At 44.2% G+C, this 576716-nt stretch overlaps 1 protein-coding gene across 1 annotated transcript; it reads left to right on the top strand.

Annotated features, from left to right (window-relative positions):
• The first annotated feature begins 134306 nt into the window (after positions 1–134306).
• On the top strand, positions 134307–531241 carry Creb5 (cAMP responsive element binding protein 5). The gene is made up of 11 exons (XM_038320106.1): positions 134307–134414; positions 214999–215070; positions 221667–221760; positions 242363–242484; positions 294148–294320; positions 441653–441779; positions 447126–447236; positions 517829–518152; positions 522382–522609; positions 530071–530179; positions 531078–531241. The coding sequence occupies exons 2-11, from the start codon at positions 215017–215019 to the stop codon at positions 531239–531241; spliced, it is 1506 nt and encodes a 501-aa protein (XP_038176034.1). The 5' UTR covers positions 134307–134414; positions 214999–215016.
• Positions 531242–576716: the final 45475 nt, after the last annotated feature.

Genomic DNA, 576716 nt, shown 5'->3' with positions numbered 1-576716 from the left:
CTGAGGAGGTCAGAAGAGGGTGTTAAATTCGGTGAAGATGGAATTACAGGGAACTAGAAACACAACCCAGGTCCTTCAGAAGAGCTCTGAGTGCTCTCAATTGTGTAACCTTATCTCCAGCCCCCCTTTTTTGTTTCTTGAAACAGAGTTTTACATTGTATCCCAGTTTAACCTTGAATTTGCAACATTGCTACTGCTTACTGCTTCAGCCTCCAGGATGGCAGGATTATGATGTAAGCCATCATGCCTGGATTGGCAGTAGGTTTGGTTACTACAGGCAACAAATAGCATGTGGGTATCAGTGTAGACTGCTCTGGTTGCTCTGTTATTAGTGGGCCTGTGATTTTTTTATACATCAGAGTTAGCATGCTTCAGCCTAGTATTCATATTGGCATTTAACTTTATTAATAATAAGTCTTTCTGATTGAATGATTCATTCACATGTTTAAAAAACTAAACAAGGAGAATCAGGAGAAAAGTATCTAAAGGTGGTCATGGAAAAATTCTACTTAATTCTAGTCCCTTACCTACTCATTCATTGCCTCTCAGGCATCTATTACAATTAACTTCCTGTGTATCCTGTGGGGTAAAAAAGTAATTCATATGCATAGACTATATCCCCCCCCCCATTCATTGCTATGCAATGAGTCTTCAAAACTCTTTACATCTAGCAAAGCTCAATGTTCTGCCCTGCCAGGTCCTACAGCCATTTGGTCCCAAAGAAACACACAAAGGATTATATTAATTATAAACTGTTTGGCCTATGAGCTCAGGTTTATTATTAACTAACTCTTACAACTTTAATTAGCCCATAATTCTTGTCTATGTTTAGCCATGTGGCTTGATACCTTTTATAAGTGAGGTGTTCTCATCTTGCTTCCTCTGGTCTGGCTGGTGACTGCAGACTGAGCCTTTCCTCTTCCCAGAATTCTCCTAGTCTGGGGGCTCCGTGTATACTTCCTGCCTTACTACTGGCCAATCAGCATTTTATTAAACCAACATGAGTGACAAATCTTTACAGGGTACAAGAGCATTCAACACAAACCCCATAACCATGAGACAACTCTTCAACTTCCCTTCAGCTCCTAGGAACCAACACTCTACCATCTTCAGGGCCGTGACTACTCTTGAGACCTCCTATGAATACCGTAGGCTATATCCATGATTTTGTAACTGGTTTATTTCCTTTAGCATAATGACATCAAAACTTACGTACACTGTAGCATGGGCCACAGTTCCTTTCCTTTTGTAAGGCCAAATAGCATTCCATTTGCTTATCTGCCCACTCATGGGCACTGGGTCTTCTTGTGTTTGGATTAGTGATAACAATGATTTTACAAACATTGAGTACAAATATTTCATTGGGAACCCTCTTGTAATTCTTTTAGGTGTATATATATCCAGAAATAGAATTGCTAGATCCTATGGTAAAATCCTATTTAAATTTTTTAAATGCCATATTGGCTTCATAGTGGTTGTGCCATTTTGCATTCTTACCAGCGGTACACAAAGGTTCCAGTTTCTCCACACCTTTGTCAGCACTTATTTTTGGAGTCTTTGATGGGGCGATCTTAAGGGCGTGTGTGTGTGTGTGTGTGTGTGATACTGTCTCATTCCGGCCCTGATTTCCATTTCTCTAATGAGCCATGTGGTGACGCCATTGGTCATTAGCAGGCCTTTAGAAGATGTTGGTTCAAGTCTTCATTCCTTTTAAGTCAAGGGTGGCTTTTTTGTGGTTGTAGAAGTCCTTTGCTCTTGGCATCGTTACCCATTGTTAGATACATAAACTGCATGTGTGTTCTTCGTGCCTTTGCACCCTGTTGGTTGTGTCCTTTGATGCTCAGATCCTAAATGTCAGTGTAGCTTAGTTTAGCTACTTTGGTTGCCCGTGCTTTGCTATTATATGCAGGAAGTCATTGTTAATTTTGTGGGATAGAATGTTCCTGTTTCCCTTTCAGCAACTTTTTGTTTCATGACTTATGTTTAGGTGTTTGGTGCGTTTTGAATTAATGATTAAATGGTACAGATTAGGTTTCTAGCACAGTCTTCAGCTATTTCTAATGTTTACAACTCATCTACAGAGCCTTTACATTTCAACAACTGTAGTTTTCCTTGCTTAAATGTAGCTATATTCCTTCATGAACCTGCTTATATATTTGTTAACATTTGCTATTTATAAATATTCTACTCTTTGAATTTAAGAAACATTTCTATACGGACATGTTTTATTTGTGATAACTTTGACATCTAAAGTCCTTAGGGAGAAAGATTTGTAAATTTTTAGGTTTAGTTTCTGTGGACTCTTAAGGTGGCCTGTTATTGTGTGTCCTTAATTTTTTTTATAATGCATTCACATTTTACTTACAAACAGAAATTGAGTGTTTACCATCTCTAGGATATATAGATAGGTGTTGGGTATAACATTCTTCCTGAATGGATTTTGTGAGATAGAGAGAAAATATGTTAAGTATACAATAAGGTAGCTATTGACCAATGAACATGACTTGTTGTATTAGAACTTCTTGAGGTGCTGGCTAGGATAAATGAGGCAGGGGTTGAACTTGGGGCTTCATGCTTGCAAAGCAAGCACTTTACTAACTGAACTATCTCCCTATCCCTCAAAGATCTATTACTAGATAAAATATGGTACATACCTACAATGGATTATTAAACCTTAAGAAGAAATGTTGATATATGTAAAACATAGTTGAAACCTGAGCTTGTGAAATAATTAAATAAACTAAGACAGCTTAACAAAAACCTTATAAATTAGTTGTGATTTAAATTCTGTGAGGTACTACAGTAATGAGTTCAGAGGAGAATGTTGGTTGCCAGAGGTTGGGGGAGAATAATGAGGAGCTGTTGTCTAGTGAGTACAGGGGACTGTCAGCCCAGGGTAAGTCCTGCAGGCAGGCTGTTTTACGGTGAGAATGTCCCAGCATGACTGTTGGTGCACTAAAATTATTGTCACGGGAAAGCTGATGCTATGTGTCTGGGCCACAACCAAGATTTACAAGGCTAAACAAGAATGAGGGAGAGACATGGGAGACAGAGAGTTTGAGGCCATTCTAGGAGGTTCTTTAGTGAGGGAGAAAGTTGACAATAGAAGAGAGGCTACAAGTGTTTGTTCTTATCCTAGGCTGCCTGTTCTGATGTACAAGGAATTTTTAGCTACTCATACAATGTTCCCTGTAAGAAAGACGCATTAGGGAGGTTGAGGCAGAAATTTCTAGGCAGGTGAGTTTTGCACTCACATAATGGGATGATAATTTTATTTTAAGCACTATTGCCCTAGGTGCTAATGGTGCTTAAAATAAAGTACATTAGCGTATTTTCTTTGTTACTTAGTGTTGAATACATGTCAGATGCAATTATTAGTATTTACTACTTGGAAAAGCAAAAGTTAAATTTTTTATTATTTTTAATTTTAGAAGTTACTTCAGAAATATTAGGTCCTTTTGTAGGAGGGTTGGCAGAGCTGAGAGCTGTGGGTGGGGAGGACCTCTGTCCATGGCCTTATGTTTCTATTGATTCCTGGGTCTTACGGAGGAATTGAGAAAAGAGGGAATTTTTACCTTCAAGTTTGATTTGGTTGCATTTTGCTGTTTATGAAAACATAAAGAAAATGACTATTTTTGAAAAACAAGAGTTGCTTGTGAGTGAGAAAAAAACTGTTTCGGGGGGAGGGGGGAACCTGGGTCAATTTTCTAGACTTTTTTTAACCTTGGATCACATAGAAAAAATAAAATTTGCTTGGGATTTAAAAGTGCCAAGCTAACTGTCCTCAGAGAAAAAGGGTTTTGTGAATTTCCATTTTGTGTGACCAAAATGGAGTCTTTATGCAATCTTACTTAGGTTTATATAACTGGACAGTTTACAGGTATGTATGTTATATTTGGGTCCACTCCTTTTCTTTGAGCTGCAGAGTCTCTGCCCCCTTGTGGCCTTCGTGGGGGGGTGTTTGGTTGCTTTTTTTTTTTTTTTTGGTTTGTTTATTTGATTTTTCATTGCAGGGTTTTGCACTGAAGTCTTGTTTGATAACGTGTGCTCGCCTGACTGCAGGTAGTCAGAGCAATCATTCTGCCGGCATTCGCTTAGGTGAAAAGGCGGGTGCCAGCCTGGAAATGAAATAAATGTCCAGAATTCACTTCGACAAGAGAAGACACCCTGGCCACCAGGCAAGCCTCAGTCTGTCTGTCCTTCCTTCACGTCTCTCCCCTTGAGGACAGTGTGATGGTAGAACACTGGGGGAAATACAATGAAGGAAACGAAGACCGCCTATAACCCCGTCACCCACAGGCTCCACACAGTGGGTGCTAATGCCTCCTGTAATTCCTGATGATGGGAGTTGTTCTTACACTTGTGCATCGCGTACCTTAAAGGCTAAGCACATTCAGGCCAAGGTAAAGACGATGGACCCAACCCAACCCTCAGCCTCCATGCTAGGAACTGGCTCACATTTCAAAAGTCCCAGAGACTAACATTCTGCAGTAATCATGTAAAATTCAAATCTCCGGATCCGGAAAGGATGTTTTATTGAAACAGTCAATCATGTTCATGTATGCATCATCAGCACACTTAATACACGATGACAGGTGAAATCAAAAGTGCTCACTGCCTCCTTTTATTAGAAAAGTTATCAACCTTGATGTAGAATAAGCAATATTTTGTAAAAATAGGATATCAAAATTATTTTCAAAGAGTCACATTAAAAATTCTTATGGGATCGGAGATGTAGCTTAGTGTTAGAGTGTGTCACTAGTTTATTAGACCCCAGAAACACACACACACACACACACACACACACACACACACACACACCACACACACGAGTGGGAGAGAGAGATACGCACACATACACTAATTGCTGTATTTTCAAGTTTATTTAATTTTTCCCTTTTTAATTTTGGTAAAATAAGCAAATGTTATAGCGATACTGCAATTTCACTTCAGCAGGGAAAACAGAAATAATACATGCTGAAGATAAATTTCACACCTACTCTATGCTAACTCCGTTTAACTATTTTTGGATGTGTAAGTAATGTTTACTGGGTACATACATACCAGGACTCCATGGGTATTGAGGAACTCTGGGAAACTGTTCTCTTTCCCACATTCTTTCCTGGGTGTTTCCAGCCTCACCAGCTGCTGCTTCTTCAGACAGGGGCGCTGGCCTTCTCCATTCTCCTCTCTGACTGTAGCTGTCACTGCCTTCTTCTGGTTGACTCCCCATGGCAAATACCCTGGGAAGACAAACTCAGAGTTCTACAGCACACCTCTGAGGACCGAGATGACCATCATCCACTTTTTTTTTGCCACAGGGTGGAGGCTCAATGAGTCACCCTGAGCAGTCTGGGGCGGTCTGGCTTTGCTGAAAGTGGGGGGTGGGAGCGGAGGGGTTGGTGCTCACACCCTTGCAGAAGAAGGCTGGGTACTTTAACTTGTTTTTGCAGAAATTACCAGAAACGTTGATGGCCGCACACGTGGCCCAGCAGTACCTGTCTGACCTCAGTGACACTGGAAGGGGCCCTGCTCTTCATCCACCTGCCCTTCTAGCCATCTTTCCACCTTGACTGATTCCCGACACCAGTACAATATACAGTCCCACTCCCATCGTGTGAGTGGATAAGCTTTTTGAGTATCACCAACATTGGTCTTATTGCTTATTAAAAAAAAAAATAAAAACGTGAATTGCCACCCTCCAAATTCGGTGGTGTCTCACTGTGGCTAGGATTTGCGGTTTTGCAATAACCGTGGATTGAGTAGGCACCAATGAGCTGTAGATGTCTTTTGTAGAGAGCCATCCGTTCTAATTCTTGGCTCCCACCCTTTTTGGTTGGGTTACCCGTCTTTGCATTGTTGGTCTATAAATCTTTGATATACGTTAGATAAAATTATCTTGCCATAAGTGTGATTGGAAGTATTTTTCCCATCCTATGGGTTGCTTTGATGTTATACTTTGATGTGTGAACCATTTTAATTTTAATGAAGTCCAATTAATTCATTTTTCTTCTGTCATGAGGCTTCTGGAATTGTACCTGAGGAATACCCCTTAACCCAGGGTTGTGGGGATTAATGCCCATGTTTTCTTTTAGGAGTTTTGTACTTTCAATTTTTACATGTATTTTTGTACTTTTTTGAGCTAGTTTTTTATTTGCAGGAGATTGAGACATATACATTTATAAATGAAATTAGAAAAACAATAAAATTAAAAGTCATGTTGAAGGAAAATATTGATCCATACTCAGTTTCTCTTCTTCTAGCTTAAAAAGACCATTTAAAGATAACTTTATAGTCACAGTGAGCTAATAGATTTAAAATTCCTAAAATGTCTTGTTTCAAAGTTTGTTTTCTATAAGACTAGATGTTTCAATGTATTATCACTGAACTGAAATCCAGAAAGATATTTTAAAAACGAAGTTTTACCTTTATACGATCTGGTGAAGGAATTGGCAGAGTCTGCTGTCCGAGGACATTTATGGGAGAGAGCACGGCATTCTTATTTTCATAAGAACAATGCTCATAAGAAATGCATGGAGTGTCCTTAAATGTATTTTCCTAGCTACTAAGGAAAGTTCTAGGATAAGGTTTCTGTCTTAACCTTTTCTGCAGTCCCATGCCCATGCTGGTGGTGTTACCCTATACAAAGAGTAACGTGCCCAGTTCTAAAGAGTGCACACACCTGCTCAGCCATACATGGTCTCAACCAGAACAACCATGCCTTCATGTTTACGTGTAGAACCGACAGCAATTTTCCTAAGGCCAGAAACATGTTTCCGACGGGCAGAATGCATTTACAGCAGGGAACAAATACTGGTCCAGTTCAACGTTTGCGATTGAGCACCGTGTTCCTTTTTCTCCCCAGTGTATCACTGGACTGATTCTGATTGTGCGGGCCTGTAGAACATGCTCTGAAGGTGCTGCGGGGTGGACTCCATCTATACTGTGAAGTCTCATAAGAAGCATTTTCTCCCTGGAGGCTGTGGTATCCAATCATTATGCCGTAGTAGACATAAGTATGAACCTGGGTTTCTTTCCTTTTACCACATCAAATTTGGCTTTGAAATAAACTAGGCTGTGGTTACACAGCAGCTGGCAGACTCTGGAGAGGGTTATTTTCTCCCACAGTTCCCACTCTTCACTTATTTACCGTCTTCCTCTCTCCTCTCTACCCACACCTCTTCCGGCTTACGGTACCCAATTACTACAGCCGGTCTCTCCCCATCTTCTTCCCCAAGGAGACCCTTCCTTCACTCAACTGCTTCTACACATAAACCGAGCCTTCTCTTTTCTCCAACCACCTGCTCACTATGCACGCAGGAGACCAATTATAACCCAGAGAAAAATCCCCTTTGAACAGCTGATTTGGAGCATGGATTTGGAGACTTATCTTCTGTCTGCATCGCGGGGTCATGCCAGGGTCATCCCTTGAACGAATGCCTCTTTGGCTCCTCCCGAGCTTACTCTGAAATGTGCAAATGGGGCCCTCTTCTTTTGGCCGATGAAGCTATTGGGCAGAAGGAGCCTGTTTGACATACTAATTAGACTAAGAAGTCATACACACAGCAACCGCTGCAGAGTTTGCTCGTGTTCTGCGAGCCTTCCCGAGAACTCACTATTGATTTTCTCTAAACCTACAAAAGATCTTCTAAGGAATAGGGCAGTACTTCTGACTTCTGAATGGACAGATCCTGCAGGGGTGTCACAGAAATGAAGATCCTGGTTCAGGCACTCTGCATTCCTACCAAGCTCTCTACTGACCTGATGCTATGGTCCACAGAAGCGCTTTAGTATCCCATCCAGGGTACCACCTGCCTGGAAACAGGTCCGAGTTATTTATGACAGCCCATGGATCTCCTCTGTGCAACTGACACGAAAGAACATGCATTCATGTTTGTCCCCTCTCCATAGGTCAGCTCTTTCCTTACCACAAACACACCGAATGATATCTGTCTCCATATCGGCTTCCTAGATTATGAACACACAGGGGTAGAGCCTTAACTCTTAAATTATTTTTTTTAATGTGAGGAGCTAGAATATCACCTGAAAAGGACAGCAGGCATTTGATAAATATTTGCTGAATGCCCCTCTCCCCCCACCCGCCAGCCCCCACATAGGCTCATATATTTGAAGGCTTAGTCTCCAGTTGGTGGAAGTGTTTGAGAAGGATTAGGAGGTGTGGTCTTGTTGGAGGAGGTGTGTCACTAGGGGTGGGTTTTTGATGTTTTGCAAAGCTCCTGAGATCCATTGCTCTCTCTCTTCTCTCTTTCTCTCTCTGCCTTGTGGTTATATATAAATGTGTGAGCTCTCAGCTGTTCCTTTACTTTAGCATCATAGACTTTAAACTGTAAGATAAATTAAATGCTTTCTATATGTTTCCTTGGTCATGGTGTTTGTCACAATGATAGAATAGTAACTAGCATACTCACAGATAAAATTCATAAAGTTGAAACCATCTTTTCCAAACATCAGACATAGACTAGAAGGCATAACAACAAATGCAGAGACCTAGCTATCACTTATGGAGATCTGAGCTCCGGTTGGTTGAACAGCACACTTTCCATGTATAGTGAAATCCTTGCCTCCAATACCTGTGAATGTGACCTTTTTTGGCAACAGCGACATTGTAAATCTTATCAGTTAAGATGGTCACATGGAGTAAGATGGAGCCTTCACCCAATCTGACTGCTATCTTTGATAAACTGATTAATTTTTTGAGATGATATCTTATGTAACTTAGACTGGCCTTGGACTCATTATGTAGCCGAGGAAAACGTTGAACTCCTGATCCTGCTGCCTCCACTTTCTGAGCACTAATATTATAGGGATAGTATCACCATGCCTGTTTGTGTCTTTATATGAGGGTTTAGTTTAGAGATCCTATTGCTGTAATAAAACACCAAAACCAGAATCTGCTTGGGGAGGAGAGCAAGTATTTCACTTTACAGCCATCAGGTCATAGTTCATTAGTGATGGAGGTCAAGGCAGGGACTCAAGCAGGACAATCACCTGAAGGCAAGAACCAATACAAAGCCCACAGAGGGATGTTGCTTACTGGCTTGCTCCTCATGGCTTGCCCAGTCTGCGTTGTTACAGAACCCAAGGCCATCAGGCCAAGGGTGTCCTCAGAGAAGTTGGATTGAGACATCTTTAAGCCAGTGATACCTGGGCTATCAGGAGCTGAAATAGGTTAAGACACTTCTCTCCTGGAGACATAGAGGGAGCCTGAATCTGCCAAGCTTAATTTTGAACCTCTAGTCTCAGATGTATGAGAGAAGCGTTCTGTAATTTTAAAGCCACCTGTTGGGTGTATTGTGTTACAGTAGCACTAGGTGGTACAGCCTCAAGCAAGAAGAAAAGAATTACTTATTGGTCCAGGCATCAAAGAGCACACCAGGCAGCACGGAAAAGAGCAGCTGCTTACAAGCAAGACATATGTAGGGGCTGTCACTCAAGCAGAGAGGAAGCAGGGCTGAAATTCTGCTCTAGTATTTTTTTATTATTATTTGAAGTAGAAAAAAGTATTGTATGAGAGTTTGGTAAGAGGGCCTTCTGTGTACTTGAGCAGTACCAGCTGTTGACAGGGTCTCCAAATAGATCCTAAGAACTTCTGACCCTCTGCATATCCTCTGACACCACCTTCTCCCAAGAGACTGCTATCAAGTTTGGGACAACTGGAGAGTCTTCCATACAGTCTTGTTCCATATCAACCTTAGACCAGTTGAAAAAATTATGGCTCAGATTACACGTGACACCTTTGCTGAAAACTCTTCATGCACACTGATTATTGCAGAACTCAAGAGACTGAGGTAGGAAGATTGGTATAACCTCAAGGGCAGCCATAGTGAGAGGAAAGTCAGGCATGACTTTCAGAAAAACAAAACAAAATCCAAACAAACAAGTAAGAACCCCTGGGTCCAAAAAGGACTCTTCAGTAGCCATTTCCCTTCAATTTGCACGGTCCTTGTGGGCTTCCTCCCTTCCTGTCATGGGATACTGAGATCCAGCCCAGGCTTTTGCAGATCCTCTGTAGAGTGCTTGTCTTAGGGCCTGTACATCTTGCTGGTCCCTCTGTCCCTTGATTCCCCCTTTCTGCTCTCAGCTTCAGTGTCACAGGGCACCATCTTTGGCATGCCTCTCTGGCTTTGCCTGAGTTAAGGCCCAACATCACATTTTCTTGTGGGACTCTGTCCTTTTCCTTCACAGTTTGCCCATTATAGGTGGGTATTTTCTTAAAGCCTATCTCTGACTAGATTGTAAATGCTAGGAAGGCAAAAACTACTTCTATTTTATGTCCCACTGTAGCCAGACTTGAATAAGGATCCAAACTCAGAGCTTGTGATCAACATGCATTTGTTGACTGGATAAACGGAAACTTGTTTGGCAAAAATAAGCCAAGGACTTTAGAGATGTAGTAATTATTCAATCAGCTGTTCTATTTCCAGTAACATAACTAAAGGAGTAACTGCAGATATATGCCAAGCCACTGTAACTTAGACAACTGAAAAAAAAACTTTAGCAATATATTGGGGGTAAAAATAAATGTTTAAAAAGGATGGGCATAATAAACTCTGGTTTGAACTTTCAAAGTGAGAGAATTCAGGCAAAAATGTTGGAGAACAACATTCAGATACACACTTTCAGCAATCATACATTTGTCATGTATTATGTATTTTATGTTGTTCTGTAACATGTATAACTGTACAACAAAATGTTAGTTAATTGTACTTAATAATTAATTATTAAATGTTAAATTTTTCTATATATTTAACTTTTACATTTATTTTTATTTAGTGTTTTGTGGCACAGGGATGGGAGCCAGGCTCTTGCCTGTCCTATGCAGGTGCTGCACCGCTCACTACCCCACCTCCTCTTAAGTGTGTTTTAGACACAATCTATGTAGAGGATTTTTTTAATATACAATTAGAAAAACAAAAGTAATACAAAGGTTTCCCAAGGAAATGAGTAGAAATTAGCTGGCATTTGGTTTGAATTTCAGACTTTCATTACTGTGAAAGAGAAAATAATTAGTAAAATAGACAATCCACATAGCGTTGAGATACCACACCATCACCATACACTGCTTGGCCCTACTATACAGGAAGTCCCATCTGTGGTTAAGTCCCAGGCCACCCATCTTCCCCATGGCTTGAAAAGTCATTCTGTATATCTTCTTGTTGAGAAAATTCTTTCTTTATAGGAGAAACTCTTTTTATTTCATTTTCACCTTTACTTTTAAGTAAGAATAGAAAACAGAAGCCATAATTGGAAACCCTCTTCTCAGGAGTTCCAGTACTGTGCTTTGGTAGGGACACAAACAGCACATTCTACTGCACAGACAAAATACTGAGTAAGAAGAAGGGCTTTTGATCAGTTTCATACACATATGTAAAATAAGTTTTATTACTTGAAACATTTCAGAGGCAAAATTTTACCTAATTTTAGTCCCTTATTTTTTAAACTTCCATTCTGTCAGGACCTCAGTGACCACTGGTTTCTCTGGAGATTTGTTCCAACCTGGTGGAGGTGAGCCATGTCTTTTCTTGATTTTATGCTTTTGCTTGGTTACTGAGTTAAGTCCAGATAGACCCTTGGTACCATCATTTGTGAGCCTGACTGGCTTATTTCCAATATCTAGATTTAATGGGTAATTGCTAATTTTCACCAAAGAGAACAAACTAAGGATTGCATGAATAGTTTGTGTATTTGTTTCCAAGTACAAATAAACACTTACATATCAAACATGTACAAATTTATAAAATGTACATATTTGTAAGAGTTAATGACACTATAACATGGAATAAGTTTTAAGCGATATTCTGATGGTAAAAAGAATTCTTGTAAAAACAAATGTGGGGTTGGTTCCTGACACTAGGTTGCCCCAGAAAGTGCTACTTGAAGGCCAGTCTAACCCTTCCTCTTGGGCTCATCCCAAGAGTCTAATTTGAGCCTGGAGCAGTGCTCTGGTTCCTGTCTTCTGGGCTATTACGTATTTTTCTTTGGAGTTGAATAGGGGCTCCCATCCAGGAGAGGGAAGCTATTACCAAACCAGTTCATTTGATTCAAGTTTTTGTGAAAGACAAATCTTTGTAGGTCTAAATTATTTTAAGTCGTTCGTGGAAGTCCAGTTACACTCAAATGATATTCACGGCCGAAAAGTCTTCAATGAAAAGAAATCCCAACTATGTGAGGGAAGTGGATCTAATGTTAAGTAAAATCCTTAAGAAACGATACTGGTAACTGCTGTTCTCTGGGCAGCTACGTAAGTTCTGGACGCAGTGCAAAATGAAAACACAGGGTTTTTTTGTTTCAAGACAGTGACGGTGAAAGGCTGACCCGTGTACACCTAATCCAAAGGCCCTGTGAACTGCCCCAGTCACGTGCCCATAGAGTGGGTTCTGTTTCCAGCAAGGAACTGTCCAAATGCAGCACGGTGGTGAAGATGCAGAGTCCAGAGCCTGAAGACCTGGGTATAAGTCTTCAGCTTTCTGCCCACTCCCTGAGAGACCATGCATGGACAGGTGACAAATTTTTCTCTGGGCACCAGCTATTCTCTTCATTGATGAATGCCATCAATTTTATAGAACACAGTGAGCATCAAGTGAAGCCGTGCATACAAGTGCTTTGAACCTGGTACCCAAGGCCCTATGTACCCATTAAAAGTGTGTGTGTGTTCCCCTACATTGCTCTATTGCCTGTAGGAGCCGCATTCCCGTCTTTGGGGTTCAAGAACACCATTATTTTCCCTTCTGATTATCTAAAAGATTGTGTATATATCACAGTTTTTGCTTGGTTGCTCCATCTCAATCCCACTCATTTGATTGTAAATGATAAGTAAGGTCTTCAAGGTTATCCTGTTGTTAGGATACTCCTGACTGGGGGAGCCAAGCTTAAGGCAATAGACAGCTTGTCCTGTTTTCTGTTTCTTGCACCATTACCTGATCTGTGTGACCTTCTGTCTCTATGCTTTCGTCCTATTGCACAGTATGGGTTAATTAGCACACAGCAAAGCAAAAGCAAGCACTCACACACCCTGCTCTACTTTGGTAGGATATTTATTTAGTTGTAGGTGCCATAGAAACAAACAGATCAAAGTGGTAATGTGTCTCCAGACACCAGGCCAGTGGCAAAGAGGCATCTGGCCAGCTAGCAGCAGGAGCTCCCTTGGGAAGTGGACAGTACTGCTGTGCACAGACTGCGGAGAGCACACCTGATCTGGAAGATGCCCCGAGAACGTCTGCCGCTATGCTGAGGTGTAAAGATGGGGACAAGATCAGTACGGTATCATCAACAAGCTAACCTGAATAAGTCCCTTCCCTGGGTCCTATCTTGTCACCCAACTGATAAAAAGCAGTCAATAAAAAGCACATTGCATTTAGATCCGTATTAGAATTGATTGGGTCAGAAGCAGCCCTTCTGGTTTTCTTGGACCATGATAGCACTGGGTGATGAAAGAATTGTGATTGTGAAATTGAACTCTTCCAGCAGTTGATTCTGCAGACAGCCAAGTTCAGTATTTATGACCATGGCCTTGAAGCAGGAAGAATTCTGATCACGCTGAACTAGAAAGGAATGGACTTCCAAGAAAAAAAGCTGGGCTGGAAAGTTCATGTACCATCCAGTGTCCTCTTTGCTTGGGTGCCAGGAAAACAAACCAAAGTGATAACACATCTCCAAACACAGGCCACGGGTATAGAGATGGTCTGGCCAACTTGCAGAGCCAATTCATTTGGAAAGGGGCAATTCTGAATGGCTCCAGAGCTCACTCACCATGGGAACCACGGATACGGTAGCAAACTTTCTTGTCGGACTATCTTTGGATCACTATCCCCCAAATAACGACAGGGAGGCTTATTATTAATTATGAAAGCTTGGCCTTTAGCTTATGCCCTTATAACTCAAATTAACTTGCTTCTATTAATCTACATTTTGTTATGTGGCTTTTACCTTTCCTCAGTACGGCCTGTCCAAATTGCTCCCAGCCTGTTGGCAAATTGTGTGCCTAGATTTCTCCCAGTTTCTTTCTCTCTGCCTGGAAGTCCCTCTTATTCTCTCCTGCCTCGCTATTGGCCATTTAGCGCTTTATTAAACCAATCAGAAGGCGCCTTAGGCAGAGACACATCTTTACATTGTAAACAAATACTATGCAAGAGGATACCTGTCTTGTTCTGTCTCTTTCTGTGCCCAGTCTGTTCCTTGTGCTCCATGTCACACTCATTTTGTTCTGTAAATCTACTGCCCAGAAAATACCTCTCCTCATGGCCACCTTTTGAGATCTTCAGACACCCGAGGATGATGGTCTGAGCTGGGGTGCCCAAGGATGCTGTGTTGTTGTTGTGGGAGCAGGATGATGGCAGGCAAAGGTGGGACTGGCATCTACTGGCTGGAAGCCCAGGGTGCTTCTTAATTTCCCACAGTGCACAAGGCCATCTCCACCACCGAGAATCATTGATCCCCAAATGTTACAGCACCGAAGCTGAGAACCACTGGCTTAGACTTATTTTTAGCCTGTGTTTCAGCTTGGTTGTCTCTAAGGATAAAAACAGGAAGTGATGTCACTCAGGTCATCAGAAAATGTTTAAGGCAAGCAAAACAGCGATGACCATGAGCCCCATCATCCCTCCCCAACCTCATTTCTTCTTCCTGTATTGCTGCTGCCTCTTGATAGCAGCGCAGCTATTATCCATTCTAGCTGACACCCCAGAAAGCATAGAACACCACCTCTCATTCAGTATTTCTTCAGTGAGGCTTTTTCCTCCACTCGTGCTGTCATGCTATTAACTCCCCTGTCAGCTTAGGGAAAGAGAGCTTTCTTAATTAAGCAGGTTTTGTTTTGTTTTGTTTTCTCGTTCCTGTTCTTAGTTGGAGAGTGCTCATGCTCTCAGGGTCTGGAGCTATGTTTTCGCTTCCCATCAGGCCAGGCTGAGCTGTGTTGTAGAAGTGTCACACTCAGCAAATAGCTGACTCTGTAGGCCATGCTGTGCTTTTGAAGCTCAGTGTTGACTCTCTGCAGAATGAGACCCGTTACCCACTGGGGAGAGGGTGGCTGGTGGATTCTGCACGGTCACCTCCTCTTCCCACTTTAAAAATGAGATACATTTGAGGGTTTCCATCCCCGGTTGTGGAGGTGAAGTCAGAAGTGAAAGAAGCTAAATGTGAAGAGTTTTGTTTGTTAAGTGAAGAAGGCATGAGAGGAGAGGGGAGGGGATGGTAGGGGAGGGGAGAGGAGGCCATAGACAGGAAGTGTGGCTGAGAGAGAGATGCTCATGGGGTTCAAGGAAAACCAGCAGTGGTCTGGTCCGGCAGACAAAGTGGGTATTCTGAGGAGAGGAAACTGCTCAGCCATGTTTGATGTGGAAGAGTGGCCTTACAGTAAAGAGCAAGCAGACCCGGGCACTGGGTTGAATTTGAAAACTCAGAAAATTAAATGAGAGCCAAGACTGATGGTGCAGGATTGCAGAATTTGAGTGACTCGGGAGGCTGGTGCAACAGGTTTGCAAGTCCAAGGCCCTGACTCAAACATCAAAAAAAAAAAAAAAAAAAGAAGGCTACAGATATAGCACAGTGGTAGAGCACCTGCCTAGCAGGCATAAGGCCCTAGGTTCAAACCCCAGTACAGAGGAATGAGTTGGTGAGGCAGGGAAGGAGGTGGGGGTGTAGAGGGAGGAGGAGGAGAAATAGAGGAAGAGAAGGAGGGCAAAGAGTAAGAAAGGAGATGAAGAGGGGGAGGAGAAAGAGGGAAGCCAGCTAGAGCACCATGCTCTGCATTGGCAGAATTTTACACATTGGCCACAACAGCACATGGATTAATAGCAGTCTGTTTAAATAGTCCCCGAAGGAACACCCATTACCTGCCATTTTCCTTTATTTCCCTCCTCATCTCACTCTAAATTTGAAGGCCTTGAGATTCCATTAGAAGAGTCTGTAGAGGGTTTCCTGGGGAAAGGGGGAAGGTGTTGGGAACAGAGAACTGATGGGAGAGGCCTTTGTCTGTCTGCGCTCACGGTCTGCGGAGCCATTCCCCTTGGACATGTACTTTCACCATAATAGATATGGGCCTGTTTTACTGAGTACTGCCCCTGGAGGAGCCTCAGTTTACATTAAGTGTCCTGGAGATTCGCAAGGCCCTCTCAGACCCAGTATCGCACTGTCTAAAGTGGTTCCATTCCCTTGCCAACAGTGGGAAGCAGCAAGCCAACCCATTCTTCGAACAGAGCAGTCAAAACAACACCTCCTTCCCAACTGTGCCCACTTTATTCCCAGCTTGGAGAAGCTCGTCTTAGATTATTGCGATTGCAGGCTGCATTTATTTTTTGCTAATGATCCCTGAAGTTGATTGTGGTTTTGATCATACGAGGCCAGCAAGGCAGACACTCAGATTTGCTATACAGACCGTGAAATCAATACCAAAAAAACCCAAAAAACCTTGGGTTATACGAGCCTGCTACCACTCGGTGGATCACATCATGCAATATTTCCTAAAAGATAATGGGTTTCAAAACCCAGCATAAATCTTCAGTGACAGGTTGGTTATTTGTCATGTTTTCTGGTGGTGGAATTACAGCAGCTTCAATAAAAGCCACTTGGTGGCTGGGTCATAGATTAATATCTGATACAATCATGATCTCAGGACCACAAGAAGTGAAGCGCAGGGGAGGGAAGCAAGTTTGCAATTATTCAAGGTTGGCCCAGAAACTGCTCAAAATCTTAACAAAGAGCAATATGATGTGGGGATTTAATATCCAGCGCTATAAAGTGATATCATGTTCTTGACGTGGCAAACATGATTCCCACGTGTGGCCAAGCATGCGCAGTACCGCCAACCATAATGCAAAGAAAATTGATTTGCATCTATTGCTTACAGCATTTTAACTCCAGCTTCGTGTTGAAGTCCTTGACACAAAATGATTCCCTCCATATTTTTCTTGACTTACTAGAAATGTTTTTCCCATGACAAGCCAAATGAAATTGATCCTCTGATTAAATGACTTGGGTGAGTCCTTTGGAGTCCATTCTGCTTCTTGTGACAGATGAGTGAGCAGGGTTTATTGAGCCTCTGCTGGGCTCAAGTTATTTACAAGGTGTCACATGAACCTGTAAGAACAATAACTGGGTGGCCTTCCCAAACCATCAGTGTTTGGAATCCAGCCACTAGTTCTGTCTCTATGCCAGGCTGACACCTAATTCTCTATGTTATGGAGAGAGGGAAAGTTGTCTTGACAACCATTTGGAAAAAGTCAACCAGAGGAATTTACTTACCTTAAAATTACAGTCTTAGCAATTAACTCTGGGTGTACCCTCTCCTTGTAATTTAGATTACTGTCTGGTAGAGGTCTCTTTTTTTCAAATAATGGCTTAAAAAACGTTAAAAGTCGGAAATATAGACATCATCTGTTGCACAAACAAAAAGTGTGCAAAAAGAGCCCAGGGAGCCATCTCTCCCACTCCCATCCCCGCAGGTAACCACTGCTCCATTTTCCTGTATGTAGTCCAGCTTATAATGCATATGAAAGAAAAATAGGCCCAAGATTATCTGCTCCCTCTCTGCCAATATAAATAGTGGCATTCCATGTACACTGTCATAAAAAACTTACAAATGATATCTCTTGAAAATTCTTGCAGGCATACCAGGATAAAAGAAGTATCTCCAGTTTTTAAATGGCTCCTATCTGCTAATCAATCGTGTAGCTACACCATAATTATTTTAACTACTTTCTTGTTGATTGATTGATATATATCCTTTGGATATTATGAACAGTGTACAAAGGATACCTTAGCATAAGTGTCACCTTTCCTGTGTAGCGGCATGTCGATAGAGGAATCACTGCTGGGATTGGGATCACTGAAGCATCCTAAGTTTTGACAAGTATTGACAAGGAGCCCTCCACAGGGTGTGTAAGTTCCCATCAGCAGGGTATGAAAAGGCATGTAGGTCTAGTCCCACCCAAACAATATTATTATACGAACTTTTCTGGCTTTTTGGCCAACGTGAAAATAGATGTAGAATTCAATCTCAGTGAATTCTGAGACATGGAAGGGTAGGTAAATTAAGAGCTCAGTGGATTTGGAATTCAGGCTTACATTTCAGCCCCAAACTCCCGCGACCTCAGAGGGCTCAAAAACAACATGCAGGGGCCTTTTTACAGGATAAATGGAGATGTCGGTGTATAAGTGGACAGGGAATGGTTACTGTTTGTTCCTCCAGTGTTGGAGATCAAACTGAGGGCCTTGTGCACGATAGACCAGCTCTCCAGCGCTAAGCAAAAGGCGTGTTGCTTTCACTTAGTCTTTATTATAAAAAGTGTGCTCAAACACGGCTTTGAGTTTCAGAATTTCTTCCCTTCTATATCAAGGGATGATGTATTCCTCTAAATTATGGTAGTTTGTATATTAAAGCTATGGAAAGCTGTACTGGGCCTTCTCATTCTGCTGTCATTTGAGAGAGTCCTTTGTTGACTCTCTTGGATTGCCCAGACACAGAAACCATGCCGTCCCTTCTTTTGAGTCTCGTCTAATTGTTTGCATGATGGTGGCGGAAGTGATGCTGTCTTCTTGGGCCTAGTGATGATAGAAATGATTTTTTTCTCCTTTATCATGTTTCTGAGTTGGAAGCATATTTTGTCATTTTGGAAAATAATTTGTTTAATCTACTTCCTTTTAATTAAAAGGGTAAAAGTACTTGTAAAAAATTAAAATGAATGATAATGATTCTTATTAAAACTAAGTCAAAGACATTAATGTAAGACCCAAACTCTGAAAGGGTTAGAGGAAAACATTGGCAAAAACATTTCAAGATGTAGGAAAGGACAAAGACTTTTTGAAAGGTTTCAACGGCTCAGGGAATACTTGCAAGCACTGACATACCAGGTTACACAAAATCAAAAGTTTTTGCACAGTAAAAGAAACAATCTGCAGAGAGAGAAGACAGCCCACAGAGCAGGAGAAAGTCTCTGTCAATTACACATCTGGCAGAGAAGTGCTATCTAGAATCTGCAAAGAACACACACACAAAAATTAAATACTGGAACCCCAAAGCATCCAATAATAAGTAGGCAAATGAGCTGAACAAAAGAAAGAAGAAATATAAATGGCCAAAATAAGTATGAAAGATACTCAATATTCTTAGCCACCATGGAAATGCAAATTAAGACTATATCGATATTCCATATCATTCTAGTCTGAATGGTCATCCTCAAGAAAGCAGCTGGTAACATTTGCTGGCAAGGATTTTGTGTGCGTGTGTGTGTGTGTGTAACCAGAAAAAAAAGATTATCTGGGAGGAGAGGAAGGACCAGCACAATAGCAAAGAAGATCAGGCAAGGATAGGTGGCAAGACAAACGTGAACCAAGTAGGATAATGCATATGTATGAAGGTATCACCGTGAAACCACTTACTGTATGCCAACCGGAAAGCTAACCTCAGACAGGATGGATACTGACTGGGTCTTGAAAAATTAAATAGAGAATTATGATCTTTGTAACGCCATTGTTGAATGTATTACTCAGAAGAATTAAAAGCATCTATTTGTGGCACATTATTCCAATATGAAAAGGTGAAAGTACCCCAACTGCCTATGAATGAATAGCTAGATTAAACAAAGTGTGCTCTACACATAGGAGGGGCTGTCATTTCACCAAGCAAGAAGACTATTTTGATGTCTGCTACATATGGATGGACCTGAAGATATTGTACTCCATGGAACAGATGTTTACTGTATGCTTCCATCTAAGGATCTAGAAGGACTTTGGAATAGTTGAATTAATAGAGACAAACAGTAACGCGCTGGTTGCCAGGGAATAGGCATTACAGGGAATGGGGAGTTATTGCTTACTGGATACAGAGCTTTGCTTGGGGAGATGAAATTTTTGGATGTGCATGGTGGTGATGTGTACCCAACAATATGAGTGTATTTAATGCCACTGAACAGCACTTTTCAAATTAAATGGTAAATTTGATGTTATGTGTATTTGACCACTACAAAAAGGAATGGATAGTGAGTTTTGCCAAATCTATATTTGATATGCATAAAAGGGATTATCTGAACTTTCCTTTGGTCCCAAGACACAGTGAATTATGTTAGTAAATAATCTAATACTGAGTTCTTATATGTCTCAAATTCACCCCTACGAAATTTGACTTAGTTATTTTTCCAGTGTTGCTGTTGGCCTACGTCTGTGTTTCCAGCATCCAGCAGGAGAAGGTGGGATTGCAAAATCCACCCTGAAGTACAGAGCGAAATCTTACCTTCCAAAATTCTCTCCTCAGAAAAAGCAGAGAATAACTGTGCTGTGGACTGTTACTCTTATATGTGGGACTGAAAGTTCATAAATGAGATTTTGACTTTCTCCTTCCCTCTTCTTCCTCCTCCTTTCCTCTCCCTTCTTTCCTTCATTCCCTTCATGCTTGGTCTTGCATGCTTTTCTCATGAGTTTTCTCATGAGTTTTCTCCAGAACATTCTAGTTACATTTCTGCTTAGTCACAAATTCTGGAGGCTGATAAATACTCTCAATCAATTTAAAATGAAAAATAGAATCTTTAAAAAACAAAGCTTAAGAAGAGATAGTGAGCTCTCTAATGATGCTGGAAATCAGATGACGGGCAGTGGGAGGTCAGAGGGTAAAGGCACTTGCTGTGCAATCAAGCCTGATGACCTGAGTTCAATCCTGGAACCCAAGACAAGGTGGAAGGAGAGACTTGACTATACAAAGTTGTCCTATGACCTCCATTAAGTGCACCTCGACACACTTGCATGCACATACAAATCACACACACGCACGCACATACACACACACACACACACACACACACACACACACACTAAAAAGAGGAGCCAGGCTTCTTACAGTAACACATTTCAGCAGCTTTTGCTGATCTTCTTCTGTGAGCCAGGGTACATGACAGGGATAAAAGTCATGACTAAGGCTGTTGAGGTGGACATGGAAGTCAGTAGGCAATAACATGAAAACTACGAAAGAATCCTTCCCTAGACCTAAGGATCCTGCTCTAGATCTGCAGTAAGGAACTCCTGCGGGCATCGGGGACGTCTTCTGTGCAGAAACCTTCCCTTCACTTCTCATCTTGTATAACCCAGTTATCTCTTGCGATCTAGAGAGCATTTGTTCCAGGACCCCCACCCCCACAAAGGATGGCAAAACCCATGCATGCTCAAGTCCATGATAATAAAATGCTATAGTATTTGCATAATCAACACACATGCTATGTACTTCCTGATGATGTATAATATCCAATAAAATGCAAATTATATGTTAAGTTGCAGGGAGCCGATTTGCTGGCCGCCATTACAAGATGGCGCCGAGCCCCTGCACCACCGAGTAAACAACTCCATATTAGGCAAGGCTGTAGACGGAACCTCTCGCATGTGCAGTAGTGCGCAGTAATCTTGGCCAATCCTGTGGCCGGGGGCATGGAAAGACGAGCGAGTAGCCAATCCAGGCACGACCAGTGTCTGCTCTCCCTATATAAGCGGCTGCCGTTTAGTGCTCTGGGACCTTCGCTTTCTGCTCTCCCTTCAACCAAGAGGCTCCAATAAAGCGTGATTTGAGAAGAATCCTCGACTCGGTGGTCGTTCTTCCCTGCTGGCCGGGGAGTTCGCCGCATTAAGTTTTATGCTAGTGTATTGTTTAGGGAACCATCATAAAAGAATCAATGTGTGCATATTCAGGATCCATACTATACTGCTTCAAGTGCTTCCAGTCCAGGATTCATTGAGATCACAAATGTGGACTTCAGAGACACAGTTAGGTAGGTTCCTCACCTAAGCTCAAATTGGTGCAGAGAACCTCAATGGGTAAAAGTCCCCCTCCCCTACATCTCCTAGTATTGTGCCTTTTGTGAGATTCTAGACTTTTGTATGATCCTCACTGTTTAAATCATCTGCTATGGCTATAGGGGCCATTAGTGATGTCAGCAAAGGACTGAGCTCAGGGTCCATCCAGTCTGCTTTGGAAATATCCTCTGGGCACAACGCTAGGGAGCCTGAGACAGGGCTCTTCTTGGCTGCTCCCTGGGATTGACCAATAGCTTTGCCTTGCTGATTTAGTGTAGGTCTGAATACACAAAATGTTCCCAAGTCTCCATTAAGACTTCCTGTTTCTTCAGGCTCTGTCTTTCTGTTGGGATCACCAGGAGAAATGTCAGCCCATGCCCATCAGGCCTCTTGAAAGTCACGCGATTTCCTTAGCTTGTGCTTGTGCTCTCTGCATGTGAGCCAGGGAAGATTTGCAGATTCTGTCACTTTAAAATGCCACCCAGAGTTACACTGTGTGAAATCTTGAACTTCCAGAAGATGCTTCAACAAACTTAGTGCAGATTCTGGCCCCCTTGAGTCACAGCAGGCAGGTGTGCCATCTGCTCATTAAACAACAGCGGATTAGGAATGGTAAGATCACTTTCAGTTACTGTGGCTCTTTCCCTTGCTTCCAGAACCTACATATAAAAGGAATTGCCTGCATTTTAGACTGAACTTTTTCCCCATGAGTAAAAATATGACACTGGAAAATGAAATCGATTCTACATCCAAATTCTATAGCAGTGTATTCTAAGTAAAATGCAGTACAGCTGGTGCTTTAGAGCCTGAGTCTATACCCATGGATCAGTCAACTTCAGATGGAAATTTTTATGGAGGAAAAGAAATGCTTCTGTCCTGAACATGTATAGACTCTTCTTCTTCTTGTCTCTGTTCCCCAGATAACACAGCATAAGAACAGTTCCCACCATGCTCACCGTCTATTCTGTATTATAAATAATCTAGACATGATTTAAAGTATACTGAAGGATTTTCATAGGTTGTATCCAAATACTTCTCCGTTTTATCTGAGGGATTTGAGCATTGGTCAGTCACTGACGGATATTGAGGATAGCTGCGTGGAACACATTCAAATTCTTTTCCAGAGGATTAGCTACAAGAGCCAGACACTAATGTGGGTTTTGGAATACGTTGGCTTAGTGTAATTATAAATGTACATAAACTGGTGATTCATGAGCTTTCAAATTATACATCTGCATTTAATTTTATGTTGAAGTGTTTTTAAATCCTCAGAAAATGATGTTACCAAATGTTTCTGGCATCTCTAAATGTTCTATTTTTTTTAAGTCTTAATCAAAGGCAAAGACTCATCCAACACCTTCACATAAAATTTGATGAGTGGGAGATACTTTCTTATAATATAAATATATTGGGCTGAAGGAATTCAGGGAGAAACTTCTTGGATTTTAAATACAATCACCTGCCAAGGGAACTGTTGCAGTTCGGGGTTTCGAGTTAAACAGGCTGTACAAAGAAGGTGGCACCATCATGAATGGAGAGGCCAGGTCACCTGTCCTGTCATCAGCTCCTGACTGCCACACTGCAGCCTCCTGCCAGGGTAGGATCCCTTTCTGCCTTTGCTGGCCAGAGTGATCCAATTGCAGTCAGAAATTCAATCAAGCCTGTTGCCACTGGGTGGCACAATTGGAAGTCTGTAGAGAAACCTGGCCTTGGAAGGAGCCTCCCGGACTGGGATCTATAAACACTGGCTCTGCTGCTGCCCTTCCTGACTGCTTTCTCTTCGGGGCTGTTTATAAAACGAGGAAGTCTGTGGCTTTTCAAAGAGTGTAGATTTCACTCTGAAAGTCTTTCTGCTGTGATTATATGAAATTAACTAGAGCCCCCTCCCCCCATTTAAAGTTTATCTTCGTTTTGATCTGAGAATCGCAAGCAGTGAAGCCTGAAGCAGGTTTTGGTTATGGTCATGGACTTGTTGAGAGAAAAAGTGGCAAAAACATTTGTGCTCTGCCATTTCCTCTATTCCTAGAGGTATATTCCTACATGGAGCTATTTTAAGTTAATTAGCATTCAGCAAATTAAAACTTCAGACTCTCTGCTAATGTAACCCTATTTGGGGCATGAAAGGCCTGATATGGTAGCATTCACGTTGCCCAATGCAGACAAAACAATTCTGCTCTCACAGAGAGTTTAAGATAGAAAAGAAAGCATCTGTCTGTGCCCCCTAAGGACACTGGGTGGCTTTGCCTGGAAGTTCAGGTTCTTAATGCCAGCTGCGGGGAGTCTGAGACAAGAGGACCACAGGTTCAAGGCCTTCCTGGATGTGCTGGTGCATCTTCATGGTTGACTAGATTTAGAATCACCATGGAAACACCCCCCGGTTGTGTTCACGAGGGTGATTCCAGAAAGATTTAATTGAAGAAGAAAGATGCATCCTGAACGTGGGCAGCACCACCAACAGGGTGTGGTCCTGTCAGGGTGAGAGAACAAGCTGAGCTCATACATCCTCTGTCTGCTTTCTGACTGCAGACGCAGTGTGACCAGAATCGCCAATTCCTGCCCTCAAGCTTTTCCCACTGTGGTGCATGGTGCCCTCTGCCTGTGAGCCATAGCGACGAGAAAAGTCATGAGTTTACCAGGCTACAGAGCAAGTTCAAAACCATCCGGATTGACAGTGAGACCTTGCCTTAAAATAACAATACCGAAAGGGCTGGGAATAAATATATTATATAATATAATTATATATATATATATATATATATATATATATATATATATATATATATTATAGAGATGACACTTCCCTAACATTCATAAGGCTCTAGGTTCAGTCCTAGCACAGGGAAAACAAAAGACCCTGAGAAGTGTGCTTTATGGTTCAATTTAGCCCCAGTTTCTATTCCTTTAACATTTAAACTATGTTAGATAGACACATTTTCATTCTTGCCATGTTGTGTTTCGGAAGCTTCAGAGCTAGAGTGGGTTAACATGTAGACATTGGGTAATAGGCTTGATTGACAAAATTACCTTCAAGTCAAATGTACATATTTCATGGTAATCAGTTCAGAATCGGCATCACCAGGATTTGGGTTGTTAAATACAATTATTCAGTTATTCCTCATGCCTCTAGGTCCGTATTATATCTTATGCTTTTGATCCCTGCCATATCTGTTATCCATTTTGCTTCTCATGCTCCTTTCTTCGTTCTGTTTTGTTTTTAACCTTAAGTGTTTCATTTCAGTCCTGTGGGGAGGACTGCTCACCTTCCCCAGCCCTTGGCGCTTCAGGATCGCTTGGAGCCTGCTTTCCCATGTTCCCATTGAGAATATCATATTTGCCAGCTGAATGACTGGACTCTAAGGAGATAATTTTCCTGTCTAATATTTGTGGGCATTCTCAGAAGTTTTATTACATTTACATGTTATTAAGGGAGGGCAGCTTGGTGAAAAATGAAGATTTCAGGTAATCGTGTAATTTCTTAACTGGGTAATTTTCCATTTCCAGGTGGCTGTTACTGGAAAGATTATAGATAGATCTGATTCTACACTCAATGACCGTGTTTGTGCACCTGCCCTGGTGCTCTGTATCAAGGGATTAAAAATATATTCAAAATGGATCCTGTTTCGAGGGTCCAAATACTAGTAAAAATGAATTCATGTTTGAATAAAAATCCGTTCGATAATTGGTTTTGCCAAAGGATGGAACTCTAGATAGTCTGTATAAAAATTAGTTGAGTATAGTTGACTATGATGACAGATTTTACAAGAAAGACAGGTGTTGCGGAATAATCTTTTTGTACACCATGAAGATGAGTCTTTGCCAAGGTGCCTTCTGGTTGGTTTAATAAAGAGATGAATGACCAATAGCTAGGTAGGAAGAGGTTAGACAGGACTTCCGGGCAGAGAGAGAAGAAGAGGAGATGGATCTAGGTACAGGAGAGACTCCAGAGGATGGGGAAGGAAATAGGAGGTGGAGGATGGAAAAGTGGTAAAAAAAAATCATGAGGCAAAATGTAGTTGAATGTAAATGGGTTAATTTAAGTTATAAGAGCTAGTGGACAAGCCTAAGCTATAGGCCAAGTTTTCATAATTAATAATAAGTCTCCATATCATTTTTGTGAGCTCATGGCCTAAAGAAAAATACATTAGAGATAGGACCCAATCTAATTATTTCTTATTGTTTTTATTGAGTTATACATTTTTATCCACTCCCCTTCTTCCCTCCTCTCTCCTTTTCAACTCTCTCCCACGAACTCCATGCTCCCAATTTACTCAGGAAATCTCGTCTTTTTCTCCTTCTTATGTAGATCCATGTATGTCTCTCTTAGGGTCCTCATTGTTTTCTAGGTTCTTTGGGGTTGTGGACTGTAGGCTTTTCTTTGCTTTATGTCTAAAAGCCACTTACCAGTGAGTATATATGATATTTGTCTTTCTGGGTCTGGGTTACCTCAATATAGTTTTATTTCTAGATCCATCCATTTATCTGCAAGTTTCAAAATGTCATTATTTTTACCACTGAACAGTACTCCATTGTATATATGAACCACATTTTCTTTATTCATTCTTCAGTTCAGGGATATCTAGGTTGTTTCCAGGTTCTGGCTGTTATGAATAATGCTGCTATGAGCACATTGTCCTTGTGGCATGATTGAGTATTCTTTGGGTATATGCCCAAAAGGGGTATTGCTGGGTCTTGAGGTAGATCATTTCCTAATTTTCTGAGAAATCACATACTGATTTCCAAACCAGCTGAACAAGTTTGCACTCCCATCAGCAATGGAGTAGTGTTCCCCTTACCCCACATCCTCTCTAGCATAAGCTGTTATCAGTATTTTTGATCTTGGCCATTCTTACAGGTATAAGATGGAATCTCAGAGTTGTTTTGATTTGCATTTCTCTGATGGCTAAGGATGTTGAGCATTTCCTTAAGTGTCTTTCAGTCATTTGAGATTAGTCTGTTGAGAGTTCTCTGTTTAGGTCTGTACTCCAATTTTTTATTGGATTATCTGTTCTTTTGATGTCAAGTTTCTTGAGTTCTCTGTATATTTTGGAAATCAGTCCTCTGATCAATGTGGGGTTGATGAAGATCTTTTCCCATTCTATAGGCTGTTGTTTTGTCTTGTTGACTGTGTCCTTTGCCTTACAGAAGCTTTTCAGTTTCAGGAGGTTCCATTTATTAATTGTTTCTCTCAGTGTCTGTGCTACTGGGGTTATATTTAGGAAGTGATCTCCTGTGGCAATGTGTTCAAGTGTACTTCCCACTTTCTCTTCTATAAGGTTCAGTGTGATTGGTTTTATGTTGAGGTCTTTGATCCATTTGGACTTGAGTTTTGTGCATGGTGATAGATATGGATCTATTTTCATTCTTCTACTTGTTGATATCTAGTTATGCCAGCACTTTTTGTTGAATATGCTTTCTTTTTTCCATTTTATATTTTTAGCTTCTTTGTCAAAAATCAGGTGTTTGTAGGTATGTGGAATGATATCTGGATCTTCGATTTAGTTCCATTGGTTCCCCTGTCTGTTTTTATGCCAATCCCAGGCTTTTTTCATTACTGTAGCTCTATAACAGATCTTGATGTCAGGGATGGTGATGCCCTCAGAAGTTCCTTTATTGTACAGGACTGTTTTGCTATCCTGTTTTTTTTTTTTTTTTGTTGTTGTTGTTGTTCTTCCATATGGAGTTGAGTACTGTTCTTTTGAGATCTGTGAAGAATTTTGTTGGGATTTTGATTGGCATTACATTGGATTTGTAGATTGTTTTTGGTAAGATTGCCATTTTTGCTATGCTAATTCTACATACCGAAGAGCATGGGAAGTCTTTCCATTTTCTGGTGTCTTCTTCAATTTCTTTCTTAAAGATTTAAAGTTTTTGTCATATAAGTCTTCCACTTGTTTGGTTAGAATTACTCCAAGATATTTTATGTCATTTGTGGCTATTGTGAAAAGCAATGTTTTTCTTATTTCTTTCTCTTCCAGTTTAAAGGAGGGCTACTGGTTTTTTTAGTTAATCTTGTATTTTACCACATTACTGAAGGTGTCTAAAGCCCCTACCCTCTTTCTCTAGAACAACAACTCTGAAATGAGGCTTCACATTCAGTTCTCTTGAAGGGCTTCTGGAAAATTCTAGCATCCAGGACTGCTTCCTAGCATGACCCACCCATAACTACTACCAGTGAGCATCACCCAGGAACATGGGAAGAGCAGGTTCTCAGGCTCTGCCCTCCCCCTATTGAGAGGCTAGATTTAAGGCCAATCAGCTGTGCTTTAGCAAACCCTTCAGGGATTCAGAACCGTGCAGGATTTGAGGATCACTCTTCTTATGTGCCTGGGTCAATGAATCTCAGTTTTGTTCTTTCAAAGGCTTTCTAGATGATTCTAATGTGCGACACATTGAGCATTGCTGTTCTAGAAGAAAAGTTGTTCCAGGTTTCCCCTTGATGGGGAACAGATTAGGTTGGTAAGAGATCAGGAAAGTATTTGTGTTAGCTGACTGTGCTATTGTGGTCACACTGTCTGGAAGGAGTGTTCATGTCAACGAGGGATAACATCCACTGGTTTTGACTCGTGTTGGAACAAAACCCATTGGGAAATTATCTCTGCACTGTGCCCGCTATTCAAGCACTCACACTTAAATGCAGTATCTGGGGATGTTGTTAAACACCGTTTCTGAAATGATGGGGCCAGCACTGAGATTCTGAAGTTACTACAAGCTCTCAGGTGATGCTGGTGCCATCGGCTATGGGACTTCATGTGATGAATTATAGATCAGAACTCTGCAATTTCTCCCACTCAACAATTATTGAAAAAAAAAAGAAGTAAGGAGGAGTTTGTGGGTGTGTTTGGAGAGAGGAAATGGAAGGGGGAAATGATGTAAATAGATTATTATCTTAAAACAAACAACCAAAACCTTGGGTCTACTGAATTAGAACTTGCATTTAAGAGAGCTCTACTGTCCAGAGGTGCTTTATGCTCCTGATAGAGGAAAGAAAGTATCTAAGTTTCCAGATGACACAGATTTATGTGAATTTTGGCTGACCACAGGTATGTTTTATATAGTCCAGAAGAAGACAATACAGACGGCACATTAGTATTGAACTTCTAATGTGACATAATTGTCAAGAAATGCTTTGGGGGCAGGGGAGATGGCTCAGTCTGTAAAGTGCCTGCTGGAGAGGCATGAGGACCTAAGTTTAAATCCCCAGCACCCATGTAAAAGCCCAGTGTGGTGGCACTGGTATCCATCTAATCCTAGCACTGTGAGCAGCAGATACAAGGGGACAGGAGGATTCCAGGAGCTTACTGCCCACCCAGCTTGCCTAGTACATCAGTGATATCTGGATTGAGTGAGAGACTCTGCCTCAAAAACTAAGGTGGAACGTGATAGAAGTCACCAATATCAGCCTCTGGCGCACACACGTACACACACACACACACACACACACACACACACACGCACACACACACACACACACACACACGCACATGTGCGCAAGCACATGCATAGAGAGAGACAGAGAGATAGGGACAGAGAGAGGCAGAGACACACAGATACACAGATACAAGGAGAGGATATGTTTAGATTTAGCACTCGTTCTTAAAACCTATTACCTTAAGACAAAATATTTCTACTCATTTTCTAAATGGGAAAAGTGAGTGAAGACGGAGCTCCGATTATTTCCTAGGGAATTATATTGTAGCTACTTCAGAAAACACTGAGTGACTGAGTTGGAAAAACTTTTAATTGATCCATTAAGAATGTATATAAATGATTGCTGCATCAATGAGAAAATTAATTTGATAATAAATGTGGTGTATTTTTTAAACCAAACACAATGAAGTGTGGCTGACATTTTAGCCTCCCAATGTACCACATTAAAATATTACTTCTCAAGTTCTGAAGCAGCAAATCAAAAGAAGTTGCTCATGTCTCATCCCATGATGGATTTCATTAATAACTTGAGGATTGGTGATTCGATTTTTAGTTTCTATTCAGAAAAAAAAATGCAAACTTCAGTTATTCAAGAAACCCAGCATTGACATAATTCTCTTTTGTGGACAACACACATTAAAAACTGTTGTGGTTTAAATGTCTCATATGTTAAAGCAAAATCTTCTATAACCTTTAATGGTCTTTTGGTTGTGTTTATTATGAACCTATCAAACTACGTAGAATACAATGATTTCAACAGCGTGATTTTAATGAATTCATGGAACTCATAGCTGGAAGGGACAGTGGATTTTGAATCCAGTCATTTCACTTAATAGATGAGGAAACAGCCAGAGAGACTTCGAGCTTCTTCCAAAGCCAGTGAGCAGGCTTTAGCTCCCAATGGGCTGAGGCCAAGAGGGGCAGACAGAGGCTTGGAAGTCCTGCTCCCCAGTCTGTGGGGCCCCTGGGATTGGGGGGGGGGACTTTTCTCACCTTCCACGGAGCCTGTCCTCTCTCCAGTGCAGATGAGAGCCTTCAAAGCCCTTTTAAAGCCCAATGTGGAAAACCACTTTAGGAGCACTGAAAACCACATCTGTTTGGCTTTGGACCCACAAGAATTACAGAAATCACCTCTTCTTTGCCCACCAATTATGGTGATTAAATTACTAGAAAAATCAAACTTGAAAGAGAAGGCGGTTCCACCAGATGACGGCAAAGTACGGGGCTGCCCCCAGCTCCCTCATAGTCCTGAACAGCTCGTCCCAGTCCTAGAAAGAACTGCAGCTTGCCTTTATGTTTAGTAAGCAGACCTACGGAAGTCCTTACTGGTTTCGGTAAGTGCCATTAGACTAGCCCAATTCATAAGTCTGACTTTCGAGGTCACATGAAATTTAGGTTCAGCTTTTGGCATGGCCAGCTAAAACACAACAGAAAAACAAAAGTAGCATGTCATTATAATTTCATTTCCCTGCAAGAAAGAAGCCATTAAACATTCTTCTAAAATACTGTACCGGTAATTCAAGAGCAGGGAAGTATCCAGCCTTGTTCTAGTTAATGTTCAAACACCTTAACACTCAGAGCTAGTACTCCAAGGGTTTCCAGCTTGGCTGTATGTAAGAATACACCGACACCCTATAAATTTCCCCTTCAGATTAGGTTATTTGACACAAATATTTGCATGCTCGCAGAAGCTGAATGGGAATTGTATACTGTGTTGGGGCTTCTACGAGTCTGTGAAAGAATAGGATTGGTATAAATATCCAATTTGCCTCCAACGGCCAATTTCTCACTGTCTAAAATCTTATGGACACACTCCAACACACACACACACACACACACACACACACACACACACACACACACACAAATGCTTTTGAATTTAACTTAAGATTATTGAGAATAAGAACCTGAGAAATGTGGACCCGGTAAATGTTAACTACATTTTATAATATTTTTACACAAGTGCTCCAAACAAAATTTACACATGTGTAAAGAAATGACCCATTTAATTTTCATTGATAGTGAAAAGAAATAAACATAGTTCAGAAAATTTATTAAAAAATCGGACAATATTGCCAAGCATCCACTTTTTGACCCACCCCTATGTTAATATTCAGAATAGCATAGCAGCTCAGATGTCTAAGGAAGACCCAGACTGCAGACTGTTCCCTGCGCTCTGCTTTAATCTAGAAGTCTTCCACAAAAGATACGAGCACATCCCTTGCTGAACCAGAAGCGCCAGAGAGGCTTCTTCCGGCGCCAGAGAGGCTTCTTCCGGCAACAGATGGGAACACATACAGAGACCCACAGCTGGACACTGTGCAGAGAGTGAGGGACTTTGGGTGTCTCTATCAAATCCTTCCCCCCAGGACTCAGGGAACGAACACTCTGGAAGAGAGCAACAGAGCGTAAGAACTGGAAGGATGGAGAACACCAAGAAATAAGGCCCTCTAATCAACATGATCAATGCTTGTATGAACTCAGGGACTGGGACAGCATGCACAGAGACTGCACAGGTCTGTGCCAAGCCCTCTGTGTATTTATTATGGCTTCAAGTTTAGTGTTTTTCTGGAATTCCTGAGTGTGTGAATGAGTGGATTTCTGATTCTTGTGCTTTCTTTGGGGCTCTTTTTTCCTTCTGTTTGTTTCGGATTGTGCTAGCTTTTGTTTTATCCTATTACAGCTTGTTTAAATTTTTATTTTATTTTATTATTAAAAACGATGTGATGTGAGCACAGGGTTAAGTAAAAAAAAATAAATGAAAATCCTGATTTTTTTATTACTGGAGTACGGAAACTCTTTATGGTTTAAACACGCATCAAAATAACACAGATTTATGAGGAATGAAAATGACTCTGTTTGTCTCCAAGCGTGGGTTTATAGCACAAGAGGATGTATCTACTGACAGCAGGTGAAAATGCTCACCTTCAAGAGTGGTCAACAGCAGTTGATTTGAAGAGGCTGTTTTCCCTAGGGGAAGACCAAGGACACTGCTCTGCTAAAGGAGTGTAACAATAAAATGAGTCCTTCATGACACTCAGCTATACTCACAGACCAGTACTGCGCCTTGCTCAGCTTCCTCCTGCAGCGGATGGAAGCAAACACAGAGACCCTCGGCTGGACAGTAGGCAGAGAGTGGGAGGCTGTGCAGAAGCCTGACCCTGTGCAAGTTCCTGAACTTGGTGGCACTTTGATCTTGAGTTTTCCGGTCTCTGAACCCATTTCTACTCTTTAATAAATAATAAATTTCTCCTCTTTAATAATATCAGTCAAAAGGAGTCACTCAGCCACTGTGTGGCCGTTGCAGAATCCCAACCCAATATTTCTGGCAGTGGGGCTCAGCTGAGGCAGAGTCTGTCATCTTTAGAGCTAAGTTGTGTCCACACACACTGCTTGAGTTCTGTGTGGCTGGAACCCTTGGGACTCCAAGGTTGTAAGGTTGGTTCCTAATCTCGGAGGCTCACTGAGTGAGGAAGAAGGCAGGCAATGGTGGGACATTTAATTACAGTTCTGTTGACTTGTTCACAGACGGGAGTATGGACTCCCGGGAAATGGCTTAGGAAGACATTGCCTTTGTGGTTCTAGTGCGGGAATGGGAACCAGAGTCCTAGACAAGTGTTGTGTCACTGCCCAAGGACAGCTGTTCTACTCATGGGACAGCCCCACAGAGGCTCTGAGTCAGGTCAGAGAGGTGGGCAAGCTGGCAAGCTTAAGGTCTGGGGGACTCCTAGAGGTAGCTGCCAGGTGAGTCTATGCTGAGACCTATTCAGAATAAATCAGGATACCTTACAGGCCATGGCATGGGTTTGGGTCTCTTTCCTAAGGTAACAAAAGCCCTTAGGTGAGTTTCAACTGGGCAACTGAAGTAGATTTATTTTGTAAAACCCTGGGCCTGAAGGGTAAGTTGGAGTCCTTATGCAGCTGGTCCCTTCTTATGTTTCAGTATTTGAAGAAAAATTCAAGTTGAACTTTCCAGAATGCTGAGAGCACAGAACAGAGCTGTTGTAGTCCTTAAACGAAAGCCAACAACCAGTTCCCCGGCACTGACTTGGCACCAGGCTTACCAGATCTGCCCTGTGCTGGCCAGCCTTTGGCTTGTGGACTGGAGATGTTGCTCTGGCTTTAGATGTTGCTATTTGCTTCATCTTAAAGAGGAGGAAAGTGGGGTGTCAGGAGAGGAAGCGGCTCATTCAAGCTTATAAATGGTGGGCCTAGATTGAAACCAGGTGGTCTGGCTCTAGGATCTAGACTGAAGTGACTGCTATAAAGGTCACCCCTCCTTCTTCCGAGCAAAGTGGTTCACCTCTCCTCAGGCCATCAGCACACCTTGTCCAGTCCAGCCCCCCAAGTTCCCCCAATTCTCTCCTGCCCATCGCAAGAATCCCACCAGGACAAGGACAAGCCTTTTTCCATTTCTGCAGCTAACAGACACATTTTTAATATGTTAACTTGACTGGGCTAGGGGCTCTCTGGTCTTTGGTTAGCTATCACGCTGTGGCTTTCTATGAGTAATTCACTCAGCCAGCTTGTGGGGTTGGACCAGACAGGGTCGCTGACAGCCTGAGTAGAGGTGACCACGTCGCTTGTGAAGAAGGAGGAGTGGCCTCTTATGCCAATCACCGCTCATTTACCAAGACCGAGGCCTTTCTAGTAAATCAAACTTTCTGGAATCATGTTTGTGGGAGAGATTAACACAAGCTGCCCTCCGTAATGTGGGTGGGCCTTATCCAATGGGTAGAAGAACTAAACAGAACAAAAGGCTCAGCTTCCCCTGAGCAGGAGAGAACGCTATAGCTGACTATATATTCACACTGGAATATGGGCTCTCCTGAGACTACTATCCCACCTTAGGGATGTTTGGACTTGCCAGTCGCCACAGCTCCATAGTTCAGTGAGTCAATTTCTTTCTTTCTTTTCTTTTTCTTTTTTTGGTTTTTCGAGACAGAGTTTCTCAGTAACTATGAAGCCAGTCCTGGAATTTGCTCTGTAGACCAGGCTGGCCTCGAATTCACAGAGATCTGCCTGCCTCTGCCTCCCGAGTACTGGGATGGAAGGTGTGCATCACTGCCACCTGGCAAGTCAATTTCTTATAGTCTCTATATATGTCTGTCTGTCTGTCTGTCTATCTATCCATCCATCCTATTGGTTTGATTCCTCTGTGTATCCTTAAAATACCTCTGCATTCCTTCCATTTTGGCTCAGATTCTGTACTTGGTAAATATGAGGGGATTAGCCCTCCTGGGACACTCCCATACACTGCTGGCCTCTCGCTTTCCTCTTCTCTCCAGGCCCATCTACACACACAATTGGCTTGCCTGGTGTTGTGAAGATCATCTGTCCCAGATTGAAACAATCTCACCAGGCAGGAGGAAGGAAACTCCTAGAACCCAGGAAGCCATGAAACTTACATAGCTTAGTAAGCTGTCAATGAGAGAAGACTCTCAGCCAGCAATTTCGGGCAAGTAGAGATGCTTTGGTGGTAGTGTTGACTGCAAGTTAAATGGTGCTTATGAGTCCTCATTTATGTTGGGTGGACTTTTTGGTGATAGTGCTGTTTGGGGGTTACCCAGATCCCTACAAGTATCCCTTCACCTATGCTCCTCAAAGTATCCCCAGGAAACTCCTTGGCTCACCACCAATGATTTTTGTGGACTTACTTCTTTGGTCTGACATTGGTGCTTTGGTGGAGAGGAGCACACATTTGTTCAAATGGAAAAAAGCACACAAGACTTGGGTTTTGGTGTGCATCTGAGGATACATGCTCCCTTTCAGCTGCTGGGGTAGAGGTCTGCCCTGGTCCCTGGTTCTGGGCTGACATCCTGCCTGTCTCTCATCATCTGTCCAGTTGAGGGCCTACTTGGCCACGCCATATCCCCTTTCCCACCTTGACTCAGGTCAGACCAGTTCCCATCTAGCCTTCTCCTCATAGGCTGGATTCTCTGAGATCCTGATGCTCCCAGCTGGGAGAAGGTCAGGTTTCTTCTTATACTTGTGAAGCATACTAGACTTTGAGCTCAGCATCCTAACTTCCTCCTTTACCCCTCACAGAACTGACCGCATGCCTGGTAACAGCTCCTGGCTTTGAGTGGGCCTCTTTGGCCTCAGCATCCCCCTTTCCCTTCCTGTTCCTCCTTGATATCTTAGCAATCCTGACGTGAAGTTAGGTGCCTGATTAGAAAGAAGGGAGGAGGTAAAATCTAGGCCATAATGAGACTCAAAACAAGAGCTGGAGTATCCAGAGAGGGATGAGCATTTTCTGCTAGAGAAGAGGGAGATTGTCCCATTGTGTTGGACTTTGAAGTTAAATGACATTTACGCAGGAACTTGAGGTGGATGTCAGAGAGTGGTGTGAAATGAAGACCCGGGGAGCTATGAGGCTGCTGGGAGCCTAGTGGGGAGAAACCCTCAGGGGTAGGAAAAGGAGTGGAAGAAAGTGTGGGAAGAGGATGAGACTGGAGAGCGTGGGGAGAATCATCTAATGCAAGCATCTATCCAGGGTGAGTTAATGAGCTGCTAGCTTCTGGAAGATAACCATGGGTGAGCCTGCCTATGCATATTATGTATAGACGTATAGCTCTCTAGCATACCATAGGGGCCAAAGAGCAGCATGAGTATGCTTTTTCTGGCTGAGATTTGGGGTAGGAGCTCGGACTGGGTCGCTTGAAAGAGCTTGAGAGAATCAGGGGCTTCATCTGGGACACAGGGATGGGTGTGGTGTACTGGATATTGTCTAACATTCTGTCCAGCCATACAACTTTTGATGAAAAATTTTTGAGTTTGATGAAAAAATTCTTCTCTCTGGAGTAGTTCGAATAACAGAGTTACATACTTAAAGTTATTTGTAGGAGAAATTTTTTTAATTATAAAATTTCAAGCATACACAAATTATATCTATCCCCATTGTTAAGGTCTTGCTACATCTAACTAGTCTCTCCTTTAGATTGAAATATTTTAATATACTAAAATGCCATTTTGCCTCTATCTCTTGCAGTGTTCTAAAATAGGAAAATGTTACAAAAGTTTTTCGAGTTCCTTATTATGTTTCATAGATCTTTGATCTATGGTGCAGATCAAGATAATATTTGATCTATGGTGCAGATCAAGATAATATTTTTCCAGTTGTCTTAAGGCTGTCTTTCGACAACGGTCTGAATCAGGGTCTAGAAAAGGTTCATATGTGTCTTTTTTAATCTTTTTCATTTCTTTTAAAGAACAGATACCTTAAATGCAAATACAATTTTGCTTTTGTGGAATCAGCAAGGATCAACCTTAGGAGAGTTTAAGAAGACAATGCAGAGGACCTACTGTCTTTCTGCCCCTTGGCTGCCTCTCTTCAGAAGGCACAACTTCTAACAGCTTGGATTTTGGTTTATTTCTCATTTGTTTGTTTAGTTAAAACAGGTCCTTTTCTGTAATCATAGCTAGCTTAGAACTTACAATGTAGACTAGACCGGCCTTAAACTCACAGATATTGGCTGGCCTCTACCTCCCAAGTGCCAGGATTAAAGATGTATGTCACCGTATCTAGCAGGACCTCCTTTCAAATAGATATACAGAGCTTAAACTGTAGCTGTTTCATTAAAACAGAAGAAACGGGGCAGTTGAAACTCTGTGTAGGGCCTTGAATGCACGAGCCTCTCAAGGATTAGTGACTGGTGACCAGGAACAGGCCTCTGGAGCTTTCCTTCTTTTATGAATTTTAAGGCTCCCCCCTGTTGGGGACTGTGAACCCCCAGACCCTGAATTTCCTATGATCCCCTGCTTGCCCGAGTAAACAACTTGTTTTTCTATGTTTGCAGCTGCTCTGAGCAAATAACTTGTTTTGCAGCTGCTCTGAGCACGAGCCCCTCAGGAGTTCCTGATGACAGAGGAGTGGTTTCTGGTGGGCTTGCAGCTGAGAGTTAAGGCCTGGCCATTAGTCAAGGAGACCCTGTATAAGCTTCCCTGGAACACAATAAAGAGAGCATTCTTGGGGCATTATTGGAGGCACCTCTCTCTCCCTCCCTCCCTCCCTCCCTCCCTCCCTCCCTCCCTCCGTCTCTCCCTCCCTCCCTCCCTCCCTCCCTCCCTCCCTCTCTCTCTCTCTCTCTCTCTCTCTCTCTCTCTCTCTCTCTCTCTCTCTCTCTCTCTCTCTCTCTCTCTCTCTCTCTCTCTCTCTCTCTGTGTGTGTGTGTGTGTGTGTTTCAATCTCCAGTACCATAGCACATAGTGTGTAGAGCAGGCATTGCACTACAGCTCCCCCACCCCAAGTAGAATAGTCACTTGATCTCTTTTTACCAATTTCCTGTTGACTTTGATATAATTCCAAGTTAAGGCACATGGCTGTAGGAAAACAGGAAGCTAGAAATCATGGGAGCTGGCCCTGGTTCTGCCAATGCCTGGTCAACGTTTGCTAACCTGTCTGGACTTCTGATGATAGTAGTTGAAGACCTTGACTAAACCAACCAGAGCATGGAGCAACTGATCAGAACCTTCCATGTAAGACTAGATCCCTTGACTATGGCAGAAGAAAACCAGGGAGTAGGATTGGACGCTGGCACAGGAGACTTTCTGAGAAAGATACCAATAGCATAGGTGTTAGGATAAACAGTTAACAGGAGGTCATGAAACTGAAAAGCTTCTGTACTGCAAAGAACACCGTCATTCAAGCAAAGTGGCAGCCACAGAATGGTAAAAAAAAAAAAAAAGGAAAAGGTCATATATCCAATAGAGGATTAGTATCTAGACTATACAAAGATCTAGACTATACAAAGAACTAAAAAACTAAACATCAAGAAAACAAACAACCCACTTTAAAAAGATGAAATATGGAACTAAGCAGAAAATTCTGAAATACCAGTGACTGAGAAATACTTAAAGAAGTGTTCAACATCTTTAGCCATGAAGGAAGTGCAAATTAATACTACTTAAGATTTCACCTTACCCCAGTCAAAATGTCTGAGCTCAAGAACACAGATGAGAGCCCTTGCCTCACCAAAGAAGCCTCGTCTTGTGATCAGTGGTAACTAACAAAGAGCCACAGCTAGACAATGTGCAGAAAGTGGGCGTCTTTGGAGCACTCAGTCCTAAATGGAATACCTTTATCAACCTTCTTCCCTTAAGGCTCGTGTGTATGTGCAGAGGGGGAGCTGACTCCATGAAAACCATGTCATCTAGATACAACACGACTGGAATACATATGCCCCAAGAGCATGAATAGGCCATTCAAGTTCAAGCCAGACAAACCCCAGTACTGAGAAGGAGAGGGAGGCATAGAGTTTCACCCCTAATCAAGAAGCTATTGCCATTAGTATCTTCTGGGGAAGGGAATATTGGCTTTCCTCAGTGCTGGTGGCACCAGGTTAGACCCCATGTCAACACAAAGTGGATTCTATAATTTTTTGTAGACTTTTGTTTAGGTATTTTTTTTATTTTTGGGTTTGTTTCTTTGGTCTTTTTGTGAGAGAGAGAGAGAAAGAGAGCATTAAGTTGGGTGGTAGGGAGGTAGGGAGCTGGCAGGAGCTGGGGGAGGGACAGAGTATGACAAAAATATATGGAAAAAAGGAATTTCTAGAAAATGGGGGGTGGTAATCATGTCTCTATCAGAAGACTATTATGACAAATAAATGATAAAATTAACATGAAAAAATTGATAAAAGGCAGATGTAAACTCTGTTTCAGAAACCTCGGTGAATTCCAGTTTTTTTTTTTAATTTTTAAGCTCTGTAGGCAATGGCCAGGTTTACAACAGCTGTGAGTACATTTTAGTTTTCTCTGTGAAATTTACAGTGTTGCCTGGGTCAGGACTGAGTGCTGATAAAACATTTTTAAAGATAAAAAAATGTAGAACAAGACCCCTGTTAGGCTCCTGGACTTTCAGGGATGCCCCTACCGTTGGACCCCCATTTGTTGGTTGAATTCTTGACAAGTTGTAGTTTAGATCACTGCTTCTCCAATGTTTGTAGGCATCAGAAACCCCTGAAGACTTGTTGACGTGCAGACTGCCAATCCTCAGCCCCAGGTTTTTTTGAATTAGAAGTCTGGGTGGATCCTGAGAATTCTGATGTCTAACCTGGCCCCAGGTATTGTTGCTGTGTGTCTGAGAACCATGCTTGAGGAACATTTGGCCTAGGCAAGCCCTAGTATCCATCCAGAGGGAGAGCACTCTACCTACTGATCCTTCTTAACCCCACTTTCAAGAGCCTGACACATTCATACATGGAATTAGATGGAACGCTTTTTCTTCATATTAGTCTGAAATCTGCATCCCTACCCCGTGGGCCCAGAGGCTCTTTGCCATCACTCTTCGACAACAGAGTTAAAAAATCATTCATCATAGCTTTAACAGAAAGCATTTTTATTAGATTTGGTTTGTGAGTCATTCTTCTCCCAGGAAAACGGAGACTGACTATAACTGGCACTCAGAAAATACGGCAAAAACCTTAAGCCATTCTAAGGAGAAAATAAAATGATCTACTTCTGAGATAACAATGTCAATCAAACAAATTCATTTCAGGTGCTCAATGTGTTTGGGGAAGGAGATACACTAGCAATTGTTTCCTTCAGGAATTCCTGGAAAAACTACAGCGGCTTCTCTCAGCTTAAAGGATACAGCTATTAAGCGATGGGCGAGTCACTGTTCTTCCATGGTTTTGCCAAAGCTTTGTGCACCCATGACCAATGCAGCAGTGAAATGCGTATTTTGGCACTGGAGGTACTTGCTGAAGAAATAAAAATTTAATGGACATATATCTGAAAGTTCCTAACACTTTGGGGAGATTTTGAGATTTATTCTAGCATGCCATACAATGAGTTTTATTGGGAACGGCTAAAATATATAATTTTAATAGGGATAGGTAAGCACAAAACGTTGACACCACTGAAAAAATATTGTCCATGCCAAAGTAACTGCCGTAAAAGTTCTCAGAACGTTTCAGAAAAGAACCAGAGACTTTAAGAGGGGTTGACGTTTTAGTGGAGCTACAGCCAGGGTCTCATTGTAAGGAAATACATGTAGGTTTCCAAGGAAAAGCATGCAGTTACTGTCCCTGAAGGGGTCAATCTTGCTTATTTTCATTTGCGCACAAGGGAGGATTGTGAATATTTCATCATAAATACTCGATGAAACCTCCCTAATTAATAATTAGCATTACAACAGCCGTATTAAATCAGGTGTGCTTTAGGAAAATACTTTGAGGGGAAATGTAGTCCTCTTCTGCACTCAAAGGCTACAAATGTAAGTAGAGTCATATCACTTACTAGTTAGGGTATGTTTTAGAGGATGTATTATGCATCATGCAAACAGAGCTAAGACGGCTGTATCACTGGGACCTTCAGCACATGTGCAGCACATCACTGACTGAAATCTCATGGTACATTACACAACTCTGCATTTTCTCCTTGGAGACGGAACTGTCCCCACTACCCATCATTACCATTCATTCTAAGCTAAGATACTTGATTTATTTTTATTTTTTCATATTGATTGTAGGGTACACATCCTGGAGCTCTAAACCACCACTGCTTTTTGTGGCATTAATATTTTTTGAGCTTCAATTTCATTGTTTGATCTAAAATGGGAGAGCAGTACCTGCCCCCAGACCTCTGAGATATATAGGATAGTAGATATAACACACTCAGCACAGAGCCAGCTGAATAATGCCTGTCCCTCTAATGGAGCATGGTGTGCAGAGATGGCTCAGAAGGCACAGAGCTTCTTGTGCAAGTATGACAAGCCAAGTTTAGATTCTTGAGTTTAAATGCAAAGCCAGACACAGTAGTTTCTGCCCTGTAAGAGGAGAGGCAAGATGGGAGGGGGAGGCTAGAGAGTCCTGGAGGAGAGGAGAGATGGGAGGTGGAGGCTAGAGAGTCCTGGAGGTTCATGGACCAGTTAGCTTGGTGTGTACCATGGCAAATGGAGACCCAATCTCAAAGCAACAAGGTGAAAGACAAGGACTGACACTCGAGGTTGTCCTTTGACCTCCATATGTATACTGTGACTCTTATGTGCATACTGCACACATACACATATATATAAACACACCATAAACACAGAAAAGAGCATGGATTTTGAGCCTTGGGGTAGACGTCAGTGAGCAGCATCCCTCATTGTGGGATAGAATCGTTATCCCAAAGAAAAGGAAAACAAGGCACTTTTTGAAAATGAGTGGTTCCAGAGTCACATTGGCCTCTAAGAATCTATAGTAAGCTATGTACTCAGAACCACGGGTGTCCCATCAGGCCTCAGGAAGGGTATTTCTACCCTGAACAAATTTGGCAGGTGCTATCGAGAGGGACACATTAAAACTGTGAACTGACAATCTTTCAGGAAACACATTTAATTTCATTTAACACAGCATTTTCTAACCTTAGCCCAGCAAAAGTGGTTTTGGTTTTGGTTTTTTTTTTTTTTTTTTTTTTTTTGTTTTTTTTGGTTTTTTGTCCCCCCCCCCCCCCCCCCGTGATGAGACCTTCAGCACCCTGTGGGACATCGGTATGACTTAAGGGTCATCACACACGCTCAGAGCTGTCGAACTATGTACCCATTAAACCCTCAGAGACATTTTGACCTTGGTGCTTGGTGTGGTCCCAGCCTTCAAAATACAGGACTGAATATAGAACTCAAAGTTTATGCCAGCTTCCGGATGCCTCTTACCCAAACAATGACTTCCTACAGAGGCAGTTTATGCCCAATTCATCACCACAAGCAAGAACTACAGCACAAGCTTATCACCCATAATCTTCTGTTCCTATGTATGTCTGAGAGGCCAAATCTGAGGGGACTCTCCGGAGAAACCACATCCCTGGGCAGAAGCCAAGGACCCCTGGGAAGAAGCTGCCAGCTAGGCTCCTCTGAGAACTGGGGCTCCAAGGGCCCGCGGAAAGCACTGAATGTGAATGCAGGGCCCCCTTCTTCACAGCGGATTTCATCGCCCAGTGTTTAAATTCCCCGCCCCGGCCCCCGCCCCGCACTTTTGACCCTCTTTCCTTTCAGAAAAGGGTAGTTTGCCTTTGACCCTCTCCCAGTGCTTTGGTAAACTTCCTGCCACACCAGCTCCGGATTCACCTTTCTGCACTGACTTGCCTGGGCAGTGAGGCCACGTTCATGTGCAAGCTTTTCTTCCCAGGTCTGCATATGGTGGGCGAGCTATGCGTCTCCAAAAGTGTTTCCTTTTGTAGGAAAAAACGCGCTTTCCACAGAGCCGGCTCGGGACACCGAGGGCTGGCTCATTGGCGGGCTGCCCCAGTGATAATCTGGAAGCAATCAGTGGAAGAAAAAGATAACACAGCTGTGATTTTCAAGGAGACAGGTCCTGGTTTTTCTACCTGCCAACCACGTTTCCTCTGAGGAGTTTTTCAGCAAACGCTGTAAAAGAGACCTTTTAATCTTGTTTCAAAAGCCTGGAATCCCAAGTCGTTCCAGATCTTGGGTAGAAAACAGGCCAGAAAGACATACGAGGCTGAAGAGCCCAGGGTTTGTAAGGAGGAGGAGGGAAGGCCGGCCTGGTGCCACCGCAGAGTCCATATCTTAGCTCTGCCTGTACTTGAGAGGACTTGGTGAACTTGGCCTCCAAAGCTCTCGTCCACAAATAGGATATGGTTTGGGATGGGGGCAGAGGGTGTTGCAGAGGTTGACAAGCATAAATCTGTCAGTGGATGATTTTCAGACATCTGCCTGAAGCCCTTGGAACCAGGCAGATACCTGCCCATGCCTGGGAAAAGCTGAGCAGAATGGTTGCTCTGGAGACTGCTAGGCTAGGGAAGAGGATGTGCCAGTAATGATTAAGTAATTAGTTTATTGTTTAAATGTGGAGCAGAGGGGAAAGGAGAAGAGAGAAGAAGAAGGAAGAGGAAAGGAGGGGAAAAGAGGAGAGGATATGTTAGGATCTGAAGGGCTCGGCAACTAAGGAGTAATTTTTTGTTAAGAGTAACGGAAGCTGCAGAGGCATCCTCCCAGGCCCTGGTAGTGCCCGCTGTCTTGCAGGGCATCTCTGATAATTGTTGCTGTCATCTTGAATGTAGCTGAGTGGGGAGGCCTGGGAAGTCCCCAGCACGTAGCTGCAGAAATGTGCTTAATGAGTACAGGTCCTTTAATCTTTTTTCCTATGTCACTGGCAGGCACTTCCTGGTTCAAAGCAGGCAATTTTTGCAGCTTGTGCTGCAGCTGACACCATGGTTACATTTAATAATATTTGCAAAGTTCCCTTGCTACTAGTATAGAAAGGCCTGAGTAGAAGACAACCCAACGCCAAGGGTCTCTCCAAACCTCAGGATCTTGGTCTTTACGATGGGATAGCTTGGGGCTGGAGGAATGAATCAGTAGAAGAAAGTGTTTGCTTTCCAAGCATGAAGACCCGAGTTCAGATCTCAGCAGCCCTGTGAAAAGCTGGGTGATACCACATGCCTGCCTGTAATCCTAGCTCTATGATGAGCAGATAGGAAACTTACTGAGACTTTCTGAGTGCCGGTGTAGCTCCAGGTTCCCTTGACCCTGCCTCAAGGCAATAAAAGTAGGTGCCCAGCTGGGTCAACAGTAAACACAGCTCTACCTCTCATGAGGTGCCAGCTTCTCAGACTGAAATCCCACTTAAGAGCTGTGTCTCTGGCCAGCATTGAGGGAGATGACCTCTACGGTGATGCTTAGCAGGAGTATACAAGGGGCCTGGTGTTTGGAAAGGCCCATGCTATTCCTCTGAGCAGCTTTCTCTGGTGACCATTCACTTCTTGCTGCCTGGGCCTGTGTTGCAGTTTCTCTCTATGGCAGTGTAAATTGGCATGTTATGCAGAAGAGATTAAGAGATGCTGTTTGAGCATTCAGATGACCCCATAGTCATGTGTCCTGGAGGAATCTCTACTGCATCAACCCAGAGCAGGCACAAACCATGGTTGCTTTTTGACATGGTAGACTTTTGACTGCAGCTTCCCACGTGGCAAGGAACAAATGGCTGCTTGTTTTGCCTGCTGCCCCATAAACTTCAAATTTCAGAACACAAAATTTCAAACATGAAAACATAGTTGAATGGGGAGGGAAAGATACCTGGTACCAACATTTCTTGGGGTTCTAGGGGAACAAGCATGTTGATATGTTACCTTCATTTGTAGAAACACTGTAGAGCAGAACGTGGGGGCTGAAAAGTTACTCCCCCAAAGACTGGAAGTTTAGCTCGCATTTCACAATGGTGTGGTTTATAGTAAGCTTGTTAATTTCTTCTTCTTCTTCTTCTTCTTCTTCTTCTTCTTCTTCTTCTTCTTCTTCTTCTTCTCCTTCTTCTTCTTCTTCTTCTCTTCCTCCTCCTCCTCCTCCTCCTCCTCCTCCTCCTTCTCTTCTTCTTCTGTGTTAGGAATGAACCTATGGCTTAGCTCAAGCACTGAGTGTTTTCTTTTGATTCCTGGCTTATCTTCCTCCTTTACTATGGTGTCAAAAGAATTAAATAATATATAAAAATATTTAGCATAGTGCTTGGCACATTAGTAAGCACCAATAGATGTTTGTGTCAGTACTAACATATAGGGTCTTTCGTGTTCTTGTGCTGTGGGCACCATCCTACACTTCACTTCAGCTCCAGCATAAGCAGAAGGGCTGGGTCTGTTTCTTGATCTTCACATAGGATTCCTGCATCTAACTGGACATGCACCGTTGATGGCCACTCCATACTGCAAACATTAGTCTCTCATGACAAGGCAAAGTCAACCATTAGCAGAGGAAGAATGGATATAGAATTTACTTAAGGTTCTTTAGGTCATTTTTTAAAAACTTTCAAATACATTTCTGGAGCTTTCCAGTAATAACATAAGAGTATTTTAAAGATTCCAATAAATACATATATTTCTAGTGAATTATTTTCCAAACATATGAAGTTATCTAGTTTTAAAACCTGCCAAGAATTCTTAGTATTTGTTCCTAGGATTTTTTTTTTAAAGGTTGGAATGACTCTAAAATTCCAACCTACCACAGCCTGTGATTCTTTGCTCTAAGTTCTCAAAGATAAGCCCATTGCCTCAGTTTACGTTACCACAGAGAGACTTCCAGTTTGATACATGAATGCTGTATTTTTGATGTAACCAGTGTGCAATGTATTGGTCCAAGAACAAACAGCAATAATGATGCGTCAGCAAACAAGATGCAGATGTTCTAGAAATACCATGCCAGAGAAAAGTGTATTTCAAAACTGAACAGGCACTATTTGCAAGATTGTCTGAAGTTCTAAGGCTCAGAATATGCTCACTGTGCCCCTTAAGAAGTCTGTAGGTAACATGGAAAGTAGAGGTATATTTATTTTAAAGAAATATATAGTTACACACCCACGTCATCAACCTCACTAACTCTGATCCTGTTCCCTTATTCTAAGAACTAGACTCAATGGCCACACTGAGGGGGTCATGCTCTGGGAGAGCCCTAGAGGCCATTAGTCCTTGATTCAGGACTGTGCTGTTAATCTCAGAGTTTGATATTGCGCTCTTAGGAGGGGCACAAGACACTATCCCAAATTCGAAGCAGCTCTGTTGAAGAGAGGGGGCATTTCAAGGTTCACCAAAGTCCATTTTCTTGCTTTTTTTGTTTTGTTTTTTTGCAGATTGATAACACCTTGAAACCATTATGTGGGGAAGAAAAATGAAAAGTACCAGACGTGTTCTCCAAACATCCTCCACTCAACGATTCCACTTCTTCCTAACATTCTTATCTGTGACATTTCATCAATGTAACTGAGGGAAGCCAGCACATCTGCATGTTTAATATGCTAATTCAGTTGGTGAAGAGACACGTGGTGAGTGCATTCCAGTCCTCTCTTCTAGTTTCCTTTTGGTCGGGGCCTAGAACATATTTCAAATCCCGGTCCTCAGCTTGAGAACGGCTGAGACTATGGAAGAAAGACAGTGGCATCCCTGTTAGGTCTGTCATTACTATGTGGTAAAGGAGAAAGACAGCACGTCAAAGGGCAACTGGACTGACTAATTTCTAGGCGCAAATGAACTTGGTTTATTTGTTAATCCCCATATGCTTTGTTGCTTAAAAAAATACACTCACATATACTCAGACTATGCTCAGCCTTCCATGCTGGTAAGTTGCAAGCCAGCTTAAGGTGAGAGAGAGCAGAAGAACACTATCCTGTGAACCCCAGACTCAGTGCAAGATTCCCGTGCTAGCTCTCTGAAAGAAAAGAAAAGGCTGGACTTCTGAGTACTCATGAAGATGCCATTTCTCATTCTGGCTCTGTTTGTAGCCCCTTCTGTGACCTTTAGGAATTGATGAAAGGGGGTGTGTTTGAGCCCTTCCTCCCACACATCCACATAGCCCACCCCAGTCTCCTCAGGAATTCCCAAGTCTCCCTGCAAGTACAAAGTCAGAACCATGAAGGTTGAATGCCCACCCCCATCGTTTGCTTTCCCATCGTCCTACAGACAACCCTTTCAGGTGTCAACCCCTGTGTTTGGGAGTAGCGTTAGTTTATGAGAGTCTCTGGGTATAAGAGCTAGGAAGGCGGCTAGACTGGGTAAATTTTTATTCTCACAGGGAAAATCCTTTTATAAATGGTTTTTACTGGAAATTACATTCTTCTCTTAATAAGTAATTTGGGGGACAATGTATGTGTGTATACAATGTATGTGTATATATGCGTGTCTGCATGTCTGTTGACTCACATATGTGTGGAGGCCAGAGGTTGGCATTGAATCTCTTCCTTGATGACTCTTGAGCCCAGAGCTCACCAGTTAGTCTAGCTAGCTAGCTTTTCCCAGAGTCTCCCTGTCTCTTCCTCCCCAGTGAGGCATTGCGTGGAAGCTGGTGATTTGAACTCGGGTCCTCGTACTTTCATGGTTAATAAACTCTTGACCCACTGAGTCAGGTCCTCAGCCATTTTTAAATTTTGACACGAAATCAAGTTCATGTACTCAGTGCAGTCTATAAAGGGTATATGTTACATGAGGGATTAATATTTGAATAAATATTTCAAAGATGAGGAAAGTCTATAGCTGGAACTTTAAGGACTTCTGTCAGGGGTCCTCATTCAGTGGAGCTGGTGGCTACAAGATTGAGAGCCAACAGTTTGAGAAGAAAATTCTAAAAGGACACAGGCAGTGCAGGAATCTAACTCTTCCTTCTTCCCCATCAGGCCTTCCTCCCTGAAAGCTACAATCCTATCTGTGTCCTGGTGGCCTGTCTGCTAAGAAGATCTCTTTCCAGATTATAGGAAGACTGTTCTCCATGCAAGTTTCAGTCCAAGCACAGGCCCGTGTCCTCAGCCAAGCTAATTAGAGGTGGTGAATAAGTTACGCTTGCTTATACTTGCTGCCTGTTGAAGCAGAGACATTTTAAATATCAGTATGCTCTCTTCCCTCCACGGTCAGGTTTGTTCGGCGTTTCTGTTAGTTGTGGGTCACTAAGGCAGACACAATTCTTTTTTTTTTTTTTTGATTTTTTGAGACAGGGTTTCCCTGTAGTTTCTAGAGCCTGTCCTGGAACTAACTCTTGTAGACCAGGCTGGCCTTGAACTCAGAGATCCGGACACAATTCTTAAATTGAAAAAAATTATGAGTGAGAAGGAAAACATAAGCAAGAAAACTCATATTATAAAAGCTCTCCATGGAAATAGTCCCTGTAGTTGAGACACGACACTGAGCCATGGTGTGCTACGTAGCGATGGCCATGAACTCTCCAGGGAAACAGACCTTAGCATCTCTACACAACCCCTGTGCAAGTACCTAACCCTGGTGATCCTCACTCTGCCCTTTGTATGATGGTGAGAACAGGAGCACCAGTGATCTGAAAAGATGGTGGAGAGGATTAAGAGTGGGCCACTCACTTTTGTGTCGTAAGCATCTTTATCATTGCTGGAATTCATCTTCTCAATCACCGTTCTCCTCTTTAGCGTTGTCATGACAGTAAATAGGCAGGGATGGCTACATGTGTAATTCCCCCCCCCCTTTCTTCCTCTTCATCTTTCTGGCTTCTTCCCTTTATCCTTTCCTCTTTCCCTCTATTTTCTACCTCCAGCATTCAACCCATCACGAGGTTCTTTGTCATTTGTTGAAATCCTCTTCCCATGCAGAGTGATTCCTAGGTAAATGTAGACCTTTACACGTATGTGACTCCCTCCCAGCAGCATAGTGCACTATGTGTGTGCACACTCAACTCTGTTTATGTCTAGCCTCTTGCCAAGATTACAGGATGACAGAGATTAATGGGCAGAGGCCACTGAACCCAATCAGTGATGAGGCGAGCATTCACAACTGAAATAAGTCTCTGTGTCATGATTTGGGAACTGGTTGGTAGCCTAAAAGAAAGCCTGCTACATTTGGTGTTCCAACATGGGCCTGAGAAAGCTGGGGAGAGAGAGAGAGAGAGAGAGAGAGAGAGAGAGAGAGAGAGAGAGAGAGAGAGAGAGAGAGAGAGAGAGAAAGAGAGAGAGAAAGAGAGAGAGAGAGAGAGAGAGAGAGAGAGAGAGAGAGACACTCTTTGTTTAAGAGACTCTGTCATATAACAAGCACTTGAGAAGCCGGCAAGTTAAATAAAAACGCCTGACATCATGTGGGCATCAGCTTTCTAGAACTGGGGTATTGAACGCAACTCCTGGTTAGATGCAGCTCCCAGTTGAATGCCGCTCTCACCAGGCCTGTGGGATCTAAACCTTGACTTTCACAGACCCAGTCAGAACCAAGCTGCTTAGTACTTTAAGGTTTGGCTTACATAGTCAGAAAAGACTAGAGACACACAGTAAAGGCAGGTCCAGGTGAAAAAAAAAACCTCTAAACAAGTTGCAGTGTGTTTAAACAGTGTGTTTAAAAATGTGTGTAGTTTTTGGTTATGAGCCTAGCCTTTAACAGCTGAGGTATTTAAAAAAGCTGTCTCAAAAAAAAAAAAAAAAAGAAAAAGAAAAAAGAAAGAAAAGGAAAAAGGGAAAAAGTGCATAGTTAGCTTAAGGAAGAGAAGAAAAGAAAGGGGTATAGATAGTCATAGGAAAAAGTGAATAGTTTTAACATAGTAATAAAGTCTTTAAAGAGGGAGTAAAGTAATATGAAGGAGAAAAAGCCTTGTAAGGATGGGAAATACACAAGGAGTTTGGATTGTGTATGGTGTTGTGTTGACTTTGAACTTTTTGAATGCTGTTAAGTGAATGACAGCTGCTGAGGGACATGGGATTGCTAAAGGGACTGCCAAATTAAACCAGCCTATACACGCTAGGGATGGCTTCACTTCAAAATGGACATCAGAAGATGTTTTGCAATGGGGAAGAGATTATGCTTTTGTTTACACAGGAAACAATGGGCTGTGGATTTTTTCAAGGTTAATAGAGATCAGGCTTGATCAGGGGAGACCTGAAAATCCTGGCTGCAGACATAAAAAGATAAACCAGGAAAAACTACATGACAGGTGGCATAAATACCAATCCGTCTGCATGGGGACAGTTGTGAGACTGGACAGCAAATGTTACAACTGGATTTCCCAGCATTTGACCATTATCTCAATTTTCTCAAGGTTCCCTAAAGATGCCAACAGGCATCTACCCTCAAACAACAGGGAACAGTCTAGAGAACACAATGCCCACATTCTCAAGAATGGGGTGAGTGTTTTTTGGTCATCTGGTGGGTTCTGGATATTTGTCACCATTTGGGGGGATATAGGAATATAGTACAAAAAGACAATTATTAACCTTGAATATTTTTACATTGGTTTGGATTTTGGTATATTGATACAAATTTAAAGTTATTTTTGTTATACTGTATGCATGTTTCTACTCTTTTGGGGGTATTGTGCTTATACAGCTCATTTAAAAACATATAATTAAGAAATACAGGTTAGTAGTTAGTTATCTATAATAATCAAATGTGTAATTGTATTAGGTATGTTTTCTAGGTTAAACAGATATAGTTTAGATAGATAGATATAGATAGATGATCTTCAAACACTCCAGAGACCTACAGAATATGGCATTTAGGATGTTTAATAACCTAAGGCTTTTATGATGGTGAGACACGTCTGCTCCTGGTAGCATTCATCTGCTTTATAAAAGGATATGAATATTGAAGAAGCTCCATATGGAGTTTGTTTTCACTGTGACAAAACTAGATGTTTGGGCAAGAAACTGCCCTTGCCTTGATGGCTGACAGTATGCTGTACAAAGCGCACAAGCAGGACACAAAGTAAAAAGACTGCTAAACTTTGTGAGGACAAGGCAGGAAAGACCTTCGTCTGCCAGATACGCCAGGTCTGTAGGTCAAAGATTGATGTGTCAACATTGCAAAGGAAACCTGTGTGACTGTCCAGGTAGCCAGATGTCTCTGTAACTTCTACAGTTTTGGAAGTGGCTTGTCCTACACTACCTGTTTACTCAGGTAATAGTATATCCTTCTGGGCTTTTGATGGATTTAAAGACTAGACAGTTAGAGTTACAGTTTTCCTTAGTCATGACAGAAGGTAAATTAGGTACAAAACGTTGAACTCACCAAGATAGGATAGATAATAGAATAAGTTCTCTGAATTTGCCAAATACAAATGGACTGCATATTACAAATATAATTCTTACTTGATAACTGTTCTTATTATATATAGTTTTACTATATTAAAGTTAAAACCCTTTCCTTTTATTTAGACAAAAAGAGGGACATATCAGAGCTCAAAATATGTGAAATTAGTTATTAGTAGCTTCTATCCCCATTTTGGTTGTCAAACAATTCTTCAGTGGGTGGGATATAAGTTAGATTTTATTCTGTTTTGACAGAACCCATGCAAACTGGATAAATTTATTTGCTAGTCTACTTATGTGTAAAAATTGGGGGGAAGGGGGGTATATCTTAATCAGCTGGTGAACCCCACGGTGCATTTATAAGGCAGACTTTTCATACTCTAAATGCTCTTCAGACCAAAAGTATTAGACTAGCATTCCTCTAGCACGTTGCTTGAGGAAGGCATTCTACGAGGGAAAAATTGGGATTCTGGGTAAAACCAGTTAATACGTTAAACCCAGTACTAACCTTCACAGAACTAATTTTTCATGTAGAACTAACTTTTCTCTTAACAATAACTTTGTATATTATAATTTTCTAATTGGTTTTCTTAGCCTTTGGGGTGAGAGGAAAACTAAGAAGAAGAGATGCTACAAAGTTGAAATTTAATTTTGTAATTAAAGTCAGCTTCACATTTGCTCCAATGATCTAGTCTCTTCCTTCTGCAGCTACCCATTCTCCAGACCACATTTTTTTGTTTTGTTTTTGTTTTTAAGCAGTGGCTGTCCTGGAACTCACTCTGTAGACCAGGCTGGCCTTGGACTCAGAGATCTGCCTGCCTCTGCCTCCCAAGGGCTGGGACTAAAGGTGTGTACCACCACTGGCTGGCTCCAGACCTCATTCTTGATCCCCTCTGCCTTTTAGTTGATCTGAATGCATCCCTAAAATGTCCATTTCTCCCACCTCTACTGCTATCTCTATCACACACGTCATCATTTTCTTCAGTCTTATCAACTGCAGTGGCCTATCCTGACTACCATATTTGCTTCTGTTATTCCTTATAATCTTTTCTCTACACAGTAGCCAGAGAGCTATTGAAAATACTAGTCCAACTTTTCCGAAGGCTTCTGATGATATGAGATATAAAACTCAATTTCCTTCAGGTCATAAACTCTCAGTGGTGCAGACCCTGTAGCTTCTCTGTCTACCTCTATCTCACATGCTTCTTCCTGTGTGCACTATAAACATTTCATCCACATCCCTTTATGTCTCCATGCAATTAAACCAAGAACCAGGTACGTAGAAACAGATGAACACACAGGCACTGAGTCCAGCCAATTGTATCTGGCTTTGATTCTGAAATGCAGAGTGGACATAACCAAGCAAGCCATGCTTATTTCTTACAAGTATGCTATGCATTAGCCTTACTCAAGAGTTATAAATTTTGGCTCCAAGAAATGTTTCTAACCCAAGAATCTGCATTTTGTCACGTACCTCCGAACAACTTGATGACCTGATTTATACGCTGCAGTAAAACACAAGGGGCAGCTTTGAAGGGAAGGGGACTGAACTGTATAGACCCAGTGTGTTTGCCTTTGGGCCAGGAGTGCTCCCTGCACACAGCAATGCTCCCTGCACACAGTAGGTGTTTGGTTACAAATCATTATTTGGACTAAAAGTTTGCTGCCATAGAAATGTTGCATTGCTGAAGCCTGTGTTGAGATGCATTTATCACCAGCATCTCTTTGTTCGCCTCCGCCCTCCCCACGTCTACCACGATCTGACATTTCTGTTGCCCTTGCAATTGGATCCCCTGAGAGCTTTTCATTCCTTCTTTCATTTTTCTATTCGCTGTGACCACACATCCTGCTGAACGGGCTTGGTGCAAGTATTTCTCCAATACTTTTACCGTCTGTAAACAGGGGCTCTCAAAACTTTCAGTGGCATTGTTTTCACACCTCCTCCTGAGAGGGAAAATGCTGACAGAGATATGAAAATTGCTTGTGAGTCCTACTTGGGGCAGAAAAGAAGGTTCTTTGGGAACTAGTTTGGACATAAATGGGTTTATATTCCATTTCCCTTTAAAGAGAAATCTGGTTTTGTTTAGACCCTGTATTAAATTTAGCATCTGTTCTCATGATCCATCAAACTTATTAGCCAAGAGATCAAAATATCATAATAGATATTCCTGTCTGGAGGCATACTGTTTAAACAACAGTGGCACCCTTCCCTCCTGTGGGCCTGTCCAGTGTCTGCTTCTGGGGTTTCCTGAAAACCAATCAGATATCCCCCACATACAGTGAGCCCCAAGGAATATTAGGGAGCGAGACACATTATGTGGGGGATGGCCTTCCATAGCCACTTCATCTCAGCCTGGTGGCTCCCCTGCTTTTGGCCTTTCTTTAAGCAAACGCCAACTGATGAACTGTTTGTGTAGTCCATCCTGCCGGTGGCTGACCACGAGAAAGAACTGAGAACCACAGTAAAATTGAGGCTTTCCCAAACACAAAAGGGGTCCGATTACATTTCATTTGTTATTTTTTGGGTGAGGGACAGACGCCCCTCTCGAAGAGTTTCAGACGTCCTTGACAAGAAAACGGCTTTTAAAGGACGTGTGTGAGTCAGTGAGTAAACACTCTGCATTTTTAAGGTGTGGTCAAGCGTCCATCTGTTTTCCCTCTTTTCCATCAGGGCTGCCTGACTGTCTAAATAAGCCTTTTGAGCGTCATTCTGATCAGCAGTAACAGCAGAGTGATATTTGCTGAGTACTTACTATCTGTCCACACCCTTCCAAGCTGAGGTGAGTCCACTGGCCACCATATGCCGCGAGGAGGCACTTTACCGTGGGGAAGCTGTTCTCCAACATTCTCAGAATTAAGCAGCTAGGGGGAAGAGTCCTGAATGCTTCAGGGAAGAGTCACATTGCTTCAGGGGTCGGGCTGTGTTTAGGAAGGGTTAGGCATTTGAGGTTTTCACAAGCTCCTGGTGTGATCCAGCTGTGCTGTGCCATCCTTTGAAAGACACATTTTAGAATATTGCCACGGGGGAGGGGAGCTCTTAGATATCATTGTATATCTTGTGGTGTAGGTAATGTTCTAGGATATTCATATGCAAATACATCTATCTAAAGCTACTTTTGAACCTTAGAGATGTGTCCCTGTTCTTCAACGATTGCAAGTGGCGGGCCTCTGTGAGCAGTAGTGATCTAGCTGGGAAGTCACCAGTCCTGGGGAGGACGGTGAGCCCAGCAGCTCTCAAGCCATTAATCTGAGTTAGCATACTGGGCAGTTTCCTCTCTAGAAAGGAATGCCCATTCGCATCTCACGGAGCAACAACTCCAAGTCTGTTGGCTGAAGTCACCTGTCCCTGCATTGCCAGCCCGTCCTCGCTGTGGATCAGGTTATAATTGTGTTGGTGTTGAGTCACACCCTAGGGGATCTGCTGGTGATTGGCTTTCTACCCTCGCCCAGGCCTTCCAGCTGGTGTGGAGTGGCACTGGCGAACAAAGTCTTTGGATTAAGTCTGTTCCTCTGGGGCTGGCGCTCTGCCCAAAGCTCCGGCACTGAGAAAACAGACCTAGATTCAAAGTTAAACATTCATAAAAATCGGAACCGCGGCAATTTTGACAGGTTGCCAACTTGTTTAACCTCCCGCTGTCTCTCTGTCTCTCTGTCTCTCTCTCTCTCTGAAAAAGGCTCCCTAGAGTTAGATGTTTCATATATAGTTGGAGCCTTGGGGTGGGCCTCTTTGCTAATGATAGAATTTCAGACCGCCTCCCCCACCCTGTGGTCATTTCTACCCTTGGCACAGCACTGTATGGGGCTAACAGAAGAGGGGGTATAAATTCTTCTAACGTACCTTCAGAAATAGGGCTCCCAGTTTGTCAGGTCAGGGCTTTCCATGTGGCTCTATTCTGTGTGAGCAGATGCTCTTAAGAGCTCTGGAAAGGATGGCTTTGCCGAGCTGTGGTGTCTTTAGGACGCGATTCCATGAAGCGGGTTTCCCGCCCCTTCCCCTGACTGGGCCGCAGCTGCGCAGTGCTGTGGGACCTCCCTCTAGTACCCGCTAAGTTAGGGCCACTGAAGAGTGAGTGTGGCCCACGGTGCCCTCGCTTGCCCACTGGTTTCTGAGGACATCTGTAAATCATTGTGTTAAATCCAAAAGCATACTTATCACAGCCAGCCTCTCGTTGAGTCTATTTCCTGTTGTGAAGGTTTCCTTAGCATCACACGTTGTTGATGAAATACCAGCTGCTTTAAGTGGCTCAGAGTTATAGACCCTTGGACCAATTATCTTGCCATTTTACCCAATTTCTATGTAATTGAGGTTACACCACCTCCTATGAAAACTCAAGGCTTAATTTTTATCCCTGTTTTGCATATTTAATTTGTTTTTCCAGTGGGACCGTTGATCTCTAATGCTATTAAACTTCATCAAGCTTTGTAACTGGACCAACCTAGAAATATTGTTGATGACAGAGAGAAAGTAAATATGAATTACCCGAGACTCACACTCTGTGATAATTCATTTAATTTTTAGTACTCCTAGTCTCTTTAAAAGCAAGGTAGAGGAGGTGAAAGCACAAAAGTAAGCAAGCAAAATCAGCACAGTATGTGGTGTGACAGTCCCCAGCCGAGGGACGGGCTGACGGAAGAGGAACAGCAGCTTCCTGAATGTGAGTGTGCGTGTGTGTGTGTGTATCTGTGTGTGTGTCTGTATATATATGTGTGAGTGTGTATCTCTGTGTGTATCTGTGTGTGTGTCTGTGTATGTGCATATATCTATGTTAGTGTGTTTCTGTGTGTATCTGTGTGTATGTGTGTGTGTATGTGTGAGTGTGTGTATCTGTGTGTGTCTGTGTATATCTGCATGTGTATCTGTGTGTGTGTCTGTGTGTATCTATGTGGGTGTGTATCTGTGTGTGTATCTGTGTGTGTGTGTGAATCTGTGTAGGTGTGTATCTGTGTGTGTCTGTGTGTATCTATGTGGGTGTGTATCTGTGTGTGTATCTGTGTGTGTGTGTGAATCTGTGTAGGTGTGTATCTGTGTGTGTCTGTGTGTATCTATGTGGGTGTGTATCTGTGTGTGTATCTGTGTGTGTGTGTGAATCTGTGTAGGTGTGTATCTGTGTGTGTGTCTGTGTGTATCTATGTGGGTGTGTATCTGTGTGTGTCTGTGTGTATCTATGTGGGTGTGTATCTGTGTGTGTATATGTGAATCTGTGTAGGTGTGTGTCTGTGTGTGTGTCTGTGTGTATATGTGTGTATCTGTGTGTGTGTGTGTATCTGTGTGGGTGTGTATTTGTATGTGTCTCTGTATCTCCGTGTGTGCACATGCATGTGCAGTCATACAAACAGATGGGAAAGGTCGGAGGTTAACTTCAGGTGCTGTTGCTCAGCTGCTGTACTCTCCCCTCCCCCTTTCTTCTGAGATAAGGTCTGTCAGTTGACTTGGAACTTGCTGAGTAGGCTAGGCTGACTGGCGTGGAGCTCCAGGGCTCCCACCATCTCTGCCTCCCCAGCACTGGGGTTTTAAACATGTGTCACAAGCCTGGACCTTTGTTTTTTCTTTTTAACTAAGAGTGCCGCCATGATAAGCGCTTTCCTGGCTGAGCCGCTTCCAGTCGGTGGCAGTGGAAAGTCTAGAGTGGTGCTTGAGAGACGCTCAGACTGCGCATGCCTGAACTGGTTTGTCTAGACAGCAAACGCGCATGCCTGAACTGGTTTGTCTAGACAGCAAAGACCTGCGCATGCCTGAACTGGTTTGTCTAGACAGCAAAGCTGCTAGACCAATGTCCAAGAGCGTTCACGGCGCAGTGACATCTGCGGGTCCTGTACTGATCAAACAGAACAAATATTTCTGCCCTAGTCCTGGCATACTCCTGGGGAAACTTCCCCTCGCAGTTTCTGCCTGAGTGCTGGAAGACGGGCTGCTCGCTACCTAGCGGGCCGACCTAGTGCTTACTTGGCAAAGGGCCCAGTCTGTCTCCCTGAAATTTCACCCATTTCCTTAATTACTGAATCAGCACTCGCGGAGCACTTTGCCCACGCTGTGCTGACTACACATGGTTCTTGTCGCGGGGATCTGAGCTACTCCGCTTTTATTAGTCTTCCTTAAGTGAGCTTTATTGTTTTTCTCCCCCTAACCACCCCTCTATTCCACAAAAACACAAGACCATAGACACACTCTCTAACCATCTATGTGGTGTGCGCACCTGTGCTCAGCTTGTGTGTGTGTGTTTACATTAAAGGTATTATTCCAAGCCAGGCTAAGTGCTCATATGTGTAATTCCAGCACTCAGGAGGCTGAGGAGGGTCATGAGTTGAAAGTCTACCTATATTTACAGCTGGGGCTACATAGTGAGATTCTGTCCCTAACAAAACAAAACAAGTGTTATTTTATAAACCGATGTCTCAATTTTACAGGGCCAGAGGCAGCATCCTTGCTGTTAATGCGTTGCCTAGTGGGGACCTGCAGACACAAGCAGTTCATCAGGTCTTGGTGTGGATGCCACATGCACTCTGCCCCACTTCTCTTGTCCCCACTCACTACACATACATCCAGGAAGGTGATACTTCACGTCTACCTCATGTCACCTCAGCCATTTACAGTGGGAATGATGTCCCCTCCTGAAGGTGTGCACACCCAGGACTGTAATGGAAAAGTCATTGCTGACGTCATTAAGGCTCTTGAGGCAATGCTGTCCTGGATTATTGAAATATAACCTAAGTCTTCTGAACAGGCATTCATATAAGAGGAAGGCAGAGGGGAGGTTGGTTGGGTCAGACACTACCATTCCAGTGGGGAGGTTCTCCCTTAGAGCCCCTGCTCCAAGCTTTGATGTGGATGTCCAAGGACCAAAGGCCCAGCATCTGCCTTCTGAGCAGGGAGGGTGATGTCTGGTTGGTAGTGGCTGCATATCTGCTTGGCAAGAGTGACTTAGCTTGCCCCCTCTCTGGCTAGGTGGAGGGGAAGCTTGGAAGCTCCTAAGCATGGACAACCATGTAGGTGTCCCTCTTTCCTTTCACTCCACACCTCCACCTCCTACTGAATCCTCCTATGCCATCCAACCCATCTCTGTGTCCTGCAGTCTCAGCTTGGCAATAATCTTCCTTCCTTCCTTCCTTCCTTCCTTCCTTCTTTCCTCCCTCTCTCCCTTCCCTCCCTCCCTCCCTCCCTCCCTCCCTCCCTTCCTTCCTTCTTTCCTTCCTCTCTTTCTTCCTTCCTCCCTTTCTCCAACCCTCCTTCCCTCCCCCCCTCTCTCTTTCTTTCTTTCTTTCTTTCTTTCTTTCTTTCTTTCTTTCTTTCTTTCTTTCTTCCTTTCTTTCTTTCCTTTTAAGTGTGTGAATGTTTATGCGTTGGTATGCATTCAGAAGTCAGAAGACAACCGGCAGGAGCCAGTTCTTTTACCATGTGGACTCTAGGTATTGAATTCAGATCATCAAACACCTTAGTTGACTGAGCCATCTCTTGTCCTACAGCAAGCAGTTTAGAAACATTAAAACTTACAGATCCGTGATTTTGTATTAACTGGATCAGTTTATACAGGCCACTCAGAAACCTACTTGCTTTCCTCATTAACTAACTTGTCACAGATATTTCTCTACGTCAATAAAAGTAGCTACACATCATCATTTTAATAGCTGCCTGGTTTCCATTGTGTGGATTACTGTAATTTATTTAACCAATCTCCTATTGATGGATGCTAATGTCCCTCTTAAAATGGGAGAGCCATTTTGACACACGGACCCATAAATCTGGCCTTGCCGATACCGTGAGCCTGTTACAGCTTTTGACTTGAACGCTGCTCTTATTTTAACATGGTTGACATCTTGTAAGCTTTGCAAGTTAGTTGTTACCGTTTTATTTTTAATAGCAGACGACTAGCTTTAATTTTGACTCTGCCATTAACGTGAACTCCAGTCTTAACTTGCGGTCTAACTCGTCACTAACTACATGTATTCTTGAAAGGATTCAGTTGGGATTTTTACACAAGTGACTGCCATCAGAGGTGGGTGTGACCTTGGCCTGCTTCTATACTGAACTTCCCCATAAATACTTTTCCTATGCTGTTGACTTTTCTTTAAATTTTTGAGATCTTAGTATTTCACACTTAGCCCCGGTATTATAAGGAAGATTAGATTTCCTCCCCTTGTTTTAAATCAGTGAAAGATTCCGGGACTAACCTCTGTACTATACCGTAGCAGTCATCCGTGCCCAACATACAGATATGTTGTTTTCTTCTCAGTCAGATTGTCGTGTTGACTATTCAAGGAGAGAGATGTACTTGAGTTGCTCAGGATGCCTGCTTCCAGGGAGATCCTGTATTCCCAGGAGACATCTTGTCTTCATCTCCCACGTAAAACACCTCTCTAAAGGCAGGGATTTTGCGGGCCATTTTGGCAAGGGTTTGTACCTTTGTACCTTCTTTTGTCTCACATCCCTGTCATAATTAGCACAGGGCCTAATGTGCATATAATTGGTGCCCCACAGCTCTTTGCTATTTCACATTGATTTGTCCCCGAGGAAATGACTTCTGCACGGGAGACCCACATGTCACTGTAACAATGAGCCCACTGATCGCTTAGTCGACGCTCCGCTCTGGAAGTCATGAGGGAACAGGAGCCGCCCTCACCATACTGTGTCCATTTGCCCTTTCTCTGAGGATAAACAGTTGGGACGGGAAAGCTGTGTGCAGGAAGTGGACTTTGAGTTGGCATTGGAGAGACGTGATGCGATGGGAGGAAGCGATGGATCAGGTCGATTAGTCAGTGCAGTTGGGGGGCAGAGTTGTCCACAGATTGTAGCTTGGACATAGCTTACACACGAGGGCTCACGAAAGTCAAGCAGGTGAGGAGCAGCGGGGGTGCCGGTCCTGCTCTTTGCAGAGATTCAACCCAGTGAGAACGAGGCACTCTACCCAAGGGCAAAAGGTAGCAGTGGCATGGCCTAGTCTGGCCCATGGCTGGCCCATGGGAGCAGGAAAGGAGCACGAGACTGATAATGCTTGGTGAAGAGAGGCTAGAGCAAAGCTCTACCACATCCTCAGCCAGCAGCCAGGACCCTGTGTGACATGGTGACATGGTCCAATAACATTGTGGCTGAGGCTGGTCCTCACCGGGGTAGCTGTGGTGATGTAGATTATTCTAGTATGTTGGTTCAAGCAGAAACCCAGCCCTAAAACAGCAGAACTGAGCCTCTGGTTAACTCTGGTCAGATCCAGGCCAGACCTGGCATGACCAGAAGGGGGCACTAGAGGGCCGGGTGAGTGGCACAGCAGATTCTGAGATTGAAGCTGTACACAGGAAAGAAAGCTCTTGAGAAGAAAGTGACAGGACACGGTGAATGGAGAGACGGAGCCCAGCTTTCTTAATCTTCTTGGGTTGCTGTAACAAAATACCTTAAACTGGGAAACTTATAAACAACATATGTTTCTTAACAGTTTTGGAAACTGAGAATTTCAAGACCCATGGGATTCCAAAGGCTAGCCCCTAAAATCATCACCTTAGGAATTAAGACTACATCGTAGGAACTGGAGGATGACAGGATGGTGGCGCACAGCCAAAGAGCCATAATGCTGTCTCTTCAAAGGCCTTAGCTGATCCCATGAGAAAACACAAGTGAGCTCCTCTGAACAGTGCTGTGTTGGATGTCGGGCAGTGGTAATAAGGACTTCGGGTCTTTACCCTGTGTTACTCAGGCTTGGATGCCAGCGGCTGCTAGATGCACGTGAACAGAAGCAACTCTCAAAGATGGTGAACAGCTGAGGGCCATTTTCTAGCAGCTGGAGAAAATGGGATCTAGGAAGAGAGTTCCCCTACAGTGGACTACCACAAGCCAGGACTGGGGTGTCAGTGCAGAGAGAATGTTCCCCTACAGTGGACTACCACCAGCCAGGACTGGGGGTGTCAGCACAGGGAGGGTGTTCCCCTACAGTGGACTACCACCAGCCAGGACTGGGGTGTCAGCACAGGGAGGGTGTTCCCCTACAGAAGACTACCACCAGCCAGGACTGGGGGTGTCAGCACAGGGAGGGTGTTCCCCTACAGAGGACTACCACCAGCCAGGACTGGGGTGTCAGCACAGGGAGGGTGTTCCCCTACAGTGGACTACCACCAGCCAGGACTGGGGTGTCAGCACAGGGAGGATGTTCCCTATAGTGGACTACCACAAGCCAGGATTGGGGTGTCAGCACAGGGAGGGTGTTCCCCTACAGTGGACTACCACAAGCCAGGACTGGGGTGTCAGCACAGGGAGGGTGTTCCCCTACAGAGGACTACCACAAGCCAGGTATGGGGGTGATAGCGCCAAATGGCCATGAGTGATGGGGCTTGAAAACCAGAAAGTTGGTCCGTATAAGAGGGGAAGGAAATGATCATATCACATTCCCTAGCATGGGCCTTGAAGGCAGATAAAACGGGGACTGGCCAAGGACATTCACGTATTTCCCGTTTTAGAAACAAGTTACCCCTAGATTCTGTGGTGGGGGAGAAGGTATGGGGCTCCATAGGCAAGAGGCTTGGTGAACGCAGGTGTGAGAACTGAGGAAGACAGGCAGGGGAGTGTTAAGGGCCTCTGGGGACATCTGTGGCTTTTTTCTCTCTGCTCATTCTAGCAAAGCCTGTGCATCCCGGCCTTGGAGCCTCATAACACCATAAAAGTAGTCAAACAACCAAATCAACTCAAAATGTGCAAACATGCAATTTTAATTTGGGGAAAAAAAAGTTCTCAAGGCATTGTGTGCAGTTTTGGCCCTTCAGTTAGTGTTTTTTTTTTTTTTTTTTTATTGGGCCATATCGTTCCATCCATTTTGCATTTCAAGGCCTGGAGCAGATGCGTTTACTAACTGATTTGCAAAGTGACCAGCCCCCTTCTGCAGAGCTCAGAGGCCTTTGATTTAACTCCAGTTCGAAAGGAAGGTGAAAGGGGGTGCTTACATTGAGTCTGAGGCTAGAACATTCTCATACCCCTAAAGCTCCCCCTTTAGAAAGAACCAGAGTGAGCCAGTAGTGGGAATACCTATCTGAGCTTGTCTCACTGTCAGCTTTCACGGTGTCCTCACATTTGGCCCAAACTGTGAGATTTCCTAATTCTTACCAATCTTTAGACAGCTGTTGTTTCTTTTTTGGATAATGCCAATCTGCCCCATCCACACACTGGCCAGCCCAGGTTTCCAGCTTGACACTTCTATGCAATGGCTTTCACCGGGCTGCAGAATCCCTTCCCCTGTTTGGCATGTCCACTTTGCCTGTGGGGTGTGACTCTGCATGAAATGGCCAGACGTCTGTTGCTCATGAAAAGACTCAGCTGTAATGGCATATGGACAACACACTTTAAAAAATGGGGTTATTTCATAATTGCATCAACTCAGTCCAAGACAAGGGAACACATTCAAATTCCCTGTAATTCAAACCGTTTGTTAGCAGAGCCTTCCATCCTGAACTCGGGAGGACTGGGATCCGTGAGGGAATGTTCTGTTCCAAACTGCCCACCTGGCTTGGAAGCTCCTCTTGGACCCAGTGCTCTGACTAGGGGGGCCCCGGGCTAGGGGGCTTGTGGGAAGGCAGTGTCCGCTGCAGTAGGAAGTGTTGCCCTAGTTTGGGGAAAGGGCTGTCTCACAAGTTGAGACTCCTTGGTCTCTTTTCCAGCACTGGTCAGGTTCAAGGTTCGATCTGGGTAGGATTCCTGGCTACCCAGGCAGCTTCTCATGGCACAGGGCAGGAGGAGGGTATGGCTGTAGATAGTGTGACTGAGGCAGAAGGACACAGACTCAGCGCTGTGGAGGATTGAGCTGCTAGTACAGTGATTCTCAACCTGTGGGTCGAGACCCCTTTGGGTGTCGAATGACCCTTTCACAGGGGTCGCCTAACACCACTGGACAACACGGATACTTATATTATGATTCATAACAGTAGCAAAATTATAGTTACAAAGTAGCAAAGACAATAATTTTATGATTGGGGGTCACCACAACATGAGGAACTGTATTAAAGGGTCATGGCATTAGGAAGATTGAGAACTTTAGTTCATTGCCAGAGCAATGTTTTATCTGAACATCAGTTTTCCTTGTTTATAAAGTGATCTTTCTTCGTCTCATGTTCTCTCTCTCTCTGTCTCTCTCTGTCTCTCTGTCTCTCTCTCTCTCTCTCTCTCTCTCTCTCTCTCTCTCTCACACACACACACACACATTCACACCCTCTTGCATGGTGATACTAAAACCACCCCTTTCTTTTCTGATAGTTTTGAATCTGCAAGTCTACAATAAATAAAAACATTTGCTGAACATTGCATCTGGATTGAACATGGATGGACTTTTCTTTTAGTGAGTCCTTAAACAATTTAGTATAGTATTTAAGAATGTTGGCCTTGAAGTGGGTATTATCAATCAGTAATCTAGAGAAAATTCAAAGTACATAGGGGAATGTCATGTGTTATATGCTAATATTATGTCATTTTATATGAGGGACGTGTGCACTTTAGCATTTATGTATCCAAGGGGGTCCTGGAACTAATCCCCCCTGGATGCTGAGGGACCAATGTCTCTGTAGGCTGTAAATGCGAGTCAGCATCCTTCTTGGCCCATTATAGGCATACAATACTGGAAGCTATCGTTATTGTTAGCTATTACTAAATGAAGTCCATGAAAAAGGTCTTTCTGTATAATCTAAATTCCCATTATGCTCATCTTAAGCCCAATCTGGCAGCAAAACCGCTTGCTGACAGCATCCATCTTTCCATTCACAAATCACATGAAATATATGGCTTTTCTCTTAAAGGACTCCCAATGGTCCGCTCGGTTTCCTGGCAAGGAGACAGTGATTCAAGCTGGTCCAGGTAAAAAAACAAACCTGTGCCAACAGCCACACTCTTTGTGCAGAATGCTCCCCCCTGGGCCACGCACATGGTGGCGTGTGTGCCAGTCTCTTGGCTGGCTCACCAGGCGGCTGCCTACATCGCCATGAGCATGGAGTTAGGGCAGACCCAGCCTGACTTTGGCTCAGCTCTTGTTCTTATTTCTTAAATGATAGTAATGGTGCCGAGGAAAGACATGTGCTACAGGAAACTGAACTCCACAGACAAACGTTGCCAGCTGCAGGCTTGCTGTGCCATGGCGGCACCGGGCCTCTTGGTCCATCATCAGCTCTCTGATCCCAGTGCCTGGAGTTAATTGTTACTTCACTACCCCAGGTGAATGCCCTCTTCCACATAGCAACCGCAGCTGACCAGAGAGGAAGGGCTCGATTTTTCCTGTGATTTTATTGTTTTGAGAGCTCTCTGCGGGGTCCTTGAATGGTTTTTAACCTTAAAAGGCTGGAATAGAAAAATGTACCTTTGCCTATTTCCAGTTTCTGCTTCTTGATTTGCTTAACCTCTGAAGACACTGGGGCGGCGGGAGGACACTTTTTCTCTTAGCTTCTCTTATTTGCAAGGCAAATCAGCAGTACATTATAAGGCACAACTGAAGTACAATGGGTTTTCTAGCCTTCTGTCCCGAGCTGGAGTCAGGAGCTGGTGTCAGAGAAGAGGAAAAAGAGAATGGAAATCTTAGTGTTGATATTTGGAGCCAGAGCCAATAGAATAGTTTTATAATTTTTTGTTTTCTCAGGGTCCTTATACCCCATGAGCCAAGTGAGAAAATCAACCCAGAAGCAGCCAAGTGCCATTATTTTCTCAGGTCATGTCAGCATGGATGATATTCTGCTTAACTAGGGACCTTAGTTCTAATGGAGGGCATGGGAGGTGCTATATAACTAGGGTATGCTGCATGGTCATTTTTCCTCTTCTCTTTGATCCCTGTGTTTGTCTCTTCTTCATCCATTTGATCAGATTAATGCAATTTACATATTTTTTCTACTGAATGTATATTAAACACTAGAGAGAGTCCTGTGAATTTTGTTCTAGAGACTCAGGAAGAAGGTGATTGGCACAATGCCCACTGTGAACATATCAGTTCTTACAGGTAAATAGTTTGTCTTATTTGCTGTTGATTCTAATCAAGACCTTCTAAGTGACAGACTGGATGCCAGGGAACAATAGAAAGACAAACGAAAGCGTTTTCTTCACAGACAGAGATGTTAAAACATCACTTACCACTTGTGGTCCTGTGCTAATTTTGTCTTTTAGAGCCCATGTGGGAAAGCCTACCCTGAAAAAGTGGACTGAGTTCTCTGCGTGAGCGTGCATCCATATATGTATCTGTGTCTATTTACAGAGGGCCATTATTCACTTCCCTCCTCCCCTCCAAAGTGCCCCATTCCATTTGCACCTGAGAAATGAGAGGCCACCCACTGGGGCCAAACAACCTCAGTCAAGGAAGCCTTGCCGTCTCCTACTCAGTACACCTTTCCTCTTGTTTATATGCCTTCCTGTTTCCTTTGGGAAGTCTTTCCTCCTCCATTTTTGTCAGATGGTGAGGGAGGTAGACTTTTCACCCCTGTTTTCTTAAACGAGAGAGAGAGAGACAGAGACAGAGAGAGAGAGAGAGAGAGAGAGAGAGAGAGAGAGAGAGAGAGAGAGAGAGAGAGAGAGAGAGAGAGAACTGGGTGTGGTATGACACCTGTAATCCCAGCACTTGAATCCAGTAATAAGGAAAAACTCTTGCTAGTTTCAGGGCATAAATTTCTCTCTCTGGCCATAGAAGCTAGACTGTCTTGTATGAGAGCGTAAGAATGGAAACCAGATATTTGCTTTGTGACCCTAAGAGCTCTGAGCTTCAGGGGTGGTGCAGGAAGCAGAGGGCATTGTGGCAGGATGGAGACAGACTGCAGAAGGAAGGCTGAGAGGTGGAGGGAGGGCTAGATCCCTGCTAACACTGGTGGAGCAGCTCATGCAAGCTTCTATCTGAAGCAAGCCTTCTTAACACTTCCCAGTTATGTGACATAATCTTTCTCACTTTCTTTTTCTTTTCTTTCTTCCTCTTTCTTCTTCTTCTCTTTCTCCCTCTCCTCCTTCTTCTCCTCCTTTTCCTTTTTTTTTCTGTCTCAAAGGCAGGGTTTCTCTGTGTAGCCTTGGCTGTCTTGGAACTCACTTTGTAGACCAGGGTGGCCTTGAACTCACAGAGATCTGCCTGCCTTTGTCTCCTGAGTGCTGGGATTAAAGGTGCGTGCTGCCACTGCCTGGCTCTTTCTTTTATTTTAATTCAGGTTTTAATTAATGTTTTCTGATGGAATACAAAGTTATGGGTTTCACCGTGATGTATTTGTACATATATTATTATGCTTGTTATTAATTCACCAATGCCTCCCTTTGTCCCTTCTTCCTTTCTAATAGAGCCCCCCCCCACTTTCATGTCATAAATATTTTGTTACCCTCCCTGGCCCCTGCTTCCCTTAGGTATCCTCCTCCCCTCTCCAGCCCCCTTTCTACTTTCATAACATATACATTTTATATTCATTAAACTTCAGATAACACATATCTAGGACTGCCTTATTCCACGTGACATAAGGGTCTTAGCTGAAATTGAGATCCTCCTGCCTCAGCCTCTGAAGTGTGGTGATTACAGTTGTGTGGTACTATGCCTGGTAGACAGGCCCTGTGTTAGCTCCAGCCTGCTTGTGTTAGGTTTTACAAAAGCCCTGGCACAAAAGAGTGCCCAAAGTTTCCAGTTACATAATGCCCTCACAAATCTCCGTTAGAACCTTCCTGCTTTGTTTTGTGGCACTGGGGGTTGAACCAGGGCCATTGCTTGTGCCAAGCTCTACCACTGAGCTGTACCCCACCTCCCAGAAAACCCTTCACTGTAATGGTAGAAGGGAAATGGATTCCAAGGTGCACCATGCACATCTCTGCTAAAGTTAATGAACTCTAAAAACTTAAAAGTAGAACTGTGTTCAGTGGTTGGGATGCCAGAGGACAAGAACGGAGTGGATGCATGAGTGAAGAAGGCATTTTGAAGTTTCGACGTGCAACACGTGAGTTTTGGAGTCTCTGCCACTCTCTTCTGTGTAAATTCATAAAATGATTCAACACAATCATGTGCGTCCTTACAGAATGGACACACACACACACACACACACACACACACACGTACACGCATGTTTTCAAAGTTTTCCACTCACATGGGGTAGTTTCTACTCACTCCCAGAGGCTGCCCATCACCTGCCTGTCACCTGCTGGACTACACAAAAGAGAAAGAAAGATGGCCAAGAAGCCAGAGGACAGCAGGTTGCCATGCCAAGAGCAGGATCTTTTATGTTCTTTGATAACTTTGCAAGTTCCCGTTCCTATTCCTTCCATCTATTAATGAACAAGAACTACATCCTGGCCTTTAATCATCGATATCATTTCATAGAGCCTTTTGCATGAGCCTCCCCTCACCCTGGCTCCTCAGAACATCTGTTTCCCAGACCTTCTCTGGAGAATGAGTGTATACATGGCAGCTTTCCCCTTCTCTGGGCCACGGAGCTGCATTTCCTATGCACCTTCAAGCATTAAATAGAAAATTAAGCTAAATGTACCATATTTTGTTATAATTACAGTTTCGGGGGAAAATCCTTGTTAATTAGTTGTACAAGAAAGTTATGTGGCCCATATGCTGTGGGGAAATGTAGGGTTCACAGTCGTAGGTTTGATAATGAATGGATGGTGATGGCTGAAAGGAACAAATGGAAATTAACATCCTCCAAAGAAATCAAACAGTTTGGATAATTGGACCACTCACGGAAACCACGTGCAGCCAGTCCTGGCTGCCACTTTTAAGGTGTCTGATTGTAGTTCAGTTAAAATCATTTTTTTTTAACAAACAGAAGTAATTAGAGGGGTAAATATTCTGGTGCCGTATGATAGCTATAGAATTACCATGTTTGCAATGTGGTAATAACAACACTCTTCTGATTATTCGTCATGAAGCCTTTGGCTTTGGGCTGAATGATGATAGATATTAAGGAGGTCTTGCTCAGATAAGGTCCCTTCCTTTCAGGAATTTTTTTTCTCTATAGCTATGTGCCCTGGTTGAGCCACATGGATGACAACCTCGTTGCTGACCTGGAAGAATCTCCTGGTTGTTAATATGGATCTATACCACAGTAACCAGGGCTTCCTCTGAGCTGGGTCTGCTCTGCATGCCTAGTTCCTCTCATTCTTACAGTCCCCACCGCGGTGCGTTGCCTAAGATAGTTCTGGGATCTACAACTGGAAACCATCAGCTAGGGATGGCTGCTGTGCCTTGTCTTCTGTACTCTAAGATCTGTAGCTTGAAAAGGAGCGAGCATGTATATCCCCACTGTTTCCTCACCTGGCTCCGCTTCGTTCTTTCGTTGAGACATGCTGTACGAGTGTACCATTGGGCTGGCTCCCTTCAAGGAGGCACGATAGCTTACCCAACCCAGGGCTGACGGTCTTCATGACAACCCCCAGAGGAAGCAGAGGGGATCAAGTGTTTCTTAGCAATTCCCTTTTTGTTATGATAAGGAAGGTTTTTCTCAGTGGTGTCTCACTGTAGCTAGAAACAGACATTGCGATGTTGAGTAGGAAGCCAGCCTCATCCAGTATAGACAGCTAACACCAAGATTCCATCATTCGGCTGAAGAAACTGGGAATGAGAAGAGCAGTTCTAGCCCAGAGTCTTTCACTTAGGAAGTAGGGAAGTGCCTTTAAACAAGGCACTGTGACGCTTACCCCTACAATAAATGGCTGCTTGCGGCCAACGTCTTGCTACCCCCAAGTAAAACTTCAGAGTCAGACAAAGCAGCAGAAATCAAACAAAGCTGTCTTTGATTTTCCCATTTTCATTTTTATTTTCATAACAATGCCTCAATTTCTTCTCAAAGTCCTGCAATAATTTTGTCCTGGAAAGGTAACTACAGGATTGTAAGAGGTGCTAAGTGCAGGGCCACTGAACTTCACCTCGGTGCCCGCTTCCGTAATGGTGAATGTTGATCCTAAACTTGACAGATCTAGAATGAGCTAGAGCACAGGTTATCCTCTGGGGATGCCTGTAAACAGTGATCTAGATTAGGTTAACCCAGGTGGGATGACGCACCCACTGTGCACAGCTCCTTTCCCTGAGCTGGGATCCTGCACAGAAGGGGCTGAGTACTAATATTCACTGTCCTGTGCTTTCCTAACTGTAGACACAATGTGACTATCCACATTAAGCTCCCGATGCCACACCTTCTGTATGCCACACCACGAGACTGTGTCCTCAAACTGTGAGCCAAATAATCCCCTCCTTCCTTAAGTTAATTTTGTCTGGTTATTTATCACAACACGGGGAAAGCAGCTAGTACAGCTTTCCAAAGGCAGGAAGAGATTGGGTGGGAGAACCAGACCAGGAGGACTCTGGGAAGAAGAAGGGTAGAGTCTCGGGGATCTGGAACAAGAAACAGGATTTATAAAAGAATGAGGTAGGCCGGGCGGTGGTGGCGCACGCCTTTAATCCCAGCACTCGGGAGGCAGAGGCAGGCGGATCTCTGAGTTTGAGGCCAGCCTGGTCTACAAGAGCTAGCTCCAGGACAGGCTCTAGAAACTACAGGGAAACCCTGTCTCGAAAAACCAAAAAAAAAAAAAAAAAAAAAAAGAATGAGGTAACAAGCCATGAGCCATGTGGCAACATGCAAATTAATAAATATGGGTTAATTTAAAATGTAAGAGCTAGTATTAACAAACCTAAGCTACTGGCGAGCATTTATAATGAATAAATAAATCTCTGTTATTTGGGAGTGGCTGGCGGGATAGAGCTGATCAGTGGTCCCAACAAAAACCTCCATCTCCACTGATGGTTTAAGCCTGACTTGGCAGTGTTTTCTGTTATGTAAGAGGCATCTTTAGGATAACAGAAGTTCATTCAAGAAGCTGCCATCAGCTATTAAATCTCGACTGGGTACAGACTGCTTGGATTCTTGTCAAGAGAAGGAAGTGTCTATATTCTCTACATCACATTGATGGTGGGAAGGCAGAGTTTCTATGATTCTATCGCTTTGGGATGACACTATTTAGCACCTTCTCTGACACCATAGAAAGAGTCTGGCCAATTCCTTCACCCTCAGCTCATTTGCTTGCTTCTGTCACTTGACATAGCATGGGACAAAGTCTACTTGGCCTGCAAATGCATCAGAAGTACTCAAAGCAACAGAGAGGGCCAGGGTAGTTATTTTTAAAAAGTGTTTTGAAGTTTCAATAACACTTCATATTTGGAGAAAATATTACCTCTACTATGATTTTCTTCAAGCAATTCATGGTAATAGAGTAGTGTCCCAGAGAAAAATTTAACAGCAATGGAACATCTTGTTTTTCTCAAATAGACACAATCCTTTTACTGGAACTTGAATGAAATATATGCTCATAAGAATACTCAGGAATCCTTCAGCTCCCACCACTTGAACACACTCACTGGCATTCACATGTATGGGATACCCAAGCCAACAACCACCAATTAATGTGTCATCTGAGATCTGTCATCTCCTGAGAGGATCAAGTTAACCCAACATAACTGCCAGCTCATTTTTATGTCACAGCACAATTGAAAAAAAAAAAGACATACCTATCAGAAATATGATGGAGGGGGTTCTCTCAGACCATGGGGCTGTCACCCACCGTGATCCCTGGTGTGGCTTCCCTGAGAGCCTGGCCACTGCAATAACAACTTTTATGTCGCTTTCTGAAGAAATGGGTGGCTGGAGTGTTCCATCAGTCCAATTCCTTCTGGAGGGAGGGTGACAGCTGTGGCGGGTATGAAACAGAGACTCCTTGTTCCACTGAGTGACACTAATTACGGGGAAGAGCTTTGTAAACACTCCTCTCAGTTCAGGGGAAGTGAACAACATATAGTAGAGAGCCGGCACAACTCAAATGACATCTATAAATAAATAGCAAACAAGAGCACTTTTCTAATTGAATGCAGGTAAGTAAATAAATCAGGAGACACTTAAGCCCATGCTGGAGACGACTCATTTTCTACTCCTTTGACTAAATGAGAGAGGGATTGGCTCTTGGAGTTTGCCCAGATGTGGCATGCTGGGAAGGCTGCTCTCCACCTAGCCAGCTGCTGCCGTGAAGCAAAGTGATTATATATCATGTGTGTGTCCGGGGCCTTCTCAATTTAGAAATGAGGCTTATTTTACAACTGCATTTTCGGCAATGGTTGGTCACTCTAGAAGTAATGTACATATTAGCTCTTCATTCAAACATAGTGTATAAACAAGAGCTGAACAAGAGCCCATAGAGACCCCTGGGAAATCAATATGCTGTGGGGGATTAACCTGATATCTTACCTACACTTATCTATTGTGCTAGGATTGCATTCTGTTGACAAAGGAAACCCAAAGGAAGCAGCTTGGACAAGGTGGAAATTAATTTATGTATCATGTAGAGGGACAGACGGGTGGTCCAGAGCTGCTATGATTCTCATGGGTCAGGAAACTAGGCAACCTCTCCTGTGTTTCTTCTATGGTTTGAGTGCCCCTCACCCTAGGGGCATCAAAGGCACTTTACTTCTATTCCTGGGAGAGTAGTTGGTGCTTCATTTGAAAATAGGGTAGAGCAGAGTCATGAAAAGGCACAAGCACACAGTTTTGCAAAGTGGTAGGTGACACTTGTTGGCCAGGTTGAGCCAGCCCACACCTAGCTGAAGAGGACTCTGTTGGCCATTCTTCACTGTCAACATGACTGGGTTTGAAGTCATCTGTGAGACACATCTCTGAGTGTATCTTTGAGAGATCAAAGGAGGCTGAAACTATAAAGTGGAGACCCACCTTGAATGTGGGTAAAACCATCCTTGGACTTGTTGCTCAGACTGAATCAAAAGGGAAAAAGAAGAGAGCCAAAGGCGTGTTGGCATTCTCCCTTCTCTGCTTCCTGGTCTGCTGGTATGAACTCTGACCTGCCTTCCTTGCTGTCATGAACTCTATTTGCTCAGACCATGAGTCCAAATAAAACCTTTCTTTCTAAGTTGTTTTTTGTCAAGTATTTGGTCACACCCAACAGAGAAGTAACCAATACAAGGGCTTAGGATATACCATTCCTGCAGTAAAGAATTCCATCACCGCCGGGTGGTGGTGGCGCACGCCTTTAATCCCAGCACTCGGGAGGCAGAGGCAGGCGGATCTCTGTGAGTTCGAGGCCAGCCTGGTCTACAAGAGCTAGTTCCAGGACAGGCTCCAAAGCTACAGAGAAACCCTGTCTCGAAAAATCAAAAAAAAGAAAAAAAAAAAAGAATTCCATCACCATTAGGAAGGTAACATGGTTGCCAGGACATCTAGCCACCCTGCCACTTGTCCATGGAGAGGAAGTAAACTGTGTGGAACACATGCGAGAAGCATTCCTACTGAATCTCCCACAAAAGCCACAGGAAGACATTCGATGCCAGACAAGAGCAAACTCCAAGTTGAAAAATATCTCCCCTTTGAAGAGCTGGGTATCAGGAGGGCTGCTCTGCTGGCTGGTTCCCTTCTAAAGTTCACCTTGTTGAGGGTCCCACTGCACAGCCCAGCATTCTTCAGCATGGTTATAGAGCCAGGCATGCCCAGCCCTGTGACGTCCTAACACAGCAGCATCACCTACAAAGCTTACACTCCGGAACTGCTGTTGAGCCACAAAACGAACAAACAAACAAACAAACAAATGGAAATTCTCCCCTGAATAATGTCTCATAATGTTTAAAAGAAGTTCATAGTTTTGTGTTGGGTCACAATCAAAACTGTCCTGTGTTCATGTGGCCTGTGGGTCACAGGTTAGACAAGCTTTCCTGCCACGTTCTTCTGGAAAAAGCAGTTTCCTCTAGAAACAACTTTAAGTGCCCAGAAACTTTTTAAACTTCAACTTGAAATGTTTGACTTTTCTTTAGTTACTCTGTTTTTAAAAAGTTGTGTGTGCGTGAGCATGCAGTTGCATGGGCCATTGCCCTCACGCTGAGGTCAGAGAAGACCTTTGAGGAGGTGGTTTTGTCCTCTCACCTTGATGTGGCTTCTAGGGACTGAATTCTACTGTCTAGGCTTGTACAACAAGTGCCCTTATCATCTGATCCACATTATGAACTCAAATTTCCTATTTTTCTGGACCTAAATTTCCTATCCCTTCTTGAGAGATGTTTCTATGGGTAAGAATAAAGGTGGGCCCGCCCTTATAATTGTTGGAGTGAAGGGAGGCATAACAAATTTGGTATCTGGGTATGTGTATGGTTTTGTTAGTAGTTTTGCTACATTCAGCTACTGGTTAAGAATTCTAGTAATCTGGATTTTTTAAGGGAGATTTTTTTCCAAGGGATCTTTTTTCCTTCAAGAAACTAAGGAAAGGGAATCTTTTCCAGCTAAGCTTTTTATCTCTCATGAGTTCATACGCATAGATGAATATCAGTAAGCACGCGTTCTCAGAGAGTAAGGGGTGCGGGCTTAGAATTACTCTGTGCAACTAGAGCTAAATAAATACAGCCCTGTGCCAGGAGTCTGCTGTGGAAGCCATTGCTTGGAAGAGCATTTAGGACCACTCTCTCCAGTGCTTTCAGTAAAGCTTTCTCGGAAGTGAACGTGGTTCGTGAAAGGAAGGACAGATTCCTTAAAGTTAAAAGAAAGGATATTATGGAGGATTCTGAGCTGAGTGAGATGGGGAGGGGGATTAAACTCACATCACTGCATTTGATACATGCTCACTGACAACAGAGAAGGCAGCTGTGCCAGGGAATAGAGGCTAAGAGGCTGGGGGTTTTGGGTTGTTTTTTTTTTCATTCTGCAGTGAAGGACTTCATGGCCATTTGTGTACATAAGCAATCGCCCTAGTGTCTTCCAAACACACAGCTGTCTCGTCTTCACAATAATTCTGGGGAAGCAGATATGATCATTCCCATTTTATAGATGACGAAACTTGAGTCAAAAGTAAACGAAAGGCTACGGCCAAGATGTACCCATTGAAAGAGTTGAGGGGGGAATACAGCAAGCTGATTTTACAAGCTCTGTCTACCTCACAGCAGCAGGCTATGCTCTCATGGAGGCAGAAGAGCTGGCAATGTGGTTTAACCTGATCACACCACCCTTAGGTCTACTCCCACAAGCCTGTCCCCCAAAAGTTGCACATTCTCCAAAGCTGGGGCAGCTGCTGAGTCTCCAGGTCTTGACGTGGCCTCTGGTGGCTGGTAGGTCAGCGATGACGACGGAGTGTCAGCATCAGGCATGTTAGTTGAACGTCATTACTGGTCTCCCCTTCTCACAGATGGGACAAGATTGGGAGGTCTAGTGAATAGCCAAAGCATGTTGTTGTCTATTTAGGCATCTCCTTGGTTCCTGATTAGCCAGGAATTCTGTTTATATTTTAAGTCACGAAGGTCCCAGCTGTCAAAGCCTTTCTTTCTTGAGCATCTGCAGCCATTCTGCTGTGGACCATGAGCTCATTCTGATCCCTCACTCCAAGCTGCTTTGGATTTGACCTGGTCTTGGCCAGGAGACCTTCAGTGAAAGGCTAAGTGGTAAAATGGCATTTGTGACTCAGTTTTCCCAATGAGTCAGAAATAAAACGACGCTTCAGCATGCTAGAAGCCATCCTGGGATGAAACCCAAAGGATGTTTCCGCTTTAGTTCTTTCGGGATGCAAATGGACTTATTATATGTATGGGGGGTCCATTAGTGAGGGTGGGGAGACAGGCTCAGAGCATCCAGATGCTATTGTTTCCTTCTTTCTGTCTCCCTTTCCCCTGCTCTTTTCCTTTGGCTTTAAAAGAACTTGTTTTAAAATAGTATGACCTAATCATTCAGGAGTAATTTATATTTCTTATTAATATTTTGATCAAGGAATTTATGTCCAAATTTAATTCTACCAGTTAGTAAAATTGGGGGGAAAATACCAGGAACCAACTAAAAACATATGAAAATCAAAGATCAAATGAACCAAACATATTTTTGAGCGCTTTCTTAAAAACCTGAGCATGAAGTGATATTGGGCAAGTCCAATACTCAGTGAAATTTCCTTTCATCAGAGAAATGAGAAATTTACCAAACTTGTTGTCCTCCCCGCCCCCAGAAGTGCTGTCAGGTGGAGTGACTGTCTGTTCTGTGCACACCCACACTGTCGTGGTGAACTGGCTTCTGACGACTGTGCCAAGCTCACACTGGGAGAAGAACCACTTATTTACTAAAGGATGCTGGGAAAACAGGATGTCCACATGCAAAAGGATGAAACTGGACCCTTATCTCACATTACACGGGAGGATCAACTTGGGAAGAACAGAACACTGGAATGTACGACCTAAAACCGCAAAATTACTAGAAGACAATATAGGAGGAGTGTGAGCCAGCAATGCTCCAGCCAATGATTGGTGGATTTGACTCCAAAAGCTCAGAAATCAGGGACAGACGAAGACAAATTTGATTGTACCTAGCTTTTGGAAAAGGTTTAGCACAGTAAGGAAAGCACGAGGGCAATAACAATCCTTGCACAGGAGATGTTTCAAGTATCTGATAATTAATACCCAAAATATAGAAGGAACTCAACAGTAAGAAAACAACCTTACTAAACAACCTTTATAAAATGAGCAAAGAACTAGAAGAAACATTTCTCTAAAGACAACATACGAATGACTGCAAACACATGGAAAACACCCATCTTTGCTAATTATCAGAAAATTGAAAATTTAATTCACATTGATGTATCTTCTCCTACCCGTCTATTGTCAACTAGATGAAGCATATTAAGGGTGAGGACACTCTTGAACATAGTTGGGGGGGGATTTGAATTAGTCATTGTGTAAAATGGTAGAGAAGTTTCTCAGAAAAACTGAAAGAATTAACATATTCTCTACTAATCCACTCCTTGGTAGGTAGGCGAGTCAATATGTCAGAGAGACAGTGTGAGTTCTTACCTATCGAAGGCTTATGCACAAGAGCTAAGCTTTGTTTACTCCCACCAATGAAAATATGGTATATGTACACACATGGAACATTATTCAGTCCTTAAAATAAGAGACTTTTGTTATTTGTATCTACATGGATGGACCTGGAGGACATGCAAAGCAAAATAAGCCAGGCACAGTGCCAAGGTTGAAAACCATGCTTAATCTTGACAAGTCTCTGGGTTTGGTTTTTTTTTTTAATTGCCTCAAGACAGAAATAATAATATCAGTCCTTACAACCTAGGTTTGCTGCACTATCAGAAAAAAATAACTTGAGTGAACCAGAGCCCTGTGCCTGGCTGTGTAATGTTCCTACGCCTGTTTTAGCTCAGAGTCCTTATACTGGGCCTCTCCAGATTGCTACCAATGTGTTTGCAGTCACTGATCACCAGTCTTTCCTAAGTTTACATAGAAAGTGTGTATAGCCTTGTCTCCCTGGCATTCCTTCCCCACTTCAGCAGACCCTAAGAAATCCCGCCCCCAATTAGATAAGGTATTAATGGCAATATAAATCTACACATCCAAGGAATCGGAAGGGGCTACAGCCTGCCTTTCTTCACCCTCCCCCAGCCTGAGAGTGGCCTGTGTTCTGACCTTGCCTGATAGAAAAATCTCTTCCAGTGTTATTCCTGTGCAGGAGAAGACGTGGGAAAAGTAACGCAATATGCTGTCTGGTGTCAGCCTGCCGAGTCTGAGGCTTGGGGCCCTCTTCCCAGTGACACGCGGTGCTTGGTTGGTTCCTGTCTCCTCAGACACGTGCTTCAAACACCACCCAAACTCTGTGAACTGGGGGGGGGGACTGGACAGCACCCTCACATTTCCAGGGTTGATTCCGTTGACTGCAGTGAAGACTCTTACCACATGACTTAGCACTGACTTGGTGAACGGAGCCAGTGCTGTGTGAATGCTGTCTCGTTAGAGGCAGAGTCCAGGACGTCTAGCCTAGACAGTAGCACAACGGGAGATAGCTTCTGGCTGTGTTTCCCAGCCAGCATTGCAGCAGCATTAAATCCCAGACTCTGAGGCCAGTTTCTTTATTGAAGCAAAAGCTGAGTGTTCCTGTTCCAGCCAAGTCCTTATCAATAAATGTAAATTAGCGGAGTGTTTTAGCTCTATCCTGCAGTGAACTCTCTGCATTTGCCTAATAGCATTGAGCAACAATCAGACTTAAAATATTGATTTAAGCAAATTCTCAGAAGTACATGGCATATTTATTGTAAAATATGAAGCCATCTTTTTCTCCCCTCATTTTATCTTCACTATTTGCCAGACCCTGTTTTAATATCTCTGCGGAATGGAAACACGTTTTGTTCCCCATCTGGGAGTAGTCTAGTCAAACAATGACACCAGCTTCTGATAAACACAAAGAACGGTCTCCAAGTTCATTAACTGTTATCTTTAATTTAGCAGATTTCTCCCAAGTGCAGGAGGGCGACTTGTGGGGGAAAGAAATCCGATAAGCTTCGGTTTCTGTTTTGAAATAATATCTTAATAACAAATTGAATTTGTTTAGTGGCTGAAGAGCGGCCAATTATTTCTAATGTTGCCAACAATGCTACAGACTTACCTTCTCTCCTTATAGATACAACCTATACAACTCAAGTGTGAGGGAGGCCTTCCTTTCCTAAGGGTGGGAAAGACAGTGCTCCGAGTAGGAATGCAGAATGGTCATTCCTGTTCTTGAGCATTGTTCTCAGCTGGTCATTCCTGTTCTTGAGCGTTGGTCTCAGCTGGTAACCTTCGCACTCATTCTACGCTTGGATATGATAATGTTGGCTGTAATAAATATGTATTTGTAAATTCAGATTATGTATTTAAAGGTGATAGCAGTTACCATCTATACAGGAACTGAAAAACAATAAAAAAAATAGAGAAAGAAGCAAGTTTGGCAAACATTTTAGAAATGAAACTGTTAACTCTCCTGGGAAGCTGAGTAAAAAGTTCAATGTCTCCAGGCTCAGTTTTCTTGAAAGTGGAGATAATAGTTACTTCAACTGGTTTCTCTCTCTCTCTCTCTCTCTCTCTCTCTCTCTCTCTCTCTCTCTCTCTCTCTCTCTCTTTCTCTCTCTCTCTCGTTCTTTCTCTCTCTCTTCTTCTCTCTCTTTTTCTTTTTTCCTTCATTCCTTCTTTATTTTCAACTTGAGATTGAAGCCCCAGGCCCTGTATACCCTAGGCAAGTTTTCTATTACCAAACAACATACTTTATCCTCAGCTTGCTGTGTCAATGACTAAATGTACCTATAAGTTTCACATTTGCTTGAAGAGGGGAAGGAAAGATGACTCAGTGATTAAGAGCACTTGCTGCTTTTGCAGAAGACACAGGTTTGGTTCCCAGCACCCTCATAGTGGCTCACAATTCTGTAACTTCACTTCCAGGGGATCTGATACCCTCTTCTGACCTCTACAGGTACCAGAACATGTGGCAGACATACGTACATGCAGGCTGAACATTCATACACATAAAAAATGAATATAATTGAAGGGCTCTTTTCCACACTGGGATTTTTCTTTCTTTATAATGTCTAGGGAAGAAATAAAATTTCAGTGACTATTCTTCCCCAAGAAAAAACTCAGCTAAACTCTAATAGCAGCCTCTGGTTGTCACTGTGTCAAGTTATGAAGGAAAGGCCTCCTAGATGATGTCACTAGAGCCGTGCACTTTAGGAAGCCATCTGGGACCGAAGAGGCCACTGTCTTTTCCTTCTTTTGTGATATCCTGGCAACTCCCCTCTCCTGGTCACTGCATCTTATGTGCGGTAACACTAAGCAGATGTTCTTACTCCTGGAATGTAAAGAAGGCAAACACAACCATCCCTTGGTGAGGTCAGACCCAATGAAATAATCTAAGAGTCACCTTAAGTGACCTAAGTCTGGACTACTGACCCCAAAGGGAGTAACAACTACTGAGAACAGAGTTGTGTCTTAGGATGTATCTTCCTGCTCATCCCTCAAAACCCCTGCTGAAGATCCACTCTTCTATTTGTCTTTTCAGATCCTCCGGGATCTTTGATCATGGATTGACTCTCGCTCACAAGGATTATTGCGGGTGTAGATTCTCTACTAGGATGTAAACACCTTGAGGATGAGGACATAGCATAGCCATAGTTTTCAATTTTCTACATTATCTCTGATGTCCTATACAGGGTAGCTGTGGAGACCAGCAGAATTGGTAGAATCTTGGCATCCTACTGTCTAGTGATGCTAATTCAGGATGCTCCTCAATTTCCCTCAACCCCTTTCTGTTTTCTGTGAAATAGGGAACAATCCTGATGTAAGGGTTGATGACAAAAATTATAACCATTGTCAAATGTTGGTTTCTTCTTTGCATGGCCTTGGTATGCATTGTTTCTGAGTTAACAGGAATAACCTGCATGAAAGATATCACCTCCATATCCAGAAGAGTGGTGCTGGTGAGAATGCTATCTGAGCAAAGCCTGGGAATCCGATTAGGTAGAGATGGAGAGCTGAGGCTAGTTCAAGTGGATAAGCAAAGATCAAGAGCCTCTTCTTCTTATGTCTTCTCCATTAATAACTCAATAGTAAATTCATGCTCCGATTGTCTGTTTAGTTTTCTGTGGGTGGTCTGGAGAGATGGTTCAGTTTGCAAGTGTTCTTGATTGTTTTGAGTTCAGTATCCTGCATCCCTGTCAGGCAGCTCAGAACCATCTATAAACGTGGGCTCCAGGAGATCTAATGCCCACTTCTGCCCCCTGTAGGTACCCACATGTACATTTACACACAGAGATACATAAATCAAAAAGTGTCTACTAGAAATGCAGAGAAGCAATGGCAAGGATGATCTCTACAGTAAAAGACAAAAGTCAGCCTCAGGTCACGATTGTGCCGCCTCTGCTCCCTAGTGGCAGTATACCCAAATTGCAGGAACGCTAAAACAAAAACAAGCTCTTTGGAGATGAGTTATGGAGATGATAATTCAAAAGCATAATTTCTCTTTGTACACTCCACCACATCTACTGCCCTTTTTCTTTCTTATCTCAATGACCTGGAACTCCCATACTTAAGCAACCCTCCTGCCTCAGTCTCCTGGGTGGATGGAGCTACAAGTGTGTGCCACATTGCTGGGTGTTATTGATTTTCTATCAGTGAAAAATGAAGAGGCTAAGAGTCATGTGAATTTGCTGACATACTCTTTCGATCCCGTGGTGTACTGATGGCGTATTGAGGCTGGCAGAGAAAATTCATTCATCAGTGACATCACCACCAGAATCCCAAGCCTCCTGGACCATCACCACCCAGAACCTTCCTACCTGGGGGATGCTCGTGCTGTGATATTTTGGTGAAGAAAGTGGCTGCTTTCTGCCCTTGTCCAAAAAAATCTGCCTGAGGTTAAATTGACTAACAGCTTTGGCAGAGGAGATTTTCCTATGGTCTAGTATTGACTGTGTTGCCTGGTTATTAGTGGCCATGCATGTGCAGATCTGTATGAACTGAAAAAGAACAAGCCACGCAACGAAAAACACAAAACAGACAGTTTGAGGAGGAGCGGGACAGCGGGAAATGCAAGTGGAATAAAGAAAAGCCCGACGCTAAGTGAAATCAAGGAAGTGATGACTTCAGAGAAAGACCCCACTCAGCTAAGTTTCCCACTTAATGAAGAGGAATTAAAGAAAAGTTTAGGGTCTGAAGAGGTGGTACACACTTTCAATCCTGGTACTCTAGAGCCCAGGCAGGCAGATCTCTGAGTTCAAGGCCAACCTGGTCTACAGAGTGAGTTTCAGGACAGCCAAACTTAGGCAGGGAAGGGAACTGCTGAAAACACAAAGGTGATACAGATGCCATCAAAGGAAGATGCTCTAACCAGACCCAGTGTGGCTTTCTCTTCCTGCTGCCTAGAGATCCAGATGTAGACCTCTCAGCGACCTCTCCAGCACCATGTCTGCCTGCATCCCCCATGCTTCCCTCCGTAATGATAATGGACTAAACTCTTGAACTGTAAGCCAGCCCTAATTAAATGTTTTCCTTATAAGAGTTGCTGTGGTCATGGTGTCTCTTCTCAGCAATGCAAACCTTACCTAAGACAGACATCTCTCATTCCTTCCTTCTTATTACAATGAAAGATATGTCCACATGTCACCTGACCTCCTCACTCTTTCCTAGCAATGCCCCCTTTCTCTCATACATGCTCAGTTTCACCTTCTGTGGGTCTCGCCTTGAGGAGTCAACGTGCTCTCTCTTTTCTTTGTTGACCTCCGGATTTCAACTGATGCTCTAACTACTACCTTCTTCGTGCTCTTCCCAGAGTGAAAGGCACCAAAGACATCTTTAATTAACCCTTTGCTCCTCACCTATCATTTTGTTCAAGCCAATCTTACAAGAACTCGGCCTCTTTACCGAAGCAGCTTTCACCAGCGTCGTGAGTGACAACCCCGTCCAATCCCATTGCATTCTTGCCTCTTGGCAGTTTTCATTGTGGTCCACCACACTGTCTCCAAAACCAGCTCGCTTTTGCCTTACACATTTTATTTTCAAACATGTTTGCTCATATCACCCCTAAAAGAATTTGTAGAATTTTGTATACCTTTATACAGTTTTAGAGTTGACATCTAAAGTTTTCATTATAAATTTAAGTAGTTTCTAGGGATAGAGTTTCCAGCATTTTATAAATATTGACATTTTAAAAGAAAGCTGTTACAATGCTCTTTCTAACATGCTCAGTGGATTTTAAACACCACAGAAATGAGATACTTACTGTAATCCATTTAGAAAATGCAAACTTCTTTAATGGAATATTTACATTATATCCTTTCTTGTAGAAATAGTGTCTCCATTCAGCATTGTTCACAGGCATTTCCCCCAACAATATTTTATTCTTCTACCGACTTCTCTGCAACTAAATTAAGTTTTTAAATCAAAATTAAAATTTGAAGAATTTATATAAGGTTTTATAAGTTAAAACACATCTTTTAAATCAGAATCACCCCAGTTTTTTAAAAAAAAATGATTTATACACTTGACCACAGCAACACACTGTAAACAACTAATTTTGTTGAAAATTATATATCTTAAAAGAAGATTTTATTATTAATAAGTTCTTCTGAATTGTCTAGAGGTCTGATGAGCTCCCTTATCTGTGGGTACTAATACTGTTGGAGATTGAGTTCTACATCAATTCTATCCTTTGTTGTCTTAAAGGAAGACATGATGTTTGTATTTACAGAGCCTTCTATTTTTACATACAGCACAAACAAGTTAAAGCAAAAGAAGAAGAGAAGCGTGAACCTAACTATGGTCCACTTAGACTGGAACAAAGTTTTACAGAAAATGGATCCTAAAAGATTTGGGGGTTAAGATTAAAAAGAGGAGGCATTTCTCTTCTTGGGAGTTAAAAACTTTGAAAACTATCTTTAAAAAAAAAACCACTGGACATAGTCTGTGGTATTTGGAGGTCTATGGGATCTCCCTGGTCAACAGCTTCTAAAGGAATGACCCACTGTTGGCATTGGGTCTTGTGTGTAGCAGGGGCGGTGCAGCCTTACTATAAACTAATTCACTTGTATTCCTTTGTAGATGTACACATTTTAAGAAGCCTCTATTGTAGTTTCTAAATGAGTTTTCGAAATGTCTTTAGTATCAGCGATCACTCTATTCCCTTCTCATCCTTGCTTAACAATTCCTGTAATATTGTTTACCTTTAAACCTTTACAACATGGATTCTCTCTCTTCTCTTGAACTCCAACTCCCAAGGCCTCTTACAAATTTCCTGACCTCCTTGATATTTCAAATGAAACACAAATAATGGATATTGGAAGTTAACATCCACAAAGAACTCCAACTATTACAGGCTGCTGACAATGATCTTGATTACCCCTCAGAACTAGAGAGGAAGATCCTATTGCTGAAGATACCACACACTTGAGTCATAAAACATGAATTAGCCAAATTGGTATGTATAGAAGCTTATTCCCCACTTGAATATAATTGAGCCCCATAATCTCATAGAAAGTGGTACTGGGCATGGTCTTGTTGGGGGGAGTGTGTCACTGTGTGGGTGGGCTTTGAGGTTTCCTATGCTCAGGATAAGGCTCAGTATCTTAATTGACTTCCTGTTGCCTGCAACATGTACCACATTCAGCTCTATCTCCACATCTGCCTGCATGCTGCCATGCTCCCCGCCATGATGATAATGGACTGAATCTCTGAAACTGTAAGCTGTTATCTAAATTAAATGTTTTCCTTATAAGAGTTGCTGTAGGCAAAGCTGTGGTGGCTCATTCTTTTAATCCCAGCAATTGTGAGGCAGAGGCAGGCAATCTCTGTGATTTTGAGGCCAGACTAGTCTACAAAGTGAGTTCCAGGATTGCCATGGCTACACACAGAGAAACCCTGTCTCAAAACAACAACAACAAAAAGTTGCCATGGTCTTGGTATCTCTTTACAGCAATAGAAAACCCTAAAACAATAAATCAAGTTGGTATACAGTTGGAAACTTCTTCTCCACTAGGTGACTTCCATAATGCTTAAAGGTGCTATGTATGCTACCAGAGGAGAAAATGACACATCACTAATCTTACTGAGATGTAAGCCCTCTAGTGCACAACAATGAGCAGCCCAGAAAGACAAGCCTACTGATGCAATAATGGCTCAGCTATCATAGAAGTAACCAACCACTTTCTAATCAGACTTTAAGGCCTGTTCTGTAAGTTGAAACCCGTAGCTGGCACTGTTGCTGGGGCAAGAACCATAGGCCTTAGTGGAGAACTTACTACTACTACTACTTTGCTAAATAGGTACAGTATTAAAACAGATCCTAATGGTTTATCATTACACCCATAGATTAGTGCATCTGTCAGTCTTCATCAGAGAAGCCTCCTTTTGCAGAAAATGGTGATTAACAAAGAGGCCCACAACAAAGAATCAGAGACTGAGATTGTTCATGCCTGAATGATAACCACCTCAACTTCCGCTTCCGCCTCTACTTCCACTTCCACCTTTACTTCCTCTTCCTCCTCTACTTCTGCTTCTGCCTTTGCTTCTGCCTCTACCTCCACTTCTGCCTTTACTTCCTCTTTCTCCTCTACTTCTGCTTCCGCTTCCACCTCTACTTCTGCTTCCACTTCCACCTCTACTTCTGCTTCCGCCTTTACTTCCTCTTCTGCCTCAACTTCTGCTTCCACCTCTACTTCTGTTTCTGCCTCTACTTCTTCCTCCTCTTCTTCCTCCTTTACTTCTTTTTCCTTGTCTTTCTCTTCTACTTCCTCTTCTTTCTCTTCTTCCTCTATTTATTCCTCCTCTACTTCCTCTTCTGCATTTACTTCCTCTTCCACATCTACTTCCTCTTCCTCCTCTACTTCCACTTCTGCCTTTACTTTCTCTTCTGCCTCCACTTCTGCCTCCACTTCCATTTCCTCCTCCACTTCCTCCTCTACTTTGGAGGAAGAGGAAGTAGAGGCAGAAGCAGAAGTAGAGCCAAAAGCGGAAGTAGAGGAGGGAGAGGAAGTAAAGGCAGAAGTGGAAGTAGGGGAGAAAGAGGAAGCAGAAGTAAAAGAGGAAGTGAAAGTAGATGCAGAAGAGGAAGTAGATGTGGAGGAGTAAGTAGGGGAGGAAGAAATAAAGGAAGAAAAGGAAGTAGAGGAAGAGAAAGAGAAGGAAGAAGAGGAAGTAAAGGAGGAAGAAGAGGAAGAGGATGAGGAAATAGAGGTAGAAGCGGAAGTGGAGGCGGAAGCAGAAGTAAAGGCAGAATACACTATTTTTAGATTTTTGAGGAGTATTTGCATGTGTTATGCATTAAAAATACATTGTCACTCAGCATTCTGTAGTATTCTGTTGCTAGGTGGGAGAGAAAGAGTCCGTTTCCTTTAAGGATGCAGTTCCTGATAGTTTGGCCACTCTCTAGTAAAGACCACCTAACTAAAAGAATAGGAGCAACACAAGCTACACTTGTTGAGTGAGCTGGGAAGAGGCAATGAATCTGGAAAGAGTCAATATTATCAAAATTTATCATACAAATTTCCTAGCAAACTAATAAAAAAGGAGAACTGGAAAGAATCATTCTGAGTGAGGTAACTCAGATCTAGAAAGACAAAGCATGTATTTTCTCTCATATGTGCACGTTAGCTTTTAAGTTTTAGAAAGGTTGGGTAACTGGTAAGGGGTCATAGAGGAGGTTGTGATCATTTGAGGAAGAGGAAATAGAATGCAGTGTTATAAATTGACAAAGTTGAAAAATGGGTCAGAAAGAATTAAATGGGATCTGGGAGATCAAGACAGAGGAGGAAATATGGGGGAGTGGTAATAACACTAAAAACCTTTTGAAAAAATTATTATGGAAACCTACAGCTGTAGAAATTTTCTACAATGTGTACAAACACATATATAAAAAGAGTCTGAATGGACTTGTTCTATAATGGGGAGAAAGCATCCCAGCTAAATACCACACCCTATGAAATAAAACCCTCAGTACCAGGGATAGATTACCTCTTTTTGAAGGGTTCAAAATAGAATTCTCCCTAACATTACGGGTTGTTGCCAATGCTCTTGGTTACTCTCTAGAATTTGGCATTAATGTCTTATTACAAAAAAACACCACATGCTTGAGCCATAAAACATGGGGAAAATCTAGCTGGTCCTTAACCCTCCTGGTAGCTTTCATAGCATTAGAAAGAAGTGTGCCTGCTATTGCAGGAAAGAAGTAATCACCAATCTTACCCACCTCTGAACTCTTTCAGCTACTGTGACAACCCACCTGGAAACATATGCCTACCAGTGCAGTTCTGAACAAAACGGTGCTAACTCAGACTAGACAAAATCCCAAACCCGGCAAGCTCCAACTAGACAAAATCCAAGTGTGGAAGAAGGAAGCAGATATGATCTCCCACCCCTAGCTGAGGAGCTGCTGGCATTTCATTGCTGCTGGAAGAAGCCCAGTAATAGTATGATGGCTGGTATATTTACCCAGGAGTAGCTGGTCAATAAAACCCAAAGTCAGTGGGAGAGAAAGAAAGACAGACAGACTGATAGACACGGGGGTGGGGGGAGGGAAGAGAAGGAGAGAGGAAGATTGAGAAAAAGAGAGGAAGAGAGGGGGACAAAAAGGGGAGGGAAGATGCAAGAAATCATAAAGTTGGATGGGGGAGATCTGGAAGGAGTTGGGGGAAGGAAAAAGAAGAAGCCCTAACTTTTCAGGAGTCTAGTGGACCCACTTCCCCTCAGTGAAGAAAATGGCTTCCTGCATGCTACAGCTGCCAAGGCCACAGCTCCAGCCTATTTTGTCTTTTTAAAGACTCCAGGCCCTAAATCCAGGCAGGGTGGTGCACACCTGTAATCCCGGCACTTGGGAAACTGAGCAGGGAGAATTATCAGTTACATAGTAAGACACTGTCTTCAAAAGGAAAGGAAGGAAAGGGGGGGGAGGGGGAGGAAAGAGGAAAGAAAAGCGACTTGTCAGGAACCCTGTTTACATAAGTGAGGAGACAGACTCAGAGCCAGAAAGGGCGGGCCATTCTTCCCTTTGCTTCTAAATGGTGTGTCTCAAATCATGGGCTAATTGATCACACACATCCAAGTCTTTTTCCACAGATCTAGCCCAGCCATCAGCTTGTGTCTCAGCAAGAGACTCCTAACAGCTTTTAGAAAGAAAAACCCTGGGAATCTTATGGTGCCCACGGCAAGTGCTACCTCAATATTATACTGTTTATCTTATTAAATGGATATCTGTATTTCTGATAGTTTTTCTTCTTATGTGCCTGGTACATTTTTTTCTTCCATTGTGGGGCGTAGCACAAAGACTTCCGCTGTTCTATGGCTCCAGCTTTGGACTTATGGCAATGCCTAGCCATGAACCTCCCTCTTCATCTCACTGCTGAGCATTGGCGTAGAAGTGAGGCTGAAGCCACTGACCAGGGCAGGTCTTAGGCTGTGGAGTCAGTTTATAAGGATTCAACGCTGCCTTGCCAGTGCCCAGCTCTAGGGGTTACCCGAGAACGAGTTAGCTTTCTTCTCGTTCATTTCCACACCCACCCCTACTAATTGCATTAGATTATTTTTCGGTTAGTATAACAAAATACTGTCAAAAGCAAATCATAGAATAAAGGTTGTCTTGGCACACAGTATTGGGGTGGTATCCTTTGTAATGGGGCCGTCAAGGCCATGGGAACTTGAAGCAGCTGGTCACATCCCACTCACAAGTCAGGAGGCAGAGAGGGATGAATGAAGGTGTGCTCCCTTTCCTTAAGCCATTTTATGCCGTCCAGGATTTCCTAACAATAGGATGGTGCTGCTACAGCGAGAGAGGGGGTCTTCTCCTCTGAGTTAAGACAATCAGGATAATTCCACGTGCATGTCCAGAGACCTGACTCCCGGGTGCTGCAAGTCTAAAAATCAACACTCACCATCACACTCAAACATAAAATGAAAGGGATGTGTAGGTGTTTGTGGCTGCTTGAAAAAAAAACGGTCCCCAAAGTAGTGACGCTATTAGGAGGTGTGACTTTGTTGGAATAGACGTGGCCATGTTGGAGGAAGGATGTCATGGTGGAGGCAGGTTCTAAGGTCTTTTGATTAAGCTCTGCTCAGTGTCTCTGCCGACTTCCTATTGCCTGCAAGACGTAGCATATAGGATTCTCAGCTCCAGCACCGCATCTGCCTGCATGCCACTATAGTCCCGTCATGATGATGGTGGACTGAACCTCTGAAACTGTGAACCAGCCACCCTCAATTAAGTGTTTTTATTTATAAGAGTTGCCATTACAGGGTTGGAGAGATGGCTCAGAGATTAAGCGCAGTGGCTGCTCTTCCAGAGGTCCTGAGTTCAATTCCAGACAACCATACGATAGTTTACAACCATCTATTATGAGGTCTGGTGCCCTCTTCTGTCGGGGCAGGCATACATGCATGCAGAACATTGTATATGTAATTAATAAATACATTTTAAAAATGACCAGGTTCCCTTTGGGGAAAAAAAGAATTTCTGTGGTCATGGTATCTCTTCACAGCAATAGAAATCCAAACTAAGATGGTGTAACATAGCTATTCCCTTCAGATTGGAACACTCCCCCCTGAAGGGAGAGGGAATCTCTTAAGACCCAAGAGGCTAACATAACACAAGGCTTAGGAGGCTCTGAAACTTATAGGATTCACAGGACCCCTCTCTGAGGCTAACAGCTGATAAGCAGAGGAGGAGGTGCCAGCTAGAACAACTGACCCCATGTTGTGCCAGGAGCTTTCTGGTGCCTTTGTCATGAGCTGTCACCAGTCTGGGGTGGGCTCTCTGGTGCTGCAGCGGCCCCTGAATCATCCACATCCCTGTAAGTAACCTTTCGTCCTGCTCCTGCAAGTCACTTCAATACACTCATTGGTCCACCAGGCTGGAGAGAGTGTCCTTGTTTCTCTGGTCTATTGTGGTGCCTTTGGGCATGGATAGATGTTGCTCATGTCTGCTCAGAAAGCTAAGCCTCAGTAGGATTGTTTTAAGAATTGAGATCATCTTTAATCTCAGCACTTAGGAGGCAGGGACAGGTGAGCATGGGTTTGAGACCAACCAAGGCTACATAGTAAGACCCTTCTTCTCTCACTAAAAAAAAAAAAATCTATACACCCGGCGGTGGTGGCACATGCCTTTAATCTCAGCACTTAGGAGGCGGAAGTAGGTGGATCTCTCTGAGTTCGAGGCCATCCTGGTGAATAAGAGCTAGTTCTAGGACAGGCTCCAAAGCTACAGAGAAACCCTGTCTCCAAAAACAAAACAAAAAAAAAACAACAAAAAACCCACAAATAAATAACAGCCCCTCCTACCAGAAAAAGAGAGAAAAAAAAAAGAAAAAGTTAGAATATTTCATTATCAGTAAGTGTCTGGTAAGCAGTTATACATTCTACCAGTGGCACTTGTAGCAGATGCCATATGAGTGTCCCATCCAGTTCCCTGAGCATTCAATTTACCAGTCTGTCCCATGGCCTGTGGGTTACAAAACCTCCTCATTTGCCTTGAGGATAACTCTAGGGAATCCTGCCACAGTGGATCAGGAATCTATCTGCCAATCTGTCCCATGGCCAGCCTAATGCTAGTACTCACATATTCTGCTCCCTTCTGTTTCCTCAGCACCCCTTCTTCGTGGGATTTCTCTGGGGTAATAGATAAATCATAGGGAGCAGACTCTCACAATATAACTGCAGATGGCATTGAAGGCATGGTGGTCCTTCCGCCTCTGCTTTGGAGTACTAGGATAGGAGGTGTGCACCATGCCACCTCGCTTTACCTTCTACTCACAAGGCTTGTGACCCTGGAAAAGGACCTCAATTTTTCCTGTTGGTTCTGTTAAGACCATTGGTTAGACTTGCTTGCTCATACTAAGGAGCACAGGAAGGAATGAGAATTTCATGTCTTTGTATACACACACACACATACACACACACACACACACACACACACACACACACACACACACACCAAACCGAACCTCCCCGCCAAAAAAAATAACCTCAAACAAAGAAACAAACAAACGATGGAAGAAGCGGCTGCATCTATGATTAGAGGAAAATGGGACGTAATCTAGCAGGTGTTCTAAGGGACTTTTCTGTCCCCTGCTGGCATAAGGCCACATCAGAGTGCACTTCTTTCTTAGTGACCCTCTAATCTGGTGGCCACTGTCGCTCCCAGCTGGACAGAAATACCCAGTGTCTCCCTGGCTCTTTTTTGTCATTTTGTAAAATGAGAAAAATTACCCAGAGCTGTTGAGTCAATGAAATCTTATATATGGAAGAACGTGGTAATCGTAAAACAGCTCATAAAGGTGAGGTGTGTGGGGTATAGATGTGACATTCTGGTTAGCTCAGGAACGGAAAGCAAAGGCATTAGGATAATGTACAGAATTATAAGCTACTGTAAATGTGTTGACATAGGGACAGTTGTGTCAAGATTGTCATGTATTTTGTTTATCTAAATTTAAATTCAATTTTCGTGAATAAAAAACCTGGACATAGTTATGAGGCACCGTGTGGTACTGGGACATATGTATTCACTGTGTAGTGTTCAAATCTGAGTAAATATGGCTGTCTCTTCAAACATGCATTGTTTATTTATGGAAAGATGTTCAGATTATTAAATTATTTTCCTCTAGTTCTTTGAAAAACATAGAACGTTATTGTTGTCTATGTTACCCTAGGTGCCACAGTAAGTCTACTACTCTCTGACTACAGGAAATTACTCTTGTGAAAAGCATTTTGTGTGTAAGTAATAACAGAGCGATGCTGAAGCACTGTGTAAAGGTTACACACATGCACACACATACACACACACACACACACACGCACACACACACTGTTAGAAGGACAAATGCAGTACAGCTCCGGTGACCTATGAGAATGCAGGAAAGTTGAAGGAAAAGTGTCTCATTGACTTTCTTAACAGTAGAAGATAGACGTGCAACGTGTTCAGCTTGTAGTAGGAGGCCCCCACACTGCCTATGTAAGGTTTTAATTATTTAAAGATTACACTTTGGCACCCCAAACATGACCAAATCCGGAAACAAGGGAAGCCAACACATTTACAGCACTGCAGAACATTATGTGCAGAAATCAGCAGGGGCAGGAGCTTTCCAAACACGGGGGGACTCACCGCCCCATTGCGACATAGCGCCTGGAGACCCACTCCTTCTCCTGAGTGGACAATACTTTCAGAGGACAGAGCAAAGTTAAGTAGGAGCTGGGGAGACAGACAGAGGGGAGGCGGGAGGAGGGAGGAGCTTGGTGGGGAGAGGAGAGATAGAAAAGGCAAAAATGACAGCCGGGTAGGCATGGAAGTGGGCACCCTGCCTGGAAGCAGAATGCTCCAGCAAAGTCCTGAGGCTGACTGCCAGTCAACCAAGGGTCACATGCTCACTAGTTTCCCTACCTACACCAAAGCATGTCCTTTGGTGTTCTCCTTGCCTATTTCCCTATGTCTAATACCTAGGACCAAAGTTATTACTTCAAAAGGCCTTCTCAGGTCCTCCAACTAGCTGCAGGTTCTTCCACCCTGTTCCCTTCTCTTCTGGTAAGCATTCAGGGTTTGCTGGTCTCCAATGAGAGGGCCTGGGAAATAGGCTGGCTACCCAACTTTAGTGCTCAGGTTTGGTCCGGCACATGCCATCTTTCCAAAAGTTAAGTAGTATCCCCTGAAGAAGGCAGGAATAACTTTCATCTAGAATTGCTGCGTTTCAAGAACTCAGTACTCAGATGTTTAAAATACCAGAGCTGCAAAGGACCCCCATCTGCATCTGTTGGGAGCCTTTTCCTGGGGGGATCTAGTTCTATTTATTTCAGAGAGGGAGGGAAATGGCAGTCCAAAGAAATGAGTACACAGAAGTCCAACATGGTGAACCAAGGAGTTCAGCTGCAATCACTCTAGCTAACTTGTAGCTAGACAGCCTTACTGCAGAGGAGGCTGCCCTCGCCCTAGCAATTGCTAAACACTTGTGTACCTTAAAGAGGAAAGTGTGGCTTTGTGCACCGGTGAGCCTTCCTCTGGTTCCACCAGGGAATGCTAGTGGGCTCAGTCTTGCGAGGCTCTAATGGGGGGGAGGAGTATAATCACAGCTGTTCTAATTTAAAGTTGGCGCGGCTGTGCTATACCTGGGGAGCAGAGTTCCACGACAGCATCTGTGTTTGGTTGTGTCAGAGTCGGCTCTGGGCAGTTGCAAGCCCAGGGCAAAGACAACAAGCAATAAGGCCTATCAGTTTAGGCTACACAGCTGAGCACCTCAGGGTCATCCCCGCTCCATGCCTTACCCACACCATCATGGATTCTTTCTGAGAATGTAATCCTAAAGAAAGCAGGGCAATTGTCAATAACTGAATGAGAGAGGCAATCGATACATTTCTAACAGATGGCAAATGAGCTATCCTACATTGCAGCCAGGGCCGGGAGAGCATGGAACCAGGGGCTGGACGTAAGTACATTTTCTTTGCTGTATTTGGGGGGGTGCCCCTTAAATTTTTTCCCTCAAGAAGAAAGAAGTCTAAACTAGAGCAGAAAAAAAATAATCCTTGAATTCCAGCCTCACAGAAAATAAAATAGAGCTTAACCATGTACTTATCCCACTGAAAAAACCTCCAAAGCTCATATTAGTCTTATTCTTTGGGCAGGACGTATGGCTTGCTTAGCGGTGGAGGTCTTATTTATGTTGCTTATGTTTGAGTAGCGACCACAGCAATCCTACTCTCATTTCTCCGGTTGATTGTAGGTTGGTAGTAAGGCACAACTATAAAGCTCTTTGAATAAATCATTTTAATTGCCTGGTAAGATGAGTGTTCATGTTAATTAAGCAGATACTGTGCACATGGCAGAGAGAAGTCTTTCAAGGTTTTCCTTTGAGAAGGCAATTTTATAAGGTGCCTTTTGTGGAGTAAATGACATTTCTATTATCAAACCGAGGACCTTCCAGCTACTGAGAGAGTTATGTGGGAGCAGTTAATTTAAAATGCAGAGTTGCCCCGCTGAAAGGGGGCTCTGAATGAGCTGGGTGCATGGCTCACTTACCCTGGAGTAAGCTATGTGCCATGTGCGAAGGGTGCTCACGTGGGGAAGGAGGCTGTGTCTAATTCTCATGTGATTTAACTCAGCAAAGCCACTTTGGTTCTCAGTTTTCTGGGAACTTTGCTCCTCAGTTTTCTTCCTTGTTGGGGGAAGCATTTTGAGCCTTGCTTCTCTCTCTTGTCACATCCTGGCTGAGGACCTGGGTGCTATTGCCTCACTTGGAATAGCAGCCTCACGTCCCTCCTGATGGAGCATCGGGACAGAAGGGGCACGGCCCTTTGGCCTTAGCCGTGTCAGTAGGAGAGGCACAACTTCAGAGATCCCAAAGCCAAAATTTCTCTTTACTCTGGAACCTAGAAAAGTTTTAGAAATTATGCAGTTTTTTAAATTGATGCACATTATAATTAAAATGTTCAGAAGTGACAAAGAGTTTTTTTAAATGCTGAGAAATATAGCATTTCAGATTTTTTTTTAATTTTCGAGACAGGATTTACTCTGTAGTTTTTTTATGCCTGTCCTGGAACTAGCTCTTGTAGACCAGGCTGGCCTCGAACTCACAGAGATCTGCCTGCCTCTGCCTCCCCAGTGCTGGGATTAAAGGCGTGCACCACCACCACCGGCTGGCATTTCACCTTTTTATGTTTTGCATACTGCCCATACTTTCTCTAACGAATGGATGCAAGATGCTCATTCACATCCGTGTGTCCATTTAGGTGAAAGCACACTTTTAGGAGGAGCACTGGGAGTCTGTGACGTGCCCTGAGAAACCTGGCCTCCACCAACACTCCACTGTTTCTTCTTGTTTTGTGACTCCCTGCCTTCATAAATGCTGATGTAAGTCATGGCAACAGCTGGGTTCTTCAAGGAAAGGGTGACTCAGTAGCTTCTAAGTTCGCTAGATCATTTCTGGTCAGGATGCCAGGGATTGACCTAGGATAGGTATATCCCAAGCCCTTTAGAAATCACAAAGTCTCCTGAAGTTGCTAGAACTGGCCTTGAACCTACGCTGTAGCCTAGGCAGTCCTTGTATTTTCTGTATTCCTGCTTCAACCTCCCCACATAGCTGGGATTGTAGCCTGTGTCCTTCGATCTGGCTCAGGCTTTGACTTTAATGTCTGCACCACAGTACATTTGAATGGCCTCTATTAAAGAGGCGAGTAAGTATGTAGGAAGGTGCTCAAAACCATGAGTCTTTAAGGAAATGCAAACGAAAACCACAGTGAGATACTGGCAGCATTCAGACACTCCCATTGGGTATATCCACCAGCATGGTCACAGGCAGTGCCATGTTCCCATTGGGTATATCCACCAGCCTGATCATGGGCAGTACCATGTTCCCATTGGATATATCCACCAGCCTGGTCACTGGCAGTGCCATGTTCCCATTGGGTATATCCACTAGCATGGTCACTGGCTGGACCATGGTCTGGAGTGAACACACAGAAATCGGCACTCTATACTGCTGATACAAACACAAAATGTGCTATGGCTTTGGGAAAATGTGGCTGCTATGTGCATGACCCAGACACCCCTATAAATTCCTCTGTGTAAAGATCCTCAGGGAATAATTGACAGTAGCTCTAAGCTGGAAACTAACCAACAAGTGAGGGGAAAAAAATAAATGTATTCATATCCATATAAAGTGAGAAACTATTGGCAGGTACAAGAACACAAACGAACTTCAAAAGGCCTGTGCTTCGTGAGGAAACTGTCTCCCCTAAGAGGACACATGACTCGATTTGTACGGAGTTTGAAAAAGGCATATATCTACACGGTTAGTGGTTGGCTGTCTAGGTATCAAATTCGCTTTGACCATTTAAAACCTTTTCAACTTTAGTCCTAATGGGATAACCTCGGAGAGAGGACATTTTCACGATAGTCCTTCCAAGCCATGAGAAAGTGGGGCTGACGGTGAGATGCTGATGAGGGAGGCAGTGACTGTGCTGGACACATGCTCAGACTGAGCCTGGCTCAGCGGGGTGATGCTAGACTCTTCGCAGCTGCACGTCAGAGCCCGAGCCAGGGTTTCTGGAGGCTGCCTTGAGAGATGGTAGGGGACGTTTGGCTCCCGTGCTTTCACAACCTCTGTCCCCCAAATTGCTTTTGGTATCGGTGCTTATCACACTGACAGAAAAGCAAGCTAGAATAGCATGTTAATCAAAACATGTCAGTTCACCCTGATCGCAGAATTACAGCCTAGGAATGAGAATGGGCAAGATTATCTATTTCTGCCCACACCTAGGTGGGCACCCTTAAATCAGCCTTGCCACATGGTTGCCTAGCCTCAGTGAGAGCATATCCAGGGACAGATCAGCTCGCCCTGCAAGGAGGTCCACCTGCTTTTGAGTTCTTCCCTCACGCTCATCAATTCTGCCTCTTCTACCTGGGCAGCTAGAGAGCCGAATTATCCAGCGCAGCAGCCACTAGCCACAGGTAAGGCACTTGAAGTGTGGGTAGTTTATATCCACGGGAGCTAGTTTGGGATAATTGCAGTGTGATAAAGCTAATTTCACACATAAAATGTATGAAAATGTGTGAGAGCCCACACAGTTGTGAGCCTGCTCCACCTTCACTGGAAGTCAGAGAGTTTGATCTTATTGTTGCTCTCTCAAAGTTGTTGACAACAGGCGTGGCTATAAAGGAGAGATCCTGACCTAGGGTGTGGTTAATTAGTATTTTTGGGTGTAGAGGTGGATCTGCTCCACCTGGACCAAAAGTTGGAGAATTCAAGTCTATCCCTTATATCATGCTAATGAAGTCTGTTGCTTCCCCCTTCCCCTTTTGGAGCGAAGTATGTAAGTGTATGAAAAATAAACAAGATGGATTCAGCATTCACTGAAAGTCCCTCCTGATGCTGTTCTGAGTTTCTGTCTCTTATTTCTCTTATACTTCTACTGCTTTTGCTTAATAATTCTAATCCTCATGCTCCTACCCTAGAATGTGAGAGCTTTGTCAAACCTGGTTTCCGACAAAATACCATAATTAAATTCATCGTTTTTATACAATTTATTCAGTACAATTTTCAGCTTTATTTGTGGCAAGTACAAAATATTGAATGACAGGCAGCCAGTGGATTTCCACTTGGTAATGTTGCTATGCAGTCCATTGCTACGCTACCTCAAGAGGCAGGCTTCAGACGTTTGGAGGATACAAGTTTCTCATCCAGTTTTTTTTTTTTTTTTAAAGGCAACACCTTGGTTTCCTTTAAATAATCTTTATTTAAAACAATCTCCATCAACATTACGTGTCCCAGTTTTCGGTCTCTATCTAGTTAAGCCGAACACTGTAGACCAAATCATCATTAAGATGTGCCAAGTCCTGTTAGGCTATTATCTCTTATCATTACATGCTTTAAAATGGCTCGTTTCCTGTAGTTTGCATGCCAGCGATTATGCTTTTCAAAGATCCTAAGTGAGATATGTGTGAGCCCCGAGTGAGAGGGACCCAGAGGTCCACAATCCACTTGAGACTGCAAACAGTTCCTGACTATGGGAAGGACCGAGATGGTTGCAAAGAGACTTGGAAGTGGCCTCTTCCGTTGTATCAAGGCTCTAATCACGTAAAGTTCCTGGGATTTCTTTTTACTTCTTAAAGGTTGTTTTCAACCTCGGTCCTCCATCCTTTTATATTTAACTTTAAGTAGATGATTTTATCTCTTCCCTTTAAGCTCGCTCATTTTCACGTCAGCCTGTTAGACACTCTGCCTCTTCATTCATCTGACAGTTAATGAGTTAAGTTTCTGTACCGGCTTTGTCTGTCACACCTGAAATTTGGATAGAAACATCTTGCATGTCTTCATCCATCACTAGTTGATGTTTGGGACTGGATAAGCCCCTGATCATACTTGGGAGGCTGCCATCGTCCCTGCTCCTCAGATAGGCAGTGATTCATCAAACAGTCAACATTCCTAGGGCAGACTGTCCAGCCAGCTACAAATTCACTCCTCTCCACTGTCATTCACGTGTTCAGCTTGTCCACGGGATGTCAGATTCTTTGTTAAAATTAAGATAGATTTTGGCCTGTCCTGTTTCGCTGACTCCTAACTTGCGAGCCTGTCAAGGGAGAAAATCCAACTTGTTTAGTGAAGGAGTGATTTCTTGGATCAGGGCTGCCCCCCCCCCCCCGAAATCTGCAGGGTTTCTCAGGTAGTTCTTTAGAAGATATCTCTGGGAGGCTGACATCAAATTTGCTACGTGACAGTTTCTAGAATTAACTTCTCCCCTGTTCTTATGTCTTTTGGAAAACCCAAAACAATTTTCTTGGTAAAGGCTAAGTTAAAAAATTAAATGTAGACTGCCTTAAAAAATGAGAAATAATAGGCTTTCAAACGAGCTGAACTAGGATAATAAAATGATGATGATGATGGTGATTGATGTGATGATGACACAGGTCCTGTATACTGATCTCACCTGTCAGTCCTCCAGGGGCAAGCCTCTTGCCCTCTGAACCGATCAGTTGATCGCAATTTGTTCTGTTCCACTACTTCAAACCAAACACCCGGAGGAAGAATGTAAGGGGAAAAACTCATGGATTCAGCAGGTTTGGTCCACAGTCACTTGTCCTCACCTGTGTGAGCAGAGCATCGTGGCAAAGAGAATGTGTGGAAAGGGCTGTTCGGGACATAGCTGACCAGGAGAGAATAAGACAGGAAGCAGTTAGGGATAATAAGAACCCCCTTATAGACCTGCTTTCTCTAGCTCAAACCCATCTGCTTAGTTCCTAGAGGCTCCTAAAACTGCCATTACCTTCAGAAAACCAAACCCTGGCACCATGAGCCATGGGAGACATTGCATGTCAAACTATGACTTTAATTTTTCTAAGCGTCTAAAAGCCATCTCTGAAAAAAATCATATATATATATATATATATATATATATATATATATTCTACTAAGAGTCAAACATTTATATATTAAAAAATAGATATTATGAGGCTTGTTCTACTCGATTATGGAGAAAGCCCAGGCTCCATTCCAAAGCATCCGCTGTCAGTAGTTCCTAATCTTGGGTGCTTAGTAAAGTCACTTGGCACCTTTAAGTTTTCTAAGCCTGGATCACACCTGGAGGTCCAGACTGAATTGGCCTGGGAGTGGCTAGCCTCAGAAGTTTGTACTCTCTAGGGGATTCTAATGAACAACCTCGGTTACTCTAGTCAAGGCCAGCAGCTCCCAAAGTAGACTTCCCACCAGCGGCAGCAGCACCTGGAGCACCATAGAAATGTGTGGCCACAGGCATTCACAGGGTAGGGAGCTCCAGACATCAGCATCCTTGCAAACTGAGGTCTGAAAGCTGTGCTGCAAGCTTGCTTTCTCCTTGGAAATGGCTGCCCCATCAACTGACTTTAGAGATGCATGCACTCATTAAAGCCCTGTAGTTGTGAAGGAAGCTCTAGCGCCCATTTTCCTCCCAGTTAGGGAGCTGGCCCCAAAGAGGCTCTATGTAGTGGGGAGGCGAGCAGGCTGCATTCCCACCTACAGCTCTATGGTATCTCTCACCTAGTATTTCACCTGCTGTTTGTGCAGCGTGCTCCTGTGGGGAGTTTAGGCTGGCTTTCGACAGAAGCGTTTTCTCCTCCCTTTGCCTGATGTTCGTTCTCTTTTAGACTGCCCGTTTTGACCTATGATGGCTGGTGGACGCTCTTCTGAAATAGGACTAGATTACTGAAGACACCATCACAGGACTTAAAATACAAGTTTTACAGCCATCAGAGGCACTATGCGAAGCGAAGTGAACATCAACAAGGAATTAGAGACGGCTGTGATTGGCTTCATGCCGAGGGTGAGAAAGGGAAGTGGCTGGAAGAATCGCTGGCCTGGACCTGACAGTCTGGAGCCGCAGAACCTAAGCCATGCTACAGATCTGGCATCTGGACGGGCACCGGAGGAACACGGAGGCATTTTTTGTCTCCCTTCTGATAGCATGCCCTTGAATGGCTCACGCGGGTTCTTTTCTGGTTACCTCACAAGTGAAAACTCAGAAAAAACGACCCTAATTTGTAGGGTTGCTGTGAACACTGAGACATTATAGCCTATAGTAGTAGGTATCAGAGTTTGAACTTCGAATCTTGTCTTTTGCACCCAGGCTTCCAGTCACCACAGGTTGCAACAGAAAGCAGCTGATGCATCAGACTTTGTAGTGTGTGTGGCGCTAAGTTGCTTGGGTTAGAAGCATGACATGCATTTTAGACTTAATTTCCCCTTCACTGTGGGTTATCAGGTTGCAACCCCATCTTCAGCCCCGGCATGTCACACCGGTGAAGGTGTCCAGTATCGCACTACTGCGTGGTAATAGCAGCTATTCAACATGTCACCAAACGGCCCCGTGAGTTAATATTGTCACTAGTTAATATTGTAGCTTTTCAGAATGAGGGCTCAGTAAAATTTAGCCTTAATGGATTCTAATTCCAGAAGCTTCCTTTTTTTCTTTCATATGTTCTTTCTTTCCCCCTCAATTGGGACCTTCACCTCTCTTCTCTTCCTGAACACCTTTCTGTTAACACTCAGTGGGAAAACAGTGAAGGTCCTAGGGATGACCAAGGCATACATCCTAGAAGTGCTCCATGTCCTCCTATTGTTCATTATGAGGCAATTTAATAGAACTCCAGTCTTTGTGGGTATTTGTGTGTGTGTGTGTGTGTGTGTGTGTGTGTGTGTTCATAAGTATACTTGTATGTATGTCCCTAGGTACACACACAGGTATGTGGAGACTAGAGGACAACCTTGAGTGTCATCCCCAGGAATGTCATCTATGTTCTTTGAGATAGGGTTTCTCATTGCCCAGGAGTCTGCCCATCAGGGATCATACCGAAGCACTCCTTGATATAGCCCATGAAGTGATTAAGCATAAACTCTGCTTTGCCACCGGGGTGTTTCCTAACCTAGTCAAATCAACACAGAAAAAATCAACCAATTCATACCACCTAGATTAAGGTTGGTGGTAGAATGTTCTAGAAAACAGTACGTTTGCACAGTGCCAACTTATCTTTCCATAAGCTCCTCCTCCTAAATCTTTTCTCCCATTTTTGCCCGGCGAAGCAGTCCCCTGCTCCGGTTCCTTTCGCAAGGTGCTCATTTATAGTCCCATGGAATGCCGATTAGCTTCCCTGACTCCACCCGCTCCAGATCTTCCCACCATGCTTGTCAAGGAAGGGGATCGTTCCTTCGCTTAGCTTTATCTCTTTCTCCTGAATGAGCAGAAGAAAATAATAAATGTGACTTAATGAAGATTGACGACCTGGCTGAAAGAGGGAAGAGGTCCTGAAGAGGAGTGAGGAAAGAGCTATGAGGACAGGAGTCAGCCGTGAAGCCCGAGCAGAAGGCTGGATGCTTGAGGCTGAAGCACCAGGAACCAGTGTGAGCACTAAGTGAGGCAGAGATAAGGGGAAAAGGTGCAGCCTGGGGCATCTGGAGGCGGGGGCATGCATGCGTGCAAGCAGATACAGATACAGGGCCATCAGAGGGGTCAGGTGTGATGCCTGTTAGTGCCGAGAAAGAAAGACTTGGAGGGGCGGAGAGCATGGCAAGAGCTTCTTCCTAGGCTTAAATCACAGGGAGGCCCAACAGGCTCCAAAACCTTTCAAACTAGGAGAAGAATGGAAACATTAGCTCCCAAAGGCCCTTCAGTGGGGCTGGAGAGATGGTTCAGTGGTTAAGATACTTGTTGCAGATGCAGACCCTGCATTCAGTTCCAGCACCTATAGGGTGGCTTACAACCATCCCTAAGTCCAGTTTTAGGGGATTTGAGGCCCTTTTCTGACCTCTGTATATAGGCATGCATGTCTATATACCGGCAGGAAATACACACACAAGTAAAATTAAAATAAATAAGTGAACATTTTATTTTTTTAAAAAAAGAGCTGTCAATTTGGTGAATGCAGACGCTGGTGAGGGGAATTACAGCACATTTTATGGGTGAATTTTTATCTTTAGAGTGTCAAATAGGCATATAGGTCTCTTAAGTATTTAAATCTTGCCTTTTCCTAATAGCACAAGGAAGGGGTGAACTAACCTGGTCACTCCACATTTTAAGGAGCTCCTATTTTATATGCTATCAATGTGGGCTTTCATTCTCTGTGGAAAATGAATACTCTTCCGGGTCCCATGGGAGCTGTTCCTTGTAGCATTTGCACAGGCGACCATCTGAGCCGAGTGCTTATTAGATTGGATGAAGTATCGCCAAAGGTTAGCAGCCAGACAGCACAGGCCACCCACTGGCCATGCTGGGAATGAGAAAGAGGCCAAGGGCCAAGTGTCTTGAACTGGAAAAGTACAGTGTAAAATTAACAGTGGCAACCCCAGTGGGCACCGCTGCCGGAGGGAAACAGCCTATGATATCATAACGGAGCAGAGAGGCGGCACGCTTCCTCTTGACACTCCTAGGAAGACAGCTTTACCGTCGTCTTTCCAGTGTGCCGGCATTAGTTCCCCGGCGCCAGTGTTGCAACCGACTATCAGAAACCGAAGGCTCCTAACTATTCGTACCCACACGGGCGTGGGCAGTGAAGCTCTGCCAGTGCCCGCAGAAGCGCACGCTAGAACTTCACACTTGAAAACTTCATTTCCGTATTTTAGAAACTGAATCGTGGCAGTGGAAGCAGCTGCCTCCTCCAAACTTAAAAACAAAAATATATTATTGGTCTCCTGGTTTCTCAGGAGCGGAAGAATGAACGCGTGTGTTGTTGTTACTAGCTGCAGCAGATAGAGAGGCACATTTAACGCAATGCAGAAGGAATCAGGGCTGAAAACTTGCGGTGCCCATGGAAAAGCGTGGCTTGAAGAAAAAAGTCTAGAGAGAAAGAATTTCGCAGTTTTTATTTTTCCCATTGAAATAAAACGAGTGCTAGTCTGAGTTCTAGTGAAACCTTTCGTTATTTATTGGAAGCTTTAACAAATTTAAATCCAACTTTGCAAGCATATCCCGCTTTTTAAAACTCAAAGAATGTATCTAAAAGATTCATTTGCCCTTTTCCTTATATTAATTCAAAGATCTTTAGTCATTGGAAAATATCTGTCAAAGTTTATATATTTGAGTTCTCTTAAAGTGGGTGTATTCCTGTAACTCCAGTGAGCATGGAGAGATTCAAGACCAGTCAGTCTGGGCTAATCAGTCACCAGCAACTATGTAGCCACGCCCTTGACTTAAAACAAAAACAAACAGAAAAGTTGTCTCTTTTCTTGTTAAGAAAAACTATGAGAGTATTAACGTGAGTTATATTTGTATGTCTATATATTTTTAATGCATAAGCATATATAACAGAGCTCAGAAGAAATCAGATAGGGCCAGGGTATAGATAACAGTACAGTCCTTGTCAAGTGTGCATATGGTCCTGGGTTCAATCCACTGTTAAAAAAAATCTCTAAATACATAAGCACTGTGTTCAGTTGTGTAATGGTTCAGTTTTTTGTACTAAAATTGTGAAAGCAGAATTGCGCTTTTTAAGTCATATATTTCAATCCCCAGGGGTTGAGGAGATGGCTCAGTGGGTAAGTGATTGCTGGGCAAACATGAGAAGCTAAGTTTGATCCACAGAACCCGATTTTTTTTTTTAAAGTCACACGCTTTTGCTCTCAGGTCTGGGGAGGCGGAGACTGGAGAATCTCTGGCTTGCTGGCCAGCCAGCCTTAGCTATGTGGGAAGTTCCAATCCACTGAGAGATTTTGTTTCAAAGAACAAGATGAATGACACCTGAGGAACAACATTTAGAGGTGTCTTCTGGTGTCCACGTGCATGCACACATCTGCACATCTGAGCAGCTGAACACACACAGACAGACAGACAGACAGACAGACAGACAGACACACAATACTGCTAGGAATGGTGCCATAGACTGTATTCCTAGCACTTTGGAAGTTGCAACAGGAGGTTAGAGAGTTCCAGGCTGTCCCTGGCCACACATCAATACCCTGTTTAAAGAAAAACATCACAATTCAGAGTCTTGCTCATGAGTGTGCCATTTACTGGCTAGCGCAGTAGCTACCGGCATGATTAATGGCTTTGCTTTGAAGTTGACTGAAGAAACTGTGTGCACAGGAGAATGAAAGAAGACAAAAGCGTGTGTGGCTTTGTACAGTCCCTTTTTGGAATAAGAATAGAAATGTCACTGAAACACAGTAACAGGGATACGGTGTAAGGTTCTTCAGGTAGCAGAGTCTAGTGAGCCGTGCAGATTTCTGGTTATTGCCCATGGGTGAGCCAGCTCATAGGAGTCTTGGTCTCTTGTTAGAGTTACTCTCAGTACCGGAGTGACTCCATTTTATCTGGTTTACATATTAACCCAAGTACATTTACATCTTTCTACGTGTGCCTCCTCCATCGTTCACAGGGCATCACCTTCCTAGGTTGTCACCCCCAGCTTAAAAGTGAATGCATATAATATACGTGAGCCCTACTTCCTTACAGTGTTTGTGTTCCTTTAGACACTGCCATCTGCTTACTCACATGACCTTGGCTGTCTTTCTATAATCCCTATCCCTTCTGAAACACTCCTTCGACCCCTTCCTCGGGCGCTCCTTTAAGGCCACCTCAGTTTGTACAGAACATCTTTACTTCATTCCTGTCCTTTTGCTGGATATAAAATGCCAGGTGAACAGAACGGGTTCTGCCAACATTTTGTAGGTTCCCCCACTACAGCCTGGCTTTTGCTGCTGCTGTTGAGATGTTTGCTGCTGGAATTAAATAGCCATCTTTCATGGACAAACTCCTCCCACCCCCCATGGTTTTACCTCATCATTATTTTATATTTCCCATGGTTCTGGGGATTGAACCCAGGACGTAGCACAGGCTAGGCAAGTGCTCTATCACTGAACTCCAGAACAGTCTGTTTGGGGTTTTGTTTTGACGTAGTATCTCACTAACTCACTGAGCCTGTTCTTAGGCTCACTATAGTCCAGGCAGGCCTTGTACCTAGAATTCTCCAGTAGCTGTAGATCCTGCTGACACTGCAGTTGTGGAATCCTGGGTACCGTGCCACACCCGGGGTCTCACTCACGTGAGTGAGACCAGCACCCGGTCACTGAGCTGCGTTCTCTGCCCAGTATCATCTTTGGTTTGGTATTTTGCAGCTCCAGGGTGCTTGGTCTAAGTCTTAGTTTCTTATTATTTATTTTCCTCCAAACCTGTGCTCTGTAGTGAGGAGCTGCAGGCCGCATTCCTGCCGCCCCACTCCTGGCCGCCTGGCTAGCTTATGCCCCAAAATAACCACACACAAACTATTCATTTAAACACTGCCTGGCCCATTAGTTCCAGCCTCTTACTCACATCTTGATTAACCCATATCTAATAATCTGTGTAGCACCACGAAGTGGTGCCTTACTGGGAAGATTCTAGCATACGTCCATCTTGGGCCAGAGCTTCATCGCGTTTGTCTCCCTGAGGAGAGGCACAGCGGTCTGCCCCAGAGAGGCGAGGTATGGCGATTGTCTCTGAGAGGAGAGGCAGAGCAATTGTCTGACCCATCTACCTCACTTCCTTCTTCCTGTTCTGTCTACTCCACCCACCTAAGGGCTGGTCTATTAAATGAGACAGGCAGTTTATTTATTAACCAATGAAATCAACTCAAACAGAAGACTCTCCCACATCAGTGCTCCTTGACTCTGAAAATTCATATCTTCTCTCTGCTTTCAAAATATGTATCCTTACCACTGTATATTACCTAAAATATTTCTTAAACTCCAATGGGGCCTTATTAATTTACTGCCTGCCCTTTCTCTGTTGTGATCTGTCCTTACTATTTCTCTGTTTTGTTCCCACTAGTTTGGTTTACTTTTTCAATGCCATTCTCCCCAATTTTACCAATTCTTTCTTTAGTTTTTATGATCTATTAAGCCATGCTGTTTTAAAAACTTTGTTTTTAGTTTTTTAAATATCTGGCATTTTGGAAATATCTTACTTGTTTTTAAAGTATTGGGCAACATTCTCACTAAAAAAAAAATCTCATAATTTCACTAACACTTTATACCTGGCTACTTTGTCTCTCCCATCCCAATATTTAAAATTCCTGACGGCCGTGCGCAGCTGGTGTTGTCCCCGGCTGACCTGCTCACGTGACCTGATCCTAATGTATTTTGTGCTTTAACATTTCGAGCTCTTCCTCCACTTCTTGTTGAGAAATCCTCCAAGACCTGCGTTGAAGGTGAGTCCCTATGATAGAGCTTTGTTATGTTCAGGCCCTGTATGTAGTTCCTTTCTCACCAGGGGCTTTTCTGGGTTAATATCTTGTGTTTTCTGGGATTGCACAGGTAGTATCAATTTGACCCTAGACTTTTCTAACCAAGACTTCAGAAGAAGTGGGAAGATTCTGACACAGAATGCGGGTGGTTGATGCCCCTGTTATTTCTATGCAGTTTCTATGGACGATATGCCCCTTCATTATTCTGGATTTCTGGGAGGTCTCAGTTCCAATTCCCTATATTGCTTGGATCCAAACGTGGGCCTTGAAGCCCAAGCGTCTCAGTCATCAAGGTTGTCAAAGGCCCACAGGGCAGGGCATTGATGCGTCTCATCACCAGATTCCCAGCTCTTAACAGCTCAACCATTTGCTTACCCTCCCTTTTTATAAGCTTAGCTATTAAAAAGATAGGTATTATGTTTCATCTAGTCCTGCCAGGCGCCTAGGTCTAAGTCTTTTTTCAAACACGAGTTTATCACTAATTGCGGTGATGAAGAAACCAAGGCCCAGGAAGTTGATTCTAGAAGGATAGAGCGGAGTGGGGGCTAAGCTGGGCTTGGACCGCCTTCGCTCACTTCATCCATCACAACGAATGATAATGCCTCACTTCTGGGAGCTGGCGTGTGTTCTGTCACTCCTAATAACTCTTGAGGCAATTCTGAAATTGGAAGTAAATTTTCCCCCAAATCCTGATAACTTGCTAAAATAAGGTGAGATTAAATCACTGCCACAAGGCCATTTGGTGTGTTACAGCCATGAGGCCAGAAGCCGGCATCTTTGATTCTCAAGGCTGTGGTGACAAAGGTCAAAAATTTAGTACGGACTATTTCTTCGAGGACCTTCTGGCTTCTACATCTGGATTTGTAAGCGCCGAGCACGGAGAGCAAACTACCTGTAGAGATGACTTCAGCGCGACAAGTTCCAGGACCTTCTCACCAACAAACGCCTCAAATTCTGCACATCTACTGTACGCCAGGAAAACAGCTGAGACCTGCCCACACTCAAAACAGTGAACCCGTTTGCATTTTAAAGAGAAGTACCGGGGCCGGGCGGTGGTGGTGCACGCCTTTAATCCCAGCATTCGGGAGGCAGAGGCAGGCGGATCTCTGAGTTCGAGGCCAGCCTGGTCTACAAGAGCTAGCTCCAGGACAGGCTCTAGAAACTACAGGGAAACCCTGTGGAAAGAGAAGTACCGGGTGCTGTCGTAATTAGAGAACCCTTAGGACAGGTGAAGCAACTCAACGTTTTGGATACTATATTTAAAAACAAATTAGGAAGTTCAATATTCCTCTCTCAAACAACCCAGTATTAACAGACCAAATACCAACCTCCACCGCCTCCCCCCAAAGTGTACGTGCACAAACTGTACCCGGGGTTCTTGTGAAACACCGAGGGATTCTAAGCTCCTTGTGAAACTGTGCTATCATGAGCCTTCCAGATATTTCTTCAATTTAATTAATTTAATTGTGTTTTCAGATTGTAGTTCACTAGTCATAGCCCCCCCCCGCCCCCGCAGTTAAGCAAGGCCTAGGTTTCCAACCTCCTGAAGAGGGCGCTATTGACATGGTCAACCATTCTAACCCTCGCGAACAGGGGTCGTAAATATAGCTTCTGCTTAGAGGTCTTTAGGTGGATATTTGGGAGTTGAATTTAAACCTAAACTCCAAGCAGACTCATAAGTGTTAAACTATTTTATACTTTTAAAACCAGCGTCTCACTCCCAGCTTGTTTAACACAGAAGTCCACTGACTCTCCTGCCCTCCCCTTTTATTATTTAATGAACAATTCCTCTTCTGGTCTGTATTAACAATGGTGCTTGGAACATGACATCCATAGCACACTGTATGCCTCGTTGTGCTGCATGTTGAATGATTTGTGTGTCTTTGAGAAAGTCCAGCTACTCGTCTTAATCTGGTATCCCGGAGGCTTCTGTAATTTACTCCCATAGTTCCTTGCCATAACATATTTCATGTCAAGGGGGGTCTTTTTTTTTTAACTCTTAATAGAGATATTTTCAAGCAAAGACAAAGGGCAAAGAGGACCTTCCCTAGGATATTAAGTGAGAACATAACCGTAGCTTATTTTTTTTTCTTTTGTGTTATTATGAGGCAATTGATGATTGCCTGGGGCTTTGCTGATGATGAACCAGGCTTTTAATAAGTTTCGGTGAGAACAGAGTTCGTGGGGATAAGTTAATTAATTGCTCTGTTGTGTGAAAGCTTGGGGAGATGGCGCTTTATTCTACTGTGCCGCGTGATCATAAAACAGCACATAATTCTCTACCACTCGAGTGCTTACCGGGAAACCCATGCAGAGACATTTCACCCTTCTAAACAGACAGTGTTAATAACCTCGCTAAGCCAGAAGTGAAATACACCGCTGATTGCTTCCCAAAAACGGCAGAGAAAAGAAATCTGTCCTTTGGGCAGTTCTACCGTCCTACATCTACTATTGCTTACAAATTCTTTCAGATAACTGGCAGACACCTCCCTCTTGATTACCTTTAATCTCGGGGTTGGCAAAGGGCTCTTTATTCTCTCTGTCACTTGGTTGATTTCAAGCCAGAGTTCTCCATCCCTCCGGACTCTGCCCATGTGGGAAAATGAAAGCATCACTTCATAGTAGAGTGGGGTTTTCTCCTGATGGCTACAATTTACATGCCAGGAGCCCTCTAAGCCCTCCAGCACTTTCTTGATGCTAGGAAGGGAGGGGAAAAATCAAACAGTTTCTTAGAGTCTGGAATGCTTTCCCTGGCAATTGACAACAGAGTTCAAGTCAAGTTTGCGATTTGGACTCAGGCTTCAGTTTTCCTTATGCATTTTTAACTCTTTGAAAGATGGGTTGGAGACAACGTGCCAAGTCCTTCCTGCTCTGTTCGCTTTAGGCTGACTGAATTTTTAAGACTGTTAGCATGGATTTGTAGGTTTGTTTTAAATGTTTGGCAAATAAAACTACTCCCAAAGAGTCTTGCTGCTCTTAAACACTTGTTACTAGTTGCCTTTGCAATTAAACATTATTCGTAGTAAAACAACCACCTTTGTGTGATTAACCAGCTTACTATTTTATTTTAAATTTAGCATTATGTTTTTTATATGTGTCATAGCGTGGACATCACACCTCCTGCAGACTGTGCGAAGTATAGTGTGTGTGAGAAGAAAACAAGCACCCTTTAGAGGTGATTTCCATCCAAGGAGCCCAGCACAATATCTGGCACATAAGCACTCATTAGATGTTTCATTTTTTCTTCCTGGATTTCACTTGATTTGATTTGTCACTACTGATCAATCCATCTTCTGCCATAGGATGAATCTATTGGAAAATAATCACATGAATAAATAAGATTAGTATTCAAAATATTCGTGTGCTTTCCAATATCATTATAGCTTGTGATAAATAAGAATAGGCCAAGTTGCCAATGAAGATTAACTCAAGGAAGCCTTTGTTTCCAGAATTTTTGCTCTCTCTCTCTCTCTCTCTCTCTCTCTCTCTCTCTCTTTCTCTCTCTCTCTCTCTGCAGGAAAAGGAGAGCGTGAAGGCTAAAGAGATCTCCTGTGGACATAACACCTCAAGCCACATAACTTAGACCTTGTCTGCTACATGTTGCAGATCAACCATAGTAAGGTCAGGTTTAATTCCATGCCAGGACTTCCTTGTTGAAGACCTTGCCATTATCAGCTAAAGCCATCTCAGCCCACAAAGCAGAAACGTGTTTTGCTAGCCATGAAGCTTATACTATTTCTGTTGTGTCTGACTGTCCCCTCAGAGCCACTATTTCCTTAGATCCTGCACTTCATACGGCAGCAAGCTAAGGTTTTAAGTTGTCAATCAACCCTCCTCTTTTCCTTCCAGCTCCCCACTCCTATCAACTGTTTTGGTCACTTCAACAACCTAGTAAGTGATCAGGAATTCTGGTAGACTTTATTTACACAGTCTGAGCTGTCCCTTAGTCTCACTGTGGCAGAAATGAAGGTTGACATTTGCTTTCAGTCTGACATGGCTTCCCCCTCATTGGAGCTGAAATTTAATTAAGCGCTATTGAGTAGACAAGAGTTTGTTCAAAATCATAATAGTACCAATGCATCCGGTTGTTGGAGCTTTCAGATGGATGTAGGATCAGAAGAGGTGAGAGCAAGGGACTGACTTTCTGTTAGGAGGATCTGGACTTCCTTTGAAATGGTATAGCCTTAAGGTAGATTTATCATAAATCTATAATGTGGGCTCTAAGGCAATCACGAAAGAGTTTTTCAAAGTGTAATTTATTTGTTAAGAAAAAATGTTGGACAATATTACATGTTCCATCAGAAGAAAGGAAGGCAGAGGATGAGGGAGTCAACAAAAAAGGAAAGCCAAAAACAAGAGCAATGGGTGTAGAACAGTTTTAGAGGTGATATTAATACAGTTGTATGAGCTGTTGCTTTAGTGTGTTGTCTAAATATACTGGTTAAAAACAAGGACTGACGACTGAATTAGAGAGGTAAAATCCATTTCGTCCTAAAGTCGTGTGTAGATTAAAGCGAGAGGAACAGAGCAAAGCTAAATGACTGCATCAGTTCCAGGCTTCAGACAATGTTGCCCTGCAGAGGGTCACAGATCCCTAGGAAGCTTTCTCCTTCTTAGACTTCCAGTAAGAGGGAGCCGGCCATCTTCCAATGTTTGTTACAGCCAGTGGTCCCTCATATGCCGCTGCACTTGTTTGGATTGAGCAATATGTCGTCTCTCTTGACTTTTCAGGTCGGGTTTGTTTCATCTGAAATAATGTCCCACCAAAGCCCTTTTGTTTTTTCTACCTATTTACCGTTTTTTCTGTTTTACTCCACCGCATTGTAGGTTGCGTGCCTTCTTTGTATTGGATTGACTTCCGAGGCTTTGTAAGTGTTCATAACATCTGCCCTTCTGGCTTGAAGGGAAGGAACGCCTCTCTCTTGCAGGGGAAAAAGAGTTTCGGGTACCCTCTGGAGAAGGAAGGAAAATATCTGGAAGTTTGCAGACGAAACTCGCTATGATGCATAACATCTACATTTCTGGGGGGAAGACTCTAGACAAGGGCTTCTTTTATACATGAAGCTCTCTAGATGAGATCTGTGGATTCCTTTATCATCTCAGATGGTCTAGCCTGGAGTGTTTGACCATGGTCTAGCCTGGAGTGTTTACTAGGAGGCAGCGGATCCCCGTCTGTGCGGCAGAGAGCCACTCCCGTTAGCGGTTGAGGGCGGTTTCCTTCTGTTTCAGCTCTGTAGCATGAACTTCCCCTTTGCACAGTCTCCTCTCCAGTGACATGATTTAGAGTGGGTGAGGATGAACATTTGTTAGGAACAAAGCTAAGGAAGAAAGAGAGGCCCTGCCTCCTCTCTGCCTTCCTGATGTTTCTGTTTTCAATTTCCCTTCACGCTACAATCTTGGTGCATGTCAGGACAAGGCTGGTGTTAACCCAAGTTCCCTCACCCCACCCCCCTTTCTTTTTCCAACAGTCTAGGTTGAGCAGCAAATATCCGACTCTTGCTCTTCTCCACGTTGCAACAGGTTGGTTTACATTGTGTTTTACATGCAGTGGGATGTGCTCCAATTATAGAGGACATCCTAAAGAGGCCTTCACTTTAATAAAGGTAAAAAGTAAACCCTTTAACCTTAGTAGGGCCAAACATCCTAAGATAAAAAAGGTATTCTATAAAATGGTGGTTTGTAAAGTAGGGGGAGGAATTCCTTTCCCTTGGGTTTCTTTTCTTTCTTCCTTTCTTTTCCTCCCCCCTTGCAACAACTCTAGGCAAATTCCTCAGAAATCAGATTGGCAAAGGAAAAGATAGGGTGGGCTGGACCCTGGAATTTAGGCTTGCTGAATGCATGCCAGTCCCTTGCCACATAGCACAAATTGGTGCCAACTGCAGAAATAAAGATCTAAGTCAGAAGTGTAATGCAGACACAAGACAATCATCAGCTCAATTAAACTGGTTATTCCACAAATAAACTAGAAACAACAGGATTGCCCAATGTCCTCCAACCCTGAAACCTTTGCAAAGGAAAGGTAACTGGGCTTTTCTTTCTTGGTAGCCATACAACATCACATTTTAATGATGGGTTATAGACATGGGACTTTGGCCTTATACTGCAACAAACATGATTCTATACTTATTTTTTTAATCAAAAATACAAAAATTTATATCTGTGTCCAAGAGATAAAGGTCACCAAAGAAACATGTAGGTAGCAATTTCTCTACTCCATTTTCTTTCCATTGGGGTACAGGGCACATATGAATTCATTGCCATAATATTCACTATCTTTTGTTGGGTCTTGGATGTATTATTGTACCTTTTGGGTATGTTTATAATGAAGTATAAGACTGCCTGGCATAAGTATCTAGTTCTATAACATACCCCAATCTCTATCAGTGTCAGTTTTTAAAAAAATTGCAAATTAAATGTATTATTTCATAAGCTAGTAGTACAATCTCTTGGTGTCATAAATATGAAGGTAACATGTTATTTATATAGTCGTGATGTCAGGAAGATATTATTTAAGTGCTTAATGGGATCAGAGGCTTAGCACACAGGAAATATATTTTTTTTCTGTATGTTTCCTGTGTCTGTTTTACTTAGTTTAATCATTTTAATTACAATTTCTTTTTATTTTTAAAACAGGACTGTAACTCTTAGATGCCATTAATTTTTTTATCTTGGCAAGTTAAGGAATAACAGGTAAGTTTGTAGGAATGAAGTCATCAGATCTATCTCCTTTGTCTCCATCCTCATCTATCTTTCTCTCTCCTTTGCCCCTCTTTTTCCCCTTTGCCTCTATAGTACGGGCTGTTTAGTCTTTATTCATTTCGCTGAGGTTTGAATACCAAGACAGAGGAAAAAGCATGATCCTGATCTTGTTGGATACTGATTATTTTACAGAACAGTTTAAATGCTGCAAGATTCTACAGAACAAATATTTTTCTAAAGTTTTCTTGCTGTGGCAATGAGTTGGAGTATTAAATGATACATGAAGACTAATTTCTCAAGAAAAATTTATTCTAAAATAGCAGCATGGTAAGTTGGAAACAGAGAAGAGAGATGCCCATGTGAGGTCTGGAATGCTGGCCAGTACTTTGCTTTGGGTACCATATGTTTGGATCTGTAACATCCCTCACTGGGGTAAATGGGATAATTTACAGAGTGCAGTTTCTCTCCAAGAAGGCAGCATGTACCCTTTGAGTGAGTGATGGAAGCTGTAGTCTAGAAGGGGAAACCAGAATAGGGGTTGGGTGGGCTGCATGAAAAGTTAAGGAGCTACGAGGGTAACATCTGCCTGGCGCTCTCAGGCTGGAGCAGCTTCTGGAGAGCTCTCTACATCTTCTTCCAGAATGGGGCCTGGAGGGTTTGCAACACACCAGTCCCAGCTCCCTCTTAACCATGTGATTCGGGAGAGTGAATCACTGGTGTCTTCTCAGAGTGGACTTTTACTGAGATTTCAAACAGATTAAAAAGAGAAGTCATCTCATACATGAGTGTTTTGCATGTTAAATTCTACAGCCAGAAGCCTAGTCCACACACAAGTCTTGAATTATAGAATTCACACTCATAGACCAGTGTAACAATGGCCTTCTTTGATCACTATGATACCTAGTGGCATCACCTCTTCCATGCCACAGATGAGTGAGCTGAAGTGAGTGTGGGGGTGGGGATGGGGGTGGGGATGTAGATTTCATTCCCAGAGCAATAGAACTCTCTCTCTCTCTCTCTCTCTCTCTCTCTCTCTCTCTCTCTCTCTCTCTCTCTCTCTCTCTCTCTCTCTCTCTCTGTGTGTGTGTGTGTGTCTGTCTGTCTGTCTCCTTTTCTTTTTTGTGGCAAAACATACATAATACAGTTTACAATTTCAACAATTCTTATTGTACAATTCAGTTTGCTAAGTCCATTCACAATTTTATCTATCTATCACCACTATTAGTTTCTCACAGTTTTTGCTTGTTTGTTTATTTATTTTTCATCATCCTGAACAGGAAATCTCTACCCATGAAAAAATAACTCTCTTCTCCCCTTTAGACTGAGGCTTGAACTCGTGTAGCCTGAGGGAAAAGTCCCAGGTTAAACTCCAAGCTCCCCAGGCTTAAACTCTCCAACAGGGAAACGAATTTCTCCTTCACTGCACGTTTAAATTAAGTCTAGGTCTTGTTGCTTTCTTCTTATATTGGGCTCTATGAATAGAGCCCTGAGTGATGAGGGAAGAGCAGCCATAGAATATTTCCAGAGCACCAGGGGCGTCATTGGATAAGGGGTACAACCTGAGCTCAAATATGGCTCCCAGCCGAGCAAGCGCTTGTGACTGACCCAGCAGTGATGTACAATGGTCAAGTTTTTATGTTGCCATGATGAATCAGCTTCTAAAACATGAAACCTTGTTGTTTTAAGATTTATTTGATTTTGTGCGTGAGTGTTTGCCTGCTGTATACATGTGCACTGTGCACATGCCTAGTGTTCACAGAGGCCAGGGGAGGACATTAGATTCCAGAGACAGAGACTCTGTGAACTGATGTGTGGGTTCCAGGAACCGAACTCAGATCCTCTGTGAGAGCAGCAAGTGCTCTTACCTACTGAGTCATCTCTTCAGCCCCTAACAATGAAACCTTTTTTACCCCAACCCATGGGATCATCATAAACTTCAAGTTTAAAAGCCTTTTGCTGCTCTTATCATAGCCAACATGGGGAAAATATATTACTTTATATTACCTAACACCCTGAGCTTGTCATTGTGCAAGTCTTATTTCTTACCTTTTACTGAAACAGTTTCTCTTGAACTTAAAGTCATGTTACTTTGAAGAAGTCACACCTCCTTTGGCAAAGAAGTCATGTCTTCTTCGGTAAGATTACTGACTTCCAACTTTCTGTTATTCTTTCCTGCTCTGTTACTACTTTGTAGCTGCAAGTCTCAGAGCAGGAGAAGAATGGCAGCTAGACAAATGAAAAGACACACCGGGAGAAGCAGTAGAATGAATAAGGGATAGAAAAAAGCCTCCACGCCGGTAATGTAAAAAGAATACTTACAAGGTAAACCTGCAAAAGAAGAAAACAGAGAAGAAGAAGGAATGGACACAGGCGTGAAAAGATGCTCATTTCAGCTAGAATCAGTAAGAGGGGACAATTCGTGCCAATTGTTTTAGTAATGCCTACGGAAAGAGGATGTGGGCAGGAGGATGCTCACTGTAGACTGGGAGTCTGTTTAGTCTGCCACTCAGAAAAACAGTGACACAATGTGCAACAGCATCTAAGACTCAGGCATTCCTTGATTCAGGATGAGATTCTGTCCCAGTAAGCCACTGTGCATTAGTAGTGTACGTAGAAGTGCGGTTAAGGGGTTGGCCCGTGGAGCATCCCAGCTGAGAGCACAGCACAGCACAGCACAGCAGACGAGTGGCTGGTGTGCTTGTGAGAGCGATGTTACCTGGAAGCACTGATTTGCTAGCCCAGGCAGATATCAGACTTTCCTGTTTCTACCGAGCGCGTACTGCTTCTTCATCATCTTTAATTCCGAAAACCATGCCCAACCCTCTGAAGTGGAAAACAGCTTTACGTCTGTGGTCCAGCATCTCTGTGAAAAGCAGTCTCACTTTTTAGGTACGAGCCCGTGAATAGTTGCCCATTGTGATACTAATTATAACAGCAAAAAATAAAAATCACATGAATATTCATTAATAATGAATTAATTAAACCCAAACAATGGAAACTTATATAATCATGAGAAAGTGTGATGTTGTATTATTGTACGCTGTGTGCAGATGTCCACAATAAAGTGTAGAATGGAAAGGGCACCTTGGGAAGAAAATAGGTAGTTTAATCACACTTGTGCAGTGTGTGTTTTATATGATGTGCAGTGTGTGTTTATATGATTGCAGTGTGTGCTTATATAGTGTGCAGTATGTGTTTATATGATGTGCAGTGTATTTATGTGATGTGCAGTGTTTATATGATGTGCAGTGTGTTTATATGATGTGCAGTGTGTTTATATGATGTACAGTGTTTATATGATGTGCAGTGTGTTTATATGATATGCAGTGCATGTTTATATGATGTGCACTGCATGTTTATGTGATTGCAGTGTGTGTTTATATGATGTGCAGTGTGTGCTTATGTGATGTGCAGTGTGTTTATATGTGCTGTGTGTGTTTATATGATGTGCAGTGTGTGTTTATATGATGTGCAGTGTGTGTATATGATGTGCAGTGTGTGCTTATGTGATGTGCAGTGCGTTTGTATGATGTGCTGTGTGTGTTTATATGATGTGCAGTGTGTGTTTATATGATGTGCAGTGTGTATATATGATGTGCAGTGTGTGTATATGATGTGCAGTGTGTTTTTATGATGTGCAGTGTGTTTATATGATGTGCAGTGTGTTTATATGATGTGCAGTGTGTGTTTATATGTGCAGTGTGTGTTTATATGATGTACAGTGTGTGTTTATATGATGTACAGTGCATGCTTATATGATGTACAGTGTGTGTTTATATGATGTACAGTGTGTGTGTATGTGCCATGTGTGTTCATATAGTGTGCATTGTGTGTTTACATGCGCAGTGTTATTTCAGGAATGACATTTTTCGAATTGCTAAAAGCAGATCTACATGGGGCTGTATGGAGAATTTAGTTTGCTCTTTTATACATTTATTTGTTTCTTGAGGTTTTATAAGCACACATTTCTTTTATATCTGTAGAAACAATAGAAACACTCAAAGAATAAAAGGGGGCTGGAGAGATGGTTTAGAGGTTAAGAGCACTGGCTACTCTTTCAGAGGATCCTGGTTCAATTCCCAACACCCACATGGCAGCTCACAACTGTCTGTAACTTGAATACCCTCACATATACATATACATGCAAGCAAAACACCAATGTACATAAAAAGAGGAATTGCCACAATTTAAAAAAAAATAAAAGTGACCATAAAGAGCCCTTTGGCTAATGGAGTGTATCATTGCTTGCTTCCTGTGGCTGTGATAACACCATGACCAGATGCACCTTGGGAAGGAAAGAGCTTACCCCCACTTTCCCTTTTCTAGACCATCAGGAGGGAAATCTGGGCAGGACCCTGGAGGCAGAACTGAGGAAGAGAGCCTGCAGAAGTGCTAATTACTGGTTTGCCCTGGACTGCTCAGCTACTTTTTTTTTTTTTTTTTTTTTTTTTTGCATAGCCCACACTGCCTAGGGATGTTACTGCCCACCCTGGGCTGGATCTCCTTCATCAATTAACAATTAAGAAAATGCCCTATAGACTTGCCCCCAGGTCAGTCTGATGAAGACACTTCCTATTGTGTCAAAGTGAGACTATCTAACCAGCACAAAGAGAAAGAGCGGGCCTTGCGTTAATCCTCAGTCCTCATGTAAATACCCTCGTATTTATGTAGCTCTGACCAACGCCTGTTATCAGGAAGGGGATAAATGAGATCCTCAGGTTCCAGCTACCTGGCAATGAGTACAGTGTGTCTGTCCTTCCAGGCTCCAGCCCAGGCACTTCCACCTCCTCTGCCTTTGTCCTCTTGTGGACATTGAAGAGGTCAGTGAAATTACCATCCCACTCCAATAAGATGTGGACCATAGCCCCTGATGCCAGGAGGTAGTGATACACCCGAGTCCCCCAGGATGGCCAGGATCTTGTTCTGTAGGATCCTCAGAGCTCTAGCCGACAGGTCCGCTCCTCCTTGAATGAATCCTGGAAACAGCGTACTGATGGACCCGACTCTTAGAAAATGGCTGTGAAGAGATGGCACAGTTTCCTACCTTTCAGCATACTCAAGCTTACAAAATAAGTAACACCCTCCAGGAGGGCCGGCAGCAAGGCCGAGTGCATTGAAATAAGGATCACAGCGGGCTGAAGGGGGACAACTGGAGTCTGGAGCCCATATGGGCTTTGGAGCCTCAGCTGGGCTTACTAGCTCTGTGGCGTCCATCAGTGACTTCTGACATTAATAAAGCAGGCAGGATGACACCTTTTCACCTGGAGTTGTTAGGTTTAGAGGAGAGAGGACATAGACAGCATGACCCAGAGCTGGTCTTCATAAACAGTGCTGCGCTCTCCTCCCCTTCCGATGTGACCACGGCACTGAGCAGCCGCAGCAGTTCAGAAAATAGACGGTTTTGCTAAACTGTGCAGCAACCTGTGTGCTGTTTACTCTGCAGCCTCTGCGTCAAGTGAGGCCACTGTTGTGAAAGCCGTGGATAGAAGATTCTAAAATCAGGTTCAGGGAAGAGATTGGGAGGAGGGAGGCGCTTTATATTTCTCATCTCCCCCAGTGAGTAACAGCTACGATTCAAAAGCGGCTCAGAGTAACTCTCCAGCTTTAAAACATTCTGTGTCTTGTGAGCATAAGGAGGCACGTGGATCCATTAGCTTTAAAAGCTATTGAAATTCCCAGGGATCGTTGAAATCAGGTACTTATAAGTGACCCTAAAGAGACGGGGCTAACCTTCCACATCAACAGTACATGAGTTAAACATGTGGTTAACTCCGGAAAGAGAGGTGGCGCGTGAGATATCAGTTCATGGGGGACGATGCTCCATATTAATTTATGGGACATCAATAATGTTTTAGTCTAAATGAACCTCCCTATATATAAAACATTCTTAATTATTGTTAAACCGTTACTTTCCACTTACCATCGATCTTAAGGAAATGACTGGGAGTTTGGGAGTGTGCTGACACAGCGCTGTTCATCGGGGGTCATCATTCAGAGCAGGTGTCAATCTCCTTCACTTAATCTCAAAGCAGAGCTGATAAAAGATTGAGTGGTTTTCCCTTTAATCAACTCCCTCTTTAAAAAAAGAAGAAGAAGAAGGAGCCCATTAAGATCAGGTAACTTTTACAGGGACATTAACACTCCAATCCTCTTCGGGATAGTGGAACCTTTGGTTTCCCGCCTGGTTCAGGGCAAATGTTACATTTTATAAGGTAACAGATGTAACAATTCTAAAAGGATAGGTCAGGCCATCAGCATGAGATGGCCTTCTAGCTGGGGTCCCTGGAGGTTGAGCCAAGTGGCCTGATCCCTTGCAAATCAATATTTTGGAGCTGGCATGCACGCTGAGCACTAATGCAGGAGCATATTGTCTTCCAGGTGCACCTGTTAGGATTCCAGAAGTGCCTCTCGGAGCTCTAAAGACACAGGAATTAGTAGTTACACAGCCTCCTGCGTAAAATGCATTTCTTCATCAAGACCAGAAGGGTAAATTTGATGACATTAGCTGGATCATAAGCCTGGAGGAAGCTGCTGTGGTGTCCACAGCCTCAGTAAAAGTTACTTTTCTGAAGGCAACGTCTCCTTCCAACACAGGCAGGTCATACTAAGACTCTGAAATTGTGGTATAAGTAGATCGACTCCATTGTTCGAATCTACAGAGCTTCAACAGTGCATCCACGTGAAGCACCACATAGACAATACTCACTGAACACATCCTAGAAGGCAAGCAGCATGCTGAGTCCTTAACACAAATTCATTTATTAAATTCTCCTCCCAAAGCCTTGGGAAGGATAACAGTATCCATCTTAGTTACAGATATTATTGCTGGGATGAAACACATGACTCAAAACAACGTGGGAAAGACAGACAGGCAGGCTTTATTCCACTTACACATCCAGATTACAGTCCATCACAGAGAGAAATCAGGATAGGAAGTCAAGGCAGGAACCTGGAGGCAGTAGCTGATGCAGAGGTCATGGAGAATTGTTGCTTAGTGGTTTACTCTTCATGGTTTGGTCAGCCGGGTTTCTTATAGACCCAGGACCACCGCCCACAGTGGGCTGGACCCTCCCTGTCAATCACTAATTAAGAAAATGTCCTATAAGTTTGCCTACATCCTGATCAAAGGGAGGCATTTTCTCAACTGAAGTTCCATCCTTAAAAATGATTTCCGCTTTGCTTAAGTTGGCATAAAATTAGTCACCACAGTATCGAATACTTCTTCCCTTGATTCCCATGTGCCACACTTGGCTCTACATATACTGATGTATTGGACCTTGCAATAGCTTGCAAAGGTACATGCTGATGTTCTAGGTGAAGAACCTGGAGTTCAGGGACATTAAAGAAGTAGGGAACATAGATTACAGTAAGGCCATGTGTGGTGGTTTGACTTAAAATGACCCCCATAGGCTCACAGATTTGAATGATTTGTCACCCGGGAGTGACACTATTAGGTATGGCTTCATTGGAGTAGGTGTGGCCTTGTTGGAGGAAGTGTGTCACTGGCCGTGGGTTTTGAGGTTTCAAAAGCACAAGCCAGGCCCTGTAACCTGCCATCTTCCTGCTGCCTGTGGATGCTGATGTAGAACTCTGTGGTCCTTCTTCAGCACAACGTCTGTCTGCATGCCATCATCCTTCCTGCCATGCTGATACTGGACCAAACCTCTGAAACTGTAACCAACTCCCAATTAAATGTCTTCTTTATAAGTATTGCTGTGGTCATGGTGTCTCTTCCCAGCAACAGAACACTGACTAAGACACCATGTTATATGCTTTGTGGACCCCATATTAACTGAAAGTTCAGGGTCCCTTTTAAAAATTCAGAAAAGATGCCACTAAAACTATGAAGCCGAAGGTTTGTTTCTCTCTTCCAGAGTCAATCTCTTGACTACCACAGCTTTTTTACTTGCTGCCTAATATCAATCAAGGTAACAAAAATTCATGATGTTAAATGATTAGCATCAATTTTGCTATTCACCTTTATACTGTACAATGTACAACTGTACAATGACAGTCTTACTATTAATAGTGTGAGATTATTTAATTTGTATGTAAGTCACTTAAATCAAGCACTTCTCATTTCATGGCTGTGATGTGCACACTCTGGTCTTAGCATGGTGGAAATGCTCTACCAAGTGAATGCAACCATTTTTTGTGGCTCAGCTTCTGACCACTCTTGGCTCTCTCCACTCATGGGTAAGTAAAGACCACAAGGGACATGAACTATCAGCTCTCCTAATTTTCTCTTTCTTTCTGTGTCATGGTGCAGTGAACCTAGTTGCCTAGTTTAGAGCCCCAGTACAAGCAAACTGGGGTTCAGCTATTTGTGTTTCTTGGAATGCTCTTGTCTTGTCAGTGGGACCTGATGGAGATCTGTCTTGAAAGCACAGACTTTGAGTGTGGTCAGTACCCCACCTCTTCCCTATCCCATTTAGTCATACATGTCAGGAGTTCATGGAGCTCTTGATATGAGTCCGGTGGAACTCCTGAGCATTCGTGTCTATGTGGCATAATGAGCTTCACACACATACTGGGATAGCAAAGACTAAGATGGACATCAAGTATAAACCTCTTCTAGTCATGCATGTGTGCCTTGTGCCAGCAGGCTTAATTACAAAGCTCCAGTTTAAAAGATGAACACATGGGGATTTCAAGAGCCTGCAGTGAAGGGTGGTGGGTCTGAGCACAAGGTCTCAGGAAACCCAGGCGTTCACTGTTAAGCCATGAAGATAGCTCTGTCTGAATGGTTTATGTTTAGCCAAGCAGAATTTAGGGGGAGGCCAATACCTTTTCCTCATCCACTCCCTGTTTCTGGCTCATTTTCGACCCTCCAGCTTCCGAAGTCCTCAGGCTGACTTGGGTTCTTGAGCCTTGGGTCAGGCTCTGAGCCAGGTACTAGTGGATGAGATGACTCTCTCCACTCAGCCATATTCCAGATCCACAGACCCAGGAAAGCGATCCTCCTCCCTAAGTCTCAATTTCTTACTGTAACATGAGAATAGTTTGTTGGGAGTGTTAGCTCTTTGTGCACAATGTAGCCTTTTAGTCCAGGACTCAACCAGCAGTCTTGACAAACTGTAGGCAATTATATCAAATGATTTTCTTTATGTTACTTTTTCCTGGTGCTATGGCAAAGTACTTGACACAGACAATAGAGGAGAAAGCTTTATTTTGGGTCACAGTTTCAGAGGCTTCCATCCAAGGTCAGGCGTGTATTGCTTTGCATCTGAGGTAGGCAGAGCTCTCCACTGATGGGAGCATGAAGCAGGGGCTGTTCATCTCATGGCAGACAGAACCCAGAGAGAGTGAGACCAAGAATCCGGGTCCTTCCAGGGCATGCCTTTGGTTAGGAAGAGACAATGGGGAGCCAGGTGATGATGGCTCAGACCTTTAATGTTTGCACTTGGGAAGCAGAGGCAGGTGGATCTCTGAGTTTGAGACCAGCCTGGTCCACAGAATGAGTTCCAGGACAGCCAAAGCCACACAGAGAAACCCTGTGTTGAAAACAAAGAACAAACAAGCAGACAACAGCAACATGAAACAATATAGTGAAGGAAAAGCGGCTCACCTTGTGGCAGGGTTTAAGGGAAGAAAGGGATAGAGAGAGGGAGGGAACAGAGAGGAGAGAGGAGAGAAAGAGTAGGGGAACACTAGGGATGAGCATTGATAATCAAAGACAAAGAGGCTTGAGAATGGAAGGGCATGGGGGGAGCTAGAGGGGAGATACCTAAGGACTGAGTGCGGGAAAGGTGTGGGAGACTTGATGCATTCTATTTTATTTAAGATATATTTAAAAAAATAAACCTATGGGGGCAACTGTGGCACAAAAGGTATGGGGCAGCTGATACATTCTGATGTGTCTTAGGGCTCCATCCGTAGGCAGCGTACTGTAAGTCTGGTCAAGGACTCCCGGCTGTGGTGCTCACATATGGGCAAATCTACTACTATGGTGGTCAACATGAGAAACTCCCCACTGGTGAAGTACAGACAATAGTGTGTATGGAGTGCTCAGAAATAAGTGGGGCATCCTTATCACACCCCAAGTCTCAAGGTTCAGAGACCATCGAAGAAAAGGGGAAAGGAAGAAGATATGAGCCTGAGGTCAGGGTTGACCAGACCAAAACAGTATCTTCTGGACATGACAGCTGCTGTGGCTGCTTAGCTGAGACTTGCCAAAGACCAAACTAGTCAACACTGTAGCACAGAGGAGAGAGGGGATCTGGAAGACTTATTGACAACTGATGGCTGTTGGTTGGTGGGGAGTCATTTTCCTTTAACAGTGTGTCCTCTCGTAGGTCAAGCTCCAGTGAATGGCCCACACCCGTGAGTATACGAGAAGTGAAAATTGAACTCATTGGGTTATAAAAAAATGAAGGGGAAGCCTAGCCCAAAACCTTGTTTTGTAAGGCGTGTCCCCCTTGGTTTAAAGGCGTGTCCCCCTTGGTCTAAAGGCGTGTCCCTCTTAGGCGTGTCCCTCTTAGGCGTGTCCCCCTTAGGCTAATATTGACTTATAAAATCTTGCGGGCCTGCGGCCTGCCCTCTCTTTGTTTTCCTGCCCTCCTCGCTGGAACCTTGGATTTGTAAGTTCCCTTTCCTTTCCTTTATTAAAACTGACATATATATATATATTAAAGCTTGTCTGGTGAATCATAACTGCCGATCAACCACGCACCTTCATTTGGCGTCCAACTCGGGCATTTGGGAGCCTTCAGCTCCAGTTCCCACACTGCGTGGCAAGGATTCGGCCTTGGGCTCTTGATTGCTTCAGAGCAGTTTCCCAGACTAGCCTGTCCCAGCCCCGCTTGTACGGAGCAAAGGACGTGTGTGCGCGCGGGTGACTCAGTCCGAGCTCGCTAACCCCTCAGGCAGCACCAGTCCCGGCTGAGTTCGGCCTGGGCCCTGACCTGCCGGAGACTAGCGGTTACTGCCGGAGTCCCAACATTTGAGCTCCGCCGGTACTGCAGACTCGGTTTGGCCGAGCGGTTATTGCCCTAGCGACCTACTGGCAGGGAACGGTCATTTCAGGTAAAATTTCTTTTGATTAAAAAAAAAAAAAAAATGTCTGACCATATCACCGTTGAAAGCTTCTGCAGTCTATTTAATTGTACTATGGTAGAAATATTACAGGATACATATGATATTCCCATAACTTGGATGTTTATAGGGCTTGCAATTTTTCTCGTATTTGGTTTCTCCCTTACATGGTTTGAAAATAGAAAAATGATAAAGTCCTTACAGAATGAAACCAGGATTCTTAGGACAGAGGTTGAATGCTTAAGAAAGGGCACAACTGTTTTGAGTGACAACTTTAAGTCGGTCGAGGTATTTGCAAAAACAATTCAGACTGACACCAAGAAAGAGTTTGAAGGTCTCAAGGAAGGGAATAGGGCTTTGTCTGATATGACTCGGTCAAATGAGCAAAATTTAGAAAAACTACAGTCTGATATTAAGGAGAGACTCATTGCTGCGGAGGAGAGAACAGCTGATTTGGATCGTAAACTTCAGTCTCTGTCTGAAACATTATCAGAGAGAATTAAAACTGCTGAATGTGAAAATCGGACTTTGACTAAAGGATATGACAGATTGGCTGACAGATTGTCAATACAAGAAGGCACAATTCATGCCATGAAAATTCTATCCAAGGATGAGATACTAACTCTACTGGACAAACTTCATGTTTTGGAATCCTCCATGAAGGCCTTGGAGCATAATTCTGGACAGGAGATCCAGGCCTTACAGAAGGGAATAGTAAGCAGATTAGAAAAGATTGAGGAAATTATAGAACAGGAGCAAACGGTACAAAGGCGAAATTTAACTCCGTCAATGAGTAAAACTCTCCGGGATAATTTCCATAAAGTTCTACCTGCCTTTCCAATAGTAACGTCAGAAAAGGTGACTGGTTCCAAAAACCCTAAAGTCATCAAGGAATATACATGGGAACCCGTCCGTATGAATGATCTCAAAGAAATTAAACAAGCCATTATGAACTTTGGGCTACATTCGTCCTTTGTCAGAGAGATGCTCAAAACATGGTCTATAAGCAATAAGGCAACGCCCCATGATTGGGTACAATTAGTATCAGCTGTTCTAGAGAGTGGGTCACAATTAAATTGGAAATGCATGTTCAGACAAGAGGCTAAACTTTTAGAACAGCAGGAAAGAGCAAAGGGAATTGAGATCTCCCTAGATCAAATTCTAGGTGAAGGACTTTTCTCCGATCCTCTGGAACAAGCGAATTATGATGAACACACCTTATCCATATGTACTACAGCAGCTTTAAAGGCTTGGGACAGGGTTCAAGACCCAGGACAGAGACTGGAATCATATATCAGAGTTAAACAGGGTCAGAGAGAACCCTTTAGTGATTTTTTACAAAGGCTAACTAAAGCTGTACAGATAGGGATATCTGACCCAGAAGCAAGACGTATAATAATTGAATCTTTGGCTTATGAGAATGCCAATGTGGAGTGTAAAAGGATCCTGGGGCCTTTAAAGATGAGATCAGCGCCCTTGGACGAATGGGTCTTACATACAATGAATGTTGAATCATTTGACTATGGCACTGAAGCATGGGTCGAAGAAGCAATTTCTAATGCAAAAAGGAGACATCAAGTTACCAAATGTTTTAACTGTGGCAAGATGGGACATATTAAAAGGAATTGCAGACAACGGATTTTCAGAAATAATAATAATAATAATAATAATAACAATAATAATAATAATAATAATAATAATAATAATAATAATGCCTCTTCTAGAAATAACAGACGTAGGAGGACTCAGCCTTCAGGTATATGTAGGAGATGTGGAAAAGGCAGACACTGGACAAATGAGTGCAGGTCAACAAGAGATAGACAAGGCAACCTGTTGCCACTGGGAAACTCAATGGGGGGCCTCTCGCAGGCCCCCATGGCGAATGTGGTCCAGTCATTTCCAGTTACTGCCGAGAACATGCCTCGTCAAGAAAATTAGAAAGCCCCATGCCTGCTGTTAAAAGCAAAAATGGCCTGAAAGATGAGTTACGTGTATTTTGGCAGACTTTTATAAATGAACAAAGACCAAAGTTAAGAGTGTGTGTAAATGGCATTTTTATTACTGGCCTACTGGACACAGGTGCGGATGTAAGTATCATTACTCCAGAATCTTGGCATCCGTATTGGCCTCTTCAGGATGTAAATGTTCAGTTCCTGGGAATTGGAACCCTATCTCAAGTAAGGCAGAGCACGAGATGGGTTGAATGCATAGGGCCAGAAGGACAAATAGGAAAATTAAGGCCATATGTAGCCAATATTGCAGTGAATTTATGGGGCCGTGACCTGTTGCAGCAATGGAATACCCAAATTAACATTCCTGCTGCTTCTAGAGCCTATATCACCGAGGGAAATATTAAAAGATATTACAGAAGGCGGAAACCGGCTGTTCGGGCTGTACAAGAATGCAAAGCAATTGATGGCCCTTCAGAGATACGAACAGCACTGCCTCTAAAATGGTTGACTGAGAAACCAATATGGACAAAGCAATGGCCTTTAGCTGAGGAAAAGTTGCAGGCTTTAGAACAGCTGGTACAAGAGCAATTAGATGCTCGACATATAGAAGAATCTACCAGCCCTTGGAATTCTCCTGTATTTGTTGTTAAGAAAAAATCTGGTAAGTGGAGAATGGTGACAGATCTCAGGGCTATCAATAAGGTTATTCAACCTATGGGCTCTCTGCAATCTGGAATTCCTCTGCCATCTTTATTACCAAAAGGATGGCCTCTCATAGTAATTGATTTAAAGGATTGTTTCTTCACTATACCTTTACAAGAAAAAGACAGAGAAAAGTTTGCCTTCACAGTGCCTACTTATAATAACTCTCAACCTACAAGGAGATACCAGTGGACCGTCCTCCCACAGGGCATGTTGAACTCTCCCACCCTGTGCCAATATTTTGTAAATCAACCATTGCAAATAATACGCAAGCAATTTCCCAAGTCGATAATTTATCATTACATGGATGATATTCTGTTATCTGATTCAAACATGGCTACTTTAGAAAGACTGTTTGAAGAAGTAAAAATACTTTTACCTAAATGGGGATTGCAGATTGCTCCTGAAAAAATTCAGAGAGGAGATTCTGTTAATTATCTAGGTTATAAAATAGGTTTACAAAAAATTAAGACACAAAAAGCACAAATTAGGAGAGATCGGTTACGGACTCTCAATGACTTTCAAAGGTTGTTAGGAGACATTTCCAGCTTACGACCAGCTGTTGGCATAACACCTGATATGATAATTCATTTAAATAAAACCTTGGATGGTGAAAAAGACTTAAACAGTCCCAGAGAATTAACAGCTGAAGCAGAAAAGGAGCTGAGAATGATTGAGGAGAAATTACAAGAGACACATGTGGACAGGGTGAATCCAGAGCTCAGTTGTATTCTAGTCATATTGCCTTCCAAAATTTCTCCTACGGGAATTTTAATGCAGAGAGATGATATTATCTTAGAGTGGATCTTTTTACCACATAAACCAAGTAAGAAAATAAAAACTTATGTGGAAAAAGTCTCTGAATTAATTATAAAAGGCAAATTGAGACTTCGTCAACTAGCAGGCATAGACCCAGCAGAAATTATAGTTCCTTTCACTGCTGATGAACTAAAAAAATTGTGGGAAGATAACGAACCATGGCAAAGAGCTTGCGCTAATTTTTTGGGAGAAATCAATAACAACTATCCGAAAAGCAAGAGGCTTAACTTTATAAAGAGAACTTCTTGGATTCTCCCTCGAATCATCCGTGATGCTCCGATAACTGGAGCACGTACATTTTATACTGATGCTAATAAATCAGGGAAAGCAGGTTACAAATCAGAAGATTTGAGTAAGGTGGAACAAAGCCCTTATGATTCTGTCCAGAAGGCAGAATTATATGCCATTCTTATGGTGGTAAGGGATTTTAAAGAACCGCTTAATATAGTTACTGATTCACAATATGCAGAAAGAGTAATCTTACATATTGAAACTGCTGAATTTATACCTGATGATACAGAACTAACCTCATTGTTTATCCAGGTACAAGACATGATCAGGAACAGGCTTTGCCCTATGTATATAACACACATCAGATCCCATACGGGTCTGCCAGGTCCTCTAGCAAAAGGTAATGCAGAAATTGATCAATTGTTGATTGGTAGTGTGCTGCAGGCCTCTGAATTTCATAAAAAACATCATGTCAATAGCAAAGGCTTGAAGAAAGAGTTTTCTATTACATGGCAACAAGCTAAGGAAATTGTAAAGAAATGCCCTACTTGCTCTTTTTATAACCAAACACCACTGCCTGCAGGGGCTAATCCAAAGGGCACTCAAAGGAATGAAATCTGGCAGATGGATGTGTTTCACTTTGCAGAATTTGGCAAATTAAAATATGTACACCACACCATTGACACTTATTCAGGTTTTCAATGGGCAACTGCTTTAAGCTCAGAAAAAGCTGATTCAGTAATCACTCATTTATTAGAAGTTATGGCCATCATGGGTATACCTACACAAATAAAGACGGATAATGGTCCAGCTTATGTCTCTAGGAAAATGAAACAGTTTTTTGCTTATTACAATATTAAGCATGTTACAGGTATACCATACAATCCTACAGGTCAAGCAGTCATAGAAAGATCAAATAGAACTATAAAGGATATGTTAAACAAACAGAAAGGGGTGGAAAATACCCCTAGAAATAGGTTACATAGTGCTTTATTAACCTTGAATTTTCTCAACGCTAATGAGAAGGGGACAACGGCTGCAGAAAGACATTGGATAATGGAAAAGTCTGCTGAATTAAATCAACCAGTTTATTTCAAGGATGTGCTGACCTCGCAGTGGAAGCCAGGAGATGTGCTGCGTTGGGGAAGGGGTTTTGCTCTTGTCTCCACAGGAGAGGAAAAATTGTGGATACCGTCAAAATTAATAAAGGTTCGGTTTGAAGAGAAGAAGCCCCTTGGAGAAGAAAAATAATTCATTCACAAGGATGATGATCATACTGATGGTAAGAAAAGCATATAGGTTGGGGGCAGGGTTCTTTTCTTATCTCCACAGGAAACCACTCATCTTCAAAGAACTTAAGGGACCCTGGATATTTAAATACTGATGCATGGACACTAGTTACAACCTAATATGGATCAACACAGAACCCGAATATGTTTAGTAAGTATAAAACATTTTTTTTTACATATATACTGTGCCTTTATTTATATGTATATAGAGCTGGTTTTGGAGTTGGACTATGGCTCAGTCCTTCTTCAATTCCAAGCCTGTTTATAAGAGATATCTCAGAGTTTCTGTCTCAGGTCAGGAGCCATGAAATGGGACAGAATAATAATAATAATAATAATAATAATAATAATAATAATAATAATGATAATGATGATGATGATGATGATGATACTTGATAAACTTTCTTTGCCTTTCCTCATATCTGTCTGTCTTTATTATACCTTCCATCGAATATATATGTCTGTATATGTCTTTGTAGATAATGTTTACCTTTCCTGTAACAAACAACAAATTTTCCTTCAGTAATCTTTGAAGTTTCCAGGATGAAGATGGGGCCCCACAACATCAATTTCACCTGGTTACTATGACGTCATGTTTTTTAATAGCGCTAAAATTAGACCTTTTTTTGGTTTTTTTTTTTTTTGGTACCAACTACACAAGACAGTTTCAAATGGTGTACAATTTTGACAACACTCTGGCCGGACCTCCTCAAAACACTCAGAGGCTAGTTACAATTTCCTCGATCAAATGTTATTCTGGGAATTTTACCATCATTTGCTTTCATGGAACCCCCTGAGAAGAACGTCGCCCCCATGTCAGCTAGAAGCAATCTTAGAGGACGACGCCCCCCTCTCCCAACAGAGTTTGCCCTCTGGTTTAGGGACATCATTTAGTAGTTGGTATAGGATTGAGGGGATGGGGGAAGTATTATATGGACTCAGGGGTGTTTATGAAAAAAAAAAAAAAGGGGGGGGAATTACCTGGTTTGATGGGATGATTGGTATTTGTGAATTATTGTTATTAGAAAATTGCATTGGTGTTGATTCTTGTATATTGAACATTGTATATGAGTATGCTTCTACCTCTATTGTATGAGAGTATGCTTCTACCTCTGTTTAAAACAATTGTTATATTGAGATATTTATCATATGGCAATGTACCTTTCTACCTCTGATATTATTTGTATAATGACATTGTTTACGTTTGGGGATATTGTCCTCATTTATTGCACAGTTGTTTTTCAGGTTTTTTAGATACATAGAAATTATATTTAGTATAGATAGTATAATCTTCGACCTCTTTGAAGAGCTGTAGAACATGGCCTTTAATCTAACCTAGAGTTTGGTACTTATGAGACACAATCACTCCTGGCAACACCACTCTACTCCCGAGAGAATGTTGAGCACCAAAGACACTCCACTGGGAGCTTGTCTTCTTCTTGGCAGAAGTGGCCTTTAGGCAAAGAAAAAGCCCATACCTCGACCACTGACAGAGTTTCAGAGTATCCGTAAATGGATAAAAACAGGACTGTCTTATCTTGCCAAGACAGGGTTGGACAGTTCTACAAAAAGTTCCTTGCCTTTGAAAAATGTTATGTCAGTTGTGTTAGGCCTTAGCCAAAGTTGGTTGCCTCAACATTGCAAAACGAAACTTTGGGTGACTGCCCAGGTAGTTAGTTGTCTCTGTCATTTGTTGCACATTTTGGAAGTTTCTTGTTTGTACTTCCTGGTTGCTTAAGTAATATTACTTCCCTTCTCAGATCTTTGATGGGGTTGAAGATTAGATAATTGTAGTTACCCTCTACATTATTTAGACTCCTTGAAATAGAATGCTTAGTAAAACTTTTGTTATATGTTTCTTCTTAATATTGTTTGTAATTTTATATTTATTATTTGTTCCTATTGAATATAGTTGTATTTGGTTTGGTTCTGTCTTATTTAGACAAAAGGGGGAGATGAAGGGGAAGCCTAGCCCAAAACCTTGTTTTGTAAGGCGTGTCCCCCTTGGTTTAAAGGCGTGTCCCCCTTGGTCTAAAGGCGTGTCCCTCTTAGGCGTGTCCCTCTTAGGCGTGTCCCCCTTAGGCTAATATTGACTTATAAAATCTTGCGGGCCTGCGGCCTGCCCTCTCTTTGTTTTCCTGCCCTCCTCGCTGGAACCTTGGATTTGTAAGTTCCCTTTCCTTTCCTTTATTAAAACTGACATATATATATATATTAAAGCTTGTCTGGTGAATCATAACTGCCGATCAACCACGCACCTTCAAAAAAAGGTCATAAAACAGCAACGTTTTGGGGTATGGGGCTCAGAGTATATCTGGGAAGAGTTAAAAGGAGCCAGGAATATGATCAAAATACATTGTATGCTTATGCGAGGTTCTCAAGAAACTAGTAAACACATTATGTTGAAAATTATTAATCCATGTGCTGTTGAAGCCACTGATGAAGTCAGAACCTCTTGATCCAGTCACCCACTAAAGCCTGTAATCTTTGAGAACCCCCTGAGCAGTTCGTGGGCTATTTTCAGACTCAGACTATAGCATTGTCTTCACCGACATGTTTTGGTTTCTCAGTTGAAAATCTTTGTTCTTTCCAGAGAGATAATAAAGATTCCCTGTGATGATCCATTTTAGAAGGGATAGATAGGCTTCCCAAGTGGAGCCATAGCTGGAGAGTATTCAGAGTTGATGCCAGCAGTGACTTTTATAGCACTTTTGCTAGCATAGCTAAGGAAGACCCCTGCAACACCAAGTCTCCAGCAGCAGCAGCACCAACTAGTCTCCGATGATGCCTCAAAGCATGCCTTGAGATGTGTATGCAGCATGATGAGGTGAGCTGCGGTGGCGCATAGGCACTCTGGGTCAAGCTTTCAGTGTTGCAATAATAATAATAATAATAATAATAATAATAATAATAATAATAATAATAATAAACAAAGAACAACAATAACTGAAACTCCAAAAAGAAAGACTGCATTGGAAAGGAAAGTCATGATGCAAGCATGCCCTTTTCCTGGTCCCTCGTCAGCTCCCTCCCCATCACTTGTCATGTAAGAATACTCTAAAGTAGTGTCACTCAATGCGAAAGTTCCAAGGTAGTAGTGTGAAAGCCATGATGTAGACTCCTGGGCCCCCTTGAGCTGAAAGCTTTGTGAGATCAGAACCAAGAAGCTACCTTTGGCATGCTTTCTAAGTGCTTGCTGCTTAGTTCCCGAAGTCTGAGGACTTCTGTAGGAACCTCGATACAGGGAAGGAGAGCCTTTTTATTTTAAAGTTTTTACAATTTGGCTATGAGTGTTTTGCCTGTGTGTATGTCTGTGCACCACATGTGTGCTTGGTATCCATGGAGACCAAAAGAGAGCACTGAACCTGGACCTGGAGTTACAGAGAGTTGTGAGCTGCCACATGGTGCTGGCAATCGAATGCATCCTCCCAAACAGCCAGTGCTCTTAACCACTGAGCTATCTCGCCAGCCCCATCTTATTAAATCTCAGCACCAGACAGGTTTCCCAACATCCATTGTAAGTTGGACAGATAACTGAACCCAAAATACAGGGCCAAAGAATTTCTTTCAAGGGACTGGGGATGGGGATGGCTTATTTTGTAAAGTACTATGTAAGCATGAGAACCTGAGCACGGAACACTCGGGTTAAAAATATATATATAGGCACACAACTTGCACCTGTAATGCTAACACTGGGGCTGCATAGACAAGAGGATAGTTGGGGTGCACTGACCAGCCAGTCTAGCTGAATCAGTAGGGTCAAGTGAAAAACTTTGCCTTAAAGACTAAAGTGAACAGATATTGAGGAAGAATTTGATATTGACCTTTGGCCTACACACGTGCGCGCACGCGCGTGTGCACACACACACACACTCGCTTGTATGAGTGTTCAGTTTCTTCCCAGATGAATCCCTTGGGATTGTTTATGCCTAATAGTCAGTGTGTATCAGCAAAACTGTCAATATGTTAAACATGGACTTTCTTTAGACCTTGGTGTAGGCAAATCCATCACTCAGATCCTAAGATCCTTCCCTTCATGGCCCAGCAACTAAGGGACAACCTCTGGTCTGGCAGGGAGTTCTGTATGGTCATTTATCCATGTAGATAACTCTCCTCTCAACACAGGTCCAACCTTAGCACCAGGCTGGTTTATGTGGGGGGTGTCCTTTGGTGGGTCCTATCCCAATCAGTTTGGCTTGATTTTGGCGTCAAGGTGCCTGCTTCCACAGGTCCCACCACAGGCCCGGAGGAGAGATGACATTCTTGGTTGGGTGCTGGCACCTTAGTGGGCAAATGCCACAGGCTGTGCAACCACTGCTGAGTTACTCCTAGAGCCCCGCCCCCTGCAGTGTTGCCTCCATGGTACTTCAGTTCTGAGAAATCCTGCAGGAGACTGGATGGAGCGGTGTAAGGCACGCAGAAACGCAAGCCACAACCATGAGGGCTGTTGGTGAGGTCTGATGTATAAGAGGCTGCTTGCAACCCATGTGCCCATGGCACACATGGAAGGCAGTGTGGGCTGGGGAATGATCGGGGAAACTCTTTTCCAGTTACTGGCTAAGTTTACTAGCATCAGTGAATGCCTGCTGACAGCCTTAGCCCATTACTTTCATTTCTAGAAAAAGCGTGGGGCTTTCAGAGTACTCGCCCGAGGCCAGACACATTTGTTAATGCAAGCGATATAATCCTTGAGCTACTGTAAATATTACCACTGTCACATTAAGAAACCTGGATAGGGCTTTCACGAAAACCCATTTATTCACGCTTCTCTTCATGAAGACTGTGAACCAAATCGGTTAACTCCTTGCAGGTTTGTGAAGCTTTGGGCGATCATCCCGTCTTCGTTTATGTAATTCTTCATTCTTCCAGGAGAAACACCAGCTCTCAGCTTGAACTCTGGGATGTTGACTCTGTTCCTCCAGGGATCTGAGGAAGCAAGAGGTTGGCCCCTGCTGTAGGTGAGCAAGGCTATACTGGTAAGTGAGATGGAATGTGGGCACAGAAGTCGTTGCTGAGTGGGCTGTTGCTTCCTTCCGTAAGCCCAGATAATTGAGCTGTCACAGTCGGCGTTTTATTGGTTCAGATTCAGGTTAGGACTGGAGTCTTCCTTCCCAGGTCCTTCAGTGCTCCATGGAGACAAGAACAAGGGGGGAAATTCACTGCGGAGTTTTTAGGAAGGCTGCAAGGAAAAGACAGCCGTCAGCCCCTGTGTTCTCCGGGAACCCGGAAGAGGAGAGGGTCGCTTAAACACATCGAACCAGAAAGGAAATAGAAAGCTCTTGCACTTAGTATGTCAAAACCAGCTCAGAAGTGTGACAATGCAGGCAACGCATTATAATTCCTAGCTAGTCTGGTCATGATCCTCTGGCAGACTGCGCAGTCACGGCTGTGAGAAATGGGGATGAGAGGGTACTATATAAATGTCAGATGTTACATAAATGTCAGGAACTATTATTGTTTGTTAATGGGGGCTAAGCTGTTCCTAAGCAAAGATCCAGCTCCCAGCCAGGAAGTTCTCATCCAAGTTCTAACCACCAGTCACCCACCAGAAGAGAAAGAGCATCCCTGGTTCTACCAAAGAGTTCAGGTGGGATCTGGGGTTGGCCGTGAACTGGAGGGTGTCTCACCAGGTGAGCTCCTAGCCTTCTGGAGTCTGCCATAGTCAGCCAGGAAATGGGGCTAATGGCAACACTGCCAAGGCTCTTATTGTGCCAAGGTCTGATGAGGAAGAAGGACATGTCCATGGCGTGGCTTCAGTGCTTAGCAAAGTGTGAGCTGTTGCAGGATGACAGTGGTCATCAGGAGCAGGCTTTCAATGCTCCCGAGGGGAGAGCTTCCCAAAGGAAAACTAGCCCTTGGCTGGGATGAGGAAGGTGATAGTGGTGGCAAGTGGCCCACGCTGAAAATTGCAGTCTTCCTTTCCTGCTGTAGACCTGGCCCTAGATTCTGTATTCTAGCCCTGACTCGGCTGCTTCCCAGCGGGTGATCTTGGGCCAGTAACAGAGGCTCTGGAAGTAATGGCCAGGGCCCTTCCGGCGCTGACGCTGAGTCTAAATCCGGCTCATCACTTGGCTCTTGTTGGCTGAGATTCACCTCTAGCCTTCAGTAGCGACTCTCTCACAGCTACTCGCTCGCACCATGAGGGTCTAGGGAAGACTGGGGGCTGTGTGTAGCTCTAGTGAGTGCGCCCAAGAAAGAAGTTATGCCCTTGAAAGAGATGTGGAGAGGGGCGGCGAAGTGTATAATGCTGAGAAGCCAGCATACCGAGAACACTGCAATGAGGTCACAGTTGTCGCAGGCAAAGGAGCTGGGTATCTTCTGATGGCGGAGAGTCCTGCATTTATAAGTGCAAAAGTCTTTCCTCCATCTCCTTTAGCATCTGACTGTCACCTCTCTTGCTCACACCCCAACCCTTACTCGTTCCGCCTGTGCAGGCTCTCCCTGCTGGAGAGCTCTTGTCCGTGTCTCCTGCGTGGTCCTGTCTGAAACCATCAGGATTGTTTCCAAGCTGACTCACACCACTAATGTCGGGGAGCCGTGTTACTCGGCGCTGGGCTGTGCAAGCTGTTGCTTGCGCGGTCGCGGGCGCCGCCGCCGCCGCGTGCACCCAGGTCCGCTCGAGGGGCGGGGATTGGGCGGGGCGGGGGCCGCCCCCTCGGCGTGCGGGCCCCGCCCATCTTTCCCTCCTTCCCCAGCGGACCGCAATGATTTAGAAGTTCAGGAATCCCACGTGACGTCACCGGGGGGGTGATGTAATGCACTCTAAATAGAATGTATTGTAATCTTTGCTCAGTCCAACGTGGTCCCTTCACCCGGGCTCGGCTCTTGCCTTCTCCACACTTGTTTGGTAAGTTCCTAAAAATACGGCGCGGCCACTTCTGGGGCTTTTGCATTTAGCCACTTTTGCTGCACTTGCCGCGCGAGCCGACTTGGGAGCGTCCTTGTTTGCAGGGGTTGGTTCTCCACTGCAGCCGCGAGGTTACTTGGTCCAATGGGCAGGTCACAGGGCAAGGAGTAGGGAGGATGCGATGCATTTCCCCCCCTTGATTTGTGTTTGTAAACACTTTGGCGGATCAGAGGGAAGTCCGGCCCCAATTGCTGGTGGACTGTGGAGTTGTGCTGTGTCCTGTAACCACCCAGAGACCCCACGCCGTGTCTGTCCCGGAGCGCGTCTCGGTGGTTGCTTCGCCGTGCGACTGGAGGGATGCTGAGTGGAGCCAGCGCCGTGTCCGACCCCGTGTGCGTGCGTGTATGGGAGCGCGCGTGAGTTTCCCTGACACGGGGAACAGTTATGAATCGGGGGTGTATGTTTGCCTCCAGAGCCCTGGCAAGGTGCGGAATCCTCCAGAAGTGTGGTCAAGCGGCGGCGGCGGCGGCGGCGGCAGCGGCAGCAGCAGCAACAGAGACTACGAACCAGGAGCTTCCCCCGCGTCCCCAGTTTCTCAGTGATGCAGCGGAACCCCGGAGAAAGTTTGCCAACTTCCAACCGGTGCGGCAAAGACGCCGGGTCACCTAGGGGCGGCCAGGCGAGTGCGCAGGGGGCTCGCTCTCCCCGGGGTGCCTAGCGGCCGCCGCCACCTCTAAAGACCAACTGCCGGCTGCAGCTGGTGGGCGCGCGCCCGGGGAGGGGCGGTTGCCCTTGAAGGGCACTTGACTTTCGCTCCAGGCGCTCCAGTTCGAGAGTGCTCCCGGCCCCTTGCCTTCACGCCTGCAGCCGCCTCCCGCCTCCGTCCCCTTCGAGCTGGCACTGTTACCTCTTCCGGGCTGCCACCCCAAATGACAGCTGGGGCCCGAGCCGCGCTGCGCGCAGGCGGTTCTCAGCACCCTGCGATGGAGCCTGCCTTTGAGCCAAATTCTCCACCGAACCGCTTCAACTTTTCACAAAGTTCTTAGAGGGTCGAGACAAGAAAGAGCCAAGAGAGTCCCCTCCCTCCCACTCCGCCACTTCGGGGGGGGGTACTATATCCCCTATATTCCGCTTTTGTGGGGAGGGGGTCATAGATTTATTTTCAGGCGGTGTCTAGTAGAAAAAGCTCCAACTTTCCCTGAAAGAGTGCCGCCCCCACTCGGTGCTGGTTCAAGGCCGGGAACTGGAGTGAGCTGCTTGTACATTTCCTTGTCAGAGTCTGCAAAGCTTGTTTGGTTTTTTATTTTTCCCTCTCCCTGACATGTGTCAAAGAATAAAGGCTAGCTACAGGTCCATTACGTCATCTACTGGCCAGTAAGTGTTTGATTAAGGGCTTCAGATACTCAAGGGTCCAGGGGCTCAGAATGCTGACAAAGCAACTCTGCTTTCGCCCCCAACCCCCAGCCCTGAGCAACTGAGGGTTCCCTGGACACCGTTATTGCCTGCTCTTCCCCGACCCCTCCTTCTCCATCTCTCCCCCGCCCACCTCGTTATCACTAGGCCTGCCCCCGCCTTTTACAGTTTCCCTCAGGGGGAATGCTGTCCCTGGAGTGAGCTGAAGAGCTTCTGGTGTTTGAACGCAGTACCTGATGAGCGCGCAATCTGCCCTTTTCTATTTATTATTTAAGAAAGGCACTAGCCAGGTCCCTTTTCCCGGGCGAGAATGCTCAGCCTAGACAGAAAAACCCGTGGAAAGGTTTAGATGACTTATATGCTAATACTGTGTCCCTGTGGTGACTTAGGACAGCAACACACCCACAGCTAAGAGCCCAGAGTCCGGTGAACGGCACAGCCCTAGGGGAAAGATGAAGGAGCTGACAAAATGAGATTTAGCGGAAAGGATCTAGATTAGACGTTTTAATTTCCAAAGTGAGGAGATGTGTCTGGGAGCTGAAGGTACTATACAATACATTGCTGCATGTGCTACTTTCTTGTGCTCAGCCATGAGTTTCTATGTTTACAGGGGAAGTTAAATGCCCAATTTGCAGAACTGGGTTAGAAACTTCCCCACTTGCCCTTTAAATCTACACCAGCCATGACAACACCACTGTGTGCGACTTGTTCAGGGGACAGAGAGTGAAAACTTTTGGGAAGAGTGAAGAAGGATAGTGGGAATCGAGTATAAGCAAACTCAGGCACAAGCTTTCGGCTGGAAAGGGACGGGGGACTGGAGCCCTCGAGCCCTCTTTGATTTAGAGATGGGAGAAACTAAATAAAGGAAATTTTATATTCTGAATAGGTGGCATTACTTGAAGAACACGTGTTTTGTTATAATTAGATCTACTTTCTCCAACGCGCTCTCGCTGTGGAGCAGGCTTTGTGAACTCCTGACTGGAGGCTGATTGACACCCCCTTCCTCAAGTTCGTGGCAGTATTTATTATTTATTCCCATCTAGAGATGAAATAGTATAACTCCCTATGCAATGCAGGGGCATTGAAAATGTTAAACTTCTTGTTTGTGATGCAGAGACCTAAGGGGAAAATGGCCGGGTCATGGGCCCTGGAGAGTGTGATTAATGATCAGTGATTTAGTGATCGGTGATTAGTGGTTTTATTCAAACTGTTACCTCTGACCAGAAGCACACATCAGAGGATTAACAGGCTCTTTAGATAAATGCTCATTAGTGGAAGGGGAAAAGCAAAGATAATAGGCGTGCACCCAGGGACAACTTTCGAAGAAAATCATTCCCGTCTTCAGAATAATAAGCTCTCTTAACAGAAAGCCCCTTTAATTTAAAACTTGCTTTTATCTTGTAAATCAAAGTTAGATGTAAAAGTTTGTAGTGCCATTATAACCTAAATTTTCCCATATCCACTAGATGTGGATTATCCCAGTAGCGATATTTTTTATTTAAATAAACAATTGGACCTTTAGAGTTGCTGAACCCTGACAAGCTTGGCTCCCAGGGTTGGAAGGTGTCCCCCCCTTTGTGGATGGAGATTGCACTTTGCTAACTAGATGGCGCACTGTTATTTGGTGTTCTGTGCTGCAGAGCACAGCGAGCAGAAACTGAGCATGTAGCTGCTCGTGAGGTGTTCTTCAACACAACCAAGTTCACTCTGTGTAGGCTTGGAGGCTAGACAGGGCTACAAGTTCACTCAGTCACATTTTCCATGTCAGTTAAATCTGGGGAGTTGAAGGCTACTGGAAAAATTAGTCTCATTCCTAAAAGAAATGTAAAGGAGGAGGAGGAAAGAAGGCACCAGCGTGCATGAGCGGCCTCTGAGCTGGCGAGTGATTGGAGTATCAGGTCTGCTCTCTTTTAAGCAAAGAGCTAGCCCGCAATCTTCTGGTCTGAAGTACTGAGGCAAGCACTCAAAGATGTGTTTCCTTTCTGATCTTGCTGGCTAAAAGAAGGTTCAAGAAAGAAGGGAAATTTTTGATCTGGTGACTGCAGAAGGCAACACGTCGCGGTTTTACTCTACCAGCCATGGTAAGAGCACGCTCATGTTTGCAGAGCAGAGAAAGCATTTCCCATCAGTCGCGATCAGCCTTATATTTTCCCAGATAGGAGTTGGTAGTGGATTTTTATTTTGCATTTGTATGTGTTTTTTGTTAGTTTGTTGGGATTGGTAGGATTTTGTATAGCTCTGCGTGTGTGTTTGTGTGTGTGTGTGTGTGTGCGTGTGCGTGTGCGTGTGCGTGTGCGTGTGTGTGTGTGTGTGTGTGTGTGACCTTTATTTCTGGAATCAAATATGTTCGTGAGCCCATGAACTGCTGTCGGGCAGCTATAAAGAACAGCAAGCAAGGTGTCAGGTAAAAAAAGATCCTCTCCAGAAAGTTTTCATTAGTCACTTTAATAAGTGCTTGAGTTTTAGCAAGACAGCATTCTTTTTAAAGAAACCTAAAGATGAAAGACAAAGCAAAATATTTGCTTCCACATTCAAACTTAGATACAGGCTCCCCCACAGAAGGGTGCTGTTCATTAAATATTAGTTCTCCTTTAGTTCTGTTGCTCTAGGCTAACTCACTGCCTTCTCACACACTTTCTCCTTTTTGGTCGCTAACATCATTTTTATATCAATAATTCCTTATGTTTGTATCAACTTTTATTGCCAACTTGGCTCAGTAAATACATTTATTCAGCTGATAATCTCTCCAAGTCAGACTTTTTTTAATGGAAACAGCTGAATTACCTGTCAGTCAGAAGTCATTTGTGAACTTACTGCCTTTTTATACTGACCAGTCAGCTTATTAGATTGATCCTAGGGGAAAGAAATGGAATCTATGCTTTTATTTCTATCTTGCTTTGATGTTTCAGCTCTTGAGTAGGCGGGGAAGTGAGTGGTAGGCTGTCAGAGGAGTCTCCTGTACAGCTTTTCAGTGGTAGAATATTCTTATTGTAACGCTTTGCCTGTTTCTCACACCTGCGTGCCCCAAACGCTTCAGAGGTTTTGCACTGAGATCTACATTGATGTTATAGCCCCAGTTCCCCACTTCCTATGGTGATTTACTTTTTACAAAGGATAAATCATTGAGTGTTTGTCTTGAGTTAGAAATGATTTTGTTGGAGTCTGATGGTCCCTGCACCCTCCAGATGTGAGTTCACCCATGCAGTTGGCTTTCTCCTGGTTGCACTGTTAGATTGGACTTGGGATTTGAGTGGTTTTAGTCTTCTTTTCTTTTCCCTTTCAAAGCAGTGCTGTTAGTCACAAAATTAATGTGATCAAGGCTGGTGTTTCCCATCTAGATGCTGCTTTTGCTGCCTGCAAATTGGATTTCTAAGGCAATTTAAGATCCTTTTTTTTTTAGACGCTGCTTTCTTGGATGAAGCTGGACAATGATCTCAGTCAATTTATTATCTTGTCCAGTTTGACTGCCGCTGTGTTATGGGAATCAACTAAGGGTTTTAGAAATTAGTGCTTAAACCTTTACATTGAGGACTATTTCCAAATTCTGTTTAAGAAAGATGATACCATTGAGATAGGAGATGAACAGAGAGCAGTAGCTTTGAATATTTAAGTCTGGGAGATCAAGCCTCACAAAGGACCTCTTCCTGCTGCCGTGTGTGCACTGAATGGACTGTTTTGTCACCGTGCTTTCTGCAGGAAGCCTGCTACTTTAAAGATGACAGCATGTAATGTTTTTACTGCAGAATTATTAGATTTAGTAATAAGGAAAAATGAACAATTAGTGGTTTTTTAAATACCAATTAGTTCAGTAGTTCGGAATTACAAAGGAGAAATTCAATGTAAGAGAGCTTTCAGGAAGATAGAAGGCTTCGTAGGGTTTCCCAGGTAGTGATAACACTCTTCCAAAATCACCAGGAAAATTTCTGAGAAAAGTTTCTGGGACTTTCAAAGAATTCTCAGAGTTCAGGGGAAATTGCCAAACGCCTGCGATGGGACACGAGATACCAGTTTACTTTTCCTACAGGTTCAATCTATGGTCTCCTCTACCTTTTAATCTGAAAATTAGTCAGGAATAAATGCACTGATTGGAAACTGAATATTTAAATTGATTTCTTCTATTTTCTTAAGGTTCACATTTCTAGTCTCTGCCCCTACCCCAAATTAACAAGTATGGAAAGCTACCATGCTGGTATTTGACTTGACCCGATCCTGGAGGGAGTAAAAGGTTCTTTTAACTCAGCCTAGAGACTTTGATGGCGGGTAGAAACCCGCAGCTGAATACAGATGCTGGAGCCAGGAAAGAGCCTCCTGGTCACCCTCTCCAGTGAGCAGAAGAGACCCTGAAGCCTGGTTGTAGCTGTTAGCTTATCCAAGGTCCATGCCAGAGGTTGGGAACCAGGTCTGAATGCCTGGCCTCTGTCTTCAGCTCAGAAATCTGTTGCTGTCAGGCAGGCTACCTAAATGCCCCTGTCAGGGACACATACAGCAAAAGCCAAGGCTTTGGAAACTTCCCTCTTTTCAAGCCTTTTCGTCGACAGCCTTTCAAAGATATGTTTTTAAAACTGGTTTGACTGCCTTGACCGAACTGTAGTTTCTAGTCTATATTTGCATGTGTATTTGTATGAAATGCTCAATTTCCTAATACTGACATTTAAAAAAATTTTTCCTTAAAATCTTCTTCATGATGATATTAAGCCTTACAAAGCTATACTATTGAGACTGCATCTGAGAATACAAACTGGGTAGGACAAAAATGGTTGAAACGGCCATCTCAGAGTGAAGCAACGACTCTCTTTAATTGTCTTCATCACCTTTAAGGACAGGGGCCGAGAAAAGTCTTAAAGTTTATATTAATTACCATTCTCCTGAAGAGATCAAGTGCTCGGCTCACTCTGGCCATTTAGTTTTGCGGGGCACGCATCTGCAGTATATTATGTTTTCCACGTCAGTGTAGGAGTGAGTTTGGAGGGAAATGCTATTCTGTGCAAAATGAGTGAGTTGTCTTGAAGTGTGCTCTCTGGGTTTCATTGGCAAAATTTGACAACTTAGAACTAACAGGAATAATTTAGCAGCACAGAGGGCTCCAGAGCCCTGGGCATTTTCTTTCTGATTTAGGCTCTGCCCGCACTGGATTGGAGAACAAGAGCATCTAAACAGAAACCTTGAATGCTTGCCCTGTGCGCGCCAGTTGGCTTGACCCACAGCTTTCCTTCCCAGCCCTTTGCAGTCCACATCAGAATCCAGCCCTCCTTCATTCTTTTATTACAGTGAGGAGCCCCTGTGTTGCAGGCATGATTTCTCAAATGTAGCACATTTTGGCTAATTTTATGCCACTCTCTCTCTCTCTCTGCCGGCTTCCCAAGGGGGAAAACAGGCAACAATAATAGCAACAAAAATCTTTGTTTTTCTTTAAATCAGCTGACTATTAGAAGACAGACGTCTCATTTCCATTTGGTCAGTTTGGTAGGACCATGTTACTTTATTAACAGTGGATTTTTCTCTTTGAGTAATCTGGCTTCTAAAGCTTGGGTTTCAACTTTTGCAACCCGGAGAGTAGAAGGCACCGGGGAAAAAGTTCATTTCTAGCAGGGCACTGAGGTGTGACATGGTGAAGTTTGGAAGAACCCGCTTTGCCTTGCTGCGAGGACAGCCCTGTGGCTCCTCAGAGTGGAAAGGAGAGGAGCTGTACTGTAGTTCTCAGTCGGAAGCAGCTCTCAGGATGCTGACAACCTCCAGTGTCAGTAGGTCTGGTCTGTCTGGTCTGGTCTGGTCTAGTCTGGTTTTTCTTTCTTCCAGGGCCCCATGAATGGTAAGCACACACCTTTTGCTACCGAGTTATATCCCCAGGTCCAGGGTCATTTCTCTGCTGAAACGTGGCAACAGCTCTCTCCCTCCATTCTTTGCATTGACTTCGTGTTAATGTTTTGCTAGATTTCTCTTTCATAATCATCCTTTCAGACTGCTTCGCACTCAGGAATACAAGGCACAAATGCATGCACGCCAGAGTTAGGGCTCTTTCTCCGCAGATAACTCAGCTTTCATATCTGGCCTTTGAAGAGACAATTAGGGAGACAAGATAGAGAAAACCAATCGACAGTCTCTGGTTCTCTCCACCATTTCTGGCTCCACAGAGAAGTGCTCTCTATAGCACCAGGCAAAGCGAGGCTAGAAAGACCTCCCCGCCAGGTTTTACACATCTTATTGGATTGTGCTGTCTTTGTTTATTTCTGTTTTGAGACAGGGGCTCATTGTGAAGCTCAGGGTGAGCTCCAACTCCAGATCCTCATGCCTCAGTTTCCCACATTCTGAGATTCAGGTTTGGGCTACCTAATCTGGCCAATTTCCTCATTTATGCTAAAAGAGCACAAGATAAAGGAGGGCATTGCAAGAGAAGAGGCAACTGACATCATTTGTCGTATACAGGAGCCACACTAAAAAGAAACAGGAGTTCATTTTAATAGCTGTTTGGCCCAGGATATCCCAATTATTCTCATTGCAGATTTCAACATATAACCAAAAACATCAATGCGATAGTTTACATTCTTTTGCTTTTTTGGTAATGAAGTCCTTGAAATCTGGGATGTATTTTCCTATATCAATTTTGGATAGCCACATGTCAAGTGATCAATAGCCACACGTGGCCAGTGACTACTATGTCAGACAATGCAAGTCTGTACCTGGCTCTTAATCATGCCACCCCAAGGGAACCACCTGTGACACTTAGAAAACGTAATCCCCAGGCTTCCCTCAGCCTATTCCTACTTGATGGACTTGAGGTGGGGCTGGGGTCCTGTGTGCTTAGAAAGACCCTCAATGTGCAGAAACACTAGAGAGCCTGCGTTCTAACTGATCATTAAGGTATTTTCTCTACGATTCCATGATTTTTCTTAAGGGGCGAGATTGCAAGGAAGTCTTCATTCGGAGTTTGGGTGCAGCAAGCGGTGGGTACAGTAATGCTGCCCTTTACAAAATACGTTTAGGAAACATAATTAGGGAAGATGGCTCGGTCCATCAAGAAGCCTGCCACCAGTCCTGACCACCTAATTCTGGTCCCCAGAGTATGTGTAACAGAAGGAAAGAACCGATTTTGCAGGCTGAACCCCCCACACGCATGCTATAGCATGTGCACAGCACAACACAACAAAATACAACAAAAATAAATGAACAAGTAAATGCAAAAAATTGAATTGGAAACACAGTGAATGAAAGTGAAACTTTACAGAGTGACTTATTTAGCGATGATTCTAAGGGATGGACGTGAGCTCTGTTATATATAAGCCCTGAACATGGCTGTCTAGAAAAATGTGCTTCCCGGTGTCTTAGCTTTAAGATGTGTTTACATGCCACTCACAGAAAGCCTCCATTTGGGAAAAGGTCAAGAACCCCACAGTTTGCTTATTTTGCCAGCTTACTTTCCTGCTCCTGGTACTACTTGCCTGTAACTATTTGGGGAGGGAAAATCTTACTTCACTGGAGACATCTGGATCCCTTAGAGTTTCTTCTCTTCAAACATAAGCTTTGTGTCACTGCCTAGGCCAAAGTCACTTAGGGCAAGACATCAGCTGTCAACCCCTGAACTGAAAGCAATCATTCTATTTGTCACCCTTAAAAACATTTTAAGACCCAGTATTTCTCAAGGAACACTAGAATGTCTGCTAATATATACCGTGTGTATTTTTTCATACCTGTGGGGATTCATATGATTTCAGTACACGAATCCACTATAGGATGCAACGGATCAACATAAGGATTCCCAAGCTCTTCCCATATCCGTCTTGTGGAGTCCACAAGCAGCGTTGCCTGTGGGAAGGAGGAGAGACCTCAATGTCCATCCCTTGTGATTTGATACTGATGAGAACCTCTGCCTTTACAACTTCCCGGGTCACTTCACCCGAACCCCTCTCCTTACCTCCTGTAGGGCTATCTATATCAAAATTCATGTCTATTGGATCACTTGTTTTTAAAACATGTCTTGAAGCCATTAGAAGAATTCAGTCTCTAATTATGAACACATAGTTTCAAACCCATTTTATTGGTGGAGAAACTGAGGAATTGATAAGGTGAGCACTTTTTTGCTCATTGTTTAAATGGGTAAACAGGACAAGAAACCACCTTAGATTTGTGAGTGCCATGTCGCTTAAATATAAGCCTTACTCTGTATGGTCTATAGGTGTAGATCTCCCATCTGGTTTTTTTTTTTTTTTTGCCATTGCCATTGTTCATGTCTCTGTCTTAACACTGTGATGTATTCCCACACCTTTTTGGGGTTTTTTTTTGCACTTTAATGGTTTCTGTGATTGTAAGCTCCCTAGCTTCGGGCTACATGTGCCTGGATTGACTAACAAACACATAAATGGATACTAACTTCCTGGCACAGGATCTATTCTAAACGTTGCAATGAGGCACCTGTTGCAAGCCTGTTTTGGTTAGTTTCTAAGGTAAACTTTCTTTTAGGCTACTTCGTGATTGACAGAAGTGTGGATGTGGCTAGACATTGAGGTTGACGATGCAAGTCGCTCATCTGTTAGGGGAGGAAGGTAAAGGTCTCGAGCTGTTTGTTCGCTGAATAAAATAGACTTGGTCTGGTTCCCTAACGATGCTTGACAAAACACCATAGCTCTCGCCCTGCCCATGTGCCATCTTCACACTTGGTCTGGAGCTACCTGCTTTTGAGATCTGGGTTGTTTCCTCTTAATCATGGCAGTAGTGAGGGTGTGGCCGTGGCAGACTTTGTGTGTCTGTATCATCAATGGATGAGGCATACATTGTACATAACACTGGGTTTTGTGATCGATGCCAGGGAGCAGTTATCCTGTATCTTCTGATAAGCATTATATTAAAAGTTAAAGTAAAGCAACTTTGATCTCTCTCTCTCTCCCCCATGTGTGTATGTATTTATGTTTATATAAAAACTATATATGAATAAAACCCTTAGGTACTGATGAAGGGGCGTGGTTGATCGGAATTTAGAATTAACCAGACTAACTTAATATAAAATATTCAGCTTTAATAAACAGAAGAAAGGGAACTTACAAAACCAGGGTTCCAGCGATCCAGGAGAGCAGGGAACAAAAGGGCAGAGGCAAGCACCTGGATGTTTTATCTGTTTTTCTGTGGCCCCAGGGGGACACACCCTAAACGGAATGTGATTGGCTGAAGTTCCCCATCATACTGAGGACTAACATGTTACTAGGGAACATGCTTGCTTGTGAATACACTCATCATATGTTTGCTTTTGTTCCTGTTTTGTTTATCTGGGATAGGGTCTCACTGCATAGCCCAGGCTGGCCTTAAAACTCCCATGAACTTTGCTTCTCCTGTTTCAACATCCCCCTCCCCCCAAGTACTGGGGCTGCAAGCCTGCACCATCATGCCCGGCATCATCATCTTTTGCTAGGATGCCCATGAATAAATTGCCCCACTTTTTAGGGCAAGTCTATTTATAATGTTGGTTTAGGTGCATACTGTTGACTAAAAGACATTGCTACACTAAAAGAATTAAGATCGCATTGAAAACATCCTCCTTCTTAAAGGCAGCCTGCCTAAGCACACACTGTTTACAATTTCATCTTCTCATTTGCAAAGCCAATGACTAACAACCACCATTCTTAGTACTGGGCTCCATGGACGTCATAGGGTTGGTGGCGTACGGAATTTTGGCACCATGAAGCAGCGTATAATTTGAAGTTGTACTTTTTGCTAAATACCCATGCTAATCCCCAAGCCATTCAAAACATTAAAAAACCCAAACAGCCATGTCTGCTGCTTGGGTGGAGACAGTGCTGAGGGATGAGTACACTGGTTTTGTTGTTGTTGTTTGTTTTTCATGTATTTTAGAAGCATTTCAAAAACCAGGAGAAAAAAAAAAACCTAAAAGCATTATATCGCTTGCATTAACAAATGCCCTCTGGAGGGGACTCTTTTAAGGCAGACAACTTAACCCTTAAATACTGGCTTCATTTTTATTCTTTCCAGGAAAGAAACACCTTTCAAAAAGCACAAAACTCATGTATCTTTAAAAGGAAGTCTGTAAGAGTGCTTTGGTGTTTCAACAGGAAGGTAAAAAAAAATCTAAAGAGGACTTTTGTCATTTCAGACGAATGCAGAGAGATGACATTAGAGAGCGTGTGTGTGTGTGTGTGTGTGTGTGTGTGTGTGTGCATGTGTGTACATATTGTGTGATGCATGTGTGTGCATATGCTTGTGATGCAATTTGGAAATGTAGGAAATCTCAGTAGCCACGATTTGGACACAGCATCAGATGCCTGCTTCCTGGAGTCTGACTTGGATCAGGGTATGCCCTGTGCATTGAGAGCTTGGTCATTCAATTTGGAAAATAACCTTTCGCCTTACTTGGTCACTTTTGTTTGGGTTACTTGATTACTTTTCTTAGCATAAGGATCAATGAGGGAAGTCAGATGTGGTGCTTTTGTGGGCTATGAAAGGGACCAGAACCTCATTCCTCACAGGGACACTGGCCTGTGAGAAGATTCTCCAGGGACAGTGTGGAAATTGAAAGTTCTGAAAGCTGAGCCTCTGGGGAATGGTCCAGGAAACTGGAGCCGTTTGCCAGGGAAAAGAGAGGTCACAGGCTGGTGTGGGATACCGTGAGCATGATGAGGACCGTTTCCCAGCTTCAGAAGACAGCGGGGACGGCAGAAGGGAAGTTGGTCATTGCTGACCTTTAAACACTCAGCCAGAGCTTGCAGCCAGCTTCAGGAACATGGCTTGCTGGCATCTGCTCAGAACGAACCTTGTGGATCCAGAAGCCACAGGCTCTAAAATGGAAACCTCTGGGCTCAGTGACTCGTTAGCATCTTCATAACACTCCAGTCATAGGAACTCATCTGTCTGAAATTGCCATGATCAAATATGAGCAGCTTCATGAGGCGCAACCATGTATGTTTGTAAATATATTACATGTATGGTGGGTTCTTTATCTTTACATTGATTTGACCCTGAGAGGATCAGACATATTTGAAAAAATGTGCATCAGTACCAAACTTATGAATATTTTTTCTTGCCTTTAATCCTTAAAAAAATACAGTTGCTATGATTTGGATCTTGAATGTTACCAAAGGCCATGGATTAAAAGCATGGTCCCAGCATGTGATAGTATTGGGGGGTAATGGACACATTAAGAGGTGGGGCCTAGTAGAAGCAAGTTAGATCACTAGGAGAACCATGACATAAACAGCTTTGCTCTGCCGCATGCTTCAGACATGACTGATGTACTGTCCCACCTCGGGCCCCAAAGCGCTGGAACCAGCTGATCTAGGACTGAAGTCTCTGGAACTAGAAGCCAAAGCACCGTTCTCATTTGAAGATGTTTGCTTTGGGTCTTTTGGCATAGGAACAAAAAAGTGAGGAACACGGGAGTATAACTATGGCTTACATAGCGCTTGCTTTGTGTTGAGAATTCTGAGTAGTCTAGAGGCAGAGTAAAGAATATGAGGACCAGGGCTGGAGAGATGGCTCAGAGGTTAAGAGCACTGCCTGCTCTTCCAAAGGACCTGAGTTCAATTCCCAGCAACCACATGGTGGCTCAACCATCTGTAATGGGGTCTGGTGCCCTCTTCTCTGCAGGCATACACACAGACAGAATATTGTATACATAATAAATAAATAAATAAATATTTAAATATAAAAAAATATGAGGACCATAGACTGCATGCACAGGCTGTGCCATTCAAAAGATTGGGGTCCACATCCTGCAGGTTAAGGACAAAGCGTGCGGCACTTGTTGCTGTCTTTATGTTGTCCTTGAGTTTGTCTCAGGATTTGTGGAAAGGCAGTGACTAAAGGCAGCACCAAGCTTCCACCCGGGTGAAGACTATGCTAGTTCGTCACTCTGGCAAGCTTAGCAGCTATTGTTTTCCTATGCTAACAGTTGCTGACAAGAACAAAATCCGCCAGTCTTCATAAATACACACATATATACCAGACTGGCCATAGATGTCTCAGGAGGAGAAGAAAAAAATTCAAATTTTCTGACTGTCGATGGATAATTTGCAGCGTGCAGGTAGTACCTCTATTTTTCATAGTATGAGGAAGATCAGATTCTGAATTTTGAAATTATATCATGGCAAAAGTTAAACAACAATGAAAACATTTCTAGAGTTGGGTCTGTGTTCCATTGGTAAAGTACTTGCCTCGTGTAATTAATGCCCTGAGTTTGATCCCTAGAAATTAAAATATAAGAAGGTGAAATGTCCCAAGTGGACATTCTGTGGTTATAGGAGGTAGGCAACTGGGTACCTAAGGCTGCAGTGGGGTTGGGAGATTGTAGGTGACAGATAAGGGGTACATGGTTTCTTTAGGGGTTGATGAAAGTGTTCTGGGGTAATTGTGATGGTTGCACACATTTGTGAACTTTAAGGTTATTGGAGTATGTACTTTAAATCAATGAATTTCATGATTTATGAATGATATCGCAATAAACTTGTTAAAGAATGGCAACACATCACGGAGAAAGGTCCTAGATAATAAGCTGTGTTTTCTGTTGGACAGCACTTGCTCTATTCAAACTAACCTCTTCTCTTAACATCTGGTACCCTCCTTCAGGACCCTCCAGCATACAATGCACACACACACACACCCCACCTGCTTGGAGAAGCACTTTTCTTCAAGTACATCAACCATTATTCTTTTCTGATCTCCCAAGTGTAAATCTGATACTTACTTAGTTCCTTACTTTGTTCTTTTCTGCTTGTTTGTTTGTTTGATTGTTTATGCACACAGGATTTCACATAGTCCAGGCTGTCCTTGAGCTCACTAGGCAGGCATTGTGATCCTCCTGCTTCAACTCCTCAAGTTCTGGGACTATATGTGTGTACTACCACACATGGCTTCTTATGAACCAAAAAAATGTGTGTTTTATTAGACTTATTTTTGTGTTCGCAGTACATTCCTTCCCTTAGATTTTGAGTTTAATATGGATGCCAGCTGAATCTCTCAGATTAGGTTTTCTCACAAGTTTCTGCATGCAGGGAATGGTTACCCAGAGCGTGGAGTAGGTAGTTCATTCATGTTGAGTGAATTGATTAAACAGACACTTATATATTATTGTCCCGAGTTTCCTTCCACTAACAGGTTGAGGAGACTCTTTAGACCTGTTGACCAAGGTTCCGTCCTCTACGCTTAAAGAAGCATTGAAGGAGAGAAGCAACTTGGCAGCACAGCTTTTGCTTAGCATGCACAGGGCCCCAGATTCTAACCCTAACAGAGCAACAAGAGCAGGGGAGGTAGACAGACAGATGCGGGGGTCAGAGATCTAAAGTAGGGGTGCAGAGATCTAAAGTAGGGGTGCAGTGTTGATCACTTCAACTCTCACCACCCTCTGGAAACATGGGTCTCTCTGTCTCGCATTTCCTTGCATGTCTTACCCAGAACAGAACCCAGAATTTGAACAGTTTTAATCACAATATAGAGACATTTAAAATGTTGCTTTCTTCACTTAAAAATATACCGCAGACATTTTCCATGTTGTTACACTGTTTGGAAAACTGTGATTAGCACACTATCCCAGGGAGTCACCTTACCATAATTTCTTAACCATCCCCTACTTACTGTCAAGTTGGTTGTGGATTTTTTTTTTTTTTTTTAGCAATTCTTTAAAAAAAAATACAGGATCAGTCTTTTGGGAGATACATGCTCTGAAGATTTTCATCTCTTTCTCTTAAGCTTGTTGAACAAACAAACTTCTTTTAGAATTGAGCTTAGACAATGCCGGTCACGCAGTGACCAAGTGTGTACTGGGCACCCCTCTACATGTCTTATCCCTTCTGTCTTTGCCCTTCCCTCTTGGCACACTCTGTTCCCCCAGAGTGACAGGCTGCGCAGCCTCTCCCAGGAATAGGTCTGCCTGCTGCAAAGCCTGCTTTCTTCCCCTGAGTACTCTTTCTCTCAGTTGGGACTCTAGCTCGTGTCTCCTCAGAGTGTCAGTGAATCTTAGTAAAATACCCAGTGCTTAATGTCTTTGTGTGTGTGTGTGTGTGTGTGTGTGTGTGTGTGTGTCTGTGTGTAGGATTATACATTTTTTAGAAGACTTCTGGAGATGACTACACATGGGTCCAACAAAGCCCAGTATTAAAGATAACTCTTTTCTTTCTTCCTCTGGAATTCCTCCAGGTTCTAAGCATGTAGCAGTCAGCCAAACACCCAACATCTTTGAACAAGTATTTATAAGTGGATCATGTCACACAGCGTGCAAGGGTCGAAAAGAAAGACAAAGCTGGTCACGAGGACAATGTGGACTCCGTGGCCTCTCTTATGGGCTAGTCCAGGACATAGAGAACTACTGACCAGAGTCACGATTCCTGAGGGACGGGGACTGTGAAGTATTCTAGGCTACTGTCACAAAGGCCCCTGTGTATTTACTCTGTTTGAGAAACTTCAAGGAAGGTGTGTTGAGACTGTGAGAAAAAGTGCAGCATCTACCCCACGCTACAGGCACTGAGCATTGATCTCAGCAGTCTGGGAAACCTTACACAACTGCACACAGAGATCATTAAGTCCAGTTTCCCTAGAAACTGAAGAATTTTTGCAATGGAGCAGATAACCACTTTCAAATGATGCAGTTGGTTGAGTTGTCTCCTGGTCATACCTATTTCTTTCAAAGACCTCTCTCATGGGACTGAAGACCAGACTACATAGGAACAAGGATGGCAGTACAGATTGGGGATTTGTAGGGACAATAGTAGGAGTTAGATTCTGGCTGGTAGTAGAACAGACAGGATTTGCTGATGCATTGGCATGAGAACAAGTCAGAGAAGATAGCAAGGCTTCCAGCCTGATGCTGGAACGAGGGAGCTGCCATTGGCGGAGATGGGGAAGATGTGGGTGAAACAAACCAGGGAGACCAACACCTCAGTTCCCCCTGCATCCCGAAGATTCTTGAAAATAATTCCCCAGGGAAGAGAACTGACTTACCAAGAGAGGGTTGTTAGATTGGGAAAAGAGCCCTGGTCCTTTGTCCATGCCAAAATGGAACTATATATAAAGGAGAGGGTTAAATTTGGAAATGGATTCCTTATGTCATTAAAAAGCCAACATGAGCTATCAGAGACGCCTTTGTTGTTTGGGAACACATACACTGTTTTCATGAAAACATGTTTGTACATGTTTACACATGTGCATGAGCAGATTGTTCATTGGATCATGTATGAGGCTATATCTGTTGGGGGTGTTTCATGAAAAAGGTTCAATGGTGTGCGGGAGACATCTGCTCAGTAAGCAGACCTTGAGTGTCTGTAAACCTCCCTGGGAAGCGGTGGTGAGGGGGAGAGAGAAGGTTGTTGTTAGGAGGCTGTTTCTTTGTTCCCGGCTGACCAGAACTGAAATAACCACACAGAAACTGTATTAATTAAATTACTGCTTGGCCAGTCACTATAGCATATATCTAGCAAGCTCTTACATATTAAATTAACCCATTTCTATTATTTTATATTTTACTATGAGACTCATGGCCTACTGGCAAGGTTCAGACTGGCAGCTTGCATCTTTCTCCTCTGGCAGCTCCATGGCATCTCACTGGCTCCACCTTCTTTCTCCCAGCATTCAGTTTAGTTTTCCCCGCCTACCTCTGTTCTGCCCTGTGCAGGCCCAAGACAGTCCTTTATTAACCAATGGTATTCACAGCATACAGAGGGGAATTCCACATCAAAAGGTCCTTGTATTCATGGAACATAATCCATCTCCTCATCAACAACTGTTTACACACTTCACAGCCTTTGTGAAAGAAATGGTTATGAATGATGTGGGCACCAGTTAGACTTGTTGAGTGGCTACTATGACTACTGCACCAATATTACTACCATTCCATTGAAAATAAATCCTGCATAAATTATTACTAATTGTGAATATCTTCTAGTCTTATACTATGAAAATATTATATTTTAGGCAGGCAGATTGCCTTCATTATAATCCTGAAGAGAAGAAACTGTTGGGTGTATAGTTTGGATTATGAGCAATTGTTTCAGTTAGCTGTTGCTGTGTAACAAATTACCCCTTCCTGACCTGCAGATGGCATATGATTACCTCAGAGTTTCGGTGAGTCACAAATCTGAGTGTGTCAGGGTCTCACAGGGCCGCAAACCAGTTATCTGCCAGGACTATAGATCTCCTCTAGCTGGAACTAGGCCTGAGCTACTGATCATCTCAAGTGTCTGCTGCAGGCCGTGGATAATCAGATAACTTATTTGTCTGGCTGTCATAAGCCTTCATATCCTTCCTGGCAGTGGGTATGTGGCATTATTTCCTTACTTCTGGTGTTTTTTTCCACAGAGGAGGTCATATTGGCAATTGGCTTCCCTACAAATAAGCAATGGCTCCAAGGAAGACAACAGGGGTGGTAGAACTCTTAGTCACCTTTTGTCATTAAATCTCAGAAGCAAATTCCTACTCCATTACCCATAGTCTTGTTCACTGGAACCAGGATAATAGGTCTATCCTGTGCCCAAGGGGAGGAGATAATGTAAGGAGTGACCAGAAGACAGAGTAGCAAGGAGACAGATGTCTGTCCCCAGATGTCTGTCCCAGCAGACTTGCAATAAGCATCTCAAACTGATATGTCTGGGGCGTTACTGAAACATCAGTAACTAGTGTAACACGTTAGTGGAAATTCACGAAACAGGATGTCAGCAACAAGGTGTACCTAAGCCATGAGTGTAGACAGACAAGGGAAGCTGGAAGGAGGGCCATCTTGATTTTCAGTTGGAACCAGTAGGGAATCCTGATTCATTCTTAGACTTCTGTCCCTGACTCAGGTTTGGACATCCACAACCTCTTTGTTGAACAGAGTATTTTTAAAACACTTTTCAAATAGCAAAGTGAATGCTAGTCAGTTTTTCCTGAGCAGGAGTAGCAAGGGCAGGAAATTTAGAACATGTTTCAGTCGCTAGTTCAGGTCAACATCCAGGCAATATTTTCTGCGCATACATGAAAAGCAAAGCTGATGTCAATTTAAATATAATGAGGAGGAATATTCCAGGTACAAGACATCCTAACAGTATGCAAATGAGGTATTTTTCAGTGGTTTAAAGGAAAATGGGGCTGGCTGGCTGTAGAAATGGCTCAGCCGTTAAGAGCACGTGGCCTTTTCTGCCTCTGTAGGCACCCGCAGAGACATGGTGCACATAAACTCACATAGGATTGCACACATAGACAACAACTGAAGGAATTAAAAAGAAAAGGGCAAAAGGACCTGGGATCCAGGGACAAATGCCTGGAGACCTGGACAAACATCTAGTCATGTGAGGGCTGGTGAACCTCGTGAGGTACATAGGTTTCCACCTAAGTGCAGCAGCCAACCGCTGCAGGGTTTGAGGTGGCTGCGGATAGCTGCACATTTTCTTTCCTTTGATTTTGCTGTGGTTCTGATTGCATTAGCTATATTTCATCTGGGGAGCTGTTTTGTTTAACATTGGGTGCGGTAATTACACCACGCGCTTTACGCAGCCGAAGTGCTGCGTGCTGCAACCAGCCAACGGCCGGCACCACGTGGTCGATGCGTTTGGAACGAGACTCCCATATTACAAGATTCCCATTATTACGTTAGTTCCCATGACAGAACTTAAAAGAAGTTCATTCAGAAAAACACTGAGTGTAGGAGTCTCTTGGCAGATTCTGTGCATATTTCCTTAAACAAGCAATACCTTCTGCGTTATGTCATTGATGGCTGCGGCCTGCATGCCATCCTGCAGCTCCTTGGCAAGCCAGCAGGCATTTAGGTGATTTGGCTGTGGTCTCTGGGGATTTTTAAATGATCGTGCTCCATGTAAAACGTTGACGGACCTTTCCTGTTCCTTCAGATCCTGCCCCTCAAGCATACCCTGAAAAGAAACAACAGGGGATCTGCTTTCTCTGGAAGAGTAAAGGGGAAAGGAATGTTCCAAAGTTCTAAACACTGGGAAGAAACAGTCCTTCCCCAAACCTACATCCTGGCGTAGTCTCCTTTGGGTTAAGATGCAGGTTTAGGAGCCACGTGTGACTGGACACACCTCTCCTCCTGGGATGGAGTGGCATAGTGGGGTGGAGGGTATGGGGAATGGAAACCATTTTACTTCCTTTTTCCTGATCACTAAAGGTGCGAGGACCCTTCAGAGCGTCTCTTGTCTGCCTCCTTACTTTCTCCAACTTGCTCCAACAAGTGAATCTTGATGTCTTCATAGCTCATTGCCTCACAAAGTGAAGGCTTTTCCATAGTGTATCTTAGCCCCTGACCCCGAGCCAAGACTTGGAGATTGTTATTAAGAGGGGGAAAATGTCAATTTGCTAGGTCAAACATTGTTTTAATTTAGCTTTTATTTGATTAAAAGGGGAACTGAGTACTGTTTCCTGTAATTGTCCTTGTATGTTCGTGTAGTTTTGGGCTGTTTTCCCTTCAGAGTATTACTATCTCATGGAAATGTACTTTTTGAACTATGGGAAGGTTATACACAGTTAATTTTCAAATTTTAAAAGCAAAAATATAGCACTATGTGTGTGAATGTTTGTGGACATGTTCGTGTGTGTGTGTGTGTGTGTGTGTGTGTGTGTGTGTATGTCTATTCATTAACCAATGAAAGCAACACATGAACAGAAGAACCTCCTATACCATGGGAGGGGAGAGAGAGAGAGAGAGGAGAGAGAGAGAGAGGAGAGAGAGAGAGAGAGAGAGAGAGAGAGAGAGAGAGAGAGAGAGAGAGAGAGAGAGAGAGAGCGCCAGCCCTGTGTGGAGGTCAGAGGTCAACTTCCATGATATTTCTCAGGCATAGCCTGGCTTTTTTGGGATTGTTTCTCACTGGCCTGGAACTGTGTGCTAGGATGACTGTCCTCCATGACCCAGGGATGTGTCTTTCTCTACCTTTCCATCCTTGGGTTAAATGCACACCACCATGCCTGGCGTTTAAAGTGTGGGTTCTAGGGGTCTAACTCATGTACTCCCACTTGCAACCACCATGCCTGGCATTTAAAGTGTGGGTTCTAGGGGTCGAACTCATGTACTCCCACTTGCAAAGCAAGCACTCCCCAAATGAACTATCTCTCCAGCCCCAACCCTACACTTTTAGCACTAAAGGGTATTTTGAAGTGTGTTTGTGGTTCTCAAGACCCCATCCAGTGCTCTATTCGTGAATCTTTTAGTGCACATCTTTAGGTGGCTTCAAAACAATCCACTTCAGCTTGCTACAGCTGCAGCACAGTTAATCTCCCTTCTATTTTTTTTTTTTTTTTTTTTTTTTTTTGGTTTTTCGAGACAGGGTTTCTCTGTGGCTTTGGAGCCTGTCCTGGAACTAGCTCTTGTAAACCAGGCTGGTCTCGAACTCACAGAGATCCGCCTGCCTCTGCCTCCCGAGTGCTGGGATTAAAGGCGTGCGCCACCACCGCCCGGCTCCCTTCTATTTTTCTATCCTTCCTACTGCAATAAAAGTTTAGAAAGATCCAGACCTCGACTTATCTCACTTCACTCAACTCCACTGTCTTGTGGCAGCCCGCCAGGGAAACCACAGTCTGAGAAGGCTCGCCTATGAAAAGCGGAAGGGGGCCAATAGCGCCAGTTGGGAGGAACAGTTGACAGACAAAAAGGACAGCTTCTGGCTTCTGCCACATAAGGCATGACCTTGCCCTGCCAGCCGGGAGTGTGAGTGGGAGGTGCTGGAGCAAGGTTCCCAGGTGCCTCCTCTTCTGCCCCTCAGGCCCATCTTAACCTCATCTCAGCTACCTGGTTTTACGATGGAGATAATTGTGCCTCAAAGGTATGCACTAATTAATTATCCTTAGAAACTGAAAATAGAATTACTAATTATAATGATTAGGGCATTAATTTATTCAATTTTATAGGATTTTAATCAAATTTAGCACCCAGATCTGACTTTTTTTTGTAGAAACTTTTGTTTTCTTATTATCTCTCCAGCTTCTTGGCAGTATTTATTTTACCCCATGTTGAGTGAATTCCTTAAATTACAGAAATTTGAAAATTGTTGGGGGCATTGGGGGATGTTTTGGAATTCTAAGATGAGGGACTGGCAAAATGAACACAGTTTGGGTTCACAATAAGTTGCTGTAACAATAATAAAATTGTTAAATATTTGGTTTCATTGTCATTTGATAATGAAAGAACTAATATCCTAGACAGTTGATTTTTGAACCACAGTAAGTTCTTAATCTTCAGTGTGAACCATATAATCAGGGGTAGCTGTTTTGCTGGTAAATAATTATACCTGGCCCTTACAGCTGACTTAGATATTCGCCAGGAAAAAACTCTGTGAATGTAGACAGTTTAACCAATGGCATGTTCCGATGAGGGCCTGTCTGTTATTGTACAGTTTTAAGTTTGGGACTATGGGTTAATTCGTTAAGATTCTTCCTGTAATTCCACAAAATAAGAGAATCAATGTGGTTCTGACGTGGCCATAGTTGAAGAATATATATTTAGCCTCTGTGATGCTTCTGGGATACTGCTGCCTGATATTTAATTTAGTGTTTAAGTGTCTTATTTTTCTCAGTTGGTCATACATGTCTTATAAGGGTAGGGACAGAGTGCTGAGGGCCATAATTCCACTAAAACCAAGAGGATTGAATGCATGAAAAATGTTGGAATTATTACCTAGGCCGCTTAACCTCTCCTCTCCTCTCCTCTCCTCTCCTCTCCTCTCCTCCCCTCCCCTCCCCTCCCCTCCCCTCCCCTCCCCTCCCCTCTCCTCTCCCCCTTCCCCTTCCCTCCACTCCCTTCTCCTTTTTACCTTCCCTCCTTCCTTCTTTTCTTTTCTCTGTCTTCCCTGCCTCCAGCTATAACTACCTGTCTCTTTAGACACTCAGCTATAGGCTACCGCAGTGTTCAGTCTGTGAACAGAAGGATGCTACCTCCTGTCTGGATGCTCAAACAATAGGAACTCTCTAGGATGGAGTGTGTAGTTAAAAGCCTTGTGTAAGTAAAAAAATTCAGTGTCATTCTGCAAGGACGCCTTTTTCTGATGCTTGATTGTCAGTGGAGACGTGTTTCGACCTTTCCTCCTTAATTTTTGCCAGGGAGATTTTGCATACTGATAATAGGCAAGAGTTGACTTAACAGAGTTCTTGTTGGATGTTCCGAGTTTCTCCTGGGCTGGTATTCTTATGAAAAAGGAATGCATGACCACGCTCTTAAATTTGTGTCCATAGTATCATCCTCATCTGGAGAAATAATTCAAATATTTATTTCTTGTGCAAAAGGCCAGTTTCAGTACTGGAGCCAATTTATGTCTGAAACGATCTCATTTACCTGAATGAGGAACAGATATTTATTTTCAGGGTAAGTGGTGGGGTCCTATAATTCTCCTGTGACAGATGAACCAAACACTGGGCTGTAAATTACACTTGGCTGGAGGAGGATGCTAGGGATGAAGCCATGTTTCGGGTGCCGCTGGTTCCTCTTGGGTTGATGCTGAGAGCTGGAAGATTGGTGACTCTGGGATTTACCTAGAAAATGAAAACTATTCTTGATAGAAAACAGAAAGGGGTGAGTAATACCTTATATGTGTGTTTATGTAAGGAAGAAGATAGAAGATGGAACCTGGATCTAGCATTTCCCTGGACCAGGGACTAAAAGTATCACACAACATGTCAGCGTGGCCTGTGGCATTTCGGTTTATTTTCAAAGACCTTTTGATAACACCATTAAGTTCTTTCCCTTTGTTTTATTTTAAAGTGGCCCTTCACTGGGCTTCATTAACGTGTCACACAGTGGGATTTTTAGTTGTTATTTCTGTGAGCTTTTTCGGTCTCATAAAAATTAAATGTGTGCATTCCTGTAACCCGATATTCCCTCTCCAGTAAAAATCAATGCTTCTTGCCCTTGCAGCTTGGCATGCTGAGGTCTGAGGCAGCCTGTGTCTGAAGTGTACATTTGCACAGATGGCTTTTCGTTGCCCATATTTTCTGATGTCTCTTAAACATATTTGAGATGTCAGCGCCAGCCACAAACAATCTGTTGACTGTGTTTAGCCTCTCTATGTATTTGCTAAAAAACAAGGAAGCATGCTCACGCCCCTACCTTACCCCATAGAATGGGTACGGAAAGGGCTCAGGTTATTACTTGTGAGTATATTATTCTTTTCATTGCATGACAAGGACATCTGAAGATGGGTTTCTGCAGAGGCAGCAACATTTAAAACAAGTTAGTTTATTTTGAAATGATTTGCCCATGTTTAGATTCAGTTGCCATCCATCAATCAGATAGACTTCCTATTGCATATATTTTTTTTATAAATATAATACCAAGTTGACCTTTAGGATTACGTTCCTAAGTGGATCAAGGAGTGTAATTCTTGAAGATTCCATGTGGGCCACTCATTGTTTCTGATGGGTGGGACCAGACCAGCCTTCTATAGCATTTGCTCGTGAGGTTTCAGAACGTGCTATCAGTGTTATGGGATCTAGGTAAACCGTTGATTTTTACTTCCCTAGATACATTATTGAAAATGGAGTTATGTACTGTGCTCAAAAGACTTTAACTTTCCATGATATTATAATGTATGATTCTTACTACTTATACTCCCAAATCTGTTCCAGAACAGAAAAGGGAATAGGCGTATGTATGTAATTCAAACTTGAGAACTTTGAGGGTCAGAGTAAATTTACAAAGCACGGATCAGCCACCCCTATGTGAGATTGCCCCATTAGTCAGGAGCCATTTGTGGTCAGGATGCAAAGGGAGGCATCATTCATGCAGCAACTTAAGTGCCTCCTGGAGTCATGTGGAGCCTTCCCCAGGGCCCCCGCTTCAGAGCTGCTGTGTTCTCCAATAGGGTTTCTTCTGAGAGGAGATACGTAAAGCTCTTTCAGCTCATGAGAGCTAACATTTGGAGGGGTTTTTTTTTTTTTGACATACAGAAACCTCAAAATAGAGATCTTTATTGTCGTTTCAACTAGACGTATACGCCTAAGAGTCTACTGTCCACCCTAAAGATGGCCAGGGCTGGAACATGAATAAGGTGTGTACTGTGTCAGTCAGAAAAACGACTTTCTACGTGGGTATGGAGGTGGGTGGTGGGTCACTGAGGAGACACCCATCCCAGCTTCGCATCAGCAATGGACTTTGCTTGTCCTTGTCTTTTATGTGCCTTTTCCCCCCTACTTGATACATTTTAACTTTTTCTTTTCATATCATTGGCTCTTGTAATTATCAGTAAGGAGCTATGGGAAACATGAGATGGCAATGTCAGCATATTAAGCTAAATAATGGCAGCCAACGGTTTAAAAACTTGGCATTTCATTGGCAAGGGAAGCTTTGTTGAGAGAATGAGGACCTATTTAAATACATGTTAAGCTTTTTGGAAATACTAAAAATGGAACCAATCTTAGTTATTACTTTCACAGACCTCCTTGGAATCCAGAGACCCCCGAGTGGGGAACAACTGAATTTAGTGATTGCTATAAATTCCCTCGGACTCCCAGCATTCTGTGATTCGTGAACCCCTATTAAAACAATAAAACTGAGCACTTAAAAATGGACTCCCGACAGTGAACTAGGAAATCTAGTTTCAAAGTTTGTGGGCTGGGAAGAGAGGTAAAAATAACTACTCCCAAGACTTGGTGAGTTGGGCAAGGACTAGTCGACCTTTGCTACGCCCCACAGTTTCTCTGGTGAGCAACCAAACACAGGAATATTCGCTTCTTAACCTTGACCACAAACAGCCCTGATTGTCTGTGAGTCTTTTTAAGGTCAAATATAAAAGCGAACCCTTCATTTGATGTTTTTGCTGAATCCTCGTGGACTTTATGCCACCCTTCTTAACCCACACTTCTCACGGAGGGCAGAATGAACAGAAAACCTAAGTGTGAACATCTCAAACCTCTGACTTCAGCTGCCTGTGGAATAAAGTCTTCTTTGGACTGATGTAGAGGGATTTTTTTCATAATATGACCCCAATCTTCACACGATGCTGCTCTGTGTCTACTTTGGGAAGCTACCTACCATGATGAATTAATTGTTCACGATGGTCGTCAACGACCCCAGATTTGCAGAAGACCGTCTACTATTTAGAAATGTTCTAGGCCTATCTGTGTTAAACATGTAGTACCTAGTTAAGGTTAAAGTGTGGACCACATCTAGATGCTTAAATAATCTGTCTGTAAGGCTCTCTTATGAAAAGGAGAAAGCTGGCTCAGAAAGGGTACACAGATTTCCCGAGGTCACAAAGTCCATGAAAGAGCAAGCCTAGATTCCAACCTGCTACTTTAGGCTGCATAGTCTATGCTACACCACATATCTCTTAAGATGGCACGGCCAAAGGCAAAACGGTCTCCAAGTCCTCACGCAGCAGTGGCTTTGGCCCTCCAGTTCTTAAGATTCTTCATAGTCTAAGGCATCTCAGCAACAGAATTTAGTGAACTACTCTGATTTCCTCGTCCACATCGAAGTGATCTTGGAGTAGTTTTGGGAGGGAAGTCTTCAGCTTTGATGGCCTAGGACCTTGCAAAATGCCTGGGACCTGGCTTATCTTGAGTAGAGACTTCTCCAAGGAGTCCGTGAATGGACCCAGAAGCACTGACCTGTATTGGGCAGGGGGGGGCTGGGATCATCTTTCTCTTTTGTACTCTTGGGATATCAGTTGGAAGCTACTTTCTTCTAGCAGACTTTACCTGTCTCAGGGGTGCAGGAAACCTGATGCTCTCAGCTGTCATCTCCACGTGACAGTAAATCATTGTCAAATCTTGCAAAGGTGCTCGTGAATTCTGCTGAGTAGCCATGTAGCGCGGCAGTCCGACAACATTGATTTATTTAAGTATAGGTTTGCTGCTCTGTGAGAGCTCACCATCTGTTTAAGTTGTGTTTACTTGAAGTAGCAGTCAGCGTTTTCCTGAAGGGTTGTAGAAAAATGGTAGTTCAACTTAATTTTTAAGCAAGGCCTGTTTAAGAATAATTTGTTAATTACTAGTTGGTTGATTCCGTTTCCTTAAATTAAGGGCTTCAGTTAATATCACATGCTCATTGCCAGCTTGCTGGGATCCGCTGCAGGGGTGTGCACAGTTGCACGATAGATTACAGCCTGGTTTCGTCCATTGCCAACCCCTACCCCTGCCTCAGGTTTTGGGGATTTTGTAAGCCTGGAAAGTAGCTTGATATTTTACAAGCTTTCGAACTGCAGGGTGGAAGCTTAATTTAATAACCACATGCAAAATCAGGTTTTAACATACTGTAGATATTAGCTCTTCAGTATGAGGAGGCTACTGAGTTTCTGGAGCAAGGGTCACTTCTTTGAAATTTAGGGCCATTGGAGTTTACACAGCTTGAGCTGAAGGTGTTTCATCAACTGTACACAAGATGGAATCCAAGGACTGCGGGGTGGCTTGGAAGCCAGCAATTTTTTTTTTTTTTTTGGCAAGGAAGAAAATATAGGGAACCTATTATTGGGAAGACCCAATGATACAGGCCAGGGCCAGCAGAAGAGAGCATGCTGAGATTGGGTACATCAAGATATGTAATGACTTTGTGAATGTTTTGGTTTCAAAAAAAAAAAATCCTATATGGTTTTTATCAATGTGTTTCTCCTAAATTTTTAGATTGTGTATTTCAAAGGAAATTTAGTCCGTATGTTTTTTGTATTCGTTTATTCTTAACTCATCAAATGTTGTTTTCAAAGAGTTATTTTGTGTCCAAGAAGACATTAGAGCTTAATTTAAATCCCTTCCAAAGCGTTTCTCCTTATCTCCTTTTTAAAACTAGAAAGCTATCTACTTCTGGCAAAAACCTGAATGTGAACACACCAGAATTTTGCCCTTGGTTGAAAGCTCCATGCCCATGAGGCAGATATAAAGATCCAAGTGCATCATCCACTCCTGGTCATTTTGAGCAGACACACACGCCAAGAGAGATTGTCCCAAACCTCTGGTGACTGGCAACATGGAATGAAGCTTTGAGAAACAGTGCCAGCCAATTACTATTAATTTTATAATTATTATTACAATTTAATTTCTCTTATAATTTAGGCTCATATTTACCTTCTTACCTTAAATTATTGGGAGGATCATTGAGAAAAATAGGAAAATACCTTGGAATATACAAATAATCTCACAATTCTTTTTTTGTAATTATTTTTTGAATGAAATAATAATCCTCAACTTTTATTTTTAAAGAATTTTTTTTATTTTGTACATATGGATGTTTTGCTTGGATATATGTATATGCACCATGTATGTGCCTGGTGACCAGGAAGGCCAGACTTGTGTGTCAAATCCCCTGGAATGGGAGTAAGGACAGCTGTGAGCCACTATGTGGGTGCTAGGAGCTGAATTCAGGTTCTCTGTAAGTTTTCTTAACTGTTCTGCCATTGCTCCAGCCCTTATTTATTTATTTCTTTGAGACAAAGTCTTAACTATATAGTCCCAGCTGACTAGAACTCACTGTGTATCCTAGGCTGGCCTCAAACTCACGAAATCCACCTGCCTGCTTCTGTTTCCCAAATGCTGGGAGTAAAGGCATGTACCACCACTCATGACTATTTTTTTAATCAGAATTTCATGTAGCTGGAGCTGGCTTCAGACTTGCTATATAGCAGAGGTCAGCCTTGAATTCCTGATCCTCTGGCCTCTGTCTCCTAATCCTAGAATTTTAGGCTTTATTTCACTTTAAGTAAATGTTTGTCAGGTGTGGGGCATTATGTTAAACACGAAACAAGTTACTGTCTAACTCTCACGGTGGCCAAATAGATTCTTTTAATTTCTACATTTTTGGAAGATAAAACCTTATATAATTTTCCCAAGGTTATATTGTTTATGGATGAGGAACTAGAGTATAAATCCAGTCCTTCCTGGTGTCTGGCCATTCAGCTGAAGTGTGAGCTGTGCTTTAATATTAAGAGTTTATCTTGAACCAGTATCACTCATGACTTTGCTTTCTTCACATCATTAAGATTTCTTAAGTTCACTTTCTATTCCATTTCTTATTGAGGAATCAAAGTGGATACATATAGAAATGTGTGCTCTTCAAATATATGCAGAGTCGAAGATCATTGCATAAAACCATAAGAGAAGCCAACTTTAATTGCACACTTCCTTTGGCCCAGACAGCCCAGAACTCTCACTGCTTCACCTCTCCTAATCCTTACAGTAATCCTGCAAGGTGGACTATTGTCAGGAAGTGAGAAAGGCTGAAGTCAACCTGATGTGCCAGCTAATCAGCTTTCCTCTTTCACAGAGGCAGAAGACAATGAGAGACTCCAGGAGAGCGATAAAGTTCTCTGATTCTCAGGCCAGCAGGCTGGGCTGCTCCTTGAGGGTGCTGTGCGGGGAGGGGGGGGCAGGTGCGTGCTGAGCATGTAGAAGATTTGTCTCACTGCCAAGGGGCCCCAATCATGGAAATCTCTTGCTTGCCTTGCTGGAAGCAACATTGCCAGACTTTTACTCCAGAGGGGGATAAGATCTTCGTGAAAGTGGACAGACAGTAACAGTCATCTTCACTGTCCTGCATTCCCAGGGGGCAAGGATGTCTGTCTTCTAGGATGTTTCCTCGTATGGCATGTTTGAGAGTGCAGAGCGAGGACTTCCCATGTGTCAGCTTCTAAGCTGTGTGTGATGCTGCACACCCAGGGAGGGCCCAACAGTTGTTATCTCTGTTTTGCAAAGGAGTCTGGGTTTAGAGGGATGAAGTCATTTGTTTGGGAAATATGTGTTGCGCTCCAGCGAAGGTAAAGTTCACAGAGCTAAAAAACGGAAGCTTTCGGCCTCTCTTTATCTCCTCAGCCATTCGGCCCCTTTCCTCCTCAGCCATTGTCCCATTTTGCCTCTCCACCTCGCACCTGCCACAGAAAACAATAATCTGTTACCAATGATCTTGATTCACCACTAGGTTCTCCCTCTGCGTCTTGACCCAGTCTTAGATGCCAAAATACTATAGGGCACTTGGCCAAGATATAGAAATAATGTTGATGGAGCCTGGTAGAAATCAGAATGTATTTCTACCACATGGAAGCTGATGGTTATGGGGAATTTAGTTTTGCTCTCACATGGCAGCGCATGCCTATGGTCCCAGCCATTGGTAGATGTAAGTGAACGAGCAGACATCACAAACATTAGTGTTATAGCTTGGATGCCATGCTAGCCTGGGGGATTTCGCTTGCCATGAGGTGGACTCAATTTGTTCTGACACATTCACTGATTGTGAAGTTAGAATTTGGGGAGGGACCAATCTAGGCAACAGCAAGACAAGAGTCATCCTTTTCCAGGTGGCCCTGGCCTCCCACTTGTACTTTCTCTCCTCTTTCTCCATGTGCCCATCCGAGGGAGCCGTGTGGCTAGTTTTCCTGGGAGAGGAAGGCAGAGGTTAGCTTGTGAAGAAGGTCAGTGCCTAGAAGATCAGTCTCTCAGCTGCAGAGCGGCAACAGTGGGACATGGCTGTCCAGCCGCTGGCCCTCTCACCCAAGTCTGGAAGGGGATAAACTTCTGCTGGCACTTCTCCATCATCGGAGGAGCTGTCTTTATAAATACTGGAGCCTGGATGCATGGCCTGGTGGTATTTGCTTTGCTACTGTGTGTATAGGTTAGCATAACACAGTGAGAAATTCCTGCTGACCCTCACCTCTGTCCCTGAAGAACCTAACGCTATTAGCTGTGTTTCCTGAGCTCATTTCGTCTTCTCCTGGTGCCAGAGAAAATCTAATTACCTAAGAATGTAAAGGAAGGCGTCTGAGAGAAAACTCTTCTGTCCTAAATTACCAGAGTGGAGAGCGCCTCCTCTTATAGTGTCAAAGGGGGTTCTTCCTAGTCACACACATTTATACAAGGAAGCTCCCAGCATCCTTATGTAACAGCCTCTGGCAGAGTAGATGGTTCTGGAATATCCTAGGGTGATTTATCTTCAGTCAGGCTATCCTAAGTTGCTAACCAACTAGACTGGACAAGGAGGATTTTTTGTTCCTTAACGTGAAGTCTAGTAGAGCAGGATAATGATAAAAATAAGAATAAGGCTTTACTTAAGAGTGAAACTGGGACCCAGGTTCCAAACCCCCATCATGTACTCGAGAGAGGAATGGAATGATTACTGCTTGCTCAGCATGTCCAAACCTGTTGGTGACAGTGATAACAAACAAAGAAAATGAAAATCTGGTGGGCAACCTATGAAGTGGTATTTTCATAATCCTTTGGTCTCCCATCCCCCATCTCCCTCCCACCTCATCTGTAGTAGGAATCCTTGGGACAGACTGGGTACCTTTCCTGGGGGGGAGCTGAGTAAGATTGCCACAAACATACACTCCAAAGGAACCTGTGGGGCAGATACCTTTACCTCACATTCTGTTTCTTTTAGGGCTGCTATCTGACATCTCCTTGTATTCAGTTGGTCTGTTTGTTTTAGGAGGTTTTCCTCCCTTCCCAGACCCAGCTCCGATACGCTGTGCAAAAACTGGAGCATTTGGGGCTAACTTGGCAGGATGCTGTGGCTGCTGGCAGCTTCCAAAATATGACACCAGCGAAAATACAAACCAAATGTTCTTCATGCACGAGGGTGTGAAGACTCTGCTGGCCTCCTCTCTGAGAGCAGACACATGAAAGTACCCGGCCATTTGGAGTTTCGGCCTTGGCTTTGCTCCTTATCAGTTGGGTGACATCTTTGAGGCTGATGGTTAGACAAGAGTCATCATCTTCACACATCACACTGTGCTGCTAGAGCCAGAGTGCTCAGGGCACGGCTGTCTGTCAAACAGAGCGTGCTGAAGTAGCTCTGCTCCTGAGGCATGAGCATTTGACCAGCAGGGCTCAGATCTTAGCTTTGTCCCTTCCCAGCCTTGAACTGGCTACTAAACTCTCACCTGGAAAGTGACGATCAGGACAACACGGACATCACCGAATCCTTGGAAAAACCAAGGAAGGTGCTACAGGCAGCACAGGGCTTAGCAGGCACTCCACGGATGTTAGAAATACTTTCTAAGCCTACAGCGCAGTGCTGGTAAACACAATCAGACACATGTGGGGGGAATGTGTACATATAGAACATGCACAACATTTTTCTTGTTATACTCTAGACAACAACAATGTATGGAGCACTTTCAGTGTGTATGGAATCATAGGCAGTGTGTATGGAAACAATAGATGGCTGTATCCATGCAAATGCCACAGCTTTATTGTATGAAGGACTTGAGCTTCTGAAGACCTGAGTTTCCTTTGAGGGGTTTGGAGTTGATCCCCTGTGACACTGAGGGGTGATTCTTTTTTTTTTTAATATGGTAAGTAATAGTTATCCAGCTGCTGATAATACTATTTCTCCCAGCTCTACTTTACCCTTTGGCTTCACTAACTCATTTCCGCCAGTTTCTAGTGGTCCATTTTGTTAGAACTGGTCCTGGTTTGTATTCTGTTCTGTGACAAACACCATGACCCAAAACAGCTTGGAGAAGAACGAGGTTATCTGGCTTATAGATCCCAGTCTTAGTCCATCATGGTGCAAAATCAGGCAGGAACTCAAGCAGGAACAGAGGCAGACGCCACGCCAGGGAACACAGCTCACTGCCTTTCCCTCCTGGCTTACTCAACCCGCTTTCTTATACAACCGTGGATCCCCTGCCCAGGGTTGGCATCGCCCGCAGTGAACTAGGCCTGCCCACGTTCATCATTGATGAAGAAAATGTCCCCATGGACATGCCAATAGCCTGAGGTACTAGTGATGGGATGGATTGCTAAGTCCAAGGCAGGGAGGAAAAGAACAAAGCTTCCTTTTTTTACGTCTTTATGCAGACATCCAGAAGAAGGTATGGCCTCATATTAAAGGTATATCTTCTTGCTTCAAGATTTGGATTAAAGGTCTGTGCTTTCTAGGCTTAAGATCTGAATCAAAGGTACATGTCTTCCTACCTCAAAGCTCTGGACTAGAAGTGGAGTTATATCCACTTCAGACCAAGTAGAAAATCTCTCACAGCTGTGCCCTCCACTTCTGGACTGTGGTTCATTCCAGACACAGTCAAGCTGACAAGCAAGAATAGTCATCATGCAGACTATATCTAAAGTTGCTAGTAGAACTTGGAAGCATCTTCCATGTAGTGCTGGTTTGACAAACCTGCAACAGCTAGAGTCTAAAGGTCATGGGGCGCTTTAGCCAAGCATCCAGAAAGCTGCTGAGGAGAGGCAAGGATGGATTCCTTGCAAAGAAACCCAATCCTGAGAGATCTTCTGCCTGAACTTAGAAAGGTGAAGCCTCGATGTCAGGACAGTTGCAGATATTAAGTGGAACTGGCCCAAGAGAGGCTACATTTGCTGCAGGCACTAATGCCAAAGGCTGTTGGAGCCCCGCTGATGTCAAGAGCCCCAGATGCTGGGGATGTAGTTGCAGGGTTTGATGGTTGCCCTGAGGTTCTCAGTCTTGCTTTGTTCTTGTGGGGGACTTTCTCGACCCTGAAGTGAGTCTTTTATCTGCTGACCTCTTCAAGTAGCTTTTCTGATTATCATCTGTGCCTCAAGGAATGAAGGAGCTGAGCTGTCTGGGAAGGGGTCTGGATGAGCCATAAGAAGGATAAGCAACCCTAGACTGTGACTACATATGATTTGGTCTTCTCATTTTACACACTTGGAAAACTGAGGCCCAGAGGGATTCTATGACGGCCTGACGGTCACATCAGTAGGATCAGGGCTGTAACTGGAAGGTGGGCTTTGTGAATCCTTCAAGACTTCCTCTTGTTATTCTGCGGCCATGCACTAGCTAGCCCTGACTTGGGAAGAATTAAAACCTTGACTTCTCAACCAATTCCTAATCATTATCAGCACCTGGTTTCTTTTTCAAAATGAGATTTTCCTGTTTCAAATAGACCAAGTTTCTTCTTCTTGCCTCCCCTTCTTTTTTATTCTAGATGAAGAGAGAGAGAGAGAAAGAGAGAGAGAGAGAGAGAGAGAGAGAGAGAGAGAGAGAGAGAGAGAGAGAGAGAGAAAGAGAGAGCAAATAAATAAGATGAATAAGAACTGAGGGCAAAACACTTCTCATCTCTTCTCTCCATTGTTTTGTTGAAAGTTACTGCTCAGCCTTAAGTCATATGCCCACACCCAAGTTTGCAGTTAGTACTTCTGCATTAGAGAACAGGGACTCAGCCCAATCACTCTGCTCTGTCTCTGCCCCTGCTGTCCTTGAACGCTCCTTCTTTACTTTGGTCCCCACTGGCTATACATTTTATCTTTTCCTTTCTATGATGTGTATGTGTTTTGTCCCAACCAAAAGTTTTCATTGAGCTTGCTCTCCAGTCTAATGGTATCAAAAAGAGATGGGATCATCTCTAGGTTGTGTCTGCTCCCTGGAAAGGATCAATGTTAGTCTGTGAAGAAAGTTGGTTTGGTCTCACAGGATTGGATTGGTGGCATCAAGAGGGGTTGTTTCAAAGCGACTTTGGCTTTTATTGCCTCTCATGGCATATGATCTCTCGTGAATGTATTTTAACCGTGTACAACTATTCTATATAAAGGACTCAGTCTTGGCTGGTTTGTTGTAGCGACACAACATAGACTAACACATCCATCAGTGTCAATTCTATTGCATAAGATGTCATTTCTACCCCTTGTGAGATCCTTTTCTTACCTTCTCATGGCCCCACATTGTGCCCTCTCTGAGCTTCCAGAATGGCTCACTCTTTGGGTAATTTGTCTTCACATTCTGTTTTGCAACCACAACTATGTCTTCTGGGCTTTTGGTAAATTTGGAAGTTTGAAATCAGTAAATAGCATTGGTATATAAAGAATAGATACATTTGTTCCTTGGCCAAATATTGTATCAGGATTCTAAAGTCATGACTTGGGGGCCTTTCAAAGAGGAGAATTCCAAATAGCAAAATTAAGGTGATTGACTTTTACAAAGCATTATTGCTTGCTTAAAATCATTTGATTGACTTTGATAACTCTAATTCCCATTATAATTTCTTGTGTGTTTTCCCTTCTATTTCTCTTATCTCCTCAGCCTTCATGTCACAGAGAATCAAATTCTGTCACTTACCTGGACTTAGGAATGTTGAGACTTGAAAAGTCTAGTTTGTGAAGTGGGCTGACTCAATAATTGTTTTAATCTTTGGATTGCTTTGGAATGTAGCGGTGAAATCACGCATTCCCGCTAACCAGTAAGAGAAATTATTACTCTGAAGAATCAGATCACATTACTGATGAGTTTTAATATTTTTAACTGTATCTGTTTATTTTGGGTCTCTCTTTACCAAGGAGAATGTCAGTATAATAGATAATAGATGTTTGATTGATGGCTTGAGACTGATGATAATAATTCTGATGCTTTCTGTTGGACAAAGATAATAAAATGACCACGGGTATCTATAATATGCTGAATGGGTTTGAAATCTTCATAATTTTTTTTTACATAATGAGTGGCTAGGGACAACTACTGAACACGTAGGAAATCCTGAAATTACCCAGTCCTAAAGCATAGTTCCCACTGTTCTAACCTGCCTTTCTGATGCTTGAGTTGTATACCAAGTGGCAATACTAAAGGAGATTATTTACCAAGCTTGCAATTTCTCATGCTGGAGAGAATATACAATTAGGAAATGCCCAACATAGACTAAGAAATGACTGATGTCAAGCCATAATTTCACCCAGATAATGGGTCACCACAGGAGTTTGACCTGCGTGGCTAGATGTGCCAGGGTCTAGCCTTGTGCATTTCCTATCATCTGCTGTGACTTTTGCATTATAAAGAGAAACATGGAGTACAGGAGAGCAACATTGCTGTCTATATTGTTCTAAATCTTGGCAGGATATAGGCAGAGTATTGTTCTTGCAGTCTCTGCAATGAACGGCTTTTAAAATGGTAGCTTTCTTGCGATGTGGTGAGGAGTTTGGAATCACTAACAATGAAACAGAGGAATGGCCTCAATGCATGATAAGCCAGGGGCAACTTATTCACTGTAGATTTGTAAGAAATTCCAGGTCTGTTAGGAGGAACCAAGGTCTTCCTGGCAAGTTGATTTGAACAAAAGTGTCATTGACTTTGCTCAGGGGTACGGCAGGGAGCCTTACGCTGGAGACAGCCTAGAAAACTCTACAGGGCTGGAGAGATGGCTCAACAAGTCAAAGTTCTGGCTGCTCTTCCAGAGGACCCAGGTTCAATTCCTAACACCCACATGGCCACTAACAATTTTCTGCGTTCTAGTCCCATGGGATCTGACACCCTCTTGTGACCTCTGTGGGCACTGCATGCAAGCAGTGCACAGACATACATGCAGGCAAAACAACCATACACATAAATTAGATAAACAAATATTTTTTAAAAAGCATTTTTAAAATTTGTGTGCGTGTATGTACATGTGTCTGTGTGTGCAAGTGTGTGTGTGTATGTGTGTGTGTGTGTGAGAGAGAGGGGGGGGGATGGATAAAGGAAACACAAGTAAACTTAGGACAGGAGGTGCTGTGAATTTTGTCAGCAGGGCACAAACTAGAGACACCCGGGAATAGAGAACACAAGGTTGGAGCACTTTCTTGATTGCTAATTGATGGAGGAGGGCCTAGCGTGCTGTGGATAGCAACACCCCTGCCCCGGTTGTCTTAGGATATATAAGAAAGATAGCTGTACTTAAATCATAAGTGATTCACTAACCATCATTCTGCTATGGACTCTGCTTTAGTTTCTGAATCCAGGTTTCTGCTTGAGCTCTCTCTCTGCCTTCGTGCAACAATAGACTGTGGTGTGGAAGTATAAAGTGAATAAACCAAGACGTTTTGGCCAGGGTTTTATGGAAGCATCAGAAAGCAAGCTAGAGTGGAGGGTTCTTTTCCTTTGTGTGATCATTACAAAGACATCAGTGGAGAGTGACCATTCTATGTCATGGCATCTGACAGTCTACAGACCCAGACACACCAGCTGCATGGCTCTCTGTCTTTCTGTGGTTTGGGCATAAACACAGAAGGCCCAGGCCATTCCAGTCGTTCCAGTCTTTTATAGCAGATGTAGATTCTCGTCACTATTCTAAATGCCATTCTGTCCTTTTGCCAAAGTGTGTGTGTGTGTGTGTGTGTGTGTGTGTGTGTGTGTGTTCATGCACTTCCTTATATATGGGAAAATCAGTCCCAAATGAATGTGGTTTGAGGAGGTACAGTTTAAATAGTTAGATCTATATATAGCTAGAAGTTTCATGGTGTGAATGGTGAGTGCGCGCACACACACATGTACAAATGATACTATGTGTATTCAGTGTCAGCAAGAATAGCTTGTTTAATGTTTGTGTGTGGAGAAGTATGGCAGTCCTATGGGAGCATCATTAGTGAACATTGCTGTAGAACAGTGGTTCTCAACCTGAGTCATGACCCTTAGGGGTGTCAAATTGTCCTTCACAGGGGTCACCTAGGGTCATTGGAAAGCACAGATAGCTATTTTATGATTTCTAACAGTAGCAAAATTACCGTTGTGAAGTAATAACAAAATAATTTTATGGTTGGGATTCGCCACAACATGAGGAGCTGTATTAAAGGGTCTCAACCTCGGGGTGGTTGAATAGCACTGATCTAGAGCATGTTGCTACCATGGTTTTCCTATTTGGAGTCCAGGACACTTAAAGGTTATACATGTTTGTTTTCTGTGAAGTTCAGTTGCCCAACTTTGAAAGTAGCCATTGCATGACTAGGGGATCTCAGAGCAATACAAGCATTGGTGAATAAGCTCCACTGAGTTTACCCGGAGGATAATGTATTGCATATATGTGACATATGCTGATTCACGGCCATATAAAGAGGCATGGTGCTGCTCCTGCATCTTCCTGCTATTAGCTGTAAGCTGCTCAGAGCAAGAAAAGTCGGTCACAGCCAGGGTTCTCAGCCTTCCTGTATCATCTGCTGGTATCCAGAGGAACCCTGTTAGCTCATTGCAGACTAGTGATCCTGTCACGTGTGTTAGACTCACTGTGGATCCTCAGCTCTTTGCCAACCGAAAGTTATGCTTTTCCATCCTGCTCCTTGATCCTCTCATACTCAAATGAGTCCGCTCTGACAAATGTTTTATAGCAAATATTTATAATGTCACAAGGAATTTTCCAGATAAAGGTAAACGCTAGACACATCATTCTAAAACATGTAATATAAAGAAATAGAAGAAATGCAGCTCAAATGGAATTATACGTTTAGTCAGCCCTGTGTGGCCACAGATCTTAAACCTGCAGACTCAACTAAGCATAGATTGAAAGTGTTCGAGAAAATAACTGCAGCCACACAACTTCCTTCCCTAAGTGATGCTGCATAGCGTCAATTTGCATGCCATTGGCGTTGCATTAGCCATTATAAGCAATGTATAGGTTTCTTGAAGTATATGAGAGAATGTATGTAGGTTATATGAAATTGCTCTGCCATGTATTTAAAATAGGGTACTTGAATGTTCACAGATTTGGCAGCCAAGGAGTATTCTGGACTCAACTCCCTGCCAATACTGAAAGAAATCTATGTTTATATCAATCAGTATCCTGAAGGGAGCAAACACAGTACAAGGTTTAGTCAAAAGACTTGAAGGGAAAAGGAGCCAGTGATCTGGGAGCAATCAAGGACAGGGGCATCTGGGAAGGAGCAGAAGCTGGAAGCTCTTATCCCTTATGCCTGCACGAACAAGGAGGCGGGGAGATGGTGAGCCCAGATTTCCATGCTAAGAAGTGGAAGAGACAGGGGAGTACCAGAGACTCTCTCTCCTCACTGCCTTGCACCTCTTGCTACTGCCCTTCGCTGGCTGAGCAGGAGTAGCCTGGTGGATACACTCTGCAGTGCTCAGCCTCATTCAGAGATCAGGACAGGGAAGCCAGAGAATGGATTAGGTTGGCCAGAGCAAATGAAGAGATCAACGCAGAGTGGCAGTCCCTCTTGTCTGAGTGTTCCAGTGAACAGCTGGAACCAGAGTTAGTACTAAACCCTATAAATACAAGGTTTCCCCCTACTTATGCCTACAATAAAGTTTAATAAATTGGGGATTGTGAGAAATTAACTAATAATGAGATAAATAACAGTAGAATATGAGCTATGTGAACTTGATATTTTAATTTTATTGTACTATATTATTGCTTTTGTGATTACCTGAGATGGTACAATGTCTGCAGGCCAGTACTCTAGGCATTGCAATACAGTATTAATCTGCTTCCTGAGGGCTATTGGTTTATAGACACTAATATACCGTGACACTTGGTCTGATAACCACAATGGCTATAAGTGATTAATAGCTGGGTGTTGCAAGGAACCACTTATTTGTCCCGGCCACCCAGAACTGAAATAGTCACACAGAAACTGTATTAATTAAGTCACTGCTTGGTCCATTAGCTCTAGCTTCTTATTGGCTAACTCTTACATCTCAATTTAACTTATTTCTATTAATCTGTATATCACCACAAGGTCGTGGTCTACCAGCAAAGTTTCAGCACATCTATCTCCAGTGGTGGATCCATGGCGTCCCCCCGACTCTGCCCTTCTTTCTCCCAGCATTCAGTTCAGTCCTCCCCACCTACCTAATTTCTGCCCTATCAATAGGCCAAGGCAGTTTCTTTGTTCATTAATGGTAATCGCAGCACACAGAGGGGACTCCCACATCAGGTGGGTAGTATGTACAGCATGGATACACTGGGAAGAAAAAGAGTGATTATGTCCTAAATGGGATAGAGTAGATGGTCAGCCATTTCATCATGCTAGGCATGTTGGTTAATATACATACAACTTAGGACTATCGGACACATGAGATGTCTCAGCAAGTAAAGGTGTTTACTGCCAAGGGTGAGGACCTGAGTTCAATCACTGGGATCCATATGGTGGAAGGAGAGTGCCTACTCCTGCAAGTTCTGTATGCGCGCGCGCGCGCGCGCGCGCGCACACACACACACACACACACACGCACACACACACAATAAGTTAATGTAAAACAATTACAAAAACAGTTGCATTGTTTATTCCTAGAATGTTTCATTTTCAGACCATAGTTAACTAAAATCATGCAAAGTAAAATCAAAAGGAAAGAGCTTACTTCTATTTTAGCACACAGCAGCTAGATGCTGCACTACTGGAAGATTTAATAAAGGGTTCCATTCTTGGGCTTCAGTTGAGGGCCATCTTGTGACATCAGAATTCTGTTCCTACCAACAAAGCTCTGTGTGGGTAACTTGTGACAGCAGTAGTGGCTTTCCCTGGGTGGTGAACAGCCCTAGGGAATATTCCAAATTATACAAAATGCTCTCTCTCCCTCACTGCCAGGTAGCATTTCTAAGTATTTTAGCTTATATTAAAAATTATGCAAAAATCTGTTCAGTTCATACTAATAAAAATGAGCTAATTCCTTACATAATTCTCACGCTTCTACATGAATGACATTCTAGAGTCACTAAGAAGGTGCAGGAGTGTCTGTTGAGTCAAGTATCTTATCTATCAAGACAATTGGTATCTCTGTACCCACCCACTGCATGTCATAGCACGCTTCTAAATCATGCTAAAAGGGCAAAGGTAGAACCAGGGAGACTCTACACAGACTTCAGGGTAGGCCTGGCCTGCCATGCATCTGCTGCTCTAGATGCATCTGGTGGCCTTTGGCATAACCAGCAAGATCACTAGATGTCCCAGTTTGCTTCATGACAATTGATCTAATGTGAGTGGAAAGCTCTCTCACTCTTAAAATGCTGCCATTGCTGTTTTGTTCAATGGAGAAGTTTCCTTTTTCCTTTTATTTAAAATAGATCTTTATCTCATATATCCAAATTGTGGTTTCCTCTCCCTCTGTTCCTCCAAATTCCTTCCTACGTCCCCTCCCATCCAGATCCACTCACTCCCTTTCTGTCTCTCGTTAGAAAACTGTTGTAATGCCACTTGTTTGTTCCTGGCTACTCAGCCCTGAGATAATCACACAGAAACTATATTATTTAAATCACTGCTTGGCCAATCACTTAAGTGTATTAAGTGTATTTCTAGCTAGCTCTTCTCTGAGGGATAAAAATAAAATAAAATAAGATAAAGCAAAAACTTAACACATCAAATTTGGACAAAATAATAGGAGGGAAACCCAAGAGAAGGCACATAATCAGAGACTCACTTGTTCACACTCAGTAATCCCATAAAAGCACTAAACTCGAAGCCATAATATATGGCAAAGGCTCTGTGTATGCTGTCTCAGTCTCTGTGAGTTTATATGTGAGTTGATATTGATTTAGAGGGCCATGTTTCCTTGGTGTCCTCTATCTCCCTTTGGCTCCTATATTCTACTTCCTCTTTCACAGAGTTCCTTGAGTCCTGAAGGGAGGAATTTGATACAGACTCCCATTTAGGGCGAGTATTCCAAGGTCTCCCTCTCTCTGCACACTGTCTGCTGTGGTCTCTGTATTTGTTCCCATGTGCTGCAGGAGGAAGCTTCTCTAATGATAGCTGAGCAAGGCAATGATCTATAAGTACAGCAGAATGTTATTTAGAGTCATTTTCTTGATACTTTTATTTTCATTGCTTTTTAGAACATTAGTATTTGGTTTACCCTAGGTCCCTGAACTATCTATATCTCATCTTTGGTATTAATCACTCAAGCAGTGTTGGGAATGGGTTCCATCTCATGGAATGGGCCTTAAGTCAAACCTTGTGGTTACTCCTACATGATTTATGCCACCATTGCCCTAACATTTCTTTCTATCAGGATACCATTATAGATCTAGGGGTTTGTGGCTGACTTTGCTTTTGTTTATCTTTTCGTAGCATGTGGAGTACCTTCCTGTATCAAGGATAGGAGGGCATAAGGGTGAAGGCTCTATGTATGCTCCAGCTCACCCTTTCCATGTTTAATGAGCTGTGTAGATGTTACATTCAGCAATGAAGTCTTGCTGTAAGTTTGTGGAGAGCAACCTATAGTCTTGGCAACAGCCTGTATTGTTTGGGGATTCCTACAGAACCCTTTGGCCAACATCTCAGTTGGATGTAACCTGATCCCTGTACTGGAAGCTTCATTTGGTGACTAGAGAGAGCCAGTTGGGACTTTGTCTCTTCCATTATTTGGGGATTTCTTTTAGATTACCTTCATGTATGTGTATATTTGAAGAAGCTTCTTCTATATTAGGTTGCCATGCTACCCCTCAAATGGTCCCTAATTTTAGCTGTCTTTCTCCATATTACCTCCATCACCCCCCTCTTCCCTGCCCTTCCCAACTTGTTCCTCCTGTTCCAATTCCTCCCATCCACCTGCAACTATCTATTCTATTTCCCTTTCCTAATGAGATCCAGCTTTACCCTCATCTTTACCTAACCTTTGTGGTTCTATGGGCAGTAGCTTGCTTATCATTGAATTTACAGCTAATGTCTACATATAAGCAAATACATACCATATTTGTCTGAGTTCAGGCTACCTCACTCAGGATGATTTTATCTAGTTCCACCTATTTACCTACAAATTTCATGATTTATTTTTTTAACAGCTGAGTAATGCTCCATTGTGTAAATGTAACACATTTTCCTTATCTATTTTTTGAAGGAAATCTAGGTTATCTCCAATTTCTGGCTATTATAAATAGAGCAGCAGATATCTCTGTGGTAGGATAAAATACCTTTTGTCTTTTGAGGATATGTCCAAGGTTGGTATCGCTGGATTTTGGGCTAAATCTATTATTCCTATCTTCCTGAAGAACCACCACACTGATTTCCAAAGTGCTTGAACAAATTTGCACTCCCACCAGCAATGTTCTTCTTGCTCCACGTCCTTCCCAGCAAGAGCTGTCATTTGTTTTGTTGATCTTAGCCATTCTGACAGGTATATGATGAAGTCTCGAAGTAGTTTTGATTTGCATTTTCCTGATGGCTAAGGATGTTGAACATTTCTAGTATTTCTCAGCCATTTGAGTTTCCTCTTGTACTAATTCTGTTTAGATCTGTACTCCATATTTTAATTGGGTTATTGTCTCCTTGATATCTAGTTTTTGGAGTACTTTATATATTTTGGATATTATTCATCTATCAGATGTGTAGGTGGTGAAAATCTTTACAGCTAATATCTGCATACATTCTGTGGGCTGCCGCTTTGTCCTATTGATGGTCACCTTTGCTTTCCAGCTTCATGATGCCACATTTATTAATTGTTGATCTTAGTGCCTGTGCTGATGGTGTTCTGTTTGGGAAGTCTTCTATGCCAACGAGTTCCAGGCCATTCCCCAGTTTCTCCTCTTTCAGGTTCAGTGTGTCTGGTTTTTTGTTAAGGTCTTTAATCTATTTGTAGTTGAGTTTTGTACAGAGTGATAAGCATGGGTCTAGTTGCATTCTTCTGCATGCAGCCATCCAGTTTGACCAGAACTATTTGTTCAAGATGTTATCATTTTTTTTCTAGTACATGCAACAGAGATTTATAAATGATTTTGCTGAAGAGGGTCCAGACCAGCTGGGTAACTATAAGAGAGCGGCCTGTAGCTCCTCTTCCTCTGAGCTTCTCTCTCATAGATTCCCCTTCAGCACTTTGTGTTAACCACTTAAAATGGCCCAGAATGATTAACGTGTATCAGCTTGACCTGAACGTATTCCCTGGAGGTTCTAGCAGTGTCTGACTCCTGGCTGCTCTGTTGACATATGGCTCTTTTCCCAGGACTTCCCCTTCTCAGGGTTCTTTCTCCCTAGTGGGGACCAAATTGTCCCTTAGTATTATCCACAGTCTCTGTGTATACTGCATTTCTGCCTGCGACAAATGAACTGCTTATATCATGGCCAGGCTACGTGTGGCTCCATCCTTTCTATGGGGCTAATCTGTCAGCAAGGCAGGTGCTAATGCAGAGCACCAGATCCCATTAGAGTGAGGATTCCTTCTTGGGATGCTATACTTTTGTGCCGGTTACCAACTTGCTGGGGTTTATAATCCTCGTGGCAGGGAGCCTTTGAGAATGTCTGTGGGTGGTTTCCAGATTAGATTAATGGTGTGGGAAGACCTTCCTTAAATGCTGGTATCACCCTTCCATGGGGCTGGGGACTGAACAACAAGGAGGAAGGACGCTGAGGCAGCTTTCATCACTGTTTTGGGACTGTGGTTGCAATGTGAACAGAAGCCTGGTGCTTCTGCGGCCGTGACTTCCTCGCCAGGGTGGACTGCCTCCCTTGAGAGCGTAAGCCGAAACAAACCTGTGTTCCTCAAAGTTGTTCTTGTCAGGTACCTCAAGAAGAGAGTAACTGTGACAGCTTTCTAAAGAACTCAGTAGGCACATGATATTTAAAATACAGATGAGTTGATGTGGGTCCTGCTCCCACGGGATCTTCATCAATTGGAAGATCTGTCCTACTGTGATGGAGTATATTCAGTGTGGTGCTGGCGCAGTGGTAGGCAGAGGATTGTGAGCCTGTGGTCCTGAAGCAGGGATCTTGTAGTGGCCTTGGCACGCCCACCCCATGTCCTTGAACGTTGACTCACCTGTGACCGACATGTGGGATCTAACTACCTCTGTAGGGTGTGTGAAGACTGTGCATATACCAACTTCAGCTCTTGTAGTCAAATGAAGGACAGGAGATTTTCCCCTATCATCTAGTAATGTGGGCGGGGCTAGAACTACTTGCGGAGCATCCGCTAGTCGCCTGTCAAATGCTTACTCCTGAGGATTTGAATTACTCACTTTGCACAGGGCAGGAGGTGTTAGTCAGTTCCAGGCACACTCTGCAAGGTGTCTAACTCCTGGGGCTAACCCTCGGGACTGCAAGATGGGCAAGGCCTCCACAAACTGCCGCCTGTTGGAATTAGACACATAGAAGTCCTTACAGTTAGGACGTGGGTGGGAAGAAGGGGTCAAACAATCCTTGTAGTGGTGTTTGAACTAAGTCTTCTGGTCATCAGGTACAAAGGGTACCCCATTTCCTCCACAAAATGGCAGTCTTACTGACTTGGTCCAAAATTGAGTATAGACCCAGCTGAACCTGGACTATGGGAGGATTTCTGGCAGTTAGATAAAGGCCAGCATTCCTCAGGAACTTGTGAGTCTGCCTAAAGGAGTCATTTCCTTACCCCTAGCAGAAGGGACCTATGGCTCTCCGTTGACATGTACCTATGGCTGCATATCCAAGCCCATGCTGACTTTCAGGCTCCTATAGTACCTATTCATAAATACCTGCTATACATTTCAAAGTCCTTCTGGTCCTTTCCTTTCCACTAGATACTCACCCTCCTTATAACTCTCTGTTCTCTATTACATACAAACTCTCTCTTCTCTGCCTAGCTCCCACTCTTGTTAGCCTCTTGCTCCCTTGTCTCTTTTGCTATCTCTTTCTGTCTCTTGCTATTCTCCTCGCTCTCACAGAGAGCCCCGGCCATGTCCAGTCTGCTTTCTTTTCTCTCTGTTCTGGACTCTTACAGATACCTCAGGATGGTCCCTCTCTTATTCAAAATAAAAACCTTTGCCTTAACCACATCACAGAGCCAGCAGTGTCTTTACCGCTCCCCTATAATACCACGATATAACTGGGTTTAATATACTTGGAAGAAAGGGCACTGTTGATGTGGGTAAGAAAAATGCCATTTGTAAATTAATTGCCCAAAGGGTGGCATTGGAGGGTGGGAGATGGAGGCTTCTGTATCTGTGAGCCTGGCAGGGAACAAATCAGAGCTGGAGCGGAGAGTGTGCCTTGGCAGCCTAGACTGGAAGCTTTGTGGATCTGAGGCTTTGGTGCGCACTGAGAGGGAGGAGAAAGAGCATACCAGCTTTAAGAGATGGACTGGGGTACCATGTGGCCAGGCTGGAAATCAGAAAGGGAAGAGATTGGCAGCTTTGGCTAAGAAGCTGTGGCAGAAGACTGGTATGTGCTTGTCAGTTACCAGAGGAGGAAACGTGTGTTTTTTTTTTTTCCCTTGGTAAGGACAGAGAGTTTATCTCCCTCTGTCCTTTTCCCCCTCTCTCCCTCTATCCCTACTCTCCCTCACTCCATGCAAGGCGTGTTACTGATCTGGCCATCTTAATAACCCTGCATTCTCTGTCACTGAGGCCAAGCCACAGAGGGGAGGGGGTGTTGGGGAAGAAGACCAGTGTAATCTATTAGAGTGGAATCACAAATGGACTTCAGATCATTCTTCTGCAGGCTTCTGACTTCATTTTCCTGAGCGATAGCTACAGTTTACTGCCGCACAGCGGCCCCCGTCTGCGCACTATACGCTAGAACCCAGTTTGTGAGCTTCGGGAAAGGGGCTGGAGGTTGAGGAAACACACACAGAGACAGACCAACACACAGACTTTCCAACACTGGTACCCAAAGCCCTTCTTTAATAGCACGATGGAGGCTTAAATACACTGCAGTCAATGGCCAACAGGTGAAAATCCTATCCTCTGAACCTCTAGGTAAAGCACAGCTTCTAGTAACTTCAATTAGAAGGCTCTAGACAGGGAAGAGCAGCTGAAGGCCAGGACTCATTAGTCCCAACAGTTTGCATCCCTATTTCTCTCTGAAGCCTATACTAAAGAGAAAGGCAGAAAGGATCGATCCCCCTCAAGGAATCCATGAATATTTACGTAAGTGCAAGTTACAAATCTATGGCATTGAGCTTATCTAATTTCACTCTTTATACCTGTGGCACATAAATATCCAGCAGGCACTGGCTGGGCAAGAATATTCTGTCTTTGGAGACTTGTCTTCTAGTTTGTTTCTTTCACTCCTGAAAAACAAATCTCCCTTGTTCTGTTGGGCATGGGCTGCCCTTGTTATGGATTGGGAGCTGTCAGCCATGTGACTATGGTCTTTGGTCAGGGCACTTCACCATGATAGACTGCTCACTAATGGGGGCACTGAGTCCCAGCCCACAGCCTGCTTTTAAGAGCTTTTGGCAGTATAATACATCTCCCCTTGATGCTGCTCTTTTGAATTCTTTGTGGAGGTCTTAGTTAAGGGAGATGAAGGAGAAGAAGGGGAAGGAGGAGGAGGAAGAGGAGGAGGAGGAGGAAGAAAAAGAGGAAGAGGAGGAGGAGGAAGAAGAAGAAGAGGAAGAGGAGGAGGAGGAAGAAGAAGAAGAGGAAGAGGAGGAGGAGGAAGAAGAAGAAGAGGAAGAGGAGGAGGAGGAAGAGGAGGAGGAGGAGGAAGAAGGAGGAAGAAGGAGGAAGAAGGAGGAGGAGGAGGAGGAGGAGGAAGAGGAGGAGGAGAAGGAGGAGGAGGATGGGAGTAGGTAAACAAGCCACCTTTAGATATGGGTGTGCGTATGTGCCATTTTGCATATGGACAGACCTCACCTATTTGTTACTGTCCTCTCCTTACAGGTTTACGCCTAGGTACATTGGCTAGTCTTTCATTACTGTAATAAAATCATTGACACAAGTTGCTCAGGAAGATGAGGTTTATTTGGCTCACAGCTTTTGAAAGGTCAAAGCTATGACCCTGATATCAGCTCAGCGTCATATCATGGCAGCTAAGGATGGTGGGAATGACATGGAACCAAGCAAGTGATTACATCTGGAAGCAAGAGCTGAGGAAGACCAAAGACCAAGCTCTACAAGGCCCTATGTCAAGGGCAAGACATGCATGACATGAAGAACATCCACAAGCCCTGCTGTGTAAAATGAGAGTTTGGGCACCAGGTATATAAACTGAGGGCATGACTCCTCCAAAGTATGGTTAAGGAGAAGGTTTTCACTGTAGATCTGAGGGAGGGTATAGCCAGAGACGTTCAGAAGAGTCTGCAGGGAGAGAAAGCAGTAGGCATAACATGACCAGGAGACTGAACCAGACTATGAGATGAGAGAAAGAGATGGGAAGACTGAGAGAGGAAGCTAAAGAGAGAACACGTGGCTAGAAATGGCAATGTTATACAGGAATCAGAAGCTAAGGAAGGGCAGTTCATGAGCTGGAGGACTTTAGGGTAGATGCTGAGGTGAGAAGAGCCGAGAGGTGCCGGGTGCCGAGGCCATGTGCTTTGGCATGCTCATAGGCACCACAGATAGTCTTTTGTCCCTTCTGATAGATAAGGAAATGGCTCCTTTGGTAGAGGGCAACAACCCCAGAATTGTTTTTCATTTTTGACAGGGGTGAGGGTGGGGTTCCTTTGGACCTGACACCTACCTCCTAAATTTTCTATATCCTCTCAGTAAAGCTATCACATGTCCTAGGCTTCAGTAGCAATCTGACCAAAATGCCATGGGCAAGCCTGGCACCCTCAGCAGCTCTTGTTTAGCTATCGGCAAAATGGTTAGTAATGAGTAAAACTTTTGCTAAAATTTTGAATTTTGCCACTTCTAGACTTTGGGCCATCCTGCTGCTTATGTTGAGTGACTTAATGAGAAAGATAAGGGGCCCCACAGGACAGGTAGTTTCTTATTTGCGGGTCTGATATAGTTCTTCTCTGTCTTCTTTCCAATTATTTTCCAACTTGAGGAGGTTCTGTACACGGATTGAAAAATTGGGGGGGGTGGCTGGGGATACAGACAAGTTTGTGAAGTGCTTGCTATATAAGGAACTGACGTCAACTCCCCGAGCCCATGCCAAAGCCAGGCATGGTGGGGTACACTTGTGATCACAGTGCTGGGGAGTCAAAGATATGGGGGTTTCTTGCTGGCCAAACAGCCTAGCCTGATTGGCTAGTTCCACGCAAGTAAGAGATAACTTTCTCAAAAACAAATTAAGGTGGACAGAACCTGAGGAATGGCATTTGAGACTGACATCTGGCTTCTACATGCACACACACTGGCACCCCCTGAAAAACGTGCACCCCCACATGCACACACCCTTTCTCTTAGTTCAGTTTCTATTGCTGTGGCAAACACCACAATCACAGGTTAACTGGGTTTGTTTTCTGCTTACAGTTCCACAGCACAGCTTTTGTCTCTGAGGGAAGACAGTGCAGGAACTCAAGACAGGAACCTGGAGCTGATGGGAATGGAGGGTCCTGCTTACTAGCTTGCTCTCATGGCTTTCTCAGCCTGCTTTCTTACTGTACTCAGGACCACCAGCCTAGGGGTGGTACCACCCACAGTGAGTTAGGCCCTCTCACATCAATTGTTAATTGAGAAAATGCCTTCCACAGGCCAATCTTGAGGGGGTATTCTCAACTGAGGCTTCCTCTTCCAATATGGCTCTAGGTTGTGTGACATAAAAAAATATTTAATACACCCTTGTATGCGCACGCGTACACACACATATAAAAATAAAGCGAATTTAAAATCCTGGTGGCAGACAATGCCAACTGATGCAATTGGGTATATTACATACAGAAGAACTTCAGTGAACAGGAAACTGTCTCTTAGAGAAATGGGTGGTGATTCCTGTCTCATTATGAGACGCAGTGAGGTATACCTGGATCACTGCAGAAGTTGGATTGGCTTGCTCTTTTCTCAGAACAGCGTCTTTGGTTAGTTTGGTGAAGTGAAGGCAAGTCAGGTAACTTTGGCCTTAATTCATTTGCTGTCCAATGTAGGTCCCAATCTCTAGACCAACTCAGATCATGTGGCAGCTGTTAACTGTCCCATCAGATTTCCTGCTCTGAGCAGGACTCTAGGCTAGAAAGCAGAGCAGCAAGAGAATATCGTGATACTGGTACCCTGAAGAGAGAAGAGCCTGTGCTCACTGAATGACTGAACGCACAGTTTACACTAGGAGTTGAGACAAAACCTGACATCAGAAACTTAGAGTGGAAGACAGGCTTAGTTTGTACTTGGAAAATCCTGAGACAGTGTTCATCTTATGGCTCCCATATCTAGCAAGATGGCTTGGTTATGTAACGTTTCCCAACTTGATATTTTCTGACCGGATGAATCAAAAAGGATGCTTGCAGGAATAAGTAGACATTGATAAAAAAAAAAAAAAAGTGCCAACAGGCTTGGTTGTGTCTAATAACGTTGCTGTGATTTCCAGTGTCACGTGGAAGGTTTCTGAAGGAGATGGATGGGAAGAACCAGGGCCTTGCTTCCTGGACTGCCGAGTGTATGTGACGTGGAGGGGTAGGACCTTGGAAATGTAACCATGCAATACAACTTATGTCAAGGTGCATTTTAACTTCACAGAATAATGTAAAAAAGGCTTATCACCACTATCATATGGTTCCCAATATAGGCAGTCAGGAAAAGGCTGTGTCAAAATGAGTCTTTGAGAGAATATGGAGTCCCATCGCACAACACAGGGGCTTTTAGCTACAGATAGGTCTCGCTTGGATCCCAGCTTTGCCAAACACTGGATGTGTGCTCATGGTCAATGACTTCACCTCCTCGAGCCCAACTTAAGTCACTAATAAAATATGGATGTGATTGCATTCTTGGAAGGGATGTTGAGGGAATTAAATACATGAACATAAATTAAACACCTAGGTGGTGCCTAAGTGTGGTGGGCCATGGGAGTGGCAATTCCCATGGAGTCCGGAAAGAGCAAGGCAGGGGAGAGGCAAGAGCTTGTAATGCCTTGCTGTGGGATGTGCTGGCTCTGCTGCCCTGGCCTTCACTTCTCCCCGAGGGATGTGATTCCTGCTGATGTAATGGGTTGGGCCAATGTCATGCAGATCTGATGACAGGACACCCACACCCTATCGCTCTGCCTGCCAAGGAAGAATGTAACCACAGGAGTCTCCGCTGCACTGCCCACACCCCTCCACATTAACGCCCCCATGCAACTGGCCTTCCTCCTCGTCCTCTGGGAAAAATCAACACGAGTGCCTCGTGGCGGTCACGTTCTCAGCGAGGGAGTACAACTCCGGAGCTGGCATGGGGCCGCCTCTGCACATCCCACCCCTCCTTCCTTTTGTCCAGTTAATTCTCATTTCTATTTGTCCGTCAGAGTTCACACGTGTATGCTGGCTGTCTTTACCGTGTACTGAAAGCAAGGTTTGGGCCAAGGGCCCTTTTCCTATGCAGAGATTCCCCTAAGAAAATGAGGCTTGCAGCTGACACAGGGCTGTGCTTCCCCTTAGGTTCCCCGGGATGATGGGGATGTCTAGAGAACTCCCGTCACTGGACACATGCTTCCAATACACTGCCTCCCTGGGCAGTCTCCCAGGCCCTGTTCCACCATCCCCATCTGGCAGATGTGGACAGTGAGGCTGAGATTGTTTAGATTCTGCAGCTAGCTTTGGCCAAAGCCGCACTTCCTATAACTGCTGTCCTGTTTTCTACCGTCACTGCTCAAATAGACTCATTATGTGCTCATTATGACGGTCCCGTTAGAGTCATGTGACATCTGCACAGGAGAAATTCTGGAATTAGGGGTTTTATAAATGTATATAATTGAGTTTAGAAGAAGGAAGCAAAAGTTTACAGGAATAGCAGAGGTATTGCAGAGGAGAAATGATTGGCAAGTATATATCTAGAAATAGAGACAGGCATACCATGTCTCATTTTATTATTTCTGTTGCTCTGTCCTTCACAGAAGCTCAGTAAGACGTACATTACATTAGCATTTCCTCTGATTTCCTGGAGGTACCTGACACACAAGGAGGCGAAGCGGGTATCCATCGTATAGCGTGGTCATCCTGAACTCCTTCTCCAGAGCCTGAAACCTTAATTCTAATGAGATCAGGCTTTGTCTTCCAAAGGATTCCATGGGGTGAGGGGAGAACCAGAACCTATTAGACCCCACAGAGTGCTCCTAAGTCATTTACAGGTACAGTGCCCACTATCAAGATAGTGATAGAAAAGATTGTTTCTAAAGGACACAAGAAGGGACAATAAATAAGACTGGAGGGTCCGGGAAGACGACAGCGGCAGCTCCTTGACACATAGGCGGCTTTCAGTGTGTGCCTCAGCCAGTGTGCAAGCTCTGGAGTTGAGGCAGAGTGGCAGGGAGAGTCAGACTGAAGATCTTAGAGTCTAGCAGACTCGACTGGGCCAGGGGACTTATTCTGCCAGACTTTTATAATCATTTTAAAAAAACTAAGAATGATGATAGCACCTACTTAGTGGGGCTCCACTGAGAACAGGAAGAAATCCAGTTCCTGCAGGGAGTGATGCATAAATATTGGCCAACACAGCTTGCGTCAGCCTAGGAGCATAGTTAAGCGTGAGAGCTAGGTTTGAAGGGAGAGCAGCAGAGGTGGAGCAAAAGGGTAAACCTAGAGTAGTAGAATTGAGAGGGTCCGTTTGATTAGAGGGGGAAGAGAAAGGGAGCATGAGAAGAAGCTAAGCATCAGCAGAGAAGAAGAAACGATGAGGGGGACTGCAGGAGGAAAGAGTAGCAAACCGAGGTGGTCTCTCTAAGAGGCTCCGGCACAGTCACAATCACCCGAAAGGGTTTCCAAGGGCCAGAGAAACATGCACCTGTGCACTCAATAAATGTTTGTATTGCGCCAGCTATCATTAAAGTAAGCCATAGTCTCCAGTATTTTCCGAGGGTCATTTTTTGTTATTAAATGTAGAAAGCAGATGAGAGTTATTTTCTTGCATACAAGTGTGTAAGGAGTCATAATTTCCCAGCACCTCATCATGGCTAGTCTGGAAATCTGGGTGTGTCTTTTGAGTAATGAAATGCTTGTATTTGATGTGAATGGCTTGCTGAGATACGTGAGGCTAGGCCTCTAGTATCTTTTGTAGCAGCTACACCTTCCTATCATTCATTGTAACACTTTCCAAACAGATGCTTTGTAAAATAGCTTACTTAATATGGTTCTGTAGGTAGACTTTTAATTTAAGTGAACAAAAATGCAGAAAATTCATGTTAAAACATGTCCTGATTTTTGTATCGTAAGAGGTTATACCTATAGAAATGATCTAGAAAGATCTTTGTAGAATTTATAGGAAAAAATATCAACTTGTAATTGCCATTGCCTGAGATAGAATGTCTGGGGTAGAATGTAATGAAACTACTTACATTACTTTCTAATCTCTGTAGATGCTCATATAAGCTTTATAGAAGTATAATTTATACATCATAAATTCTCCCCCATGAACGCATAACCCAATGTTATATCATTATACAACTATTACCACTATCTTAATTTTGTGTAATGATTAATCTTCATTGTCAACTTGACTGCATATAGTTTATCGTCAAAATACAACTGTGTAGAGATGTTTCCAGAAAGGTTTTACTAAGAAAGGAAGACTCTCTCTGAATGTGGCCAATATCATCCTATGGGCTAGGGCACAGATGGAATAAAAAGGGGAAAGTAAGCTGAGCACTTCTTCCTAGATGTACCATGAATAGTTGCCTCGTGTTCTGGCCATCTTGCCTTCCCTGCCGTGATAGACTATATCCTCAAATGCTAAGACAAGATGACCCTTCTTTTCAAGGATTTGTTATAGCAATGATAAAAGTAAATCCTACAGGAAGTTAGTACTAAGAGTTAGCAGTAACGAGTGGTGTTTGGTGTGATAATCCAGACCACGTAGTTCTTAGGCCTTTGCTTTGCAGAAGTGGAGAAGAGTTTGGAACTGTGGGCTAGAGAGGCCCTAGGATGCTGTAAGCAAAGCTTAAAGGGGCATTTTTGTGGGAATATAGAAGACCAGAAAGCGGAGAGAAGTGCAGACAGTGGAAACCCAGCAAGAAAGTTTTGGAGAAACAAGATACTCTATTTGGAACTTGGCTAGAGGCTGCTTATGTGACATTACATTCTAGCTGAGAATCTGACTATATTCTGCCCTTGTCCTGAGAAGCCGAGGAAGGCTGAATTTTTAAAAGTCATAGATCAGCTTGTTTGGTGGAGGAAATTTCAAGATAGAACAGTGCCAGGTAGTGGTACAATTGAGGATCACTGTTATTATCCAGGTCTACACTGAGAGGGAGAGATACAAGAAACAGAAAAATATGATCGCATACAGTTTGGAGAGGAAAGAGAACTCACACATTCAAAGTTTCAGACAAAGCACAGGAGAGAGTAGCTATGATTGAGAGATTAGAATTATTAAAAGAGAGTTCAGTGTTCTGAGACAATAAGAAGGTTCCTGGGGGCATGGTTCCAACCTGTGAAACTACAGAGCCACCTAATAGAGAGAGCCTGAATTGAGTGACACTGGCTGAGGGGGTTCCCTGCTTCAAAACAATCACCCAAGAAACTGCTCTTTCAGTTCAGCCTTGTACACACATAGCGACCATTGAAGCCATGGACCAGAAGAGTCAGGATGTATCTCCAGGTGGCAGCAGATCTTGGCAGTATTGCCCATGTGGTACTGGTTTTGCATTAGAGACACAACATCGAGGGTGTTATGGAGATATATATCAAAGTACCATAAAGTACTGAGGCCAAGCGGTGTGCGGCATAACTTTCCCTGTAAGAAGGTCCCAAGAGACTACTGCCTGAGGTAAAAATAAAGTTGAAATTGTAACAGAGACTTCATGATTCTAGAAATGCTCGGACCATAAGACCACCCCTGGGGAATGCCGTAAACTCATGAGAGAGGCCACAAATTCTCTAAGTGGCAGAACCAGAGAGGGGTGATATCCAAGGTTGTTGGATGAGTCCACTAAGGGCTTCAGATGGAGGTACAGTGTTTGATGTTTGCTTTCTGGGGCTTTGGTTTTGTGTGGTCCTGTCTTTTCTTGACATCCTTCCATCCTTCCCTTTTGGATTGTAAATTGGAAGCATATACCTTTTTTGTTGCTTGTTTTAATGTTATAGGAATTCACAGTTAAAAGATTGTCTTGACTCTCAGAAGAGACTTACAGTGTTGGGACAGTTAAAGGCTATGGGGACTTTGGAGATACACATTTTGTATTATTAGAATGATATTTTAGGGGTCATGGTGGAATGTTATGATATCATGTGTTTGGATACCAAGTTGTCAAGGGTTGTGTCATGATGGCTCATCTTCATTGATAACTTGACCTGATTTAGAATCACCGTAGTAACATACCTCTAGATGTGTGTGTGTGCAGGTTCTTCCAGAGGAAGAGAGGGGGAGGAGAGACTCAACCTGAATGTAGGTAGAATCTCCTAGGCGGAGGTCATAGATTGAAAAGGAAAATGTGAGCTGAACACCAGCATTCATCTCTGTCTGCTTCCTGGCCATGGACATACCTTGATTGCCAATTTCAGGTTGCCCATGCCTTCCGCCATGAGAGACTTTATCTCTTTGAACTGTGAGCCAAACAAAAACTCAAAACTGTGAGCCACTCTTTTCTGTACTAGCTAGTTTTATGTTATCTTGACCCAAGCTATAGTCATCTGAAAGGAGAGGGCCTCGGTTGAGAAAAATACCTCTTCAAGATTGGACTGTAGGCAAGTCTGTAGTACATGTTTTTGATTAGTGACTGACATAGGAGGGCCCAGCCCGTCATTGGGGCTGCATCCCTGGGCTAGTAGCCCTGGGTTCTATAAGAAAGCAGGCTGAGAAAAGTCAGTAAGTGACACTCTTCTATGGCCTCTGCATCAGCTTTTGCTTCCAGGTTCCTACCTTGTTTAGGTTCTTGTCTTGATGTCTTTCTACAGTGAACAATGATGTGGAAGTGTAAGCCAAATAAATTGCCTCCTTCCCAACTCTTTGGTAATAGTGTTTTATCATAGCATTAGAAACCCTGACTAAGACACTTCCTTACTTGCTTTGGTCAGGTTTTTGTTACAGCAGTGAATATATATATATATATATATATATGTATGTATGTATGTATATATGTATATATATACATATATATATGGTCATCAGCAGCCACTCTGAATTTCCCCCTCCCCCACACCTGGAAAACATCCATCTATTTCCTGTCCTTATGTATTTGCTAATTCTGAGCATTTCATAAGGTCACACATATATGGTCTTTTATGTCTTCATTCTGTCACTCAGAACACTGTTTCCACAACTTCTGTGTTGTAGCCTGCATCAACATGGCTCCATAGGATTTGATATAGAAATATACATCTTGCCTCCATATTTGTTAGATGGCAGATGACTGAGGTGTTTCCACCTTTGGTCATTATGAACAATGATGCCAATGTTCAAGTTAACAGTTTGTGGGATGAAAATAAGTTTTAATTCCAAAAGGGTATAAAGTTAGAAGCACTATTAAAGAGTGCTTATTATTTGCTGGAAAAAAAATTATATATTTTGTATAATAGTGATTTGATATATGCATATGTATTAGATGACATCATCGTGAAAATTAAGCACTCAGTCACATAGTAACATAGTCGTAAGAAGCACCAAACCGTTGTCCACAGCCGTTGCCCCATTTTTTTAGCTGCTCCATTTTATAATCTCACTAACAGTCTCTCTAAGGGCCTTGATCTCTCTGCATCCTCACCAACATATAACATACATCTTTTTTGACTCATGTAGTGGACATAAAGTGGCCTTTGGTTTGAATTTTCAAAATGGCGTGATGTTGGTCATTGTATCATGTGCTTCTTCACAGAAATTTTTATTGGAACAGTTAGTTCCCCTGCTATTTGTGTTATTTGTCTTATACATTCTGGGTACTAGAGCCTTAGCATATATAATTAGAATTTTTCTTATTTTCTGGGTTGATTTTTGCTTTCTTGATGGTGTTCTTCAAAGCACAAAAGCTTTTAAATGAGTCAAATTGATGCCATTTTTAAATGTCCATCTTATTTCTTCTTTGAAAACATCATATGTGCATACAATTTATTTTAACTTGCCAGCCCCACTACCTCCCTCATATTCCCCCTAGGATCCATTAATTTGTCTTCCTTATGATTTCATGTCCTTTTATTACAATCTTTACAATTATTATTATTAACAATAACCCACTACTGAGTTCAACTAGGGTTGCCATGTGCAACCTACCAGTGCTTATATTAAAAGAAAAGTGGCTTTTCTCCCTGAGCATCCATCAGCTGCTTAGAGCTTCTCGGTTTAGGGTGGGTCTCAGGAGGCCCGCCCGCATTCGCGCTAGAAGTTTGGCTGGCTTGATTTTGTTCCAGTTTTGATCAGCATCCACAGCTGTGGTGAGAATATATGCACATCAGTTGTGCCTTTCCTGCACACAGTGTTCCATAGCTTTCCTCCTCATCTTCTGACTCTTACATCCTTTCCACCCACTCTTCTGTGATGCTCTCTGAGCCCGGGATGGAGGCCGTCGCTATAGACAACCCAGTGACAAGAAACACTCCCAGTCGTTATTCTCAACACTTTGGCCAGACATGAGTTTCTGCTTTTACCAGTACGCAGGAAGCTTCTCAGATCAAGGATGAAATTAGCACAAATCTCTGGGTATAAACAAAAACACTGAGACGGCAGTTTGACAATGTGTCCATTTATTGAAACACCACCGTATGTTCCCTACTTGGCCCTCTGATCTCCCTAGTCATGGGCTCGTTGTGTTATTTTCATTGCCGGTACTTTCAGTGTCATAAGAATTTATTGCCCAAGCCGAGGTCACAGAGATTTATGTTATGATTTCATCTGTGAGTTTAACAGCTTCACTGGTTACATTTAGTTCCAAGATTGATTAAATTAATTTTTTGCGTACATACATGGGAAGTAGAGATCTAGTTGCATTATTTTAAATGTGGCTATACACTTTCCCAAACACTCTGCATTGAAAATATTTTTTCTTCTATTGAGTAATCTTGACACCTTTCCTGAGCACCAAATGATGATAAATGCAGAGCTTTATTCCTGCGTTCTCAGCTCTACTCCAACAGGTCTGTCAGCATTCCTTTGTCTTGATTACTTTTTTTTAAAAAAAAAAAAAAGAAAAAAAAAACGTATTTGGAAAGAAGAACCTATGAATCCCTCCACTTTGTTCTTTTTAAAGCTTGTTTTGTCTATTCTTGTACTCTTGCTTTGCCCTATGAATTTTAGGATTCAGCTTGCCAACTTCAGCAGAAAAGGCAGCTGGAATTTGGTTGGGGTTGAATTGGCTCACACATCAGCTGGAGGAGTATCGCTGTCTAGCAATGCTAACCCTTCCCATTTGTAAGCCTTTCTCTGCATATTTAGCTATTCTTTATTTATTTTGGTGGTGTTTTGTTGTCTTCACAGTACTGCTCAGTGGCAGGACACTTGCCTTGGATAAGTAGGGCCCTGGTATCCAAGTATAAAAAAGGAAAGAAAAATATACTTTTTTGTTGTTAAATGTAGCCCCAAGTGTTTATGACTTGATTTCTATCTTTGACGGTGTTCTCACTGCCACACAGCACTACAGTTGAGTTTTCTGTGTGGGCTTCTATTTTATGAGTTTGCTGAGTGTGTTCTTCATTCCTAATGAGTTCTTTTATTTTATTGGCTGGTTTCTCAGTATTTTCTGAGTTTTGTCATTTGTGATTAGAGATCATTGTACTTATTGCTGTGCTAGGTCCTCTGCCACCTAGCTGCCTTTGCTTTCTCCTCCTCGCTGGGCTGCCCAGGTTAGACCCTTAAGTGAGTGGTAATGAGAACTGACATAATTTTGTTTGTTTCTTTGTTTCTGACCCCAGGTTAAATCATTTAGTCTTTTCCTAGTACACGTGTTGCTGTTTTATTTTTTGTTTCAGACAGCTCTTGGCTTGAAAAATTCTTTACTTTTTTGGGTTTTTAAATATCTTATTAGGAAAAGCTGTCACATTTCGTCAGTAATTTGCGTGTGCCTGTGAAGAGTATAATGTGACTTTGTGATTTTATATTAATCCACACTACTTTATTGATTGCTTTATAAGTGTTAAATCGACCTTGCAATCCTGAGATAAAGCCCATTTAGTCATGGCGTATATTCCTTTTTATATGTGGTTGGATTTGGTTTGCCAGTATTTTGTTGAAGGAATTTGTATTTATATTCATAAGAAATATTTATGTGCAGTTTTTATGGGATGCTTTTGGCTTTTAAATCAGAGGATAATGGCTCCAAGGAGTAAGTTGGAAAGTGTTTTTCCTGTTTGTTTGGAGAGGGGAGGCACGTGGGAAGAGTTTCTGAATTATTGGTGTTATTGCCCTTGAATGCTTTTTTTAGTAGACTTCATTAGTGAAGTCATGTACATGGGTCTGAACTTTTCATTATGAGAAGTAATTTGTGTGTATGGATATGTGTGTGTATGTGTGTGTACATAAGCATATCTCTGTGGGGGCACACATGTTTGAGTGTTGCATGTATCTGCGTTCATGTTTGTGTGTATGTTTGTGCATAAATGTGTGTTATGAGTACATGTGACTGTGTGTACTTCTATGTACATGACTGTGCATATGTGTGAGTGTGTGTATACATGGGTATGTATAAATATATGTGTGTGCATATATGTGGGGGGTTGTGTGCATGTGACTGTATACACCTTTTTATGTGCGTATGAGTGTGTGCATGTGCATACGTGTTATTAGTCCAACCTCTACTTGTTATAAATTATTGTTCTCATCATCCGGGAGCAGTTTATATCTTTTCAGGAGTTATTCTGTTTCATGCTGATTATTTAACCTGTTTACATGCAGTTGTTCATCCTATGTGTTTTGATTTTTATGAAGACAAGATTGTTACACGTTTTTAAATACTGTGAAGCCTCTGCAGGACATAGCCCAGCAGTTCTTGTTGAAGCCCATGAAGATCATCGTTTTTCAATGGAGGGCTAGCTGAGTGTTTGATGTATGTGGTTTGTATCCCAGCAGCCTGTTTAGTTCAATTGCTGTGCTGTTTCAGAAACAGGCACATAGGAGTCACACAGCTGGAGTGTAATGGGAGTAGGAATGCTCTCAGATAGCCCGCTGCTTCACTGCTAGGATGCTCTCAGTGCCACCTCATCTAGGCCTTATTGTGGGAAAGGAGGGAAGGAATCTCAAGGTTGCCTATGCATTTCCTAAAAGGCAGGAGACCCTGAAGGCAGGCTGCTAAGTGAGAAATGTCTGAACCCTGTAGCTCCAGCACAGCTGCAGCCTCCCGTGAGTGGCTGGTATTTTAGGAGCTTAATCAAGAGCGCCATGCCAAACATCTTGCCGCTTGGGTTGTGCGGGAGGTACTATCTAGGAACTGGCTGCGGTATCTCCAGCCCCCAAGGTGAGAGGACAGTCTACATCCTTCTTTGAAAGCATCCTGGAGGACCAGAGCTTTCTAGGATGACAGTGTTGTATTGAATACTCGAATTACTTAGATTAATTCCTCCACGTCTAGAAACACCCCCAACCTGTTGAAATGGCTCTCACTTCTGTGTTGCAAAGATTCAAGTGGCTAGGAGCAGAGAGCCCGAATTCAAGTCATAGCTCTGCCTTTTACGGGTAATAGTGTGACTTCAACCATATGACTCTCCCTCTCTGAATGTCAGGCTTGTCATCTGCAAAATAATAAGAAAAATACAGCCATCCCATAAATCATTCTAAGAACCAAATTAAATTAATGTATGGAAAATGGCTTTGTAAACTGTTAAGCTCTGTTAAGGTCCACTAATGGCTGTTTCTTTCCCATATGGAAAAGCCACAGGATGAATAATCCTTCTTGTGAGTGTCCATTTATGTCACCCTACTGAGGTCATTCCATGTGGCTTTGAAGTATAGAAGGTGTGACTGTCAGGCTTTCAAAAGGAAGCAGAGAGCCCGACTTTCCTTGGCCTTGGCAGTGGAGCAGGCACAGGTGCAAGGTGGTGACTTCATAGGACCTGTGGCCCCTTGCTGGGACAGAAACAGCCCAACAGGGACAGCCAAGAAGCCAAACCCAGGCAAACTGGAGAAATGAACAAAAACAACCCTAAAGGGTAAAATAGCACCTTCATTGGAAAAAAAAAAAGGTGTCATTAACATAAGTAGGGTCTTATGTTTTGCTTGTGGTCTTTCTAGTAAATTCCATCTAATTGTCACTCTTGTCTTACACACACAAAGGCATAGCAGATCGCAAGTTTGGTACGGCCAGTGTAGTCCAAGAGTGTGTTTGTTGCCACAAGGGAATTGACCCTGATTAGTCTGTTGATGGGGCATTTCAATAAGAATGAACAGAAAACCATGTTTGGGGTGAGGAATAGCCAGAGGCCTCTAGACTTTGTAGATGTTCCTTTCCTTCCTGCCTCTCTCTTTCAAATTGGGTCCTTAGGGGAAGTTGTTTCCCTCCTCTTCTCTCCTCTGTATACTGCGAACACCCTTCAGAGGGTTGTGGTGATGGCTAAGTAACCAGTAGTAAATCTTAGATGCCCTCCCTTCTGTCTTTCAGCTTGAGCTTTTCATGCTGCAAGCCAGCTTTGCTGCACAGAGTATTTCCCAGATTGCCCTCTTCCCATATGTAAATATGCCTGCTTGGCCTGGCTCTACTCTGTCTGTGAGCCCTGGGATGAGAGAGCCACTAGAACAGCTGTCAAAGCACATCTGCACAGTCTTTCAGTTCCTCCACGGGACCCTGGATACCTCCTCGCTTCCAGGAGCAGGCTGTGAAAATCTACGCCATTGTCTGGAAGGTTTGGTACCACACCGATTCCAAGCATTAGAGTATGGCGAATATTTCTGAGATAGAGACCACCAGATTTGTCAGTCAGTCTCTTCACCTTGGAAAGGATCATGAGAGAAAAATGCCCTGAATGAACTTGGTCCAGAGTCGTGATGAGACAGAACAGGGCTGGCCCCTGGTCGAGATTCATTTCAACCCCAGGGGACTGCAACAGGAGAAGGCTATGGGAAGATTCAGCCAGGGAAGGTGGTAGTTGTGAGAAGGGAATTATTTGCTGTGTGTGGCAACATAGCCAGGGTTACCCAAGTTCCAGCAGGCTGTGCAGAACCTTTAGTCCAACAAGCAAAGAAGTACAGGGATGGCGGTGGATAGAGAGTAAACTTGGAGGAGGAGAGGAGCAGAGAGCACATTTGGAATGGTCTGTGATTATCAGGAGGACTCGCTTCTTGGTGGACTGCCCTTAGGCTCAGCTATGGCATTGCATATACTTCTCTAGACCCCTGGACCTGCAGAGTAAACCCCGCCTTCCACACACACAGCCATTTTCTCCAGTCTTTTGTTTTCTCCCCCAACCCCTTTGAACAGCTACAGTGGAGAAGGTATGATAGCATACAGTTCACAGACCCTGTTGGCAGTGTTAATTCTGCTATAGGCACAAGGAGAAGGCTCTTGCAGGGGTGGGGGAGTCACATCACAGCTCTCTACCCCATTTGTTGGAATCTCCCACATGGCTAACTTCTTGGGGCTAAATGTAAATATTCCCTGGAACCAAAACCTCAGAAAAGCATCACCATCCTAATGTCTTTACTGATCAGGGTCGCTTTGGGAAAGACTGAGTTCACGAGAGAGTATCCTAAGGGAAGTCCCAGAAGGAGTCTTTGGAGTGTTTGGGGTCTGCCAGCAGCATCTAATCTCTGCCATGTTGAAGGCGGTGTTTCTTGAAGATGGCCTCAGGGTAGAAATGAGCCTAGTGACTGAAAGTCGGAGATGGTGTGAGTCCCTGTGTGCCTGAAATAAGAAACTGTAAAGGACCAGTGTGGTGGTGTCTTCCTGTAATCTCAGCATTGGAGAGGCAGAGGTGGGAGGATTCTGGATTTGGGTTGCATAGTGAGCCCCAGGTCAGCTTAAGTATGATGGATAACTGTTATTGTCACCGTCATGGAATCACCTGTGACACATCTTTCTGGGTGTGTCTTTGTGGATGTGCTCAGAGAGGTTTACCTGAAGAGGAAGGACCCAGCCTGCATGTGGGCTGCTGGGATCAGGGCGTGCAGCATAGGAAGAAGACAGTAAGCGGGGTACCTGTCTCTATCTGCTCCCACACTGTGGGCATTGTGATCGCCAACCTCATGTGCCTGTTCCTGTACCATTTTCACCAAGACAGACTGTACCCTTGAACCAGGTACCAGAATCTGCCCTGTCTGGTTTTCTGAAGTGTTTGCTGCAGTGTTTAGGAAATTAGCTGATACACTGGGATGGAGGCAAAACTGTTACCTCAAAAATCCAACCCAAACCAAACTAAACCACTGAGAGCCAATGATGAGTAGCGAGGGGTCTTAGAAGGAGCTTGACGGAAGGATAACGGGGAGTATGAGGGTCAGAGGTGCAGCAGCGCCTACCCTCTAGGAGCTCCTGAGTGGCAGAGCTTGCCACCGAAATAAAGATGAGGTCTAAGAGCTACTGCAGACATGCATGAGCACAAGCGTTGGGCTCTTTGGTGAGACAGAGTCTGCCTGTCTCAGGATGCCTCCAAAGATTCAGCAAGGTCTGGAAGCCGGTGCTGCTGAGCAATCAGAGATGCTTCTGTTGGCGAGCCCCGCCCCTCCCCCCCACCCGCCACTGCACACTGCAGATCTCTTGGCTACACCTGGAGTAGGAGTTCTTGTGAAGTTGTCAGTGAACTCAAGCGTTAGCTGTGGGGTTGAGCAATATAACCTTGACATCTCCTTTAATCAAGATGAAAGCAAGCTTTGGTTGGATCTGGGACTTGGAAGCCCAGGATTTTGCAGACCTGAGGTAAGGCAGATCTACCAGACCAAGGATGCCAGGCCATTTGGGTGGGGCAGACACCAGAAAAGAACAGAAGGTACTAGCTTATTCCACTCTCTGAAGGCCTAAGCACGCTCTCCTCTATTTTCTCATAGTCTCTTAAAACTTGACCTTGTTCTCCACATGGACCCTAGCTACCAGTTCATAACTGCCTCCCGGCGCACCCACAGGGCAGTGTCGACGGTTACTGAGTCAACTCCTTGACAGCTAATTTCTCACTTAGTCCTCACAGGCAATCTATGCAGTGGTTGTTATTTTCTCTTTCCTAATGCAGGCTAGAGACCTGAACTTCAGAGAAGTTAGTCAGTGTGTCCAAACACATTCAGGTCTTAACAGCAAGGAGCAGAGAACTTGGGCCGAGGTCAGTTCTGAATTACTCCAAAGTCCTTGTCTCTGGCTGTCATCTACTTCTTGAAAATGATGACCTTCATTCCAGGAGACAGGACCTTAACAAAAGTGTACTTGATAACCAAACGGAGAACCCTGGGCCCTGTGTGTGTCTGCCATGGGGTGTGGTTGTACAACCTCACAGACAGACACGCATACAGTCATAGAATCCTTCCAGGCCCTGGAGAAAGAATGGAGAAGCAAAACGACGGCAGAGAAAATGCACACTGAAGAAATGAGCCCAGGCGATTGCGAGTTTACTACACGGTCTTGAAATTGTAGCTTGTGTTGAACTATATGCAAACAAATCCAAAGATTAGAACCTTCACTTTTTTTTTTTGTCCACAGAAACATAACAAGTTCATACATGAGTAAAAGTTAATGTCTGCCAGCGAATGACACTGGCGTGCTGTGTTCTTCCTGCTGGTGATTTTTGTCACCAGAAAATAAACCACATCTCCATGATTAGGGGGCCATGTGCTTCTCAGAAGTTTTAGATTCCAATTGCAAAGCAGCAATAAGAACTGGCAGTTACACGGCGCTTACCATGTGTCGGACACTGTTTGAAATTGTCTACAGATGTTGACTTCTCTAATCTCCGCATCCTAATCATCCTCATGAGGTAGGTACTATTCTTATAGGATGTAAGGAAGTAGGCACAGAGAGGTTCGATGAGTTCCCAAAAGCCACACAGCTGGCTATTGAGAGCCAAGATTTGCACACTTCAATACTGCAGACAACGGCTGTGCTATGGTTTACTGAAGACCAGCGATCAAGTTCCTCGCAGCTCCACCACAAACCCTGTGACCGAGAATGGCTTTGTGCATTTTACTGTTGCGAAAACTGGAATTTAAAGGGATTAAGACATGTGTTCAGAGACCAGCTGTGAGGGACAGAACCGGCCCTCTGGACTCTAAGAGGTCCCTCATCGTCAGTGCACAGAGAAGTGAGGTTTCCTCCCCCAGTTACTGAGCCATGCTTCAAAATGGCAGTGCAGTCAATCGGATGTTGTATCTACAGTGGTGGCTAAAAGGAAGTGCCTCCATGGCACCCTCAACCCCCTGGATTACTACCCTGTGTATCCCTTCCTTTCCATCCCTCAACCGAGGACGGGCAGCATCCCCACCTTTCAGGAAGTCTGGGCAGGCTATGCGCCTGGTTCATGAACAGGGTAAGAGGCTGGTCCCATGGTGAACTGTGACCAGGTCACAGCCCCAGAGTGAGGTACTGTGGCCCTCACAGTTCACCTGGGGATGGAGATCAGCTCTGTCTCCTTTCAGCCTTGTGTCTCCAGGTGTCTCTTCCTAGAATCACTCCTTCTCCTGAAGACCAAAGGCCTTCCTGTTTCCACCCTTGCGCCAGTACACACATGACCTCGGCTTTCCTTCAGTTCCCCAATCACACCGAGCTCTCTGCTTCAGCAGCTCTGCCCAGGACAAGCTCCATCTTCTAAAGTTTCATTTGAGTACAGCAAATCTCGCTCAGACATAGTCCTCGGGGAGGTGAACCCCACCTGCTTCAGAAAGCGTCCCCTCACCCTGTCACCTGTGTTACTTGTGTGTGCACTTCTGTGACTGACCAGAGCACCTGATGGAAGCAAATGGGGACAGATTGGCTTTCGTTGCCCGTTTCAGGAGCCTTCAGAGAGTGTGGCAGGGAATACAGTGCCTGTCCCTGGATGGGAAGGTGAGGTAGCGACTGTTCCCACAGCAGTGGGTCAGGAAGCAGGGAGAAGCCCGAAACCAGGAGCTGACCTCTGACCTTAAGAGGTTCACCTCTAGAGACCCACCTCCTAAAGATTTCCTGCTTCTCAAAACAGCTGGACCAGAACATGTGTCCAAGGGAAAACGCTTCAGATGCAAACTGCAAATATCACCTTTCTTCCTATCCCACAAGCCTCGAATCTCCTGGCTTTTGTCATGAGCCCTCTGGATATTTTTCTGTGCTGTTTCTCTGACTGGGGTCTTTTGTTTTTGCGTATGTTTGTGCACTATTTTCTTTCCCATGAGTCTTGTCAGAGCAGAGACATCCCTCCCTGTTTGTCTCTGTCTAACATGTGCTGGCCCTCAAAGGGCCTCAGGGGATTTTTGCTGTGAGATTGCTACATGCCCGGGAGGAGAAGAGGAAAAATGAGGGGAGACAGTTGCTCTCCCAGCACCCTTTAAAATAAATCCCTGGGGTTTGAATATTTAGTTCTGTGGTGGAAAACATGCCTTGTAAGTGCCATGGCCTGGTTTTGGTCCTTGACTCTGAAAAAATGAAAATGAAGATGGAAGCAAGCTCTATACAGTGCTCAGGGGAGCAGGATTTGCAGTCTGAAGGCATCACCAAGCAGCTAGGCTAAGGGGAAGGCTGCTGTCCCAAGTCTGGAAAGGATGGGCACCCATCTTATTTGACCAGATGTTCCTGGGAGTATCTCATTATCACTTGGGGGGCCATGGTCCTGGCTTTTGTTTGGGGAGCCTCCTCTGGCTTTTGAGGGTTTCTAAAAAGCACCTTGGGTGTATCTCTAAGCGGCTCTCGTGCATTGTTGACTTTGGCTCCTACCAGTCACCATTTCAAGGGACTATCAGGATCCTGAATGCCATGTTTGGTTTGCTTTCTCTTCTATGCCTTAGTCCTGTGACTCACCAGCTTCAGAGGACAGACAGACACCAAGACTGAGCAGAGCAGAGCCTCTTGTTCCAAGCAGTCGGCCAGGTGTGAGTGGCCAGGGAACGAGGCTCAGTAGAGAGTGGATACTCTCTGGTTCTCCTTTCTCTAGAGGGTGTTCTAGATACGTAAGAGGGGACTTGCAGAAAAGGTTGGTTTGTGTGGGAACGCTGGTGCACAAGCCCACTTGGACTTTGGGTGCGTGCTTGGGGACCTGGCCTCGGTTTCCTTGGGCAGTGTCTGGTAACTGTTGGTTTCAAATGAGACACAGGAGTCTTAATCACACCATGTGTGGGATGTGCCCCATGGGGCTGTGTTTTGTAGGCAGTGAAGTTAAGGCTTGCCCAGAAAAATAACATGTTTTCCTTGCCTGGTCCTTGAGCTGTTTGCCTGGTGACTGGCTGATTGGTGGTTTGGGAAGAATGGAGACATTGGTTAACTTGGGTGTCCAGAGAATTTTTTTGCTGTGTTTGTGTGAGAGCTTGTTTCTGTTTCTCTGGAAACAGTAGAGGGCAGAGGAGGAAATGATGCTGCTGCTATTGCTACAGCTTGTGTTCAAGGTCCTTGAAGCATCTTATTTAAATTACCCTGAAATAATCTAGTGCTTTGAGAGTACCAGAAAGCCCTAATGTCTTCATTGCAAAGGTAAACAAGATAGCAGGGGGCTTTGGAAACGATGAACAATATTGCCCTCTTAGCCCTACTGGAACCGTGTTCCTCTGCGGTTCTCTTTACAGAGAGGTGCAGGGTGGAAGAGATAAATCAAAGCTCCTGCTGTCAAAGACTTTCTTTAACCCTTGATGGGAAATGCTGTTCTGAGATGAGAAATACCTGACACATAAAATGTGGTGGCAAAAGAGAGACATGTTTTCACTAAATTAAAAAAAAAAAACACTCCTGAGCACTAAAGCATATAGTATCAGTATATTTTCCTCACAGGGTTGTCTGCATTGAGGTGACTTGTCCTTAGGGCTGTGGTTATTCATCTCTAGCATCCTGGCACCCTGAGTAAGAACATCTTGCTGTCATAAATCCATTTCTCTCCATACTCTCTCAAGAGCCTGAAGTGAACAGCACATTGGTTAAGCTATGGCTTCTGTTTTGTACCATTAGCACACCCTTCAGGCATTATTGGGGAACTTTTGTTTACAGTTATTGCACGGGATATTTGAAGAATAAAAAGGAGAGAGGGAAAAGAATATGGAATAAGAGAACAAGAACTGATGATAGTCAAAGATGATGCTGTTTACTTGATGAAACAAATCCTGGCTGTCTGCTTTGGTAGCCCAGGTGGTGGTGGGTAGACGTGAGTAGAGAGGTTTGGTCTGGATTCGTCCTGTTTCTTGTGCCTGCCTGAAAGCCTGAAGCCCTTGGCAATAGACGGAGTGTGACTCTTGGCTTACCCATTGTTGGCAGACCCTACCAGTGTCCTTGATGACTGGGACCAGGACTGCATGGGCACAGCAGGCAGGCAGAGAGGAGGGTATGAATGGATTTGAATTCTCTCTCCCTATGAGGCTGTTGTCTGGTCCAGTTTGTTCTACACATGAATATGTGGCCCCAGCCCCTCAGGATCTTCTGGTGATGTACCTTCTGGTGATGTCCTTAGCTTGCTCAGTCAGAAAGAGCCAAGTTGGATCCTTGGTTCAAGTAACTCGTTAAACCCATATGTTTCATTGTCATACCTAGAGCGAGTCTCGGAAAAGAGCCATGTGCAATGAACAAAGCAAGCTTCTAGACAAGCCTAGAGATTAGCAGTGTGTCTGTTCCAGAGTCAGGCTGTGACACCGTGTGTCTGTCCCAGAGTTAGGCTGTGACACCGTGTGTCTGTCCCAGAGTCAGGCTGTGACACTGTGTGTTTGTCCCAGAGTCAGGCTGTGACACAGTGTGTCTGTTCCAGTCAGGCTGTGACACCGTGTGTCTGTCCCAGAGTCAGGCTGTGACACCGTGTGTCTGTCCCAGAGTCAGGCTGTGACACCGTGTGTCTGTCCCAGAGTCAGGCTGTGACACCGTGTGTCTGTCCCAGAGTCAGGCTGTGACACTGTGTGTCTGTCCCAGAGTCAGGCTGTGACACCGTGTGTCTGTCCCAGAGTCAGGCTGTGACACTGTGTGTCTGTCCCAGAGTCAGGCTGTGACACTGTGTGTCTGTCCCAGTCAGGCTGTGACACCGTGTGTCTGTCCCAGAGTCAGGCTGTGACACTGTGTGTCTGTCCCAGAGTCAGGCTGTGACACTGTGTGTCTGTCCCAGAGTCAGGCTGTGACACTGTGTGTCTGTCCCAGAGTCAGGCTGTGACACTGTGTGTCTGTCCCAGAGTCAGGCTGTGACACTGTGTGTCTGTCCCAGAGTCAGGCTGTGACACTGTGTGTCTGTCCCAGAGTCAGGCTGTGACACAGTGTGTTTGTCTAATCTTGACGTACTCCTCAGTGTTATTTGTCTCAGTTAGGAAATTTGGTAATTATTTTTGATTGTCCTTAAAGTGGTTTAGAATCAACATGGAAACATATGATTGGGTATGTCCCTAAGGGTTTTGCCAGAAAGATTTAACTGAAGAGGGAAGACCCACACCTAGTGTGAGTGGCATTATCACATGGGAGAACGTGAGCCGAATGCCACCCTTCATCTCTCTATGCTTCCTGACTGTGGATGTAGCCCCTGGTCCTGCTGCTGTGACTTTTCTTTCAGGATGGGCTTTATCCCTTCAAAATGTGAGGGAAAGCAAACTCTCCCTTCCCTCAGTTGCTTCTGTCAGGTCTCCATGAGATGTAGATCTCTGCTGAAGCCATGAGAAAGGCAAGTAGTCCTGAAAATTTGTGCCAACAGTAGAGTTGGTGCTATCAAAAAAGCTGACAATGTCATCCACAGGCTTTGGAACTGGTCCATGGGAGAAGTATGGTAGAGTTTGGAGCTGGAGGCTAGACAAGCACTATGTTAGAAGCCGAACTTTACAGGCCATCTCAGGGGAAATATAGGGAGTCGGGGCCCTGATCAGGGAGTTTCAAAGGGAACCAGTTCAATCAGGAGCTGGACCGGAGATCATTTGAGTTACATTCTGACAAGGAATCTGGCTGACTTCTGCCGTTGTTCTGGGAATCTGAGTGAGGTGGAATTCAAGGGCGACGTGATGATTTGCTGCTGGAGGGAATTTCATGAAAGGACAGCACTGGCATGAGATTCACGGAGAGCTCTGGCGTGGTCACCGCTCACTGTTCTGCTGGTCTAGCGTGAGATTCACAGAGAGCTGTGGCGTGGTCACCGCTCACTGTTCTGCTGGTCTAGCACGAGATTCACGGAGAGCTGTGGCGTGGTCACCGCTCACTGTTCTGCTGCTCTAGCGTGAGATTCACGGAGAGCTGTGGCGTGGTCACCGCTCACTGTCCTCATGCTGGTCTAGCGTGAGAGAAGGTGACAAGTGTCACAGAAAAAGATGAGAAATGCACAGAAAGGGGTGACTTTAAAATGATGGACAAGGCAGGTGGGAAGCAGCTGCTGAAGTCACAGGGGGTGAGACTCTGAAAATAAACCCAGTGAATTAGAAGTACATAATTGTCTTTTCGTCAAATAGGGGCTCACAGTTTAGAGATTGCCTTGACTCTCAGAAGTGATTTAGGATTTTTGAATGGTGTTGGGGTTGTTAAAACTGTGGGGAATTTAAAAGTTGGAATGAATACACTTTTGCTTTGGGAGATAGCCATGAGCCCCTGGGAGCCAGGGCCAGAACGTGCTGTAAATAGGAAATGTTAGGCATAGGCTGAAGAATTTGTAGCACTTGGTCTTGAGCCTGGGGTGGGCCTTGAGACGGGGCCTGGTTGGAGCAAATAGGTCACTGTGGGAAGACCTCGGCATTTCTTAGCCCTCTTCTACTTCCTGAAAGTGGATGAATCTGGCCAACTGTGCCCTGCTCCTGCTGCTGTGCCTTCACCACCACAATGCACTGCATCACCTGGACCAATAAGCTAAAACAAAACTTTTCTCCCTTAAGCTGCTTCTCTCTGGTGTTTGGTTATAGCAACAAGAGCAGTCAATGGTGAAGAAGGCAAAGGAACCAAGGCTGGTGCGCTTCAAGTAAAACTCTCATTGATAGAGGTTTTCTTGATAATTGCTGAGTTATCAGAAAAATCACAGCCTGTCAGGATCTTCCTGAGGATTTCTCAGCAGGATTTCCTGTGTAGACATGGCTCTTCGTGTCATCCCTTGGCAACCCCACGTGCACGCACTGTGTAAGAGTAAGGGACATGGTAGCACTGTGCAGTTCATGAAGTGTGTTCCCATCATCATTCTCCAGTCTCCCAACACCCTGTCAGACACTGCCAATATTGTCTATAGTCTCTCTCTCTCTCTCTCTCTAAATATTTATTTTTTTCTTTATGTATATGCATGTTTTGTTTGCATGTCTGTATGTGTATTGTGTACTTGTAGAGCCCTTAGAAACCAGAAGAGGGCATTGGATCCTCTGGAGCTTTAATTAGGATAGTTGTGAGCCATCTTGCGCGTGCTAGGAACCAAACCTGGATCCTCTTTTAATAGTTTTGATTATCATTTTTGTGGGTTTTAGCTCTTTCTTGTTTTTGTTGCTTGTTACTTTTTTAAAAACTAAGGGAGAGAGAACATAAAATTGGGTGGGTAGGGAGGTGGGAAAGATCTAGAAGTTAAAGGAGAGAAAAACACGATTAAAATATATTGTATAATTTTTTTAATTAAAGAGAGAGTCACCAATGCTCTTGCTTCCGAACCATCATTCTAATCCCTAAAGTCTCCTTTCATAGTGAGGAAATAGAATGATCAGATAGGTTAAGTGACTTGCCCAAGATCACACAGCTATCAAATGAGGGAATTGGTATTTAATTGTTGATTTCCTAATAAAAACTTTGACCTCCTGGCCACAATATTAAGCTACCCACGAATAAATGCAGTCTTATTTTCTTGCAAATAAAATAAAAATCAAGCCGTAGTTTTGAAACAAAGCTAAGAAATGCACAAACCCTTACTTTTAAAGTAATGAGAAGAGCTCACGTGTGTGCTAATGTGCGGGTGAGAAGCATGAGTGCGTGAGTGTGGAGGAGTGTGTGTGTACGTGTGTATATGTGTGTGTGTGACTGTGTGTGCTGGTGGGGTGCCGACACCTTGTTAGAAGTGTTCAGCTATACGAGGTGACTGTAGTTGATGCAGTTAGAGAAGTGGCCTTGTTTCCTCATAACCTATGAACTCTCACACAGCTTTGTAAAATCTACGTACAGCCTTTAGTCGTCTGCCTTCCATCCCAGACACCAGGCATGCCTCCCTCTGGGCTGGATACTAAGGCTCAGACACAGCCATTTGACTGATACTTCACACTCCCAGCCTGAGGTCTTGTGCTTGGTAGGTGGCTGCGAGGAAAAAGACAAATGAGACCCATGTCCTGGGTTTCCTATTCCCACCCACCCCTCCCCCCCCCCCCCCCCCGCATGCATAGACGCACATAGGAACAAGTTCAGCATGGCAGGTGATCAGTCACTGTCCACTGGCCGTTGTCCCTGAAGGAGCCTGAGAACCATGCCCCGGTGAACAGCAGTCTTCTCTCCCTGCAGAGCACAGTTGAGATTAGTTCCTGGTTTGGGAGCTGGCCTGCCTCTTCTCTTCTTTTATTTAGCTATCCAGTGTCATGTACGACCCCATCTCTGCCCTTCCTGCCATGTCCCACCTCCTGCTATGCCCAGCCAACAGTTGCAGAAAGTCTCCACCTTCCTGGAGGAGTTCAGGTTCTGGGTGTTCCTGAAAGCCTGACCCTTAACCCTGAGCAAAGAGACCACGTTCATCCTGAGTGGGAATCTACACACACACACACACACACACACACACACACACACACACACACCCCTCTTTCTTGTCACTGCATATTGTGGTCTCCAACTGGGTGCTGTTGCTTCTCTGTGCTCTGGGCCCTGAAGGATGCAGTTTCTTGTTCATGGTCTAGGCCTTTGATGAATGGGGTCTGGTTCAAGTTTTTTTTTTTTTTTTTTTAAAGCCCTTTTGGCCGGGCGGTGGTGGCACACGCCTTTAATCCCAGCACTCGGGAGGCAGAGGCAGACGGATCTCTGTGAGTTCGAGGCCAGCCTGGTCTACAAGAGCTAGTTCCAGGACAGGCTCCAAAGCCACAGAGAAACTCTGTCTTGAAAAACCAAAAAAAAAAAAAAAAAAAAAAGCCCTTTCTTCTTTCCCCATATTTCCTTCAGGGTGTTTAGTGAGTTCCTTGGGTTTTGAGAGGGACTCTTGTTTAGTTGGAAGTTGAGGAAGCCATGAGCCTTGGGAATGAGGTGATGGTTTTCAAAAATACAACCGAGGGCCTCCCCACATGGTGCATCCTGTAAATTAAGACCTAATTTTGGTTCCTTTAATTCATGTTCTGTTTGCTTGTTTTGTTGTTGTTGTTTATTTGTTTGTCTTCAAAGCTAGGTATGGTGGTCAGTACACTTTTAGTTCTAGGGTGATAGAGGACAGGCAGATCTCTGGGACTCACTGACTAGCCAGTTCAGCCTACTTGGAGAGTTCCAGGCCAGTAAGAGACTGTCAAAAAATGTTTTTCTCTTGCACATATACAAGTGTACATGTATCCATGCGCTCACACAGCCTGAACACACACACAGTGTATTTCTGCACTTTTTAAATGGACGTAACTCCTTTGTAAAGTGGGCTTGAATTTCTTATTCTGTTCCTGTGACTCAATATGCCCCTCAAGTTCCATTAGGCATTGGCTTGAGCTTTAAGTCCTGAATTAATTTATGGGGAGTAAAATGATCTTTCTTGGGGTTCGAATAGGTATTTTGCATATCATATATGCATATGTTTTATATTCTATATACAAAATTCTCAATAAAGCCAAATAGAACAAAAAAGTACATGAATATGTGCCTATGTATTTTCTTCTTTTTTGCCTATTAAGGCTTCTTCCTGAGAAGTTAGTTCGGACACATTTTCCCTATAGGTCTCATCTGAACCGATAGCCAACAGTGACAGCAACATATAAGAGAACTCAGAGCTTGTTGTGGTACCCTTTAAAGTCAGAAAAAGGGGAGCTGCTATGAGACTGTAGCTCAAAGATACAACACTGCTTACTATATAAGATCTAAGGCCCTGGGTTCAACTCACAGCACCCCTGAACTCCCACAAACAAAACAGCGAGAAAACATGCTCCACAGGGTAAATTTTACTCTCCATCTGCCAATTAGTTTGTGTCAAATTGTCACAAACTGGAGTCCCTTGGGCAAAGGGAGCATCGACTGAGGAGGAACTGCTTCCATTAGATGGGCCTGTGAGCTGGTCGCTGGGGTATGTTTTTGATTCATGATTGATGTGGGAGGGCCCAGCACAGTGTGGGTGGTACCACCCCTGGGCTGTTCTGGGTTGCGTGAGAAAGCAGACTGAGCAAGCCAGGGGGAGTACCCCAGTTAGCAGCTTTTTCCATGATCCCTGCCTCTGCCCCTGCCTGAGTTCCTGCTCTGACTTCCCTCAGTGATTGTTTGTGATCAAGACATGGAAGTCAAGTAAACCGTTCCTTCCTAAGTTGCTTTTGGTAAGTGTTTTAATTAACACTGTAGCAGGGGGCAAACCAGAGTGCCCAGTGATGAGCAGGGAGGCATCTATCACTAGTGAAAAGATGTAAAGTGAGCATCTTGATTACACCGAAGCCAGGGTTCTGTTTGGGCCTTGCTGTGGCCACACTGCTTACAGCAATGTGGTAATTTACCTGGACACTGGAGTTAGTTTCTAAAAAATCTGCTAATTTATTACTGATCCAAACCATTTTTCTCTTCTATAGGTTGGACATGGATATATATATTCCTATCTTCACTAAAACATTGACCCCAAGCCAACCCTATCTCACGTTTGAGTTTTTTTTTTTTTTTTTTTTTTTTTTTACTTAGCATAGTCTTTATATGATCTACCAGTATTCCCAAGTGTTTACATGCTTGATATTTGAAACACTGTACACTGGGAATCTGAATCAAGCCTTTGGGTATGTCCTACCTGATATTTGGCTGATAGTGGGATATGGTAGCCTCGGAACAGAACTTTTGGCTTTTTAAAATACCTTCTAGGAATGCCCAGATTACTGCTGGGCTCAAGGACAACGGGCATTCATTTTCATAGGATCGTCTTCATAGTAAATCAGTCGGCCTTAAGATAAAACCACCCCTTCCGGCCCTGCCGTAAACAGAGCTGGGTATAACTGCCATTGTGTTTGCTGTGTTCTCGCTTGACAATCATTCAGATTCCGGGGATGTCTGACTACAGTGTTAGCCCACTTTTGCAGGAATCAAACATAACACTGCTCCTGGAGATGTAACAACTTACTTAGCAGAACTATCTAGCATTTGTATAAGTGTGCAGAAAACAAAGTTTAAAACATGCTGATTTCTCAAAATATAAAATAATCACTAGCTTTAAAATTAGCTCAGAGGGCCTGGAGAGGTGGCTTAGCGATGAAGATGCAGCACCCACACCATGTCTCACAACCACCTATGACTCCATTAGGGAATCCAGCACCCTCTTCCGACTCCTGTGGCCACCGGGCATGCATATGGTGCACAGACATTTGTGCAGACAAACGCTCATGCACAAATAGATATAAATCTCAACAACAACAACAACAAAACCTTTAGAAATCAACATATCCCCAAACAGTGACTATCTGGAAATAGAGCGTCCCCTTTGAGAACATGCTGTTGTGTACGTACAAAAGAGAACTACACTGTGGTGCAGGCCAGGCCAGGGAAACTGGCTTCGTGACAAGCCACCTTAGACCTGTGGAGAACACACCAAGCTTGCATTTCATTTCTTTGCTGTTGCAGTTTTTCCCTCTGAAGATTCCAAAGGCCAGTTCTTTTAAAAGGCAACAGTGGACTTACTGGGAAAGTGAAGAGGCCTCCCTAAACCCTGATCACCTCTCTCCAGGCCTAAGCCCTGATCACCTCTCTCCAGGCTGGTTTTATGTCAACTTGAGCCCAGGGTCAAGAGTCATCTGAGAGGAGGGAATTCAAATGAGGAAATGCCTCCTCCATAAGATCGGGCTGTAGGCAAGCCTATATAGCTTTTCTTAAATTAATGATTTGCGTGGGGCCACCCCGTGCTGGTGGTCCTGGATGCTATAAGGAAACAAGCTGTGTTTCCTTCTGAGGTTGTATTCAGTCCCATTAGAAACAAGCCAAGTGATTTAGTTACATTCAATACTTCCTTAAAAACCAGAGAATCACCACCCTAGTGTTTTGTTAACCACACACATGTCAAACATAGTTTTCTTGGAGATGGGAGATGTTCTGCAAAAATATGCTGTACTGGACAGAAGCAAGAAGAGCAAAGACCTGTGTGCACACACTCAGACGGACACACGCTAGGGCTCTTCTGTGTTGCAAAGCTAATGCCTCCTGCTTGAGTTCAGTGAGTATGCGCTGAACTATTGAACCCGTAGATAGGAAAGTTAGAAGAAAGGATTAGGGAGAACAAAAGGTCCAATTAGCCCATGACTTAAAAAAATACCTAAAGAAACATATGGAACATTTAAAAAGAGAGGGGGGCTCTAACATATGAAAAAGCAATCCCACTGGAATTCTTTCCAATATATGGTTATAAACGCCACATATATAAAACCACAAGCCCCTGCAGAAGGCTGGGGAGGCTGGGAGCCCCCAGCACTCACTCCCTCTAGGGCCTCCTTTGGGGAGTAAGATCAGGGTCAATTTCCAGAGATGAAAGCTGTTTGGAAATCCTTCCTTCTGGGAAAAGCAGCCTTGTGGGAAGGGAACTTTTGACAGTCTCTAGAATGATGGAGTAAGTGACAGAGTCCTAGAGTGGGCTCTGGTTCAGCCTGTAGCAGCCTGAGCTTTGGAGGACATGAAGGGATGGTGAGCATTTCTAGCAGCAGGGGGTTTTTGGTTTGAATGCAATAGTCCTTTTTTGTTCTAGGCAACCATGCACAACTCTACACTCTGGCAAGGAGTGCCAGCTGGGAGCCGTGCAGGGCCACACCCCGTTCATGCCACCTTCTACCACAACTTGCCCTTGTGAGGGACAGTCTCACTCCAGGGCCGAGCCCATTTCTGGTTGGAAAACTTTGCAGCATGCAGGCCTTTCAAGCTGGAGGGCTGAAATGTCACTTTAAAAAGCGGGGTTAAAGAGGTCACACAGCTGCAAACAATACTAGCCCAATGAAATTCAGATTCTGACTGCGGTGCACTTCAAGAATAACACAGGGACAGGAAACAAGCTGACCCTATCCCTCCAGCAGCAAAGCCAAGCCAGGAGAGAGAGGGAGTGGGGGGAGTGGGGAAACACATGGAGGACAAAGCTCGACAGAGAAGTAGGCATAGACAGTCAGTTTTACGTGAAGAAGACACATTGCAAGATAAGGACTGGGCCTCTGGGCGAGACACAAAGACCTATTCATAAAACCAGTGATTTTCTTGGGCTGGAATTCAAGGGCACTTATTTTTTTAATAATTGAAGTTATAACATTCAGGTTTGAAAAATCAAGATAGATTGGAAGTTCCAGCTCTTTCTTTCTTTCTTTCTTTCTTTCTTTCTTTCTTTCTTTCTTTCTTTCTTTCTTTCTTTCTTTAAATCAGCTTCTGCCTTTTCTCTTTCCCAGCAGTTCCTCTATGAAGGGTTCTGGTTTCAGATGGGTTGGCTACTATGATCCCATTTCACAGATGAGGAAATACAATGAGTAAAAGTGTCGGCCTCGAGGAAATCCTTAGCCCCCAACTGAAAATACAATATTTTTCTGACAGCTAGACTTGAGTGGTTGAGATCCAGCCTGCATCTTTGCTGGGAGACTGAGTTGGGCATTGTAGGATAAAATAAATGTAGAGTGTGTTTGTGGTGGGTGTATTAGTTTCTCACTGTGTACTATTGGTGCCTTACCTTTCTGACTAAAAGCAAATTGGCTTTGGCCATAATAAATTTAGTTAATTAAATCATCTTTGTTCTTATAGAAACAGTATTGAGTAGGAGCCTCACTCATTGGGAGTTTCTCCCACAAGAACTCACCCTAGGGAGTTTGGAGGGGCAATTTGCTTCTTTGGAGTTTATTCAAGGGTCTGGGAGGCTCAGCAAGGCAGGGATTTGTTTCAGGTGAACTCTGACAAAAAGACTCCATCTAGCCTCTTGGTAGAACAATATATGCCAACCAAAGTTTAAAATAAAGGAGCTATACTATACCCATAATGAGATAAATGATACCAGAGATGGAGACATGTCAGTAGGTCAGTGTACACTGACATTCAGTTTGTGTCTGCGACATCCTTGTCATTGTTGGTGCTAGGCTTTCAGATACAAGCAATCCTTTTAGTGTTCTGCCATTTCTAATCTCCTACCATTGTGCGACTCAACTGGGACAAATCTGGGCCATTCCACTAAGATTAGAACTCAACGTTAACAAAGGATTGACTATGCTGCCTCAGAGCCGGATGGTGAGACATCCCCTTGGGTCAATCGTTGTGAACCATGTATTTAGTTCAGTATATATTTAGAGTATATTGTGTAGACTCTCTAAATTCTTACCAGCATTTTCTTCTTGCGATGTTTACCTTTTGGGAAACAGTCTTTCTGAGCATATCCTTAATGGCCAGCAAAGCTTTGGAATGGATGGGTGGCCTCAGTCATTACGGACTAACTTCCCATTTTAGACTAGGAATTTGTGGGGTCAAACCCCGGACAAAGAAAGAGATTCTAGCTCACTTAGCAGCCAGAGGAATGCAGTGGCAGCAGAGGGTCCGAACTGTAAATCAAGCCTGTCATCTCCTTGTCAGCCAAGAAAACCGCTACTCACTCGGTGTGAGGCTAAACTGTGGGATTAGGATTTTTAATTGTTTTCCAAGAGGTTGAAGGAAATTAGACTCATGAAGCATTCATTTTAGCTGAACAGTGAATGTGACTTTAGGAAAATGGCAATTAAGATGGTACTATTTAAAAACTATTAAGTGATGCGAACATGGGCCACAGTGGGACAGCTTCTCAACAGTGCAGACAAACTCACGATTTCTTCAAGGGTGTTTTACGAGGGCCACGCATAGCCCAGGGTCAGTGGGGAGTGCGTATGTACATCCCGGGATGGGGGGTGAGTTGCCCACACAGCCCAGGAACTCAGGTTTTTTTTCCCCGTTGTGATGTCTATGATTAAATAAATGGACAGAAACTAGCTTCCTCCCATTTCTTCCCCCACCACACCACCAAAAATCAGCTCTGACTTTTTTCCCCATGAAGTCTGGGGAGACATTTTTAAACGACTATACCCAGAGACAAGAGGAATCAGTGGCCAGCACGATCTTTTCACCTCTCTAAAAACTTCATCCCGAGCAAAACAGTTGCCTCTAAAGTTGAGAGCAGAAGGCTGTTTGGGACAATTTATCGCAATGATTCAAGATTCATTATCCATTCCCCAAAATATTTATTGAGTGCCTACTGTGGACGCTCTAGGCAGTGACGCCCAGGATATGGTGACTGCCAAACTAAATGGGAAATGAATCAGTCACTGGGGAGAAAAGGGCCTGCACAGAGCTGCAGTAGGGGTCTGAGAGTGTAATTGTCACTCTCTGCACTAGAAAAGAGCCACAACAATGAACTGTAAAACTCAACCATGCCTCTTGACTCATGCATCAAACCAGATCATACCAGTTAATAAAAGTAATGAGGCCTACGTGGCAGAGCAATTCCATTTAGAAAATCTATTGCAAACACTTACAACGGGAAGGAGTTAGCAAGCGAGTGTTGTTTGTGAAGACTGTGTGTGGGAACCGTAGACCTTCAAAATTAAGTGGTTGAGGTTTATACAGTGTATGCACACCCACGCACAGGAGACCTCACTGATCCCTTGGAACCTGCTTTATGGCAGCAATGTCTGTGCCCCTCCAGACTCTAATCCAATGTTAAGTTGCCAAACAGATTTGTGCCACACTTATTGCATACCATGCAATAAATTGCCACAGGTTCATCTGTGTCTGGAAAGTTACAAGAATGACAGTAGTAACTCAGTAGAAAGGATTGAGGACGATGTTGTTTGAGAAGAGACCTTGTATTTCTCATGTGATGTCCGTTGATGTATAAATTCTTTTACTGACATATGTCAGTAGTTATTGATTTATGTTAATCATATTCCTCTAAACATAATAGCCACACAATATAGGCTCAGTTCCACAGAGTAAGTCTGTGGGACTGGACCCGATATGTATACAAATATGAGCATCAGAATTGTATTACATTTGAAGTGGGAAATTAGTACTGATGATTAAGGAGGCCAGGACTGTTGCCAACCAGAGCTGTAGAGTGTTAGGCCAATGAGCCTGACTTTCTGGGGAAAGCCAGCATGTTACTGGGTCAAGGACTGGGATGGAGCAGTGACTGCAGTGGAAAAGGCAACTTTTCCTTAGACTTAGCCCCTGACTTTGGCCAAGTCTCTCCCCACGTAGGCTTGTTAAACTTTTTAGAGACTTAGCAATAGCTGTTGCTGGGACATTCATTTAATTATCATTAATTACTACCTTCTGATTCCAGTCATAAACATGTATATATAGAACTCTCCCACTTAACTATCATGCAATCTTACTTTTGATTGTAAATACACTGTTCCTTCATAATATTAGCAAACAAAGTTCCCAAGTGGCACCCAGGAAAAAGCCACATGGGCGAACAAAGGAATAAATGGAATTTGTCACTTTACACACAGGGACTGGTCCATATTAGAGCGAGTTTCCAGTAACACCCACAAGCTTCTCCCACCTCCAAGGTATCCTACTCTTCTCCATGATTTTAAATGTCTTCTAAACTCCAAACCAAGGTAACAGATACAGGAACGGTGGGGCTGAAGATGGCTATTGCTACCCCTATTGTAAGGGGGAGGACGCTGAGACGAGAGGCCATTGTCATGCCGACCAGACTCACAGGAGCAGAGGCATTTCCAGGAAAGCACTGAAAAGTTTCTGCTGTTGTTGTTTTTCTAGAAAAATATGGCAGATTTAATTAATGGCTAAGCTTGTTTATTCTGTTTATACTACTTCCCCAATAAAAGTTATTCCTCTTTGCTTCTTGTCACAGGAAGGAAGGATGCTCTGTGATCGGTAAGGCAAAATTAAATAAGTTAAAAAAAAAATAGGAGTTATTTGTTGCTCGTCACTTTCTTCAAACAAGAGCAGGCAGAAAGATTCCAAATACCTTTATGTTTTATTTTTTCTCATAAATAGAATACAGTAGGGTGACTGTGGTTTAGAGGAACCTTTTACATACATTGTGATGAAGTCAAGAGGAGACGTTTGAAGGGTCCAAACACCAAGACACTATGTTTAGAAGGAGTCGGGCTAATTACCCCAGTTTGAACATTAGAGGTCGCATAAGAGTTGCTTAATTTCTACCTTATACTTCACAAATATGTGCCAATTGAAAAATAAAAATTAAAAATATTATCTCATAAGAAAAATATAAACACAGAAAGGAGTTCATGTAATAATGCTTAATTTAGAAAAGCATTGAAATTATGCTAATCATTGTAGCATATCTATCTATCTATCTATCTATCTATGTATACATATAAACATGTATATAGACAGCTAGTGGGAAGTCCTCTATCATGGGTTCTCAACCTTTCTAATGCTACAGCCCTTTAATACAGTTCCTCATGTTGTGGTGACCCCCAACCATGAAATCATTTTGTAGCTTAATTTTTCTGCTGTTTGGATTGCAATGCGAATAACTGATTTGCAGGAGATCTGATATGTGACCCTTGTGAAAGGGTCAGTTGACCCCCAAATGGGTCACAATCCATAGGTTGAGAACCACCATTCTATAGGAATGAGTGGGCCATTACTTAGTTGAAAACGCATGCCATGTCCTCACGTCTTCTCTGGTTTTTGTTATGTTTTTAGTCCTGTTGTGTGTTTAGTGTCTGACTGGCAATGCTACCGAAGGTAGACATCCTCACTCTATGTTTTAGGAAAGTGAGAGGGAGCATTTATTTCCCTAAAGAATAAGTGTGTGGGGAAGAAGGTGTAATCTGTACAAGGTGGGTGGATGTCTTTGCTCCCCTCAGCACAGTGGGACTCCTCCACGACGCCAAGCAGCCACTGTCTTCCTTTCCGGACCACCCACAGGCAGCATTGCAAAGAAACAGGTTCCTTCCTGTGCTCAGGGTAAAGGCAGTGGGTTTTAAAACTCAGCCATAGAACGGGTACCTTTAAAAGCACATGTAATACAAATACACGAATCTAAAATCGGCGTAAAAGTATTTAGAAAATCATCTAAATAATGTGACTGAAGTGTCCACGGTCCTTCCCGTCATTGAAAAGAAACAGCCAACAGCCACAGGTGTGCTAATGAGAGAATCATGTAGACCACATTTTTATTGACTTCCGGGGTCATTTGTAAAGGTGACTTTGACCATGCTCAGTTTTTGCCTGGTGAACACAGAACTGAAAGTTTACTCTCTGGCTATCCCAACCAACCAGTTTCGAAGTTCTCAATAGGACTGATGGGGGTGTCTGGGGAGGTGTACTTTGCCTTGGAATCTTGCTGGGAAGTGTAGGTCTTACCTGGCAGTGGCACCCACCAGCCAGCTTTCCATAGTGAGGCTTTAGGCTCTAGCATCGATGTGACCTTGTTCTTTAACATGCACTCAAGAGAGCGCACTAGGAACGCAAGTAGGGAGAAGCAATAAACTGGGAAACAGGGCCTGTGTTCATGTGTTTATGGCCATAGAAGGCTCCCCAGGATTGACTTTCTCATGCATCTGAAGCAGAAGAGGGAGATTCTCATGGGTTTCTGTTTTCCTTTAATCCTTCAGATTTATGAGGAATCCAAGATGAACTTGGAGCAGGAGAGGCCGTTTGTCTGCAGTGCTCCGGGCTGCTCCCAGGTGAGTGTGAGGATCCTCTGTATTCTGACTCGTAGGAAATGCTTCTGCCTTGCCCTGGGATGGCATCTCTCATGGAGCCACCATGTCCATTAAGCGTTGTTTCCTGAAATACTTTTTAAAGTGTCCCTAATCATCAACATCATGATTCTCATCTTCACTACTGTTAGATTACACTTTATAGTTTGAAATACTTCCCTTTTATCCTGAAACACAGAAGTGTTGGCATGGCCATGAGTAACTTCCTCCGGAAGCAAGTCAGATGCATCCTGCCCACCATTTCCGCTGGGCGGTCATTCAGAAAGGGGAAGGTGGTGTGTACTTCACAGCCGCCAATTGCATACGTACTGGGCATTTTTGATGGGCTGCGTCATAGTTGTGGGTTGAATTCTTGATCCCTTTTGAGGAAAAGAATACCCCTATGACTGTTCTCAAACTCTAGTTCTTGGGAATAGAACTTTTAAGAGGAGTGGCTCTCTTGACAAACAGGATTGAGTTTGAGGGTCTCTGATAATTCTCTTCAAATGAAAAGTATGGAATTAGATGAGAGATACTGCCTCCATGGTGTTTAATATAGAGCATGAACGTAGTAAGTGTTCAGTTAATGCCCACTGTTTGTTATCATAGTGCGCTGCTGCTGCTGCTGCGGTGGCGGCTAAATCTGTTATACTAGACCCCAATGACTATTGTGTGAAATTAGAGCTTTGTGTTTCACGTTAAAAACTTGAGGGTGATTTTTTCTGCTCTTGACTCAAGAGTTCATCTTTGGGGAGTATCAAGTTCTAGGGATTTTGATATGTAGAAATGGTAATTTTCATACCAAGATCTTTATTTTATGGGATATAGGGCACAGTTCAGACTGAGCATAAGTATTTTGCAAATGTAGGAAATGGCACTCACTCCCTAATTTTCCTGCACCTTCAAGGGAGCCAAGGCTCATGCCCACCAGTTCATGGAATAGAGTTGGCCGTCCTGCATGGGGCACTGATGAAGGTCAGGTCGGAATCAGATGAAGTGCCCTCCTTTTCGTGGAGGATTCTGGGAGCATCTGAGGAGGCATTTTGGAGGAACAAATGTAGTGATGAGCGAGTGGGCCGCGTCCCGCCACCCGGCTAGCTTTACCCGAAATAATTACACGGAAACTGTATTCATTTAAAGACTGCCTGGCCCATTAGTTTCAGCCTCTTACTGGCTAACTCTCTCTTGCTTTAACCCATATTTAGTAATCTGTGTAGCACCACAAGGTGGTCACTTACCGGGAAAGATTCAGCATGTCTGACCTGGTGGCTGGCTTCATGGCATCTGTCTCAGAGAGGAGAGGCATGACGATTGCCTGAGGTGTCTGCCTCACTCCCAGCATCCTGTTTTGTCTACTCCACCCACCTATGTTCTTACCTATCAGGCCAAGCAGTTTCTTTATTAATTAACCAATGAAATCATCCGATAGATAGAAGACCCACCTACATCAAACAAAGTCACAGAAACACAAAAGGTTGTCATTGGTATTATCAGCCACTGAGCAAACAGTTTGGAGTTTTCAACAGAGGTTTTTGTGGCAGCGTTTCTTTCTAACTTGTGATCAAGAAAACAAGTAGAGAAAGAAGTATTTTGGAGCAAACTGGTTTTGAAAGTCATTCTAAAATAGGAAACACTAAGGCATGTGGGTAGGTTGCTATGTAACTGGAAAAATCCTGGTAGACAAGGACTTTCCATGGTAAGCGCAGAATACCTCCTTACGAAGTTAAAACCTGGTCCTAACTAAAATAAAACTCCCCTTTGGTTTCTTCCAGAGGAAACCTCCTTGCCTAAAGGAACGCAGATAATTGGAGAGGTTTGCTTGCTTAGCCATGACAATAGTAAACAACATTAAGTGTTTACCACAAACCCCCTAGACACTTCCTGGGTACCTACCTGTGTGTGTCTAGGCATTCTAGCTGCCCCTTGAAAACTGCACTTGCTCCAAATAAAAGAATCTGTTCTCACAGATCTTCTGGTCTGGGCATCAGATCTGAAATCAAATGATGGAGTCATCAATTAACTAGTTGATCGCCATTTTCATAAAGAAGCAACAGACCAAACCATGAAACTGACTTTACTTGAGGTGAGGAGGTAAATGGAAGTCTTCTCTATGGACTGGGAACCTTCTGAGATCCAGCAAAGTATAAGGAGAGGTCAGGTTAAGTTGGGATTCTCAGATATGCCCAGAGTTGGAATGCCAGTAAAAAAGAGCTTCTAGTAATATGTGGGATTCAGTAAGTCAGACAGGAGAGAAATATCTACACATAGTTATTGACCTATATGGCACACACTGTCCCAAAGTTGGCATTATAAACATCTAAGGCCAAGTGAGTCTTTGAAGTGGGCACTGTTTTATGTTTTGTAGAGAGTTTGGCAGCACCCCTGCCTCAACCCACAAGACCCTGGTAGCACTCCACAGCTGTAATAAACAAGACATCTTCAGAGGTTGCCAGATGTCCTCTAGGGTCACACTGGCTCCTAGTTGGCAATGCCGGCAGTTCCATTTGGGCTTTTGCTTTGCTCTTTTGTACCCCTTCTGTTCTGGATCCCCAACTTCTGATACTCTCCCATGCTATTTCACACAGTGCTCTAAGCCACCTTTCCCTCACTGGAGTGAGGCAGGGTGTAAATAAATCAATGCCATTGGCATGTAGTCACTGGTGCCCTACACCGTTGGAGCTGGGATCCTTGGACGACAGAGCAAAGGCTGTGGATTTGGCAGTTAGTTGCTTTCAGGAGACGTGGGAGAAAGCAGAGGGTGGAGGCCTGATTGGAAGGGATTAATGAGTGAGTGGGTGGCAAAGGAGCCGAAGTGATGGCACAGAGGAGCCTTTCAGTTCCAGGAGGCAGTGCCAAAACACAGTGATCTAATGGTGGCCTGTGAGGGAGGCAGATTTGCTAAGGCTAAAGGATAGCCAGGGTGAGTGTTGTCAAGAGTGAGAAGGCAACCAGAGGGCAGGAGCGCTGCCAAGGAGACAGAGAGTGCAGAGCATCCCGTGGGGCAGTGGGCATCCTCAGTGAGTATGAGCCAAGAGGGGACAGAGGGAGAGTCTGCCAAGTCGCATGCAAAGTTTGACGGCACTGAGTGTGATTGACATTTGGGGTTTATTGTGTGTGTGGCACTGGGAATCTGAACCCAGGACCTCACATATCCTAGGCAAGTACTTTATCACAGCCTCATGCCATGAGTTCTTAAGCAGGCCCTGCTTGAATGCCCTTGAATGTTTTGTTGAGGAGAGAGCTATGGTATTTCTTTAACAAGGCTAAGTGGACTATGGGGAATGTTGGCTAGACGTGAGCAATTAGGATTTATGTAGGATCTTGATTTTAAGGGGACAGTCTCCAGCTTCCTCCACAGCTTTGGATGTGTGATGTACCTGTGAGTCCATTTCGTCTTTGTATGGCAGTGTTTCTCTTATCTTGACAAGCTGCTGTAAGACTACGCCCATCTTTCAGCTGAATGAAAATGCAGCCATCGGCCAGTCGTTCCGGGCATCCCCGCCGGTGGAATCTTAGTAACTCATGGACAAGTCAACTGCTGTGATCGCAATACTTACCCTCATGCAGTCCCATAACCTGGGAACCTGCAGGGAAAATATTAGGGTCCTGCAAGATGGGTGAACAGAATTGTTAGTGTTGTCTTGGGGAGGCAGTGGAAGGCTGCTCTTCTCCCCTTTCTCTTCTTCAAGGGAAACTTTACTTGGTTGGGGATGGCCTCTGATTCCTAGAAGATCTTTTAGCATGTAATCTGAAAACATGATCTTTTTCTCAGAAGGAATGAGAACCAGCTTCCTAAGCTCTTTCTATTCTCTTGGAGCCCAGTGTCCCTACTCTCTTGGAGCCAGTGTCCCCACTCTCTTTTTATGCTCCACGTTGATTGTTGTTTTCAACTCTCATGTCTATTTTACCGTGCATCTCATTTGTTTATTGTTAGCTGTGACTTGTCTCATTCAGAAGGAAACGTTAGTCCATATGCAGCGCTATAGCTGTGGACCTGTAATCCCGGCACTCAGGAGGCTAAGCAGGAGGATTTTGGGTTCTCGGCCAGCCTGGGCTAAATAGTGATTCCTTGACTAAAAACAAAGAAATATGTGGTTAACTATTTCATTCTGGTTGTTGTATGGTGCTTACGTTAGCATTTAATAGTTTACAGTGTCAAAAAATGGCTTATTATGGACTGGAGAGCTTGTTCAGTGGTCAGGAGCAGGTAATGATGTCACAGAGGACCCCAACTTTGTTCCTTGCTCTCACTTCAGTCTGCACACAACCACTTATAATTACAAGTGCATCTGATGCCCTCTTCTGGCATTTGCGTGTGCCTGTACTCACCTGTCTGTACCCCTGCCACATCCACACCCTACATACACGCAAAACATTATTAAAAACCAACTTATTAAATCTGGAGAGGTAGTTAAGAGCACTGGCTGCCTTCTCAGAGGCCTGGGTCAGTTCATAACAACCATATCATGGCTCACAATCATCTGTAACTCCAGTTCTACAGGATACAATATCCTTTCCTGGCCTCTGTGGATTTTAGGTTCATCTATGGCTCACAGACATACATGCAGGCAAAACAATCAAGCACATAGAATAAAATAATGTTTTTAAAATGTCTTACTAACATGAAAGATATTACCATATTGTTTATATTACGTTAATTTCTCTCTCTCATTTTTACCAGTGTTTAATATTTGGTGTTAAGAAAATCATGAGAATAAACAATACAGAAGCAGAAATACCTGAGTTATATAGAGTGTATCTCTGTGTAACCGGAAGTTGGGTGCAAGTGCCACTCTTTGCAAACTCTTCAGAATATGAGCCAAGCATCAAGTATATAAGCGATGCTCACACAAAAGCCACTTTCAGAACCGTTCATAGGATTCAGCCTAGTGAACTCCCTTGGTCAAACACAAATCCATTCTCCTTGTAGAAAAACCTTCAGCTATGGTGTACAAACGTAATAGAGATTCGTATTGACCATCTTGAGTTCTGCAAGTTTCTTTTTAAGTTATCAAAGATTCAGAAATATTCATCAGGATGTATTATTTTCTTGTATTTATATTTGACTTTAACAAATCAAACTTTACTACATAAAAACTTCATTCAGTTAGTCCAGTCATTGCAAACATGCCCATCTGAGCCTGGCGAGGTTAGAGCCTGCTCAGTAAAGAATTACAGCCAAACCACAAAGCTCATTCCTCTTACTGTTGGCTACATTTTTATGGTAGAATGTTTAGGAAACACCTTTTTCTCCTTTAGGATACAACATAACGTTTGAGAGATTTAGAGTTACTGAGGGGCCACTATATCTGGTGTGAGTCACCTTGCCATCCCGCGAGTAGGGCAAGGTAAATAACAAGGGGGTTTTACACCAGAGACCGGACGCTTGCCCCTGGAAGATAGGCCATTTCCATTCATGATGCAGAGGACAGAGTCATTCATACAGCTCCACTCAACACAGGAGAGCCAGAAATGGCCCCAAATAATTGGGAGCAACATTTTTGGCAACCCTAACATCATTCCCTGAAAATTTCAAATAAATACAGGCTGACTACAGTATTCAGAGTATAGAACACCCCAAATAATTTGTCATGTTGCTATAAGATCATATGTAAAATTAAAAGAATTAGATAATATGTGGACTAGGCCTTCATAAACAGAAACATACTGTAAAGATGTCACGGTGTGCATTAGTAGATATATTTTAAAAATTAAGCATAGCATGGACTTCTTTCCCAAAGTCTGACATAAATCAAAATTCTTTCTATGTCATGCGTTTCTCTTATTTTTGCTTAATCTGTAGATAATGTCTAGCATACTTATCATGCCTTAGACTTAATTTTACACCCTTATGTAAAGCAGTAACTATCACAGAAAAGTTCCACATGGTTTTGCATAGTGCCAGTGCTACCAAACTATCCATCCATTTTCTCATTTTGGATGTTATGCTCTCTGCTGCCATTAGGTACACGGCAGGTCCACAATGCGTTTTCGATGCGGTTGTCTTTTCTTAAGCGACTTCCTAACAGAGCCAGGCTCTAGGGCACAGTGTGTCTTTTGGGTGTGTTGCTCCAGTACCTTCAGCCTGGCTCTTTTGCACCTTGTGTTTCACTATTTAGCAAAGGATAAGACAAAGTTCAAAGGCTTTGAACTTGAGAAGTTTTCTTCCCCCACATGGAAACCTCTGGCTGTCAAGAAACCCAGGGTTTCTGCAGTTCCCTGATAAGCCAGCCGGGCTTATGCAACAAGTAGAGGACTTTGGGGAAATTCTGGGGAACTGGAGAGTGACTAGAAGCAGAGCCCGCTTATCAGCCTCCCCCTGCAGCATAGGCAAGCCTTTCGGTAAACAAATAGACATGATAACCCACATGTTTGCATATAGCTGGGAGGACCCCGCCCCCGCCCCAATACCAGCACATGTGTGTAAATCAGTGTGGAACTGTGAGCTGTATTTGCTTGTGTGATAACAATTTTTTTGTCTTACCTATCTTGTTTCCGATTCTGAGTGTCTTTTTCACTGTGTTGTCATCTATGTGTTGCAAACTAAATGTCTCCTGTTCCTCTCTCTATTTCCCCAACAGCGTTTCCCGACAGAGGACCATCTCATGATTCATCGGCACAAGCATGAGATGACTTTGAAGTTTCCTTCAATAAAAACAGACAATATGCTCTCAGGTAAGAAAGCATCAGGCAAGGAAGGTTTGCAGGGTCAGATTAGCTCCACATAAAACCATAAGACACTCACGTTTTGGTGGCGTACAGCCCAGTGGCAAATCTGTATTTTGAAAGTATATATGTCTCATCTATAGCAGAACTATGATCAGTTAGAACCATTGATATCCAAATAATTGAACCACCCCCTCTTTTGGTGCATGCGTGTGTGCATGCGTGTGCGAAAGAGGGAGAGGGAGAGAGAGAGAAAGAGAGACGGGGGGTCTTAAGTAGCCCAGGCTGTCTTCAAACTTAATATGCAGCAAGGATGCCCTTGAACTCTTAATCTTTCTGCCTCCATCTCCATAATGCTAAGGTTATAGGTAAGGGAACTGATACAGCTTCTCATTTTTATATGTGGCACTGAAATTTGGCTCCATGTTACTTTAAAATTTATACCTTAGCTGCACAGGTGACAAATGTAAACTGAGTCTCTGCAATGGACTATTCTGAAGATATGTAAATGGATCGATTTCCTACCCCATGGCTATCAGAGGAGGCCTGCCTGTGAACACTTGGTTAAAATCAAGGCTCATCAGCGATAGACATCACATGAATGCTGTAGGGGCCAGTGCGGTGCGGCTGCAGTAGAAGGAGCCCAGGAGATGTTCCAAGAAGTTTAGTTTCCTTAAGAAATCACACTTGCCTCTTAACTGGGTGATTAGATGAGATCATGCATAAAAAAATTGCTCAGTGAATGGGAGCAAAATAAATAAGAATTAGTCCATCACCTAATTTCCATTCCTTCCCATGTTAAAGGGACATTAGAAAAATAATGGTATAGGAGTGAGGAACCTGGAAGCTAGTCTGGGCTCTGCCTTGACTCTACGACCTTGAAGAAATAATTAAACCTTCCTAGGTCTCAGTTCCTTTCTCCATCAGACGGGAATGATCCTATCTCTGCAGGGTATTTCACTAACTGAAGGGCCAGTGGAAGAGGTCAGAGTGTCTCACAGGCCCGAGCAGGGTGCCAGGTCATTTCCTTCTCACGAGAGCTATTTGACCTGCACCCGTCTCCCTGACGTGAAGAAGGAGGTGCCACTCCTCTGTCCACATTTTGATAGACCTCAGAAGGGAAACCCGTGGCTCATTTTGTCGCACCCACCGTTTCTAGGGATTGCATTGCCATGGCCACTAAACCCTATGCAAATTGACAGTTTATCACCATGAAGGCTACGGGGAAACTGGAGCAGCTATCCTGGAATCACCAGAGTTGTGCTGAGGGCCCTCCACCCTTACTGACTGTGCTGATACATAATGGGCTACTGCCTTCGTCGCCAGGCTGTGCCAGGCTGTGTGGAACCATAATAGCCACAAGCCACTAGAGGCCTGTTCTGGTGCCGTGCTCTGCGCTCAAGAGATTAGTTCAAAGTGGGCCTCTTCCTTTTTGTTTGTCACTGCCTGTCCCCACTCTCTACTCTTTACCTGTTTTTCTTTTCTTTTTTTTTCTTTTTTTTTAATGTTGTACTTTTTTTAAAATTTTTTTTCCAGTTTATTTATTTTTTATTAAAAATTGCCATCTCCTCCCCTCCTCCTCCCCTTTCCCTCCCCTCCCCTCCACCCACACCCCCACTCCCTCCCTCTTGAGGCCAAACAGCCATCAGGGTTCTCTACACTATGTTGAGTCCAAGGTCCTCCCAACTCCCCCCAGGTCCAGGAAGGTGAGCAACTAAACTGACAAGGCTCACACAGAGCCCGTCCATGTCGTAGAGTCCAAGCCCATCGCCATTGTCCTTGGCTCCTCGGTCAGCCTCCACCATCAGCCACCCTCAGAGAGTCCGATTTGGTCGCATGTTCCATCAGTCCCATTCCAAGTAGACTTGGTGGTCTCCCATTAGTTCTGTCCTGCCGTCTCAGTGGGTGAACGCATCCCTCATGGTTCTGACTTTCTTTCTCATGATCTCTCTCCATCCGCTCCTCATCAGAACTTTGGGAGCTCAGTCCGGTGCTCCAATGTGGGGCTCTGTCTCTATCTCCATCCATCGCCAGGTGAAGGTTAAGGCTCACAGTGAGCCCGTCCGTGCTGTAGAGTTCACATTCATTGCCGTTGTCCTTGGTTTCTCAGTCCTCCTCCACCGTCAGCCACATTCAGAGAGCCCGGTTTGATCCCCTGTTCCATCAGTTCCATTCCAACTGGACTTGGTGGTCTCCCGTTAGATCTGTCCCACCGTCTCAATGGGTAAACGCATTCCTCACGGTCCTGACTTCCTTGCTCATGATCTCCCTCCTTTTGCTCCTCATCGGGACCTTGGGAGCTCAGTCCGGTGCTCCTATGTGGGGCTCTGTCATTTTCTCCATCCAATGCCAGGTGAAGGTTCTATGGTGATATGCAAGATATTCATGAGTATGGCAATAGGATCTGGACATTTCTGGCACCCTCTCCTCAGCTGCCCAAGGACCTAGCTGGGGGCGTCTTCCTGGACACCTGGGAACCCCTCTAGAGTCAAGCCTCTGCCAACCCTAGAATGGCTCCCTTAAGTAAGATATATAATTCCTTGTTCCCATATCCACCCTTCCTATATCCCAACCATCCTATTCCCCCAAGCTCTTCCCATCCTCCACTTCACACTTTTCTCGCCCCATCCCCCCTCCCCCCATCCCACCCCACCCCTATGTTCCCATTTTTTGTCCGGCAATCTTGTCTACTTCCAGTATCCAGGAGGATAACTATATGTTTTTCTTTGGGTTCACCTTCTTATATAGCTTCTCTAGGATTTTTACGAATTATAGGCTCGATGTCCTTTATTTATGGCTAGAACCCAATTATGAGTGAGTACATCCCATGTTCATCTTTTTGGGCCTGGGTTACCTCACTCAGGATGGTGTTTTCTATTTCCCTCCATTTGCATGCAAAATTCAAGATGTCATTGTTTTTTACCGCTGAGTAGTATTCTAGCATGTATATATTCCACACTTTCTTCAACCATTCTTCCACTGAAGGGCATCTAGGTTGTTTCCAGGTTCTGGCTATTACAAATAATGCTGCTATAAACATAGTTGAACAGATGCTTTTGTAATATGATTGGGCATCTCTTGGGTAAATTCCCAAGAGTGGGATTGCTGGGTCCTGGGGTAGGTGGATCCCAAATTTCCTGAGAAACCTCCACACTGCTTTCCAAAGCGGTTGCACAAGTTTGCATTCCCACCAGCAATGGATGAGTGTACCCCTTACTCCACATCCTCTCCAGCAAAGGCTATCATTGGTGTTTTTGATTTTAGCCATTCTGACAGGTGTAAGATGGTATCTTAACGTTGTTTTGATTTGCATTTCCCTGATTGCTAAGGAGGTTGAGCATGCCCTTAAGTGTCTTTTGGCCATTCGAACTTCTTCTGTTGAGAATTCTCTGTTCAGTTCAGTGCCCCATTTTTTAATTGGGTTCATTAGCATTTTAAAGTCTAGTCTCTTGAGTTCCTTATATATTTTGGAGATCAGACCTTTGTCTGTTGTGGGGTTGGTGAAGATCTTTTCCCAGTCAGTAGGCTGCCTTTTTGTCTTAGTGACAGTGTCCTTTGCTTTACAGAAGCTGCTCAGCTTCAAGAGGTCCCATTTATTCAATGTTGCCCTTAATGTCTGTGCTGCTGGGGCTATACGTAGGAAGCGGTCTCCTGTGCCCAAATGTTGTAGAGTACTTCCCACTTTCTCCTCTAACAGGTTCAGTGTGTTCAGATTGATATTGAGGTCTTTAATCCATTTGGACTTGAGTTTTGTGCATGGTGATAGACACGGATCTACTTTCATTCTTCTACAGGTTGACATCCAGTTATGCCAGCACCATTTGTTGAAGATGCTTTCTTTCTTCCATTGTGTGCTTTTAGCTCCTTTATCAAAAATCAGGTGTTCATAGGTTTGTGGGTTAAGATCTGGGTCTTCTATTCGATTCCATTGGTCGACTTCTCTATTTTTATGCCAATACCAAGCTGTTTTCAATACTGTAGCTCTGTAATAGAGTTTGAAGTCAGGGATGGTAATGCCTCCAGAAGTTCCTTTTTCTTATGTTTTGTTTTGAATAAACAAACTGCTATTCAGGCACTGATTCTGCCTTTCACGAGTTTAAAGAGGTGTAGAACTCCCATGTGAAAGAGACAGAAGCCGAGAAGGCAGCTGCCTTGGATGCTGTCACTCACCGAAGTCTGCTAAGGTGCACAGGTTTCAGATGTGAGCATGAGCGCATACACAGTAATTCCCAATAGTTAAACCGATTGCCTCTTCCTTTATTTTCCCAAACTGGATCCCTAGAATAGGTTGCCTGGCAGAGCAGAAGGGCGGCATATTCAAGAGAAGTGAGTACGTAGACTACGTGGCTGCAATGGCAACCAGCAGCATGGGTGGTGTCTTTCAGGCAGGCTAGCCTGGCTCTGCAAAGAGTCTCATCTGAACAGCTGTAAAACATCAGTCTAAAATATGTGAACGCATGAATGATGGGGTGAGGCCCTTTGTCTATACTGCCTAAAAAGGGTTTCTGATTAATCTCCTGTCGTCTGCCCATTGTTTGTCTTGGGCCTTTGTTGGTTTGAGGCTCTTCCTGCCAATCATCAGTAGACCAGGTGAAAAAGAGTTGAGAGCCTAGAAGCCTAATTTTTATTATTGTGAAATTTGTCATGGAGAAAGGGAGAAAGAGGTGAGCACAAAGGAAACAGCTTGAGTAAGGCAGTGGCCCACTTTATTTGATCCCCCTCTTTGTGTTGAAGTCAGTATGGAATGATTTCATACTCCAGCGAAGTGCTCCCTTCAAAACATGTTTCTCCCTTTGCATGCTCATAGATTCGTGGAGCTTTCTAGAATAGAGAGCTGTCCAGTTTGTGCAGAGAGTTAATGCTGGCTGTGTGTTGCATTCTGTCCACAGTGTACTGAAATAGCCTTTCTGTTACATATTTGGACGTTACTGCTTTTGTTCCTGGAAGTGACTAAGTTGTATATTTATCAAAAAAAATCTAAATTTATATAATTAAGGGTTTAGCATATTTATATATATTTCTTTATAAATTTGACTGAACTCTTACAGTCTCTAGCTTGACTTGTTTCAATTCATTGAAAACTCCCCTTGTCACTAAAATTTGTTGGTTAAAATATTATTTGCCTTAAGTCTGTTTTGTGTCTCATCATGAAGATGATAATATAAATCAAATAGCAAATGAGCATTAAGCACAACTCTCCAAATTCTTCTTGATCCATTTTCAAACAGTATTTAATTGTGCAAAATTACATTTCAAATGAAATGGGACTTGTCACATGGTATGAAGAGAAAATGTGTTAGGTATCCATTTGTATGGCTGGTGTTCAGATGTCTCGTTAGTCTCTACTTTGGAGCACTGCTATATCTTTCACCGTTTGCAGCTATCATGCTAAAGGAGGTGGTACATTGCCACAGATGTGCACTTCAAGAATAAGCTTCCGGAGATGGGTAGACAGCGCAGAGCTAGAATGCTTGCCTAGGATGTATAAAGCCCTAGCTAGGTTTGATCCTCCACTTTCTATCGAAGAATATTATCCAGGTAGGAAATACTTTGTTTTTCTGTAAGCTGTATTTTATATAGGTTGAGTAGAGTATATTTGAATGGGATATTCAGGAGAGATTGTCACTGATTCTTGCCATGCATTGGAGAGTGAATGCAGGTGACAGGTATTTAAATGAATCTGCTCTTCCGAATAGATTAGAAGCATAGACTCTCACTCTAAGTGGGTAGACAGGGAGAAGAGCAGGGTGGGGGTACTGGATTGGAGGTACAAAAGGATCCATACAGCCTTTCCAGCTAAGGTCTCTCATGCTTATCTGCTCTCTATGGTAATTTTCCCAAGTTCACTAATGATGGTGATCACAAGTCTTGGCTTTGAGTTGTCCTTGTTCAAATGCAATATAGCTTCAAGATGAGGGGAATTGTAATACAGCTTTTTTTTAAAGGTTTACTTTATATGTATGAGTATTCTTCTTGAATGTATGTTTATTCCTAGTGTCCATAGAGGTCAGAAGAGGACACTGGATCTGGAGTTACAGATGTTTATAAGCCACCATGTGGGTGCCTGTTACTGAACCCTGGTCTCTTGCAGCAGCAATAAGTGTTCTTAACTGTGGAGGCACCTCTCCAGTCTTGAGAGACAGAAGGTGTTAAGTGGACTCTGAGGAGAGAATCTGTAAAACACAATTTTCTTTCACATGCAGATAACAAAATTATTGGCCATTCCATACACAGACCCATTCAACTGGAAAATCCCAGTGTTATTACAGCAGAGATGATGAGGACGGACCATGGGGCTATTTAACTGGGCTATCATTGGGCACTCGGGGATTCTCATTTTGCCTGCCAAGCAGCTCCAGCACACTATTGTTTTTACAGGGTTCCAAGGTTCTACATATGAAAAATCAAATAGAAACCAGAAAGGGAATCAAAGCACCAAGGTGCAATGTTATTTATAGCCAAAAAATTGGATAATATTTCAAATGAGAGTTCAATTGGGGGAAGAACAAAAAGGATCTTTTGGAGAGGACTCCCCCACCATCTTCCTGTCATAAATCTCAGAGCCTGTAAGTCCAGTCTTTCCTGTGGAGACAGGGGGGCAGGACTGTCCTCCAAGTCAGGCCTTCATAAGCACACATATGTGTATGATGATAGATTTTGCTCTGTGAATAAGAAGATAAAATGGGAGAGTGTCATGGATCTTTCCCAAAAGCTTAACCCTACACCCTGGGTGGGAGGCCTGAGAGAGATTCATATGATGTGGTGCTTTGAATGTAATTGGCCCTCGTTGGCTCATTGGGAGCGGCACCATTAGGAGGTGTGGCCTTGATGGAGGAAGTGTGTCACTATGGGGCAGGGCTTTGAGGTTTCTCATGTTCAAGAGACTCCCAGTGTCTCAGTTCACTTCCTGATGCCTGTAGATCAAGATGGAGAACTCTCAGCTCCTTCTCCAGCACGCTGTCTGTCTGCACACCACCACGCTTCCTGGCAACATGATAATGGACTACATCTCTGAAACTGTAATTCAATACCAATTAAGTGCTTTTCTTTATAAGAATTGCTGTGGTCATGGTGTCTCTTCACAGCAATAGAAACCCTAACTAAGATACATGGGAACAGGCTTTCAAGTGGCTATCACCCCACAACCAGACACTGTGGCTCAGTTAATGAAGTTAGGACAGACACAGACAAGGTGTGAGAAGACTTCAACTGGCTGACCACCACTGTTTCCTCAACTATTCAGCAGCTACTAAGTGCCTATCAAGATCTTGCAGTACTCATGGCAAACATAGGGTGCATGGTATTTACTGTATTCAAGTAGCCTGTGAAGGACAATAGGTGATAATCAACTACTTAACAATCTACGTAAGTAAGTAAGGAGTGATAGCTTAGTGCCAGGTGTCGTGAAACGTGGCAATGTGGCAGCAACTATCCAGCAGGCCAGCTGAGCGTGTGTCCAGAAAATGTCAGTCTTTGTGCCGAGACCTGGTGACTATTAACATGGGCTCAGATGTCCTTTCTCCTGCCTTCAGAGTATGGTGGCAATGCGTGTGTGTAATCCCAGTGCTGAGGACACAAGGTCACAGGACAGATGTGGTGTAACCAGCTGTCACTGGAGTGGAGACACAGAAGGGAGTCAAACACTTCCTCCTCTCATATCCCTCCCCAGATTCTCGGCACTCCTCTTCTGGTGTAAATATGAGATAGTTACCGGGGGCTCAACCACATCTCCAAATAGTCCAGAATCAGCCTGTTTCTTATGTTAGGCTTACTTCTCATCATGAAGAAAGAAAAAAAAAGTGATTTAATGAAACAGAACATTTGTCTGCGAAGAGTTGATCATGATTACCCAAAGAGCCCCAAATCATTGCTCACGGCTCTTTGAAGAATACTCTACTCAATAATTCATGGGCATTTAAAGGAGTCTTCCAAAGGGAAGATGTCATATCGCTCCAAATCACTGTGAAAATAAGTTGAAAGTTAAAAAAAAGAAAATGATGGAGAAATACAGGTGTAAAACACACACACACACACAAACACACATGAAGGGCAATAAATCAAATGCCTGCAAGTATACCCCCCCAAAAGTATTAGTAATTTCTCACTACGTGAGTGGATCGAAGCCTATGGCACACAAGGTGACAAGGGCAGTCTGTGCCTGAAGACAGAACATTAGCAGTGAGAGCTAATCTGTGCGTGTCCAGTCTTCTTTAATCCTCATTGCCCCTTCTTTCATGTGATGAAATGGCCCTTTCCACATTCTTTGTCATTTTCTTGGTGCCTCTAGATTGTGAGTGACATGCTGAGTTTTGGTTCTACTCTACGCTAAATTTGGTTGTTAATCCAGGGACTACCTTTCCCTCTGTGGGCGCCAGAGCGCTCAGCCTTCAAGTGGCATGAATAGGGAAAGCGTAGGCGGAGATTCTAACACATGAGTGATTCAAGGACCACAGAGACGTGTTTGGAAGTCACACTGTCTCATTCACTGTGGTCGGTAGAAAACTGGTGGCTCTTGGCATTTATGGGGGCTGTCAGGTTCTCATCCATGTTTCCAGCGGGCCAAGAAATACAGACTTTTGAATCAGTCACAGGAATGAATCGAGGCCTTGTTCTGCAGAATTCTTTTTATATGAAAAATTTGTGCACACTCTGTTTCACCTGGAAGCCAGCTCCTTTGAAGAAAGCATATAGGAGAACTCATACAATTAAGGGCAAGTGGAAATGTAAGGTTTTAGCTTCCTCCATTCAGGACACGTTATGGCAATAAAATCACCTCCTATCTCTTGTTCCCTTGGCTGGCAGAGTCGTGATGTAAAGGTGTAAATAACCCTTGTGCCAGCTCCATGCCTCAAAGGCAAAGTGAACCCATGGCCCAATTGCTTTGGAGCGCTTGAGGTTCGTTCATTGCTGGTGGTGAATCTGTCTGGAAGATAAACTTGTTTAGTGTAAGTCAACTTTGAAGCTATATAGAGCTAATGAGCACTGGCTGCAGGAGAAGGCCACACCCATACATTTTCCCCTCAATTCACAGATAGTGGCAAGGCCATCTGGTCCACCAGTTCTTCATGCTGCCAATAAATGAATCAAGAGCATGACAATGTCCCATCTCTGCACAGGGTCACCACAGCCAGAATTATTTTTATGTATGCCACGACCATTCTCTAAAACTAGGTTCACTCTGCCTTGCCTTGTGATGGCACTGTCCCTGGGGAAGGAGGCAGAAGACAGCAATGCCAGGGTTGCTGATAGGTCCTCCTGCTCCTGTGGAGTCACGCTCAGAGGTACATAGGTTGCCAGAAAGAAGCCTTGCTGCACTCCATATAATGGCTCCTGGCCATTGCTCTTAAAAAGTCTGAAAGTTCATTTAATATAAACTCTCTGAAGCAGATCTTTATTAAAAGGCAGACAGTAGCTAAGTTAAAATATTTTAATAAACACATTGATGAAATTTCAAGAGAGAAATGTAGCTGTAAAAAGAAAAGAAATACATAAATTACCTTCCCTTTCAACTTTAATTCTTACTAAAAGAGATATACTAATTTTAATACTTTTTTGCTACTGATTTAGCCCAGATTTTCTTTTAAAAATTTGTTTGTTTTTTATGTATATGCTTGTATTCATATCTGTGCAGCATATATGGGCTTGGTATGTTTGGAGGCCTGCAGAGGGCCTCAGATCCCTGGAAATGGAGTCGTGGATGGTTGTGATCCACCATGTGGGTCCTGGGAATTGAAGCTAGACTTCTGGAAGAACAACCAGTGCTTTTAACCTCTGAACCATCTCTTCAGCCCCCTAAGCCACTTTCTTGAGAAATTCCATCAAGTCTCATTGTATTGTGCATAATTGTGTGTGTGTATGTTTGTGTGTGTGTGTGTATGTATGTATGTGTATGTATGTATGTATGTGTATAAAATTTCTGACTGGAATAGCCATGAGTTAAAAATAGCTACTGAAATGTTAAACTTTTATATGTATCTCTATTTAAATCACATGCAGGCAATGAGAGATTTGTATTATTGACAATCACTAATAATTTGGTACTAAATGCCGCAAACTTCCTTGATATCACCCTAGTCCTTTAGCTAGCGCATAGGTGATAAGAAGGGACTGTGTGGGTGCCTGGGTCAAGAAGACAGTGTTTCTCAGAGCCGGCATTCTTCTTCCAATAGGTCATCTCTCCTGTTCTCTGCACATCATTTTTTTAAATTGATGTTTCATCTTGCTTTTAATGGTTGAGGGAATGAAGCAGACAGATATGTGACTTAGACACAACTCTAGAACCAGATGGGGTAGCAATTTCTATAAGGCTTGTAAATTTAGCTCTGTGTGTGCTGTCTAGGTCCATCTTGTGGTGATCATACTTGCTGGGGATAATGTACTTAGTGGCTATAAACTGATGGGAGCTCAGAGAGAGAGAGAGAGAGTGAGCGAGAGAGGGAGAGAGAGAAAGAGAGAGACAGAACAATACATTGTGTGTGTGTTCATGTGCATGCAGAGGACAGAAGATATCCCAGGTGTCATTCTTCAAGCACTACTTTTTTCTGTTGTTTCTTTTTTGGTCTGGAACTTGCCAAGTAAGCTAGGCTAGCTGGAAGTCACCAAGCCTCAAGCATCCACTATATGTATTACATTCTCATTGCTGGGATTACAAGCATGTACTACCATGCCTGGCTCTTTTACAGGGTACTACCATACTACAGACTGAGTTTAGGTTCTCAAGGGAAGCACTTGAATGGCAGATCTGTCTTTCCAGCTCCTTGTGGGAACTTGTGAACTCCTTTTAAAAATAGTGTTAGGTAGGTACTTATTGACTGTCCTACTGATAACGTCCACAGAACTTCCTCTGCGTAACTGGTGGCTAAATTTCTAGATCATAAGGTCAAGTTTGCAGAACGCTTTCTTGTAAGGCAGATAACAGAGTCTTAACATTGCAAAGCTCCTTGACTAGCTACCACAGGGATGGAGAGTCAGCGAGGACATACCCCTTTCTCAAGAAACATCTAGTAAAAGATCAAGATACTGGAATGTGATAAAGTACAAAGAAATTATTTTTATACCCCTTTGTCGCTAACATATAGAAAATTAATTGAAAAAATTTCATAGATACATACAAACTATACATATTCATAGGGTACTATATGATATTTCAATGCATGTACCTGATGTATATTGATCAGTCTAGGATAATTGGTCTACCATTACATTAAATGTTTATGCATTCTTTGTGTAGAAAATATTTTAAATCCTTTACCAACTATCATGTAGTATTTGGTTATTGCCATGCATAAACATTTTACTGTACTGTAGATTAGACATAATCACCTCTGTCCAACCACACCTCGTGCCCTTTTCGCAATCTCTGTCCTACCCCCCTCAGCCTCTGATAGCCAGTATTCTATCCTCTACTTGTATAACATTAACTTTTTAAGCCCCCACAAATGCATGCAAATGTGTATTTTTTTATTGTAGGGTAACTGGTTTGTTTAGCTCAACTCTTTCCAGATCTGTCCACATTGCATATATTGTGGTTTCATTCTTTTTGAAGGCAAGTTCAGCAATAAGAAAAGTGATCAAAATTTCCTTCTTGCCTTTGCCTCAGGTGCTTGAGGCTCCCCAGCAACCTGTGTTTTGTTTGTAAATCTCTGCTAGAGGGGAACCTGCAGATATTTATGCAGCATCCACCCAGGTGTATGAGGGTGATAACCACAGAGGAGAACCTGCAGATGTTTATGGAGCATCCATCCAGGTGTATGAGGGTGATAACCTCAGAGGGGAACCTGCAGGTGTTTATGGAGCATCCATCCAGGTGTATGAGGGTGATAACCTCAGAGGGGAACCTGCAGGTATTTCTGCAGCATCCGTCCAGGAACATGAGGGCGATAACTACAGAGAAGAACCTGCGGGTGTTTCCGTAGCATCCATCCAGATGTATGAGGATGATATCCACAGAAAACTGGGTGAAGTACTAGTTCAAAAGGTTGGAGGTTCTCCTGTCTCTTATCCGGGTGTTCCTTTCTGAAGTGCCTAATGAAAGGCAAGCCTAAAGTCTCAAGTGCAGCTCAACATTCCCAAGAAAACCAGTCCCTGTGCATCCTAAGTGGGCTGCTTGTTCCTACCAATTGAATGCACTTGGTATTCACCAGAAAAGCACAGCCACTCTTATTCAGGATACAGACATCACTGGAGTTATAGCTGACTAATGTTCTTGGATCTAAATAAGGAAGGGATTACAAGCATTTTAATTTACTGCCTTGGGTTTTACCCACTAAGTTCAAGGGATTTCAAGAGAAACAATTACTTGACAAAGGCATTCAATGGCAGTAAAAATTTCTCCCTCTCTGACTTAAGCAACTGAAAAGCTGAGCTGTTCCTCCTTTGAGCATTTGCACACTTCCTGGCTTATTTGGAGCTGGTAGGATAAGAGATCAAAGATGACTAGAGATCCTGTGCTGAGTCTGATGAATGTTAGATGAAAGTTGGGTGCCATTTATTGGTTTCTTTTGTAACTGGAAAGAATATGTCATTCACCAAGTTGAATCAAAACTTAGGAACAGTGTCTCTTGTATATTTCAGATGAGAATATTTGCCTATCATGCAGCAACGAGAATCATACTTGGTAACAGCTCAAAGGTCTCCCTCTGGGCCATCTGGGCTCTAGGATTGGGGAACCACTGTCTTTGCTTCAATAGGGTCCTATTTGTTCCATGGTTTTGGATTTATTGGTAGAGAGGCCAAGATGCTGGACACTGTCATCCCACCCCAGCTCCTTTGTGTGTAGGTGTGTGCTAGTACCTGAGGATCTTTTGCTTTAGCATAGAGGAAAAATAAAATTCTCTTAGCTTTGCTTGGAGTCTGTCCTCTCTCGTGTCACTTGTGGTTAATGCCAAGGGCCAGTGTGAGGCCAACACCTCAAGGATGCTGCTGATGTGACTTTAAACACTTATTTCAGTTTGATTTTCTATTGAAACCAGTTTCTGTAAATTCAAGGTACGCCCTCATCACCAGCGAAGGGCTGCATCTAAGCTGTTACTTTTTAAAGATCTCTGCCTGCTCTTATTCAGGGTGTTTCTGCCGCTGGCCTTGATGCTTGGTTCTCAACTATGACTCTCAATACTTAGTCTCCTATAAAGAAGCATGGATGCATAACATGCAAAGCAAAAACTTGGTAAAATAAACTCCTGTGATAATAAGTGGCCAACCATTTTTCTGTGGCTTGGTGTTTCCTCGGAAACACTCTTGGGACACAGCAAAGAAAAGAGGCTTCCAATGTGGGGGGGTGTCTATGGAGGACAGGCAGGATTCCAAGAACGGCTCCATTTCCAAAAAGCAGGAATTGGTAAATGACTCAATTTGCATATCATGCCTGGAACAAGACTTGATTTCTTCATAAGTAGGACAGGAGAAATAGTTTTTACCTAGCCTGTTCTCTGTGAATATTACTGAGATGGAAGGGAAATGCTCAGCTTCGTGTCCAGCAAGAGACTCCAAGTGGCAGAATCAATGCATCACAGACAAGACACATCTGTCTGGTCCTATGCTTGGTTTCCCTATTTACACCTCAGACTCACAGACCCATTATCTGTAGGTCTGGGTCTTATTTCTGTCCTGACTACCAATTCCTAGTAGCTCCCTTTGATGGTCCCTCCAATAGTTGTTTATTGTTTGAGCCAATGGGCAGTGGCTTTTGAAGTTAATCTGAGTTTAGAATTCATAGAATCCTTAACCTTTAGAACTTTATTTGAAAGATAAGTGGGAGGAAGTCTAGGGAAAGTATTTAATGTTCTCTAAGTCATGCTATTTTCCAAATATGGATTTCTGGATTGTCAAGATTTTTTTACACACATATACACCCAATTGCTTTATACACAAAGGGCTTATGAGTCCTTTGAGCCTGGAAGGGCAAACCTTGGGATGTGGACTGAAATGAGATCCTGTCTGAAGGGGACAGAAAATTTTTAATGAGACGGTTATAAGTTGTGTGGTCTTGTTCAGGAAGACCATTTCTCTATTTCCAGAATAGAATCTAGCCTGCTTTTAAACATATGTGAGACAGCCTGGGTGAAAATCTTTGTGGACCACAAACTTCTGCAGAAATATGTTGTTTTATATAATCACACAGTTATATGAATATCTGAGACACACCAGTATCTGTGTGTGCATCATAGTAACTAGTGTGCTAAAAATGTCATTTGCACAAAGCCGAACCTTCATGTAAGTATTTTAGATAAGGTTTGATTTACAGCCATCAGGAGTAGAGAATCTCAGAATCTTGTATCTTGAGATTAGGAATGGGGAAAGAATACCACTGGGACTCTGCTGTCCTGGAGTCCTTGCCAACCCCTCGGGTACTGAAAGCCTCTTTCTCCTAGGGAGTCAGGACACATTGTCATTGAAGGGCTGATCCTGCTTTGTTAGTCTTGGTTGATATTTACTGGATTGCTGGGATTACCTACTCTATATGTGTAAAGAAGTAAGCACAGTCCTGATGTCTTGTGATATAGCCGTATGTAGCATGCAGGCCCGGCACAGAGTGTCAGCGTAAGGGAGGTCTTTGGATGACACAGGTGGCAGTGGCTTCCAGAACTGTGCAGAAAGTGAAACAGAGGCAGTGTATAGATCAGGCTGAGCAAAAGCTGCAGTCAATCTCCTGTTTGCTGTGAGCTTAGGTGGGGATGATACAAACACACAGTGGAAGAGGCTAGGGCCCTTGCTTGTGACCCTGGTGTCACCACCACCTACCCTGAAGAAGAATCTCACTGGTTCTCCATTTTTCTCATTTCATGTGCACATGAGCATGTGTATGTGTGTGATAGTTATGGCCCCTCCCTTCTGTTTATTGTATCTTCTGCCTTGAGGAAAAGTATTCTATTCGGTGCTATACATGTCAACCATGCCTAATCTGAAGGAAGATAGCCAGTTTTAAGCATAAGTCTTAAAGACAATTCACCTTCCTTACTTCCTAGGATTTTGTGAGATGAGAATCCAGAGGATACGTAGGTACAAACGTACTACATAGACGGCAGCAGATCATGGCTTCATCTCCTCCAGTTTTCTAAGGAGTAGGCTCTGTAGAAAGTCCAGACTATGAAAGAAATTCCTTTCCTTTTACAGAGTATTTTCTTTTGGCCACAGCAAAGGAAAATAAAATCAATAATGCTATATTTTATAAAAGATGGAAGCTGAGCGTGTTTGACTTGGAACCTCTTATCGTCTTTCCCTGGTTCTCAGGGGGAGATAAAATTACCGAGCTACTTTTTGCATTAAGAAGGAGGAATTAGCGGGCCTGTTTGTTTCTTTTTGTTTTCTATAAAAATATACACTCTTTTTCTTTCTAAACTCCTGAAGTCAACTTTGAGAGTGGCATAGAAAACTTTCTGGGTTGAGTTTAGCTAAATCATTTTTTTGCAGATTAAAGTCAAAGGCACATTCCCCATACGGTGAGGTGTATTCAGATGATACTGACTCCGGATGTGGAGAACAAAAATGTTTATTGCTGTCTAGGGGTGAAGGGGGCGGGTCAGGGGGGCTGGGATGTCCTTATGTGTAGTTTTTTTCTTCCACATGGCCGTTATAGTTGAAGGGCTGGGAGAGTGTGGGTAGCTTTTGGGCATGGGAGGGTAGGAAGGAATTTGCTTCCATCTACCATACATTGCAGGAAAATCCCTTGTAACACCCGATTCTGTGTTACCCCCTCGGTACAGTTCCGCGCGCCACTGTACTGTATGCGAGTTGGGCAAGGGTCTGGAGATTGAAAGAACACACAAAGAGACCTGGGTCATTCAAAAGGAGATCAGCCAAATGCCATTTATTTAACTTTGCTGCACAAGGATTTCCGCCCAGGCAGGTGGGAAATTACCATACCAACGATGGAGTCAACAACGCCCTTCAGCTAATCAGAGGGAGCACAGGAACAAACAAGATGCTTAGTTAGCTGACCAGAAACTGTCCTCAAGATGAACCCCAGGAACAAGGGTAGACCCGGGCCCTACAGGTCCCCCTTTTATATAAATTATATGACTAGGCCTGTCTTGGGTGGCATTGGACGTCAGGCAATACCCCTTACCCGTCATGGGAAAGCATCCAGGTCAAAACACATTTCCTGTCTTAGGTTGGGGTAGCCCCCCCAAAACCTTTCCCGTCATTGGCTCAGTAGTCACCCATCACCAAGTTCAGCCAGATTTGTGCTGAAAGATCCTCTGGGGCAATAGCTAAGAGGACTTGCCACGTGGCATTGACCTGAGTTTGCCTTTGGCTCTGGCACCATGAAACCATGAAGATGATGCTCCAGCATATATAAGCACTCCTTAGGAGACTGTGCCTGCTCAATCCTTAACAAGTCTGCCCAAACTGGAGTCCTTTAAGTAAGGTGTCAGCGCTGGTGAAAGGAACCCTGGTATAGTAAACTAGAATAATCTCAAGAGCCAATTTGTAAATTGTATACTCCAGGGTCAGTGAATAACAGCAATAAGCCTTTACTGTAACCTCGCAGTGGACTTTAACTACAACCAATAGCAAAATTAACTGCAATATTCATTTGTAAATTTAGCTCAATTTGAATGTCCAAGGCATTTGCAACCTGCCCTGAGAAGGTATCCACTGTGCAAGCAGAAGCAACTGACTGACTAATGGAAAATCCAGCAGCTCTAGTGGCTCTGGCAGCCACAGCAATGGCTGCATTATCATGGGATGGGTAGATAGGTCCTTAGCACTCGGACCACCACCGCCAGCTCCTCAGGATCCCAGCAACTCTTCAGTTGACAAGCCAGTGTCTACTTGATCTCTTGGCTCTGTCCTGTCTTTAGGCTTCTGGACGGGAAAATCCACAGCATGCACCAGATGCTCAGGTACCCATATTGGATGTCAGCATCCTGTGGGAAAACACAAACAGCCCCTCTGCCCCACACCAGTACAGGATCTGGACCATACTAGGTGCCATCTGCTAGATTCTTCCATTTGACATGAGGCATCCCGGAAGAATCTGGCCGCCAATGCCGATCAGCAGAGGTATGAGATTGAGCATCAACAGTCAAAAAATTTAAAATGTATAAAATAAAAGACAAATGGTCTCTGGGGGTGGAACCATATTCCCCCTTTTTTGTTTTATGCAGATAGGCTTTGAGTGTACGATGCGCTCGTTCCACTATAGCTTGTCCTTGAGGATTATAAGGTATTCCCTCTTTATGAGAAATAGAGAACTCAGAGGAAAATTTAGCAAAGCCAGTCAGTGCTGGTATAGGCTGGCCCATTATCAGTTTTTACAGTTTTTGGAACTCCCATGTAGGCAAAAGCCTGGAGACAGTGACTTTTAACATCTCATAATTTTTCTCCTGTATGAGCTGAGGCAAAAATAAGATGAGAATATGTATCCACGGTTACGTGAACATATTGCAAACGCCCAAAAGAAGGAACATGGGTGACATCCATTTGCCATAAATGATTAGGAGCAAGCCCACGAGGATTAACTCCCAAATGGGGAACAGTTAAAAGTTCTGTACACAGAGAACATTTTTTAACAATATCAGTGGCTTGCTCTTGAGAAATCTTAAAGACCCAGAATTGAGATGAAAACAATTATGAGCTTTTTCCGCGGCTTCATAAGATTCTAGACTAACCGCACAAATTTGGCGGGTAAGCTGATCAGCCAATGCATTCCCCTCGCTCAAGGGACCAGGGAGGTCAGTATGAGCCTGCAAATGCCCTACGTAAATGGGAACAGATCCGGCCCAAAGCAAAATTTGAATAGCCAATAACTGCATCTGGACTCGAGATACAGAGGCAATATAAGCTGCAGTTTTCAAAGGTGCAAGAATTTTACTTATATACTGACTGTCAGTAAAAAGGTTAAATGGAATATCAGCATATTTCTCTAAGGCCATTTGTACAGCGATCAATTCAGCCACCTGAGCAGATTTAGTATCAACAGGCTGAATATCAAAATTAGGAGGGGAGGCTACCACAGCTCTCCCGGTGGAAGACCCATGAGTAAACACATTTTGAGCCCCTGCCAGAGGCTGCAAAGAAATAACTTTAGGGAAACATACCAGATGATTTTTGAAAAAGGTGACCAACTTATCATAAGGATAATGATTATCAAACTTGCAGGGATTAGTGCATAAAAACAAGGTCCAATCTTCAGCAAAATTTTGCAACCAAGTTATTTCTGCCTGGGTACATGGTGTAATAACCTTATCAGGTAACATTCCAAAGGTTTGTAACCTAAGTTTATACCCTTTCTGAATAACACGTAGCACAGCTGATGGGTACGAGATAACAATTTTTACAGGTGACACGTGTTCATGTACCCATAGGATGGGTCCTTGCTGCCAAAAAACTCCAGTAGGACTATGCTGAGAGGGAAAAATTATCAATAGCAGTGGCTGACTATAATGAATATGAGCAGAGACAAGCTTTTCCTCAATTAAAGTAATACATTGTCTTGCCTGAGGTGTCAATTCACGAAAGGAGGTTGGGTCTGGATTCCCCAGCAGAATGTCCATAATCATTTATTGCTCTAAGATCTTACAGCAACCCCCACTTACCAGACTTTTTCTTAATAAGAAAGATAGGAGTATTCCAGGGAGAAGTGGATGTCACTAAGCATCCTGCCTCTAGCCGTTCCAGGAACCTACTCTGTAGACCAGGCTGGCCTTGAACTCACAGAGGTCTGTAGGTCTCTGCCTCCAAAGTGCTGGGATTGAAGGCACAGGCCACTACACCTGGCTTATTTCCTGGGCTGATTAACTGCCCCTTTACCCACAGGGCAGTTCCTTTCGATGTGTCCTGACCATCCGCATTGAAAACAATTCCTTGACCTAGCTCAGCCTTGACCTTCTTTAAGGGCAGAAACAATTACCTGACCCATCTCGTGAGTGCCATCAATGTCCCTGCATAACTGGATAAAGTCATTTAAATCTCCATTTCTATGGGGGCATAAAACCTCTTGACAAAATCTATTAGTATTTTCATAGGCCAATTGCTTTATGACCGGCATAGCTGAGTCCACATCCCCAAAATGCGACTGGTCAATAAACTCAGAATAAGGTTCTGAAAATCCTTGTAGGGTCTTAGAAAGCTGTTCTCCTGCTCCTTTGTTAGGTAAAGTATCACAGGATCATAAGCAATCTGTGTTGCTAAGCCAGCATACTGTCCTTCACCAGTTAACATGTCAAGGTTATGCTGGGGGAAACCCGCGTCGGCATTATGCCGTGCGGTCTTTTTGCAATTTTCCTGCATTTCACCTCTCCATAACAAAATCATCTCCCCCTGAAAGACAAGCCCTGCAAAGCTGCATCCAGTCAGTGGGTATAAGGTTGAGTTCTGCAAAGGATTCCAATAAAGCTATAGTGAAAGGAGCATGAGCTCCATAACTGCTTCTTTTAACTGCTTAATATCCTTAAAGGCCAGGGGATTATGCTGCCTGATCCTCTGTTCTTGTGGATCAATAATTTCCACAACAGGATAAATCTGCCTCTCTCTACTTAGATTATTTAATCTGTTTTGGATTTCTCGGATTTCCGCCTCTGAGTCTACGGGGGCGGAAGCACTGGTACAAGGATTTGAAGTGTCACGGAATGTTTTTTGCGGCAGAGGTCTCATGGAGACATGTTTGCTTTCTTCCTTTCCTCTTTTTCTAACTTCTTTTTTATCAGTGCGATCTCCTTTTCTAAAATTTCTTCTTCCTCTTCTATATCCCTAATACTCTTAACTTCCTGTTCCTCAAAACTCTTAATAGAACTCACAGATTCTACTTCCTGAATCTCCTCAAGGGTTTTGTTCAAATTCTCTAATTGCTCTTTTACTTTTATATCATCACTGAGAAGAGCATCTCTGACTAAGCGCCATAGGGAAAATATTGCTATGGGGAATTCTGGCCCTCGCTCTTTCAGTGCAGTTTGAAGGTCAGCTTTTACCTGCTCCCAATCAGTAATATTAAAACCCCGTGCGTGTAGAAACCAGGGACTAAACTCTAAAACCATCTTAATGATCTCTTGTGCTGTCTCAACTTTAATGCCGGTGCCTTGTTTCTCCAAAAGAACTAACACCTGGCCTGTTAACCGGCCCCTTAACACTGGAACAGAATTACTTGCACCCATTACCAATACACCCTCACCATTCAATTTCTTACCTCCGAGGGCGACCTCTCAGGGATCCCTACTTCCTGATCTTGCAGATGAGCTTCCAACTGCAGTTGCTGATGATCCCAGCGGGGCCTCCAATTCTAACACCCGATTCTGTGTTACCCCCTCGGTACAGTTCGCGTGCCACTGTATCATATGCGAGTCGGGCAAGGGCCTGGATATTGAAAAAACACAAAGAGACCTGGGTCATTCAAAAGGAGATCAGCCAAATGCCATTTATTTAACTTTGGGGAAATCCTTATATACCTCGCTGCTGCACAAGGATTTCCGCCCAGGCAGGTGGGAAATTACCATACCAACGATGGAGTCAACAATGCCCTTCAGCTAATCACCAGGCGGGGCAGAGGGAGCACAGGAACAAACAAGATGCTTAGTTAGCTGACCAGAAACTGTCCTCAAGATGAACCCCAGGAACAATGGTAGACCCATGGGCCCTACAATCCCTGTTACTGATCTTTGGCCTCTGCTTTCAGATCAGACTCCAACACCCACGAGATTCCTGAAGAACTGCGAGGAGGTGGGTCTCTTCAGTGAGCTGGACTGCTCCTTCGAGCACGAGTTCAGGAAGGCTCAAGAAGAAGAGAACAGCAAGCGGGTAGGTGGGCCTGGTTGGACCCTAGAGGTGTGGGTCCCCAGCGTCATGTGGAAAATGTCTGGTGCTGCATTCTGTATCAAAGTGTTCTTAATGTACAATCCCCTGACTCAGTCTCCCCATGTTGCCTGTTTGGGATAGTATTTTATGTATTTGTGCCTGTCTGTCAACCTTTTTCTTTTAAAGTGATGTGTCTCTGATGGTGATAGCACACAGAGCTGAGGTTTCAAGTATCTGAAACATGGAATTCAAGCTTTAGAAAAATATGACCTTATTCTTAAAGCCGTGTCAGATAAACCACCCACAAACATATTTTTTTTTCTTTGCTAAGTATTTAACAGCAGATCTTATATAGGCAGTGTGTTCAAAAAAAGACCAGGCTAACGGGCAAGAACAGGTGATTCATCAAATGGCAGGAAACAGGATTTTCATCTGATTTGGACCCTGCTCGCAGCTCTCTGTTTTCCATGATCATTGTTTGTTTTCTATCAGATGCAAAATCACTTTCTGGTCACCTTCCCTGGTCAGGCTACGGAGCATAGATTGTTGGTGAGGCACACAGAGTAGCTACAACTGTGGGTCGCTTCAGAAAATCCTTCAGAGTTTTTTTTTTTTTTTGTCCATATTATGGTGGTAGAATTTTAAAACCTACTAACAAGATTAAGCAAAGCAGGTAGGGTCACAGATAAATTTGACAAGCGTGCTTTCCATGAATTCTCTGTGACTGTCACAGGATGTCACTGAGGGCTCACAGTGTATTGGACGTGATAGACACAGTCCCCGGACAGAAATGCAAAATATGGAAGGTGGTTTAAAGGGACCAACAGCTAGGTGGCGAGGAAACTTGAAAAGGAACTTTTAGAAGGCTTGGGTGGTTTTCTCCCTGCTTCCAAGCCTCTGGCTCTTCCTCTGCCTGGAATGACAGTAATCCCTCTCTGTCCAGTTCTTTGTGTCGCCTGTACACGTTGTGCTTGCTCAGGGAGGGCTCATAGTGATCAGGCTGCATTGCTGTAGCCAAATGCACGACACTTATAGGAGGCACAAAATCACAATCATCCCGCTTTATTTATAACTATAACTTTATTTATACTAGTCCTTCCCTCTCCTGTGCCCTCTTTTCCAGATGTCTTCATATCTGTTGTCCTTCGCTAGGCAAATCATAACGTCCTGAGCACTTTCAGAAACACATCGCAAAGTCTAGAAGACACAACTAGATTTCACTGTGGTACATATAAACTTTAAAACCCCATGAGAATAACAAAAGAGAATCCGGGAGTTCCATTCAGTAAATTCCCTCTGCTTGAGTAATGAGTTTAGTTCTTTTGATCGATTTGCATAAGTAGAAGACTGTTTGAGGAATCAGTGTCAAGACAGTCAAAGTGGGTTTCTTTGATTATGACAAAGGCGTGGGTGTGGTCAATGTTGTCTTCATATTCTTTCCGATAGAATGGTGATAAGCACATGCTCTTGATTTTCCTAAAGATCTTTTCCCCCTGACTGGTTCTGTGCAGCCTCAGCTGAGGGTGTGGCTTTAGGCGTGCTCCTGGTGAGTTATTCATGACTCTCCATGTGACGCCTCCTGCAAGCAGTTCTTGCGGATCTGAATTCCAGGAAATGGTTTGCTTCCCCTGAGGAACTTGGGCATTTTTCTGCTGTGGCTAGGAGAAGCGTGTACCGGTTGTGTTTCTCTTTTTGCTCTGACTGCTGGATTATCACAAAGCCAAGGGTACTGCTTAACTTGGAGAGCTCTTTAGACCACTATAATGAGTAACATTGTACTTCCTCCATCTACTAGACTTTCAGTTCTGGTCTATATTTCCTCTGGTCCTCACTTCTAATTAAACAAAAATATTTTCATACTATACATGTTTGGTAAATTGCCTTCAATTTCTTGTAGGTTGAGAAGACATGAGCTCAGTAAAACTTAAAAATTACATAATGAAATAAGCAACACCGAGCAAGAGTGCTGTGGTAAATGGCAGGAGCATGTTTTTCTCATGTTCAAGCCTTGCTCATCGCCATGGGGTTGCTCATGATGGGTGTGAGGGAATGACCGCAGACAGGCCCTCCAGGACACCATCGCAAGCACTGGGATCTAGGCAGCGTTCAGCTTGCGGAGGCTCCCTCTTGCTCTGTTTGGTTCAAACCAGAGGGACCAAATCCAGCCTTGGGTGGCCATCACCACAGGAGGGGACTTCTCCCCAGTGACTAATGCACTGTGACTCACTCTGCAGCAAAGTGGCTGTGTTGGTGGTGGCTTACCCGCTGGCTGGCATGGTTTAGCAGCACTGGGTGGGGAATGCACAGAAACATCAATGTTCCCCATCTGAAGGTGTGCTTTCGCCTCCCTCCAAGATGGAGGTTCTCCAGCTATTAGCATCCCTGTAGCTCCTGCTTCACTTATTCTTTTGCTGCTTAAAAAACGTAGGGACAAAGTCCACACTCGCTGAGTTCTGTGTTTTCCGGTGATCTTCTCCTTCTGTCCTTTGCTATCCATTCAGGTGCTGATGCACTTTCAGGAAGGTTTTTCTTCCTAGGGTTCAGGGGAGGCCTAGGGCTTCTTGACAGACAAGCATTCTGTCACTGGGGTAGATCCCTAAATCCAATTATTTCCCTTTCATTCTAAACCTCATCTTTTTCTGATTTCTTTACCGGAGACTCCTTTCTCTCTCTCCTTTCCCTTCCTCCTTTTCCCCTATGTAGTATACATGTCTTCATGTGGGTAAGCATGCCATGCTTGGCTTTCATGTGGGTACAGGGCATCTGAACTCAGGTCTGCATGCTTGCATGGCATCTCCTCAGCCCATTCTTGGCCTAAGTCTTTGGCTAGGAAAGTGCTTGAATTGCTTCATCAGTAGACTTGGATAAAATGGAAGATGTTTTCACTAAGTTAGAGAACTTGCTTTAAATGGTCCTGTGCTTCACCTGAAGATTTCTAGCTGTAGGTTTGGAAAATTCAGATAAGAGGCAAATAGAGAAGGGATTCTTACTAGATTAGATTTAGATTCCCATTGAAACAATTCTGGTTTTGTTTGTTTTGACTCTGAATTTGTTTCTGACATCCTTTTCTAAAATAATCTCAGCATGTATATGGAATGAAAGGTTACATCAGGTCACGGCTGGGCAGCAGATAAGTCTCCAACATTACCTCTATTTCCGATACTAATAGTTACTCATTGCCTGGTAACTCTTCCAAGGGAAATCCAAGACTTAGACAGGGTTATAGTTCTCTAGTAGGTATTGCGAAGCTCAGCTTGCCCATGGCTTAGAACTCAGAAGCCTGTACCCCGAAATGCATAACTTGCTCATCAGCCTCCATTCAGGAAATGTTTTAGGGTGGCCACAATATATCAAGTACTGTCCAAGTCACCAATGAAGACGCCAATGAATATAAATGATTAGAAAAACAAGCAAGCTCTAAAACACCTCAGTTTTCAGACACCTGACTTTTTATGGACAAGAGAGATAACACACCAGTGAAAAATGCCCATGGTTGTTAGGTGCTATGGAGTTATGCCCCGCGATGGGCAGGTGCTATGGGGTTATCTCCACGGTGGGCATGTGCTATGGAGTTATCCCCTATGGTGGGCAGGTGCTGTGGAGTTATCCCCCATGGTGGGCAGGTGCTGTGGAGTTGTACCCCACGGTGGGCAGGTGCTGTGGAGTTATACCCCACGGTGGGCAGTTGCAGTGGAATTAATGCCCCACAGTGGGCAGTTGCAGTGGAATTAATGCCCCACAGTGGGCAGGGGCTGTGGAATTAATGCCCCACGGTGGGCAGGTGCTATGGAGTTATGCCCCACGGTGGGCAGGTGCTATGGAGTTAGCCCCATGGTGGGCAGGTGCTGTGGAGTTGTACCCCACGGTGGACAGGTGCTGTGGAGTTGTACCCCACGGTGGACAGGTGCTGTGGAGTTGTACCCCATGGTGGGCAGGTGCTGTGGAGTTGTACCCCACGTGGGCAGGTGCTATGGAGTTAGCCCCATGGTGGGCAGGTGCTGTGGAGTTGTACCCCACGGTGGGCAGGTGCTGTGGAGTTAATGCAGCTGTGAAGGAGTTCAGGGCGGGCTGGGTGGGCAGAGGGGGAATCCCAATCCAGTGGGCCCAGAGACTCAAGAGGAAGCTTGAGAAGACACCTGAGAGAACAGAGAAAGGATGCGTAAAGGCCTGAGGCCAGGTGATGGGATGTGTTCTGAAGAGGGGTACAGCCGCGGAAGCGTGTGTGAGAGAGCTTGGTGTGGTGAGGCAGTCCCAGGAGGGCGCTGCAGGCCATGTGAAGGGTTCGGTTTTGACAATGACTCAAAATGAGATGGGGGACCATAGGGCAGTTCCGAGCAGAGAACTGACGGGGCAGGATGCAGTGTTTTAGAAAAGTCATTTGAGAGCCAGGCGGTGGTGGCGCACGCCTTTAATCCCAGCACTCGGGAGGCAGAGGCAGGCGGATCTCTGTGAGTTCGAGGCCAGCCTGGTCTAAAAGACCTGGTTCCAGGACAGGCTCCAAAGTCACAGGGAAACCCTGTCTCGAAAAAAAAAGAAAAGAAAATAAAAAGAATGAATTATGAATAGTCTTTCACATTTTTAATTCATTTTTAGAAAAGACCGAGTAACACAGGCAGGCATGTATTCCATTGACATAACAGGAACTTTGCACATGGGTGCACACATAGTTTTTGCATGTATGTGAACACACAGATTTTGCACACATTTGCTCTCCTACCCCTTCCATTCTCTTTCTCTCAATCACTGGGGCTAGAAATGAAATCCTTTGTCTTACTGAGAGAAATATAACATTACAGCCTAACATGGCTAAAGACCCCACAGATAAGAAACACAGTGTAAGTTACACATTGGGATATTCCCATAGGACCTAAATATGGCTCATTATGCTGATGCAGAAATAGCAAATTAGGACATCTAGAATTCCTTCTCAAATGATGAAAAGTGTAGTCTGTCCCTAGAGGGTATTGACTCTTTCACACTTGGGGAAAAGGGACAAACTATGGTCTTAAGATCTTGCCTCTCAGCTCAGTCGGGGGTGGTGGAACTGGTCATGTCCGGGACAGCCCCAGCTCAGATAGGTCAGGCTGTTTACTCTCATTAAATTCTGCACCGAGCTATGATACCAGATGCCATGGGTTGCTTGCAGAGAGAAGAGGCAGAGAATAGGCCAACGGAGAAGGTTTCTCCTTACTGTCTTGCTCTTCCCAACTACTAAGCAGGCATGGCTGCCTTCTGGGGAGGGTCTGGACGGAGTGGTGCTGATGGAAAATAAGACACCCTGCTGAGCAAGCTCGTAACAGCTGCGTGTTTCCTGGTAGGATAATCTGTTGCTGCTGAGATATTTGTGTAAAGCAATCATACCCTTCCTCAGAAGTCCAGAGGAAAAGAATGTTTTGAAACCCAAACTTGGTTTTATCCAGGTTTTAAAAAGTCTCCCTGTTTGCTTAATCCTCTCGGATGAGACTGTTTTTCATCTTTTCCATTTTTTTTTTCTCAGCCTGCCTGAAAGGAAACACCCTTTGACGGTGATAATAGAGATGACAGTCTCTTCCTTCCCCCGCCCCAGTTACTGGGAAACCCACGGCTTGGAAGGATTCCCTTTGTTCTCCCATTTCTGCCCAGGACAAACGGAGGGCACTCTCGCCTTCCTCCTTGCAGGCTACGGTCCTCACTGTAGCGGGAGTTTGGAGGGAGGAAGGGAGTTTGGCTTGGTTCTTGCATCTCGCTCAGGGGAGTAACTGAAGCAGTGGATAACTGGATGTTATTTCATGTGTTTGAGCTCCCTGGGCTGTAAGAATGATGAGTCCTGCCCTGATGGGATTAGTGAGAGCTGGTGTCTGCTGCTGGATTAGGGTGTGACCCAACGCCTTGCCTCAGTTTACCATGCAATGGACAGCACAGCATCCATAAGATTGTGTTCGATTTTTGTGGAGAGCCTGGTTGCCTTCAGAGCAGTAAAATGCCCGGAGCTTTGTTAGTAAAAGAGCATGGACACAACGTCAGATAGGTTTGGTGTGGTTGGTGAGGGGACTCCATGGCTTACAGGGGTGGGGCTGAGACAGGCGTTAGATATTTCTTTATTGTCACCCTTAGAGACTTCCCTAAAACCCTATCTGTCAGAGCAAAGGGAGAAAAAGTTGAGACTGGTAGGTTACCTTTGATTCCTAAATCATTTGGCAGTCAGAAATTCTGTGTTCAGCTGGTGTCAGCAGTGAGATCAGAGGGTCGCAGGAACTGTAGGACAGTACCTCCCGGCTCCGAGTATTAACTATTTCAACTACTTGCCGTGGGTTTTATTTACCTTTTCTGTCACCTGACACTTGTCAGGGTGAGTTCGAGGTAGGGCTCTTCTACCTGGCTTCTCTTTGATCCTAAGTGTCCAGAGGCTGGAGTTGCGCGGCTAGACAGGCTGTGCATTCTTGCTGTGCCAGTGACGGACATTGTCATCTGCAGCTGCAAAGGAGAAGAGCCTGGGAGAGGAACGAACGGGAGGACGTTAATACTCAGTGTTGCTTGCCATAGGGGAACGTATTTCCTTAAAAACCTTTAGTTGGAAATTTACCAAAGAAATAGTATTTTTTTTTTCTGCATCAATATTTCCTGGTCACTAGTGACTGGATGTGATAGTGATCAAAGTAGTCCCATGTTTGCAAAGCCCTTTCAGGCCCGTGTTGCTAATGATAATTCAATTCTCCTTTTCACCCATTGAAATGCAAGGAAATAAAAAACAAGTAGAGGGCTAGTTGCTCTGCAGTTAGCCCTTGGGTGTGTCCACCCTCAGGCAGTTCTTGCTACTCTATCTCTTTGGAAAACAGAGACTCTCAAGATGCTAACATCAGCCTGAGCATAAAGATTGGACTGTAACGTGCAGTGGCTTCAGCTACTGATGTCTGTCTTTGGAGACACCTCTGTGGTCCCACTTAGTTTACTCACAGCTCTTCCCAGGTTACAGACCCACTGCCATTTCTGACTCCCTTGGTTCTGCCAAGCAAACTCTACCCTCACTGGAGGACTCAGCTTTGCTCTACTCGGTTGGTCCAACTGGGAACATTCTGAGGAAAAGAAGTCCCTTAGAAACCAAGGAAAAGAGTCCATGGGTCTTCTGTTGTGTTCTCTCTCTATCACCTCAGGCTAGAGCATCCTGCCAGGAAGTTGCTAAGAATCTCTAAAAGGTAATTTGGTCTTTACCACACACCTTTAAGTACAGTTTTAGAACTGAGTGCTTCAGAAAGGAAACTAACTAAAATGTGTAAAACCAGAAACCAATTGTTCTTAAATCTTTTTTCCTTTTGCAAATAATTAGACTATAAAACCAGTATCCAGAAGTAGCTTGAGATCTCAAGAGGGAAAACAAGAATTGATTTGGAAGTTATTTTTTTAAATATTTATTTATTTATTATGTATACAATATTCTGGATGTGTGTATGCCTGCAGGCCAGAAGAGGGTACCAGACCCCATTACAGATGGTTGTGAGCCACCATGTGGTTGCTGGGAATTGAACTCAGGACCTTTGGAAGAGCAGGCAATGCTCTTAACCTCTGAGCCATCTCTCCAGCCCTGATTTGGAAGTTATTAACCGCAGAGTTGTATAGTGTTTTCCATATGCTGCATCAATATGGGCTCAGCCAGGTCCGGGTACTGTAAAATCTATGCTTGAAATATTTGAGAAAGGGACCAATAAGGGAGGTAAGGACCATTAAAACAGTTTTCCAATGAAAAAGAAATGACCAAGTCCTGGGGAATGTGTTTCATCTGCCCTGTGCTGCCTTCCCATCATGCAGTGAGAAAGTGAATGACAAACTCGCTTCTGTGTTTGGGAGGATCCTCCCTAAAGTCGTCCTGAGGAAAACAACTTCTTAGCAGGAGACTTTTCCTCAGGCTGATCTCCCTATTCTGACCTAGGCTGGACTCTCAGTTTCTCTAAATCCCATCTTTCCTATCCTGAGGCAGGCTGGCCACATGGAATTTCAATGTATTAACACAGTGGGAATCACAGCGCCAAATGGGTGCTCTCCTCTGAAGGAACAGCTTGCAGCCGTGAAAAATACAGGGTTTCCAAGGCAAAAGACAGAGCCCTGAAGCGGGCTGGGCTGTAAGTCTTTGCTTATGCTGTTCTTCAGGCAGGAAAATGGACCCATTCTGGGCCAGATTCAAACAAAATGGCTATGAAACGAAGCTTCCGTTCCAGGCAGAAAAACAGCATTCACATTTGGAAAACTGATGAAATGTTAGACCCCTGTAAGCATCTGTAGTGAGATCGCTTACCTGGGCCCCTCACAGAGATGTGAGAAGAAATCAGCATTATAAAAAGTGGAAAGGAAAAGAAAATAATCATTGCAAGAACCTGCCTCTGCCTCCATTGTGCTGTAAAGCCAGATGGATGTCTGGGCAGGAGCAGGTATGGGAGTGATTTACCAGGGGAAGGGCTCAGCGTTTGCCGGTGGTGATTTCCATACTGATAAGTTGGAGGGCAGGAACTGGGATTCCGAGCATTCCTCCCGTTCATATTCCCATCATGGTGGATGTCAAATCACACCTGTGGGTTAGCGTTGGCTGGCACATCAGAGTCAGGCAGGGACATTATCCTTGTTCTCAATGCAAGGATGCCCACAGTCCCCAGACTTGGGAAAATTCAGGAATTTTGCCCTGCACTCGATAGTCCTCATTTTGTGGACAGAGCTCTTTTGGCCAACTGAAGGGGTTCACAGGCCACCTAGCCTGGAGGTGAGGTCCCTTGAAGTGACTCTCTTGAACAGCCACCTGTTGTCACCTGCCTGCCCTGCTGCTCCTTGACAGAGGGGCCCCTGGTGGCTTTTCTGAACTTGCCTGTGACTCCTTTATTCTTTACTTTTGGAAACCTTACCAGCTGGCTGTTTTCTTCTATTCGAGGCTGTGGCTCTGTGACTTGGGGCACATTTAATTCTCTCCTCAAGTGGCTCTCAAGTGGCATTGCCTAAGGACTGTGCTCTCAGCGTCACCCAAACATGCCATTTCTGACAAAACCTTGTCATGCAGGGCAGGATGAGACCAGCATGCAAGATCACACAATCATTTTGGAGCTACAAAGTTAATGATCCCCTTATGAGCAAGCCTGTACCCCCAGTCCTGCCTTTGAAGGGAAGACGTTACATTTGGGTTTAGCATGGCTTCAGCCACATGCATCCTTCGGAACTAAGTTGCATGTGGAAAACTCCGTCTGCTGTATGAAAACTTTGAAAGCCAGTCAGAGAGCTGACCAAATCCTATCTGAGCTGGTGCCATGCACAGCCTTTTCTGTGGATGTATGATGAGGAGGGAAGTCATTAAAACACTTCTTCCTAAAGAAGAGAAGCGGTGGCTTGGGGTAACTGTGGGTAGACTGTCTCCAGATCACGTGGTACTGCAGAGTGTTGAAACCCTAGGATGTCAGGACGCCATCTGCTCCTTGCTTCCCCCAGGATGATTTGTAATACCCAGAACTTAGGAATGTTCTGGAAGATTTATGAATGCGAGGGATTGCCAGACTACTGGTCCTGTTGGTCCCATCCACCACTTTTTTTGTGAGGGCAACAAGAGCTCAGGATAGGGAGGCCTGGAATCCTCAGTGCTCTGGATTTTAAAGTACTCGGGACCTCTACTTTTGTAACCCTTTAAGTTGGTCTTCTAAATGCTGGAGGGGAAAAAGATGGTCCAGTGTAGTCTTTTCCGTGTCCTGTCTGGTCCGGGAGCCGCTTATATAATAATCATTCAGAGGCTTAATATTAACTACAAACTGTTTGGCCTATTAGCTCAGGCTTATTACTGGCTATCTCTTACATTCAAATTAACCCATTTCTATTAGTCTATATTTTACCATGAGGCTAGCGGCTTGTTACCTCACATCTTGCTTCCCTGACAGCTGCTGGCATCTCTCTTGGCTCCACCCCTCTATTCAGTTTGGCTTTCTCGCCTAGCTATAGTCTACCCTGCCATAGGTCAAGGCAGCTTTATTCATCAACCAATTAAAAGCAACACATATTCGCAGCATACAGGACATCCCACATCAGTCCAGAGTTCTGCTGATGCCTTTTTACAGTGGAATGTACCAAGAGTTCTCTTTAAATGAGGCTGATTCACATGAAAACGGCCTCCTAACTCGCCCTATCTTGCCTACATGAGCCTGGGCATGGGCCATGGAGATGAGATGTGGAGTGTGGGCTGACTTCTTCATGAAAGTAAGAAATCTAAACTTTCCTTCCATCATTCTCTAAAAGTCACATGTGCCTTCATTTCCCATGCACAAATCAGGCTTTTGAAAAGCTTGCTCTCTGCATATGTAGATTGACTATATTGAGATCTGAAGGCAGAAATCATATATGCTATTATAGCATAGAATTTTCCTTCTGATGTTGACCCAAAGGAGGTCCAGGAACAGGCCCTTAGGCTCCACATGAGCAGAGATTGTAGCACAGCACACCATTGCTGTTGGGAAAGACATCTTTCTCCTGCATATCAAGAGTCAGCAAATGACTCCTTACCCCTGGCCTCTGCTAGAGAGCTCTCTTCCCTTTCTGTAGCTCAAGAATGCACACAGCTGTGTGTAATTTTAGGAAAGTGAACAACCTAGGTTTGGGGAATGAGGCCTCACCCATTTCTTGGAGGTTCTGACAGTCAGTGGTTATAGCCTAGAATCTCCCGCGGTGTTCAGTTCAACATCAGCTTCATCAGCCATTAGCTGTCAAACTAAGCTGATGCCCTCCAGGAAGATGGTACCACTGTTCTACCCATTATCTGAATGCGCTGTAGTAGATTTACCATGAGCAGTAATGTGTCCGTACAGATCCAAACACATATGTCCTCGCTCAGACCCCCTTGTGACAAGAAACACATATTGTAACACAGCTGGCCCTGGCCCGGAGTACAGCCTGTGATCCCGGGAGAGAGGTGCCACTTTGACCCCATAAGTGCAGCTCCACTAACTGAGCAATGCAATCGTCACAGACTGCAGCCACCATAGTTGCATGCCTGAGTCAGCACACTGCTACATTTTTCAGGAAGTAAAAATGTGTGTTAGAAACAGTGACGGAATATTCCAATTCACTTTGCAACCCTAAATTCTGTCTTTTGGCAAAATCTCACAGTACCACCGCAGACCCAGATTGTCTAACAGGTTTGTTGTTAAAAGATGAAAAAGCACGGAGATTCATTCACACGGATGCTTTAAGCCAACTGAAGAGCCAGATGCTCCTGTAGCTCGGGATGGCTTCAAAGGGACCTTCTCCATGGAGGTGCACAAAACGTTCTACGCCAAAAAGTTGCTCTGTGGGATGGAGACCCGTTATCCTAGGGTGAATACTGTATCCCTTGGTGAAATGGGTGGCTTGGGCCTTTTCAGACATTGGTTTGTGACTTACTGAACCCACTCCTGTTCCCTTGGCTCCTCCTTAATCTCCAGCTCATAGCACCACAGCCTCAGCCCCAGGCCTCGGGCTTCCTGAGGCCCCTTCGTGTCAAGGTTCCCCCAGAGACTGACATCTCAGCCTGCGGGAGAATGAAGTCCAAACAAGAACTGCTAATATTTGCATTCCTCTCCCCTTTCACGGACGAGAAGAAAGAGATTGATTCTTAAAAAGTGATCCCCACTTCCTACAAGTCCCTGGCAGAGGTACCTCTCGCCTGGTGCCAAATCCCTTCCCCAGCAGCTGTTTGGTGATTCCATGTCACCGGGCTGACGGCAAAATCCGCCATAGCCTTTTAATTACCTGTTCATATTTCTGAAGTGCAGGGCTCCGTGGCACAGGGAGGGGATAAGCCCTCATTGTAATGGACTTTCAGTAAGACTATCTCTGAGATAAGAGTACTAAATCTTGGCAGTCTTTCGGGAGCGCACACTTTGTGATTACACACAAGTTCTTGGCTCCCCAGAGCTGTGTTGTAAATGGAGTGTACGATGCCGGGCTGGGTAATAGGATACTGCAGAAATGTCTGAGGGTGAGGTGCACTCCTGCTTTATTTATGAAGATAGACATGCCGGTTGAGGGCTTAATCACAGCTGATAAATCATTTTAAGAAAGCCTATTAGAACCATATGCTGATTTTTTTGCATTAATATGGTGTGTCTGTTTCTAGTCTAAGAAGACAGGGTTTTTTCCTTTTGTGCTCTGTGTCTCTGCAGGGTGGACTGTTTATCTGTTTAAGTGATATCCCTTGTGTGGGAGCATTTATCTCTTTAAGAGGCACCATTAATAAAAGAAGGTAAAAGGAAGTGGGGACGGAAGAAGGAATGAGGGCGCCTGTTGCCTAGTGCCTCTGTATTTGTGCATGTATGTGTGCATGCGTACATGTGTGTCTGTCTCTGTGTTCATTCATGTTTGTTTGTGAATGCTCATTGTGTGTGTGTGTGCGCGTGCGTGCACGCGTGCACACGTGTACAGGTATGTGTGTTTATAGTATCCCAAAGGAAAGAATCCAAGACCTGGGAGCAGGAAACATCTCAATTCGTTTCGGAAGGCCGTGGACCGCTCCTCACGAGGCATAAGGTAGTCATTTCAGCCCAGGTGGCTATAATACTCTAGTAAAAGATTATCTGGAGTTGGGGGTGGTTACCTCACTTCTCCCCGAGCTAGTGGGGCTTGGCCCCAGGAACAGGTCCCAAGGCTCTTTAATGAGAGCCATATTGGGGCTCCAGATTGGAGCCAAACTCTGTTTATCGCTAATTGCAGGGGTTCCTTGCAGAACTTTGCTATTATTTCCTGATTATATCTCTGCTCTTTTTTTGTTATCTTGCCAAAATTCAAACAGTAATAATTGCATGATTTATTGTTTATTTGTAACCCTTCTACTGCTTCAATCCCGTTATGCAGTAGATTTCAAAACAGCGATTGCTTCTTCTACATGCGTAATTTCTTTGGCCTTCCCCAGGGAAGTCTGCATGTGTGACCCTCACTTGGAAGTCTTCAAATCCCTTCCATCTCTAGGATGTTATCTTGGACTGTTATAAGGGCTGATGTTGGTGTAAAAGGATTGTGTGCCAGGAGGATAAATTTATCCCTAGAATTTTATTTAGGTTGTGTTAGATGGCAGCGAAATTTCTTTCCAACTTACAGTTTCAAAGACAGAAACAGACTAAAAGCCTATATTACATTCATTTAGATATGGTGAAGAAACATACCCCCATCCTGTTAGACACCATGACCATAAACTACTTAGTAAGGACAAAATTCACTGTCGTTACTAGGCCATCTTCTTGTCAGATATTGTGTTTGAGATTTCAAGCCCCCTGCCCCCACACACTCCCATGCTCATCACTACTATCTTGCAAGATAGGTGTGTTTTACATCAGAAACTAGACCCGAGAGGTTTGAAGAATCTGTTGGAATCCACAAAGCTTGGATATTTTAGATCCATTGTTTTCTGTAGAGGCCTCTGTTGGAAACTATGTGTTTCCTACTTCTTTGCATTTCGTCTTCCTTTGCTTTGTCGTGGAGCGCCTGCATTGTAACATAACTCATTTTGCCCACCAATGTCCAGGGGAAGCTTCGCAGACCACCATGGCATGCTTGATCTCCACAAATACATGAAAAGGTCTTGCTAGCACCTGCTCTGCCCCCACCATCGAGGCTTTGGCAGCCCCTCCCAACTGAGCTTCACAGTCTTCTGTGTTCTGCAGATGTGGCTACGGACAAGGATGGTTGAATCTGGAAGCTCAGCATGAGAGACAGCTTGCTTGTCTTGTGTGTGGATTTTTTTTCAAAGCCAGGAAAGGTGGTTTACTCCACGCACGTGAGTTCCCAGTCAGGCCTGGGACAACCTCTAGCATTCTGAGCGCCATCTCAAGTTGTTGTGGTACATGTCCTTCGACACCAAGTCATAGGGGCGGGCTTTTCTGGAGGAATGTACACTTTTGTGGGGTACAGATGCATCCGGAGCTGATGTCTGATACACAAGCATGAGTGTGCTTCCCAAAGACAGCACACACAGCAGGCGGCTGGCGTGGGGCTTCAAGGAAATGGCTTGGGATCATGGGCATTGCTATACCACATATGTAAGTGCTGCCTATAACCAACTTGCTGCTGGAAACCCCACACACTACTGTTCCAGGGTACCAGAGAAGTTTTGGCAGGTCACTGACAGATAGGCTCTGGTGGCTGTTTAAATGCTAGATCTTAAAGGAAACGCTGCCACTCACTCCCCCGCTACCCCAAGCTTCAACCTCTGGGAATCTTTCCATGGTGTCCTCCAAGATCAGTCCAACAAATGTTTATGGAGGCTTTAACGTATCCCAGGTGCTGTTCAAGGTGGGCCAGGTGCCAGGGCTACATTCTAGTTGGGGAGCCGCTAGTTGCAGAGGGAAAATTTGGCTTTCTTGATAGGCCTTGCACTCTTCTGGGATCGTGCTCAGAGTACAAACAGGGATGGGTGTGGCAGCTCACCAGGGCTGCGAATTCCTCCTGGTCTGAACATGGCTTCATTTCCAGTTTTCTTTCTCCTTTGTCCCTCGTGTGTTTTCTGTTCCAATAGAGTAAACCATGCTACCCTAGTCCTGCCCATTGCTTCTCTTCCTGGTTCACGTAGTCATCTTTCCCCCTCATCCTTGACCAAATCTCTTCCAAGCTAGCAGTGAGACCCCCATGTGACATGCCACCTCTCAGGGGCCCTGTCAGGTCCTTCCTGCCCCAGCCCGTGAATTCCACACTGCTTTGTTGGCCTTTAGATGACTCTCTTAACTTCCTTGCTTGTGTTCTGATATATCTGTGTCAACATAGGGCTATGCCTGCCCCAACTTCTCATCCTCAGCATCATGTGCCACACACGGAAGAATCACCAAAACGCAGGAATGAATGAAAGAATGCTCTTATCCTCTGCTGGGAGATGTTTCCGATAATGAGTTAGAAACTGTTTCTCTAAAAAGTAGACAAACAAAAAAGACCAAACCAAACAAAAACCTGATAATTCATGAAGAAGGCAAGGAGGGCATATCCAGTACAATTATTGGTTAATAACCACACTATATGGGAAATTTTGACCTGAAAGCAAGAAGACTTTGGATAAGAAATTTCTCTATTTCTTTAGTAAAGTGTGTACATGTTAGTCATCACCATGAAATATGGTATCAATCAGAACACAGCCACTTACAAAAGGGTGACAAATGTTTGTGCCATTTAACAGGGATTTTCCACCTCAGGACAGTGTGTGTGTGTGTGTGTGTGTGTGTGTGTGTGTGTGTGTGTGAGAGAGAGAGAGAGAGAGAGAGAGAGAGAGAGAGAGAGGAGGGTGGGGAGACAGAGACAGAGAGAGACAGAGACAGAGACAGAGAGAGAGACAGACCAAGACAGTGAAACAGAGAGTCAGAAATAGAGAGAAGCAGGGAGAGATACAGAGAGACAGAGACTCAGAGACACACTCAGAGAATGGTAGGTATCAGTGTTAGGTATTGGCGTGTAGCCTAAGTTCAGTCTTCTCATATGCCAAATAGCAATAATAACCACATATCTTCTAGGATGTGGTTGGTGGTGAATGAAACTCATATGTCAAGTACCTATACGCTGTGGTTTTTGATTATTCCTGCACTTACTCTGTTCACTGTAAATATTTGCAAACAAACCAGCCTTCTAAGAGTCCTGTGCCGAATCTGGGATGGGGAAATTGAGCAAACACTGCATGCTTATAGCTTCTCCTAGCTTTCAGATGGCAGTTGCAACTCAGAAATCCCTTTCATCACTGCGGTATGCCCAAGCACTAAAACCTTGCAAAGCTTTTGTCAAAGCTTAGATGGGGGCTCAGCATCTGTGACCCTCAGAACGGGAGGTGATCACTGTGTTGTTACAGGTGATTGTTATATAAATCAAAGGTCCGAGGCCTTCTCCTGAAGTCTTCCCTTCACAACTCAGGTAATACAGGAAACCCGGTATTTATTTTTTAGGAAGGTTTGACAGATGGTAGCGGGGCCGCCTTTCAGAGCGGTAAGATCAGCAAAAAGACGGTTGGAGGATGATTTGTTTAGAACAAAGTGAGAGGCGTGCTCCTGAGACCAGAAGAAATCAGATCTTAGCATCTTTGGAAGACATTTGCCTCTCCCTCAGTTCTTTATGCATGAAACCATTTATCCTGTGTGTGCTAGCTTGCTCTGCCTGCTTTGACATCTGAGTGACTTCCTGCAAAGACACCCTTCCTGATAGGATCTAGGTGTTTCAGATTAGCAGAATTTTGATGGCTATAGAACATTATTGGGGGGAAAATAATAAATCCTTGGCTTTAAAAATTCACTGTCAAGGTAGAATTCCACGGTGTAGGCCAGTTTGGTCTGACAGGGAGAAAGCAGTCAGTGTGGACCAGCTATGTAGATGGGTCAAGGCCAACTGTGCACAAAGGACGTGTTCTAGTGGTTCTGGGACTGGGGTCCAGGAGAGAGTCCCTGGTCTGCACACAGGCCCCGCTGCGGAGAGCACAGCTCTGAAACATAGGATGCATTCACCCTTGTTTCTTTTCTCCTGTCACAAAGGCTGCAAACTCAGACTGGCCCTTCATTCCATCCTGTGGCCATGAACTCATTCACATCTGATTACTTCTGTGGTAATTCCTATCGCACACTGTCTGACAGGAATGAAATATTCAACACAGCGTTTTCAAAACTTGTTGTTTAACCACAGAAACTTTTTCTTTGTGTGCCACAGCTATGAACAACCCAAAGAATTGGGATCCTGCGGAAGCAGACAGTGTGTCTTGTGTAGCTCAAGACACAGCTGTGTTGACAGATTCTCGCTCCACTTCCTGGCTCTCTCTCGCACCATACTTCTTCCCCACAATACTGTGAACGTACATAAAGATTTCTCGAACTTTAGCTGCTAACCTCTACTGCCCACGAGCAATCCTGAGAGGACTCTAGCAGGGTCCCTTGTCAACGGTTCCATACTCATCAAGAGCAGTATTCCATGATGAAGAGAAATGACTGACAGGGTAGAGTTTGCAGGGAAGAGGTTGACTATAGCTCTGGCATTCAGCTGGTAGCCTACTCAAGTCATGTTGGTCTGTGGAGGATGCTGGGGTGGGAAGGGTCAGGGTGACTCCCCCTCGTGACTCCCTGCAGAGGCCCCCCCTGCAGACAGGCAAGAAGGGTGGGTCTGTGAACGCAGGGAAGGAGCGAGGCAAGGGAAAAGACCTCACAGATGTCCCGAGTTTCCACAGTTTTTATCAAAAATGTTTCCATGACTCATCTTGTCTCTTCTCCTCGAATTTAACATGATAAATCTACTGGCCTAAGTATAATTAAACTGTAATTACCCAAAAGTAAATGGTGCCGCCTTTAAACGAGCCCCCTTGACCTTGAACCACACCATCCCAGGTGGGGACAGAGAGGAGCAGCGGTTGTTTCTCTCTCTGCCCCATTTCTCTGATCGTGGGGGTTGGGGTGGAGGGTGCTAAAAAGAAAGCATCCTGAGGAAAGCTGCACAGGAAAGGCCGGAGAACAGAGCCGGTCACTGTTTACTTGTTTAGTCAACCCTACCGGGAGATCTAGTGGGTTCTAGTGCTGTCACTGCGCTCGCTGTGGTAGAGGATTTGGAACACCTGACAGCATTCCCGGTCATGTCCCAGCACAGACCAGGTACCATAAACCCTCATTTCCTGTTTTCATCACTTCCTCTCCTTGCCCCTTCCTCTTCTCATCTTCACTTCCTATCACATCACTTCCTGCCTTGCCATCCCTTCCTATCCTCCTCATCATTTCATTATCGCATCACCTCCTACCCTCATGACAGCTCCTTGAGTCAGGTTTTATCACAACCTTCTGCTTCACTGATAAAAAAATGAAGTTCCTTGTTTAGCTTTGGAGCCTATGCTGGCACTTGTCCTGTAGACCAGACTGGCCTCGAACTCACAGAGATCTGCCTGTCTCTGCCTCCAAAGTGCTGGGATTAAAAGCGTGTGCCACCACTGCCATGAAGTTCCTTATTCTTAGTCACTTATGGCTCGTGTGTGTGTGTGTGTGTGTGTGTGTGTGTGTGTGTGTGTGTTTCAGTTGCTGCAGTTGCTCTGGACTATTTGAATTAGGCTCTTAGTCTACCTGATCTGGCTTTTTCTTCACCATGTCATAAACGGGCCAGGCCATGCTTGACCTGGAAGTCGTTGAAAGGCCCGCTGCTGTGTACTGTCATCAAAGGGTACAGGTTTGCTATGGCTGTGACCCGGGATGGTGCCGTGGTCCTGCTGGACCCCAATCCAGCCACTCAGGGGCGGTGGTTTGGGTTGCCATCCATAATGCATGGAGTTGTAGCCAATGTCAAGGGCTCCTAGTGTCCAAGCAGGAAACTGTGATGGAGAAGCTGAACAAACATATGATCCCATAAAAAGCCGCCTCTGGGGGAAACAAGCCATTAGTCAGCCTTATTTATTTATTTTTCCTTCTGGCTGCAAAGTTCAATACATAGGAAGGAGCTGTGATTATCATATAAAAGACTATGCAAAATGGCTCTCCAAGAAAGCTGCACAAGGGAACTTTACCCTGGCCCTTGGCCACAGTCAGCTTTGTTTGTGTTCTTATTCAGAGTCCTTTGACCACGGTTGAGATGGCACAAGTGTGTCCCAGAATAAACAAGCAAGGCTTCAAGTCTCTAGAGGCCTCTCTCATCTCCCTGTGCACTCTGTCCTTTATCTGACAAAGAGGCCAGGAAAGAGGGGTGCTAGCTGCCCTGGTCAAATAGGGCCAGGGAAGAGGGGCGCTAGCTGCCTTGGTCAGATAGGGCCAGGGAAGAGGGGCGCTAGCTGCCCTGGTCAAATAGGGCCAGGGAAGAGGGGCGCTAGCTGCCTTGGTCAGATAGGGCCAGGGAAGAGGGGCTCTAGCTGCCCTGGTCAGATAGGGCCAGGGAAGAGGGGTGCTAGCAGCCCTGGTCAGATAGGGCTAGGGAAGAGGGGCGCTAGCTGCCTTGGTCAGATAGGGCCAGGGAAGAGGGGCTCTAGCTGCCCTGGTCAGATAGGGCCAGGGAAGAGGGGCGCTAGCTGCCTTGGTCAGATAGGGCCAGGGAAGAGGGGCTCTAGCAGCCCTGGTCAGACAGGGTCTTCTTCAGGAAAGTGTGACTAGTGAATAGAAGGACTTGTGTGAAATGAAATTTCTTCTTCCCTTGCTGTCAGGAAACACTGACTAACCATTCTGAGTCCTTGTCAGCTTCCCTTGAGGGCATATTGCTTGAAGGTAAAAAGAAAAAAAATTCTTGTGGGGGGGCAACAGAGGGTTGGAGTTTTGTTGGCAACGTTTGTTATTTCTTGGCTCATAAATACATCATTCTGACATCTGAATTCGTGTATATATGGCTTTCAGTCTATGCGTCTCTTTCCAAATTTCCCCTTTCTATAAGGACACCTCTTATTCTGGACTGGAGGCCTACCTTCTATGTGATGACAAACCTTAGTGATAGCTACAACAGCCCTGTTTGATTATTGTTATTTAAATTTTTCATACAATATGTTTTTCATCCTGTTTTCCCTCCCACAGTTTCTCCCGATCTTCCCCGCCTTCCTACCCACTTACTCAAAGTCATGCTTTGTCTCTCGTCCGTCTCTATCTTTTTCTCCAGAAAAAAAGATCCGAAAAACCAAAAATCAAAATAATCAAAAACCCAATAAGACAAAATGAAAAAAAAAATCAAAACAAAATAACTCCACTCCCCAAAGAAAACCACATGTGGAAGAAGAGATGGAAGGGTTGTAAGAGCCAGAAGCGGCGAGTGGATCCACAGAAACAGCACCTTCCAGACACAACAGCGCCGATACACAGAAACTGCAACAGCACATACAAGACCTGCGCCATTTCAAACCAGACAAAATCCCAGCACTGAGAAGAAGTGGACACAAAATCCCACCCCTAACCGAGAAGGGATCTGCAATTGATACCTTCTGGGAAGGGGAAAACTATTTTTCTCCATGGAGTGACACTCTCCAGATAGGCCTCATGCCCAGGAGCAGTTGGCCAAGGGAGTTGGTTTTCTGTTCTCTTCTGGGGATGCAGGTCTCGTCTCTCCAACCCTGGTGGAGCACTTCACCCAACAGTACTGGATGAAAGGCTCTCAGACCAACATGCCTGAGCCTCAGGAATAGGCATTCCCAGAAGAAAGCCCAGGGAGCTCTGGTCCAGTTGCCCCTCACATTGTTGTCTGTCTGTCTAGCTAGAAAATTGCCCACGGGCTCTTGAATCCTCAAATTGGAGCACTGTCTTTCAGAAGTTTCTGGGCATGGCAAAGACCAGGACATTCTTATGAGGCAGATTGTGAGGCTCGGCCTTCTAGGAAGGGCAGACAGATGCTCTGGCCTGACACATTAACTCAGTTTCCCATCCTCCCCCAGAGCCATCTCTGGCTTGGCCAGCGAGGGAAGAGGATGACAAGGGAGCAGGATGTTATAATCATCATCTTACACAACCATCCACTCTATAATGTCTGTAGAACACCTCTGGGCTACATCACCAAAGCACAAAATAACTTTCTATAGTGTGTATTTGGAATTTTTTCATACTAGGGTGTTCCTTGCCTTTACTTTGAGTGCAAGAGTATTTAAACACCCTCTGAGACAGGCCATTCATGTGCATGTCTTGGAGCTTTACATAGATCTTGGTGTGGTTGCATATGCCCCTAATCCTAGCACCTGAGGTATGAAGTCAGAAGGTTAAAGTCAGCCTGACTGCACAGCAAGTTCGAGACTAGTCTGGACTCCACAAGCCTTGGTTTCAAAACCAAAACAAAATCCAGAAAGGAAAAGGAAATGAAATGGAGCCTGAATGGCCAAAGACGGGAGATAGTACAGATGCTGGGGTTCCCCAACACAGTCAAAGTGTGGTTTGGGGTACCCTGACGCAGTTAAATGTGGTCTGTTGAGCCGAGTATAAGAGTGACTGAGGCCGGACCTGTTCTGATCTCTGCAAAGGCAGAGAGGGGAGATCAACAAGAGAAACACAATATTACCTTTACAAATCTTGAAAAAGCATAGCACTGACTTTCTAGGGTGAGTGTGTGTTGCAGGGAGGGACATAAGGGCAGGAGGCTGTCCTGAGGAAGGGGACCTGGAGTTCCGTTCTGAGCCCCTGGTGTCATCCTCAGCGTGTATACGCCTCTCGCTGTCCCTTCATTTCACCTTACTTTGATGGAAAGGTAGGTTGAGATTTTTCCCCAGTAAATCAATGTGACTGAGTTCAAGTAAAATATTTTAAAATGCCACGTATATAAACACCGAGGGGGGATCTGTGCATTACCCTCCCTGGTTTCACTTATTTTAACTCGGCGCAGGGCCTCCATCCTGTGTTGAAATCCCTCACGCTGCCATTTCCTCCGCGTATTTGTGGTGGAGCGGACATCATTTGCTCAGCTGTAAATCCTCTACTCCGGGCACTCTCTGAGTGTTCAGAGGGGTATTTTGGTTCTAATGCTTGTATTTTGCTTTTGCTTTAGAGAAGACTTGGGTTTGTAAAGTCTAAAACCAAAGGAAAGTTAGAGGTGGTGATGGACGGGGGAAGTCAGGCTGCCTGCCCAGCTGGTGCGGGTCGTTTGTCATGATGTGCTGGGTACTGCTATGCGCTTTCTGGTTTTTTCTATAGCAAAACAAAACAGGAAACCTGTAAGGCAGGTGCTATTCTCTCCCTGGTTTTACACGTGAGGAAACAGGAAGAGAGGGACTCAGGAATTTGAAAACTGTTCGGGTCTGGGCTCCACCCATCACTGCCTACTAAAGCTCCGGCCAGTCAAGTAAATGCTTATGCTTGAAGTAGGGAGGTGCTGACCTCCCTCCGGACACCTTGTCAGCTGTAGGATGAAGAGAGAGCATTGCCTTGTCATCAAACACTGGAAACATTCCTGCTGCCGAGAGAGGTTGACAGTCAATGGTGAAAGCCAGCATTTCGTACCTGTGCGACCTTGTAAGCGTTAGAGACCACAGCTCTCCTAGACATCCAGGAGAGTGAACTTAACACCGACTGCTTTAGAGTGGGGAGGGAACAAGCAAATCACTTGACCTTGGGCTCTGGTTTTGTGCCCTCTCAGGAAGCGTCTAAGTTAGGAGACTCTTCTGCGAATGATGGTGAGAAGTGGCAAGTGTTGCCACCTCTTTGAGACAGCTTGTGGATACTTCAAGTGATGATGGTGGTGGTGGTGCTGATAATGACAAAGAGGATGATAAATATGTATACAGCTCCTTTGTAAAACAGCATCACAGAACACTGGGGGAAGAATTTATCTTCTTTTTCTTTTTCTTCCGAGTCAGAGTTTCTCTGAATAGCCTTGGAGAAGAGCATAACATGTTTTTATTTAAGAACTGAGATTATCTAGGGATGTGTTCTTTGCAGTAAGCTTTTCAATTTGGTCGGAAGGGATATATTGTCTATGCATTTATTTCTTTCTCTTTTTAAATGTCTGCTGTATTTGTCATGATTTCGACCTTCTATGGGTGTAACTTACCCTTCCTTATGAAGTCATGGATTTGGGTAACTTTCTTTTTCAATGCAAGCATGCACAGCTGTACCTTTTCTTCTGAACACAGCTTTAGTGGCATCATACAAATGCACAATGTTTTACATTTTAAATTATGTGTATCTGTGTGCACATGTGCAGGTGAGTACGGGTAGCCCTGGAGGTCAGAGGTCACAGGGACCTTGGTATAGACAATTATGAGATGCTAGATGTAGATTCTGGGAACTATCTCTGGCCCTCTGCAAGCACAATGCGTGTTCTTAACCACCGAGCCATCTCTCCCAGCCTTATTTTCTAATTTTCTCTGTGGTCTCAGCTTTAGCACATGGGTTACCTGGGGCCATATTATTTCTGTTCCAAACATTTTAGATTTTTCCAAGCTTTTTCTGTGTTCAACCCAAGCTCAGTTCTGCCCTGAGCAGATACCGTGGCATGGGCAATTCTTGGAAATTTGCTGAGATTTATCTTCATTAAAAACCAATGACCATCTATCACATCTGACTTTGACAGTTTAACTCTGAAATTTTTTAGTGTAACCATTACAGAGGTCATTGCATATGTCACCTGCAAGTTGCTTAAGCCTATGTGCCTCAGTTTCCTTTTGAGGAAAATGAAAAGAATAGAAGTGTTTTCTATAAGATAGGTCTTAAAAGCATTTATTTTTGTAATACATTGGAATTTTTTTGAATTGTACTTTGCGTAGAGTATTGGGTAAATTTTGTTGTTTTAATTGCTAGCTAATTAATACTGTTATTGACTATTCTGTAGGGTTTAATGTACACATCCATAGCCTATAAATAGTCTACCTTATCTTTCTACCCTCTCCCCTGACCACTACTGACCTGTGAGGCATGTTTATTAAATATCACCTAAGCCTCTGAGCATCCCGGTCTAAGAACTCAGTACTGTAGTTTCTTGTGTGGGAATCAATGGACAAAGTAGGTAAGAAAGACTGACTGAATGGATGTTTCTCAAGATGTTTTCACCGGTCTGTTCTCCATTCCCAAGAACCCTCCTTACTAATAACACATAATAATCGGCTACTTAAATATTTTGTGGGTGGTGACTCTGCCAGGTGTTCCCTATGTATCTGTATGCTCTTCAAGTCAGGGGTCAGTCTGCCCTACAGAGTCAGAAGGCTAACCCGGCCACAGTCTAGCGGCTGGCAGTGAAGGCAGAGGCCCCTGGAAGGGAACAGATGTTAAGTACTTAACATCTTTCAAAGACAAACTCCACCATCGTCATCTTGTGGGAACTGTGTAAATGGTGGTTGATGGATCGACCGTCATGGTATCAGTTCTGAAAATAAGCACAGACATTTTTGGTTACTAGCCCACCATCACCCAAGCCATAAAGCAAGCAAAATGGACATTCTTTCTCATTCATTAAGCATAAATTGTTATGGCTACGTCCAAGGATGCATGCTACATGTATAGTGAGGGGGTCTTTTAGGGAGATCTGCCATCGAGCATAGAGTCTTGAGAGACTAATCACTATTCTCAAGAAACACTGAAGACTTCAACAGATTTATAAAAGGCATTACCATCTCTAAGGATGCTAGCTTTTCAACCTTGCTAGTAGTATGGAGTACCTGGCCTCCTGCTTGCTATGAGTTCAAATGGACCAGCAATTTTTTCGAGTGTTAATCTATTCAAATACCCTGTGACATTGCAGTCTGAACTTCATCCTTCTAGTGTACTTCATTGCTACTTTGCTTAACAGTCCTAATATATAATACCTTGGGAAGTAGCTCTAAGTCTCATTAGCTGCCCTCCTATGGGGACTGAGTTTATGAGATCACCTCCTGAGAACATGCTTTGGTTTAGAGAAGGTAAAGGGAGGTACCTAAGATCGCCATGGGGCCTTGGAGCTGCTGGGTAAAAGAGCCCTGTGGTCCGAGGCTAGGCGTGTGATCCCAGAAGAGGCTTCCTCATTGACCCGAGGCTGCATTGTCTGTGTCTTCTAACCTTGTGTCCCAATGGATTCTCCATAGCATTTAATACGATAACTGTTCTTATGACCCCGCAGTAACACCATCGCTGCACGCCCCCAGCACCCGTGCTTATACTAAACGTCACCCTTCTGTATGGTCCTTCAACGGGTGCACATCTGCCTTTTTGTTTTTATCTTAGCTTTTACAGTTGGAGCTGGTTTTAAGAGCAAAGACGAATTAAGAATAAGAAAGTAAAGCGGTGGAATTCTCAGGATACCGCATCAAACTCAGACAGGGAAAGATGTTCAAGGATGGGATGAGAGCCGCAAAGGCCTGTGAGGTTTTTGTGGAAAATCCACAGGTACTGGTCTAAGGCTGCTTCTCAAAAGCCCTTGAGTTCTTGATCTACTAATAAATGTATAAAGTTAAAGAAGTCACCGATCTACACTGGAGGAGCTTATGCAGAAAACAGGCACTCAGAATCAGTCAGCAGACCCACACCTAGTCTGGTGTGTCAGTCCTGTGTCAGGAGATCAGCAATAGTCAATAGCTAAGAAGAGTTGTGTTAGCAGTACACAACTCTTGATTACAGTTCTCTGTCAAACCAATTCATTTCTCCATCTCTGTGGTTTCTGCTGTCATTAACAAGATTACCATGTTCTCCTTTTTTGTTGAGTTCAAAGGGTTCTCTTTAGTGTTCATTCCAGTTTCTCCCGTGAATCCTAGTTGACCCATGGCTGGCTTACAGCTGTTAATCAAATATACTTACGTGATTATATAGCTGGCCATGGTGGTGACCCTCTATAATCTTAGCTCTTAGGCGAAGGATCTCAAGTTCAAGGTCAGCAAAAGAAAAGGAAAGGAAAAAGTCGGGCCTGAGAGATGGCTCCAAAGGTAAAGGCACTTGCCACCAAGCTCTGTAACCTGAGCTTGATCCCTGGGACCTTCATGGTGGAAGGAAAGAATCAGCTTCCACAAGTCACGCTCTGCCCTCCATGTGCATGTGTGGCATTCACATAGAACAGATTCAATTAACGCTCAAAGGCTAAAGAGAGAAACACTGTTATGGCCGCTGCCAAGGTAACGCACCTTGGAGGAGAGTGACTGCCTCTCTAGACTGGACTGAGCGTGGCCCCGATGGGCGTGCCCTCAGCGCTGAGGGAGTATATGCCATTCTCACAGCCATGTTGTAGGTAGTTGAGATCCGGAAAGGGGCGGCAGGCTGACTAAATAACACAGTTTGCAGTTAGCGGAGGGTAGATCCTATCCGGACGGAACCCAGACCTGATGTTCCTATTTATTTTTAAATAAACGCCTGCCATTTCTTTTTAAGTACCATCAGTCATTTTCCCTGCTTTTTTTAGTATGTTTGTGGTTCCCAACTAGAGGACAGGGGGAACAGACGGATTACCTGCCAATGTTCCTTTGAAGAAGGTGGCAAGATGCTAGCTGTTTCAGAAACGGTGCTGTCTGTGAGCAAGCCTGCTAAATCTACGAAGGAGGCCAGGTGGAAAATGCAACACCCAGGGCCGATGATGAGAGATACAAAGAGACTTGAGCAGGAGACAGAGACAGAAAAAGAGACAGAGATAGGAAGATAGAGACAGAGCAGGAAGAAGAGACTTAACACACAGAAAGAGACATAGACAGACAGAGAGACAAAGAGAGAGGGAGATAGAGACAGACAGAGGGAGACGGAGACAGAGCGGCGTGCGGATATGCATGCTGCTGTCCTCTGTCCCTGCTGCTCACTAACAGGGAACCGGTATTTTAGTGCCCTTTTGTGCCACTGTGCTTTTAACTGCTGTTAAGATAAGGAATAATGTCCCCCCAGCTGTGCATAATAGTGCCGTAATTCCATCAAGGGGCTTTGATAACTTCATAAACCCTGACAGCCAAGCCTGAGTGGATTTTCATGTCACTGGAACACCAAGATGGAATTACAGCCTTAATTTACTGGGTGTACATTTTGGGGGTACATTACTGAATGTTAAATCCTGTTAAAAACAAATCAGCTGATGCCATCTGGCTGTTCCCATCTCATGGTGGCCTCCGAGCAGCCACAGGACTCTGGGTCCTGGTTCTTCTTCGCCCTGCTTCCTCCGACATTGGTTTCTTCCTGGTCATAATCACAGATCCCCGTCATTATCAGTATCTTATCGCCGCCTAACTTAATTGTAAGTTCACCAAGGTCTTTTGCACACAACGCTGTCAGTGTCGTGAGGATGTCAGTACTCCCCACGCACACATCTGAAGTTAGGTTATTTGTGTTCCGTGGAGCAAACGCCTGCAGGCTCTTAAGAATCAAATCAATGTGTGCAGGGGGACCTTTCAGATCCCTTGGGAGGCAGCAGCAGCAGCAGCAGCAGCAGCGGCCGTCACCTCCCCCTGCCTGTGCCCCTTACACTACTCTCTTCACACTGGCCCACTCTTCACAGTCTCTTTTGTACCAATTCAAAATTTTAATTCACACGCCATAACTTAGAGCATTCTTGAAGGCATGTCACACATTGATGTTTGCCTGTCTGTTCCTCTATCTACCTCTCAGTTTTTTCTACATCCCAGTGACATTACTGGTGACATTCTTCTTTTTAAAGTACTTAACTGTTCATGAGATGGCATATCTTTTCAGCTCATCGCAAGTAGCTTTCTGTCATTTTTTGGAGCCACCACAGAAGAGTGTCAGCTTTAGGAAACCATATAGAAGTCCCTTTTCCAAGTATGATTCATGTCCTAACCTTGCTGGAGGGAAGCATACCTCTGTGGAAGAGGCGGGTTACTGTTGGCCGTCCGGATTTCAACAGAACACGTCTCAATCGAATCTAGCAAAGAAAAAGAGAGAATTGTTCTTTGGGGCTTTGTTGTCATTTTGGACATGGTGTCCTGTGTTTAATATAAATTTAGAGCAGCTCTGAAAATGTCACCACAGGGACTGAACACAGGGCAGCGGGTTGGGGCGGCAGCACCCTGGCCCAGCTGCTTAGTGACCAGGTGCCTAACGTTGATTCATTATTGAGCCGTTTCTCACCCGAGATGCGGAGTTGATCTTACCTGCCGCACCCAAGTGCTGTGATCTCTAAAGGCTTCAATCTACTTTGCTGGATAAAGGTTTGGTTTTATGAGTACTATGATGTTGGAAGCCCATAAAGTAACTCTTCCTTTGGAAGAGACTGTCTTGAGAATAGCCTGTTTTCTTGTAGTTTGGTTTTTACTGTTGGCCCCTGGCTCTCTTGATTCTAATGTAGAGGCTGACTTGGAAGCTGACCTGCGGGAGCTGCTCTCTTTGTTACAGTTCACATATTGCCTATCATATCCCTCTCACGGCCTAGCCCATGATCATGCTTTGTAATCTAGGCCATGCTGAGACACACGGACTCTGGATGCTGGCTTACTGAGTCTCTGAGCTAGGAAGTAAGGTCTGTTCTCGCTTTCTATGTCATACACCATGCCTTCAGAGGCCTGCATGCTGACCATTGCACCACGGGGCCTAGCCTGCAACACCCATCTCAACGGGACAGCCTGGTGCAGTCACATGTGACCTTGAAACTTGCCAGTTGCTCTAACAGATTTCCTATGAGGTCGTTAATATGTGCCCGTTAAACACAAAGGCCTTGGTATCCTAGCAGCAGCCTGGCATACTTGCCTTGCATTTTACAGTATGTTCAACAAAAAAGACAAAAGGTAGGAATGTATTTTCCCAAGAGAACCAGGGTCTCCAGAGGGCAAGGCTATTGGGACACAGGAAGAGGACAGGGCCCAGGCTCCTCCCTGCACAGTTAGGAGTGAGCACCGCTGTCACTTAGAAAGTATGGTACCCTGAAGAGCTGGAAGCCAAGATGGAGTGTGGGGGTGGGGTGGAAGGCTCCATTAACTTAACTGATGTGCAGAGGCCAGAGGGACACGGGGAATCTGGGAGCTGATCTGCTGAGAATGCCCCCGCAGGAGGGATGACAAGGAGACAGGTCTGTGTAATGCAGTTGGCTGGCAGGGTCAGGCCCTGTCCAGGAGCAGTAGCCATGGGGATGGTAGGAGGACGCAGATAAAGAATGGGGGGGGGGGCACATATTTGTCATGTGAACTGGAGGTTACTTGCACTTTGACTCTGCATAGACTGACGTCACAGACCTGGGGACAACCGTCTTTAAGTTAGTGATATGCCCCTCTTTGAAATTTTCCCGTCTGACCACTGAGACCTAAGACATCTATTTTCCTCCTGCTGCTGGTACCAAGTCCAACCAAACATCATGAGACAAGGGAAGAGAGTAGAAGCCCCTGTGCCTGTGCCTGCCTACTCTCTCTCTCTCTACCCACCTGGATGTTGTCCTTGATGCTTTGGGGCTGGGCATTAGCTCTTACTAGTGTGTCTCTGGTTGGTTGATTTGCGTGAAGCTCTTCCCTCACCACCTATTCATCGTGCAGGGAGCATGTTATCCTTTCCCAAGATAGAAGCTAAGATGTGCTGCATCCCCTTTGACCTGAGCATTGCGCTGCTGTGTGTCTCCTCCCTGCCCTTACAAGAGGTGGGGTATTTTATTACTCAACTTATTTGCAGAAAAGCAGATTGTCACTAAGGCTGTGTATTTAAGTAACAATGCACTTGAGAAGTTTTCTTCTGCTCTATTTTTATGACCTTTTTTCTCAGCTCTCAAGTACATAGAGTTGAATTAACACTGTTAAGTGACTTCTGGGTTTGGAGCGCGCTGTCTTCAATGGTGTGAGAAATGTTCTTTCCTCCTTTCTTTCTTTCCTCTTCATCTTCAATTCCCACTGCTGTTGCCCCCTCCTCCCGGGGTACTAAGATGAGAATGTTCGGAAATCTGCACACTCCTTATAGAACTCGGGGTTAGTTGTGTGGGAAGTGTAACCATGCTAGCCCCTGAGGGAAAGCCAACAGCCTTTTAAAGGGACAGCAAGCTTTCTGTGGCTGCTGCTATGTTTGAACACCTCTGCTTGTGCACTTCAGCCTTCTCAGGATCCCCATTCATTGTTCTCATCCATTTCTTAATGGTTTTGTCCCCTCTTTTGTTGATGCTCATGGCTAGTGTATGCATGTCTACTGAGAGAAGAAAAAAAAAGCTAACAGTGTTTAAGTTATGATGAAGCCAAGAAAAAACAATGACTATTAGAAATGACTTAAATCAAAACTAGCTGTGTGTGTGTGTGTGTGTGTGTGTGTGTGTGTTTGTGTGTGTGTGTGTTATGTGGGGAGGTGCATGTGATCTCCATCAAGGAGTCAAGGCACCTTCACCTGCCGGTTCTGTATGTTCAGAGTACATCCATTGCCTGTCCATGTTAAAATCACTTTTTAAGTCATATGTGTATGAATTTCACGTGGGTATCACTGGGAGTCACGATTTACTGCTCTGTCTCTCTTTATCCCAGGCACTCGTAGACTAATGTACGCAAAAGGCAGCTGAATCCGGTAGTGATTGAGCTTAGGGGAAGGCTAGTGAAGGCCAGGAGGAAACATCCAGGGATACCTGTCACCATGTTCATAATAATTCTTATATTTTTCTCATGAGTCTAGCCTTTAATGGCTGAGAAATCTATGTAGTCCGTAATCAACTGAGCAGGGCTTATAGGGACTCACAGAGACTGAAGCAGCAATCAGGGAGCCTGCATGGGTCTGTGCCAGGTCCTTTGCATATGCTATGGTTGTGTAGCTTGATGTATTTATGAAACTCTTGGCAGTGGACGTGAGGGTGTCTCTGACTCTTTTGCTTGTTCTTGGGACCCTTTTCCTCCTATTGTGCTACCTTTTCCAACCTTGGTATGAGTATTTGTGCCTTGTCTTTTTGTGCCTCCTTATGCTGTGTTCAGTTGGTATCCCCGGGAGAACTACTTTTTTCCTGAAAGGAAATGGAGGAGGACTGGATCTGGTGGGGAGGGGAGGGAGGGGCTGTGGGAGGAGCGCAAGGGTAGGAAACTGCAGTTGGGATGCATTGTGTGAGAGACGAATACAGGAAAAATTACCGTGTGAGGAATTCTTCAGACAGCCCCGGTGCCATACTTGGTCAACATAACTTGCTTGAGCCCCCGTTTTGCAAAAAAACCTCATTTGAGGCTGTTCATCTCTTCTATCTTACATTTTTCCACAGTTCCAGAGGCTCGTCTTGCTCTGGGTAATGGTGCTTTATCCCTTTCTAGAGAGTGTGGCAGCAAGGAAGTCATTCTGATTGAATTTCTGCTTTTCCTTGCTCGCCCATAGCCTAGCCACTGACGCATAAAGCCAACCTTCCTACCTTAGGACTCTGGTTATCTGGGGCTCTTCTCTGACCTGTGCACATAGGTCAATGGTGCCCACATCCTCACACAGTTCAGTTCCAACAGATGGTCTTGGCACATCTTTGAAGACAATGTCATAGTTCTTATGGGAGTCCTGGAGGAGCCAGCAGAGGGCCGTGTGTGTCACCTAATAAACTATTATCCACAAGTGAATACACAGAGAGAGCAAATATATACAACATTTAGGTACAGAACTTGGGGGGGGCAGAGATATGACTCTGCTGTTAAAAGCCCTTGCTGCTCTTACGAAGGACCCACTGTCCAGTTCTTAGCACCCACATGGTTGCTAATATCTGCAACTCCAATTCCAGAGCATCTGATACCCTCTTATGTCCTCCATGGGCACTGACTACATGTGGTGAGCATAGGTACGTGGTTATGAAACACCCATACAAATATATATATATATATATATATATATATATATATATATATCTTTGGTAATGTTCACATCATTCCTTTTACTTCTCAAATATTACAAAAGATTCTAACAAATTCCCTGGATGATTCTTGATTAGAAATTTAATTGAATTAATTCTGTAGCCAGCCAAACATTTCAGTTCCCGCCCATGGCACTGGCTGAAGTTTAAACTCTATGTAACTACCTCATGAGTTTGGGGTTATTACCCTGGTCTTTCTCACGGTGGAAACATTTGGCCTATGGTGAGTGTGCTTGGCTTCATTCCGTTGCTGTGAAAAGTACCATAACTCAAAGCATCTTAGAGGAGAAGAGGGTCTATTTTAACTCATAAGGTATATCCCATTGTTTAAGGAAGTCAGAGCAGGTACCCAAGCACGAACTTGAAGTAGAAACCACGGAGGAACGCTGCTTGGTAGCTCATCCACAGGTTCGTGCCTAGCCAGCATTCTTATACAACCCAGGACCACCCGCCCAGGGAATGGTGCCACCCATAGTGGGCCAGGCCTTCCTACAGCAGTTAACAATTAAGACAATCCTTCACAGGCGTGTCCCCTAACCAATGTGGTCTAGCCATTGAGACTCCCTTCTCAAGGGTTTTTTACACTGGGTCAAGTTAATAAAATAGGACAGCGAGAAATTTTGAAGATGCTTTCTGATACGAGCAGCTCCATCTTCTCTGACCCTTTTCGACTTCCTGTTTCTTACACTTTGCAACAGAAGGCATGATTATATGTTGTGATCCTGGTACTGTAGTCTTCACTAGGCTAGAGGTCTTTCTCTGTTGCAGACACTCCGTGTGTGTGTCTGTGTGTGTGTGTGTGTGTGTGTGTGTGTGTGTATGGGGGGGGGGTGGGGGATGGGGGCGTGCCTAAACCGAAAGAAATTACACACCATTGTGCTTAGCAAGTGCTCAGGTCCAAACACTCAGTGAGCACATGCGTGTTTGTATCAGTTTGCTGTAATTAACAAGCAGATAACAGAAGAGCCAGAATGATCGTGTGCTTTCATCCTTTACCACAGCTGCTCTCTGCTGCCATTTGCTGTGTCTCGGGAAACCTCAGGTTCAGACCGGGCAGACCCACACTCTTCCTCTGTTCATGTTTATTTTTCTATGCTATTGCTTTTCTTCATAACAACCACCTACAATCTGGCCCCCGACACGTGTGATATAGTCTAAAGACATGTAGCATGAGGTCATGTTGAAACCCCGGCAACCCAAGCTTGCGTAGTGTCCAACAGATGTTCTGCACTGCTGTGTGTTCCTCAGACTTCTTCACCCCATGCCATCCCTGTGAGATCAGTAAAGCCTCTGGGGCACCTAGACATACAGCTTGGAAACTGTGAGCCCAGCATCATATGAGAATTATTACATCCATTATTAAAATCTATCAAATTTCAGAAGAATGGGAAATTCTGGTTTCAACTTAGCCTTGGAGGATTTTTTTTTTTTTTTTCCTCATGAGATCCCCTTCAGCATCCCCACATGTGAAACTTCCTCTCCACTCTTCGGAAACCTGGTGTTTAGGCTCAAACAGTGCTGCCCCTACCTTTGAACTACCTTTGTTACTGATCACATTAGCCCAAAAGGCTGGTGAGCAGCGCCCCTCATTCACTGGTTTTTCAGCTTCCAGTTCCATTTGCTTGTGAAGTACCCTGAGTAAGAGAGACCTGCTGCAGGATGGAGGTATAGGAGACGGCCCTTAAGCCCTGGGTCCACTTGCCCCACCCCTCGTCATCTTGGTGGTTTACTTCACCCCTTCGCTGTTTGTGAGCCACCGGGTGCATCACATGAACTAAGACCCCAGAATCCATCAACCACACGGCTGCAGTCATTGCCTGTCGCTTCTGTGGCTGGTTAATACCTTGACCTTTGCCTGTGCTGATGGGGCCTCATGATGTCACTAGGCTTTGGGAGCAAAGGTATTTTTAGCCTTCTTTCAAGCTCTCCTTATTCTGATACAGATGGGGTTTCTGCTCTGGCTGCTTCCTCCTCCTCCTCTTCCTCTGTTTCCTCCACCCATTCCTCATCTTCTCTGGCTGCTGGGGCTGCTTTTCTCGCCTTTCTTGGGATCCCTTCGGCTTGCTCTTTGGGGCAATGTTTACACTGTGCTCTGGTCAGTTTGTCAACTTGACACAAGCTAGAGTCACCTGGGAAGAGGGAGCCTCAGTTGAGGGATTGCCTCCATCAGACGGGCTGGTGGGCAAGTCTAAGGGTCCTTTTCTTAATTAATGACGATGTGGGAGGGCCCAGCACACTGTCGGGATGTCATCCTCAGGCTGATGACCCTGGGGTGTATAAGAAAGCAGGCTGAGCATGCTATGGGGAACATTTCCTCCATGGCCTCTGCTTCAGTTTCTGACTCCAGATTCTTTTGTTGAGTTGGTGCCCTGGCTTCCTTCAGTGATGGACTATAAACTCTTAAGAACAAATAAACCTCCCCAAGTTTTACCATTGCAACAGAAGACAAACTAGAATACATTGTTTTCTTTGGGATCTTTTGTTCTGAAGAGCTGAGCCCTGGACTCTAAGCCCACTGGAAAAGGATGGTAGCTGCTAGCCAGTGGTGTCCCTGGATCAGAGGCCCCAACCCCTGGCATTTTTCTAACAGGAGGGCACATTGAGGCTGAAAAGTGACTGCTACATGGTGCAGGCAGTGGAGAGCAAGGCTGAGCTCCATTTGGCCATCTTTGGCTCTTTCTTTCTTTCCTGGGACAGTAAGTGACTCTGAACAGCTGGTCCTCCCAGATTCAGACATCTTTCCTTTAGAGTCTTCTCCTCCGCCCATCTGCTCAACCCCCTTACTTCCTCAACTTGGCTCAAACTTTGCCCTCTGCCTTTGACCCCAGCCAGAAAATGTCCCTGTGGCTGTCACCAGTCAGGTAGATGCCCCATAGCTCCATGATATCAATAACTCCACTAGTGAAGCCAATGAGGTAATATTCCCTGCAGCTCTAAATATAATTTAACAAGTTAAACACTGTAACATTGTGGTGAATGCGCTATTAAGGGACTGTAAATTGCTTACATAGCGTCAATAAACAGTGCCCTCAAGCAAGGTGCTGTTAAGAGTTTATAATCTAAAGCAGCAGTTGAAGTATCACCCCGAGGCTCCAACTCCAAGTCAGATAAAAACAAAGGGGCTGAAGACTTTGCACGGTGCCAAGTGCACACAGGAACGCCACACGCTTTAGGGGGTAATTACCTCGCGAACGCTTAATGTAGATTTGCCAAGAAACACATCTGTTATCAAATTTGCCAGTGATTAATTTGAGTCCTCCCTTTCCCCAGAACGCAGGGGAGTGAAGGTGCCAGTTATACTTGGTATATGTGTCCCTCGCCAACCTCCCTTTCATGCCGCGTCCTTTTCTTAGGATGAGGACAAATATTTCCATGTACTCTCCCACGTTGGCGTGCATCCGTTAGGTTTGTGTGCAGCGGAAACCGATTTGTGTAATTAGTTATTGCTGGTGTTGCTGAAAGGGATGCAGAGTGTGTGTAAGTTAATCATATATTTTAGAAGCAAAATAATTCATGTTTCAGATTTGCAAGCCCCTGAGCATTCCTCCCCATCACTTCCTTGTTCTTAGCGCCCCAACCCCTTAGCCAAATCCTTTTACAGAACACACCCCTCTTCAGTCCCCTCCCTAGAACAGAGTTGCAGCCAACTGGTGACTAACCCTTTCTGTGCCTTAACTGCCCTCCAGAGTATTTGGTCTGGAGCTTTTGCATTTGATCATTAGACTGGGAAGCGCTTAGCATTTTACAAATATTACCTCATTAATCACCGTGACCATCAGCCCTGATAGCGTTTGCTGAGGGTTTGAAAGTGATGGACAAAGGAGTGTTCTGTGGTCAGGAGACTTGGGCAAGACTGTCTGGTAAAGGTAGAAATGGCGGCGGGAGGGAGCCACCAACTCGGGTCTCGATGTCACAGTCACCACAAGGAACAGGTTAAGAGAGTGATCTCTTGTGCTTTCTGTGCAATTTGTTACTTCTAACGAGCTAGCGGAGTTAGCTCTCATGGCTAAATAGTAGCTCTAAGTGAGGTAAAAGGTTCATTTCCTATTTTCCTATTTTGATTATAAAGGCCATCCTGGGATCATAGAAACTTAGATTGTGTTGCTCCTGGTCACTATGAATGTGATGACCATGTCCTAAAGACAGGTGGTGTCATGAGAGAAGGCTATTTTATCAGAACAGCAATCAAAATGTCCTCTGTAACCACTGGCAGACAGTGCCTCTGTTCTCCTGTAATCTGCCCCCCTCCCTCTGTGTGTGTGTGTGTGTGTGTGTGTGTGTGTGTGTGTCTGTGTGTGCGCACATGTGTGGAAAGCAGAGACCAACCTAAGGTATCTTCCTTTAGGAGCCATTCTCCTCGTTTGTTGAGACAGGGTCTCTTACTGTGACCTGGGGCTTGCCAATTGGACTCGACTGGTTGGCTGGAAAGCCCTAAAGATGTTCCTGTCTCTGCCTCCCCTGTGCTGGGATTAAAAGCAAGCCTGGCTTTTTTAAAACAACAGTGACAGTCACAACAAAACTTTGGTGCCAGAGCATGCTTGCTCCACAGGCCCTCACTCCACTGACAAGCTAAGCTATACGCTTACCCCCTCTCCTGCTGCCTTGCCCTTGCTCCACAGGCACTCGCTCCACTGACAAGCTAAGCTATATGCTTACCCCCTCTCCTGCTGCCTTGCCCTTGCATTGATGTCACGTTCTTCTGAGGACATGTCAGATGTCTCCAGAGTTTGCCTACGGAAGTGTTCCCAGGCTCCGTGCTACCCAGTTTCTCAGGCAGACAAGGTTTGGAAGATGGGAGCAGCGTGGGCGATGTTATGGGATGATCCACCAGGCACGGCTTTGGCTTGAGGGCCAACTTCACCATTCTTTGTTGTGAAGGATGAGGTAGGCACTTTACAGCGAAGTTTCTTACACATTCGATTACTGAAACCGTTTCCAGCTGGCCGCGGCCTCTCCATTAGGAACTAGGCCGCTCTCCAGGAGATGTTTCCACTGGTGCCCGGCAGCCAAGCCAGCTCTCCCAGGATCTTGGAGTGGGGTGGGCGCCATTCACTTTCTTCCTTTCTTCTTGGGTCTAGATTTCATCCATTAAGACGATCCTGAAGGTGGGCTTCTTAAGTCTGTTGATACGTTATGAAAATCCTCAGATAAAATAATTTTTCAAGCAAGACTAGTTCCATTTGTTTATTTTTTATTTCTTTGCAACTTCGGTTAATTTTTAGATTCTCTAACACTGCAGAAACCCCCTCCCTACACCCACCTAATTTATATCATAAAACATAATCCAAATATATCCTGGGAGATACACCATCGTTTTCCTTTTCTTTCAAGTAATGCATTCTTGTGTAAACATGTTGTTTATGAAAGGGCCTTTCATGGATGCTTTGTGTTGCTTTTGCACAAGAAAATACATTTGAAAGGAATTCTCCCCAGCCTGGCATGTAATGTTTCATTAGCCCACATAACCTTGTTTATTTGCTTTTTACAATTTTATTTGGGAAAGGAAATCAATTTGCACCCCTGACATGCTGCCAGGTTCCTGTTTATAAGCACACAATAGGCAGCTTGGAGGGGGTAAGGATACATAGTTTAGGGTTTCAGCCCTGGGTGCTACACAGCCTGTATATGAAACCATAGTGGCCGCTGACTTTTCCTGTCCCTGCAGCCGCCCTCTGCTATTTAAACTCTTTTTCTTTTTTAATCAGAACATTATCCAGTGTGCACGCAGTAAGAACTTAACCGTGCTGGGCGCTGGAAGTGCAAGGGGGAAGGCCAGCCGAGAAGCATGGACTCTTTGCTCTTTCCTCGCGTTGCTTTATCCTGCCGCCGTTCTTTTGTCTTGTTTTCAAGGACACTTTCAGAACCCTTACTTCAAATGGCCAGAACTGAAAACTCATTGTCCATTGAAGAGAATCCTTTTCCTTCACCTATGACCAGGCCAGTAATGGCCGGCATATAGTCCTCAGCTTGACTAACGTCTCCCTCCACCCAGTGCCTCTCAGCTTTTCTTCCCCCAAAAGATGAAGTCGTTTCTTAACAGGTCAAACATATAGAGGTCCGAATGTCAATAGGAAATAAAAGTGTGAGACAGAATCTCTCATCAGCTGAACAAATCTGCTAAAAGAGTCAAGAGACCCACCCTCCAGTCCTGCCTTTGCATGGATGTGGCCATCAGGGCTCCATTTCCTCACCGCTGAGGCCAAAGTCGGTCCCAAGGTTCTCTTGGGTACCTTTCCCTCAGAAATTTCATAAAGGAGCCTTTAGCTCTTGCAATGCACTTCTTCCTGTCTTCTCAGTGTACACACGGGCCTAGTATGAGATTTACCCATCTGAGGTCCTGTCCCCATTTCCTTGGGTCTCCTTCCTGTGTTTGGAGTTTTCCTGTTCCTTCTCATTTTTCTAAATTCCAACCAAAACTGAGCCGCCAAATCCTGCGTATTAGAGGTGTTGGAACATTGCAGCCCAGCACCCTATTGGCCCTAGGACTGTGCCTGGAGGCAGGAGAACATCCCTTTCCATGCGCCCTGTAATTCACAGGTCAGCTGTTAGCCATAGCCTCTCCTCTATGAAGGCAGCGGGCTTTTTTCAGGTTTTTTAGGGACCCTCTATTTAATTGAACACAGTATCCGATCTAGGTATGATCTGTATGTGAATCCAGAATGTTCACAGGAGTCAGCTGAAGAGGCAAGCAGGCTTGTTCAACCCTTGGCTTTGAGAGGGATCTATGGACTTTTGTCTGTGCTACAGGACACTCTTAAAATAGGTGTAATTAGATCATGTCACAAAAGTTAAGACAGAAGACCATAAGCCTTCTGTCCTCTGTGTTCTGATCAAGCGGTCCTCACTCCTTAGTCCCTCCGTCCTCCCCGTTGAACAAGCAGTCCTCACTCCACAGCCTCCCCTGGAGTTGTACATGACTGGCTTGAAGGCTCCACACACTGCCTTCCCTTCCGTATGTTTCATGCCTCCCCGAGTCTTCTCTCCTGTGCCTTCATCAACTGCCGAAGTGTGAAAGGATTTTGGAGTCAACGACTCCATGTGCACGGTAAGACATTTGGGTTTAGAACATCCTTGGATCCCGGAAGGGCCTCTTCCTGGGCTAGCTAGGAAAGAGAGACTGGGCTTCATCTCTAAATGTTACTGTTTGGTGGGAAAGAGAATTGAGTCGGTAGAAACTTAGCCATCCAGAGATAGCAGCTCCTGGCAACACTGCAGAGCACATTCACAGGCAAAGCTCCATCAGCAGAGGAAAGATCACCCAGGAATCTCGAGTGCTTTGTGGTTCATTTCTTGCCTGCAGCACGTGTTTTACCAGCAGATAGATATATAAATGAATTCTGGTACTCAATTTTTTCAAACCAATTTCAAATTTCAAATCGATCTGCAAGGGCTTGAAAACCGTTTCGTAAGGTGACCAGTAAAGTATAAGAATGTCAAATACATCGGAGAAACCTATTTCTTCATATAAATGCCTACAATTTGTTGTACAGTTACGAGATGATAAATGATAAACATGCACCACACACACACACATGTGCACATACACACTCACACGCACATGCACACACATGATGGGTGCACACACACCCACGCATGCGCATACACACAACACACATTGATCTGAAAACAAGCAAGATAAGTACACACACATGCGCATATATCAGAGAACAAGAACCTCACTTTACTGGGACAGCTATGAGTCCCTTGGTCTAACAATTCACCAAAAGTTTCAGCAATGTCGTCATGGCTCTTCTTGAGGTCTTCAACTTTCCTAGCATGGTTATTTTTGATTTGTAAACCTATCTTATTTTTTTATGTTTATTAAATAGCCAGTAAGTCTGCCCTGTCTTAAAGCTGTCATTAGAGCATAATGAAAAAAAATGAACTCAGGAGTGACTACAGAGTGTCCCAGTTACTGAAGGCCGATAGCCCAGGTATCACACCACAAAAACGTGAGGTTGCTAAAGGGAGGGTACATAAATAGAAACCTCTCACGGCATTAGCACGTTGCTTAGCAAGTCAACCCATATATCCTGGTTGCCTAGGTGGAAACATGTGGTTCTGGATCCCTCCTCCCTTCCTGCCCAGGAATTTTGGCAGAAAAGAGAGTTGTTCTCGGTCTGGCGGTGGCTTTATGGTACATAAACACCAGGTGCCAAATTCTTCCTTCTGCGACTCTGGCACATAAAGCCCTTCTTATGCCAAGCCCAATTGTCCTGCCAGCAGGTATGTCGACAAATAGGAAGCTGTGGCCTTAGAGGGAGACCTTGTTTGAAGGGTGTGTCCCCGAGTTCAGAGGAGTGATGCTTGTCTGGGCTCATCTCTGTGGGGTGGGGCTGGGTTACTTGAGCACACCACGGGACAGGAGTGCATCTTAACTCTGCCTTCTATTGTTTCTTTCTGTCCAATGAGGAGCTCTGAATCATGAGTAAATGAAGTAAGTTTATATTGTTACTATATGACCTTAGACACTAGGCAATAAAGTTGGATATCTAAAGTTTTTCCGTTATGACAGGTCGGATGGAGCAGAAAGAAAATGTATGCCTGTCTCTCAAGCCAGTCTTGCTCTTTTGGGCCCCTTGAACACAATAAGAATATACATACATATATATATATATATATATATATATATATATATATATAATAGTTTTATTTCTCTATGCAAAAATGATGGGGCCATTTTTTTCTCTCCCATTCATTTTTTTCTTGTATTGATTTTCTCTCGTGAGACAGTGTATTACAAATAGCTTGTCTGTGAAATAAAAGTAATGCATAGTTTACTAAACATGTAATTGCATTGGACATTTTTGATTGTAGATCCAAGCCTGCTTCCATTCTGCCTTGCAAGTCTCCCCGCAGACTTGAACGATATGTGATGGTGGCATGGTGGAGGAGGAGGAGGTTTTAGAAGAGGGTGTGGTAGCAACAGAGGGCAGAGTATTATATAGGAAAACCAATTTGTGCTTTTAAAAGGTGATTTAAAAACCATGAGATCTGAGGGAGCAAACTCATAGGCGACCTTGGTGGGAAAAATAGAGTGCGTTGGTGTTTTGTGTGGTTTTCGCGTCTGAAGTCATTGTTTTTAGCCCAGGAATCAGAAGTGTGGTGTGTTCAGCTTGGAAGATGCGATGAGGATGTCATGAACGGGAAAGGATGGGCTGGGGCAATCAGAGAAACAGAGTTGTGATTGTCTGTGAGAAGGTCAGGAATCTCATTAGAAGTAGAGCAAGCACCTGGGAGAGGAGGGAACAGAGCAGGTAGAGGGCCACTGGTCCGCAGGGACAGTCAGTGTCTGGTCTCGAGGACATAAGGACAAATGGAATCACAGTGGTCATAGGTGACATCATGCAGGGTTTGGGACATATTAGCCACACTGCAACTGGAAGCTACCTCACCGGCTCTTGTCTACTTTTCTGCAGCCCCGAGGATCTGGAAAAATCCAAAATACTGCTGGCAGAAGCGTGTAAAATCTGGTCTTAATATTCAGACAGGAGGTCCAGAAGCTTCACTGGGGACTGTTATAGTCAGTCAGTTGTGACTAGTCTTTCCTATGCTGTACGGCAAATGCTGTTTTGCTTGCCATGCTCAAGAGAAAAATGTTACTTCACTATATTCTTAGCTTGTCATCAAACATGGCAAACCAGATGTCTCGCTGACTCTGTCTTGCATTGCTCAGTTTGGTTTTGTTTGGCTTTCAAGACTGAACAAGCCAGCTGGCGTGGCAATTGCAAGGCACCTATCCTCCAGGAAAACAGGTGATTGCCAAAATAGAAAAAGGCTGCCGAGTCCAGATGGGTCATTAGACCAGCACCGCAGCAGCTCTGTTCCCCAGCACCAAACAATTTACAAAGCCAGGCTATTCACAGAGAGCCACTTGACGGGTTCTACCAGCCCCAGATGAAGTACCAGCAACTCATTCTCTATTGTCTCAGAGGAGGAAGCCTTGCAGCGCGTATCCTTGCCACCGAGGCAAGCCTGTCTAGTTTGTGCTCAGGCCATCCCGTTTCCAAAGGCTCAAAACGGCAGATGCCTAACCAGAGCTCCAGGCAAGGTGGTCTAACAGAAATTTCTCTGTAGTAGACCAAAGCTTCCTAGCTTTTTAGGCCAGAAAAGAATAGGAGCTGAGAAAGAGGGTCTGGGGGAAGGGGGAAGCGAAGGTGTGACTTCTCTCAAGTCAGCGATATCCCGTGTGGTTTTTAAGAGAGTGTGATGGTTTCGTTTCTATGATGAAGTTTGTGACTCTTGCCGGCAAACTGGAGAGCATTGGCATCCTCGTGGTTGTACGATACATGCTCTTATTTGAGTTGACAAAGTTCTGGTTAGGAAGGAAGAAGGTTTCTTAGTAATGCCCAGAACTAACCATTCACATCTATACCACTGCTAGGTTATTGGCGACTGCTCTCCATTGTCCTGCATGCTTCGCTCCCCTTGTGACATGACCCTTTGGTTCTCCCTAAGCCATGAAGGTATGAGAGCCTGCCAAGGTCAGGGCCACCATCTGCTTACCTTCCCCACGCCTTCTCCGGGACTCCAGGTCCTCACTTGCTTCTGATCACTGCCTTTGGATTTTCTCAGTCAGTGTTCACTTCAGTTGGTGGCTCTGGTTGAAGCTGATTACAGGGGGTCTTGGAGGAGACTGCTGAGCACCGTGTTGGCTGCAGGCGCTGAAGTCTTAGGAGGAGGGAAGGCAGCACTTACCATCTCTTCCTATTAGGATCTCAGCCTTAAAGTGACAATGTGCGCAACTTGAGCAATAGGAAGTTGGGTCTTTGTACTTGTGTGGCATTATCTCAGAAGCTGTAACTCATCTGTCAGTTCAAGCAGCAGATGGTTTCTTCTGTGTCGGTCATGGAAATAGGTGGCATCGAGAGAAGCAAAGGAGATGAGCGCTTTCCTGGGAGTCACAGTACCAAATTGCCATGGAAACTGACTTTCAAAGGAAAGGACACTGGAAAAGTGACATACCAGGTAAACCTGAAAAAGAGAGGCGGGAAGTCATGCTGAGAATAAGGGGTCATCAGAAGAGGGGGCAGAAAGGTTGAATCTAGACACCGTGTCTGTTAGGAAAGCTGATGGAGTAACCCCTCTCCCAAGCACTACTGTTTATGTTCCCTTTATGTTTAAAGGAAGCAAGGGTGAGCATCCTCATTTAGTATGTGAGAAAACGCCAAACGATATGTGATGGGGCAGAGAGGGCCTCTGAGCATGCTCAAGCCATAGCGTGGAGGCTAAAGTCTTCGTATACAGGTCTCCTGGTGACTAGACGAGAGAAGCTTGTGTGGAGGGTTAGAGCCGACAGTGGGAAGAGTGAGCTAAGATATAAAGTCTTGAGGACAAGGCTAAGAACGAGCTTTCCATAGAAGAGATTCTGAGCTGTAGGCTTTGGAACTGGGAGGAGAACCAAGAAAGTGCAAGGTTCTGTTAGTTCATCACATGGTCTGGGAGGGACAAGAAGAGTTACAAACTGGTATGATAGTTTGAAGCTGGAGGAGCAGACAAGGGGACACAGCCCTCCAGAACCAGCAATAAAATATGGCAGGGTGGGTGTTGGAATCATAAAAGCAAAATTGCCAAACTGGAGGCATTAAGTGAGATCATGTGCTTGGCGGTGGCTGTGGGCAGGCCTGTTGACTAGCCTGCTGTCCATCAAAGGGCAGACCATCAGCCGTTGAGGACGCATCTTCGTTTCTGTTGTATGTGCGCTGATGTCAGATATTCCTCTGGCCACGTGTTTGTCATCTCCTCCTTCTCTACATTGCCTCCCTAACCCCATGAGCTTCTGGCAGCAGTGAGAGGCCTGGTTTTATTTTTCTTTTCATTTGCACAGCACTAACTGTAGACTTACTCAGCAAATGTGTTAGGTCAAACCCCACCCTTGTCATCGAAGCATTCAAAACAGGAAGGAACAAGATGGCCTTAAAAATGAATGAATGCCAGTGTGGTCCAAGAGTTTTGACAGAAGGATGCAGGGACTAAGGCAGAGAGCACCTTAGTGGTCAGGGATGCGGCAGAGCTGCTGTCATCATTGGTAACCATGGTGATAAGCCTAATGGTACTTACAATGGAAGCTATAAGGATACTAACTGTAGCCAACAAGCCAACATGGCATTAAGCAGTGTACTTACATCGCCTAATTTTATCCTTACAAAAGACTTTATAGGGTGGGGTTGCTCCCGTTTCACAAATGAGAAATCTGAAGCACACAGATGCTACATATGTGCTTAAGAACATGCGACACTCGCTCACTCTCTAACTGTATGTGCCGTGGCTACTGAGCGCACATCATGGAGACAGGCACTGACTGTTCTTAAGAGGGTACGGTTCTCCCTCGAAGTGTGAAGAGGGCAGGGCAGGAGGGCAGAGCAAGGAGAAGCAAAGCAGATAACAGGAAAAGGGGCTGAAGGCTCCACAGAGGACGGACTGACTACAGAGGAACCACTACCTGCAAAGGTGAAGCTGCAGTCCAGCTGTTAGGAAGCGCTGAGCCCTGTGTGTGTGAGTGGGATGGGGAGGATGGGGGAAGCAGGCTGCTGGATTATATCTAGGTTGGTGGGGGCATCTTGTGAACCTTTTGGAGGCAAATGCAGAAGGTATTAGAAGGTATTCCAGGCCACAGTGGAGTGAGCAGCTGTCTGGAAGATTCTGAGAACTGAGGAATCCCATCAATGAGTGGTGCCATCGGATCATTTTTGATGGCTCGAGCCTGTTTTTTCTAATGCCCTTATGAGTCCAGGTACAGCAGCCACTGGCAATGGCTCCGTTCTAATTCTAGGGTGTGAGTACAGCAGAGAGGAGTTTTTTTCTTTAATCTATGGGGATTAGTTCAGTTTGTCTTACTAATAATAAGACAATATAAGATCACAGAATTTGTAAGTGATATCTTAGGGGGACAGGTACATTTTTGGTTAATGTTCTGGGTGTCCATGGTCAAGGTTGTATCTTCTTGTTGACAGGGTCCTTAAAAGGACCCATGGCCAAGACAGCCATGCATGAGCCTACACCCTCTGACATCTTTCCTTATTAAACCACTAGGATTCAGCCACGAGACCCCATCCTGCACAACTTGTGAGTCATCGTGAAAGGCTCACCTCTAAGTATCAGAGTAGGATTAAATTCTGCCTTCTTATTCCCTCCCAATGGGAAGGAAATTCTGGCACATGAATCCTTGGGGGCACACAAACCATTTCCAAGTCACAACACCATGCAGATATATGAAGGTGAGAACAGACTCACGGACTGTTCTGTAACGGAAGGGGTGGGGCCTTTGGGAGACACCTGGAAGCTTTCTCACAGTCAAGGGTGGCACCTGAGAAGATGTTTATTGTCTGGGGCATTTTACTATGGTATTAAATGAATAGCTATAAACTGTACCCAGGAAGAGCTCAGGTGCTCCACCCTGGCATTAGGGCAAATCACAGAGATCTGCAGATGCAGGAGAATGGAACCCTTTGGGTGGGTGTGCGTTCTGGATCATACAGGCTCCAGACCGTCAGGGCCCCCCCGAGGGAACCATGGAGGGTTCCAGAAGCCATGTGCAAGCTTTTCTCACTTGCCTACTATAGCATCTTCCCCCAGTTCAGAGCGGGGAACCCCTTTCACAAGCATGAGCCTCAGATGAGGACAAGGCCTTTGGGATAAACTAATGGTGTCACCCCAAGCGTGTCCACGTATGGAGGTGCTCGTGGAGACACAGACCTGTATGACTAGTGCGATACACTGTGATTCTCAGGATGCAGAGCAGCATTATCGACCTCTCTGTGACGCTCCTGTGAGGAGCATTGACAGACTGATGGTTTCCCACGACCTTTTCCAAAATGAAATATTCTCACTACAAGGCAATTGCAACATCTCAGCTTCCTGCTTGAGGACTCGTTTATAGATCTGAACACCTGGCTCTAAGCCGTTCTCATCAGTCTTTCTGTGCCTCGCTTTTCTCATCTCTAAAATGGGGTTGTTCACATTATCTACCTCTTGGCTGAAGGTCAGCTTTGAATGGATTTTCTTACATATGGTTTTGTTGTATAAGTGCTGGCCATTATTAAAATGATTTCTTTTTTATTAGTCATGGAGTTAGCCATGAGAAGGTGCTTCCCCCCTCTGAGCTTCATGGTAATTTACTACAAGGAGAGCGACAGGCATTTGCTATTGCTAACCATGCTGGGATAGTAGCTATGTCTCACATGCTCCTGGCTGCAAGCCTGTCGTTAGACGGTTATCTCTGTTGTAAATCGAGGATGCTAGGGTTCAGAGAACTAAAATAACACGCCCAAGAGATACAGAGCTGATGTGGACATGACCCGAATGTCTAGTCGATCTCATGCTCGGGCTTCCCCTGTAACCTTGTCCCTCTTCAAATGCTTCAGCAGCAAACTGGGAGAAAGTAAAGCTTCTACTTGCCGCTCCAGGCTGGAGTTTTCCCAGAGCCCTGCACTCCCCTCTTCCTTCTTCCTGAAGAAGTTACACGGTGTGCTTTCTCAGCCTGTGCTGGGCATCCTGCTCTGTCCCACTCTGGTGTGGAGAGTGCACTCTAGAGAGAGAGCTACAGAGAGAAAGGAGTCAGCCTACGTGGACCCTGGGGCTTTTCCCATTTTGCTACTTTTCCAATTCTTCATTATACCCTCATCTGCAGAGCAGCCTACCCTCCCAGTGAGACTGCCACCAAATAGTGGCAGAGCCAAAGAGAAAACCGCAGCCCACTAGCATCTTCCCTACACCCCTGAAGCCTGGTACCATCTAGAGGGATGGAACTGTTGCTATTCTGTGAATGTCTTAGACATCTTTTGGATGCAGTTCATGGACATTTAGCTCTGGGAGGTTCTGGAAGTCTTCGTAACTTCCCCGGGCATCATTAAAATGCAGACAACCCCAAGATTGCACAACTTGGCTTGTAAATGTGCATCAGGATGACCCTGAATCTTTATGAAGAAACTTGTAAAGCCTCCACACCTGGGCAGTTGGATAGAATGTAGATTTGAAGATAATATTTTAGAGTTGTGTGGGAATCTTCCTTGGTTGGACTGTGCATGCTAACCTTTACTTTCAGTTGGGGTCCACTTCCCCTCATCCCTCATTACCACACCTTGAAATTATAGTTATTTTTTTTAAGAACATGGATGTGCATTCTTATACACTAAGTTGGTTGGTTTTTTTTTTCCATTTTGTGCTCCAAGCCCATGCATGTAGAAAGTCAATTACCGCTCTACCTCAAGTTCACTGACTATGCAATCAAGACTCATTACTCCCCTGGTTCTCATCCCATTCCCACCCTGCATACCTCAGAAGACCAATGGATGGGAAGCCAAGCCTTTCGGGGCAAGGAGGAAGATGTCAAGGACAAGCTGAGGAGTGTTAGCCAAAGAGGAAGAAAGTCAGGCAAAGACTGTTTTACAGTCAGTCTATGGAGTTTCGTCTCCGATGACTGGGAGACAGCACAGTCGCTAGATCCCTTCCATCTGCTGCCATTTTTGAAAGATCCACTTCCACAAAAGCTTATGGTTATAGAGAAAAATATCAGTTTGTAAGCCAATGAATCACAGCTCCAAATGTCTGTTTTGAATATTTAGTGACTCATAAGATGTAGCTGCAGAGACTTGCGGAGTGCCAATGCTAGAGAAATAATAGACCCTGTGGTCCTGGGCTGCCTAACTTTAGTCCAATGTTGAGGGTATTGAGATTGAAGTTGCTGAGTGATTTACCTCGGTTACGTGGCCACTGGGCACAAATAGGGGAGATTGGGTTAGGGAAGCCTACTAACTCTCAAACCAGTACAATTTCAAAGGTAGTATACGTACCCGATCATCTGAAAGATGTCAACCCAAGTATGACCCATGTAAATGAAGGTCCCTTAGCCATGGGAGAGACCTGAAAGTCATCCTGTGCTATCTCCCTCCTAATGCAAGAATCCTGTTGTGAACATCCCTGACCATGGATGATGGTCATTCATCCTGGCTTACTCTAGGCCCAGGGAGCTGGGTATTTTATGGAATATTTTATTTTGTCTTTGAATATCTCTACATACTAATAAAATCATTCTGACATAAGGTCAATTTTATAGTTTTGAAGTATTGACTCATAAATATGAGGGTGTCCAGAGGTCAGTGGCGTCATAGGTGATGGTGACTTTTGCTTCCTAAAAATGAAAGCAATGGTACTCACCTTGTAGGGTCATCATAACGACTAGCAGTGTGGTCTATGAAGTATCGGCCATAGTGCCTGCTTCAACATAGACTCTCAAGTTGTAGTTATAATTGATTTCTGAGCATCGTGATTCCATGTTCTGAAATTATGCCCTCTGGAACGATGTAGACTGTGTCTAATCCTGCAAATATTTAAAGGCATTTAGTGTGGCCCTCAAGGTCTTTTCTCTCCAGACTAAATATTCCCTGCTTCCTCGGCCATTCTTCCTGCAATGCATTTTGAACGCGTTCACTACTTTCATTCCGTCCGGTTTGTCAATTTCCCCCTTCAAATGTGGTGGCCAAATGTGGTCAGGCCCACGTACCCTTCTGTGGAAGAATTACTTCCCCTGATCAGGACGTTTCACTTCTAAAACAACCTAGATTTATGTTAGCATTTTTGGAAGCCAGATCACACAGTTGGCTTGAGGAAAACCTGATTCTGCTTTCCAGAACACGAGCTGGGTCTCCAACTTTGTGTCAGCCACAGATTTGACAAGCACGAGTTTTATATCTTCATCCAACTGTTGATAAAGATGTCGAACAAGGAAAGGCCAAAGGCCGAACTTCGGTGCACACATCTGATCCTGGTCTGCAGACTGACATCCATCCGGTGTCATCAGTTTGGTGGCGTTGTTGCTCTAGCTTCAAACCTGCACAATCGACAATAACTCGGTTCGATAATATGCTCCTTGTGTTTTTGAAATTGGATGTTGAGTTTATGTGGATGTAAAATGCTATTCTTTTATCAATAAAGACAGGTTTGGATCTATAATTGGGACAATGTGAGCTCGGAAAATAATTTCACGTTTGAATTCCTACGTAATGCTTAAAGAAAACAGTCACCTTCTCTAAACGTGAAATGAGAATGCTTTTGCCAGATTGTTTATTTTCCCAAAATGTTTTAAACTCACTCTCTGGGTCTAGGGGAAGAAGGATAGATAGCATGCACACTTTATGTGTGGAATTTGGGAAATTACGAAAGGGTAAAAACATAATTCAGGAGTCATCGTGCCGAGACCTCAGAGACAAAGAGACTTCTGAAAATTGTGGCCGGGGAAGTATATCAGACTTTTTCCTAGATAATTATTTTCTTTTTAATGCTTCTCAGAAAAAGCTTTGGCATCTTGGGGTGAAACCTTTTTCTCTGAACTGACATGCCGTGCTCTCACAAAAGCCAACCACGTTCCTTGGGGCGCAGCCTGAGCCTAGTCTTCCTTGGTTTGTGTATAGACATAAAGACAATTGTTGGTCATTTGTAGCAAAGCATTCGAGGTTCAGACGCTCACCACTCGGGATGCTTTGAGTGTCTTCCCAAGGTTTTCCTTTCAAGTTTTCTTCTGGGTTGTGATCTCCTTCTGTTTGTTGGCCCATGACTGACCAAGTTCCTTAAAATCTAAAACTCAGCATGCTTTCGGGAAGGTGAGCAGATGAGATGCTGGCGCTCTCAAAAGCTGATTAGTGAACAGAGGTGTGAGGCTCAACAATCTGGATATGCTGGGAATGCTGTCCAGCGGGTCACTAGGCTGCCACCTGTGATGGGGTGATGGGGTCATAGTGGAGAGTAAAATCAGGCTTAGTTTCTACTCTCACTGTGGTTGCAAGTGATGGCAGGAAGAGCTAATAATCACAAAATTAAGCACATTTATAACTTTAAAAAATGATTTATTTATTATGTGTAGTGTTTTGCCTGCATGCCAGAAGAGGGCACCAGATATCATTATAGATGATTGTGAGCCACCATGTGGTTGCTGGGACTTGAACTCAGGACCCCTGGAAGAGCAGGCAGTGCTCTTAACCTCTGAGCCATCTCTACAGCTCCAGCATGTTTATAATCTTTTAAAAGTACCTCTAAAGGGAGAAGTTCCCATCACTAGGGAAGGGTGGAAGACTTCCCACGGAATGACCAGTCTGAGAGTTGAAGGTGAAGTCCGAACAAGAGCACTGGTGTCCAACAAAACAAAACAGCCAAGCAAAATCATATTACATGATCTGGTACTGACATGGAGTAATATCAGAATAAGGGCAGGAGAATTCCGGAAAGGTGGAAGTAAGCACCAAAACTAGAACAAAGATGGGATTAGATGAACTGCTTGGTAGCAAGAATCCCACAGCAGCTGGGGAGGTCACAAACAGTGCTATTGGTGTATTTCAAAGCAAAGAAGTCAAGCAGTGACTTAGGGTGGGGATGCATATTGCACTGTGTGCAGTGTGGTGGGTTATACGTTTTGGAGAAATCTCAGCGTGGTAACATGGGAAGGAGGAGGGAGAAGAGCCAGGTAGAGTAAAGAGGGTCTGGTCTCCCACGACAGGACAAGAGATGACAGCAATTAGGTATAGGTTCCCGGAAGAAGGCATGGGAACATAGAAAGAGGAGGGATACTTGGGGTGAACTGGCAGAATTTGGAACTGCATCTGGGCATGGCAGAAAAGAGGTGTCCTGGGTAACTCAAGAGATTTTCCACGTTTCATGGTCTCCTCTGTGTGTGTAAAGATGTGGTTCTAGACATCAAACGGTACAGCTTTAGTGATTCACGGTGGAAACAGCACAATACCGTTATAGAGACAGAATCAGAACTCTCCCAGACTTTGGACGTATTATTGAAATATACGTGACTATAAGCAATATGAGACATTCTTGAACATCATTGAGGAGCTAAACAACACAAGAGATTGCTCACACAGTGTTCTGGAGCTGGGAATAGAAGGGTGTTAGGGTGCACTTTTGAGTGAGAAGACCAACAAATGATTTGATTTTCATCATCATTTTTGTGGCTCTTGGTGTCTTTAGATCCTGTAAAGGGAAATACAGCAAATCCCTGCTTACGTGACCCCATCACTCTTCACCCCATTCCCTTCCTTTTCCCTTTGCCCGGCCACAGTGTTTGCCCATGCCAGGAAAACCATCCAGTGTGTTAGAGAGGCCTTAGACCATGTGTGTGTGTATATATATGCATGTATGTATATGTGCCTTTGGGATCCTGTGACAACACAGTCAGCTCTCAATCTGAGCCAGGTGCCCGTTTCCCATCTGGACTCCTTACAAATTGTGTGGTCAGGGCTCAGAAGTCAGAAACCTGGAAAAGGTGCCATGTGATGGGTGCAGCCACCCCAATGCCTTCCATGTTATCACCATCATTTAACACATAGTGCAGGAAATCCTGCTCTTTGCAGAAGAAATTCAAAGGGCCACTTCACAATCTCCTGGGTAACATTGATTCTTTTTCCTTGCTAACACCGAAGTGTGGACAGATATATCGCTTTTTCCCTCAAGTGGCTTGCAAGGGATACCCCATTTCTCTCTCCCCACCCCACCCCGTCTTCAACCCACTATCCAACTGATCTCTGGAAGTCCCTTACCCTTCTGGACTGAAGGATGGTACCTCCTGCACAGGGGTCTGCCTCAGACCCTTGCCTATGAGTGCTTGGCCATGCACTTTCTCTTCCTTTGCTAGACTCTGACTCCGTCTCATCTCAGCCCAGTGCCCTGATCAACCTTCTTTAGTTCATCTAGGCAGTAGCGTTTGTTGAAGGGCCATTCTGATCCACGCACCACCATCCTCTAGTCTGAGGGGCAGGATCACTGTTCTATATTCCCTTATTCCATACGGTGCTCAGAGGCGGGATTTGTGGAGACCGAGCCATATGATGCAAGTGTTTTCCTTGTCATTGGACTCCCCGTGCTCTGAACTGATCTACTAGAACCATCCCTCCACACCCCATAGCTTGTTCAGCACCCCGATTATATTCTAGGAAAGTATTGGTTTCCCAGAAAAGAAGATATGTGGTTGTAGTGTCGTAGTCCTGAGAACAAGGAGGTCAACAAACAGGTGCAGTGTTGTGCAAAGGAAAATGGGGAACTCAGTTCATCCGATCACAGCGTTCTGTGCCTACCCTTTTCTAGTGCAGTGTGTGTCACCCAGTCAGACAGGGTATACACTAATCCTCCCGCCCTTCACCACCTGAGCCTGCCTTCAAGATGGCTGGTGGCAGAATGCTCAGCAAATGTCAGCACATTTCCTTTTGTGCTTTACTCTTTGGTAAGTAATCATTTGTTTTAATCCCCTTAGAACTGTGGTTATAACATGATCAATGGCTGGGCGGTGGTGGCGCACGCCTTTAATCCCAGCACTCGGGAGGCAGAGGCAGGTGGATCTCTGAGTTCGAGGCCAGCCTGGTCTACAAGAGCTAGTTCCAGGACAGACTCTAGAAACTACAGGGAAACCCTGTCTCGAAAAAACCAAAAAAAAAACCAAAACAACAACAACAACAAAAAAAAAAACCCAAATATCAATGAACTCACACCTTCCCCGAAGCCATAACCTTGTGACATGACCAGATCTCCGACTCGGCTATGGAGGGCTGGGGGCTGGGGAGTAGGTGAAACTTTGTCTCCTTCTGATCTCTCTCCTCTGTCTTCTCTGGGCAGAATATCTCCATGCATAATACGGTTGGCGGGACCATGACGGGACCTGGAGCTCACCAGCTGGGCAACACTCGGATGCCCAACCACGACACCAGTGTTGTGATTCAACAAGCCATGCCATCTCCCCAGTCCAGCTCAGTCATCACGCAGGCTCCCTCTACCAACCGCCAGATCGGGTAAGGAGACTTCCTTGTTGTCTCTGGGGAAGCTCAGGCAATCTTTTGAATATTCTGCTATTTTGGGACTTGGGCCTGTTGTTTTTCCTGTGTGATATGATGCTGCCAAGAGGTCAGAGCGACACTTTTGATGAGAGGAGGGAGGAGTCTCTATTTGCTCATTTAATCCTGGATGTCAAGGGGGAAAGCTATTCATTCTGTGACTTCATTTTTTAAAATAAGATTTCTGAATGACAGGTAGAAATAGCGGGTATTATGCCAACCACAGAAGAGCGCTCAGGCAAATATTTGGTACCAACAGAGAGAAGTTCTGCTGGCCCAGGCTCCTCCTTTCAGTGTGCTCCCCTCCCCTTCCTGAGAGTTTTGCAACTGCTTGGCTAGGTTCACCTGTATACTCTGTTGCTGCCTTTCCCTCCGCTCTTTCTTCCTCTTTCTTGTTATTGGTTTTTGTCAGACCCCACCCCCAAGCCTCTTCACTGGCCCATGATTACTCCTGTAACAGACAAAACAATGTAGCGAGGCCCTTTTCCTCTTATTTATGGAGCAAGGCATTATTGAGACATTGAGGAAGACTGGCAAAAGTATCTTGACACCCATCTCACAGGATGGAAATTGTTCTTGCTTCTTCCTATCATGTGACTGGTCCAGCCCCTTGCCATGCAGAGTGTGGTCTGACCATCTGCAATGTGGGTATTACCCAACAGCTTCTTAGAAATACAGCATCCCGCACCCAATTTACATGTCTCCAGAATGAGGATGGAGTATGTTTCCAACCTCCAAAGAGTTAAGATGAGTACAAGATGCGGAAGCATGTGGGCTCTTAGGGAGGAGACACTCACTTCTTAAGTGTACCCTGCTGGGTGCTGACCACTGGCTGCCCTGTGTCCCCAGAACTGTCTGCCGAAACCAGAAGGGGAACTGGTTGTGGTGGGTACATGCATCAGAAGGCAGTCTGACTTTTCACCGCTGGCTGTGGTGACCTAAAACAAATTTAGATGCTTGCTTACAATTTTTCCACGCATCTCCCCTGAGAGCAACAGTGGGCACAGGGAGCAGTCTTGTCTTACTCCTCAAGTTCTCTAGAATAGGGATCTGTCTCTCAGGATTCTCAGTTCATAGGAAGGACATCTGCCCTGAAACCAGAGCTGTGGGGAACAACTCTTCTCTTTGTCATGGGCGTGTTTGGTGGTTCGTTCCAAGCGCGGACAGTGACGGTGGGTGGTGGGATGCTTCCTGTTGCTTGAAGATGCTGGCATGGCTGTAGCAAGTCCCCTGAAAAAGACATCTTCTCAAGCAACTTGAAAAGCAAGTATTGCCACTGTATCTAAACCGCAACGTTCTGGGAGGGTGATGTGGCTTCATTCAAGGCGGTGTCTAAGTATCAAGGGACTCCTTCTCTCTTGGGCCCTGGCTGTGGGCAGAAAATTCACAGCTGGGCCAGCTAATTATAATTATTTTATTTTTCTTTCAAGGGGGGAAGCATAAAATGTGCTCGAGTTTACTAGCAGTTTTACAGCATTCCTTCCCCCCTGCAGCCCCCTGCCTGCCCCTTGTACCCTCACCCACAGCCTTTTCTGAGGCCCTTAGTGGTCCCCATTGTTAATGCAGCCCTGGGTTTTATGGAGCAATCCCTTTAAGACTAGCACTAAATTTTAAGATGGGCACCGACTCTGTCAATAATTTACCCAGCTAGCCTGAGACTACATTTTGGGTGACATTTGTAGGCTGTGTCATTCTGCCATTTATCCTGCTTCTTGGAGGCATTGTGGGTCTCTCCTGGTGTGTTCTAGGAGATAATTGTGGCTTTTAGGACTGCATCTTCACCGCCCAGCTTGAGGGAGGCTGTTTCTTTTCTCTAGATCCCTCCCTGTCGTGCTTACTCTGTTGATTCAAGACCCCCACATCCTGTCACTTGCTCCGCTTCTCCAAGTGATGCAGCCAAAGCCCTGCCCAGATGAGCAGGAGGCTCAGCAAGCCCCATCCCTGCCCTTCTTCCCAGCAGATTGAGTATGGAACCCTAGGTGGTAACATTTGGGGGATGGCTCTTTTATTTCCCTCAGCAAAGAGGAAATGAGTGCTCATTTTAAAACGCGAGTTCCCTCGGGAGACGTCTGCAAGTGAGCGTTTGAAATTTGTAGCTAGCTTTTTAAAAAGTCTAGTGTGTGTGTGTGTGTGTGTGTGTGTGTGTGTGTATGTGTGATGTGCATGCCCATGTATGTGCACATGCATGAGCATACAGAACCATATTGTAGTAATATTCTGATTTTTATCACAACCTCAAATATTTAAGTGTCAAAATCTGGCCAAGCCACCTGCAAATGTTTGTCATGGCTATTGGCCAACAAAAACAGCACACAGCAATGAAAGTCTTCATTCAGGCCCAGTGCTGAAGCTGCATCCAGCCAGAGAGACTGGGACCCACCTGTGCCCACGCATAACACGCTCATGCTGTGGCCAGTGGGTGTGTTCACAACTGGAAATTTGTAAGAGATGGGACTGGCTGATTCCTCTCCCTGTCTTTCCTTCCCTTTTATTCTGCAGGGCTTTGATTCTGCAGCCATCCCTACATTTCCTCTCTCTCTCTCTCTCTCTCTCTCTCTCTCTCTCTCTTTCTCTTCCTCTTCCTCTCTCTCCCTCCTTCTCTTCTCTTCTCTTCTCTTCTCTTCTCTTCTCTTCTCTTCTCTTCTCTTCTCTTCTTCTCTTTCTCTCTAAGCTGTGAAGCTTACACTTAGAGGCTGGATATAAAGGTCTGAAAAATGGAAGAGGTGCCAGTTGTCAGCGAAGGCTTCCAGGACAAAGGGCATGTGTCCTTGTAAACGTCTAATTTTTGTACTTGGGGTGGGGAACACTGAGACAAAGCAGACCAAATGAGTGGAAATATAAAAACATGAGGAAATATTGTTAAGAATGTAGACAAGCAGCAGATTCAGCTCCTATTCTATTCTGTGGTGACCCCTGCTATGCCCTGTGCTCAATTCTCTAAAAGTAGTGCTATTATCTCAATAGAAACTGGAGGGAAGTATAAGTATCCAAGATTGCACTTGGGTGGTTAGACAGGCTAGAAAAACACACAGCTCTAGGGAGTGTGGGAGACATCCCCCAAACCAGTGACTGCTTGTGCTCAGTAAAACTGAAGAGCCCTGTCAGGGAGAGTGTCTTTGCCTGATTGATGGGGGCGTTTTAGGAGATAAGTTTCCCAGATGGGCTTAAAAAAGTGAGCTACGGGTTGTGGAGAGACAAGACAGAAAACAAGCATGTGTTAACTAGAGATGAAATCGATTTAGCCTTGAACCAACTATGTGGCACATTCCAACCAGTATCTCTACTCCAGCCGTTTTTATTAGATATCATATAACACGCTCATTAATTCAGGATCAAGACAGCAAAGCCTGGGAAAACAGGACATGAGCAGGTAATGGAATGGAAATCCCATGCACCTTTTGTTCTCCCCTATCACAAGAGGAGTTTCTGGAGGAGCCCATGAGTGGATGAGAGGCTAGATGGGTCTTACCCCTAATGGAGCCAAGTGTTCTTAGAGCAGTCTGTTCTCCTCTCTGGGGTGGGAGATGACGCATGCAAAGTGGTTCCTGAGTAGAGCGATGCAGATAGCATGGACGTAGAGTTCTACCACAGTGGTCAACGGTGGGGAGTTCTGACAGGTGGTTGGAGACACTGTTGACCTAGGCTATGGCTCTTCTTGCTTTTTAATATTCTCTGTATATTGGAGAAATGCATGCTCATATATGAGGGTGACTTCCCATTGATTCTTTCCTGTGGGAGTTTTACACATTTGATGTCAGAATATATAAGCCTGGAACTTTCTTTGGATTGCCAGCCCCCCAGATATGACACAGAGACTTAATTGTGAAAGCTTGGCCATTAGTTTAGGCTTGTTTAGCTCTTATACTTAAATTAACCTGTTTTTATTCATCTACATTCTGCCACTTGGCTAGGTTACCTCTACCCTGTACCATATATACAACCTCTATATTGTCTCTCTGGTACCTCCTAGATTCTTTCCCCTCTTCCTCTCTTTCCCTAGAAACCCCACCTAGCCTCTCCTGCCTAGCTACTGGCCATTTGTCTCTTACTTAAACCAATCAGAAGGTGTCTTGGAAAAGACACATCTTAACAGTTTACAAATATTCTGCAACTTGGTTCTTTTAGCAAATTAGCCAGCGGTACCAGGGAATCCAGCAATACATTTCAACAGAATGCATATATAAAGTTGCTTCTGCAAGAAATATCTCTGATTTTACTCAAATTCTAGTCTGTGGGGTACAAATGTCCACATTGTGCGTAGCGATTGGGGATTAGGTCATAAACTCTGTTCACATGGAGCTGAAGGTGGGCTGATCTACTTCTTAGCAATAAATTGTACAAAGTATTGTGAAAGGTGTTGTTAGCATGAGTTAGCATGAATTTTATCTGTTCCCTCCCTTGTCTATGCTGCTTTCCCAGTGCTTCTTTGTAAGTCCTAATGCTGTGTCATGAATAACGTCTGGCGATGGCTTGTGGGCATACCAAGGAAAACACACAAAAACAAACACTCAAAAATAAAACGGTAAGTGAAGCTTAGGTGTCAGAGCACAGCTGCTTTTTCCATAGAGAAGATCAAGAAGGGGTTGCTGTAGGGATTGCCATTGCCACTCAAAGTACCATCAGACGGGGATGTTTGGAGGCAAAGGGTCCTGTCACTGTTTCTCTGGGGAGATGAGAGGAAGAAATAAGGAGAGGCTGGGAAGTGCTGCATTCACAGATGGGAAGTTTCAAAATCTAAATAATAAGACATCTTCTGGTTAAAGCCGTGCTTGCACATCCTGGGTTTGATCCTATCATTAAGGGTTTTCTTAAAAGCTTCGACCAATGTGAGCCTCACTGTGACTGTCACTGTCCACCACAGTCTATGTTGGGGACATTCTGGCCACTTCCTTCTTGCTGGAGGCAGTGGGGGTAGATTTCAGGTTGTCACCGCAACTCCAGCCCCTCAGCCAGGACAACTCGAAGCTCTGTTTGAGTAATTCATACCAGAAGCCATTATTTCCTGCTTTGTGTTTTGCTGAATATCACGGCTATGAACATAGCTTTATTGTTTAAAAATTGCTAGATCTTTCACAGCCCCAAGAACATTTACGAGGGCCCTTCAGGGGGATGCTTTCTGGGAGGGTTGACAGACTTAACCATATGGCTTCCGTTAAATCCCATGCAGAGCCTTGAGAAATTACCTCTGACAAGGGGGCCAGCAGCCTTCCCCTCATAGGATTTTATGTGTGGAACAAAACATAAAGTACTGATACTTGAGGAAATAGAATGTTTCTGAGCATTCAAAGGTTGTAACACCACACAGCATTCAGCCAGATGAAGGGGTGGAGCCGCAAGATGTGAGCACATGGCTCAGTGTCCCAAAGAGTAGAAAAGCAGCCGCTCTTGTTTGTAAACCTGGCTATGGCCTCTGATACCTCGGCAGTTTGTGTCTCAACTGCTCAGCTGGAGTACAGAGGCCTGGTCTTTTTGGCAGAGGAAACTGTAATTCCTTCAAAGGCTTCAAGCTCATTGTTAGAAAAATCCTCTTTTGGGAGACCAGTACCTAAGATAAGGAAGCTGACATTTACCTAATACTATGTGGTAGGTCCAAGGTAGCTCTGTTTGGTATTTCCTATCCTTCTCCAATCAGTGGTTTGAGAGATAGGCATTATAAATTCTATCCTTACATGACTACCCAGGAAGAAAAATAATGTGTCCTAAGTCGCCAGCCAGTGATGTGCAGAGTTGGAACGGAGGTCTCGTTGAACTCCAAATCACACATTGGCTGGGGCCATGGAAGGCATGTGGCCATGTCTGAAAGGACAGTGCCATCCACTTAGGAGTCTCCTAAGGCTCTGCTGGGCACAGTGTAAGAGTGTGTGTTCATCTACCGGCTGGGTGTGTTAAATTTAGTGGTAAGATCTTCAGGCATTCAGTGCTGTGCGCATGGCTGTGTGGCTTTCCTCTCTAACTTTATTAGGTACTGTTATTCTGCTATGACAAAAGTCACTTAAAGAAGAATGTTTGACAAAAATGTTGGGTTCATTTTGCAGTGGTGACAGTCATGAGTGTGGGAACCTGAGGCATCTGGTCACACTGCATCTGCCCATAGTCAGGAAGCAGAGAAAGAGAGAGAAACATACTGGTGCTCCTTTCTCTCTCTCTCTCTCTCTCTCTCTCTCTCTCTCTCTCTCTCTCTCTCTCTCTCTATCTATCTATCTATCTATCTCTCCTGGGATCCCATCCAATGAGATGGTACAGTTATAATATGGGACTCCCTCAATTAACCCAATCTCTCTTGGGTGGTTTTGGGTTCTGTGAAGCTGACAGTCAATATTAATTGCCACACTAACCTTGTCAAGAAAAATTTAAAAACATGTTGAGAATTTCACAGGGTGCACACAATGTATTTTGATCATATTCTCCCCTCCTTGTCTCCTAGCTTTTCTCAAATCTACCCCGCCAACCTCACCCTTTCCCACCTCCATGCCCTCTTTGTGTTCTGTGTTCTATCTCTCGGTCCCATGTGTGCTGTCCGTATACTTACTCCTGAGTGTGCGTCGTCTATACACTGGAGTGTGGTCAGCCTCCCAGAGGCCACGCCTTAAAGCAAACTGACTCAACTTTCTCTCTCAAAATTTATGAACTGTAAGTAGCTCCTCAATTAGGCAGGTTGGGGATTTGTGTGTCCTTCTCCCTCTATTCAGAATCTACTTGGCAGACTCCTGGGGTGTAGATAATGGGTTCCTTGGATTTTTCTGGTGAATCCCGCCATTCCCCCCCCCCCCCCCGGTAAGGAAAGGGGGGGGTAAAGTAGGGGGCCTAGCTTTACTTCTGCTTCAGGTCATTGTTAGGACAACCTGCGGGAAGTAAGTGGATCCATAAAGCAGATGTGGTGATTCCCATGGAATAGAACTGTGTTCAGAATTAATAGGTGGCGCTGGGGATAAAGAAGAGGCTGTGGCTACCAGGCAACAGGAGAGTCTAGAGGCAGGTCTCCCTGGCTTCCCAAACAGGGCATCTCTGGCTGTGTGGACCCTTCCATCCCACTTCTACCCAGGTACCATTCTGTTCACACTCTCTGGGACACATGGACACACCCTGGAGTTCAGCTAGTCTATGGCTCTCGCCAAACTCATCCTTGGGGCCTGCCGTTTTCATGCTATTCCCGCTCACGTCTCCAGCAGTGCTGCTTAACTTGAACCTAGAGGGCTAAGCAGTGAAGGTAGACAAGTTGGCTAATCCCAACTGATTCTGTCTCTGTATTATGTGGCTCATGGAGGGTGGAGCTATTAGATGAACTGGTAAGGTCAATGAAGCCAAAGTCTTCTTTTAAAGTCACTCTGCAGTCTTGTGTTAAGCCATAGTATAAAGTCACTCTGCAGTCTTGTGTTAAGCCATAGTATATTTTTAGTGACAAAGTTAAACAAAACCACAACATTGTGAGTGCATATTCCAAACCATGCCTCTCTAAAACACTGAAAAAAATGGCTTTAAAATAATCCAAAATAAACTGCCCAACACTCTTAAGGGTGACTGTGGACTTTTATAGCCCAGGTGCACCCAAATGAAAAGTGTGTATATATATACACGTTCCCTAATATTTTGCTTAACTGGAACATAATTTAGGCTCTTTGACGGGTGTGTAGCCTTATTCAAAACACTTGAAGTCTTTTCCAGGTGTACCCAGCATATTCTGAACAGCAAGGGTTTTCTCATATCGTGAATGCTCTTGTGTAGTTTTCTTCTCACGTGACAATAGTCAAGGTGAGAAGCGAACATCAGATTCCAAGAGGAAAAAATGTGGATGGCGGGCAAAGGAAGCAAAGGCACTTGTCACCAAAAGACAACCTGACTCAGTCCCCAAAGACACCTGGGCGGGAGTTTGCCCTCTGATCTCTGTGTATCATGTGCTGCGGCACAGGTTCATCCTCAAAAGGTAAATAAAAGTCATGAAAACTTTAAAGAGAAAGATAACTGTGATGGATTCAGGATCCCTTTGCTTAAACTTTTGAAAGCACAGACAGTTCCTTGTGGTCTAGAGCAATTGTTTTCATGAGGGCTGCTTTTAATTTCCCTGACACCCCAGGGTTAGTGGCATGTGGAAATAGGTTTTTGCATGATAAAGCTGACATCCTAGAGGTGATGACCAGCTGATCTTAGGCTGGGGTGGGTATCGACTATCGACTTAGGAGTAGATCCTCCCTTGTGGTAAGCAGGAGGTGGGGGGGAATGGGCTGTGTAACTAACCAGATGCTGCTTCACCATGGAAGGCTGGAATGTCAATGAGGAAATGCAGATGGATATAGGGTAGGGTGTGGAGCCGGGCAGGGCATGCATCCAGAACCACCAGTATATCTCCCTCCCTCCTGTTTTCTCATCTCCCCAAGAAAGAAGTTGGAATTAGAAAAGTTGGAGACTTTTACCTCAAAGGAAAATAAGGGCACACAGGCATTCAAAGATTACATGCACCCAGTCTCCTTTTAAATTGTGTGGATAGCTGTTGTTTATTTATCTTGGCTCTGTAGTTATTCACTTTGCAGAGAAGCAGAGGAGGGAATCTGTCAAGATTTCTTTTTCCTCTTCCTCCTCTTCCTTCTTCTCTTCCTTCTCTTCCTCTTCCTCCTCCCCTTCTCTTCTTCTTTCTTCTTCTTCTTCTTCTTCTTCTTCTTCTTCTTCTTCTTCTTCTTCTTCTTCTTCTTCTTCTTCTTCTTCTTCCTCCTCCTCCTCTTCCTCTTCCTTTCTCTCCCTCCCTCCCTCCCTCCCTCCCTCCCTCCCTCCCTCCCTCTGCATGCATGTGGATGTACATATGTAGCCTCTCTGTCTGTCTGTCTGTCTGTCTGTCTGTCTGTCTGTCTGTCTGTCTGTCTGTGTTTGGGTGAGATTTATAAAGCCAGTGTGCAAAGCTTTGACTGCCCCACCTCAAGCCACAGACAACCCATCTAATATCGGGTGCACTGCATTCCATAATTATTATTGCCATTAAGAATAATTATTATTTGCCTTGTTGAGCTGACAGTTTGGAGCCTGCCCGAGACTGAGAAGCCACGGAACACAAAGGACAGAACAATCACCCACAAGTGCTCCAACACGTTTGCACCACACCCCCTCCTAGTTCCCGACTGGGGTTCCTACCCATTGGCGTGAAAGGGGCCCAACGACGCTTCTGGATTAGTTATGCAAATTCTAGGCTTTTCTTAAACTTGAAGATGAAAGTTGGTTGTTTGGGGGCCCTTTTCATGTCTTTATTAAAAAATTCCAAAAGCAAATAAGAAAACGTGTCTGCACTGAGAGGTTAGGCCAAAAGGGCTTAGCTTATATTGTCGGAAAAATGAAAAAAGTCAGAAAAGGGAAGTGGAGAGCCTCTTTGGAGGCAGAGTTTTCAAAACATTAACTGTTTATTTTCTTGCTTGTTTGTTTATTCGTGCATTCGAAATTCTGAGACAGAGTCTTGCTGTGAAGGCCTCAACTTTGTACCCGGTCTCTGCTTTCCTAGGTCAGGGACTGAAGTGTGTACCACCACACATCCTCCTACCTCTCCCTTTTCTTAATTACCCTTCTTGCCCACAAACACCATAGATTACATATTCTGTATTGTTTCTTGTTCCCTTTGCTGTCTTATATGATGTGCCTGAGCCACAGATACCCCCCAACCCCATGTCCTTCTCGGGGGGATTAGTGAAGGTCAGTATATTCTGGGGTCTCTTAACCATCACAGTGTTCACAGCAGATGCTGCGTCTGAAGAAACGAACCACCAGACACCGGGGGGGGGGGTGAGGGGGGGTGAGGACCAGGACAAGCCAGTCTTCTAGAAGCAGTGTTTTCAAGTCACTTCCTGGGTTCCCTGCCAAGGCCTGTTCCACAGTCACAGGCAGAGGCCTGTGGGTGCTTAAAAGGAACAGCCTACAGCCCCAAGTGTGGTGTCCCTCTCCTCTCCGCAACCTTTGCCCACCCCCATGGTGGGTGGTTGTTAGCTCAAGTTGCTAAAACATAACCTCCAGGAACTCCAGAAAAAAAACGGCAGACTCGGAAACAAAACAAGGTGGCCACCTGCCGTTGGCATCTCTGTCCCAAAGGGACTGTCAGCTTTGTCTCCACGGTCACCCACACAGTCCAGTCATTCTCCAAAACACCACTGCCACTCCTGTGCTCACAAGAGACCAGGGCCACCTGGCCAGAGCAAGTGAGGTCCTGTCAGAGTGACACATGCTTCCTAGTCAGTCAAGAGTGAGGTGGCTTGGTTCCTGGGGTGTCACCAATGCAGTGCAGAGGACAGCCTTCCCTGATATGTACACTGAAAAGAGCCCCCCCCCATTTCCCTTTGCTAACCAGCTCCCCTTGGTGAATGCCCCTGCCCACCAAATAAGACACAAATGAAAGGCTGTCGTGCTTTCCAGGGATTTGCGGTCCTGGCTATTATTTATAGAAAAACTGTTTAAGTGGGAAAATATTACAAAGGGCCATTCCCATCTGGGTTTTCATAAAAAATGACAGAGAGCGCTGAGAAGCACCAGAAACCCAGCAGTCACTCGGCAGCATTAAGCCCGGCCTTAGGTACGGTTTCACGGGAGTATAGGGTTGCTGTCTTTTCATTTTTCCTTTGTTCTAGGAATTTAAAACAAGGGCTGGCCGAGGGAGAGGGGCCCCATCAACATGGGGTTTAATAAAACAGAATCTGGCGATGTTGTTTTGCATTGGTAGCCTTCCCGGGGATCCACCTCGGTGTGTCGTAGGGAGTGTGTTATTTAGATTAGGCCTCTGTCAGTTCTTCACCCGAAGGTCCCGGGGAATGGAACCCACTCCAGCCTGAGTGAGAAGTGCTTGTTTTTAAGAGCTGAGTTAAAAAGGATCTGCTCCTTCAAGTTCTCCTGAGAGTTTCCTTGGAAAGCAGGGGATTTTCCAAAGTCTGTCTGCTTCTTAAATTGGTTTTTATGGTGATGGGTCTGATTTTTCTTTTATTAATTTTTTTTTCTATTAATTGACTTAATTTTAGGTCCTCTCCTCCACTTCTTCAGTGAAGAGAGGTTCAAAGTATTGTTAATTGTTTTGAAACTAGGTGGATAAATGGATTTTAGCAGACTGAGCAAACCAAAGGGCACGGGCTGAAACTCGAGGCAAGTGACGTGGCAAAGGCAGACATGGAAGGGTCAGGCACAAACACTGCCTGGATATGATGGCTCTAAAATTTTTGCTTTCTCGGTTGCACGAATATTTTTCCTTTTCAAAAAAAAAAACTGACTGGAAATAAATACATATTTTTTAAAAAAAGACAAAGTAGACTCCAGGCCATTGTAATGTGATATCTATATGCCACAAAATAAAGATTGATGATTGGAATATGGGCACTTTGAGTCCACTCAACTAGACAGGCTATAGCTCGCTCAGGATCTGTCAAAGATAACGGGTCTGAGGTTAACGAGGTCGGAGGGACACTTAACTCCCAGGCACCTATCAACCACAGCAGCTCCACATTTGATAATTCGGTTGGTTTTCTCTGGAACCAATTCACAGAACAATGGGTTCTGTAGAAAAGACAATAGTTTGTGAGTTACAGAATGTGGACTCTTTCCCTTCACTTCCCACTACAAACCACATAAGTGTGAGTTTGCAGGTGAACTGATTCAGACACCATCCGAAACCCAGTTTCCCAGAGAAGTGGTGAGATCTTCACCTGTGGAAAGAGGATGAACTTGGAGGAGAAACCTAAGGTTTCCAAAAGTGTGTAAGAGCATTCAGCATCTGGACGTAAAGGGTGCTAAGCATTAAGGGGAAGACACAATAATCTCATCCGAGCCTGTGTATTTTACTGTCTCTGTAAAAGTTAGAGTCACAGTAGGTAGTTTCATGGCACCTCACCCTGTGAGTCAGGACACACGGAGAAACATGAGAGACACTGAGTCCTAGCTTGAGCAGAGGGGCAGAAGTCACAGACGGAGCACGGTTGGTTTCCTGGCCACAGCCTCCTCTGCAGGCCTCCACTCTCTCTGATTTAATTCTCCAGTATTTCACTCTTAATTCCTCTTTCTCTATGATTTTACTTCCCCACAGTCCACCCTGTCCCCCAGGCTAGGGGACTATATTAGGGCTATTCCTATAGAATCCTCCTGGCTCTTATTCCAGAACAGCCCTTAACTTGTTCATGGGCTCAGTGAGTGCTTATCCCAGGGGCAAGACTCGGTTATTTGTGATTCTTAACTGTCGAAGGTGTGTTGTTGCAGGCTGAGCTGAGTTTTTCTAAAAGATGCATACTAGTCCTAATCCTTGGCACATATAAGTGACACCTGACTTAAGATGTGATTCAGGCTAAGACACGGACATAGATGGGCCTAAAATCAACAACCGGTCTCGTTATGTGAAGATGAGGGGACTAAATTGCGGGGATAGAGTATTATGTGATGACAGGCAGTAGCTGAAGCGATACATACAAAGACCACGGGAAGCAGAGGACTGTGGGCAATATTCGAAACCAGAGGAAAGGCACACACATGCTTTGCCTCAGAACTCTGGAAGAAATAGCTGGGCCATGCTGCCATGTCAGACTTCTAGCCTCCTGCATAAAATCCACTGTGCTGTCACAAAGCCACCCAGTCTGGTAACTTATGTTAGCGTAGCTTCAGGATCTAATGTGCACACATCCATAAATTAGGGACCCGTCCACCTTGGTAAGAGAGCTGTGGTAAAGGATATACCACCCATTCTCCTTTTATGGAGCTGTAGCAGATGTGGGGATAAAAAAAATATTAAGAGAAAAAAAAATCAAACCAAGGATGAGAGCAAAAGACAGCTCTGCAGAATAACTGTCCTGCAGCCTGAGCCTCTTGGGGCCACTCTCCAAGTTTCCACAACCACAGAAGGGGCCATGGGACCTTCTCCAACCAGAAGGGGCTACTGTTGACATCTCAGTGAAGAACTTAGTTCTCAGGACTGCACACCCAAATTGTGGAAAACATCCCTCCTGAGGGGAGCAAAGGTAGTTGTTCTTCAGGCTCACACGTTCTATATAGCAGTAGCTGTTGGATGCTGGAGCACATGGTTTTTGTGGATTTGGCTATCTGTTCTATAATCTGTAAAGAAGGGAAGGGCAGTATCGCAAGTCAGTTTAGCGCTTTTGAGCTGAGCCATCCACACGCTTGCAGTAGCGTGTGTCATTCCCAGAGTCCCGAGTGCCTCACTGCCGGGTCACAAATGATGAGGCCATGAGGGACAATTATGAAGGACAGCCCAGAGTGGACCTCATGTTTTAATATGTGTGTGCTTGTGTTTGGCCAGGAAAGCCTGTGTTCATGGATCCATATGTGTGTAATTACATGTTTTTTTTACAAGCACTGAATGGAATCATCAAGAGGCTGGTGTGGGCTGTGACTTTCTTTCCCCTGCTCTCCTGCAGGCTGATACTAATCTCCAAGAGTGCCCAGTCTGGGCAGCTGTACCCTTTTCACATTGTCTTGAAAAAGGGAGTAGCCTATGTGGTGACCCTGAGGTTTTGATCTGTAGACTTCTCCCAATTCTTTGTGAAGTATCCTTCTACCTCCTTTTAGGATTCTAGTTGATTTAAAGTCAAATACAATGAAAAGTCATTGTATTTATAGACTCCAAGCAGCCTAATGGTCTGAGAGATCCATAAGGCACCACTACCAGACTTGTGTGGTAGGAGAAAGGGGCATGAACTAGTCCCCAAGGTGAGAGCCACGTAGGGCTTGGTGTTAGGAACAAAGAGGCACAAACTTTGCAGGGCTGTCAATCACAGGGTGTGGGTTCAAAGTCACAGGTTAATATTGTTTTAAACACTTGAAAACCAGTGTTTACAACCAGCAAAAGAAGTTACTGTGCTTGTGCATAATACGTAAACGACTTGTTTTTCTTGTCTCAGCATCCTCCTTAGATTTTGAATGTTCCTATCTGTAGGACTTTGCAGTTTCAGGATCCACATGATCCTTCCCTTAATTGGCTCATCAAACCATGATGTCACCTTGATTTCCATAATATTTTTAATGAGCCAGAAAATTGAAGTAATTCTCCTCGCCAAAACCACTGACTCAGTTTGTGGTCCTCGCCCTTTTTGGACAGAACTCTGCCTGGGTGTCTTCTAAACACAGGCTCCTCTAGGAGCCCTGGTGCAAGACCTCTGGGCAAGTGTGGTGACTGCCATTGCCAGTGGATACAGGGGGACAGATAGTTCCCTTGTTAGCTAACAGCACAGCAGAGATCCAGGAATGAGAGGAACATAGTCATAGGAAGAAGGAAACTTGTTGCAAGTTTCTTTACAATAAGGGAATTTTCCCTGCCAGTTCTCCAGATGCCCAGACATTCCCTACCCCCTCAGCTCTCTGTCTGAAGGCCAGCATTGCTCGTTTGCCCAGCTTACTCCCTCTTTTTGAGCCCTGTAAAATTCTCATAAGAAGTAGAGAATTATAGGAGTGAAGAAAAGGGACTAGGATAAATGTAATCACATTTACCATCGAGCGTTTTCGCTTGGCATAGTAAAGAGAAGCAGGCACACACCATGAATTTCAGGCTTCAAAAAATCATTTAAAAAATTCCAATCTAAATAGAAAATGAGCTCTAATTTAATAAGGCTTCGGAAAGTAGTTTGTAAGAAAGCGCCAGTCATCATCAAGTTCTGGCTGGCAGCAGCAATTGGGAAAGAGTGGGACATCCCAGCGTGTCCTCGGGCTATATACGTCTGTCCCCCCCCCCCCCCCCGAAGAAAACACTCTTCGGTTTGGCATCACTCTCTCACCTGGCAACGGCTGGGCTCCTGGGGCCGCAGACTTACATGCCCTGGCAGCACCCATCGTCGCTGCTGATGGCAGTAAACCAAAGCTGGGGTAGAGAGAGTGGTCCAGCTTGTCGCGCTGTGATCCACCAAGAGAAGATACAAATGTCATTGTAAAAGTTGGGTTGTTAAATTCTTTGGATCTAAGTAGTTTATTTGCTTAGTGATGCTTGACTTCACTCAAAGGGGTTGGGAGGGATTTGAAGAGATCCCGAAAAAGACAACCCAAGATTAAGAACAAAAGAAATCTACAGGAGAAAGTGTGAAACCGAAATACGCTGCTGATGGTTTTTACCACAGTGGCCATCTTTCAGATGGAACAAAATGTCAGCGTCTGTTACATCTGTCTGTTCTGCATGCTTCATACAGGCATCACACACATGTTAAGGGTAAAGCACTCTGTGCCAGGCACTAGTATGGTATTCTCAGGGAGATGCTCCCCCTTCTTCCCATTGATGCCATCCATGAGTCACCAGCCAGTGTGCCGTTCCAGAAAGTGTAACTGTATTCTTTGGAAGTGTAAAAAAACAAAACAAAACAAAAAAATTCCCCAAGTTTTGTAAAACTAAGCAGGCCATTGTGGAGTGGGTCTGAGATGGGGGACGGGGAGGGTAGACTTATATGAAAACTCTGATAGAAAGTTCTGAGCAACGAGTAAGAGGCTTAAGTACATAAAGAGCAAGGCTAAATTTGGACCAATTTCCTGTGAAATCTCTTGTGTAATACTTTCAATTTGTGCATGTTTAATGTGGTTTATTTTCCTAAGGTTCACGGTATAGGTTTTAATGTAGCCTGACTGCACACATGTGTTGAGAGGTTATACCGAGAACTGGCTTAGACCAGTCTCCAACTGGTTGTCCCTTAGTAGAAAGAGTGACTGCCTCCTCAATACCTGAAATGCCCTTATGGGGACAGATCCTCTTGAACCTTTTTCTAACTTTTGCTGTCACCCCACTCTACCAGTCCCCATCTAGCCTTTTTGTGTACCCAAGGATGTCACTAGGGGCTGCCTACTCTAGAGCAAGGTAATATTGCCTAAATTCTTATGAAAATGAAAAATGAAATTTATGCCCTGGCAATGCTGAAGCATGCACGAACAGCCCATACATGGCGGCGGTTCTGTTGAACTTGTCCATGGTCTAAGCTGATGAGGATGACTGACCAGGTCTCTTCCTCAAGAGGGCACCAGATCTCACTACAGATGGTTGTGAGCTACCATGTGGTTGCTGGGAATTGAACTTGTAGGAAGGGATAATTCTACCCTTTGGGTTGAAATGAAGGTACCAACTGAGACCCTGATTTGGTCTCAGATACCCTGGGTCACACTATGCTTCGGATGGGGCCAATCACTCTATGTGGTGATGAGGTTTTAATATCTTGAATGCAGTAGATAGGACCTATATTCTCTTTCTCCAAATCAGCTCCTGTGTGACCTCACATGGAGGGATTGTAGCACAGATAGATATAAAAGGGCCGAAGAGAGACGTGTGCATGTTCCTAACTAAAACACTGAAGTCAACAGTGGCAATAATTTGTTGCCTATTTTCAATACCATGATCTTCTTTAGTATCTGTTAACAAAATACTCGTTTATTCAGCAAACATTTACCTGGATTCTGGTTTTTTTTCTACAGCTACTCATTCCTTATAAGCTTCCAAGTCTAGATTCTCAAACTCAAGCTCCAAGTTCAAATGCTAACTTTCTGCGACATCATATGCGGTGTTAAAATCTGGTGTCTTTTGCTTGTCTCCACTGTATTTTCTTACCGTTCTTCCCCCCCCCATCACACACACACACACACGCGCACGTGCACGCACACACACACACACACACACACACACACACTGTACTTTTATTATATTCCTCCTCATTATCCTCTCATCTCCCTTCATTCTTTTGCTTTCCAACATTCCCTTCTTACATTCCTGTCTTTCTGAGTTGAGGTTTACTGCATGAACATGGGGGGTTGGGGATTATTTGCTAGAGGAAAAGTTACTCATAGATTCTCATCACCCCCATCTTGTTCAGGGAATCACCCTTCTGTGAGTTCATGGGAACAGCAAGGCCTGTCTTTCAGATAAGATGGTGTTTTGATTTTTGTTTTCTCTTAGCATGAAAATCTTTTCTGAGTGGTTAGTGAGTTGATCCCAAGGCTGCCGCCTTCCTTGAGAGGAACGATGTATTTATTAGCTGATGCTGGCTTTCTTCCCACCTGCCGAGTTTCTAAGTAACTCAAATGTGTTAGGAAACCAGAAGTCAAGAAATAAAACATTTACCTTACAGTCACTTTTCCTTTGAAATTCTACTATGATAATTTAAAAATATGTAGGAAAGCTTGAAGGATTATGTATTTGCCACATAGATTCTGTAGTGGACATTTCATTTGTTTTTTATCATATTTCCTATCTAGCAAGACATCAAGCCCTTGTAGCCCCTTGCTATATTTTGAAATAAGATGCATAGGGATAAGAATGTAGGTCACTAGCAAAATAAAATGCCCTGGGTTCTATCTCAGATACTATAAAAATCAAATTAAAATAGGCTTTTCAGCCACCGATATCAATAGCTTTACTCTAACTGCTTTAGCATGCAAACCATTAGCATTCGGTGGCTCCATAATGCTTGTTGTTGGATTTGACCAAAAGTGAAATGCACCACTCTTACGGCACTTTTTCATTAAGAATACCCTTTTCCTTTCTACTCCCTCATTACCAAATAACTAATTGTACAGATGAAAAAGGTTCAGCGAAATCCCAAGGGTAGTCTCTCTAGGTGGTGAATATTCAAATGCCTTCTCTCCTTCCTGGTGACATCAGTTCCAGGTGGAAAGCACCAAGACCATAAAAGGGCCCTGGGAGCTGCCTTCTCTCTCCCTTGGAGACTCTCCCTGGGCTCCACAGCCATATCCTCTCCATCCTGTCTCTTTGGCCTGTCTGTTCTCCTTTGCTCTCCAAGGCAAACAACACTGTGCTGGTGTCAAGCAACTTAAATACACATCCAATGATTCAAAACTTTGGAAGCTTTACTTAATCACTTGGTGTTTTGTCCTCTCTTCTGTTAAATTGAAGATGGTATTTCCATCCAAGGTTGTGATGATGCTGAGACAAACGGGTAGAATTAACTGTCACACAGAAGAAACTGGTGGCTTTAGCCATGATCCTTGTTAGGTCCCAGCTCATGGAGTGGTTAGGAGTGAGTGTATTTATGTTGTGTAGTTAATTTAGAAAGACTGTAACATTTTTCTAGATCATGCAAGTTAATCTTTTGGGCAGTGAATAAACATTTGAAGGGATGCTGAAAATGTCTTTTCCCCCGTTATTTTCATGAAAAAGCAGCATTGCTAAGTTGCAAAGCAAATGTCTGCTTCTATTTGTGCCATGATGGTCAACAGGCTCCCCTACCCCGTGTCCTACTTGTGTTTCAGGGGTGCTAGCAAGGGAAGCCTAGTTCCAAAGGACATCATGCCCGTGACACACAATCTGAGGTCTCTCTTTGTGGCTTGGAAGCACAAGGTTACTTGTCAATGAGGAATAAACACCATTTATCAGGAAGCTGGGCTTAAAACTCCACAGCCTTCTCTGCCTTCTCTCTGCTGTTTTCTCGGTAGAGGATCGCTGTATTTCTGCCAAGAGCTCAAACTTTCTTTCCTGTTGAGTATAGAAAAAAAAAAATCCAAAGGTATCTGGCTGGGTAGGCTAGGGGTGTGAACCCTGGAGGTAAGGGTACCACGTGACCACATGGGATGCTGATGTATTCCTGTGAAGACTATCTTCATAATTTCTCAGCACTTTGTGTCTGTGACCTGGATGCTCTGTGCCTGCCACACACTTACAGGGACAGCAAGTGTAGAAGACACCCAGGAGGATCCTGTACTTGGTAGGGCAGCATTCAAGAAACCCCAAGGGAGGTTTCTGCAATTTCCAGCTGTGCTGGGTTGGTAGAGTTGGAGCAGAATGGAGTGGTAGTCCCCAGACCAACGGCCAACACCAGCGCAGAAACTAGCACTGAAGCCATTCTGATTCCTCAGTCCCTTTAAGTTTTTCTTATCAGATCAGGTCATCGCAGAGCCGACAGACAGGTAAGTCCCTGAGACCTCTGAACCCAATTAAAGCTATACCACAAAGAAATCAAACTCATGTGGTTTGCATTTCGGAGAGCTACATTTGGTGGGCTGTGCCTGTTTTAATTCAGTAACCTAATGCGGACCATGTGAACATTTGAAACGCTTTTAACAGTTAAACCAGCTCAAATAACACAAAACCAGAGCAGCAATAAAGAATGAATTAAAGCTGATTGCAACTGTGGCCAACATATTTTTTTTCCTCTTGCAAAGAACTCAGGGGGAATCGAATGCAGAACCCAGCAGGGGAAGAGACCTCTATCTCCATTTTCAGCTTTGAGTAAGGCAACAGGCGCTTTCACTTCTTTGATTTCTTAAGCAAATGTTTGAAGCAGATTAACTTAGAAGGTGTCCTTAAATCTTGAAGGGATTTTGGATGAGAGAGCAAAAGGGGTTGAAGTCCTTTAGAGCTGAAAGCTGGCTAGTCAGTGACCCTGCAAAGCCCCAGATGCATGGGTGCCCACTCAGCGGGCAGAGGTATGGTGCTGAGCCTGCAGGGGTCAAGAGTTCAATGTTATTGCAGAGATGGGGTAGCTTCCATGCTACAGGAGGTTCCTACACTGCCAGATCCTGGACTTCCCACATGTCTGAAGAAGAGCTGAGATAATGGGAGTAACGGTTAACATGATCTATCTGTAAGATGTTTTCCTACGTATGTTCAGCATGAGCTAGAAAATCTAATCACTGGTTTTCTCTGAGTCTCAGTTTTCTTAGCTGTAAAGTGGGGATAATATGGTGAGTTTTTACCTTACAGATGAGACGTTACCCAAAGTCACACAAGTAACATATGACAAGATCAGCACTCCCCCCACCCCTGTGGCCTCAGAATCCAGCAGCCAATCCCAAGCTGCTGGCTATGAATACTTTCAGCACAACCACAACGCGGCTTTCTAGCAAGCCAAGCCACTGGAAGACAAAGTTCTTTGTTGCTGATGAAAGCGAATAACATCAGCCTGAGTCGCTAGCCTTTGATCAAGAAAGAATGGAGCATGCCAATGTCCACTCCTAGACTTTATCACTTTGTGTGTCCCTAACAGAATTTTGTGTGTCCCTCGAAGATGTCTTCAGGGAAACGCTGGGTGTGCCCTCGCTGTAAGCGGAGAAGTTTCTGTGAGTTGTTCCTGAGGAGATGCTTGCACAGGCTTCACATTTACACCCTGACCATATTTCTAGGTGCTTAGGCGAGCAGCAGCTGTGGAGAAAGCAGGGTAGCCCTGGGAGAGGAGCCACAGGTGATAACTAACTGCCTGCCGAATTTCCCAGAATGTGCTGACTTTGTCAGAGGGCCAAGAGAGGAAGGGAGCGAGGATCCATTCATTTCAGATCCATTAGTGACAGAAAGCCTGCCAAGTGGCAAGGAGGAAAACTACAGGAAGAAACCTCATTTGCAGCAGGGAGCTGAGCAGCCATGATGGGCAAGTGGCAACGCTGAGCCCCTGAGTGCCAGTTCCCCCCAGGACCAGTGGGAAGCCAAGCCGCCTTGTCAATCACTTTGGTAGACAATGCCAAGTTCATTGGCCTGAAATATTCCTTCAACCCCACCACTTCACCCTAAGAATGGGAATCTGCCTTCTACTTTCTTTACAGAATGAGGGGGTGTGGGTGTGACTTGCTAGAGTCTCCAAACAAAACTTAGAATTAGCAACTAGAAATGAAAATATGAAACGTTGTGCTGGTTTCTGTTTCTTGACCTCAGAGACAAAGTCAACTGGTTACAGTATCTTAGCCAGGTGACTGTTTTCACAGCTCAGCTCGGTGTCTGGGGGAGGGGCCTGTGGATTTAAAAACTGGATGAATTTGATGACTGCTCCACTTGAAGGGCAGGGAAGTTGAGTAACCCCCTTCTCAACCCTGGTTTCAAGGATTACAGCCCACTTAACTCTCTTTAAGGCCTGGAAAAATACAAGCTGCCTGTCTCCTAAACATTCCTTGAGTTATTAGTCTACTTTCTGCCAGCTCTCTAGAAAAGTTTTCAAGCCCTCCTGATTTCCCCAGGCTCACTCTGGACTCATTCTTTGGCATGCCTGGCTGCCTTTTAGAATCCCAGCTATCCAGCTAGGCTATGGGCACACTGAATGTCCGGAGCTTGGTAGGCATTCGGTAGATAATTACTGAACAGTCAGTGTGAAATGGAGCAAGGCATAATAGGATCCTGATAGACATTAAGGATAAGGATGCATTTTGTGTATTGAGCACATGTAGTGTAGGTATATGTGTGCAGAGACTGACATCAGGCATCTCCCTCAACCGTTCATCCACCTTTGAAACAGAGTCTCCCATTGAACCTGAAGTAAGACCCTATTTCAGAAGAAGAAAAGAATGAAGAAAAGAAGAAAGGAAAGAAGGAAGGAAGGAAAGAAGGAAGGAAGGAAGGAAGGAAAGAAGGAACAAAAAAGGAGAAAAGCCTTCCAGAACAAGGCCCTTTATAGGACAGAACCAAATCTCTGGGCCTGTCAGCCTTTTCCCCTTTATTCTTTCTCCCAATTCTGTGTTCTCTGCCACCACTGTGAACTTCTGTTTGGGAGACTATCCCAGCCACTCTAGCCACCCAGGGCTCAAAAGTCTCTGAACCTGAGTATCATCATGTTCAAGATCCTGAATTGCTGTTGATATCCTTTACATCCCATAGCCTCTCAATATATGTCCAGCATTTCTTTTTTTAATAATTTATTTATTCTTATTTTATGTACATTGGTGTTTTGCCTGCATGGATGTCTGTGTGTGAGGGTGTCAAATCTTGGAGTTATAGACAGTTGTGAGCTGCCATGTGGGTGCTGGGAATTGAACCCCAGACCTCTGGAAGAGCAGGCAGTGCTCTTAACTGCTGAGCCATCTCTCCAGCTCCCTTCTAGCATTTCTAAACTTAGTCTTTCAGTGGCTATTTCTTAAGTTTCTCACCCCTCGTAGTCTCAGAACCCAAAGTCTATGTGCCCTTCTATGCCTACTATCTATGTATGCAGCATCCCCCTTAAAGTCACAGTGAGCTTATGGAGTAGGATGATACAACTTTCAAATAATCTCAGAAAGGCTGCTGTGGGACAATGGTCTTGTGCCCTGTAAAGATTCGTCAGTTGTATTGGTTTAATAAAATGCTGATTGGCCAGTAACCAGGCAAGAAATATGGGCAGGGCGACCAGAACAGGAGAATTCTGGGAAGAGGAAAGAAAGGCTTAGTCTGTAGTCATCACCCAGACCAAAAGGAAGCAAGATGAGAATGCTTCACTGATAAAAGATACCAAGCCACGTGGCTAACACAGACAAGAATTACGGGCTAATGTAAGATAGAATAGTTTTAATAAGAAAGCCTGAGCTAATAGGCAAACCAGTTTACAACTAATGTAGGCCTCTGTGTGTTTCTTTGGGACTGAATGACTATGGGACTGGGCAGAACAGACAACCTCTGTCAACAAAAGGCTGTATTAACTTACCTCTATAAAACTCTAGATATAACTCATATTACTATGAGATTTTATGGATATCTGAATCATAACCAATAAATATCCACCACTCTCACTCAATAACATGCTCTGAGCTCAGGGACTGGATTTGTTTCTCCTCTGTTGTTTTCATAGAACTCAGTCTATAGTCCACACATAGGTTCTTTGTGTGTGTGTCTATATATGTGCAGGAATAAAACCATGACAAATGACCATTCATTAGCTTAATTTGGAATTGATCTTTTTTTTAAAGAACTTAGTGTTTCCTTCTGCTGCTACCTCACCTCCTGTGGTGTCCCTTGATGTTTGGGAAGCCCTGTTTATGTTTTATATTTGCTTAGCAAGCACCTGGCTGTGTGTCTCTACTTGCCTTAGTTACAATAGCCAAACTTTGGGGGTAAAGAGGCCTCCCTGCTCTGCCTCCCCACCCTTCCCACCAGCATGGTCTTAATTTCAAAGCTGGTGATGAAGATTGGACGTGGAAGGGTCTGGCTTATGGCTCTTTCTGTTGGCGGCAGCAACCTTGGGAATAATTTAGAGATCACGTTTCAGACCCATTTTGCACACCATCAAAGCAAAGTGGATAGGAGCTGATGCTTTTGAAATCGGAGGGCCAGCCTGGTTTTCATGACACTCCCATTCAAGTTCCCCCGGCGTCACCAGCTCAGCAGACGGATGTCACCCACCCACCTCTGGTATGGTGCTCTGGGTTCCTTGGGAAACGTGATCCCCAGTCTCACTTTCACCGTGCCTACCACAGTACCTTAAGCCAAGACCTCCTAAATCATGACATCTCAAGCCCCTCTACCCAGTAGACACAAATAGGGGGAATTTCCATATCTTGTCCCAAAAGGGACTGCCTTCTGACCAGATAGATTTCCCTGGGAGGTATGGTCATTTTTTTTTTTTTTAAAAAACAAGACTTTGGGATGGAAAGCAACTGCACAGAATTATGAAGAAAGATTACCCCTTCAAATTAAACGTAAGGAAGGGGCGCTCCTCAGAAGCCCTTTTGCTACATATTTGGGTAGCCAAAGCTGTGAGCTCTGAGACAGAGGTATGGTTTTAAAGCCGGAGAGGCCCTGATTCAGACAGACTCCGACTTTACGCCTGCAAAGGGCAATGGCTAGATTGCTTTCACTGTGTTGCATATATTTAGAGGGACGGTATGATCTAAATTCAGCTTATTTCCATAACAGCACTCTAAGGTCCAGAAATGTGAGTCACAGATGCTGAGAAGCAGTGGGGTGGCTGACTTTGAACATTAAATTATTGAAAGAATGTACTAGACGTGTCTCTTCCTATTTTCCTGTCCAAACAAAACAAGGTTCAGGGTTTTGTTGTTGTTTGTTGGTTGGTTAGTTTTCAATAAACAAAATCTTCTGAACTAGTGAGAGCATTAACTGTGACCAGAAAGATCTGAGTCCAAGCCCTGGTCCTCCCAGTTAATTCCCATGTGACCTTGGACATGCTTACCGCCTCCATGTCTGGGTTACATCATCCTGAATGTGAAGTTAAATAATCAATCTCTATAGCTGTCCTCAGAAATAGATGAGAAACTATCTATATCTAAATCTAGCAGTGTGTCCATTATAAGGATGAGAACACATTCATCATTAGTGTTGGTTGTATTGTGATTAGCAGATGATAGCAATTTTCTATGATAAAAATGATTTCTGCTCATGAATGACTTGGGGCTAAGACAGGATAGCGCAGCACTGCAGATTCTCACACACTGTTGAATTTGCACTGGGAGCATGCTTCCAGTTTGAGGTGCAAGCTAAGATATGTGATGTTTTCTCCTGACTGCGAGAGTTAAAGGCCAGTTAAGTCTTCTGGAGGCAAACTCAGAAATTACTGGCTCCACTCTCTCCTTGGCAGATTCAGCAACGATTTTTTTTTCCTTTCCCAGCTACAAAATACATGTTGACAGGACGGTCTTGGAACCCAGGGGTCAAATAACTGTGAGTCGCATGCAGTCTTCCATTGGTCCTGTTACTGCTTTCCGAGAAAGCGTAGACACTTTCGCACCAGGAGCAGACACGCTCTCCGGAGCAGTCCAGGAAATGGGAAGCCCAACCTCAGGGTCTGTCTTTCTTACAGGCATTTTCAGCGGGCTCTCGGTAACTGCAAAGGATATGTCACCTCCACTGTGGTCACTACAAATAAACCATGATAACAGTGCCCTTGGGAACTGTTTGGAGGGATTTGATTTCAGAACAGGAAAGGCATCCAGAGCTATCCAGTAGGTCTGCAGGATCTGGCCTCTGTAAGATCTTATTTGACACACATAATCCTGGAAAGAGCCCAGGTCAGTTTGGAGGCTCTCTTCTTTGATGCTGGACCACACTGAGGATGATGAGTAACTGATCCTCTCAGTACTGCCTGAGAAGCACACCAGCCTCTCCTTAAACACCAGAGCCTCCTGGTATTGGCCCCTAGTGAAGCACAGCATAGGTGAGCCTTGCCCTTGTAGCGGGGGGGGGGGGGGGGGGGGGGGGGGGGGAGGTTTCCCAAACTTGGTGGGAGGCGATCAACTTAAATAACAAACAGGTTCTTCAATGGCGACAACTCTATTTCAGAGTAGCAGAGCATTTCCGTGGGAGTATGTAACCGAAGGATGTACTCAAGGAGACTAAGACAAGGGAAGTTTCAAAGGGCAAAAGGAGTGCAGTTTCATGCTCTTCATGATGCTATCATCCATGGTCCATAGGGAGGGTGGCATCAGCTCAAGGTTAGACCGGCTGTTGTTGGGCAAACGTCCTTGAAGGACTATTCCTAGTGTGCAATTGTGTTGCCTTTAGCAAGGTTGTAATTCTGACAGACTCTTTGTGGTAGAATTTCCTGGCTTTATTTATTAATTTGCCTTTTCTGTGTTGTTGTGAGGATTTGACAGAATTGATGCCTCTTTGATGGCTTGAACAGAGGAACAGGAGAGTAGAATAGGGAGTCAAGGGACAAAAAGACTCCTCAGATTGCCTTCTTCCAGGCTTGGGCACAGCCACATGTGTTCATGGTGTTTGGATTCTGCAGAGGCAGAAGAATGATATGCGATGATACTTTGTGGTAAACTGACTTCCCATAAGAGAAAAGGGCAGCTGAGGAGCCAGAATTAAGATCGATTCATTTATGGGCCTGAAACTTTAACAAGATTTCTCATGCCTGAGATGTGTGAAGATGCTCATAGCCATTCTGAGGTCTAGAAGACTCTTTTGTATTGGAAGATTATCATTTTCCAAGCTGCTGTTCACAGCATCCTTTGACACTTGATCTCCGCATGTGTTAGACTTTTCTCAAGAATTATAATGTCTTGTGATGTATTGGTCTTCCTGTGTCCTATATAATTAGCACTGCTGAGCCTATTAACCAACTATAATAACACTCGCCTCCAACCAGAAAAACTGATTGAACACCCTGTAGGCCAAAGTCCTTTATCCATCATTCTTTATTCTTTGGTTGAGTTGGCCTTGCTCAATTTATATTCCATGTGTGACCCTGGACCCCAAGGGAAGCCTATAAAACAGGACTAGTACATTTGCCTTACAGAGTTTAAAGGGGACTCTTAGTTTCAAGTGGGTCAGGTTATTCTTGTACTCTATATTAAAGAGTTTTAATCATTTTTAGTAAAGGAAGAACTCATATTTTGTTTTATATTTGGGTGTTGTAGAGGAGGCAAAACAAGACACTCCTTTCTGTTCTCAGCTTCAGCCTTGGCAGATTTTGATGAGGATTTTCTGGGAGACGACAAAATTTGTTTATGTGCAGTATATTCCATGACATCAGAGACAGTCCCTTGTCTTCAAACTGTGGCAAATTGATCTATAGGCTACGGTTGAAGGTACAAACTTGAACTTAATTGTTTTAGCTTAATTTTCTCTCTTAAAGTTTCACTCAAGTTTATTTGAAGTATATGCAAGATAGATGGGAGAGAGGGAGAGACAGACAGACAGACAGATAGACAGGTAGACAGATAACTACTGGAGCTAAAAAAAGAAAACCACAGTTCAGTTTCAGTTTCTCATGTTGTATGGTCACGACATAGATCATTTCTGACACCTGAGAGGTAGAGATATCCACCCCTGCTCCCCAACGCACACAGCAAACAGACATCAGCTGCCATTCTGTACAGATACTTGCTAGAAGTCCCTCCCTTCCGGGGTAGCTCTCAATTCTCTCTCACACACACCCACGGCATCAAGTCCCACAGGCTGAGGGCTCAATCTTCAAGGTTACCTCTTCTGCTAGTGCCTATCACAAGCTCCAGGTAGTTTGCCTGGGTTTCCCACCCGCCAGCTGTGACTCCCACAGCCCATCCCTTGAGTTTAGTAAATCAACCCGAACAGGTCACAGAACTCAAGAAAACACTTGTGACACTTGCCATATTTTTCTGAAGAATATTATAAAATGTCACTGAGCAGGTGAGGTGCGAGGCAGCTGTCCCATGCCTGTCACAACCTTGTCCTAAGTCTCAATGGATACTTCATTGCATGGCCTGACTGCGAATGGGCTGCCTGAGGAAACCACAAACCTTTTGCTCACAGTCTTCTTGGCTCTCTGTGCAGCTATCCTCCCTCCAGGGTCTGGGGCCTTACAACCCACTGTGGCATAAGGCATGTCAGAGTTTTGAGCCAAGAACCTGACTAAAAACCAAGACCCATTGATATAGACATATAGATGGTATAGATAGAGATAGACATAGACAGCTATCATAAAAAGAGAGGGAGGGTTATCTCAGATTTGTTGGTGATTTTCTTTGTCAAATAATGCTAATTATAAAAATGCAAATAGAAAACAAGTAGATGCACTTGTATTTTTACTATTCTGATTAAAATTCTTTTGTAAGACAGTCTAAAAATGTTAATTTTACAAGATGATATTTGCAAGCACTTTGGCCTGATCACAACATGGCATCTAAAGGACTGGAGAAAGGAACCTTGAGACGGTTCTTCGCAGACCCTTCATCACTCAGAGACAGAAGCCCCATTTTGAAGGACAGCTGCTGGAAGTGACAGCCCTGGTGTGACGTACGGACAGGTGTACCTCTGCAGACTTGCCCTCCATCAGTGCACTGTCTATTCTAACTGATGAAGGAGCAACTCCAATTCTTGAAATTTCACAAGCCTGGCCATTCACTTGCTTTATTTTAGTGTGCACTTCTTCTGACAACCAGAGTCTTTTGAAGCAAACCTCACAGTCCAGAACACCTAATGCCAGGAAATGCCACACAGTGTTCTTTTGGTTTTGGTTTTGTTGTGCTGGAGTTTGGATCCGGGGCTGTAAGCACTTTGTGACTGAATAATGTTTCTGGCATCTACCGTATATTTTATTGAGAAACATGGTCTCATCAAGTTGTCCAAGTCTAGCTTTCAACTCCCTTTGTTCCAGGTTAGCCTTGTGTGTGCCATTCTCCTGCCCCAGGATTCTAAGTGGCTATGCTTACAGCTCTGTGCCACTCAGCCTGGCTACATAGCAATCCTTAAGAACGTTCTGTTTTCCTTTGCCGATGCGACCTGATTTTACCAGAAGTGCCATTTGTGACTTCATTTCCACTTCTTGTGACGTTCAAAGAAGGTCAATAAAGCAAGTGACTAAGGGGACTTATGGGGACCCGAGGAAATGGCTCTGTGGGTGAAAATGCTTGCTGCTCAAACATTAGGACCTAAGTTCAAATCCTCAGCACCCATCTAAAAAGCCAGATGTGGACAAGCCTATGCCTGGAACCTCAGAGCCACGAGAGATGGGGACTGAAGAATCCTGGGGCTTTCTGGCCACCAGCCCAGCTCCAGATCTAATGAGACCCTGTCTCAATGAAATAAACTGAAAAGAAATAGAGCAGGTCTCCTGGTGTCCTCCATAGGCTTCCTCACATATGTATGGGTTCATGCCTCCACCCAGACGTGTGCATATGTAAAACACACGCATGCACACACACACACACACACACACACACACACACACACACACACACACACACACAGTGCTGTGGCTAGAGATGGTGGTGGGTACCTTAGGTCTTGTACTATAGAGTAGGAATAGGTGAGGAAGCTTACCCCTCCCGTCCCTCCTTTCCTCCTCCAGTTCTGAGGCCACCCTTTACATCCCTGTATCCTGAGGTCATCCTTTCTTCATTGTCCCTTTAGACTTTCTCAACACTCCCTCCTCCCTGTGCTCTCTAGTATGTCTTACAAGTTTGGAGTGGAAATGTCAGCAGATGGGCACAAAATGGATGCACAGGGGCCATCGAGCAACACTGCGCATGTGGACCTTTTCAGCACGGCTTTCCTGAATCTTTTATGGGAAAACAATGTAACGGGCAAAGACCCAGCACGTTTAATTTAATTATGTGAGAACTCATGATGGGAGGGAGAGGAGGGAAGAGGAGGAACAGCTGGCTAATGCACAATTTATGGATGAGATCAAAGCTTTGCAGGCTGCCGGGGTGGGGGTGGGGCACTGGGAATCCAACCTAGGGCCTCATGATGCTAGGCTAGGGTCCCACCACTGAGCTCTACCCTCAGGCCACAGTTTACTTTTTCTTTTGAGATACAGTCTCACGAAGTGGCCCACCTGGCTTCGAACTCATTACTCGGTGCTTCAGACAGGACTTGAAAAGGCAATCCTCCTGTCTCAGCATCCCAAGTTCCTGGAAGACAGGTATGAGAAAGCTGGTGTCAGGTTGACTTTCAAAGCTTTTGTTCCTACCAAAATTTAGCATGATAGAAAGGCTTTTTTCCCTCCATGGCAAATGAAAGGGAAAGTGAGGACTGTATTAGTAGTGCCATTCAGGGAGTATCAAATCCAAAGTCATGAGAACAGGAGTTATCAGAAACATTCTGAGCATGTGCTAGGACCTTTCATACGTGTGCTCATTCTTTAAGGGGCTGTGAGACCCTCCCACTTAACAGATTAACAGTTCCCACAGCTGGCTTTCTGTCTCTGGGCTCTGGAAATGATGCCAGATGAGTTTCATGGTTTTTTGTTTTGTTTTGTTTTCTCTCCGTCCATTTTCCAATTAGACGCATCAGATCCCAAATGAGGGGACAAAAGAACCAAAGAGAGAGAACATGTGACGTTCTTAAGATAGCCATCTAAGAAGTTTTTAGATCGTAGTCATGTCGGTTTCTCCTGGGGAAAGAGCCTCCCTCAGGCTGCTCTACTAAGGCTTTTACTAAGATAAGAGTGTGTGTGCGTGTGGGGTGAAACCAGGGCTCTGTGTAGTGTGTTTCTGTATTTATATGTGAGTAATTGAAAAGGGGGAATTATTTAGAGACACAGAAGAAAGAAGCAGAAAATCATGAAGGCAGGAGCAATATGAGACAAGGAAACAGGGAGACAAAAGTAAACAAAAAAAGCATTTTGGCAGCAGGGTATGTAGCACGGAAGTACAAGGTGTTGGTTGTACAGAGTCAAGGGCCCAGGTTCCAATATGAGTCCCATAAATGTAAATTCTGAACACACCGCTTGCTACATATATGGACAGAGGCAAGGCATCTCATCTTTCCTTGGTCTCAGGTTCCTCATGTTTGCAATGGCGGCAGGAACGGAGGCAACTCGCAACGGTATTTGTAATATACGCTAGAGTAAAGTTACCAGCTCTTGGGCCCTGCGAGCGCTCCTGAAATGTGTGCTATTTTCTGTGCTCTGAGGTGACAGGAGCATGAGGCGACAGAACAGGGAAGACGGCATTTTTATACATGGAATTCCTGATTGCAGTAGAGATCTTGGAGAATTAAGCAAAGTAGATCAAAACTGTTCAGCAAAAAAGTGGTACACACCTTTAATCCCAGCACTTGAAAAGGGGAGGCAGGAGGCTCAGAAGTTCAAGAGTAGCCTTGGCTACTTATGTAGGGAATTTTGGCCCAGGGGATAGCCTAAGACACTGTCTGATAAAACATGACACATTTGTCTATACCCACAGGAAAGTATACTTTTTTTTTTGGTTTTTCGAGACAGGGTTTCTCTGTAGCTTTGGAGCCTGTCCTAGAGCTAGCTTTACTAGACCAGGCTGGCCTCAAACTCACAGAGATCTGCCTGCTTCTGCCTCCCAAGTGCTGGGATTAAAGGCGTGCGCCACCACCGCCCGGCAGGAAAGTATACTTATACTCACCTTCATCAAGGAAGATTCTTTTTTTTTTAACCGACAGAAACCATGACAGAAAAGTACACCCCACCAAAATGCAGAGTTGTGGACCTCAGTCCCACTGGATACATCCACAAGACAAGTTCTGGACCTAAGGCTCAGGGAACATTTTAGAAGAGGTAGCTGAAAGATCTTAAGAGCCAGAGGACTGGGGAGAGTGAGATTGTTTTTCCTAGTAATGCTGGAAGCTACGTCCATGGAGTCTCACCAACATGGCTGCCTAAATATGAGCTGAACAAGGACAACAATAGACATGCTAAATTAACGGACTGGGGAAAGCCCGCAAGGTCTCAATCCTACACAAAGAATTATAAGCAACTAAAGAATGCTCAGAGTGAGAGGAATAACCCTCCCCTGGGAAGAGCACACCAATTGACTATTCAGTCCTGAAAACATACGTACAAGTAACATTACACAGATTGAGCAGGCTGTATTTAGAAAAATACATGCATATACATATGCATATATATGTTGTGTGTGTAAGTGTGTGTGTATATGTATGTATGTAGACCAGGAAAGAGAGAAGGGTATATGGATGGGAAGGTTTGAAGGAAATAAAAGGAAGAGAGAAATGATATAATTATAACCTCAAAGCTAGAATTTTCTGAGAAGACAAAACCAATTTTTTAAAAAGACAAAAGCAGACAGCCAAAAATCTATTAGCAACCATGGAGCTTATGGCTTTAGTTTTTCCATCTGGAAAGCAATAGACTATACAGGTGCTGTTCAAAACATCACTGCGGCTAAATCACCAAATAAAAAGCCTAAACAAAAATATACTGAGGCAGGAAAAATTTGTTTGATGTTTTTACAAGTAGAGGCAAATTAGGACTTATCATGCAGAACTTCATAGCTAACAAAAATGTAAAATCCATAGGATGAATCTACAATACTAAACCAATCAATATGAAGTTGGTTGTGGGCTGAAACTTTCCCCTCGATTAAGGGAAATTTTATTTCATACAACTAATTTAATCTGTGTCAGAATTCACAAAACAGACTACTTAAAAATCAGCATATATTTACCAAATATCCTTCAATAGATGACTCTTTAGCCACATGTGATAAAGCACATCATGAATATTATCTAACAATAGAAGTAATGAAATATTGATAAGCACAGTGACTTGGATGTGTCTGTGGAGGGGGGATTAAAGTTCTCAGAAAAAAAGTCCATCTCAAAGGATCATGTACTATATGGTTCCACTTACAGGACATTCTTAAGATTAATAATTATCAAGGAGGAGCATGTCAGAGTAATACGTGTGAGTTTGGCTTCACTTCTTGGGGGGGGGTGGTTACAGAAACACATCATGAGGAGCTTTGTGTTGATGCAATGCTCTTGTGTTTTTATTGAGACAGCAGCTATCTAGATTGACATGTTCTAGAAAATCACTCCCAGATTTATAAATTCACGTACCCACTGTGACCATTTGATGACAGAGCCTTGTGTAAGGTTAGTCGGACTCTAAAGCCCATGCAGAATCATTTCCACACATCCTTCCACCTCACCAGTAGTGACAACGACACTGAACACTTCAGTGCAGTTTTGTTTTGTGCTGGCCAATCGCTGTGGTCTTTTAATTGCACTTGAAGAACCTAATAGTCATTCTTCCGAATCCTTGTTCCATCTGGGACCAGCTCCCTTACCACTATTTTGTAAATGTTTTGTCTCAGATAGATGGCAAACCGGGGGCGGGGGAAGGTTTTGGGCATGCTAATATTGTCCAGAACTTGGACATTTCAAACAGGTTGTCTCAGAAACTGTCTTTTGATAGTGGCTGTTGGTGGGCTGTGGCTAGAATCTGCATGCGTGTGACATCCTGGTGTAAGGGTCTTCATCTGACTTACACATCCATGAAGGAGTGTGTAACTGCTGAGACGTCCTATCTGTCTAGGGTCTTTCTCCTGTATTTTGGGTCTGGGGGATGGGATGTATTTTATATTTCACTTCTTAGTAAATGTTGTGCCTTTACACTTCATTCAATCAGCTATTATATTATAGTCAGTTATACCTTTTATCTAGAAACTGCTTGGGACAGCAGGATCACTGAGAAGTGAGGCCAACCTGGGATACCTAGAGAGTTCCAGGCAAGCCTGGGGAAGATTTTTCTATAGACATAGACTGACAAGAAATGTGTCTTCAAAAGGCTTGCTTCCTAAGTCTAAGAGCAGTGCTTAAGGAGAATACACCCAGCTTTGCAGTATTTAGGTGTTCACATGAAGGGATGATAATCCTCTGCAACTGTATGGTACTCACATTGTTTCATGTAGGTGGTTCTGTTTTTCCAAAATCCTTATTCATTTCAGTTAAAGAATAGAGGGGAAAGTAAATATCAGAAGGATCATGGTTGAATCAAATTCACTTCTCAGGAAGTAAGAATCAAGAGTTAATTATAAGATTTTCTTCTTAGTAGTTTTCTTATTATATCTCATGACTTCTGTAGACACTTTCGTACCTAAGCCACAGGATGAATTCTGTCCCTATCATGTAGGATAGAGATGCTTGAGTGGACCTATGTTTAGGTTGAGATTTTGAGCTGTTTTGCTCTCAGTTACTTACAAGGGTGAGGGATGGACTTTGACAAACGTCTTTGGAGGCAGCTGCTGATCTTTTCCATGGGTGACGAACAGAACTTGTAGTCTCCTTTATTACAGGACAAGGTAATCGCCAAGACAGCCTACCACATAGTGCCTGGTGCCACCTTTCCACTCCGAAGAATCAAACCTTTTCTCTTTTAAATAATGCCCCCCCCCCCTGTGTTCTTGGTTGTATTAGCTTACTTAGTAGTTCTTTTGTTGATGAGACACTCTACCCCAGAGAATTTCTCAGGACACAGGATAATTTGTGTTCTCATTATAAATTTCAGAAAGTAAAATTTCATAAGTGTCATTGAAGAATACCAGAAAATAAAAGCTCAGTTATTTGGCTAGTTTGAGTTGTTCTAAGGCTTTTAAAGGAGTCTTTGTGTCTATGTGTGAGCATGTGTGTGTATGTGCACCACACGTGTGTAGGAGCCCTCAGAGGCCAGAAGAAAGTGTGGGATCTCCAGAAACTGCAGATCCAAGCAAGAAATTGTAGCCCACCCAGATGGGTGCTGGTAACCAGACCCAGGGCAACTGCAGGAGCAGAGCCAGCAGGGGCAGAATCTGCTCTAACCACTGAGCATCTCTCCATCCCCATCTTCTAACACATAGCTGGCTTACAAAGAGAGGAGAGAGTCCAAAAAGAACAGATTTCCTCTGCCTGCTCCTAAGAAGGGGGAGAAAGTTTTGTTTTGGTTTTAAAATGATGGCAGATAAAATAGTAATTAATATGCTCTGGAGAGTTTTACTTTATACCTTGGCAATGCTGGTAGGTTCAGAAGCAGCCCGTAATGATTGTATAGGTTTTGTTGACTTGTATTCTTCAGATTCTGTGAAGAACCCTGGGTGCTCCGTGAGTGCACCATCAGCAGCTCCTTCTGTTTCTGGCTTACATGCTTGGAATCCCTTTATTAAAAAAAAAAAAAACAACAACAAACTTTTGTGGGGGCATGATAGCACTTGCTTGTGAGTCGTGTGCTTGGGAGGCTGATCTCTGTAGCCTAGGCTTACCTAGAACTCACTCTACAGCCAATTCTAATCACTGTAGTAAGATAAGAGTCCGCCTCAAGAAAACAAGATAAAGCAAGGTAAAAAATCCTTAAACAAAAAAATGTATTTGCCAGAAGTCATATGACAAAGGCAGGCACAGATGTGTATTTGATGCGACTCCCCTTACAGAAAACTCTAGAACAGGCAGAGGGTTCCACAGTAACATACAGATGTAACAGTTAGAGATGGGTTTGGCTATGAAAGGGCACCCAAAACTTATTGACTATATCATCTATTTTGATTGCATTGGTGGTTACAGGTGTCTACTTTTGGCAAAATTGAACCTGTGTACCACAAATGGATACATTTTGTTATAAGTCAACAAAGTTGAATTTCAAGCTTAAATTAAAATAAGATTTGAAAATCATTGCTGCCAACTCCTTGTTTGTCCTTCAGTTTTGTTACCAGTCCAGAGGAAATGGTTGGAATGATGTTTTGGTAGCAGTCACCATTTTTACATTTGGTAAGATTTAAGTGTCCATGAAATGCCACCTGAAAGACAATTCCCTCATACAGGAACAGAGTAGGAAGAGTCTACACCCCAGTCTTCAAGATCCCCCGTGCCCGTAGACAGAACTATTCTTAACTTTTAAAAATTGCCCGTTTCTTTGTTTTCCTGCTAAAACAGTATGAACTGGAGCCTGGTGTATTGGTTGCTCCCATGCCCCCTTGATTCAAATCACGTCTTTGTATGTCCTTCCTGGGACACACCCCTGGTGGTATACCTGCTTGGCCTTGTAGGAAAGCAGTCAGACATCCCTGAAGTGTGGGCTCCTGCAACCAGAACCTGCCCCTGTTCACTTTCCCTCCGCTTATCAGCTTTGAACTGTTCCTAACCAGAATCAGGGCCCACGGAACTGGCTCTCTTCTTCCACCCCTCTCTTTCTCTCTATAGTATCTATTATTCCAACAAGATACTATAAATAAGTGCAGATTTCCCCCATGACGCATTCTGTGATCCTTTGGAAACCTAGATGGTGCTTTCTCTAGCTGGGGTTTAAAGACAAACTCAGAAGTTGTGCTTTTTCAGCCTGCAGGGCACCATCAGTGTAGAGGTGAGGCCTGGAGCCTGCAGGGCCCTGTCACTGGTGTCTCTGCTGGGCTCCTTGTCAGAAGGACCCACCCAGGCTGTCTCAGGAGAAGGCAGAGTTGGCTTCAGTTTGGATCTAGAGCTCTGTCTGATCAGTAGGATCTCAGAGTTTAAAGGAAGTGCACCTAGGAACTCATGAGCAGACCAAACAATTAAAGGCTGTATGGAAAAGCAGGTGCTTCGGTTCCCTCTTCTTATGAAAACCTTTCAACGTAAAGACGGTTGACTTTCCCCAAGGCCAGCGCCTGTAGGTGTTGCTTTATATGTTTACACTTGGAAAAATATTATCCTCACAGAGTGAAAGGCCAGATCAGGCCTGAGAATCTCTGGAGCTTTCAGCAGCATAGTTAAAGCAAACTACCTTTTCTCCCTCTGGCTTCCTCTGTTTTGTTCCAGCCCTTGCCCTTTGAACAAACACTGTGCAGCACAGGACACAGCGTTTCCTGGGTAGGGTCCCTGGCTGTAAGCTCTGCTTGTTAATCATGACACAGGGACTCTGAGAGAGCTTATATGTTTCCTCTTGTGCCGTAAAGATCTCTCTCTCTCTCTCTCTCTCTCTCTCTCTCTCTCTCTCTCTCTCTCTCTCTCTCTCTCTCTCTCTCTCTCTTTCTCTCTCTCTCACACACACACACACACACACACATTCTCACACACACATACACACACTCTCTCTCTTTCACACACACACTCACACACACACTCTCTCTCTTTGTCACACACACACACACACACACACACACACACACACACTCACGTACTCTTTCCATTGCCTTTTGTCTTTTCTATTACTTTCTAGAAGGCGGATCAAGAGTGCTGTCCCTTCTTATGTATGTCCCCGGGTTTCTTTCTGGCTTCCTTCAGTTGTGATTGTTTGGGAGGGTGGTGTGGCAGTCGATGGGGTAGCGGAGGGAAGACTTCAGTGTAAAAAGCCAGAAAGGTTCTCACAGGAACTGTGCTTTATGTTTGCTTTGTATTAACACTAGGGGAGCAAACCATTGCAGAAGTGAGCTAATCCATAGCTGAAGCTGCCCACTGGCCTATGACTGAGTTCAGCGGCTCTGGAGGCTGCCCTTGAGTTCAATCTTCTGTCATCCAGTGCTTGGTGACCCTGGCTTCCCCTTCCCTCTCCCCCCAGCACATTATATAAGCTGTGGTCCCAGACACAATGACAAGGATCAATGACCTTTAAACAATGGTTGGAAATCACATTTCATTGTTTACTCCTTCGAGAAGATTGCTAGTTTTCTTCAAGCCTGGGTACAGAGCTGGGTGCAGAGGTGCCTCAGGGTACGGGGTGGCTTGATGGTTTGACAGGTTGATGTGTGAGCAATTCTAGGCCAGTGACCGTTAACACTGGGACCTCAGTTCCATGTAAGTGTAAGTATGACTCAAATATGACAAGAACAGGACCTTAATATTTCTTCTTAACTTGCCTAAATTTAAAGGGGTAATACTGTAATTATTGGCATAAATATTAATCAATAGCAATTAGTTTTCAATGATCACTCTTACTCTCTGACCTACTTGCAGTTATGCTATATCTGGCTATAAGAAGGAGGCAACTTTAAATAGCTTTGCAAAAATACATTTTCCCACAGTGAGCTAGATCTAAGACACTCACGCAACAACTCACTGAGCTACACAGGAACAATCCACAATACTGAACTTCTAAACCCTGACCCCACCTGCTTTTAGGTTCCATATCCTCTGAGCTCTTTTCCATGCAGGTTAGCTCACTGGTGTTGGTTGATCCCCAACTTCCCCTTCTGTCTCTTACGTAACACAAGGAAAGGATCAGCCTAGCAAAGAGTACTGCGTTGCTCCTTGCTCCCTCCACTAAGGTCCTGTTTGGGATCAATCCAGTCCCTGCAATGCTTTACTTATTAGTTACTTTTACAATTGTCTGACCACAGTACCTGAGAGAACCAACTTTATTTTGGGTTCATGACTTTAGAGAATTTCAGGCCGTCACGGCAGGGAAGGCGTGGTAGAGAGTCAGTTCATGGCAGCAGGATCAGGTGATGGGGGCTCGTCATACCACAGCAGACTTAGACACAGAGAGGGCCCATGTCGGGGGTCAGATGTAACTTTTAAAGTCTCACCCTAATGACCGACTGCTACCCCATAGGCACTACCTCCTAAACGTTCCTCAGCCTCTGAAAACAGCGCCCCCAGCTGGAGAACAGTGCTCACAACCTGAACGTGTGGGGGCATTTCAGACTCAGACTCGAACTCTCGGAAATGCTTTGCAATCTCTAAACCTGGTGGAAGCTTTAACCAGCAGTCTCCCTTTGGTATTCCTAACTAGACTCAGTTTTGTCTTCAGTTCACAGGAAGCTATGTGTGAGGCGATAGTTAGTCCTCTCCTCCAGCCATGCTTCTGTTCACAGGCTCACAGCTGGCTGTGGGGAGTTGGGGGGGGGGGGACAGGTTGTGTCCTGGCAGTGGTAGCATTGCTCAGTTGCAGAGGTGTGTGTGGCACTTGCTGCCCGAAGCCCTCGGCTGTCCTGCTATTTGGCCTGTTGACAAAGCCCTGGTCAGAGAAGGAAATGACCAGGAGGTGGGCCTAGGACTCACAGCAGGAAGTAGACAAGGTCAACTAATGGACCACAGACTGAATTACCACAGCAGGAGGTGAGGGGACTCCCAGGCCAGAGTGCCAGACAGTGTGATTCAGATGGCAAAATGTCAACATGGCTGTCAGCCAAGGCTTGGAAGCCTCCCAGAGATAACTCAGGACTTGTGACCTTCTAGTACAAGTCCTTGGCCTTCTAGTGACTATGGCCCCTGCTGCTGGGTCTTCTGTGTCAGCCTTTCAGGCCCCAGGGCCAACTAACTCTTCATAGGATCTGGTCAGGCACTCGCCATGTCTCCTGCTCACCTTAGGGTTCTTTCTGTGTCCTTGTGTCAGCTGAGGGAGGGGTCTTCTGGAGGAAGGGGCAGGAAGACCTTGGCGAAGGAAAAGGTGTTCACAGGGTATCTGGCTTGGGTTTTCACAGAAGTTGATAATGCTGGGCTTAGTGACCACAATTCAATTATAAGCACAGCTCAGCCATCCTGAGTGACTAGATTCTTGCCAAAAACTGCTGTGTAAAGGCGGCTGCATTTTTGTTAGCCCTGCCTGATGGATTTTTAAAATATATTAACCACAGACATTCACACAAAGTGGGGGATTTACTGCCTAAACAGAGGACCTTGAATCCCCCAGGCTAAATAAACCCAATGAAAACACAGGAACTGTATTTACAGGGCCTCCTGAAGATAAGAACACAACCTTTAGAAATTCCTTCAAATGAAAAATGACAGCTGCCTTGCTAATAGGCCAGGAACCCTAGGAACTTAACTCTCCCCTAATGTGCAGGGACCTCAGATAAGGTTTTCCCTCTCAGGATGGAGAGCTTGTTCTTCACATTTCCACAGGATTTTGGGAACCATGTACCCGCTGTGAAGCCTGGGCCATGTTGGTTATTTCTGGATTGCTTCTGCTACGTGCGTGAGTGTGTGTGTGTGTGTGTGTGTGTTGTGTGTATGTGTATGCGCGCACATATATATGTGTGCGGGGAGATAGAAAAAGGGAAGGAGGGAGGGAGTTGGGAAGGGAGGAGAGAGAGAGAGAGAGAGAGAGAGAGAGAGAGAGAGAGAGAGAGAGAGAGAGAGAGCTGTGTATTGTGTGTGGCTGTCTGTTGGGGAGATGTTTAGGGTCTGCATGTGTCCCCAGCTTCTTATCATGTGACAGTCACTGAAGCTGAGGAACAGGCTTTCCCCTGGGACTTGATGGCAAGCAAGGACACACCTTCTTAATCTTGGAGTAAGAGTTTGAAGCAGAAAATTTGCTTGAGGGTTTACCTCTGTGTCTGTTTTTCCATAGATTACCCATTAGGGCAAAGTAAGGCAAAGCTCTCCCTCAAAACACTCTTCATCTTCTGATGATCTTGGGGAACCCCACATTCTCCTCAGAAATAACCCTCATTGTGTTCAGAATATGTTATTAGGTGGTTTGTGGGCTAATTTGATGTAAATATATAATATGCACGTGGAGCGAGGAGAGGGGTTAGACACAAAGGGGGCTGAGGGATTCTCAGAGTAACAGGATGGATGGATCTGCCTCTTGCTGTGGTGCTGGATACATGGGTGTGCATGTGTCTTATCTCACAAGACTGCATTGTTTTTTCTTTCTGAGACAGGGTCTCACTATGTAGTCCTGGCTAGCCTGGTACTCACTCTGCACTCCTGACTTGCCTTGAACTCACAAAGATCCATCTGTCTCTGCCTCCAGAGTAAATGGGTACACTACCACACCTAGTGGAAGGTTGCATATTCCCCGAGGCAAATGATAACACTTGAAGAGTAACCAAGAAAATGAGCATCACTTGCTTTGATTCCCAATAGTAGTTTGGCAGCCTCCTAGTCAGGTCGATCACACCCCTCTCAAAGGAAAGATGCCACATGCCAACCCCAACCTGTGAGCTCATGATGCCAGGGAAGCTGTTTCTGAAAAAGCAGAGATGGTGTGTGTTTCTTTTGGGGGGCAGATGACTTAAGTCTCCAGGTTGTGATGGCCTTGTATGGTGAAGCGCAGGTAGGGAAACACCTAACCTCACTGTGACTCACCAGGAACAAAACCATTTCACTGAATGAGTCAGCATCACAAGTATGTTCTGGGCGTCTCATAGCCCTGCGTGGTAAAAGAACTAGGGCAGCAATCAGAGCTTACAGGACTCACCAGCCATATTTGGACAATGCCAAAAGCAACCTGCAGCTCTCTCATTTCCCAGCATGCTTGTGTGAAAGCCAAGCCTGCCCTCCCACTCAGTCATATACCCACTCAGAGACGGGGAGGGCGGGGAAGTCATGTAAATGTAAGCCATGCTAATGCTGTTGTTTATTCAGTTACAGTTAAACCCAATAGTGGTTGAGTAAAAACGCTTCTGCACTGACTACGTATTCTTATGCATTAGTGGAAATGTGGTCTGAGGTGTGTGCGTGTGTGGTGTGTATTAGGATACAGTTAAAACAGATTTGGGCAATGTAAAATACCGCAGAAAGTAGAAGTTTCCAAGGAAAACATGGGAAACTCTGTTTGGGAATCTAATGTATGCTGCAGCCTTTCAAAGGAGACATTAATAGAGAAGCTTGCCCTCAAAGGGCGAGCCGGTAATAAATTTCGTGTCAGAAATTACCTGTCGGTAGGATTATGTTAAATAATGTTGAATTGTTATTAGTCGGAGGGGAAAAAGGAGAGCCACTTTCTAAACATGTTCAAAGAGTATAATGTTTCACACACAGATCCCATTATTATTTAACGGGATTTTTGTACTTAACCCTTCTTCTCAAAGACAGATTGAAAACTTTGGCCATTTTAGTTTATTTCCCAATGCAGTCATTATTGGAAAACACCCTTTCTCTGCAGGAATCTTGTAGTGGACCCACTCTCTGTTTGTTTGTCCATGGGCAAATGTTCTATTTGGTAGATGTAGAACTGCCCACTGGAGTTACAAAGATAAGCAGATTTTACTGCCTTGGTCAGGCACTGGTGATGTAGTAGGAACCACATTCTTTCAACTTTTTGTGCTGCCTACCTCTCTCTCTCTCTCTCTCTCTCTCTCTCTCTCTCACACACACACACACACACACACACACACAAACACACACACACATGATTTTATATGTATGTATTAAATACATATTTTCATATGCATTTTCCACCTCAAAAAGAGTTTTGTTTGTAAGAATATGACTAATAATTTTTCATGTTCATTGTAACATGTGTGATGTAAAACTGAGTGATCCAGGTTCTTAGAGCCTTGCTCCAGAAGCAGTGGCGTGCAAAATCAAATGGGGATAGCATAAAGCACAATTTAAAGTGACCTGTGTAATAAGGAGGCCACTAGTTAGTTCCTGGCTACTTAGCCCCGAAATAATCACAAAGAAACTGTATTAATTAAATCACTGATTGGCCCATTAGCTCTAGCTTCTTATTGGCTAACTCTTTCATATTAATTTAACCCACTTCTATTAATCTGTGTATTGCCACATGGCTGTGGCTTACCGGGTAAAGTTCTGGGTGACTGTCTTTGATGGGGCTACATGGCTTCTCTCTGACTTCACTTCCTTTCTCCCAGCATTCAGTTTAGTTTTCCCCACCTAGCTCTATTCTCATATAGCTCTGCTATAACCCAAAGCAGTTCCTTTATTAACCAATGATATTCACAGCACACATAGTGGGATCCCACATCAGACCTGACCATTGTTCAGGACTGAATCCTGTCCTCTTCACAAAGGGCTTATAATGACTCATAGCTGTCAAATCATTGAGTTACGTCTAGAGAGGAAGATCATTTCAATTTTATGTGCTCTGAGTGAAGGATGGTTGCTGAATTTGAGTAGAGTTTTTGAAGGACATACTTGGGTAAGCTTCAGGATTGTTCCATTTAGTGTGGTGTTTTTCTCCCTGCATACTGGCCATTACCAACCTGAGTCTGGTTTGGGAGTTGCTGTATTTGATGTATCATGATATTTGTGCCAGATATTCCCAATAAGTGTCTGCACAGCTGTATTAGATATCTTGGGAAGTGTGCTTGTCCAATCTAAATTTTCATAGAGTACCTCTGCAGTCATTTCTAGTAAGGCTGAGTGACTTCGGGTTGTAGATGCTCTTTGGAAAGTATAAGCCAGCATGTCTTTGAGATCAGCTTGTAACCCAGATATGCTTCCTGCAGTGGGAAGTTAAACTCTGCCTTGGGAGCAGCATGTCGTAGGAACTGGGGCAGCAGGGTTCTATAACTCCGTCCAAGGGCAGCCATTTGTGCTGTCCACTTGGGATTGGATCATGTGGTTAGGAAATGATCTTTTAATTGCTCTGAAAAATGTGTGCTTTCAGAGTGTCCCGTGGTTAGTTAGTTAAAATATGCAAAGCCGTGGCTCTTGATGTCCCCAGTGACTAGAAAACGAGACCAAGATTGCATGTGTTCATGCTCCTTCCCATGAGATACCAGCTCCATCAGCAGCAGGCGTCAGGCTCCTGGCTGGTCTGGCCTCAGTCACACAGGTGGGCCTTCTGCCAGTCCCTTGGGAGAAAGTCCCTTGACCCTATATATCACAAGAGCTTTGGTTTTTCTAAAATTTCTTGTCTCTGTAATTTTTTTTTTTGGTCTTCAGCTTTTCAATTTTTATTTTTAATAAGAAAAGAATCTTTCCTTACATTTGAGAATGAAGTTTCTTCATTTCAAAATTCTCTAAATGGAAAGGGTGGGATAATGAGCTCATTTTCCTCAGCACCCACCCCTCAACTTAAACAATTATCAATTTACAATAAGCCTCAAGTTCAGAGTTGGGGGAAGGTGCGGAGAGTCCTGGAATTCTGTGTTGAAATCTACCAGTGTGATTCCATATACCTGAGCAAGGTTTGAAAATGCTCCATTGAAAGTCTTATTGCTACATGGAACCAGCATAGAAAATATTTAACAACATCCCTCCAAGGAGATAAACCAAGAGAAAAACCTAGAGAAAACTCAGTAATTATTAACACAGTAAAATTAATAAACTTTAAAGGAAAAATGGTCACAGAACAGGCCATTCATCCCTGGGCTCTTTCCCCCATGCCACAATGCATAGTAATGCAAGCCTGTGCTTTGGAATCTGGTTAAAGGATAGTTCAGGTTCTATATAAGAAAAGTACATCCCAGGGTTGGGACATTACCATACATGCACGAGGATGGGAGTCTGAGCCTCCAGTATCAATGCAAGACAATGAGTCGTAAACCCTGTGCCAGCAGGGCAGAGCTAGGCAGATCCCTAGGACTTGATGGCCTGCCAGTCCAATTGGCAAGCCCCAGAGGCTAGTGACAGGCCTTATTTTCATACAAACGGTGGTTGGCATGTGAGGACCAAAGATAGCTGAAGATATTCTTTAGCCTCCACATATACACACATACACATATACATGTCTACACAGGCATGAACACATTAATGCATACATAAATGCATATCCTGGTGCATTTTAGTGCTTTGTATTGCCAGTTTCGGTATGTGAATGAAAAGAAACTCAGGTCTGGGAGATGGGGTGGGGAGAGAAAGAGAAAACACAGTTCTGAAGCCTGCCATTTAAGTCACACTGACTTGTGACAGAAAAAGAACGAAAATAAAGCCTACAGTTCTCACCTCCGAGCCCCAGAGCAAACGGGGGCTTCCCTCCACAGTTTCACCCTGTTCTTAGCCCCCCCCCCCAGGTGCTGCCGCTCCCCTAGCACTTAATGACTTAATAACAGGAGTGGGGAGCGTTTCCTGACAGTTGACAGTATGTAAAGACCTTCAGGAGTAAGGGCAGAGCGGGGAAGAGAGCAACACCCCGTTTCCACAACTTCAGCTTGTCCTGGAGGCCGTGAAGTCCTCAGTTCAAGTTAATTATCACCAGCAAATATTTTTTTATTCACTTGATGAATATTTATCAAGTGACTTCTTTGGACAACATGTGACCGAGGTGACAGAGTGGCAAGAAGGGATGACAAGGAGCCGTTGCTTATGAGCTGGGAGGGAGAAGATAGTTCGCACTATTTAGCTCTGTGTTAGGATAGAAAAGGGGCTGCCTTCTGGCCTGGAGGTAGAGAGATTCAGGGTTTCTTGGGTGGATGTGGAGGGCAACTTAGCAACAGAATTGACAATGGGATTGACTGTGGAAAGTTAGGGAGAACGTCAGTCAAACAGGCTGATGAGGGTAATAAAGGTGCAGAGTGAGCCGGAAAGGGCTGCGGAGCAGCAGTTGCAAGTGACACCCCTGTCTTGGGATGAGAACTTGGTGTTCATATGTCGTCAGTGATAATGATTGGGTCGCCACCAAGGAAGAGGAGAGATATTTAAAGTTCCCTCTATGTCTCCCAAACTGCAGTCCTACTGATCTGATCGGCAACGGTGTGCTTCAAACTTGGGGGAGAAAACCCATTTCATTTTAATTCTTACCCTGAGTCTACTTCTCTATCAGATCCAAGTCTGTCATTAAGATTGGTGTTGCCCTGGGCTCCCCAGCAGCCACCCACAGAGCTCAGACGTCCCATTTCTAGAGCTCCAGGCTAGCTGTGGGCTCTGCCCAGGTAATCCTGCGAGACTGGTAGGGCTCCAGTTCTCGATCTCTACATAGATACTGTCACAGGTGGCTGGGACACGTCTCTATTCCAGTAAGCGGAGTCTCTACAGGCCTCCCCTGGAGGTCTGGAAGGCCTTGGGTAAGCGCTACTGCTTGCTAGCTGACACCTCCAACCCCTCTGATTCTTGGATATCATGCTATCAGTAGGGTTAGACAGACAGCTGCATACAAATGACTGTCTTGACTTAGGGAGAAACAGGAAAGTCTTTGCCTGCAGGAAGGTAAGTATGATGCACACAGTGCAAGCTCCTCCCAAGACAGCAGCAGGTGTCTGCTGCATGTGGAAGATTTTATGACTTATCAGGAGCTCAGAGACGGGATCTAATTTGATTCTTGTTAAAGGTTTGTTGCTTTAACTTTATAAATAAAGAAATAGAGGGGCTTGTTAATTAAAATAATGAAAAATTGCTACTCTCATTGGGCTATTGCCAAGTCCTATTCTAAGTGGTTTATATTTAACTTAGTCAAAGCCCCTAATCCTTCTGTGAGGTAGGTAACACCATTATTGTCTCCAACATTCATGCATAGTCTCTCTCCCTCTCTCTGTCTCTGTCTCTCTCCTACCCCAATTTCCCCTCTTCCAACTTCTCTTCCGTGAACCCCTCCAGCACCCTCTCACTCTGAATAAGCCTGGGAAAGCTGTGTAAACTAGGCGAAAGTGTATGGGTAGAGGTGGGATTTGAACTCTGCCCCTCTAGCTTCAAGGTTATCCTAAAGGGCCCATAGCCTGGGTTTAGAAAAGAAGTGTTACCCAAGTGTTATCACATAGTAGAGAGAATGTGTGAAACCCAGGGAATGTCTTTATAGTGAACACCTTTTCCAGGCACATGCCTTCTCTCTTACTGTCTGCTGGGATGGGAAATATTGACAAGCACAAAAGAACATCACTCCTTCCTGATTCCCCTATCATTATATGCAGAAACAAGATACCCCCCCTCTTCAGTCAAAACACTGCACATCTAGACTCCCTGCATTTGCGCTCAGAAATAATAGAAGAAAATCCTGAGGACCAGCATGGTGTTTCCAGCTGGGGGATGTGGCTTGGTGGATAGATAGAATGATTGCTTGGCATACAAAAGTAGCCATTCATTTTCTGAGCCTCCGTGATGTAGAATAGTACAGATGTCATGCTAAAATTTTTACAAGATTGTTTTGAAGTATGTTGCAATAATTTTAAAAAGAAAATATGATATTACACTGGTTAGTTTCTTGTCATCTTGACACATATTAATGTTATTTTGGAAAGGGGAACTCTAATTGAGAACCCCCTCCCACCAGATTGACCCATAAGGCATTTATTTGATTGATGATTAATGTAGGAGGGTCCAAATTAGTGTGTCAGGTGGTCCTAAGTAGTGTCAGAAAACCAGCTAAACAAACTATGGCATGCAAGACAGTAAGCAGGATGCCCCTGGGGCTTCTGCATCAGCATCTCTATCCATGTTCATGCCTTGAGCTCCTGCCCTGACTTTCCTGGATGATGAAATCTAGCATGTGAAATGAACCCTTTCTTCTCCAAGCTGATTTTGGTCATGGTGTAATGTCGTAGCAATAGAAAATTAAGACAGACATGTCTGTGAATTTTTTGTGTCAAGTGCCTATAATTTCAACAAAATGAATTTGGTCCAGTGACCATTTTCAAAGTAGAAAGTTAGAATGAGAACTTCAGATGAGATATAGGTAACCTAAGAGGTACTTGATATATCTTTTGTAGTCTTCTAGGTCTTCTAGAAAATTCAGGCTAAGTCAACCTTTTTAGGTCTCGTTTGAAGACTTGAAGAGATTACTATTTGAGGAAAGTAAATTTTGCTAAGTATATGAGACAAACAGTGTTCAGGTGATTAACTTTATCAAGAGAAGTGTGAGTTCTTCAACTGTCTGCCATCAGAAGATGTGCACTTGGCTGTGAGCCCTGCTCAGGAGATTCAGCTGCTCTTGGCTTCATCTTACCTGGAAAATGGGGAGAAGAGTAGCAGTTCACCTCCCAGGTTTCCAGGACTAATGGAACACCACACTTGAAGCCAGCCTTTTCTAGATTGGAAATTTATTCCAAAAAGTGGGGAATGTCTGATCCCAGTCCTAAACACAAGAAACAAACAGAAGAGGAGATGGGAGGGGAGGGGAAGAGGAGGGGAAAAGAGATGGGAAGGGAGGGGAGATTACTCTCCAAGTCATCCTCACAGATCTGACCAGTTTTTGAGATAAATGAAACCTTCTTGAGCTGAGTGGAGCATTGAGTGACCTATTGGTAAAGCTCAAATAACAGGATAACCAGTACTAAATAATTGGATAGAAATAAAAGACATTATTTATACGGCCAAAAGTTTTATTTTGATTTGTTCCTAACAGGACCCTGATACCTTACCAGCAGTTGGTTTTCTGATATCAGGGTTAGGATGGTGTTAGTAAACTCTAGGCTGAGAGCTGCAGGGTCCCTCCATCCTAAACTAAACAAACCCTGCTCAATAGAAGTAGACTGATGTAAGATTTCGGACTGGTGACAAACTACATACATACATGCATACGTGTGTGTGTGTGTATACACAATAAATTTAGGCTATTTCTGCCAAATGTATAGTTGAACACACCAATCGGTAAAATAATTAAAAATTATCAGGGTCCAGAATCTAGCTCAGTAGTGTTGTGCAGGTCTAGCATTGTTCAACCACCAATACAACAAAAAGAAAGTAATTTTCTAGTGGGCCAACCAGTGCCACATCTTTGATTTAGTCTCTGGTACAAAGGTAGGAAAGGAGAAATCTATCCTCTGGGGATGCCAAAAAATTAGTATTCCAGCGTGTTTTATGTTGAGATTGTTGTCATGCCATCTGATGAGGAAACTGACTTGTAGGGAATTCTTTTTACTTCTTTTTTTTTTCCCCTCATTGTTTTTATTAAAGATTTCCATCTCCTTCCCTCCTCCTCCTCCTTCCCTCCCCTCCCTTCCACCCATACCCCCTCTCCACCCCTCTCCAAGACAAAGAGCCATCAGGGTTCCCTTCACTATGTTAAGTCCAAGGTCCTCCCAGCTCCCCCTATGTCCAGGAAGGTGAGCAACCAAACTGACAAGGCTCACAGTGAGCCTGTCCATGCTGTAGAGTTCAAGCTCATCGCCGTTGTCCTTGGTTTCCCAGTCGTCCTCCACCGTCAGCCACATTCAGAGAGTCCGGTTTGGTCCCCTGTTCCATCAGTCCCATTCCAACTGGACTTGGTGGTCTCCCGTTAGATCTGTCCCACCGTCTCAATGGGTAAACGCACTCCTCACGGTCCTGACTTCCTTGTTCATGATCTCCCTCCTTTTGCTCCTCATCGGGACCTTGGGAGCTCAGTCCGGTGCTCCTTTGTGGGGTTCTGTCATTTTCTCCATCCAATGCCAGGTGAAGGTTCCATGGTGATATGCAAGATATTCATGAGTATGGCAATAGGATCTGTACATTTCTGGCACCCACTCCTCAGCTGTACAGCCGGGCAGTGGTGGTGCACGCCTTTAATCTCAGCACTTGGGAGGCAGAGGCATGCAGATAGATCTCTGTGAGTTTGAGGCCAGCCTGGTCTACAAGAGCTAGTTCCAGGACAGGATCCAAAGCTACAGAGAAACCCTCTCTCAAAAAAATAAAAAGAAAAAAAACCCCCAAAAACAACAACAGCGAAAGAGTGAGGTCTGCCTGGTCCCACTCCACTTTTGCGAAGTGTCTAACAGTGCTGCTGCAAGGGAGTTCTATCACCAAGGAATGCACTGTTTTCTCCACGAGGTCACACACTATGAAAGCCATGCCTCACTTTCTCCAGATCTTCAGATAGTCCTGGTTTTCAATGAAAAACCACCCTCCTATCCAGAGTGGATTCTCTCATGTGACGAAGGTGCTCAGACAAATATACTTCCCAGAAAAGTATCCATCCGGCTTTATCACATACTCAGCAAACATTTATACCTTTCCCCTTTCCAGACCTGGCCAAAGCTTCTCCCATTTTGACCTTCTAATTGGCATCACTAACTATTGATTAAGGGAAAGGCTGTCATATATTGGCCTGGATTAAATGATAAACCAATCCAGCTTTGCCATCTGGTGTTGTCTACACAGATTGCCGTGACTCCCACCACACAACTGATTTTTCAGGAGAGCTCTAAAGAGAAAAGGGCAAGTCCGTGATCCATCTGCCATGGCAGATGTTTGTTGGTGTTGACATATCACAAACCCATGGGAAGTTCCTAAACGTTTTTCACCTAAAACCCAGACCCAAATTTGGAAATAAATTCTAATCCGAAAAGTTATGTTAAATTTCTACTTCCACCATCATTCCAGTATGATGTAGACATTTCCACATGCCTAATATGAGTAGCATTTCCCAAGGGCCCTCAGAACTGGACAGCATTCAAACTGTGCAGTGAATCCAGGGCAACCTTTAATGATGCCCAGTTTAGAATCAATCACAAGGTCCAAGGGAGTCTTGGCTGGCCTTGGGGACTCAGGGGGTCACAGTGAAATCTCATGTCTCTGGTAGGATTATGTTTGCCAGTTAAGGTTGTTTGCAAAGAAATGTAATCGGCATGTAAGTTGTTGAAAAAAATTGAGAGCCAGAAAGTTTGGATTATGATAGTTATGAAGAAAGGAAAGTATTTACAGTATTTTTGGCCCCAAAATAGATTTTAAACACTATACAACCACAATGGAATGTGTCCATTTGTTCCTAGATGGGTTGTCTCTTGTCCCCATGTTTAGGTCATAGCTATTTGCAGATTTTTCACGTGACAAGATCTTCACAGACTAAATTCAGTAGTGTCACCTTCTGAACTAAGTGGTCACATGCGCTGTGGTTTTCCCCTGTCTATTTTGACTGGTTTTGTTTTCCACTGCTTGTATCTCCAGCCTCTGAAGCAAGGTCAGTAGATTGACTTCAACTTCATTCATTTAAAAGACTGATAAATTCATGCCAGCCCATGATCTCACCCCCTTGAGTAACGCATTGCATCTATGCTGTGCTGTGAAGTCAACCTCTAGATCCGAGTGTTCTGTGTGACCCAGGAACCGCACCTGGGCAGCAGAATTGTGTCATCAGACCACATGTGCATCCCAATGACAAGTCTGTGAATGGAGGCCGAGATGGCTCCTGAGGTGACAAGAAATAAAACTGACTGATTTATTGATTTAATTCAAGAAGATTGTATCATCCAAATAAACTATGTCCCCGAGTCCCAGGGTGGAATTTCCTAACACATACAGTCAGTATGTTTGCCAGTAGAGGGTTAGGAAATCTCAAGTGGATTCAACTTGTATAAGGACCAAAGCGATCTTATCACCATGGTGGAGATGGTCAGGGAATAAGACTGTGGATGAAGTCATAGTTTGGTATGTGCACCTCTTGCCAGGTTTGCGATCCTTGCGCAGGCAAACCAGCTGCTGCCATGTGTGTAATTGAAGTTCCCATTGAAGAAGGCTGTAAATTCCTTTCAACAACATAACTTCTTGTTTCTTCTTCTTCCTCTTCTTCTTTCTCCTCCTCTTCTTCCTTCCCTCCTTTCCCCCTCAATCTCCAATCATCTATTACCTTCAAAATATTCTATCATTCATGCAGCTGTTTACAAGATTATAAAGACGTGCACCAGAAATACAAGGAAATCCAAAGTCACCCAAAAGAGTAAAGAGGAAATTGCACCATCCTATCACTGTCAGAGAGAATAGAATGGCAGTTGACATTCCTACTGGTTTTATGGGTCCTGAATACTTCAGAGGTACTATGTTGCTAAATCCTCTCCTCAACCTCTTGAAGTAGGGGCTGTGTTTATTTCCATTTTGTAGAAGAAACTGAGGCTGAGTAATATTGAACGATTTATTTATGTTCACACAAAGCCATTCCAAGTCACTGTCTAGTACCAGGGTGGAGGGAGTCAGAAAAAGTAGGAAATGGGACGCTAGGGTCAATGCATAGCACTGCAAGAAGACACACATAAAACTATGTGTGTATATGTGTGTGTGTGTGTGTATCCTTAATTGGTACTATCATAGTTGTGATGGAATATCGTAACAAAAAGCAAGTTGGGGAGGAAAAGGTTTCTCTAGCTTACACTTCTATATCACTGTCCGTCATTGAAGTCAAGGCAGAAACTCAAACAGAGAAAGAATCTAGACACAGGAACCAGAACAGAGGCCATGAAGAAGTGCTGCTTACTGACTTGTACCACATGGTTTGCTCATTCTGCTTTCTTATAGAACCTAGGACCCCCTGCCCATGGATAGCACCACCACCGTAGTTTGGGCCCTCCCGCATCAGTCACTAATTAAGAAAATGACTAACAGGCTGACCTAGAGCCTAGTCTTATGGAGGCATTTTCTCAGTTGAGGTTCCCTCTGCTCAGATGACTCTAGCTTGTGTCAAGCTGAAAAAAACCAACCACCCAAAGAAAAACAAAAACAAAAAGCCCACCACCTGGTACAGTGTATGTCTATTAAAATGTCTATATAGACTCTCACGTCAACATTCTTTTTATCGAAGGAATTGATCATGTGCTAGCCTCTGGCTATATTTCAATGTTTTTAGCCAGAGTTATAATAAGATTCCTTTTAGAAATAAGAGTTACAGACCAACTCTCCACAATCTGAAAGGTCACTTTTCTGTTTGTGGGGGTTAAATGGTTGTCCCAGTCCAGTGTTTGGTTCACATTCTATAAATGGCTCTTACTCCTCTGTCTGACTCACTGTGTGCATTACAGCAAAGTCACTTACAGATGAATTTATTTTTAGAATCTTAAAGAAACAGGTTCTGTGGGGAGTGTTTGTCTCTGACTACAGACTAATGTAAGTGAAAAACGTGTCTTGTTAAAGAACTTTCTTTTCATCTGTTTTCCTTGCCGGTGGCCCTGCTAAATTATTCAGTAACAGGACAACAACATTCTATGCCAACATCTTATTTGTTATGGGCTTATAAGAGAACTTTTTAGTTTGAATTAAATAATGTACCAGAAATGAATGAAGAGTCAATATTAATAATGAGAAGAAAGATTTTGTTACTGGTGTCCAGCTTACAACTTCGAAATATCAGGACCAAGGAGATGGCTCAGCATGCAAAGGGGCTTGCTATGCAAGCCTGATGATTCAAGTTCAAGTCCTAGAGCCCACAAAATAAAACCAGATGCAATGGCCTGCCTTTGTAATCCTAGCATTCCTGAGGTGAGAGAGGAGATAGCAGACGAATCAGCCAGAAGCATGCAGGCCAGCTAGCCCAGGACCAACTCTTGAAAACTGTCCTTTGACCTCCACAAAGACACTATGGCATGCATGCACATTCACATGCATGCACATACTTCCCCTCCCCCACCAACACATACACAGTTAAAAAAAACCTCTAAGATGAGAACCTGGGAATAGCATAAGAATGAGAAAGATGATGGCAGTGATGGGAGTGGAGCCAGTCATTACTGTTAGAAGCGATCCTGGCTTCATCATCAAACAAGTAGGACAGGCTGCCATGTGCAGGCATTTAATCCAAATCAGATAGGCTTACATTCATACTTAGGCCCTTTGAGGAACTGAAGGAATATGTTCCATAAGCATAACATATATGAACTCTGAAGTCTAAGAAGAGCTGCATTTAGTAACTCATTTTAATTGTATTTTTATGAATTAAAAGAAATAAAAAAGGAAGGATATGACTGCTCCTAGGTGTGGTGGAAGGAAAGGTTTATCGTAGATAAAAGGAAGAGGACAGCCAGAGGCAAGGACATCTGGGAGAATCCAGAGTGAACAGGACCCTGAGCCAGGCCTTGTGATGAGCGGGAAGAGGAGAAAAGAGCCAAGCAGTAAGAGACCAGGAAGGTAAAGGGTAGACCAGATAACCAAAACAACTGGATTAAATAGGGAAGGACAGTTGGGGGAAGGGCAACCCCGCCTCCCAGACTCGAGAACTGTAGGGTAAGGGGTAGGGTATCCTAGCCATACCCTTGTAACAGGTAGGGACTGAGGGATGCTGGGAGAACCTGACAGCTGGGTCATTTTGATATGTTAAATAAGCACTCCAGTTAGCCATTTGTCCTGGATTTGAGACCTAACACTTCCAAGATTTTGAACATGTGTGTTTGAGATGAACGTCAGATGCAGGAAGAAAAATTGAAAATTTGTGAACTAGCTTTCTGCTTAAGCTTGAGAAAGCCAATGTTTATTTGGTTGAGTACAGTCTATTGGGGTTTGATAGCAGATATTTAGTGAATGGTTAATAAATGATGAGTTTGGAAGTTTCAGGTTTGTCACTTGAAATGTTCGACTTCGGTATCTTTTTTAACCAGCATTTTTGGATAGCAAACTAGCAGGCTTTGTGGAAAGGGAAGGTTTATATGAGTCCTTTAACCTGCCACTTAGGCCTTACCCCACCTGACATCCCAGTTATTTTAGCATTGAAATAAGGCATTTTTCTTAATATGTTCTTTTGTGCTGCCTAGCTAAAGTTAAGAGCCAAGGCAGGAAAAAGTATTGGGTAAAAAACTGTTTTGTTTTTTATTCATACCCCACCTACCCCCCAAATTTACATTAAGTTAATCTGGCCCAGTCACCTGAATCTCTATCCGTTGTTTTTCTCTCTGCCCTGGCTGTTTTTATAATTACTTGTTTTTGTCAACCTAACACAGTGAGATTTGTCTGAGAAAATGGAACCACAATTGAATATATATATATTCATAAGATTGGTGTATAAGCAAGCATGTGGGCATTTTCTTAATTAGTGATTGATGTGGGCAGACTCAGCCCAGGGTGTGAGGTGCCATCCGTGGGTAGTTGGTCCTGGGGTATATAAAGAAGCAGGCTGAGCAAGCCAGGAAGAGCAAGCTTGTAAGCAGCATTCCTTTACGATCTCCGCTTCAGTTCCCAACTCCAGGTTCCTGCCTCACTTGAGTTTCTTCAAGGATAGACTGAGATAAGGAACTATAAACTGAAGTAAACCCTTTTTCCTACTCAAGTTGCTATGACACTAATTTGTAAACAAAGGGGTCAACTCAGATGCTCTGAGCACCCTCACATCCTGAGATGATATTGTATGGGTCAGTGAGCACCCAGAGGCCCAGCCTTAAGGTCTAAGCAAACCTGGCTCTTGCCTTGCTCCTCCACTTCCCTACTAGAGACCTGGCAGGCAATTCATTATACACCCTCTGCCTTGCCTCCCTATCAGTGAACATGGCCCAACAGTTTCCACATCATTGGACTATTGTGAAGGCTCAGGACAGCAGTGCAGTGTGGGACAAAGGGTTTTATAAGTACCTATCATTTAATTCCCATGACTACATCAGAAAGCCCAAGCTGTCATTATCCCCATTTTACAGAGGAGGAAATGAGGCTTACAAGGAAAGCCTGAGTTCCCTGGCAAGCATGTCTGAAGCTGGACTGAAGCCAGGTTGAGGCTGTGCTTTGACCACTGTGCAGTCCTGCTGGATACCTGGTCCTTGTTCCCACACAGATGGGTAGTTGTCCATCTGCCCACCCCATCCACCCCACCCCATCATCTCCATTTTTGCCTGAAGTTTGTGCCTCCAACACAAGAAGTCCAAAAGGCAAGAAAGCCAGCCTCCTCTGTGTGCCCTTGGTAAGCAGAAGGGACTAAAGAAAAAAGGAAAAAAAAAAGTCACCCTACCCTGAAGCTCTCACAGTTGACTTATATAGTCAAAACGAAGAGGATCCTCGTTAGTGGCTGGAGTGAAAAATCCCAAAGTGCAGTCAGCTGAAACCTCAGCCAGATGTGAGTGTGTGGCCACCGGTCATGCATTTCTCTTTGCTGAATTCCATACAGCCAAGGCAACTGCCTGGCCTCACTGAAGATCCACAGGGGAAAAAAGTTATGTGCACAAGGATGAAAAAAATACTGTGTGGGCGGAGTCCTCCTTTGTGGTCAGGAATGCCTGTTTCAGCCGTGTTTATTCCATGGGCGTCCCTCCATGAAATACGCCATCCATCTTCTCGTGGCGAAGACCCGCCCTCGTCTTCCTTATTGGCTGCTTGTTTTATTAAAATGACACAGTATCTTAATGGATAATCTACCTGGATTAAAAGTTGTGAAATCATGAAAGCACATTTATTTCAGCAAATAAGTATCATTGGTCTTTGGAGCTATTGTAAATCTGTAACAGAATCTTAAGTTGTCATGAAGCACCATGGGTCCCTTCCCCCTACTGTCCTAAGCCTTCTGGGAACAGGTTGCGAGGAAGATGTCCTAACAGGCTTTTGCCGCTCTTCTTTAGAGTGCATAGTGACTAGAAGCTCAGGCTTTGAGGGGCTCACCGTTTGATCTCACAGGTGCAATTCACCATTCTCTGTATATTCTTATCGCAGACTGCTGGGGTTAAGTCCAGAGATTTGCCCTATAGTCTCTTCTTGGCAGAGAGTATAATAACTTTATCATTTTTCTGATTTGAGGCATGTGCTTTTTAGAGGTAAATATTTGGACTGACTGAAGTATCGAAGAATTCAGCCTTCAAATAAAACCTTCCTGCTAGGTTCTGGAAGAGTAGAAGGGGTAATGCTCACTGGCTGTGGCGGTACACCCAGCTTTTCTCCAACTTTTGCACGTTAACCCTTCAGTCCTTCCCCAGATGCTACAAGGTGTGCTGTTAGGACCATCCCGAGTATGCAAGCAGGAGCGCTGAGGTGTGGTTTAGCTGCTAAGTGTTATTTCTTCCATTCAAAACTAGGCAAGTGGGTGGAGGTGTAATTCTGAGGTAGTTCTGCCTAGCTTGGGGTAGGCCCTAGGTTAGATCCCTAGTAATGCAAGAAAAAGAATGAGGAGGAGAAGGAGGAAAGGAAGGAGAGCCGGAAGAAGGGGGAAGGAAGTGAGGAGAGATGGTGGCTTTTTTTGTGTTTTTGTTTTACTTTTTGAGCCTTTTTGCATGTTGCCATTTCAAACCATAGGGTGACGGAATAGAACCCACTTGTTTCTTGTATTACTCTTTTAAATGAGACACACAGCGAGCCCCTGACTTTCTCTGGGGAGATGATGAAGCCTTATTCAAGGGCTCTAAACAATAAGCCAGAACTTCTTCTTCATGCCCTGTAGAGAGGTCTGGCAAAGAATGCTGCATAAACTGCGCTCCCCCTGGTGTCCAGAGGGAGCCCATGGGGGCCTTTGGGCAGGTCCAGGGAAGGGGCTGGGGCTTCATTTCCTCTGCTCCTGAGCTTGAGAAATGAGAAGCAGCTGGGAGCCAGCGCAGGGCTTCTTTCCTCATCTGGTTTTGCTCTCAGGACTTGCAATAAGTTTGACACAATTCAGCGACCAGTTGGGACCCTCAATGGCCACAGTTATTAAAATTTCTAATTTCCTAAAATTTCTCCTGCCCCCCTACTCCTGTCCATAATGCCACACCAGGGCCTTCTGCCAGGGTGTCTGGTTTTTCCACAATCAATGCTACGGTTCGTGTAATCTCTGTTTCCCTGTCTTCTATGCTGGCTGCTGGCATTTGTTCTATGTCAGAGCTGCCTTAATACTATGAGCTCAGTTTCTGAGAGCTAACTTTGGTGACTTTCAGAAATGTAAGATCACCTGGAGCATTCAAGGAACCTGTGCTTGCATTTTGTTATTTGACAAAGTTGTACCACCTGTTAGAGGAGTATTTCAGTCATGGCTGCCTATTGCTATCACTTGGAGAACTGAAAACTCATCCCCAGAAAGTCTGACTCATTTCTTTTGAGGTGGATCTCAGGCATCAGTATTTTTTATACATGAGGTCATCACTGAGAAACACTGGGCCAAATTCATCTTTTGGCTCAAAATTGAATACCAAAACCCAGAAAGGTCTTAGCTCAGAAATCTGTAAAATTCATTGAAATGGATAATTATGGTTCCCATGACGTGTCTCTTAAAATGTGGAAAAGAAGTTTTGGGTATGTGGCCACAGTTATTGACAGACTAAGAGGAAGGGTGAAGTTTCATGGTTGTCCCACAGCCAAAGCCTTTCATGGCTGAAAAGGCTCAGTTCACCTAGAGCCCAAGCCAAACTAGAGCAAAGAGAAGCGAGCATTTTGAGGACACTGCTGGCCATATCCTCAGTGCTCCAGGCATCAAAATTTGTATGTGGCTTAGGACAAAGCAGAGCTGTGGTCAGTGGGCTAGTTTGGGGACACATCTGGACTTTGATCTGTAAAGCGGTAACAAATGCCTTGCAGGTCTGTTTACAGTGCACACTGCAGACTGTATGTGAAAACCCCAGACCAGCTCGCCATTGCAAGACGGCGATGCTATCCTTTCCAATGGCCTGGAATGCCCCAGGAGAGTGAAGGGTCCCTCCCTCATTCTCACGGGCAGGTCTTCCTGTACCTGTGGTGTTGGTCAATGCAGAGATTGTAATCTTGCTGAGATATGGGCAAATGACTCTCCCCATGCCAGAAAGATGGTAAAGAAAACCAGCAATCTGGGGAGTCTGTCATCTGTGCTTAGAGCACATAACACAGACACAGCACATGCGCAGGACTCTTGACCTAACCTGTTTATTTACCAAAAAGCCTATCGTGGTCAAGGTCATGGAGCATGGGATTCTCCCCAGAAAGCTAGCATCTGTCACTCTCCCTGTCCTTCAGAACCTTGTCAAAGATGTTTCTGCACCCAAGAACAACAAACAGACACCCCCACCCCGAGGTCCAGATGCCAGGGTGTAGAACTGGAAATCTGTACTCCAAGAGAGAAAGGAGACAGCGAAAGTGAGAACCTACAGTGGCGGCCATTGACAGCAAGCAGGGCTGGGATGGAGGAAGTAGAAGCTTGGAGAACACCATGGCACCAGGACCTACCAGAGAACTGCAGTCTTAGAATAAGCAAGGGGTGTGGTTAGTCGGGGGGGGGGTGTCATGGAGTCAACAATCACGGCTATGGAACCAGAGGTCCTGTGAGCTGCCTGCAATGGCCAGAGTCATGTGAGCTGTGTGTGATGGCCTTTAATACACTTTCCTCTGAGATTCTGACAAAATCCTTTGTCAAGTCCTTTGCTCTGTTACTTTATTCAGCAACAATTGGCTAAGTACCTATCACTAGCCAGAGGTTTGGAGCTAAGAAGCAGGAAGAACTGCCCTGACTGGTGGACAATACAGTCCGGGAGCCGAGAAGATCATTAAATAGACACTGGATGTTGGTAGCTTTAACTGTATTAAAAAACAATTAATCTTCTTAATTGTACTAAACTCGCAGCACATCTTCCTCCGTGATCCTCTCCTCCTGATTCACCTAAGACAGTGGTGTTAGAAATAAGTCTCTCTGTTTACATAGAGTTTACTGTGTGCAGACTGTGTCATCTTGCCTAAATAGTATCTCTGCTTGTTTAAGAAATATATTAATTAAAATTACAGCTTGCTGCAGAGAGTAAGGAGATAATGCTCGTCAACTCCGTAGAGACATGCTTAGCAAACAGTAAGCACCCAGCACTGATTAGGATGCTGCAATTGCTGGGCCCTAGCATGATAAGAAAGAAAAGCTGAGGATAGATGTGCAGAGGCAGATCCTGTAGAAAAATTGCTTGGCTAATTTATTGTCCTGTTCCCTACCTCCTCCCTTCCCTTGGAGAGTTGTTCTGGAGTCCCACACCCTGTGTGCAGGTCAGCCAAGCTGTTTAGCGGCTGTCAGTCCCTGAATTCTTCTTTCTGGCCTCCATCAACAGAGAATAGAGGAACTGGGGCAGCCAACTAATCTGTGCTTGGTTGAGCAGGCAGGCTGGCAAGAAGAGCGTTTTCTCACTCCAAAAGATATTAAGAGCAGTCAGGGGTCGAACAGCCTGTGTTTCTATCAGTAAACTCATCAGCCCTCATCATGAGACCAGGACAGTCTCCTTCTGGGGTAACCTTTTCTTCTTGGGGCTTGTGCTCTTCTTCCTTAACTCTGATATCCTGTCTTGGTTTTGATAAGGGGTAGTGTTAATAAGTTGCAGCGGTTAATCTTTGTTAGAGCCCTCCTAAGCATGTAAAGACTCTCCATCATGCTGACTTTCCACCATCAGCCAGAGAAGCACCAACACTGAATGTGCATCTCTGAATACAGAACTTTGAACCAAAACTAGATTCAGGGGCATAGATTTGGAAGGATGGCATTCTACGGCATGGCCAGAAAATAACAGGCTTCCAAAATTGGAAGGCACCATGAGCTCTCACAAACCAACTTTGCTATCCAATGGACAACTTCTAAAGAACCCAAGAGAGGCCCATCCACCTCCCAGGATGCTGTGGACTCCACAACTCCCACATCACCTGTTTATGCGAGGGCTCTTAGGTGTTTAGAAATGTTAGGGAACACAGTTTCTAGATAATCATTTGCTTTCCTCTGGCATATCTAAGCCATAGCCATCACTCGATTCATCTGGCACAAACCAAAGCCATTTATTCCTTCTCCAAAAAGACAGATCTTTTTTATTTCCTTTGAATTTTCTTTTTCTCTGATCCAACTTCCCAGTTTAGTTTTTTTTTAAAATTTGTTTTGCCTCTCTTGTACCATAAAAATCTAAAAACCTAGCAAACTGTTTTTACCCCAGGAAACAGCTGATGAATTGTCTATTCCTAATGGCAATGGGGTCAATGGGAAGTCTACAGCACAGTTCAGACTATTGGAAAACCTAGTTTTCAAGTCAGTGCTTGACTTTGGAAAACTCCTGGCTCCTTGAAGCCAAGTGCTGAAAAAAAGCACGTGCTTCCCATTTTCACCGGACATGGCGCATTTTAGGCGCCATGCTGGAGATGCTGAAGCTGAGAAGCTTGAGAAGAATGTCACTGCCTAAAATTACAGCAGCGTAAGGACACATGGCGAAGTGAAGCCAGCAATGTATGGGACTCTTTAGTTTGTAGTTAGGGAATTATAATCACTCTCATTGGATGGATTCTCATGTAGCAGTGTAGTTACGAGTCTCAAACTTCCTGATATATTTTCCACCATTTCCCTCCTTGTTCACTGTTCTGGTAGCAGAGACTTGTTTTTACCCAAAAGGGATTCTAGTAGGTTCTTTCAGTGTTTACCCAACATTTTTATGAGAATTTATCTTGTGTTCCGAGTAGAGTGGGTACAGGGCATCAGCACTGTGATGCTTGAGTGGCAAAGACAAGGGAAGTTGGTAAAAACTTTAGTAAATTACGCAGATTAGTAGATTACACAGTGGGTAAGTGTTTGGGGGTGGTGCTAGAACCCAGAGCTCTGTCCCTAAAACACATGATTTCGGTTACCCCAAATATTACCGGTGAGGGCCAGGCATGATGGTGCATCTGGAATCCCCACATTCCCGGATGGGTGTGCAGATGGTGAATTTCCGACCAGCCCAGGCTGTAGAGCAAAACCCTGCCTCAAATTAATAATAACAAATCATGATGGTGATGATTATGGTAAGGGTAGACTCCAGAAATATATTCACCCTGAATGTGTCTTGAACCACTGCGTCGTCTTTGTGGCCGCTATTCGGAGGTCTTAGTTCCTATGTGTCAGTATTTTCCTCTGCCTCCCATTGGGATACAGAGCCGCTCCAGGTTTCTCTTAACAGGGAGTGAGTGTTAGTAAGAAGCCTTAAAAGTTAAGCTTAAAAAATGCTTAATTAGAATCTCTAGTGGGATAGTTTGAATGTAGTTTAGCCCCGCCACCCTGTAAATATATAGGGAGTGACACTATTAGAAGATGTGGCTTTCTTGGAGTGGGTATGGCCTTGTTGGAGGAAGTGTGCCACTGTTGGGGTGGGTTTGAGGTCTCCTATGCACAGGATACCACTACCACCTAGTGTGCGAGTCAACTCTCTATTTCCTGCAAGATGTAGGACCCTCGGCTACCTCTTCAGTACCATGTCTGCCTGCGAGCCGCCATGCTCCTTACCATGATGATAATGGATTGAACCTCTGAAACGGTACATGAGCCCCAATTAAATGTTTCTTTTATAAAAGTTGCTGTGGTCATGGGGGGTCTCTTCACAGCAATTGAAACCCTAAGATACCTCCTGTCCCTTGTCGTTTGTACCTTTGAGTAAGACTTTATGAGATTCAGTTACTTCACTTGGAAGACCATCAATCTCCCAGACTTGGGTTTTGAATTCTTATACATTCACCAAATTCTGAGCATCATGAATGTGCCAAGCATTTGGCAAATTACTAGGTGAATATTAGTAGATGAAAAAGATTGGAGTAGCTGCCTTTTGTAGAGTCTCTAGGCAAGTATGACTAGGGATGGACTCTCCTAGGAGGGTGTGCAGAAAGGTCAGGGTACATCTGCCAGTTGAAGAGGGGGAGAATTTCAAGCTGGAAATGCCTTCCTTGGAGCTGGAAAACAAGATCAAATGGCAACTTATCATGTATGTAGTGAAGTCACAGTAGGGACAAAGAGAGCTAGCCTCACATGAGAATGTCTAGTTCATGTTGAAACGTGGCACTGGCCACTTGCAAAGCACAGCTCAGAGCATATTCTTCTCATCAAAGGCAAGACTCACACCCCAGCCCAGTGACGCTTGCTCCATTTCCACAAGATAACAGCCTTTATCCCTCCCACACAGCAGCATTCTGGGTGTCTGACGGACCAAACATGTCAGCAGTGTTTCCCCTGATTTCCGACATCTCCCAAAGCGCAGACCTTCCTCCCTCTCTTCCTTTTCCATTTCCTCTACCTCCTGGCCTTGCAGATTGGGTGGCAATTTCAAAAAATTTCCTGAAGTTGACTGATGACGGAACATGGGTGTCTGGAGTTTGCCCTGCCTTGTCGGGGGCCGGGAGGAGGCATTAAATGAAGAGGGGGTGTCTATAGGTTATTGTTCAGTAAGTTCCTTTGTTTCAAATGTTTTGCTTCTTAGATATTTTGTTGACTATCCTTAAAAATATTCCTGGTGGATTAAGAGGTTGTGTAATAATCCCCCACATTAACTCTTTTGATGTTTCTCAGCGGCTCACCTGAAGAGCACAGGGCGGATGGGATCTCTGGCCATGGCAGGTATGAGAAGGAGAGGTAGTTGTTTTCAGTGGCGATTGACACCTGTGTTCTCCATCTGCCAGGAAGCAGGCTTTTTCTCCTTTCTACATTTGGTGTCCCAGCTCTACAGATTCTTCCTTTCCCAAAGCACCACCTTGCATTTCCTTTGAGGGGAAGAGCCGGTTGTTTGGATCCCATGCACATGAGAGCTCTTCAGCACACTTGACCCTTACTGGGGTTTAACCTAGGAACCAACTTTATTTTAGGTGGGTAATTAAATAAAGATGCAAAGGAAAAGGGGGATCTGTTTCCAGAGATAAATGGGATAGGTTAGACCCTAGTGCTCTCTTTAGTTTTAAACTCTAACTGAACAAAAAAGAACACACAATGTTGAGGCAGGAAGGAGTTACCATAATGGGATCCTTTGGACATAGAAAACTCTAGAACAGAGGAGTCAGAATTGGGGTCTTAACTCCAAAATCAGCAGGGACTTTTCTGTCCACCAATTAACTTAGGAGTCCTTTATCTCACTCTCTATGACATCATCCGTTGCCATTTCCCTCATAATATTCACCATTGTGTGAGACTATGGTGTGTAGTTTTCATGTGTACATTCAACATCTGGTCAACCTTCTCTGTTACCAACTAGATGCCTTAAATCTAAAGCGATCTCATGACGGGCTCAGCTTTCTCAGTCGGAAGGACAATGTCTGTTGTATACAGAGTGCTCAGTGATCAAATGGAGTGTGTTTCCATACATAATGAAAGTTAAACTTTCCATCTCTTTCATCGCGGTCCAGGTACTCTAAGCACTTTAGACACACTAAGGCACTTAATCCTCATGATAAGTACATGACATAGGCATAGATTTCCTGATTAATAAGCCAAGGTAGAGGTGTGCTGCAGCGTGCGTGTTAAAGTACAGTGATGGAGCAAAATACATTGTATGCTAACCTAAATTCGTAGTTAAAAAGTTACATTAAAATGCATATGCGGATCAACCAACCAAGGCACAGAGAAGCAAAATAATTTGCCTCGGGCCAACAACAAACAAGTGCCAGTATAGGGATTCCGTCTCAGACTTGCTGGCTCTAGAAACCGCATCTTTAGCCTCTATATTGGCATTCCATATGACATGTTTCTACTCCAAACGAAGTGTTAGTGATGGCACCCAAATCAACAAACAGAACTCGCTCACAGTGAAGCGTGATGGGCTTGGCCCAAGAATTTGAGTCATGCACATATGCTGGCGTGAGTGTGCACAGAAGACAATCTGGCAGTGTGAATAGTCTCTCATTCGGAGCTCTAGATCCCCAGGAGATGCCCCTGTTTCTGTTTACACCTCCTACCTCAGAAAATGCCCAAGAAGAAAGCAAAGAACGCATCTTTTTCTTTTTTATTGATTAAGGCCCTGCCACTCTGTGCACAGTGAGCAAGACAGATTGATAATGTTGGTCCTTTTGAATTATGACCGTTTTGAGCCCAGTCATCAGTGGAACTGCCAGTGTTGGGGAGGGTTCCCAGAGCAGAGGGTCAAGTGAGGGTTGTTCAAGCTTGCCAGGTCTTCATAGACTTTTCCAGAGTCATCACCCAGAGAGGAGGTACTCTGAGCCCCTCTGTGGTCCCCTTTGGTCATGTGTCTTCAGGTGTCCGTGATAGCATCTTGCTGTTTCCTGTTGTTGATAAGAAGTTGTTCTGCCTATAAAGAAACACGAGAGCTCCAAATCCTGTAGCTAGGGTTCTGCCTATAAAGAATGGTCTGTCATCATGACACTTGGTTCAGGAAGGATTTCCAGACAATGAGGAAGGCAAGGTGACTGGTAACATTGTGGGGACATCTTTTCCTCGGAGGCTGATACTGTTTTATATGTGTGGTCTTGGTGTTTCCTGTCCTATCCTTGTAGAATGGCAGGCAAGTTTCCACACAAATGTCATTTAAGTATTATTCTCCCATATGGCCCCTACCTGGACAGTGATCAGTTTCTTTTAAATATGTCATTTTTATCAAAACATTAATCATGTTATTTTCCTCTCAGATTGCTTGATCAGATACGTGTGTGTGCAGAAACCAAATAAAGTGGCCATTTTTTAATGGGAAGATCAAAATATATCCATATCGCCTTACTCTATACTTTACTCTTTATTAAGGGGAATGTTATAAATTATATATTACAATATTATTTTGACACTTTTTAATCTAAAAAATGATTCTGAGTTACATATCAATAAAATCCATTCTTGTTATCATTTCTTGAAAGTCTTAGATGGCCCCAATTCCCCCCCCAGCCCGGCTGCTGTAAGTTCTTATGAGTCCTCACCTGTGAATCTTGTCTTATTGCCTCAGGTGACACGCTAGTTCTCCCTATTTATATGAATTGGTTTTGTTTTCCATAGATGGCTAGCCTAATGACCTGTCCTCTGAACTGTTTTCTCATCTGACTTTCTTGCTCTGGACCACTTTTCTTTCTGAATTTTAGTCCATCTGCAATATATTTCTTTAATTCTGTGTTTCACTTGTTGTATGCTTTGGAAGATTACTGTGTCCCTTTCTAGAAGGTAAAAGAGTTTTACCCCTGAGCTCTATGTCAGTCAGAAGTGTATTTGCTTACAAGCAAACAAACCATTAATAATGATTTCTCGGTTTAATAGGCTTCTTTTTGTTTTGTATATTTCCTATATATTCTGCCTTATGCTCACTTATCCCATTTCGTACTTTTGTCTCCATGTTGAAAAGGGATCCATGGTTTTGAAAGAGGCAGAAGAGGTGATACTATGAGAAATAGCTGACATGTGTTGGCTACTCCTTATACACCAGACACTAGGGAACACTTGCTATCTACCTAAGCCAGTAGGCAAGTCTTGACAAATATCTGCCATTTTGTCATCCTGAAAAATGGGTCACCTCCCATGCTGGCTAGCTTTGTGTTGACTTGACACAAGCTAGACTTATCTGAAAGGAGGGAACCACAGTTGAAAAAATGCTTCTCTAAGATCCAGCTGTTTTCTTAGTATCAATATGAGAGAGCCTCGTCTGTTGCGGGTGGTACCATCCCTGGGCTGGTGGTCCTGGGTTCCATAAGAAAGCAGGCTGAGAAAGCCATGATAAGCCAGTCAATAAGCAGCATCCCTCCATGGCCACTGCATTAGCTCCTGCCTCCAGGTTCCTGCCCTGTTTGAGTTCCTGCGCTATCTCCTTCAGTGATATACAGTGCTGTGGAGGTGTAAGTCAGACAAACCCTTTCCTCCCCAGCTTGCTTTTGCTCGTGGTGATTCATCACAGCAGTAGAAACCCTGGCTAGGACACCTTCTGTCTGCTTCAGATGGCGAGCTGTGGTTCCCACTTTAATCAACTGTTCTTTCTTCAGATCATTATCGTGCCTCTTTAGAAATCTGTCATCATCTGTCTATATTTATTCTGGCTTAGGGGTTTTGTTTTGTTTTGTTTTAAACATACCCACTTCAGCTTCTTACTCCATAGGCTCTTTTGCTTTTTTAGAAATCCATTCATTCACCCAGCTTTCAGTTAGAAACCCATTCATTCACACACAGCCGCATTCCAGATCCGTGTACACCAGTTGACAAGGTTCTTCTCTAACTCTTGGCAGCCCACCTGAGAGTTCTGAGCCATGCCATGTTCATCAGTTCAAGATGAGCCAAGCTTTCTGAGAAAACTAAAAGAAAAAATGTCCAGCAACCTGTCAACTAAGCATGCCAAAAGAGTCAAATAAAACCAACAAATCACCGTTGAGCAATAAAATCGCAGGATTGCAGAACTGGGTGAAACTTTAGAACCATCTGTTCCCATTTCCTCTTCGTCGTTTCTTCAGTTTAATGTGCTATTCTTTTATTTATGTATGGTGGTATTTTTCGATACTGAGATATCCACACGAGTCTCTTTATTGGAGAAAAGAAAATGAAGTGCAATGGTACTCAGCTTGTGGCCAGACACCATGTTTATGTTGTTAGCTTGCAGCATCCTCGCAGAGCCCATGCCAGAGGCTGTCTGGGGGGGGGGGGAGGAGTCAGGCTGCATATATCGCTGGTGTTGGCCAAGTGTGGCTACACATAGCCCAAGAGCCACAGGTTAGACACTACACATGCCTAGAAGCCTTAGTCTATGAATCAAGTGGTTGCCATGGAGCTTTCTTATTCTGAAGGTCATCTGGTTGAGAATTAGCATCCATTGGAAGGTGCTGGATGCCTTGTGTTTTGACTTCAGTTTTTACAGTTCCATTGTCTCTTTTTTCCAATTCTTGGTGTATATCTTAAGCATAGAAGAGTAGCAGATTCTAGATCTGGGGCTGAAGAGCTTTGAGAGGGTTTAGAGCTCAGCACGGAATGATCTTATTAAATGGTAGGAACACATCCTTAGTAAGTTAATTCGCATTTTAAAGCATCTTGTTATTTGCCTCCATCACTATAAGAATTCCATTTTTGGGTGAGAGTTTTGATTTATGGTGTTCAAGTAATTGTCTTTCCTGGATTACTGCAATACTTTTTTTTTTTATAATTCTGGGCTTTGTGTGGATTAATAAAAAGGTTCTTAAGAGACATAAGAACAAAGATATGAACTGAAACTCTATAATACATAATAGCCATTGTAACATTGCTCATGGTATTATGGTCCTAGCCTTAAATCGAATTGCTATCCTAAAGAAAGAAGCCATACACACACACACACACACACACACACACACACACAGAGAGAGAGAGAGAGACAGAGACAGAGAGACAGAGACAGAGAGACAGAGAGACAGACACAGAGAGACAGAGACAGAGAGACAGAGAAAGAGATGGGGAAAGTTAGTTTTTTTAATGTTAAACATGAGAAAACACAATTGACATTGTAATTTCTGCATCAAATCATAATGTAACCTATATTTAGTTTAGAAATTATCCCATCTAACATGAAAAGCCCCAAACTGACAATATATCCGTGTTTTCCTTTTTCTATTTTAAAATCTTGTTTAAAAAAATTTTATGTATGGGTGTTTTGCCAGTGTGTGTGTTTGTGTAGCATGTATATGCAGTATGCATGGAGGCCAGAAATTAATTTAAAATAAAAGTTATTATTTACATTATAGTACATAAAATTGAGTTTAGTTTCAAAAACACAGACCTAGACTATCAGCCTATAAACATTTTTCTTTTTCTTTTTGGAAGATTTTTAAGACTATATTTCTGAAAATGTGGTGAGATAGTAAATAAAAAATACTTTGCAAGTTTTTCTCAAATTTCAGAGAAGTAAAGAATATCTACTCCCCCCCCCCCCCCCAGTATTATTATATGAGAGGAAAATCAGAAGGCCAACTTGTCTACAATACATTTTAGCCATGATTGCTTTGTAAGTTCTGCATGGAGTACAATGAGCAGGCATGTCTGGGGCCCATACCTGGCCCTGAAGCCTCATGTTGAGCTTCTTGGGACTTCCTAGCATTTGTTTCTCTGCCCTGAATCATGACCAAGCAAGAGATAAGCTTGTTGGCTTTGATCTTATCTTTGCTTTCCTCTTATAATTGTCTAGAATAAGTCTGGTATTCTGATGTAAGCTTGGCCTTTCCTTAGAACTTATCAGAAAGCAATGACACAATATTTCTTTAAACAAATAATCTATACTGATGTCATCAGACATTCATTTACTCTGTATTAGGAATTAAGCATTTTAGAAATAATAATATTTATCCCCAAAATTAACATTGAGCAATATATGTAAATTCAATAAAAGGAGCATATTTTGACTTTTCAAAGTTCTTGAATGATAGGAGCAAAGACATGCATCACCCCTGAACACTTGCTTCTCATTAGAACTGGAACAATGGCCTCAGACGTGGGCTCCAGGTCTCAGCCAACTTCTGGTGATCATCGAGGACAAACAGCAAGGTGTCTCTGAGCAGGCATCTCATCAGCTACGTAGGGAGAGGGGGTTCCCTACTTTGTTCAGTGAGAGCACACAACAGTGTTGCAAACAAGGTTTCTTAGACACCTCAAAGCATTTCCAGCTGAGGTTAACACTAGTGCTGTGGAGTTAAAATAGCTGCCACTAAGTCCTGCCCAAGTCCACTGGGGCTCCCTCCTGGCTCTCCTGTGAACCTGCTTTTGCAGAAACATGATTGTTCATACACACATGCATGTGTTAGCATGTGTGCGTGCATGTGTGAGCACACACTCACTCACATCCATAAGGATGTCATGAGGATCCTATCCTGCAATGAAATTATATGGGATCTTCATTGTTCTATTCTTGAAGTCAATGAAAACACGTCTATCACAGTTCAGCCTCAACCGCGGACTCAGAGGAGACCAAGAACGTGGTGATAATGATGAAAAGCTAACTTCATGTCCTTCAAAAAATAGCAATGCCAAAATAACAGTGTTAACAGCACTCGCCCAAACTACAAATGCTTGACTCTTTATTTCATTACTTGGGTAAAATGTTCTTTTCTGTTGTTTCCATCCAGTGATTGCTGGTGGCAAGATAAGCAAAGGAAAATTACGCTGAGCTGTTTTACCTTTCCGTCACCATAAGAAAGAGCTATGGGAGCAACTTTCATATACTAAGCTGTATAAATGGAATTAATTGCAAAACAAGCCTTAAAATAGGGATGTATGCAACCACACACCTCCGGCAAATGTACGGCATGAGTGACTTCTCTCTTTAAATTGGCGGTTCTTACCTGACTTCCTAGAGAGGCCCACCCATGTCTGAAGTGTCAAGAGAAAGCTGTTTTTCCCTTCGTCTCATCAGTCACTGCAGCAGTAGTCTTGAGTAGAGTTTATTTTTTCCCCAAAGACTCACTGAGTTAACATTTTATAGCATTTCCTAACTCCGAGTCCTTGGAACAGCTGTGTTGAAATTCCATTCAGAACACTGGTTCCTCCAAATGGTCAACAAGTATCAGGCTACAAAATATCCTCCTAGCCATTGCTATATCTTGGCATGCAGTTAGGGGTATACACTCCAAGACCTTTGTCCTGCTCCTAGAAGTTTGTCATGGACATCTTGGGAGATGGCATCCTCCAGTTAACAATAATTAGAACCTTCGGGAGATTAGATTATCTGCCCCTGACAAGTATCATAGAACCCATGGCCTGATGGTTAAATAGTCTAGAGTAGGGATCCAGAAATGAATTGAAGGGTTGTGATAAATGAGCCCCCATTAGGTGGCCTCTGCAGAGACCATGTTTGGCTAATGAAAGGCAGGCCCTCCGTTTCAAGGGGGAAATCAAGAAAAGTTGGACTTAGGTGATGGATGTGACTCAATGAAAGAATTTGGGTTTAACTTACACAGGCAACATTTTAAATCTCCAAAGGAAGAAAAGAACGGGGAAGAGAAGAAGGAAAGGGAAGGGGAAGGAAGAAAACATGACGAGAAGAGAAGCATATTGGCTACTTAACTCATTTGTGGTCCAAAAATCGCTGATAAAATTAACGTAAAGAACGAAGGGTTTATTTAGTTCACAGTTCCAGGGTGGTGGTTCTCTGCTTGCAGATCCTAGCTCCTGGGCAAACCTCTGTCTCCAAAAATATTCATATTATGTTTAATAACAGTAGTGAAAATAGAGTTAAGAAGTAGCAACAAAAATAATTTTATGGTTGGAGACCATCATCCTATGAGGACCTGTATTAAAGGTCGAGACCACAGGAATAGGGCATGAAGCCCAACGTGGCAGCCTAGGCATGGCGTCAGGAAGCAGAGGAGGTGACTGTTTCCACTTGGCTCAATTTCTCATTTTCATTCAGTCCTTTAGTCTGGTTGGTGCTGCCTACATTTGGATGCATCTTCCACAATGAACCTCATCTAGATAATCCCTTACAGACACGCCCGAGGTGCTCCCCCTCCTCCATCCCTGCAGTGATTCCAATCTAACCAAGTTGACAGTCAAGAGTCCGTCATGGGGAGGGCAATGGAAGGGCGAAGAGGGAAATGGAGTCAGGACTGGGAGGATTCCATGATCCGGATGGACCTTCTTGGACAGTCCATTGCTGAGAAAAAAAAAAAAGCAACATGGACCTAAAAGGGTCCAATGCATCCCCAACATCATATCACAGCTTTGTGGTGGGCCATGCTCAGAACAAAGGCCTCCTGGCTTCCAGCTTAAGTCCTTAATCTTCTGATAGGCTTGCCCTCTGACACTGATGGCAAGGCCTCAGAAGGGCCGGCACTCTTTTCTGGTGGAGAAAGCCAAAACAAAACAAAATCCAAGATTTCCAAATACACTTTGAGTGAGGCCCTTTGTTGCCAGTTACAGCATTTTCTCTACAAGAATGAAAGAGTAAGTTAAGCTAACGTGAAATCAGAGCTGTCTCAGAGAGAGGGCTCGGCACTGTCACCTTCCATTCTCATCACACATGATAGCCTGATGCCATCGGGGTTTCTCCTCCGTCCTTTCCTTTGGTTTTTTTTTTTGACCGTCAGTTCTCATCCCACAACTTTTTATAGCTAGACCATGGGAACCACGAATACACATTCAGAAACACATCAGCCCAGTGGGTAAGAAGACGAAGAAAACACGTATATCCGTGTGTCCTGTGTGTCCCTGCATGCCCATGTCATCATGTGAAGCGAGGCACAGAGTGCCAGAATTAGGAAGTTCCTCTCAAATAGCTGGGTGCGAGATGGCCTCTCCTCAAACCCAGTGATTGTGCTGGAACCACAAATGAGAGTCTTCATTGTTCTTTGTTTCCTTGTTTTAAGTTCAACATGAAATATATATATATATATATATATATATATATATATATATATATATATATATATATTGCTCTGAAAAATAAATCTGAAAACAATACATCTTGTTCATTGACATAAACCGCTGTCAGTTCCTTGTGGGACCTAAGCTGATAAAAACCAGGGGGAAGCGATTTTATTGGCAATGCAAAGAATTTTTGCCTGTGGAGATTTTCTTTTCTTTCTTTCTTTCTTTTTTTTTTTTTTAAGTTCAACAGCAATAAAGGTAAGGACAGAAAGCAAACAAGCCCTTAAAATCTCTGTGCCTGCCCTAACCCCTTGTCCCAGTCCCAGGTGACATAATTAAAACAGAGTGAGAAGCTGTTAGTAATGCAACTATTTAGCTTAACTGAATCATGCATTTACCAACTTCGTTTTATTCCATTTTTTAAAAATAGCTCGAGCTGAACATTACTTTCTGTTTCACACACAAAGGCCTTTTCTGCATGGGAGCGCTTTAATACGGTCTGCCAACCAGCTTGTTAGTGTTCGGCAGGGAACTTGCCGGCCTGCATGGGGCAAGACCTACTGGGCTGCTTGACACGCACAGATGTGAGCTTCATTCCTTCCATGGAAAATATTCCACTGAAGGGCTCATATATTAGCCACAAGTCAAGCCTGGTAAGCAACCATCTGAGCTGGTTCACACCTCCTTTGCGGAGTTTGGAGGAAATCAGAATAAAGACTGGGACAGATGTGAATGTGTCCATGTAACAGCTAGCACATGCGTTGAGAACAGCAATAACAAGCAGGCCTCTATGGTTCCTGGAGCTGCAGATTTTTTTTTAGTCCAGAGAGAGCCTAGAAGGGGGAAGCCTGACTTTAACCTTAGCCTTTCATGTTAACACAGCGCTATCTAGGAATGGGCTTCTTTCTTTCCTTTTCCCTCTTAAGCCCCTCATCCCACATACCAAATATACCATTGCACCTGGCTGGCACCAACATTTTGGTGACTTTGCAGAAAGTTTTTTTTTTTTTTATTTCAAGATAAAGTTCTTAATACTCAGGGTCCAAAGGCTTTGTTCTAGCACCTGCGTTGAACTTGAAGACCTTATCACTTTTCTCTCTTCACGTAATTCTGGGAGAGTGTGAATGCATCCAGGAATCTATTCAGCAGAGCCATAGATTTGAGCCCTGAAACTAGCCTTCCTGAGAAATGCTTTAAATGCTTGCAAATTCCCAAGGGACCCTTTGGGCTAAGATTAGGCATACTCGTCTAAGGTCACCAAAAGGCTGGAGCATATGGTTTGAATTTCTAGGTGTCTGTATGCCTGGCACTTCTCTTCCATTCCAAACTGGTGAGAGAAGACCACCTAATTTTCCATTGACTTTTCGTGTTCACCAATTCCCATATGACCTGTCGCCATGCTCTCTCCCTTAGTCTCTGCTTTACATATTGACATGGTCTCTCTCGGCTGAACAAAATGGCGCGGCCTTGAGAAGGGTGCCTACACTCCATCTATGTCTGTGTATCTACACTGCATCTGTGGATGATAGAAGTGTGTACTTCACAGCCTGATGGGAAGCTCTGCATGTGCCCAGGCTAGATGGATCCAGAATGTAGGAGGACTTCACTTTGCCATTACCAGGGTCACCAGTTCAGCTGGAGGCAAGTCTCTGCAGGATGGTAGCTCTGCCCTTGGCTATGCTAGTGCCGTAAATGAGGACATTGTGGAAGATGTGCTTCACTGGTCTTTGGGTTGAACAATGGCCCAATATCTTTTGTAAAGCTAGAAACTCTTCCATTGAAGCCTTTCCTCGCTCTCTCTGGAGTCGTGCTAGAGGACAGAGATGCTCTAGTCTTCCAATAGGTTATCAGATTGTGCTCAAGTGAGTCACTGGGAAGGGGGAAGGGTTTATCAATAATCTACTTTCCATGATGGCAAAACTACAAACTTGGGTTTGGAAACACAACCCTTTCTCAGGCTCCTAACATACACCCTAGTGCCAACCAGGAAACAAAGGATCTCATCTAAAAATGAACCTAAGGGAAGGGGTGGGGACAAGAGATTAAAAGGTATGTTTCAACTTGTAACTTTATTGGCAGATCTCAGGGATGGTTAAAAACAAAAGATAGGTATAAGCCAGAAGGTTTTGAATGCATCTAAATTATTAATGTGTTAAATTAAGAGTGCTCACTGACTCTCTATGATTGTTTTATTTTCCCAAAGAATGGCTTGTGTCACCCAAGCCACACCACTGCCCAGCAGTCTCTCTGGATTGATGATCACTTAGCACAGCAAATGGTAACACCAAGCACACTTCGTGGCATGTTTCAGCGCAATAGAACAGAGAGTGTAGTTACTTGGGTGAGACCACTCTCAGCTGCGTGCAGCCCACTCTGTTTTTAGAAGGAGGTTCCCAGGACAATTTCTAGATAGGGCCTTCCTGTTGCAATTCCGCTTCTAGCCTCACTGCTGCCTGCCCTGGAGTGGGATGATGCTGTGGGAAGGTGGGTGGCTTTAAAAATAATCTCTCTTGCTTATCCTACAAACTGTGGGTCCCTTTGTATTATAATTGCTGCTATGATGAAATCCTAATTACCCTTTGATCTTTATGAAAGAGAAGATTGTAGCCTAGAACCGGAATATCCCAGGATAACGGTATGATTTTGCCCCTTTTCTGAAAACCAGATAATGTGTCTGGTTTGCGTGTGGGTTTTAGATGTAAGTGTTTTTAGCAGGCTGTGATATTGTGTCTGACTTAAATGATTTGTATAAACTCTGGATCTCTGGAATGTTGGCACTGTGTTTTTGCAAGTACCTGAGTTAAGATTATAATATCTGGAAACGCAGAGGAAAAAACAGAATAGACCCATATTTATGACTACTTGGAGAACCCACCCCCTGTTACAAATGAGAAAAGGAAGAATGAAATCTGATGGTGGATATACCAGGAAGTAAGTAGACATACAAAGAAGCTTCTTTTATTTAAAGAAAAATCTTTGCCATGGCGAAGGTACATTTTCTATGTTGGCTTGATTGGGCTAAGGCAGGCCCAACAGCTGGTAAAGTATTTCTTTTCAGTGTATGCCTCTGTCTCTAGAAAAAACTATCATTTGCATTAGCAGGCTGAATAAGAAAGACTCACCAATGATGGGCTTCGGCATCCAGTCTATCAAAGGCCCAGACAGAACACAAAGGCAGAGGAAGGGTAAATTTGTCTTTCTGAGTGGAAGCATCCATGGTTCCAACCTTGGATCATACATCATGTTTCTGGTTCTCCAGCCTGGGGCTCAGCCTGGTCCTTATGCCATTGACCTTCAGGTTGGGACTGAACTAAGCCATCCTCTTTCCTGTTCCTTCTCACTTCGTCATCACATGGACCAGTGGCCAGGACTAGATCTTTTCAGATCGGTATGGCTTGTTGCTTCTCTGTCTCTCAGGAAGGGAATCAGAGAAACTTTCTTTCATAAAGATCCCTCCAGGATTTATTTTTCCATGAACAGCCCACTCATGCCACTAGAATCAAGGGGGCATGGAAGAGAGAGCCTCTAGGCACATCTCCCATGAAGCTCTGGGGCTGCAGTCTGCTTGAATGTTTCCCGGGAACCACGCGAAATGTCGGGCACTATATTTTGGACCCCCTGCTCACACCAAAGAACAAAGCTGGTTTGCAGAACCCCAGCTTACAGAAACACCAAGGCCTTCTCCTGGTTTTCAGTCTAGGTCAGGGAACCTGTAAGGGTTGGCTGGTGCTCCCTACTGTTCACTGGTGAAAATGGTAATAACACAAACAAACGGTCAGCCTCCACAGGCCCTCACACCAAGATGACTTTTCGTTTTGAAAGGCAATAATGCCAATTGTCATGAGAGCAGGAACCGAGAGAACAGGAAGCAAAAGGCCTTTAACTCAGAAGGAAGGTATCTCCAGAGGGAATATTTTTACAGGGAAACTCAAAGGGTAGATTAGAAATTGACTAAGAATTTGAAGTGTTTTCTTTTTTTGTCTATTTTCCCTTATTTCTATATGTTTACCCAGATTTCTTTGTAGGGTTAAATATTCTTCTCACAAGTTATATTTTGAAGATCTGGATTTGTTTTATTTTTGTGTGTGTATATATCTGCATGTGTGTGTGTGAGTTTGGGTATGTGTGCATGCACACGTGAATACACAAGCATGCATATGTACGGTTACTGTTAATGATTTTTGGAATTAACAGCAATATTAAGTTTTCTAAAATGTTGCCCCTTTGTGAAATGGCGATGGCAGGACACTTGCGCCTGGAATTTTCTTTGGACAAAAACCGCAATAATCCCTAAAGCCTGTCTAGAAATTGTGGAAACGACACAGAAGGAAACACAGACAATGTGGCAGTGGTATTTCTTGGTGATGACAAGAAAAATATTGTTTTAGTCATCACCAACACAATAAGGTAAATTATTCTAGGGCTATTTGGAGTTTCAGAATGGCCTGGAAGAGGGAAGCACCCTTACAAAGGCATGGGAGTGACTCCAGGCGGATCAGAACATTTGCAGTGGAGACAGGTCTCATCAGGGTCCTTGGCCACTGTCCCCAGCCTTGCCCACCCTCAGCATCACAGACATGGCACCAGATGACTCGTTCAGCTCTGGTTTTGTTCTTACTTGTTTCAGAATCCAAGTAAGATGGAGCACACACGACTAGCCAGGCCTGGATCATGCACTTTTCTTACAGCAAACTGACATGCACTTTACTAAGAGTTAGCTAACATGAACTTTACTAAGAGCTAACTTAATTTAATTCTTTCCCCAGAGCAGGAAGATTAGAAGGCGGTTATCCTCTTAAAGGAACCTATGTCTGAAATAGTATGGTTGAAAGTTACTTTGATAATTCTTAGTTATAAACAGGAGAGTGAAGGTTGACAATTAAAAGCATCCCAGTGGACTGGAGAGATGGCTCAAGGATGAAGAGCACTAACTGCTCTTCCAGAGGACTTGGTTTCAATTCCCAGTACCCATATGGCAGCTTACAACTGTCTGTAACTTCAGTTCCTGGGGACCGGACACCCTTACACAGACATGTAAGCAGACATAATACCAATCCCAGTTATCACTAGAAGGCATGGTTTACTTTCTTATTATTTGTTAGGGACTAGGAAGTAAGTAGGGTATCATGCATGCTAGAAAAGTGCTCTACCATTGACATACAGTAATTTTTAATATTTAACTCTTTTGAAGGGCTGGAGAGATATAGCTGTGGGGAAGAGCTTTTACTGCTCTTCCAAGGACCCAACTTTGGTTTCCAGAACCCATGTTAGTGGCTCCCAATCTGGCTGCAACTCCAGCTCCAAGGGGAGCTGAAGCCTCTACACAGGCCCTGGCACTCACACACGCATGTGCACACACATACACACACAGATACACACACACACACAGAGACACTTAAAATGATAAAAATAAATTTTAAAAAATTGAGACGGCTGGAGAGATGGCTCAGAGGTTAAGAGCATTGTCTGTTCTTCCAAAGGTCCTGAGTTCAATTCCCAGCAACCACATGGTGGCTCACAACCATCTGTAATGGGGTCTGGTGCCCTCTTCTGGCCTGCAGGCATACACACAGACAGAATATTGTATATATAATAAATAAATAAATATTTAAAAAAAAAAATTGAGACGGCATTTCATGAAGCAGCCTATGCCAGTCTTGAACCTCTCACCCTTCTGCCTCAGCCTCTGAGTAGCTGAGTTACAGGCTCAGCTTGATGGTCTGGTCTTCTAATACTATGATGCTAGTTGTATACTTGTAATTTAAATAATCCCAAGGTTGTCATGGGCCTGCTTCTTAGTCCAGGTCAGGATGGTCCAGTGGAACTTCCTGAAATAAAGCTGCTGAGAATTTGAAATGTGGCTATTGCAATGAAGGGATGAAAACTTTATTTTACTTAATCTTTTTCAGTTTGAATTAAAATAATTGTGTCCAACAGCTATACAATTTGACGGAACAAGTTATACGACATCTAATCAAAACCATGGCTTCAGAATATATTGCTGCAAGAGATGATTGAATTACACATAGCAAGTGCAAAGTTAGCTATTCTTTAAAATTAACTCATTAAAATGTTTATTTTGTTTATCTGTTCTTCAAAACTTTCATACATTTATACAATGTATTTTGACGATAGTTTACCCAGTTTTCCCCTTCAACTAATCCCAGAACCTCCCAACTTTATATCCTCATTTTTTGCCTTTATAGACCACAGAGTCCAATGGCTAGAAAGGTTATATGTTCTAGAGGAAAGCTTGCTACTGTCATTTTGCTAAATGAACATATCATCAAACTGCCTTCGTTTACCCTTATACCAGAGATTAGACAAGCTGCCTAAGTGCTCGTGTATATTAGTGGAACATGGACAATACATCTGAAGTCCACCATGAAGAAAACTGACTCTCATCTAGCAGCCATTAATTGTTGATAGCTCCACAGTTGGGGACGGGGCCTCATGAGCAACTCCCATCCATGCTAGAATGTGGACAGGCTTGATTTTGCACAGGACTTATACAGAGAAGCCCAACTGCTGTGAGTTCCTGAGTCCAACTGACCGCCATGGCCAGATCTTTAACATCTGTTCTGCCTGGCCTCTGGCTCTTTCCCTCTTTGTACCTCATCCTCTGCAATGTTCCCCAAGCCTCAGGAGGAAGGAGTAACCATGATGTCGTATTTGAAGCCGAGCATTCCATAGCTACGTGGTCTCTGTGTTTTGACTGGTTCTGCGTCTCTGTTACCTGGCATCCCCTGTAAAACAGGCTTCTCGGCTGAGGGATTAGAGCTTGTCTAACCTTTGGGGATAAGGGTGGGTATTTTGAAGGCAGTTTGATTATATGTCCCCATTTAGCAAAACAACAGTAGCCGGTTCCTTTTTAGAATATGTGACCTCTCCAGCCATGGGTTCTTGGCCAGATTTACAGTACCAGGTATGGGGTCCCTCCTGTGGGTGGAGTCTTAAATCCAATCAGAAAGCTGATGGTTGCGCTATAATGTTCATGCTACCATTTCTCTACTGGATATATGTCTCCAGGCTGGTTGGTACTGTAACTCCCAAAGTTCACAGCTAGGGTAGGTTGTTGATGACTCCCATTACCCCCTGGCAGCATGCACAACCCCTTCTAGCACTATGAAAGTTAGGCAGTAGGAAGGATGTCCCCAGGTCAATATCAGCCTGACTTTTCTGTACCCTGTGACCAAACTGTATGTTGTCTTCCACCATAGGATCTTAACATCAAGTTTTGGTGGGCAACCAAAAGCAATCGGAATAGCCTATTTTGTCTGGGGAGTCTCTATTGCTCCCCTAAGCACCCACTATCCTATACCTGGCACTGCACTTCTTTTTAATAACCTAAAAGATGCTAGTTTTTTTTTTAATGTTTAAGAGTTACCATACACAGAAAGATAATACTCATCCCAGAAGTCAAAAGTTAACAAGGTTTGTTATTTCTAATATAAGATGCATTGAATATGGGATAATTATGTCAGTGGCCAGTGAGAGAGCTGGGAGGGCAGAGAGGTCCTTGTCAGAGGTCATGCTTTTTTACTGTGACCATTTATGTTGAGGATAGACCACAGATTAGCACCCCTAATTCTGAATTCTCCTGGTATTATTTCATTGGAATAAACACTCACAGGATGCAATCTCAGGGAAAAAATGTGTGTTTCAGCCCACAAACTAGAGCACTGGCTTGGAGAACGACACCACATTGTCCCCAGGGGTGGACTTCTGGGGGGATAGGAGGAAGTATATGATGAATACACTGGAAAGATACTAGTAGATATTTCAGGATCAAGCATTACTAGGCAAGGACCACGGAGATGGCTCAGAGGTTTAGAGCCCTCGTTGTTCTTGCAGAGGGTCTGGGTTTGTTTCCCGGCTTCTGGACATGACTGCTCACAACCATCTATAACTTCAACTGCCGGGGGATCTGATGCCATCTTCTGTAGGTGGATTTTTCTGTCCCACCAGCCAGCTCCCAAGTAACGACATGGAGATTTCTTATTAATTATGAAAGCTTGGCTGAACACTTAGGCTAGTTTCTAACTAGCTCTTATAATTTAAATTAATCCCCGTTTTTATTGATGTATATTCTACCATGTGACTTTTATCTCTACTCCATGTTGTGTGTCCTACTTGTTCTACATCTGGCTGGCTTCTGCATCTCAGCCCTTCTTCTTCCCAGAATCCTCTTTGCCCCCCAAATCCTGCCTAGCTATTGGCCATTCAGCTTTTTATTAAACCAGTCCAAGTGACAATTTTTCACAGTGTACAAAAAGATTAAAAAATTATTCCACAATACTTTTCTGCCTTCTGTAGGCACCAGATTCACAGGTAATGCACACATGTGCACACAGATAAAACACTTATGCATATTAGATAGATACATGCATACATACATGATAGATAGATGATAGAGAGATAGATAGATAGATGATAGATAGATAGATGATAGATAGATAGATATAGATAGATAGATGGTAGATAGATGATTGATAGATAGATAGATGATAGATAGATAGATGATAGATAGATAGATAGATAGATAGATAGATAGATAGATAGATAGATAGATGATAGATAGATAGATAGATAGATAGATAGATAGATAGATGATAGATAGATCGATCCAGTGCTTTTAAAGGGATTCCTAGCCAGACTTTATGGCTCATACTTAGAACTCCAGTATTCAGGAGATGAAAGCGCTGAGACTTTGTTTCAAAAAGGAAAGAAACAAACCAAAATCCAAACTAAAATATCCCTGTGTATTTTCATCATATACCTGTTTTTTTCTTAGAAGAACACAGGAAAGGAAGTTAGTGGCTTGCTGAAGTCCCTCTTTCTTGCTGCCTCTTTAATACATTAAATGCTTCTTACACACCGGTACAGCTTGGCTGCTTTCAGGGAGTAAAGAAAGTGTTGCTGGCTGGCAAGCAGTATCAGCAACTTCCAGCCGTTCAGCTTTCTGAGGAAAGAGCCTGCTTTCTGCTGTTGGGCGGGGAGCCCATGCTGGTCTTTCAGAAGACAGAGACCATCAGGGTGACTTCTTCACAACTGTTGCTGAAGGCAAGCTATACACAGAGCAGGCAGTTAGATTGTATTATCCCTGGTTATTAGTTAGATATTTCAAAGAAAAAGGAGAGTCCCCAAAAGGTCTTCAACCTAGGACAGCCTTTGGCAACCTGATGCAACTTCCCATTTTCATTGTTTTTGCTATGCTTTTCAGATATAATCCTCCAAATGTGGCCAGAATTGATATTGAATTTGAAATTTTTTGCCTCAGCCTCTGTACTGCTGGTGTTACAGGTGTTTTTGCATGGTCTATCACTTAATCATAGTTTTTACATTTTTTTAGTGATTGAAAATAAAAGAATAGTGGCATTTTACTGCATTTGCCTTATTTACGAAGTCTCATTTATGGTTTAGCTCAGCTGATCTTAACTTTTGAGACCCTTTTCCCCTACATTCCCAGTACTGGGATTATCCAGTACACCACCACACCTGAGCAAGAACAGTATTGCATAGCATAGGCAACTGACACAAATTCAAATTTGAAGGTTTACAAGTAAAGTTCTATTGGAGCACAGCTAAGCCTTTTGCTGGTATGTTTTCTACAGTATAGAGTAGGGTAGCTGTCGTAGAGGAATATGATATGTAAAGATAAATACCTTAAACCACAAGCACCGTACTGAAAACGGTTACTTCTCCCCGACCTTAGAGGTGGTTCACGCATAGTGTGGGACATCCTGAAACCCTGTGATGCTCAGAAATCACGAGATGTCTTTGGCTCAGTGTCTGGTACTTTGGCCTTTCTGACACTTTGCAGTTCTTCCATTAAAATTTTTCATCTCTTTGAGAAATAAGTCACAGCTCATATCTTCTGTATTTCATTGATGATTACTTGATAATAAAAAACGTCCTGAGACAAATTAGTTACCCTTTCATTTTTGCTGCACGTGAAATTGCAGAATTATGACACCATCATGAGCTAACCAGCTAGCTAATCGCTAGAAAATAGAACAATGCTTTTTAAGTAGCAGAAGAAGCTCTGTTAAAAAAGCCACCTGGTTGCCTTTTTAAATAAGGTACTGGCCGAAGGTCACGTCACTCAGAATGCGCCAAGTCCCTTTCTCTGGATACCATCCCCATGTGCTCCCACTCTTAGTATGATGCTGATCGTGTCTAATCCACTTCAATACCTTAGAGATTCTGTCATCAGGGTAAGGACATCTGTTGTGTGCACGCTGACCTGAGCAGTTCACTTGCACCTAGAAAACCAGCTTCTTTAGAAGGAGGAGAATAAAATTTATTTATTCAATAATTTTAGTTTCTTTATCCAATTTATCGTTTCTGCTTGTGAAACTAGAGTCCAGTTTTTTTTGTTTGTTTGTTGTCTTCATGAGAACGACTGATTGCCCTAGTTAAATCAATCATGTGGTCATTTCCATTCTCAAATCATTTGGTGACCTGAGCTGATTTCTTTGGAGGGACTTAGTCACTTGCTTCAGTCATGCAGACCAGACAACCTAAGATTCCTCCAGTGGAGGCTGAAGCACCATAGACCCGGCCACTAAGAATCAGCTCTATTACATGTTTCCCCTGTCCAAAATGAATGTGAAGGTTTCTGTTCAATGATGTGAAGCAATTAAGAAGTTTTTAGAACAGATATTTCTTAACAACAATAACAACAAAACGGATACCAAACTATTCCAATAAACCCACCTGTACCGAGGAGCAGACGGCCCTGGAGATCTCAAGTTCAGTTGTCTTGTTCTCAAAAGGGAAAACCCACAGTGATTTTTCTTTCCTGTGACAGTGGGATGGTGCTATGGGTATACAGAAGCTTTCCGGTGTCTTCCCTGCATGTGCATAAAGATGGCAAGAGCCCGTGCCCTAGAAAAGCACAGTGCCCCGATGTGCTGTCACGAAATCCCTTCTGCAGGCTATTTTCAGCTGTGGCAGCCATCCAAGGCTGGCAGTGGTAGAGAAAGGAAGAAGGGGCTAAAGACAGCTTGTGGCTGGAAGACAGTGGTCTCGTTGTTTGTTTATTTCTATTTTTCCAATTCATTGGGAAAGTTGGTCTGCACCTCTTGGAAAATTAACCCATAATACACATGCATCTTTTAACAGCATACCAGGCAAATTTCACTGAAAGTAATAGAAAGTAGAGAACATTTGGTGTCAGTGATGGCTGTACGCAAGGACAGAAATAGCACAAAATCTGTTGAGGGAAGGGAAGTGGGGGGGACGGCGTCTCCCAACAAACATATTCTCAAGTAGCCAAGATTAACACCCTGCCAACATCGTGGCAGCATAGGTGTAGAACACGGGGAGTAAGCCCTAAGTGAAAGACGTTGGGGGCTGGGCACTTGGGGAGGTTGAGGCAGGAAGTTTATAAATTCCAGACCAGATAGCCATGCACACCAAAACTCTGCCTCATAAAACACGACAAAACCCTTTGGGACTTTCCTCCCTGTTTCTAAGCTTTCCTGGTCCCCTTTCCGTCTCTAGGTATGCAGACCCAGCCCTGTCACAGTTAAGCTGTTACTCAGCTTCCCTGATTGGAGTGCTCCTACTGTGGCCATTGCCCATTTTCTCCACCCTCCTCTCCCGCACCAGCTGGAATCCTTCATTTTCTTGTCAGAAGTATGATTTTATTTTTGGTCCCATGGTTTCACTGTTTCTGATGCTTGTAAGTTCTACATGGTAAGACCTAGAAGGCACTGGAAGGGAGTCATGGAAGCTGAATTTCTTTTCTGTTTCTACTGTTCTCACTGTGCCTGGTGGTACCACCTGTAAAACAGGACAAATGACATTCGATCTGGCTGCTGGTAGTTAGAAGTGGAGACAATAACGTAGGCAGACTTTTCTGTCCTGCCAGCCCACTCCCAAATATCCGTTCAGAGACTTAGTAATTATAAATGCTCAGCCGATAGTTTAGACCTGCTACTGACTAGCTCTTACATTTTTAAAAAAAATATTATTATTCTCAGTACTCTGCCTGCAGGCCAGAAGAGGGCGCCAGATCCCATCACAGACGGCTGTAAGCCACCATGTGGTTGCTGGGAACTGAACCCAGGACCTTTGGAAGAGCAGGCAGCTCTCCCAACCACTGAGCCATCTCTCCAACCCCTAGCTCTTACATTTTAAATTAACCCATATTTCTTATTTATGCTCTGCCACATGGTGGTACCTTCTTTCGGTACAGCAAGTTCATCTTGCTTCCCTCTTCATTGCCTCGTGAATCTTGAGACCTTGCCCTCCTCTTCCCAGCTTCCTCTTAGTCGGGTTCTTCTGGGTAACCTTATCCTGCTTAGCGATAGTCCAATCAGCTTCCTTATTAGACCAATGACAGTGACATATATTCACTGTAGAAAGAAATATCCCATATTTCCCCCTTCTTGTCTAAATAAAATAGGAGGGTTTTAATTTTAACATAGTAAAATTATATACAACAAAACAGTTGTCAAGTGAGAATTACATATATGCTGTCCAGTCCTTCTGTTTGTTTGTTTTCCAAGACAGGGTTTCTCTGTAGTTTTTGGAGCCTGTCCTGGAACTAGCTCTTGTAGACCAGGCTGACCTCAAACTCACAGAGATCCGCCGGCATCTGCCTCCCTAGTGCTGGGATTAAAGGTGTGCACCACCATCATCCTGCTGTCCAGCCCATTTGTATTTGGCATATTTGGAGAAATTACTCAATTATTTATCTTATCTTTGTGAGTTTAAAGTTTTATACCTAATTTACTTTTTATCATAACTAAGGAAAACTTTAAGTCTAATTATTTAGTCTTTAACTCCATCAAAACTCCCCAAAGGGTGGACTGTTACCTAATGACAGAAACATCTGACTGCCTGGACAGTCACCCAAAGTTTTTCTGCAATAATGGGGCATTCAGTTTTGGTCTACATAGGGCCTAGTATATCTGACAAACATTTCTGAGAAACAAGGAATTTTGAAGGACTTACCTACCTTGTCTTGCAAAGTTTGGCAGTTGCTTCCTTTTGTGGCCTGCTGGTCCAGTTTAGACAGTATACTGTCAGAAATTGGGAAAAGGGCAGCTTTTTGCCCAAATGGCTAGCATTTACCAAAAAGAAAGCAAACTCCATATGAAGTTCTTTGATGCAGATCATCTTCTTTTGAAGTAAATTGGTATTGTCAGGAGCAGATGTGTATCACTGTCATGAAAAGTTTTAGGTTATTAAACATATTAAATGCCATACTGCTTTATGTGGATATAGGTGTCCCACTATGAAACACCATTTATGGCAGACTCTTCTGTTCCACCAGCCTGCTCCTGAATAACCTTTCAGAGACTTATTAATTATAAATGCTTGGCTGATAGTTTAGACTTGTTACTAACTATCTCTTACATTTTAAACTAACCCATATTTCTCATTTATGTTTTGCCATGTGGTGGTACCTTTTTGCAGTATGGCGACTTCATCTTCCTTTCTTCCTCATCTCCTCTGGACTCCATAGACCCGCCCCCTTCTTCCCAGCTTCCTCTTAGTCTGGTTCTCCTGCCTATCCTTATCCTGCCTAGTTATAGGCCAGGTAGCTTCTTTATTAAGCCAATCATAATGGCATACATTCACACAGTACATAGGAATATTCTACATTTTAATATCATTATTCTACAAATTAGTACAAATAACCAAGGCATGTTTTGAAGTAACATCTTTTTCTCAGAATACTAAATAAATTTGTTAAGATGAATGTATATATGCAACATTTCAAAGTTTATGCAATTTGTCTAATCTAATATACTAACTTAATGTCTTTTTCTAATATAAATGTTAGTAGCTGTATGTAAAATTGCAACAGCATTTCATAATTCATAATTTCATTACTTCACTCATAACACAAATATACTCATGTTTAAATTGCTTTAAAACTAAGAGAGAAACAATGACTCATGTGATGGTTTCAAAGAAAAATATTCAGAAACCTAAACTTTTAATGGCTCAAATTTACAAAATCTCTGGATTATAAGTGCTTATAGACAGTGGGTATAAATGGGAGAGTACTGTGTGATCTAGTTCAAAAAGGCTTGTATTGTGTCTGCCACTATCGTGGGAACAAACTAGCCAAAATACATATGAATTTTGTCTCCTACATTTTCTGCATGGTCCCTCTATCTCTTTGAAGCTTAGTTTCTCTATCCATGAAATGGGCTTGCACAATCTCTTGCAGTGATATTGTGAGCATGAGAATCACACAGGGTGTCTTGGGACAGTTTAGATTGTAACTAATCTGCCAGTATATAACGCTTCTAACCAAACACATCCTTGGGATGTACTCTTTGAGGCTTGTGTGCCTGTTTCTAGTGAATTCCTTACAATGGGTCACTATGATGTGACCCAAACCTGCCACTGCATCGCATGCTTGCATTTCAACACAAGGAAAATCAGCTTCAAGAGAACATGGCTGGTATTCACCTGTCTTTGCATACATGTCCAAAGGTTTAAAAAAAAAAAAAAAAAAAAACCTTGCTGACAGCTGATCCAAGTTCAGTCTTGTTTCTTCACTCTCTGGAAGTCTTCACTCATGGATGGCCTAGGGCTGAGTATCCCAGACAAGAGTGAAACTAAATTTGAAAGAAAGTGATATTAGGAAAATTAGTGACAAGTTGTGTTTGATTTGGCACGGAGATGGAATGATTACCTTGGATCACTTCCATATAAAATCTCAACATTGAATAGAAAATATCCCTTTCAATCAGGAGATGTGAAGGTAGCTTTTAAACAAGGACTTTTCATACATACTTAAACCATGGTTAGCAATCTAAATGTAGACCAGGTTGTATTCATGAACACACTTTATGTGTGTTTGTGCTGTTTCACCCCTTGAAGCAGCTTTGGGTGATGAGCTTTTGAGGTATCTATGTTTCTTGTAGTGTGTCAGGGCTCGACACCATGCTCTTTCCTGACACCGTGCTCTCTCTCCATACCATGCCTCTTTGGATGTCCATAGTGAAGGAGAGTGCTGTTTTACTGAGCTTGGATGAATGCGGTTGGAAACACTCGGTATACATTTTCTTTGGAAGTAGTTATGTCTTTGCTAGCCATCTCCATGTGACACTTTAGGAGCATGCAACTTCCCCATCCTTCAGGAAAGCAGGCTAGATGCAGCCTCGCCTTGTTTACCTATTGCTACAGTGACAATTTCCCTTGGAATTATCTGTTCTAAAGGCAAGTCTCGGAGTCGAGCAGAAGCAGATTCAACACAGGAAAGAGGGAATGTTCAAAGTACGCTGTGGACTCATATGAAAATGTCCTCGTGTGATTAAGTACCACGTGCAAGGAAAGAGATTTTTAAAGGGGTTATAGTCACCTGCAGAGGCTCTCATCCTAATGGGGCGTCTGCTATAAAGCTAACTCCTGAGAGATGGCAGGAAGGGAAGCCTTGATCTGTAGTGTTTGCTCAGTGTCACGTGTGAGTGCGCCTGCCGTGGTCCATTTTAAGTCATCCACAGTTCAGTAACTTGCTGGTAGGCTGGAGGAGTGGCACAGTGGCAGGGCACGCACACACACACACACACACACACTACCACACCACACCACACACATGTATATATGAACCTCCATCCTATTTGCTAATCAGACCTTGAACAGTTGGTACAACTGTGGCAGCAGTTTGCTCTAGCAAACTATTGCCTTTAGGCTGAATTTTAAAGCCTCCAGCCCTGACCACCTGAATTTCTGTTGAATCCAGAGATGTTTGAACGAAGCAGTCAGGTGTCCGTCACTAGACTGCAGCTGAAGCTTGTGGCTTTTCTCATTTGCTTGCTTTCGCTGCATTGAAACCCATCTTTGGTTCCCAGTGGCTTGACAGTTGTGAAATTACAGACACAGCATCCTTCTAATGAGAACACTGATTTACACAAATCAAAGACCGTTTCTCTTGCTGCCTGTTAAAAACCTAAGACCTCCTATCACACATAGCCCCCATGCAATTAGCCAAGGCCTTAATGCACCCACACAGCTCGCTTATTGCATTTTGCCGATACCACCTGACTAAGACCCCTAACTGAGCCTCTTTTGCCTGTCAGTGCTTGCCAGAGAGATTCAGCTCCTTTATGTGTGTGATATAGTATGGCACTTTGAGGCTTGCAAATGGCATTGTTTAAATCAATACGCAGTGATTTAGTACATATTGTGGAGTGCTTATAAATATATTATGAAGGGCCAGAGCACAGCAGCCTTGCAGGCTAGAAGTAGTCACAGGTGAGAGCCCTCTCCATTGCCCTGCAAACGAGACATCCTATGATCCGGACAGCTTCTTTTTCTTTGTTGTGCCTCAGCATGTACTTTGTGGACTTGGGGCTAGGAATGATCTGGAGAGAAGAGACGGTTCCGAAGCGGTGCCATCTTGAACTAGACAGTCGCCGTGGTTTGCTCGCCACAGTAGAAACACACAGCACAGTGATAGGAGGCGTCACAAAGGAAAAGTGACAGAGGTTCTTGCTTGGAACATGGCTTTGTTTCATGTAGCCATGAAAGGTTTTGCTGTGTTACTCTTTAAATATTTTGCCTGTCTGAAAAGTTATAACAGTAAAAAGAAGTCGAAAAGATTTTGGTTAATTTGAACATTTAAAATGATTGAGAAGGTGAATTTTGTTATTTTTCCCTTTTGTGTGTGTGTATATATATACACACATATATACACATATATACATGTATATATACATATATGTATATATGTATACATACATACATGTATATGTATGTACACACACACACACACACACACATATATATATATATATATACACGTGTGTGTGCACGCACATATGACGCCCCATAGCTGATGTCAGGCGTCTTCCATGATAGCTCTTCACCTTATTCATTGAGGTAAATTTTCTCACTTGAACCTACAGCTTGTCAACAGGTCTGGTCTAGTTAGCCACTTTGTTCTGGGGAGCCGTTGTCTCTGTCTTCTGCACTGGAATTACTGGTAGGCTACCCTATCTACTAGATATTACATATGCAAGCATTGCCTGATAAGCTATCTCCCCAGCACGATTATCCATCTGGACGACAAGAAAGAGTGTATGTTGGAAACAGAGAGATAGTCCAGCAGTTAACACTTCCTGCTATTATAGAAGACCCAAGAACAAATTCCAGTGTCAGTCTGAGGCACTAACAATTGCCTGTAACTCCAGTTCCAAGGACTCTGATGTCTGATGTCCTTTTCTGGCCTCTACAGGACAGGCATCGTCTCACAAGTAGCACATGCGTGCATGTGCACACACACATACATACAATTAATAATAATAATAATATAATAATAATATAATAAATCTTAATAAAAAGAGTCTATGCCGAGTCAGGTGGTGGTGCACGCCTTTAATCCTAGCACTAGGGAGGCAGAGGCAGGTAGATCTCTGTGAGTTCAAGGCCAGCCTGGTCTACAAGAGCTAGTTCTAGGTCAGGCTCCAAAGCTAAAAAAGAAAAAGACAAAAAACTAAAAAAGTCTATGCTAATTGTGATCTGTGTGGTTTCCATTTTTTTCATATTCAGAGCTGAGTCCACAGACATTCTTAGTTTGTATCCTTGTTCTGTACTCAGTATAGTTTGGGGACCCGAGATGTCCTAAGCCACCAGTTTTGTGGGGAAAAAAAAAAAGAAGTAACAGCTGGGCTCCTAATGAGCCCTAGCAAAGCCAACCATGTTTTAACATATTCTAAAAACATTTTTAACATCAGAAGCTTAGTTCATTAATATTTCTATAAATGAAAGGGAATCTATATAAATATGTTCTGGTATTTATCTAAAATTCAGCCCACTGTATCCCTCTGTGGAATGTTCACAAAAATATCCAAAAAGGCGTTATCAACAAAAGCACAGCTCTAAGTAAACACAAGTTATAGTTTGTATTATTTTTCAGCTAAAAATAGAAACAATCAAATATGTTAAAGAGGGCAAGGCAAGAGAAAATTTGTTGAGATAATCACTCTGCTCTTTTTAATGGATACATTTATTATTATTTAGGTCTTTCCACCTCTTTTTCTTTAACTAGTATTGTACACACACACACACACATACACACACACACGCACGCACGCACACATGCACGCACACACATTTTAAATGCAGCCTTCTGGGTCCATAGTGTTGCATATGTATTTAGGGCAGACCATCTGATATTGGGAAAACAATTATAGGGCCCATCACTGACTCTTTCCCGGCAATTGTTAATCACCTGTAGCTGTTCATCTAGGGGTGGGGCCTTGTGAGATCTCACCCATCCACTGATCTACTCTTGCCATTGTGAGGTCTTGTGCAGGCAACCCTTTGACTGAGAGTTCCTGCATGCAGCTTCCCAGTTATGTGTAGAAGATACAGCCTCGCAGCCGATGTCCTTGTCTTCTGATTCTTAGACTCTTCCCGTCCTCTCTTCTGCTTTGTTCCCTGAGCCTTGGGTTAGGAGTTTTCTTGTAGATCTATCAGCTGAGGGTGGGCACGGTTGGTTTCGTTGTCAGTTGCCCTCTGCTGTTTGACCAGCTGTGACTTCCTATAGTGATCCCCATGCTGGAAAGCACAGCCTCTTGATGAGGGGCGAGAGCTACACTCACCCGCGGGTATGAGGAGAAGTATTTAGAATGCAGTGTGAGATTACGCTGCTTCAGAAAATTGGAGGCAATAGGTTCTCTTCTAGGGCCCATGACCTCACCAGCACAGGGTGGTTGGCTACGTTTACAGTACCAGGTACAAAGTGATTCCTATTGAATCTTCAGTCCATCATTCATCATTATAATTATTTTTTAAAAATGAGTGTCGTGAGCATGTAATTCATCATTTCCGGAGTCAACAAGGTAATAATGGCATATTACCTCATGCAATATTGCCACGTGGGGCTTTCTTAACACCAAAGTCCACAACTCTCATGCCACTGTAACTCATCCTTGCCTCTGAACCATTTCTGGTATCAATCAGATGATTTTCCCGGCAGCTTGGTGGATACATTGCCAAGGCCTGGATCCCAAGAGTAAAACAGGGAAGCAATATCCCAACAGGGCTAGTTGGGTACAGTGTTGAATCTGCGCCTCAATTCTCGAAGGACCGAGCGGCTTACTACGTTCTCCACCTGCAAGAAGCCAAGGAGTAATTGACCCGGGGTGGGGGTGGGGGACCTTCAAAGCACAAGCAGCTGCCCAGCAGCGCTTTTCCTTAGCAAGGGATTCACACTTATTCCGGGGCAATTTTTTACAAAGCACTTCTCCCAGTGCCATGCGTTGACCTGTGCTCTATGTCTGTCCGCTTTGTCCTGAAAAAATAAATGACAGTAGCCAACTCAAGAATGCACCCAAGATCTTTGTGAAGGGGTGAAAACAAGGGGAAAGAGCTATTCAAGAGAGAGCATTTCAATGATGGAATACTTCCTGTGCAGACCGGATCCTAGACACGCATAATCCCTTCTGAAAACATGTGTAGCCATCTGTAAGGCACCAAGCCCATTGCTCACACCTGCCGAGTGTATGAAGAGACTAGGTGTGTGGTAAGAATGTTCTCGTGGTCTAGATTGGAGAAGCAAGTGACACGTTCAAACTTTCAAAAATGATGTCTCTGGACAATGGGTTTCAGAATGCATCAGGAGGGATTTGAAGTCCAAGCCAGGGTCCACGGTGACAACTCTCAGCAGTGGCGTTGAAACTGCATTGATCCCTGTTGTCCCCATCTCTGCACTTCCCCTCCTCATTATCACTGCCTCCACCACTACCACACCACTTGGTGAGGTTGCTCCAAAGCTTCCAGTCATCCTGTCTTTGTAAGGTAGAAAAGCCAATCGGCCAGCCCTTAATGCAGCTGCTTAGATGCACACCAGCTCTTCTCATTAGCATAGATCCACAAACCCATGCATGGAAATGGTCTGGACCATTCTCCTTACTGTGTTTTGCATGTTCAAATCCCTTTCCGCACAGACAGCCCTGACTGGAAAAAAAAATTAGGGAGTGGAATTTCCATTTCTTAACTGCTTGCCAGGGGAAGGACAGACAGACACAGAGTCGGTCCTGGGCCACTTCTCATAAACAGTATGTTTGTGACTGCATGTCATTTACTTTGCACCCTTTTCCCATTTTTTGTGTGTGGTTTTTTTTTTTTTTGTTGTTGTTCTTCGAGACAGGGTTTCCCTGTAGTTTCTAGAGCCTGTCCTGGAGCTAGCTCTTGTAGACCAGGCTGGCCTCGAACTCAGAGATCCGCCTGCCTCTGCCTTCCGAGTGCTGGGATTAAAGGCGTGCGCCACCACCGCCCGGCCACCTTTTCCCATTTTTTAAAACTGTGTTGGGGTTTGTTATGAGAGCGCATGCACCCACTCAGGCGTCTCCGTCCATTGCTCTCTACCTTAGTTTCTGAGACAGGTCCTCCTCTCACGGAACCTAGATCTTGCCTTTGGCCTAGACTGACTGGCCACCAAGTCACCTTGGTGGGACCAAGTCACCACTGGGACCTGCCTGCTTCTGTACCAACAACCCTCAACACACTCCACCGCCAGATGTTACACGGATCTGAACACGGATCCTTAGACTTCACACACGGAGCCTTTACTCACGGAGCTTTTTCCTCTGCCAAACATTGTTTTAATGCACAGCACGTGCTATAAATAAATGTGCTACAGGAGAAAATGGCTGAACTTCAGGAATTCTAACACCAGACCAATGATAGGGTTAAGTATCTAATCTTTTTTTTGTTTGTTTGTTTGTTGATTGGTTGGTTTTAACTATTTCTCCTGTGTATGAACCAGGCTTTTGTTTTTCAAAGACAGAGGTAGAAATTTTCAAAGTCAAGAAATAAAACTAATTTTATTCATTTTACGGCCAACAGCTTGGAACCAGAAAGAAACACAATTAGGATGTGCCTGTGAACTGATTAGCGTGTTTGCTTTATTTCAAAGGCTCTGTTAGGTTGACTCTATTTGGAGTTTCAGGCAGGCCAGAGATACTTATGCGGAGATACTTATGCATTGGAGGGATGTAAACACCACCCGTATCTTCCTTGCTTGCGAGAGAAGCCGGTCCTTGCAGCTGCTGCAGGAGCCCCGGCATCCGGGAACAATGCATGTCTGCACTCAGGTTCCAGAAACACGAGCGACACTATCAAATAGACAGCTTACCCAGGGCTGGCTGAGTGGCTGTCCCAGGAGGACACAGCCTGGTGTTCTCAGACTCTGAGCTGATTAAAGCCAGGGGTGACCGGAAGGCCATGTTGAGTCTTCATTTTGGGGAGGGGGGATCAACAAAGGGCTGACAGCTGCAGCCCAACTGTCGAAACCCCGTGAGGAGTACAGCCGCCTCCTGTTGAGGGGAAGTGGCATGGAGCTGAGCAAGCTTCCAGTTCGCGGATGCGTTTTCCATCAGCTCTTTTTTATTGGCCAGGCCTCCCATCTTTGAATTTTTGCTCTAAAGAGGATACATGTGTCAAGATTTATCACAGGTCTTCATGCGGAGAGATCTGCAAAAGGAGAACAAACGGTTTGTTTGCGCCTTGGCCACAGAGCCCTGACCCTACTGACTCACCCCTTTCACGGCCGCGGATGAGAATCCATGTTTTAAACAACTTACTCGAGAAGAGGACTGGGCGGATGGGATTTTCCTGTTTATTAGGCACGCCTGAGTAAAGCCTTTGCAGGCAATTATCGAGGTCTGGAAACTCCCCCTCTGCAGCTGGAACTGGTTCCTGTGGCTCTTCCGAAGATGGGAATAGTGTTGGGGCTACATGCCTGATAGGATGTTGTGTGTTTTAAGCAAAGGAGAACAAATCAGACTTCCAGCAACACAGCAGAGCGCTCATTCTGTCCACCAATGCGAGAACGGCAGATGTTAGGTGCAAAGCATCCTTCTTCCGCCAGGCTCAGAAACTCCTCTAGGGTCCTCTCAGAGAGTCAGGGCTGCAGGACTTGCATGCAGGGAACCCAAAGCCCTGAGCAACATTTTGTTGTTAATCCTCACCACACAGTTTGGCAGAAGGAGCTAGAAACTGAGTTTTATAAACACACAATATTTTATGACCACATATTTTGCAATTATTTTTAGTTTTAAACTACCTAATTTAAACGCAGAAGAAATCTGTTTCTATGTGAATTGCATTAGGCTAAATGAAATTCAGCGTGATTGTTATACTTCTTTTTTTTCTTTTTTCTTTTGGTTTTTCAAGACAGGGTTTCTCTGCCACTTTGGAACCTGTCCTGGAACTACCTCTTGTGTAGATCAGGCTGGCCTTGAACTCACAGAGATCCGCCTGCTTCTTGCCTCCTGAGTACTGAGATTAAAGGCGAGCGCCACCACTGCCTGGTATGACTTATATACTTCTAATGAATAATGAGTTTAAAATATAACAATGGAGTATAAATACAGCGATTTGAGCTGATATGTCAGGCTCCTCTCTTTGGTTCCCCTGGAAGTAAAGACAGAGACAAGTGTACGTGTGCGCGTGTGCGTGCGTGCGTGCATGCGTGCGTGCGTGCGTGCGCGTGTGTTTGTGTGTGTGTGTGTGTGTGTGTGTGTAATAGCATTGGGAAACTGAGTATCATTACTAGATCTGAAATTTTGAGACTAGATTCTAGAAGATAAATTACAACAAATGAGAAATAATATAGGAAATTGTTACCCACGTCACAAATGGCCTTCTGACATACTCAAAACCTCAGCGGTCTAAAAATGGGATATGGCCTTGAGTCAAAAATCCACTAGAGAACTGTATTCAAATTAGTTGAGACTATTGGCACCACCCTTCTCCGGTGTAAATGATCTTTTAGTTCCAACAATAATACCAAGAAGATACTATACACGCAATGGTTTGGCTACAATGGCTACTACTTATAATTTATCTGTAGAAAGAAAGACATTCTGTGAGCATCTAGAAAAAGAAAACAAGATCACAGGTTATCAGTGAAAAAATAGGACTCCGAATAACCCCAAACTTCTTGGGAATAGGCAGCATTATTTTCTAGAAAACCAAGAACAATGGCCTTTGGAAACACCAAGACAGTTGTTTTAAACTTTGAATTCTTTCCCCAGTCACACAGTCATTTATTCGTGAAACCATTTTCTTTAGTACCTATTGTATATTGCATAGGTACTCAAAATGCATAGGCTTTCTGCTATCCAGAGATGTGTGCACCAAACAATGGGCCCTCTAGTATCCCACAATCTACTTAGGGAAGTAGATTGTAAATAACTATTCAAGTAACTGGAAAAATTACCAGCAGGAATAAATTCTATCATCCAGCATATCAGTTCACACTGATATGAAAATAAACAGTTACTTATTTAGAAAGAAAGAAAAATAATGAAGGAGGGAGGGAAAGAAGGAGGGAGAGAGGGAGAGAGGGAGGGAGGGACGGAGGGAGGGAGGGAGAGATGTCAGCATGGGTAACTGTGTTGAATGTACTACTTGCTTACCTTACTTGCATCTAGAGTTATCTTCTTTTTTCTCCCCTTTCTCCTCTCTCTTCATCTTGCCATTCTTGTTCTGATTTTAATGTCCTATGGGATAGTCTTAAGTCAACCTTCCCTGTAGTCTACTCTGGGAACTGCTGGAATGGTCTTCAAGGCTTTTACAATTCAGCCTCAGTTTACCAACCCCACTTTCCATCTCCATAAAGCTTGCCTTCTTCGTTGTTTTCAGACCTTGAACATTCCAACTATGTCAGCCTCCTACCTGGCTCTTACTGGCTCTACCTGCCTTTTACTGGTACCTACTGCCTGTCTGCCTGCCTCCCTCCTTCCTTCTCTCCCTCCCTCCCTCCCTCCCTCCCTCCCTCCCTCCCTCCCTCCCTCCCTCCCTCCCTCCCTTCTCTTCTTCCTCCCCCCTTCCTTTTTTCCTTCTTCCCTTTCCCTTCCTCCTCCTTCTTCCCAACTCCCTCTTGTTTTTTTGACCAGTCTCATTATGTAGCCCAGGCTGGCCTTGAATTCACTGTCCTAAATACTTCCCAGCATACACTCACTAAGAAATCCTGAGCTTCTTTCCCAAGAGTGGGCTGGTAGGAGACAGATGAAAACATGGCCCTTAGTTAAAGGATCCCACCACCTCCTACATGTGGAGCTGTTTTCCCTGACTCCAAAGCCTAGTTCCGATGTCACAGGCTCGTGCTAGCACATCCTCCTCACCTCACTCCCATAGGCCTTCCCAGCTCAGCCCAGCAAGCTCCCATCCCACAGAGCATACAAGGACTCTAGGGCTCCTCTCCTCATTCTTGCCGGCTGCTCAGGTTTTTTTTGAACTTAAGTAATAAATGGGAATAAAGATTTCCCTGCGAATGTTCTCTTTTGCTCTCTTTCTTTCTCCCTCCCACCAAGCCTCCGTACCCTCTGACTTGCATGGATCCCAGTCTCAATATGAACATGTCCTAAGGGAAACCATGAGCTCCCACCCTGCCCCTGCCACTTTCTACATAAAACCATCATATTTTCAAAGCTTCGTGTTTACTCTGGGTTATTTGCATACCGATTGGCATTGCCTTATTTCCCAGGCTTAGAAACTAAGCTTCATAAATAAAACTCCCTGTCTTTATTGAAACACAGTCACAGAATCCAGGCAAGCTCTGATATTTTCTGAATTTTACTTCTAAGAGAGTGACGGTTGGCTTTTTGTTTGTTTGTTTGTTTGTTTGTTTTGTTTTGTTTTAGGGTCTGGCTTTCTAGAAGGTTTTCCATTCATTCACTGCCTGTATGAAAAGTTTGAAATGTATTATTTTGAAGGGGAAGATAGCAAGGGTTTACTATGGAAGCCGCACACAAATTGTAAACATCATAAATGACACGAGTTCTTCCTGCCGCAGTAGGCGAGCAGGCCAGCTGCGAAGGAAATGGACATGCTGTTCTGGGGCAGCGACATCGTGTCAAAGGGAAGCACAGTTCTTTTGTTTGGACCCATTTCCTATAAGTGTGTTTCGTACTAGGTCCGTGCATGCCAAACACCCAGGGACAAGGTAGCCGTCCCCAAAGGAACAGCAGGACAATATGCCATTCTTCAGCTGCCTAGACTCAGACATCCAGAGAACCCTGAAAAGTTACAATGAATGACAAGGGGCAAAGGGAGCAGATAGAAGGCAGCCAGGCTATTACTTTCCCAACCAAAGGAGTTGGTGTGGTACCATACTGCTCCTGCTTGGCCACTACCCTTTATTTTAAAGGTGAGGTAGAAAACAAGGCCAAGCAAACTCTAAATCGGCTTGGACACGATATTGAAGACATCTGGTCTTTTAGAGACAGGGACTTCAGAGTACCGAAAAGCTCTCATGGTAAGTGCCCTCACCAGGTGGCTTCACCGCAGCTTGGGATTTTATGCCACCTCCTGGAGTTCCAAACATGGTGTGGGTTAAGAGCACTCGTGCTCGCCTGGGCAGGAAATGGCAGTGGTTAAACTTGGCCAGCTCAGACCTGTTCAGTGCAAAGCTGTTGATTTTTGCTCTCCACAGTAAGTCTTGTAGGGGGGGCCAGACCATACAAGCCGGCTTGTCAGCTCTCTCTCCAGAGGTTGATTTAAGTACTTACCTGTAGATGCCTAGCCCTCCTCCACTCCACCAGCCATCCTAACCCCTCACCTTACACCACCCTCAGAGGTGGCCTGGGATGTTAGGATAGTAGAGGGCAGGGTGGTGTGAGTGAGCTTCTCTGAAGTCCTTGCCTGGACGGACAGGGGTTGGTTCAGCGCCTCTCAGGAAGGATCATGGAGAAGCGAGAAAGCCTTTGCTTGATGAGTTCCATGTTACACCTTCTGCTGGACTCTCATGCTTATGGTTTGGTACTCACCGACTGCTGGGGAGAAAGACACATGGGAGCGTTATTGATTGGTAGAGTGGAAAGATGGGAGACTCCCCCCTTGCATTTACACCTCTCTCTTGTGTGGGTCAACAGACTAAGCAAGATATTGCCTAGAGGAGCAACCCCTCCTGTGTGGGTGTGGGCTGGCAGCAAGGGGTAGGGAGGGCTGGGGGCAAGGGGTGGGGAGCATAAGCTCTGGGGAAGACTCCATTTTCACTGTGGCCAGTGAAACTTCTCTGAAGCCTCAGAGACAGAAAAGCCCTCTTTCCTGTGGCCCTGGGATTTCTCCCTCCAAATCATTTTGCATTTGTTTTTCTTCGATGTTTTCAAATCTTAATCCATGCTAGAAAGATGGACAGATGAATCCCTCTCTGTCTGTGTTTGTGTTCCTGCATGTACATGTTCTGTGCGCTTCTCCTATTTGCTTAGACCAAACAGGCTCTTCTACACTTTCTCTTTTATTCTCGAGTGTTCTTCGGCATTACTGCTATTTTCCTGTTTCTCGGGCTATATTTTATATTATTACTTCCTTAAGTCATATAATAATAAGGAATATTATTATATTCCTTCTCGAATATAGGCTACATTCTTTGAGGGAAGATTATTTACAACCCTTCTCAAATACCGCACAAAGAATGACCTAGGAAACAATTAAAGACTCCTAGATCCCATTTTCACCAAGAGTCTGCCTCACAGGTACCAGAAGGGCTCAGGGATACATCTGGCTGCCCCTAGCTCTCTGGACCTAGCAAACCATTAAGCTGGTTTTCAACCATTTGCACTGGTGTTCAAGAGACGTCATTTCTTTCTTTGCATCTCAGCTTAGTCAAAAAAAAAAAAAAAAAAAAAAAGAAAGAAAGAAAGAAAGAAAAAGAAGCTGAACCTAGAGATTGAGTTTGTATTCTCACGTCCATTTCTGCGCCAAACCAAGGTACACTGAGCTCATTCAGCCTTTCGTGTAGCCTTGAGGATGTTCAGATTTTCTATCTTTTCAGTTTCAATTCCTTGTAGGTACTTGTTTATGAAAAGTGGAAATGCCACCAGGAGTTCTGCTCTCCCTGTGCTCGTTCCTTCCCTTCTCCTCCCAGGCTGAGGGCTTGAGTAAGATACATCTCCCTGTTTCCTTCTGCTGAGTCTTGGGTCTGCTCGTTTTTCCTCTGTAGTCCCTGTGTTCATAGGGAAGAGTAGCAACTGCGGTAATGATTTCTATTCCGTTAGCATTTTCTCAAGCCTGGTGATGGATTATCTTCCTGAGCCATGCCATAGAGGGCTCCTACTGCTCGCAGACATGGTTTTTACCTTCCAAAGATACAGCAAAGGGCGACAAGAAAATAAGACCAGAACCTGGCTAGCATTCATTAATGCCTGTCCTTAACAAAGTGCACACCACTTGCCGGTGGGCGTGGGAGCTGACTGTGGCAGAACAATGCTAGGAAGAAAAGAGAAGTTTAGAGACAGCATGCTCTCCCACTAAGCCACAGAAAGGTACAGATAATGAAGGTTCTGCAGGAAGAAAGGCCTGACTAAGTACTGCTTCAGAGAAGTCTGTGACCTCAGGCTCTGTCTGTCTGGTCATGACAGTTCAAAAGCCTTGGTGACAATGGAGTAGTTGTGAGCCAACTGGTAATCCTGGCTTTGCCCAAAAAAGCCTAAGAAAAAGACAAAACGTGGGGAAGATCAGAGGGCACGCAGAGTTGAGACGAGGAGGTTATTTCATTTTCCTATGGAAGCTTCATATAATGCCTCGTTTGACCTCTGCTAATAGAGAGTGGTTTTCGGGGAAGGGAAATGGGTGGGGGAGGACTTGTGGGGAGGAAGAGCAGGGCCCGTGTTCAGCACTTCCTAGATCCTCTCAGCTCGCTAGAGGGGCTGGGCAGAGCTGGTTGAAACTGGGTTGGAAAACTCTGCTTAATGCATTAGAGAAACAACTTGCAGAAACATCTCCCTCCCTTCCTTCCTCCCCCAAACAGTAATGAGTCCAAATTGCTAATAAAACATAAAAACTCAAAGATGTTGTGCATGGGCCATTTTTCTGAGCTGGTTATTTTTTATGTCAGTTTTCCCACAGCTGTGAGCATGCTATAACTATCAACTTACCAAATGCCCCAGTTTAAATGAAACTTTAAAAAAATATATTTAGGGATTTATACAGAAAAGGGGGCAGAGAAGCAAGACCTATTTTTCCCCTCTTTTGCTGAGAAATAAATTTAGCTAAGATGTGGTGGGAGTGGGGGCTTGAACTGATAAGTCCTTGACAAACAGCATTTGAAAGCATACATAATTATTTCGTTTATTTTTTTTTTTATAAAGTCTGCCCGAAAAGCTCTGCTGAGCTATCTGGTAGTAACTCCTGCATGTAAGAATGGCCTCATTTGGGAGTTAATTTATACACTGGAATGTAGAGAAAGATTAGACAAAGAGCATTTCTTACACAGAAGGATACAAGAAAGAGTCCCACACAGAGATCATCCTACCTATGGAGATCGAGCTTCCTGAGGGAAAGCAGGAACTGGGGAGCAGTTCTGCTCTTTGCTACGCTCTCATCTTCAGTGCATAATAAAACAGCAAACATTCTTTGGAGAATTTGTGGTTGTTGAGTTCCAAGAGGTGATGGCAGGAAGTTTAGGTAATAAATAAAGACCAGGTGTCCTGAAGGGGACACTTGAGTGTCAAAGCTAGCGCCAGAAAAGGAACTGCTACGCTCAGGCTCGGCTGCAGCACCCAAATGAGCCAACACCTTGGGGACAGTTCATGTTCAGCGCCCACCCCTCATAAATGGACATGACTCAATATCCCCAGTAACTAATATGGCTGGTGGCCATACCACCTTGGGCTCGGCTCTCAGAAATTGCACTGGGTTGGGCTAGAACTTCGTTCTTATGGAGACCTCTGAAGAAGACCCATAAGCATCAATGACAACAGCAGGAATCCCTTGCCTTGAGTCGGTCCCAAATGATTCTCTTTTCTGATGAATGGGCCTTTCACACTCATAGATGCAGAGTTTTAAGAATCTGGCCAAAGCTCGTTTGTTTTAAAAAAAATTAATGCCAAAAGAAGTCAGGGTGGGGTTAGCTGAAGGGAGGGAAATGGAAGGGGAGGAGAGCTGTAGACACAAGAGGAAGGTAACCCTTTGTGGGCCAAATCCCTCTAGTGACTATATCAGAGCCAGTATGCCCCAAATTTTACTGGTATCAAATAAAGTCTTAATGCTAAGGTTTGAGAACTTTCTTTGTAGGGAGGAAAACTGGGCTCTTGGAATTGTAACAGAAGCTCTTAATAGCCCTGAATAATCTGCTCTGATTAAGTTTTGAAGACAGGTGCCTGCAGAAGGTTCTAATCTGCTGTCCCTGGGTGAGGCTGTTCAGGCTCACTGTGAGGATGCCCACTCCAGTGAGAGTGGTCAGGGATAGCTCCCTTGGAGTGTGTGCTGGCCAGTTGCAGAGGTTGTGGGTGAGCATTGGAGTTGACTGCTGTTTTGGAGGTACCCTTCTTAAAGATGTAGAATATTTGAGTTTTACAATAAAAAGTAAGCAGCTGTTGCTGTGGCAGAGACTTGTGTCTACAGGTTCTTCCACAGATGAAATGCACTTAGTCTACTTGTGTCTTACCTAGGAATGTGAATATATATCTCCAAGAATGCGTCATTTGGGACATGGATCATTCTCCACAGGGGTCCCATTAAATGGTGTTTTTCAAAAGTGAATGAGCCAAAACAAAAATAATGCAACAGTGAGAAAAATAGCCTTGCTGTTATATAGAAGAACCTGCTGTGTGTGTAAAGAGATGCTTTTAAAACTCCCCACCACACCTATCATCAGGGACATGCGCGCCATCCACCTTCTTGCCCATCATTGCCCAGGCCTGGCGTTCTGCTCTTCTCTGATGGCACTGAAGGTGTAGTCTTCTGTGTGGGGTAGGCAGAGACTCTTCGTGAGAAAGCTCCCACCTCAGAGGAACCAGGGATGCTTCCTGGAAATAGAAACATCAGCTACAAGTCCTAGAAATGGGCTGGGACTCTGCAGAGCTGTGGGAGGTGTTTCAAGTTGAGGCAGCCACAGAAGTGTGGATGTGGGAAAGGTCAGACTGGATTGAGAGAATGACGCATGTCCAGTTTGGCTTACCCAGACGTTTTAGCCTATGTGTTAGTGGATAGTCACAGACAATGCTAAAAATACAAGATATGACCAAAAAAATGGAACAGCATTTGTTTTGGTTAGCAATGAGAACTTGTTTTTGAGCAAGAAAATAAAATGATTAAAACTCCATTATGTTTGTATCCTGGACTGGTTCCTGGAAAAGAAAAGAAATTCTTGAGAAAAAAAATATCCAATGCAAATCAAGCCTGTACTTTAATTCATAGCATCCTGGTACATCTCCATGTTAATTTCTGTTTTGGTAAATGAGCAGCATCCTATGAAGTACTAGCTTTGGGGACGCTCAGGAGGGCAGACACACAGGAAGGCTATGCTCTCTCTTTGCAACTCTTCTGAATATCAGAAATTAATTCAAAGCAAAAAGCAAGAACAATACATAACCATGGGCCTCTGTCGGGGGCAGCGAGGGACAGTTTGTCTGGGGTTACAGGCTGGGGCTACAAGCTCACCCAACTGAAACATTTGTTGTGTGTTTCCTGTGTCAAGATCCCTGTTCCTGGAATTCCACCTGCTGCTGTAGACACTTCTGCCCGAGTGCATCATGGAGATCAGGCTGCCAGCTCAGGCCAAGGGTGTGTCTGGATGCAGATACGCACCAGGCACCACCTGGGAAACTGGCTAGCCGGAGCTTCATGTCCTCTTTCTTAAACAGTTCTGCCGTTGTTATCCTTGAACATTCTCAGAGTGTTCTCTGACCTAGGTGAGAGGAAGTAAATGCTTTTAAAACCAGTAAGCAAGAGGCTGAGGCAGGGGAGCACCATGAATTCAATGCCACCCTGAGCTACATAGTAGATCCAGGTCAGTGTGGGCTAGTGTGAGGCCCTGTCTCAAAAAGAATAAAACAGCAACAGAATGTGAACAGCAAGATTAAAATCAGGAACGTGCGTATTAGAGTTCACTGTCTCTTAGTGGCTAATTTTAAGGCCTCTTTTTAAATAAATCACTCTCCTCAATTTGAGTTGCTAAGTTTCTGTCTATAGAAATATTTTTTATTTTCCTTCATGAGCAATAAGAGAAATTAATAGTTTATAAAACCATAACATTTTATGTGATAATGCTTTATATACAAGAGCAGCACAGGAAGAAATATATAGATTATATGGAATAATTGTTCAATCTTGTTTCTGATTCCACATATCTTTTGTGTGCCACCTAAAAAACAAGAGACTATAAATGGATACAAATCAAGGCAAGAAAATTTCACTAATATAAAGGCATATATGTATGTACCTGTATATTTAATATGTGTGCACTATAGCGATTCCTAACAATCTACAACTGAAAAGCTAGGGTAGATCGGTTGAGCCATTGTCTTAGTTAGGATTTCCATTGCTGTGAAGATTTCATAATCATGGCAACTCTTGTAAAGAAAACATTCAATTGGAGTGGCTCGCTTACAGGTTCAGAGGTTCAGTCTGTTATTATCATGGCAGGAAACATGATGGCGTGCAGGCAGACATTTGGTGCTGGAGTAGTAGCTGAGAGTCCTACATCTTGAAGGCACCAGGACACTGGGTGGTATCCTGAGCATAGGAAACCTCAAGGCCCACCCCCACAGTGACACACTTCCTCCAAAAGGCCATAGGAACCCAACACAGTCACACCTCCTAATATGGTCACCTCTATGAGATTATGGGGACCAAATGCATTAACATTACCATAGGCATGTAGAGATATATAGTGTGAAAGGAACACACTTAGACATGTGTCCCCTCCCTACTGTGTTCTTTTTTTCAGGTTTAGGTTCTTATAACATACTTTCATACATGCATGACTAGAGGCACATTGAGCTATCCTTTTTAAGAGTAGCATTATTATTAATTCTTTGAGAATTTTAAACAATACATTAAATTTATCACACTCACCCCTGAACTCCTCCTAAATCTAGTCCTACCACCTTACCTACCCAACTTTGTGTCCTTTTGTTTCTCAAGTTTGTCAAATCTAATTTGTATTGCCCAAGTATTTCTGGAGTCGGGTAGCCCTACCAGGAGCCACACCCTTACAGAAAACTGACTTTCCTCTCCTGGCAGTGATCAGATGCCAATAGCTTCTCTGCTAAGGGCGGAACTTCAGGCTCCCCTCCCTCCTTCGTGCTGGGATTTTGTCTGGTTTGAGTTTATGTAGACCTTTTGTGGGCTCTCACACCTGCTGTGAGTTCATATGTGCAACTCCCCTGCAGTGTCTGTAAACACTGTTTGGTTATAGCCATTCACTGCCTCTCCCTCTTACCGTCTTGTCTTTCTGCGCCCTCTTCCATGACCATCTCTGAGCCTTGGGGAGAGGGTGCTATAGAGGCCGCATTTAGAATTGAGCATGCCACAGTCTCTTCTCTGTTCCTGGACCAGCTGTGGGTCTCTGATGAGGGTTTAGAGATGCCTTCATCTATGGGTACAGAGATAAGTCATCCGATGTCATTTTATTACTATGCCCATTTAGCAGTGTGACAGATGTAGCCTTCTAGGGTCTGTGACCTGTCTATTCACAGACTCGTGGCCCCAGTGCTTGTTTCGGGTATGGGTTTCATCTTAAAGATCTCTAACTATAATAAAAGGGGTTGGTTTCTTCCATAGCACTTATACCACTATTGTACCCATAGGGCTGTCTTATCAGGCCAGACATTACTGCAGCTCCCAAGGTCCAGAGCAGGCTACAACTGGCATACAGTTCTCCTGTGGTAGTCTTCATAGCTCCTTCCAGGGCTAGGAAAGCTAGCCAGTGGAGATGAAACTTCAAGGGTATCTCCAGCTTGATTTCTTCATGTTCTGTGGTTCAAATGTGTGTAATCTTCAGCAAAGGGGTCTTACTGGCATGTTCTAGAGGTCAACTAAGAGCAATGGCAATAGTTAAGTTTCAGCTTTGGGGCCTACTAGTCAGCAGCTCCAGAAAAGGTAGCAAGTTTTACTTGCTAGTCAATGTAGTGTCTGCAGTAAGGGCATTGTCCCTGCTATAGGGTAATTCATTTAAGTTCATATATATATATATATATATATATATATGTATATATATATATATATATATATATATGGAGTTTCTACAGTATTGAGTTTCTATATGACTTTTTAAAGTCAGTTATCCCTCCCTACCCATCCTCCTCTACCCTGCCCCCATTTAACTCTTCCTGTCTATGGTCCCTTCCCTCCTCATATCAGACCATTTACCACTTTGCTGACCTCTATAGGTTTTCCAAATGAAACACACCTATCTAAGGGTCAAAGCTAACATCCATATATGAGAAAACATGCGACATTTGACTTTCTGCATCTGAGTCATCTCACTCAGAATGACGGTTTCCAGCTCTATCTATTATCTAAGAATTTCATTTTTCTTAATACTTGAATAATATGCCATTGTATAAACATACCACATTTTCATGTTCATTCGTCAGATGATGGATATCTAGGTTGTTTCCATGCTCTGGTTATTGTGAATAATGCAGCAATGAACATGGATGACCCAATATCTCTGTGATGGGATACAGGGTCCTTTGGTTATATGATAGGACCAGTCTTGAATCTTGCTCTTTAAGGTCAGAAAAGAGAGATTTTAATTCCCCAGGTTGTCGGGGAAGATTCTCCTGGAGGATGTGGGTTTGGCTCCTAACACCCATGTCAGGCAACTCACAACTGCCTATAGTTCCAAGTCCAGGAAACCTGATGGCCTCTTCAGACCCCCCCCTTGGGCTCCAGCACCGACGTACACTTAACCACCCACCACATCCACATAATTAAAAATAAAATAAATATTTTTTAAAGGGAGAATAATGCAGATAAATCAAGAATGAATTGAGGTTCTCCGGTTCTCTTGGTTTGGGTTAGTATATCCGAAGAAATCACAGGGCCACGTGGTGGGTTGGTGGGAAGCTGGGCAAGTGGTTTCGGCTTTTGAAGACTATTTCCTCATCTGTAAAAGAAGAAGAAGGTACCTGGCTTAGTTCTAGGATTTAGTAAGGCAGTGGAGAATAACCCAGGCCATTATTGGAATTTAATAAGGATTGGTTAGTTCGCTTTTGTTTTTATTATAATTAGCATTAGAATTTTTTTTAAAAAGAATTCTTTCCGACATCAAAAGTTTTATCCCTTACCTAATGGCACTGGAACCTATGCTTTAAAAGGTCACAGCATTAAATGACTGTAAAGTTTATTCTATAAGGGCTAGGAGCGGTGAAGCTCAGTGGTAGGGCAGCCTGCCTAGTGCATGTCCTGGCCTTGATCTTTACCACTGTGGAAAAATGTATATTTTATGAAAATTAATGGGAAAAAGTTCCAACCAAATGCAAAAAGCACCCGATAAGAAGAATGATTCTACTTTGGGGGAAAAAAATCACTGGATGAGAGGTGGAGAGACTGGATCTGACTAATAACAGCACATTGGCCAAGCCTGCTGCCTTTCTCATCCCTGCTTGGTGTTGGGACTGGGTTGAGCAGAGTTGACAGACAAAAGAGATTGCTTTGCAGTGCATGTAAATTGGCTTTATCGGGGCCAGAGCTTCTATTGCCTTTTATCTGTGTCTAAGACCAGATCCAGGATGTTGGAAAGAATTGCCGGAAAAGGGTCCTGTTCTTAATGCATTTATTTGGTTACAGAAACACCAGACCATTTAATAACTGCTATGAAGCCAGTTCTGACAAATTCTGATTGGCAGAGGCTGGCTGACTTGGCCGAGTTAATGGGAAATGCCCAGGGCCCCAAACCTGTGGCTGCTCAGGGCACCACCTCCATTCCCAAGAACCCAGAGCTGTGGAAATCATTGGCAGGACTGACACCCTCCCCAGTCCTGAGATACCAGGCCTCTCGGGAATGTAACTGAAAAAGCCAGGAAAGGGACAAGCCCCCTAGTAGGTCTGTGCCTGTGATTCAACTTCTTGTATCTTAGTCTTCACTTCCAAAATGACAAAAGTCAGACTTCAGAATCTTTCGTGCGCTAATGTTCTGTGAGATCATATTAGCAAAGTGCTTTGAAAACTGGAGGATGCTTTTGTTCCTTCCCCCTGACTTTGAAGTAACCGTAACAGTGTCTGGCCTCATAGGTGTCTGTGACTCTTTGAGCCCCAACAGCCACCCACCCCTCTTTCTCCTTCTAAGTCAGTACAGGCTGTCCCTCTGAAGGGATAGACTGGCTCTGGCCCAATGTTACTACTCAGAAAAGAAAATAAAGAATTCACCCCTAATAGTAAAGGAGCTTTGATAAACATCTGAAATCTTGCTCTTGAGTGTTTTCATTTATTATTTGGAGTGATGAATTTATCATCATTTGATTCAGGGGTCCTGGATCTAATGAATATGATGAGTATTGCCCCAAGTTCTGAAAGGGGCTCCACATTTAAAAGTCTGTCTCAGGGACTGGAGAGATGGCCCTGCAGAGGTAAGAACTCTTGCTGCATGAGCTTCAGAACTCAGTTCATATCTCCAACACCCACATAAAATGTGCTCCTGTAATCCCAGTACAGTGTGGGGGTCAGAAACGGGAGGCTAGCTGGGGTTTGCTGGTTGCTAGCTTAGGTCCAGGATCACTGGGAGACCCTGTTTCAAGGGAATAGAGCAGGACCTAACATCTCCCTCTGCCTTCCACATGTGTGTACGTGTATACCATACACATATACATGCATGCACATTCTCCTGTGCGCTCCACACATGTGTATACACACACACCACACACATATCATACATGCACAGGCTCCTCTGTCCTCCACACATGTGTACACACACCACACACACATATACATACAAATATAAAAATTTAAAAATAAAATCTGTCTCAGAACATCTGTGCTTATTGATACAGAATAATCCAAGCAAACTCTTCTCCTCGTCTTTACTCTTTATTAGGAAGCAGCTCTTGGGGCCATTGTATAGACTGCTTTCTCCCCAGCCATCCTGGGAACTCTCAGAATGAACTTTTTCATAGGATAACATAGTTAAGTGAGGTTTCCAGGTTTTGTTTGGTAAATCTCGCTCCCTAACTGTAGAAGCTAAAAGAGGTCTCTTTCTCGTGCTCATGGATAATTCTAATTTTATCACTTTGCCAGGTCTCAGGGTGGTAATGAATAAAGTAGGGCCCTGCTGACATAAAGTTTATCTCTTGCTAATAAAAACCACATATCTCTGTGGAGGTGCTGGGGCTGTGTTTTAACTTCCCCAGAATGACAACCAGAAGGCAGAAAGGGGGCCAAGGCATTGGGACCTCTCCTGGGTAGACTGTAGTTTAAAACATTGTATCTTTTATTGCTTGCCAATCAAAACCCTTTATCTTTTCTGCAATATGGAAGTTTCCTCCCCAGTGTGCTCAGGCATGGAGAAATGGGGCACAGTAGTAGGAGAGGGGAATTGAGTGCCTTCTCAACCTTCTTTTCAATAGACCACAGCCACAGAACCATATCATGGTGGTTCTCCCATCTTCCCAAGTTTGTGACCCAGACACAGCATCCTCGGTCTCTAGCCACCACCACCCTTTCTGAAAGGACCAGTCTCAATCAGGGCTCTCAGGACTCTCTTCTGGCTCCTTCCTCACTGTTGCCCCCCCCCCCCATCCTCTTTATTCTCTGCCCTCCTCTTACTGGAAGAGTCTGTGCATGACTCAGTCCTGGGCCCTGCCCGTCTACTTGTAATAGTCTGTCCATCAGAACTGATTCCCAGTGGATGTCTTCAGCCCTGGCTGCTGCGCTGAGCTCAGATGTTCCTGTTGTCTGCCTTCCTGGCTTCTCCATCTGTATGTCTAATAGGCATCTCAAATTTAATATGCCCAAGGCAAAACTCCCGACCCTCCAGACTCATCTATGATGACACCTTTCTCATCGCAGCCATTAGCGACAGTATTTACGCACTGGATGAAGTCACAGCACAGAGTCATCCTTGCTTCTCTTTTTCCCCCACTCAGTGGCATTGGCTGGCTCTGCTGCCCCTGTTCATTTTGACTCTGGCCTCATGTACGCTGTCTGCTCCCCACCCAGTATAAGTTTCCATGGCCACTCATTCAGACTGCTACGAAAATCTCTGGACAGTTCCCCATGCTTAAACTTTTTCTCTGTGACACAATGGTTAAGTGAGATTTCCTTAGACTGAAATCAGGAGGCTGGAGAGAGACAGGGCAGCAATGAAGAGCATATGCTGTTCTCCCAGAGGACCCGGGTTTGGTTCCTACCACCCATGTGGCTGCTAACAGCCACCTGTAACATCAGCTCCTAGAGGATCCCGTGCCTCTGGCCACCGCAGGCACCTAAATTTGTTTCATATGTGCACACCTGCACAGCATACACACACACACACACACACACACACACACAGACACACAGAGTTTAAAAATAATAAATAGTAATAAAAAATCAGATGCTACAAGTCTCTTCTGACTGTCTAACGTCTTATCTCTGCAAGACCCCATCCTTCTCTCTCTTCTCATCTCTTCCTTCCTTCCTTTTCTCTCATCTCATCTCTTCCTCCCTCCTTCCCTCCGTCCCTCCCTCCCTCTGTCTCTCCTTCCCTCCTTCCCTCCCTCCTTCCCTCCGCCCCTCCTTCCCTCCTTCCCTCCCTCCTTCCTTCCCTCCCTCCCTCCCTCCTTCCCTCCCTCCGTCCCTTCTTCCCTCCCTCCCTTCTGACCGTGACTTCCTTCCTTTCAAGCATCACACCCTGTCACTTCTTGCCTATTTATCTGGATGGTTTTCTCTGCACCCTCCAAGGCCTCGCTTGGCTCCTTCTCGCCATGCAGTTCCAGGTAAACTGTGGCATTTTCAGAGAAGGCATTCTTGCATGTCGTATCTAGAGTAGGTTCCCCTCCCAGCACCCCACCTCCTCTTTTCATGTTATTTTCTTTGTAGCAATGGTCAGTGTAAAAAGATGCTTTGTTATGTGTATGTCTGTGTGTGTTTCTGGTTTTAGCCTTTGCAACTCTTAGATCTTCTTTGTTTTGTTTTGTTTTCTTACGTGTTTCTGAAACCTAGGTTGAGAATTCATGCATACATACACACACACACATACACAGACACCACACACATAACATATGAACATATAAAAGACATACACATAAACACATAAAAAACCATATACAACACACAGAAACATACACACACCCATACAGAAAGCAGATAACTCACATATACATAACACACACATACACACACACACACACACACACACACACACACACCAGTCTCTCCTGTCCTGGTTCCTCAGATACCATCATATGACCATCTGTCTCGGGTTTTCTTGACTTCATAACATGTACAATAAGGCAAATTCACCTTTATTAACTGAACCCTTTGTGAAGTGACTTGAAGTCAGCTAAGAAAAAGGTATTGGGTAAGTGGAGTGAAAGGGGAGACCAAGAGAGAAACAGAAGGATCTGGATTTTGCTGAGGTTTGCCAAGCCAAGGGCTATCAGGTAACAACACACGGCCTCTGTTAATGTAACAGAAACTGAGGAATTAACGTGGAGCAGCCCAGAGTGAATTCAGAGACCTGCTAGGCTCAAAACTGCCTGACCTTCAGCTTCTGTCAACCCGAAGCAGCTGTGACTCAGGGATACTGTGCAGCTTGGGATAAGGAACCCATACACAGTGACAATTTGCATTTGAAAAGGGAGAAGTTTGCCATAGGGGGTCAAGTCCGAGGATGTCCCTCTCCCCCATCTCCACCAAATGGCAAAGGCCACTTGCAGGCAGTTATTATTTAGTTCTGAGAGTGCCCAGATCATTAAAGAGGATTGCTCCCCTAAAACTTATATGAGAGCCCTCAATGCTGACCCACATCTCTTCATCTCCAAATCTTTGGCCCTGGACCTTCTGTCAGCATGCATGCTTCTCTGAATAAAGGGACAGTAATGGTTTTAGTGCCTGTCAGAGTTGAAAGGGGGTGGTGGTCCCATGCTGGAGATGTCATAAGTACCAACAACATACAAAAGCTTGAGCGACTGCTGGGTGTGGTAACACCTGCCAGTCCTCCCAACACTTGGGAGACTGAGGCAAGAGGATCTTGAACTGGAGGCTTCCCTGGGAGACATAGCAAGACTGACCGTATCTCAACAAATAAATAAATTTAAATAAAAATAAGAGTAAGAAGTGTGTCAAGGTGACTCTTGTAGTAATGCTTGTCTTTCGGGTGTTCTGTCCTTTCTGTCCCAGAGACCGCACCCGACCATTGTTGCCTAGAGCCAGCACATCTGCCACGCCTGTGCATATGTCATTGTGTCGTTACTATTCGTTTGCTCCTTCTCCTAGGCATTCAGCACCCACCAAGGTTTTTCCATGTGTCTGTGCCCTGTCCTTATATAGTGATATCCATTTTAATCGCTGTTTCTGTGGTCCCACGACAAGATCAGTATGACAAAGACTTGGTGCAACAGAAACTATACAAGGTGGATCATTATAATTCAGACACTTCAGTCCCACTGCTCAGGAGGTGGAGGCCTTGATGACTCACAGGTTGGGATCCTATTCCCCTTCATCAGTCACTCTTGAGTTCTGGATGTGGAAAGACAGGCGCTTTCTCCTCTTAAGTGCTATGGTACTTGACAAGGTTAGGGATAAAGGCTTCTAAAACATGCTTTTAAGATCCTTTAGGACAAGTAAGGGATGAAGGACCCTAAAGACAGGAACCCTGTGCTGCATTCTTTAGGACCCAGAATGGCAACCATCTTTGATGCTCAACTACATTTCAAGAAAAAAGAACCATCTTGCCAGGCGGTGGTGGCACACGCCTTTAATCCCAGCACTAGGGAGGCAGAGGCAGGCGGATCTCCATGAGTTCAAGGCCAGCCTGGTCTATAAGAGCTAGTTCCAGGACAGGCACCAAAAACTACGGAGAAACCCTGTCTCGAATATCAAAAAAAAAAAAAAAAAAACTTATGTCCAAAATCCAAGGTATAGTGGACTAGGACCACAAGAGTCCTCTCACCAAGACCCTCCCCCCCACCCCACTGTGACAGTCACATTAGTAGAGAAGAAGCATTGCAACCTAAACATCTGGAGGCATTGAACGTAAACAAAAGGGGAATGCCTCGCAAAACTAGTCATAGGTCATGAAACGGCTATCTTATCCGGGATTCTGGAAGACACAATTCCACAAACTATGTAGACAGGTGTTAGGTTGCTGTGAACATGCATGTTTTCTTTCTAGCCACCATAGGCATCCTGTTTTGGAAGCAACATGACACTCAGTTCTTCGAGGGTTGGCCATTTGAAGACAATTCACTGTGGTCTTTTTACCTTAGGAAATAGAGAGTCGAGAACAATCCTGGGTTCTTTAAAGCACAGAGACAGCAGAGAAAAATGCACATGAGACTTATTTTCTTTTGTTCACTTTACTCATTTACTTTCCCCACCCCCTTGTAGTATTGAGAATTGAGCCAAGGACTCGAAAATGCTGAGAAAGGGTTCTATAACTGATCTATATCTTTAGCCCCTATTTATTTTATTTTAAAACATGGTGATTTTTTGTGTTGTTATTTTGAGACAAGATGTCACTATGTTGGTTGCTCAGGCTAGTCTTAAAGTTCTTGGCTTCAGCAGTTCCTGCCTCAACCTCCTGAGTACCTGAGACTTAGGCACAGAACACTACACGGGGCTCTCACATTCATTTACATTTCTGTGCTCATAGGCTAGTTATCCCAAGATGACTATCTAGAGTTTAATCTTTCATAATTTAGTGTAGAAATAACCAGCATTAAAACTCTGGGAGTCTTTACTTTTAAAATACACATTCTTTGGCCTCCACGTTTATTTACACAATATCTAAGAAAATAACCGGAAATCTTCATTTTTATTCTGTAGCCAGATATTTGGAAGCACAGGGAATCTGAGAATCACTGAGAATAATTTTCAAGAGAACAAAAAGTGGAAGGGAAGCTCAGTGGGGAGTGCTAGGGGACCTGGAGGGGGGCAGCAGTAGAAGGATGGGATCAGTGAACTTTGGATAAGTATATGGATGTTTCAAAGAATAAAAGTATTCTTTGAAAAAGGAAATATCAGAGACTGCATACGGGGATAAATGCAGATAGACCTTGGTTTCAATTTCCTTCCTATTTCTATTAATGTCAGAAGAATGCCCAAATTTGTGAAGAAGGAGAAGTCTGGGAACTTTTTTATGAGCCCTCTTGGACATCATAACTAATCTGTCTTCCCTGTGATAGGGAAGAAGCTAAACCATTTATTAACCACGTTGTACTATGCTTTTGGAAAGACTAGAACATACCAATGCATACACACACGAGAGAAGCATCACAATCATTTGCTCAGAGCTCAGAGGCCAACTTCATTGTAGGGCGGGATTAACTGCACCTTTCCTTCCAGAATTCTGGTGTAAATACAGAAACCACAGTCATGTACGGGCCTGAGAAGGACAGCAGAATGTGGAAGTGGATTTGGAAACCAAAATATTATGTCAGCAGTTTCTCTTTCATTTACTGTCCGTTATCAAAACCCACATTTTAACCCAGGGGCCCAGTTAATCAAAACACAGATAATTTCATTTGGAAGGCCCAAGGCTTGAGGTTTAAAACAGGAAAAAAAAACGAGCCTTCCCATTCATGCAACAGAAGTGTTGGAGAAATCTTCCTGTAGAAACCCTCTTAGTCGATCCATGCTGGGACACCATTCTGCTCAAAGGGAGGTCAGTTATAAGCTGCACAGAGTCCCACAGCGGGGTTCCTAGTGAATGGAAACGCAAGTACATTTTCATAGTTTATCTTTCCTTAGTATTCTCAAAAGCCGTGTGTGTGTGTGTGTGTGTGTGTGTGTGTGTGTGTGTGTGTGTGTATGTGTGTGTGTGTAAATAGTTTTAACAATAGAAACAGCCAGCAGAAAATATCCCCAGGGTTTTCGTTCAGACAAGTCATTACTGCATCTGGGTAGATGTGCACAGATTATATGCCAATGCTATGCCAATGTGAATATAGGCTTGAACATATCCGGGTTCTGTTACTCACAGGTGTCCTGGAACCAATTCCTCCCTGGGATCAAGGGATAATTAACTACAATGTACAGTGGCAGGGAATTTAGAGGCAGAGGGGCAAGATTATCCACGAAGAGAATAACTCAGTGGTTAGAATTTACAATGTGTAAATTCTACTCTTTTTCACTGATTTTGAAAGTCCCTACTAGCTGAGTTGCCTGACAGATTTCTCTGCCAAAGATGGTCAAGTTCTGGTAGGCACGCGTTTGTCTTGGGAATAGTGGACAGGAGAGCTGAAGGTACGGAGTCTGCAGTGCTGGGACAGAGTAGTCCTGATGATGCTCGGAAATCTGAAAGTGAGGTGGCCAAGCGCCTGTGAGGAGCGAGAGACCCTCAGGACCAGGGAGAGCATCTTTCTCATTTCTTAGTTTGTGAGGTTTTGCAACGGAACTCTCTTCCTTTCCCCGTCTATGCCAAGCCTGTGTCTTCGAACAGTTCTCTGGGCACAATGATGGCATTTGGAAGAGACGGCTGTCTTCATACATCCTCTACCATCCTTGCCAGGTCAGGAGCAGGGCCGATAGCCTTGATACAGAACAGTGTGGGGAAAGGATTGTAGTCATGCCCCTGACTTAGTGTTTGACCACTGGGCCTTCAATTTTCAGCACATGATGGTTAATGATCGTATCACAGATGTGTCGGATGACGCAAAACAAAAGAAATATTACCACTTCTACAGTTCTTAGGCAGACCGGAGAGGACCATAATTATGTTCCACACAAACAACATCATGAGGAAAGTGATTAGGAGTCTGAAGGATATGGGATTGCAAGAGGGAGAGCTGACAGGGAATATCTCGCCAGGGAAAACGTCCCGACTGTGGCAGGTCTTGCTCCCTCTTCTCAACTGAGCACCGCGACTTTGCTGCGCCTATCAGTGTTCGTGGGCCTTTGGGCAGCTGCCGTTGTCAGCACGGGTCTGGACTCATGGGTGCCAGGAGGAACCCGCAGCTTGGTATTTCGCCTACCACTCAGTGGTCTGTCTGTCCCTGGAGTGAGTGTCTGCTTGGCTTTTATATCCTGCTGGGGTGCTTTGGCCTCGGTAACTCAGTTACGGCACTGGGCCTGAGTGGAAAGTGGACATGTGGTCGATCATCTCCTGTCATCGGGGTAGCCAACCAAGCCACAATGCCTTCTTTTTCTCACTTTGTCACATGCCCTTGGATTCACTGCTCTGAGCCATTTCTGGTGACTCCTGGGCCATGCCCCGACTCCACTGGGCATGAAGGACCAGAATGCGGTGGAGGCTGACAACTTCACTGGGCTTTGACCCTCTAAAATCTCTCAATGAAAGCATGCTTCGCTCATTCGTTCCGTCTGTCTCATCTCATCCTAGACAATTTTTAGCCCCTTCTACAGCCCCTCCAATGGGTTGCAGAGGCTTTGGTTAAAAGAGACACAACCACCAATTTTGGCCTGAGTGGGCCGTAGTATCAGTCTCCCTTTCTTCGGGGTACCCAGGAGGTGTCACGTGGGAAGCCGTCAGACACGCTCTAGCTCCGGCTGCTCCTTGTGAAACGTCTCCCACATGTGCCTTGGGCTTCACGGAAAGGGGTCGGGGGACCTGAAGGCCTCTGAGGAGAAAGTGCAGAGCTGGGAGGAAGAAGACCCACCTGCCCAGGCCTGCAGCCTCCCTGGAGTTTTCTCCTCATCCCAGACCTTCCAGGCCCTAGGGAATTTACAAAACAAAACAAGAAAAACAAAAAAGTGTACCAGTGGGAGCAGGACCTTCTAGAGAGGAGAAGTTCCAGGGACAGCTGGGCAGCCTGGGCAGCGGCTGGCGGGGATTCAGTCAGATTTCTTGGGGCATTACTCCTTATGAGCCAGATACCTGCCAAGGCCTAGGCTGCAAAAAGAAAGACCTGTAAGGAAGGAGCAGCGAACGGCTGTTGAGAAGGACAAGCACAGGAAGGTACTCTCTAGACCTGACCTCTCTCTAAATCAGAGAGCCTCGTGTCCAGGGAGACAAGCATAGGCCAGGTAATCCCCGGACTGCCACGTGCATTCATCTGTTTCATAAACAGATACTCAGTTGGGGGGGGAGGGCGTGCACGTGCCTTTGAGAAAGTATGACAGCCTCCAGTGACATGATAGTATCTATATTTGAAGACTGAAGTAAACATTTGGGGAAAGAGGTAATCAAATTCAGTTGTGATATTTTAGGGCTAAGCAAAGGTCTTACTTGACCTCCCAGAACCTACCCACCCCGAAAGTTGTCTGCCATTAGATGATCCTGTCCCTTCTCACAGCATTGCCTCCTCAGGACGTCGCACGTAGCATTTGACACAGGAACGGCCAGTCAGTTGCCTGAGGGTTCTTGGTGTCAGGCTGGAGGAGCGGCAGTAGGTACCAGACAGGAGTGATCAAGGAGAAATTGCTCAAGGCCTTCCTTTCTCCTGGGCGAGCCCAGGGCTGGCATCAGCAGGCCCACTGGCCTGAGCCTCCTGGTCCTGCTTACACGTGGTTCAGGGTACGTGCCACAGACACCCTTCAGCCTCTGTCCACTGTGAAAACACGGGACACCCAAGTTGAAAGGAATGCTGAGTGACACCATGTGGGTGTGCAGTGGTCTGTGACCGGAAGGTCCGCTGGAAGCAATTTGCAAAGGGGGTCCTTGGAAAACCACCTGGATGGTTATTGTAAATTAAAAAAGGAAGAGATGCCACATTTGGGGGAATAATTTTTAATACTAGGTTTATGGCTGATTACATGTGATAGTCATTACAGCTTATTTAACTCTGAAATTATCTGGCCTCTCAAGTTCCCCAGAGACTAGAGGAATCATGGGTTAAATTTTAAAAACAATGTCTGGGAGAAGATGACATGCTTTGCCTTGAGGGGAATAGATGAAGCTTAAAAGAAAAAAACAAAATAAAAATCCCGCTGGCTTTCTCTAGGAAGGGTCCTTACATATTACATCGTTGTCTGTGTCTTCCATAATGTCATGGAGCCCAGAAAGTCACCAGCACAGAAAGCTTCCTCTCCTTGGTTGTTGGGCCTTTCAGCTCCTGCAAGTCCTGCTGTGCCTTTTCCAGCAGGGTGTTTTGGAAAGAATCCAGAGGGGCTCAAATCTCAGAGGTTTCCTCTTCTTTGGAGCAGATCATGTCCTCAGGAGCTGGGAGGCTGAGTGAGTTACACGGAACAGCTGTGCGGTACCGCCACCCTCTCCCCAAGGAGGACAGCTCTGCAGAGGACAGTGTTGCAGTGTTGGACGCCATCCTGAGCAAGCTGGCCAATCTGAGGGCCTAGCCCACTGGCCCGGGCTGCTTCAGTGAAGGTCCCCACCAGGATTACAGCCCTGTACCTGTTCCCACCACTGAAAGCAGGCTCTCCATAGAAGCAGCCCGAGCATGGGGGGACAGGAGTGGGGGCAGGGGGCAACATCGGTAAAAAATGAGGTCTGGAGGGGCAAGTGCCTGTGGGAACTAGGATAGTCTCTCTCCAGTGAGTTGCACATAGGAGGGAAGCCAGGATTCCTTTTCCACAGTGGGAGACGCCGAGCTGCCATTCTTTGGTTGAAAAAGCAGCAAAAGGGAACACGATGCTTCAACCAGAAAGTGTGAAGAAGAATAAACGCTCAGACCTCTTTGAACTCTGCTATTGGTCTCAACTCAGTCCCGCACTGCAAAGCAGCAGTGTTTATTTGTCCGTTTCTCCTGAAGAAGCTCTCCTGGGACTTGCAGGCCCTGGGACAGGGGAACCCTGGTGTGTCATCCCTGACCAGGCATCGTAGGCATCTCTGGGTCCTTGCAGTTTGTGTGAGTTCTGGGAACACTGAACTCCTGGGTATGTGACTCTGATCTGAGGTTCACTTGCCCTCGCTAGACTCCTTGTGCTTGGAGAACCAAGATCGATGCTTGAGGGCCTCAGCGCATGTGTTGGTCAGGCTTTGGCCAAAGCTGTCGTCTGTGCAACTTTTCAGGGAAAGCCCAGGGAGGGTCTCTGGGTGAAATGTTTATGACAACTTCACTCCAACACAGATGAGGCCCATCACCCGACAGCTTAATCCGACCCCTATGGTGTGGGATAAAACAATCCTAGGCACAGCATATGAAGTTTATAGGAAGATGTCAATTGGGAAAACCCCACCTCATAGACCATTTTGATATCCCTAAAATAATAACACCAAGACATTAAGTATGGAAGCTAACACAAGGAAGGATATTAATGGATAGGAGAGGACAAATGGAGAAAATATAGTAAATCTCTTCTAAAAAGGGCAAAAGTCATTTATATAAAATTTTGCCAAGCTGACCTGGAATTATAGCTTGTAGAAGCTGTTGAAAATTTTGTGTTATTTATTCCCTGCAGTAGAAGAAAAATCAATGGCTGCTTGGCCAGTGAGACAAAAGTGAGTTATCTAGGCCACTGACATGGCGGGCCACACGGTAACAGCCACATTTGCCACTGTCAGGGTGCGGGCTTCAGTGGCGCCAGCTGTAATTCTGGCTGATCACCTCTAATTCAGAGCTGCCTGCTTTGATAAAGGTGTCATGGGGAGCCACTGCAGCCTCAGCATCGATTGAGGACGCCGTGACAGGGGGCAGCTTGCCAGGGAGTGTGGGGGCAAATCCTGAGTGGAGAGAGAGTCCCTGGAGCTGAGTTAAATTCCAGCGGATCCAGATGAACAGGTCCGGACCCTCAACAGCAGGGATCTTTAATAAGCTAAGTGATTTCCCCCAGAACTAAAGGTCCCTCCCTGCTTTGTGCTATGTGAAGAGACATGTTTTTATCACGTACCCCGATTCCCTGGCGCACAATGATGAGGGCACTAGACTGTAGTCAAAGCTGGGATCATGTATGGGAGGGAAATGCAACCTCATGCCTTTCTTCTGCTTTTGTGGTTACAAAAAAAGTCCTAGTGAGTTCCCTTTTTCAAAAATTTACTTTTTTATTTTTATTTTTTGATAAGGAGGAGGCATAAAGCTGTGATGGGAAATAGAGCTGTGCTAACAAAGCTGCCCAGAGCCGGGACTCTTTCAGGTACCCTGTGTGGGGAGTGAGAATTCAGCAATTAAACGGGCTTTGCTATCGTTTGTGAAGATAACGTTTGGTTTCTCCACCGCTCCCAAGCTGTTTTTGTCCCCCTGTAATTAAAAAGTAAAGAGAGAAAGACATCCATACTGTTTGCTCTACCTGAACACTCTTAAAACACACGACTCCACCCCAGTGCTCATCCCATCCCTGCAGCAAGGTGACGAATGGGAGGCTTGTCTTTTGTTCTGAAGGGGCCGCATCATTTCCCTCTGCAGAGAGCTAACCTCAGAGAGACAAGGTTTCACTCTGCTCGCAGAGGTCCTTTCTCTCAGCACGGGGAAAAAGCCCCCGGAGCGGCCCATGGAGGGAGAAATGACTTCGATTTCACAGTCCTTGATGATTCCAGACACAGGCGCGTGTTTGGACCAGAAGTGGTTTTGCCCTTGCTGACAGGGAGGTCAGATATGAGAAGTTGGGGGGGGGGGGGGGGGGGCGGGGCAGGGTAACAGAGTGGCATTCTGCAGAAAATCCCATGTAGCTCCAGGAAAACGTGTCCACGGCAGTGGAAACCCTGTCACCTGGTTCTGGGCTGAAGCCCTTCGCTTGGTAACTGGAGTTGGCTTTTGCTGCTGGGTGCTTCAACCTGTCCCCTCGCTGGTATTGGTGTTCCCATCTCTTCATTGTCGTTACCCTAGCTCCGAACTTAGGGGGCTTACCAAACCCAGTTTAAAGATGCATTTATTTATTTATTTCCAGCAGCACAATGCCACCCCTAGTCGCAGACCCCCGGGGGTCCCTCTCTGAGTTCGGATGGCAGCAGCTGTAGGCCATCCAGGACAGCACTGTTTCCTCCTCTGTTTACTGGTTTCTAAGGGCGATTGCACCACGAAGGCCCTGAGCCTGGAACTGGGCCTGGGGCTGTTTTGGTTACATTGAAGTTTTTGCTTCAGTTCTGCCAGATTTAAATGGTGACTTCACCAGCACTGAGCTAAAAAGGAGAAGGGGGAGGAGGGCGAGCCCAGGAGAAAGAGAGCAAGCCGAGGAGCCAGAGGGAGAGAGCCAGAGCAGGGCGCTAAAGAAGGGCCAGCGCATTACATCATCGCTTGGCCTGGAATCAAATGGGAAGGATATGAGTCACTCAAGCTAGTTAAGCTTTGGCTCAGATTCCACACACACTCATTCCACAGCTCCTCATGTTCTGCACCTCAGGAGGGAATTCAGCCTCAGTGATGGCCATGAGGTTGGTTTGCAATTTTATTTTCTGTTTCTTCATTTTAGAGCTTTCGGGGGCCCCTACTGCTTTCTGTTCTGGAGCCTTCCTCCTTTCTCTCCCCTTTCTCGCCTTCCTACCGCCTTTGTTTCCCTTCTTCTCCCCTCTCCCCAGCCCCTCCGCTCCTCTTCTTGCCTTGAGAGGCATTTCTTTTCACTTTGATCAGAGTTGGGCTTTTTTTCCCTCGTCCTCGTATAGAGACCTGAATGAGTTTAGAGGCCAGGCAAGAGGGGGGAAATCAGTCAAGCCAACCGAAGCCACAGGAGAAAAAAAAAAAAAAAAAAAAAAAAAAAAAAAAAAAAAAAAAAAAAAAAAAAAGCCACAAATACAAAAGCAAATCGAGAAAGAGCAAACTCCGGAGAAGTTTCTTTGCTGCTGTGTTGCTCCTAATCGGAGGAGACAGGGAGAGAGTTAAAACGCAGGGACCAATCGCTGGAATGGTGATGTAATGCAAGAACCACAGGGTAGTTAAGTAACGTGAGAGGGGGGTCAGTGTTGCAAAGCATTTACCTGCTCTCAAGGGGTTTTCAGTTTATTATCAATTGCAGTGACTTTAACTGCCTTCAGGCTGCAACCTCTAATTATTCGCAGGCACCCCTTTTTTATCTTTTATTATTAAAAGTAAAACTATAGTTTGGTATTTTAAAAACACAGTATTATTACAGCTGTATATTATTTTCATCCACCAGAATTCATATTCTCTCTCTCTCTCTCTCTCTCTCTCTCTCCCTCTCTCTCTCTCTCTCTCTCTCTCTCTCATCCTCCCCACCTTAAAACAGTTGTCTTTTCATAAAAGGTCTCAGTGATGGGGTGGTGGTGGGTAGGGTTGGGAGGGCTTTCTGACTGTAGCGGGTGAACTGTTAAGGATTGGGACACTATTGCATCCGTGGTGCTGAGGAGGAAGAGTTCACGGTGCTGGTGTTCTGTCTGTTACGAATGCAGGGATGCGTTTTAAAAGGAATATCTCATGCCGCGCAGAAGTAGCCACGGTCTCCCGCTGTCATTTCAGCTACCTTGGTAGTGAGTGTGTGTTTGCTTCAGCATTCTAACTCCAGGGTGTTCCACGTGGCGCTGGACATGATCTAGCGCTGTCTTGAAGACACTCGTCTTCTTAAGTTAATTTTATACACTGGGAGAAGTAGGGGGGTGATTAACAAAAACCTTTGATTGATTTGTTTTAGAAACAAGTTAACAGTAGGGTAATGGATTGATGCTAATACTCGGTCAGGAGTAATGATTCCGTTCCCGATGCTCTCCAAAGAGGCAGAGAAATAGAGATGGCAGTGTTGGAAGGTCATCACCACCTTTCTGTATCATACGTGGGTTTGGTGCTGTGTATGCTGAAAAAGCCCCTAGCAGGAGAGAGCAAGGCCAGCTCACCCTGTGGGGGTTCTTCCCTTCTCCTAGCTTATTTAACCGGGTTTATCAGGCAGATCAATGTGAACAGAGGCAAGGGGTTCATCCCTGCAAAGTGTTTGTATATTTTGTGTGAAATTAATCACGACATGCCATGAGCCTTTCTATTCCCTCCTTTCTGGCCGGAGGTGAAAGGGGAATGGAGGCTGGAGACGTGCTTTCTGGGGGGAGGGGGGGAGGGGAGGGGTCACAATCTATCCCTGAGCTTGCCTTGTTGGGTGCAGCAAGCCTGTGTTTTAAATGTGAGTGATGGGACTAAGCCCCTCCTCCTGCACATATGAAGCCTACCTTTCACCATCACTGAAGTCTCTTCTCGCAAGGTTTTCCAGCAATAGAGCAGGTGCAATTGCTTTTGTGTGAGTGTGTGTGTATAAATGTATAGATATGTATATATATCTATATACATGCATACACACACACACACACATACACACACACACACACACACACACACACAATAGTGATGTGTGCTGAAAAGCATTGGCATAACTTTTCAGAGAAAGATGTATTTTACACTCCGCTGGCATTAGAGCTTCTGAAGAAATGAATGGAGAAGGGTGAAGAGGGACTTGCCTCTGCCTGCTTGGAGTCGCTTTATTTTCACCTTGCTTTTTGGAATGAAGGCTCCTTATGAGACGCTATCTGTAGTTTTCTAGCACTGCCCAGGAAGAGCCAGCCTTCTGCGTGACATAATTAACTAGGCTTGCCTGTCAAAGAGTGGCCCGAGAGACAAGAGAGAAGTTCCTGGTCCCACAAGTGGTCCCGATAGGTTGCGCACATCCTTCGTATACATCAGTGGGGCGAGGAGCATGGTGCCACTCTCGCTTGCATGGGGAAGGACGGTATTTGCAAGAAGCAGATTCTTCCAAAGTCTGCGTCTCGCCTGGATGCATGGCATCATTTTCACACAAGTTCAAGTTCATACAAGTTCCAGAGATATTCTGTTGGATCTTGTTGTTTGTTTCAGTGCAAAGGATGTTTGTATGCTTGACAAAAGTTCGGAGGCTGAGCACTTGAGTGTCTAGTTGTTAAATGAAATTGAAATTTAGAGTTGTAAAGTTTATACAAAAGTCCTAACTGCTTGTATTCATCCCAGAGTTTTCCCTGAACAAGACTTCTATTCTCTGGTCAAATTCCAAGTAGCAGGTTTTCCACATATTCTCTCTCTGTCTCTCTCTGGTATCCTAGTGGCTAATGGTAAAGCACGTGCTATGAGTTTATTGGAGTAAGCTTCACATTGGGAATAGCCATAAGTGCCCATCTGTGAGGGAACTCACCCAGGGTGAGGGTCGTAATTAGTCCTCAGTCACCGTGCATAGCTCAGCGGGTATCAGGGGTGTGCCGAGGCCCTTAGGAACAGAGAAGGTACACTGCTTTTTGGTATTTTTTTTAGAGTTAGAGTTCTTGTTGACCAGGCTGTGAGGTGTATACCAGTCATCAGAAATGCCGTTTTTGTGACCCATGGAGAGGTAAACAAGGGGCCCTAGCCCACTGCACCCTCTGTGACACTAATGCCTCTTGTATCGTCCTTTGATGGCTGTTTTAGTTTTTTGGGGGGATGTTCAATTGCTATTTTTTAAACTTTGTTCAGAAAATTGTTGATTCATATGAGTTGAAGAATTCCTGTTGAGGGTCTCCATGATACGTTTGTCTCATTTCTCCTAATAGCAACATCCTGGAAAATGATGGTATAAAGTCCCAGCCAATACACCAGTAGGCCCAGGTCTGCAAGCGGTTCTTCCCAGACTGGCTTGCACTGGTCTGCATATATGTTTCTTCATGTAAAAGCAAGTCGTATTTGCTAGTCCAGGGCCCTCATGCCAGCCTTGACAAACACCACCTCCATCAGGACAAGTAACTTGGTGGCAGAACAGGTTCCAGGGTGGTGCCTGCCTCTGAACACCGTCAGGTGGCGATTGAAGGGGTGCTGGTGGCATTGTCCTTGTTTAGCATTCGGAGCTTGGCCTCAGTGGACACTTTGGTTTCCACAGGGGACCATGGGCCATGTTTTTATGCCGGGGGAAGGAGAAGACAAGGCTTTGGAGACACCAGAGAAGAGGCACAGAGCAGAGCAATGCCCATTTGCGAGAGTTGTCACTCTCGCCTATGATAAGAAGGATGGGGGTGGTATGAGGGAGCTGGCATATCCTGGTACTGTGGAATCTCTTGCAAAGCGTGTGGCCTTTGGGATTCAGGGGCCTGGGCTAAAATCACTTTTTTACTTATCATCTGTGTGACTTTGGAAAGCCACTGAGCCTCTCTGGACCGTCTGACCTCTTCTCTCTGTGATGAGGATCCCCACCTAACAAACAGTGAATTCACAACAGCATACCAGTGACTACAATGGGAGACTCATCCTGGGGTCCTATCACTGCTCTGGCTGCTCTTCCCAGACTCTAGGCTGAATCTTGTTCTCAGGAGTTCTTCTTCCCCCAGGCTTTCTTTCGTGACATTGTCCTTCTTTTTATTTAGGAACTAAGTACTTGAGCTGAGGGTCATTCCCCAGCCCCCCCAAATATGGGAACTTATAGCTCCTCTTAGATCAGGGTGAAGCCGAGACCACAGACTTAGAAGCACATGGACCCATGGCACAGGAGCAGGTACCAGGCCCTAGAAGCGGGTCAGTAAAGACAGGATGGAAGGGAAAATGGGGCAAGGACCGGCCCCATAAAACTTGCTGGCTTTGCCTGGCCTGCGTGAAAGGAGCACAGCACGGCCATGCGGTTTGGGGAAGGGACCTGGGAAGCCCAGTCAGGCACAACTGAGACTACCGGTGGTAGTGGCAGTGGCAGTGTTCGCCTTTAATCCCGCACTTTTGATCCTGCCACTTGGGAGGCAGAGGCAGGCAGTGCTCTGTGAGTTTGGGGCCAGCCTGGTCTACATAGCTAATTCCAGGACAGCCAGAGTTACACAGAAACCTTGCCTCAAAAAAAAAAAAAAAAAAAAAAAAAAAAGCAAACAAACAAAACCATAAGAACTAGTTTCCGTTTCCAGCAGGACTAAAAGTTCACCTTGGCAATCACACCAGCGAGTGACTTGCCCTTGCAGCTGAATGAGGCTGCCTTTACCTAAGTGGTGAAAACGCTGGTAAATTTCCCCCCGGGGCCTGCAGGTGATGCTCAGGGATATGCACTGCATGCTTAGCATGCATGAGGCACTGGATTAGATCCCCAGCACTGCAATCAAGCCATCAATCAATCAATCTAAATAGACTTTACACATAGAGGTCAGGAGGTCAGGTCAGGGTTAAGGGGCAGATATTAGTGTTGAGAATGAGTCTTGTCATGTGCCTGGAACTAAACAGGGTGAGCAAAATCAGGTTCTGGACTTAACGCTGCAACAGCTGGAGTTGAAAGTGGGGTTTTCTTCTGCTCGCTCGCGTTGGTTCTCTGCTCATTTAACTCCCTGGCTGAGGAGTCACAGAGCAGGGGAATAGCCACAAGGAGAGAGGAATTGGGCAGCACTGGAAATTCAAATCCCAGCCCAAATTTTAGTTTGTGATTTTTTTTTTTTTAACACACACTATTATCCTAGTGAGGTGGCTGCTGCTTCCGGGGTGTTCAGAGGGCTGTGTCTCACGGATGGTGGTTACATCGGATACCATTCCGTGAATTATACTCTTGAACACTGAAATTAGCTTGGCTTAGACTCTACCACATAGTACACAGACACATCATAACAAGGCCATACATCTTTCCTTCCTGAACCTCCTCTGGCAGGAGAGCTTCTTAATGATCGGCGGCAGTGCAGCACCCAGCAAGAAGTAATCAATAGTCTGCTACCATTCCAGAAACCAGAATGTTAGATAGATACTAACCAAGACCCATCTGGACACGTTGCTGTCTCTCCAAGTGATACTTCAAATTCCTTATCATTCCTTACTTTTCCATCTGAGTTACTGAAATTGAATTGAGTCAGTCCCCGTCCCCATGACAACACAATCTACAAAAACCGTCAGGCAGTCTGCTAGTTACACGTTCGTCGGAATGAGAAAGTGGCCCCAAGGGACTGCGCTGCAATATCCTGCATGCTCACGTGAGTTACCAGGAGCCTGTGAATCTCTAAAGAATTAAAATCATGTTGGGCTGTACTCATGGGCTGAGATAGCCCTGGCCATTGCCTGTGGGGCCTATGTACCCACTCGACTGTGCCCTGTGCCTACACCACCTTTGGAAGAAGGGGTAGGGAGCAAACTTATTGGCAAATGTGGAGCCTCATTCTTCATCACTATGGTCCAGTATAATTCTACCCAGGAGTGCTGTTAGAGTCAGGCACATCTGGGTTCAAATCTGGCTCTGCCATTTGCTAGCATGATAATTTTTAACAATCTATTAATACTTGCTAGGTTCGGATGTTTCACCTAAAAGATAGACTCTCTAAAATGCACATTTGCAATTAGCATAGAAAGTGATTGGTAAATGTTAAGTTATTTACTAAGGAAATCATTTGGCTTTGTTAAGAGTTTAGATGGTAATATATTTTGGGCATCAACAATGTAGAGGCCTAGGAAGTTGGTTCAGTGGGTAGTGCAGTTTCTGAGCAGGCCTGAGGAACCCGAGTTCGAGTTCCCTGGAACACATATAAAACCAGATACAGTAGCATGTCTGTAATTCTATCACTTCTGTAACAAGATGAGAAGCAGAGACAGGCAGATGCCTGGAAGCTCTAGAGCGGGCAGCTAACTACAAGGAGACCTTGTCTCTAATGTGGAGGATGAGAGCTGACATCAGAAGTTGTCTGTCCACCCTGTGTGTACTATGCATGTACTCACATGCATACACACATACATGTACTACACACACACCAACAATAATAATAATAACAATAAAAAAGAAATAGCCAGGCAGAGAGAAACATTGCCATTCAGCGTTCCTTTTTACAGATTATAACCGAGGCCATGCACAGGAAGGGAGAAGAGACAGACCGAATTGCTAGCTGTAGGCTAGGCGATTGCGCCATTAAAGGTTAGAAGGTGAGGCTTAAGATTGTGCTTTACAGTCGCTTGTTTTCAGTTCCAAGAGAAGAGCCAGGGCTATTTGGATCCCCACCATTTTCTGTTAGGAGAGGTCTTTCTTTCTCATACTGCACAGTCTTTTCTTGCGTCTGCCTCTTCTTTGCCTTCTTATTTATAATAATGCTTCAGTCAGCTCGACGACACTGTGTAAGAAAGAGCTGATCCCATTTAATTCCTCTGGAATTAATCATAATGGCAGCAATTAAGATAAACTCATTTAGTATAAATGTAGACGTAAATTGCTCTCGCTTTACGTTCCTCCTCCAGGGTTCCTCTCACCGGCATCCACCCTCATACGGGCTGAGGCCGTCCTCCCAATAGGTGACTTTTCTGAACCCTGGTTTTGCTCATATATCACTGCTTTCTGCCATTTCCTCCCTCTGAGGACAAAGGGGAAGCTCCATGGGACAGGTCACCAGCCATGACATTTGATTTAAATTCTACCCTCAACATTTGGAACCCCCTTCGCAAGAGAAAAATAATCCTATAATTCTAGTGTGCTCACAGACGTCTTTCCGTCCAACCAACTTGCTTCACAGAATCAGAAATCGAGGTCATCCCAACCTGTAAAGAGAGGATGGAGAGATGACTCAAGGCACTTACTCCTCCCAGAGGACCAGAGGTCTCTTCCCAGCACCCAAGCTGGGTGGCTCACAATTGCCATGTTGATTTCAGCTCTAGGGGCTCTGACATGCTCTTCTGGCCCCTGAGGGAACCTGTGTGCACTCGGCAGACACATACATACACACAAACAAAAATAATGAACAAAAAGAAATCTTTACAAATTGTGAAGAGAAAGTGATTTTGTAGCAGGTCGGGGACCACGTAAGGCAGAATAGCATAGACTTCTATTCCACCAGGATATCTGCCTTGCAGCCGCTGTCTCTTGCTAATGCTTCTCTCTCTCTGTCCCTCTCTCTGTTTCTCTCTCTCTCTCTCTCTCTCTCTCTCTCTCTCTCTCTCTCTCTCTCTCTCTCTCTCTTTCTCTTTCTCTTTCATCTTCTGAGAATGGAGGGTGAGGGAAGAAACCAAAAATTTAGATGATGCCCAGGGCCTCAATAGTAAGCTATGTTTCCAGAAGCCGGGGACCATTTAGGCCCCTGGTTATTAAACTCTACCCTCCAAGTGTGGAAAGAGCCTTGGGAAGGCATATAAAATAACCTTCTTTTTTTTTACCCCCAACCCTACGGTCCTCAGGGTCTAGTTAGTGGGTGGAACATGGTGTCTGTCCTTAGGTTCAGGAGTTCCAGGCCACACATGGGATGGGATAAGTCTTCCTCCCTCTCCCCTTTCCTGTCTGCCCTGTGTGAGCCCGACAGGCAGGGAGGAGCTGTCCAATGAATTCTGAGCTAGAAGCTTCCCCAACACCATCACCCACCCACCTGCAGGATGTAGCCTAGGACCTACATCCTGTAGTTGGGATGAGTTGGGAGCCACTTATACCACAATCCCCAAAGAGCCAAGCTTTGCACTGCAATCCCATAGAGACGCCTGCACTCCATGACCATAGAAAACATGTCACTTCAATACCAATTCTGAAGAGACAAGCAATAGCAGCAACAGAAACAGACCGAGGGCCATTCTTGGTTTTGTTAATGGCCCCTTGTCCTTTGCTGCAGCGGCAGCTTTTCATTCGTTAGGTTCAGGCTGCCTGCGCTGTCTGACAGTGCCTTTGTCGTGATGCTTTATGGTAAGATGTGGCACAGTCAGTTAACCTGATTCACCTTCCCATAGCCATTACCCAGCAGCCTTGGATTTAGCTCCCCACGAATCCCCATGGCTCCTTGGTGTAAGATGAACGTCTATGTCTCCTGACCTCAGAAGGGTGTTTCTAACTAATTAATGATGGTTAAGCGCTTGGAATATGCACACGGCAAGCCATGCTTGCTTGCAAATCCTAGTCAGTGTCTTCCTTTTCCTAACTAGCAATGTGCCCTCCCTGCTACCCTGCTGCCAGTACCCATTTATACCCTGCCTATTTCCCCAAACTCTGGGTGAAGCCTCCCATAGTAGACGAGGCCAGTGTGCCATAGATCAGTCACATGCCCATGTGAAAAAGATCGTGCGACCAATTGGTAGAGTCATTGGTAGAACTGCCATCAAGAGAAATGTGGTTTCTGTGTGGCAACGTGGTTTTGAACCTTTAAAAGGAGACAACGTTATATGTAGCAGCAGTGAGAAACTGGTTCTTGCCACTGTCCCCTAAGCAATACAGCACCATGACTCTTTACACAGCATCCACACCAAATTAGGCAGCATGAGCCACATCTAGAAATGATTTCAAGCAAAATGGGATCATGCGAGTAGGTTACACATAACTACCACAGTGTTTTGAGCAACTGTGCCTTTGCTGTCTCCTGAGACCAATTGTGTGGCTACAGTAATGTTATGACCGTGTTCACACATATGTGTGTTCATACATGCATCCATGCCCTATGCCTGCTCTTTATGGACTTGTACCCTACTGAATATAAGGTTTTTCGGGTACCTATTTCTGTCTCCAAAAGGCTGATAGCAGATTGGACTGGTTTTACCACCTTCTTGCTGTTTGCCCACTGTGGCATTGCATTCAGGCTTTGGAAAGCACTGGCAGAGTGAACTGTTCTGGTGGTGCATGGCGAGGGCCAGGGATCCTGGGCTGTGGCCCACCTGTGTCCCAACTCCAAGATTCCTTGCTGGGGGCGTCTATAGCCTTTTACAAAATGATGGTGTTTATCTTCAAACTAAGATACGCTTAAAGAGCCTTAAGTCCACCTCTGTGAGAGTCTAGCCTGGGAAACAGAGCCCCAGCTGGTCCACACCCGCTGCAGCTTACCCCGCCACCACCCGTTAGAGGTCCGTGAGACACAATCCCGACAAACATGGCCTGAGCAGAACTTTCGCTCAGTTCTTTCTGGTTTTAACATTTGATGGTTATTGCACTTCCCTGGCACTGCGTTCATGGAACAAGATGTAGCAGGTCTGATTTCTGCTGATTTGGAGGTGGGAATCCCAAGTGACCCAATAGCCCGAGAATCAAAAAGAATTCTTACCACGGAACTCTGCCCTTTTCTGTGTTAGCATCATGGTTTGTTCTTAGTGTGTGGAAGAGGCCTATTCAGGGAGGGCGTGGGTCTGAATGGCCTTCCGAGATGGAGGAGCAGGCAGGCATGGAAGGCCGGCTATTTATGTCATTGCTTCAGCCATTCTTTTGCCTCCCAATTTCAGTGCTGATCCTGAACACAGCTCCAATCATTTGGCTTACAGCTGGGCGATCCCGTCTCTTGGTTCTCAGAAAGTAAGGCCTCTCAGAGTTGTAAGAGAGGGAGAGACACCCCTAGGACTCTGCACATCAAATAGTTCGTACAAAGCACCGTTTTTGATGAGTTAAGTGTAAATGAATTAGAAACATACGGATTAAATTCCCCTTGAAAGACACATGGGTTTAAAAATTAAGGGGGAAAGTGCTTGGCAAGATGGATTTCAGCCCTGTGCCAAACCTCAAAATGTTTGAAAAATGGTTTCAGACATTTTTACTGAATGCAAAATGCCATGAGGTTCCCTCCTCTCCAGACATGGCAGTGAATCTTTTAACAACAATTATATGACGAGAAGAAAGGCCTGCGAGGGTTTGTCATTTACTCGCTTCTCCTTTAATTGCCCTACCGCGGGAAAAGAATACATTCGTAGGTTTGAAAGAACTGTCTGATTGACAAACTAAAATTTAGAGGCTGGCAATGACTTGAAAATAACCTTCAAACCCAAAAATCCCCGCTGCCCCATGTCAATCACTGTATCCTCTAAGTGGGATAATACACTCTAGGGAGATGTGGTATTGGGTTTCCTTTATTCGCTGGTGTCTAGAGCCATGCACAGTGGTTCTAGTTGTTTGTCTGGCATTATGATGCCAGCCCCTTGGAGGAAGGGGAGGGGTGGAAATTGCATGACCGCAGACCGGAGGGAAAACCTACTGGCTTACGGCAGCAGCTGCTGGACAAGATGCCGTGTGTTCTGGAGGCGGTGTAGGGTGAGAGCTGCAGGTTGCTGGGAGAGCCGTGGAAGCCTGAGTCCTGCTCAGCCCCTCGATGGAATAAGCCATCCAGCACCCTCCTCCACACAGTCAGAGTCTTCCTGGCATGTGGAGACTCGGGAGCAGCGTGCTAAGGATCAATTATCTCGCGACTGTTGTGCATGGGCTGTAGTAAGTCGCCTCCAATTATTTTTTACTGGCTATTCCTGACAAAAGCAGGCTGACACTTTTACTGCCTCAATTTTTTTTCCTTCATATGCACAGGCAAAGGAGTGGGTGTTGAGAGAGCCACACTGAATACTCAAAGGAGAACGGCTGGGTGACCAGGGGCCCGGCTGGGTGACACCATCTTGTTTTGCTTTCGTATGTTAGCCAGGATGACCAAGGTTTGCTTGCCCGCTTCCTCCCTTCCTTCCTCTCTTCCTTTCATTCCTTTCCTTTGAAAGAAAGGGTGCATTCAGTGACTGCCAATATCGGCTTAGAAACTAGGGACAACAACGAGTTTTATCGAAAGTTTTCAAGGCAGTGCAGACCCACTCCCCTCTCAGACAGTATCTATGTTTTTAACTTTATTCTACAAGTCATGGGGAAACTATTGTTTTGTCAAGACTGTGTTTCACGTGGCATACTTCCCTTCGGTAATCCAAATTAATTTGTTGCAGAAGTCCCCTACAGGGAGACAGTGTCACAGAAAGCTACTTTCGGTGTTGCCAATGAAAATCTCACTGAACACTGACTGTTAAGAGCTACTCCCTGGGTAGCTTATGTTTGTCTATATGTTTTAAACTGCACACAAAAAATAGATGAGCACTAAAAATACTGGAGAAAACAAAAACAACCAAACATACCATCTTCTATCTCGGAAAAGGCTTCAGATTTAAAAAAAAAAAAAAATGGTTGAGCTGAACCCTGCCTGGCTCAGTTTTTACTTTATCACAAGCAACTCAATATAGAACAATTGGGGGAAAAGAAAAAACAACCATGTTTTTGACTCTGAAAGCTTCCCTCCCTCTCATTCCTGACTTCACCCTTGCTCCCCATAGTTTAAAGTACTATCAAGTGCTTCTCTTCCTTGGTGACTTAGCTACCTCCCTGAAAAACTGAGAAATTAGTTGACATGAATTCTAAATGCCCATAAGTGTTCCCAGTCTCCCATCCTTGGGGATATCCATGCGGTGATGGACATTGGTCCCACCCTGGGGGGCATCCGTAGGCAGTGAATGCAGGTTATATGGCTTGTATTACGAGGTGAGGTTGCTGTGGTTCAGAGGATGTTTTCTTCCTACATGAAGCTATGGGCGGTGGGAGCTATTTGCTATCTTCTGCGTCTTCACCGACACTGTAACAACTCACCTATGGACAGTTAATTAAGCTTAAGGCTTCTGCCTCAACCCCCACCCACAGCACACACATTCATGTTTACACACAGCCCCCACATGTGCCTGCAGTGTGAGATTAGTCTTTCTTCCCTGGAGCATTTCCTGTGTCTGTGCTCTGGGTCCTGGAACCCCCCATGGGTGTTAAGTATCACTCTGGGGGGATGTCTTTTATTACAGACGGACTCCCGTGCCTCCTCTCTTTCCCTTAATGCATGATGAGTTTCTTTGGGGGCAGAATGATCTTCTATTCCTGTTAGACTGGGCATAGTTTTTAAAACACAGCGGAAGCTAAGTAAATGTTTGAATCATAGTTATAAAATATTTTTTGCTGTGTTTATTGATCCCCGCCCCTCACCACCACCAAATGATAGTTTGGGGTTCTGCTGGCAGCCGGGAGGTGTAGTCCTTGTAGACAATGTGAGAAAGGAGCATGGTACTGGAGAACTGGTGTCCGAAGATGAGCTCCCTCTGGCTCGCAGCTTACTCCTCTAACCTGTGTTTATCCAAATGGTCTTATTTATATCTATTTCCTTTTGATAAAAATAGCTCTAAAAAGCAAATCTACCATGTCCAAAGAGACAGTCCTTCTGACTCTTTGTGGTCCCATGTGCGGGGATCCAGTTCAATGTTCGTTTTCTGAGTCATCTGACTTCTGAGTTTTCAGTTTTCTAAAGGAGCGCAATTAAGACAGGAGGTTCCCAGGGATTTTTTTTTTTTTTTTTTTAAATAAGGCTGTGAGTAAGGCAGACATGCTATAGGCTGAGGCCCATCTAAGGAGTGTGTGGGCACCTGCCCAAAGGGAGAGCAGCCCTAACAGCCATTCAAAACCTACAGGGATGTCAACACACTTTTGAGGAGGACGCATTAGGGATGCAAATGCATGGTGCCTTGATTATGATAAGCACTGGAAAGAAAACAGTGAAACCCATTAGAAGGTTTTGGGAACTACAAAAGCCGAGTCTAGTTTATGCTAGGGCCCAGCACCTTTTCTAACTCTTCTCTACCTCTGACCCAACAATTGTGATGATTTAAATGCTCCCCCCAAATTCCTCCTATTTTGGATAAAGCCAATTAGTTCATCTGTCAAAGGGCCAACTTTGTAATTTCATCTATGTCTGATATGATTCGGTTTAATGAGATCCATTCTCTGGATTACCGGCTAGAAGTAGCCTTCCCACGTGGAACGTGTTTGGGCTGTCCAGGTACTCACTTTTGTTCTGAGAGGTTGATTTTGAATGAAATCCATCGTTCTTACTCGATGGTCTCCTACACACAAACCCCCAGAGAGGCCTATTTAATAAATGTGTTGGGTCTTTCTATGGAAAGGCAGCTATCGGGAGGACCCCTTTAATCATGGCCATCTGAGTCATTCAAGATGCTGTCAAGCGATAGTCATCGTAATGAATAAATTGGCATGTAATTCTTTTTATAATCACTCTAAATTTGAAAAAATATATAATTGATTTTTTCCATCTTCCTTGATCTTCAGGGAATTGTATTAGAATGTCATGAAACAAAATATTTAAAGTATGTTTCAAATAATGAACAAAAATTACTTCACTTAATAAAGATGTGGAATTCATTTATGAAGACAAACACTGGCTGTGGACCAATGGACCAAAGAGGTTGCCAGAAGTTTGCAGTAGGCAGCCATTCTCGGATGTCCACGGCTCTCTGCCCCTCCTAAGCTGGCTCCATGTTAAAAAAACAAATTCTCTCATCCATACTGGACTTTAAGATAATTACTTTTATTTATTTTATTTTTGATACGCAAGGAGAAAAATCACCATACACATTTCTTCCTTACAAAGAGGGTCATGACTCTGAGAAGCAGTCCTGAGGACTGAACGCCTTATTTATGAAAAGATTACGTGGCTGATGTGTTTTGATGCTTGAGAACTGAATATAAAAGTTAAATTTTTTTTTTTTTACTTTTCTGGAGAGTTTCAGCAATTGAAACCACTGGCAAAAATGGAAAGCACTTAATTCTCAGGAGAATAGTTGAGTGGTTTGGCATTAACCTAAAGGAAAAAAATCTAAAGTCCTGGTGCAAACCATTTGTCATTTTCCCTTTTGTGCTTATAAGAGAAGGAGCCACCAGCAGCAGACAAGCATCTTGGTTTTGTACTGGATGAACCCTCTTCATTCCTGCAAACTTTGTGGCTCTCTTCCCGTCTTCTCTTGTTTCCTCCTTCCAAATGGGGCATCATGAACTGAAAGCAAGCACGAACTTTCCCAGTGGCCAAATCAATCAGAATAAGTATCTGTGACATGTATATCCCCAGTTATCATGGAATATGGATGTAAGGCATGAGGCAGACATTGAACAAGTAGCATATCTACAAGTATATTATGATATAGCTCAGTGAAGCACAGGGGGATGTGACTGCTTAGATAAGACAAACCTCTAACTTAGGACTCAGAGAAAACTTTAAGAAAGTAATATTTAAGCAGAGACCTAAATGATGAGTAACGGTTGGTCCACAACAGAGCAGGTGTCTAGGCAGTCTAGGCAGAGGCCACGGGGTTGTATCAAGGCCCTAGAATAGAAAAGAGGTTGTTGCATTCTAGGAGATTAATGAAAGTCAAGGCTGGGCATATCAAACCAGGTAAAAAGTAGTGCTGCATTTGAAAGATTCTTTCTTTTAGGAAAAAGAAAAATCCTAAATGCAAAAGAAAGCCATAGAAGAATGTTGAAGGACAGGGAAATGTCAGGACTACTCTTTTGTTCATGTAGATTATTCTGGAAACAATGTACTTAGACTACAGAGGAGCAACATGAGAGGCAGGAATTGTTGCAGAAGGCCAAGTAAGAGAAGATAGTGTTTGGACCAGAATCTCCACAGTGGGGATGGAACCAAACGGATACAGCCCAGGGCCATTTTGGAAGTGGATATGAAAGAGCTTGGTGAAGGATCGGAAGTATACTGTGAGAATAACAGTGTTACTTCCTAGACTCTATTAGATCACTTACTGAATATATGTAAAGTAGTATGGGATACTTTCTCTGAAGCAGAATCTAGACACGGAGCACTAGTCAGGGGTCGTCAGAGAAGCAAGCTAATAAGAAAAAGCTGGAAGGATGGATGCTTGGGTAGAGATGGTCTCTGGCTCACAGTGGTTGTGGTTCTGTGAAACCAGACCCTTTAACCTTCTGGTTCCACTTTCAGTTCAAGATCCAGTAAATTAAATGAGATACTCAACACTGTAACATAGTTATTGGAATAAATAATTTTGCTCAACTATAAGCTAATATAAGAGTTCTGACCATTTTTAATGGAAACTCAGCTAAACTATGCCTTTCAGTAGCATATAAAATACAGCTATGACTTACAAAGTATATTAGAAACTTAAATAAATTTATCTGGATATAACCCCATTGTGAGGAGAGGACTGTCCAACTATCTCTCCACCACCCATTTACCTACACAACTTAAGGAATTAGCTAGCGACTCGGATTGTCAAAGTCAAGAGGCCCCACGATCTGCTGTCTGCCAGCTGGAGACCTGGGGAAGCAGGTGGTATAAATTCTTGTAGAAATCCAAAGGCTTAAGAATGAGAAGCAGCATGGAATTTGTCTCTCTCTAAGATCAGGACAAGCAATCATACAGAGAGACAGCACTCCCTTCCTTTGTTTGAAAACTTTGGTTTCCTCCAGGCCTTCAGTGGGTTCCTTGTTGGGCACTCAGTTGGGGAAGGTATACTGCTTTACTAAGTCCACCTGTTCAGATGAGATCTCCTTCCAGCAGCAACCTCACAGACACACCTAGAAAGAGCATTTAACCAGATCTCCGCGCATCTATGGCTGGCATGTTGATGCTTACGACTTTCACAGGCACCATGATTCAGGTAGACTGTCGACAGCTCAGCAGAGGCCCTTAAGGAATGTCATTCTTTTTAGTGGGCAGGTCAAGGAGCCTCTCATACATGATATCGATCATGTCTCCCTTCTCAGGTTTGGAGGATCTTTATTGTTCTCAAAATGCAGGTTTCCCAGCCAATCCCAATGGACACTGCATTGAAAAGTCAGAACCATTCATCTGAGAGCCTGCCCTCACACTCTTCAAAATGTTATTCTGCTTAATCCTAAGTGGCAGATACAAATAAAAGCACGAGAGTTCAGCCTTTGTCTTACCCTGTTGTTGTTCATACGTTCTCCTGCTCTTGGAGACTTGGCTTTTCTTCCCTGCTTGGCTTGATGTCAGCAACACTAAGGAACCAGGGAGCGGTTTTGTTGCTGTTCAAGAAAGGTGATGTTCTAGAGAATCCAATGAAAAACTGTTCCCAATTTCCCCTGACTTTTAGACAAATCTCTTCGTAACTGCTGGATTGCTTCTTTGAAACACATCACTATAGATATCTTCCTAAATCCGCTTACCTAACGATGAGGACCGTATTAACTCATGAAGTTTAGTGTCACAAAGGTCTGTGGGATTGTTGGTCAACTGTTTTATTTTATACATGGAGCAATGGAAACTCAGGCCTTGAGGACTTAGCCCAAGACCCCCAGGCAAACTAGTGGCTGAACCAGTAGTTACCTTGTGGGGTATTCATACTCAAAGCCAAGCCCCCTCCAACTTAGATATCTCTCTTTACCATTTGATTTCAGATTGACACATCCAGAGAAAGTTCCACTCAGCCTTTCTGTTCTGGATCACGACTTAGGGTTTTGAGGAGAGACTCCATTCTCATCACAGACCAGTGTGGGGGCTTCTTAGGCAGCAGTTACTTCCAGTGGGCAAGCCTCACGTGGCATGCACACCAGTGTGTTGTCAGTCACTTTCTGTTTCTCTTTCTATTACAGAGTTACTCTCTGTAGCTGTAGCTGACATTGACTTCGCCTGTAACCCTACCACAAATTAAAATCAGACCCTGAGTCCGTCTGGGAAGATGTTTATGAAGCAGTAGGAAGACATCTAAAATGAGTCCAGATTACAGTATAAACGTGAAACCCCAAATGCCACATTCATTTAAGGGCAGGAATAAGACTGTCTGGAGAGTAATTTGGGACAGAGTAAGTCACCCCTCTGTGGCACTCTGCAGGGCCACCGGGGACGAGAAAGGAGCCCCTGCAGGACTTTCCCCAAAACACTGCTAAAGGACTTTTGTTAGTTTGCTATTCAGAATGAACCTAAAAGAAAACGAGCATTTTAAAACTTGCTGTCTGTGATGGATGTAGACATTGGCATTTTAAAACTGTAGGTATCCATTTGTTTACGCTGAGGTTTGTTTGTTTTACTGTTTCTTGAGACAGAATCTCACTTTGTATCCTAGGCTGACTTCAACTCTGGGACCCTCTTGTCTCAGCCTCCCAAACACTGGGATTATCGGTGTGGACCACCATGCCACTCAACTTCAAATGTACTCACAAACAAATTGAGAAGAGGCTGGGGAAAATAGCAAAGTAAAACAAGTCTAAAAATATCCAACCTCAGGGCTGGCAAGTGGGTAAAAGCATTTACCACACAAACCCCATATAACTTGGGTCTGGTCTCCAGATCCCAAGTTGAAAAGAAAGGCTGATTCCCAATGGCCAACCTCACGCACGAAATCATATCCACACACACACACACACACACACACACACACACACACAAACACACAGACACACAGACACACGCACACAACTGGTTCCCACCAGTCATCCACACACATGCATGTATGCAAGCACACACACACGTGCTGATGATAGATAAAAATAATATAAGCATGAGTTCCATAGTTTGACCCAACTAATACAGCCCCAATATATCCAAGAATAAAAGTCTTTGTAGGGTTTTTATGCCTTTTCGTGTGTATTTACCTGCTGGGTTTGTATGTGGCAAGTGTGCTCATGCACAGAAAATGGCCATGGTCTTCACCTTGCTACTCTTTAACAGAAGCGGCCTTATCCCCACAGAAACCACAGCCCTGGCCTATTGCCTGTGTGTCCAGTTCATCTCAGGCTGAGAAGGCCTCTGAGATCCTTGGACACAAAGTGCAAAATAAATATCAAGTGTCCTAATTATGAACTTTATGGTTGCAATTTGACTAATGTTTCAGATAACTATCAGTTCAGTTTCATGGTGAGTGTTCTTGCAAAGCCAGTGGACTTGAAAGGTAGCTCCAAGAGGCTACACAAGGGTGTGGTCACAGTTTCCTAGAAACTCCACCCTGCTCTAATGTCCCCTGCTGGAGACAAAGCTAAGCTGACCTGACCACCGTGTCCCTAGAAATCAGAATGGTGTTTCAAGTTACCATGGTCCTTAAAAAATGATAGGGGAAAATAATAATAACAGACATAGAATCGATGGCGTGGTTTAGGGTACAGCTGCCAGGCTCGTGTGAGGACCTAGAGACGGAATGTTTTTTTTTTTTCGAGACAGGGTTTCTCTGCAGCTTTAGAGCCTGTCCTGGAGCTAGCTCTTTGTAGACCAGGCTGGTAGAGACGGAATTTAAAATAAAAAAATAACCTTGTCACAAAGAAGCCATAGAAGTACAGCTGTGCAGAATTGAGAGACAGGACAGGGTCAGGTAATCTCATTAAGTCATTCAAAGCTGTAACTGTAACATAGTGAATGCCAAACTCAGCACTCTCTGACACTCTCCCTCCAAACCAAGGGAATGACTGACATAAGGTAAGAGCCAAAGCAGGGGCAGTCTGTCCTGGTAAATTCTCCCAGAAGAAGATGGCAGGCACTCCAGGCACCCCAACAATGTAAAGGACACACAAATCCCTCAGTGTGTTTCTGGATCTTTCTCCCAAATCCCTTACCTCCTACCTATCAGAATATGATATTAACTTGTTTTCTAAAATGATACTAGTGACAATCTTATTTTCTAAATCAGATGCATCATCTCGTTCGTAGAATATAGGTTGGCATCCTTCAAGGATCAAGACAGTCGAAACACTCTCTCAAATGTCCGTCTCAAATGGTCATCCCTGTGACTTTGACATCACAGCCGCATGGCTCTGTTGAAGGGAAAGAGGCAAGGTTGAATGGATGGTAGGGAGTTCATGCTCTCAGTCAGCGGCAGAGCGGAGGCAGCTGGGCCTGTCAATTCAGCTTGTCCCGGCACTGTGTTCATGTTAGAGACCAGATACGGCAGCCTGCACAGCTCTGCATTCTCTCTGGACCACCCTGGCTGGAATAACTGAAGATAGATCTCATTTAGGATGACGAGATCTGACATCTCTCCTGCTCCTCCTCCCTTGAGCCCAGGCAGGACAAGAATGCAGCTATGCTTTTAAGAGCCCTACAAGACTCAATGCTAAACCTCCAGTTAGCCATTCATTTGATTTCCTCTATCTGCTCTTGGGGCATGCTCTTTTCTAACTTTTGTCCCACGCTGTTCATTTCTGGTTATGCTGCTGCCGTTCTGCTTCGGCTAGAGTTGAGAGTCACTCTGGCCACTGAGTCTAGGCATCTGGAAATTGAAGACTGGCCTGGCACCTCCCACACTTTTCTGTTGTGTTCTCTCCTGAGTGAAACCGGTTCAGACCTGTGCTTCCCCCTTTAGGCTATCCTTTGTTTATTCTATGTATTTCTGGAGCCTTCTCCCAGTTCTCCACTCCACCCCACCTCTGCACTGTGTTCAGCCTTGACCTGGCCAGGATTTCTTCAGCACCTGGGCATCCTAGGGCAACTTGGTTGGCACCTCTAAGGCTCAGTAATGTCAAGTGGAATGGGATGGAATAGGATGGGATGGAATTGAATAGAATAACAGAAAAATGAATAGAATAGACTACTATGCAATACAATACTTATTTTCGGGAAATGAAGCTTCTAGCAACTGGTTGCCTAGGCATGTACGGTATCCCCAAAGCTACTCCCTTTAGACCAGAGACACATCATCTCTCCTGCCGGTATACCCACAGAGCAATGGATTCCGGCACCAACTCCTAAAGGGTAGAAAGGTCCTGGTGAACAACAGGGTGAAGAATGTCACGAATTTTACCTCCCTGGTGCTGAACCTGCAGCGGGGGTGGGAGGGCTGTCCCCAGTTTCCAGAAGAGGCTAGGTAAAAGCATTAGAGAGAGCCTTGCAGTTAGAGAGAGCCCAGGAAACCCACAGGCTCGTGAAGGCCACGGAGAGATGCCCTAGGCATTTTCTAGCCTCTGCCTCCACTGCAGCTTCTTAGAGCTGAAGCCTTTCAGGGACAAACTCCGGTTGTAAATTTGGAATCTAGGCACAGGGGCTTGCGCCAAGGGCAGTTTCTACCAGAAACGACTCAATTAAAAGATACTGACTGACAAGCTGCAAAGCAAGGAGAAACCTAGGCAGAGTGGCTGGCAGAGAGCTGGGGTGGGGGTGGGGCATGCTCTCTAGGAACCCAGGGAGCTTTGGGCCTCCGCAGAATCTGCAGGCCAGAGTGGTGGTGAATGCTGCCATGAATTATTCATTTCTGGGGGATGAGAAAAACAGCAATCTCATGTAAATGACGAGGCTCCAAATCACAGGCCCGCTTACTCCTTAGGAAGCCAGGAGACTTATTAAGAGGAAGAGGTTGTGCTTAGAGACAGGCCTCTAGAAAGGGAGGCTTTCTGCCCACCAGTGAGGTGTGCACCTTTCTGGGAGTCACATTCACCGTCTTTTCTGTCTGATGCTCTGCACTGGTGTGACTGTCCTAAGTGTGACTTCATGAATGATTGACACGATGTGAAGTTTATTGGTTGACTGAAGCACCGCTATCTTCCTGTGTGAAAGGCTGACCCATGGCTAAGGCCAAACTGCTCGGGTGTTTAGGGTCTTTTACAAAACAACAACAACAACAAAAATCTTTACAAAGATCTGTTAATGCTTTACAAGAAAAAAAGAATATGACATTTTGAAGTGGATTTCTTTTTTTTTTTTTTTTTTTTTTTCCTGAGAATAGTACATCAGAACTGAATCTAGCTGTGTTTTGGGTTAGCTCAAATGAATCAGCCCAATGGCAGGACTAATTCAGATTAATGGGGCAGAAATCAGTCATTAAAGAAGCCGGGAGGGAAAAAGCTGATTTAATAGTCTTAACAGAATGACCGTAAACTTGGGTTTCTCCTCCTATTACTCCTCCATCTGCTTAAAGTGCATGAAAGCCCTAATAAACCCTCCTCTGCGAGTGGAGTCCCAGCATCTACTATAAAACCCTTGAAGGCCCCAGCAGGATGCAGATCGTGGGCTGTATTGCTATTATTATTATTATTATTTTACTGCCATTGGCTTTCTCACAGCCAGGCCTTCACTAAAAGAGAAAGAAGTTATGGTTTCCAAGACATCAGATACGATGTCTATAAAATAAAGACATCAGTAGTATCTGGTTGACTAAGGCAGAGGCCCAGATTTAGCCTGTGTGGTGAACTGAGCTTCAGAGGCTCCTGGCAGTGGTGATGTAAGTTGACCACAGTGTGGGGTAACTGGTACCTCAGCAGATCTTAGGGTGTTATGCAGGATAACACTATGGTCAGGCATTCATTCAACTTGGGGGCATTACATGGTTTGGAGCTGCGAGTGTGGAACCATTCTTGGCCTTTTGTTACGAAACGCCTCAAATATCACTTGATATAGGAATTGGTTCAGTTTATACAAAACCAAATAGACCAAGTACTCATCTGGAAGCTTGAGTCTAATTTAAGGGGCGCAAGTAAAAGATGCATAGAACCTCATGTTTCTCATGACCAGAAATGGCCGAACCTGTGCAAGATTCTAAGTTCAATCTTCAGTACTGAAACAGAGAAGCAGAGATGGGCTGTGTGAGTCTGTCGATGAGACCTGGCGCTGGACTTATGACTTAGATTCAGTTACGTTATTCTCAGAATTTAGCAAAGGTAATTGTTTGAATACTGTTATGCAATAGCCGTTGCCAGTAGATATGATCCCACGTATCTATGCTTTCAGTGATTCCAGAAGTATTTGTGAAAGACCGCCAACGTGTCCTATGCCCCTTAAGCTTTAGAAGCACCTGCCACAGTAGATAATAAACAAGAGCTCTGTTTGATGAAGCTTATTGTCATTTATATCTCTGTATAAGGGCAAGGAAAGATTCTTCTGGTCTCTGCCCCCTACACAGTAAAACCCAGTGAGGGCCTCACCTTGCTCAGAAAGCCTTGTAAACCTGAGCTACAGCCCCAGTTTTGGAGAGACCTTTTGAAAATCATTGTCTGATTAACTGTGATGAGAAAATTGAAATGGAAAACTTCAAGAGACACCGGGAACATGCTTAATTTCTTGTCGTATGCATGACAAAGGGAAACTTGTGAAGGATTTTTCCATGGATAACCTAAGAAAGCAAACCCTTTTCCCCCCTTAATGGGAATGCATAGCAACTTGAAACACATTCACTGCTTGGCTGATCTTTGATGAGTGATTGATGGATAGATGTATTGCTTGATTAAGTATCAATAAATACAATACAGGGTGTATTGAGAGCCCAGAAAGGGGATAAGGACAACTCAGGTCGGAGGTCTGTGATTGGAAGGAAGTTGTGCTTCCTGGAATGGAGCGGAGGCTGGAGACTAGAGGTAACATAGCAAAGCCATGGGAGTGGGTAGACAGAAGCCTTAGAAGTTCATTGTGTTCTGTCACAGGGAGGCAGACTTACAAACCCCTGACAAGTTAGAGAGCAGTGCTGTTGACATTGCTATTTGACTTTTTTTTTTTCAATGGAAAGATAGAGCTTTCGGTCGGGACAAAAAATAGGATATAGATCCAAAGGCAGTGGTCTCTAACTGAGCACCCGAATGTCTGTAACCAAGAGACAAGTATTCCAGGGACATCGAGGCCCTTGAAGTTAAGCCAGCTTGGAAAGGGAGGCTGCATGCTTTCATCGAAGTTGCTTTTTCTAGGGCTAAATAGTTCTAGTTCTGTGTCTCAGAAGTGGGAAATACTGTTGTATTTCCCATCTATCTTCGGGAAAGACACTGCAAAGTGTGAGCTCACTCAAAAAAGTTGCAGGTAACAGGGCAGTTTACCTATTTTTTAATTGAAACAATAATTATATGATTTTTAAAAAAATATGGATTAGGAAAGTTTTTTGTTTTCCCAATTATTGCTTCAGTTGGCTTTAATAGGGAAAACAACAAGATACCAAAAACTGATCTCAGGGGAACTAGTTTGGTTCCATTTGAGGAAATATTTGTAAGAGGCTTTTCTGAGAAATGATGTGATGTCATTCTACAGTTCTCTGAATGAGTGGGAAAGGTCCACTGTCCTCTGGAGAAGGGCTTGGGACCCTGAAGGTGGGGGACTGTTAAATAAATAGAAATGCATGGAACGTTGAACATTGTAGATTGCTATTCCTTAATTAAAGCAAAGCCTCAAAGATCTCAACTTTAGATCACAGTCAGTTGATGGAAATATGATTGTCCTGGTTAGTTTTGGTTAAATTGACGCAGCTAGAGTCATTTGGAAGAAGGGGATCCTCGATGAGAAAATACCTCCATAAGACTGGTTTGTGGGGAAGCCAGACTGATGTGGGAGGGCCCAGCTCACTCAGGTCAGTGGCACCTCCTGGGCTGGTCACCTGGCTTCTATAAGAAAGCAGGCTGAGGGGGCTGGAGAGATGGCTCAGAGGTTAAGAGCATTGCCTGCTCTTCCAAAGGTCCTGAGTTCAATTCCCAGCAACCACATGATGGCTCACAACCATCTGTAATGGGGTCTGGTGCCCTCTTCTGGTGTGCAGGCATACACACAGACAGAATACTGTATACATAATAAATAAATAAATAAATATTTAAAAAAAAAAAAAAAGAAAGCAGGCTGAGAAAGTCATGGGGGAGCCAAGCCACATTCCTCTAAGGTTCTACTTCACTTCCTACCTCCACTTTCCTGCCGTGAGTTCTGGCCCTGTCTTCTCCTGACTTACCTATCAGCTCTAACCTGTTAGCGAAACAAACCCTCTCCTAACTGAGTTGCTTTGGTCATGGTGTTTTAACACAGCAAAAGAGACCTAAGACAGCGAGTGATATTTAATCTGTTGTTTGAGCAGTGTTTCAGAACAATAAGAGAAATAAAAGCCCATTTTCTGGCTTAGTATATTAAATGTATTATCATGTAGAAAAGAACAACCCACTTGTGATAGTTGATCTTAACGTCAACTTGTTATCAATTATTATTGCCTCATCAGGGAACCTTGGCTAAGGAATTGTCCTGACTGCTAAATTGATGTGGGAAGACCCACGCCAAATGTGGGCTGAACCTCTTATTCACAGCACAGATTTTAGAAGGCAGGGCAGAAGGAAAAGGTTTGCCCTTTGTTGGCTTGGCCTTCCCTTTCATTGCTGAATTAATTTATCCTGCTGTTGACCATGAGGAAATAGCAGATTTCACTTTGGAGATGTGGGTCTCTTGGTCACAGCTGATGTTCCAGCCCCAGCTAGTTAGCATCCATTGTAGTTGTAAAGCAGAGCTTTCATTATAGAGGTACCAGTCTCCTGTTAATCACAGCAACTTCTTCAGCTTTGTTTGACTAGCAACCACAGATTCTCAATTCAGTACTGCACAAACAGCCCCAATGGAATTGTTTCTTCCATCTGAAACGTCACAAACTGAGTCTCCATCGTCTGCATTTCTGCATTTCTCTCAACTAATATATGGCAGAGACCAGTTTCCTATCTGGCCAGCCTAGATCCTGAGCCTCCCCCATGCTCTGTGTGTGTGTGTGTGTGTGTGTGTGTGTGTGAGAGAGAGAGAGAGAGAGAGAGAGAGAGAGAGAGAGAGAGAGAGAGAGAGAGAGAGAGAGAGAGAGAGTTACCGTCTTCCCTTTGGCTCCATAGCAGAGCTATCCGTCCTAGTAGACTGTAAGGGTACCATGGATGGCTAGAAGGCCTGGGAAAGCGGGTCAGTCTACAGAGTCCTTCTTTAGACCTCCCAGACCGAAGCCCTGGCCCACAGCTACTTAGATAGAATGAGACAGACTTTGGGCAAGGGAGACTGGCAGCCACATCCTGGGCTGTTCAGACACCCCCAGACTGAAAAACATCCTTTGGGGGGAAAAATGAGGACATGAAACCTCTTGCTACGGTACCTATCACTCTGCTAAGGACAGTGAAAACACAGTCTGTCATACTTGACATTTTAATTGGGAGAAAAGCTTACATAGATTGCAGCCGTAAGCGGTGTGTTTATACAAGTGCATAAAGAGGAGTAATCTGTCAAGTTGGAAAACTCCTAATGCGGCCTCAGTTCAGTAATTGAACAATCCAACATGAGCTCACACATTTACCTTGTTCCATGCCTCAATAATTTTTAGTAGAAATACTTTACCTAGAGGCCTATGGTTATTAAAAAGGAGGCTCAGCTTGCTCAAAGTCTGGAATTACTAGCTCATGGCCACAAGCCTGCACTGGAGGAAAGACTGTCGGGGCTTTGTTTTCTCAACTCCGCTGCGTTCTTGCCTTCTGATTTGCAGAATCTAATTGATGTGTTGTTGAGAAGGTTTTTCATTTATTTACTTGTTTTCTTTTAAAAAAGAGAAAATAGACTTTCACATGGGTGAATGGCCTCTGGTGTTAGCAGTATCCTGGAATTTCACTACTTAGTGGTAAGTTCAGAGAGTGACATGAACTTCAAAAGAAATGGACCGTGAATTTATTTTATCATAAAAATCAATAACAACTTAGTTACAGGAACCACAGAGGTGCGAGGCAAGGGAAGCTCTGCTCCCTTCCATGATGCGTGTGACTGTGGACAATTGAGAACACTAATCTAAATTCAGTTTACTCCTCAGTACATGGGGGGAATAACATGACCCTACCGTACTGCATAACTTCAGGTCACATGGAACTGGTATATGAAAACACTTTGAAAATTACTTGAAAATAGCAACTTAAACATAGGACGTTTTATTTAAGAGTTCTATAGATTAAATACAAAATTAATTAAGTAATACATGCAAAGGGAATGAGATGATGCCCGCATCTGTTCTGGCTTCAGTGGTGTGAATAGCCTGAATAAATGGATGGACCTATTGATGGGGACAACTCTTCATATGTTTGTTGTGCAGGGCTTACCTCTCCCTTGCTAAGCACACTGCGTCCACCAAACCACATTCCCAGCCCTGTATACTCTGTAAGGCATGATGGCTACATACAGATCTTACTTTTTTCACTCTATAGTCAAGTAAAGAACCCAGAAAACTCTGTTGGTTTGGTAGAACTGCCTGGGGAGCTAATTCACGGACTCAATGGAAAACAATAACGTGGAAATTGTTCAGGAATCAAGCAAACAGACATCTTGAGTAGTCTTATTTCCTTCCAAGTATACATTGCTAACTGGGCTGATTGGCATCTCTTGGAAACTCTTCTGATCCCTGGGGAGCCAGGTCTCCTGAAAGGCTTTCTTAAGGAAAGAGGAAATACTTGATATTTTAAAATCTAGTAGATCTATGCAGGGTGTGGAAATAACTAACCTAATTATTGGATTAAATGAAATATTCCGTTCCCTAGTGATTCAATGCACTTGGGAGTTTCCAGCCTTCGGAGAAGAGTGAAAACTCATTTTAAATTGAATTACTTTGCCATTTCCATTCATATCCATTGGATTGTTTAATTAAGTTCCTTCTTTTAAAAAAAAAATCACACACACCAATACCATCTGGTGACTAAGTCCGTTTTTTAACATTATCAGGTTAGAAACAGAAGGTAAATGGTGGTGACATACGTTCTGCCCTCTGCTCTTGAGCATGATCTTGCAGGCCGATGCGACATGTAGAGAGATTTCAACTGTCTTCATCTTAAGGGTTCTTGTTTTCTTGGAGCGGCACTTGGAGCTTCCTCCTATTGACCAACACTTGGTGACAGATGATGTCCACACATCTGTAGACATGTTTGGATAGGCTTCTACCGGGGGCAGATAGAGCTGGTTGACAAGTTTTGTAGAGAGTTTGCTCTTGGTGAATGTTGCCTCTTCTGCAGCTATAATTCAGACGATGAACTTTGGACCCGAGGGACCTACTAATGAATTGTTTTTTATAAGAGAATTATTTATTTTAAGTTTATGTGCAAGAGTGTTTTTTTTCTGCATGTATGTATGGGCACCATATGTGTGCCTGCTGTTCAAGGAAGTCAATAGAGGGTATCAGATCCACTGGGACTGGAATTCGGATGATTGTGAGCCTCCATGAGGGTATAGGAATTAAACCAGGGTCCTCTGAAAGATCAGTGAGTAATTTTCCCCACTGAGCCACCTCCCCAGCATCGAATAACTGTTCAACTCTTTTTAGCAAAGTTCCCAAACAAATATCAAAATGGGGACTTCAAACAAGTGTCATTTGTTAACCAGGTTCCATTCTGTACCTCTTGGGTTGTGCTAACCCCCTCTAAAGAGACTTAGTGGCGGAGTAAAGTCATAACCTCAATCAACAGTGGTTCTCAACCTTCTTAATGCTGAGACCCTTTAATACAGTTCCTCTGTATTATGTTGGGGTGACTCCCACCCATTACATTATTTCATTGCTGCTTCAGAACTGTATTTCTGCTTCTGTTATGAACTGTAATGTAAGTATCTGATATGTAGGATAGTCTTAGGTGACCCTGTGAAAGGGTCATTCGGTCCCCAAAGGGATTGCCACCCACTGGTTTAGAACTGCTGATCTGTAGTGTTTGGGGGCAGCTAGACCTCAAAGCCTGATGGAACTGTGGATGCCCAAGGACATTCACGCCTAATCTAGTCCCAGTGGTCGGGTCTACTCTGCAGAGGTCCACAGGGCACATGTTAAGAAATAGCCTTAGTGATATATTTGAAAATACTCAGTCCTTTGTTGTAAGCTTCCTATGCTTACCTACCTTGGTTTTTTTCTTACCCATACTCTATTAGTGCAGCCCTGTACATCCGTGCAACCTCTGTGCTGTGCTTTGTGTGCCTTTGTCTTCGTATATGTACCTCCCTGTGCATTTCAGTCCTGACTAACTCCTGACTAATCTTTCCAGGACGCCTGCAACTGTGATAAGCAGCTATATTTTCAAAGAGAGCTCTCGGGCAAAAACAGTGGAAAACTTAATCTTCTTTGGAATTTTAACAGCCCTGTGAAGGAAGAGCCTGCTGGCACTCTTGTCCCATCTCGGCCCCTGATTCTCTTCAAGTCACTAAGTCAGAACGTTGTGGAAGAGTAGCTGCTTCCACTGCTCAGCTGTGACCCTAAACTGAGCTATAGCATCCTGACAGTTCACACAGTGTCTTGGTGCTGTGGTGGGACTCTGGACTGGGTGTGGCACTCTGTTGAGGCTCTCATGGTACCATGATGCTCTCCCAGGGTTCCAGACAGTGCCATGTACTCTTCTGGGGCTTTGGACAAGTTCATGGGTCTCTCTGGACTGTGCTGTCATGTTGGGCTATGAAGCTTGGGTTAAACTCTAGCTAAAACCTTGTGCTGTCCTGGGGCTGTGGAGGGACCAGGGTTCTCCATGTTGAAGAAAGGCTGTGGCCTACACAGATTCCCCTTTAACTGTAGCCTCACCTAGGTTTTGGCAGAAGGAATCACATGTTTTATTATCTTTAGAAAACTCACCAATTCTGGAAGTGGGACATACAGGATTAAACGATTGACTATAGAAGAAGACTCAGGGCCTTTTCTGTTTCCATTTACTTTAATTGCATGACTTGATGTTTATCCAGCTCCAGAGAGCAGACGTACGAGGAGATTGCCACAAGGTCACTTGTTTGCTATTTTTAATAAACACAAATAACTCCCCTTTCCCCTCAGCTCCACATTCCTTGGCTCATTAAATCAATTTCAGGTTCTTAATTTTTTTTTTGGCAAGTTGAAGTAAAATTTTCAAACTATGCACTCCCCTGGGAAATGCTGACTCAAATCCCAAGTATCAGGTCCAAATCAGTTTCTGTCAAACAGCCTAACACCTCACATTATTATGAAACGAGAGATTGGTAATAGGGGGCTGAACTCTGGACTTCTCTAAGAAAGGCTGAGTTCAGTGTCAAGCCCCGTGGTCCAGCTGCATTTGTTTGTGCCCTAACTTTGTTTTTTTCCACTCGTAGTGGAACTACAAAAAAAGTCAAGAAGTATTTCTGCCAGGAACACATGAATGGAGCTTGCTCTGTTACTGTGGAATGAACTTGGACCTGGAGCAAAATCAGGCAGGCTTCAGGGCAAAGGCGTGTGCTAAAATACCAGTGTACCCAGATCCTCAATGCTAAGACTCTCCAGAGGCTGAGCCTGGAATAAACTGGGCAGTCGACTGCAGAGTTTCTTGCTTAGAAGCAGAGGCCACTGGAGACATACCAGCATGTTTCCACTGAACATCAGTTAGATAACGGGTCAGGAAATGAAGTAGAATTTGATGTATTATCTAGGAAGCAGCAAAGGAAACCAGGCATGTATTTTATTTGTTATTATTTCCCTAATATCCTCAATTATGTGGCTCTCCCATCAGAGGATCTGATCTGTTTGCCTGTGACGTTGGTGTCCCCGTTGGTTTTGGATGCTGGGTAACAGACCCAGGCCATCAGGAATAATGTGTTGTTTTTGTTTTTTGTTTTTTGTTTCTCTTTGTCCCCAGGCCTGTCCCAGGCTCTCTATCATCTCTGCTCCATCTCCACAACAGACAGAGGCAGCCCATGCCGGCCTCCATGCCTGGGACCCTGCCCAACCCCACCATGCCAGGATCTTCTGCCGTCTTGATGCCCGTAAGCATTTTTGAGTGGGGGGAGCTTATAGGGATTCCCCATTAGTACTGAGGCTCTGGAGAGAACAGTAGATGCTAAGAACTGAGCTTCTGGGGGAGAAGGCAGTGGCCTCTGAGTGCGGTGGAGCTGTGGGTCAGATTGCACATTGTAATCAGGTGCCCACGCATAGGCCTCTCTGGTCTTTTGGGGGCTTTTCTGCGAAGCAGGGTCTATTCCACCTGTTGGTAGCAAGTGAGCCCACCACACCCAAGGAATTTAATTTGTTCAGAAAGATATTGTTTTATAGCCATAGTCAGCTTTATACCTGTGATTCCATACTCACAATTCAGCCGACCTTGGACTGAAAATATTGTTTAAAAATGCATATTTTCCGAACACCTACAGACTTTTCTGCTTATTATTATTCCTCAGACTTGGTTTAGCAACTTTTTACAGAGCATTACTATTGTATTAGGTAGTACAATATAATATAGAATAAGTGGGAGGGATATGCAGATTATATGTAAATCGTGTACAAGGGACTTGAACAGTCAGTTTTGGGTACCAAGGCAAAGGCTGGTGTTCTAGTGCTAATTTGCTATGGATACCAAGGGATGACTGCAGTTCTGCGTCCTCATCATGAATCATACACAGGGGCATCCAATGGATAGTGATGGTTCTAGACAGAACCCAGGGCACTGACGAAATGATCACATGTGCTAGCTGGTAATCTGTATTCATGCACATCATGTTCTATAAATGTAGCACTTTCCAAGTGCTTGTTACATGCACTTTGCCAGCACACGAAACGGCCATGCAAGGAGGTCTATAGTGGTCCCCACCTTTTGAAAGAAGGAAATTAGGTCAGTGACTTGTTCATCCGAGAAGCAGAGATCTGGATTCTGAATTCAGGAATCCTGGCTCCAAAGTCTACTCTTTCAACTACCAAGTTGAAAGATGGGTGCATTCTCTTTTCCTTCCCAGCACGTCACTGAGGGACGTACTTGTATACTGGTGTCATAGATGAGAAAGAGCGGACTCCCAGGGTTCTGCTTCCTGGCTAAGAGTATACATCTGGTGGGTGATAGTCAAGATCTAAATCTAAGAGTCTGACTCCTGACTTGTTGTTGATTTTTTGTTTGAAATAGGGTCTCACTGTGTAGCTCAGGCTGGCCTTGAACTCTCGTCTCGAATCTTGGTGCTGAGTCACAGGCATGTGCGTTACACCTGACCTCAAGAGTTTCCACAATCAGTTAGCATGCTCTATGTATGTTCTATATACTGCTTCCCTTCTGCATGGGAAAACGGAGGGGAGCAGAGGAAGTCTTGCTCTCTCCTAGGATTCTCCCCCTTTCCACCTTCCTCATTGTTCCTCATGTTAAGCTTTAATGAACAGGACCACAGGAACTCTTCAAAGCCCTAGAAGCAGTATGACCACCCAGTTAGCAACCCTCCCACAACACACTGAGCATGACCCTTTTAGCATCTTAGGGTGTTGTCAACCAGATTGTGTCACTTGGTGCTCATGGTAACCCTAAGGGGATTCGGTCCCTGCAATTTCTGAAAAGCTCACTTCCAGGTGAAGCGCTGGAGGGCAAGTAGTTGAAGGCTTAAGGTCTAAAGCAACACCGCGTGTGAGGGAAGAGCGTGAGTGGAGCCCACGTCTCAACTCACACCAAGTTGCTCAGTTATCTCCTCTTGAGCCGTTGGCTCAGTTAGTGGGGTAGGCTGAGGAACAGAAAAGATCGTGTGAACTCAGTTCAGACAAATGCTTCGTGGTCCAGGCTGGAAGCCCTTCCTATACTCTAACCAGAGGATCGATGGAGGGTCTGGTTATTTTCCCTGGACTGGTTGACCCAGGAGAATGGCACTATTCATACAGAAATCCCTGCTTTCATTCAGTTCAAATTTCATGGAGACTTTGACCACAGGCTCTCCTCACTCAGCTGCTACGTCCCACTTGCCCAAAGTAATTTTCTTCTCAGTATTTCCACACAATACCTAGAAAAATGCCACTCCAGAGATCCTTTGTTTCTAGATAGTTAAGTTGTCATTTCCAGGATGAGATGGGAGCTGAAAACCTAGCACCCCTCTTTCTACTTTATCCTATCCCGGCTTGAGCCACTGCGAATGCTTTAGGGTAGAAAGAAGCAGAAGATTTGGGTGAATGGTCAAGAACCAATATAAGCAAAAAGTCAGGAGCATGGCCCCGGCAGAAGTTTCCAAACCATAGTCCATGGTGGAATACAGATGTCCTGTCATGCAGAGCAATGATTGAGAATAAGGGTGGGAGGGTCATTTTGCCCCTCAGGAAATAGGAGGCAATATCTGGAGACACTGTTAGTTGTCACAAGAGAAATGGGGTGTGAAGTTCAGTCGGTGTTAGTGGAGAGGAGCTAAGGATTCTGTCAAGTGTCTCACAATATACAGAACACTCCCACAACACAGAAGTATTTGACTCAACGTACCAATAGTGCCGTGCTTCCGGGAATGCCACAGTCATTTGTCAAAATCAAAGTAAAATCTCAAAGAAACATCCCTAGGATCCCCAGACCCTTGAAATCCAGGTTCTTCTTCCTTAGTCCCGTTACCAGCTCCTGTGCTGTGACTCTGTCTTCTGGACTGTCAGTCAGGGTTGCTCCTTCCCTGAGAGTCCCTGCCTTGGGAGATCTCGAGGACTCAGGCATCCAAATTGAAATTAGGTGAAGGTGGAATTCTTAATTGTTTCACGAGGGCATGCTTCCAGGCCACGCCCTTCACAAAAGCTAGATCTAAAGTACATGATCAGTCTGTCTGCCTGTCTGTCTGTCTATCTGTTTTTGTGCAACTGGAGATGGGAACCCAGGCCACCTCATGTTTGGGGGGCTCTCTACCACTGAGCGACACCCTAACCCTTGCTGAGTCATTTAGTCACAGAGGTAAAATGCTGCTGGGCATTCAGCAAGGCCATTCTGTTCCTGTCAGCTCTCTAAAGTCAGGCTGTGGTGCTGGCAGGCCACTGGCCCAGCAAAGCTCCAGGTGCTTGCTCACACTCTACCTGGTGGTAATCAGCAAGATGGAGAACCCAGGTTCTCCTTTTAACAGATACAAAAAAAAACCAGTCTGGTCAGAGCCAGCATTTTGTGTAACAGAGCAGTAACAATCATAGACAACTATTTTTTTAAAAAATAAATGAGCAGGATTGTTGACTCCTTGCCAGGAAGCTGCAAGCAGGCTGCTCTCACCCCTGTGTAGATGGAATATTTCATCCTTCTAGAATTGGAAGGCAATGCTCACCTGGGCTTTGATTTCCCTCCCTAAAAGATCCTCATTGGAATAAAGCGCCTAATGCAGCGCCATTCCTCTGATTGCTTGGCCTCTGGGGGCAAAAGGTCTAAGTGAAGGTGTATTTCTTGAATTTTCACAACTTAATTACAGCCTGTGAGAATGTTCTTAATGATACTCAACTCAAGAGCTCTTAAAACAGGTTAAATGGTAAATTTTATGTTAAGTATATTTAATCACAACTCAAATGATTTAAAAATAGAATACCCACGCTGCCTAGAGAGTTAGCACACATGGGAATAAGTGTTTTATTTTGCTGAATTGTCAAGGCCTCAAGAAGCTGGCCTTCATTAACTTCTCTTGACACCGTTCCCCACACCCCTGCTGGATAACAGGTCAGCTGATCCAGGCTAAGGGAAGACTCATATCCACCTTAGGAGAAAGCTTTCGGCTGTCACCACCCGACTTCTCAAAAGAGCATACTAACTGGTGCCTCTGCCAGGGTCAATACCAAAGGAATCACAGCCACTGAAGCTTGGCCACCTGAGTGGCATTTCCAAGACCATCCCACTCAAGACTGCTCTCAAACTTGCCCCGGAGGGAAGCTTCCACACTCCACTTTGAACCTTCATCTACAAGAAACTCTCAACTTTGCAAAATCACGTAGGCTAAGTTAGGGAATGGGGAACCCCCAAATTTCTAAGCACAACTCTGCCCCTTGGGAGAAATACACTGAAGCAACATTGTGCCCCCAAAAGGCAGCCTGTTTATTCCTGCGTGATAGAAGTGTTTTTGATTTCATTCTTCTTTGAAAAGTACTATTTTTTTCCCCTTAACACACAGTATTACTGACCATATGCATCCTTTCTGTACTGACACAGAAATTACGCTATGCAAGTTGATTAATCTGTAAATCCAAAATCTGAAACCTTTTGGGGGCAAGGAGCACTAAGACTTAATATATTAACTATAGGTTGTATGTATAAGCAGTACATGAAATATTAATGTGTCTCATGTTTAGACATCGATTCCATCCCCTGAATTATGTACATGTAAATGTACCAAAATCCTAAAACATCTAAAATTGAGAAAGACATCTATTCCAAAGTAGTCAGGTAAAGCACCTTCATCCTGTGATTACCTATAGGATGTCCTGAAGATGCGGCATACTGTTCATGGATTGCAGCGCTATTAATGGCAGGCAATGGTAGCCTAGCAGGAGGACACATACACTAAACTGTTCATCCGTGATGTGTAATTCCCATCCCCCAGCTTCTTTCTTCCTCACAGAAAGCCTAGTCTGCTGCAGGGTCTCACACTAGAGCTGTGTGGGTTCATGGCCAGGTTAAGGGTAGGAGATACTCGAGGGTCAATTAGTGTGTGTGTGTCGGGGTGGGGGATGGCGCTATGGTTCTTTTGTTTTGTTTTGTTTTGTTTTGTTGGGGTATTACTGTGTAGCTCAGGCTGGTCTAGAATTCCAGTCGCTTAGAGTGACCTCCAAGTCATGATCCTCCCACCTTTGCCCATCAAGTGCAAAGATAACAGGCTTTGCCATCATGCCCTGGGCTGTGCTGATTATGCTAATACCCTATAAAGTCAGAGAGACAGGAAACAGAGTTGCTTTAAAATTAATTTCCTTAAAATTAATTTTTTTGTCTTCCGAATAATTCATGTTTACTATATAAAAGTTCAGATAAAATAATGCCCAAGGCATCCTAAGGTAACCATTTGGCACATTGTATAATCTTTTAACATTGTATGCATATAGTATTCTTTATAGCAACAAAATTAAATATGACTGGAGATGGTTGAAGTGTGTAGTGAAGCAGAAACATTTGGTGGTTTTCTTTGGCAACGTCTGCCAGACCAGGCAGTTCCTCTTGGCATGGGGAATCTTCTAGGGAGCACACAGAACTGGGTGATTCTTTGATGTGCTCAGGTTCAAGATTCAAGAGAGCATTACTCCCTGCACCAAGCTTGTGGATCCACAGCTCTTCAGTGTAATGCTTAATGACCTCCCCGAACCCCGACCAAAGTGCAGCTATGTCTGTAGCCTCCGCCACCCTCCTAATCTTCTAATCGTGTTACCTTCCTTTCTCACAGATGGAGAGACAAATGTCGGTGAACTCCAGCATCATGGGCATGCAAGGCCCCAACCTCAGCAACCCCTGTGCTTCTCCCCAAGTCCAGCCAATGCATTCAGAAGCCAAAATGGTAAGAAAGAGCTTCGGTCATCCATTCATTACATTTCTCGTGATTGTGACGTCGAGTTGTGGTCTGTTTCCAACCCTCAGTTAAGAGAGCTCTCCATTCTGTTCTTTGTTCTGGTGAATAGGGATTTCTCTGGAAAGGCGATTGAGAGATTGACTTGGTCTTCCAGATATTTGATAGAGGTTTCCTGCATCAGATAATCATTTCCCAAGCCAGGGTTTAGCATTTGGTGTTAAAGAAAGGGTGTTGAGAAATTTGGGGAAGTACATCGGAGTTAGGGTAGAATATGCCCAACTATTTTTTTATTTGCTCATTGTGTGAAATAACAAAATATTGCAGAACTCTATAACCTAGCTACATCTCTGATGTCACTCTTCTTACCCAATGTCATAAAACAGACTTTCGATTCCTACATGTCCACAGTTATAGGAAAGCTGCATTATTATTATTATTATTATTATTTATTTTACATAGCTCTTATATGTGACACTGGTTTGAAAGGATGGGAGTCTTCTTTTCTGGCCATCTGTGTGGCATGACCACACTTGACAACCTCCAGTGACCTTTAACCTCTGATGTTCAGGGGCAGTGTGGCCAGTCTTGCAAGATGGATCTGTGCGTCTATATTCTACTAGGTCTTAATAAAGGAGGTTCTTGTCTCTCAGCCATGTAGAGTCGATTTTCTGACATGGTTTAGCCGAGTTACAGGAAGCAACCATTCTCTCTAAATATAGTTATATTCCAACACTACAGTTCCCATTGGATGGCTGAAACGCCATGCAGCCTTGCGTTTCTGTTCCTTCTTTTTTGTATTTGATGGGGGTGGTACTTTCTAGAAGTGGGTGTGTATCTTGTATGCTGGTTGATGGCATTGATGGTGTGTGACAATCGGTGTGAAGATTCTGTGGACCATTCTGAAAGTTATCCATCATGTACATGGGGGTGGAATCTGCCCTAATCCCTCCCACAGCCTGCTTTGGGAGAAACTAACCCATTTGACCTGTAATTTTTGACCCCAAGAATCAACTGAACCCCAGTGCTGGCTCCCCTGGGCAAATGAAAACTGTGGTCAAGAGAGCTCTCTTTGCTCCACCACAGACCCTGTGATGTGCCAGATGGCACAGCGTCCGCAGCAAAGCTTGCTAAGTCTTTTTGGAATCGGCAAATATTTTTCAACTCACGCCCCACAGAGCCAAACCAAATACTTGCTGGCAAAATAAAGTTCAAACTGGCATCTGTTTTGGAGACCAAAGCAATGCCATTTACCTCCCCTCCTTTTTAAAGGAAAATAAAAATGAACTATAAAGGTGCTTAAGAAGAAACAAAATTAAACTATTCGTACGTGTATGAGTAAATGTGTCTGGCGTCTTCTGTCCCCAGCTAAAGGATCCTGCAGTCTTCTTACTTGCTATGAGATCAGTGTCCTTCTTTCAGACCAACTAGAGATGGGATGTAAAATATGATTTTGAAGCATGTATCCCTGACAATTGATTTTCACTGGGTCTTTTTTTTTTTTTTTTTTTTTTTTTTTTTTTTTTTTGGTTTTTCGAGACAGGGTTTCTCTGCAGCTTTAGAGCCTATCCTGGAGCTAGCTCTTGTAGACCAGGCTGGTCTCAAACTCACAGAGATCCACCTGCCTCTGCCTCCCGAGTGCTGGGATTTTTCACTGGGTCTTAATGACACTCTTCAACTAAAAAGAAAAAAAAAATCTCACCTCTTTTCTTGCTGCCAAATAAGGACAATGCTTCCAAAGGTGGCACAGGTCTGTGGTTATTTACTCGCATGAACTGAATCACATGATATGGCTAATTAGTTGTGAGCAATGTTAGCTGGGAACCAGCGAGACTTGGTCTGTTCTGAAGAGAACGGTGTTACCCCACAAACGCTCCCCGAGTTCAAGGCACGGAGTGAGCATGCCACTCTGCTGATTCATGTTCTGAGTGAATAAGCCTTTCCAGGCTGGTGATATCTGGACTCATGAGCTGGATCTCAACTTCGGGGCCTGGGAAGCACGGCTTTTCTCTTGGCTCCCAGCGGTTACCTCTGTTGCCTCTGTTATGACAATACACTATTCCAAAGGGGAAAACAACCGTGTTGGCTGCTAGCGTTTGAAGAATAGCATCCACTGTGCAATAGCAGCTTGGAGAAGGGTCAGGTGGACTTCACCATATCAGTCAGCATTTCTGTCCTGACTCCACTCGCTTTGCTGATGGCTCATTCTGCTATTGCCATCTATTAGCCGTACGGTATTTTCTACCAGCTTCGGGGCTGCACAGATGAAAAGACTTTAGGAAATACCAAGCAGTAAGAAAAAAAAAGTCTTCCATGATTTTAATGTCAGATAGAGCCTCCCCAGGTTTCTCTGAACTAGGGCTTTGTTGTTCTTTGCCTAATTTTCTTCCTGTGTGAGACTGGAATGGATTCCAGATTTCAATGGAGACTCTTGTTTCACTGTTTTCAAGGACATGTCCTAAGGTCACACGGGGGCCTTTGCGATGCTTGGCGTCTGCAGGGTGTGTTCTCAGAGCACACTAGCAACCAGCTAAAAGGAGGAGCTGCCCTCGCCTCAGCCCTGCAGCCCCCCTCTCCCCGGGGCCACTGTGTCAGAGGGTTCCTTTCAAATTCACCAGCGGCTCCCGACAAAAGCCACCAACCTGAGTTTGGAGGTGGACAAAATTTCAAGGTGGGGCTTATTTCAATGCACGACTTTGCTAGAGGCTCGCTGACCGGGAATTACCCTTTAGAATGTGTCTGCTTCCCTTCCTGGACATCATCCCTTCTCTGCTGAGAGAGAAACCTGGGGTTCTTACAAGACTCAGAAGTGCTCTAACCTGGGACCTCTTAGCTAAGGAGCATGTATGCTCATCTTTGATTTATTGTACCTACCTTTATCGTAGTGCTGACCGGTTATTGATTAAAAGTTGTATGGATTCTTAGCTGGTACAGAGCTGGCTGTAAACTGTACAGCTGTACACATATTGGCTTCCACTCGGGGCTCATGAACAGACTAAAGTCACTGAGCCCCTTCCATCTTTTTTCCTTTGTTTCCTTTCCTTTCTTTTTTTTTCTTTTGGAGCCGGGGGGGGAGGGGGAGTTGTGGGTGCGGGGAGGGACAGGCTTTCTCTGTATAGTCCTGGCTGTCTTGAAACTCAGTCTATAGCCCAGGCTGACCTTGAACTCAGAGATCTGCCTGCCTCTGCCTCCTGAGTGCTGAGATTAAAGGCATGTGCCACCACCACCCAGCCTTTTTTTTTTTTTATGTGTATGGGAATTTTGGCCTGAGTGTATGTCTGTGTATCTACCATTGAATCAGAAGAGGGTATTGCATACCCTGGAACTGAAGTTAGGTGCAGTTGTGAGCTGCCCTGTAAGTTGCTGGGAATCGAACCTGGGACCTTTGTAAAAGGAGCAAGTACTCTTAACTATCAAGTCATATCTCTAGACATGCCTCCCCCCGTCCCCCAGTTGTCTTTACATCTTTCTAACCACCCTAAATCATAAGATCTTCCCTCAGATTCTGGGTTCTGGATTAGGTGACTCCCACAGTGAAGATGCTCGTTCAAATGAGTGGTGGCATAGGACTGGCCGTTCTCTAAGGTTCTGACTTCTCTGCTATTTTTACCTTCAGTTTCAACAGGTCCATAAAGGCTGGAGAACATTGCTTCTGGGAGAAAAGCAGTGTATGGCTGTGTCTGACTCTATCCCCAGAAAGCATATGACAGAAATATTGCCCCTATTTGTTAACCAAATGAAGAGATGTTTAAAAACTGGCTGAATGACATTATTTAAAAAAAAAAAAAAACTAGTCTCCAGCTTCAATGACAAAGATATTTTTGTTTTAATTTGTAGCTGGCCAGCTGGCCTCAGGTTCTCTAGGTAGCCTGGGTAGCCAGGGAGATGACCTTAAAGTTTGGGATTTCCTGTCTCCAGTCACCCGAATACTAGGATTATAGTTGTGTACCACCCTACCTGATTTATACCGTGCTGGGAATTAAACCCAGGCCTTCGTGAATGCTACGTAAATGCCACAACTCAGTGACAAAGCTTTTGATTATGAGACCGAATTTGAGGCTAAAAACATGACAGAGCTAGAGGCGTCAGTACCGTGGATTAAATCATTCTTTTTAATGTACATTGCTATGCAGATGGCAGGGGCAACGTTAGTTTGGACCTGCAGATCAACATGACAGAGTTAGAATGCCCCCATCCATCCATCGAGAGCCTGGTAGACTCCCGCACTGGTCCAGCTCTGCTGCTGCCTCTTCACCACACAGCCTACTGTCTCCACTTTGCACAACCTACACACCTCTCCCTCACTTGATTGGCTGGCGGCTCCTCAAAGAGAATCTCTGAACTATGGAGGCTCCTGGTACTGTAAAAAGGTCCATGAACGAAAAGTGAATTTAACTAGGCTCTATCAAGTGCATTTTAAACCATGCAAGGAAGCAATGCTACTAAGAAGATGGGTGAGATGGAGCTGGTAGACAATAGGGATAGGGCTGAGAAGGAGCGAATAAAACTAGATCAGTTCTGAGCTAAGAGAGAAGCTGGTGAAGAATAGCCGACTATATGTCATCTTTTTCTTTTGGAAGAGAGCTCAACATGCTCATCATGTTTTTCCTTGAGAGAAAAGCAGTACATTTGTCCTTTAGAAAACAGAGAGAACGCCATCCCTTTCCTAGGGATTGAAGGCAATCAATAGCCAACGATGCTTCTTCCACTTCGATGGACTGGTCATGCTTGATTTCAGTCATTCAGATGAAGTCATTAAGACTGTCAATATTTCATCTATAGGGATGTTGGCAGCTAGTTTGTGTGTGTGTGTGTGTGTGTGTGTGTGTGTGTGTGTGTGTGTGTGAACACAGAAATAAAAGACTGGAGAGGTAAGACCTGTAAGGGGTGGGGGCACCTTGCTCTTTCCTTGAGCAAGGAGACCACACCATTAAAAGGGAGACCCAGTCATCACTAAAGCACAAGGCAGGGAGGGCTCCACTCTGGGGCCTTCATTTTCCAACCCGAACTGTGCTCGTGGTGCCCGGCGCCATGGATAAACCAGCACTGCTGCCCATGGCTAATGGCTTCCTCCTCGCCGCCCACAGCAGACAGAGAAGTAGGGTGGTCTAGTGAGCAAGTCTTGGTTAAACACTCACTTTGTTTTGAATGTCAACCTGGGTGTGTTTCTGTTTGCCTTTACCCTCCCTAATTATCAAGTGGGATGACTGGCCGCCCCGCGGTGCCCCTTGACCACCCACTGTCCCACAGATAAATCACAGGCAGACCCGGCTCTCTCTGGAGCTGCTGGGAGAGTTCATGCTCGTGAAAAGGCATCTCTGGTAACATCTCTCGGGCACGCCCCCGTGGGGCAGCTCTTCCGGTTGTGTTTGCCTGTTGACTTTCATCAGCCCCAGCTCCGTTTCCTGAAGGGAAGGAGCAAGAGGCAGTAGATGACACCCTGTCTGAGCGCAGCAGCTTTGGCTGGGCAGGAAGTGCTGCTGACTTGAAGGGCGTTCTCATTAACTTTTGAGTTAGGCTAGTGGCCGTGTGTCCCTGCAGCTAGTAATCAAAACACGATGATGGACCGGACTAAGTGACTATGTATATTTTCTCAGAACCCTCCTGCCTTGCTCCTCTGAAAACCACTGCCCAAGGAGCAGACTAATAGGAATTATGTAAGATTCCATGAGAATGTTTTTTTGCTAATATATCCAACGTGTCTCGTTTTATAGGCAATTTGCCTCTTTAGAGCGCTGTGGTGGAAAACAGTAATTGTCAGCGTTAATTAGGCACTTATTTTGCATGCGGTGGGAAGGATGGGGAGCATGTTGTAATGTCTTCACATTTAACCCTTCAACGGTCTGGTTAGTGTGAGTCTGAGAGGTTTGCTAAGCCAGGCAGCCGACAGAATATGATACTGGCATAGGAGCCCGTGATGCTGGCCTTGTCTGTGTAGAGCCGTTTACAAACTGCAGGGTGTTCTCAAAGGCATGATATCATTGGAACCTCCCAACAAGCCTGAAAAGTCCTTATGTTACAGGCAAAGTGTTTAAGGGACCTTTCTAGTAACACACCACAGGACCTGTTCAGGTACTGTCACAGGCCAGGGTTCGGGTCTTCTTTGCTTTTGCCTTCTCCCAGCTATTTCATGCTATCCCTTGTTTTCCTGTGACAACTTCTCTGAAAAAAAAAAAAAAGCAAGCCTTCATTATAACAGAGCATGATGGTATAAACCAGGATGCAGCTTAGGCTCAACAATTGCTTAGCTTATACCTGTTCAATTCTCCAGGCCTCTCTAAATCGGGAGAAGAGGCTTCTATGTTGTTCTGTGTAGCCCAGACAAGGCTGGATCTTATTATCTACTGTTATTAAAGAAGTAAACGGTGACTGCCTGAGAGCCAAAAGCTCCTTTCTATTGGCTGAGAGCAGGGCCTCATCGCCCCATGATAAGTGGGGAGAGTGTGCAGGGGTGCATCCTGTCACTTGTCAAATCAAATGTAAACGCCTAGATTCTGAGCCCATTGATAACTCCACAGTGACAGAATGCGTTCCTATAGCGTTTGTTTGCCCGGGAGTCAGACTTCCCAGCCTGCTCTTGAGAAGAAGAATTAGAAATTATCAACATATTCCCAAGAACGACGGGGCTTGGGAATATGTTAGGAAAAGCCTTCCCTTGGAGAAACAAAGTTCTGGGGTTCAAGTCTATAGCTTGTCTAAGGTCACAAACTATCACGGGAGAAAAGCTTGGCCGGGATTCCTTATTTCCAAGTTGAATGAAGCTCCCTCTCTGTGGACCAGTCTGGAGCTGTCAAGACAAGCCAGATCCTGGCTACGGGTAGGCCACTTTCCGAGGTGCCCTTAACTTGGAGTGCTTGCTACGGAAGATGATGGTGTTAAGGATGTGGTGAGTGGAGAGGGTGTGCTTCCCTCCCATGCTGCTATGAAACAAAAGAAGGCATCTCATGGCCTGAAGGTGCGGACTCAGTTCTCTGACGGTGAGATTGGTGGAGAAGACTTGGGGCTGTCTGGTTATCCCAACTCGCTAGCCAGCCTAGAAAGCCATGGCAGATATTCTGTCTCTTGACATTTGGTATAAATTGCCTAGGTTTTGCCAACAATAACCCATTTCCCATGTCTCATTAATGTCTTCCTGGGTTTCTGGGGATCTGGCGTGGCCCTTTGGAGTTCGGAACTGTGCTGGGTACAGGCTGTCTACTGAAGCGTGCAGGCATGTTGGAAAAGAGCTAAATTCAGCTCTGCGTGGTGGTACACACTTGTTCTTTCAGCACTAAAGGGGCCAGGAGAGGAGTCTCCCCACAAATTTGAGGTCAGACTAGACTATGTAGTGAGGTCCTGTCTCTGGAGAAAAAGAAATCTCAGGCCTGGAACGGTGTTTCGGAGGTAAAGGTCACTGGCTGCTTTTCCAGACGACTCAGACTTGAATCACAGCACCCACTGTGGCTCACCACTGTTTGTAGCTCTGGTTCTAGAGACTCTGACACCCTCTTCTGGTTTCCATGGGCACCAGGCATGCATGTGGTGCATAGACACACATTTAAGCAAAACATTCATACCCAAAATCAAATAAGAAAAAAAAAAAAAAAACCACCAAAACCCTCTCCCACAGATCCTTCTCTTTCCTGGCTCTCCCAGCACCCAGACATTCTCCCAGGACTCACTGCCTTCTGGGTTTTATTTCTTCCGTTTTCTGCCAGTATCCACCCTGGTTTGGTCACCATGACAATAGGTGAAATACAATCCCCATTGCTCATGGTCTCTTGTCATCCAGCCCAGCACGTGCATTGCCGGGTCTTGTTTTTGTATTAGTTTAATGTTCCTGGGCCCGAAGTCAGACGCATCTGGACAAGGAACGCACAGTCTAGCTGGGAACATTCCCCGTCAGAGCTATCGGGCGTGTCGTCCCTGTGTATTTGTGTACGTGTGCACACACGTGTCTCCTTGTCTGCTTTGGAACATTGTGCGAACAAACTCTGCTTGTGTCCCAAAACTCAAGGAGAAGAGGGAAAATGGAGAAAAATCTGCTTACTAGCCAGTTCTGCCCTGCAGAGATAGAGTTCAATCTTTTATTTCTAGGAGTGGCTATAATTTACATTTTTTTAGAGTTTGACCAAAACAACTAATAACAAAATTTGCTTTGTTCTTCAGTGTTTTTTTTTTTGTTTTGGTTTTTGTTTGTTTATTTGTTTGTTTGTTTTTATGTGCTAAAGGCAGAAGGGGCTGTCAGAAAATTCAGACTTAGGGGTGATTGAAGCTATGGTGTTGATTTTACACATAGTTTTCTTTTTTTTTTTTTTTTTTTTTTTTTTTTTTTGGTTTTTCGAGACAGGGTTTTTCTGTGGCTTTGGAGCCTGTCCTGGAACTAGCTCTTGTAGACCAGGCTGGTCTCGAACTCACAGAGATCCGCCTGCCTCTGCCTCCCGAGTGCTGGGATTAAAGGCGTGCGCCACCATCGCCCGGCTACACATAGTTTTCTTAATGAAGCCAAAAGGATTCGGTCTTCAAGTCCAAAACAACAGAGCCCATTTTTCCACTGGTATCATAAAATTCTCTTTGTATCCCACTCATTTGGAAAACTAGTTGAAAGTCCTATGTGATCCATTTCCATCTTAGCATGAACTCAAGACATCACAAGGTTCTTGAAATTAAGCCCCACCGATATAGGCCTATGTCAAGTGAGTTCATTTCCAAACTCTCTCTCGTCACTAGATTGGAAGGTGTGTTTAGATGCTTGCACAACTGTGGCTTTGTGTACTCAGACAGGCAGGTAAGGAACATGCTTGCTTCCTTACAGGACCCGAGGAGTAAGGAACACACAGGTAGAATTCCAGAGCCCGCAAAGGGTTTCACTTGCACTGTTTTGTGGGACACCCTTCTGTTGGCACTGCAGAGAAGCAGGCTGCATTGTGTTCCCTTAGCATGGTGTCCTTTGAGCCTACAGCCCCCCTGGGTATCTTCTTATCATACCTGGCTCAAGGAGACCATCTCTAGGAAGTCCTTTCCCAAGAGGGCAGAAGTCGTGCCTTCTTTGAGGATGGACTCAGCTTGGCTCTCTTTCTCTTTTTCTAACCAAGACTGCACCCCCCTAGCCCAACCTATCACTGCCCTTTACCCTCCTCAAAAGCAAAGGCCAATTTGACATTGTTCCAACTTCCTAGTTGAATATCTTCCTGCACACACTGGGTTCCTAGTGAACATTGTTTAATAAAATGGAGGGAAATGTCTGATTAACTTCAAGGTATTACTGTAACCTAAGATGTCATCCAAGATGGTGGCTGTCCATTTGCTTGTTTATTTTATTTTCTAATTTTTAGGCAGAAGGCAGCCTTTTGACTTAAGTAACTGGTCCCTAAGTGGTAAACTTTCGGGGCCCAGGTAAGCCTGTGAAGGGAGATGTTTGGCATGTCTTTGCCACAACTCACCGGATATCTGCCTGAGTACCTGGGTTCTGCCAACCACAGCCAAGAGCAACACTGGCCAGAGAGGCCTGAGAGACACCACCTATAGGTGAGGGGGCCCGATGTCAAGTGCATTGCCACTTTAGTACTGAAATCTCCTTAAGAATTCAAGGGGGGGGGAGCCACCTGAATTCATAGACTGAGACATAACTTGAGTTATATTTAATATGTGGTAGCAAACTTCTGGAGACATGTTAAAATTAAATTTTCCTTTGTCTTGTTTTCCCTTTATGTAAAATCGGCATCACATTGCATAGTTAGTAGTCTGCGTTTAAGGTTTTTATGTTATGAGTGTTTTCTCCTTTCATCAAGTGTCTCTCAAAAACACTTTAATATTTATATAATTTATACCATGGACATCACATAGAAATGAACTCTTCCATTAGTTTCATCTCACACTATTTGGATTTTTAACCAGAAATAGTTCTTTGATCAGAAAAGTAAAACAAACAGCTACCCTGAAACTATTTAATTACCCCTTTGATTATTTCCTTAGGAGAGAGTCCCAGGATTGCAATTAATAGATCAAAAGGAATATAAAGTTTAAATACTATATGTGCTTGTCAAAGTTCTTAAAATTTATACCAAGTTTGATTCCTTCCTGTAATGCATGGGGACATGCCACATGTCTGTCTTACAGCCTTTAAGGAATATTAAACATTATTATTTTTAAAACAAAATCATCAATTTTGTTTGCATTTCCTATACCTTGACTAATGTTGGTCATCATTTTCTGGATTTGTTCATTTGGCTTTCTTCTTGGCTAAACCTATGTACTTTTCATTCTCCCTCCCCTTCTCCCCTCTCTCTCCCTGTGCTGGGGATTAAACTCAGGATCTTGCTGTGTTAGGCAAGCATCCTGCCACTGAGATGCACCCGGCTATTCTATTTTCCAGACACATTCTCTTCTATCCTCTTTTCTTTTTTTACCTTCCTCCCTGGCCCCTTTCCTGTCACCTCTCTTTGTTACAGGATTGTATGGACTAGGCTGGTCTTGAACTCTTGAACTCAAGTGATTCTCTTTCTTCAGCCTCCCTAGTAGAAAAAATGTGATGTTCCTTACCTGGATTTGGTATTGGCATTCTGAGGAGTGATGACAGAGAAATAGGCCTTGTCACAGCATTTTTCAAACTCCGATTGGCCCTCATCCCTGCCTTACTTCGCTGCTTCTGTTCCATAAGACCAAATACACACCTTCAAATATGATTTTTTTTTCTCCTAAACATTTTGTTGGTTTTTACCTCACTCTTTTTCTTGGAAACCGTGTTTTGTGGTTTGTTTGTTTTTTCTAATCTCTTTAAGCTTTCTGATTTAAGTTACTTAGACGATTTCCTGCAAAGCTCTTGGCTTCCTCGGTGTGGCTCTGCCCATCTTCTGTGCTTACCTCACCAAGCTGCCTTCAGAGAAACCCTGGCCTCAGTAGCTTTATGTTCATCTCCCTCACGATGACCTGAGTGGGATTAAAGAGCTTCTCTCCCACACCTCACAAGCCAATCTCTGGCTGTGTACATTTCCCTCGTTATCATATGACCATATGAATTTATACTAGCGAAACGTCACCATCATTCCCAGAGGGCTAAATGTTGCTGAATCTACTTTCAAACAAAAACATTAAACAGGAAGCATGAGTAACTGAAGCCTCATGGGTGAGGTCGATTATTCTAAAGTTGAGTGAGTCCTCTGCTAACCTGGCTCCAGCCTTCTTACCCTGTTTGGCTCCTTGAAGGGAAAGATCTGAACACCTGGCATATACCTGGCACCAAATATCTATTCATCTAATAAATGCACACACGTTATTAATATACCACCATATCAAATACGCACTGAATATTAGTGATGGGTCCTGTTACCATCTGCCTTCTGTGTGGTAAGGATTCATTGACACGCTGCATGGAAAATACATGAACCACATCTTGCCATGCATTGTGCTATTTAATCCTCTGGCATAGCCCTCTCATTTGTACAGGCGTGTGAACTGATGGACAGAGGACAATGCCCAAAGCCAGGTAGCCACCAAATGGCAGTCGATGGTGTGGGCTTCAGATATGGGCCTTTCTAATGGTGACTTTCTAATGGTGATGTCTGCTCTATGACCTCCAAACAGTGTAGGGATGGTACTGCAGCAGCACCAGGAGGCTAGGGGTGACAGTGGCCCAGCAGATACTTAGTACTGAAGCAGTCACTTAGTGCCACAGCCCCTCTTTTTTTGAACAGTGATTAGGAAGCATAAGAGTCTTGCGGTATTTTCCTTGTCGACTGCGCTTTTCAAAGTTTGTGTGTGCATCATTTCCTTGTACCCCACAACAAGTAGGGATTGGTAGGGACCACATCACAGCCATGGCTGTGATGGACTAGGCCATAGAAACTGAATTTTTTTTTTTTTTTAAGATTTGAAATTCCCCCTTCCTGGAGTTTTCTCAATTTTCAGAGTGTTTTCGAATTTCAAACATGCAACTGTCATATGCTTAACTAGAATTTGGGGATAACTGAGTTCCTATTCATAGGAATATAAAAATATCTTTGCCATTAAACATTTTAACGTTAAAATAAATTTAGGACCAAATCCAGGGTCTTGTTCTTGCCTAAGTTCCCAACCTCTAAAGACTTGAAATCTTGAATGCCGAGTCAGAAAACATCAAGTTTCCGTGTCTTTAACTGTAAATCAAGCTTGTCTTTTAAGATCTAGGGAACATTTTCATACTGGCCATTAGGCTAGTCTCTGATAGGAACCATTGGTTTTGCTGCAATTATGAGCAAGGTGGAGGTATTTCTCTCTCTGAGAAGCAAGAAGCAGCACTGGCCAGAGTCAGTGCTGCCTGGTTTAGATGCTTCACCCCCCACCTTTTTTTTAAAAAATTCTGCATCTAGAATGTGGGGATAACCAACAACAGGGCCTCTTTTATGGGGTCATTTTGGAGGTTAAATGATGTAATGGACTTAGCATATAGTAATTTGTTTCTGCATATTTTTTCCCTTGTCCTCCATCCTTGATTCAAAGAATTCTTTTCTGTTGCTCTTTTAATTTATGTTTCAAACATGCTTGTATAAAATCGATAGTCTCCAAGAGCAGAAAGCTCGGGCTGTAGAGATAACATGACTTCCTTTCCATCACTCAGCAAAGTTGTGAAGAAACTGGCCACGGAGTCTGGGTCCTAGCTCTAGCCACTCACCATGGTCCTTATGGAGACATGGATATAGGAGCCCATAAGGTTTACATCGCTGTTATTTTGAATTATCTGATGAATTGAAATGTGGAAAATAAAGATGACGCATTTCTTTTCACATAGTTAAAGAGTTGCTTTAGAAAGCACCTGTAGGCAGAGTGTTTTCAAAGTTCAAACAGGCCGTTCTTGTACATTTCATCAGAATTTGGAATAACTGATCTGAGTTTCCAATTGGAGGAATGCAAAAATATCTTTGCCATTAAATATTTTAATGTTAAAATAAATGCAAAAAACAAAATTACACAGAAAGCTAGAGTTTCACCAAGCAATCTGTGTTAAGTTCCATTGCTTAAGATAGACATTTACTGTGTCTGCATGAATTGCTTTAAAATGTACAGATCCTTGAAATGTGTCTGTCTTTGAGACCGAGACTCAGCTGCATACTCACCAACACATGAGGACCCCTGTTCCAACTAGGGTGGCTTTATTTCTAAAATACTTAGAATCTTTCTTGGTTCAAATGAGAGCTTCTTTTAAACTCGAAAATAGGTCTGGATGAATTGCTAGCAACAGCGATGTTGGTCTCCAGTGCCTTGAACTCAGGTAGCTGTGCCTTTAGGAAGTTGTCAAGAAGGCACTCTGCTAGCAAACCCTTTGGCGCGACTCTGATCACAGAAAGCTGGCTGTCTTCAAGCGGTGAGTGAGTTTAGCTGTTCTATAGACCAGTGTGAGACATCTAAGAATACAGGATCGCAGCAAAAGCACGCTCCCTTCACCCCATCACAGCAGACTCCATCTCCTGGGAATTGTCAAGAAGAACAAGTCTAAGCAGAGCCGTGGCTTCATGACCCAAGCTGTCTAAAAGCCAGTTGCTCCAAATTCCAGTTCGGCATAAAACAGAGTATGAGTTTGTAGGGAAAGATAAGTTAAAGGGCACTGTCAGCTCCTCAGGCTCACATTGTCACCAGGATTGCCGTAATTCATTTTCTTGCAACAGAGCTGTGTCATAGGTTTCCTGTAAGGAAATGTCTCCAGCAGTCTACGGAGCAAGCAGTTCACTCCTTCATCCGTCATTTACCCTAAAGATCTCTACTGAGCACTTTCCAAGTACCAGTTTACACTTGGTCCTTGGAAACGCATCGTATAGAACACTCACCTAGTGTGTGGGAGACCTGAAATTCAATCCCAAATACCAGGGGCAATAAGAAGTGTATGAAGGCACACTGGGATTGGTGTGTGTGTGTGTGTGTGTGTGTGTGTGTGTGTGTGTGTGTTTTCAGGAAACATTTCTTATTGTCCTTGTATGGCAGGCTGTGGTTTTACACTAATGCATAAGGCACAACCCCAACCTTTACATAACTTACATGCACTACTCTCAGAAGGCGCGGCTTATTTACTTGAGTTTGTTACTTCAAGTGTAAAGACGTGGGGATGGAGAGGGAGAACCGAGTCTTCAGGCCAGTTTACACTCTCGGTGAAACTGTTTCTGATGCGGTCTTGAGAATCTATTAGGATTCAGAAGAGATGGTGGAATTAAACCCTTTACATTGTTTTTTTTACTTGAAGTTTTACCCAGCTGGTGCAGCTTTGGAGTCCAGCAAGCACGCAGAAGCTGAGCCTCTCCTACTGGCATATTCATGAATGTCTTTCTACTAAAACCTCTCTCTGTGCAGCAGGGAGCTGATTTGGCTCTGCCAACTTACAAGGGACAGCCTCCCTTCTAAATGGGGTTAGTGTGGATTAGTTCAGGGAGTGGGAGCCAGGTCTTGTTTGCACTGGGTGACTGAAGAAAAGATTGGGAAAGGGGGGAGTGTTTGGGATTATGCAAATCACCGGCTGATATGTAAGTTAAAAGCTCTAGAGATTATAAGGGCAGGGCTTTTTTTTTTTTTTTAAATCTACCTACCTACCTACCTACCTACCAACTGGTCAGGGATCTAGCTCACATTTCTGGACTTGCAGGGTAGACAGCTTAGACGGATGTAGTGCCAGTGTTAGTAAGCAGCCACAAACATGTGACGCTTATTTTCTCAGTTATAGAATTCAGATCTCTTAAAAGTCACCCCTGGCGTGTTACAGACTGGTTCCTAACTAGCAGAATCTGTCAACGACCACTTCCCTTTTCCCTGGTCGTTTCGTTCTGCTAGGAACGTCTGGCACTTAGATCTTGGGTACCCTGCAGTCATGTGGCCTTCCATGGGTGGTGATGTTCCTTGTTTGAACACCAGCAACGTCAGACATCCTGCTGAAGGAGGACTCTAAGTCATCCCAGGAAAGATGACCTCACTAATGAGAGCAGGCTCCTCGGTAAACAGCACATGCGGTATGCAGGGAGCCCAGAGTACAGCTGGTCTTTTGAGATCATGTGGGAGCGTGAGTGAAGCAGGAAGCAAAACAGTTTGCTGTACTTCCATTGACAATCTCCTTTCAAAGGAATTCCTGGGGCTTACTTCTCAATCCTTTCCAGTAGAAAGTTCTTCAATATATGTAGCCTTTTGGAAGATCAAAGGGCAACAGGGAAGATGGCCTGAATGTTGTGGGAGAGAAAGAAATGGTAATTGTCCATTGGTATTTGATGTGGGTTTCCTAAATTTCTAAATGTGAGTTACATGGAAATTTACTCATGTAGAAGAAACCCAATGGCTCCTCATGCGCTCCGCTTCTCAGCACCGTGAGCTCATACGCACATCTTACCAGGTCATGCTAGGATTTTTTACATGCTTGGCCACTGAGCTGGTTTTTGACTTGATTACAAAGTCTTGCGTTACCCCGGAAGTTGCTGGGGAATGGAGCACATTTCAAGTGGCTTCTCAGAGCTTCCCTCGGGTGTTCCTGGTGGTTCTTCTACAAACAGCTCCGGTTAACGTAGTTCCCAATTCTCACATACGTACGTGGGTGGTGTTCCCACTGTGTGTTTAAAAGCCATCCAGAGCTCAAGAAGCGCTTTTCCTCACAGGACTTGTCAGAGACAGTGACTTTCCCAGGCCTATTACAAAAGCCCTTTTATCCCCCAATGTACCTGAGAGCTCCCTAATGTCGACAGAAGAGTAGAGCACTGGGGGACCACAGTCCTCTTTCACTGTCCCCAAGGACAGTGCTTGTATTTGCTATGGTGGCTGCCACCTGGACTTCGGGGAGAGGAAAGGAAAAGGTTTCTGTCTGAGGAGAACTTGGTCTCTGCAACCACCCTTGGTGCACATAGCCTCTGATACAAGGAAAGATGTACTATTTATTTGTAAACAGAGCTTTGTCTTTCCCACCACTTCTAAATAATCACTCAGAGGCTTAATATTAGTTACAAAATGCTTGGTTGAACAGCTCAGGCTTATTACTAACTCGCTTTTACTTCTAAATTAACCCATTCTTATTCATCAATGTTTTGCCACGTGTCTCGTGTCTTTTTACCTGTTCTCCAATACATCTTACTCCTCCTATGGCTGGCTGGCATCTCCCCAGCTCCACCCTTTTTCCCCCTGTATTCAGTTTGTCTTTCCCCCCTAGCTATATACTGCCTTGCTATAGGCCAAAGCAGCTTTTATTATCAACCAATGAGAGCAACTTGTATTCACAGTGTACAGACCAGTTATCCCACAGCTTTTATTTGTCAGAGAAGATGCATTATTTCCTCGTTTTGTGTCTGGGGTGCTGGGAATTGAACCCAGATCTGAGGCTTGCAAGTCAAGCATGCTTCTCTACTGGGCTACACCCCAGCCAGAGATATTAAGACAACTCTGTTCTTCTGAGAGTAAGCATATCTTGAATTTTCTCATCTTTTATCTTTGTGAGGCCCATTATGAAAATTCTGCACTGTTCCTTGATTTACAAACTGTAGGTGTAATGATCATAAAGCAGCAGAAATCAATGTTCCTGGGATCTCATTCTGGCGAGAGCACATATCTCCTACTGTTTTAGGAAACTGACATTTTCATAGGCCTTAAAAATAGCCACAGTGAGCTGTTCTCACATTCAATTGACTGTATTGTCACTTTCTAATGTCAGAACAATTGATTGGTTCTTTTCAGTGTCGAAACCGGAGAGATGAATCATGGTCTACAGAATGGTCAAGTCTCCTGCTGTGAGGGTTGAGCTCACTGGGACAGTTCTCTATGAGTGCTTCACGCTCAAATAAGAGCAATCCTTCACCTTTTCCTCAACTTTAGCAATGCCAGTGTGGTCTGGCTAACATTTTTTGTACACCTGGAGGATGTATTTATAATCCCTGAGAACATATGTCATTCCCACCAACTCCCATACCCATACCTTGATGTGCTTGGGAATTTTCCAGCTGCTATAACATACTGTTGCTTTTTCTGCTGGGTTTTTCCTGTGTGGGAGTGGAGTTGGTGACAATGTCCCAAGAAGGATAAAGAACACATCAGAGGTGGGCAAAAGAACCTGCAGAGATGGGCATCAGAAAACTTGTGAGGATTGCTCTAAGAGAAGCACCACAGCTGTGTGGCTTAAACAACAGACTTTGTTGCTGAATGGCTGTCGTGGCTTGAAGTTCAAGGTCTATGCATCCACAGGGCTGGTTCATTTGGAGTACTAAGGGGAGAAGCCTCTGTTGGAGCCCTTTCTCCTTGGTTTGTAGAAAACCATCTTCCCCTATGTCTTTACGAAGTCCTCCTCTGTGTGTCTCTTCCTTCTCTCTTCCTCCCTTTCTCCCCTCCTCCGCTCTTCCTCCTCTCGTCCTCCTCTTCTTCTTGTGACCCCATTTTAACCTTAAAAGGCCTATCTCCAAACACAATCTTTCTCTGGGATATTGATAATTAGGAGTTCAGCACACGCATACGAATTTGAGCAGGAGGCAGACAAGAACACGAAGCTTAGAGAAGCTTCCAAAAGCAGATCTTTAAATCTAAAACTCCTAGCCAGGGGTTGGGGAAGGGGCTCATGGGGGTAAAGAAGTGCTCGTTGTGCAAGCAGGAGCAGTTGAGAACCACATCTCTATAAGCTTGTTATGGTGGTTCGTGCTGGCTACCCCAGGGTGGGCATCCAAAGACTGGAGGATCTCTTAGGCTTGCCAGCTGGCCAGTCTAGCAAAATAAGTGTATTATAGCTTAGAAGGAGAGCCTGTCTCCAAAACTAAGATGAAGGGTGACAGGGCAAGACAACTCAGGCTTGTGCATGAGCACGCAAGGCTTTGTGTTCAAATATGTGTGCACACGTGCGCACATGTTCACGCATACACAATACCACACACACACACACACACACACACACACACAAACCCTTCCAGCAATCTCTGACCCCTGATTTCTTTTGTAAAATCGAGTCTTGAATTCCAGAGGATGTTTTGCGGGAATCTGCGAAGCCCAGCTTTGCTGTGCTGGTCTTGCCAATGACTAGTTCATCCTTGATCTACGCAGAGCCTAAGAATGGTCTGTTTCTAGATCTGGAAGGCAGGGGAGAGAGGTTTCCAGCACCCACTTTCAAAGCCCTTTTTCCAGGCAGGCCCGACCACAGTGGCCCTGGGTGTGTTTGGAAGACTCTGAGAACGGTGTCTCGTTGTTTTACCACATCCCTGTACTCTGCTGAAGAGGAAGAGCTATTATGACGCAGTCAGACCTCTCGGCCATAGTTTGCCACACACCTAGGGCTCAGGTGTTCTTGGAAGGAGAGGCAGTGAGCGAGGGAGTGAGGGAGAGAGAGAGAGAGAATATGAATTTGGGTTCTGACCCACTGGCTGGCCATTAGGTCAACTCTACATCCCTTACCCGGGGATGTTTGCCCTAACCTTGGATGTTTTCAACTTTGGAGAAGGCAATAATCCATAGAATAGTGGGAATCTGGAAAGAGGCTCTTTGCAATCAACTCCATCGGCAGCTGCTCTCTGACTTACACATTCTGTTTGAGAAGCCTTCGGTTTCTAATGAAGCTTAATTGATTAGTTCTATTTGTACAAAGCTCAGGCCCTAATAAGCATGCTCCCACCGGTGCAGAGCTAAATAGTTTATGAGGTAATTTGTATTTTAATGTCTTTCCTAATGAGTCCTTTCAGTAATGAAACCCCCCTGAGAAAACTTTATTGCTTCATAGACATTTCTTAGGATACCAGGGCAGGAAGGCTGGGCAGGAAGCTCTCGGCTCTGGTGGAGAAAACAGTTTTCAGGTCAAAACAAATCATGGTCTTTGTTTTCTCAAAAAAGTTCAAATATGACCTTATGCCTTGTTCTCTAAACTCTGGCCTCCACTGCCATTTTTCATATTAAAAATAAGACTTTCTTGTCTGAGGCTCTATAATCCATGGCTTTGAAGAAAGCAAATCATACTAGAGTATCCCATGTGTAATCTTATATGAGCAAGACAGTGGTTGGAAAGGAAAAAGAGACATAAGTACTTACATCTGAAGACACACACACACACACACACTCATGCACGCACACACACACACCACCTGGGGTCAGTCTCTGTCTCTGTCTCTGTCTCTCTCTCTCTCTCTCTCTCTCTCTCTCTCTCTCACACACACACACACACACACACACGCACGCACATGCATGCACACCTGAAGTCTCTCTCTCTCTCTCTCTCTCACGCACGCAGACCTGGGGTCTCTCTCTCTCTCTCTCTCTCTCTCTCTCTCTCTCTCTCTCTCTCTCTCACACACACACACACACACACACACACATATACACACCACTTGCTATGTGACCCAACATTCTCCATGTTATATCCTAGCAGCCTCATTCATTTCTCCAATAGTTAATAAATGCACCAATCACTCTTATTACAGCTAAACCAAAAGAATTTATAACAAGGAAACACTTGAGATATGCAAAGTGGCTGAGAAACAAAGCAGCTACTTGCAGACTCTATTCGAAGGGAGTGAAGTCTAACTCCCTTTAAGAGAATGAGAAAGCAATGTCCTGAGGTTTTCTGTCACCTTGGGACCTCCATAACCTCTATGAGGAGAGGAACTCACCTTTTTTCTTCTAGGACTGAACAGAAAGATTCATAGATTCCCTGAATACCGTTTGATTTTTGATACTCAGGCAGGCAAGGAATATCAATCCCAGTAGGTTTTCCTAGACTCCTCTTCTGGGGATGTGCCAGGTTAGATCCTCGGATGGCTTAAGCTTGCCAAGGTGACTGGGTACCTGCAGCCTGTTCTATATAGCCTGGGATACTTGGGAAAAACAGAAGGATCAAAGCCGCCAGCAGATTCTAGATGCTGAAGAGCAACCTTTGTTTACCAGTGTCCCTGACCTTTGGTCTGTTAGTAGCATCCCTTCCCCCATGAGAACAGCTTTCTCAGGTGGATAGAGGAAAGCTCTGAGGTCATCTTGAAGATGGTCCATGAGTCCTCTGTGGAGTCACCTCCCCCACTGGTGCCTTTGTTCCCTGAGGAGAGCCAGCACAATACGCCATGTCAATAAAGAGAGTCCTCTTGGGCCTGTGGCCATGTGTCTGACTTCAGATTACGGTTCATTACTTGATGGCTTTGGATAAGGAGGATAAAAAAATAATGACTTAATAGGATATGAGTTTTAATAACATATCTGTAGGCCACTAGGAACAAGGACAAGGAACGGAGTTAGGGTTTCTTTTTTTTCTCACAAGTAAGATCAGAATTGCCTGATATGCACAAGTCTCAATCTACTAAAGCCAAATGTACTAAGTAAGTCATTTGAAATGCAGGGTGGGCAGCTTGGGTTTTATATTAGTGATTCAAACAGATAAACACGCAAGAAACCTTTGAAATCCTTTATAACTGTTGTGTGATAAGAAAGTGATGTCAGATTCTTCCCAAGAGCAGAGCTGTTAATCTTGGGAGGGACTGCATTCTTGCCACTGGAGTTGGCAGGGTCAAAGCCTTGGGCCCTGGCAGCCCTGACTAGCAAGGTTCAACCACCTGTCCCCAGTAGACTAATTAGACAAGCTAAATAATAGTGAAAAACAGGGAAAGATTTATTCGGGATGGTAATACTGGGAAGGGGACCAAATAAAGACCTCCAGGTCCAATTTTGAGGTCCTGACCCCAAAATTTAAGTTTAAGTAGAAGACAATATATAGGTCTCGATAACTAAGCTATCCTGGTCAAGGTGTGGCCCTGCCCACCCCTGAACCATCATTGTCTAGCTTCAAGTCCCTTCGACCAGTTGTCAGAGATGTGAGAAAATCTCTTGCCGGGAGACCGGTGTCTCTTGACTGGCACCAGACTTCAGCCTTGTCCTTTCTCCAGTGTGAGATTCCTGGAGAATTCTGATCTCTCGGGGATTCCCTGTCTCAATACTCTGGTGGCTAAAGGAGGGCACAAGTGTCTTTCTTACCAATGGAGGTTACACTCTGATTAGGAACACGCCGTTGGCCCAGTGGTGGTGGTGCACGCCTTTAATCCCAGCACTCGGGAGGCAGAGACAGACAGATCTCTGTGAGTTCCAGGCTAGCCTGGTCTACTAGAGCTAATTCCAGGACAGGATCGAAGGCTACCGAGAAACCTTGTCTCGAAAAACCAAATTTTTTTAAAAAGGAACACTCTGTTGAAAGTGTAGAGAGAGTGTCTCTGAAAAGAGAATGCCCAGAGGGAACCAGTCCAAACCTCCAGGCAGGCTTTGTTGGGCACCTTCATCCTTCGGAAGTGAGAACTCAGCTTATGTGAGACAAATGGGGCTGCAACTTGACCCTTGAAACAATTGCTAAGCCAAGAATCTTCTACTCAACCAGCCCTCAATAGCTTCTGTCGCACACTTGTGAGCAAGGGCCATGGCATGTGACTAGGATCGTAGAATTGTCTGACGATGTTGGGCTTGAGACAGTGAATTCTGTGTCTCTATGAGTTTCTACCTGGGAAAGGACATAGCAGCCGAGGAGAGGGGGGTCTCACAGCATTTTCCATTCCGTAAATTGTAAGTGTAGTGGCTGCTTTGCTCAGGAACAGAGAAAGTAACCAAGAGTAGGCAAATGATATTTATGTATTTGATCATTTCATTTAACAATTAGTGAGCATCTCATGCCACGGGAGGGTCATGATCCTATCGAAATGACCTTGTGCCCAACTCTGCCTTTGTTTTGTGGAAGCAGAGGGACCTTTCTAAGCAGAATCCTGGTCTTCCTGGGCACATGCCTGGCCCTTGCTCTGTGGGTATCTCCGTACCCATGAAAGTGAGAGCAGAGAGCTCAACATGGAGGTGTGATTTCAGCGACTTCTCCAAACAGCGTGCTGGGTGAGACAAGTCAGCTCCTTCCCACTTACTTATGAGTTAATTGGTATTTAAATGCAAGTCTTCAGGCCAATGATTTATGTTAATAATATGTTAGCCCCATGGCAGGCCCATGACTTCATGACTACAGCGGTGGAGAAAGGGCACACCGCCCTGACGGATGTCTCAGTGGCTGATTTACAAGGCGCTCCTCTCGTCTGAGTCACGCTTGCCTCCTCAGCTGCAGGCCCCATTGAGTGGCTCCCAGCTGTTAGAGCACCCACCGGTGTTAGCAACCGCTAAAAGAAGTGAGTGGGCAGAGTACATCTCGCCTGGATGAAATTGTTCTTGAATAAGAAATTACTGGACGCAGAGTCGTGAGGCAGCGGCATAATGGCCAACTGTGACCAACGTCCACACACCGCTTTTAAAACAGAAGCTATGAATGCTGGCTCTAAATCAGACTTTATTGTTCCGAGAGCTAGCGATGTCAACCCACACAGGCCTTACTACAGCGATGTCCACAGTGATGGGGTCAGCAGATTTTTCAAGATCATCGTAAGGATTTTTCAAGATGATCTTGAGGGTTATTTTGTTGATTGGGTTGCCAGGATACCTAGTACATCTGTATGAGCGGAAGTATTTAATGACAGATTTTTTTACACAAGACAAATAGCTTTATATGTCTCAGACGTAAAATCCAATGGGCCAAGAAGTTGGCCTGAAGCTGAAATTTACATCATTCTTGGCAACTAATAGGTTTCTTTTTTTAAAATGTGCACAATATAAAAGGTATACTATATCTTTTCTAGATATAGTATTAGACTGAAAATATACCTGTTTTTTTTTAACAAATCAGCCTATGTAAATGGCATATGTACAATAGTCACTCCTTATTAATGGAGGATTACAGCCCAAGACCTGTGGCTCCTGCCCACAGATGGTGTTGAACCCATAACTATCTCAGCTGAGTATTTCTCATATGTTATACTCATAATATTGTACTATTTTCTTCTTTTCACAGTCTCAAAGACAAAAAAACATTTTTACTGTGAATATTAGCAACATCAACATACATTTTTCTTTATTCTTTTCTTTCTTCCTCCTCCTCTTCCTTCTCCTCCTCTTCCTCCTCCTCCTCTTCCTCCTCCTCCTCCCTCTTTTTCTTCTTCCTCCTCCTCCTCCTCTTCCTCCTCCTCCTCCCTCTTCTTCTTCTTCTTCCTCCTCCTCCTCTTCTTCCTCCTCCTCCCTCTTCTTCTTCTTCTTCCTCCTCCTCCTCTTCTTCCTCCTCCTCCCTCTTCTTCTTTTTCCTCCTCCTTCTCTCTCCTCCTCCTCCTCCTTCTTCTTCTTCCTCCTCCTCTTCCTTCCCCTCCTCTCCTCTTCCTCCTCCTCTTCCTTCTCCTCTTCCTCCTCCTCCTCTTCTTCCTCCTCCTCCTTCTCCTCCTCCTCCTCCTCCTCCTCCTCCTTCTCCTCCTCCTTCTCCTCCTCCTCCTCCTCCTTCTCCTCCTCCATCTCCTCCTCCTCCTTTGACTTTCTGTTTGCTTATTTTTAAGACTATGTTTCTCTTTGTAGTCCTGTATCCTGGAGCTCAATGCATAGACTAGACCAGGCTCCAAATTCAGAGATCCACCTGCCTCTGCCTCCCCAGTGCTGAGATTAACAGCAGGTGCTGCCATGCCTAACTGTTTTTCATCTAAATTTAAATGCAGGATTTTATAGATTTCTTGGACAGATTTGAATCAGCAGCATCAGCCCTCTTGCTCTTTGGGGCTATCATTAAGTCAAATAGAGGTTACCTGGTCAAAATCAATACAGCCAGACAATTTCTCTTCTAACCATGATGACTGTAAGGCCACCAACAAGCAGGTAGCATATAGAAAGCAACTACGTGGGTCAACGTGTGATTCACACCCAGGGTAAAGAGAACAAGACTGCATGAGAGCCTGCCGTGCCACGTAGAAGAGCAATTGTAAACTTGAGAGTCCCTTATGTCTTGACTTTCCAGTTGAATATTTTCATATTATGCTTGACCATGTGTAACAGACCCTCACTGAGAACGAATGGGAAGCTCAGAAGAAGGTGGAGGACCCCGTGTTTCCTGATAACTGTGGGGCATAGAAACAGTCAAATGTATTTTCCTCTCGTCTTTTGGAATTTTTGATGAGAGAATGGATGTAGTATACGTGTATGTTAGATAGCAAATAACCGCAGTCCTAGAGCAAGGCTGTCAGGAGTCATTGCCAACCAGAAGTCTGCTCTACATTCTCCTGAGTCAAGGCCACTCATATTCTGAAATCCATGCTCACCATGCTTTAAAACATGGTTCTATCACATATGTGCATGTCTTAGTTCAGGTTACTATTGCTATGATGAAACATTGTAACCAAAATAAACTATGCACACTTTAACAATAGGTAGATAAGTTTTGATTTTTGAGCCTTCTAATGGATGGTCTGTTTATAGTCTGGAGTTACTTTTTCATCTGGTCTTGTATGTTTCCAGAAAAAGTTGCGGCTCTCACTTTCAGAAGGAGAATGACTGCGTGTTTTAGTCACCTCTTTGTCGCTGTGACCTGACAGTAGGCAAGTTAAGGGAGGGAGCGTGTGTTTAGGCTCACAGTTGGAGAGGTAGCATGCATCGAGGGTGCTTAGCACAGTAGGGTTAGCTCCAGAGCAGCAGGAAGCAAGACCCCTGCCTGTTCACATCCGTGTGAATCAGGAAACAGACACAGGACAGGAAGCAAGGCCAGGGTACAGATGTCATCAAACCGCCACTCAGAAACTTAGGTAGTAGGTGTCATCCTAAACGTCCCATAACCTCCCAGAGGGTCATCCCCAGCTGGGGACCACATGTTCAGACAGGGGAGCCCTGGGCGTCATTTTCTATCAAATCATGACAATATGTTAATCATGTCTAAACTTTATCATAAATACTTGATAGATAAGAAACAGGGCTTGAGGCTCAGTATAAAATACATGATCCTTCTTCCAGTTAAAAAAATCCTTATAGTTTCCATATTTGTTACATTTTGGTTAGTAAAGGATGATTAAAACACATACAACAAGTCTTATTTTTCTGTTTTCATAATGTGGTAACTAAATCCAGAGAAAGCATAGTATGCTACATTTTAAAGCCAATTATCATCTAATAATTGTCAAATTAAATATACATTAATTTTCCATTTAAATATGTAATTGAGTGTCATGAGGTGAGATGTGAAATCTCACTTTAATGGGATGAGTATGTCAGGTAATGAAATTTCAGGTTTCCGTCAGCTTCTTACCGGGCTAAACATAGACCCCATTGGTCTCATGAAGGCTTCAGTTCTCAATTGGCCGAGTACAGACTTAAAAACAATGTTTTGTGATGGGAAGGATATATTTGATCACCTCATCAAAATTAAGTGACACATTCCAGGGCATAGAGAGTCCAGGTAGGTCTCTAGGCTTCTTCCAAACAAATAATAAAACATCTTTCCTTTCTGCCCAAGAAAGGAAACCATTTGCATGGCCACGCACTGGGAAGTGCTGGCAGTGCAAGCCACCTGAGCATGGCCAGTGGGGGCAGCATGACATGCAGGCATGCCTAGCTCTCTGGGTGTCCCTTATTTCAGCTGGCAGTCATGCCCTGCTTTGAAGACAATCTCGGCTTGGCGGGAAGGGGTCGCTTCTGCTGTCACTTCATTCAAAGAGAGGAACCAACACATCTAGGATTTGCATGCTAAGTTCACAGAGTCTCTTAGGACTTTCTCCCTACAATGTTCTCAGGTGTTAGCAAAGAATGGTTTGAGCAGACATTTCAGTTACAACGGATTTACAGCTCTCTTGTGGGTATATTTATATGGTTGATAAAAATCTTGGATGTGTTCTTGTTAGGTAAGACTGAGTTACTTAGCTGTTCTATAAGGTGTGTGTGTGTGTGTGTGCGTGTGCATGTGCGTGTATGTGTGTGTTGCTTTTTAAGACAGGGTTTCTCTATGTAACTTGCTGTCCTGGATCTCATTCTATAGACCAGGCTAGCTTTGAACTCAGAAATCTGCCTTTCTCTGCCTCCTGAGTACTAGGGATTAAAGCCATGTACCACCACTGCTCAGCTTTTTCTTTTTAAAGATTGATTTCATATTTATTCATGAGTAAGTGTGTGTGTCAAACATATGAGGGAGCCCACAGAGAGCAGAAGAAGGCTCCAGAGTTCCCGGAGCTAGAGCTCCAGGCTGGTGGGAGCTGCCTTGTGTTGGGAATCAAACTCAGGTTCTCTGAAAGAGGAGCCAGTGCTCCTAACCATGCGCCATCTCTCCAGCTTCCCCTATTTTCTTTCCATTATGAAATGGAATGCTGCCGTTTATCTTTAACTTTCATTTTGAAACAATTTAGACCTACATAAATGTTGCCAAAGTAGCACAGACCGTTCTCCAATTTGCCAAAGCTTCTTTACTGGTAAAACCTTCCATGTCCTTAATATAATTATCAAAACCAGGAAAGTAGCATTGGCGCTGCTTTTAACTGAACTGTAGAGCACCTCTGTCTGCCTGCTTTGCCTACACGCAGCTCTGTCCTACTGTCCCAGCATCCTGAGCCAAATTGCATTTAGTTGTCAGGTGTCCCTCTCGGTCTCATCCAACCTATGACTAGGTTTCAGTCTTTCCTTTTTTCCATTATTGTTTGGACTTTTGAAGTTACATTGGTCAGTTATTTTGTAGCGTGTTCCTAAGTTTGTATTTCCTCATGAGTAGACTGAGGTTAGCAAGCGAATGCAAGCTTTAGAAGGTTTCAGGAGCGATGATGAGTCATGACCAAGGACAGTAAGGGTACCTACCACCCTACTTACCATACTTAGTGCCAGAGTAGACCCACTGAGAAGGTGCCACTTACACCCTATACACGTGGCCCTGCTCTCCAGGAGACAGCTTGGCAAGAGGTACCAAGCACCTTCAGGGCGGCCTTGAGGACATCTGTAACTTCCAATTCCACTCCAAAGAATCCACCCTGAAGAAAATAGTCTCAGGTGCAGGAAGGGGGTTATATTCCCTGCAGCACTGGCAGCGAGCATTGTGGAGATGACTTGGGGGAATAGAAATCGTTCAGCACCTGATAGTAAGGATAGAGTGGTCCCAATGCGACAAATGATCACAGCATAGCGCTTCATTGTGCAGAAGAATAAAAACTGTCTATACGGCTTGAGACTATCTTTCTTTTACACACACACACACACACACAGGAGCACCAAAGATGAGAAAGCTGTCATTAAGTGAGAGCGTCATGCCTCGTCGTTAGTTTCTTCCCTGCGCTGCTTTCCTGGTTCTTCTTAGAATTAGTGTCCAGATCTTCTAAGAAACTAAAGCTAGCAGTCACCCTGCAGGGACCCTTTAGGAAGTTTGTTGAACTGCCTTTCTGATTCCTCTTTTAATGGTAGCCATTGCAACTTCAAACGTAATCAAACAGCAGTTTTGAAAATTGATTTTGAGTGTTTGTGTGCATTCGTGGACATGCAGACGCACACTGCAGTGAACTACTTGGTTAAAGAAGCCAGGAATTAAATTTCCACACTACTTATCCAGGGATCTTTTTATTGACAGAGATTTGTAAGTGGAATCCGCTTCTTCTCTTTATAAAAACCTCCCTTGGCATATTTCCATTTGTAGAGGGTCATCTTTCTAAATATCAAAATTATTAAAAATATGATTTAGTTCAACAAAGTATGCTATCCTAGTGACCCATTTCCATTGAAATAAAAGGCTTCCATAAATTTTCTTTAAAAAAATTATCAGTATTTGAAGGAAAATTTAATATATGAATTGTTCGTGATTGATTTTTAAAAGTAACTCCATCTGGGGAAGCTAAGGACTTGATAAAATAAAAGATAAGAGAAGGCTCGCCTGCCAGAAAATACAGATTCTCATTTAAATAAAAGTTGGAAGATATATTTTTTTGTTATTTTTTTCAAGGTTAGTCTTTGAACTTAAACTCAGAGGGGGAAAAAAAGAAACCCTTCCTCAAGCTCATCAAATTGCAAAAAGTCAAATATCTATGTTTCATTTTTAATCAAAAAGGCTAAATATTCATGTTTATGTGGCTAAATGAAGCTTTTGTGTGCGGTGCTCCAGTCTGTCTGCATGAATAGTAGCATTGTGGCTGGGTGAGGTCACGGCAGGGGACAGTGAGAGAAGATCGCAGCTGAGTCCACAGGCCCCTCTGCTGCACCGCGCACCAGCTTTCTCGAAGCCAGAGAGCTGCCGCTCACCACCAAAGGGCCTCAGTTTGTTTGTGCCGGGCTGCGGCCCCTCTTGCCTGTGTGCAGTGATGGTACCATGTGCCATGAATAATTCAAGTGTTCTGTGAGGACCAGAACGGCAAGGAGGAGCATGTGTTTGGCCAGGACTGCAGGAGTCTACGGTTTCCCCGCCTTTACACATCCCTGGTGGCCACCTGCTCTGGGATGAAAGACTGTGCCTTTCACTGCCTACGGCTCTGTGACAGGATCCGTGAGGGATGGCTGCTGTAGCTACGGGACTGTACCTTGATGCGCTTGCCTCCCATGCAGTGACAGGCTGTCACCCGTAGATTCATTAAGGATGAATGATGGCTCATATTTTACCTACACTTCCTACTAACCAGACAGAGGAATGAGTCAGTTGCCAAGAGCATGCTGGCAGGCAGCCCCTGGCCAAAAGTATTAGCACTATGAGAACATGAAAAAGGTTCCCTCTGTTTTCCCCGTCAACAGGATCTCTGAGATTTGACCCCCCCCCCCTTACAGTGCTGTGGGACTCTTCGCTCTCCACTCAGTACCAAACGGAATTCAACTTAGATAACAAGATAGTGTCAAACACGATGCCCATTGCTCGATGCCCAGCCTTTGTTTCTGTCTCCCCTGCAGTTGCCACAGAAGCAGGGATGTCAGCTTTTAATAGCCCCTTTGGAAAACTGTCTTCCCCATGGCCCAAGCATTTTAGAACTGGGGCCTCTCTCCACCTTATCTGTGAGGACGGGAACGAGGGTTTCTCAGTCCACACCCTGTCAATTACATCTTGACCGTCCCTCCTGGGGACGAGCAAAAGATGAGGCTGGCTAGGTTAGGCAGCAACAGGTGACTTCCATGATGAATCTGGCCAGCATGTGCGTCAGTGGATTCGGGGATCAGGACGTTAATGCAAAATGGTTTATGATCTGTATGCCACAGGCTAGGTATGGAGAGAAAGTGTTCTAGAAGTTTCTGGCAGGAAAACAAGCCTCTGAACTTGGGCAGACGTCTTGGGGGAGAGAAGCAGGAAGTAGGCAGGTCATTGGAGATGTGATAGGCCTCTGTCTTAGTTCATCGTAACAGAACGAGGAGGAGGGTTATTTGGCCTTGCTCAGATAGTTCCTGAAGACACCAGTTCTCCATCAGGGGCAGACTTACTGGGATGGAAGATGGATTGGTGAGAGAGAAAGAAAGATTAGAGCCCTAGGTGAAGAGGCACTATTAGTTCTAAAACCCAGGGGGCTGTGGAACACCAGCCAGGGGAAATGGTCATTATCTTTTAGGCAAACATAAGTCATTGGAGGATTAGGGGCAGGAAGATATGTGATGAAATTAGTTTTTTTTTTTTTTTTTGGACTATGAATCTGGAAGTGTTGTGTAGGAGCACACATCAGCTCAGAATAATAAAGGAAAAATCCTCACTAAAGTAAAAGTAGCACAGTCTGCTTTGGGAAATGTGCGACATGGACTAAATTGTGACCCCAGCTCCTTTCTGCTGAGTGCCAATCTTGATGACTTCTCGTGATGAAAGGAATGAACTCTGTCAGCCCAAGGCCTGCCTATTATTGCTCAGGTTGTCCCTAAACTCCACATGCACTAGAGACCAGAACTCACTTCAGAAGCGTCGCATAGCTATTTGTTAACTCATTGGTTCTTTTGTTGGACATTTGTGTGAATGTACTGTGTGCATCATGACAGGCCCTGGATATGAGTGGAAAGAAATCAAATATACTCTACGTTCTATAGGAATATGTATATCTATTTGCTGTAGATTGTGAGGCAGAAGAGGAGAATGTGTGAAACAGAGAATGACTGGCATAAACAGGCCTAAGGTGTGCAAACCCTCCTACCCAGAAGGGGCTAGGGCACAGTTGCTGGTCTTTGTGGGGTTCGTGACTGTGTAGCTCTATAGGTAAGACAAGCTCTGTGTAGGTAGGAAGGCAAAGCCAGAGGAAGGACCTGCCTTTGTCAATCATTAGCTGTTTGTCACTAATGTGACAAAAAACACTTGATATGAGTAATCAAGAGAAGAGAGGGTTGTCTTGGTAGATGGCTTTACAGGTTTCTGGCCACAATGCCCAAACACCATGGTGGAAAATGTGCCATGTGCTATATATAGCAAAGCTGCTCAACTTGTGGGAGAAAAGAAGGGGAGAGGATATGGGAGAGACAGAAATAGATAGATAGGAAAAGAGGGGGGCAAAGAAGGGAAAGAGATGGAGGGAGAAAGGGTGAAGGGTGGGAGGAAGGGAGCAAGAAGGAGGGAGGGAGGGGGAGAGAGAGGGGAAGAGGGAGGTAGGGAGAGAGGAGGGGGAGAGGATGAGAGAATACATCTTGGAACAAGATACACCCTTCAAAAACCAACTCTTGATAACCCACTTCTTCCTCCTAGACCCCACCTCCCAATAACCCACAACTATGAACTTAACAGTTACTTCATTACCTCATTAATAAGGTTAGATCTCTCCTGATGTGGTCTCCCCTCAATGTTGCCATCAGCTGAGGACCAAGTCTTCGACAATAAGCTATTGGGGGCATTTTATATCCAAACCACAATACTCAGTAAAAGTAAATTCTATGTAATGGCCCCTGCATGCCTGTGAGTAAGAGGCTCCCATTGACTGGGCACTTAGACAGGAATCTTTTCTCTCCATTTTACCCCTGGAGCCAAACCTTCCACAACCACTATGGTGGTATCCAAACTTCATGTTCTCCCACACTACCCTCGTTACCCATGTCAGTCACAACCTAACACTTTGCACGCAGCAAAAGTTACAAACGATTTTTAGAGCTATGTGCTGGGAGTTGACAGCAATTTTCAGACCAGAGAGACAGGGACTGGGATCAATTGGCTGTCCTTGCTTGGTGCATCAATCACTGAGGAGAGTGGCTCGATATTTGCTTAGATAATTGATCCAGGCACTCACCTTTCTACGAGTGCATAATCAAGCATTAATAAATGAGTTTTGACAGTCTGCGACTGTTGGCTGGTACCAAGTGAAAGACAGGCACTACCCCTTCATGTTGCATTATCGCAGTTATCCGTCAGCCTGGCCGACCTTTGCAGCCTGCTGTTCGTAGAATATCGCTCCAAGACCATCGGCCGTAAACGGCTTTATCACACCAGCACCCTGAGTTCTTAGCTGGTGCTTCTGTGGTATGGTGCCAGCAGTAGTGCCCAGAGAGCAGAGGTCGTGATGATAATGGTGAGTTTCGTGGTTATGTCCCAAGAGGAGGGAAGTAGCCACAGCTGCCATGGCTGTCCCTGTCGCTCTTGGGGCCATTCTCTCTATTCAGAGCATGGCGAGAACCAACGACCAGCAGTGGAGAGAAAGCTGCGTTCACCTGTCGCTGAGTCTATGGCCATCCAGATGAGATGCGCACAGAAGCCATGCATGCTCACCAGGCTCTGCTGTTTGGGTTGTGGTTTTAGCAATGCCACTGAGAGCTGGGATTGTAGGCGTGCAGACCGTTGTCACTGTCATTAATTTGTTTCACTCTGTCCTGTGTAGACCATCAGTGTTTGTTCTGGGGGAGGGGGGACTAAAAAAGGTGGAGACAGTCTGGGTAGAGAGGAAAGTCCACAGGGGAGAGCCAGTCAGATTAGCTGTGCGTAAACTAGCTTGTGGGTCCGGCAAGACAGATCGCCCATAGCCTCACGCTGCTTGTGCCGGGGCCTGCGCCACCAGGCATCAGGGTCACCCAGTCATGCCCCTGTGAAGTCCCTTGGCGGCTCAGTGCAGTAAAGACTGATTAAGCATGTTTATATATAATTTGAAAATGGTTCTTTCAGGAAGTGTGTGGTTCTTTAAAGTCATTTTAAAATGTGAGATTTTACTTTCGTTTATTTATACTCTAGCCAAAAAGAGCCCCAAATCCAGCACAGAGGCGCATGATGTATGGAGTCTTCCACGAGAATTGTCAGAGCTGGTTTATATATTTCACTCCATCAATATGCCCTTTCACAGTTCCTAATTAGTTTTGTTAGTTGACTTACAGAAAAGTGTATTTAAAGTGAGCCGTCCGACATTCCACCGAGAGACCAGCATTAATGAAAAGCACACACTGTTGGGAGGCCAGTCGAAGAGCAAATGGTTCAGTCTCAAGCACCCCTAATTTGTACTGGGGGTGATTATCATCCGGGTTAGAAAACACTTCAGTTTGAAGCCATGGCGATTCCTTCAGCAGTGAGTAGCTGGATTTGTGGGTTAACATGTAAGCCGCGACTGACTTTGGGCTAACCCTCATGCCTAGCAAAGAGAAAATGGCTCCCAAGGAAAGAGAATAATCAATAAACTATGCGCTTGCACAATTTTGGCCTCCCCTTTTGCCTGAGCTTGGTTGTTGTCCTTTACGAGGGACATGTATTTGAAGGGAGGCATCTTCCAGTTTCGATAGCTAGAGCAGGTGTGCGTCCGCTCTGCGGCTTTAAGGTAGATCTGTGCAGTCTACCAGAAACTGCGGGTGCACAATTAGATCCCGACAATGCACACATTCATGCCGATCAAACCATGCTCCTTAAATGAAGGCTGCATTTGCTTTAGCTCCTGCTGAGTTTCCAAGCAGGGACCCTGGCTGCCAGCATTTCTAGCTGAGTGGGTTTCGCTGCAGAACAACTCCCATTCATTCGTGCTCTGGTGAGGACGGAAGGTCTCTTGCCTTGGCATGGAGAATGCAGAGCGGAGTGTCTCGTGTCACTCTGGTTTGTCACCAGTCATCCCCGCTTCTACAGTGATAGCTGTGGAGCGACAACCACCACACAGCTTCTCTCTGCGCCTGCCGCGCTCAGGTGTCGGTTTGTCTGTGGTGCGCGGTGGCTGTTTATTATGTGGAAGAAAGGGAAAGCTTGCCAGCCCGCTTCACTCATGCGAGCTTGACTCATGACATCAGCAGTAAACTAGAACGTAGCTTCTAACCACATACAAATAGGTCTCCGGCTGCTGGCTATGCTGTGATGTCAGTCCCGATGCCCCACTCCCCCGCTCCCCTTCATTAGCCCATGCATTCCCTGGGGGGTAGATGCCAGGAGAAAGAATTTGGTTTTGTTTTCCTAATGCACCAAATATGTTTGGAACAATAGGGATACTTTTCTATCAACAGTTTTCTGGCCTGTTGATTTCCCAACTCAGTTAATTAGACCTCTGCGTCTGTATTTCCAGGTCTTTATTAGAGCTCAACATTACCTACAGGAGAGCTGATTTCTAAATCAGATTGCCTTTCCACACACACCTCGCTCCTCTCCCAGGAGGCTTCATTCGGTGTCTACATGCAGCAGCAAAGCCAGACCAAGCAAATTATTGTGCAGTGTGGAGGCATCTCGGCAGGTTAGGACAGTAGCCTGGCTGGTGGGGAAAGGTGTTTACAAGGACCCACTGATGATACCACCCGGAGAAGCCCAGGGCATGACTCAGACCTGCCAGGCTTTGCTTCAGACCAGGCTGCCTCTGCATGTTTGTGTTCATCTGATGGGCAGTCGCACCCCAGCACACACAGGGCAGAGATTAACTTGTGCGGCTGTGTCGCTATGAATCAGCATTTACCTTCTTAGGAGACTCTTGTGCGATGCACGAAAGCCTATTTATGAAAAAGCGCTTCATTCCAGAATGCAGCGCGGACTTAGGAATATGTGTTTACTTGGGGCCAATCTGTATCTAGAGACCAGAAGACGTAATGAAAGAATAGAAGAAAAAGCGGCAAGGACGAGGAAGAGAGGAAATGCACATGTGACCGGCTTTCACGGCAATGCCTCTGTGAGCTTCACAGCTATTTCTTGGCACAGAAGCACATACAAATGAAATTGTTGCTGAACATATAAGAGAGAAATTTAATTAGGTGTAATCACAGCACTTTTGATTTTCAAGGCACTTTGCAAATGCAAACTAATTAATCTTCCATTATACATCCAAGTGGCAAGGATATATATCTTTCTGAGGTATCAAGAGGAGCACACACACAGGGTGCTGACCTCCCAGGATGCTCTGAGAGCCTTTGTCTACGTGCACTTCTGCTGCTGGGCACACATTTAAGCCAAACTGGATGACGGCAATGGGGCATTACGGCATGACACAAAACAGTGCAAAATTGACAGGCTTAGAAGAGAGATGGAGGCAAGGGACCCGAATATGAAAAAAAGTTATTTTAAATCAGCTCATGCCCAAAGATCACAAATTGAAAGAGACAGAAAAAAAATAGAGATTTTGAAAGAAGCAAATCTTTTTTTTTTTTCACTGAGAATTTGGGATTCAGGGTTCAAGTTCATGAACTGTGAAGGATATTTTACCAAGAAGCAAATCTTAATACAGAGTTATTGCCTTAAGTGTGGGATGTATTCCTTGAAGCACAGAAGGGCTTCATGTTAGCCAGTAATGGGCCCTTGGGCAAGACCCTAACAATTCTGCAGCCCAATTTTTCTGCCTATGGGTTGTGCACATTGGAGTGGCCATTCCCTGGGGGCCCCTTTGCTCTGAAATTCAGGTTTCTGTCCAGGGTAAGGGGTGAGTCAACAGGCCCAGCTCCTTCTCTGAGAGGGGTCTCTGAAGACTGTTTACTGAGTGGGTGAGCTTTCAGCTGCTGAGGAGGGACATGGGACAAATCTACACACAGTACATCCATCCAATTAGTTTGAAACTGCAACCTTAATTAAAGATTCCTTTCTCCCGGCACTATACCAATATCACAAATGCAAACAGAGCAGGGGCTTTTCAGTTGGAGCAATTCATATAGCTAGCATTTTGTAGGACTGGAATTAGTCCAAATTCCTCCCAATGTGATGCCACGTGAAATACTGCAAGATGTGCATGAGTGTGTGTGTGTGTGTGTGTGTGTGTGTGTGTGTGTGTGTGAGTGTGTGTGTTCATTTGTTTTATGGAAGTATTTGTGGGGATGGGCCAAGTGATAATTTAGGATAATCAGCCAATTATATAAGCCAAGATGTGAAAGCATTTCTAGGATTCCTTTTATATTTGAACCATTTTAAAATAGTGTGATTGTGGTTGTTTTTAGAAGTGGAGTAATTTTTTATGAATGGATATATGATATGAAGATAAAGCAGTCCAACAGCAGGATCTAAACTAAAGCATACCCGACTGGTACTATAAGGCAGAGGGTAGTAGAGATGACCAACTTCCTGGCCAAGTCATCTAAAGTTAAGCTGTATAGATTTCCCTGGCTACATAGGCAGCATTCACAACAACACACCCATATTGGAAAAAAAAATAAATAAAAGAAACAAAGGAAGACTAGATTAGTATTTTCACTTAGAATGTTATTTTGGTTGTCAATGTGGGTTAATAAATATAAATCAAATATCAAGAGAAAAAACAACTAATTACTTTACTAAAACAAATGTTATTTTAACGAAGAGTTAGAAGTTCATATTTATAGTCACAAACATTGTAATACTTTTTGAGAAATTTTCAGTTTATTGGAATTGGAGGGGTGGGTGTTCTGGCAAGCGTGTCTTCTGTGACATTACTAGTTCTGTTGCTGTTGTGGCTAATAGTGACAAGGACTTGAAATTGATGAACAGAACTGAACACAAATATCCTATTATGATACAGCCAGTTCCGTGAACCTAAAAGCAAGATAATGCTGCGGTTTGCTTTTAGTGGCCGTGCTAATTGTTTGTATTTCCATGTCTCCGTGCACCCAGAACCTTGACAATCCCTCACCCTTGGCTCTGCGTCTCCATATCTACCAGCAGGGATTCAGGTCCTAAGATGATATGCACATGATCTAAACACTATTTCTTCTTATGATTGCTGTATGCTATCTCAACAGGAGTCCCCATTTCTTTCTGTAGTTTGCTTTTAAAGACAGATTACCATTCCTTAGAGATTTGGGTAAGAAAAAAAAAAACCAAACCAAAAAAACAAAACAAAACAAAACAAAAACAAACCTGTCTTTAAGATTGCAAATCCCTGGGATTGTTGTTTGATGGCATCCAGCCTCAGTCAAGTTTCCCATAAAGTTAAATGCCTTCTAGTATCCTAAATTGCCCGTTTGTCCCTTTTGTTTCCTTCTGTCTTCTCAGAGAAGCTGTCAATATATGTAACCAAGATTGGCTTCAAACACTGAATTTTCCCACCTCAGCCGTCCCAATGCCGAGACTACAGGCATGTGCCACCATGCCCAGATGCCTGTCATATCTTCATTTTTAAAAGGCAGATGTTTTCCATGTACCACTCGTCCTGTCGGCCTTGCTACTTGCAGGATAAGCCTGAATATGAGGATACTCTTTGAATGTAGTCGGTGACTCTCAGTTTTCTCACACATTATCTTGTTCTTATTCAGAGATTTAACTGATTTGTGGGAGGTGTTTTTCCATTGGAGATGCCTCCTATTTTTTTCTCTTACTGATGAGATTTGAAAGTGTGGTGTAATAAGGGTGTGGAGATTAATTAATGATAATCGTGTAGTAATTACATCTGTGAAGCTGGAAAAGTCTCTTTCAGTGACCACCCAATGGGTAGATGGCATTCGTTTATTTGTTTTGCTTTTTTGTGACTCAAATTCTTCCCTGAAGTTTAATAGCATCTTTGCTTATCATTTATTATTTTAAATTTTTCAAATTCAATGTAAAGGCCAGAATGCGCAAGGTGTCCGGCGGAGGGGAGTGTGGGAGCAGTGCTGAATTCTCCTGTATAAAGGCTTACAGAAAAGCTTATGCTTACTTTATTTACATACCCCTCTCCTGCACTAAAGTTTGTACTTTTAATATTTAAAAGTAGCCTTTTGGGTTTTGAACAGCAAACACAACACTTTGCCAAGCCATAAAATTCACAATGTTTAAGAGGAAGATCAAACTAAATGGAGAGAGTTTATATGCGCAAATATTTGCTTAGTAAAAACATTCCTGTTGGATGCCCCCTGCTCTTTGATTCTGGTGCATCGGATGAAAGTCTGAGCTATAATTTGTTTTCTATTTTCATAACACACTTTTCCAATTTTAAAATGTTTTAAATGTTAGTGCTTTGTAGAGATACTATCTGTCTCCCTGTGATTGACTGGATTTGCCTTTTTAAAAAAGTAACAACTTGGGTTAATGTTATGTTTTCAAAGGTATCTGATGGACGTAGTCCTTTCTCCCAAAGTCTAATTGCAAATGCTATAGTTTCGGTTTCTGTAGTGGTCAAGAATTAATTCCTAGGGATGATAAGATTTTAAAAGGACACTTTGCTGGCATCTCATAAATCAGTGTGGCCATGCCTTAGCTACCTGGCCAGTTTGCACTCACACAATCCTTTAGAGATAGACATCGTGGAGTCTAGAATCAAATCTCACTCTTACCGAGCCATGAACATTGTCATCAAAATAGTGACGAAGAGTTGACCGACTCACTTTTATTTATATGAGGGACTTTTTTCTTATTTGGAATTATAAAATGTTGAAAAGGATCCCAAATCATATTTTCTCATCAGCTGGACTTTGGATGTGCCATCTCTGGTGACCGAGTGTGCGATGGTTGAAGCTGTGTGCAGTGGGTGTGCATGTGAATATTTAAACGCCCAACTTTATTCTTTATTTGGTTGTTCCTTCGTCAAGTAGGGCAGATGTCACACAATTCCCTCATCCATATCTTTGTGTCTATATCCTTTGTTTGCTTGTTTCTCTCATGGATCCATGACATAGGTAGATGAGACAAGAGAAGGAATAGTAAGTTGATGGGGGAGGGGCAAGTAGCACTGTCAATGAGAAGAAAGGGAAGGTGTGGAGAGACGTGGGTAAAGGAAGGGATTTTTCTCTGCTTGATTTTCAGGGCATTTACTTGCAGCGTGACCTCTGTTGTAGCTTGCTCCAGCAGGTTCCCCGCCCCCCAGTAGTATTCATGGTGGACACAGTTATGTGTCCTAGGGAGTCAGATGGATGAAGATGGAACATGTTTCTGGAAGGGACCGCTACTTTGTGTCAGACCCCCTCGCCATAGAAGTGTTGGGGGTGGCTGTTAACAGGAAGTTGGCTGCTAACTTGAACGACAGTGACCCTCATCTCTGAACATTTCCTTCTGTAAGAATCACACTGGAGTAAATTCAACCAAGGTCACTTAGACCTCCTGGGCTCACAGCTTTCCAGAATGTAAAATGGAAGTCCTCAAATATATATAAATAAATATATAATAAATAATCAAATAATAAATATATATATAATAAGGAAATAAATATTTAGGTGTTTCTGTCCCTACCCACTGCATTATAAGAATCTCCAGGTGACTGTTTAGCCACTGTGCTGTGTACTGAGGGTTATGCACCAGATCTCTAAAATTATTAGAAAACCCGGGGCTGAATAAGCAAGTAGTTTGACAAAAGAAAATGTTGTTTTTCCTTAGCCCATGATTTTTTTAAAGTCCCCTTTGGTTCTTGGTGAAAGGCTCACAGTCCTCCCAGGTTTGTCGGACTCTGTATCCAGAAAGCACAAGGGATAAGTAAGTCCAGTAGCACACAGCGGAGGTTTGAGCACTGGGTGAGCCTCAAGCTTTACTTCCAGACGACGTTCAGCCATAAGACAGAGCGGTCTCTGTGGCTACCTGATCTCAAAGGACTCTTAAGGGAGGAAGATGTCCTCTGGTTCCACGTTAGCCAGACTGTCATCCACAAGTACCCACTAAGAAATGGCAGCAAGGCCAGGCTGCCTTAGCGGAGTTCTAGCCACAAGGCAGAGCGCTTTCTGTGCTTTGCGCATTGATGGAGGGTGAAGTTAGCACAGTGTCCGAGCACACTCAGGAATGGACGCAGAGCTTGTTTTTAACCCGCGAGTCTACTTCTCCATCTCTTGTTGGTAAGTTGACTTTAATAAAGGATAAGACACACTCAGTTCCAATCACGCACATGGAGAAAAGTTCTGAGAAAACCATGCTGAACTCTGCGTCCCAGGACAACGTTTACAGAGTCAGACAACGTTATTCACCATGTCACCTACCCCATGTTCACATTCTTGCTGCCCCGTTCCACCTGGGTGATCCTATTATTCTCTATTTTTACTGCAGCTATGTAAATTAGATTGACTGTCTGCAGTACGTCGGACAGGCGTCCTAGTGCACCTAGGAGAAAGAATGAAAAATCTGAGGTGCATGATGCAAGCAGCCTCTTACTCACTGAGAGTCAGGACGTGATTGTCAATTTCCATCTGTTCTTCCAGGAAGTTTTCTATTGGCCAAATCTTAGCAAAGTTGGGTTTAGTCTGAACTCAGCAGAACTTCTGCTTAGAGATGTTACGAAATGACCACCTTACCTAACATGTTCCTAAACACCCCATCGTAAGCCTGAGGATTTTAGCAGAGACTCGCTTGGGATTTGCACCCTACAAACTGCCCTGCAGCCATCCTTCTACCCTCGGTTTTGTTTCTGCCCATATTAACAAAAGCTGCTAATCTCCAACGCACAGGTCTCTCCTGCTTCTATGCCAAAGTGACCAACTCTGGGTTGGGGAAGAAGATTCTGCCCATTTGCCTCAATCTGATTCTACCAAGAGAGTAGTTTCCAAGTGAACAAAGTTTCCCATGACGCCTCAAAAGTCCAATCCCTGGTGAGGAGATTTCGAATCCACTTGGGTTGCTTGAAAACAGAATACAGTTTAATTCTAGTAAAAATAGAAAAAAAAATAAAACTGAAAAAAAAAGTCTGAGAAAATGTGTTTTAAAAGTCCTTAAAATGCTTGAAAATTGATGAATTGGAAAAGATCTGCAGAAAGACGGAGATAGTAAAGCTTATAGAATCTTGGAGTTTAAACCGTCAGAGGCCCAGTACTGGTTACTTTTCTGTTACCGGGATAAAACACCATGGCCAAGGCATGTGTAAAAGAATTTGTTTGGGTTTGTGGTTTCAGAGGGACAAGAGGCCAAAAGGTGAGGAAGCCAAACTCATGGTGTCAGGTGTAGCAACTAAAGCGGCGAGCTTAGCGTTCACATCTTAAACCCGGAACAGGCAGTAGAGTCAGCCACTGAAACAGCATGTATATTTAAACTCTAAAGCCCACCTCCGGTGGTATATATCCTCCAACGAGCCACATGTCCCAAACCTTTCTAAAACTGTGCCACCAGCTGGGTACCAAGCTTCCAAATATATAAGTCTTTGGGAGACCCTCTCATTCAAACCACCACAGGCCCTTGTGGGTCAAAATGCAGAGGAGACTAGATTCTGAGTTGTACGTATCAAGGGAAAGGTGGAGCTGGGGAGGAAGATTTCTGGAGGTTCATGCCAGCTAATAGGGGGATGAAGTGCCCAAGGGATGGAATATCTTTCCTCCTATACTCTGAAAGGAGTAAGCACAGTCTAATACAGAAAATGTACTCATGGGAAGTGAAGGGTTTGAGACCCAGAAGTTTCAAGAAGGCAGCAGTAGTGACGGTAGCACTTGTAGCCAGTTTACAGTCTTCTAGTCAATGTAGCAGTGAGATGATACTCATATTTTTACAATAAATGAATTACTTATTAAAATTATTTGATTTATCATGTGTGTGTGTGTATGTATGCACGTGTGTAGGCAAATGCATGGCATGCTTATGTACGGAGGTCGGAGGACAACTTGGGGAGTTGGTTCTTGCTTTGCGTTCTGTGGTTCTCATCAGTGAACAGCTTTACCCACTGAGCCATCTTGCCCAGGTGAGATAACACCATTGAAGAAAATTTCCCCCCACCAAACCCTGTAAAGAAGGCAAAAGATTCCTAGAAAAGCCCTCGTCTCTGATCTGAGTTATAGCAGTTACCCTGCTGCTTCAGAAACTGCAGTGTAGGACAGGCAGCTGGGTTTCAGGAAAGCAGGCAAGACTTTCCTGGGATAGAATGAGTTGCTTTCCAGTCAGTGAGCTCTTCCTGGTCAGAGAATAAAGGAGTGACCTTCTAAGGATGGGTGTGACTGTTGGAAGCAGAACACCTGCCTGGGCACTCTTCTAACGCTGGTCTCATGACTGACTGTAAAGCACCCACTTCTTGACAAGTAGCCAGAGACAGTGTTCCGTGTCCTACAAACACTGAAATTTGGTTGTAAGTCCAATCAAGACCCACCATTTTTGATGCTCAAGGAGAATACCCAGCCCCCAATAGTTGTAAGCCATAGGCCATCTTCTTTGTAGAAAGTGGCTTCCACCTGCTGGTGAGATCTGAACACAACAGCCTCCACTAAGGATGGTCTGCAGTCTCACCCACTCCCCAGAAATGCCTTGCTTCTTCCAGAATATTCCAAAGATTTGATCCTACAAACTAAGGGCATGCTCACCTCTAGCCATGAGTGCAAAGTCAGCCCTCTGGGTCACGTAAGGAAACATGCCTGTCTTTGGTTTAGGATGATAATGATTTAAAATATCATATTTTCCTTCTTGTTTTCCTGTGCTTTAATTGAAATTCAGTTGGAAAAATCAGATAGAAGCTGTGCCCTTGTGCACCAGATTCATGCTTGATTGTTAGTCTTCCAAGCATACAAAAACAAAACAAAAGTAAGGGAACAAAAAAAAAAAAAAACCTGTGCTCTGCAGTCCAGAAGTATATGTCTGTGGAATTAGTGAAATAGTTTAGCTGGCTACATTTACAAGGCTAGAAGCAGTCCTCAGAGCTAATTCCTTATTAAGGAGCACCAGGGACGTGTCCTGGGGGACCGGCCTGACATGCACTTTTCTGGTCTCCGTGGGGATAATTGAAGGATAACCCTAGCCAAAATAAAGAGGTCCATTATTGGTTTGAATAGGACAATTCAGGGAGATGGAAATTGGATGGAACTTAAAGGACCAGTAAGATGATTGACTTTTCCTTCCAGCCTAAAAATCGTAAGTTTCCACTCCACACCAGAGGCCTGTTGGCCATGGTGAAAGGGCACCAGGCAACAGTGTGCCCAGAGACAATTCTCGCTAGCCAGGGACCGAAGGGAACCTGCAGTTTTTCCAGATCTCCTAGCAGCCCCATTCTTACCCCTGCTCAAAAGGTCCACAGAGAGGCAAAGGCAGTGGAAAAGCATCTGTGAGGAGCAGGTCCCAGTGGATGGAAAGAGGACAAGTCCAGCTAACACAACGGAACCTCAGCTCACACCTAGTCCAGTCTGTCTTTAGAACAGAACTATGGTGGCAGCATGGAGGAGCGAGCTTTCTGGTGATCCGTGAGAGCCTGTTATCCTGGGACTAGACAGCTTAACCCCGCTACAAAAGTCACCACGGGGGAAGTGAAACACCACACCAAGGAGCTAAGGGTTTGCACATTCTCCTTGGCCAGGTGTCTGATTACCGTGCAGGAGATGGAATGAAACCTCTTTAAAGGAGAGGGTGAACTCTGGATTCTCCACAGTGATCCATTTTTCATTCCTTAGTCTACTTGCTGCTTTGGTTTTCATGACAAGAAAAATAATCAAGTGAAAGGAGAAAGAGTCCTACTTTGGAGAAGACGGTCACATCAATAGTGATGTTGGAAACTGCTCGGCCACTGCTGGTTTTATGAAAGTGGAATTGAAGCCACGCTATTAACAGTACTTTTTCTTTCTTCCATGATATCTAAGTTGTCTCTCATAGAAGGAAGGAAAGAGAAGGAAGGGAAGAAGGGAAGGGAGGGGCAGGAAAAGAAAGGGGAGGGAACAGGGAATGGAGAAAAAGGGAAGGAAAGGAAAGGGAAATGACGGAGTAGTTCAAAGGGAGAGGAATTCAGGAAGAAGGAGTGTGTGGAGGAACGAGCACAAGCTGACAATGGCGGTGTGAGTCATTTCAGATGGCCGTACCACATGACTAGGGATTGACTGTGTACTTGCAATGTGTGCTTGTGTTTTCACAACACAACAAACCAAAGCAGGGCAACTGGATAAGAAGTTAGCTGGTTATCTAATCTTCTCATAAACTAAGTGCGTGTCAAAGTAGCACGGAGCGCAACTGCAATTCATACAGTTGGGTTTGTAACTCCTACTCCAGCAGCGCTGGCAAACTCTGCCTGTTTCTTTAAAGCATTGGCTGCTCACAGGGCTGAAAATGAAAGCTCTTTCACTGAGGAGTTCATGACTCTGGATCTATCAGCTACATCTTGATTTATTGTCTGTCCTGGGAGAAGATCGGATGAGCTAGTCTCCACGGTCCTGGTGAAGAGAAGTCTGGGGTTCTTCCCTTAGGGGAGAAGTACAAGCTCGGAGAGTTCAAGATCACTTTCTCCTAGACTTCCCAAGGGAAAAAGTCAGGGCCAGTGTATGCTCCTTGTCAAGGGAGCCATGTTGGGATAGGAGGCTTCCTGAAGAGTTTGAGGTTGCCTTCTGAACCCCTCCTGATGGAGCCTGATGCTCACGGGTGGCTCTGAACCAGTTGTCTCTCCCGTAAGGCTCTCCCCTCCTAGCTGGGAAGATGGTGACAGCTGCCTTGGGGAGTTATATATGAAATGGTTATTGGGCTCGCAGTACGTGCAAGAAGTCTTTCTCAAACCCTGCTGTCTTTGTGTGGGTGTTTCATGTATAGCCCTTCCAGAAATTTCTCTGTGTATTTTTAAATGGTAACTGCCTAATTCAGCAACAAAAAGTATCTGTTGGAGGCCCAGACCTGGAACTTCATAACGTTTAAAACATCAACTGCCAATTTTCTGTGCCTGTAATATCTAATTTATAGCTCCCTTGGGTGTGTGGGTGTGTGGATGAAAGGCTGAAGCTAATCTCTCAGGAGAAGACTTTTTTTTTTTTTTTTGAAGTTGTCACTTGTTTCTTTGGTCACTTGAGAAAGATTTCAGTAAGTGTGTTCTTGGAGTGAGAGAACGTCCCAGCCCAGCTCTACATAGATGATGTGTGAGTATTTTCTTTCCTCCCCTCCATAAATTTCTCAGGAGGGAAAAGTCACCTTTTTCTCCTAGGCCTGGTAAAAACTAGACAGCAAGGAGCAGCTGGCTGTCCTCTGAAGCTCGCCCACACTTTGGGGCGGCCGTCTGGCTTGGCGGCCAGGTCCAGCTGTGAAGGGATACAGGGTGGTTTCACTTCTAAAAGCCACCTACTCTAAGGGCAGACTGCTGGAGTCTCCTGAATCTGGCAGACTCTCTTGAGAGGGTCTCTGCTTCAGACAGTGACTTGGGACCTGGGGGCTCTCACTTAAATCAAGCTCCAGCTAATAGTCAGAAGGCTCTGGGAGCAGTGATGGACGACCAATCAGACAGCAGTGTGACAGGGCAGGCCAGACTAATGGAGAACCGCTGGAGCAAAACTTGGGGGCACACAGCAGGGTACCTAGGACAGCTGCAGAATGGGATGCCCAAGCCAACAGCTGCCTCAGGGGTGTTGGGCACGAGAAGAAGGCTGTGCCCATCCATGGCAGAGCTTACCCCCACATAAAAAACTGCCTGTCATCCTACCAGATGCCTGAGAAGAAGGAAATATAAGTTGTTAGGGAGTTCGAAAAGGATTCAATTTGAAGTTGAGTGAGGCCCTGCTCTGTTGAATCCCAGTGAATCCCAATGCCGGTTGGTGATCGCTGGAAGCTTTCTTAGGCTCAATGGTCTCAAGCTCACAGTATTGTTGACAACTGGAGCTATTCTTAGGAAATAACATGTTAACGCATAGGTGAATCAACATTTCTGAAAATATAGTCATATGCCCAGATAGTCAATAGACCAGGCTTTCCAGGCACCAGTGTCTGTAGCTACTACCCGAGTCTCCCAGCCACAAGCAGTACCTGAATGAATGGACATGGCTGTGTCCCAATAAAGCTTTATTCACAAAGGCAGACGGCTGGCCAGATGTGATGAGAGGTATAGTTTGACAACCACTATCTTTTTCTCTCTTTGGAGTTGTTTTAATTGCCAGGCCATGATGTCCCCAAAGAGCAGGACAGTCCCCAGTAGGCTCCACTTGGATGGGTGACTTGAAGAACTTCAGGAGGCCCTGAATTCAGGGCTAAGTTCTAATAAGGGAAGTTGACCAGTGAGAGCCTGAGTCGCCTAATCTTTCCTAGCATCTCTCACATCAGTTCCCAGATGCCAGGGCTTTACAGTGTGTAGACTGAGCATGAAGATTTAAGCTGGAGCCTTGCCCAGGTCGTTTCTCACACTTGGGGGTTATTCATTAACTGATAGACTTATAGAGGGGACTTTCATTCTCTTGACAAGCGAGAAGTGCTTTCATCTTTCGCCCCTTTTATAAACAGAAAGGTCACCATCGTGAGTTGTTTTTTTTATGTTGATTTAGTTTCTAATTCACAGTCGCTGTCAAGAATCGGAGGGTTTTCTGGTTTCTATCAATAAGTCATTTTCACATTTCTAGAATTGTGGGCGGACCCCATGGTCACTGTGGGTAGTAGTCTACGCTGAGCAGAGACGATAAATAGCTGAGTTCGGCCCCGTTCTTCCACACTCACTTGTCAGGGCTCTGTCACTCACTCACTCAAGCCTTCATTTCCTGGGCTATAAACAGAATTATCAAAGGCCAAACGTCCTTCATCAAGCTGTCCCTAGGTCCTTTTCAAAGGCAAGCCTCGCCACGGCCCTGCTGGAAGGGCCTGCGCGCTCTTCCGAGAACTCTCCACTCACGGTATGGACATTTGTTATTCCGAGGCTTGCCCTTACCATATGGTATTGCATAATTATTTTCCCTTTAGGTGTAATTACGGAATTGCCAGCCCCTTGGCTCTGTTTTGCATTATTTCACACGTATTTTCTCGTTTTGATTTAAGTCTCTGCGTGCTACGCCATAAATCAGCAGAGCGGGGGTGGGTAACGAAAGGACATCAAAACACAGCCCCCACTGCTATAGAAAGTTTCACAAGTGACACTCCATAACTCAAACGCTGCAAACCACGGGGTAGTCAGAGCGGGGCAGTGTGACAGTATGAGCTGTTTTCGTTAATAGAGATGAAATTATGGGTGTGACTGGCTGGCAGGCCTCAAACAGACTTCAGCAGGCTGTTTACTCAGCTGTCCTCGGCAACAACTTAATACTTTGTGGATAAAATTATTCTCCCAGCATCTCCAGTGGTATAGTCCAGGGATCCCAATTTGTTCTCACTACTAAAAGGCAGGAACAAGTTTGCAACCCTCCAATCGCAGCTTGAGACTCTGGTTGTGTTTTGTTTTCAATGTATCAAGCTTTCCACACCACGATTCATGAAAATCTCGTTTTCTGTGTCTGCCTGGAGAAAATCTGCCTCTGTGTGACTTAAAGAAACTGTATTCCCTGTTGCCAAGGCCTTGCTGTTTTTCTTTGCCTGCACTGTTCTCTTTACCAGAAACCCTTGCTCCTTGCATGTTAGAATAAGGAGTCTCTTAGACTCGGCTCAGACAGACACCTCCTCATAGAAGTCTTCCTTCAATCTCTAGCCTCCTCCCTCCAAAATGGTGGCTTTGATTATTTTCCTCTAATCCACTATTTTCCTTAGTAATCGTGCACGGTTTAAGCCATGCAAAACTGCACAAGAAACGGCACAGTAATCCTCCCCTGCTGCTGCGCTGCAGTGCAGAAATGCTGAGAGCCGAAGTTGGCTATTTTCCTTCTCAGGGATATCTTCACCTTCTCTGTTATATCTGCATGTTCTTGAATTATTGTAACTGTTTATAAGTACCTTTATTCTATGCATATTTTTACTGATCTTGGGCATTCACAACATTTGTCAGATTTGTGATGCCAATCAGAGCCCTTCATCCATCGCTACTATCATATGGAATTCTCCCATCAAAGCCTACCATTCCCTTGGCATGCCTTTAAAATGTTTTCATAGATGCCAGATGCTTTTTTTTTTCCATTTTCACTCCTTTTTACTGATTTTTTAAAAACTAACATACAGAACAGTGACTTTCATCATGTCAATTACATACATGGAATGTGATTATTTGACTCCCATACAACCCTTAGCTGACCCCCCCCATGACACTTCCTAGTTAAGCTGTAGATTAAAACAGTCACCGGCATCATTTCCCCTCCATCTGACACCACCCTGTGAACCCGTAGGTGTCTGTGAGCACCTCTTCTTTTGCATTAAATTTCTACAAGGTGGCAGCAAGCAATATTGCCAAACCGGGAAACTGAGCACAGCCAATCGGTAGCTAATATCAGATCCTGTGCATCCCTTAGCTAGGTCGTTAAGAAGTTCTGCTGAAAGCTTTTGTCAACTTCCTAGCACAGAAAAGAGGGATTGCTGTTTTAGAATACCAATTTCCATCTAAGTGTTTAGAGGACTGAATCTTCTTATATCTGAATTTGAGACTTCTTCATGATAATTTAAAAATCATATGATCTCTGTCCTCACTTGTGGGAGGAGTGTTATCAGAAAGCCAACTGCAAAGCTTGACTCTTTCAAACTGAGATACAAGCATACAATGCATCTTTTTAAAGCACACGGTTCTACTTTAAGGTATCCACAGAGTTGTGCAACTCACCACCTTCTCGAATTTCAGAACATTCTCGTGGCCCCCAAAGAAATCTCTTGCTCATCAGCACTCACCTCATCCTGCCCCTCTAGCTCTCCAGAGCCTGGCAACTGCTACTTAGCTTTTGTGTCCATGCCTGTTTGGGAAATCTGGTGGAAATGGAATCGTATCAAATGTGGCCTGTTGGGACAGCCTTTGCTTACTGGTCTAATGGCAACATGTGTTAGTAGTTTATCCCTTTTTGTTGTCACGTAGTATTCCATGATCTGGCTGGGCTACATTTGATTCATGCTTTTTTTTCTTTTTTTTTTCTTCAGTTCATCAGTTGGCCGTCTGGTTTATTTCCATTTCTCTTTTGGTCTGTTTCAAGTAAGGCTTTCATGTACAAGTTTTTGTGGATGAGGATTTTCAGTTCTGTGGGGCTGTACCCGAGTGCAGAATGGTGGGCCATGTGGTAACTGTGTTAATGTCTGAGTCCCAGGCTCTACTGAACTGTTCACTAAAGGTGACTATACCGTTTTTACCTTGTGCATTATTATGAGAAGCTCAGCAGTCCAAAGCCGTCTTCACTGCCAGCATTATGGTCCCCAATTCTGTTCTGCGTTTGTCTGACCTATTTCTGGGCCATGATCCTATTTCCACCCTGAAGCCACGCTCCTTCCCCTACAAGTCCATGTCCACCCCTCCATTTTGTGAGGGAGCTAGCCTGGCTCCACATTACATCTGAACACCGACTTCAGATTTAGAGCATCCTTGTCGGGGAAACTCTTCTAGCAATGTGTCGCTCTGAAGTTTGTTTGTTCTACCCAAGTTAAACAGCCGTGGTTAAAAATATTACTAGAAAAATACCACCTGGCTTAAAAATATAGAACTTTCCTGTAACAACACTGCCATAAGAAGGCAGGTCATTCCTCACTGGACGAGAGAGAAATCAAGACAGTGGGAGTCCTGCAAATACCGCAAAAGACAATCAGCCAAGGACAGATTGATCTGCGGGCCAGATGTCCGCCATTGGAAGCTTCTGGACTTGTGAACTGTCACAACTTTGAGGCATTTTTATTGCAAAATATAAATCTTCACGGTGTTTCTTTTGAATCTTTTGATGCTTGGTGAATTTTAAATTTTGTACTTTTAAAAGTTTTTAAAAATTATATATTATTTGCAAAACCATTTATGGAAGATACTGCAAAGGAGATAGAAGGATAAATAAATACAACCAGGTGGTGGCAAAGCTAATTATCTAGAGGGAACTACTGTCTACAAAGTATTTGGTGTTTTGTCTAAGCATCAATGATGTCTGCAGACATGGCTCCTCTGACTGAATGATACATTGTCACAGGGGTGTTCAGTGATTTATGGGGCCATCCCCCTGGCGGAGGACTATTTGTTGATCTTTTCTTTGTGGATATTTCCAGATTACATCCTAAGCATGTGATTTGTTTTCCCCGTTGACAGAAAGAGGACACAGAAATACAGAACCTACCTGACTTCCCCTAGAAGGTGCAGGCCACAGTACAGTTTCTAACGAACATACAAGAACTTGTAATGACTTGAACAGCATCTTCACCCATGCAGTGTTTTCTAGTGATACTTTGTCACTTCATTGCAATCGATAAAGCATTGATATTTATATCCACCACCAACAAAGCAGTAACGTTTGTCTGAGAAGGAGGCAATCACTTGTGCAGAGTCCAAACCACACTTTAAAAGTTTGAGTGTTTTAAAAGGCTTCTGGCACAGCGATGGGGATTTGTACTGTGATCAGCAGAGTTCCCATTTATGTGTCTGTGATCTCCATTCATACTGAAGACACAACACCAGCTATGCTTCATAAAAACAGCCACGCTGTTCTTAAGACGTCCATTTATAGGCAAGAGGGCTATTTCCATGGACATGCAAGTCATAAGGAATAGGACATGAAATGAATTCAAATAATTTTTATTATCCTTCTTGGAAACTCCTGATGGAATTAGAAAATGTTCTAGTATAGATTGCCAAGAACAACAAAAAAATGGCCAGAAAGGAAAGACAAAGATCACTCATAATTAATTGCTGTGATCCAGAGTATCCATTTTTTGGTAAATAGTTTGAAAAAGCTGAAAAGCGAAGTCATTAAGTTTATTTCAAAATGCGAACTTCTTTCCCTCAACTCTTTATCATGAGCGAGACAGCAAATGCATTTTAGTTTATGTTGGACTCCTACAGCACACACACACACACACACACACACACACACATATTATATATATGCGCGCGTGCGCGTGTGTATGTGTGTGTGTGTATGTGTGTGTATATACATATATATGTGTGTATATGTTATATATATTCACCTCATTCACTCTGAACTGTAAAACTGATTGTATTTTCCCACTGTTGAGGAAAACCAGCCTTGCTGAGATAGAGTTCTTCCTTCTCAATGTATTTGCAGCTTCATAAAGCATTTCCAGTGACTCAGAAAATCCCATGCACCAATTTTCCAAATTGGATTTTATGTGATTAAAAATAAATTTAAGTCCAACAGAGACCTCGGTGTGCTTCTGAAAATTCCCACGTCAGGAGTTGGCATGCACCAGCCGTGTGTAGGTGTCTGTGTGCTCCCTGACACTGAATGAGCACTTGGGACCTCATTTGAGGAGCCCTTTCCTGGAAGAAGAGCAAAGGGTACTATTCTGGAACATGTCCTGCCTTGGCCAGTCTGCCCGGCAAGGGAGTGGGATAGCCACACAAAGGACAGTTTGAAAATGAAAAGAAAACGGCTCATGGGATTTGTTACCCTGGCATATTTATTAACTAGAGTTATTTGCTTTTGCGTGGCCCTCCCTCAGATCAAGGAGAAAGGAGGAAATGAGCATAGATTCCAATAGCATAAATAATACATTTCTCTAAATGACGCTGGCTCCTTAGGCCAAGCCAGCCTTCCCTATGGTTAGCGGTGATAAACTTGCTTTTCATTTTGCAGATGAATTATCAAATGTTTGAGCTGCTTTTCTCTGGAAGGGTGGACTACATAGGCAATAAGCCTTCAGGGTCCCTAAAGCACATCCTGAGTCCTGGCAATGAACCAGGAAAAGGAGGAAGGGAATTTTTGAGAAATTCTTGCCATCTGTACAAAGTCTCTGAGCCTTGCTAGAAACTCAGAATTTGTTCCCCTCCCCCTCTTACCTAAGACCCAGCTGTGCGCTCCTAGCTGGGGATGGCCATGCTGGACACCCTGGGTGCCACCAGAATCCATTCCCTTTGGCGGTCACTTTCTGTCCCTTAAACTCATTTGGCATTTCTGTTACTTACATTGTGTATCTGTAGTGTATATTTTTATTTGTCTTACTAGATAGTCTGTTTAGGGCAAGAAGCATTCCTGCCTGCTTCTGTCCCTTGCTCTTCCTTAGACATTATCAGCCCTTTCTGATTCAGAGTCTCAGGCAAGGAATCTGTAAAAATTCGCATGTCAACACTCTACACATGAGGGAGGAGAGCTGGAAGTTAACAGACTTTCCAGACAGTAATTTCTGCCCAAGATGTACCACAAAACACCATCTTCCTTTCCTAAGGAGAGTAACCTTTACCATTGGTGACTTGTGTCAGAAGAGGCAGGATGCAGTTCAAAGCACAACCAATGTTGACCTTCTCAGGGACAGTAGTAAATGAAGGCTTCTGAACAGGTCAGTGCCCCTTTGAGGATCCTGTTCAGCAAAGTACTCTATACGGGGAAAATACCCAGAGTGGCCCTGTAAGTGCCCTCTGTGCCCAGTGGTTATGCAAATTCAAAGCCAGGTTGGCAGTAGGCTGTAGTGGAGGAGGGGAACTTAGATATTGGCATGGGCTCCACATTCTACATGTTCAGTTACCAGACGGTGGTCCCATTTCCTAGGAATTGGGTCTGGAAGGTAATTTAGGTGCAGTTGTGAGAACCTTCTAGAAGCAAACTCTAGTAGTCAACCTGAGAACTACTTATGTGGAAAGTCAAGTGATATTTGGGAGAAACTGTGGACACCAAACCGTCAGAGCAGCGGTGACCAGCACTTGCCCACGCAGGGGCATTTCCCGTGCTTTACAAAAGGGTTTTGAAAGGAGTTGAATTTGGCTGTGATAACTACAAAGAAGTTTATGCATTCTTCTGTAAAGTTTTTTTGTCGATCAAGGAGTTCACTGTTGAACATGAAGTTATTATTACTATTTTACTTTTGTTATGAGAGAATGCTCAGACTATGCTGTGGCAGAGTGTTTGGGTTTCTTAACAGTTTATAGACCTGAAGATGAGCCATAAATGCTGAACCTCACCGGAGACACTGGATCCCAAACACACGGGGGGGCTCACTGAATCCAAAATGCATTAGAGTATGAAAATGTACTTCATACATAATTCAGCTATTCTCTTCCCTGGAAATAAACCTCTCAACCAAAAAGAAATGCACTTCCTTTCCTGTCAACTTAGCTGCATGTGACTACAAATGCCCATGAGAATTCTTGATCCCACACTGCTGAAGTCTTTTTAGTGTTTACAAACCATATTTTGGGGATGTGAAGGGTTTCTAGAGTGGGTCACTATATTGGTCTTGCCATCACCAGATACAATTGTCTTGTAAAGATTATAGAGTCTGGTGTGGAGATCCCGTCAGCAGAAGCACCTTCCGAAGACCTCACTTAACTAGAAAACTTGAAAATACAGGGAAAAAAAATTATAATTCTGAAACAGTGCCAAAATATGTCAGCTTCAAAATGACTTGATTTTGGAGAAGTTGATCTGAAAATCAAAAGCGGAAATGAAAGAACCACCAGTGTACACCATCTAACGCCCCCTTTCCTTCTTGAAACAAAGGCTTCTAGGTGGTGGAAGCTGAAAAGGCCGAAGTTGTTTGTATGAAAAGACTTTATTCTGTTTGGTTTTACCCAACTCAGTGGACACAGTGTAAGGTGTTAGAAGTCAAGGGTTATGAGCATAGCCGGGAGGAGACCCTCAGAAATTAGCAAACTGTCAAGGGAGAAGTGCCCTTCAGCAACCAGTGCATACACTTCACAGAGCAACATTAATCAATAAAGAATGTGAACGATCTCAGTGCTCCTGCATACGCCTCGCTCTCACCACGGTCAGTGGTGGGACTCTGTCATTGCCACACCTTAGGTAACACATGCCCCCTAATTAACTGGTTAATTCACCAATATCTTATCATATTCCTACATTAATATTTTTTCCTTTGCCATTTTCAGTCATGATGTCACTTGCTCTAAATTATGTGTGAAATTAATATACTGATACCTGTATCCAGAACTCCCTTCCCTTCAAGTCTTTAAAACTTCTTATTTGTAATTTCCATGACAGAAGTCGAAAGCAAAACAAAAATCAAATATTGCAACCATTTAGTTCTAATCAAGTTAAATTAAACAATAACGAACTCTTAGCTCTTTCTCTTTTCACCTCTTTTCTGTTTATCTCCACAGGGTTAGAAGATTGGTGGCCTAGGGCCACCAAGTGCTTGGGTCAGCCTAGAGCAGGAAAAGGACAGGCAGTGACATGAGGCCTGAGGGAAGACCTGGGGGCAAACTGACTAGGCCCCTGGGCCTTAGGGATCTCACTGGCAAGATGACTGCAAATCTCATTCATTGCCTAGGAACTGCTGGCTGTACCCAAGGTAAAGCCAATGCAAGCAGTGAGCAGGCAGGCGAGACAACCAGAATGAGTGCCAAAAACCTAAAGGACATAGCATTGTGTACAAGAGTCACCGGTGAAGGGTGATAAACACTAATGACTGTCATCACTTGAACAACTTTGCCATGTTTAGAGCATCCTCCCACCCCAATATTTCATTACAACTGATGGGCCTCCTTGGCACGCTCTAGGCGTGACACACACAGCTTGTGTGACCCTTCACATCTCAGGGCTAAGCGTGTGCGGCTCCACGTGCCTACAGGGCTTGTGAGCGACAGCCCGGACACAGGCATCCCCTGGTCTCCACACTGCCCCTGCTAACCCAGCCCTGATAAATAAGCCAGCTAATTGAATTAATAAACAGCTGGTGTACAGTCAAAATGTGTGATAAATTATCTGCCCCAGCTCTAACCGCAGCAGGGGAAAGTGGAGAAATTAGCCACTTCAACCCTTTCTCCCCACTCCCTACCCTCCCCTTTGGTTTGCTCGTTATAGGATTTTCCCCCCCTCCTGGTCTTCTCACCCTGGCTGAGGGCCAGGACAACATTGCTGTGAGAGGGAGAAATGTATTTGGCTGCCCTGGCGATGGATCCTTAAACTCCAGGTCTGTGGTGGGGTGCTGACATTCCATGCCAGGTTGTGGGAAAGCAAGCCTTGTCTAATGCTCTGGTGGGCAAGGTTGGGCTGGGAGCCTGTGATTTGAGCCCACAAGACTCTTGTTAAGAGATGGGGTGTGATGTGGTTCATGGCTGAAGACTCGTGATGTCTGCTCCCTCTCACTCTGCCTCTACGGTCGAGCAGCTCTGAGCCGTTTGCAAAAGCTCCCAAGACTCCGGCATCGAAGCAGGTCCTTCACTTTCCACCCGTTCTTCCACCTTAGCCGCTTCCTTAGTTTCTCACCCCGCCCTCTTTTCTCTGTATCCCAATATTTCATCACAAGTCACCGCTGCTAAAGGTATTGCCTTTTACAAGCTGTTTTTCAGGAGGGTTCGCCAGAATCATATGACCTATAAACAGCTCTGTACAATTTAAGGAGGCTTTTCAATATTCGTTTTTCTGATGGTCTCCAGCGTGGTTGCTTAGAGTTAGAAAAATAAACAGTCCCCAGCAGGGTAAATCCCCATGTAGATACCATGAAGCCTCTGATTCTGTTTGCTCTATGTTGTGGGGACCTCTCAGGGATCACTGCTTCGGGAGCATCTGGATTGTTTCCCCCTCCCCGCCCCACTCCTTCTCTTACTGGAGCTTAAATGTTGTCTATGGGATGTTATACAAACCATGTACAGAGAACAGGCTGGGTGAAGGCAGGTTCTTGGCCTGCTCCCTTCACAGCCTTCCACGCACAAGCCCTCTTCATTCTTAGAACCAAATATCTGACACAACAACTTCAGGGAAGGGTTCATTTTGGCTCATGGTTCAGAGACCATTGGCCCACCATTCCAGGAAAGGCAGAGCAGCAGGCGACAGGAGGTCACACGGTATCAGGCAGAAAGCAGATGACCCCTTCAAGGCCCACCCCCAGTGACCCACTTCTCCAAGCTGGGCCACATTCTCAAATGGTCCACAACTTGACCAAATAGCCCCCACCATCTGGGACAAAGTGTTCTCACACCTGAGAACCAGGGGTAAGACACAGGTTACATTCTAACCATATTTCTAAGGTGAGCCCTGAGCTGATGCCAAGCAAAAGCAAGGACTGTGTTCCTTGTTAATAAAGTTGTGTTCTTGTACTAGAGTGTTTCTGATGGACTTTTGTTGGTGGTGATTTTGGTGTGTGTGCGCATGTGCACACACACACATTTTCAGTCTTGGTTGTGCCATGTCCTCTGTCTCTGACCCAATAGCTTCTTAATGGGCCCAGGGTGTGGCACTTAGCAAGGAATCCAGGTTGCTCTGAAGAACAAAAGGAAGCATTGTGCTCATGAATGCAATGCCAGGGCATTCACACCTCAGAGGGCTGGCTGCCCTGAAGAATGCACTGAGCCCAAGCCAAAAATTGTGACAAAGGGCTGCATGAAGGACCATAGGAAAATCTCAGCGCAGACTACATGATTTCTATCATGCATGCAACATGCACACACACACACACACACACACACACACACACACCAGTGGCATAGGTTTCATTCTATCCCTTGGTCGTAGGGCAGTTCCAGTGATATCTGGGAGACTTAAGATAGGCAGTGTCAAATAGAATATCAACGATAATGTAGGGAGACTGAAGATAATGTAGGCAGACTGGCTGCCTATGTTATATGCCTTTCCTCAACCCTTTAAAGGAAAATGAGTACACTAAATATAAAATTAAAACTTAAGTCAGGCCATTTGGCACAAGCCTGCAATCCCAAAGAACCAGATACTATGGCAGATGACAATTTGAAGACCTCCCTGAGATACAGAGTGAGTTCAAGGCCAGCTTGAGCAGTGTATTAAAGCTAAGTCTCAACATAAATAGAGAGTTGGGCATCTATCTCAGTGGTAGAGCACTTGCCCATCATGAGTGAGGCCCTTGGCACCTCAGAAACTAAAACAGAACGTTAAAATGTAAAGTCGATTTTCACATAGTCTATATTTTACAGAAGATCTGAGGAGGGATATTGAGGGGATTTATATAGATGCTTTAATTGTCTATTTCCAGGCCCACTCTTGAAATTTTATATCAAGGAATGATAGGTATGGAGGAAGCTGGCCTACTTCCTACTAGATTTTTGAACCTGAACTAAAAGGTCACATGTTTCTGGGATCGCTAGACTTGGGTTAGCTATTTGAGAGTAGAGGAAGCAACTGGTACCATGCATATTTCAGGGCCATAATGGCCACTTCTCAGCAGACACACGCAGGCTGTCTAGACCTCTCCACCCACCCAACCAGCCAAAATCCATGGGCAAACTGTCACTGAGAGGACAACGTCAGGTTTCAGGCTTTATGAAAGTCACTTCAAAGGCTTCTACATACTTGAATTATTTGCAAAATAGCAGAACACAGTCCCATAACCATTGAATTGAATTGACACATTCATTTATCTTTAAGTCAGGGTCTCCCTATCTCGCCCAGGCTAGCCTTGAACTCACAAATTCGTATGATCATTCTGCTTCAGCCTCCTATTAGCTAGAATTACAGTCAAAGGCCCTCACACCCATCACCAGCAACCCCTTATCTCAGCTTGATTTCTCTGCATGCCATTGTAGCTACATCACTGTAGGAATCAGAAGCTGGGCACACCATTACAGGGAATCACCTGCTTCAACTAGCAAGGCAGACACCTTCTTTGTAATCCACCCTCCACCAACCAACAGCTCATCATGACCCCTTGGCTTCAGACAAGAGGCAGCCCTGCCTCGGAACACATTGACTTCATGCCCCCAAGAACACATAGCACACGGTTATTGATGTTTGTATATGTCATTTCTGTTTCTTATTTACTATTCTGGGTGCAACTGAGTGCCACACTAGTTCCTAGGGTAGCAGAGGCAGTCTGGACCAGCAGTTGGGAACCCTGAGTTCTACTATACTTCCAGTCTTAAACTTGTCACATGACCACATGGGCCTTTTATCTCCTGGACCCTGTTATCTCTCAAATAAAACATCTTTGACATATGGGAGTACCCAAACTCTTCCCCTTATCAGAGCCTGCAGTTAAAGGCAATTAAATTTTCTCTTTCTTAAAAAAGGATGTATTTATTATTTATGAATTTTTATATGTGTACATGTGCATGCCTGAATGTGTATACATGTACTACATGCCAACAGTGTCAAATGAAGCCAGAAGAAGAAGTCAGGTCCATAGGTGCTGGACTTAACAGGCAGTAGTGAGCCACCATGTAGGTACTAGGAATCAAACGGGTCCTTTGCAAGAGCAATACACAGCTGAGCCATCTCTCCATCCCCAGACAACTAAATTCTTGATGTCACTATGATCACTCACTGCCATTCCAAGCCATATCACCGTGATTGGCAGTATCTCTGTGAGAAAGATAAAGTAAGCAGCCTAGTGACCAATATTATCAGCCTGGATAGCAAGGTTGGAGACATTGACACTCCTGAGTTTGAAGCCGAGTCATCCTTCGCTGGAGACACTGTTTAGACCCAAGCTAACCACAGATATTTGAAAGACTTGGGTCTAAAGATGCTAGTTAGCTTTGGAACTTCTGCTCTCTTTCCTGAACTCAGCAACCCGAACTCGTTTCTCAGTGGAAATTTCTACTGTACCACCGTACCGCTAGGCAGCGGAGTTGCCGGCTACATGTCAAGCTCCTGGGCTGGGAATGGGAAACGCTGTGTCATCCAGCTCTGTTCTTCCTGCGCACAGAGTGCTCCATGGATGCGTGTTCAGAGAATGAGCAGTGTCCCCTCAAATGCCAGGGCAGTGCTGAAAGCAAGGCTCCCTGCCAAGCCAGTCATTCTCCGTGATCCCTACAGCACCAGAGGAAATGAAGCCAGTGTTTGCCAGTTGGAAAGGGCAAAGGAATCTTTGGGAGGTAGGCTGCCATGAGCCCGCTGAAGTGAGGCCAGATTAACTGTCTTACAGCTCTAAAAGAGAATCATGGAACATTTCATGGGAAGCCTCGGTCCATCAAGGTCCAAGCTGTACATCTGTGCTTCACCGAGCATGTGGGCACAGAAGGCAAGCCACCTTAGCCCTCTTCCCTATTCCTAGGTTGGCACGTATTTTGGAGGTCCTGGATTATGGAAGTTTCAGGTGTGCATCCCATGTGACTTTAGATTGACTTTCAAATGTTTCTGTTGCCTTGACAACAGTTTTTTTTTTCTCAGAATAAACAGACTCCATCCATATCTGTCTATAGATGCTAAGACTATACCGAGTTCACTTGCGTGCTTGATAGTTTATAGGTGTTTCTTTGGATCAGCCTTGAAACTTGGAATAATATCCATCTGCTTTATCAGTCTCTATGTCACAACATTGGACTTCATCTGGCTTTATTTTGTTTATTTGTTTTAAAGCCATCATAGTCAACAAGAGGGTGTTGGTCTCTTACCTTGGTAGTTACTGTCATTTAGGATGAAATCAGCCAAACCCAGGCTGCACAGCATATTCCGGTTCCTTCCCTCCTCCCCCTCTAGTGCTGCTAGTTTTGAACCAGGCTGCTTGACCGTCCATTGCTTCAGAAACAAACCTCCTGAGTAAGGAATTCCTCAGGTGGCATACTTCTGTTACTATGCAGACTTGTGATGCTCTAGTTTATTCTTGTCTATCTGGTAAAAAGGCCATACGTGTTCAGTAGAAACCTCCAGGTTTTGAACTTGTATCTTCTCCCGGACTAGCAATTCACAGTACTGCATTGTCTTTTGAAGGTAGGCAGTAGCAGCAAGCCACCGCCCAGCTGCGAGGTTAAAAAGCCTGTGTTTATAGTGTGCTATGTTGCTATGCTACGCTTTCTGGTGGGTTAAAAGTGTTGACTGCATTTTCAACTTACATCTTCCACTTAGAATGGGTTTTATCTGGACACCACCCCATCACCCACAGAAAAGCATCTCTGCTTAACTGATGTCTGCTGTTACAGAGATCTGAATCCTATCTGAAATCAAAGTGAAGCACATCTAGGCATGGTGGTGCATGCCTCTAATCCCCGCATCAGAAGGCAGAGGCAGGAGAATCATGAGTCTGAGGGTAGCCTGGGATACTAAGGGGAACCTGTTTCATCAAACCAAGAGTTGGAAACTGTAATTCAAAGGGCCCTGGTTTCTATTCCCATGCAATCTGAAAACAAAGCAAAGAGCAATACACTTGGAGAGCTTAGCCCTCCGCGCAAATCCAGGCTTAAGGGAGAAGTGTAACTGCTGTTTCAAGCAGCCAAACTATGTCTGGGTGGTCAGCATAGATAGGGCTTCTAGAGTTGTTCTGCTATGTACACTTGTCTGTAAATGAATATACATATTATGTTTAATATATGATAATATACAATATAATATATGTATTCAAAACCTGGGGTAGTAGAAGCAAGGGACTTGTATGCCTCTATTTCCTCTGCCTACATCTCTCTAACATTCCACTCAAGAGCACCCATTGCTTCCAAGAGAAGCAGTGGTGGGCACCCAGGCTGAACTTAAGCTTATTGAATAGAATCAACAAAAGCACTTAGATATATTTTTCATATTGGAATCTGATTTTAAACCTGTTTTCTTCTTAGAGGAAATAATTGGAGTCATTTGCATAATATTTCTTTATTTACAAATTGAATTTTCGTAGCCATCCCTCCTACGTTCAGAAAGGATTTTGAGCTACTAAATAATAGAACCAAGTGGGCTCATTTAAAACATGGCTCCACTTAGAGCTAATGATGCTTTTACTATAATAAGTCACAGATTGGACTCTCAACAGTTTTTCTTTTTAGCAAAGTATATAGTATGTGGTACCTACCAAGGAGACTGAGTAATGATGGATTTCCTTCAGTTTATAAGCTTTGGAAAGAAGTCATGGATAGTTTTGAGTGGGAAAAAAAGAGAAAAAATAAATAGCAGAACTGAAATAATACCAAGAAAAAATATTAATATTTTTCTCTTTTGGGAAAGATTCCCAAGACTAACACAAGGGTTCAGTGGATAAAGGCACTTGCCACCAAACCTGAAGATTTGAGTTGAATTCCCGAGATTCACGTGGTGGAAGGAAAGAAATGGACTCCTGAAAGCTGCCCTCTGACCTCCACATGTGTGCTGTGACTCCCATACATGCACACACATGCATACAGATGTGCGCAGCAACTTGTACAGGTATTACTGAGAAACTGAAAATAAAAATGTTTCTACTCAGATAAGCTCAGTGTCACTAGGCAGACTAGACTAGGTAGCAAGCTCAGTGAATATGAACATGGAGAAAATATTCTCACCCACCCAGAGTGCAATCATTTCCTGACTGAAGAAGTCCTCTGAACTGTGTTGACGGCAGACCTGAGTGGTCTTCTTCAACAGGATGCCATTCTGAAATCAGCCGGGGGCTGGGCGGGTTGGAATACATTCAGAAGTGTGAGAACAGCTCTTCATTGCTAGAACTGCCATCGCTGTTTCCCCTGGCTTGGTGATTGACAAGTTTAGTGAACCATTTTGTTAGGTTCTGGTAAACCGTACATGGTTTGAACTCCTTACAGAAGTGGAAAATTTTCTAGTATAATGTTCTTCATATAAAAACACCCCTACAGGATGCAACTTCTCCCTATCCGTCATAGCAGAAACAGATTTTCTTGCCCAAATATAGAGAAATGAAGAATTTCCTTGATAATAACCCTCTGGTGGTGAATTAGTCTTGAAACTAGGGTGGAGTAGACAATTCTACAGGAAGGGCGGTGGGTTGAACTCGTTTCTGAGTGTAGACTATGTTGACTCAACCTTGCACTCACTTCTCCCTTTCAATGCCTACTCCCTGTACACAGGTATCAGACCCTCAAGCAGAATGTATTTTCTATTTGTGGTAGAAGCTTCCTCTCTTCCAGTCTCCTTGTCTCCCTTCTGCCCTGTCCTTGCCAGCCTCGTTCATTGTTCTCTCTCTTCCACGATCTCTCCTCTAACCATGCAAGGGTCCCACCAAGCAACCTGCACCCTAGAGAAAAATCACCAAGTTTCCAACCCCTTTTATTAGCCTCCAAACAGATGGCTTAGTGTTTCTTCATGAGAACTTTCCTTGTCTCCAAATGTGGGGGTTGAACTATGCCACCTGCTTCGTAGCTTGGGAAACTTCAAGGAGCCTTGACTCTCTTCAGGAAGTTAGTGGCTAGCCCGAACTACCCCCAGACCCCAGTGAACACTTGCTCTAGCGCGAGGCGGAGTCAGAAAACTAAGGACCTGGGCTAGAGAAGACTGCAGATCGTGAAGAGACTACCTCCAGCTTGTGACTTCTTGGATGGGTCATTTTCAATTCATCAATCAACCAGAAAGCTTTCTAGGTGGCATGTGTAGAATGGTACTCGGGTGTGACGATGATTTAAAGAGATGGTGGCACACTCCCAGCCCCATCGTCTGCCTTGCCTGTGTTTTGGGCAGCTGAGCAGTAGGCTTAGATCTCCCGCTCACTGAAGTAGCTTCACAGAGACAGCAGAACCGGCAAGAGGAAACTGAGCTATAGCTGTTGTAACATGCAAATGAATGACTCTGATGCTGTCACCTGAGAACTGAGGCCTGAAGAGCACCTAAAAGACTCAGTGTCTCATAATACTGGTACTATGTCAGTTTTAAAATGTAGGAGAGATTCACAGGGATCTGGATGCTGTCTTCTTGGCCATAGTTTTAAAGCATTTTTAAGAACATCTTGCTGTATACACATTCAAGTGGCTGGGTTCTTCATAAGCTATGAATCTCTGCCCTGCCCACATTTGAAATGCTTTAATGCTTTAAATTGTATGCATCCGGGGTCTCTCTCTCTCTCTCTCTTTCTCTCTCTCTCTCTCTCTCTCTCTCTCTCACACACACACACACACACACACACACACACAAAGGTTGCATATGATAGTGTCTCTAGACAATGTTGACTACCTTCTGGATCTCTCTGCAGGCTCTCTCTGGCAAGGAAGACCAGGATGTTCACAAGGACAGCATGTGTAGAGCCATGGGGCTAATGCCAAATGTGCTTTTCCTCTCTCAAATGACTGCTGAGTCAAGAATCAAAATCTGGAGCAGAGGGTGGGCCTAGAGTTCTTTAACATAAAGATAGAGTCATCTAAAGTTAGTTTTGTGACTGGTGGTTGGACCACTAACACCCCTAAACCCAAAGAGTAATGTGTATGGTATTTTTGTATCAACCAGAGTCTTAGCATCTTCCACTCTCCTCCCACATCCATGAAGATCAATGGCACAGGCTGGACTGGACACCCAACGCAAGTAAATAGCCTTGGGTGTGGACACTGCCACCTACCCTAGAAAGAAGAGGAACACCTGAAGGGCCCTTGACCCTGATGACCCCAGCAGGACCTTTGACCCAGTCATGTAACTGGAACGAAGCCAAAAGATGATGCTTCAGAGTGTCACACCATGGTCAGCTCTCCAAAGGGTTAGCCAGCAACCTGTCCACAAAATGTTCTTCTCCAGTTCCTCTGGCGCTCGGGGACAGACTTCACAGTTAGAAGTGTGGTGTCACAGTGGTTGGGGTGCCCTCTGGGGACCGTCTCAGGGCACTGCCTACTTACTGATGGAGCTGTCCTCCCAAGAGCATGGAAAATGACCCACGGGAGAACCAGGTGATGTGGTGGCAGTTGGCTGTTCTACCCGAGTATCCCCCGCCAAGTCCTGCACCCCCAGCATCAGACATGACAATGGTATTATTGTCAACTGCTCAGGCCAAGGAGTGCATTTAAAGGGTACAACGCATGGAAAGTTGTTCTCTGGCCGTCTTGCTAGGGATTATGGGAACTTGAGCAAGAGGAGGAAAGGCTTTTCTTCTTTATTAATTGCACCTCCTTTGCCAAATCATTAGATCACAACTCAGGAAAGGCCCTGGGATGCATATGTAAAATGAAGTCCTTTGGGAAGTTAACTCTAAATTTCCCGACTTCTGTGCAACTAAAACTCTAACCTCAGGGCTGTGTGAGCATGGAGTTTCCATGGTGAATTACAAACCAAAGGTCTGCTTTTTCTCGTGTACGTTACTGCCTGTGATCCCTAGGAAGACTTCATCTGAAATAACATAACAAGGGATTGCGTTTTTCCAATAGCAGTTTCTTCTATAAAACTCAGGAATGAGCCCTCGCCTAATGTCATCTAGGTTTGCAGGCATTGGGGTTTTAGGGCTAAATGGTGTGTGCATCAAGACAAAGGGAATGTTCTCTGACGGTTGCCTCCTGAAAGACTCTTTCTATGGAGAAAGCAGGCAGCTTGCTGGCAGCCCACTGTGTGTTCAGCACCTTTAACATCCACAGGGAAACTGGCAGATATTACGTTCTAGGGAGCAAGTTACTGTCAAGGTCATCATTTTGTGTTTAGGCTCAGTGACTTAAAAGGAGCAGAGAGCGCTAGAGCTATGCAATCTCACCTGGTGTCCAAGCGAGAACAAGAAAGGCAGTCCAAGAACAGGCATTTTAAATGGAATACTGAGATTGTGAGATGTCTTCCTCATCCCTTCACACATGCATGCAAGAGCGCACACACACACACACACACACACACTTATTAGCTCACCACTGTCTCTGCCTTGCTATTGAACATGGCTAGATGGGTCAACTTATCAATTAAAAAAAGCAATGAACACTTGAATTGGGTAAATAAGCCTAGACATGTGAACCCTGGACACCCAATCCCAATCCTACAGGGAGGGGAAATGAAGCCAACATGATGCCCAGATAGAGCTGGCATGCTCCTCAGAGAAAACTCCACTAAGGGTGGGATATGATGCTACCATTTGAGGGGGACAGCCAGAGGAGGAAACCTGGACTCATACATTCTGTCTTGCCTGAAGAGCATTCTAGTCCAGTATGACAGAAGTAACTGGAAAACTACCTCAGCTGATTCAATGGCTGTATTGCCCAAGAATGTTTCACAACCTCCCCCCACCATCCTGTTACAAGTATCCTTGTGCCACACTCTGTATCCCTCAGACTGTTTTAGACAGTGGATTTTTTTCTTTGTTTTGCTAACCAAGCATAGGTATTGCTTCACTCCTGTTGAGTTCCCCTTGGTGGGCAGTTTTGTAGTACCGGCAGCTGGCATATCTAACCTTCTATTGGCCCTCTATCACTAAGTTGGGACCACATCTTCCTTTTGATTTCAAGCCAGCTAACAGATGACTGTGTCGCAAGCAAAGGAGGGGTCCAGTTGCTTGCTGAAGGGACAAAGTCCTAGGAGACAAACACTGGAAACCTGATGTGGACTGTTGACATTCTGGATCCAAGTGTCGTCTGGCTTTCCCCTAGACAGTGTTGTGTTTCCGTCGGAGGGAAAGAGAGTCCCGTTTAGCTTTGACTTTAACGCTTGTAGTGCTGAACTTGTGCCTTAGATTTTGATTGCTGTGCTAAAACACCATGACCAAAAGCAACCAAGAAAGGAGTTTATTTCACCTTTGAGCTTGTAGTCTATCATCCAGGAAAGTCAGGGAAGGTGTTCAAGGTAGGAACCTGGGGGCTGGGACTGAAGCAGGGACCATGGAGGAGAGCTGTTTTCTGGCTTTGCTCATTGTGTTTTCTTATAGCACTGAGGAGCGCCTGCCCAGGGGTGGCTATCCATAGGAGGCTGGGTCCTCCTGCATCAATGGTCCATCAATAACATGCTCAATAGCTTGCCCGTGGGCTCATCTGATAGGTGTGTCTTCTCAGCTGAAGTTCCGTCTTCCCAAAAGACTCTAACATGTATTTCGATGGCATGAAACTAGCCAGCACAGGCCAGAACCCCGGCTAAACAAGAGCTCCGCTACTAGGCCACAAACCCAGTCAGTTGCATTATTATTATTTTTTTAATGTTTTTCAAGTTGAGACAAAAATTCTTATAAAATTAACCACTTTATAGCACGCATCTCACTAGCCCTTACATCATTCGGCAGACTGTGTTGTTGCCACCGCTGCACTTCCAACGTGTTTTCCAGTCTCACAGGGTAACCCTGCGCCCCTTGCCTAGGCCCTGGCAACTTCTAGTCTGTTCTCTGGCTTGGCGTGTATTAGATTCATCATATAAATGTGACCTTCTGGGTCTGGATTTTTAAAATATACTGTAATGTTCGTGACATTCTATGTTACGGTATAATTGTCTCTTATGTCTTTTAGTGAATTTTTAAAATTTTAAAGAAAAACCACAGTATTTTATTATTGAGGAAAAGGGGCTTTGATGAGAAACAAGTAGGATTTTAGTTAATTATCTTCATAACAATTCTGGGACATACAAGTTCTAAGAATTAAGCTCATACAGTAATTCTCAGTAGACACTCTGACGCCCACATGTGGACTTGGATATTAAAATCTGCCGTGCATATGATGCTCACAGCTCATGCCCCTTTCTGTGCCATCCCCTCTATCCCTTACCTTAGAATAAATCTAAAATCAAAATTAGTTCTTTGTAGGTATTAAAATCAGTGACTAAATAACTGACTTAATTTCTGTTTATTTATGTGAACTAACTCATTATGTTCACTTCAGAAGTCCTTGCAGATACAGGACGTTGGGAGTCTTTGGTACTAAAAGCTCACATCTAGCAAAGTCTTTGGTCTCACACCACTGGGCACCACCGGAAGCTGGCACTAATTCCTTCCTTGGCACCACTATGCAAAAGGTGCCAAAGAAAGAAAACATTGCACCTTGAAGCAGTGCTTTGGAAAAGCCAATAGTAGCAATAACTGTGAAACAGAAATAGAGATTTTGCCACATTTGTCATAGCTAGCTCGTTCCTCGTGGCCAGCCCAGGAACTACATTTCAGTGAGATCACTTTCAAAGGGCAGTTTATAATTACAAGTTTTCTAGAAAGAATGTTCCCACCTTCCCCACCTCCCACCCAATTGAATTTCAAGTAAAACTGAATAATCTAGCTCGGCTTTCCGAGGCTAGAACAATTCCAAGGCAACCTCCCCCCACACCCTACTGACTGAGCTTTCACATGGACACAAATGTTTCTAATTGGCCGGAACAAGTCGCTAATGGGAGAAAGACTGCCTGGGGGGTGTGTGGGTGTGTATGTGCCATGCTTGTGTTGTGTGTGTGGGTGCGTGTGTACTCACACAAGCACACATTCCCACATGCTTGTGAGACTGACAACGCGAGAGTTATCTGGGGTTCACACAAGATGTGCTGGGATTTAAAAAAAAAAACTGAACTAACTGCAAGGGGGCCTGGCACCCTGGCACTCAGCAGGGGCACCTTGAAGCGGAGAAGGGTGGACGGCTAGTTCCCTACTGGGACTTAGTGCCAGAGCAACAGGCCCATGCTCCCACAGGAAACAGCAAACAGGCAGCTGGTGAAGCAGGCTGATGGAACGAAGACGACTTTTAATTGACTGAAAACAGCTGTGTGCTGGGGTCCTCCACAGAAAGCCAGTCCAATCTTCCTCTTCTCTCTTGTAGTCTCGGCTCAGTCGCAGCCCCCGTTTTTAGAGCTGGAGAAAAGTATCTGTTTATTTGTTCATCCGAGTCCCCCTCACACTCTTGTCTTCTCCTGGTGTGCGACAGTGTATCGTTTCAAACAAGACACCTCTCAGCTTCTCAAAGAAAGCTCATTCTGCAAAATACAGCTTGGCCTCATTGTTGATCATGCATCAGACCTCAGAGAGCCGGGTGCATTTATCTAAACTGGGGGTATTTTGTTGGTTCACGGAGCATGTGCTCCCTTCGGCATGGCAGCAACACACCGGGGAGCAGCAGTTCCCTGACTGTAAGAACTGCCCCAAACTGGTCTGAAGTGGCACTGGCAGTGTGGGAGAGGATGTGTGCAGGGCAGCTGAATGATTGGTTGCCTTCACCTGTGCTAGAGGCCGAGGGCTGGAGGATAAACTCAGCCGAGGCCCATGGTTTTCTAAAGGGAGTCAAAGTCCTCATTGCCATACCAGAGTGTAGTTTTTTCTCCACTGAGTCTTAAAAGCCCTGGTTTGATGTATCTTCCATTTACTTCAGACAGCAAATAACAAAGTGCCCAGTGCCCTGCTGGCGTGGAGTCAAAACCTAATAAATATTTGCTGGGTGAATAAATAGTTAAATGGAATGTTATTAGCGTTGCTAGTGTTATTGCCTTGGCTTGGAACATACAAGAACAGACTTGAGGCAATCAAGTAATTTCCCTTCATCGGTACAAGCTAATTATTCGAGAGATGAAGATCGGGTGCGCGGTATGTATTTGTCAGGCTCCATTTGCTCCTAATTAAAGGTGGGAAAGGCAGTTCAAGCATCGAAGAGACAAGACGATGGCCCACTCCAGCACAGCTTTTTGGGTTTTCCATGCCTTGATTTCAAAGAGACATGAAGATGAATTTATTGTGCCCCCTCTCTCAGCCATTTGCTTCCTTTTTCTCTGCCATTTTCTAGAGGGCAGGCTGGGTATTGGGTAGGGGGGGGGAAGGTCCTTTAATATCACTTTTAGTGGTCAACTGCCTCCGTGACTTCTGCTAACAAATATATCATCCTCCTGACAAAAACCGTGTGTGGTGTTCCAAGACAAAAATGCTATGTCTCCACTCTAAGCCTTGGAATTACCTTGGAATTCATTCATTCATATATTAATTTCACATGCAATTATGTATTGGTTTCTGTACCAATTGGTTTCTGTGTTAACACTTAACAAAATCCAAAAAATGGTTCTATTCTCATGATCCAGTAATGAATCAATATTAATGGAATAACCATTCTAAAAGTTATAGAGCAACATACACACTTTTTTCATAAAAGGTGTTTGACTGTACTGGGAACACACGTCATTGGGAATTGACTCAGGCAGGGAGGATTTTACTAGTGAGCAGCCTGGAGCTAAGCGTCTTCAAAATGTCTGGAAAAAAAAAAAAAAAAAAGCAAAAGCCAGCTCAGACAAGAGCCATCCGACACTCATGTGGCTGTCTGGGGAGAGCAGGGCCTGGCCAAGGCTTACCATAGCCGTTTTGGTGTGAGTGGATGTAAGGATGAATTCCTCAAAAATACAAAGGGAGAGATGATGCCCAACCCTGGATGTTTCTGTGCGGTAGCAGACCTTCTAGAAATTCTCGTTAGCCACTCCCCTTCCTCCTACATACAGAGGGCTCCCTCCCCAGCTGCCTGCTGAGTACCAGAATCGGCTTTTGCAACCTGCAGCGTGACCTCTGTCTTGTCAACTCTAGAAGCTCTTCCTTTTGTGATGGGGAAGTGCCTTGACACTGCTTCCGGGAGAGGGTGAATAGCATGGCTTCCCAGACTCACTTTCCCATTCAGAGAATGGAACCTGCCCCTTACCAGCAGCTGTGCCTGCGCGTGTGCTTACTCCTTTGTATTATCCATGTAGCACTGGTCTGAAACCTAGGGACTTAATATTTATAAACATAGAATGAGGACAAGCCAGGGATCAATTAATGCTTGATTGGTCATATTAGCTACTTTTATGGATATAAAAGGAGTTAAAGTAACAAAAAAAGCAACCTATAACAACCTTCGTAGAAATCATTGTCTGAGGGCACATGCCAGCTACAGAGGAAGGGCGCTAGGGCACAAGGCAAGTGGCTCTTACTTTTTCACACACTACTCCGGTACCAGTTGGATTTTTTTTAACTGTAAAACTGTCTGCATACAGCCCAGGCTGGCCTTGAACTTGAAAGTTTCCTGCCTCATCCTCTTCAGTGCTAGAATTACAGCCCACTAGGTTTCTATAATGAAACTTGAGGCTCATCTAGGTACAATGCAGGAAGTCAACTCGAAACACAACTTCAACATAATCTCTTTCATACATACTTTTTTTTTCTCTTTTAAATTCGGAAACAGCATTCAGAGCCTTTCCGGTTAAGGGAAAAAGCACTATCTGAAGTGATTCATTCCATTTCAAGCACTCATTATGACTTCTGATGTTCCAGTCATCCCACCTGCTCCTCCCGTTCTCCGTGTGCTAACGCGGGCTTCTGGAATGCTGCTCACCCACCACTACGAGCAACACACTGGCTCCAAGCGGCTGACTTCATTCCACTCTTAAGCATGGATTAAATTTTTTATAATGAGCATTTTTTGTTTGTTTTTAGAAAAACAATGACATCACCTCTCAAACACAGAGCTGAGGAACGTCAGTTCACGTTCCTGTTTAGTAGTAAACACAGGGCCCAAGGCCTAGGTTTTGCCAGGGTTGAAGAAGCTCACCTTCCTCCTGATTGTCCTTAGCAAGTCGATGCTACCCCCACCGTGGTTACTGCTCATGCAGGAGAGATCTGGTGGACTCTCTGATTGCTGAATCAAGATACAGAAAGTATCTGTAATGATGATCCATGTCTACACAGCATTCCGTCCTGTCCTTTGGAGGTGCTTTATGTGTAAGATTCGGTTAGCTGAACTGGCTAAGACGATTGCTGTGCTGGCTGGAGTAGCCTGGTGTCCGTTCTCATCTGCAGGCTGTTCTCCATCCCAGGGATGCTCAGCACTCCCATCTGATAAGAACATAAATCTGAGGCCGGGCGGTGGTGGCGCATGCCTTTAATCCCAGCACTCGGGAGGCAGAGGCAGGCGGATCTCTGAGTTCGAGGCCAGCCTGGTCTACAAGAGCTAGTTCCAGGACAGGCTCTAGAAACTACAGGGAAACCCTGTCTCGAAAAAACCCAAAAAAAAAAAAAAAAAAAAAAAAAAAAAAAGAACATAAATCTGGAGAGAACCCGAGCTTATTAGCCTTCCTGAAGCTAACAAGCTAACGTGAGCGAGCTTGCCAGCTGGATTCTCATATCCCCCCAGCAAACACTTTGGAGGAGTACCTGCATTGCAGGGCTTTAGCACACCAGGGTCCTGCAGGATTAGGATAAAGGCCCACACAGAAAACAAGGCTGAGGGAACTGGGTTACTATTGACAGCCGACTGATCCCAGCCCATAGGCCAAATCGCACTTTGTGCTCTGACTTTGTACATATCGTAAGCTAAGAGTGGTTTTGACATTTTAAGTTGATTGGGCACAAAAAGAAACAAAACAAGAAAATGCTTCATGTTGTGAATGTTATATGGAATGCCATTTTCCTATACACAGTAAAGTTGCATGGCAGAGCAGCAGGTGTGTTCATTTACACATCCTCTACAGCTGCTTGGGAGTTAGGATGGCTGACCTGAGAGAGGGAAGTCCACAGTGGGGTTCTCTGTCTGAGAACGTGGGCTGTCTGAGAACGTGGGCTTGCCGCTGCTCTAGGATCAGGCAGCAAGCTACCGGTGTGCTTGCCTGTTTTGCAATGAAGGATGTTTCTTGGTGGGCGTGCACCCTGGTGATGTGCAGTACCACCGACTGTTCTGTTTTCCTTGCTTCATACTTAGAGTTAGAAGGAAGTTACAGTGTGAGAAAAATACGGTTATCAGGAGGGGTGGCGAGAAATATCGTGGCAGAAGTATTTCCCGTTGCCTTATGGATTGCTAAGGCTAATTTGAACTCTCAAAATGACAATACTCATTTTCCTGCATGCTAACATTTGATGTGATCTCTTTCTTGCATCTGAGAAATCTAATCTTGTTTTTTCTTTTTTTCTTTTTTTGGTTTTTCGAGACAGGGTTTCTCTGCAGCATTTTTAGAGCCTGTCCTGGAACTAGCTCTTGTAGACCAGGCTGGCCTCGAACTCACAGAGATCCGCCTGCCTCTGCCTCCCGAGTGCTGGGATTAAAGGCATGCACCACCACCGCCTGGCTCTCTGAGAAATCTTTTGAGAGACAAAATGTCTTGTGGTTTTTGCATACTTCTGGTTTTTGCATACTAGTGAAAATGAGACCAGTCCACTCATGTCATTATTATATTAAATGGTTTCATTGTACATTTTGCTACCAATAGGACAATCATGTGATGGTACAGTAGGAAATACCTTTTGATAAACCTTGATAGGATGTATTATACATGTGGTATAACAGTTGAGTTAAAAGAGCAGACAGTGACCCTCTACCTATCATAATTTTTTTTTAAAAGTGAGATTCTACAAAGCTACCCACTCACAAAAGCTACCATAATCATAGCACCAAAAATATTCTAGAACTAAATGTATGAGTCGTTTTGCTTCCAAATCTCCACTGTGTACATAAGTGACCTCGGTTTTCCTCCCCTTTTTATTGTTTCAGAGGTTGAAGGCCGCGCTGACCCACCACCCCGCTGCCATGTCGAATGGGAACATGAGCACCATCGGACACATGATGGAGATGATGGGCTCCCGGCAAGACCAGACGCCACACCACCACATGCACTCGCACCCGCATCAGCACCAGACGCTGCCGCCCCACCACCCCTATCCGCACCAGCACCAGCACCCCGCACACCATCCCCACCCACAGCCTCACCACCAACAGAACCACCCGCACCACCACTCCCATTCCCACCTTCATGCACACCCGGCACACCACCAGACCTCGCCACACCCGCCCCTGCACACCGGCAACCAAGCACAGGTAGACTTTCACACGCGTTTCTTCCTTCTTTTCTGCATGCCAACCGCGCAAGCGCTAACTCCGCAGTCATCTCTTGCTCCCTTGTTCGATAAGCCTAGGTTCTCCAGCTGACATGCTGGGGAGCTCTGCCCCTTTCCTAGGAAGTGTCCGTGAACGATAAGATGCGATTAGGTCATAATTTCTATAAATAATATGGTAAATTTCCGCTTCAATCTCTAGGGAATAAATGCAAACTAGAAGTTCTCAAAACCCTGTATTTTTGCAAGTGTGTCACAAGGTTTGTCCTAAAAAAAATAGAAAATATTGATAGGAGAATTAAAAGAAACTTAAACAGGGCTAGAGAGGTGGCTCAGCGGTTAAGAGCACTGGCTCCTCTTCCAAAGGTCCTGAGTTCAATTCCTAGCAGTCCCACATGGTGGCTCACAACCATCTATAGTGGGATCTGATGCCCTCTTCTGGCATGTAGGTGTACATGCAGACAGAGCACCCATACCAAAAGAGAGGTGGGAGAGAGAGAGAGAGAGAGAGAGAGAGAGAGAGAGAGAGAGAGAGAGAGAGAGAGAGAGAACAGTTAAAAGGCTGGAGAGACAATGAAGAAGCTCGTCAAGGGATGCTAGGGTCCAAGGTGCTGTTGGGATGGTGAGAAGTGACTCACCCCTGACTGGGAAACACTTTGGAGGAAGCAGAGAGGCAGCCAAGCTCCGCAGACAATCAGACCAAGAGAAAGGTCAGCTCCCAGGGGTGCAGTCAGTAGGGCTGACCAGCAAGAGGACAAGCATGCAGACTGCCCTGAAAGAGTTGGGGGACCAAGCAGACGTTATGTCACCCAGGCTAAGAAGACAAGCAAGTCCCTGTACAGACCTGGGTTTTCCTAAGTAGCCGAAGAACTTGTCCAAGAGCGTGGTGAGCCCTAGCCACTTGGGGCTTCGAGCAAGATGACCTTTGGTGTCTCCTCCACCCATTCCTTTCTGCCCAGTCCTAACCAGCTGGGTCAGAATGGCACTGGAACTCGGGTCTGCCAAGGAATGCTTATTCACTTTCTCCTCCGCTGTCTGCCTCTAGAGAGACACAAGCTCTCAGACCAGGCAAGGCTTGGAGCTCTCGAGCTCCCTGCCCTAACAAACCCAAGCCAGGAAAGGTAAAGGGGTGGGTGGGTGGGGACTGTCACAGGCAACTTCCTAACCAATCTGTTAGATAAACTTAATTTTGCAGAGACCCTTAGTGGGGCTTGACACAGCGAGATGCGCTATACAGCACAGAACCAGCTCTTTTCTTGACTGACTTTGGAGACTGTGAACAGAGATATAGATTAACCTCCCATAAACTTCGGCTTTCCCATTTGTCAATGGGATGAAATAAGCAGACTCTCATGACTATGAAGCCACAGAAACTCGGAAAAAGTTTTCAAAACATGTTATTCAAGATCAATTCTAAACTTAAATGAGTCAAAAGAAGTTTAGCAAGTAGTTCAATAACAACAGATACCCCTAGAGTGTATTTTTATTTACATTTTAGTTAACTGATGTACTGGGATCTGGATCAGACAGACAGACAGACAGACAGACAGAGAGAGAGAGAGAGAGAGAGAGAGAGAGAGAGAGAGAGAGAGAGAGAGAGAGAGAGAAAAGATAAGAAAAGGAAAAAGAAAAGCATCTCAGGCAAAGGAAGTCCTTACACTCTGTGTTTGTTACTGAAGTATAAGGACATCAAGGTTTGGGCACCTTTCTGGGCAAGTTATTTCACAGACAAGTTTAACAGTTCTTCTTTTTAAAATATGAAAGCCATTCATTAGCTAAGTGCCAATTAGCCAATTGCCCTGTTTCAGGTCAGTAAGTGCCCAATTGTATATGCAATTAGCTAATTGCTATTGTAATTAGCTACACCCAGAGTTTCTTTTCTAAATCCTATTCTACAAAGAAAGACTCCATATCTGGAGATCGTTTAGACAATATTCTGCGCTACCACTCTTAATGTTATATGGACCTGGCTGGTCACTGACCAGATCTTGTCAAGTTCTTCAATTATTTGCTAATCTGAACAGTAGATACAGAAATCTCTGAGGGTCCTTTCAAATCTGAGAGTCGAAGTTAATTTGGGACAGATTCTGCCTTCTTCACGTGGCCATTCATTATTTTTTTTCTTCAATCAAAATTTGCCAAGCAGCTCTGCAGAGAGACTTCCATCTTGAACATAAAACACTGAATCACAGTAGTTAGCAGGAACACAGATGCTGGTTTTAGGCTGTGTCTTCAAATCCTCCCGGCTACCTGTGATTGCATGCCCTACTTAGGCAGAAGCCCAGTGACACTTCATGGTCACCAGGAATACTTTTTAACCAACATTCTTCAGGCTAAGCCCTGGACCCGCACTGGGCCTCAACTCGCCCTCAGTTAGCACACAGGGTAAAGGTACAGGAAAGTTGTCTGAGTGTGAGTTTGATTGACGTCAGGGGAGTAGCACATGGCATTGAGAAGTCTTTGCTCTGAAGAATAAAATCCAGTTCTGCTTAATTTCATCTTGGGTAGTAAGAGATCTCGTAAGAGAAAAGCAGACATGAAAGTGGCCAGCTGCAAAGAGCCAGCCTGCTTCCTCCTGCTGCCTGGCTCCGCAGGAGCCAGCTCAGGGGTCAGCGATGAAAATGACACACTTTGCTACATCTCAGCCAGTGGCAGAGATTATGTCATAGGCAGTCACCCCTGTGAGTAAGACCTTAGAAAATTGACTTACTTCATGATCCCTCTGTGATTGGGCCGAAAGGAATTGTCAATAAAGAGTTTCAGAAAACATCTTCGCTTTAGATAAAATTACTGAAATGCTCTTCAACCGACCTCCTGAGCCTGATTCTTTTATAGTTTAGTCATAGAGGGTTTGACAGCATTTAGGGCTGAAATCCATCCCCATCGGTCAACTGATGTCAACCCTCAGCCACTATTAGTGCGATTACAGTCATTGTGATTGATTTCAATCATGGATGCTGGAATGTGTTAGTAAAGGGTTTTGAGCTTAGCTTTTTGAAAACTTTTTGCCTGTTATTTCTGTAGGTTAAATGTCTCTTGTAAAACAACTTTATAGGTATTACAACCGTAAACCTGGGTGACTGAGAGGCAGGAACGGGAGGAAGGAGCGAAGTGCATTAGCAAAAGCATTAGGTGTCCAGACATATAAAGAGGAGTTGTAGAAATTTCACAAGGTACCGTGTGTCTGCGTCTTCGAGGGAAATAAAGCTGTCTGTGTGGGGGTCTCCAACCTTCCCATGTAGTGGCGTCCCATGTAGGCCTTACAAGGGGTCTCGAAGCTTAGTAAAACTTTTTAATAAAGTATGTGACTGCTCCTAGTGTTTCCTTATAACGTAGGTATGTGGGAGGCAACCTGTCCTCACCGTCTAAGCCTACAGTGTGCAACAGAGAGGAGGGCTGGCCGCAATTACCAGCATTCTAAGACCCTGTCCTACCCTAGAAAACCTTACTGAGACTCCCTCAGAGTTTAATCAGGTTTAATCCGAGCCCTGAGGGAAGACCACACCCACCTGGAGGCTGTAGGTCCAGTTAGTCCCAGGTACTAAAAATGGGAACAGGAACTAGGACCCCAGCTGCATTCTGCATTTGCAAGGCTTTTCTATAGGAGTCTAAGGGTGACAGTGACAGTGTCCCATAGGTGTGTTCCCCTGATGTGATTTAAACACATTTGGAATCAAAGGAGCCCACAACCTGCCACGAGATTTTTCTGCAAAACAAAATAAAAAAGAAAACATTGTCATGGAAATAGCCTCGACGTTATCTGTTTCGGCCCAGTAACTGCCCAGGACCAGTTTAATGTTTTAATTTTTTTTCTAAGATACAATAGCACAATTTAATGTTCTTTAAAGCATCTTAAATAAGACACTTTTAATGTCCGAAGGAGAAACAAATGTTCCCTGTGCGCCCCGCCCCCCCCCCCCCCCCCCCCCCCCCGTGATCCTCCACATGCCCGTCTAGAAAATAATTAATTCCCCTGCTTGGGTCCTTCTGTTAGTCCCACCTGTATCTGGCCCAAATCCACAGACTGCAGTTCAGCGACTCTGCTCTCACCTGTGTGATTTCACTGTTTATTTCATTCACTGAGAACAAGTTTCACATGCTTACTAAAAAGCAACGGACTTCCTAAGCTTTGCTTGTGTAACACTGGCTCGGGAGTCTTCCTTACCCAACATGTTCTTCCCGGTCCCCATCACTTCCTCTCTTTCCCCTCAGGTTTCACCAGCCACACAACAGATGCAACCAACCCAGACCATACAACCGCCCCAGCCTACAGGGGGACGCCGGCGAAGGGTGGTGGATGAGGACCCGGATGAGAGGCGGAGGAAATTTCTGGAAAGGAACCGGGCTGCCGCCACCCGTTGCAGACAGAAGAGGAAGGTCTGGGTGATGTCACTGGAAAAGAAAGCAGAAGAGCTCACCCAGACAAACATGCAGCTTCAGGTGCGGTCCCCAATCCCTTCCCCAAGCCTTGTCAGGGTTGGCATTTCCTGCCCTGCAGCTGCTTGTTGACCCACGGACCCTACCACACACCTCGCCTCAGAGGAACCCTAGGCCCTCTCAGCCAGCATCATTAAATGCTCAGTGCCATCGGTCCTCCCACAAGAGATGAGGGACGCATGGGACCAAACAGAAGCAGGGCTTCTAGCCTGGGTTTGGCAGCTTCTGACTGCGCTAAGCTTTCTGGCTCTTGGTTTCCTCATGAGTAAATGGGGAACAACTTTATAGTTGGGGGAAAGATGTGAGCTGATGTCCATGATGCAACTAGAATGGTCCCTGGCACAGAAGGCTTTTCATCTGGAAGCCATGGGGAACCACCAGGCTGAGGGTACCTCGGCATATACCCAGTTGTCTGTATTTTTGTTTTTTAATGGCAGAATATTTTATATGTTTGGTTGTTGTTAGCTTTGTGTGCTCTGAAAGTAAAAGCCTGTTTTCATCTTCATTCCAAACTCAGCAAGGTTGGGATCTTGTGTGATTTTTGCTTTCCAGGGCTGGCACAGCTAGGGACATCTGTAGAGAAGCTGTTTCTGGGGTTGTCCTAGGCAATGAGGAAAGTGACCAATGTCTGAGCTTCTCAGGAGAACCCCAGCAGGTCGATGATGCCATTCAGGCTATTGGTTCTAACATCAGGAAGGTTCTCAAGAGAAAATGGCAATTACGTTGACATATGACAAACACCTTCAGGGACCTTGGGAAGTGTTTTAGATTCAACCAGCCCTTCCCAGAGTTGAGAGGGACCCATGGACATAAGGGTGTAAGGTTACTCAATAGAAAGACTGTAACAACTTAGTAATTGATAGTCTCTCCAGCCAGTCTCAGAACACCTATAGGTAGGCTTTGTTTGTTTATTTGTTTGTTTGTTTGTTTGTTTGTTTAGAGACAGAGCATTGGGTAGCTCACACTGGCCTTGAACTTGCTGTGTTTCTAAGGATGACTTTGAACCTCTAATCCCCTTGCCTCTAGCCGGAGAGTGCAGGCATTGCAGGCATGTGCCATCACACTCAGTTTTATGTGGTGCCAGGGATCAAGCTTCACTGATGTTAGGCACGCTCTCTGCCACCTAAGCTTACATCCCCAGTCATCTGTGCATCCTTTCAAAGGAGCGCTTGGGATGGCAAACCCCAGTGTCTTTGCATTGTGAGTTGCATTAAACAGAAAGGAATCGTGGCATTCAGTGTACAAATCGAAAGCATACAGAGGAAGATTGGTGTATCTTCCTGAACTCAATAACTTACATTAATTTTCCCCATCTAAATATATCATCCTTTTTGTGGTAGACATGATGAAGTTAGAAAATGCACAGCTTAGGTAAAAGTAAGATCGAAGGCCAGTTCATGTATACATTTGGGGCCGTCTCTCACTGCACCTCCTCACTATTGGCTATCCCCTACTCTAGCATAGGACCTACTCTATCCCCTACTCTATCCCCTACTCTAGCATAGGACCTACACAGGGTTTTTGTTTTTGTTTTATCATTGAACGAGCTCCCTGTCACTAGAGTGTCCACAGACTGGCAGCCTGACCAACTTGGTTTGATTGCAGAGCGTCAAACCACAAAGCGATGTCTGGAGCTAGACACCTTCAAAGCCACAGCTACACCCAGGCTGGGCAGAATAGTCTGTGAGGAGCTTTTAACAAGAGCGTGGATAAGCATTTTAGCATTCATGGCTCCATTTTCACTTTGACACATGTTAAAAAATGTTATGGAGGGATGGAGAAATGGCTTAGCAGTTAAAAGCACTTGCTGCTCTTCTAAAGGACTCGAGATTGGTTCGTAGCACCCATATAGAGATGTTCACGGCTGCCTGTGCCTCCAGTTCCAGGATATCCAATGACCTCGTCTGGCCTCTTTGGAACCGTATACACGTGACATACATTCACACAGATATACACAAATTTAAAAAAAATGCTGAAGTATGATTGGAACATTAAATCTACAGTTTCACAGACACGATGGGTAACTCGTTTTATAATGGGTTACTTTGTACAAATATGTTAAATGAGTGAATGCTCCGGGCTGGGCAGACCCAGCACACATGGTGACATTGGCTAAGCAACGAGCGAAGCAGGAGTTACTTCCTAGCAGTTCTGAGCTCTACGGGAGGATGGTGGTGACCCTCGGGGTTCCCAATTTGAGCACCGTTGACTCTGGGAATCTTTGTTACATCCTGTGAAATGTAGACTGTTTCACGGCATCTTCAGCTTCTACAGACTAGAATCAGTAGAAAGCCCCTCCCTCCCTCCGTTGCACAACCACAATGTCTCCAGACATTTGCCACTTGCCGTCCACCCCGCCCCTGGTTGGAGTAGAGGGTGCGGTGGTACAAAAGTCAGCTTCAGATGAGTGCAAGTTCTTCAAAACAGAGCCGTGAATAGCCGGCAGACACATGTCAGGTTCAAAACTTTAAATCAGTGTGAATTAAAATGAGTCCTTGCGGGTTTTTCTCCAGGATCTTTGCTGTGGAGAGTCACAGCAGAGAACAGCACAGAAAGATACCCTGGAGTCTGAGGTCAGATGCGTTTGGGCCTTGACATGTCCTTATTTATGACTGCTTTCAAAAAACATACAAAGTCCACTTACCCTTTACTAGACACTAATTCACCGTGTGTGTGCATGCACGCTTAACATTTTAGAGCCCAAATAGCTAAGACAGCCAAGTAAAAAAGGTACTAAGTCCCAAGAACAGAGATTACAAAAAACAAAACCTCAGCCCTAGAGAGTCTATGCAGCAGACACCGGTAATTTTTGGTTACAGAATCAGTACAGGGAAAGCAAAAAAGCTCAGAAAGACCACTTACTGACAGTTTTCAATCACTGCTTGCAGTAGTGGGACCAGAAGGACAAAAGCCACAGCAGCCCCGTGTTCGCTCTTGTACTGTACGTTGTGTGTCGTGCCCTGTGATGCAGGGGAGAATGTCAAAGCCTCCGCCACCTTTGGGTGACCCTTTTCCACTCACCGTCAGAAGAAAAAAGGTGTCTCTCTTGAGACTGGTTCCATGAGCCAGATTTTAAGTAAACAGAAACAGAAGGTGCTAAACAAACAAAGTGCAGCCAGATGGAATAGCCAAGGTCCGAGTGGCCTGCTGCCACCTTTGAGTTGTTTTCCAGAATAGAACCTTCTGGTCAGGCTGCCGCAGAGCTCCCGGTTGGAAAAACAAGACCTGGGAAAACAGAAAGCAGACCCCAGTCTTCGTTGCCTAGTTTCACAGCACATCTTTGCCCAAGAGGATAAACGCAGGTGTAGGATTTAGAGAAACTTAGAAAAAGCCTAACCTGACATTTTACTAAATGGAGAAACTGAGGTTTGGGGAGATAAGGAGTCACTCCCAATGTCATATGACCAGTAAGTATCAGACTGAGGACTTGGGCAAATCGTCTGTGGCTTTGACATCTTTTCCTTCTAAGAAGCCCATGAGCTAAGGGAGGCTGTGACCGTTTGCTGCTGATGTGGCATTCCTAGGTCACTTGCGTTCGGTGGGGATATGGAAATCATCTGGTCACCCACTAAAGTAATTGCTTTTCCTTTTTAGTGCAAAGACACATGGTCTAAGTTGATGCTGAAATTTTAGACACACGAACCCAGGTCTGGGACTTGGCAAGGGAGCAGGCCCAGATGGAAACTGTTGCTTGACAAATTGAAAGTCCTTTGTTTCTGAGGGGACCAAACCTGCCCTCAGCTAATCTGGAAAAAGGGGGGGAGGGGTTCTGGGCCCTTTGTGGCAATTATGTTTTTGGCACCAACTCCAGCTTATACCAAGAAGCATTGTGGATTTATCATATAACAAAACGACATTACCGAAGTCCCCCAACTGTCAATGTGCCTGTCAGGGAATTCTGAACGTGCCATTTAAAGGATATTATTGAAGTGTGGAACACCTCGACATGATTGCTGCTTCACCCCCAGGCAGATTTGTGGATTAAAAACACATCAGCGTGACGGGATCCCACTCTAACCATCATTATCTAAATAGCTCACTGCTTTAAGAACAGCAACCTCAGATTCATTCCACAGCTGAAAGGGGAGAGGACTGACTTCAACCAGAGAGTGTGTTTATTAGTTATACTTTGTTTCTAAAAAACGTTTTTCTACAAGCACCAAGGTGAACTTCAAAGGTGAACTCTTTCCTCAATTCATAAAGTGATCTGATGCCTCACACGGTTCTGGCTTTTATTTCCTTGCTGAACTTCTAGGCCAAAATTGACTTCTTCCGTGCATTTTTGAGACATTTGCTATCTGGTTTTTCTCTTACAAAATGAATTCAAGGTGATTCTAGTCCTCTTACCTTGAAAAAGATTTTGACTAGAAGCACAGTCTAGTGCTTGTGCATTCCCTGCTTCCGTCTTCTTTGGAGACAGAGTCCTTAGATGCCGTGTGTGCGCAGAACATCCCATCTAGGGCAGCAGTCTAGTCTCCTTTCCCCAGTTCAGTGGCTCTTGCCCTTTGTCAACTTAAAGGGCCTTTGTGGCATCTGATGAAGGTTCCAGACACTCTTTCTCAGTGCGAGTGCATATGTGCACATACATTCTCTCTCTCTCTCTCTCTCTCTCTCTCTCTCTCTCTCTCTCTCTCTCTCTCTCTCTCTCTCTCTCTCTCTCCCTTCTTCCCTCCCTCCCTCTGTAATGAAACTATGACTATGCACTGACTGTTAACATCTGATCATCCAAAGGGTGCTGGGGTAGTTCACTGGCAAATGAAGATCGAGATCAGCTCCTTCATTTGATAGTTATGTAATTGGCTTTCTCAACAGAAAGGCAACACAAAAATCCCTCTGGAATAAGAACCTGTCTTTCTGGGAAGAAATAAACCAGTCCATCCATCTTGGTTTGGACGTGGGTGGAGTGGTTTGGAAAGTCAGCCCCTACTACTGTCCTTAAAAGTGGTGTCATCTTGTTTGACTCGCGGTGCTAGAGATGAAGTCCAGGGCCTTGCCCTTGCCAGCAAGCACTGTACCACTGAGCTGCCCCTTAAGCCCTGACACCTTCAACCCCCACACCTTCAGCCCCAACACCTTTGGCCCCCACACCTGATCATGCTGCTCAGCCCTAGGAACGAGCTGCTTTCCCTGTGGGTGGCTGTACGTGAATTCCAAGGCTCGCAGGCTTTTCCTTATTCCCCACAGCATCAAAGTAATGTGTACTGAAGCCAGGGGCTGCTTACTTCTCTCTGATGATGTTCTTAACTGGTATTCACTTTCCAACTGTGACTGGGCCAACTAACACAATTACTAACATGAGAAATATGTACATATTCAAGTATATCCTTAAATGACGGTCAGTTTTTCCAGCACTCTGAGTCCCTACTTCATTTTTAGATAGCTTTTATTTTTTTATGTTATGCTTTTTTCTACATGAATGTATATACACTATGTATGCACCTAGTGCCCATGGAAACTAAAGAGGGCATTGTTGAATGCCCTGGAACTGGAGTTATGGGTGGCTGTAAGCTACCATGGGGGTGCTGGGAACCCAAACCAGGTCCTCGCAAGAGGACTGAATCGTCTCTTCCGTCCTTGTTCCTGCATCCTTACAGAACTTGACACCACTCACGATCTCGGTTTTTCTCCTTACAACATGCTGGTTCATGAATGAACCAAATGCTGCTGTGGCATAGTTTTCGTGAGCGACTTGAATGTATGTGCTGCTTCATAGTATAATGGCTCTGTGAAAACAGAAAATGTATTGTGAAAGAGTTTAGGATGTGTTCCCACCAGTAATGTAGAATGCTGGCCAGTGGTATTATTGATGTTTCAAAAAAAAAAAAAAAAAAAGCAATGGATACACCCTGACCAGAACTCAAATGTTGCCTATAAAGGGTCACTGCCCAGGACACAGTGGGGGACAAAATGGAACCTGCATTCAGCTTCTCCAAGTTGGCTAATGACCTTCAAACATGATTGATTTCTAATTCAACAAGTGTTAAGAAAGCAAAACCATCAAGTTTGGCTTTGTTTGCGAATTTTAAGATTAGTTTATTGTGGGGTATGCCTGTGCCAGGTCACACATGTTGAGCTTGGGTTAACCGTGGAAGTTGATTCTCTGCTTCACCATGTGGCTCCTAGGGCCTGAACTGCAGTCCTCACTCCCGGTGGCAAGCCCCTTGGCCCACTGAACCACCCCATGCTTGCCCTTCATGCTTTGCTACTTGTTTTCTGCACCATAGCAGAAAGGGGGTGGGGTTTTGTGCTGTTTTCTAAGTGCCATTGTCTGCATCCTCTGCAGCTACATGTTTTGCTGGGGGCACAGGTGTCAGGAGTTGTGTGTTCAGAAAAAAACATCATTGCTAAAGTTCACAAGTAGTAGGACATTTTATCTTGATGTGTGAGTGCGCAAATATACACACATCAGAGTTCTCGGTTTCATTTTGAGTCGTTTGATTTCATTTTTAAACAGGTTTGTAAGAAAGAGTCTATATAGTAGTCTAAAGGTGACTCTTTCTGACATACTATTTTAAAAACAAGGAGAGCTTGGTGGGGGGCATACAAAGAAGGTTATTTAAACATCATAATTCAGGTAGAGTTCAAAGAAGCACTGGTTGATGACTGATGAGAATTTCCCCGTAAAATAAAGTTGCCCCAGAATTGCCAAATGTTACTTTGGGCTACGGCTGGCCCCTATTGATCATACTAACTGGAAGAAGAAGGTACCATTGGCCTTCATGAGTACTCTCAGATTTAAGAGCAATTTTCCTGTACCATTAAGTGACTTATTCAGATCTGGATGAATTTCTCGTTATTATCGTTTTTTTTTTTTTTTTTTTTTTTTTTTGGTAGTTTCAAGGATAATGGGGAAAACTTTTGCAGTTGAGACATTTGTTACTTTATTAGCAATCTATTCAGTGTGCAGTTGAATCCAGTGCTCCAAATGCATTTACAGGTAGGAGATATTCTTTAGAGGAAAAAAAAAAAAAACAGTTCCAAGTAACTTCTAGACTTCTAGGAATGTTCTTCTCTAGTTGATTTGTGCCTGGAAAGTCAAATTTGTGTCCTGGGTGTCACCAAGCTCATTGTATGTTGTACTATTTCTGAGTCCATCTTCTAAATGCTAAAAATGGGGTGGGTGGAGGTTAACCAAATTGTGTTTTCTATCTCAGGCTGATTGGTCAGTGAAGAGCAGGGCTTCTCACCTGTATAACCTGGTTCCAGGGCCCATCACTTAAAGGGGATAGTCTGGTTTTTTTTTTTTAAGTAGGGTTCAGTTCCTGGGTTAAACTCTGGTCTCTTCCAAAAACCCATAGCAAATTGAAGGAAAGCTACAAAATTCAGATCCATCTCTCCAAATAATATTCTTAATGCCATTTAGACACAGACAGTAGAGCTGGATGATTTTGTTGTTGAAAGTGGGTGGGACTTTGCACTTGCACTTTTTTGCCTTCTCAACAGAGTTTTAATGTGTCTTTCCAGAATGAAGTGTCCATGTTGAAAAACGAGGTGGCCCAGCTGAAACAGCTGTTGTTAACACATAAAGACTGCCCGATCACAGCCATGCAGAAAGAATCACAAGGATATTTAAGTAAGTCACCGTTTCATTCTTTAGAAGCTGCATTTTTTTAATCACTAATTTTGCAGGGCATTTTATTAAAAGGGAAAAATACAGTCTAGGTTGCACACCCAGGAAGATATACTGGAATTACTGAGTGATTACAGGCTCTCCTGCCGGGGAGGGGGGCAGTCTTTCCTGACTTCTCCAACACCATGCCCACCACTTCCTGATAACTTCTGGCCGTACTTTCCCTAGCATTTCTGCATTGCCAAATTCCAGCTTTGTAGCCAGGAAGAAACTAGTCTGTGGGGGTTCAATTACCAGCGGCCTGTTGATCCGGCTGAGAATTCTGTGGGCTAGGAGGCAGCACTGGGTGAATCACTTTTAGTGTCTCAAGAGATGCCTCTTGTTGCCCACCAGTCTGGCAAGTTCCTGGGCTGTTTGAGTTTACCAACAGGCAAAGTGGGGCCCCTTTCCCCTGTCTCCACTTTCTGCAGTATACTAAAGGCTGGTTGTATAAGGGATGGTGGGAGGAAGAATGATTCATGGCTTAAGGTCAATTTGTTTTCAAATAATTTTTTAGATTGAGCAACACAGATTCTCCCACCACATGTGAGTATTTTTCCACATTTAATATACAAATGGCTATCTGAAAATACAAGATGGGGAAGTTCACATGCAAAGACTCAAACACAAGGAGTCATTTTTTTTACTGATGGAGAAAGTATGGTTTTACACGTAGCTATAAACCTGGAAGGATTAGCTTTGTGGTTTCAGTTTAAAATGAAGTTTTGGCTGTACCTTCCAGAAGAAAATGTGTGAAACTCTTCTACAAGAAGTAAATGTCTAATAATGCTTTTATTTGTTCCCAAGGAGTTCCCACAAGAAAGAGCTATATTTGTGTGTGTGTCTGTGTTCTCTCTTCTAGGTCCAGAGAGCAGTCCTCCCGCGAGCCCTGTCCCTGCATGCTCGCAGCAGCCAGTCATCCAGCATAACACCATCACTACGTCCTCCTCGGTCAGCGAGGTCGTGGGGAGCTCCACCCTCAGTCAGCTCACGACTCACAGAACAGACCTCAACCCTATTCTTTAAAAGGCAGTGGTCAGACCTGGCCCCCGAGAAGAGCTGGACCATGCCACACATCCTTTCTCCAAAGGGCATTTTTAGAATTCACTCACACCAGGAAGACGCCTCAGCCCTTCAAAGACTGGCTTTCCTTTTTATAGTGATTATGGGAATGTTGTCTTTTATACTTAGTTATATAAGAAAAAAGGGAGTTATGCAATGGATATCTATCAGCTTGGGAAGCGCGCTGGTGCTTTTCTCCGATTTTCTGGTACCAGTTTTTTGTTTATAAACGGAATCTTTCCTGTATATAGCCATAGTTTCAATCTTACCAGTCCAACCCTTTGCCTGGAACAACGAATCTTGTTAAAACTACAGCTTTTAGCCAAAATGAGGTATACTCCGATGTCAAGTGCGATGGATCCACAGGAACTGGGTGGGAAATCTGGTGATGTCCATAACTCATGTTGAGTTTGTGCTGTGACGTCACCAGAACCTCAGATAAATGCATGGGCTTTCCTGAGTTTGTTTTCTTGCTAGAAAAAAAAAAAAAAAAGAAAGTATGGTCCATCGTTGTCCCAAGAGAGCCACCAAGCATCTCAGGCCCTCTCCTGCTCTTGCCCACTTGCTCAGATTGTCCAATATTCTTCTCCACTGCCACTTCCCTGGGTTCCTTACTTACTCTTAGCTTTGCTTCCCCCCTTTAGCTTTGCATGTGAAGAAGAAAATAATGTCTAAAGAGGGAAAGAGCAAATCCTGAAAGTGTGGAACCAGCCATGGCTTCGCTCGAGTGTAACCCACAGCTGGTGTTCATTCAACTCTTGCCGCGAGATGTTTAATGTGCCTGATTTAATGTTTTTAATAACCAGAGCAAATGAAAAGCGATTTGGTTATAGGTGAAGCACTATTGAATGCCAGCTGTGGAGACACTAGGGAAAGGAACTTTGTAAGCCCCAACTGTGAAAGTTCAAATTAGGACGTGGGCTCTGACATCACACCCTCGAATTACAACTCGCTTCTATGGCCTGTCTATAATGTTGAAAACCCCATGCACTATATAATAGTTCAGAAGGGCTCTGTTCACTACACAGATTACATTGTTCAGTCATCAGCTGCTAATAGCCTAAGATTTATTATTATTATTTTTCCTAAGCCTATGGAACCAGCTCTGCTATTCTGGTGGGCAAAAGCAGGCTCACTCCTGGAGACGGGGAGGGAGAAAGCAAGGCCAATGCTTCTGCAGGGTGCTTGTAGTCTGTCGGAGAGACAGACTCTCCGGCTGCCAATCAAGTTCCGTGGAGGTGGCCAGGCTGATGCGCTCTTATGGACAGTTCTGATTCATATTTTCAGCAACTTCCATGGACCTGCCCATGATGAAAAGCAGATCAAACCCAAACCACAGTTGTGCCTCCGTGAAACAAGCCATTCTACTGCTCTGCTGGTGTTTTGGTATCATGTGTTTCTCACTAGCAGTCTAGGCGAATGCTGGTGTCTCATCTCCACCCAAATACTACTTCACCTCTAACCTGTGTGTGTGTGTGGGGGGGGGGGGTCAGTGTGGGTGTGTGTGGCTGAGTGCGTGTGTGCGGGGATGTGTGTGTTTATGAACAGTATAGGTTTTAAAATAACAGTATTTTACAGAAGCTGTCACTTTTATAAGGGTTCAGTAAAGGAAGGATGTACTTTTTTCGCTCACTATAGTTTAAAAAAAATCTATTTTAGAGGAAAAAAAGAAACTATGAGGGCTCTGAAGCATGACTTTTATAACTAGGTTCAGTTTTGTCTAATAACTTACTTTTAAAATCAATATTTATCAACAGTTTTTTTTTCCGTGTATGCTGTGCTTTTGAGAGACAAGTTTGACTGTCCAGTAAAGCTTAAGACTTGGATATATGACCTAAGAATAAGAAAACAAATGCAAAAAAAAGTAAAAAAAAAAAAAAGAAAGAAAGAAAAAGAAGAATGAAAAGGGAAGAGAGAGGATGGGGTGAGCAGGATTTTCTGTTGTATTTTAGGAAATGTAAAGTGTATCATTTTCAGGTATTTTAAATACTGAATTCATATCGTCATTATTTTTTTCTGAATTCCAGCAGTAACAGAATGGTTTAACCTAACTGGCTTCCTAGAAATGTATAAGACTTACATTTGAAAGAAATTAATATTCATTGCTCTGGTTTGAAATCAAAAGTAATTTTCTGCAAAATTCCATCCTTAGACCATGTAGACATTCTGCTCCCCTCAAAAGACAAGGGGGCAAGTCGGGATGGCGGAGCTAGTAGAAATTATCTTCCATTTGCTTTGAGTAAGCAAGATCCTTTCCTGCCTGCATGCATAGCACTTGAAGGAAGGGATTTCTTTTTTAAATCCACTGGTAACACCACAATGTCCAGGGAGTGGCCTGCCTCTGAAATGACGATTTTTACTTTACTTCTCTCCCACCTCTAGGCTGAAATCCTTAGCTGTTAAACAGGCAGGCTTTGCAGCTAAGAACTTGCCTGCGTTTTCTTAATTCAGCGGCTCGACAGCTTGACTGATGTGCATTATTTATAGCTCAATTATGTCTGTTTTTTATGCTAAGTAGGCAAGCCACCACACACAGCAAACCTTTCTCAACATATAATTAGAATAAACTGCCTTCTTGCTACGTGCAGGGCCTGTAGGTGTGTTTGTTTGCAGCAGGGAGATCCTGCAGAGAGGGCTCCAGCTTGTCAGTACTCCCTACAGTCCCAAAGAGAAAAACTTCTTTCGGTGAAATCTAATTCCTGTACCATCCCTAGTAAAGATTCCACATAAAGGTCCAGCCTTCATTGGATGGCAGAGCCTTCCTGAAACGACCCTGGCAGTGCCTGCCATACACTGGCCACTCCAGGAGAGCATCCTTTAATGCCATAATCTTCTCCCAGCCAGTTACGATGTCAGCCATGCAGACTCTTGGTGAATCGGAGATAATGGTCTTTGGAGTCCTCCATCCAAAGGACGGAAGCCCCAGCAACACTGCCTCTCCTAACTCCTGTGTGGCTGCTTCATCACAGGATCTGCTTCTAAAGTCCTTGCCAGCCTCCTGGGCACTTCTCCAGTCCCTCCCTGCCGGCTAATGTACCGAGAGCTGGTAACTTAGTTCACCCCAGAGCACTTCTGCCAGGTGGCTTCTCACCCAGATAAAGGCTTTGTTTCTCTTTGACACCTTCCTTGATCTATGATTTGGGGAGAGGTAGACTGAAAGCCCAACCCTGGGAGAAGGTACTAATCTCAAAGGTAGATATCAGAGTTACCTGTGGTCCCAGGTGACCCTTTCCTACCCTTCTGTCAACAAGTGCAGGTCGCCATAGTAACCCAACCTGTTGGCGTAGTATGTGTGCCATCACTGTGTGTATCGTGAGAATTTGGGTGACTGACTCAGCCTGTGCTCCTTGGAGCTTATCTGGTCAAGAAGTAAAAGGCAGCACACGTTCCGAGAGAGCTGTCGGTGGGGAGTGTTCAGGTGTCTGTTGTCTGCTAGTAAAGCAAATTGTAGCAGCTTAGAGGTTGCCATTAAAACCATAAACCAGCTCCGGAAAAAACAACAAACAAACAAATAAACAAAAACAGCCCTTAGCTGGAATTATTTTGAAGAACCAGTAACTGCTCTAAAACTAGCCTTCCAGTTAGGGTAGAATGTCCTTCTCTTTGAGTGATGAAGCCATCTGAGAAAATATGTATGTATGTATGTGTATACAGTGGGATTCAAGGACCAAAGCAAAATTTGAACAGGAATCTATTAATTTAGAATTATAAGATATTTATTAATAAATGTTATTTTAAACATTCCATTTCAACAGTATTTTTCTGTAGGGTCTACGTGTCTGGAAAATATTAGTCTATAATAAACTACCCTAGTGAGGGTGCTGTTTTCTTCAGGGCCGTGGATGGCTGTTTCCATCCCTGGAAGCCCATGCTTAGATCTCTGTGTGCAGACCTTTGGAGGCTTGTTTGCTGCTCTGTGAGTTATTGGTTAATCTACGTTCTGAACAAGGTTGGCTTTTTTTTTAAGGATTTCTTCTTTTCATGTTTAAAGTAAGCGCTTTCGTGTAGGAAGCAAATTCAACTGAAGGGCATTGGTGACAAAAACCAGAACAGCTATTTTATTTTATTTTTTGTATAAAATGCCTTCCTCCTCCTTCTCTTCACTGCACAACCATCTCCAAGAACACCTTGCACTACTCAGCTCCCTGGAGCGGCCTGGGTCCTCATGAACAGTGTACAGTGGCTTCAAGTCTTTCTAGCTCCATCCCGTCGCCATATCTGAAGGGGAGGGAGGTCACCTGCCCTGGGTAAAGCCGTGCCTATGCCGCAGCAGCGGTTTAGAACCTTTCTTCTGCTTCAAGACTAATTCCTATCTTAAAGTTGCACTTTAGCTCTTTGATCCCTTCCCCTTTCTCTGCTTCTTCCCCTAACCTTTCTTGACCTTCGACCTGCCTTGGCTCCATCCTGTACAAGTATTCTGTGAAGGCTCCGTGTGGCACCATTTCAAGTACTTTATAGACCATTTACACCTGGCTCACGGGTGCGCACTCATTCTTAGCACGGCTGAGCGGCGCTTCTCGCAGCCTCCTGAAGCCTGCTCCAAGAATGTCAAGAAGAGCCAGTACACAGTATGATTTATCCCCTTGATCTCTTTCTTCCTTGCATGGTTTTAAAAATTACTATATTATGCAACAGATATGGGCAGCAACCAGCTATGCTTACGATTTTCTATCTCATCCTCCGAACCAAAGTGTCCTGAATAAGCCAGGAGACTTCTCTGCTGGTGTGCACACAGCACTCTTGCCCATAGCCTCTGTCACTAGCCAGAGTCTTTGTCAGGTTGTGGAAGCAACAGGGGCCCTGTCCGCTCATTCCTCCCTCTCAAAAATACAATGTTGCCTTGTAGCATGGTCAAGGACAGCACCTGTTTTATAATCCCAGCCTACGAGGGATCGGAAGACAAAGGAGCAATAAACTTATGAGTCAAAAATTCCCATACCAAAACACACACAGAGAACTTCTCAAATCAGCCTAGCTCATCGTGTTGTGATCATAGAAATATGTCCCCATGTTCAAAGTCTCTTGCTATTATTCCTTGTGGAACTTTTCAGTGATGTAATGCTTGTAGCCAAATTGCTTAAAGAGTGTTTATATATTTTTTCCTTATAAATCATCTATTTTTTGAAAAAGAAAAACCTATTTAACTGCAAACTAAAGATAGAATAAAGCCAAATTGCCAGCATTTGTTCAAACATTAATACCAGTAAGTGGGCTTCTGATGCCTTTCCAAGCTTATCATCAGGAAGGAATCAATAATCAACTGCTATATTTAAACCAAGTTAAAGCATCTAGCTCATTAGAAGTCAAGACTTAGGAATTCCTTCCTAAGCCATTTAAGGTTTCCCTACATTGGGGTTTATATTGTAGAACTTTATAGGGATTTTTTAAGAAAAAAACATAAAATCACTTCACCTCACATTGGAGAATGTGGGACCTGAATAAATTAGCTTTAACTACATCATTAAAATCTTCCACACAATCAATGCATTAGATTCTTATTTGCTCCTTTATAATGCCCCACACCGCTGAAATTGCAAGAGGAAGTAGCCGTGCCCCGTGGAAGGAGTAAGGGAAGGGACTCCTCCCAAGCACCTGTGGGCAGGAAGACCTTCCCGCCCCTTCCTTTCCAAGACCTCTGCTAGTCCCATCTGCCTCGCAGAGAGGAATGCTGCCCTTGGAAGACTGTCTCTGAGGGGGAAAAAAAAAGATTGAAGTGAAATGTTCTCTGAAAAGACCCACAAGTAATGGCTCCATTCAAACATAATGTTCTAGGACAATTGGAATAGAAACAGTGTCCAAAAATATAATAGAAAAAAAGTTTAGCACTGTGTAAAGTACGTGTTGGCTGAAAAAGTCCCCCACCCCCCGAAAAAGGTGCCGTCACTTTAAGTTCTGGACTTGGGGTTGTTTGTCATTGTAAACAGCAAAACCTTTGTGTTTGTGTGTCTGTCTGTAAAGCAACCACCTTCCAATTGGAGGGAGAAAAAACCCTGGGGGGTACATATGTGTAAATATTTGCGACAGCATTTTAATGTGTTTAATTCTCTGTTTCGCTTTCTGTTGCATTGTGAACGCATTTATTGTTACCAGTGGACACTGAGTTCATTGAGACTGTTCGACTAGGTCAGATTTTTACTTCTCTTTCTAGCAAGAAGAGACAAGATTTTGTGCATTTGTACAAATGTTAATATCACCGCAATTCCAATATAATAAAGCACTCAAATGCAAGACATGTGTGGGGCATTTGCGTATGGAATTTGGGCTCGGAGATTACGGCATCCATTCTTCATACAGTCTCGGGACTGCCTGGTGAACCGGGGCTTGCCGCTAAGGTCGCTGTTGTGTGGGGAAAAGTCAGGGAGAGGGTTTCTCCTTCCCAAAGTATCTCTGCATGCCTCCTTTTCCACCCAGCTTCTCAGCAGAGAGCTCTAGTAACAGATTCTTATTGGCCTGGTCACCCCTGTACTTCACTAAGGAAGGCGAAGCTTTGCCAATCTTAATGCCAGACATCTTCCCTTCATGTTCCAGTTATGTTGAAGAATCAAGAAGCCGTTGTTGGCCCCATGGAAGTTCTGCACTTGGCCCCTCCCTGTGTGTGGCAAGGCTCCTTGAGGTACCCTAGATGGTTTCCTCCTCCTCATCTATGGTGTTTTACTCCTTTATTCTTTTTAAATAATTCTCTTTCCTGGTTTTCTGATACTCTATGTCGTTAGACCTGAGGGAGACTGAGCTGTAGGTACCGTCAGAATTCTTCCATAAATTCCTTGAAACCGGTATTACTGCAGTTTAGTCCCCTGAGACTCTGAAAGGTTTCCTAGGGGCCCCTTCTACTTTCCTATTCTTGGGACCAGAACTGCTCACTCGTTCTCTTCTTGAGTAAGTAGGGAGATCTTAGTTCACTGATAGTTTTCACTCAATTCTCATCTAGCGAGAAAACTGATAGTTCATACTGTAGCTGGGTAACCCATCAGGACCGCGTTCACATTAGCTTCAAAGGAGCATTCCTTATGGATACCTGGTTTGTCGGCTTTGATCTTCATTTTCCTCTAGGGGAGCCCTGCCGGGAAGGCTCCAGTGATAAAGGAATTATTGGACGGATGTGAAAGGTATTGTGCAGCATCAGCACCAACCGAGTCTTGTACCAGTTCTGATCAGGAGGCCTCTGGAAAGACAATACTGTCTGGTTCTGTGTGCATCTCTGGAGACTGTGTACTTGTTCTGTGACCTACTTTGTTTGCTCAGTCATTTCTATGGCTCCACCTCTTGGATGGCCTCACCCAGCCGTCTATTCAGAGTCTCTCAACGCAAACATCCCAAAGGAACTCAGTGTGTCTCCTTCTTTCTGTCCCTGGTCCCTAGGAGAGAGAACCTGCTGATACACAGTGGACCTGGCTTTTTCCCCATCAGCTCTATCTGGGGAAGCTGGGGGCTGGGGAATGAAACCTCTGACCTCTGAGATGGAGAGGATTTCCCGAAACGGAGGGCAGAGAGAAACGGTGACTGTGTGAAGGTCACTGCTATGTCTAGATGTACTTTGGAGAAACCAGGTCCCCCAGCTGTCCAGCATGCCATGGGGGGAAAGCTAAGCGAGAAGGCAAGCACAGCATCATATGCAAGGCAGATGTTAGCACATGTTCGTTACGTGAACACGTGCATGAATTAATGAATGATGGATTCTTTCTGTACTAAAGCTTGGGGCTGAAACAGAGCATTTATTGAAGATTAAAGACAAGGCTGGGGAGTTGGCTCAGCCATTAAGAATACTTGCTGTTCTTGCAGAGGACTTGGGTTCAGTTCCTCGCACTCACATGGTGGGCTCACATCTGTCTGTGACTCCAGTTCCAGGCGATCTAAAGCCCTCTTGGGGTCTCAGAGGGCACCAGGAAAATTAGAGTTTTATGTACACACTCATTAAATTAAAAAAAAAAAACTTTTTAAAAGTTTGAAATAATTTTATATAGCTATTTTCTCTGTATGTCGTGACTCAGTTTATGGGCCTTGATAAAGATAAGAATCAGCCCTCACTAAGAGATATTTTTGTTTTCTTGGGTATTGTAATGGTTTTCCACTCTCTTGCTTTGGAATGATTTTATACTTATACTTTCCAAGAAATATCCTTGTCACATTCTTTTTACAATCTCACAGGTGTTTCTAAGGGTACTAGAATAATATCCTTGAAGGTGAGACTAGGCCACATTCTCTTTTTTAAAAAAAACTTTAACTTTTTTATACAAGATAATTGGATAATATTCTTTTCTCTCCAGCTCCTCCTAGATCCTCCCCACCTCCGCCTCCACCTCTCCGAAAACAGCAACAACAAAGAAACAAATCAAAACAAACTAAGAAAATAAATAAATAAAGACAAGCCAAGTAAAACCGTGGAGTGCATTTGCGTTGGCCGGCTACTCCAGAGCACGGGGCCTGTCATGGAGTGTGGTTCACATACACAGGGACACTCCTTTGGGGAGAACCGATTTTCCCTTTCCCAGCAGGGATCAGTTGTACCTCATCAGAGGTGAGACTTTGTGTTCATGTCTCAGTGCTGAGTTTCAGGACACATTCTTGACCCCAGACTCCCTTCAAGCACTCTAGAGACCAGCTTAAGAAGTCTTTGTGTCAAGGAAACAGGACAGGTTTTTCCTAACAATCCTCCAAGAAGGCAAGGGAAAGATGGAACTGAGAGTTAGGGCAGGGCAGGCTAGAGCAAGAATTGGTGGCTCTGTGTGCTAACATCATGGCTCTAATGTTGTCCTGCAGCCCTGGACAGGGGCTCACCTCTGGGTTTTATACCCCTCCCTTGTCAGGAAAGCACACTCATGGGGAAGTGGCTCAGCTCCCACTAAGAAGGCAAAGCTCCAAAGAGTGTCCATAGATAAGACCTTGTCTCTCTGTGGACAACTGATCTTAGATCTCCAGCCACCAGGTGCCTCAAACTCAAGGTCCCTAGACTAACAAGCTTCCCCCTCTACCCTCCACTGCTACTCCTCCCACCCCTCCCAACCCCCCCCCCACCCCTAGCCCCCAGTTTACAGAAGTATAGTAGGTATTTGCTCCACCTATGACCTTGGGCTACCTGGCTCATAGAGGCCGTGCTTCTTGTGACCCCTTATAAGGAAGGATAGGGGTAGTCATGCTCTCTTGGGTGGTGAAGACCGAGTCAGGTGGTGTGAAGGAGCATGTCATCGGTCCCCAGATTTCCAAGGACTCTACAACTGGATTTACTGTAGTGATATTTCTTTTGTATTTTAATAAATAAAGCTTGCCTGAAGATCTGAGAGTAAAACAATCACCCTGGTCAGTTTTACAGACCAGGCAGTGGTGACACACACCTTTAATCCCAGCAGCCATACTAGTTTGCCATAGAAACCAGGAAGTAGGGGTGCACGCCTTTAATCCCAGCTCTAGAGAGGAATATAAAACGGGAGGAAACGACTCTCAGTCAATCTCATTCTGAGGATTCCTAGAGGCAGGGCCGCTATTTCAGACTGAGTAGAAGCAAGAGTCAGAAGCTGGCTATTTTGCTTTTCTGACTTTTAGGTTGAACCCCAATATTTCTTTCTGGATTTTTATTAATCGTGCTACAATTTGCCATATCCTGTATTCATGAATGTATTTCCTTCCTTTTATATCTCAATAAATCCTTGATACCCCTTAAACAGACGCACGTGAATTTCTCATAACAGAGAAGAGCTGTGGGCCCCGACATTAGAAATAAAGAACCTAGAATAAATTCTCCCCTTCTTTCCTTCCTCTTGTCCTCTCCCCTACACCCTTCCCTTACCACCCCCTTCCTCTTATTTTTCTCTGTGTCCACTTCTCCTTTCTGATAAAAGACATAAAACTTGGGATCAAGAACCATGTCTCTGCCAAATGGAGTTCAGTGGCTACCAGGGAGAGACATGAAAGCACGCGTAGGAAGTTTAGAATGGAGTTCAGTGGCTACCAGGGAGAGACATGAAAGCACGCGTAGGAAGTTTAGAAGCCGGGGATGGAAAGAGCGCCCTGCAAACAGTCACTTCCCATTCTGAGTTCTGTCCTCAATCATGATGCTGCCGGGAGAGCCTTATCAGTGTCCATCAGATAAATGGCACCATTTGTCTGTCGTGGTTCAAGTGGGCTTCTGTCACTTGGAAGCAGAAGAGGCCTAAGCAAGGTTGTAGAACTAATGCTACCTTGGAAAGCCACGTTCCTTTGGGTGGGTGCCACGGCTATAACGCCGCCCTTCAGTGTGAGCCAGGCAAGACTCCTCACTCCATGGACCAGGGCTTAGTGAAAGAGAATGTGGGCTAGAGGTGGTTTTTTAGGTGGAATAGCTTATATATCCCACACTCATTCCACAGATACCAAGTCCACCCTAAGTCTTCCTTAAACCACGCTTGCAAAATTAATATTCTGCTTGCTCGGGAATGCTGTCTTAGCACCTTGGTGAGGGAAAGGAGCGGGTGTTGAGGGTTCGACCAAAACTAGTGATCTATAAAAGAGCCATAAGGAAATCTGACAGTTGGTAAGCTAATTCAAACAAATGGAATGTTTGGGATGGGGAGATGGCTCAGTGGGTAAATCACTTGCTGTGTAAGCATAAACTCACCTTCCCAGAAGTGACAGAAGTCATTTTGGTAGCACATACATTTGGAACTCATCTGGAGTACCCCAGTACTCCAACAGTGAGGGGGGGAAGGCCAAGTCAGAAGATGCCCCAGGAGCTCCTGCGCCAGCCAGCCTGGCATATGCAGCAGCAGTAAGACCTGTCTCAAACAATCGGAAAGGAACGGCTGACACCCAAACATTCACTCTGACCTTCAGGGGTGTGGGTGTGCTGTGTCCAGGATCTCCCCAATGCACACAAACACATACAGACAAAAATTAATAAGTTTTTGAATGACTGTACCCCTAGCACCGTAGACTATTAAAACAGTCTCCAATGCCAGGAGCTGGCTACTGTCTATGAGTTGTTGGTCATGGAGGCCTCTGTTATCCCTAAAACCATAGAGGCAATAGCCACTCATGTTGCTGAAGATACCATGAGCTGTGGTCATAGGCCATCACGAGATCAAGCTGGAATTTTAATGCAAGTTTCCTTCTGGCTGGCCCCCACAGTGGTGGAAGGTGCCACGTGTAGGGTACTATTGCTGTCACCAACAGACTTACTCAGCTGTGACCCCTGAATACCGCCAGTACCATAGTGATGAGTCTGTTGTCTGGGTAATCTTCCAATTTCTGATTGAATTGTATGACCTGTTGATTCTATAGGAGGATGGGTGATTTATATCTGGTACTATAAACTCGGTCATTGTCCTGTGGCTGGCCCAGTCACAGGCCATGTAAGGAAGCTGGGACGGTAGTTTTTCTAAGTGGATATGGTGTGCCTATTAAACTGCCTTCCAAATTACAATGTTCATGCCCATAGATCAGTTCCGCTATAGACAGTTTGGTCAGAGAAGCTCCTTTTGAGAGCAGTCAGTGGTAACTACAGGCTCATAACTGGTCAAAATGCTGGGGATAAGTGACAGTTGAAAGGCCAGCCACAAATGGAACCTCTGTAGCACCCCCTTTAAGACTCAGGAAACATCTCCATGGAAGAAGGGGCAGAAAAAAAATGGAAGAGCCAAAGTAAGTAGATAGAGCCCAGACTTCCAAGCTCACGATGGCATGGTGGCTGCAGTACCCCTGAATTCACAACAACTGTAATTGTTTACACAAGACTGAGCCCACAGATACCTGGTCATGGAACAGGGAAGGACTCATGAGGTGCTTTCACTCCACGGGGATTGTATACAGCTAACGGTTGCCAGGGAAGGACAAACAATTCTTCATGGGTGCAGCCACTGGTAGGTACTCACCCACCTGCCATTTATCATGTCTTTCCCATTACTATCTCCTCACTGACCCTCCTGTGATCAACCCAAAGGGAACTCATCAGCTTATTATAAAAAGAAGACATAACAGTAGAAGAGAGACTAGCTGGGAGGAGGAAGATCAGCAGAAGTGAGAGGGGATGAGAGAGTTGCAGGGTGAATATGGTACATGCATACTGTATACTCATGTGAAATGTCATTGTGAAATCTGCTGTGTAAGATTAATATATCCTAATAAAAATAAAGGACATATCTACGTTTCAGTGGCCAGGACTGGATCATCTGAGTATTCTTACCTTAGAAAGCAGCTGGCATCATGGGAGACAGGATCAAAGTATATATTTAGACTTGGGGCTGTTGATGCCGTCTACAGGGTTTAGCTAAGCCCTGTAAAACTGGCTCCCTAATTCTTGTGAGTCTGGAACCTTCTGATGGGTGTTTTATGACGGTAAACATGCCTTTTCTGAGCTCGTTAGAAGCTGGCTAAATAGGGTGGTGTCCAGTGGTGTGCTCTGTGGTTTCTTCCCAGGAAGTGAGCATGGGAGAAACACCTGGCTCTCACTGGCATCACGGAACATGTGGCACCAAGGTGCAAACTCACAGCAATGCACAGGACCTAGAGGCCTTTGGCCATGATGGAGGGAACCACAAATCAGGTATCCAAGGGGGAGACTGAAAAGAGGTGTGCTCGTGAGGAGAGTGAGGGACGTAGGACTTGCTTTCTTAGAGTCTGTGTCACTGGTGAGCAACTGACACACTACTCCAGAGACATTCAGGCTGTCTGAAGGCCAATTGCACTTTGGACATCAAAGCTTTCCCACCACTCTGGCCCATGAAAGTGAACATTTTGCCTGGACTTCAGACACAGTCACATCATCATGCTAGGTTTTGGAATTACATTTGTCAAAGAGATGTTAGATTGCAGCTTTTGAATGATAGTAAATACAATTTCAATTCTCTCAGTCACCCACTTGAGTAAGCAAAACCATATTAGTTACCAAGAACCTGAAGAAGCCGTCATTTGGAAGCCATTGCGCATGTTTATGATGCTAAAGGAGGTTTAGCTACCTGGAGTCGGGGGTAAGGACAAGACACAGGATGCTTCCTGACCTTATTACCTGACAGGGCCAACCAAATCATTCTGAAGAAAGAAAGAAAGAAAGAAAGAAAGAAAGAAAGAAAGAAAGAAAGAAAGAAAGAAGGAAGGAAGGAAGGAAGGAAGGAAGGAAGGAAGGAAGGAAGGAAGGAAGGAAAGAAGGAGAGAAAATGGTACATGAGAAAGGCTAGGGAGTAGCTCAGAGGCAGAGCACTTGCCTGACGTAGGTAAGGCCTGGGATTCCATCCCTAACTCAGGGAGAGGGACAGGGACTGATGGGGCCAGGATCTTTGAGTCACTGCTGGTCAGAGAGATGCCAGGAGAGCTGACTGATCGGACAAGTTGGTATTTGCAGGACCAAGGCCACTCCCATGTCATTAAGTACTTGATTTGTTTTTATTTGCTTGTCTTTGTTTTGTTTCTTAAAAACAGCTGGGAGCCAGTTTGACTAACAACAAGGGAATGAAGGAACATTGACTCACATACTTTTGCCAACTAGGGGTAAGCCACCATGGGCAAGCAGGACTCAGAGCTGGCAGCAACCTGCAGAGATCACCAAGCTGCACTTTCTCCTACCACAGCAGGGAATAGGAGGCCCATGGCCTTACATGACTCACAAAAGGTCCACAGCTGAACGTGGATGCCAGGCCTCCAGATGACTAGGCCATGTGTTTTGTTTTCTTTATGTATTGGCCCAACAAATTGAATACGCTACAACCATTGTAACTGAGTCCTTTAAATTAAAAAACAAAAAACAAAAACAAAACAAAACTAACAAACAAAAAAATCTCTTGCAAAATAAAATAAGATCAGGAAAAAAAAATGAATATTTTTCCAAACCTCAGAAATAAGCTAATTGTTCACATGTGGGTGGTTTTGATGCATTCAGAGGAAACCATCTCTGCTGTCCAATCACACAGCTACTTTGGGCCTCTGGGTGAACAGCTTGCTGAGAAGTCCAGGGGAATGTGCTCTGGAAGATCATATTCCTACGGAGTCGCCAAGTCCAACCCTGGGCATTAAACATTAATGATGGAATGACGATTCTCAGTTTATTGTGCCTGGGCTGCTTTTGATTATGTCAAAACATCATTTACTAATAAGAGATTAAAGTATTTAGAGTCACATTAAAGAGTTTCCACAAATGATCACCCAAAGCCACTTAGTTGTATTTATTTTTTTTAACTATTTTAGAGTTCTTCTGAAGACTTGTCATACAGATTCATCAGGGATGGTGTAAAAATAAAAGCTGCGCATGCTAATGCATTAACAAGCGTTCTTTAAATGTATAATCCCCATGGGTCACTAGAAAGACAATGGGACTTCATGAAATCGGCCTTCCCAGGTCTGAACACTGGCTCTGCTCTTGGATGTCTCAGCCACAACTAACCTCTAAAGGTGTCAGTTACTGCACATGCAAAATCAGGCAACCATACTCCTCTCAAGACGACATGGCCTGCCAGATGTACAGAGAGGGAAGCATGTCGATACGGGTTAGATGCGGATCTCCACAGACCCTTAGGCTTCAACCCTTGGGCCCAGCTGGCTATATGGGGAGGCTACAGTGGCTGGCTGGGTTATTGGAGAAAGGCCTCTGAGCGTTCTGGCCCATGCGATATCTGCTTCCTCTTCTTTATACCCACATGTTTCTACCACACAGCCCAGCACCGCTTGTCAATGCCTTCTCCACAGGGATTGGTTGTAACCCTGAAGCCATGAGCCCCAGATAAATTCTTCCCAGAATACCCCTGCCAGGTATTTTGTCACAGCTGTGAGAAAAGTAATATATGCAGGTGAACTAAGTGACTTAGACTTTCCTCCATGCCAACTGTTAAACATAGTCACCGAGTGGGACTGCCCATGCCCTGAAGGGGAAATTTGGGAAAATTGAAAATTCTGTAGAAGCTAGATCTGTATTTTCCCTGGCATCGGTGCTGAGTTGGGAGGTTCTCACAGAACTAGAAGAAACCCTGCCCGGCCACCCTGACTGCTATGGAGCCATCGCCGATGATGATGGATCGCCATGTCCTTCATCAGGTTACCATTGCTGTCACAGCGTTTCAGTTTCTTATAAGTGGATCCCCTTTTTGTCTAAGTTTTAATTTAGGGTTATAACCAACTTAAAAACCTAGACTACTGTCCTCATGAGAGTTTTGAACGTACAAGAGTGCTCAATAAAAATTTATCGAGCTGCTCTGGCCAGCTGTCACTGGGGGAGCTATCATATCAGGCACTGAGAAGGATTAAATCTTTCATGCCCTAGGCGGGGAGACTACATAGCAACTACAGCAACTACAGCAGCAGTGATTCAAAGGTAGCTATGGTGATCTTTGCAGAGTTCTTCCTCCCCAAATCCAAGGAAGGGAGCCACAGAACAACTGACTTTAACACACACACACACGCACACACACACACACACACACAAATCAAGTTATAGGATTCATCTAAAAACCACAGATAGAGTAACAGTTTAGTATAGGAGAAAGGCCTGTCTTACAGGGATTGGCTAAGTAACCTCTACATCAAAGATGATTTTTTTAAAACTGCAACTTCCACCATTCAAATTTTTGAATGGTCCCTTTCTTGGGCGTAGAATTCGGCCTTTAATTACTCTTGATGTATTTACTTGATACAAATGCATCTGGGGATCCTGGGAGATTCTGCTTTCTAGCAGAGAACAGGCAATTTTATGATCCATAGGAAGCTGAAGCAAATTTCATTTTTCTTTTTTTTGTTCTTATGAGAGAAACTGCCCTTATAGGCATTTGATTGTCTGAAATGGCTGACTCGCCTTAGAAATTATTGCATTCATCACACAGGAGGGTCACAGAAAGAGGAGTTATAACCAGAAAAATAAATAAATAAGAAGAAACAAAGCAAAGAAGAGGGAACCCACGAACACCAAGTCTCGAGTCATTATAGTGCTTATGGGATAGTACACAGCACCGAACAATGTGCGGAGGCCCCCTCACCCTGATACAAAAGCATACACATGTGTCTTCCTAAGTAAGGAAGTGAGCGGTTCAGAGAACCAGAAGCAGTAGGTTCACTGGTTCTCAAAGTGTGGTCTGGAGAACCTCAGCATCATCCTTGCCTGGGAACCTGCCAAAAAGCAGCATCATAGGCTCTGTCAGCCATTTCACACCGGGTGGGAAAACCAGTGAGCCATGCTTTAAAGCGCTCAGGGCAACTTGGATTTGAAAACTACCAACATCATGTAGGGTCAGTTTGACCCGTCAGAAAGTCAGAGCAGGGAACAGAGCTGAAGGAATTTCCTAGAAAAACGAGAACACAGTACAAGTGTCTGACTTGAATCATTGCTCTTATACGCAAGGCAGACAGTCAGAGGCAACGGTTGAGAAATTTAATTGTTTAAATATCGAGGAAAGAACTGGGGCTGTAACTCAATGGTGGAACGCTTGCCAGCATGTCAAAGGCTCAGGCTTAATTGTCAGTGCTGCAAACAACAATAATAATATGTTTTTAAACATGAAGAGCCAGAGAGCGGGTCTGGAAAGATGACTTAGTTGGTAAAGGTCCTCCACACAAGCATGTGGACCCAAGCTACCCCTAGCACCCGTGTGAAAAGCCAACATGGTGATATGTGCCTGAAGTGGCAGAGCTAGAGAGGTAGAGACAAGGGGGATTCTGGGAACTTGCTGGCCAGTGAATAGTGGCAAACTTTGAGCTCAAAGTTGAGTGAGAAAGCCTGTCTCAAGAAACAAGATAGAAGACAACTTTAATTTCCTAATGTGCACGTGTCTCCCCACAATCAACCTGCACATCCACATATACCCTCTCATATTCATGACACCCCTCCTCACACACACACATCCAAGAAGAAAGAAAGATAGATAAATTTTGCTTCTTAGGATGAATCTAAGCAGTGGGAAGCATTGAAATATTTACTGACCTGCGTTTCCAGGCCAGGCAGACACCACACATCTGTAAAGACCCTGACCGTTTGCAGAGACACACATAGTGCTTCTCTTGTTCCACGATCTACAAGATAGTTCTGCCACTGGGCCTTCAGTTTATAAAGCCCTTAGTGAGTGGAGTATCTCTTCTTTACCCTGTAGTACATTCAGCTCTATCAACTAAGGGATGAATTTCTACTCCCTTTCCCAGTATTCATATATAAGATGCATTGAGGTTCCCTTTTTGCATGCGAGCAGCCAACCAGTACAATTAGACCTTGCCCACTTCTTCAGAACAAGGGGCCGGAATAGACATAGGGCAGGACTATGCAATTTGTGTGTTCAGGAGCCTATGAAACCAGTTGAGGGAGACTCACTTAAGTGAAGTGCACTGTCCTTTAACACCGGCTCTGCCACACACAGAAAATCAACATTGTGACCCCCTCCCTGAAGCCTCTTTATCTCTGGAATAGAACTTTCAGTATCAGAACCGGTTTTCAAGTTCTGTCACTTAAGACAGACCATGGCCCTCCTTTCTCCTTCCTTCAGGGTCCCGTGGTATCATATGATTAAAAACTACCTTTAAATCTTATACAGTATTGGTGATGTGTCCTGATAGTGGCATGTAGGCCAGTGTCAAGAAAAGCCTGACCATGAATGGACCTGAGCAGGTCAGTCTAAGAGGCCTGAGGAAATAACCCAGGTTCCATCTAAATCTAAATGTTGAGCAATCGGAACCAACAGACTTTACAGATAGGTGGATCTCACCTAGTAATGATTATTGCAGTTGTGAAAAAGGTGATGAATGGGTGGTGTTCAGGTAGAATATCTTCCAGGGGCCGTGAGAATGCACACATGTGATGGAGGATTCTCATTGGCTAATAAACAAACTGCCTTGGCTTTTTGATAGGGCAAAATTTAGATAGGTGGAGTAGACAGAACAGGAAAAAGGAAGTGAGGTAGATGGCTCAGACAGATGCCACGCCTCTCCTGTTATTCAGACTGACGTGCCTCTCCTCAGAGAGATGCAACGAAGCTCCAGCCCAAGATGGACGTATGCTAGAATCTTTCCCGGTAAGACACCACTTTGTGGTGCTACACAGATTATTAGATATGAGTTAGAGAAGTTGTGAGTAAGAGGCTGGAATTAATGGGCCAGGCAGTGTTTAAAAGAATACAATTTGTGTGTTGTTATTTCGGGTTTTAAGCTAGCCAGTGGCCGAGAGCCGGGTGGCGGGAAGCCGGCCCACAGCTAATCACTACACACATGCACCACACGTGCGTCCTTCCTGCTGCTTTTTAGTGGGGGAACCCTGGAACGATTGTTTTCATTCTACTGAGTGAGATGTCGAGGGTGGAAAAGCCTCCGACATAAGGTTTTCTCTTGTGGATCGGCGTCTTCCTTGGCGAGTCATTCAGTCCCTTTGAGCAGCCAGCTCTTGAAGAACAGTTCCCTCCTTGTGACTTAGAACCTGACCACTCTCATAATCTCCTGCCTCCCGTCCCCACCAAATACGCCTTAGGCTTCAGTTCTATCCGAGTGCTCATTCACACTTACGTTAACGGATGAATACACAAACCAGTCCTCTGCCTCCATACTTCGAGTATGGCCTCAGGACGTGGGGCTGGTGTGGCAGAGGTCCATCCTTGGGTTTCATACCTTCGACTACCTCAGATTATCAGTTCTACGAGCCATCAAGGCCTCGTAGTTTTGTTTGGACCATGAAAACTGAATTGGCCTCTGTTTGCCCTCTTCTCCTCTCCATAGCATCTTTGTCACCTCAGAGCTAGGTGACCGTAGCACTGCCCGAACCGGCTCCCATACTGGTTCTTCTCCTTTCATTTCTTCTCCTGCTGTACCCATCAGTCCTTCCTCAAACACAAGCATCTCTGTTTTCTCCTGATCAGGACCAACAAGTCACAGGTTCCAGAAGAGGCAGAGCAGGGTATCAGAAATAATGAAGAAGATAGGAAGTTGGGCTCAGGAGATCTTCCATAAGTTACAGCTTATGCCAAGCAAGTTTATTAAGAAGTACAGTGCCACCAGGTAGTGGTGGCGCACTCCTTTAATCCTGGCACTCAGGAGGCAGAGGCAGGTGGCCCCGTGAGTTTGAGCCCAGCCTGGTCTACAGAGGGAGTTCAAGGACAGACAGGGATACAAAGAGAAACCCTGTCCTAAAAAACAAAATCCAGAACCAAAAAACAAAACCAAACCAACAAAAGTCAGTATCTTATATTTGTAAGGGAAATAGGACAGGGTCAGCAGAAGGCTATCCTACAAGGGGACAAAGTCAGCAGGAAGCAAGCAGTGTTGCCCAATGGGAACACAGGATGTCACAAGTGTACTACAGACCAAATGCTCAGTGGACTTGGGACTGATAACCACAGTCCTTCAAGGGAGTGAAAAGTCAGGTATCTAGGATCCAGAATCACAACTCCTCTAGGGCCACCCCAGGCCGATACTGGCCTTGCCATGCATGTTCATGGTTTTAGACATGGAACTCAGCTCCGTCTCTGTACATTAGGACCTCAGGTAAAGACTTAGGCTAAGGCTAAAACACTCTCTGCTTCCCTTTTGCCTTCTTATTTTTCCCTGAAATGCCTGCAAATATTTACACAGTACATGTATGTGTACAGACACGGACCCACTCATGTACAAATACACACCTCCATTCCTGCCTTAACCCACGAGCCTTCTTCACTCCACTGCAGGCAAAGCTCAAGATTCAGGGACCTTAGTACACTGAGATAAAATTCTGCAAGTTCTCACTACTACCCTCATCTTCATCCTCCACATCCTTCCCCACCTTTATGCTTCATTCCGCCATCCCAGACCATCCCAGAGCTGATTGTCACTTTGCAGAACGGCCCCTTATCCACGAGTGGGTTTGTTTCTAGACATTCCTCTGCGAAGAGTCCCTCCCGACTCCTCCACTCTATCGGTGCCTGTCAAGTTCCCACATTTTCCAAGCCCAGGCCCGCTGCCCCTTACTGCGGATTAGAATGGTGTCTCCTTCTGCTCTCATAATGATTTCATGTAGCAGGCTTTTTCTTGCAGGCCTCCATCCAGCTCCCAAATGGTGACATCGAGATTATTGTTAGTTATGAATGTTCAGCCTTAGCTTAGGCTCCTTTCTTGCTAGTTCTTATAACTTATCCTGTTTCTCTTCATCCACATTTTGCCTTGGAGCTTTTTACCTTTCTTTCCTTCTGTATATCTTACTTCCACTGCTTCTCCTGCTGGTGGTTGCCTGGCTTCTGGCCCCAGGTGTATCCCTCTCTTCCTTGCTCTCTCATCCTTCTCTCTTAAGCTTAGATTTCTCCTCCGACTTATTCTCTTTGCCCACCAGCCCCACCTATCCCTCTCCTGCCTAGCTGTTGGCCATTTAGCTTTATATTACAACAATCAGGTGCCTTAGGCAGGCAAGGTGAAAGAAACTCAAGACATCTTTACACCATTAAACAAATGCAGCAGCCAGGCGGTGGTGGCGCACGCCTTTAATCCCAGCACTCGGGAGGCAGAGGCAGGCGGATCTCTGTGAGTTCGAGACCAGCCTGGTCTACAAGAGCTAGTTCCAGGACAGGCTCCAAAGCTACAGAGAAACCCTGTCTCGAAAAAACCAAAAAAAAAAAAAAAACAAATGCAGCACAAATATAACACATCTTTACATCATTGACAAAGGCAGCATAAACAAATGTATCACATCTTTGCCTAGTTAAAATAATATTCCACAACACTTTAATCGTATTTTTATCATGGTACTATCACATGTCAATATTTACATGTCTGTTTCACTCTCCTACTAGACTATCACATTTGTGGAACTGTACTATTACGTACTCATTTCTGTTATCCCATATGGTACCCAGTACAGAACTTGGCACTGAGAGAGAGCTTGGAAATGTGTTTGAGTATATGCTATTAACTTCTATAATAATGTCAACAAAATTCTCTTTCTTTCTCTCCCTCTCTCCACCCCATCTCTCTCTCTACACACACACACACACACACACACACACACACACACAAACCAACACAAAACAAAATATAACTGTAACAGTCTTATGTAAGAGTTTTGATAACCACTTGCACAGGTTTTTCCCCTAATGATGCAGACAAGTCCCTCACTTTCGCCGTGGAACTTCACAGATAGTCCAACAGTGAAGAACACATAAGTTGAAAACCCTCAGAAAAGTTCTTAGCCATTTTTCTTTGGTTACCACTGACCGTGTCCTGGAAGAAAACCATTGATCCAAGAGTCTATAAGAGCTCTCCACCCTAAAAGAGATGCACACATCCTTCAGGCAGTCACATGGGGCTCCTTAACTAGCATTAAACTCAATGGTACCGTGGCCCATTTAATCCAGTGGGTACCAAATTGGCCATTTTTTTCTGGTCTCACACTCAATAGTGGCCTCAGGGCTAACAGATTTTACTGGATATGTGTATTAAGTGTTGCAGAGGTTAGGAAGAGCTTTCTGAGTTGGCTGTCCTATTAGGCTCTCTTGACATCCCTTAGCTGCTGGTTTCAGGTCCTCTGCTCAATCTCAGCTTCCCATTTAGTCTGGGCCCTACAGTCTGTTTCTGGGCTAGATAAGAACAAACTTCTGTCTGTATTTTCCTCAGTGTAGCTAAGACACTTTTTGATCTAGGCATTGTAAAAAGCTCACAGGTGACAAGCTGTAGAAATGCAATCAAAGCCCTAAAAATGTACATTAAATTATGAACAAAACAAATATTGAGTTTTAAGAAAGGACTAAATTGACACTGGGGAGCTGGCAATGGGGTTTTTAAATTGTTAAATATGAAACAAAGTTCTTTTATTCTATATTCTCCCAGATGGTTCATTCCTGAGACACAGTATCTGGAAGCCAGAACAATTCTAACCCTTTGATTGGCAAGAGCTGTTCAGGAGACTCTGCAATCAATGCTCCTTATTTTAAACAAGCAGCCAAGTTAGCCACTCTTCACAACGCTTTGATGCCTCTCTTCTCCGTGGCCCCATCTGCTGAAGGAAGCACAGAAAACACCTTGCTGGCTTTAGCTTCAGATTTTCTTTTATTGGCAAAATACAGCTAGACAAAGCTGCACACATTTCATGTCCTACAGTAGGACCCAGATCTGTAAAATGGGACAGGAAAGCACTCTTTAATTCTTTACAACCGCATGCTGCTTGCCAGTGAGGGCGATCCTAATAAAGCCACATTAAAGCAGCATCTTCCTCACGCCTTATCTTTGTTTAGAGAAACGCGGATTGATGGATTGGCTGGCCTGCTGATTGATCTTTCCATGTATCAGCATATGAGGGGGCTGAATAATAGAAGTCCATTTAGGTCCCTGCAGACCTATAGCCACATTCACATAGGAGCTGTTTATCAGGCAGCCACAGCAGTTTGAAATGGTGGCCAAGGGGGACAATGTTGACTTCCATGGTTTTACAACTTCTTTATCCCCGTCTCTTTGCATGTGAACATACAAGTTCTGTAAGTGACTTGTATAGAATAAAATGCCCCGTGCTCCCCCACCCCCGCGTGGCAACACAGTGTCTCTATAGTTCTTATTCTTACCGGACACAACATGATGAAACAAACCTTCAGGAGCAAGCTCTGCTCAGAGCAATGTTGGTCCACTTATTAGGTCCATTGAGTGCTGTAACTGAGATTCAAGAAAAGAAAAAGAATGTGTAACTAGCAGTAGAGCTTGTAGTTTGTCTATGCAAGGCCTTGGGGTTTGCTCTCTAATCCCTCAAAAGGAAAGAAGAAGGAAAGGAGGGAGAGGAGAGAAACCAATTAAAAGCAGTAGGGATTTGGGACTGAGGTATAGTTCAGTGGCAGAGCGCTTGCTGGAAAGGGCTAGCAGTTTCATTCTGCTCTATTCCTAGACCAGACAAGTGAATGAGTGAATAAATAAATAATCCTAGAGATAAACGGGACCTGGCTCAGTGGCCATCTGCCTGGCTCTGGCCTTCTTGACAACAAGTGATCGTTGAAGACCCTACGTTTTGGATAGTTTGTCCAGCAAAACTGTTACCAGACACTGAAGTAGATGTGCTGTGCTGGGGAAACTGAGCCTAAAGGAATCTAATAAACCTGATGAAAGGAATCTAAGGGCCTTTCTGTTCTCCTCTACTGTGTATTTGTACTCCATTCCCGGCCAGATCTACCTCTTCTTCCTCTTCTTCTTCTCCTCCTCCTTCTTCTTCTTCTTCCTCTTCCTACTGATGTGGGAGGGTCTTCTGTTTTAATAAAGAAACTGCCTTGGCCAGCCCTTAGGTAGGTGGAGTAGACAGAACAGGAAGAAGGAAGTGAGGTAGATGGCTCAGTCAGATGCCACGCCTCTCCTAAGTTAGACAGACCACCATGCCTCTCCTCAGTAAGAGAGATTTGATGAAGCCAGCCGCCAGGTCAGAGATGCTGAATCTTTCCGGGTAAGACACCATTCATGGTGTTACACAGATTATTCGATATGGGTTAGTCAAGATGTGAGTAAGAGGCTGAAAATAATGGGCCAGGCAGTGTTTAAAAGAATACAATTTGTGTGTTGTTATTTTGGGTTTTAAGCTAGCCGGTGGCCGGGACCTGGGCAGGATGAAAAGCAGGCCTGCCCGCAGCTCCTCACTACATCCTACTCTTTTTCTTCTTTTGCCACAGGCAAATACTGTAGATTCATAATCCTCTGCCCCACGCTTATAGGATTCCCCAGAGACATCACCTTTCCTGGGCTCTGCTTCTACATAAGGAGTGACTTTAGTGTTAATCATCAAGTAACTATGAAAATATTATTATTTTGCTTATTTTCCATATAAACTTGAAAGACAGAGTTCCACACAAATGAATAGAGTCAAGTCCCTATCATTCTCTTGATCTCAAAAACTGTGTTACCTTCCCCTAAGTGGTTTAAAATCTCCCAGAACGCCATCAGACCACAAAGAACAGACTCGCTAGAATCACTCTGTATCTGTAGGCCACTGCTCCCACCTCAAACTGAGGTGCCCCCCCCAGAGGTTTCTAGAAGGCACTTACCTCACCAGCACATTAAGAAGACATTAAGGCCTGCTGAATATCCACCCTTACCCCCTTCCTCCTTGCAAACCTTGCTGCGTAGCCCCGCCTGAGACCAGGATTCATAAGCTCTGACTTCATTCGACTTGGAAACTAGCAAATGGTGAAACTGACCAAGAAACTTGTCATCAGGCAGGGCCTTTGTGAAATGGCAGTCTAATTAGCCATTTCATATTTTTGTTATTTCTTTTGCGATTCACGTTAAAAATATGTTCCACGAGTGGCCGCCCGCTGGGAGCAAGGAGCCCCTGTCTCTCAGCAGTTGTTCGGTGAGCTAATAAATATCTGCGCCAGCCGTCTCGCCTCCTGCCTCAGTTCCCTCATTCCCGCCCCACTGCTGTGAGGCCCGACCCTCACAACAGTCTCCAAGCTCTACAGGGTCATGAGGATTACCAAAGCAGGAAAGGAACATCGCCCACCCGGGAGCCTCCACTCGACAATTTTCCTTCAGAGGCCTCTCTTCCTCGGGTCTATGAGGTCACCCAAAGATGGGTGTGGAAAACTATCTTCAAGGACACATTATCATAAGCAGCCAATCCCCTGAGAGAATTTCAGCCCCCAAGACTCCTAACGGGAAAACACCGTTTCGTCCACTAAGCCACATCAGCTGGAGCTGGGAGGCACCCAGCTCACATCTGCGGAACAGCTTGGACCAGAACCGTATGTTCTGTCAGCGTTTAGGTGGGGCCCACTCTGCAGCCCTTGCCAAAATTTCAGCCGGGTCCTCCCTGCTCCCCACCCTGGCCCACGCTCATCATCTTTACTGAGCATCTCAGGAAAGAAACAGTAACCTCCCCTAAGTGGCTCACCCATCTTCCTCAGCCTTAGGAAAACAGGCGGGAGCCATCAAAACATGACAGGAGAAGATGCTGTTCCGGCCCTCTCATGATGCGGCCTTCTTACCCTGTGGGTTGCTAAAGGGAGAATGAGCAGCCGAGAGAGAGACTGGCCTGTTCCTCCCCACAATAAAGCTGCATTTTTGTTTAGGACCAAGGGTTGTAACCCAGCTGTACAACTGGAAATTTCAAAAGAAAGACTTGAGTGGCGGCACTAACCCTCCCTCAGTCTGCACTTGGGGACCCAAAGTACTGTGTTTTACCTAGAGCTTCCTGATAGACTTTTGCTAAGCAGTGCTATAGTGGTATATTATTTGTATTTTAATAAATAAATCTTGCCTGAAGACCAGGGGCAATGCTAAGCCACTAGAGGCCAGGCAGTGGTGCCACACACCTTCAATCCCAGGATTTGGGAGACAGAGGCAGATGGATCTCTGTGATATCAAGGCCACCTGGGCTACACAAGACCAATGCAGAAACAAATCCAGGTGGTAGTGGCCTACACCTTTAATCCCAGTACTAGGGAGTCATACGCTTTTAATCTTAGCACTAGAAGGAATATAAAATAAGAAGAGAGAGAGAGGTTCAGTCCGCTTGGTCTGCGGTTGCCCAGCCTTGGTAGAGGTAAGGTTGCCTTACCTTTGGTAGAGGTAAGTCTTCTCTAGTGGCTTGACTGCCTCGCTTTTCTGGTTTTCGGATTGAGCCCTAGTTTCTGTCTCTGGGTTTTTATTATTTGTGCTACAAGGGGCCAATGCTTTTTGTCTATTGCTTGTCACATGCATCTCTAGGAGCAGATTTGGTGGTTTTAATTCCTTAGAAACCTAAAAACAAAGTTAGTCTCTCAGTCTGACTGCAATGGGCAAATGGCAAAGAAGACAGTCACTACAGAACTATGGCTTGTGTGACAGGAGGTGACCGGGAAGGGAAACGGAAGCTAGCAGTTTGGTTATCCCTTCAACGCGCTCTTATTTTTAACCAATGATGGGTTGAATCTACAAAATAACAATCACTTTAAAGTCGTTTATTTCAGTAATGAAGTGCCGAGCAGACAGGCTTCTTAAACATCAGTGGTGCCGCCCAGACTTGGTCTAGGAATGGGATTTGCTTGCAGCATAGGTCACCATAGATGCCCTTACATAAATGTCCAAACGGTCCAGACTGTGCCCTGGGAGAGTGGTACCCTTGACTTTCCTAACTCGTGGGGAATGTAAGAAAAACCCACATATTTGTTTACGTTCTTCCCCTCACACATAAAATGGTAGCTAAGAAAACCAATTTACTTGAGAACAATTTGTGCAAAGCCTTGAGAAATAACCTAGCAAGGAAGCATGGTGAAATAACCTAGCAGGGGAGCGTGGTGGAGTTGATGGCGCACAGGCGCTTGGTGGTTGGGATGAAGCTTTCTAACCTGGTCCTTGCTGGGTAGAGAGGATGCAGAGCCTCCCCACAGCCTAGTTCATGGTCAATGAGCCCTCTACTCAGGACTGAGCATCTCTGGCCCTTTCAGTACTGTTTGTAATTTGTGATTATTAACCTAAACAAAATAAAACAGAACACTCCAGAAATACAAAGGATAGTTTAAAAAGTGATTCTCTTTATGCACACACACAATGTAAGTCTCCAAACTTTGAAAATTACAATAGTAGTTATCAATACTAAAATATGCTCCAGCGGACAAATACTTCCAGCTACATCATAAAAATCAGAGATTCTTCATTTTTTCCATCAAAATCCCATTTGGTCCTAAAAATTTTTTTAAAGCAACTTCATGTATAAGCATATGTAAAGTAAATATACAAATCAAACACTAGTAATAAGTCTCAAAGCAATTTTATAAGCAATTATTTGGTATATATAATGTTATTATTTATTAACTATGTTGGCTAATTCACATTCTATTAAGAGGGATACAGTTTACATTTAAATAAGGAATTATATCTTGGCTTAATATTTCTACTCTATCTTCAAAGATATTCAGAATTGATCAACATTTTGATTTTACAAACTGCAGTACTAAAGACGCCCTTTGTGTAAATGTGTAGTTTAAAATGGCAGTGGTACCTTTAGCGTTGTTTCAGAAACTGCTGGAAAGCCTGTCCTATTCGCAGACGAAAATTCATTTGAGAATTTGTTTCTATGAAACACAAATCAATAGCTTAAACGGCAGTTTTTAAAATCAAACGTTCTAACATACTTCAATCAATCTGTAGGCATGCTAATGTGATTCCTTCCATCCTGCATGTTGATGAGAGAAATTACTAACTCCATAACAAGATCCTTCTCCATAACAAAGGCATCATGTTTCTATCTGAGCAGAACACTTGGGATGTACAGTCAAGACCCCTGTGATTCATGACGTGAACCAGCCTTTCTTCTGAGCCAGCATATTTCAGCCAACGTCCCTCAGCTTCGTGAGCTGTGAAAACAAGATAAGTGTATATATTGTGTGCTGATTTTCTGGGCTCCAGCAACATCATGTGATTCAACTCACACATGCTGCCAGAAACACCCCAGATTCACTATCTCCTCGATTTTTTTTATTAATTTTAGTATTTTATGCCTTTAGAAAACTCTTGGTGTTTCCAAAATTTTTGCAACACCCACATTCTATTACATGGCCTTTGGGATTACACCCCTACACTTGAAGAATCTGGCATGAATACGTACTTTCGTTTTTAATGAATATATATTTAAAGGAAAGCTGTTTGGACAGATATATGTACGAATGGCAACTGGCTAGTCGTGCATGTAGGGCAGGATCATCAGGGAGATTTAATTTCCTCTTCACCCTTTTCTGGGTGATGTGACTTGAATTTTAATTTACAACACCCATTACTTTAAATTAAAAAGAAAACTGTTAGGGTTGGAGAGATGGCTCCACCTCTCCTAAGAATATGTACTGCTCTTACAGAGACCCAAGGATCATTCCCAGTTCACATATACGGCAGCCCACAACTACCTGTAAGCCCAGCACCAGGGACTCTCTGGTCGCTGTAGGCACTTACACACATGTGCGTGGTACACATTAACATATGTGGGTACACACACATACGCAGAAATAAACATAACCAGCTAACATTTTTTAAAAGAAAAAATATAAACTGGAGAGATTTCTCAGTGGTTAGCAACACTGGCTGCTGTTCCAGTAGTCCTGAGTTCAATTCCCAGCAACCACACAGTGGTTCACAACCACCTACAGCTGTAGTCTCACGAGATCCAATGCTCTGCCCTGACGTGCAGATATAAATGCAGACAAAACACGTGTGTACATAAAATGCGTAAGTAAATAAAACTTTTTAAAGGAAGAAATAGGCTTTTCAATGAAAATGAAAACTGATTTTGTACACATTTCTGAACTGTATTGGCTCATTCGTTCCTCAAAGAATAAAAGGCCGGAAGGTTTTGGTCCTCAAAGGACTTTTCCAGAGAGAGGAGTACAAAAGTATCTGATGGGAGTGACAAAGATGTGTTCAAGTGAAGCTCAGCAACGAAGCTTCAATTGACCACATCTAAGACGTTCTAAAATCTTAGCCTAAGTAGTTTTTGGAAATATTGTGGGAGTACTTTATTAACTAAAGCCCCACACATGCAGAATTTACAAAGTCTGTGTGAAAATTATCTTTTTGAATGCTAGTGATTATGATGGATTTATTAAGCAGCAAATAAGCTGAACTTCAGGGTGAGTGTTTTATTTTCTGAGAGCCTCGGGACGGAGTACAGGACACTGTTCTTACTCCTATGGAGACCCACTTCATGCACAGCCATGCTACACTTGCTTAATAAGAACAGAAGTAGGTACTTATTACTGCATGGCTGGATAGTGCAAGACTCCCATGCAAATGAGAGTTATCAATGGTCTTTGGAAGTCACCTCAGCGAAGGCGTTCTCTTCATTCTTGAAACCAATATAACTTCATTCTTCTCCGGTTTTGAGCTACATTTCTCTTTCCTTTGATTAGTGTATGAGAGTAGCATGTTATATAATTTTAGATTTAATTAACAAAGTGTAAATTAACATGGGAATGTTAGGTGAATAGTAATCAAAGACATTTCGCCCAGAAACTGGGATTCTGGTACATGCTCTGCCTTTGGATTCCCCCAGTCTGATTTGAAGGCATGGACGGCTTCCAGTCATTTCACCATAAAATGTCATTCTCCCACATGTGTTCTTTAGTCTAGCATCCTTTTTACGGGCAGCATCTTAACAAGCATGGCTTGCTACTGTCGTTCTTTCCACTTGCAGAGGTATTAATTCTGCAAGGAAAGAGCCTTGGGAAGCTAAGAGAGGAGGATGTTCTTCACAGGTTTTCATCAGACAATGGTGGTGAGCTTCCACAACAGAGAGCAAGTGTGTGGCTATAAGTTTCTCTTCGAACTCCATAGGTGAAGGGGTTTCATTGCACCGAGTAAGCCATCTATTATCCGCTTGACATCCACCACCACCAGGGAATAACTCAATGGCCTCTTCCGGCTGTCACGAATTTTAAATCAGAAGATGACTTCCGTACAGAGTCTCCATCTTTGACAACTTTGAATTTGTTGAGACTCAGACGGGGAAGGAGGAGCGCATGAAACGTTCAAGCGCAAATGCATGATCGTGCTTCTGCTACGACAATGCACAGATACGCAAAGCAATGGGCTACTGTGAGACCTTGCCTTGCATAGATAGCGTGGACTTTGGGCCCCCTCCTTGCTGCTGTCTGGATTCTTTCTCCCATGGCACATGCATCCACACCTGAAGTACCACAGTCCATAGGAATGTAGCCAAGCATAGCCACAGGAGGATAGTCCTCAAATCTTAAGAATGGATTGAAATTGTGCATTAGAAAGACCTAGACTCAGACCTCAGAGTCCACGCATGAGGCTCTTCCTTGTAGGTTGTGAAGTCAGAAGTCTGTCAGCGGTGAGTGACAGAGCCCTGGCTGGTCCTTGTGGTAGATATTGCGGCCGCTCCCGCCATGATTACGGACTGAATTGAGCAGTGGTGCTCTTCTGGATATGGAGCTCATAAGGGAGTAATGGGGGTGGGCAGCGGCTAATTCCCTTAAGCCTGCGACTTATCTTTACTGTTGTTGTTAATTAACGCCTTCTAAACCGGTGACTAAATGCTGACTGATGATCAATTACAATATTCTGAGAATTAAAAATTTGGCCATTTAAATTTTGTTTAAAAAATAGACATTTTCTTTCCTTTCACTTGTTTATTACATTTTGGTAGAATATAGCATTAACTATAATCTTCCCAAAATATTTCATTAGAGTAAAAAGCTCCTTTTTTCCCCACAGGATTATTGGTTTGAATCAGGAGAAAAGATGGGACTCAAGTGAGAAAATGTCATTGTTCCCAAACGCTGCCTGCCGCCAGGCTTTCATAGAGCTTGCCTGGTTCTCTGGGTAGGAGAGGGTTCCTAGACTCTGCTTTTCTACACCTAATAACTAACCCTTCCAGTCCCCAAGCACGTGTTTATCAAGGTGGGGACCTTTTTTTCTTCCAATTATTTAAAATTCTTCACTGCCTTTACTTCCTGTGAAACAGAGCAGGGCTTTCATTAAGAATATTTATGGGAAATAATGTATTGGCGGAGTTGAAGGCATTGCCTCTTTTGCCAAGTCAGTTGTCTGGATGCAAATGTGCAGGTACAGGGTTTATCAGCAACACTCACTAATGGAAAGTACTAATCAAAACTTTTCTACAGCAGTAAACTTTTATATTTTTAACCACTGGATTCCAATTAAATGTATTCAATATAGCAAGCTTTGATTAAGCAAATTTAAAAAGAGATTATGTATACACCCCCATGGAAAACAAGGCCGGTTAGGTATGCAGACACTTGTATATTCTTAATAGAAGTCTTTACCTGAAGGTAAAACCCAATAAATTGTAGGCTGTAATGTGCCTCGGACTGTGTTGATTTACCTGTATTACACAGTCAGCAGAAACCAGCATTACCAGGTACACAGCACACTTATATATTCCGTGCATATAAAATGCATATAAAAGATCCTTTTTTCTTTTTATAAAGAATTACTGAATTTCATTAGGGCACATTTTACTCTAAAAAAAAAGTTCTTTGTGGACCATGGAACACACTGATTGCAAATAAAGGGTGACAAGCAATGTCCATGCCTGTAAAGGGAGGAAAACTCATAGCGTGGAAAAAACACCAGAAATACAAGATTTGCCCATATCCTAGTATGCGGTTAGCAAGATCTTTAAAAACTTCTCCCTGCTTTCACTAGTATATAAATATTTTCCTAAATGACTCAACAAAGATATTATGTTATTTAATTGAGTCTGTTAGGAGAGGGCTGGGAATAGACGAATGAAAATCATTCGGGACTTTATTTTTTTAAAAAAAAAATGCCATTTTCCTCATCTGAGGATTTAAACACAACATCTTTGCAATTTCCAGTGGAAAAAAAATCACAAGTTTTTCATATGTTGGATTTCCCCTCGCCCCTTAGTTGCAGCCTTAGAAAAATATTTAATTCTCTTTCTTCTGGGACAAGGTGTAGTGAATCCAGTCTGAGTGTCTAAGGGAATAAAAGAAACCTCTCGACGAGCGAGAAGTCTCCCAGACACCCACGCCTGTCAGGGTTTTCCAAACCCACTCGTGAGCAGGGGCCACATCTGAGAAGAGGTGAAGGGCAGGGCTTCTTTCCCTGATTTTTGTCGTGTTTAAGTAAGAATTGGGCTTCTTGCTCAGTTTCTCAGAGTGTTTAAAGGTCCCTACTGGGCACAATGAAGACTGCTCGGATAGCATATTGTGAACGCAGAAATATTCATTGCTCTGTCTCCTTTGCTTGTGTTGTTCATCGCCCACCTTTGGCTGGTGGCCAAAAGTCATGCCAGTCTTTTTTGTCTTCTCTTTAAAATAATGTCACTACACGGAGGAAAACCCACGCCGCCTTTAAAGCTGTCCCAGCAAACACTGCCTGTCTAGAGCCGAGAAGGGAAAGATGAGGCCGGCTTTACTCATCCTTTTTAATCTCAAAATTTAGAAAGTAAAAACTTGTCAGAAAAGACTTTTTTCTTGCCTTGGGATCCTAACTTTATAGATGAAAGAGGCTGCTTTTGAGGGGGACTTGTTTTGTGGAAGGAAATGGCATATCATTACAGAAATTATGAAGGGAAACTGAAACCCGTAGGGCTGTGTCCCGGGGAACTGTCAAGACTCAAAGCTAATCCTGAGTTCAATATCCAGTATCAACCTAGTTTTCCAAACCCAGGGCAGTGGGAGAAATGATCCATGGGTTTCAAGAGTCAGGTAAGGTTGACAAGTCAGTCACGGAGTGCCCAGGTGTCCCCTCGCAGGCCTTGGGACCCCCATCTCCCCGACACCAACCTCTCCAGAGCCTGCAGAGGAAAATCTGTGGACCAGCTATTTGCTCCCAGGAATCCGACTGCAGTCACTCACTGAGCGTTTAGGTTAGAGTCAGCCTGTGTAAGTGTCCTGAAGTAAGGAAATCACCCTGCTAAGTTCCTAGCCTGAGGGTCCCTATGTGGGTCACCTGCCGGGCACTCCTAGAGATCGTTTCCTCAGCTCGGGCGCCCTCTGGCGCTGCCATGGGGAAATTCAGCCTTCCAAGGTGCATGCTGGGGGAGGGAGAGGAAGAGGAGAGGCCAGCGTGGCTGCTTTGACCCTGGAAGAAGCAGAGTTGGCTGCCACCTACCTAAAACACTTATTGGGCTCCGTCCTAAATTGTGGTTCTTGCCTGAGTGTTTCAAGACCGCAAAGCCTCGCGACACAATATCCGCAAAAGTCTCTCTAGAGAGATGATACTGCTCCTCCTACTCCAAATGCGACCTGGCAGTCTCTAGAATTCGCCACCCCACCCCCACCCCAACCCCCATCCCTGACTCTCACCCCGCACTCCCCGTGCCTTACCTATTCTTTTGTTTATATTAACCCCGGAGTACACCGTTTGATGTGTTAATTTGACAAGCTGAAGTCCCCATTCCCCAATCAGACACTATTCTAGAGGTTACGTGAAGCCCTGTGCAGATGCCGTTGATGTCACTATCATCTGGCTTTGAGTAAGGGAGATTATACTGGATCATGAGAGTGGGACCTGAATCAGTTGATCGGAAGCTGTTCAAAGCAGGCTTGAAACTTCCAGAAGGTGGAGAGAAGTGTGGGCACTAGCTTCAGCCTTTCCCCTTAGAGTCTCTCAGTCCTCCCATCTTCCTTCTTGCCGCTGCTCAATGAGCCTCGGACCTGCCTTTCCAGCTCAGGCATAGGACAAGCGCTTCCTTCCTCCATCTGGATGGTACCTGATAAAACCCACTCAGCCTGGATGGTACCTGATAAAACCCACTCAGCCCAAATCAGGAAAAGCATTAAGGGAATCCAAAACATCAGGAGGCTCCACTCCACTCTTCCAATAGTTTATAAGTTCTTTGTGATCGTCTGGTGGTGGGTACACGTACTGTGTGCTTTGGAGATGCAACTAAGGACGGAGCCACTGGGTTACTTCCTCAAAGGAGCTGCAGTAACCCTTGAGTTAGGCACAAGGAATTAGGTACTGCATGAGAGGGACAGTGGCTGGAAAGGAATGGCTGGAATGGCTTTGCATGTGTGAATACACAGAGCTCTACAGGGCGACCTGGGCCAGACACCATCTTTAATTGATGGCTTGTTGTGGGTACCGGTGGCGTGTTTGGAGCTATATGAAGACACTGTCAGAGGAGGGGCCGGTGAGAGGAAGCAGACAGCAGTCTGCCCTGAGGCCCTCAGTCTATCATCACTGGAGGTCTAATACTTGTTTACCCCACGGCCAAACCTCCTGAGTCATCCGCCCCCACAGGGCTTTTGCTTTGCACTTGCTGTTTCTGTGTACACCAAACGGGTGACACTTGCTGATAATGGATCAGAGCTGTAGACCAGACCGTTGGCCACAGCTAAGGCAGCCAGATTGGGAAAAGAAAAGAGCCTCCTCCGCCAAACTGAGCAGTCAAGTGAAAGACCTCATCACATCTCTAACATCTCTTCCCCACACCCATGGTCTCCTGCACTTAGGACAAGGCTGACAATCAAATAGAATAGAGTATGCCAACCCAACACACATGTAGTGAGTCCCTGCCTTGCCACCAGCCCTCACCCTGTAGCCAGTCCCCGACTGTGTTTCCGCGATCACCATTGGTCTGCAAGTGGATTGCTTTATCTAGGACTGACGTCCATGTAACCTACTCCATGGATATTTTCCTTGACAGCCACACCTTCCTTTGGACCCAGTCACAATTGGAAATGACTTTCCCTTTACCACCATTTCCATGATTTTCAAGAAGGCCTCTTAACTGACCATCCTCTTGCCCCAAAGTGCCATGCTTCTCAAGAGATGAGCAGCCTCGGGTGACCCCCATTTCTATGTCGGTGGCATGGACTTCTCTCCAGAACCAATTGTTCTCTTGTATGGACATTTGTACAGATGGTGAGCATTACCAAAATGAGAAGTCAGCAGTAGAACTAGGCATCCTCTTTTCTTTGCTTCCAACCTGTTGCCAACCCAGAATGCTCTTGCTGAGTTAATAGTACCAGAAATCAGACACCAGGAAGGAAAAAAAGGCCCTCCTAGGGACCTATTCCAGGAACCATTCTCAGTAGAACCTGTGCCAAGACTACCAGAGGCTGCAGGCTGGTCCTGCTGCCCTCCCCATGTGGCTGGCATCTAAGGTTTAAGATGGATCATAGAACATCAGCTCTGCTCTTCCTTATACTCCTGCTTGTGTTCTTCCTGGACTTCCCTCAGGAATGGAGTGGGACTTGGAAATGTGAACCAAACCAACCCTTTTCCCATAAATTGCTTTTGCTCGGGGTGTTTAATTCCAGCAGCTGACAGGAAGCCAGAGCAGTTATGCGCGTATTTTCAGGGAAGGCCTTGCTTGTTCGGCTGACCTGAAGTTGCTATGTAGCTCAAGCTAGTTTCAGCTTATGGTTCTTCTGCCACAGTTTTTTGAGGGTTGTGATTTGAGGTGCGTACCACGATGCCTGGCCTCAACAGAACTTGAGATTACACCCTTGGATGGGTGCTGATTGTATTACCTGTGTACAAGGGTAGACTTTAACAGATTTCCTACTTCTCAAATACATGATACTGCATTTGCAATCAGGGCCCCATTGACAACCCCTCAGCAATGGCTGTCATCAGAAACAGTATTTGCCACTGCTAGATCACAGCATTTCAAAGTGGGAGGGTGTGCTATGAATGGCCAGTTCCCCCTTTCCCTGCTGTGAAAATAGAAGCCAGGTGTTGGGGAGCAGAGGCAGAGCATTCAAACAGTATGCGTGGTTGGGGTGCCGCACGGAGACAAGATCTCTAGGGACGGTGTGTCATAACCACTCTGTTAAGTCTGTGAGGACTTGATAGTAGTATTGATGGTTGCTGTGATCTGGCTGATATAACATAATCACTTTCATTTCTAGTGTGGCTTTCAGTTATCAATATGACCAGGAGTCCGAGTGAGCTGTGGCTGGTCATTCTCCTAATCTCTCTAGAGAAGTGGATTCAATGAGAGGCTAGCCCTGGAGTCTAACAAAGAAAATCACTGAACCCAGGAGTGGTGGCTCAGGCCTAGAAATTTCTTAGGCAATGACACATGAGGATTAGGAGTTCAAAGTTCACCTGAAATTCATCACAAGATGACTGCGTCTCCAGAAAACATAGAGAGGGCCTTTGAACAGCCAATAGGAAAGCCTCTCCATGACTTTTGCAGGTCAACCTGAATCCATTCACTCACTCACAGTATTTATTGAGCTTGGAGCATAAAGAAAGCACAGACTTCCTGGCACTAGAGATAAGGGGCCTCATTGAGAACAGGTCCGTGGTCATACAGTGATGATGTCTAGTGGAGTAACCAGGGAGCAACATGAACAAATAAGATAAGTTCAGACGGTGGCTAAGTGCTGCTAAGAAAATCCCCAGGGCAGCATGGGAGGGAGCCCGGGCTATCAGAGAGGTCTCCAGCAGTGAGAGATACAATGAGCGGTAATAACAGAGGCAGCCTTGGCAAGATCTGCAACAGAGTCAAGCAGAAGGAACAGCAGCTGGAAGCAAGGAAGGGCCTGAATCCTTAGATGGAGGGTTTGTGCTTTCTGCTGGAGAGAATGTAGACTAGCCAGAACAATGGGAGTGAGGCCAGGAGAGAATGAAATCAGAGCCCTAGGTGGGTCCTCCAGGGCTCTTGAAGGCACGGGGGGGGGGGGGGGTCAGATTAGATTAGAAGAGCAGAGGGAGCCATTCCATGTTACAGTGAGGGAAATCATAAGGTTTGATTGACGATGGATGAGCTGAAAATTATGGCAGCCAGCAACCTGGGTGAGAAAGGAGGGGCATGACAGGGACCTGGTCTGAACAGAGTGATGTTGGGAGGGAGGACAAGAGAGGGGAATCAAGATAACTTGGTAGTAGCTTGTGCTGTTGCTAAGATGGCAATATCAACTACTGGTTGGGTTTTTGTTTTGTTTTGTTTTTTGTTTGTTTGTTTTGGTTTTTGTCAGCTTGGCAAATCTAGATACATCTTGGAACAGGAAATCTCAGTTGAGGAGTTGCCTTCCTCAGACTGGCCTACAGTCATATCTATGGGACATTTTCTTGATTAATAATTGATGTGGGAGGGCCCAGCCCATTGAGAGCAGTACCGTTCCCCGGAAAGTGGTTCTTGGTGGAAAAGATGGCTGAGCTAGCTCCGGAGAGCAAGCCAGTAGGCAGCACTGTTCCATGGTCTCTGCGTCAGTTCCTGCTTCCAGGTCCCTGCTTGGAGTTCTTGCCCTGACTTCTCTCATTAATGATGTCCTGGAATGTGGAAGTCTGGCAAACCCTTTCTTCCCCGAGTTGCTTTTGGTTGTGGTGTCTGTCACAGCAATAAGAAGCAAATAAAAAAAAAATCAAGGATCCTAGGTTTGACAGTTTACTACATATATACTAAAATAATGGAAAGGGGAGGGTTCAAAGGCTCAATACTTAAACTAATTTAAAAAGTTTTAAAAGGTATCTATGTAAAGAAATACTAAGTGTCCTGACCTAATCGTGGTACACTGTAGATATACATGTGTCTTGAATCATTGCTCTCCACCATATGTGTGTGTGTGTGTGTGTGTGTGTGCAAACCTGTAGTTCTTATGTTTCCACTCAAAATTAAAAAGTAGAAGCAGAATTCCGAAGAGAGAGTACAGGACAGAAACAGGTGGAGTTGCAGGACAAGGTCAGACCAGAGTTATAAATTTGAGTCGCATCCGTTTGTCGATGTTATTTAAAGCCACCGAGCTGAATGAGCTCACTCGGGGAGAGTGTAAATACAGACAAGGTCCCGGGACTGGGGCTTTGGATCCAGCATCGATCTGGAGGTCATCAAGAGGAAGAACCATTCTTCCAGAATATGGAGACCTTTTCCATTCCAAAGGGCTGCTTGTGTTTTAAATGCTACCTAAGGACGTAAAGATTTCCCACATATCTTAGCAATAAACGCCGTGGCACCGTCTCCTGTGAGTTTTAAGTCATCCTTGTCACTACGGGGAAGTGGCTGCAGGAGGCTGGAAAATGCATGTCACCGAGGGTCAGGAGACCCTGGAAGCTTTCAGACACTCTGTCTGCCACTCACTGGTGCTATGAGGAGCATAAGTCACAGCTGGGCAGCCTCCCATTTTCTCCTCTGTAGCTTGGAAGTCACGACGCCTCACTTTGGGGTACCATCAAAATTAATTATGGAAGAGGTAGGATCGGGCTTTGTGCCGTGCACGACCATGCTGCTCATTGGGAGCCACTCGCCACAAGCCACTTAAGAGGAAACCCAACTACACATTAGGGTCTTAAGACTAAAGAGACACGATGACTAAAGGCGAGGTAGAAAATAACAGTGTGGAGGCTGGCGGAATCGAAACAAAGCTGCAAGCAAATGAACGGTACTGTGCGCTGTGTCAGCACGGTACCACAGCGTGGTGTCGAGGCTAACTCCGCCCTTGATTTGTTTGGACAAAGGAAGGGTGGGTGGGGAACTCTGTATTTGCACAGCAAAAAGTGAAAGAAAAATCAGTTTCTCAATCACATTCGCGGCACATCTAAAGTGCCTGCCAGGCACCAGCCTCTGAGCACTTCTCCTTTGGATAGCTTCCATCAGAGCACGGCATACTCTCCGACGGCGCTGCGTACAGGTTTAAACACATATGGTTGCGAGTACAGCATCGTACACTTTGAGTACAGCGCCATGGGAGACTCAGAAGCTTCAGTGAAAGGGTTCAGGTAAAAAGCAGATAAAGAAATCAGTTTGCCCTCTCAGGCCCGACCAGCATTGCCTCTCTTTGGATATTCTTCCGTCTGTCAACATGGGATGTGGCTACACCAAATGACAGGTCTCCAAACGCCGTTTCTCAATTCCCTGCCACAGTTGGATCTACCCTGGGCCAGCACACTCAGCTCTAATAGGAACACTGGAAGTGCATGTGGTGGCCAAAGACACAGTCTGCTGGTCAGCTTGCTAGCACGGTTGGGGTTTTAGGGTTTGAGAGTAGAGAGGAGCCAATGGGAAGTCGCCTTTTAAACATGAGGCGCATTTGGCTTTAGGCTAAGTTTTTATTCATGCCTCCCAGTTCTCCAAAGAGAATTAACTCAGTCTGTACAACACAGGAGTTTGGAAAGCACAGCTGACTATTGAGTTTTCCCTCTTCATACCCAACCGGGCAGTCAGTAGCAATAAGTAGCAACTTCCACTCCAGATCTCTGAGCCAAAGCTTGAGCATTAACCTGTGAATTTCCATCAAGTTTGTTGATATTGACACATGCTCTTTCTCTTTCTGCTGTTGAGAGGGAAGAAATGGAAGCATATTCCATTGCAAAGAGGAAGAACTTGCCTCAATAAAAAGTTCTTTTCTTACAAGGTCAAACTGAAATATTGACCAGAATTGTTTAGTTTTTTTTTTTTTTTTTTGACATTAATAGCTAGTTAAGTATGGCTGAAGTTTCTGTGTCTGTTTCTTTTGTGACTTGGTCTCAGTATATCCCAGGTAGCCTTGGATTTGCTTTGTAGTCTAGATTCACCTGGAACGCACAATCCTCCAGCCTCAGCATCCCCAGTACTGAGGGTCCAGGAGTGTATCATTAAGCCTGCACACATATTTGAAATTCTGATCACTGGCTAGCTAGTTATTTTTATTTTCCTCACATAAAATATACATCAGTTAGGGTTCCTGGTTAAATCTAAAGTCGTGCTTGAAAACCAGAATCTTTAATAGGCATAATCATGTACACATAGTACCCAGAATTTTCTTTTATGGTTTAATATAGCGCTGTATGAAAAGGCCCTTAGATAACCACTAGGCCTGTTTATTGAAGCTGGTTTGCTAAGAATGAATTATCTGTGCCCAAGAAGATATGAGATTATTTATACAATTATATATATATAAATATATATGTACATATATATACCACGATTAAAAGTCTTTAAAATTGAAAGACAGATGAAGTTCCTGGAGATCTTTAGGCAGTGATGGTTGTGCTACAGATCTTTGGGTGGTTCCCCTGAGATTCCTCCAAAGAAATAAGGTGCAGAGAGCCAAGGACAGTCAATCCAACCTAGCCAGATGGTGACTTGTGTCTGCATAACTCTTAATGTTTAATAACAAAATAATGTTATGCTTTAGAGCCTACTGCACCTGAAGGCCAAGTTTCCAGTCTAGGAAGTGTTGGGGATGTGTTAGGATCATAAAGAGGTGGAGCCAGTGGGAAAGAAGTTAGATAGCACGGGCCTGGCCTCGAAAGGAATCTTGAAAGCTCTGGCCTCTTTCTTTTGATCAGATGGGTGCTTCTTCTTTGCCATACTCTGCCACTGCCATGACGTAGTGTGCTGCCACAGACCCAAACAGTGGCCCCCGAAACTCTCAGCCATTTGAAACTTTAATTCTTTTTTTAGTTCATTGCCTTAGGGATTTCTTCGCAGCAGTGGGAAACTGACCAGCACAAGGAGTCTTAATCTGATTGTATCCAGGTATAATTTCTGTTATTTGAATTACAGACATGCTTTCTGTGTCTATGATTGCCAGGAACAGCACAGTTGGTGATTGGTATCCATTACTGCCTTGACTTGAACAGCAAGCAATAATCCCCAAAAGGCCTTGAGCTCCCAATACTATATTTTCAATAAGATGAATTCAATCTAGGAACAAAAGAATAAATGACAGGTGATGGTAACTGGGCTTAATAAATGTTGGTTGAACACATTAGTAAATCTCATAACAGAAAATATGGTGCCAATAACCAACAAGGTTGTACACAGTGTTAGAAGAGACACTTTCTCCTAACAACTTTAAAACCAATGGTTGGAAACCATGGAAAACACACACACACACACACACACACACACACACACACACATCATTCATAGCAGAACAAGAGGGTATTGTGTTTCCTCAGCTGGGCCCTTGCATTCTAGGTGCCTCTGGACCCTGAGTTCCTATCTAGAATTTAGTAGCCAATGCTTGGGAGCTGGATCTTGGAACAACCCCCAGGACTTTAAAGGAATTCTTTCAGCCTTTTCCAAGGTAAAAAGAAGACACAAACGTTTCTCTTTGTTACAGTATTTGAATTCATTTTAACAGCCTGTCAGACAATAACGAAGGCCAGTGGTCCACCACTCTCCCCTCCTCCACAATGGCCACAGTCCTTTCCACCGCCCCTTAGAAATGATTAGTTGCATTTGTTAAACACCCAACGACCATGGAGCTGCCTGCTATTTTATGTGTGTTGAGGTTAACTGTGTCTTCCTTAGACACATGCAAACATCCATTGCATTCCAGAGGAGAGACAGAAAAAATACCCAGGGAGATTCCAAAACTCAGGGAGGATTACTGCAAACTTGGGAGGGCGGATGCCCCCCCCCACTCTCTCACCTACTGAAGTGTCATTCAGAGAGGACCTGGGAGCTACTGAGGGCTCTGGTTGACCTCCCCGGGAGACTTGGGATTGCTGAGGACAGAGTCAGGTTCAGGGTTCTAACCATGGAAAAGTCCTTTTCAGGACAGGACTTAAATATACTGAGCAAAGACACTACGCGTGTTTTAGATATCAGAATTCCTGAAGGGCTAGCTATTCTAAGTCTACCAAGATGGCACCAACGGCTGCTCAGAGCAATTCTGTCCCAGGATCCTAATGAACTCAAGGTGGTCCCAGATAGGTTTCTGGAACACAGGGAACCTGAACCCAGCTTGGGTCATCCCATCTGCCCCAGGTTAGCACCACAGCCAAGAGAGGTGATCCAGAAGCAGCTAAACGAGAAGCAGAGCGTTTAGCCGAGAAACTCGGAGGGCACCAGGAGAGAGGGCAGATGCACAATTCTTCGGCTTGGGAAGGAGTACAGGAGGAGCCTGTTGGCTTTTCCTGACTTCTCCACAAACTCTGAGCTAACCTGGGAGCATCCATCTTGTTGAGTCAAAACTTGGACGAGTTCTGAATGAGTAAGAAAACCTCTAGCAAAATCATACTGGCTAAACTTGAAGCTCGAGGACAGCGCTCTGTGTGTATTTGGACTGAAGACCTTTTTTTTGGTTTTTTCCGAGACAGAGTTTCTCTGTGGCTTTGGAGCCTGTCCTGGAACTAGCTCTTGTAGACCAGGCTGGCTTTGAACTCACAGAGATCCGTCTGCCTCTGCCTCCTGAGTGCTGGGATTAAAGGCGTGCACCACCACCACCCGGCTGGACTGAAGACCTTAAATGCTTGTTGTCTGCTCTGTGATGAGTTTCATGCCTGGGTCCTGGTGGACTGACGACTGGGTCCATTCTTTTACTCCTCCCTGGACTCATGGGTTTTACTGGGCAATTGTGTTTCACCTCTGTAGAGGTGGAACAGACATCCAGGCCCCTGGGTTTGGGTTCAGACATGTGACTTGCTTTGGGCAGTGGGTTTCATGGGTATGGTTAGCAGATAGAATGCAGAGACCTGCTCTACAGGAGTGGACTATGCCACTGATAGACTGCTGGTCCAAGAAAGGCGAGTGTTCTTCAGAGTAGGCCTGATTTGAACCTGCAGCCGTCAGCCAGAGTCAGAAGATGTGAAAACCATCCATAGTTATCAAAGTTATAGCCAGCATGTAGATGTTTTGTGTTTTTTAAAAATATTTATTTTATGTATATGAGAGACCTGCCTTCACGCACACCAGAAGAGGGAATCAAATCCATCACAGATGGTTGTTAGCCACCATGTGGCTGCTGGGAACTGAACTCAGGACCCTTAACGGCTGAGCTATTTCTTTTTGTGTTTTAAACCCCTGTGTTTTTGGGGGTTGATGTAGGGTTATTTTGACACCAGCTGATCAGACTAAGCATTACTACAGCCTTTTAAAAAAGCATCAACTATTGAAGGTCACTGGGCTGGAGTGATGGCTTTTACTAACACACACTGCCACCATCCCACCAGCATCATTGGGAGCAGCTAGCTCCCAGTGGGGCTTCTGGATGTGATGCCAGCCTCTGCTCTGAAGCATCTCTTTGAACCCTGGGCAGGTGATTTCTTCAAGCCTTACCCAGTCACCTGTATCTCTCTACTGCTTAGGCATATCTGATTCTTACCAACATGCCACAGCCACTGACGAGCCCTGTAATGGAACAGCCTTCAATTTCTTCAACCTGGTTTTCTCCAAAAATCTCTGACTTTCAAATCTTTTTCCCTTGCAGGACCTCCAGGGACATACCGGTAAAGACCACTAATCTCTGGTTTTCAATCAGATGTCTCCTTTCTAGAAATGACCAAGGCTAGAGATCTTGTCCCTTTGTCCCCCTAAGCTTGAGTGGTTGCTGCGTCTTGTAAATTTCTCCCTGTCCTGTCCTTTTACCAGGCGCCCATTGTTGCTTCTGCTATGACATCCAAGGTCAGGAGAGGCAAAGTTCTTCTGAAGGGCCAGACTGTAGGTATATCAGGTGTAGGGGCAGCATACGGTCTCTATGGTAACGCCCTCTGTCTCAGGCTCTGTTTTAGAAGCAGTCATAGACAATATCTGAAAAACAGATGCAAGTGTGTTCCAATAAAACCTGAGTTACAGAAACAGGCTGAGGAAAGTGGAGGGGGGCTGTTTACTCTCTGCTAGCCCTGCTGCAGGCCTTTGTAGCTTCACAGTTAGAACTCACATCTGTCTAGAGCAGTGGTCCTCAACCTCCCTAATGTGGCGACCCTTTAACACAGCAACTCATGTTGTGGTGATTCCCAACTATAAATTATTTTTGTTGCTACTACATGATTGTAATTTTGGTACTGTTATAAATTGTAATGTAAATATCTTATATGCAGGCTATCTGATATGTGAGCCCTGTAAAAGGGTCATTTGAACCCCAAAGAGATCACAACCAACAGGTTGAGATACAGAAGCGTTGACTTAGAGAGATGTGTGTGTGTGTGTGTGTGTATGTATGTATGTCTTTGTGTGTGTGTTTGTGTATGTGTGTTTGTGTATGTGTGTATGTTTGTGTGTATGTGTGTGTGTTTGTGTGTGTATGTCTGTGTGTGTTTGTGTGTATGTGTGTGTGTTTTGTGTGTGCATGTTGTGTGTTTGTGGGTGTGTTTTGTGTGTGTATATCTGTGTGTATATGTGTGTGTTTGTGTATGTGTATATATGTGTTTGTGTATATGTGTGTATGTGTGTGTTAATGCCATGAAACTTCCAGACATTCAACACTGTGTTGTCTTACTACAAGAAGAAGCTGGGGTTTGGAGAGATGAAGTGAAGCCCCCAAACTCCTCAGATAGTAAGTGATAAAGCCCACCTTCAACCTAGATTTTTCTCCAGAAAAATCTAATCCTCTGCCCATGGAACTGCTGAAGGAAGCACCATCTGCCCAGTGACCTTCAGTTATTCGCTTCCATTCTCGACGCCCAGAGCCCTGCGCATCCTTGCCTCCCAGACAGGAGGGAAGAGAAGCTGCAGCTAACAGGCAGACGAGGGCTCTCTGGAACCAGCACAGTCCTTACGAGCTTTGAAAGCAAGACCCTGTGATCAGTCCTTGGCTCACACATCAGTAGGTCAGTGGACGTGAGCTTCTCAGGAAGGGAAAATTCCAGAAGGAACTGGCAGCTTAAAGTCACGTGTCATCAGCACCCTCAGCAGCCGGGACAACAGCTTCATTGACATGTTTATCACAATGGCCACTCCATCAGCCACAGATTAAATTTCTTTATAATCCTTCAATTGAACACTTCTTCTGCAATTTACTAAAGTCTTATTTGTGTTAGCTTTATGGTGCCTTAGGCCTCCATTTTTCCATGGTTCTAGAGACCTTTCCTTTGTGAGCACTCTTTAAATGACACGGGGTGGAAAGGGAATGGCTGCCAGAGTCAGAGCCACCTGGTGTGAACCCCAGCTTTGCAAACCCCTATCTGAGTGAGCCTGGGCGAGCCCCTCAACATGCCTGGGCTATGTTTCCCGGCATAGAAAGCTCTAATATCTTCTTTATATTGTCATGGGATCACAGGAAATGATAAGTACAAAAGGCTTGGCTTGTACAAGTGCTCCGGAAATAGTGGTTTCCCCCTTAGAAAGTGGGGAGATTCACCTTGTGTCCCCTAAAGCAACACTATAGTGCCATAAACATTTAAGGGGCTCAGTGGGTCTTTGCTGAATTCGATCTTCGTAAGTTAAAAAAAAAAAACTCATTCCCAATGCAGATATGAATTCCTTGTGTACAGAAGGCCCGTCTCTTTTGTTTCTAACATAGAGACTTTGGAAAAAAGAGACGAAGGACAGCATGAGAGCTGGGGGAGAGGTGGGGGCAATGCAGGACCTTTTAGGCTTTCTGGGTTTGCATGGGTTTGAGTGTCTGTATATGCAGGGGCTATTGGGACCGCTGGGTAAACACTTCTGCTTGAAACCATCTGTCTCGAGAGCCACAGGGCAGCAAGAGAATCACAGAAGTCGAACCCAGGCCTTTGTTCTCCTGGTTGGCAGTGGTAATGACAGCTCTGGCCCTCGTCTTAGGTTGTAATCTCTTTTGCAGCACACAGCAGTAAATGTCAACTCCGAGAGCCACCCAGTTTGACAACAAATTATTTAAGCACTAAGGGTGACAAGAAGACTATATTTTATCAAGACTTCGAGGGCTTCCTTGCTGGCCTTTAATATCTGATGGGCAAAAGCATCCACAGTAGCAGATGGGGAGCGTCAGCCTGAATATTTCACATTAGATTCTAATAAAGGATAAATATTGTAACTGACTTGTTACATCTATTTAAAAAGGCTTTTGGGGGTATCCTCATACTTTGGCACAATGTGGCTATTCTAGAGACTGGTGACTCTCTTGTCCCAGTGAGAAGCTAAACCTATACTCTGAATGCTGTCACTTGGAACTTGCAAAGGAACTCCTGAATTTGAGAGAAACATCTTGATTTATCTGAAAATTTGGAATTTTGATTGATAATATTTCCAAGCAGTGAAGTGTCCTATACAGTGATGCCTCGAAGTGCCTCCTTTTTAATTCCTTCAGTGCTGTTGCTTGAACACAAAGCCAGAAGACAGAGCTATGGAATGCAGAAAGTGCCTGCTGAGGTAAGTGGGGGCAGAAATCTAGCCTCATGTCCAGAAATAAAACTGCCTGCATCTGATACAAGGAGAGGACCTTGTTCAGACAGGAGACAAATTATTTTCTTGAGTCTGTAATTATTCACTGAAGTTCAATAAAGTTAAAAGAAAAAAATTACACCCCCC

Source organism: Arvicola amphibius, chromosome 2 (assembly GCF_903992535.2).
Source record: "Arvicola amphibius chromosome 2, mArvAmp1.2, whole genome shotgun sequence".
Classification (NCBI taxonomy): domain Eukaryota; kingdom Metazoa; phylum Chordata; class Mammalia; order Rodentia; family Cricetidae; genus Arvicola; species Arvicola amphibius.
This window is presented reverse-complemented; position numbering and strand designations above follow the sequence as displayed.

What these genes read in the sequence shown, in the direction of transcription:
- Creb5 (XM_038320106.1), top strand. Translation starts at nt 215,017, where the DNA reads ATGAACTTGGAGCAGGAGAGGCCGTTTGTCTGCAGTGCTCCGGGCTGC. An exon ending in ACACCGGCAACCAAGCACAG is followed by an intron (nt 518,153 to 522,381) that starts GTAGACTTTCAC and finishes CTTTCCCCTCAG; the next exon opens with GTTTCACCAGCCACACAACA. An exon ending in AGACAAACATGCAGCTTCAG is followed by an intron (nt 522,610 to 530,070) that starts GTGCGGTCCCCA and finishes GTGTCTTTCCAG; the next exon opens with AATGAAGTGTCCATGTTGAA.